The 405,141-nt window shown below is 38.1% G+C and overlaps 2 protein-coding genes and 1 pseudogene across 5 annotated transcripts; 2 read left to right on the top strand and 1 right to left on the bottom strand.

Annotated features, from left to right (window-relative positions):
* Nucleotides 1-27,829: 27,829 nt before the first annotated feature.
* On the top strand, nt 27,830-386,019 carry LOC129764421 (uncharacterized). 4 transcript variants are annotated; one of them, XM_055763484.1, is made up of 7 exons: nt 27,830-29,199; nt 65,604-66,313; nt 78,627-80,329; nt 338,492-338,676; nt 348,817-349,039; nt 357,982-358,077; nt 370,964-386,019. In XM_055763484.1, the coding sequence occupies exons 1-7, from the start codon at nt 29,184-29,186 to the stop codon at nt 371,832-371,834; spliced, it is 3,804 nt and encodes a 1,267-aa protein (XP_055619459.1). In that variant the 5' UTR covers nt 27,830-29,183; the 3' UTR covers nt 371,835-386,019. The 4 variants fall into 4 exon arrangements, with proteins under 4 accessions (XP_055619459.1, XP_055619460.1, XP_055619458.1 ...); XM_055763485.1 differs by having other exon boundaries at nt 27,830-29,209; XM_055763483.1 differs by lacking the exon at nt 27,830-29,199 and adding an exon at nt 55,645-55,853.
* LOC129772065 (U4 spliceosomal RNA) lies at nt 213,038-213,227 on the top strand (annotated as a pseudogene).
* Nucleotides 386,020-389,930: 3,911 nt separating the features above from the next.
* On the bottom strand, nt 389,931-392,516 carry LOC129766841 (uncharacterized). Its single transcript, XM_055767443.1, has one exon. The coding sequence runs from the start codon at nt 392,514-392,516 to the stop codon at nt 389,931-389,933; it is 2,586 nt and encodes an 861-aa protein (XP_055623418.1).
* Nucleotides 392,517-405,141: the final 12,625 nt, after the last annotated feature.

Genomic DNA, 405,141 nt, shown 5'->3' with positions numbered 1-405,141 from the left:
ACGAGCAAACAAGTTTCCCAGATTCATTCTGGGGCTCCTATTCGTATCGATTTCTGCTGTATGATGATTGGGTTGTTGTGTTATGGCTTCATTTCTCCGGCTTCAACTCCGTCAATAGGTGTATGCCATATTTGGGCAATAACTTCAGATATGACGGGAGGGTTAATGGAAATGATACACGCTGCCTATTGCTCGAAAATGGCCCTAGCCGAATTTATCCCTAGGGAATAATAATCGTTACTCATTCTGGCCTATCTAAACACACTATATATTACGGTTTGCTTTCTCACAGAAACGTTTCGGGAATGTGGGTCATCATCCCAGTTGCATCGTTTCGGTTATCCGATAGGTTTTATGCTTTCGGCTAAATGGTACAGATAATGATGAGGTTTAAGAAAACTTATAAGATCTAGAGCAGTGCAACTCTGAATAGTTTGAAATAATAGTGTCCTGAGAAAACGAGGAAGTGAGAAATTTTTTTCACTTCTTTCACGTAACATTCAAAGTGGAGCAATTTTGAGATGTAATTGTTAAATTGCGCTAGTTACTCTGAACAATATGTTATCTGCAATACCGGGTGCAATAAATGTTTTTGCGGTGGTTAGATACTCCTGCCACCTCTCTAAGGGGGCCCTGCCATACAAATTAAACACAAATTTCAACATTACTCAAGAATTAATTCAAGTTTTGTTTATACAAAGTTTCAACTAATTGCTATGTTTAGTAGGATTCGACCGAATACTCGCGGTTTACTCGAAGTTAAAAGGGCAACAATTTCTGTGGGACAGGACAGGTTAGGGATTAGGATAAGGAGTACCGTTGTCTCAACAGAGGGTTTCCACACGCACTGTAGCATTGTGCATAATGACCAGGGATATCATCTGGTGTTCGACTAGCTGTCGAGGGTGGGCGACGGTGAGATGAGGGTACAAGACAAACAAACTATGATATAAATGATTCTATGGCGATTAGATACTCCTCCTCCCTCTCTAAGGGAGGGGGGATGGGGTCTGCCATACAAATGAAACACAAATGTATGCATTACTCGAGAATTGATCAAACAAATGAAACAAGAGATGGACAAACCGTTCACAAACGGTACGAAAGAGCTAGTTCGCCAAAAAGAGTGAACCAACGGTCGCTCTTTTTTAAAGAACGGTAGTTCGCCCCACGAACTGATTGCGAGCGAGCGGTTTGTGAGTGAAATGCTTCCAAAAGAACTTTTTACGAGTGAACTGTTTGAGAACGAACTGTTTGGGAGTGAACTGCATACGAAAAAACTGTTTACGAGGGAACGGCATGGGAAAGAACTGTTTGAGAACGAACGCGTGCAGCTGAACTGATTTGCGCTGGACGGTATGGATAAATATAACGAGAACGCTTGTAAGAAAAATAAAACGATATTGTCATTTACGAGCAAATTGCGTGTAACGCAGGGTTTTTTTTTGTTGATGTACAATCAATTTTGGGTTGAAAATTAAATTAGATTTTCGTAGTTTTAGAGGCAAAGCGATATATTTTCAAATTCATCCATTTTTTCAATTCCGCGTAACATTCATATACTTCCTGATTATAAAAAAAAACCTGGGGGAAGCTAGGGCGATTCATGAGTTAGGAAAACATAAAATCTTCTAGAGAGGGCAATTGAGAAATAATGTTTTTCGTTGCTTTCAATCCATTGTTTGGTCTTTTGCGTGTACGTGTTATCGTGATTGTTTGTATGATTGATTGTTAGTGAAAACGCTGGATTTTTTTCTCTGAATGAAACATTATGAAACATGATATTACATGAAACCTGTGTTATGTCCTAAGAGAAAATATGATAATTGCACATATTTTGTGCGCATCAAATTATTACATATAACATTGTCGGCCGATCGACATATTTTCACATATAGTTTGCGGATTTTGAAGAAGAAGCACCTCATCTTTCCCCACTATATTTCAAAAATATAAATCCCATACGAATCAAAAAATCTCCTATCCAATCCAACGATATCAATGAACAGCCGTCTATTCATGTAGGATTACAGCTAACATTATATGTTGTTTTTATTGCCGCAGAACGAAAGAGCAAAAGAACGGTTCAAAAGAACTGATTCACTGAGATGAACGGTTAGTGACTGTCATACAAATAAAACACAAATTTGCAAACAAGCAAATGAAACACAAATTTCTGCATTATTCGAGAATTAATCAAGCAAACGAAACCAAATTAGATATATGGAGGTTTTAGGGCACAATAAATGTTTTCACGGTGATTAGACACTCCACCCCCACTCTAAAGGGGAGCTGCCATACAAATGAAAGACAAATTTCTGCATGACTCGAAAACAAATCAAGAAAATACCAAATTTGGCATGCGAAGGTTTTAGGGTACACAAAAATGAAGCATACATTTCCGCATAATTCAAGAACTAATCAAGCAAACTCAACTAAATTTGGCATGTGGAGGTTTTATGGGAAAGAATTTTTAAGGTGGTTGACACTCCTCCCCCCTGTTTAGAGGGGGTCTCCCATACAAATGGAACACAAATTTCTGCATATCTCGAGAACTAATCAAGCAAACGAAACCAAATTTGGCATGTGGAGGTTTTTGCATGCAATAAATGTTTCTATGGTGGTTTGACACTCCTCCCCCCCTCTTAGGGTGGGCTGTCATACAAATGAAAAACAAATTTCTGCATAACTCGAAAACTAATCGAGCAAATGGAGCCAAATTTGGCATGTGAAGATTTTTTTAATGTTTCTATGGTGCATAGACATATCTCCCCTCTCTATAAGGAGAGAAGTGGGGAGGGGTCTGTCTTCAATCTGTCATATTTTCTGTATCAAACATTTACTCAAGCATTTGGAAATAAGATGTTTATTCGTTGCATGGAATATATGTTTGATACATAGAATATTACAAAATAAAGACAGATCAAATCGGACTATTCCTTCCTCGGGTTTAGGGCACACCAACACATTTGGTCTTCCATTTTTGTTTATATAGATAGAAGATATAGAAATGCGTTATTCCGTCTGAAAATACTTTTCCACTTTCGAACAAAAATCAATTTCTTTAGCGCCAACATCAAATGGACTAACAACGCTTAGCTAATTGTAGAACATATGGGAATTCTATTTTCCGAATTTTATGATTTTTCTCTCCGCTATATTGATCTACGGGAAAAGACAAATACAACAAAATATAGATGACTCGAATTGAACCATTCCTTCCTCGGGTTTTGCGCTTACCAACACATTTTACCTTGCATTTTTATTTATAGATACTAGCTGACCCGGCAAACTTCGTCCCGCCCAAAATTTATTTTTCGTAATCACATCTACGTTTTCTTACTAAGCTTCCTTCAGGATTTTCCGAAAATTTACGCATTTTTCTCTCCACAATATTGATCTACGGGAAGAGACGAATACAACAAAATAAAAAAGGCTGAAATCGGACCATCCCTTCTTCGGGTTTTCCACTTACCAACATATTTTGTCTTACATTTTTATTTATATAGTATATGGAAATGCGTTATTTCGCCTGAAAATCCATTTCCACTTACGAACAAAGATCAATTTCAATAGCGCAAACGTCGAATGGACTAACAACGCTTATAATGATGTAATTTTCGAACATGTGGGAATTCAATTTTCTGAATTTTCCGACGTTCCTTCAGGATTTTCCGAAAATTTTCCGATTTTTCTCTCCACTATATTAATCTACGGAAAGAGACGAATACAACAAAATAAAGAAGGCTAAAATCGGACCATCCCTTTTTCGGGTTTTCCGCTTACCAACAGCGGAAAACATTTTTTTTGCCTTACATTTTTATTTATACAGATTACATGTTTAGTTGCGAGTTCATCACAAATTCCAAATTCAGAATCAGGAAAAACAGACAAAACCTCTATACAGGGAAACTTCGATATAACGTACCCTCGTTATAACGTACCCTCGATATAACGTCACTCGATATAACGTACACATTTTCAAAGTGTAAAGGAAAAATTTTTTCAATATTATTTTTCTGATAGAACAATGGAATATCTGTATTGTGATGTTAAAACAAGTTTTGTACCTTCAATCAATCTCGATATACAGCTGGTTTTGTGATTCCGGATTCTAAATGAATCAAGTTTTAATCAACAGTACGAAGGAAAACATCATGAGAAAGGCTGGCTTCATCTTCTGATTGAAGTTATTCATTAACTTTACTAAAAAAGCAACACAATAAAGTATTATATACTACGTTTGTGAGTACTTTATTATGCTTCGATATAACATACAATGCGATACAACGTACAATTTTGAAAGTGAAATGTACGTTATATCGAAGTTTGCCTGTATTGTGACATTCGTATCAGAATACAATATTTAATTCGCATTGAAAATGTCAAATTTTATACCTGAAAACGCAAGAAGTAAGTATTATTGCATTGCTCCATTACAGATTACTTTTTATCCCGATTTTGGCCTTTTCTGGAGAGCGGTTTTTATTTCATGAAGAAACCTAAAAATTGTTTGATAACTCGTTTTGATCCTTCGCGGTTCTATTAAATTATCATATAGGTGTCGTTTACGTTTAATAAACGTATTATAAGTTTTTTTGTCACAACTTTTAAGAAATTGTGTCCAAAAGTGTCATCATTATTTTTCTAAATGAAATTAAATAGCAGTCAAAATGACTCTCTTTCAAGGGAAATTATTTTCAGTATGACACCTATATGATAATTTAATACGACCGCAAAGGATTAAAACGACAAGTAAACGTATTAATAAATTGTACAAAAAGTCACAACTACAGGTCGGACTCGATTATATGTGATTCGATTATATACAATTTTGGACTCGATTATATTCAGTTTGAAAATTTTTTTTTTTTTACTTTTCGAATATGACTTGTTTCAAGAAAAAATGTAACCTTTGAACATTGAGGTGGAATTTAAGTGGCTATTTTATGTACGGTGGGGTAAAAATCGTGAATTTAGATGATTTTGCTTGAATTTCCACCAGGAATTATTTATATCAATATTGCAGTGAAATTAAGAGAGATAGAAGTTAGGTGTCAAAGAACAAATTGTAAAGTGGCTTGAGAACTTCAATTTTATTTATAGAAACTTTCAAGTTCAGTATGAATTTTTGAGATAAAATTCATAATTACACATTAAACATTACTAACTTTGGAATTTTCACTTTCAAAAAGTTTTTAAATCAATTAATTTATATGTTTCACTACTATATTCTGTACTAAATTCTCTCATCTTTCAAATGAAGGCAACATAATTGGTTTACGCAGCGTACTTTTTAGTGTAGAACCAGTTTGAGGTAACAGAGACCGAAACAAAAAAAAAGTTCTATAACTCTGTCATTGTTGAAATTCGCACATATGCGTAGAACGATTTTTTTCATCAAATATGATCATCTATCACATTCTGAGAGATTCTGGAAAAAAAATATTTTTTTCATTTGAGAAAGGTATTTTCTGACTTCAAGGGGATGAATCAAAAATTAAATTCTTCTTTTATTTTCAATAAACGAAAAAAATATGCATAAAAAACGAATAAGAAAAAAATTTTTTTGACTCGATTATATACAGGATTCGATTATATACAATGAAAAGAAATCGGAGACTGTATATAATCGAGTCCGCGCTGTATTAAGAAATTGTGTCAAAATGTGCCATCATTACTTGTGTCATAATGTGTCATCATTATTTTTCTAATTGAAGTAGAAAAGCAGTCAGAATGATTTGCTTGGGCAATCTAGTGTTGATAAATACTGTGTCAAACTTGTTTATGATTCGTGCTTCAGAGACTCGAATAGTTGTACCGGAAACCGAAGAAGAAAGAATGTGTCACAGTGTCACATGTTATTAGTGTAGAGAATGGGCAATTGAAGATATTAATTTCGAGGACGATGAAGAAGTAAGTGAATGCATACAGATATCAACTGGAAATAACAACTCTGAAATATGTGATCGAATAACATCAGCAGAAGACAATTCACACAGAATGACAGTAAACAATTCGAGTTATTAGATTGAATGCACAAAACAAATCACTCTTTTTTAACTCGTATACTGCCGTTTTACGCATAGTTGTCCCATGTTACTTTTTTACAATTTTCACTTTTCTTCATAAAACGATGTTTTTATGCCTAGTCTTCCGGAAAAAAAAACAAAAAAAAGATATTGTTTGCTCCCAGCTTTTAAAAAAAACAACATCAAGCTCAATTGTCCCATGTTGATATTCATTTCATAATTGTCCCACCATATATTTTTTGTAGATCCATATTAAACAAATCGATTCAAGTACAAGAATTTAAAGTCACGCTTTCAGCAGGGCTAATGTATTCATTTCTGGTTTGGAAGAACGAACTAATTCTCAAACAAATAAAACAAAAGTTTAACAGAACACGTGTACACCTTGTAAGCGAATGCCTAATAACAACGTGATTTATATTCTGCAAAGTATTGCAGATCACTCCCTTGTTCATAAAACGATGTTTTTATGCATAATCCTTCGAAAAAACACAAAAAAAAACTTATTGTTTGTTCCCAGTATTTCAAAAAATAACATCAAGTTCAATTGTCCCATGTTGATATTCTAGACATAACTGTCCCACCATGAATTTTTAAGCATGTAACCAATATTGATTGATTCAAATGAGGGGATCTTTTGATATTTCATTAAACAATAATTCTCTGCTTATAAAAACTCAGTGTATTGCTAAACCGAAATGCTTAAAGCTTCTGGTAGACAAATATGCTAGAAAACATTGAAAGCGTCTCTCTCAGTTGCTGATTTTGGAACATGGGACAACTATGCGTAGAACGGCAGTATACAGTATACTGCCGTTCTACGCGTAGTTGTCCCAAGAAATATACGATAAATTGTTATGAGAAAAGCTCTGCAACAATAATTTCGAAATGTTATGTTGCATTGTGTAATAATATGTTGTGGTTTTCTGTATATATAGCATGTCACAGGGAAGAATTTGTTCAAATTACACATATTGGATATAAAACACAGATATTTTATTACAAGAAAAATCCTGTTTCGAATAAATCACGTTTCCTTTATATCAAGCTAAAATTTTTTTTGAGCGTGATGCAATCGAGACGTTACTGTAATCAAAATAGAAAAGGAAAGAGATAAGAGAAAGGTGAACGAAATAGGAATTCATTAGAAAATACAAAGGAAGATAAAATATAGAAAGGTTTATAGGAGAGTTGGAAAGAAAACGACCATTGGATCGGTCGAAATTATTAATGCCCTTTTTTAAATTACCTGCAAATATATTGTGTTGTAATGAATTGTTAATATATGGATAGTTAAAGTAAATAAACGTACTGTACTGCAATTATCAAGTTGGTGCTGTGTTTATTTTATAACTCTCGTGACTGCAATCATGACTATCCTCTTATTTTTCCACGGTAAAAAAAAAAGTCTACATGTATTCAAAATAAAATTTTGGAATCGAATAAGTCAAAAACTTCGTTAAAAATAGCACACGTTGATCTGATTAGTTCGTTCTGTTCAGCCTGAGGATTTGTCGTGGGAGAATTTGTCTGGATGGGTCGCTGAAGTGGATTCGCGAAAGTATATTGGGGGCGTCAATTTCTCCTAGCAGTAATAACCCAACAAATGGCTTTCTGGTGGTTTCTCTTTATCTTCAAGGTAATCATTCCAAGTAAACGACATCGACTTCCACACGGCGGAAGTTCGATTGAGTAATTCCAGGGTAAAAGTCATAGCGCATTTCCTACGAATCTCGTTTGTACTGCTTTAATCCGCTTCATCCAAACTGCATGGTGGGGACTCCATACGACAGCTGCTGACTCCACGCCGGAACGCACTAAAGTACAATACAAAACTCGTAAACAGTAAGGATCACGAAACTCCTTCGAGACACGAAAGATGAAGCCTAGATTACTGTTAGCTTTACGAATGATCACATAATGATCACGAAAAGTTATTTTTATTCCAGCTCTAATCCTAGATCTCCTAAGCTCGAGACTCTTTGGAGCGTTTCTCCGCAGAGAGTATAAGACAATTGGATTGTGGATATTTTGCGGGTGAAGGATATTACGGGACATTTCTTTGCACTAATCACCAGATAATTTCGATTGCACCAGTCTTCAAAAAGATCAAGATAACGCTGCAGTTGTTTGCAGTCCTCTGCAACTACTCAATAGTACAGATTTTTAGGTTATCTGCGTACATAATTTTACATCCTTGGGGCGGAATAAAGCACACGTCGTTGAGAAGCAGAGAAAACAGAAGCGGTTCTAGATTACTCCTCTGAGGAACTCCACAGCTTGGTAAAAATGTATGACTCATGACAACCAAGCTTTACGCGAAGACGGCGGTTAAAAAGGTAAGACTCCATCCACTTGACGATCCGATCTTCGGTTCTTAATCGTTTCAGTTTCGAAAGTAAGATTTGATGATTAACACCGTCAAAATCTTTTTGTTTATACCGAGTACCGTTATCTATTATTCAAAGGAGCTCCGTAGTAATTCGTGAACAGATTCTAGTATTGGGCGATCTTGGATCGATATTCATCGAAAACCCTCTGACAATTTTCATTGGATCCCTTTCAAGATTGTTAAATTAGAGGTTGTAAATTTAGGAGAAGTAGTTTTGTAAGTTTGGTCATTACAAAACAATTGGTCACCAATTATATCTACACTATCACATTCACTAGGCTGACAGTGAAAATTGGGACGAAATTAGATGGTGACATCAGGTCCAACTGAAGCGTTCCAAGATTTCCAAGATTTCGACTAAATGCCAGACGCATGGCACGATTGAATTTTATGGGATTATGGTCGGCGGAGTGCTGGATGTGTATAAGATGTTGAATTTCTAGTAACAATTTTTGATTAATTCATTTAATTAAATGATTCCATAACGGTACTTGATGAATGCTCTGGAAAACCCAAGTTTTTTTAGCGATCTTCATTGCTTATACTCAAAATCAATGCCTTTGGGGTGTTTAAACAAAGGACAACACTTAAATAGAACACGTGAAGAAATGGAAAAAAGGCATTTGATTTTCCAAAGATCGATTCTCTGGTACATATTGTATCATCTGAATCCGCTCTGAAATGTTTTGCTTAGATTTTCGGACAACATTACATTGAAAATCTATATATTCCAAACGGAAATCAAAATTACAGATCTAGACAACCAGTCGAATATGAGCAGATGAACTTAGGTTCTTCAAAATGTTTTCAAATTCATTTTCCCACCCAGTGTCCTTTTCATCTTGATGAAATTCAATCATTTTGGCGAAATTAATATCAGCTGTTATCCGTGTTGGCGGTTTTTAGCTTTGTGTGTTCGATTTGGGGAACAAAAAACATAACGAATTTTACAAGTGACATCAACACATTTTCAAAATAAAAATTATGAATGAAAATTACTGGTGAAATTTAACTTTTTTTTTTATCAAACATCTATATAATATCAGCCATTCCACGCCAAACCGATATAGTGCTTCTCAGATTTTCGTGAAAATTGGTAGTTTTGTTCTTTATCCCAAAACATTTGACTCGTTTTTTTTCTATCAGGGTGACCGTTTCCATTTTAGGGTTGTCCGGAAAATCAACTTTTTTCTCTTTCTTCCAAAAATGACTTTTTTTTTAAATTCATAACTTTCGAACTACTAGACCGATTCAAATGATCGACATATCAAATTAAAGCCAATGCTATCGTTATTATTGATTGTATTCGTTTTTTATAGTTTTTATGGTCTCGGGTTCAAAAGCGATATATTTTTTTTATATTTTTTTCTGAACGACACATAAAATTGAAGCCAAATAGATAGTCTTTTTTGAAAAATATTAGACTTGACGAAATTCATGTCATCTCGTCTTAGGGTACTAATTGGAAAAAGCCAAATTTTTTTTACAAAAATTTATAACTTAAAAACTATGATACCTACAAAAATCTTGTCAAAGCATGAAATGTAGGAAATTGTTTAAATTTTCACAAAAAATTACCAAAAAAAATTTGGAAAAAAAATTTCGCTTTTTTGTTAGCGAATTTTTTTTCCAAATTTTCAAAATATTTTTTTTTTCTATGAAATTTTTGATAATTTTAAATGAAAACCAAAATAATTTCCTACATTCCATTCTCCGACTGAAATTTTGTAGGTCTGATATGTTTTTTGTAGGTTTTTTTTTATTTTTTCAACTTTTTTTTCGAAAAATCTTAATTTAAAAACTATAACATCTACAAAAAGATGGTCAGAGAATGAGATGTAGGAAATTACTTAGGTTTTCATTAACAATTATCAAATATTTTTTTGGAAAAAAAAATCCATTGAAAAAAAATATTTTGAAAATCAAAATTCATTCTCCTCGAAAACAAATGCTTTTAAAATTCTGAAAAAAATAGATATAAAAAGCCCTTAGAATTTCCAACAAGCTTTCCATACATAGGATGATGGGCATATTTACTTGGAAAAAGTTTTTCGAATAATAACTTTTTAATTTTTTTCTTTAAAAAAATACTATTAATGTTTAATTCGTAACATTTTTTTGTATAAATTATCGCAATTTACATGTTCTTTTCTCTATTTGGAAACATGTCAAGAACATGTAAAACGTGAGAATTTACACACAAAAATGTTACGAGCAAAATATTATTTTTCTAGGAGTCTTCATACGACAATGGCTTATATCCCAAAAACTATAACAGATAGAAAGTTGACGTCTTCAATAATAGTTCATATTTTAATATGATCTAAAACTTATTCGAATACACTATATCGCTATCTTGACTTTAAACAAGATTGGTATTAGTTGTTTTTTTTTTCAAAGAAAATATAAAAAAGTTGTTAGAAAAACTTTTTCCCTGTAAAAGTGCCTATCTTCCGATGTATGGACGACTTGCTGGAAATTGTAAGGGCTATTCATATAACTACGTTTTTTAGAAAAATGAATTTCAATTTTTAAAATAACTTTTTTTTCAGCGAAATTTTTGGTTTTTTTTCGTAAAAATTTATACAATTTCCTACATTTCATCTTGTGACATGAATTTTGTAGGTCTCATAGTTTTTAAGTTATAAATATTTTTAAAAAATTAAGAAACAAATTTTCCAAAAAGTAGTCTAATTGTTTTTCGAATATTTCAAGTATGCAAAGTTGCTTCAATGACCCATGTCTTTACACTTTTTATTTTGAGTCGGACATTGTCCCGTAGATGGGCAGCTTCGCGCCCGAAACCGGGCGACATTTAAGGTGATTTTTAAACTGTTTAAATAGTAAGAACAATAAGTGTTTGTCTTGTCTCGCGTCGCGTGTTGTCATGTCATGTCATGTCTTTACACCCACAATATTTCACTGCTATTTGAGATGGTGCTGCCAACGGCCAGTCGAGTTGGCATAAAATTCGTCACTTACGAAAAAATTGGATTTTGATTTCGTAATCATGTATTGTATTAGTTTTTTATAGTTTACATGGTTTCGGGACCAAGGATGCTATATTTTTTTATATTTTTTCTTGAAAGCTGAGGTTTTTTTTACATAACATATTCAAAAATAGTTTTTAAGTTATGATTTTTCAAAGTGAACATGTTTTCAGTCTTCGTTCAATATTTCTATGCGACTAGACTGGATGTATGCGACTAGAATTCAATTAACTGACAGGTGTGACATTTTTGACGTAGAACTACGTCTTTCCTTAAGGGTGCGAAATCAGAATACAGGTCACGTTTTTATGAAATAAAGTTAACGTTAATAACTATTTTTGCCGCGATCGGATTTAGACGATTTACACACCAAATGAATCGAAAATTCCCTAAGATTGGTTTCTTATGCTACATATTACAATCCCTTTATGTGTAAATGGTTTAAATTGATGAAAACTGGAAGCATTTCTATTTTCCCATACATTTCGTTCTGCTCATTTGTGAGCTTCCCTACCCATGCCGTCAATATCGAGCAACTTATCGGCGATCAACGAAGGGAAATGATTTACACTCACCGTGAACAAAGAAAAGAAGAACAAGAAGAACGAAGCGGAATATTTGCCTAGAACACAAATATTGGATCTCAATGAGGCAAATTTTCAGCATCGTTCTAGATACGAAGCAATAACCATCGCTTGTTCTTTCTTGTTCTGCGTCATCACATGTCTTCGTTCCGGATTGAGTTGTGGACGCGACCAAATTACTCACCCGCTGATGACTCTGACATTGCAATCATTACATCAAACTGACGCCATTCCATAAAGGTTCTGAACTACACAATTGTGTGGGGAATCATCAAACTAAGCTATCATCGGCTCACCAAGAAAATAATTGTTCATGAATTTTGTGTGTCATTTGGTTTCGCATGACAGTAGCAAAACTATCTCCACCAAGGATGACAGTTAAGCTAATCGAGACCGGAAATATTAATAGAAAGGGCTTCTGTTGAGAAGAGCGCAAAGCGCAGATAAGTGTGTGCGTGTAAAATAATATCCGAAGTTATTAACATCGACTTGAACAAAATATCAGCGTAGTTCTACCTTAACAAAGTGGTCGTGTCCTGGACACAACCTCCTATATTTTTTTCAAAAAATGCTAGCTAATTGGATTTAATTTGATATATCGATCATCTGAATCGGTCCAGTAGTTCAAAAGTAACACATTTTTGAACAAAGTCATTTTTGAAAAAAAACGATTTTTGGACCATCGGTTTAATTTGAAAAATCATAATTCAGAAACAAAAAAAAACGCCTCTCTGGTTTCCACATATGTTATGTGAAAAATCCTCAGGTTTTCAGAAAGAATATAAAAAAATATGGTGCCCTTGGCAATAAAAAACGAATACTATTGATTGTATTCGTTTTTTATAACGAGAACAGAATTCGAATTTTCTGAATTTTCTTGTATGTGTATGCAGTATTTTTTCAAAAAGATCAGGCTTTAGTTTGATATGCCGACCATCCGAATCGGTCTTGCGGTTCAAAATTTATGAATTTTTAAAAATTTTATTGAAATTTTTTGCATTTTTGAAAAAAAGTAGAAAAAGATGATGTTTCGGACAACCCTAAAATGGAGATGATAACCCTACTGAAAAAATAAAAAAATACGGGTCCAATGTTTTGCGATAAAGAACTAAACTACCACTTTTCACGAAAATCTGCGAACCACTATATCGGAACGATATTCAAATCGATTGAGATGAATTTCAATTTGTTACCTTTCACATTCAAAGTATGGAAAACAGCGAAACTGAAAACCCCACTCCATGCCGTATTCATTCATTATAGCAAATTTGTTCATGCAACAGCAAACTGAATGAAATCAATACTTTTGTTAATGTCTGCAATATAGTGAGGGCAATGAGTTTCAGCTAATCAGCAACGAAACGAAACAAAACATATCGAAAACGCATATATTATACGCGGTTTCGTAGAAACGTGCCTTCCTATGTTACTAATTCAAAAGAAAGCTCTTGTTTTCACATAATCAGTGGTAGATGCAATGCCTTCATTCCACTCCCACTAAACCACACAACGGCTCAAGGTAATATCATCCAATTTCTCTCACGCTCACATCCCGGTATGCTGTGTATTGCATGCTTTGTCATTGACTTCGTATTGACATACAATCTAGCACTTTGCCAGCAACGACCATTTTATCCTGCCACCCTGGGTGGGTGGTAAATCAGTTATCGTTTAATGTTGAACGCTGCAACCTAAGCGCAGAGCGGTTATCCCCGGTACACGCTAGTAACGGTGGCTCTGTTACTTTGACGAAAGGAACTTCGTCGGTAGATTCATAGCTGGTTAACAAGCAAACAGTGTGAAGTTGATAATATCCTGATGAAACTGGTTTCAATTAATTGTTTATTCCATGCGTTGCGAGCTGTACCATGCTACCAAATACTTGAGTTGGTAATCGAAAGTAGGTGACACGACCCACATGTATCGTCGTATTGACTCCTCTATTCCGTGCAGCGAATGACTTGAGATTACTCAAGTCACAGTGCTCCCGGAGGCGAATGACGTGACTATAGTTTAAACAAGGTGAAAAAAAAAGGAAGGTGACTTCCAGAATAATGCGAGGAACTAGGTTATCCACGTCACTTGCCACGCAGAATGAAGGGATACACCAAACAAGAAAATTGAGAATCACTTTGAAAACATTGAGGTTTTTGAGTAATTTTTGAGAAGAAATAGTAAATCGACCTCTTTCTGCATTTTTTTCAAAGTTTTTGAAGACTAACATAGCGTTTAGCTAACTATGTCAATAACATATCCAATTACCTTCATTTAATAACTAATGGGTTCATGTAGGACGTTTTTACTTTAGAGATATGTTTGAAGGAAAAACTACCATTTCGCCTTTGAGGATCAATATTCTAGCAATGATCGCCCCGCAAATAATCTTCATGAACATTTAATTTTTAAATGTAAATTTAAAAATCTTCAAAGTTATAAATACCGTTCTGAATATTTCGGACACTTTTGGAAAATAACTTGAAATGCGTAATGCACTGATGATATAACTATAAAATTAATATCACAATTGATTCTTTAGAGAAACCGTTTTGTTCAATCATCAGGACATTAAGCATTTCAAGTTATTTTTAAAGAGTGTCCGAAATATGAAGCTGTCCGAACTATGGTTCAGAACGGTAATTGAATAATGAAAACCCTGGCATTCTTTGGGGTACAGGCTACATTTTAACATCATTTACAGGTATCGATAAAGCCTATAATTTGTAATACATAACATTGATTGACTGTCAAAACCAAAGATAAGCTGTTTGCGTTAGCAAATTCCGCAAAAACCAGCATCGTGAGTTTTTCAGTTTTTGTAGTTATTTTAACTATTTTGTTTTCTGTTTTCATGTTGAGTACTAGAAACGGTAAGAATATACTAAAAATTTATGAACAAATGATCTTTTATGCAGAAATCTTCATTAAAATTAGAATTTAAGTAGTGTTCGGAATTAGAATCATGTTTCGACGCATGTTTCAAATTCCGAACAGTAGGTGTTTGAGCACATTATTTTCATGCAAACACAGCAATAGTTCACAAATCGGGATACAAGGAATGTCCAATTCTGGAGCAAAAATATAAAATGACTCAAAACCATTTGTACAAAAAATTTCTGTAAGCTCTTTCCTTGCAAATCGTAGGTCACAGGCGCATACGAGCGAGAGTAAAATTGATACTCTTGGTCAGGTTTTCAACTAAAATCACAATAACAAAACCAGAATCCTGAAGTAAGAGGTCGGACTCGATCATAGCAACCATTCCATTCCAAACCGATATGGTGGTTCTCAGATTTTCGCCAAAAGTGGTATTTTGGTTCTTTATCGCAAAACTTTAGAGCCGTATTTTTTAATTTTTTTATTAGAATGCTCATTTCCATTTTAAGGTGGTTCGAAAAATAAATTTTTCCCAAAAATAACATTTTTCAAAAAGTCATAACTTTTGAACCACTGAACCGATTTAGATGATCGACATATCAAATTAAAGCCAATGAGCAATGAGCAATTTATTAAAAAAAAAATGGAAAAAAATATGGAGGATTGAAAAAAAATGAGGATTTTTCACATAACATATGTCGAAACCAGAGAGGGTTTTTTTTTTGTTTTTGAGTTATGATTTTTCAAAGTTAACCGATAGTCCAAAAATCATTTTTCACCTTTTTCCAAAAATTACTTTTTTCAAAATTTTATTACTTTTGAACTACTGGACCGATCCAGATGATCGATATATAAAATTAAGGCTAGCCTTTTTATTTGGAAAAATGACACATTTGCCAATTAATTGAATTCAATAATTTTTTTTTCTCTTTTATAGTGACTTTCAACACATTTCGGCTGGTTCGTCAATTTTTACTTCCATTTTTGGAAGAATGTCGGGAGTGAGAATTGAACTCGTGATCTCTGCGTGAGAGGTATGTATGTTACCACTACGCTAGATCGCCTCCATGAAATCAATAAAAAAAAATTGTTGAAAAAAAATCATGATTGAAACTCGCCGGAAACAAACAGATTATGTACAATAGGGTACCCTTATCATGTATAAAATTATTCAGAAATTTTAACTTTTCTCATAAAGGCGATAATGAAATTCAAAAAAAACGGAAAATACTTTTTTTGTGATAACGTTTTCGGCAGAGTTACCGAGTACAAGGTTTGGCCTTGTTATGATGCATCTTCAGTAAAAAGTAGGTGGCACTACCTTCATTACAACGGGTCAAATTACCGATTCGTCATCTCGCCTCCCTCGCCAACTTGCCTCCCTCTCCTCTACAATAAATAATTACGAAATCAAAAACCATTTTTTTCGCAATATTTTTCAAAAAAGACCATCTAATTGGCTTTAATTTTGTGTATCGATCATCTGAATCGGTCCAGTAGATCAAAAGTTATGAATTTTTGTGTTGGAGAACTTTGAAAAATCATAACTCAAAAACGAAAAAAACGCCTCTCTGGTTCCGACAAAATAAAATCCTCAGCTTTTCAGAAAAAATATTTAAAAAAATCTAGCGCCTTTGGTCCCGAGACTATGAAAACAATAAAAAACGAATAAAATCAATAATAACGAGAGCAGGATTCGAATTCTGCATTTCTGCAGGTATAGTAAAAAACCAGGTGATTGGCTGGCTGGAATTTAAAAATTTAAAAAAATATGTTCTCGTGTAATTTTTTCCAAATAATTTTTTCTGCAATTATTTTTTTAAATAAAATTGTTTGATCTTCATACTTTGACCAAAATTTTTAAGCTTTTATAGTTTTTAAGTTTGGAATTTTCAGAAAGAAAGTTTTAGGAATTTTGAGTTTTTTTCATCTTTTTTTCGAAACATTTTTCCTCAAAAACTATAAGACCCACACAATTTTGGCCGAAGAATAAAAAGTTGGAAATAGTTTCAAATTTCATTATAAAATAACAAGCATTTAAGAAATACATCTTTGAAAAAAATATTCCGAAAATTATAACTCAAAACTTCTACAAGTTTTTCTCGAAAACATATTTTTTTAAGTTTTGTAAAAAAAAAATGGTGGGTTATACTTATGATATAACTGCAAGGTTGACGTGGGACTACCTTAGCTTAGTAATCATTTGTTTGTATTGATTAAATTTTTGAATGAATAAAACAATTTCCGAATTCACTTGAATTTAATATATTTGCGTTGTGAGACCGTGTTAGGGAAACGCACTCTAGTCTGCACAAAGGCAAGCGAGTACAAAAGTACTCGCAGTTTGCATGTATTTGCAATGCCGATTTCCCCAGACACCTTGGTTTAGAAGTTTTTTTTTTTTTATCCAAAATATATATTTTTATTAAGGCTCATATGGTCAACCTGACGGGGCCGGGAGTTCAATATTTCGACAATGTTTGCCTTATAACTATGTTAATAATATATAACCGATTACTCGCGGTTGGCTCGAGGTTAGTATTACAAGTGTTTTCGTAATTGTGATGTTGCTGTCTTCAATGATCTGTACCTGTGCTCGACACGGGATACTTCCTATTGAGATGCAGCTGACCATTAATCAGCAACGCCCCCCTAGTCTGTACCCCATATGCGTGGTGCGTTTTCTCGAGGAATCCAGGATAGAATGGTCACTAGCCGGCGCAATCATCAGCTCGTGTAGAGTTGTCATAAGCGGTACAACCTTTGGCTTTTGTTGAATCATCAGTGGACTGCACAACCTTTGGCCCGTGTATCTGTAAAGAGTGTGTGTATGTATTGCCGCGACTAAGTAAAAGTTTATAGATCGAATAGGAGGGATACGAAACAGGGACACACCGAAGGAAAAATCATTAAACGTTGACATCGGCGTTCCTGAGGAACAGGTATAGATGAAGCAGAAGATCAGGATCACGGCTACCTAAGATATCCCGGACGGGGATATCCGATTGTCTGCCTTTTGCTCTCAGTGCTCTAGAGAGCTGAGAGCGAGCAGCATGGAACCGGATACACGACCAGACAATATGCTCGATGTCGTGGTAGCCATCGCCACAATCACAAAGATTGTTTGCTGCGAGCCCAGTTCGATAGAGATGCGCGTTTAGGTTGTAGTGATTGGACATAAGCCGAGATATCACGCGAATGAAATCACGACCGACATTCAATCCCTTAAACCAAGCTTTCGTCGAAACCTTAGGGATAATCGTGTGTAACCAACGACCGAACTCATCTTCACTCCACATGCGCTGCCAACTAACGAGTGTGTCCTGACGAGGAATGTGAAAAAATTCGTTATAAGTAATTTGCCTTTCAAAAAGTGTGCCTTCTAAAGCGCCCACCTTAGCTAGCGAGTCCGCTTTCTCATTCCCCGGAATCGAGCAATGAGAGGGAACCCATGCTAAGGTAATCTTGAATAATTTTTCGACCAAAACACTCAATAGTTGTCTTATTCTTGTTAGGAAATAAGATGAGCGTTTATCAACTTTCATTGAGCGGATTGCCTCTATTGAGCTGAGACTGTCTGAAAAAATAAAATAGTGGTCGATGGGCAATGTTTCAATGATCCCTAATGCGTAATATATCGCACCCAGTTCAGCGACATACACGGAACAAGGATCTTTGAGTTTGAAAGAGGCACTGGAATTTTCATTGAAGATGCCGAAGCCAGTGGACCCGTTTATGCATGAACCGTCAGTAAAGAACATTTTATCAGATCTAACTTTCCCATATTCTGCCGAAAATATCTCCGGAATGTAATCGGAGCGTAGATGATCTGGGATTCCATGGATCTTTTGTCGCATGGACAGATCAAAATTGACAGAGGAATTGCAAAAGTATGGGAAGCAAACTTGGTTGGAGATGCCCGGTGAAGGGTGCACTTCATGGGTAAGGTACTCATGGTATAGAGACATAAAACTTGACTGAGGAGTCAGTTGGAGTAGATTTTCGAAGTTATCAATCACCAATGGATTCATGATCTTGCAACGGATGAGAAATCTGTAGGATAATTCTGTGAACCGAAGAGTAAGCGGGGGTACTCCTGCCAAAACTTCGAGACTCATCGTATGTGTCGAATGCAAACATCCCATTGCTATACGCAAGCAACGATATTGTATTCTCTCCAGCTTGAGCATATGAATCCTGGCAGCTGATCGGAAGCAAAAACTGCCAAAAACTGCCACTGATAATATCGTTGTTTTGTATAACTGAATGAGGTCTCCTGGATGGGCACCCCACCATGTTCCGGTTATTGTTTGGAGAAAATTGATTCTTTGCTGGCATTTCTGTTTCAAATACGCAATGTGTATTCCCCAGGTACATTTAGAGTCAAAATATACTCCAAGGTATTTGAAAAACATCGAGTGCTTGATCGTTTTGCCGGATAGGTGAAGCTGGAATTGGGCGGGTTCGTGCTTCCTAGAAAAAACGACCATTTCAGTTTTCTCCGTAGAGAATTCGATACCCAGCTTGAGAGCCCACGTGAACAGGTTGTTCAGGGTATCTTGCAAGGAATTTTGCAGAACGGCGGGATTAGTACCCGTGATGGAAATAACTCCATCGTCTGCAAGTTGTCTCAACGTGCAATCTCTAGTTAGACAATCATCTATATCATTGACGTAAAAACTGTACAAGAGGGGGCTTAGGCAGGGGCCTTGTGGGAGGCCCATAAAACTGTAACGAGAAGATTTCAAGCTGCCATGATTGAAAAACATGTGCTTTTCTGAGAGTAAATTGTACAGGAAATTATTCAGAATTGGTGAAAGTCCACGATTATGAAGTTTCTCTGAGAGAATTTCTATGGAAACTGAATCAAATGCCCCTTTGATATCGAGAAAAACGGAAGCCATTTGTTCTTTGCGAGCAAATGCGATTTGGATTTCAGAAGATAGCAGCGCGAGACAATCGTTCGTCCCTTTAGCTCGGTGGAAGCCAAACTGCGTATTTGACAGCAAATTGTTCGTTTCAACCCACTTGTCCAAACGAAGTAGAATCATTTTCTCTAACAATTTACGAATACAGGATAACATTGCAATCGGCCTATACGAATTGTGATCGCAAGCCGGCTTGTTGGGTTTTCGTATGGCTATCACTCTCACTTGTCTCCAGTCATGCGGGACTATATTCAGCTCCAGAAACTTGTTGAACAAGTTCAGCAAACGATGTTTTGCCAAGTCGGGAAGATTCTTCAATAAGTTGAATTTAATCTTGTCCGACCCCGGAGCTGAATTGTTACATGAGAGAAGTGCAATTGAGAATTCTACCATCGAAAAATTCTCATAATCGCCTTGGAGCGGAATGTCGCGTACGACGTTTTGTGCAGGAACGGAATCGGGACAAACCTTTCTTGCAAATTTGAAAATCCAACGGTCAGAGTATTCCTCACTTTCATTTGTATGGTTCCGGCCACGCATTCTCCTAGCCGTATTCCAAAGAGTGCTCATAGCTGTCTCCCTTGACAAACCATTGACGAACTTTCGCCAATATCCACGCTTTTTTGCTTTAATCAGACCTTTTAGTTTGGCTTCTAGAGCTTGGTACTTTCGAAACCATTCCACTAATCCAGTTTTCCTGAATTTTTTGAAAGCGGATGATTTTTCAAGGTAGACCTTTGAGCACTCTTTGTCCCACCAAAGTGATGGAGGACGACGTCGGAAAGTGGTAGCAGGAACACGTTTCTTTTGAGCTTGAAGTGCGCTTTCGTAAATCAAACTCGATATAAAGTTATACTCTTCGAGTGGAGGAAGTTCATGCATTGAAACAAGTGCTTCAGATATTATTTCTGCAAATTTTCTCCAGTCAATATTTTTCGTGAGGTCATACGCAATATCGACTGACTCACGAGAACCTGATTCATTGGCGATCGATAAAATTATTGGCAGGTGATCACTACCGTGGGGATCTTGGATTACCTTCCACGTGCAATCCAGGGATAATGAAGAAGAGCAAAGTGATATGTCTAGCATACTTGCCCGTGCAGGAGGGTTGGCTATCCTAGTTGCTTCCCCTGTATTTAAAACTGTCATGTTGAAGTTGTCGCACAGATCATATATCAACGTGGCACGGCTGTCATCATAGTGTGACCCCCATGCTGTTCCATGGGAGTTGAGGTCACCTAAGATTAGCCGCGGCTCCGGCAATGCCGCGATGATATCAAAAAACTGATGGCGGCCGACCATGGTTCTTGGAGGAATATATATCGAGGCAATGCAGAAGTCTTTGCCATTGATTTAAGTCTGGCAAGCGACAACTTCAATGCCTATCATCGATGGGAGAGTGACTCTATAGAAGGAGTGACATTTTTTGATCCCCAATAGTACGCCACCAAACGAGTCATTTCGATCGAGGCGAATAATGTTGAAATCGTGGAAATTCAGCTCGTCGGCTGAAGAAAGCCATGTTTCACAGAGGGAAAATACATCACAGTTAGAACTATGAACTAAAAATTTAAATTGATCTAGTTTAGGAATGATGCTTCTGCAATTCCACTGTATTACAGTGGTCAAATCCTTGACCTCTTGCACTGAATCAGGCATCGAGGGAAATGAACGCTGCTAAAAAACCACATTTTTCTTTCAAAAATGTTCTCACAATCGGAAGCAAACATAATACTATGCTTTTAAGAGGGTCATTTATATTTAGAGCATTTAAAATGTTGTCCACCAGGTCAGAAAGCGCAAGCAAACCAGATTGTGGCTGTTGCCTCGACCGCGAAAATGGAACAGACCGGGTGGGTGCTGCTCCGGGAAGTGTTGAGGACCCCTGGTGCGTGGAAGAACAGCTTAAACCAGGAGGTACTTGCTTCGGTCTATTCTCAGCACGTTCAATTCGAGTTTTCATTCCAACTTGGGAAGTTTCGGTCGTCTTTCTGGGGAGTGAAGGAAAAGAAGTAATTTTTCTTTTCCTGACGGCACCCTGCGATGTACCGGAACTTCCTGCATTGGGAGCGTCAGCAACAGGCTCGTCGTTCTGCAGAATGGAGTAGGGATTGTCCTGAGTCGTTGGAACGGAACTCTTAAGCATTTCTGCATAAGTCCGCTTGGAACGTTCCTTTAAGGAACGCTTGATTTTTTCCCCTCGTTGTTTGTACACCGGGCATTGAATAATATCATGAGGAGTCCCGCCGCAATGAAGACACTTGTGCTCTTTCGCGCAAGGATTCTCATCATGGCTCTCTCCACAATCTGCGCAACGTTTTTTATTGCAACAATAGGCGGCCGTGTGACCGAGTTGCATACATTTGTTGCATTTCATTACCCGGGGTACAAACAACCGAACAGGTAAACGAAGTGCACCTATTGCAACGTAGTTTGGAAGGGCGGAACCCTCAAAAGTCACACGAAAAGAGTTTGTCCGATTGAGAACCCTTTTGTCATTTTTTTGTGACACAGATTTCAGTCGATCGCATGCAAGAATCTTCACAGTTTTTAGTGAAGAGTTCTTGAAGCGACCGACACCATCGATAATCTCTTTTCGAGTCAAACCCTTTTCGGTTATTACGCCGTCTATTTCGACGTTGCAACAGGGCACGTATACGCGATACTCAATCGCAAAGAGGTCGCAGCGCGTGATTTCGTTCGCTTGGGTCCTGCTTGAGACGACAACTCGTAGTTTGTCTGGCCCCATCCGTGTAATCTCGGTAACTGCAGAAAACTTCTGAGTAAGTTCCTTCGAGATACGAATGACATTGAGAGGTTTAGATTTTCGTCTAAAGTATACAATGAATGGGCCTTTGGAGCCTTCATGGTATTCTTTTGGACGAAAATCCTGTTTTTCGTCAATTTCCTCATCTTCGGAACTTCCAACTTCATATACAGAAGTTTCTTCCTCAACTTCAGCTTCATCTTCCTGCTCTTCAGGAGGAGGATCGGTATCGGAAATATTCAATAGCGTCGATGGGGGATCCTTCCCGCCCTCAGCCATATCAAAAAAATCGGTCAACTGTTCGATATGAACAAAATATAATGATAATCAAAATAAATAAATAAGTGAAAAAAATATTTTTTATAGGGTTATGATGCGAATATTAAATTCAATTTATTTTATGTTAAATAAAATGATAAAATGAAAAAAAAAAATCCAATAAAAGTTCAACGGTATATAAGAAATAATAATCACCCCTAATGCCAACGTTTGCCGATTTGGTTAACACAAAGTTGAACAATGGTGTAAATCGTGCACAGAAGGTAGAAGGAATGATAGGGAAACAAAAGAAAAATAAATTTCTACTTGCCGCGGCTGTGTGGCGTGTGTGATGAATGTGTCTGATTTGGATCCTCAGCGCGCACCACTTTAAACTTCGCTCCACTCGCAAGCGCAACCGGTGAAAAAGAACACTATTATTCGATGTGAAAAAACACCTTTGTTGGATCGATTAAAAACTTGTCCGATCTGCTTGCGAGTTGTCGAACCAATGAATGGCGTTTTATAGGTAAACAGATTCAGTCGGAACAAGAATACTCCCGAGCTGCATGAATTTGCAATCCCAATTTCCCTAGACATAGGTTCTGAAGCCTATGTAGTCAGAACAAAAATTCCCCCGACTTGCATGAATTTGCAATACCAATTTTTCCAAGCTCCTTGGATTTGAAGTCTGTGTTAAAAAAAACACATTTCGGTGGGAACAAAAGTCACCCCTACAGGCATGTATTTCCAATGTCAATTTCTCCAACGCTGCTTGGTTTTGAAGTCTGTGTTAGGGAACACATTTCGGAGAGAACAAAAGTCCCCCTACTTTCATGTATTTGCAATTCCGATTTCTCCAAGGCTGCTTGGTTTTGATGGCTGTGTTGGGGAAACCGTAAAGCGGGCCAATCAAAAAGAGGCAGTTGAGGCTTTTAGATAACGCTAAACATTTTACAGTTATTGAATAATTTATCTAATGAAAAATAACATTTTATTAATTGTGATAGATGCGTAGAAATATTCCCTATCAATTGATGCAAACATCTTTCCGATCCAGTAGAAAATGTTCGAGGTATAAGCATTCGAAATCTTGCATTTTTTCCTGCATGTTCAGTATTTATGTTTTCATTTTATCCCCCATATATTCCGGTTAGATGTAGTCCCACGTCAATATATGAATAGCTCAAGTCATCCATATACTGTAAGAAGACTGCAAGAACTGTAACAACAACTTTTTCATGATCACCAAAAAAAATTTTTGTTTAAGTTCAAATGATTCCCTACATTTCATTTTTTTTATCAAAATTTCGTGGCTTTTATAATTTTTGAGTTATAAATTTTTGTAAAAATTAAGGAAAAACTTTGCCTCTTTTCGGAAATTAGTTTATTTTTTTGAGATTTCAAGTGTATAAAGTTGCTTAAATGATCAATGTATTTACACCCCCAACGTTTCACTGCAAATAGATATGATGCTGACAACTTCTTGAAATTTGTCATAGAACTTTACATATGGCTTGAATTACGTTGCGCTTTGACGCCATCCCGAACAAATGAAATTCATTAAAATTGAATGATCGCAAAGAAAAACGTCACCTGATAAGTCCGAATAAACTCTTGAATTTACACGAGCTCTTCTCTGGCAAGAAATTAGAAAAATCAATACGCTTTTAATTATTCTGGATATTACTTAAGAATGCATCGGAAAAATTTTAATTAACTTTTCAGTAGAAAGTGTTAGGGGTCTCGAAAGGAAATTGAAATTTCTCAATTGAAAACAAACGCTTACTTCGCAATTTGGAAATGCAAATATGGAAATACTGCGAAGTAAGTGTTTGTTGCTATGTCATTTAAAATAAATAAATAAATAAACTGACATATGCATCCTATTATGTTTACTTGTCTTTTGCTTCATCAAATAACTTACACAAATTGATAAAGCAAATGTATGGAAAAATAGGAAACCTTTCAATTTGCATTAATTCGAACCATTTACGGGTTGGGGAATAATGTATAACATATCAAACAAATCTTGGAGAATTTCCGACTCAATTGGTATACAAATCATCAAAATTATTTCGTATCGAAAGTAGTTATTAACAAATTGTGACCTGTTTTCTGATTTGACATTCTTACTGAAAGGTGTAACTCTACGTCAAAAAAATGTGTGGGTTATATCTATGATATAACCGCAAAATTGACGTGGGACTACCTTAGCTTAGCAATCATTAGTTTTTATTGATTTAATTTTTGACTGAATGAAACAATTCAGCAATTCCAAATGAGATCGTCCAAAAAATGCAGATTTTAAAAACTTGTATTTTTGATTCCAATGAAAGTGTGTATTCCGTTTGGGTTGGAGGAAATATGAGTTTTTCACAGCAATTGGGAATTTTTTGGCTTTGTATATTTTTTTCAAATTAAGCCAACAATATTCTATAACTCTTTCTAAGACACTATTTCGGTACGACTCATATTTTTTGAGATATAAATTATCAAAGATACCTTTTACTCAAATCGATACGCCCTTTACAAAAGTTACGCTTGAGTCAAAAATTGAACCATGATGATGTATTTCGAAAAGTTGTTGGAAATTATAAGCAAATTCATAAAATTTCATGAACATGACAGTATAACACGACAAAGATATTAAAAGGGATTATTTACTATAAAAAAGACAATAAATTAGAAATATTGTTTTAAATATTTCGAGAATGGCTACATTTAGAAAGAGATTGATGATAACCTTTTTTGTTTTAAATCACATCAGGATTCATAATTTGTGGCTAAAACTGATTGTTAACATACAAAAATTCGAAGTTTCGAAAATTCCTAAAAATTCGATGTTCCACAAAATTCGTCAAAAATAGTTTTACCATCTTGGGCCCATTTTTTTTTTATTTTCTGCATGACTTCTATTTTGTATGAAACAATTAAAAAAAAATTTAAAAAATATGTATTTTGGATATTGCAAATTTAATTTTTATTTTGTAAATAAAAAAAAGAGTACTAATTTTTTTCTCATTGTACATTTTTTTCATATTCAACCATCAATACTCTATAACTCTTTCTAAGACACTATTTCGGTACGACTCATAGTTTTTGAGATATAAATTATCAAAGATTTCTCTTACTCAAATGGATACGCCCTTTTCAAAAGTTACGCTTGAATCAAAAAAATCCCAATTGCTGTGGAAAACTCATATTTCCTCTAACTCAAACGGAATACACACTTTCATTCGAATCAAAAATACTCATGTTTTGTCATTTGTCGATTTCATTTGGAATTACTCAATTTCCGAATTCAATATATTTGTTTTGTGAGTAAAAAGATTGTATAATGCCATGTAGGATCAATTCATGCATTGTGATAGATTATGTTCTTCGTTACAAGTAAATTTAATGGCAGTCCTTTTGCGTTTGGCATGATGATATCTTGGTTTTGAAGTATGTGTTAGGCAAACACATTTCAGTCGAAACAAAAATGTCCCCGATTTGCATGTATTTGCAATACCGATTTCTCCAGACACCTTGGTTTATAAGTCTGTATTAGGAACAAAAATACCCCCGACCTGCATGAATTTGCCAAGCCAATTTCCCCACGCTCCATGGACTTGAAGTTTGTGTTAGGGAAATACATTTCAGTCGGAACAAAAATGAACCCGACTTGCATGAAGCTGCAATGTCAATTTCCCCACGCTCTTTGGATTTAAAGTCTGTGTAAGGGGAACACATTTCAGTCGGAACAAAAATACCTCCGACCTTCATGTATTTGCAATGCCGATTTCTCCAACGCTGCTTGGTTTTGAAGTCTGTGTCAGGGAATACATTCCCTATGTTTTCATTTATTTGCAATGCCGTTTTCCTCAAGGCTGCTTGGTTTTGATGGCTGTCAAGGAAACCGTAAGTAAACCGTAAGGAAAACGCAGTTATGGCGGTTAGATAACGCTTCACATTTCAATTGTTTATCTAATGAAAAATAACATTTTACTAATTGCGATAGAAGCGTAGAAATGTTCCCTATCAATTGATACAAACATCTTTCCGATCCAGTGAGAAATGTTCGAGTTATAAGCATTCTTTCATTTTTTCTGCATGTTCTGTGTTTAGGTTTTCATTTTACCCCCCATATACTCCGGTTAGACTTAGTCCCACGTCAAAAGTAACACATGTACTAGAAATGGCAGGCGTTATACTTTTTTGCTATTCCAGCTATTCATCCTATTAGTAATTTCGTTTTCGGAAGGTCATTTGGTCTGAGAAATTGGTATATGTATTAAGGTGTACGCGTAAAGCGTGTATCTCTTATTTTCGCCATCACTGCATCATTGTAATTCTTTTTTCGAGCCATATTAGCAAGATATTTCTCTTATAGATCAAGGGAGTGACCTCTCATGGAAGCATCATGATCTTGCTTGATAAATAAAAGGCCAGTATTTTTTCAATCAACAAATCTGTGAAATATCTCAAGATAAGAATTTTGCACAAAATTGTTCCCAATTTAAAGCCATATGTTTGTTCTCACACACAAAAAATGAGGGGCTCGTATTGACGCACTTTTTGCTATATTCCAAGAATTTGAAGACCTCCCCAACAAATCATACCACCCATCCTTAACCACACAGTTGTCGTAGATTAACACACGGAAAGCAGGGAACAGCTGCAAAAACAAACAAATTTGATGCACTCCGAGAACCAGCGGAAGACAGAGAGTGGAAGTGGTGTGACAGGCAAATGTGCATGGCCATGTGGCATGCCAGTGTTGCCAACGCTCTCCCGTCAGCTGGCGCGTCGCACATTTGCACTGCGCAGAATCACCTCAACCGTTCTCTGGAGTTCGTACTTCGTCAGGATCGCTAGCAGCAGCAGCAACAGCAGGGATTGTGTCGATTGCAATCCACAAACCCAAAAGGACCCGAGTCTCCCTGGTTTTACAGGATGCGACAAAGTTTTGCTCGTGTGGTAGGTCCAACGGTCGTTCAGTTCGGCGGGAGACTTTCACGTTGAAGGACGAGATCTAGATAAGGCTCTCGGGCGCGTACGGGGGAGCCAAAATTCTTCGCGTGTTTTTTCCTTAAGAGTGCTGGTGCTCACTTCTGTTCTGAAAGTCGCGTGGCCACACATCGAAATGGGGTGTCATTGATGCGGTGTGATAGTGACAGATGAAAAGCGGATGTCGGTATGAATGATGATGATATGATTATGGAATTGTTGACATAGATTTGATTTCTGGAGCTGCCGGATCAAGTGACGGTGCTGAAGGATAGTGTATGGTGCGTGTGCTGTGTCGGAGTGGCCTTGCTTTGGAGGCAGGGTTTGGAATGGGATTACGCCGTGAGTCGTATAGCAACGGGGAAAAAAACCCGTACCGAATGGTGTTTCGAGATGAAGTGATGTATCACAATGAGAATGTGTGAAATGTCCCATGAATTCTTGCGCCACATGTGAGGCACGGGAAGGAAAATCTCTATCCGAGTGCCTACAGGAAATGGGTGCTCATTAGGGTACTGTGAAACGACGCAATGATAAATGTGGCGAAAAAAGGTCTCCGGCAAAAAAAGGTGCTACTTCGCAAAGCGGAAGTGTATTTTGCCATTTGTTGGCACCTGCTGCCACACATTCTATTCCACGGAGCGGAGGGTAAAAAGCAGTTTAGCGGAAAACCACAGCCACCGATGAGAGAGTGAGGGATTGTGGTGTATTTTTTGCCCATGCGGAAAGCCGGCAACGAAGTTTAATAGGATGATAAAATATTCAAAATAACCGTCATTCAGAGTGAAATGTTGCACTGAAAAAGTTCATCTATTACGCGGAACGCTGCATGCTTTACGTGTCTTAAAATGCAAGTTTGCAGTGAACTAACGGCGGTAGTGTATTAAACACGCCAGAAAATGCAACGAAAATTCTGCCGGAAAGTGTTTTCACAAGTAACCATTTTTAGCCCGCTGCCAGCGAAACGGAGCACTCCGACCGGTTCTGCCCGGGATGGTGTCCGGCCCGCGATCCGGAGAGAATGTGCAGTATGAAAGTTTGTTTTGATTTATGGTCTTATTTATGGCAAAAGTTCTATGCGCGCAATTTTTTCATCGGCATAACGTTGGCAGAGCAAAAGTGAAGCCTTTGGTCGTGAGGGTTTGAAACAAAGCTATAACAACACAAAAAAAAAGCAAATGGATACAGGCCCCACGCGCGGAAGAGGGTTCAGTTGTAATTACATTACTTGAAACTTTGCCAGCTGGCGCTCCGGAACCGAAGTTTTGACCATCATGTGAGTGGGGCTAAACATGAGGATAACGGATTCGACCGCCGCTACTGTACGGCTGCCAGTGATGGCCGGAGCCAGCAAAGAGCAGGCATGACACCATGTGAAGGTAAATTAAGGTAATGCAATTTTCAACCCATGATGGATGTGCTACGATTACTCGCGTTGCTGTGTGGTCATGCTCTTGTTAGTAACTTTTTTTCTCTCAAAACTGTGTTGTTTATGATAGCCAGAAATATTAACCATCGTACAAAATACCCAAGCATGTTATATTTATTTTAAATATTAGAGTGGATATTGGGGCTCATAATTCCAACAAATTAGCCTTCTAAAATGTTCACGTTGGTTATTATTTATTGTTCAGTTCTGTATTATTTTTTGCTGCGAAATAGCAAAACTTCGATATGGGTTCAGACATTTATTTTTGTTAGAATAAAAATTTTGAACCTTTTAACATTTACAACATAGTTTATTTTTTCTGTTGTTGAAACAGATTTATTCACGTTTGTTTTGTTAGTTCTGAAATAATTCCTATATACAATTTTAATGCATTAGTCATACTATTCGGGATAAAACGATGGTTTATAAACAAAATTAGATAATATGTGATTTGACAACTGACTTTGCTTCTGACTATGAACAATAGTCCCCCAAAAACTTCAAGAAAAGTAAGGTCCTACTATGTTGATGAAATATTCAACAACTTTCTACTTCAAAAGCTTTTCTAATGCAATTTTCAAATATCTATACAGAGTAAACCACAAGTGCAGAAATAAATTGAATTGTCCCATGCTTGACATTAAAGTTACCACGATTATACGCATATGTTCGAATTCCAACAATGACAGAGTAATAGAACTTTTTTTTTGTTTCGGACTCTGTTGCCTCAAACTGGCTCTGCATGAAAAAAGTACGCTACGGAAGACAATTCTGTTGCTTTATATAATATGAGAAAATATAGTACATCTACATTGGGAACATCTAAATTAGTGGATTTTAATAACGATTTGAAAGTGAAAAACTTGAAAGTCGGTAATTTTGTTGGTTTTTGGTTTAATGCATTATTAATAATTTTATCCTTAAAATTCATATTAAACTTGACAACAGTTCTTCACTGTCAACAAATAGACCGTTTGAAGCTAGCGATTGACCAGAAACGTTCTGAATTGGCCAACAGAATAGGTGTTGTGTTCCATCAGGACAACGCAAAGCCACACAACTCCAGGGGCATGATTGGGATGTTTTAAGGGGGTAGTACACTATGAACACCATAAAAAGCATGTGATTTTCACGATTTTTTTCAACGAGAAATTAAATTACTATAATTATTATGATATCACAGTTTCATTAGGTTTTCAGTACCAAACGAAAAAAAAATTATGGCAAATGGGCAGTCCCCTAAATAGCAGCAACTGGTGTGTTGAAACCTTGCAACCAAAACCTTATAGTGGGAGTTCTACAAGTTTTTCTAGTGAACCGATTTCAAGTTATTTATTTTTTTACGTAATCTTGGATATATTTCCTGTTTCCTGTCGTACGTAGAATTTTTCGAAATATTGATTTTTGACGGAATGCCAACATTTTAAACGGTTTTATTTAGCTTGCCCTCTAATTTGTATGTTTATATGTTTGTATGTTTGTATGTTTGTATGTTTGTATGTTTGTATGTTTGTATGTTTGTATGTTTGTATGTTTGTATGGTTGTGTGTTTGTATGTTTGTTTGTTTGTTTGTTTTTTTTTTTATAGAGGTGAGGAACGCTCTTCCAGCCTTATCTGGGAAGGGATAACCCAGACGTCGAGTGGGGATCGCACCCACAAAAACCAAGCCCTCTACTCGTAGCCTCATTCCCCCCGGGACCACATCTAGGCGACTACTTCAGGGGGCGGCTGTGCTGATGCACTTCACGAGTTTTCAACGCTAACTAGCGTTGATCCTTCCCTTTTTCTCTATACATCTCATTTACGTTTCCGTTGTACTCCGCCACGCACATCCGCAGCACAGGCTTCCTTTTACCCGTCGAGACGTGTACCGATTAGGAATTGCCCTCCAACATGACGAGCGCCCCGTCACAGCCACCCTCGCAGGATTTCTTTTCCCAACGGAGCGCCGATTAGGCAGTGCCCTCCAACATAACGCGCACTCCGTCACAACGACTCTCGTGGGGTACTACACTTTGCAACAGCCCTCGAATTAGTTCCTCCGCTGGTCGGCCCTCCACTTCCGCTGTAGCTCGGACATGATGTGTATGATTACACTGTTCACAGCGTTCCAGGTGCCCTCGTCGCGACACATTTTCTCTACTATGTTCCCGGCATGAAGGGCAGGCAGCCCCTCGCGTCTTGCGGTGAACCTGGGACACACAAATACCACGTGTTCTGGTGTTTCCTCCACATCTTCACACTCCGGACAGAGTGGCGACGTTGCGTGCCCGAACCGGTGCAAATATTGCCTGAAGCAGCCATGTCCAGACAGGAACTGTGTCAGATGAAAATTCACCTCCACGTGCTTCCTGTTCAGCCAGGTCGATAGTACCGGTATGAGCCCATACGTCCACCTGCCTTTCTCCGCCGTGTCCCATTTCTGCTGCCACTTCAAGAGTGATTCTACTCTCGCTGTTTTCCGGATACCCCTGATTTCCTTTTGTCTGTAGCACTCTCTGTCTTCCGCCAGAGTGATGCCAATAGGGATCATGCCGGCGATAACGCAGACTGCCTCCAACGAGATCGTCCTATACGCGCTCGCAACTCGCATCGCCATGAGCCGAAACGTACGGTCCAGTTTTCTACGATTCCGGTGGGTTTCGAGAGCCGCCGACCAGGCTGGTGCTCCGTACCGCAGTATGGACGAGGATACAGCAGCCAGGAGACGCCTTTTGCTACTGCAAGGTCCTGCGTTATTCGGCATTATTCTCGCTATCGCGCTAATGGACTTCTCTGCTTTCTCGCAGACGTAGTCGACGTGGTTGTTGAAATTCAGCCGGTCGTCGATCATAACTCCCAAGTATTTCAACCTACGCTTAGAAGTTATCACGTGTTCCCCGACTGTGATTTCCGCTCGCTGCACGGATTTGCAGTTACTCACCAACAATACTTCCGTTTTATTATGAGCAATCTGCAGTTTCGCTGCTTGCAACCAGTTCCCTACTGAGACGATGGACTCGGTTGCAAGCATCTTCACCTCTTCGAGTGTCTCGCCTGCCACTGTGAGAGCGATATCATCCGCGAAGCCCACGATCTCCACGCATTTGGGAAGCTTCAGATTCAGTACTCCGTTATACATTACGTTCCAGAGCGTTGGGCCCAGGATAGAGCCTTGTGGTACTCCGGCCGTTATATTCAACGTTGTCTGCCCCGTGCTCGTTTCGTAGACTAGGACGCGGTTTTGGAAGTATCTTCCTAGAATTCTGCACAGGTACCCAGGAACCATCATACGGTGTAGGGACTCGGCAATGGCTTCCTAGCTAGCGCTGTTGAAAGCATTCCTCACGTCGATCGTTACTACAGCACAGTGTCGGTCGCCCCTCCGCTTTTGCTGTGATGCCTTCTCTGCTTTTTCAACCACTGTCCGGATAGCATCAACGGTGGACCTGCCTTTCCGGAATCCAAACTGCATCTTTGACAGACCATGGTCACTCTCCGTACATTTCGTCAGTCTGTTGAGGATAATCCTTTCCAAGAGTTTCCCAAGAGTATCCAGCAGGCATATAGGCCTATAGGATGTTGGTACCCCCGGGGGCTTTCCTGGTTTTGACAGCAACACTAACTTTTGGATCTTCCATTTCTTAGGAAAGTGACCATCATCCAGGCATTTCTGTAGCACTATCCTGAAAATGTCCGGGAACGCCTGAATCGCCGTTTTCAAGGCCGCGTTGGGGATTCCGTCGGGGCCGGGCGCTTTGTTTACCTGCAGTCTCTTCGCCACTGCTACCAGTTCTTCACTGGAAACTTGAGAACGTTCGGTAGCTATTTCGGCGTACGGTGTCGGTGGCCATATCGTAGGATCATGCATCGGAAATAAACCCTCCACAATGACCTTCAGCTTCTCGGGACACGATTCGACGGGCGTCACAGGTCCTCTGATCTTCGCCATCACGACTCGATACGCGTTGCCCCATGGGTTGGCATCTGCATCTCGGCACAGCTCCTTGAAACAGTTCGCTTTGCTCAGTGTAATTCCCCGTTTCAAGGCGGCTCTAGCTGCTCGGTACACCGTATTACGTTCCTCTCTATCAGCGCTATTTCGTGCTCTCTGAACGCGTCTTCTGGCTTGAAGACAGCTAGCGCGAAGGTTGCGAAGAGAGTCGTTCCACCAGTATGCTGGGCGTCTTCCATTTTTTGGTACAACTTTCCTCGGCATGGTAGTGTCGCATGCTCTCACCAGTAGATCTGTCAACTTTTCTGCGTTCCAATCTGAAGCTCCGCTAGCTAGACGAAGTGCTTCGACGAAAAGGTCATTGTCGAAAGCATTCGTCTTCCACTTCCGCTCACCGCTTGTTGTCCTCCGAACTAGCACGTGGTTTCGTTGACCGATTCTGTACCGGATCGCCTGGTGATCACTGTGCGTATACGACTCGCACACTTTCCACTCCGTACTCGCCAACAGCGACGGACTGCAAAAAGTAACGTCTATGATGGATTCGCGCCCATCTTTCCGGAAAGTGCTGGTGGTACCTTCGTTCAGTAACGTTACATCCAGCTTTGCTAGAGCTTCCAGTAGACTGTACCCTCTGATGTTGGTGCACCTACTTCCCCACTCCACCGCCCAGGCGTTGAAGTCGCCTCCAATGACGATCGGTGTTCTACCGATTAGTTCCTCGGTCATTGCGTCTAGCATCTGGTGGAATTGCTCAGTTGTCCATCTCGGGGGTGCGTAGCAACTACACATGAAGATTCCATTAATTTTGGCGATTACGAAACCTTCATGTGAACCTCCAACCACTTCCTGGATTGTTATACGAGGGACACTTGAAGCTTCCTGTCGCATGGTCGCTGCCGTTCTCTGGTTTGCAGAGCAGGCATTTCGGTTGCTTCGTGCAGTCTCTCGCAACATGCCCTTTCTCACCGCATCTCCTGCACAGTCCAAAGCCCATGCACTGGAAGCATCTCTCCATCCGCTTGGCCACCCGGGGCACCATCTTCAGCGAGCAAACCAACCAGCCAACTTTTATTTTGGTCGTTTCTACCATCTTATTGGCTGTGACTGTTGAGAGCCGTATCGACGCCGTCTGCGTGCCACCATACGCCTTCCTCATACGGATCGTCATTGGTGTATTGTCCAGCTTACACTGTTCTATTAACTCGCGCCTTAACTCCTCGTCTGTCGTGATTTCGTCGAGATTTCTGCATTCGACCACTGATTCCTGGGATAGAGCCCTCACCTTCGCCTCCTCACCGAGCGACTTCGCAACCAGTTCCTTGAAGGCTGAACTTTTGACCGCTGGATCCCTCTTGAGCTCGAAGAGCATCTCTCCTTTCTGGGTGCGCCTGGTTTTCACCACATTCTCTCCCAGTTCTTTCAACTCCGGATCGTCTCTCACTTTCCCCAGGAGTGATGCGTAAGTCACTCCTTCCTTCACCTCGACGATCAGAGCATCTCCCTTACTTCGCTCGCGTCTGGGCCTGTTGTTTTTTGTCTCCTGCACACCTTTCTTCTTTTCTTCTTTCTTCTTCCGTTTCTCCGTCTGTTTTTCGACAGTTCGCCATCCACTGCCTTCACCTTCCTTTTTGTTTCCCAGGTTGTCATTTTTAACCTTCTTCAGGTCTTCTTCATCCCCTGGGGTATCCCTCTTCCTTTTGTCCGATCGTGGGTTTCGTGGCGTCTTAGGCGTCTCCTGTATCTCGACGGACATCTTCTCCCTTGCTTCAGCGAGTGCTTTTTCAACAACCTCTGCTCGCGTGATCATCTCCTTCTGTTCGCGGTCAGCAGCCGTAACGGCGGATTTGATGCTTGTGACTAAATGTTTGATCTTAGTATGGACATTGTTTTTGTCTTTAATGAACTCGTAGAGCTCGTTCACTTTTTTCTTGACCTCCATCAAGCTTGACCTCCCGACCTGCAGCCCTTCTAAAGAAGTGGTGGTGTTGGCTTTATGCGTTAGCACTTGTATCAGGCTAGTCTCTCCTTGTTGTGGATGCTGTTGGTGTCCTATAGGATTCGCTATGGCTGTCTGGTTGCGAATTGGTGATCTCTGGAGCTTACCGCTCCTTGCGAACACGCTCGCCTCTCCCGTTGGTGTGCCTTCATTACCGTCGTTTCGTCTGTTAAATTGTTCGATGGTATTCATGTCTGTTGGGTCCCAACTTCGGGCCGCTATCTCCGCTCGTTGTACATAGTCGCTATCAGTGATCCCATGGTTGTCTATGCAAGCAGTGAGGCCATGCAGGGGTTGACACGGTTCTTCATAGGGACCGTGTTCAGAGCCAGATCAGCGCAAGTCAGGAATGTGACATCTGACGCCTAGTACCTAGTGCCTGAGCCTAGACGAGCAACGAACGTACCCCAAGACTTGCCAAGTTATTACCGGGACGGGGGCAATCGCACTATTAGCCTACACGCCGTTTCAGGAAGGTGTCACCCTTCCTTACTCAGGGAACAGGATAGTACGACTGTCTGCCTTTAGCGTCGTGTTGAAATCGTTTCCGTATCGTGTCCGTTTTCTATGTCGTAATCAGGATCTTACTGGCGTCAATCCTGATGTGCTTGGCACTCCTTTCGTGGCTCTTGTACACGGTATTTCCCCCGTGCAATCTCCAATAGGCTCTACCGCGCCCTTACTCGCGTTGTCACCCGATTAGTCGCCTCATACGACAGGGACAGGGACCAAGACCCGAAGTGCTATTCTAGGCCGGCAACTCCACGGCTTATGTTTGTATGTTGAATGTTTGTATGTTTGTATGTTTGTATGTTTGTATGTTTGTATGTTTGTATGTTTGTATGTTTGTATGTTTGTATGTTTGTATGTTTGTATGTTTGTATGTTTGTATGTTTGTATGTTTGTATGTTTGTATGTTTGTATGTTTGTATGTTTGTATGTTTGTATGTTTGTATGTTTGTATGTTTGTATGTTTGTATGTTTGTATGTTTGTATGTTTGTATGTTTGTATGTTTGTATGTTTGTATGTTTGTATGTTTGTATGTTTGTATGTTTGTATGTTTGTATGTTTGTATGTTTGTATGTTTGGCAGCATTTTGTCTCTGTTGTTTGGCAGACTTATCTCACTTCGTAACTAGGCGAACCTAGCCAGAATTTTCACCTGCCCCCGGGCTTCTGAATGCCAAAGGGGGACTAGGCTCTGCGGAATGCACGTATCTGCATGCTCGTGCTGTTTCAGTCCTGACCGAGAAATTGTCGGACAATCGCGCAGGTGCTAAGGATGACCGACTTTTGGATGCCGGCCAATTCCTTCTCCATATTCAACACCTTTAGCGCTTCCAGAAGTGTCTTCGGGACAATTCCAGTTCCAGAGAGAACGACTGGAACAATTCTTGGGACCTCCCTTAGCCCCCACAGTTCCTTGAGCTCCACGGCCAATGGTCGGTACTTGCAGATTTTGCGACCGTGGGTCTCCTCCAGATTCTGGTTCAGTGGAATAGCGACATCGATGATGGTGACCTTGCGGTCGCTCTTGTCGTAAACCATTATATCTGGGCGGTTGTGGTGGATCGAGAGGTCGGTCAGTACAGTGCGATCCCAGTACAGCTTGAAACGGTCATTTTCCAGAACAGGTGCAGGCAGGTACCGGTAGTTTGGTACGTTGTATTCCAGTAGAGCACATTGGAGCGCCAGTTGTCGATGAACAATACGGGCCACGTTGTTGTGGCGCTCGGTGTAGGCTGCGTTGGCCAAAACGGGACAGCCTCCCATAATGTGCTCTATGTTTTCACCTGGTTGATGGCACATCCGGCAAATGTCATCAACGTCTTGATGCCAGACGTACCGCCTGCAGTTTCTCGTCGGCATTATCCTGTCCTGGATGGCTATCATGTCGGCTTCTACTACTGAAGAGAGTTCACCACGCGTTAGCCACAGATTAGATGCGGCCTTGTCGACGTGTGGCCGATCCAGTTGATGGGGGTGGGCACCATGCACTGCCTTCTGCTTCCAAGCTGCAATCTTCTCCTCCACTGTCTGCAGATTGCAGTTGAGTTGGTACTCCGCTTGCGCCAAGTGCAGAGCGCTGTATCCGGGCGTAGACAGCCCGGTATAGCGCGTTTTGGTTGGCGCGTTCTGCGAAGTACTCGCGCAGTTGTCGTACCTGGGCAACACACAGTGCAGATATGTCGACTATTCCAAGTCCCCCTTCTTTGCGTGGCAGTGAAACACTCTCCAGTGCCGATTGAGGATGGTGCATTCCGGCCTCTTTAAATGCTTTCCTCATCCTCCTCTCAAGGTCCTCTAGGTCAGTTTTGCTCCATTTGACTACACCAAAACTGAAGGTCAGCAGGGGAACCGCGAATGTGTTGATCGCGCGTACCTTGTTCCCCGCGTTGAGGAAAGTCCTCAGGACACAGTTCACTCGACTCAAGAACTTGTCTCGCAGCTCCGTCTTGATGTCGGAGTGGCGAATCCCGGTGAGCTGTAGGAATCCAAGATATTTATAGGATTCGCCACGAACCATGTCTCTTATGAACTCGCCGTCATAGACCTCGTAACCTCCGGATTCGGTAAGCTGCCCTTTCAGCATATGGATACAGCGGCACTTGTCGAGACCGAACTCCATGCAGATGTCCCTACTTATGTCTTCGACAACCCGGATAGCTACACCTAGACGCTGACGTGAATCAGCGTAGACCTTGAGATCATCCATGTAGAAGGTATGGGTCACTTCTTCGTGGGCGCCGTCGCCATACCTTATTTTATAGCCATGACCGTTTCTATTGAGCGTCCTACTGAGGGGGTTCAGTGCCAGACAAAACCAAAGCGGGCTGAAAGAGTCGCCTTGGAATATCCCCCTCTTTATCTGCAGCGTTCTAAACTGCAACACATTTTCCCCATCACTGAGGTGCAGAGACGTACTCAACTGCCTCATCGCATGCTGCAGGAACCTAACGACGACGGGATCAATTTTGTAGAGCTCCAATACCCGGACGAGAAACGAGTGAGGTATGGAGTCATAAGCCTTCCTGTAATCGATATAGGCCATACTTAGGTTCCGCTGGTTATATACCGCCTGGCCGACTATGGCTGCGTCGATGATGGCCTGGTCTTTGCAGCCATGCGTATTTTTCCTGCATCCTTTCTGCTCTTCTGCGATGATATGGTGTTGTTCGCAGTGGGCAGAAACTTTGGCGGTTATGATGCTGCTTAATATCTTGTACAGACTGTATGTTTTTTTTTTTTTTTTTTTTTTTTTGGCAAGGAGGTGGAGATCTTCATAGACTCCCCGTCGCCATGTTGACTGGGTAGTGTGAGATTTTTACTCACTAAAACCACCTCCTTGTACTTCATGCCTGGACCCCCCGGAACCACCATTTGGTATTACTTCGGGAGGGGGCTGTGCTCATGCACTCATCTCTCTAGATTTGCTATGCTGAATCTTTGCTCGTCCCTCCATCTTCGTTGGAGCGTCGTCAACATTTTTGTTATTGCACGATTCACTGCATTCCACGTACTTTCACTTTCGCACATCTTTTGGACGATGTTCTGAGCATTTAGGGTTGATCTGCTAGCGAGGAACATTTCTTCCCTTTCAATAGAAAAACGGGGGCAGTCGAAAACCACGTGTTCTGCTGTCTCCTCTATTGTGTTACACTCTGGGCAAAGCGGCGAACTTGCATGGCCGAATCTGTACAAGTACCATCTGAAACAACCATGACCGGATAGGAATTGCGTCAGGTGTATGTTTGTATGTTTGTATGTTTGTATGTTTGTATGTTTGTATGTTTGTATGTTTGTATGTTTGTATGTTTGTATGTTTGTATGTTTGTATGTTTGTATGTTTGTATGTTTGTATGTTTGTATGTTTGTATGTTTGTATGTTTGTATGTTTGTATGTTTGTATGTTTGTATGTTTGTATGTTTGTATGTTTGTATGTTTGTATGTTTGTATGTTTGTATGTTTGTATGTTTGTATGTTTGTATGTTTGTATGTTTGTATGTTTGTATGTTTGTATGTTTGTATGTTTGTATGTTTGTATGTTTGTATGTTTGTATGTTTGTATGTTTGTATGTTTGTATGTTTGTATGTTTGTATGTTTGTATGTTTGTATGTTTGTATGTTTGTATGTTTGTATGTTTGTATGTTTGTATGTTTGTATGTTTGTATGTTTGTATGTTTGTATGTTTGTATGTTTGTATGTTTGTATGTTTGTATGTTTGTATGTTTGTATGTTTGTATGTTTGTATGTTTGTATGTTTGTATGTTTGTATGTTTGTATGTTTGTATGTTTGTATGTTTGTATGTTTGTATGTTTGTATGTTTGTATGTTTGTATGTTTGTATGTTTGTATGTTTGTATGTCCATGACCATGTTTGTATGTTTGTATGTTTGTATGTTTGTATGTTTGTATGTTTGTATGTTTGTATGTTTGTATGTTTGTATGTTTGTATGTTTGTATGTTTGTATGTTTGTATGTTTGTATGTTTGTATGTTTGTATGTTTGTATGTTTGTATGTAAGGGCTTGACTAGTACAACACAGTTATTTTTGGAAAAAAGGAAATCCAAAATGGCCACCACAACAAAATGGCGATATATATTTTTTCCCAATCAATATGGGTATCAATTGAAAGGGCTTAACTAGTAGAAAACAGTTCTCATTAGAAATGCAAATCCAATATGACCGCCACCACAAAATGGCGGGTTACATATTTTCTCAAAACCTCATCAATATAGATATCCAATAAAAGGACTAGTAGAACACAGTTATATATGAGTTATATATTATATATAATGCAAATCCAAAATGGCCGCCACAACAAAATGGCGATATATATTCATCAGGTGAAGCGGCTTGACCAGTAGATCCCAGTTATTTAGGAAAATTCAAATCCAAGATGGCCGCCGTATCAAAATAGCCAATTACTTTTTTAAACGGTTTCATTTAACTTGACCTGTTTGTATGTCTGTAGGGTTGTCCCTCATCAATAAAAATTTGACCCCATTCCTTCTGATTTATCGATCTGAAATTTGGAACAAACCTTCATCTCTGCTGTCATTATAATACTGTGTATTCCATTATCTTGAAAAATTCAATTTGGTCGCCGGTAAAAATGACTGAATGGCTTGACTTGGAGAACACATTACATTATGAACTACATAAATTCAAAAAGGTGTATGTATTTTTCTGTAATCCCCTCAATATCGGTGTCGAATGGAATGATTTGACTAATAAAATACAGTACATCATCAGAATAATCCGATGAAAATTAGGTAAGAAATAAAAATAAAAGAAAGGTTGAATGGTTTTATTGTAGAGAAGTATACTGATCATACAGATAATGTACTAAAAACTAGAAAATAAAAAAAAATAAGTTAAACGATTTAATGTACTTAATGTACTAGAGAATAATTGGGCAAGTAGCAGTTAGTAGTTATCATATCCCTTCCTGCATTATTCTAGGGCAATGATGAGACTAAATAAAATCGTGGGGCACTTCGGATTTCCTCTAGCGACTTCTGACATCCACATCTCTGCTCGTTCGATACGTTCGATACTTATCCAATTTTTCGCAGAAATTGTTGCACTCCAGTCCAATTCCAAGCTTAAGTTCTTTTATTATCTCCAAAAAGTCTTGTAGACCATCATTGAAGTTACAAGTTGCTAAAGGGCGAACACGAAATTATTGCGACACCGAAAATGTCATGCCAATTTTCTTATAATGTTTAGAATCAAACCAAAATTTTGGGGTAGTTTTATACATATATTTACTTCAAAAATCAAAATAAAAGTTAATCGATGGAGCCTTGAGTGTAAAATTGAACGCATTTTCGCTTGATGCCCTCCATCAAATTCTTTACAGTGTCATCCGGTACCAGTTTCTCAGTTTTTTTCCATTTTCTTAACATGTCCTTCTCGTCTTTGACTGTCTTCTTGCTCTTCCGAAGTTCCCGCTTCATTATTGCCCAGTACTGCTCCACCGGGCGCAGTTCCGGACAGTTTGGCGGGTTCATGTCCTTTGGAACAAAATGGATAGAATTGGCCTCATAACACTCCAGGACACTTTTAGAATAGTGGCACGATGCCAAATCTGGCCAAAATAGCGGAGCTTCGTCGTGCTGCTGCAAGAACGGCAGAAGGCGCTTCTCGAGGCACTCAGATTTGTAGATCTCGCCATTTACTGTGCCCTTTGTCACAAAAGGCCCACTGCTCAGTCCGCAAGAGCGGATGCCCTGCCAAACGAAATATTTGGAGGCGAACTTGGACATTTTCTTCTTCTTAAATTTGTCGTCCACATCGAACTTGCTCTTGCCGGTGAAAAACTCCAACCCCGGAATTTGCTTAAAATCGGCTTTTATATACGTTTCGTCGTCCATCACACAGCAACCATATTTTGTCAGCATTTCTCGTAGAGCTTCCGATTGTAGCCGCTCATCGCGGTTTGGGAAGTTCTGTACCTTGTATGTATGTAGTCCAGCTCTCTTCTTTACATTCTGGACGTAGCTCTGCGACATGCCGATCTTTTTAACCAAATCACGGCTTGAGACGTTGGGATTTGCTTTAATCATCCGCTTCACCTTTCCCTCCGTCTTTTTGTTCTCCGGTCCCGGTTTTCTTCCAGCTCCTTTGCCGTGGTCCAACGTCAACCGCTCCTGGAACCGCTTCAACACTCTGGAGACGGTTAAATGGTGAATGTTCAACATTTTTCCCAACTGCCGGTGCGACAGGTCAGGAAATTCCAGGCGTTTGGAAAGAATTTGTTCTCTCGACTCGCGTTGGTTCACCTCCATTTTCGTTGAATCGAAAAACACGACTTCGAGTTTGACAGCATTTAGACAATACACATCAATGAGAAAGTTTGGTTGATTTTTACCCAATTTTTTTTTTATCCCATTGTTTATTTAAGGCTCATTAGCATTTTAGCTGTAACAGAGCCGATTTTTTTTTTAATCGTGTACATGTCACATATTTATCATATCTATAATTAGCACATTACACAGTTGCCATGTTTTCGGCGTTAGAGTATTCCCTTCTCTATACCATTGCATATGGTACACATTTACACAGTTGCCATATAGGCGTAAGAATTTTCGTTCTGTTCTTCCATTATCCAAGTTAGACCGGACAGCGGAGACAGTTGATATGATCATTGTTGAGTTATTAATAGAATAGCAGCCCGATGTGTCTTGCAGAGCAGAGCAGTTGTATGGATGAATCGATCTTATTTCGACCGTGGATCGATCTCCATCGCTGATGATTGTTGCGTGGACGTATTTATTCTGTAACAACACAAAGATGGTCAATGAGGGTCCTGAGTTTTTGAACTCACGATCGATCGCTTACTATGCGAACGCGCAACCAATGTGGCTACGGAGACCCCCATTTTTACCCAATGTTAAAAAAGTTATGCCCTGTTGAATGTGTCGCAATAATTTCGTGTTCGCCCTTTATATTTGCAACAATGTCCAGAAAATTCATTCCCTCTTCTGAAGCATTACGCCTTTTCCAGCGAACAATCCAGTCATCAAAAAACATTTTAAAGCTGTATTTAGGAATTGACTTCAGTTCACGCAGCGAATTCGTTTTTATGTCTTCAATGATTCAAAACGGATCCCAAGAAGCGGTAGTTTGAGTTTCGTATATAGGAAAAAAAGTTGGATGAACGTGGGATCAGAATTTGATCGTTCAAGCATGTGTTCAGCCACTTGATTACGATGATTGTCTTGGAAAAAATTTGGCTCTTTTGGCACTAGTCATGCCACCCCTTATTTTGTGGCCCTTAAAGCCCATATAAAGCATTCATTAATGACTATTTTTATTAATGTCCATATGCATTCAAAATGTTGAATTTCCTGTTCAATCAATATAGGGAGCTGATATTCGATGAAACAGTATGGGTGTGTAAACTGTTTAAGTCAATATTCTAATCAGTTGGTCTTCGAACCTGTTTGTAGCGTCCAACTATTCGTAATATTCAACACCGCTTTGCCGCCAAAGAAGATACTCCTTTTGTCTTGATTCTCAATTTAACGGAGAAAAGTATAATAAGCCCTCCCACCAAATCTTCATAATGTACTTCAGATACTGTGTAACAAAATTGGTAGGAACTAGCTGACCCGGCAAACTTGGTCCCGCCCAAAATTTGTGTTTTGTTATCAATACCTTCAAACATCCACGTTTTCTTACTATCAGCAAGTTCGTGGGTCCAATCTCAGAACTGTTTATTGGTTGATCTTCTATTCGACGCCGTTGATTTTACCTTTTACTATAAAATTCCTAGTATTTCTAACAAAACTCATCATTATAGTATCAGATTATTTTCAGACACAATTCTCGTTCAAGATTTTTCAACCACTTGCAAATAACATGTTTCTCCGTTACATGGAATAAATATTTTATACAGAAAATATGATAGAATAAAGACAGCCCTAAATCGTTAAATTCTGCTCTTATCAACACATCCGTTGATCCTTTTTTTGGTATAGATAGAAGAAGATGTTTAATCGCATTTTAATCACATTAAAATCCATTTCCAGTTTCGAACAAAGATCAATTTCGCTAGCGCAAACATCAAATGGACTAACAGCCCCTGTCACTATAGAATTGTAGAACATATGGGAATTTTATTTTTCGAATTTTCCCTTTTTCCTTCAGAGTTATCCGAAAATTTTCTATTGTCATGTTTGGTTGGAATATTTTTGATTGAAATATGTGTAATATTTTCATGGGAGCCCCTCTCCATTCCAGAAGAGGGAGGGTTGTCATACCATTATGAAAACATTTCTCATACTCAAAAACCCTCACATCCCAAATTGTGCTTGATTATTTCTCGAATAATGCAGAGAAATTTGTGTTTCATTTGTATGCCAAATTTCGTATCGTTTGATTGATTAATTCCCGAGTAATGTAGACATTTGTGTTTAATTTGTATGGTAGCCCCTCCTTAGAGAGGGCGGAGGGGTCCCAAAATATCACGAAAACCTTCCCGGCCCCAAAAACCCCTACATACCAATTTTCATGTCGATCGGTTCAGTAGTTTCCGAGTCCATAAGAATCAGACAGACAGACAGAAATCCATTTTTAGATTATTTTTTCGCTGAAATAAAAAAAAGGTGATTATTATGACCCTATAGTGCAGACCCCGGCCAAGAAAATATGATCTGCGAGTCAAGATTGTGCCGTCAATTTAGCTATCATCGCCAAACTAGTCGACGGAGTCAAGACAATTCTATGGTTTATGATGCGACCGTTTGGTTGATAAGTGGGTTAGGGGAGTGGAGTATGAAACCAGTACTGAAGCAAGCTTTATTTGAAGATAAACGTTTTTCGTATAGAAAACAACGAAACGTTTGCACCATAAACGGTAGTATATTTTGAACATGGAACACTATTCATTGTGTGAAGTAGGATTGGGCGATCTTGGATCGATACTTAGAAGATCGATCTTTTCCATTTCGATTTTTTGGATCGATTATTTGTACTCGACAAAATCGCGAAAATCGATTTTTTTACTTTCGAAAAACTTTTTGTAGATTAGTTTTTCAGTGTACATCGATTTTCATCTCAACATTTGAGTCGCCTCCCAGACGCTATGACACGTATGGCACGGACGGATTTTAGGAGATTTTTGCTGGTTGAGTTCTGATCATATACCGGTTGTTGAATTTCTAAGTAACATTTCCAATTAATTTATTTGATTAAAAAATTCTATCACGGAACAAGACGAATGATCTGGAAACTCAATTTGAATTTTTTTCTGTTATTTTCATACTAAGAAACTAAATTATTTGGATAGAAATATGAAATTTTTATTCCCAGTTTAAAGAAAAGACGGATCTTTCGTACGTACAATAAATAAATTGTAAAAAAAGACATTTGACTTTTCAGAGATCGATTCATTGGTACCGATTTAATCAGTGGATCAATCTCTACGCCGTTTAGAAAATCGATTCGTCAAGATCGATCTTTTTCAAAAAATCACTCAATCCTAGTGTGAATACATGTTTGTGTATGTGAAAACTTTTGTATATTATAACGCAATCAAATATGATTAAAAATACGTCATTTTTGACGTAGGGCTATGACTTTGATTTCTATATAGAAGAGTCACTCTACGAAAAATGTAACAAAAAATTAGGAGATAACAAATGCATGTTGACCCATTCCATGAGGCTACGCACCAGAGAACCAAATTTCAAATCTAGTTTTAGGAGAAAATTGAAAACGTTATTCGAATAAGCACTAGTTAAAAACTGCATAATTATATTCAAAATATTCTAGGTTATCACTATTTTTATGTTTCTTAAGATATCTCTGCACATGCTTAACCAAACTTCAATGTCTATATACCATTCAATGGGTGATTTAATGGTTGTTTTAAGAGCCGTAGGTAGACTTACGTTTCATTTTGTAATTTATGAGAAACTAGCATTTGAAAAACAGGTATTTTGAATCGTTGTCACGTCACAACAATGAAAATTTTTTTTAGTTTATCAGATGAACATAGGTTCAAACATTTTTATACTTGGGTTTATCTAAGCAAACAATGAAGGTCAACAATCCACAAAATTTGGTTGAGATCGGTTCACAAAAAGAGGAGTATCAACTGTGTCCAGAAGTTGTTGTCACGTCTCGAAAAGTATACGATCCATTCCAGTGTTACGTAACAACATTTTGACTCACTATATATACTTTTTTTGCGTTTTCATGAATAAAGCACATAAAATTAAACGAGTTTATTGTAAAATTAAGAAAATTTCCAACAAGAATCATCAGAGAATATTTTGTAGTTAGATTGGCTTGCTGTCAGTCAAATACTTTTGTGACTTGGCAAAACCTAACTTTTTGCTGTTTCGGACTGTTGAATATTAATGATTTATTTAAATAATTACAATTCCGTTTCAAAACATACAAATGATCTTTCTCCTATGTTTTATCAACAATATATGAACCTAGATTCCATAATATAAGATATAATCTTTTTTCAACTTTCGGTTTGCTGATCGTAGTATTGATTACTAAAAAATATGTTAAACCCAGACGAATGGGTTTACCAGCGGAAGTCGAATATCGTATTAAGATGCCATTTTGGAATCGAGTATGGTGACTTCCGGTTCGTTAAAAACGGATATAAAGTACCGGGAATGGCATGAAATCCCACAATACGATCGTGAATGGTAATGTTGGTATATATCCATGGGTGCACGAAGAGGAATAAAAAAAAGGAATAATGTTTGATAGTGAGAGATAGGATTTAAGTGAGAGGGAGATAATGTTTGAGTAGAAAGAACTTAGCCTTAGAGCGACTTGTGTGGAGTTATACAAAGAAGGTGCACATACAAATGCACACGCAAACATCAACGATCAACGATCAAAGTCATCGTCAAAGTCAAAGTCATCTTCAACACACAGACATAAACGCCCTTGCACAGGTATGTGCGCGGATGCATATAAAGAGTTTATCAAAAGTTTATGATAGCAAAATCAAATGCGTTCCCATGTAATGAGCGCCACTCGATGAACCAGGATTGTGCTAGCCATTGATGGCAAGTGCCAGAGTGAACGTGTTAAACAATCACCATATAAAAACTGGAAGTCGGTTTAAGAGCACCCCGACTTTTCCCAAATAAAGACATACCGTGTATTACAGGTAACAGGTGGATTCAATTTAATAGCTCATTTTGATGGACATACCATAAACAATTAAAATTGCCTTGTATCGCAATGTTTCACAATCTAAAAGAACATAGAACTCATTTTGCACACATGTCGAATATATTTCTTCTCTGATTTTGAAGGAATGAAAACGTTAAATGGCGCTAAAACGCTATTGGGAAAAAAGTCACCATGTTATCAAATTGTCAACGTTATGACACCTTTCATTTGACACTATTGAAAATTCAGTAGGAAGCACCGTTCCACTGGTTGCGTTAGGACCACCTCCCCCTATAGGACGGACTTTTGGAAGGGGAAGGGGAGATCTCAGTGAAAAGTAAGAAGTATTCAAAGTAATAAAAAAAACTTAAAAAATAGTTTATCGCATGCTACAATACGGTGAAATTATTATTTAATACAACTCATTGATTGTGTGACGTGACAACGCTTCGTAGAGACTGTTTATTCGCACAGAGCGCGTTGTCACTTCACAAAATGCAAGTTCTTGCGAGTTTTTTGAAAAACTGAGTATACAGGAATCTTCGTTCATCTTTCATTGACAAATCATAGAACAAAGTTAATTTTTATGTTTTGAAACAGAACTGAAAATACAACATTCATGTTCAAGAGTCGGAACCCGCAAAAAGATAGGTGTTGTCACGTCATAAAAGTATTGGTCTGACAACAAGCGAATTCAACTGCAAAATATTCTCCAACTGAAGATTCTTGTAGGAAATTTTCTCAATTTCACTTTGAAACCGTTTACCATTTGGAAATCGTGTGATTTATACATGAAAACGAGAAAAAAAAACTGTTTTTAGTGAGTCAAACCGTTGTCATGTCACGCTGGAATGGGTCTGTTACGCAGATAAATGTTATAATATATACCAGGGATGGCCAAACGGTAGTCCGCGGTCTACCGGTCGCCCGCCTAAAGGGTGTGTCACATCAAATTGCATCACGGAAAAAACGCTGTAGAAATTTAATTTTTAGGAATTATATCTTCAGCTTTCGTTTATAATCAGATAAGAGTGTATAGATCACGTTGGCCATGCTTCACTGTCAATTTTTCGTAAATTTGGAAAAATGTCGTCGAACGAAAAAAAGCGTCGTGAATTAATCCTGCGCACTCATTTCGAAAATCCGGAGTTGTCACATCGGGATATCGGTAAGATGCTGGGAATCGTCCAATCCACGGTCAGCAGAGTACTAAAACGATACTTCGAGAACCTTACCATCGACCGGAAGGTGAAGAACGGCAAAAATGGATGCTCCATCAGTGAAAAAGATCACAAGCGCGTAGTTAAGCAGTTTAGACGTGATCCGAGAAGTTCGGTCCGGGATGTCGCCAATAAGCTGAATTTGTCAAGTTCATTCGTCCAGCGGACCAAGCAGCGGGAGGGCCTGCGTACATACAAGGTTCAGAAGGCTCCTAACCGCGACGAAAGGCAAAACATGGTGGGGAAGACGCGAGCCCGGAAGCTGTACACCGAAATGCTGACGAAGCCGCATTGCCTGGTAATGGACGACGAAACCTACGTCAAAGCGGACTTTCGTCAGCTGCCGGGCCTGTTGTTCTTCTCCGCAGAGGACAAATTCAGCGTTCCGGAGGAGATTCGCAAGCAGAAACTATCCAAGTTTGCCAAAGAGTACATGGTGTGGCAAGCGATCTGCTCTTGCGGAAAACGGAGCGCCCCCTTCGTGATGACCGGCACGGTAAACGGGCAGGTTTACCTTAAGGAGTGCCTACAGAAGCGCTTACTACCAATATTGAAGCAGCACGGGGGCCCGACCATCTTCTGGCCGGATCTCGCTTCGTGCCACTATTCAAAGGACGTGTTGGAGTGGTACGAAGCCAACGGGGTCACCTTCGTGCCAAAGGAAATGAACCCGCCCAACGCGCCGGAGCTTCGCCCAATAGAGAAATATTGGGCGATTATGAAGCAGGCCCTCCGGAAGAACCCAAAAGCTGTCAAATCGGAGGCGGACTTCAAGAGAAAAAGGATTTCTGTTCAAAAAAAACTACAATCTGACGTTGTACAGAACCTTATGGACGGGGTAAAGAGGAAGGTGCGAGCATACGGGCTTGGGCTCGAAGTATGAATAAAAAGAAAATGCCAAAAGTTGTTTAATAGTTTTTATTTTACTGTCTAAAATTTTCAAAAGGATCGGTCTACTGGGCGAATTTCTACAGCGTTTTTTCCGTGATGCAATTTGATGTGACACACCCTTTAGGTATTCCTAGGCGCCCAGCAGCTGGTCTAGAGTAGTGTCACTTCCAAATGCAATGGAATAAATATCCCTCACTTTTTTCCGTGATCATTTTTTAATGTGTTTATGCTAACCTCAATAAAACAAATTAGTTGTAAGAGTAGATATTTCTTCATTGAAGTTTCGGTTTTATATTTTATTTAAGATTGTTAGTTGTTTAATATTAACACATCCAGTTATTCAACCTCTTGTGATGAAGTAAAAAATTGTCACTAGGAATAATTTCAATAATTTGTTAAATAAACAATTGAAAATGATGGAAACAACCGGCATAAGGTTTCGAAAATCGATAAAAAGTAGATTTTCGAACAAAACTTCGCTTTTGACTGCGTACTCGTATGCGAGTTTTAATAAAGCATTGTTATTTTAATTTAAAAAGTAAGCTTCAAGTGATGAGAATTAAATCTGCAGATAATAATTCCCAAGAAACATAGTCATGAGTATAACAACAATGATGAATGAGAAATTAAAAATTTCTAAAATTAAAGATTGGGACCTATTATGTAATTCTAGTGGAACAGAATTTTGCTTGTTAGCTCTATTTTACTGTTATAGATACAGTCGGGTGAAAGCTGTCGGCATAATTTTTTGAGCTGGTTGGTTTGCTTGTTACATTCCTGATGCTGTGCTTTAAGAAACATTTGACAACTCGATTTGATAAGATTCTATCGATTTACAAAATGATAGTGATTGGTCGTTCGATCCTATTTACATAATAGGGGCCAACATTTTCGATAGATAGTTCTTATGCTTCTAGTTAATTGGTTAATTGGTCTCACAGACCGTGAATCAATAATTTTCATTTAATTAGAAAAAGTGATTCGCCTCTAATTGGACATCTAGCTAATTGGACAGTAATGCGACACTAATAATTGGATATTTTGTTTTTTTTTTATATCCCCAATATATTCTCGAAAGACGAAATCGTTTGTTAAAAGGTGATCCCTAGAGGATCGCTATCCTCAAACTCAAACGATGAAAATCAATGTTCACTGAAAGACAAATTTTCAAAAATATTTCTACGATCAAAAATATCGAAAAGATCGAAAAAAAGATCGATTTTAGTGATTTGTTGCAGTACAAAGATCGAACCAAAAAATCGGAAATCGGAGAGGAAAAAATCGATCTTCTGAATATCGACGCAAGATCGCCCAATCCTAGTTCAAACTTTGTTTTATTGTCTAGTATTCATTCATTTTATAATGAATTTTTGATACAGTCAATGTCGGTAGCCCGCAGCCTAACATTTGAAAAATTAGTCGCCCGTCATGCTCAAAAGTTTGGCCACTACTGATATATACCATTACACGGTAAATTTACTCACCAATGTTTACGCCTGAGACCTCATCAGTGGAAATAATAAAATAAGTGAACAATTTAACGAGTAAAAGATGTGTGTTTTGCGAGTGAATGCAAAGGTAAATAATGTATTATGCATTCTTTCTTTCAGCTTGGTTCTCGTGAATGTTTTCAAAATTTATTTTGTTTCTTTCCCATAAACTTCATATGCAATGTAATCAATGACGGCATTTTTTTTTGTTTACCGATCCACATATACTTCATCTATCATTCCACCCTGTTATGTGTCACACTGATATTCACTAATCATTTCCAGTTAGAGAGTTGAACTTTCTGCCAGAAACTTATTATCTATTTTTGTTCGGTACAAACCGTTTGACGGTTATGAGTACATTTGGAGTTTCCAAAGGGTTGTAATAACAAATTTCTGAACACTGATAAGAATTACATTAAAAATATTGGTCCGAACAATCATAGTCCTACGTCAAACTTACGTCCGTGCCCCTAGGCTCAGACCCTTCTTCTTTTCATCAAAAAAAAAATCGAGCCGTGTAAAGACATTTAAAATAGTAGAAAGGTCTGAGCCTAAGGGCACGACCGTAGGATTGTGTCTGTGATTGTTTGACGTAGGACTGTGATTGTTCAGAAAAAAAAACATTTTGGATCCAGTTCAGAAACGAATATGATTTCCATCATATAAATCATTATATAAATCTCGAGAACGTTTAGTTCGGGATAAATTATTATGTCTAGTTTTTTTAATGTAGAATCGCATAAAGATTTCATTTTTCGTATAAATAGATACGGTTTCGCAAAGTTTTGAAATTTAATAAACTTTGAAAAAATTGTATCTCCGTTTTGAAGAACCCGACACCGTACTACTGTAAAGATTTGTTGATTTAAAAGGGCTTAATAAAAAATATATTTAAAAATATCGAAGAATATATGAGTGATATAGAAGTTTTTAACATAAAATTCAATATTTACGGTGTGTTTGAACTGTAATTTTTTTTCCTAAATGGCTCAATCAATCCCTAAAAATTTTTTTGTACATCATATTTAAATCGATCGTCTGAATTTTGAGTAACAATTTAAAAGAAAGAATAATAATTTAGCATACGCCCTTCGTAAAAAAATAGTCGTAATAAAAATTGGTCATATGAGAGTAGAAATTGTGATTTTTGGGTAATTTCCTAACTTATCAAACTTATATCGTACATTTTTTGCACCCCTCAAAAAATTCGAGCAATATCTTGACATAATATTCCAAATGCAGCGAAAAAAATAACAGGTTTAATGGAGAACGCTTGTGATTTTTGCATCACACGCACTCATTGTTGTTGTTGTATACGTTACCAAATGTAGATTGAATTGTAGGTTTCATTGGTTTGATTATTATGGATTAAATGTGGAATTATGGTAGTGGTGGAACAAATATAAAATCGCCTGTGATCGTGTTTATGTCAACTGGAAAAGTGACGCCACCATAATTATTATAGCCAAAGAGACGAAGTACGCTTTTGATGCATGCTCATTATTCTCATGTGAAGAGAAAAAAATATAATTAATCAATCATCTCCAGCTGAATCCATTGATCAATCGACTTTTTTTTAACAAAGAGTTGTTTCTAAGATTTCCGTTGATTCTAAAATGATATCTGAAGTGATGAGCGAGCGAATTGAATAAAATAAAATCGTAGTCCTACGTCAACAAAGTGGCCGTATCCTGGACGCAACCCCTTCAATTTTTTAACCCTTTATAAGGTCATGGCAACTATCTTGCCATCTACAAAAAATTTTCTCGCGGCACTTGAAATATTATTTATATTTATTTGAACAGTGTGTTACGGCGAACCTGGGCGACTGCTGGCGGACACGGACGATAATACGGTGGAATCCGATGCTATGATGGACGAAGTCCTTTTCGGGATCTAATACTGAGCGTCAAAGCGTCGAAGTCCAATTATGTTTTAATAAAACCTCACTTTCGAAAATATAACTTTATTCGATAACGTATCGACCAGAACTGAACGATTCTATCTGCCCAACCTCGACCGCCGTCGGTTTCCCGCGCAACGATCGGGTGGGAGAAAGATAAAGAACGGAAATAGCGACGGATATGGATTAGTTTTCTAATTTTCAAGCTAGCTATAAAATTGTTTGGCTCACAATATGTAATGGGATTCTGAGTTGTACAATTCAAATATGGTTCACAATTTTTCTAATGCTCTAACGTAAGATCTCCAACATGCCGGGCCCCGTTGAAAGCCACTTTCAACTAACCACCAAGCGTCTCCTTGCTTAGTGGGTGGTCGGTGGTGCATCTGCAGGAACCGTAGCGCTGATGTCTTGGGTGCGAGGCTGCTCGATAGGGAGTGGGCACACCTCTGTAATGACTCGTCGGTAAGTACCTTGTGCGGTCCGGACCTGCCCACACGCACGTGTCCGTCTTTTCCTGGGAAAATTTGTTCCACCCGTCCAAGGTTCCATTTCATGGGTGGTGTTGACTCCTTCTTCAGCAGAACGAGTGTGCCTACGTCGACATCAGGATGGACCACTGGCCATTTCTGGCGGTTCTGCAGTTGGCCGATGTAGTCGCGCGACCAAGCCTTCCAGAAGTGCTGGAAACGTTTCTGCATTGTCTGGAATGAGTTAAGACGGTTGTCAGGAAAGTCACAAAAATCTGGTTGCGGGAGCGAATTGATTGGCTCTCCCACAAGAAAGTGCGCAGGCGTTAGGGCAATCACGTCCGCCGGATCAGAGGACAAGGGCATCAACGGACGAGAGTTCATCACTCCTTGTATCTGGGTGATGGTCGTGTGGAAATCATCGATGATCAGCAGCGAATCCTTCATTATACGGTAGAGGTGATATTTGAAGGTCTTGACGGAGGCCTCCCATAGGCCCCCAAAGTGGGGTGATCGAGCAGGGTTAAAATGGAAGGTTATTCCATTGTCAGCACAATGCGAAGCGACTTTCTCGGAGCAATGCATCGCGTTGAACTCGCGACGATATTCCTGGAGCACGCGGCTTGCTCCGACGAACGTCCGCGCGTTATCGCAATAAATACGAGCTACACTACCGTGCCGCGACAAGAAACGAATGAAAACGTTCACGAAGGCGGTAGTCGTGAGACTGTAGACCGTGTCAATATACACTGCTTTCGACCACATACAAACGAAAATTGCGACGAATATTTTCATTGACGAACCTCGACGGTTCGGTGGACGAACAAAAAACGGTCCGCAATAGTCGACGCCACTACTAACGAACGGACGCGAAGGCGTAAGACGAACAGCTGGTAGTGGTCCCATGATCTGGCAGATGCTTTTGGGTTTACATCGAAAACAAACCATGCACTCTCTGACGATCTTCGTAGCGAGGTCTCGTCCCCTGATTGGCCAAAAACGCTGTCTCAAGGTGGCTAGTAGTAGTTGAGGTCCGCTATGCAGCATTCCAAAGTGGGTCGCCTTCGCAATCAGGAACGTTAGATGCGCCTTCGATGGAAGAATTATGGGATATTTTGTATCGAAAGGAGCATCCAGATTTTGTAGACGTCCAAATATCCTCAGCAAACCTTCTGAATCGAGAAAAGGATTAAGCTTTTTCAACGGCGATTTAAATGTCATTTCCTTTCGTGTAGGACCTTTATGTTTCCTTAGAAAATCGATTTCTAGCGAAAAGTATTCCTTTTGAGCGACTTTAATCAAAGTTTTCAATGCGATATCAATCTCTGTGGCAGTAAGTGGGCCACGATGTTGATTTCGGGCTTCTCTCGCGCGGGCGTTGTGACTAAATCGGTAAATCCAAGCGACCTTGCGTAGCAGAGGAGAAAGAAGAGAGTGTCGTTCGATCGATTCCGAAAGCAATGAAGTTGTAATGGTGGTTATCATGGACACTATTTGTCTGGCTTCGGTCTCTCGAGCCTGTAAGTGTAACGGCGAGTGCGCTATATTGTTCGGCGGCCAGCTTGACTCATCCTCGAGTAGGAACGGAGGTCCATGCCACCACAAATCGTCATCAATTAAGCGAGATGGGAGAATGCCTCGTGAGACTCGATCAGCAGGGTTATCGGTGGTTGGAACGTGGCGCCAAATACTACCTCGGGTGAGCCAATGTATTTCGGCGATTCTATTCGACACAAACACTTTCCACGAAGATGATGACGATGCCAGCCAATGAAGTACTATTGTCGAATCCGTCCAGTACGTTACTGGGCAATTAATCTTTGTGGCGTCCAGTACAAACTCGGCCAGTTGCGCAGCGAGCACAGCGGCACAAAGCTCGAGCCGAGGAGTTGATTGTTTGCTGAGTGGGCTGACGCGAGACTTTGAAATGAGTAAATTGCATTTGCGTTCTCCCATTGAATTGATAGATTTGAGATAGACGCAACATCCATAGGCCTTGTCGGATGCGTCTGAAAAGACGTGAAATTCAAGTACCCGAGGATTATCCACCATAACACGGCGAGGAATTTTTAAAACAGCGAGTGTCTGAATCTCGGACCGATATTGGATCCACCAATCTTGAAATTCTTTTGGAACTTCTTGGTTCCAGTCAAAGTTTTTTGACCACATTAATTGCAGAAGGATCTTCGCGCTGACGATAGCTGCTCCGACTAACCCCATCGGATTGAAAAGGCGCGACATCTCTGAGAGTATTAAACGTTTTGTGATCGTTTCCGACGATGAAAATTTTGGAAAGTTGAAACTAAAGTGATCGGGAAGGGGGTGCCAGAGGAGGCCGAGTGCCTTCACCGATCCTGACTTGTTGGTTTCCAACTCTGTTCGAGTATCTCGAAGTGATTCGAGGATGTGTGAGAGAATGTTGGGGTTATTACTACACCACTTTCGCAAATTGAACCCTCCACAACGAAGCAGATTTATCAGCTGATTATTTGTTTCTATCAGGCGTTGCTCATCGTCATCTCCCGAAAGATAATCGTCCACATAGAAAGAACTCAGCACTTTCGCAGCAGCCAACGGGTAATTTTCGGCTTCATCCTCGGCCAATTTGTTCAACACGCGGGTGGCGAGGTACGGAGCAGGAGCAGTGCCATAAGTCACTGTTTTCAAACGATACGTTTTCAGTTGATCCTTCGGGTTCTCTCTCCACAAGATCAGCTGCAGCGCACGGTCTTCTTCGTGGATGAGAACCTGCCAATACATCTTCTCCACGTCGGCAGTTATTGCGTGCTTCGGCAACCGAAAGTTGAGAAGTGTAGACAGTAGCGGTGGTTGAACTGTGGGTCCAATATAGCAGAGGTCGTTTAACGATAGATTGTTGGAGCTTCGACACGAGGCGTCGAACACTACCCTCGTCTTTGTAGTAGTGCTCTCGGGACGTTGTATAGCATGATGAGGAAGATAAAAGTGTGGTTTCGACATATCTGGTTCAATTTGTTCCATGTGTCCCAACGAAATGTACTCGGTCATGAATTGTGAGTATTCTACCTGGAGCGTAGGATCTTTTATTAGTTTCCTCTCGATGGTCAGGAATCTGCGTTTCGCAACCGAATATGACGCTCCCAAAGAACACAACAACTCCTCACGAATCGGCAAACGTACCACGTACCGACCGTCAGCGGCTCTATAATGCGTATTCAAAAATGCTTCCTCGCAATGCTGTTTCTCGAGGGAGAATGCCTTTCCCTTCTCAAAACTCTCCACCTCCCAGAATTTATGAACTGCTGACGTCAAGTTTTCAACAGCTGATGCGTTGCAAACTACCACAGGACTATGGTGAACCGATGCTTCTCCTGCGACAACATATCCGAACACCGTTTTGCGCAACACCGGCATGCTCATCTGCTCATTTTCTAAGATCGAGAAGAAATTCCTTATACCGATGATTATGTCTACATCGTGAGCGATATTAAATTTAGGGTCTGCGAGAGGGAGGTGGCGAGGAATAACCCATTTCGATATATCTACATTGGCAGTAGGTAAAATCCGAGTTAACGTAGGTAGTATCAGACAGTCTATACTAGTATTGTATGATCCAAAGCGAGAGGCAACTGTAATAGTTGTTTGGTGTTTCACTTTCTTGACCGATTGACTGATGCCGTAAACATCTATGTCTGCGAGCTTGCGCTTTGAGCAAAGCTTTTGGGCTAGTTCTTCGGTAACGAAATTGGCTTCGGATGCGCAGTCCAACAGTGCTCTGGCGAAGAGATAAGTGCCATCAGCGTGTCTAATTTTGATATACGCTGTGAGCATAAAGACAGCAGATGTGCTGCCTTTCGAAACGAACGATTGGTTTGGAGTGACGGATTGGCAATTAGTCACTTGCGAGGAAGAGCGGGCTGTGCATGACGGTGTAGACTGCGTACCCGACGAAGGTACGTACGAAAAAGAGCGATTAACAAGCCCATCCGACGGCGACGGGGCTAGTCCCGTAACCCGAGGGACCACGTGACATTGATCGGCAATGCACGTAACCGACGGTGGCGCTTCGACAGCCGTGGCCGATTGTGAGAGTTGTGAATATTGGCCGACCTGTGCTGCCACAGATTCAGATTGAGCGACAGGATCCGAAGACTGTGAATTCAGATGCAACAGTGTGTGATGTCGTCTGCTGCATGTTCGACACGAACCAGCTGAACAATTTTTCATCAAATGTGACGCCTTCAAACAATTTAAGCAGAGGCCGTGGCGCTTGGCCACATCGAAACGTTGTTGTGGCGAAAGTTTCTTAAAATCGTCACATTGGGATAATATGTGTGAATTCTTGCACATGATACACTTCGGGAAACTATTTGTAGTGTGATACGAGGAGGTTTTACTTCTGACAGGTTTTAACTCGTGCTTTGATTCGGATTTGTTCACTTGGTTCGAAATCTGGGAGAGCGTTAGTGATTGTAGAATTTGTGCGCGTTTCTGAACAAACTCAACTAATGTTTGGTACGTTGGTCGTTCAGTTTCATCGAGCTGTTGTTCCCATTCCTTCTGCGTTGTCGGGTCGAGCTTACTGCTTAGAAGCTCTACAAGGAAAGAATTCCAATGATTGTTGGAATCTTCCAATTTGTTGAGCACATTGATGTGCTTTTCGAACTCGTCAGCTAAGTTGGATAGAGCAACTGACGATTCTTTACGTACTGATGAAGTATATAACAGTGCCGAAAAATGATGCTTGATCAGCAGATTCTTGTTGTCAAATCTCTTTCTCAACAGATCCCATGCGATTGTGTAGTTAGTGGATGAAACAGTAAGCGATTGAATGAGACGTAAAGCTTCTCCTTTCAGCACATCTTTCAGGTACTGAAATTTCTGTACCGATGAAAGATGGGAATTTGTGTGGACGAGAGTAGTAAAAAGGTCGTGGAAATTCATCCAATCATCAAAGTTTCCACTGAACTCAGGAATTTTCAGTTCAGGGAGACGAACAGAGGAAGCTTATGCAGGTGGAACACCAGGCGAAGCGGGAGATCGGTCAGTGCGCTCGGTAACAATTTCGAGTTTTCTCGCCAAAGACCCTTTCAGTTCGAAGTATTCAGTCTCGAACGAAGCTCGAATTTCAGCTAAGTCGTCGGTTAAGTCCTCGTCTAATTCAATTTCCGCCTGAACCTCATTGAATTTCTCCCACAGCTCATCTAGTTTTTCAAGACGGAACTTCAGTTGAGGGAAATCGCGATCAAATACAAAATTCACGTCAAACGCTTTCAGCAATTTAGCGGAACCAACGATGTTATTCCTACGCAGAATCAGCTTCTTAACCTTTTTTGATATCATTTCGATGTCTTCGTTTATTTCACACAATCTCGCTTTATTTTCACAACAGAAAGCTTGGTCCACTCACCTGCTCCTATTCGATATAGGTTACCTGGGTTCTCTTGACTAAACCTGCGTTCCTTGTTCGTCAGCGACCACGTGGTGAAGAATTCCGTGTCCCGTCTAGACGTCCAGATCGAGAAGACTGCCCTGGCAGTGTGATGTCCAGCCTGTAGATTCCGTGGAAATAGCAGCAGCAGCAGCAGCAGCAATAGCAGCAACAACAGCAGAGAAACTCCTTTGAACAGCGATGTCTATTGTTCAAGGCCAACCCACGCTAACCTCTCAGGTCGGTCGAGAATGATGGCAGTCCCGGGTTTCGGCACCAAAAAATGTTACGGCGAACCTGGGCGACTGCTGGCGGACACGGACGATAATACGGTGGAATCCGATGCTATGATGGACAAAGTCCTTTTCGGGATCTAATACTGAGCGTCAAAGCGTCGAAGTCCAATTATGTTTTAATAAACCTCACTTTCGAAAATATAACGTTATTCGATAACGTATCGACCAGAACTGAACGATTCTATCTGCCCAACCTCGACCGCCGTCGGTTTCCCGCGCAACGATCGGGTGGGAGAAAGATAAAGAAATAGCGACGGATATGGATTAGTTTTCTAATTTTCAAGCTAGCTATAAAATTGTTTGGCTCACAATATGTAGTGGGATTCTGAGTTGTACAATTCACAATTTTTCTAATGCTCTAACGTAAGATCTCCAACACAGTGGTTTCGGGGTTAACGGGCAGCGGTAACTATACAGGGAAACTTCGATATAACGTACCCTCGTTAGAACGTACCCTCGATATAACGTCACTCGATATAACGTACATTTTACCTCGATATAACGTACACATTTCCAAAGTGTAAAGGAAAAATTTTTTCAATATTTTTTTTCTGATAGAACAATAAATTATCTGTATTGTGATGCTAAGACAAGTTTTGTACCTTCAATCAATCCCGAAATACAGCTGGTTTTATGATTCCGGATTCTAAATGAATCAAGCTTTACTCAACAGTACGAAGGGAAACATCATGAGAAAGGCTGGGTTCGTCTTCTGATTGAAGCTATTCATTAGCTGTACTAAAACAGCAACACAATAATGTATTATAGACTACGTTTGTGAGTACTTTATTGTGCTTCGATATAACGTACAATTCGATACAACGTACAATTTTGAAAGTGAAATGTACGTTATATCGAAGTTTACCTGTATTGCTGTTTCAACACTTTATGATTATGTTCTCTGAAATTAGAGTCGATTTCTTGCCTAGTTTCCACGGCCTTATAAAGGGTTCAATTATGTTACAACTGTCAAACTAACATAGTAGAATTCTGTCATTACCTCTCAGCATTTCCTTCAGCATTGCATTTATATTATTGCTGGTTGTTGAGAAATTGAAGTGGGCAATTTTTTTCGGTAGAGGTGTATTATATCTATCTCCTCTACTATTCAAAGAAACATGCCTGCATAAAATGGTTCAATTGTTCAAATACAAATCTGCCTGTACGGATTGATCGCGCTAGTCAGAGCCGCGTTGTCATCATCATCCCAACCGAACAGGCCAATTCTGCGCCACGATTATCTGTTCAGCATTGTGTTTCGCAGACTAACGAGACGTTTGCTCCCTTTCACCGATTCCGCATGTACCCAAACTCATTTCACTTTCTACCCGAAGTCAGATCACCTTCCCACCGACATTCACTTTGTTCCGTAATTCATTTATGTGTCTATTCTCTGTCGATTTTGCTCTTTCGCATCGTTTTGTGTGTTTTTTTGTCTACTTCTCCCCCATCAATGACTCCCCTTTTGATCCGCAAGGCACTCTCGAGATGGGGTTGAGATATATACAGTGCACAAGCGTTATTGTTTTGGCGAAACTTTATGCAGACATCAGACCGCCATTTTTTGGTTCCCAGAGGTGAATCCTTGGATCCACTTTGCACTGACTTCATAGCCGCCCTGGGCGACCAAAACTGTGGATGGGTTGTGGAGGTGGGGGTCACACGGGAACCCAACTCCAACCGTCTGCTGGGTGTTTATATGGTTCCGACAAGAGCAATCCAATCCAAACATGCAATGCTGGTCTGTTTTTTTTTCATTTTTTTTTATTATTTTTGCTTTCTGTTTGTTGTTTTTATCGGAGCTTCTTCTCTTGTGCCATAGCGCTGTTGGCAGTCGCCTTTCTGTGTTGTTCTCCACGACGGATTCAAATTTGCGCCAAAGTCCACGGGTTCATCCGTAGAGAAACAAAACGACATGCAAAGAGAGATAGAGAGAGAAACGGGGCAGAGTGCGGGGGATGGGAATTAGCAGTTTTCCTCCCGCTTTACCACGCTAATGAATGAGGGTGATAATGGTTGGGTGCATGCAAATCGTGAGAAAAATATTATTCCAATGTTTATTCCGTTCTTTCTTCTCTTCTGCCGCGATGCGATTCAATTATAGACAATTATATTTCGGGTTTTTATGTTTACCCTGGGTTCAGTTCCGCCTCGGGCATGCGATGATAGCGGTTTAAATAAGAGATTCATCTACTTGATTGTATTTTCGATTTTTTATTTTCATTTGCATTTATTCATGTTTCCCGCAGAATTTTTCATTGAATGTGTTCCCAAATAAAAACAACTTGTTGGGAAGGGTGGAAATATTCAAATTGAATTTTAAAATAAAAAAAATACATTTTTCATAAAATTATATAAAAGTTATCAATTTATCCTTTCATTACGACTCATGTCGAACTCTCATCGCTCATATCGGGATTGATTTCTTTATTTTTAGTAAGCTTTATCTCACGATAAGAGTAAATCTACTTTACAACTGCTTTCATTCCGTAGATTGTTACGATATTTGTAAATGTAAATGTTCAGTTTTAGTGGCACAATTCATATTTGTTTCCACATCAATCGGAACAATTATATATTTTGGGGCTTTCATTCGGTATTCCAAAAACAATTGCTATACCACCATGTACAGTATCCAAAAATCATTGAGAAAATTCAGCGTTCGGTCGTTTTTTTTAATTCTGGTACTAGAATTTACGTATTTCGATCAGAACCCTCTTATTTCGGGTGTAAACACCAATTCCCTGTTTTGGTTTTTTTTCTTGACTCGATCGAACAAAAACTGTCGAATACGAACATGTAATCAACACTTGATGACCGCAGTGTATTTTCATGTTGCAAAATTCAAAAGTTGTTTGGTAATCTTTTTTTTCTTCTTTGTGTAATGTCCACTGAGGAATTCAACAAATCAACACGGTATCACTCAATTTCATATTTTTGATTCAGCTTAAGCTTCGACAACTTTTTCAGCACTAGGTATGATGCCATTTTACGGTACTAATTTTTTAAATACGATCCCGAATAATTTTTGAGAAGGGCTTGCGAAATAATGGTATTATTTCAGAAAAATAACTATAGGCGAATGTCATGCCAACTCGACTGGCCGTTGGCAGCACCATCTCAGATAGTAATGAAACGTTGTAGGTGTAGACATATGGGTTTTTTAAGCAACTTTGCATACTTGAAATATTAAATATAATAATTAGATTAGTTTTTGAAAAGGGTCAAAAAAAATTCTTGATTTTTTACAAAATATTACAATTTAAAAACTATAACAACTGCAAAATTGAGGTCAAAAGATGATATGTTATAAATTGTTAAAATTATCATAAAAATACAAAAAAAAATTAAACAAATATCGTTGAAAAAAAATATTTTAAAAATGAAAATTCATTTTTCTCAAAAATGTATTTTTTAAAATTCTCAAAAAATTATATGAAGAGCCCTTACAATTTCAAGCAATTCTTCCACACATCGGAAGATAGGCACTTTTATAGGGAAAACGTTTTTCCAATGACAACTTTTTGAAATTTTCTTTGAAAAAATTACAACTAATCCTCAAGTTTGTTTATAATCAAGATAGCGATATAGTGTATTCAACAAATTTAAGACTTTATTGAAATATGAACATTTGTCGAAGACATCAACTTAGTATCTTTTCTAATTTTTGGAATATAAGGGATTTGTGTATGAAAAAAATAATGTTACACTCGTAACATTATTGTGTGTAGATTCTCGTGTTTGACATGTTCTTGACTTGTTTCTGCATAGTAAAAAGTTACCAGCGCAAGTAAATCGCGATAATTTATACATGAAAATGTTATGAATTAAATATTTAAAAAAAAGTTGTTGTTCGAAGAACATTATCCCTGTAAAAGTGCATACGAGTAAAATTGTATGGGCTATTCATATATATTTTTTTTCAGAATATCAACAAAAACATGTTTTCGAGAAAAATGAATTTTAATTTTCAAAAAATTTTTTCCAAAATCTATTTCGTGGTTTTTAAGAAAACATAAATAGTTTCCTACATTTTATTCTTTGGCTAAATTTTTGTAGGTCTGATAGATTGTACGTAACACATTTTTTGAAATTTTGAGTATTTTTCAACTTTTTTCGAATAAACTCAATTTAAAAACTATGAGTTCTACAAAATGTTGGTTAAAAAATGGAATGTAGGAAATCATTTAGGTATTCATTAAAAATATTGAAAAAAATTGAAAAAACTTTCATTGAAATTTTTTTTTGTTTTTTTTATTTTTATGAACAATTTCTTGCATTTCATCTTTTGGCCAAACTTTTACAGGTTTTTGAATTTTTTGTAAAAAAAACAAGGAAAGTTGGTTGGCTCTTTTCAAAAAGTAATCTAATTCTTTTTTGAATATTTCAAGTATGCAAATTTGCTTCAAAGACCCATGTATTTACACCCACAACGTTTCACTGCTATCAGAAATGGTGCTGCCATCTTCTTAGACGAGTTGGCATGAAGTTCGGCTATAACTCCAAATCGGCTTATTTGTTAGAAATTGTGTTTTAAGGCAAAAAATATTATAATTTTGTTCTCAAAAAAGTACACACTTACAAAAAAAACTTTTTTTTGACAGAAAAAAATTAAAAATAAAGTATATTTTCAAAACTACATTTTAAAAAAATCAAAATTTTTGTAACAATAAATTCCATATTGTCTCTAAGAACTGCTAGTAGTTTGAACCTGGTCATATGAAAAATGAATTTGTTATAGCATTTGAAAATTATATGTTATAGCAAATTTCCACAAATATTTCTAACTTAACCCTCACAGCCCAAGCCCGCCTTTAGACGGGCTTCACGGATTCTCTTTTCAAATTATTCATTATTTTCAATGTTCATCTCCACTAGAACGTCTTTAGAATATTTTCATCTAACATACATACACATTGTTTAATGCTGGCATCTTTCTGCCAGGAGTTTTTTATGTTGGAAGTCGGAAATTCGAGATAAAAGTGGAGTAGGCTATAAAATTCCTGTCGAAGGGTGAAATGAAGGAAATTATTTTTATTTTGAAATTTTAAAATATTTTTTTTTAATAAATTACAAGAAAAAAAGCTAAAATGTGAAATTTATTTTTCTTAAAAACGACTTACAATTTCCGATATGTAACCCACACATTGGAAGATGGGCACTTTTCCAGAGAAACATTTTTTCTAACAACAACTTTTTCATGTTTTCTTTGAAAAATATACAAATAATCCTAATTTTGTTCATCCTCCTGAAAAAAGTTTTACTCGTAAAATTTTTGGGTGTAAATTCTCGCGTTTGACATGTTCTTGACGTGGAAACACGTTTGCAGAATATATCGAAAAATAAATAGCAGAATATATCAATCGCGATAATCAAAATTTAAAAAAAAACAGGGTTTTGAGAAAAAAATAATTTCAACTTTCAAAATAATTTTGTTTTGGTGACTTTTTTCCAGTTTGCTCGATATTTTTGATTCAAAGCTTACATAATTTGCTACATTTTTTTTAATCGATATGTTGTGGGTCTTATAGTTTTTGAGTTAAGATTTTTCGAAGAAGTATTGAAGAAAACTCAAATTTTGAACAAAAAAAACTCACTCAAAAAATATAAGAACAACAAAATGTTGGTTGAAAAATGAAATGCAGGAAAAAAAAATTTTTTTCGTTGAAAAAATATCAAACAACTTGAAAACAACTCATTGAAGAAACACTATTTTTAAAATTAAAATTCTTTCTCCTGAGAAATATATTTATTTTTATTTCAGAAAAAATGTGAAAAAATTGCCCATACCATTACCAATAAATCATCCATACATCCGAATAATGGCACTGCTACAGGGAAAAACTTTTCCTCACAATAACTTTTTCATGTTTTCTATGAAAAAATACTATGTTTGAATGTTTGAATCGTAACATTTTAGTGTGTAGATTATCGCGATTCACATATTTTGCAAACTTGTTTCTATTTGGAAACACGTCAAGAACATGTCAAACGTGAGAATTCACAAACAAAAATTTTACGAGAAAACATTATTTTTTTAGGAGTCTCCATACAACAAATGCCATATATTCCAGAAACCATAAAAGATAGAAAGTTGACGTTTGCGACAAAAGTTAATATGATCTAAACCTTTGTCGAATACACTACATCTCTATCTGGACTTCAAACAAAATTGGGGTTAGTTGTAATTTTTCAAAGGAAACAGGAAAAAGTTAATGTTAGAAAACGTTTTCCCTGTAAAGGTGCCGTCCTACCTTCCGAAGTGACTTGTTGGAAATTGTAAGGTCTATTCATATAACTCTTTTGAGAATTTAAAAAAAAGTTTTTGAGAAAAATTAATTGCAACTTTTGAAATAACTTTTTTTAGTGTAATTTGAAAAAAAAAAAGTATTGGTATTTTTTATAAAAATTTAAACAATACCCTTCATTTCACCCTTTGACGAGAATTTTGTAGGTATTACAGTTTTTGAGCTATAAATTTTCGTAGAAAAGCGCAAATTTTACCGTAAAATCATTTTTCATTTGCCCAGGATCAAATTTCTACCAGTTCTTGGAGACAATATGGGCTTTATTGTGTTGAAAATATATTTATATTTTTAAAAAATATAGTTTTGGAGATATTCCGTAAAATGGCATCGTACATAGTGCCGAACGAGCTGGCAAAGTTTCAGCTAAATTAAAAATATGATATTACAAAAATCTTCTAAAATTCTTGTTTATTGGTGGAATGCCAATCTTCTTCGTTATCCCAATCATGTAACAGCGAGGTGTTGAGATCCAATAAACGCTAGAACATATTTATATTATGTTCTGAAGCTGGATATTTTAAAAAATAAAATATCTAAACATTGGGATTAAATATCTGTTCATCTTTGATATATATATATATATATATATATATATATATATATATATATATATATATATATTTTTTTTTTATCGTACAAAAATTGACTCAGTATTCAGAAAAGATTTATCATTTAGTTACCAAATGAAACGCACGCAATTGTATGTACTTTAAATAACATATGCACAAATAGCTAACCTGATAATCCTATGCATTATCCCCTCCACAGATCGATCTGCAGCATCACCAGCAGCAAAAATGAACCAGTCACGTTCATTCCGCAAACCGCCGGATGTGGAGGAAGCACTTTCCTCGATGCTCTGGACCCCGTACGATAACAATGCCTCGGATTCGGATTCATCTCTCGATGATGGGCCATCGCCACTGCTGGACCCTTCGGTGGCTCCGGGAAGACTCACCAACAACAGCCATCCCCGGTCATCTGTGATGAAGCGGAGCTTCTCCGAGTGGGACTACCGTAGCGAGCGGCGAACCAAAGCGGAATACTTTCCACCCGAGGCTGGCGGAGTCAGCAATCGATACAGCTATCCCTACTATAGCCCATACCAGGTCACCAGTGTTCCGAATGCCAATGGTTATTGGAGTGGTAATAATATTTACGCTGCTGCCAGCTATCCAACGGGAGCAGCAGCATCGGTCGCTCCACCGGCAGCGATTTTCCCGATGCTGCCGCCAATATCCTCGCTCGGCTGGAAGCAGTTTCGTTCAACGGCATCCGGTGTCAATCAGCTCCCGCACCCACCCCTGGTTCCAACCGATCCAGCGCCTCTTCTGCCCTTCAGCTTACTCAGCATGGATTCGATTCCACTGGCTGCATGCGAGATGATTGATTCCAGTGCTTACGGTTGCTGTGGCGGAGACGATCTGATCAACTCTAATGTGATGTTCGGCATCGGAGGCACCTTTTCCGACTATCAGGTAAATGAGCCGTTGAATTTGAACTATTCTCCTGCGATACGGGGAGGGAGAACGTTCTGCGTGGAATGACCTAGTTTCACGTTTCATCACGTGGTTAACTCGACTCGTGCTTAGGGTGTTTGACTGCGATTGGGAAAGCCAGTGCCAGCACCAGGGTTGCACGGGAAATGGCGTCGAATCGTAATTTAATTTAATCGAACTGGATGCGAAATTGAAATTTTCCCACCGGGATAGAGACGGTGTGTTACTTTGGGTGATTCGTTTGAGCGCTCATAGTAGGTGGTCATATTAATTGGGACTTATCATTTTATTTGTATTTTCTAGCATAATCGTTTTTTCCAGCAAATTTATTATTCTATGTTTTATATAAGTTTTATATAAATTAGCGCAATGATTTACTAACTCCCTCAAACAAAAAGTGGAGTCAATTATTCCATTTGTTTCATAAAACGTTTCGGTAAGATCTTTCACTATAAATGTATTTACGATTAAATGAAAAGTCACCTTTTCGAGATGCAAAGTAACTAGTAACAAACTAGAAGCATTTAGCTTTAAAACAGCGTATGTTTTACATCCAAGTGCTGATTTAACGTGAAGTTACAGCCTTTGAAAAATCACTGAAAATTTCTATGTTTAATCGTGTTTCTCCAATTTTTCAAAAGTATTGATGTTGCTCCTTGCTCCTGAATTCATATAGATATTGTAGAATGCATAAATATAGCTTGCATCTAAAAGTGTAGGTATAAAAATAATAAAAAAGAATTGTCAAAAAATTATAACATTTCTAATTTTTATCTGTCTGATAAAGTTAATCGATTTGTTATGTGAAAAGAGGATTAAATTAAAAATCAGTTTTCAAATTTGTATGTTTTTGCTATAGAAAAAGTGTATTATTATTGTCAAATATTTTTATTACAGATTTTTCTTAAGAATTAATATTGAAAGTTCATTTATAACATGTTCCTTTCCTTTTTTTCTTATTACAGTTCTATTTCTAGGATAAACAACAAGTTCGTCTACATTTCAACTTTTTTTTTTTCAAATATCTAGAAAAAAAAAGATTTTTATCTAAAGTAACCGAATAATGCCAGAATCCAAATCATTAGGCTAATAGCCATGCCCACTTACCAAAAATTCGGGGCCTACTAATTGACAGCTAATTTCAGTACTTCAATTGATTTCCAAAAAAAGTTATGACTATTTTTATATTTATACTAGCTGACCCCGCAAACTTCGTCCCGCCTAAAATTTGTTTTTTGTTATCAATACCTTCAAACATTCACGTTTTCTTACTATGAGCAAGTTCAATGGTCCAATCGCAAAACTGTTCATTGATTGATCTTCTAATCGACCCCGTTGAATTTACCTTTTACTATGAAATTCCTAGTATTTCCAATAAAACTCATCATTATAATATCAGATTATTTTCAGACACAATTCTCGTTCAAGATTTTTCAACCACTTGCAAATAACATGTTTCAGCCCTAAATCGGACAATTCCTTCCTCGAGTTCTGCTATCAACACATTCAGCGATACTTATTTATTGGTATAGATAGAAGAAGATATAGGAGTGCGTTTCATCACATTAAAATCCATTTCCAGTTTCGAACAAATGTTTCTTGCCCCCTTAAACCTCCACGTGTCAAATTTGGTTCAGTTTGCTCGATTAGTTCTTGAATTATGCAGAAATGTATGTTTCATTTCTATGGCTGTTTCATTTGCTTGATTAATTCTCTAGTTATGCAGAAATTTGTTTTTATGGCAGTCCCACCTGCGAGAGGGGGAGGAGCATATAACCACCATAGAATCATTTATTGCAACCTAAAACCACCACATGCAAATTTTGGTTCCATTTGTTTGACTAATTCTCCAATAATGCAGAAATTTGTGTTTCATTGGCATGGCAGCCCCACCTTAGAGAGTGGGATGGAGAGTCTAACCATCATAGAAACATTTTTTTCACCCTAAAACCTTCTCATGCAAAATTTGGTTCCATTTGCTTGATTAATTCTCGAGTAATGCAGAAATTTGAGTTTCCTTTGTATGGCAGCCCCCCCTAAGAGAGGGGGGAGGAGTATCTAACCACCGTAAAAACATTTATTGCACCCTAAAACCTCCACATGCCAAATTTGGTTTCATTTGATTGATTAATCTTCGAGTAATTCAGAAATTTGTGTTTCATTTGTTAGGCAGCCTAAGGGGTGGAGGGGATGGAGAGTCCAACCACCATAGAAACATTTATTGCATCCTAAAACCTCCATATGCCAAATTTCGTTTCATTTGCTTGATTCATTCCCGAGTAATGTAGAAATTTGTGTTTAATTTGTATAGCATTTGTATATATATATGTCTCAAATTGTCATATATCAGGGTAAGCGTCCCAATTATGGTATGAATTTTATGAATTCCCTTAAAGTGAAAAAACACCTTTCTCATATTAAAAAATTTTTTTTTCCAGAATCTTTCACGAGGTGATAGACGGTTATATTTCACGAAAAAAATCCTTCTACGCATATGTTAGAATTTCAACGATGACAGACTTATAGAACTTTTTCTTTGTTTCGGATTCTGTTGGCTCAAACTGACTCTACATTGAAAAGTATGCTACGTAATCCGATTTTGTTGCTTTCATTTGAAAGATGAGAAAATTTAGTACAGGATATAGTAGTGGAACATCTTAATTAGTGGATTAAACATTTTTGAAGTGGAAAATTTAAAAGTTTTTTTTTATTTGTAATTATTAATTTTATCCTAAAAATTCATACTAAACTTGATTGTTTCTATCAATTAAATTAAAGCTCTCTAACCTCTACAATTTGTTCTTTGACGCCCAACTTCTATCTCTCTTAATTTCGCTGCAATATCGATATAAACAATTCCTGATGAAGATTCAATCAAAATCTTCAAAAATCGCGATTTTTAACCCACTGTACTTATAAAAGCCACTTAAATTTCACCTTAATGCTGAAAGGTTTTTTTTTCTTGAAATTATTCATATTTGAATTATAAAAAAAATTTTTTTTTTTCAAACGGTATACAATCGAGTCCTAAATTTTACATAATCGAATCATATATAATCGAGTCCAACTTGCATGAGGCACTAGGTTAACAGAGAAAATATTGATTAAGTATGTTACTCAAACTGAATTGTAACGAGCACGCAGGAACTGTTCAATCACAAAGAAATGTTCGAATAGTTTCACAGGAACATTTTCAGTTGATTTCAATATTCCGGACATATTCTTCAGGTTTGATTAAACGTTCGAATTAACATCTCAATAGAACTACTATCTTCAGCGTTTTTCTCAGGTTTTTCAACACTTTCCAGTATATCGGTATCTGGCATCAGATCACAGCAAATCACGTTTTGGTCCTTTTTGAACTAATTATTAAAAGACATTGAGCAATCGAACGGTATTTTACCGTCGACATCAGCAAGCTCACGACGCATTAATTATGCCAGCGGAATATCACTCCCGTCCATGTTGGTTGTGTTTTCAAGTTAGGAATTCCCAGTTTCTGGACAAATTCTCAAGCCATATCCCGAAGAATAGAAGAGGGGTAAATTATTTTGTCTAGCTTGACAAGACAAAAATTTATTGACCGCTCCAGCTTCTCGATTCTGACCAACCTTATATGCTTTTGGTCTAGATACAATTTTCCATTCCGATTCCATTTTTACTTTAGTTTGAGTAGTTATGATACCGCACTTTGTGCAATACTGAAATTATTTGCAGCTTCAGACCCCTTCCGTCCATATTTTTCGACCTGCTCGATGATGCTCAAACCTTGCGCAATGGTTAACGTTTTGATTGTTCGCTTGAAAGGTTTATCGTGGTTTTCCATACTTGAAAAGAAATTGTTTGAAGACACGAACACTCCGTCTTCACTTTCAAGGGCAATTGAAATCTGAGGTAATAACGCACAAAAACATGTACGCGAAAATCAATCGAGTTAGGGAGAGTTGACTGTATATATATATATATATATATATATATATATATATATATATATATATATATATATATATATATATAACTTTCTTGAGACCCACAAAAACCATTATCATTCATCATAGAAGTTATGCCATGAATGTTACATATTAATAAAGAGCAATTCTATGCCAAACAGCAAATTTTGACGCGACCCCCTTCGAATTTATTGAAATTTTGTACAAATGATGGAAGCCACCCAAAATCGAAATTTTCTTTATCATATGATCAACGAGCGAAATTTTTTTGTATATTTTTATTTCAAAACCCTTCCAATTTAACAAAGTTTGCCGAATTTGTGACGGTACTCTAATCCACAAATTACTGCAATTTGTGAATAGAGATCACTTTGAGCCCTTTTTTCTTCATTTGCACGAAGTGACATTACCACGATACTTTTTTATTTGACGAACTAATGATTTAATTAACTCAAACAATGGTTTGTTCTACTTAACTATTCCGATCAGTGCTCCCAATGGCTGAAGTTTTAGCACTACTATCACTATTGTCGCTCACGTGCGCTAAATCTCAATGAGTGAGTAAAGAGAGAGAATCACAGTTTCAGCTAGTTTCAGTTTGGAGTACACAGGCTAAATTTAAACCCGAAATAAACTGATTTAATGCCTCCCTTTTTAAATCCTTCGTTTTGATACCATTTTTCATCCAGTCTCATTCTGAATCTTCTCTATTGATAACTTGTGTCAACAATCCTTGTGCCGAATTTATTGGAAATTTAAAAACTGCGTTTATTTATTAAACAATTAATCATCAGAGACGAATTAATCATCAAAGACGAATGTTCATCAATTAGTCTTCAATGACGGTATATTTTTCATTCAAACAACAATATCTATGCATTGAAAGGGCCTACAGGATCGTTATAGCAATCAAATTAAAGCATGTTAGTTATGACGCTAACCACTCGGCCACGGGAGCACAACACATTGATCCCCGAGCACCAATAACTTCCGGTAATAGAAATTACGAGAATACGAAAATCACGGTAGGCAATACCCGTGGAAAACTGGTTGCCAATACCAAACATATTTTTTCTCTTTCGGACTGGCTTTCAGTGGAAGCGCACGTGCTTCTCATTTAAAATTAGAACATTGTATTTCTGAATTTGAAACTAGTGTAAAAATAAATGTTATATAATGCTAGTTAGAAAATACATGTATTCCTGAATAAAAATTGGCTACGAGAGTTTATTGGAGAGGGAAATTGGAACTTCGGAAAATATCGAAGGAAGGCTACCTACATCCACGGCTCCCCTACAGTGTTAGTCCACAGAATCGGAAGGGGTTTTAAGCTTTAAAATGATGTACATCCAATCTTTATGTGTTCATTCTATATACAAAAAATGTATTGTAGAAATGTAAAAACCGACAATTACTGGTAAGACAATTATGTATTGATAAAGTTGAAAACGAAAAGAAACTCTATGTATGTCTGCCTTATCCATTTCTGAATCTATTGATGACTGCAGCTGAAGGAAGAATTAGGAGAAATGGGGGGAATTTGGACCACCTAAGCAAATCGCCTAATATATCCAAACCAATATGGTCTAAATAAAAAATGTCACAATGTACACTGAGCTACACTTGTTTTCTCTCAAACAATAATGTTTAACCGTTATATCAAGCTTCAGATTACCAAATACAGGTCGGGCTCGATTATATATAGTCGACCATTTTTTTTCAACAATTATATTCAAATCCTATACATAATCGAATCTCAAGAAAACATTTTTTTCATTAATGTATGAATGCCAAACATTAATAGAAAAATAGCTTTTTTGAGATTCTATTATGTATTGGATTCGAAATTTAACGTTGAAAGTGAAATTGTGATTATTTATAATTGAGTCCGACCTGTATATCATAAAATAAAAGAGATGATTTTTGGACATTGAAATCTGATGCGGGGTGATTTGGTCCAGTGTATGTTTCATCGAAAAAAAAACATACTTATATTATGTAAAGTATTTTGGGATAATGTTACAATCGGTAACAGTGTTCTGGGATCGATACCAGGTGTCTTGGCCATATTCCAGACCAGAAAAATTGGATTGAAACCATCTCGAATTCTGCATGGATTTTTTCACTGTTGTTCGAGCATTTTCAAACACTTTCGATGCTTGGTCAAAGAAAATCCGTTCTTGATGGTCTGCGTTACTCTTTCAAGCTCCTCCTTCTTTCAACGTTGTCTGCCCATCCTCTTTTTGTAATTCAGCGGCATCTTGAATCAATTAGACCAAAGAAAAGCCTTAAACCTGTAGGACCCCACAGAAACGTGTCACCCTACACAACATGCAAAAATTAAAATGCAATTAATTTAATATATTGTTATTAATTCATTAAATTGTTCCTCATCTGTAGGTGAACTGTAGTTGAATACGGATCTAGTACCGAGTGATGGCGAAGTATTTCATTGGTGCCAAATTTGCCTTAAGAGAAGCTTGTGGAAATCGATTGCCCTAGTCTCGAGTTTATATACAAAATAATTTTTTTTGAGACAAGGCTTATCATTTACCTATAACTCGTTAACACGTTGATCCCCGAATTGTTCTTGCTACGCTTTCCATTCACCCCGCATCAAGAACATTTGCACGATATCAGTGTCAGTCCCCGTTTCAAATGATAATTATTGTACTGCCGTTCTACGCATAGTTGTCCCATGTTACTTTTTGACAATTTTAACTTTTTTTATAAAACGATGTTTTTATGCCTAGTCTTCCGGAAAACACACAAAAAAAAGTTATAAATTATTCCCAGCTTTAAAAAAAAACAACATCAAGCTCAATTGTCCCATGTTGATATTCTACTCATAACTGTCCCACCATTTATATTTTTTTATCCATATCAAATAAATCGGTTCAAATACAAGAATTTTATGTCACGCTTCTTGCATGTACTCATTTCTGGTTTGGAAGAACGAACTAATTCTCAAACAAATAAAAAAAATTTTAAGGGGTTGTAAAGGGTGTGTCACATCAAATTGCATCACAGAAAAAACGCTGTAGAAATTCGCCCAGTAGACCGATCCTTTTGAAAATTTTAGACAGTAACATAAAAACTATTAAACAACTTTTGGCATTTTCTTTTTATTCATACTTCGAGCCCAAGCCCATATGCTCGCACCTTCCTCTTTACCCCGTCCATAAGGTTCTGTACAACGTCAGGTTGTAGTTTTTTTTGAACAGAAACCCATTTTCTCTTGAAGTCCGCCTCCGATTTGACAACTTTTGGGTTCTTCCGGAGGGCCTGCTTCATAATCGCCCAATATTTCTCTATTGGGCGAAGCTCCGGCGCGTTGGGCGGTTTCATTTCCTTTGGCACGAAGGTGACCCCGTTGGCTTCGTACCACTCCAACACGTCCTTTGAATAGTGGCACGAAGCGAGATCCGGCCAGAAGATGGTCGGGCCCTCGTGCTGCTTCAATAGTGGTAGTAAGCGCTTCTGTAGGCACTCCTTAAGGTAAACCTGCCCGTTTACCATGCCGGTCATCACGAAGGGGGCGCTCCGCTTTCCGCAAGAGCAGATCGCTTGCCACACCATGTACTTTTTGGCAAACTTGGATAGTTTCTGCTTGCGAATCTCCTCCGGAACGCTGAATTTGTCCTCTGCGGAGAAGAACAACAGGCCCGGCAGCTGACGAAAGTCCGCTTTGACGTAGGTTTCGTCGTCCATTACCAGGCAATGCGGCTTCGTCAGCATTTCGGTGTACAGCTTCCGGGCTCACGTCTTCCCCACCATGTTTTGCCTTTCGTCGCGGTTAGGAGCCTTCTGAACCTTGTATGTACGCAGGTCCTCCCGCTGCTTGATCCGCTGGACGAATCAACTTGACAAATTCAGCTTATTGGCGACATCCCGGACCGAACTTCTCGGATCACGTCTAAACTGCTTAACTACGCGCTTGTGATCTTTTTCACTGACGGAGCATCCATTTTTGCCGTTCTTCACCTTCCGGTCGATGGTTAGGTTCTCGAAGTATCGTTTTAGTACTCTGCTGACCGTGGATTGGACGATTCCCAGCATCTTACCGATGTCCCGATGTGACAACTCCGGATTCTCGAATTGAGTGCACAGGATTAATTCACGACGCTCTTTTTCGTTCGACGACATTTTTCCAAATTTACGAAAAATTGGCAGTGAAGCATGGCCAACGTGATCTATACACTCTTATCTGATTATAAGCGAAAGCTGAAGATATAATTCCTAAAAATTAAATTTCTACAGCGTTTTTTCCGTGATGCAATTTGATGTGACACACCCTTTATCTAGGACACGACCGCATATTTTCGACGTAGAACTACGCAATTATATTATGCAATCCACTTGTTTATCACTTCGATTATTATTTTAGAATGCATCGATTTTTTTTGTAATAGATTATGTTCTTCGTTACAAATAAATTTGATGAACGTTTTTTTAACGTTTGATATGATGCCTAGGACTACCAAAATATGTAAACGGAAGAATTGTCAAACGATCATTGTGTTTTACATTTCTCTCTGAAATTATTGCACATCTCATGTTTACGTAGTTCTCGAAACGCGAATGTTCATTCACCTCTAGTATACGAAATGACGATTTTCCCAGGCTTCTCAGTTTAAAAGTACGTTTTAGGGAAACATATTCCCGTCTGTACGAGTACAAAAGTACTCAACACAAAAAATACCCCGACTTGCATGTATTTGCAAAGCGGATTTCCCCAGGCACATTAATTTTGAAGTCCGTGTTAGGGAAACACAGCTCGGTGGGAACAAAAATACCCCCGACTTGCGTGTATATTTGTAGAGCGGATTTCCACAGGTACATCGAATCTGAAGTCTGTGTTGGGGAAACCGTAAATTGGGCCAATTAAAACTTGGAAGTTAGGGCTTTTAAATTACGCTTGTCATTTTACAGTTATTCAATTGTTCATCTCATGAAAAATAATATTTTATTAATTGTGATAGACGCGTAGAAATAATTCCTATCAATTGATGCAAACATCTTTCCGATCTGTTGAGAAATATTCGAGTTATAAGCATTCGAAATACGGGTAGAGTTAGCATACAAATCGGCAGAACAAATGTATGGGAAAAATGGAAGTTCTTCCAGTTTTCATAAATTTAAACCATTTAGAGATAAGCGAATTGTAATGTATAGCATATCAAACAAATTTTAGAGAATTTCCGATTCGATTGGTATGCAAATCATAAGAATTCGTTCACAGTGAAAATAGTTATTAACGTTAACTTTATTTCATAAAAACGTGATCTGTTTTCTGATTTGGCACCCTTCCTGAAAGACGTAGTTCTACGTCAAAAAGTTAAACAGAACACGTGTACATCTTGTTGGCGAATGCCTAATAACAAGTAGATATATACCCTAGAGGCGAATGAACTGAAAAGTTTAAACCCTCTTAAAGCCAAAAAGAAGAAGAAGAAGGAGATATATATTCTGCAAAACATGCAGTTCACTCCCTTCTTCATAAAACGATGTTTTCATGCATAACCTTTCGTAAACACACAAAAAAAATGGTTTGTTCCCACTATTGCAAAAAAAAACCTCAAGTTCAATTGTCCCATGTTGATATTCTAGGCATAATTGTTCCACCATGAATTTTGAAGCCTGTAACCATGATTGATTGATTCAAATGAGGGTATCTTTTCACATTTCATTAAACAATAGTTCTCTGCTTATATAAAACCCAGGGTATTGCTAAACCGAAATGCTCAAAGCTTCCGGAAGACAAATATGCTAGGAAACTTTGAATGCGTTTTTCTCAGTTGCTGATTTTGAAACATGGGACAGCTATGCGTAGAACGGCAGTGTATAAAAAGAAAATAGTCAGAAATTCGACTAGAAAGTAGTTACAATATCGTAAAACATCCGAAAGCTAACCATTTTTTTATATCTCCTTATTTTGTAACTGTCAGTTCCAGTGATCAACGTTTTTCTAACTCAAAGCCAGTCCCTAGGGACCGACACGGGGCTCAACGAGTTAATGTTCAGATTTCATATACAACCAAAGTTATCGAATTACGTTTTTATGATAAAAACATTATAGGAGGTTGTGTCCAAGACACGACCGCATTGTTGACGTAGAACTACGCTGTAGCTTAATTCAAGTCGCTTGTTATTATAACTTATAGAATAACTTGGTATTCCTCAAATAATTTTTTGGTGCACAACCTTAACACCTGCTTCACCATAGCGCCAGTTCAATGCATTGATGAAATGTCAAAGGCACCAATGAAGCCTTTATGATGACGGAAAACAAACCATGTCAATTGCTTCGAAAAAGGCAGAATATTTGCCTCAGCAGAGATTCATTACTAATACCCTAGCGTAAAAATACCCTAGCGCAAATATTTCCCTCCTGCTATCTTCCTTCCTTGTCACCACGTTCAGATCGACATGTTCACCCGCAACAGCGCAATATGTTAAAACGCACGCACGTACGCACACAAATATCCATATATCGACGGCTTGAAGCAATTAAATATACACACACTTATCTCCGTTTTGCGCTCTTCTCAACAGAAGCCCTATTTGTTAATATTGCCGGTCTAGATCAGCGTAGCTGCCATCCTTTGTGGAGAGAGTTTTGATACCGTCATACGAAACCAAATCACAGACAAAATTCCAGAACATTTCTTGGAGAGCTGACGATAGCCTAGCTTGAGAATTCCCCACACAATTGTGTAGCTCAGAACCTTAGGGGAGTGGCGTCAGTTTGATGCAATGATTGCAATGCTAGAGACGTCAGCGAGTCAGTAATTTGGTCACGTCCACAGTTCAATCCGAAAATAAGACATGTGGGACTTTAAAATTCTTCAGTTCATTAGTCTCTAACTTTCAAAAAGGCGCTTGGAAAACTTTACTTTTTCCTCGTATTACTCCTCCAACCCATCCGCCTTGAGAAAACCATTCGATCAATCGCCGTCCAGCTCGCCCAGCAACGGTGTTGTCCAGTCGGTGTCTTCACAAAGAATGAAGTTTGCCTCAGCAAGATCCACTGTTTATACTGTAGGCAAATATTCTCCATCGTTCTTCTTCTTTTCCTTTGTTCACGGAAACATTGAATCTTACGATTTCCCCTTCGTTGCTCGTTGATAAGAGCCCGTTATTGACAGCTGTGTTCGGGAAAGCACACAAATGGACAGAACGAACGTATGGGAAAATGGGAACGCTTAAAGTTTTCATGAATTTCAACCACACACCATGGGATTGTAATGTATAGCATATCAAACAAATCTTAGGGAATTTCCGATTCGTTTGATATGTAAATCGCCAAAGACCGTTCGCGGAAAAAATAGTTATTAACGTTAATTTTATTTCATAAAAAACGTGACCTGTTTTCTGATTTGGCAACCTTAATGAAAGACGTAGTTCTACGTCAAAAAAACGTCTCTTCACTGAGAGAAATAATTAGTAAATATAACGAATTTTTTGGTAAATACTACCAATCTATAGTCATTTTCGACCGTTTCGACATTTTCGAAACACATATGTCAAGCAGAACCATGATTCGTAAGCCCAATATCGTCTACATTTTCTCGCCGAAAATGCACGTATCAGAATTATACCCTTATTATACCTCCGTATTGCCTTATGGGAACAATGAAAATGGTTAATACGCGCTTTTCTCACCAATTTTCAGATATGACAATATACAAGCTTACTAATGTTATCGAGTAAAATATACTAATCTCTGGTAGGGATGCGGGTTTGTTGACAATATGTACAAAAAAATTTGTACATTCTACTAATTTTGCATTACCAAATGTATTTAGTAGTTTTCGACCGAGGATTTTTCTAAGGGTTTCGGATTGATTTCGATTGTTCTACGCCATACGAGGTGTATATTTTGAGCTGAATCAGTTTCCAAACGTAATCGGCGTGAGATGCCGAACGCGAAAGAAACTCCAAAAAGGAGAGGAAGAAAATGAGTCAAGAATGTTGCGAAATGAAGACAACTCACACTACGCTCTGGCAAAAGAAAACCATCGACGAGAACAAAAACAACTCGCTTGACGAGTCATGCACATCGCAGCCCAACATGATGTCTGCCGCCCGTGCAAGAAAGGAACGAGGATGAAAGAGATTCCAATCTCGGTTCCTCGCGGCATCAAGTTTAGGCATTGAGAGCACTCGCGTAGTCCCACATACCGCATAACACAAACAAAACGCGAAAGCTCCCCTTTTCCGCAACGCAACGCAATAAATCATGTCTTCGGCCAAGAAGCAAGATCTATTGAATGTGAACTTCCACAATCCGATCGCTATGTAGAAGAACTTATTCCATATCGCATTTGTTTATTTCGCAGGTTTATTCCAACCCACAGTTTGCCGTTGGTGGCGGTTGTAGTGGTGCCTACCTGAGTCACCGGCCTCAGCCTCTTCGGCAATCTTCCAGTCCGTCTTTGTGCTCTTCGTTGTCCGAAGCATCAGGTTTCGGCAAACCGAATGGCAACAACAACAACAACAACCACAGCTATGACAATAATAACAGCATATGCAAAATTTCCGCAATACTTAAGCCGGTCATGCGCAGCAGCAGCACCACAAACAGCGGCAACGTCGGAGACCTACATTTCCCGAAACATCAACAACAAAGGCCGCAGCCGCAGCCGCAGCAGCATAGCATAGATAATGCAACTCGTTCATGTTCCACCACTACAACTCTGCTGGAGTTGGATGAACACCGTGCGAATGAACGCCCAAAGTGGAATGAGCAAAACATGGGTCCGTTTAACGGCAACCACCACATGGAAGTGACTGGCTGTGAGGGTGGTGAACGCAGCGAAGGAAGGGCAACTGGCGCTGCAACGAATGGTTCGGATCACCTCGCGTTTAGTAGTGTGAGGATAGTGAACGGAGAAGCATACGCGAACGGGAGTGATCTTTTCGCGTCGGAACGACGTCTGTTCGCTGCGAACGATCGATTGATCGATTCTGGTGTCGTCAATTACTCGGGCAGTGGTTCCTTCAAAGCTCTGGATAGTTTACGAGGTTTTGGTCGCACCGTTCGGGATCGGTTTGTGGATATAATGCGACTGAACGTACCTGCGGCCCCAAAGGGCAGCCGGACCAGTGTTTACATTCCGTCCGCCGAAGGGACGGCGAATGCGGAAAGTGCAATTTCACACGGTGATGGCGGTGGATCGACGAGACCAACCCTGACCATTCAAGTGAATCGTGTCGATACTAATAATCAAGTGCAGAATGATGTGGTGAATAATGCGTCCTCCGGAGTTAGCATTGTAAATTGCTATCGCGAGACGCCAAAAAGTGCGGATAATAATTCTGGTGATCAGGAAGGTGCAGTATTCAGCGCAAGTGAGAACGCGCCCAGTGATGCTAACAGTGCAACGATCGTAAATCAAAATCATGTAAATATCAGTGCAAATGCAGAGCAAATGGTTCATGTTTCTAATACAGTAGTGAAAAGTGTTTCCAACGATACTAATCTAGTTGAGCATAATCGTAGCTTGAAGAATAGTGATAAACAGCAAACTATTGCGTACCCTCTCACGGATATTGACCGGATCGAGCCGACTGACGGTCGTACCTACACATCCACTGAGGCCCAAACCGAGGAACCGCTGATCCCAAGCGGAACCGCTACCCTACCATATCCTCATCCCACGATTATCCCGGGTGGTGGTGTACCTCCTCCTCTTCCCCCACATCCCTCGCTCCTCCTTTCGCCGCCCGGATCAGAATTCAGTACCCGAGAGCATCGGCGCCGTGAACGTCGTGAGCGTCGCCAGGCTCGCAACAGGATGCAACATGTCCACCCGATGGATCAACCACCGCCGCCGCCGCCACCGCTACCGTCGGCCATGATTCGGCCGCCTCCGATCGAGATCATCCCGGACATTCTACACAGCCATCTGCCCCCACCGTACACAACTCTGCCAATGGGGGCCACCGTGCTGCCGGCACCAATGATTCCGGCCGTTCCAGTGCATCACCGGGGGGCGGCCGATGACTGCCGCTACTCGTTCCCGATTCCGATCATTAGAAGGTAGGTGGCAACGCGAATTATATATTAACCGCGGTTTAGTGTGGATAGATATCTTTCACCCGAACGAATTTTGTTGCGAGTGATCGGTGAAACGTTTGAAGGTATCGAATTAGGGGCAATAAAGCTACATTTATAGAATCAGTTAATTGGCAAATGTCACACCAAATTGGCTAAACATTTTATATTAAGTTCAAAATGGTCAAATTCGGAGTTTTATGATGTAGATACATTTTTATAGCCTAATTACCAAATAAATTAAGGTGCCGAATCAACGCAATATATCTGAGTATATAAGTGGAAACTCGGTGACTGTCATATGAAACTCTCTCTCTAGGTCGATTCATAAGGTCAAAACTGAAAAGCGGATCTGTGGTTTTTTGGTTCAATATATTTAAAGAAACTAAATTATCGTTAAAGAATTGGTCTTCGATGAATCCATGAGTTGAAAAACAGAAAATTTACTGGAATACGTAAGGGAAGTGGGGGCATAGTGGTCACCCTAAGGAATGTGCCCATTTCCAGCGTCCACATACCGCTTCATTCCCCGTTTCTCGAAGAATATTATACAGGGTGGGCCATTTAAAGTGGAAGCATCTGGCAACCCCATAACTTTTGACAGAGATGTCAGATTAACAAATGTCATACCGCGTTGGAAGCGTCATTTCAGTACAATTTTAACCATGGAACAATACACACCTAAACAACGCGCTGAAATTGTTCAGCTGTACATTCAAAATAACTTCTCAATTGTGGCTTTTGGCAAAAAATCATAATGTCTGATGAGGCGCATTTCAACTTGAATGGAGGAGTGAATAAACAAAATTGTCGGTTTTATGCTACTGAAAACCCTCAATTCATCGAAACGCAACCTCTTTACGACCAAAAAGTTACTGTGTGGTGTGGCATTTATGCCGATAAAGTCATCGGCCCGTACTTCTTTGAAAACGAAAATGGAGCAACGGTAACCGTGAATGGGCAGCGTTATCGGACAATGATAACCGATTTTTTATTGCCATTTGTTCGTGAAAATGAATTGGACAATTACTGGTTCCAACAGGACGGCGCTACATGCCATACAGCGGCTGCCACGACCAAATTATTGCGCGAAATGTTCCCCGGAAGATTAATATCGATAAACGGCGATTATGACTGGCCACCGAGATCACCTGATTTGACGCCTCCTGACTTTTTTTATGGGGATATTTAAAATCCAAGGTATACACTGGTAAACCAAGGACCCTGGCTGCGCTGAAAGACAATATCCGACAAGAAATTGCTGCCATATCGGCCGAAACATTAGGGAAAGTGATGGAAAATGCCGAAAAAAGGGCACATTTTGCGGTCAAGGCCAGAGGCGGTCATTTACGAGATATCATAATCAAAATGTAGTTAGAACAAATCTCCTTGGACCAAAATAAATGAATTTCAAAAAAAAAAAATGTTTCAAATTTCACTTCTTTACTTTGCTATTGCAAAAACAAATCCTTCCACTTTAAATGGCCCACCCTGTAGTTCAACTCATTGTTGTTCAAGATAGCAAACGGCCTTTACTATAAAAATTCAAAATAGTACACTTTTCATCATCAGAAAAAAAGGTGAAAAATCGAACTTTTTTTTTGTTTGGGGGTAAAGTGGTCACCTAGTGGGGGCAAAGTGGTCACTAGCACATAACAAGCTAAATGGGATAGATTTAAGCCTTTTTTTCGTCCAAATTTGTTCAGATCATATTTGATAGGTAGGTACATGTATGAGATAAGCTTGGCCTATTCACCTAGAGTCTCAATTTAAATTTTCTCATGCATCCAAAAACGTAGTAAGAAACACATAACGTTCCGCATAATGAGGCTTGGTTTTGTTTGAGTGGCATATTTATCCAGGGTCCAAGCCACAAAAGGATCCTTTTCAAGGGCAGAAATTGATACGGTATATCAGCTTTAGTGAACAGAACATTGTAAGCCGTTATTTACCTATGACAACATTGCCCCCAAACATCAAAGTAATTTCTATGCTAATTAATCGCTGAGATTAAAGAAAATATGTGTTCACCTCTCCTAGAATATGTGAACAGTATTCTAAAATGATGATTTGTCCAATACATCAGATTGAATAAACTGAATTTCACAAGAAATTCCTTAGATACCGTGCGCACAGAACTACGGCCTGATTGCTATCGAGAGAGCAATTTCTGTTTTTATTTATATTTTGACATGCGACAGCTCTATTGAAGTACAGGGTGACTCAAAAGTCATTAAATTCTTCAAACATAAGATGACTATCAATACGGCATCTATAGTCAATAGTTATACTACCAAACAAGCAGGTGACCACTTTGTCCCCCATGACCAATTTACCCCCACTACCCCTAAGTCGCTCAGGGGCTGATGCAATGAATTATTACAAGCGATACAGTTGAAAGTTACTAGTGCGACAAGAATCGGTATGGATCCTGTAGAATATTCGAGCATATAATGTGATAGACTTTCATTAATGAAGTTTAATGAAGCTTCAAAATCTTATCAGAAAGCAATGTGTTATTTCAAAGAAGAAAAAATATTCAATTTGAGAAAACCATTAGAACATATGCTAAATCATGAAAAAAAATAATTTTTTTTCGGATAGATTTTTTTTTGTCCAATCTGTTTATTTTGTTTTGGTTTATTAGAATTTTTGCTGTAACAGATCCGGATTCAATCTTGTGCATGTTTATCGTATCGACACATATGGCAAATCATACAACAGTCTTTTCAGCCTAAGAGTATTTCTTTTGTTCCATTGTTAGGTTGGACTGAACAGCGGCGACAGTTGATATAAGGCTTCCATTGTTGTTTTATTGATAGCACACGGGATTCTGTGCAACCGGAAAGCTCAAGATAGCTTTCACATCATTCAAGGATTACACACATGTTCTGGAATCCTCTCTCCTACCGTTTTTGCGTGGATGTCGTCACAAAAAATTCACATTCCAGCAAAACAAAGCTAGTATTAATACTAGCAAGTGAACTAAGCAATGGATTAAGAACCAGCTCGCTCTCCAGACTTGAATCCTGTTGAAAATCTTAGGGGCGATCCTTGTACGCAGAATCTACAATGAGGGAAAACTGTACACCACGATTGAAGAGCTCAAAGTCGCAATTTCGGAAAAATGGAAAAATATCGTTCCGTCCGTTCAGTAGAATTTGGTAAATAGTATTCCAACACCAATTTTCAAGGTTATTAATCGAAATGGCAAGGTTGCCAATTATTGACATGTAAATCATCCGATTGTTTTCCCCCTTTTGTACAACTTCTATGTAAGCGACATCGACAATTGCCTTACACAAAATTGCAGCCTAAGACAACTTGCAGATGATGGAGTGGTCTCTGTCGTAGGATCAACAGAATCCGACCTACAAGAACCCTTACAAGATACTTTGAACAATTTTTCAACCTGGGCCATTGGGCTAGGGATCGAATTCTCCACGGAGAAAACAGAGATGGTGGTTTTTTCTAGGAAGCATAGACCAGCAAAACCAAAGCTTCAACTTTTGGGTAAACCGATCACTCATGCTATGTCATTCAAGTATCTTGGGGTCTGGTTCGACTCCAAATGTACTTGGGGGGCCCATATTAGGTATCTGAGTAAAAAATGCCAACAAAGAATAAATTTTCTCCGTACAATTACCGGCACCTGGTGGGGAGCCCATCCCGAAGATCTTAGAATGTTGTATAGAACAACTATTCTCTCAGTGATGGAGTATGGCAGTTTCTGTTTTCAATCAGCTGCCAAAACACACTTAATTAAACTCGAGCGAATTCAGTATCTTTGTCTCCGTATTGCGTTGGGATGTATGCCCTCAACGCATACCATGAGTCTCGAGGTTTTGGCAGGCCTACTCCCACTAAAAGATCGCTTCAATTTATTATCTCTTCGGTTCTTCATCCGGTGTAAGGTCATGAACCTATTGGTGATCGGAAATTTTGAGCGGCTAATCGAGCTAAATTTTCACTCCGGATTCATGAGTTCATATCATGAATTCATCTCCATGCAGGTTGATTCTTCTTCGTATATTCCCAACCGTGTTTGTTTCCCTGACTACATCAATTCCTCTGTGCATTTTGATCTGTCCATGAAGCAAGATATCCATGGATATTCAGATTACCAACGATCGAGGATCGCTCCAACGATCTTCGATGAAAAATATAAGGGTATCAATTGTGATAATATGTACTTTACTGATGGGTCCACTATAAATGAGTCCACAGGGTTTGGAGTGTTCAACGAATTTTTTAGCACCTCACACAGTCTTCAGTTTCCTTGCTCAGTGTATATTGCTGAATTGGCAGCAATTCATTGGGCGCTGGACAGCGTCGCCTCACGACCTGTTGAAAACTATTACATTGTAACGGATAGTCTTAGCTCTGTCGAAGCTATCCGTTCAGTGAGGCCGGAAAAGCACTCGCCGTACTTTCTTGAGAGAATACGAAAAATTTTGAGTGCTTTATCCAGACGCTGTTATGTCATTACCTTTGTGTGGGTCCCTTCTCATTGCTCAATTCCGGGTAATGAGAGGGCTGACTCATTAGCAAAGGTAGGTGCGATTGAAGGCGATATTTATCAGCGTAAAATCGCCTTCAATGAATTTTACTCTTTAGTCCGTAAAAATACCATCGCTAACTGGCAACGCAAATGGAACGAAGATGAATTGGGCCGGTGGCTTCACTCGATTATCCCTAAGGTTAGCCTCAAACCATGGTTCAAAAGTCTGGACTTGAGTCGGGACTTTATTCGCACCTTCTCCCGACTCATGTCCAATCACTGTTCGTTAGACGCGCTACTCTTTCGTTTCAATCTGGCCGGCAGCAATATCTGCGTTTGTGGCCGAGGTTATCACGACATCGAACACGTTGTTTGGTCGTGTGAGGTGTATCTTGTTGCCAGATCGAATTTAGAGAACTCCCTTCGGGCTAGAGGAAGGCAGCCCAATGTGCCGGTGAGAGATGTGTTGGCTCGGTTAGACCTTGATTACATGTCCCAAATATATGTTTTCCTTAAATCTATCGATGTTCGTGTGTGATTATCCTTATATCCTTATACCCTCCATTTCTTCCTTTGTGAGTAATTGGTCCGCTTGCTATAAACAGAAGAATGAAATGTAAATTCACAACTGATGTACGAATAGATTTAAGAATTGAGTGTGTGTGATTATCAACATTGTAATAATTTCCTTATACCCCATCCTTTTCCTGAGAAAATGTCACCCTTTTAATCTCGAGTCCACCACGAGTAATCGGTTTCCCACATTACTAACCATAGATTTAAGAAAATTGTTCATATATATAGTTTTAAAAATATATTTAAGATTTCGGCTCCTTTAAACTTATGTAACTGAGCCTGTAAAAATAAACGAATTTATAAAAAAAAAAAAAAAAAAAAAAAATATACGATTGTTTTGAATTTTTCATTTATCATAATTATGAATTTTGAAGTGGTCTTATAGAAACTGGACAGCTGAAATTATCATATTCAAGCACAATAAAAAAAACAAACAACTCTTTTGAACGAAATTGACATTAAATATACTTTATTCTAAGCATTCAACAATGTATGAATGTATCTTGTTAAAGTTCTCACTGTTTGTGTTGCAGCGAAATAGAATCAAGGTGGTCTTATAGAATTTGGACAGAGTGTATACTACGGCTGTCAGACAGCTCATCATGGTTGATCGATTCTCTGATTTTTATTATAATCTCTGTAATGGAGCAATTCCAAATGGAATCGACAAATGACAAAACATGAATATTTTTGATTCGAATGAAAGTCTGTACAGGGAAACTTCGATATAAAGTACCCTCGTTATAACGTACCCTCGATATAACGTCACTCGATATAACGTACACATTATCAAAGTCCAAAAAAATATTTTTTTTTCTGAAACAAAAATAAATTATCTCTATTTTGATACTACAGCTTGTGTTGTAACTTTAACCAATCCCGAAATACAACTGTTTTGTGATTCCGGATTCTAAACGAATCAAACTTCAATCAACAGAACGAAGGGAAACATCATGAGAAAAGTTGGCTTTGTCTTCTAATTGAGTCCTTACTCAAACAGCAACACAATAAAGGAATATAAACTACGTTTCAGAGTTCTTTATTATGCTTCGATATAACGTACAATTCGATACAACGTACAATTTTTTAAGTAAAATGTACGTTATATCGAAGTTACCCTGTATTCTGTTTGTGTTGGAGAAAATATAAGTTTTCCACAGAAATTGGGAATGAAGAATAACTTTTCAATAGGGCGTATCGATTTTAGTAAAAAAAAATATTTGATGATTTCTATCTCAAAAACTTTGAATCGTACCGAAATAGAGTCTTAGAAAGAGCTATAGAGTAATGATGTTTAAACCTGAAAAAAATATACACTGAGAAAAAAATAGTACTCTTTTTTTTTAACACTTTAACATATAAAACTAAAATACAGCGGTGCGGCGAAAATTTAAAATTAACTTTTTAGTAGGAAGTTCCAATAGTCCAGAAAAAAAGGCTAAAGATGGTTGATTCATCACTTATTCTTATCTTCGCTAGAACAATACACAAACAGGTATATGTCGCAGCGTGTTTCGTTTTTGTCAATGCGTACTGCACTGAATCGAAAGCTCCATTTTACACATCCATGGCGACGGTCTTTTGACGTAGAACTACGTCTTTCAGGAAGGATGCCAAATCAAAAAAACAGGTCACGTTTTTATGAAACAGAGTTAACATTAATAACTATTTTCACTGTGAATGAATTCTCATGACTTGCATACCAATCGAATCGGAAACTCTCTAATATTTGTTTGATATGCTATACATTACGATTCGATAATTGAAAACTGGAAGAATTTCCTTTTTCCCAAATATTTGTTCTGCCGGTTTGTGTGCTAACTCTACCCGTATTTCGAATGCTTATAACATGAACATTTCTTAATAGATCGGAAAGATGTTTGCATCAATTGATAGGAAATATTTCCACGCGTCTATCACAATTGATAAAATGTTATTTTTCATGAGATAAACAATTGAATAACTGTAAAATGTCAAGCGTTATCTAGACCCTCTAACTGCCAAGTTTTGATTGACCCGATTTACGGTTTCCCCAACACAGACTTCAAAATCGAAGTACCTGTGGAAATTCGCTATACATATAAGTTGGGGGTATTTTTTCCCACTGAGCTGCGTTTCCCTAACACGGACTTCAAAACTAATGCGCCTGGGGGAATCCACTTTGCAAATACATGCAAGTCGGGGGTATTGTTTGGTGTTGAGTACTTTTGTACTCGCTTGTCGTTGTACAGACCGGAATATATTTTCCTAAAACGTACTTCTAAACTGAGAAGCCAGCGAAGATCGTCATTTCAGATACTAGAGGGGAATGAACTTTCGCGGTTCGAGAACTACGTAAACATGAGATGTGCAATAATTTCAGAGGAAAATGTAAAATACAATGATCGTTAGACAATTCTTCCGTTCACATATTTTCTTAGTCCTAAGCATCATATCAAACGTAAAAGGACGGTCATCAAATTTACTTGAAACGAAAAACATAATCTATTACAAAATTTTCGATGTATTCTAAAATAATATTCGAAGTGGTAAACAAGTGGATTGCATAATATAATTGCGTAGTTCTACGTCGAAAATATGCGGTCGTGTCTTAGATAAAACCCCTTACAATTTTTTCACAGCTGATAGACCCTGTGCCCACAGGCGATCATATATTTGTTCGTTTTGTTGTTTGTCCATTATCTACTTATTGTGTATGTGACATTCAATCATACACAAAACTTTCCACCTAACGATATGAAAAACTGACGCGGTACATCTGTTCATCGAGTGTCATGTCGAAAAAACATTTTGGTCGAAAATCGATCTTCTGTGACCTAGCCTGAGTGGCAATGAAGGTATGGAAAAAAATAATCATCGAATTTGAAGAACCAACCATGTAAATTTTGTTTATTGGCCCAAAAAAATTTGCAAAATTTCAGTTTAATCGGACATGATTTAGGGGTGCCTAAAAACGCTCAAAGTTTGTTTGAGTTTTTTGATCCTCAAACATCTTCCAAGGGGAAAATGAAATTATAAGAAATGAAAAAATGTTTTCGATGCCAAATGATTTCTAAATGTATAAAACGTCGAGATCTGGCGTTATCTCGAAAAAAAAAAATTTGCCCGAAAATCGACTTTTTGGGACAGAGTGAGTCAAAATTCAAAACTTTGAGGCACCCCTAAATCATGCTTGATTGAGCTGAAATTTTGCACAGGTCACTTTTTTGAGCTAATAAACAACATGTACATGGTCGGTTTTTTAAATTCGCTAATTAATTTTTTTCCATACCTTCATTGCCACTAAGTCTCAGAAGGTCGATTTTCGGCCAACTATTTTTTTTCGAGATGACACCAAATTTCGACGTTTTATGCATTTCATGTCACTTGGAATGGAAAAAAAAATTCCAAATTTTACGTATAATTTTTTTAGAGATTTATGAGAATTAGACTCGACCCGGATGAAAAATATTCCACTCACTAAAGAAACGTCAGTTAACTACAACTATTCGAGAATAGTGTGGTAAAATGAACTTTTCATGCTTAGATGACCAAAGTTCTATTATTCCCTGAGAAATGACTAATTACGCATATATGTAATTCACATCACATTCTTTTTCTGTCGGCACACCTATGCTTATATTTCACTTTTAATATATTGTGAACTACAGCAGGCTTTTAGAGCCAGCGAAATGTTTCTCCCAAAAAGGGTAAAAATGTTTTCGTTAATTACCCACAACAAAACACCTAAATAAATAAAATGCCTTTTGGGCCGAAAAGGAAAACAAAACGCCAACGTTTGTTGCATGGCGGAAGCATCGTTTTCGCCTTTCATGACTTCAATAACTTTCAATTTTACCATCTCTCTGCCGAGGCTCATCTGGCCGAGTAATTGTGATTACCTCTGCTCATAAGCTGCAGCTGCGTAACCATCCTCACGTAACATTCCCGACGCGCTGTTGCCGAGTACCTGCACCCCCGCGAGGGCGGGCTTCAAACGGACCTCTGCACCTCTGATATCCGGTTGCAAGTGATCAGCGCTAAAATATTGCAAATCAAATCGACAGCGAAAAATGGGCACAGAAATCACGCAAACGACGACGCTGATGATATTTCACGAACAGCCATTCATTTTGCCATTCGTGGCTTTAAAGTTCAACCGTCCACAAAATCAGATTCCGCTTTTTTTTTTTTTTTTGCTTCTCTCCCGTGGGTTCCGGACACAAGAAGGGGTCTCTGTCCAGAGCGGTCATGGACTGGCATTAGTAACTTTTTCCTCCATTCAAACCATTTCATCCGATGAGTGTTCACGCGCCCCGCACTGTGTTTGTGTTTCTCACTTTTCTGTCTCTCGATCGCTTTCAGCTCGTCATTTGTAATTGGAAAGGAACAAAAAAATGCTTTGATCCGTGTCCATGATGGTCGTGCCGAGGTTCAACTCGATGGTCGTGTCCCTCAGATGCGCGCTAAGCCAAACCGAACCACACACACACACAAACTGTTTGCACACAGGCACACACAAACGGACACGAGGCACCTCCGTGACGGGTGAAAGTGAAACAATTTTCAAAGAGTTTGCCGCCCTCAAACTTTGAGATTTAGTTGCCCGGTTATCCAACATCTTCTGGTGGCAAAAAATAAAGCTGTGCTTGGTGCTGTTCGCCAAAAGGTTGGAGATTGGATGTTATGTGTATGTTTATGGCGTTTGTTTCATTTTAAGATGAACCAAATGACAGGTTTCGGTTTGAGCTGGAAGTGAGCTAATAATTTGAAGATGCTCTATGATTAATTGTCTGCAAGTAGTTTTTCACAGAACGAAATGAATACGGATAACAGTTTCAATAAGGTCAAAACATATTCTTCTCTTGGTTCATCACTTATGTATTCATTGCAATTGAAATGGTCTGCATATGATAGACAAGTTGCTTCCATTTGAAAGATGAGATAATTTAATACAAAAAAAAATGAACTTGAATGTTTATATCAAGCGAATTGACGCTCTATAATTCAACTTCTATCTTTTATAATTTCGCTGCAATATATTTTAAAACAATTCGTGGTGAATCTTCAACTAAAATCTTCCAAATCACGATTTTTCTTCACTGTGCTCATAATAGCCAATGAACTTTCACTTTAACTTTGAAATATTTCATTTTCACTTGAAATCAATCATATTTAAAACAAAAATATTTTTTTTGACTGTGTATAATCGAGTCTAGAATTGTATATAATCGAATTATGTATAATCAAGTCAGTATATAATTGAGTCCGGCCTGTACTATCTACAAAATTCTGGTCAAAGGAAGGAATGTAGTAAATTGTTTAAATTTTCATAAAAATAGGACAAAAAAATTGTTTTATAAAAGTTACACTGAAAAAAAAACTTTTTTAAAAATTATTTTTCTCAAAAACGTACTTTTTTTAAATTCTCAAAAAAAAAATGAAAATGAACTATATTAATAGACCGTACAAACTTCAACAAGTCACCCATACTTCGGAAGATGGGCACTTTTACAGAGAAAAAGTTTTAATAACAACAACTTTTTCATGTTTTCTTTAAAAAAAACACAACTAATCCTAATTTTGTTTAAAGTCAAGATAGCGACATTGTATATTCCACGAAGTTACAGATGTATATAAAATCTGTAACTTCGTGGAATATACAATGTCGCAATGTTCGGCTGAAAAGTTCATAAGGCTGACGTCTAGATGGCACCTCTTGCAAAAATCTACTTGACTATCACAAAGCACCATCTTTCAATGGATACGTGTCAAAATTTGACAACAATCGGTCGATAGGTTCGTGAGTTACAGCATTGAGAGTGAAGCAACTTGTGTTATTGTGAAAAAAATGGAAAAATCACAAATCAATGAAAACGATGGCAAAATTGCATGAATTGGGCTTCGAATTGCACCCGCATCTACCGTATTCCCCAGATCTGGCCCCCAGAGACTATTTTCTGTTCGCAGACCTGAAAGAATGCTCGCTGGCAAGAAATTTAAGACCGATGATGAAGTGATTACCGAAACTCAGGCCTATTTTGGAAAAACCGAAAGAGTACTATAAAAATGGTATCGAAAAGTTGCAAGATCGCTATAATCGCTGTATCGCCCTCGAAGGCAATTATGTTGAATAATTAAAATTACTTTTGCAAAAAACAAAATAGTTTTACTGTGTTACCTAATAAACTTTTCAGCCGAACTGTTAGAATATGAACTTTTGTCGAAGATGTCAACCTTCTATCTTTTATAGTTTCTGGAATGTATGGCAGAGGCCTTAAAAAATAATTTTTATTCTTAACATTTTTGTGTGTAAATTATCGCATTTGACTGTTGACTTGACATGTTCCTAAATAGAAAAAAGTTGTTGGAACATGTTAATCGCAATAACTTACACATAAAAATGCTTCGAGTTAAACATTAGTAGCAATTCTTCAAAGAAAACATGAAAAAGGTCGTTGTTACGAAATTTGTTCCCTTGTAGCAGTGCCCTTCTTACGATTCATGGAGGACTTGTCGGTAATTGTATCGTTTTAGCTCAAATTCCGAACACTTCATTTTTAAATGTAAATTCACTTAAAATTAATGTTATAAATTATTGAAAAATGGACGCCCTGATATTTTTTGGGGTATAAGCTACATTTTAACAACATTCACATGTATCGATACAGCCTATAATTTAAAATATTAGGTTGGGGAAAATATAATCCATTATTTTTGTGTGAAGCTAAAATTTTTTTTCGTTTATTTTTCAATTTTTGTAGTTGTTTTAACTTTTTTTTGCTGTTTTCATGTTTAATGGTAGAAAAAGTATAAATGAATGAATGGAAAAAGAGATCTTTTATGCAGCAATCTTCATTAAAATTAGTATTCAAATAGTGTTCGGAATTTGAATCAATTTTCTACCCATGATTCATACTCCGAACACTTCATTTTTAAATGTAAATTCACTGAAATTTGATGTTATCAACAATTGAATAATGAAGGCCCTGACTTTTTTTGAGTTATAGGCTACATTCTAACATCATTTACAGGTATCTATACAGCTTATAATTTATAATACTAATCATTTGCAAAAATGTGAAAACAAACATCATTAATTTTTCAGTTTTTGTAGTTGTTTTTAAAGATTGGGCTATCTTTAGAAAAAGATCGATCTCGATGGATCGATTTTCGGAACGGCGCAGGGATCGACTCACTAATTAAATCGGTACAAAATAATCGATCTTTGCTGTATTGATTTTTGAAAAATCGAATGTATTTTTTCCAATTTATTTACTTGTTCTATATGAGTGTTGTCTTTTCTTTAAACATGTAAAAACATTTCACATTTCTATTCAAACATCAATGGCATTTCAGTTCGATTCTCAAAATGAAGGTCACAGAAAAAAATATTGAGAGCCCAGAAAAATTTATTTTCCGGGGATTTCACTATGAACCGTCATGGAATGATTCTACTAAATAAATAAACTAAAAATTATTAGAGATTTAACAACTGATATTCATGCAGAGCTCCGGCAGTGATATTTTTTTCTACGATCAAAAATTCGGAAAAATCGAAAAGAAAAGATCGATTTTCGCGATTTTTTCGAGTGGAATAATCTTTCCGAAAAATCTGAAATCGGAAAGGAAAAGATCGCCCACTAATTAGGGTACAAGGACAGTCCAATTCTAGAGCAAAAGTATAAAAAGACCCAACACCTTTTGTGAACAAACGTTCGTGAACTCTTTCCTCGCAAAACTTAGCAAAAATTTCTTTTCTTTATCAGATTTCTAACTAAATTCACAATAACGAAACCGGATTCCTGAAGTAACATATTAGACTCGATCATATACGCATATATAGCATTCGATTATATACAATTTTGAACTCCATTATATACAGTTTGAAAAAAAATAGATTTATATTTCAAATATGACCCTTTTCAAAAATTATATTTCCAAGTTAAGGTGAACGTTACGAAGGAGTAAAAATCCTGGTTCTTGAAAATTCTAATTGAAGGCTCACCACGAATTGTTTAAAATGATATTGCAGCGCAAAATTTTCGAAGAACAAATTATAGAGTGTTCAGAGAGCTTCAATTTAATTTATTAGTTTATTATACATTTTTTACGAAAAAAACTAATAACAACAACATAAAAATCTGCGGTTGTGGCCATGGTTACCACGATATCGAACACGTTGTTTGGTCGTGCGAGTTGTATCTTGTCGCCAGATCGAATTTAGAAAACTCCCTTCGGGCTGGAGGAAAGCAGTCCAATGTGCCGGTGAGAGATGTGTTGGCTCGGTTAGACCTTGATTACATGTCCCAAATATATGTTTTCCTTAAAGCTATCGATCTTCGAGTGTGATTGTTCATACATCCTTTTTCCCCTCCTTTTCGTCCTTCGCGAGCTATCGGTTCCCTTCCTACTAACATTAGAATAAGTTAAATTGTAAATACATATTAGATGTAAGGATAGTTTTAAGAATTGAGTGTGAAGTGTCAGTGTGAATGAGAATGTGAATGTGAATGTGAGTGCGAGTGTAAACACACATCTCCTTACATCCCATCCTTTTCCTAATGAAAATGTGTCACCCTTCTAAACTCGAGTCGACCGCGAGTAATCGGTTTCCTATTTCATTAACCATAGAATTAAGGAAACAACATGTTGATATATGCTAGTTGAAATATAGTTAAGAGTTTGGCTCCATTAAACTTATGTAACTGAGCCTGTAAAAATAAACGGATTAATAAAAAAAAAAAAAACATAAAAATCACTAACTTTTAAGTTTTCTACTTCAAAATTGTTAAAAAAAAGTTACCTAATTCCACCAATTTAGATGATTCACATAAAATATAGAAATAATTTTTTTTTTCTCATGTTTGATGATGATGATGATGATGGCCCGCCTCATACTCCTACAAAGGTTTAAGCAGGACGATTTATCTTATAGATAATATTTATTTTCAAACATATCAAGAATCCAGTATTATAAAAACAAAAACAAAGCGAACTGGCGCTGTTGCAGGCATAAATATATATCAATAGAACATTAAAAATAGGCATAAACTGCGAAAAAACAAACAATGTTCCTATCCATATTGACATTGACATAGTCATAGTCTCAACTTCAGGCCCAACGTTTTTTCCAAGGCATGTCAACAAAATTTTCTACCCGGGAAGATCTTTGACTGATTGGGAATTGAACCTAATATCCAAAAGTTTCAACTTTGAACATAAAAGAGATCTGCTACAATCAGAAATAATCGATACCACCATCTGGTGAAAGATAGTTTACGACAATTCTGAATGAGCTATCCCAATTCCAGTTTCCACTTCAAACCCTACATAAAATTTCATTGTGTGTCGGTTTACTGCCAGTGTTCATTATTAACATTAGTCCAGGCCCACCAAACACGCGCGTGGCTCAAACTTTCGTAGACAATGTTTTTCTTTTTTATTTAATAATCTACAATACAATAAAAAAACATCATCATCATCAGTATGAACATGGCAGTTTGAGATACCTGTAAATTTTTATTAAATTTCGATTATTAATAAACATAAAAAAATTAATTTACAAAAATTTTTCGAAACCCTGTTTATAAAACAGATTTAACGTGGGAAATACACATTCGCTTAAACTCTGCCATTGATGCCGCTCGTTATATTTACCTGGGCATCGAATTGAAAAAATGTATTCCTTTGTATAGCAACGAGTTCTGCGACCTACTGAATATAAAGTTAGGTGTTCTTGCATCACGGAAGCAGCAGAATCGTTTACATAGCGTACTTTTTGATGGACAGCCAATTTAGCCGAGTTTTCGTAATTATAGTTTTTATTTATTTTTTATAATTTGCATGGTTTCGGAACCAAGCGTGGCTTTTTCTTCGATATTGTTTGAGAGCTTCTTCTTTCTCGAAAAAAAGTTATTGATGGAAAAAAGGAGAAAATTTGATTTTTCGGACCGAAAATTTCGGGCGGAAAATTTTAAAAACCATAACTCAAAAATGTAAATAAACAAATTTCTGATTTTTGAATCTGTTATGTAATAAAACCTCATCTTTCAAGGTAAAATGTAAAAAAAAAAATAGCGCCTATGGTCCCGAAACCATGTAAAGTATAAAAAACAAATACAATCAATACTTACGAAAACAAAATCCAATTTTCCTGCAAATATGATATTTAAAAAAAAAACTAGCTAATTGGCTTTAATTTGATATATCGATTATCTGAATCGGATCAGTAGTTCAAAAGTTATGATTTTTTTTTTAAATTGCATTTTTGCTGTTCAGAATTTCAGACAAATGTAATTAAACATATTTTTAGTTTCTTACCGTGAATATGTATTCATAAATAAATTTGTTGAAGTCAGGTGAATGAAAAGGCTTTATTGTATCTAAATATCAAATTAATTTCGCGAAACAGTACCATTTTGTGCAATCAGATGCTGTTTAATGACCAACAAAGCTTAAGTGTTCGGAATTTGAGACGAAACGGTATTTGTTATTCATATATATTTTTTAGAATGTTAAAAATATATTTTTGAGAAAAGAAATGAATAATAATTTTCAAAATTTTTTTTCTCAATCATTTTTTTTAATTTAATGATTTTTTAATTTAAGGAAATTATTTTTCCTACATTCCGTTCTTTTACCAAAATTTTATGGTCTTATTGTTTTTGTGTGAAATCTTTCTTCGGAATTTTGAGCTTTCTTCAACTTTCTTTTTCCAAAAATCTTAACTCAAAAACCATAAAAATTTGGTGAAAGGTAAATTGGTAAAAGAATGGAATGTAGGAAATTATTTATGTATTTATATTATTGTTTAATTCATGTTGTAAATTTACAATTATTAATGTAAATTGGTCGAAGAATTAAATGTATGGAATTATTAAAGTTTTCTTAAAGAAAATATCAAACAAATAAAAGAAAGAAATTTCATTGAAACAATATTATTTCGAAAATTAAATTGATTTTTTCTCAAAAACATGTTTTTTTAGAATTTTGAACAAAAATAATATAAATACATATATACATACAATTACAAACAAGTCACCAATAAATCGGATAAAGGGCACTGCTACAGGGAAAGAGTTTTCCTAGCAAAAAAGTTTTTTATGTTTTCATCGAAAAATTACTACCAATGTTTAACTAGTAACATTTTCATTTTACACATGAAAATGTTTCGTGTAATATGGACATTATGAAAATGGTCATCTCGAATTTCAAAAAGTTACCCCATTAAAAAATGTTCACCACCTCGAAAAAACACCCTATGCAAAATGTCAGTTCAATCGGATTTAAGGGATGGTTGCACAAAAAGGTCAAAGTTTGAGTTTTTTGAGAATCGAAAAATCATCCAAGGGGGGAGTAGAGGAAATCGGGATTTTCGATAAAAAAATGTCTTAAAATTGCATGAAACGTAGAGATCTAGTGTCACCTCGAAAAAATTTTTTCTCAAAAATCGTTTCGTACTCCGAAAAAAAAACAAGTCCCAAAATGCCGATCATTGACAAAGAAAAAATTTTCCAGATGACACTAGATCTCGACGTTTCATTTTAATTTTAAGACATTAGGCATCAATTTTGTTTTCGAAACCCTGATTTCCTTTACTCCCCCCTTGGATGATTTTTCGATTTTCAAAAAGCTTAAACTTTGAACGCTTTGCGCCACGCTCCGTTAAGTCCGATTGAGCTGAAATTCGGCATAGGGTGTTTTTTTTGAAGTGGTGAACATTTTGTATATGGTAACATTTTGAAATTTTAGGGTCGATTTTTTCCCATACATTCGTTGGCACCCTAATGGAAATGTTCTGCAAGCTTTTTTTCTGTTTAGAAACATATCAAGAATATGTCAAACGCAAGATTTTACAAACAAAAATGTTACGGGCAAAAAACTATTTAACATGAAAAGTTGTTGTTAAACAAATTAGTTTCCCTGTACAAGTGCCCAACTGAGTGACTTGTTGAAAATTGTAAGAGCGAGTCACATATGAGAATTTAAAAAAAATACGGTTTTGAGAAAAATGAATTTCAATTTTTAGATATTTTTCATCAAATGCAGTTTTTTCATCAATGATATATTTTCATAATTTCCTACATTTTATTATTTGACTAGAATTTTGTAGAATTTTTAGTTGTTGAGTTACATTTTTTTTGTAAAAAATTAAAAAAAAAACTTTCACCCTTTGAAAAAAGTAGTCTAATTCTAATTTGAGGATTTCAAGTATGAAAAATTGCTTAAATGTCGAATGTCATTACCAAGGGTGTTATTCTTTTAATACTTTTTCTTGTAAGCTGAGGTTTATTTACATCAAATATCCAAAAATTGGAGATGAGTTTTTGATCGATTTTGAGTTATGATTTTTCGAAGTTAACCGATGGTTCGAAAAATCATTTTTTCCCCTTTTTCCAAAATTTTTCAAAAATGACAATAAAAATCACATTTCTGATTTTTGGATATGTTTTGTGGAAAAACCTCTGCCTTCAAGAAAAAAAATATAACAAAAATATTGGAGAAAAACTCTAACAATAGAATTTTGCAATCTTCTCTTGATCCCAATTTCTTATCACTCAGGAAGTTTTACAATGCGAGAAAAAGGTGGTAATCGTTTAATGCCAGGTCCGGGCTATATGATGGATGCATTAAAACATCCTAATCAAGTTCCCGAAGTTGTGTGGCCTTACGTTGTCCTCATGGAACAAAACACCTCCTCTGTTGGTCGATTCTGGACGTTTCTGGTTAATCGCTAGCTTCGAGCGGTCCATTTGTTAACTGGAGAGATCTCAATTTAGTGTATAGCACAACCAAAAATAAAAATAACAAAAAATTACATAATTAAGAGTCTACAATAAAATTAATTTAAAAAAAATTGCACGTATTTTACTGTTATAGTGAGGGTTTCCATATCTACATAATAATCTGTATTTATACAGATTTTCCAGAATTTTTGAAACCAAGAATCTGTAGTTACAGATCACAGATTTTTTTTGGTTTTCATACAGATTTACAGATTTTTTATAATAACAAGAACGGTTGTTCCGAGGATAAAACGTTATATATCGTTTTTATGTTAAATTACATGTAGGTTCTATTTTGTATGTTACTTTTCTTTAATGGTTCTTCTTCTTGAATGACGTTAACGTTCCTTGTGGAACTTTTGCCGTCTCAACGTATGCATTAGCTAGCGTCATTTATTAATACTTAGTTGAGATTTCTTAAGCCAAATAACACGCCTTGAATGTATTTCGAGGGGCAAGCTGTAGAATATGCGTGACCACAGTGCAAGTCGAAGGAAATTTCTCTGACGAAAAATTCCCCGGCCAGAACGGGAATCGAACCCGTACACCCGGCATGATAATGATGATGCTTAATGGTTACGATTTCATAGAGTAATAAAATTTCATAAATTTTCAAAAATTTACATCTCCATTTTGATGAGTCCGATACGACACCACTATACATTAAACTTTGTAAAATTAGAAGTGTTTTAAAATCTCTTAATATTAAATTCAATTTTTGAGTAAAATTTTTTAACGGTGCATTTTTAATGTTATTTTTCCTAAATAGTTCATTGAGTTTCCAACAACTTTCCCAAACATCTTATATCAATCAGGCATCTGGATTTTGAGTTACGATTTTTTTAAAGAAAGATTAATGATTTTGAATAAGCCCTTTTCAAAAATCAGTCGTAATTAAAATTGGTCATATGACAACGAAAGTCGTGATTTTAGGTAGTTTCCATCACAAGTATCATGTTTCGAAAAAAAATGGAGAGGAATGGATCAAATTTTGCTGTGTTTTGGTCGATTTGGCATGGAATTGCTCTATGGCAAACCTGGATATACTATCGGCACCATTAAAACCAATAACACAATTTAGGTAGCCTAGCCTGTATTTTCACCTTTATAAAAGAAAAAAGTGTAAAATGTACCGATTTTTTCTTTATTGACTTCCGTTGTTAACACTCTGTAAGGAGGAGGAAGGAGGAATCATCCAGTTTGTTTTATTCATTTTAAATCTTAAGACCTGCATTAGGATCAGAGAAAACCCTACTTACATTTCCCAGAATGTCAAAATATATTCACATCACTTGCGGAAGTTGTATTGCACTATTTAATCGCAAAATAAATCAGGAAAGTGTTATAAAATATGAGTTATAAAGCCGTCTGATACTCTAACGATATGTACCAAAGACAACTAATGCGTTAGGGGGTCTCCGTAGCCACATTGGTTGCGCGTTCGCTTAGTAAGCGATCGATCGTGAGTTCAAAACTCAGGGCCCTCATTGACCATCTTTGTGTTGTTACAGAATAGCTACGTCCACGCAAAAATCATCAGCGATGGAGATCGATCCACGGTTGAAATAAGATCGATTTATCCATACAACTGCTCTGCTCTGCAAGACACATCGGGCTGCTGTTCTATAAATAACTCAACAATGATTAATCAACTGTTTCCGCTGTCCGGTGGTCCAACTGGATAATGGAAGAACAGAAAGAATACTCTTACGCCTAAATGGCTACTGTGTGAATGTACCATGTGTAATGGTAACGAAGGAATACTGGCGAATGTCAACTGTATAATGTGCTGATTATAGATATATGATAACCATGTGACATGTACACGATTAAAATTCGGCTCTGTTACAGCTAAAATGCTAATGAGCCTTAAATAAATAAATGGGATAAAAAAAACTAATGCGTTCGATTGTATGTATCAACAAAGTGATTTGGTGATTAGATATAGAAAATTAGTTTTTTAATATGGCAACTCCGGTCTGCCTCCTGTGAATATAGTGGAAACATATGTAGACAGACCGGACTAGGTGATGCTTAAATGGTTTCGAATCATGTTTAGGGATTTTATCACACAAAATGCTTTTTCCAGATTCCCATTTTTCTCAGGTCTCACTGGACAGCCGATGAGTTGTATGATGTTGTTTTAGAAAATCCTTCAACGATTTTCCAACTAAATCGATGACCATGATTCTCTGCATCTCGAACGGCTTAGAATAAGCCATCACTACAATATTATCCGTAAAACGAAACCTTTCCTCCAAGGAAATTCCTCCCTTTTCCTTGAAATCCAACATAATCAATCGAAATTTGTCGCTCGGTTAGGGTAGCCCTTCAATCGCTTTCCATAAATACTCCCGGTCGGTGACACAATGGGATTTATTCTCAGGAACACACATACACACTTTCCAATCTATTTCGACCCACGTTCGCCTCCACCCACCCTTCCGGAGGGATCGATTTTTTTTCTATCTATCATCCACTCTAGGAAAAAAACTCTCAATTTTTTCTTCACCTTCCGCCTTCCGCACCGAACGGCGTCACGTTCGTTCGCTGACGTACGTTCAGACGACAGTTTAATAGCCAGGAAATTACACAATGTTCCGTGCGAGATGAAATTATCCCGAGAAGGAATGGGAAAAGGGATGGAACATAAAACAGATAAGGAACGAAGGAACGAACGCATCCCGGGCCATTAGTTAACCCCTCGCGAGGAGGAAGAGAAGTATGATGCCCTCGGCCGAATTTAGTATCAAGTTTCTAAATATTTGCCGCCGAGCAGCGGATCCGCAGCATCCTTCGTCTGGTTCCCCCTTATCGGTTTCCCATCCTGGCTGAAGTCGATTGAGCTCTCTCGTGCGCCTATTGAACCGAGGGGGAAGCTCGTTGGTATTCCGGCGTTGGACGAGACGTTCAGATGCTGCTCTGGCTTCACTTCCCGAACATAATGAGCCTGAGTGTGTCCGTGCATGCATGCGTGTGTTTATGTGAAAAATTGAGCGCCGAATCTCAGCCCAAGACGAGGTATGGAGGGGTGTGGGTGTTTGTGGAAGAAATTAAACCAAGACCTACAGCGTGGATGGGAAGGAAAAAAAGGACAAGGAAAGGCGGACGAGTGTGAAGCCGAATCCAATTTGGAAGACATCGAGGATGATTGAATCGGTCGAGCTCCTCAGACTAGAGAAATTAGGAAGCAGGATGAAGATTAGTTCTTGGGATGGAGGCCGAGTGAAATTCTGATCAGCGTTATTTGATGTGTTTCCTCACATTTTTTCCCTCTCCTCCGCCCTCTCGAGAAATGCTGTCCGTGTGATTGACCGGAGCCGATCATATCGTTCGTTACGCTGTGATTCTGTTTCTATTTGGAGGCAGAAAAGAAGAATCGGGCTTAACATCGGGACTGTTTAGTTGAACGAAACGTGTCAGGGTGGAAAAGTGTGAAAAATGAACGGCAGATAATCAGTAGAGAGTGCTATGATGCCACCGAACGATAAGCTAGCAGGGCTAATGAACTCGGCAGAAATCATTAATCTTGTGGGATTTATTTTCAGTGTTTGTTTTGGAGAGGGGGCGCCCGCTCGAAGTGTCTTGCGCTGTGAATTGCTATCAGCGTTTCGGTTTCGGTATGTACCTACGACTAAACTCGGTTGATGTGGGTTTGATAGAATAAATCAATATTATGTCACTCGAACAAAATCTAAGCGAGGAATTAATGTTTAAATTGATTTTGAGATCGGTCGATTGTGTTGCCCAGTCGTGACCGTGAATAATTTCATGCCATGCTTTTTATATTAAGTTCCATTGTCTTTAGGTTTCGAAAGCTCACTTTATGTGAACATTAGGAAGGTAATGTTATGCAAGATTAACATCTATAATTTTAATTTCCATTTTTAACTCCCAATACTTGGTGCGATGATTTTTATCGATGGAAAAACATTTCTTTGATTTCTCTGGATATTCAATCCAACAGTGAATGTTGATAATTGTATTCCATAGAAGTAATAATCATCAAATCTGCTATGTTTTCATCCATACAACTGTAGTTCAGGCCCTTCGGCAGTTTGGACAAATACTACACAGCTCTTCCAATACTAATGTGTTTTTTTTTCTCTGTATTTCACATAGGCATGACTTCAAAATCGAATTTCAAATCTCTGATTTATTTTGTAAATAATCTGTAACGAATGCATGCATGAAGTATACACAGTGCAAGTGCAAATAAAAAGCCATGATTGGAGTGAACACATATCATTTATGTTATTGATTAGGGACTGAAGCTGATCTGATTGATTTGATTTTTTCCCATTCTGTTCCCGGGATGCCTGAGAGATATGCCGAGGGACATCAAAACAAAACTGGTATACATCAAAGCGTTTTACCGACCAGTGATTTGCTGATGTTGGGTGTTGGAATTGAAAAAAAAAGTTCCGCAACGGATGACATGGCTTTATTTTTTCGATGTCAGTGATGCTGGTCGGTTATTATGAAGGACCATTGCCACACTAAAATTGTTGCTGTTTTTATGTACAGAAAAAAATGAAGTTTATTATTTGTTTTCACTTGTATTGTTCGTATGTACATGTAGGGCAGGAGTGTTGCTTTTTCCTAGTCTTTGCTGAAACATTTATGCTATTTTAAGACCGGTTGATTTCTGTTGAGTTATTCATAATAATGGCCATATTGCTGCAAAAAAATTTCCACCGCAAAGTTTTAGTGAACAAATATTGTGCCTTTTCATCTTTTTCTCGATTTTTTTCAATGTTGATCTCTTCAATAAAAATAAATGTCGCTTTCGCAAAGTTTTCTTCCATACGCGGTAAATGTTCTATGGTTAGGCACAGAGGCATATTCACATTTTGATATCATCAAGAGGAGTTACTCAAAAACTTTATTCCTTTTTTAGTTTTTACTATCCTGGTTAGAAACCGTATCAGTGAAAATCTAAGTTGTACAAATTGGCCAATTTTCAATGATTACGACTCGCGCGTCGCGTCCGAATAGTTGACGTAGGGTTCCCTTCAGCTATCTGTTGATTTTGGACATGTTTGAAGAATCACATCGTTAAACTCTTTCATAATGTATTGGTGGCCCTGAAAAAGGCAATTTCGTTTGTTTGTTGGATACTGTTTGTTTACTCCACCAGTGTTTTCCGAGTGATGATGGCAGAAGTATGGCAAACAGTCGTTGGGTGGTGCGTAACAAAGATACCGAAGTGGAATGAGATACGTTGAAAACCGCCTTCTGTGACTCTAGACGAGATGCCTCCTGTGTTATGTATGGATGAAATGAAGAAAAAAAAATAATATAAGATAATTACCAATACCGATCACAATTATCAATTTTTCTCATCAGTAAAAACATGTTACTTTAATATAGAGAAAACACATTTGAAATGGAAAAAGTAATTTTCTTTTATAATTTCCTGAGTGTTTATTCAACCAAATGCGAATTTCGATTGGATTAACAACACCTAATACAGGTCGGACTCGATTATCCGGAGACTCAATTATCCGGTATTCGAATATCCGGAATTTTAGACTCGATTATCCGGAGTATTTTATTTTTGATTTTCGGAAATTTTGAACAATTTGTATAATAATTCTATATTGAATAGCTAATATGGGTATCAAAAGAAATGGCTTGACTAGTAGAATGCAGTTATTTATGAAAAATGCAAATCCAAGATGGCGGCTACTACAAAATGACGGATTACATATTTTCTCAGAACCCCATCAATATAGGTATCAAACGAAAAGGCTTGACTCGTAGAACACAGTTATTTATAAAAAATGCAAATCCAAGATGGTGGCCACTACAAAATGGTGGATTGTATATTTTCTCAGAACCCCATCAATATGGGTATCAAGGGCTTGGCTAGTAGAACACAGTTTTTTGTGAAAAATGCAAATCCAAAATGGCCGCCACCGCAAGATGGCGCCGTATATATTTTTTCACAACCCCATCAAATGGGTATCAAATGAAAGGGCTGAATGAATTGAATAAATTGAATTGAATGAATGAATTGACTAGTATAATACAGTTATTTATGAAAAATGCCAATCTAAGATGGCGGTCACAACAAAATGGCGGATTACCTATTTTCTCAGAACCCCATCAATATGGGTATCAATTGAAAAGGCTTGACTAGTAGAACACAGTTATTTATTAAAAATGTATCAAAAGAAAGTTCTCGACTAGCAGAACATAGCAGATAATGAAAAATCCAATTTCAAGATGGCCGCAGTCCCCAAACAACTAATTACTTTTTGAATGGTTTCATTCAGCTTGACCTGTTTCTATGTACGTTTGAATGTTTGTTGGGTTGTCCCACATTAATAGAAAATTGACCCCATTCCTGTTGAATGATTGATCTGTAATTTGGAACATACATTTAATTGTACTGTCATTATAAAAATGCGTTTTCCATGATCTTGAAAAATTCAATTTGGCCACCGCAAAAAAATGGCTGAATGGCTTGATTTGGAAAATACACTACACTATGAACAACATAGTTTCGAAAAGGTCGCCGCCACAAAATGGTCGACTCTGTATTTTTTGCAATCCCCTCAACATTGGTATCAAATGAAATGATTTGACTAATAGAATACAGTACAGGTCAGACTCGATTACATGTGATTCGACTATATACAATTTTGGACTCAATTATATTCAGTTTAGAAAAAAAAAATGTTTTTTTTTATTTCAAATATGGCTTATTTCATGAAGAAATGTATCCTTTCAACGTTAAGGTGAAGTTTAAGTGGCTATTACATGTACAGTGGGGTAAAAATCGTGATCTTTGAAGATTTTGCTTGAATTTTCACTAGGAATTGTTTATATCGATATTGCAGCCAAATTAAGAAAGATAGAAGTTGTGCGTCAAAGAACAAATTGTGGAGCAGTTAAAGAACTAATTGATAGAAACAATCTAGTTTAATATAATTTTTTAGGATAAAATTAATAATAACAAATTAAAAATTATTAACTTTTAAGTGTTTCACTTCCAAAATATTTTTAAAATTCACTAATTTAGTTGTTCCACATATCCTGTACTAAATTTTCTCATATTTCAGATGAAAGCATCAGAATCGTCTCCGGAGCGTACTTTTTAATGGAGAGCCAGTTTGAAGCAACATAGTCCGAAAAAAAAAAGCTATGTCTCTCTGTCATGGTTGAAATTCAAACAACCAAAATTAAAGTTTCAAATTTGAATTTATTTGCTAGTATTAATTGTATCACTCACCTTACTTGCAATATAAAAATGGGTGGGTTATATCTATGACATAAGCGCAAGGTTGACGTGGGACTACCTTAGTGTAGCAATCATTCGTTTGTATTGATTGAATTTTTAATAGAATGAAACAATTCCCGAATTCAATTGAAATCAATATATGCTTTGTGAGTAAAAATTTTGTATAATTCCATATAAGGTCAATTCATGCATTGTGATAGGTTATGTTCTTCGTTACAAGTAAATTTAATGACAGTCCTTTTACATTTGATATGATGCCTAGGAAAAAATATGTGAACGGAAGAATTATCAAACGATTATTTTATTTTACGTTCCCTTCTGAAGTTTACATCTCTCAAGTGTACGTATTTCTCGAATCGCGAATTTGCTTGATTTGATGAACTTCAGGCACTTGCTCAAAGGCAAGCGAGTGCAAAAGTACCCGCAGTTTGCATTTATTTGCTGAGCCGATTTCCCCAGACATCTTGGTTTTGAAGTCTGTGTTAGGCAAACACATTTCAGTCGGAACAAAAAGGCTCCCAACTTGCACGAATTTGCAATGCTAATTTCCTCAAACACCTAGGTTCTGTGTTGGGGAAACACATTTCAGCCGGAACAAAAATACCCCCGACTTTCATGTATTTGCAATGCCGATTTCTCCACGCTCCATGGATTTGAAGTCTGTGTTAGGGAAATACATTTCAGTCGAAACAAAAATGCCCCCGATTTGCATGTATTTGCAATGACAATTTCCTTAAGATCCATGTATTTCAAGTCTTTGTTAGGGAAACACATTTCAGTCGAAACAAAAATACCCCCGACTTTCATGTATTTGCAATGCCGATCTCTCCAACGCTGCTTGGTTTTGAAGTCTGTGTTAGGGAACCCATTTCGGTGAGAGCAAAAGTCACCATACTTTCATGTATTTACAATGCCGATTTCCCCAAGGCTACTTGGTTTTGATGGCTGTGTTAGGGAAACCGCAGATCGGGCCAATCAAAATGAGGCAGTTAGGGCATTTAGATAACGCTTAACATTTTACAGTTATTCAATTGATTATCTAATGAAAAATAACATTCTATTAATTGCGATAGAAACGTAGAAATATTCCCTATCAATTGATGCAAACATCTTTCCGATCCAGCAAGAAATGTTCGAGTTATAAGCATTCGGAATCTTTCATTTTTTCCTGCATGTTCTGTGTTTAGGTTTTCATTTTACCCCCCATATACTCCGGTTAGACGTAGTCCCACGTCAAAAATGCCCCCGACTTTCATATATTTCATGATCAATTTCCCCAGGCAGCTTGGTTTTGGTTCTCTGATAGGGAAAACATTTCGGTAGGAACAAAAGTTCCTGGTCTTCTTCTTCTTGAATGGAGTTAACGTTCTCTGTGGAACTTTTGCCGTCTCAACGTATGCATTAACTAGCGTCATTTATTAATACTTAGTTGAGATTTCCTAAGCCAAATAACACGCCTTGAATGTATTCCGAGGGGCAAGCTCTAGAATACGCGTGATCACAGTGCAAGTCGAAGGAAATTTCTTTGACGAAAAAATCCCCCGGCCAGAACGAGAATCGAACCCGAACACCCGGCATGATAATGTGAGACGATAACCACTCGGCCACGGGTGCACCTAAAAAGTTCCTGGTACTTTCACGTATTTGCAATGTCGATTTCCCCCGGCCAGCTTGGTTTTGATGTCTCTGTTAGGGAACAAATTTCGGTAGGAACAAAAGTTCCCCTTACTTCCATGTATCTGCAATGTTGATTTTCCCCCAGGCAGCTTGACTTTGATGTCTCTGTTAGGGACCTGCCGCATGTGTCGTCAATTTCGACCAATCAGAAGTGGGTATTTCCATTAGGAAAGGGGTTGAGACTTTTCAATTGTTCGTTAGTTAGTTTCATGACATATAAAAAATTGTTATGGAGTGCCGAAATCGATTGAAGCAAACATTTCATCAATGCATCATGAAATGACTGAGCAATAAGCGTTTGAAATTGGACACTTTTCACGATGTGCTTGATTTTAGATTTTCAATTTGTACCCCAACATTTTCCCGAAAGACGTAATCCTACGTCAAAAGTAGGTTGATAAAATTCGATAACATTGACATAAAATTAAGTACACATCCACCGTCTTGTAGGACGACTTCCTGGAACGTTTCATGGTTCGCTGCACTCCTGCAACTCCCTGCAATACCCGACGTCTCGGGCTGGGATCCAGTTTGGTAATTTTTTTTGTCGTCAATGCAACTTCCGGTCTCCAATTTCTACCGAGCCAGACTTCCTGATAGTCGACAAACGTAACCGGTCAAATTAATCACGTTCATCACGATTGATTTGGTCGCAATTGACAGTAGTGCCAACTTCGAATTTCGCGTGCGAGATACTCGAATGGAAATCCGAAACCGCGAACGTCAACAAATTTTTCTAGTTGACCAAATTTTAATTGTTTTACACTTGAACACTCCGAAAAGCTTCATTTCTGGGTACGGAAAAATTCTTGCGTATGGAGCGATGAGGGCCTAAAGACCTGAGGAGATCCAAAATTCTCCATTGTATACAGATAAAAAAAACTTCATTTCATGCTCGATATTGGAGCAGCAAAGTGCATTATATTTAGAGCAATTACGATTAACCCTTTACGGTCGTTTGTCTGCTCTCGGCCACCACAGCAAGAAGTCCTACTAAATACTTTACTCAACGAACCGCTTGGGAGATTTTCGAGAATCACAAAATCAGAACTTTGAGCGTTTTGAGCTACCCCTAAATCATGTCCGTTTGAGCTGAAACACATTTTTTGGTCCAATAAACAAAATGTACATGGTCGGTTTTTGAAATTTGGCATGATCATTTTCGCTGCCACCCTAATATATATATATATTATTATACAAATGCTGTACCCCTATGGGTACCCCTATAGTTTTGAGTGTAGTGTCGCAGGCGTTATAATTTGAGTGTTTAGAAAACAGAAAAATCATTTTTTGACGCCAAATGTCCTAAAATTGCATGACACGTCGAGATCTACAGTTATCTCCGATTTTTTCTTCAAAAATCGACTTTTCAGGCGGAAAAACGACCGAATGCCAAAAAAAAGTTGTGTTGTCGAGGGTGTTTTTTCGAGGTGGTGAACATTTTTATGGGAGAACTTTTTGATATTCGAGATGACCGATATAGTGGTTCTCAGATGTTTGTTATAATTTGCAGTTTCGTTCCTCATCACCAAATATTAGATTCGTATTTTTTTAATTTTTTCATTAGAGTACCCATTACCATTATAGGGTGGTCCGAAAAATCATTTTTCCCATTTTTTTAAATGACTTTTTCCAAAAATTCATAACTTTTGAACCACTGTACCAATTCAGCTTAGCCTTTTTTGAACAAAAATACTAAACCAAAATGTTTTATTCTTAATTATTGATTGTATTTGTTTTTTATAGTTTACATGATTTCTGAACCAAGGACGCTGATTTTTATATATATTTTTTCTTGAAAATTGAGGGTTGTTTACATAACATATCTGAAAATCAGATATGTTTTTTTTCTCTTTCAAATTATCATTTTTCAAAGTTAACCGATGGTACGAAAAATCTATTTTTACCCTTGATTCCAAGAATGATTTTTTTATTGTAAACTTTTGAACTACTCGACCGATTTAGATCATCGATATATCAAATTGCAGCCAATGAAGCAGTCTTCTTCAGAAGTATATTTCTATTGGCAAGTAAAATATCGTGTAGTAATTATTTACATTCAATATGTTTAGTGGGGGGGTCTACGTAGCCACATTTGATGCGCGTTCGCTTAGTAAGCGATTGATCATGAGTTCAAAACTCAGGGCCCTCATTGACCATCTTTGTGTTGTTACTGAATAACTACGTCCACGCAACATTCATCAGCGATGGAGATTGATCCACGGTCGAATGAAGATCGAATCATCGATACAACTGCTTTGCTCTACAAGGAACATCGATTCTTGTAGATTCTATCAATAACACAACTATGATCATATCCACTTTCTCCGCTGTCCGGTGGTCTAACTGGATAATGGAAGAACAGAAGGAAAATTCTTACGCCTAAATGGCTACTACTGTGTAGCGTACCATATGCAATGGTATAGAAGGAATACTCTTGAGCCTAAAAATGGCAATTTCTAGATATGATAAACATGTGACATGTACACGATTAAAATTCGGCTCTGTCACAGCTAAAATGCTAATGAGCCTAGAATAAACAAATAAACAAATGGGATGAAAATTTTTTTAGAAGAGTATTTGGAAGAAACATAACAATGTTCAGAATAGTCAGGGTTTCATAATGATTTGAGCTCAAATTCTCATGAAATCTTGTAACTGGTTGTTTTTAATAGATGGCAATTGTATTGTGAGTTATTTTCATTATTTATGTGGTAAAAAGGTCCAGACAGCAGTCATAATCTTAGTCCTCGAAAGCAGTAGTATTTTCGATAAAATGCTGATTAATTTAAGACTATTTTCGCACTTCACACACACATCGACGATGAACGTGGAGTAGTGAAAATGACACACAAAATTACCTTTTTTATTAGTCTTTTCCGACGAGATTTTACGAATGCTCACTGCAAGCTCGAGTTCCAATAAAATGTATATTTTTAGGGTACTGAAAATCCCACTTTTATACGTATGTTTATAAATATTAAATACCGGCTGACCCGGCAAACTTCGTCCCGCTCAAAATTTATTTTTCGTTATCATATTGACATTCTCTTACTAAACGCACGTTTATGGGATATGTAATTGTAGAACACATGCGAATTGAATTTTTCGAATTTTCCCATTTTCCTTATTGAAATTTTTTCGAAAATTTTCAAGCCATAACTAATATTGGCTCGTTATTTTGAAAAATCTGTAAATCTGTATGAAAACCAGAAAAATCTGTAATCTGTATCTACAGATTCTCGGTTCCAAAAAGTCTGAAAAATCTAGGAAGGAGTGTCGAACTATCATAGAAACGTCTATCGATCCCTAAAACCTCTATATGCTAAGTTTGATTTCATTTGTTTGATTATTTTTCGAGTTGTTCCCTCAGAGAGAGAGAGTGGAGGAGTGTCTATTCACCATAGAAACGTTTCGTGTCTCCTAAAATCTTCACATGTCAAATTTGGCTCCATCAAGCAAAATTAGTTTTGTCTTTTTTTTGTCTTTCATTTCTATGGCAGCCCGCCCTAAGAGAGGGGGAGGAGTGTCTTACCACCATAGAAACATTTTTTGCACTCTAAAACCTCCACATGCCAAATTTGGTTTTGTTTACTTGATTAATTCTAGAGTAACGCAGAAATTTTTGTTTCATTTGTGTGGCAGCCCCCTTTTAGGAAGGGGGAGGAGTTTCTTACTACCAGAAAAACATTTATTACACCACGAAAACTTAACATGCCAAATTTGGTTTCGTTTGCTTGATTAACTCTCGGGTAATGCAGAAATTTGTGTTTCATTTGTATTTTCATGTCGATCGGTTCAGTAGTTTCCGAGTCCATTGTAACCGTCGGCGAACCCTTTTTTGTTGAGGGATTAAAAACCTGGTGGCTTTTGCGCCACTCTCCGAAGAGAGACCACCCGTCACATTTATTGCCCAGCTATGGTAGAGTCCCCTCAATAAAATGGTCCCGAACGGTTCAGGTCTTCGAGACTGCCGCCTTCGGACAACGAAAACTTTCGACGTCTGGTTGCACCAGAATGGTCGACACCTCTATAACCGATTCTTCGAAAACACCGCGGACAAACACCGAAGTTGGAGTTTCCAAAGGACGAAACGAATGATTTGGAAGACGGACGAACGAATCACGACTCTCTGAATGAAATTCACTTTCAATTTCCAAACTTTTCTATTCATTTCACATTTTCACTCTAACAGGCTAACATCTTTCTTAACTCTATTCTCTTCTCTCCTTTCCCCCTCTTATGATCATGGCCATGTCACACTCTTAGAACATACCTGCGCGCAGGGTTTTACCCCATCTACTGAATCTGGATTCGTTTCAGTTTCATTCGGTCTTCGATCGGTGGTCTTTCTTCTAAATGCACGGTGTGCATGGCGTACAACGCGGGATACTGCGGATACACCAAGTATCGGTCGGACGTTCGGTATGGCTCCCGTCCTAGGCACCTAGGCACGTTCCGTCAATCGACCGCTCCACAAACGAAATGACCGAGAAACCCCAAATTCGGTTTAATCAGACCTCTGAGTATGCCAAGTGGCTGCAATTAAAATTCGCCCGTAGTACCCATTATAATATAACAGACATTCAGAGCCCTCTGTAAGCGAGTCTGTTCCAACCATCGCCATATTCAAAGCGTGTTTTGAGTTTTGAATTTAATTTTTTTTAAATTTGTTTATCCTCAACACATTTTTTTCGACCAAACGTTACACCGTAAGAATCAGACACAGACAAACAGACAGAAATCCATTTTTATAGACATAGATAAACAAAAAGACTGTCATTTTCTTCATATTCTTTATTCCCAGGACATAAAGTATACTTCAAAAAAAAACGCCTTCGCCTTTTTTTTATATATTGTTGTCACATTTTCCAAAAACGGTATGAACAGTGAATGTCTCCTAAACACTTTGCCTAATAGTACCATTTCTTATGCTCTATGTTTCCTAGAAAGAACATCTAATTACCTTTCATTTGTTGGTAAAAGATGGAAGATGGTATAAAAGCTCCATCGTGGTCATATAATTATACTCAGCAAAAAATCTGAAGGTATTTCTGTTAGAAACTATTGAAATACTATACAGGTCGGATTCGATTATATATAGTCGACCTTTTTTTTTCAACAAATATTTTCAAATCCTATACATAATCGAATCTCAAGAAAACAATTTTTCATCAATGTGTGAATGTCAAACATTAATAGAAAAATAGTTTTTTTGAGATTCGATTATGTATTGAATTCGAAAATTAACGTTGAAAGTGAAATTGCGATTATATATAATCGTGTCCGACCTGTAGTGCCAGAAGTGGCCCCACGTGATGGTAATCATGTTCGAAGTACGTGGCTTTTCTTGGATACTGGCAATCCCCACTGCTCAACTAACCCCATCCTGGACAATAAGTACTCAGGTGCAAGCCAGAGAAACGATCTTTGACGATAGAATTTCTAGCTAGAACGGATATCAAAAGTCCCGCTCACCACTAGGTCATGGAAACTAAATTTACACTAACGTATACATTAAAGGACAAATTTCGGATGTCGAGGGAAAAAAACTACAAAAGATAATTCAATGGACCAAATTTTCATTTATTAAGCCTTCCAAGAAAACTATTCGATACCCTGCCGAGCAGCCTTATGGTATTTGACCGGAACCTTAGCCATGATCGATGTAAAGATATATTCCAGCATGTTCTTCAGATTTTTTGTGAACGTGGCAATTAACTGCTTCTCTGTTTGACCACAAAATTATTGGAGTAGGTCCTCCGTTTGTGGTTCGCCCAGGAATTTTCTATCGGTCGCAGTTGGGGGGTCTTTAAGAAGGTTAGCGGACTTCGGTACAACGTCTATCTTCAGCCGGTCCATCTCCAGTGATTTGTGGTCAGCCGCTCTTTACGGATGAATTCCGCTTCATCAATTTAGGTGTTTGCGGACTCAATATATTCTGCTTTGACGAGATATCCATCGACCGCTAGGTAATTCCACACATCAGCTAACGATACCCCATACTCAAAATGTTTCGCTTCTAGTTCCGAATCCCTTGTTTTGAGTTTTTCATCCAAAACGCGATCCCTTATGATCATGAGAAGTATTGAACCTGCTAACTCTCGGAAAAGAGGAGCCATCGGCCCTTCATCCACATTAGTTATGATTGCTGACTTGATTGTTCCTTGATATCGAATAGTCAAGAATTCACCCAGCCCGCACACCCTTTTAAAATCGAATCCATGAGGAATGAAAGCTTTTCGTATAGTTTGCCAAATACACGGCCCAGACAGAGAAAGATATGTTCTCGTTCATGTTCTTCTTTATCGTCATAGAAATCACCTTCCAACTTCATTTTATGATGAGGTGTAATATTCTCACGCTCCTTTATAATAGCGCTGGCAGCTATATGGATAGCGTGGTCGTGTAAAATAACTTTGCATTCCAGCCGGTCTTGGTTCGATCCCCATCGATGTCGTATGGACTTTTTTTTTGCACAATCCCAAATGAAAAAATAAAAGAAAACAGAGAGATGTCTGCTCGCATACATACAAACCATTTTTATGCTTTTAAAATAGCTCATTATTTGCGCATTTGACTCTCATGCACAGGAAATGGCATCTGTTCTGCCAACGCTAGTTTGGGTGTAGATTAACGCGATATTCGAGATGCATTAATCGGAGCCTGCTTACTGGCAGCTGTTAATCCCATTACAACATGTGCTTTATCATCTTGGCTCAGGAAGCACACCTTTTTCGGTTCCAGAATCGAAGATAGCTGCCAAAGCATATAAGGGCGCGTGAATTTATTAAGAAATAAAAATGTAAGGCAAAATCTGTTGGTAAGCGGAAAACCCGAAGAAGGGATGGTCCGATTTTAGCCTCCTGTATTTTGTTGTATTCGTCTCTTCCCGTAGATCAATACAGTGGAGAGAAGAATCGGAAAATTTTCGGAAAATCCTTTCGAAAAATTCGGAAAATTGAATTTCCACATGTTCGAAAATTACATCATAATAAGCGTTGTTAGTCCATTCGATGTTTGCGCTATCGAAATTGAATTTGTTCGTAAGTGGAAATGGATTTTCAGGTGAAATAACGCATTTCCATATCATATATCTGTAAATAAAAATGAAAGGCCAAATGTGTTGGTAAGCGCAAAACCAGAGGAAGGAATGGTTCAATTTGAGTCATCTATATTTCGTTGTATTCGTCTCTTCCCGTAGATCAATATAGCGGAGAAAAAAAATCGAAAAATTCGAAAAATTGAATTCCCATATGTTCTACAATTAGCTAAGCGTTGTTAGTCCATTTGATGTTGGCGCTAACGAAATCGATTTTTGTTCGAAAGTGGAAAAGGATTTTCAGACGGAATAACGCATTCCTATATCTTCTATCTATATAAACAAAAATGGAAGGCCAAATGTGTTGGTATGTCCTAAACCCGAGGAAGGAATGGTCCGATTTGAGCTGTCTTTATTTTTTTTTTGTAATATTGTCTGTATCAAACATGTATTCCATGCAACAGAGCAACATGTTATTTCCAAATACATGAAGAATCTTGAACGAGAATTGTGTCTGAAAATAATTTTATATTATAAGGACGAATTTTTGTAGAAGTACTAGACAATTCATAGTAAAAGGAAATTGTAAAGGGCCAAAGGGTAATCAATCAACGAAGAGTTCAGTGATTGGACTCACTACCGTTCACTTAGTAAGAAAACGTGGGTGTTTGAAAGTATTCAAATTAAAAAATCTATTTTGGGCGGGACGAAGTTAGTCAGGTCAGCTAGTTAAGAAATAAAAATGAAATTTTGTTACGTAACAATCACGGCCACCCACCACCCCCTATGTCATATTAAGTAATGCAACCTCGACTCCCCTCCGCCTTTCTAGCGTAACGTAATTTGTGGACGACGCTCTATTTTTACTCGAAAAAGAATAAGAATCGCGGAATGATATGTGAGGTTGATTCAATATTAATGTTTTTAATGAAGGGCTTTCTTCAATAAAATCGTGACACCAAACTTTGTTCGAATATTTCGTTTCAATCATATTATGTTAATAAAATACAGATCTCTCGTACTACATATAAACGATAAACTTCGTACAAAATCAACATAATGATGTTGATATCTCATACACAAATCTTCCCAAACAACTCCGCACATATTGTACGGTCTACCGCTTAATCACTCCAGTCGACCACTTCCGTCCATAGTGTCCAAACTAATCTTCCCCCGCTTGCGATCCATGCCTTCAAATCCTATCTCTCTTGGCAATAGAAGCAGCAGCAGCCGGAATCCGTTTGCCGGAGAGCGATAAAATATGGTCCTCTTTCGCAACCGCCGCTGGCTGGTGGTGCTGCGCCCCCCCGAATCGGAAGGCTTCCGAAATCGTTGTCTTGTTTATGCTAGAAATCGAAAGCGAGGGCCAATTCTTCGCATGAATAATTCATGAGGCAGTTTATTGGATCGTGACTCTCGTTTGGAATTTCGTCGGTTAGTTAGCGTGGTTTTTTTTTGTTTTTGCACCTTTCGTAGACTGTTCCAACGGTGTGGCGACTCTGGGAAGGTCGAGTTCTTTTTCCACTCTCGGATTTAATCATAAATCTTGATTGCTTATTGACGCGTATACCGTTCGTAGCCCAGGTTCCGAAGTGTCTCCCGCAATGGTGATGAAAGCGAAACTAAATGCGTTTCCATTTTATCGGACGAAATGTTTTCGTGAATACAAATTTTGATTTCCCATTTTATGTGAATGACGTAATTTGTCTTGAAAACTTGAAAACTAATAGACATAAATAATAAACTTTTGGCGTATTTATCAACTGTCTTATGTTCTTCATCGAAAGGAAGTTTGTTGAAATCGGCTGTCCTATTTCAGCAGTGTGTAAACGTTATGTCTTCATATGCTTGAAGTTCTTGAATTGAGCTATACACTCCTCACACGATATTTTGACCACTTTAATATTGAATCCCCCACTTTGGTGACTAAACACATCTGTGTAAATTTTAGCTGACAACGATTTCTGCCAAACGGGTCCCATACGTGACCCGTAATACGTCACTCAACCGATAAGGATCCAACCCAAAAATGCCCTTGAGCTTTTTGTTGCTGGTGTTTACCATCAATTTGACCCACACACGCACACACATATCTGACCTTTTACTCTGATGGGAAACCTCACTAAATCACCAGAAGAAGGATTATAGTGTCACTTTTCGACACATGCCTTTGTCGTTTTCTGGTTGAAAGCTAAACCTAAACTTTCAGCAACAATGGTAACATGTCAAAGATGATGTAAGGGTACAGCTGGAGTGGCATTACGATTGGATGGTTAGGCCAACCTGTCCCTATCCGGCTAAAGCTAAAAAAATGCACTAGAATTGTCAGCTTCACACCAAGGAGAAGTAGTAAGTTTTAACAATTTGGATGCCTCGTCATACCAAGTAGTAGATAATGAACCAACTTCCTCGCCTCAACAACTAAATGTAGTTGAAATTATGATATACAGTAAAACCTGTTTATGTGCGATATTTTTTGTGCGATTTCTTTTCTTGTGCGGTTTTTTTGTGCGATTTTTTTTTGTGCGGTGTATGAAAAGAAGCATATTTGGCGAAGTTATCGTCCATTTAGTTTTTTTTCGATGGTTTTTATGCATTTCAGTGCGAAAAAAGCATATTTGCGTCTCAATTATCCACTTCTGAAATCATTCCCTTCCTCTCATCAAATGCTCTAAGTTTTTCTAAGTTTTTGCATGACATGATTTCTAACAGCAACACGTTTCGATATGCAACTAAAAGCACAAAACAGCCACGCGCAACCGAAAAGACAAAGTGTCCCATCGCAAAGAAGGGAAACAAAAGGAAATTAAACGGTGAATGGCGTGAATTTGAGTTATTTCCTTGGGGGAAACTTTTTTTATGCGGTCCCTATCTACCGCACAAAAAAAAGTTTTTTTCAAAATGTGTGCCGAACACGATTTTTTAAAGCTGCTGGTGAAGTTTTGCACGATTTTTTTGTGCGGTCCCTATCCCCCGCACAAAAACAGGTTTGCTTGTATTGTCAAAATTTCAACCGCTTGAAAAGCCAAACCCAAATTAATATTCTAAATTCTTCTTTCTCGATAATTATGGCAACAGAGACAAGTTGGGATGATAGTGTTAGAAGCGAGGAAGTATTCGGAAATCGTTTTAATGTCTTCAGAGATGACCGTAATCTTCACAAATCCAATAAAAAATCGGGAGGCGGCGTCCTTTTTGCTATTAATTCATTAATAAATTCAGAACATATCCCAACAACAGAATTCGACGAGTTTGAGCAAGTGTGGGTCAAAGCACTTATTGCGGGAGAGATACACATATTTGCGTCTGTTTACTACCCCCTGATCTTTTTTTTTTATTAATCCGATTATTTTTACAGGCTCAGTTACATAAGTTTAATGGAGCCAAACTCTTAACTATATTTCAACTAGCATATATCAACATGTTGTTTCCTTAATTCTATGGGTAATGAAATAGGAAACCGATTACTCGCGGTCGACTCGAGTTTAGAAGGGTGACACATTTTCATTAGGAAAAGGATGGGATGTAAGGAGATGTGTGTTTACACTCGCACTCACATTTACATTCACATTCTCATTCAAACTGACACTTCACACTAAATTCTTAAAACTATCCTTACATTTAATATGTGTTTACAATTTAACTTATTCTAATGTTAGTAGGAAGGGAACCGATAGCTCGCGAAGGACGAAAAGGAGGGGAAAAGGATGTATGAACAATCACACTCGAAGATCGATAGCTTTAAGGAAAACATATACAGTAAACATTCACTAACTGGGCGAAAATGGAAGACCAGTTATCGACATTCGCGTTTTAACTGGTCCGTCATGTTAAACGTCAAATAAAATCGAGGGGCACTTCATTGAATTGTTTGATTCGTGTCGATCATGAAATTGGATAAACAAAAGAATTCCAATGGAAGTTTCGCATTGTGTGCGACAACAGGTATAAAATATAGTTTGAGGAAATTATTTTTCTGTTATTTAATCAATGTCTTTGTCATGCAAAAATGATGTCAATTTTCATAACATTTCAAATTACATTCGAATGTCCCTCATAACAAACCTTCCATCTGAATATGACGTCGATTGTTTACGAAATTCTGTTTCTTAACTGGTCCAAGGACCAGTTAACGTTCGACCAGTGAAAAAGCAGACCAGCTAAACCAGGACCAGTTAGCGAACGATTACTGTATTTGGGACATGTAATCAAGGTCTAACCGAGCCAACACATCTCTCACCGGCACATTGGACTGCTTTCCTCCAGCCCGAAGGGAGTTTTCTAAATTCGATCTGGCGACAAGATACAACTCGCACGACCAAACAACGTGTTCGATGTCGTGGTAACCATGGCCACAACCGCAGAGATTGCTGTCGGCAAGATTAAAACGAAAAAGCAGCGCGTCTAACGAACAGTGATTGGACATGAGTCGGGAGAAGGTGCGAATAAAGTCCCGACTCAAGTCCAGACTTTTGAACCACGGAATGAGACTAACCTTAGGGATAATTGAGTGGAGCCACCCCCTGATCATGTTCGAATTGATTGTTATGAGAAATTCTTTGAAGTTGCTGAAAATATTTTATCTTCTTTTGCACCAGAATCAAAAATCCATATATACGGAGATTTCAATCAACGAAATGCGGATTTTATCACTGATTTTGATAATGAATTTATCTTGCTTCCAGTTGTTGGTGATAATAAGACTCTGCAATTTATTTATGATAAAATAGCCGGTCTTGGGTTGAATCAAATGAATAATGTTCATAATCGACAGAAATGCTTGTTGGATTTCTTGTTGACAAATATGACCGAAGATTTTTGTGTGACCGAATCATTAACTCCGCTTTGGAAAAATGAAGCTTTCCACACAGCTATCGAATATTCGATATTTATAGATAACACCCAAAAATCATTTGATTATGAATTCGAGGAAGTCACTGATTACATTAAAGCAAATCGCCAATCAATTAGGTGTAAGCTTAACTATATCAATTGACAGGATTTATTTAGTGTGTGGAAAACATTGAAGTAGCAGTGACGACTTTTTACTCGATGATCAATGCAATTATAGAGGAGGAGATACCAACGAAATGAAAAAGGAAAAATATAAACACTATATATTAGATTTGGTTTAATCAAAACATAAAGAATCTAAAAAATAAAAAAACAGACGGCACATAAAATTTATAAGAAATACAATTCTGACATTTCTAGTTCTCAAAAAATATCTATATCTATGACAGAACTCAAAGGCCTATTTTTAACGATTTCATTTCCAGTCCCGTAGGGAATAATCTTGGAGTACCTCAGGGAAGTGTATTAGGGCCCCTTTTATTCATTATGTACATTAATGACATGCGACGAGTTTTACGATTTTGTGACATCAATTTTTTTGCAGATGTGTTATTCATTGCAGCTAATGATTTAAATCAGGTCGTGCTACATTTGAATGGAGATTTACATTCTTTAAGTAGATGGTTGAAGTATAAGCAGTTAAAATTGAACATAAATAAAACTAAATACATGGTAATCTCGCGAAATCGTTCTAATGAAAACGTCTCTATTGTAATTGATGATGAGACTATTGATCGTGTTCGGGAAATTAAATATCTTGGCGTGATTATTGATGACAGACTCAAGTTCAACACTCACATTGACAATGTCATCAAGAAAATTACCAAAAAGTATGGAATCTTATGTCGATTGAAAACGATTTGACCATTCACAGCAAAATACTACTGTACATATCAATCATCTATCCTCATTTAGACTTTTGTTTTTCCATTCTATTTTTAGCCAATGATACACAAATATCGAGGTTACAGCGCTTGCAGAATAAAATAATGCAATTGATTCTAAAATGTAATAAGTTCACTTCCTCATCTTTGATGCTGGACGCTCTGCAATGGTTATCCGTGAAGCAAAGAATTGTTTATTTAACTATGGTGTTCATTTTTAAAGTGGTTAACGGTTTGCTGCCTCGATATTTGAGTGATCGAGTTGAAAGAGGAAGTGATTTTCATAGATATAACACTAGAAACGCGAATGAATTAAGAACACCTCATTTCTTGTCATGTGCTTCACAAAATTCGTTGTATTTCAAAGGAATAAATGTTTTCAACTCGATGCCAAGATATATAAAATGCGCAACAACACTTACAGAATTCAAGAGGCACTGTATTTCACATATTAAAGCTGTATTTTCTTAACAGCCGAATAATGTTTTTTCTAATTTCTGACGAATAATAGTAACTGACGAAGTTTTATACGAACGGATAACTTTGTGTGGACAGTTTATTGTAGATTTTATTTATATAATTTTTTTAATGAATACTTTATCTGACGAAGTTTTTTTAACGGATTATATGTGGAATTTGTTTTTTTTTCAATTATTTGTTTTTTAATTTGTATTTATCAGTATTATGTCTGTCATGATCTTGGTGATGATGAACTATTTTTATTTTTCATTTTGTTGTTTTCTTTTGTATTAGTTTAAAAAAAAAATAAAAGTAGTCTACATAAGTTTGAGCCTCGCGCGCGTCTCACAGATATAAAGGATATAAAATAAAAGTTTTTGTGAGAGCCGGTCTAGGATTTTTCGGTAATGGAAAATTTCTCGACTTCTCTGGATGGGGATAGTCATTGTCTATCCAAAAAATAGGTTGGCGATTGGACTCGTGCTCTGATGGACCAATTGGCTGCAAGGGCCTCGTCGGGACCGTATCGGCTCAGTGGAGGATGTGACTGAGTATTGGCTTCTCTTTTGATAATGTAATAAAATAACATTTTTTAAATTTATATCTGTAGGTAAAATCAGTTCGTTTTTTTTGTAAACTGATTTCAAACTCGTCTTGCTCAAACCTCTGTAGGGGAAGGTGGCGGGACCATCATCATTAACATTTGCCAACAGCTCAACTCAACTGTTAACCCTCTACAGCCCAAGCCCGCCTTTAGACGGGCTTCGCGGATTCTCTTTTCAAATTATTCAGACATTATTTTCAATGTTCATCCCCACTAGAACGTCTTTAGAATATTTTCATCTATCACACATACACATTGTTTTTATGCTGGCAGCTTTCTGCTAGGAGTATTTTATGTTGAAAGTCGGAAATTCGAGATAAAAGTGGATTAGGTTTTTCTAGATAAATTAAACTCTTGGGCGGTAGAGGGTTAAAAGCACTTTTGAAGATTACAACTTAAAATCAGAGTCGGACATAAGGTGTAACCCGAAAAGTTTCTTTAATTACATAAAAACAAAATTAAGAAGCAATGGTTTTCCACCATGCATGCATCTTGACGATACCGTGGGGAATGACCCAGAAAAAATTGCAACCTCTTTGCAACATTTTTTCAAGAAGTTTATATTGTAACAGCTGAGGAGGACCGAGATCGTGACTTCTTTGCATTTCTTCCAGAATTTCCATGTGATGTTGGAGTCAGAAAACTAACTTACATTGAAATTTGTGACGCATTAAATAAGCTTGATGTCTCGAAAAAGCCAGGTCCTAACGGAATTCCATCGGTTTTTATAAAAAATTGGCATTTGAATTAACTCATCCACTTTTATGGATTTTCAATAAGTCATTGGAATCAGAAAGGTTCACAAAAATATGGAAAAAAAATTTTTTTGTACCAATATTCAAATCCGGCAATAGATCCGATGTAAGAAATTATCGTGGAGTAGCAATTATTTCTTGCATTCCAAAACTCTTTGAAGCCATAATAAACCAAAAACTTTTTCAACAACTAAAGACACGAATTACGAACAAGCAACATGGTTTTCTCAAAGGACGATCAACGACAACAAATTTGCTGGAATTTGTCACATTCACTTTGAATGCAATGGATAATGGTTATCAAGTTGAAGCTCTATACACTGACTTTAGTAGGGCTTTCGATCGTGTTGGTATACCCTTACTCCTTCTTAAACTTCAAAAAATAGGGATAGAAGTCCGGCTATTGAAATGGTTGGAATCATATTTGACTGACCGCATTAAGGATTTTGTGGGAAAATTTCAAAACCAATATTTGTTACATCCGGAGTTCCTCAAGGATCTCATTTGGGGCCGCTTTTGTTCATTTTATTTGTTAATGACGTTTGCGTTTTTCTTAACAGTGTTAAGGCACTTATCTACGCAAATGATATGAAGCTGTATATGGAAATAAAGAACGAAGAAGACTCTCAAACATAGTCCATAGTCAAAATAGTCCTATTAATCGTATGATGAGCCTCTGTAACGACAACAATGAAATAATTGATGTAACCATGTCAAGGTCAGTGCTCAAAGACTATTTGAATAGAATAAGATATAGTTAAACTTCACTGTAATATTTGGGCAGCATATTTAGTCTACGCTGGTTTGACGAAATAAATAAATAAATGAAACCATTTTTTTTGGATTATGTAACTTGTTAAATTCCGCTTCTAAATTAACCGGATAATTTATCCGGCCAGCTCTCTTTAGTTTTTTTTAGTTTCAAGTAAGTAGTTTTAAGTAGTAATAAGAATGTATCGGTCCACCATTTTTATTTGACGACAATAAATCTATATATATAAATTGATTTCTGTCTGTCTGTCTAATTCTTATGGACTCGGAAACTACTAAACCAATCGACATGAAAATTGGTATTTTGGGGCCGGGGAAGGTTTTCGTGATAGTTTGTAACCGTTCGAAGTCCCGACACGCGAGTTTAGCTAAATCAGGTGGCTTTAGCGCCACTCCCAAAGGGAGACCACCTGTCGTGTTATTTGCCCGACTAACTATTGGGATTTCTCTCAGGGTCAAGCTAGCCTCGAACGACCACGCACGATATAGGGAAAAGGTCACGAAACCTACGTGAACTTCCCTGCAAAAAATGCGATAACCCAAAACTCCGATTTCCGCGAATACCTGAATTTTCAGGAACCTTCCCAATTCGAGTAGGCAGCTTTAGGAGATGGAATCAACCAGAAAAGATTCCGAATAAAATTAACCGAAACGAAATATTATTTCGTGAAAGAAAAAAAAACTCATTTACATCCCTATTTACAATTTTCCCTTCATCTTCCTCTATTTTCCTACTCAAATCCTAAACTCTCAACGAAAGCTCTCTCTTCCCAACACTCTCAATAAAACTTGAAATTTAGTAGCGTTACGTTTCTACGCTATGGCCATGCGTTCACTTTCGTCACCTACCTGCGCGCAGGGTTTTTACCGGACTGATAGCGTGCGATGAAAACGAGCTGGATACAGTCGCAGCTGAATTTGCTGACGGTAAGCCACCGTTGTTGCTCGTTGCTACCGACCAGGATTCCGCGGTCAGGAAACTCAAAAAAACGCAGCGTATAGGGACGGACGCTGCGGGACACTGCGAAACACGCCGAGTGCCGGTCGGGCGATCCTCGATTACTCACACCCGTTCGTTGCGAATAAAGAATCCTCAGCTCTGTTTATTCCGGTTAAATGGGATATCCAGAATCCCGGATATGCTGCCTGTTGAACAGGCAATCTGTTCAACGGAAACGCGTGATTGATTACAGTGTTGGGTTAGGTTGGGAAGAAATGGAATTTACCTTTGTTTCTCAAAATCAACGTAAAAATAGCGAAACTGAAACTGTATTCACACTTTACTAACTGCTGTATCTAATAAAAAATAAAATGAAATTATAATACTACTTTTCACTTCCGAAACAATATTTCACAAAAGTACCTTTTTGTACTTATTCGCACTTAAAAAAAACGTTCCGCTCTCTGACCGCTTCGCAAACGAAATGGCCGAGAGTTCCAAAAAATTACAGGTTCTAACTGTGGTATGCCAAGTGGCCATTGATTTCCGCCCGTGAAATTTCTTGCAAAGAAATTCGCCGAATATTCCCTTCTCGTTTGCAATTATTTGAGAGGAGCTGGACCCCAAAGAAATAGTTGGGAATTACGACGCATAGATGGCATTGCGTATTATTAATTCCGCACTGGTTGCTATAATTTATTCATTTAAATTTTTCATGCATTTTGATTTATAACAACCGGAAAACGTTACAAGTTTGAGACCCCTCTTCCCTCTCTAAGGGGGGGCTGCCATACAAATGAAACACAAATTTCTGCATTACTCGAGAATTAATCACGCAAATGGAACGAAATTTGGCATGTGGAGGTTTTAGGGTGAAATAAATGTTTCTATGGTGGTTAGATACATCTCCCTCTCTTAGGGTGGGCTGTCATACAAATGAAAAACAAATTTCTGCATAACACGAAAACTAATCAAGCAAATGGAGCCAAATTTGGCATGTTAAGATTTTAGGGGGCACGAAATGATTCTATGGTTAATAGACACTCCTCCCCCCTCTCTAAAGGGGTGAAGAGGGAGGGGTCTGTGTCTGAAAATAATCTGATATTATAATGATGAGTTTTGGTAGAAGTACTAGGAATTTTTTAGTAAAAGATGAATTCAACGGGGTCGATTAGAAGATCAATCAATGAACAGTTCTGCGATTGGACTCATGAACTTTCGCTTAGTAAGAAAACGTGAATGTTTGAAGGTATTATTAAATAAAAACAAATTTTGAGCGGGACGAAGTTTACCGGGTCAGCTAGTAAATGAATAAATAAAAAATAAAAATAAATATTCAAAAGAAAAACGCATTTAAGACCTCTTGATGTAATCTAATGCACCTAAGTATAAAAACATTACATTTTATGGCCCCCTTTGGTTCGAGCAAAGTTACCACTCTCACAGCAACAAGTCCACTCGGGCAAATCCATTTTATAGCTGCTCATTGTTTATGGCCGCCAATTCGTGAGCAATATCATAGAGGGGAGATTACTTCTGAAACATCGACATAAGTCTGGTGTTTTCCGTTCTTCCCACACGACAAACGCTGAGTGATGCAATCAAACGGATAAGCATAAAAAATGACGCTTGATTGGTTGAATTGACGAATGTGTTGATTCGTAAATTATATTTCCTCAATAATTTTAAGTTCTCACAAAGCAGACAACCCACTGAAGATGCTGCAGAACAAATACTCAAATGAACGGCAGCAAGTCATTACATAATGGAAAGATGATAATCTTCTAGTGTATAATCCCATTGGACAATTTTTATTGCAGCTTCCGATGAACCCACAATGTTTGAACACTTCCTTCCCCAGTTTCAAAGATTTAAATTTTGGTCTTCCTGGAGCGTTCGTTAATATTATATGGATTCAACACAAAAATCAAAACCAACCAAAGGTGCGGCCTCAGGAATCACCATCATCCCCATTGTTCGCAACATAATTGGGGAATTTGCTTCATGTTTCGCATTGTTTCGCCTCGTTTTCATTGCGGGCATCAAATTTCATTTCTCATTACTTTGATGATTATTTCGGCCCATGAAATGTGAAGTGATTTAGGAAAATGAAGCGTGCAACAATTTAATAACGAAAAAAAAAGTTTGACCCTGTTCCCCACCTTTTTTTGTTACTCCTGCTTTTCATACCGGGGAAGCCAAAGAAGAAAAAAAAATAAAGCTAGACCATCAAAAAAATCGTTCAAAAGGAAGCAAACAGAAAAAAAACCGCTGTATCGATTGGCAATTCCGTTCAAATAGCGTTTATTCCATCATACCACCGAGTTCATTATATAAATGTTCGCGCAAATTTGTAGGAGATTGGCGCCCACAAACATACACACACAGAGCATAAATTAACAATAACACTCTTCAGCTCTCTAATATTTTTTTTCGTCAGCGTTGAAGTGTCTGTGCTACGCATTCACGGCTCGTATCTCGAGGGGTACTCGAGATTGCGTGCGATTTAGCCTGGCAGCAGCATCAACAACGGCGGCAACAGCATCCGAAGCGCCCGAAGTTCCGATTACACACGTAGGGCTCTTGAACAATGTTGGATTAATTGATTTTCCCCTTATTGAGCGCAATTAGCAGCCTCATTCAGATAATCCGAAAGAGCGAAAAGAGGGGTTTGTCGCTGTGTGATGAGATGTGCTTGGGATGAAGTGTACACGTGCCGGTCATTTGCATCGCATTCTTTTTTTTTTTTGTGTGGCTGTTGGCGATTTTGTTTGCATCAACACGCCCAATCGAGTAAAGTTTATTACAACAAATTAATAGTGGTGATTTCGCCGATACTTTTCAGTTCGGTATGCGACTTTCGTTTCAATCTAGTCGAATGTTTCTTACAGATTTTCTCTTTTTGGTTCAAATGATTATCCTGTCGACACAGCAAATAATCGGAATGATTATAAGAAATTCATTTGAGACAGCAATGATGTTTGCACTTTGAGATTTGTACATAGTTCATACACATATGAAATAATGAAATTCATCCGGGGTATTTAGTAATGTTGAGAAAAAAATGGAAGAATGAAGCCAGATCGTCTAGAAATATACAATTCTAAACTTTTAACATGTATTTTTAACGGTTACTTCTACAAGCATGTGTCCTTATATATAGCATCTCCACCTTCATATGAAGCTTGTTCCGATTTGGTTGCGGCTTATTTTTCTCGAGAATAATGAACATGGGAGGAAGCTCCAAATCTGAACATCTGTTTCACGCTGTCTTCCGGTTTCACATGTTGCGTATATTAGGCTGTCAAAAAAGTCCTGCGGTATTTTTTTTGAATTTTCATTTGTTCATAAAATTAGTTACAATCATCTGTTTTAAGTCAAATATGCGCCGTTTTGTTCGATGACTTGTTCCCAACGAGATGCCAACTTCATAATACCCCTGTAATAGAAGCTCGCTTCCTTATTGGCAAAAAACTCGGATAGCCAATTTTCACAGGCCTCTTTTGTGGCTAACTTCTGACTACCTAGCTCGTTCGCCATGGACAAAAACAGGTGGTAGTCACTTGGTGCAAGGTCCGGACTATACGGCGGATGCAAAAGAACCTCCCATCCGAGCTCCCGGAGTTTCTGGCGCGTCACCAAAGAAGTGTGTGACCTGGCGTTGTCCTGATGGAAGACAATGCGGCTTCTGTTTATCAAAGATGGCCTCTTCTTCATGAGTGCTACCTTCAAGCGGTCCAGTTGTTGGCAGTACAGGTCCGAATTGAGCGTTTGGCCATAGGGAAGCAGCTCATAATAGATTATTCCTTGACAATCCCACCAAACATACAGCAGAACCTTCCTGGCCGTTAATGAGGGCTTGGCCATCGTCTGAGCCGCTTCAGCGGGCTTCGACCACGACCGTTTGCGCTTCACGTTGTCGTAAGTGACCCACTTTTCATCGCCAGTTACCATCCGCTTCAGAAACGGGTCGATTTTGTTGCGATTCAGCAGCGATTCACGTGCGTCGATACGGTCAAAGATGTTTTTTTGCGTCAACGTGTGTGGCACGTGTGTTACTAACTAATTATTAATAATGTGTATTTTTCAATTTAATACTAGATCAATCCCACGCCATATATGTCCCCGTATAAATTATTTAATGGATTTTCTTTGGAAAATCCTTTCGTAATTTAACAAGATTCGACATATAGTGGTGCCGTGTCGAACTTATCGGAATAAAGATGTGAATTAAAAAAAAAATAATACTTTGCGGTTTCGTTGCCGTTTGAGAAAAGTAACATGAAAATAGAATATACATGCGATTTCTCATGAAAAACAGCATACAACGCTTTATCCTATGACTAACCGTTTTCGATGCATAACCAATTTTATACCTTCCTGATGTAGTTGTATATAGAAAATGTACCGCTATATTAGTTGCTCATTGTTGGCGCAGGTAGGTGCAGAACATAAACAATACAAACGTATGGAAAATGAAATCGCTCTCAATTTTTGTTAAATTAACAGAGCCGAATTTTCAACGTGTACATGTGTACATGTGTACATGTCACATGTTTATCATATCTATAAATAGCACATTACACAGTTGTCATTTCTTGGCGTAAGAGTATTCCTTCTATACCGGTACATTATACAGTAGCCACTATAGCCAGAGATGCCAACCATCCTGATTTTTCAACGCTTTATCCTATGACTAACCTGACAACCACTCAATTTAATCTGATATATAAAATTCTCGTGTCACGATGTTCGTGGTCGAACTCCTCCGAAACGGCTCGACCGATTTTCATGAAGTTATGCACTGAAAACGTGGTAGGCATGAGAATAGGACGTAAACTATATATGATACCGCTAGGGTACCGATTACCATATGTTTTATACCGATTAGGGTGGTCCTATGCAAAAAAAAATCTAAATAATTTTTATTTCTTTTTTTATAAATTTGGCATAAAAGTACATATAACCTCAAAGGTTTACCTCCTTTTCCAATTTTTAATCGCGATTTTAGTATTTTGGTATAAATAATATCCAAATAATCGACCCGTAGATTGTTCTTCAAAGAGAACGAATGTCATCCGACCTTGAAAAGCAATGCGTATAGACGTCATTGAGCTTCGTGTTCCATTTCTGTGAAGCGTAAATTGTTATGAATTTTCGAGTGAAATAAACACGCTTTTAAAACAAAAATTTTAAATGAACTATGGCTCTATTGTGTGTTCTGTGTAACAGAATAACACATTTTTTACAGGTGGAGAAAATATCAGACGAAAATTATTTTTATTATAATAAAAATTATTTTATATTCTGGATAATATTTTGGCTGAAAGGCAAGGAGATATATAGAAAAATAGTTGAGTTAGGGTCAAGGCTATGTCTACTAAGCATTCAAACAACATCGAATAAACATTTTCATTCAAATTTCAACAATATAAATTGCTTTCCGATCTGCTAATGACGAAATATGGGTGATTGTTCGATATTGTTACCACAAACATAGCCTTTTTTATAGCCTTGCATGGCAGATGGAAACTGTACAACGCATTTTCTTAAAGATTTCATCAACGACACGACCGCAAGCCTAGGTGGATGTCCAATTTATCAACGAATAAAAACTGATAATGACGGACAATCATTCATAAAAATTAACAACGCAGACATTAACATGGAAAACCGTTCAGTAGTGCCATATTCGCCTCAGCTGAGCAAAACATTCGATAAAGAGCAACAAATTTGCAACAACGACAACGACATTTAACGTTCAAGAGAACAAACATGTCAACTTCGTGAACGAAATACATCGGGAATGGAATACAAGGAATGTTTTGTGTGTTTTTTTAAATTTTTGTCATCGACTTGGCGCTCTATATCTCGGTATGTCAAACACAAGTATGAAAGAAAGAGTAACGAACGTTTCAAGTATGTGTAGATCTTTAAAACATTTAAACACACTTACAATACATTAGTTATTTTTTATTTTACAATCAACATGTTCACTAGAAATAATTTTTATGGTCAGCTAGTTTTTTTTATATTTTAAAAGAAAATAATTACTTGGTGTTTTTTGAATGTTTAAAACACGTAGTGTATTTATTCCACTTGAAAATTCATTATGATTTTGGCTGAAAATGACAGAAAATGAAGCTCAATGTCGTCAACGAAAATTGAACTTTGAGAATAATTTTGCGAGATCTTTTTTTTATCTTTCACTCCAAAATCCAGTTCGTGCCGCCACTGATCCACCGTTGATGAGCATCGGGTGAAGCTTGGCTCGTAAATCTTTGCGATATGTAGGTTCCACACAATTTGATTGAAATGCCTTCAATAATTCGCATTTCAATCTGCGACTCGCTTAAAAAACGCAACGAAAATGCCGTTTTGAAGGGCGACGGTTGATAAAAATGGATAATTACAATAGTTTTGATGGGCAAAAAAGATACACGCGAAATAAACAACCTTAAGTTAACCCAAAAGTCGGTCTTCAGCCGAAGAAAGTCACGCTCTGTGTCTGGTGCAATTGGACAAGAATTCTGTACAATAACTTTCTACCAAGTAACCAGTCGATAAATTCCCATAAGCACTGCTAGCAACTGGACAAATTGGATGTAGCAATCCAGAACAAACATCGTGAATTAGTCTATATGATAGGCGCAATCTTCCCATAAGGCCAACGCAAAACTTCATGTCTCGATTAATTACATGATAAAATAATTTGGAATCTGGTTGGGAGGTCCTATCTCACCAGCTAAACTAACCGGTTATTACAACCTCATATTATTACAGGTTCAGGTCTCTGCAAAATTATTTTAAGGGCAAGAATTTCGATTCTATGGACTGTATAAAAAATACCTTGGACAGTTCTCGACGAAAAAGCAAACATTATCTTGTCTGCCTATAAAAATTGTGCTTTTGTTCTCCAAAAAAATTGACATAAACATTCCGGATAACCCAATATGAGCTATCCTGATTTCTTCCCGATTTTAATTTCCATTCTCCCTGATTTTTGAAAAAAAAGTTGGCAACCCTGGTTGTGACAGTTGATATGATCGTTATTGTGTTATTAAGAGAACAACAGCCCGATGTTTCTTGCAGAGCAGAGCGCAGTTGTATGGATGAATCGATCTCCATCGCTGATGATAGTTGCGTGGACGTAGTTATTCTGTAACAACACAAAGATGGTCAATGAGGGCCCTGAGTTTTGAACACACGATCGATCGCTTACTAAGCGAACGCGCAACCAATGTGGTTACGAAGACCCCCATGGAATCGTGATATCATGCAAAATGTTTTTAGAAATATATCAAAAATTAATTGATTTCATTAATCGGTTAAAACATTAAACCAAACCTTTCCAGGAATAATTCAGAATAATAAAAATTCTGGTAAATTTTTTGGTAAATTTTCTGATGCTTTTTTTTTGGTTTTTTCACTACGCGTTCTTCGTAACAACAGGCTAACAGATCGAGAGACCTAATATGATGTTTCTAAACACAACCTATATCATTGAATCTTGTTGTTCTCTTTTGTTTTTGACAAGCTTTTTTTTTTTTTTTATTAATTCGTTTATTTTTACAGGCTCAGTTACTTAAGTTTAAAGGAGCCGAATTCTTAAATATAATTTTAAAACTATATACATAAACAATTTTCTTAGATCTATGGTTAGTAAGGTGGAAAACCGATTACTCGCGGTGTACTCGAGTTTAGGAGGGTGACATATTTTTAGGAGAAGGATGGGATATAAGGAAATTGTAACAATGTTGATGAACACTCATTTCTTAAATCTATTCGTATATCTATAGTGTATTTACATTTCAACTTATTCTACTATTTATAGCAAGGGGACGAATTACCCGCAAAGGAAGGAAAGGAGGGTATAAGGATGTAGGGACAATCACACACGAAGATCTATAGCTTTAAGGAAAACATATATATGGGACATGTAATCAAGGTCTAACCGAGCCAACACATCTCTCACCGGCACATTGGGCTGCCTTCCTCTAGCCCGAAGGGAGTTTTCTAAATTCGATCTGGCAACAAGATACACCTCACACGCCCAAACAACGTGTTCGATGTCGTGGTAACCTCGGCCACAAATGCAGAGATTGCTACCGGCCAGATTGAAACGAAAGAGTAACGCGTCTAACGAACAGTGATTGGACATGAGTCGGGAGAAGGTGCGAATAAAGTCCCGACTCAAGTCTAGACTTTTGAACCACGGTTTGAGGCTAACCTTAGGGATAATCGAGTGAAACCACCGGCCCAATTCATCTTCATTCCACTTGCGTTGCCAGTTAGCGATGGTATTTTTGCGGACTAAAGAATAAAATTCATTGAAGGCGATTTGACGCTGATAAATATCGCCTTCAATTGCACCTACCTTTGCTAATGAGTCAGCCCTCTCATTACCCGGAATGGAGCAATGTGAAGGGACCCAGATAAAGGTAATGACATAACAGCGTCTGGATAAAGCACTCAAAATTTCTCGTATTCTCTCAAGGAAGTACGGCGAGTGCTTTTCCGGCCTCACTGAACGGATAGCTTCGACAGAGCTAAGACTATCCGTTACAATGTAATAGTGTTCAACAGGTCGTGAGGCGACGCTGTCCAGCGCCCAATGAATTGCTGCCAATTCAGCAATATACACTGAGCAAGGATTCTGAAGACTGTGTGAGGTGCTAAAAAATTCGTTGAACACTCCAAATCCTGTGGACTCGTTTATAGTGGACCCATCAGTAAAGTACATATTATCACAATTGATACCCCCATACTTTTCATCGAAGATCGTTGGAGCGATCCTCGATCGTTGGTAATCTGAATATTCATGGATATCTTGCTTCATGGACAGATCAAAATGCACAGAGGAATTGATGTAGTCAAGGAAACAAACACGGTTGGGAATATACGAAGAAGGATCAACCTGCATGGAGATGAATTCATGATATGAACTCATGAATCCGGAGTGAAAATTTAGCTCGATCAGCTGCTCAAAATTTCCGATCACCAATGGGTTCATGACCTTACACCGGATGAAGAACCGAAGAGATAATAAATTGAAGCGATCTTTTAGTGGGAGTAGGCCTGCCAAAACCTCGAGACTCATGGTATGCGTTGAGGGCATACATCCCAACGCGATACGGAGACAAAGATACTGAATTCGCTCGAGTTTAATGAGGTGTGTTTTGGCAGCTGATTGAAAACAGAAACTGCCATACTCCATCACTGAGAGAATAGTTGTTCGATACAACATTATAAGATCTTCGGGATGGGCTCCCCACCAGGTGCCGGTAATTGTACGGAGAAAGTTTATTCTTTGCTGGCATTTTTTACTCAGATACCTAATATGGGCCCCCCAAGTACATTTGGAGTCGAACCAGACCCCAAGATACTTGAATGACATAGCATGAGTGATCGGTTTACCCAAAAGTTGAAGCTTTGGTTTTGCTGGTCTATGCTTCCTAGAAAAAACCACCATCTCTGTTTTCTCCGTGGAGAATTCGATCCCTAGCCCAATGGCCCAGGTTGAAAGATTGTTCAAAGTATCTTGTAAGGGTCCTTGCAGGTCGGATTCGTTTGATCCTACGACAGACACCACTCCATCATCTGCAAGTTGTCTTAGGCTGCAATTTTGTGTAAGGCAATTGTCGATGTCGCTTACATAGAAGTTGTACAAAAGGGGGCTTAAACATGAGCCCTGGGGGAGGCCCATGTAAGAGACCCGACTTACTGCCGAATCTCCGTGAGAAAAGTTCAAATGTTTCGCACAAAGCAAGTTATATAACATATTATTCAATAGAGGCGGCAGACCCCGAGAGTGTAATTTGTCCGACAAAACCTCTATTGAAACAGAATCGAAAGCCCCCTTTATGTCCAAGAATACTGAAGCCATTTGTTTTTTTTCGGCGTAAGCCATTTGAATTTCTGAAGAAAGCAACGCAAGACAATCATTCGTCCCCTTGCCCCTGCGGAACCCATATTGTGTATCTGAGAGTAGGCCATTCGTTTCAACCCATCGATCAAGGCGAAACAAGATCATTTTCTCCAACAATTTCCGTATACAAGACAGCATTGCTATTGGGCGGTACGAATTGAAGTCGGACGCGGGTTTTCCGGGTTTTTGAATAGCTATAACTCGTACTTGTCTCCAATCATCTGGAACAATATTATTCTCCAGAAACCGATTGAATAAATTCAACAAGCGATGTTTCGCCACATCAGGGAGGTTTTTCAGCAAGTTGAACTTAATTCTATCCGATCCCGGAGCAGAATTGTTACAAGAAAGCAGAGCAAGAGAGAATTCTACCATCGAAAACTCGGAATCAAGATCGCACCTATCTTGTGGTATATCTCGAACAATTTTTTGCACAGGAGCGGAATCAGGACAAACCTTCCGTGCAAAATTAAAAATCCATCGATGTGAATATTCTTCGCTTTCATTCGTTGAATAGCGATTTCTCATGTTTCGAGCCACTTTCCATAATTTTTTCATTGACGTTTCTCGTGACAAACCTCCCACGAAATTTCGCCAATAAGCACGTTTTTTCCCTTTGATTAAGTTTTTAAATTGATCTTCAAGGGCTAAATACGTTTGAAAATTTTCAGGGGTTCCACGTTTCCGAAAAGCTTTAAATGCATTCGATTTTTCTACATAAAGCTTGGAACACTGGCTATCCCACCATAGATTGGGAGGCCTTCGGCGAATAGTGGAACCTGGGATGGGTTTCGTTTGAGCGCGAACTGCGCTGTCATAGATCAAACGAGAAAGGAAGTTATACTCCTCCAATGGAGGTAAGCCATCTCTGGAATTGATGGCTAGAGCAATCGCGTCCGCATATTTTTTCCAGTCAATGTGTCTTGTGAGGTCATATGCCATGTTTATAGATTCAGAAGAATTCGACCCAATGGTGATGGAAATTTTGATTGGCAAGTGATCACTACCGTTGGGGTCCTGGATTACATTCCACTTGCAATCTAACGATAGTGAATTCGAGCAAAGCGAGAGGTCAAGAGCACTTGGGTTAGCAGGAGGTTTAGGTACACGTGTTGTTTCCCCAGTATTCAAAACGGTCATATTGAAGCTGTTACAAAGGTCATAGATCAACAATGAACGATTGTCGTCGTACTGTTCCCCCCAGGCAGTTCCGTGAGAGTTGAAGTCTCCCAAGATCAATCGTGGCTCAGGAAGGAGTGAGCACATGTCAACAAGTTGCTTGCGGCTAACCGCAGCTCTCGGAGGCCAATACAAGCTGACAATACAGAGGTCTTTGCCTCTGATGTTTGCATGACAAGCAACAGCTTCGATCCCTCCAATAGGTGGAAGGTCAATTCGAAAAAATGAGTGGTACTTATTGATCCCCAATAGCACCCCTCCGTATCTGTCATCACGGTCCAAGCGAATAATATTGAAATCGTGGAAAGAGAGATCATCTCGCGAAGAAAGCCAAGTTTCGGACAGAGCAAAAACATCACAATTGGAGTTATGAATTAAAAATTTGAATGTATCCAATTTAGGGATAAGACTACGACAATTCCACTGTAAAACAGTGATATCTCCGACCTCTCTATTTGAATTAGACATCAAGAGAGATAATCATTGCAAGGAGGGGCCATGTTTGCATCAATTGTTGCAAAATTGTCTTTAATACTGGAAGCATTGAGATAACAATGGTTCTGATGGAGTCGGAAACATTAAAACACGTGAAGATTTGATCCACAAGGTCAGACAACTTTATAAATCCCGATTGGGAAGTTGAACTGGACGGAAAAACAGGGACAGTTGGGGTTTTTGATGTCCCCTCGAGTGCTGGGTTGTTCAAAGATGAACTATTCCCACGGAAGCCAGGAGGAACCTGATTTTGCTTTTTGACAAGCTTGTTCTAACTAAATATCTTTTTTCTACTTTTTTTCTTTTCAGGTAATCATCCAACAACAAACTGTACAACGGTTTGCATTGAATGCGGAAAAAAGGATTGTAACGATTATTAAAAAAATATCCATCAGTTCGATCGATTGGTGGGGAAAATATGTATTTACTTAAATCAAGTATGAACCAGTTTTACGAATAATGTCATCATCATGAAGGATTTTGATTGCAAGCATGTTTTAAGCAGGTTCATCAATAATTAATGTCTATGGTTTTTTTCCCCAAAAATGAGACTGAATTATGTTGACAGGCTTCCTACGCTATACAGGTCGGACTCAATTATATGTGATTTGATTATACCGTTCTGAATCATATTTCGGACACTTTGTTCTAATATCTTGAAATGCTTAATGCACTGATGGTATAACTATAAAGATAATATCACAATTGCTTCTTTAGAGTAATCCCTTGGTTTCACTATCATTTCACATGAGAACTACATTTGAATTATAACATAATCGGCTGGAATCTTACAACACTACTCATTATCGTTTGTGTTTGACGTTTCCTTAGCGTGAGCACGTAGAATTTACCCGTTCATAAATATTCGAATTTCACCCGTGTTTCATCAGTTCACATCATCGTTAACAGTTGACTGTGATTGTTTGGTAAGTGTTTCGCAGTTGTTCATAAAATATGATCAAGTGTAATGTAATCGTCCAAAAAATTACAAAATAAAGTGTCCGAAATTTGATTTAGTGTCCGAAGTTTGATTCTTATTCGCTTCATTTGAAAAGCATTTTATTCGATTACTTTTTTATGTTTTCAATCAAATAGGTACCAAAGTAGAAAGCTTATTGAACTAATTTATCGAAAATATCAACCAAATAATACCTCTGCATAAAGCTTAGATCAGTTTTCTGCATCATATGCCTTAAGCGTCCGAAATATGATTCAGACCGGTATATACAGTTTGGATTTTTTTTTTTTTTCATATTCCAAATATGACTTATTTCAGGAAGAAATGTAACCTTTCAACATTGAAGTGTAATTTAAGTGGTTATTTCAAGTACGGTGGGGTAAAAATCATGATTTTTGAAGATTTTGCTTGAATTTTCACCAAGAATTGTTTATATCGATATTGCAGCAAAATTAAGAAAGATTGAAGTTGGGTGTTAAAGAACAAATTGAAGCGCGGTTAGAGAGCTTCAATTAAATTGATAGAAACAATCTAGTTTAATATACATTTTAGGAGTAAATTGATAATAACACATTAAAAATTATTAACTTTTAAGTTTTTCACTTCCAAAATGTTATTAAAATCCACTAATTTAGATGTTCCACTACTATATCCTGTACTAAATTTCCCCATCTTTCAAATGAAAACAACAGAACCGTATTCCGTAGCGTACATTGTAATGTAGAACCAGTTTGAGGCAACAAAGTCCGAAACAAAAAAAAATACAATAACTCTGTCATTGTTGAAATTCGGACATATGCGTAGAAGGATTCTGTATGTACTGTATAATGTACCATCCTGTATTAAATCGAGTCAAAAAAAATTTTTTTATTCGTTTTTTTGCATGTATTTTTCGTTTTTTGAATATAAAATCGGAATTTGATTTTTAATTCATCCCCTTAAAGTCAGAAAACACCTTTCTCATATGAAAAATAAATTTATTCTAATTCTCTCAAGAAGTTGAAGGCGATCAAATTTAATGAAAAAAATTAAATTTGATCGCCTTCAACTTCTTGAGAGAATTAGAATTGCCATGATATTGCCATGTTTGGTTGAAATATGTGTAATATTTTTATGTGATCCTCTCTCCATTCCAGATTTTCCATTTTATTGCACCCTAAAACTTCCACATGCAAAATTTGATTGTTTCTCGAGTAACGCAGAAATTTGAGTTTCATTTGTATGGCAACCCCCCTCCCCTTTAGAGAGGGTGGAGGAGAGTATAACCACCGTAAAAACATTTGTTGCACCCTAAAACCTCCACATGCAAAATTTGGTACCATTTGCTTGATTAATTCTCGAGTAATTCAGAAATTTGTATTTCATTTGTATGGCAGACCCCCCCCCAAGAGAAGAGGGAGGAGTATCCAACAACCGTAAAAACATTTATTGCACCCTAAAGCCTTCTTCTTCTTCTTCAATGACACTAACGTTCCTAGAGGAACTTCGCCGTCTCAACGTAGTATTTACTTGCGTCATTTTTTATTAGTACTTAGTTGAGATTTCTATGCCAAATAACACGCCTTGAATGAATTCTGAGTGGCGTGGAGGCGTTCTGGCGTAGTGGTAACATCCATGCCTCTCACGCAGAGATCACGAGTTCAATTCTCACTCCCGACATTCTTCCAAAAATGGAAGTAAAAATGACGAACCAGCCGAAATGTGTTGAAAATCACTATAATAAGAAAAAAAAAATTCTGAGTGGCAAGCTCTAGAATACGCGTGATCACAGTGCAAGTCGGAGGAAATTTCTTTGACGAAAAATTCCCCCGACCAGAACGGGAATCGAACCCGAACACCCGGCATGTTGGTCATGACGCTAACCACTCGGCCACGGGAGCACAACCCTAAAGCCTCCATATGCCTAATTTGGTTTCATTTGCTTGATAATTTCTCGAGTAATGCAGAAATTTGTGTTTCATTTGTATGGTAGCCCCCCCTAAGAGAGGGGGAGGAGTATCTAATTACCATAGAATCATTTATTGCCCCTAAAACCTTCACATGCCCAATTTGGTTTCATTTGCTTGATTCATTCTCGAGTAATGCAGAAATTTGTGTTTCATTTGTATGGCAGCACACAATAGAGTTACTGCTTCGATTAATGTAATTTCGTTGAACACAAAAAAAATCCTTTCAAGCTTTCCCGAAACCACAGATGAAATCTCCACGGAACGAACCAGCTAACTAACTTGGTTGGAAAACTAGAACCGTAGCAAATTCCTGCATCAATTATACATCAAATAGATTTTCGTCTTCTTTTTTTCCTAATTTCACGCCAATGCCCTCAATTTTGTTTGTCGCAGATTGATACGGGGCTGAAGACTTCTCGGAACGAACAGTTCAGCATCTTTTTCGTTTGCCCTCTCTCCGTCAACTTTATCGGCCAGGAAAATGAACCGCGTCGTGGCAATAAAGATAAGCGGGATGATGAGTTTTCCGGCTCGGGGTTGTCGTGAAACTTTCTCGATTCCGATGGTTCAGACGGTAAGGAAACCAAAATTTTAGCCATATTTCAGGAAGAATTACAGTATTTTGCATGAAATGTTGCTCTCCGACGTGGCGGATTGCCTTCCCCTGTTCCTCGCTCGCCGGTAATGCTACATATATCTTCTGTTTTAATTCTCTGTTAGAAGGGGGAGAGCAACGGCTCCGATTTTATTTCCGCCGCCCTCGTCTGGTGGTGTAAAGATATGAGCTCGGCACGCGCATACCCAGAGGACAAACAGAAAGCCGGCTTCTCGATGTATGCCTCCAGGGAATCGACGGCTAAATTAAGACGTTAATGAAATCTGCTGACGAAGATACAATTGAGCTCCGAGGGGAAATGCCAGAGAACCAGAGAGATGATAATAAAGCAAAATTGTTTGATTTAATAAAGGCCGTGATTACTGGTGCGCTGTTGACGTTGATGTTTACTGGTTTTATGTGAGTTTTTGGGTAGACCGGCAATTTATCAGATTTTTCAATAATATGTAAATTTTTGTTTATTAAGTTTGTTAAGAGGAATCACTCTCATCACTACTCTCTCTTGGTTCTACAGAGTCAGCCAATTTGGGAACGACCTTTTTAAGGTCGACTCTATCTCCTGGCGCAACCAAACACAGCATGAACGAAAACAATATTCTCAAGAAAACCATTAAGAAACTTTTAACTCTAAACAGTTGCTATGAACCATATTTATTATGGGTCACTGTACCTTTCCCAAGATTCCCTCATGTTCACAGCAAATCAGCTGTCAGCTGCACTTCTACTAAAGTGGGTGTATCAGTAGGTGTGTTTTATGTATGTATACCCCTCGCTCTCTCTCAGACATACTGCAGTGAGGAAGAAGAAGTAGAAAATAAAAACGTGACCGAACTCGTCGAACAGGAAATCAACCTGACATGATTTCGAAGATTTCTCTTAGCAACGACCGAGTTCTCGGTTTTCATGATTTCCACTCTTACAATTGCACATGTCGCTGGCATATCATCGACAGTTGTGCAACTTGTGGCGCAGTGAGAACATGTTTTAGTAAAATATTGGTTTTGTTCTTCGGTTCGTGACGTTTGCTGTTTTATGAAAACTATGAATCGCGGAATGATGTGAAAATTTCGTAACCTAATTGTTGATTGGATAAATTTACTCTTTTTTCTTTTGTTCAAAAGTGACAGTTCATTGAATGTGAATTGCTTTTTCCTACACTTTTCCTAACGCGTTCTACATTTACGGGTCGAAAGCTCAACCAATTTGTTACATCATGCGCCAATTACAATTAATCTGTATTATTTAGCCATGGAATTGCTACATAATTTCGCTAAACAAGAAGAAAAACAAACAGTCCAATTACGACATAAAATCGGCTCATGGTATACAGCATCCATCTCAAATTTGCAATAATTCCAAAATATAGCTGAGCCAAACACCAACACATTCACATCCCTGATGCTGTGTCTGTGGGCCAAATTATCTTCTTCGATGTGCCGCAGCCGCCGCGGGGTTTATGCATTCTTCGCCACTCCAGAGGCGAAATCGCCCGCGCCACCCTTACCACCCATCATCAATATTGCAGCCCACCGACCGATAAGAATGAATGGCTGGTTTTGTTTTCAATTGCAACCAACCAACACAGCTAAACTTTTCATCCACTTGTTCTCTCCACACCGCGCCAAAGAGCGCCAGAAATTGCATCCAAGTGGAAACGAGCCAACAAAGCTGCTAATGGTCTGAGAGGCCTGAGAAGCTGCAATATTCCGGGGCGGCGGATGGGGCGATTCGAAGCGAGAAGAAGATGAAAAAAACTCCGCCATTGGATCGGCCACCAGATTGAGGTCAATTTCTTGGGCATCATTATTGCAGCTTAGCGGATCGATTTGGGCTCCAGCTGTGTGTGACCCCAGGGCCCGGAGTCACGAAGCTGTCGTGCGTCGAGCCAAGCATCAATAACACACAGCGTGTTTACTTTGGACCAAACCACGGGTCGCGGTTTACCTTCATTTTGCCGTGTTACCCTTACGAACGGATAAAAGTATCGCTAATCGATTCGAGCCCTCGATTAGTGGCGTCGCTGCATTTGTGGCTGTGGGGCCGTGGACCAGTGGGAGGTTTCATAACGCCATGCCGAATTGTTGCTGTTTCGGCTCGTGTACCGCAAACCTTCAATCTTTCAATTTAGTGTCGACAGAGGTGCCCATTTTGACATCGAACCGAATCTAGTAATGTTTTTTTTTCTCACTCGCTTTTGTTTAGGCACTGATTCCAGGTGAAGAATCGCAAAGGTCCCTGTGGCCTGTGCTGTACTCAGAAGTCGTCTCCATTCACATCGGTCTACAGCTGTTTGTCGCCAGCCATGCAGTCTGCGTAGGATCCGCAATTAGGCTTCTACTTGGTCGTACCATCTTGCCCGCTGTGCACCTCTTCTGCTCGTTCCTATCGGGTCGTTGTTGAGGACCATTTTCACTGGGCTGTCGTCCGACATTCTTACAACGTGCCCTGTCCAACGCAGCCGGCCTATTTTCGCGGTATGTACGATGGGTGGTTCTTCCAGCAACGGGTGCAATTCACGGTGTGTTCGCCTTCTCTACATCCCGTCATCCATCAGCACTCCACCGTAGATGGTGCGTAATACCTTCCGTTCGAACACACTAAGGGCGCGCTGGTCCTTCGCGAGCATAACCCACCTCTCGTAGCCGTAGAGGACTACCGGTCTTATCAGTGTTTTGTATATGGTTAACTTTGTATTTCGGCGGATTTTACCCGACCGTAGTGATGATGATGATGATGATGGTTCCGCCTCCTTCCCCTACAGAGGTTTGAGCAAGACGAGTTATCTAAAAGATAATTTATTTTTCTCAGCATTGAAACCAGTTTAACACAAGAAAACGAACTGATTTTATTTACAGATATAAATTCGTATATAGTATTGCAATGTCAAAAACAACCCAAGCCGATACCCAGTCATGTCCGCCACAGAGCCGATACGGTCCCGACCAGGCTCTTGCAGCCAATTGGTCCACCAAAGCACAAGTCCAACCGCCAGCCTTGTTTTGGATTGACAATGAATATCCTCATCCAGAGAAGTCGAGAAATTTTCATTTACGAAAAATTCCTAGATCGGCTCTTAAAAAAAAAACTTTTACTTTATATCCTTTATATCTGTGAAACGCGCGCGGCGCTCAAACTTTTGTAGACTACTTTTAATTTTTTTTAACTAATACAAAACAAAATCAACAAAAGATAAAAATAGTCCATCATCACCAAGATCACGATAGACATAATAGAGACAAATACAAATTGAAAACAAAAAATATAACATAAATCAAAAATTGTTCTAAATTGTATAAACATAATAATCCTTTCAAAAAAATAACTTCGTCAGGTTGAAAATATTAAAAACAAAAAAAAAAATCAAGAAAACTGTTCACATTAACATATCCGTTCGTATAAAACGTTGTCAGTCAAAAAATATTTGTCATAAAAAAAAATTGAAAAAAAAAACTTTCGGCTGTTAGGAAAACACAGCCTTAACGTGTGAAATACAGTTTCTCTTAAATTCCGCTAGTGTTGTTGCACGTTTAATATATGTTGGCATCGAGTTGAAAACATTTACTCCTTTAAAATATAGAGAATTTTGTGAAGCACATGTTAAGAAAAGGTGTGCTCCTATTTCATTCGCGTTTCTAGTATTATATCTATGAAAGTCACTTCCTCTTTCATCTCGGTCACACAAATATCGAGGCAGCAAACCGTTAACTACTTTAAAAATGTACACCATAGTTAAATAAACAATTCTTTGCTTCACAGATAACCATTGCAAAGCGTCCAGCATCAAATACGAGGAAGTGAACCTGTTACATTGTAAAATTAAACGCATTATTTTACTCTGCAAGCGCTGTAGTCTCGATATTTGTGTTTCATTGGCCAAAAACAAAATGGAAGAACAAAAGTCCAGATGAGGAGAGATGATTGATTTGTATAGATGGATTTTACTGCAAATAGTTGAATCGTTTCTTAGACGACACAAGATTCCATACTTCTTGGCAATTTTCTTGATGATATTGTCAATGTGAGTATTGAACTATTATCATCAATAATCACGCCAAGATATTTAATCTCCCGAACGCGATCAATGGTCTCATCATCAATTACAATAGAGACGTTTTCATTTATTCGATTTCGCGTGATTATCATATATTTAGTTTTACTTATGTTCAATTTTAATTGCTTATACTTCAACCATCTACTTAAAGAACGCAAATCTCCATTCAAGTGTAAAATGACCTCATATACATTCTTAGCTGCAATGAATAACACAGTATCATCAGCATTAATATCGCAATATCGTAAAACTCGTCGCATGTCATTGATGTACATAATAAATAGAATGGGCCCTAATAAACTTCCATGAGGTACTCCAAGATTATTCCCTACGGGACTGGAACTTGAATCATTAAAAATAGTCCGTTGAGTTCTGTCACACAAATAGATTTCGAACCATTTATATGCAGTACTGGTAATTCCATAGCGCTTAATCGTGTTCAACAACAAGGGCCTAGAAATTGTCTCGAAAGCGCGCTTTAGATCCAAGAAAACAGCAACAATCGTGTCTATATCTTCTAATTTTTCGTTCCATTTTGCTAACACCAAGTTCAATGCGGTCTCACAGGAATGGCCTTCCCGATATCCGGATTGTTCTGGTATTAGCAAATAATAACGATTCAAATATTCCAACAGCTGGCCTTTAACAACAAGTTTCAAGATTTTCTCTAACGTGTGCAACATGTTGATGAGACGAAACTCTTCGGCTTTAATCGTTCCAGCAACCTTTTGAATGGGAACAACTAAAGACTCTTTCCATACTTGAGGCACATGCCCAGTTATCAATGATTTATTAATAAGGTCCAGCAGGATGTCACAAATCACATGAATGCAATCTTGAACAACTTTAGCATTAACGTTATCTACTCCAGCCGTTTTTTCTAATGAGAAGCAAATGATTTTAAGTTCGTTCAATTGGGTGAAAATTTTCAAATATACAACCACTGTTAACCGGCTGTTTTATTTCATCAGGTTCATCGACCAGTTCAATGGATTGATTCGTCTAGCTCTTCGATTTCGTCATCGCCAATCAGAATTCTTGTTGGGAGGCTAACATTTGACGAATTTCATGCCAACTCGACTTGAAATATTCGAAAAATTATTAGACTACTTTTTGGAAAAAGCCAATCTTTTTCTTAATTTTTTAAGTTAAAAACTATGATACCTACATAATTCTTGTCAACAGATGAAATGTAGGAATTATTTTTTTTCACAAATTTTCACAAAAAAATACCAAAAATTTTTTGGAGAAAAATTTCGCTGACAAAAAAGTTATTTTAAAAATTAAAATTCATTTTTCTCAAAAACGTATTTTTTTTTTAAATTCTCAAAAATATATATATATGAATTGCCCTTACAATTTCCAACAAGTCGTCCATACATCGGAAGATGGGCACTATTACAGGTAAAAAGTTTTTCGAACAACAAATTTTTCATGTTTTCTTTGAAAAAAATACTTATCCTGATTTTGTTTAGAGTCAAGATAGTGATATACTGTATTGGACAAAGTTTTAGATCTTGTTAAAATATAAACTTTTACCGAAGACATCAACTTTCTATCTTTTATAGTTTTTTGAATACAAGTCATTTTTGTATGAAGAATCCTGAAAAAATAATGTTTTGCTCGTAACATTTTTTTTCGGAAATTCTCACGTTTGGCAAGTTCTTGACATGTTTCTAAATAGAGAAAAGATAGCATAGCATGTAAATTGCGATAATTTATACATAAGAATGTTACGAATTAAACGTTAATACTATTTTTTCAAAGAAAAAAAAACGAAAAAGTTGTTGTTCGAGAAACATTTTCCATGAAAATGTGCTCATCGTCCGATGTATGGAAAACTTGTTGGAAATTTTGAAGACTATTCATATCTATTTTTTCAGAATTTTTCAATGGATTTTTTTTTTCAAAAAAATCTTTGACAATTTTTAATGAAAACTTAATTAATTTCCTACATTTCGTTCTCTGACCAACTTTTTGTAGATCTCATAGTTTTTAAGTTAAGATTTTCCGATAAAAAGTTGAAAAAACTCAAAATTTAAAAAAAAAACCTACAAAAAAATCTATCAGACCTACAAAATTTTAGTCAAAGAATGGTATGTAGGAAATTATTTTGGTTTTCATAAAAAATTATCAAAGAATTTTTTGGAAAAAAAATTCATTGAAAAGAAAATATTTTAAAAATTGAAATTCATTTTTCTCGAAAACATATGCTTTTAAAATTCTGAAAAAAATAGATATAAATAGCCCTTAAAATTTTCAACAAGTTTTCTTTCCATACATCGGACGATGGGCACATTTACATTGAAAAAGTTTTTCATTATTTTTCTTTGAAAAAATACTATTAATGTTCATTTCGTAACATTTTTATGTATAAACTGTCGCAATTTACATGATCTGCTAACTTTTCTCTATTTAAAAACATGTCAAGAACTTGTCAAACGTGAGAACTCACACACAACAATGTTACGAGCAAAACAAAAATTTTTTTCTGGAGTCTTCATACAAAAATGACTTATATTCCAAAAACTATAAAAGATAGAAAGTTGATGTCTTCGACAAAAGTTTATATTTTAACAAGATCTAAAACTTTGTCGAGTACACTATATCGCTATCTTGACTTTAAACAAAGTTAGGTTGAGTTGTATTTTTTTCAAAGAAAACATGAAAACGTTGTTGTTCGAAAAAATTTTCCCTGTAAAAGTGCCCATCTTCCGATGTATGGACGAAATTGTAAGGGCTATTCATACATATATTTTTGGGAATTTAAAAAACTACGTGTTTGAGAAAAATGAATTTTAATTTTTAGAATAATGTTTCTCTCAGCGAATTTATTTTTCCAAACAATTTTAGTATTTTTTTGTAAAAATTTAAACATAAAAAATTAAACATTTTTCCTACATTTCATCCTCTGAAAGAATTTTGTAGGTATCATAGTTTTTAAATAATATTTTTTTGTAAAAAATTAAGAAAAAAAATTGTCTTTTTTCCAAAAAGTAGTCTAATTCTTTTTCGAATATTTCAAGCATGCAAAGTTGCTTAAACGACCCATGTCTTTACACCCACAACGTTTCACTACTATCTGAGATGGTGCTGCCAACTCCTAAGACGAGTTGGCATGAAATTCGCCATTTGTCTCCTTGGAGCCTCTTCCTCGCATGTATTTTGTATTCGACGTTTTGATGACAAGTCCAACCCTACTGGCCTCAGTCTTCAGTCTGATGTAAGTCTCCTTCATCATCTCAAAGTTTCGTGTAACAATCAGGGTTGCCATAATAAAATCTGTGTTTTTGGTCTCAAAAAATCTTTTTATCTGTGTTTTTTTTTCCAGAAAATCTGTATCGAAATCTGTATCAAGCCTTTGCCATTATTTGTCTACCTTCAACCACCACAGGAAACAAGCATTGAAGCATACTTATATTACAATTTATGCTACAATGTATCAGTTATTTAGGTAAAATTCGTACTCACTGTGCTATAAAGGGTGTGTCACATCAAATTGCATCACGGAAAAAACGCTGTAGAAATTTAATTTTTAGGAATTATATCTTCAGCTTTCGCTTATAATCAGATAAGAGTGTATAGATCACGTTGGCCATGCTTCACTGTAAATTTTTCGTAAATTTGGAAAAATGTCGTCGAACGAAAAAGAGCGTCGTGAATTAATCCTGTGCCCTCATTTCGAGAATCCGGAGTTGTCACATCGGGACATCGGTAAGATGCTGGGAATCGTCCAATCCACGGTCAGCAGAGTACTAAAACGATACTTCGAGAACCTAACCATCGACCGGAAGGTGAAGAACGGCAAAAATGGATGCTCCGTCAGTGAAAAAGATCACAAGCGCGTAGTTAAGCAGTTTAGACCTATTCCGAGAAGTTCGGTCCGGGATGTCGCCAATAAGCTGAATTTGTCAAGTTCATTCGTCCAGCGGACCAAGCAGCGGGAGGGCCTGCGTACATACAAGGTTCAGAAGGCTCCTAACCGCGACGAAAGGCAAAACATGGTGGGGAAGACGCGAGCCCGGAAGCTGTACACCGAAATGCTGACGAAGCCGCATTGCCTGGTAATGGACGACGAAACCTACGTCAAAGCGGACTTTCGTCAGCTGCCGGGCCTGTTGTTCTTCTCCGCAGAGGACAAATTCAGCGTTCCGGAGGAGATTCGCAAGCAGAAACTATCCAAGTTTGCCAAAAAGTACATGGTGTGGCAAGCGATCTGCTCTTGCGGAAAGCGAAGCGCCCTTCGTGATGACCGGCACGGTAAACGGGCAGGTTTACCTTAAGGAGTGCCTACAGAAGCGCTTACTACCACTATTGAAGCAGCACGAGGGCCCGACCATCTTCTGGCCGGATCTCGCTTCGTGCCACTATTCAAAGGACGTGTTGGAGTGGTACGAAGCCAACGGGGTCACCTTCGTGCCAAAGGAAATGAACCCGCCCAACGCGCCGGAGCTTCGCCCAATAGAGAAATATTGGGCGAATATGAAGCAGGCCCTCCGGAAGAACCCAAAAGTTGTCAAATCGGAGGCGGACTTCAAGAGAAAATGGATTTCTGTTCAAAAAAAACTACAACCTGACGTTGTACAGAACCTTATGGACGGGGTAAAGTGGAAGTTGCGAGCATATGGGCTTGGGCTCGAAGTATGAATAAAAAGAAAATGCCAAAAGTTGTTTAATACTTTTTATTTTACTGTCTAAAATTTTCAAAAGGATCGGTCTACTGGGCGAATTTCTACAGCGTTTTTTCCGTGATGCAATTTGATGTGACACACCCTTTAGTACGAAAAAGATAAACAGTGTTATTTATTTATTGTTAAGCTAGCCGATAACGCAGACTTTTGCATCTTTTCTCCCTATATTGAACATGAGAAAGCAGTACTATTCCTACATTTGAATGCCACAATGAATCTCAATCAGACTGATACGAATGCTATATGAATAAAATTGGTGAGTTGGGAAAATATTATTGAGATTAAGCCATAAATAGTATTGGATCGTTATTTTGAAAAATCTGTAAATCTGTATGAATTCCAATAAAATCTGTAATCTGTATCTACAGATTCTTGGTTTCAAAAAGTCTGAAAAATCTGTATAAATACAGATTATTCTGTAGATATGGTAGCCTTGGTAACAATGTCAGTGTCGTCTGCGAAGCCGTAAAGCTGGACTGACTTTCGGAATATCGTACCACTCGTGTCTATCCGCGCTCTTCTAACTACACTTTCTGAAGCGATATTGAACAGCAAGCAGGAAAGCCCATCACCCAGCCGCAGCCCTCTCCGAGATTCGAAGGGACTCGAGAGGATCCCCGATACTCGAACCACACACATTACTCGGTCCATCGTCGCCTTGATCAATTGTATCAGTTTATTCGGAAAACCGTATTCGTGCATAATTTGCCATAGCTTGTCCCGATCGATTGTATCATAAGCTGATTTGAAGTCGATGAAAAGGTGATGTGCGACATTTCTGCAGAACCTGTCGTATTGCCAAAATTTGATCCGTGGTGGCACGGGCACCCAAAAAACCCGCTTGATATTGCCCCACGAACTTCATTGCAATCGGTGATAGTCGGCGGTAGATTATCTGGGAGAGTACCTTGTAGGCGGCGCTCAGCAGCGTAATCGCACGGTAATTGCAGCAATCCAGCTTGTCACCCTTTTTGTAGATTGGACACACGACCCCTTCCATCCACTCCTTCGGTAAGCGCTCATCCTCCCAAATCTTGACGATTACCCAGTGCAGTGCTCTAGATAGTGCTTCACCACCGTATTTTAGTAGCTCACTCGGTAAATTGTCGATACCAGCGACTTTATTGTTTTTCAACCGTCCAATCTCTTCCTGTACTTCTTGGAGATCCGGGGCCGGAAAATGGTCATCGACTCCTCCTAGATCTATCGTAGTACCACCTCCATTCACTACTGCATCGTCGTTAAGATGTTCATCGTAGTATTGATTCCACCTTTCAAACATCTCCAATTACCCTCCAAATCTCGACACATATCGGCTTGTGGCACATCGCCTTTGCGCGAGCGGTTAAGCTTCTCGTGCGTCGTTTGCGTGGTACAGGTGAAGCATTTAGTCACATCGAAATATTGGTTCTTTAAACGGGGTAATCTGTGAGCCACCCTCAATGGGGAGGAGAATGAATCTCACTGCTAGACCAAGCAATTATAGTAACGAATCTAATTGAAATCAGACCAGCCAATAAGGCCATTATCCACATCCAGAATAAGAAAAACAATTGAGCACAGTACATGGACCTTTTCTCTTTGCAGCGGATAAACAAAAAAAAAGTTGTCACCCAGCCACTGCCCATTGAGGCTAACTTTCAAATCTGAACAAGAAATACGGCGGTCTTTCTTGAGTGAGAGAGCAAAAAATCATATCGCTTCCCTGGGGGCGATTATCGTTTATTAACGGACATTGATTCAGCTCGCGCAGTCCGAAGACATCGGTCGCAAATTTGTTCGCGTCTATTATAAAGTGGAGATTATACCGTTATCAGTTCGTGGCTGGTGAAGTTATTTCGCCCTAACGGGGTTCTCTTTATTGCGCGAGTGAGGAGAGCAGCAATCACTACCAGCGTGAGGAAGAAGTCCTCCACGGCGGACGCGGTGCGTGTGCCGCATCATCGCTGTGTGTGCTTTAGCATCGTCATCGATTCCATCATCGTGTTGTGGTGCGATATACCGTTGCATCTGTGCCGAGCGATTGCCACGCGGTTCGATTGAGACACCGCTTCATTTCATTCGCATTGGTGTGCGATTTAGGTATAATATATATTAGGTTTAGAAATACAAAAAAAATAAGAATTATATTATTTTATATCTGCCGTAATGGCAGAAGGTCAAGTTGACATGGAGATTGAAACTACTGTTTCCTCCTCACTAGCTACAACGGGGGCTGGGAAGTCGCTTAAACGCGTTCCCCCCTCAGAAGATGTCTCTTCAGAGAAAGAGGTAATCTACCTTAACAAGCCCCCCTCAAGAAAATTGGCAAACTTTTCCTCTTCGCCCCCTCAATCTCCCGCTCCCGCTTCCGCTCTACTACCGAACTTGCCTCCCAGCCCTACTGATACCGCTCCCGTTCAACAATCGACCTCGTCCTCCCCCTCAGTTGTTTCCTCTCCTCGTGTCAAGGTCTATCCAGACGATGCACTTGGAGCTGGTCCATGGGTTGTTTTTTTCCGGCCTAAACCAAAAGGAAAGGCAATTAATGTCATTCAGGTTTCGAAAGATCTGGCAAGATTATATTCCTCCGTGGTCGAAATCTCTAAGGTTAGACCGAACAAACTGCGTGTTGTCGTGAGTGATCGGAAACACGCGAATGCAATTGTGATCGACGAGAGATTCTCCCTAGAGTATCGCGTCTACGTGCCCTCCCATGACGTAGAAATCTCGGGGGTGGTAACTGAAACTGGTCTGACGTGCGAAATGATAAAAGAAGGAGTTGGTAAATTTAAAAGACTCCCGTTGGTGGGTGTTAAAATTTTGGACAGCCGCCAACTAGGAAAAGTATCCCAAGAAGAGGGAAAAACTAAATTCACGCCGTCAGATTCGTTTCGAGTAACTTTTGCTGGTTTCGCTCTACCTGACTACGTCATGGTGGGCAAATTGAGATTGCCTGTGCGACTCTTCGTGCCAAAGCCCATGACTTGCCAAAAATGCAAGTCAGTTGGTCACACTTCAGATTATTGTGCCAACAAGGAGCGCTGTGCCACTTGCGGAGAGCAACATGAGGGGAAATCCTGCAGTGCGACTGAGCATAAATGTCCATATTGCGGGGGTTCCCCACACGAGCTCTCAGTTTGTGAAACTTACAAGAGTCGCTGGGAGAAACAGAAGCGCTCTTTGAAGGAACGCTCGAAACGCACTTTTGCGGATATTTTAAAGGGCGCTTCTCCACTGGCCCAACAACAACAACCAATCAACACACAAAATGTCTTCGCCACGTTGCCCGTTGACGAAATAGAAGCGGACACAGCTAACGGGGGCACACCGTTCATTTTCCAAGGGAATCCCCGGCGCAAAAATGTGACCACTCCCAAAGTTCAAGGACAAGCCCCTCCGGTGATACCCCCTGTTAGCATGCCTAAAAAATCGAGTGCAGCGGACAAGCAAAATCAGGTTCCTCCTGGTTTCCGTGGGAATAATTCACCTTCGAATGGCCCAGCACTCGAGGGGACATCAAAAACCCCAACTGTCCCTGTTTTTCCGTCCAGTTCAACTTCCCAATCGGGATTTATAAAGTTGTCTGACCTTTTGGACCAAATCTTCAAGTGTTTTAATGTTTCCGACTCCATCAGAACCATTGTCATTTCAATGCTTCCAGTATTAAAGACAATTTTGCAACAATTGATGCAAACATGGCCCCTCCTTGCAATGATTATCTCTCTTGATGTCTAATTTAAATAGAGAGGTCGGAGATATCACTGTTTTACAGTGGAATTGTCGTAGTCTTATCCCTAAATTGGATACATTCAAATTTTTAATTCATAAGTTCAATTGTGATGTTTTTGCTCTGTCCGAAACTTGGCTTTCTTCGCGAGATGATCTCTCTTTCCACAATTTTAATATCATACGCTTGGACCGTGATGACAGATACGGAGGGGTGCTATTGGGTATCAATAAGTGCCACTCATTTTTTCGAATTGACCTTCCACCTATTGGAGGGATCGAAGCTGTTGCTTGTCATGCAAACATCAGAGGCAAAGACCTCTGTATTGTCAGCTTGTATTGGCCTCCGAGAGCTGCGGTTAGCCGCAATCAACTTGTTGACATGTGCTCACTCCTTCCTGAGCCACGATTGATCTTGGGAGACTTCAACTCTCACGGAACTGCCTGGGGGGAACAGTACGACGACAATCGTTCATTGTTGATATATGACCTTTGTAACAGCTTCAATATGACCGTTTTGAACACTGGGGAAACAACACGTGTACCTAAACCTCCTGCTAACCCAAGTGCTCTTGACCTCTCGCTTTGCTCGAATTCACTATCGTTAGATTGCAAGTGGAATGTAATCCAGGACCCCAACGGCAGTGACCACTTGCCAATCAAAATTTCCATCACCATTGGTTCGAATTCTTCTGAATCTATAAACATGGCATATGACCTCACAAGACACATTGACTGGAAAAAATATTCGGACGCAATTGCTCTAGCCATCAATTCCAGAGATGGTTTGCCTCCATTGGAGGAGTATAACTTCATTTCTCGTTTGATCTATGACAGCGCGGTTCGCGCTCAAACGAAACCCATCCCAGGCTCCACTTTTCGTCAAAGGCCTCCCAATCCATGGTGGGATAGCCAATGTTCCAAGCTTTATCAGGATAAATCGAACGCATTTAAAGCTTTTCGGAAACGTGGAACCATTGAGAATTTTCAAACGTATTTGGACCTTGAAAATCAATTCAAAAACTTGATCAAAGGGAAAAAACGTGCTTATTGGCGAAATTTCGTGGGAGGTTTGTCACGAGAAACGTCAATGAAAAAATTATGGAAAGTGGCTCGAAACATGAGAAATCGCTCTTCAACGAATGAAAGCGAAGAATATTCACATCGATGGATTTTTAATTTTGCACGGAAGGTTTGTCCCGATTCCGCTCCCGTGCAGAAAATTGTTCGAGATATACCACAAGATAGGTGCGATCTTGATTCTGAGTTTTCGATGGTAGAATTCTCTCTTGCTCTCCTTTCATGTAACAATTCTGCTCCAGGAACGGATAGAATTAAGTTCAACTTGTTAAAAAACCTCCCTGATGTGGCGAAACATCGCTTGTTGAATTTATTCAATCGGTTTCTGGAGCATAATATTGTTCCAGATGATTGGAGACAAGTGCGAATTATAGCTATTCAAAAACCCGGAAAACCCGCGTCCGACTTCAATTCGTACCGCCCAATAGCAATGCTGTCTTGTATACGGAAATTGTTGGAGAAAATGATCTTGTTTCGCCTTGATCATTGGGTTGAAACGAATGGCTTACTCTCAGATACACAATATGGGTTCCGCAGGGGCAAGGGGACGAATGATTGTCTTGCGTTGCTTTCTTCAGAAATTCAAATGGCTTACGCCGAAAAAAAACAAATGGCTTCAGTATTCTTGGACATAAAGGGGGCCTTTGATTCTGTTTCAATAGAGGTTTTGTCAGACAAATTACACTCTCGGGGTCTGCCGCCTCTGTTGAATAATATGTTATATAACTTGCTTTGTGAGAAACAGTTGAATTTTTCTCACGGGGATTCGACAGTAAATCGGGTCTCCTACATGGGCCTCCCCCAGGGCTCATGTTTAAGCCCCCTTTTGTACAACTTCTATGTAAGCGACATCGACAATTGTCTTACACAAAATTGCAGCCTAAGACAACTTGCAGATGACGGAGTGGTGTCTGTCGTAGGATCAAACGAATCCGACCTGCAAGGACCCTTACAAGATACTTTGAACATTTTTTCAACCTGGGCCATTGGGCTAGGGATCGAATTCTCCACGGAGAAAACAGAGATGGTGGTTTTTTCTAGGAAGCATAGACCTGCAAAACCAAAGCTTCAACTTTTGGGTAAACCGATCACTCATGCTATGTCATTCAAGTATCTTGGGGTCTGGTTCGACTCCAAATGTACTTGGGGGGCCCATATTAGGTATCTGAGTAAAAAATGCCAACAAAGAATAAACTTTCTCCGTACAATTACCGGCACCTGGTGGGGAGCCCATCCCGAAGATCTTATAATGTTGTATCGAACAACTATTCTCTCAGTGATGGAGTATGGCAGTTTCTGTTTTCAATCAGCTGCCAAAACACACTTAATTAAACTCGAGCGAATTCAGTATCTTTGTCTCCGTATTGCGTTGGGATGTATGCCCTCAACGCATACCATGAGTCTCGAGGTTTTGGCAGGCGTACTCCCACTAAAAGATCGCTTCAATTTATTATCTCTTCGGTTCCTCATCCGGTGTAAGGTTATGAACCCATTGGTGATCGGAAATTTTGAGCAGCTTATCGAGCTAAATTTTCATTCAGGATTCATGAGCTCATATCATGAATTCATCTCCATGCAGGTTGATCCTTCTTCGTATACTCCCAACCGTGTTTGTTTTCCTGACTACATCAATTCCTCTGTACATTTTGATCTGTTCATGAAGGAGAAAATCCATGGAATTCCAGATTATCATCGATCGGGGATCATTCCTACGATCTTCAATGCAAAGTATGGGCGTGTCAATTGTGATAATATGTACTTTACTGATGGTTCCTCTATGAATGAGTCCACAGGATTTGGAGTGTTCAACGAAATTTTTAGCACCTCCCACAGTCTTCAGAATCCTTGCTCTGTGTATATTGCTGAATTGGCAGCAATACATTGGGCGCTGGACAGCGTCGCCTCACGACCTGTTGAACACTATTACATTGTAACGGATAGTCTTAGCTCTGTCGAAGCTATCCGTTCAGTGAGGCCGGAAAAGCACTCGCCGTACTTCCTTGAGAGAATACGAGAAATTTTGAGTGCTTTATCCAGACGCTGTTATGTCATTACCTTTGTCTGGGTCCCTTCACATTGCTCAATTCCGGGTAACGAGAGGGCTGACTCATTGGCAAAGGTAGGTGCAATTGAAGGCGATATTTATCAGCGTCAAATCGCTTTCAATGAATTTTATTCTTTAGTCCGTAAAAATACCATCGCTAACTGGCAACGTAAATGGAACGAAGATGAATTGGGCCGGTGGTTTCACTCGATTATCCCTAAGGTTAGCCTCAAACCATGGTTCAAAAGTCTGGACTTAAGTCGGGACTTTATTCGCACCTTCTCTCGACTCATGTCCAATCACTGTTCGTTAGACGCGCTACTCTTTCGTTTTAATCTTGCCGATGGCAATATCTGTGCTTGTGGCCAAGGTTACCACGACATCGAACACGTTGTTTGGTCGTGCGAGGAGTATCTTGTTGCCAGATCGAATTTAGAAAACTCTCTTCGGGCTAGAGGAAGGCAGCCCAATGTGCCGGTGAGAGATGTGTTAGCTGGTTTAGACCTTGATTACATGTCCCAAATATATGTCTTCCTAAAAGCTATCAATCTTCGTGTGTGATTGTCCTTATATCCTTATATTCTCCTTTTCCTTTCCCTTCGCGAGAAATCAAATCCCTTCTTACTAACAATAGAATAAGGTGAAATGTAAATACATATTAGATATAAGATAGGCTTAAGAATTGAGTATGATGAATGTGAGTGCGAATGTGAGTGTGAACATTGCCAACATATCCTTATATCCCATCCTTTTCCTGAAACAAAATGTCACCCTTCTAAACTCGAGCAAGCCGCGAGTAATCGGTTCTCTACTTCATTAACATTAGAATTAATAAAAAATGTTTATATATACTTGTAACTATACAAATAGGAGTTTGGCTCCTTTAAACTTATGTAACTGAGCCTGTAAAAATAAACGATTTAATAAAAAAAAAAACGGACATTGGCACCACCCTATTAGTGGTGCTGCTGTGAACGATCAAACTCAAGGGAGACGGAGATAGCGGCAGTATCCCCCCTCCCCTTGCCATATTTGACTGTATCCACACAAACCGCAAACTCGGATTGGAGCGCCGCATCGATGCAGCGTTTGACTGAGTCGAGTTGAAAAATTAATGTTAATTGAACGACACAGAACAGTTGGTTGCGGAGCGGTGCTCCTTTTTCTAAATGGGTGTTATCGTGAATTTTCCATCAGCATCGGATAATTGGCCAGAGAGGGTGAAGCTAGCAGTAATCCTACCCCCATTGGTGGGGGATATCGGCTTTTGGTAACTTCATTGTTCTAATTTGTTCCCAAGTCCTTGACTTGGGTTGGTACTTTTCCATGCCGTTGTCTTCGATTCGAGCTGGCTGATACAAATCGATAAACCAATGCGGTTCAACTTTGTTTGGGAGCATAAGTTCAGTACATTGTCTTCTCTGTACCACGTTTGCTCACCTATTTTCGAGTTTGGTGTTGGTAGGATTGTGGCCAAGATTCAGTTTGTATCATTATAAATTTATTGGAACTGTTTCGAGACTAACGTTCGCCAGCTTGAGAACGTTTTGGTTTCAATATTAATTTGCACTATGGCTTTGTTTCTGTTGGACTTTATATCTGATTTATAACTAAGAGTATATTAGTTTGAAAAGATACAGCGAAGATGGTAATATTTTTCCACTAAACTCATTATAACATATCAATACAACGGACATAAAATGATTCTTCTATCGCCGCGATTTACGTCATAATTTTAAGGATAGATCAAACAATTTCACCATTCTTTTTAAATTTTACCCATGCAAATTTATAATATTTACACTGAGCCTGTCGCTCTATCTAGCAAGATTAACACAAAACTTATAATACTGAATAACCATTTGAGCTAATGACCATTACCCTTTTCTCGTAACGGGTGTTAAATAAAAAATGAGAATTTTTTCAATCACATATAAAAAAAAATAATTTTTTTTCATCGATTTCAGTATTTTTTATTAATAACATAATGTATTTTCTTCAAAAAAATGTCAGTGAATGTTTGAGTAAGGGCCGTGGTCTGCTGTTCGACGCAACTTTGTCGCGATGCTCTCACAAGAACGTTGTACGACACTTACGTCCATTTTCCGGATACAATTCCGGATTCTTGTAGTCAGTTGCTTCGTGTCCTTGGCCCTCCAATTGTTTTATACACTAGAGCACTGAGTGAGCCAAATAAATCCTCTATTGGGCGGCACTGGGGCAAGTTTGTTGGGTTACGATCTTTCGGCACGAACGGTATCTTTTACTCCTCAAGATACGCCAGCGTCTTCTTGGCGTAATGGGAAGACGCCTTGTCTGGCCAGAAGACGTACTTCCCATCCGCGTGATGCTCGTTCAGGAACGGCAGCAGGATTTTATCGAGGCACTCTTCTCGATAGATTTGTTGGTTGATTGCCAGACCGCTCGGCTTAAACCAAGGCTTTGAAATGCCCCGGTCGGAAATGGCGATGTACAACATAACCTTTTTTTCAAACTTGTGCTTGAACTTGTATTTCACTTCAGGCGGTGTGGATGACTTGTCGCTGGAGTAGTAATTATCATTTCCTGGAATATGCGTTCTGGACAGCGGAAAATAGCTTTCGTCGTCCAGAACGAAAGACGTCCCGCGGTATTTTTTGGTCATCCACCGACACTGTGATTTAACCGTTTCAATCTGCTCCTCCGTGTACTCCGGCGACATCGCCTTCTTCCTGCAGACGATTCCTTCCATCTTGAGGGTCCGATGGATCAATACGTGGGAGCAGCCGTATTTCCGACCGGTGTCACGAAGGCTGGTTGCGTCCTTGTTGTCAAACAGTTGTTGTTGTTTCTTTAACGATGTCTTCCTCTGCTTCGTCATTATCGTTACCGGACGACCACTTCCGACCTTTAGCTCTACGTTCAGGGAACCCAGGATACGATATACCGTACTGACCGGTACATTTTCTTCCTTAAAATGTGCCACCGTGAACTTTTTTCCTTGCTGGAAATGCGTTGCGTAGAACCGTACAATGCGTTCGCGGAGCACGTGCTGTTTCGACGCCATCTCTGCTTTGACTAAATTCAAACTAGTAAAACCAAACACGCCTACTGTTTCTAGGGAGCCCAAAGAGCAATTTTCTTGGAGAAAGAAAATTTTACGCTCTTTATTAGAGTTACGAAAAGGTATCGAAAAAATTCTCATTTTTTATTTAACACCCGTTATTAGGTTGGAGAAAAGTACATTTCTTTTGTGTGAAATTCAAAACAAACAAATTCAATATGCTTCAAATGCAACGTAATATAAAAAAAATTTTTTATTTGGTATGCTATACAATATTTTCCATACTATTATTGATTTGGTTTGTGGCACTTTTTCCTTCCCTGCCAGGCCCTATTTCGATTCATCTGTCTTTAACAGCCCGTAGCTGGCTGTTAAAGAAAAAAAACCTTTTGTTCGACATAATTGTATAGAGAATTAGACGCTGTAGTTTCAACGCTGCATTAAAAAAAACAACTATTGGTACACTTTTAATTTTCTATATTGCAATAGATTTTTGGGCAATGATCAAATCGATAGGTGAAAAAATTTCGTAAATATATAAAGAAAGTAAGAATGGAAGTTTCTCAGGAAGATTAAACAATTATTCGTGACGCGACTGATTGTTGGTTTATCAAGACACAATTCCACGTCAAAAATTAGAAAAAATAATTTAAAAATACGGGTCTAATGTTTTGCGATGAAGAACAAAACTACTCATTTTACCGAAAATCTGAGAACCACTAAATCGGTTTAGCATGGAATGGCTGTATTTCATATCTACACAGGATTATGCATGAATAATACCTCATAGAGTATTTTTATCTAAAAAAAGTCTTCAAAAAAACAAAATTCAAATTTGTTTTTTATCCATATATTTTTTTTGCATATTAAAGAAAAACTTAATTTTTGATTCACTTCCTCAATGCAAGAAGATCATATATAAAAAAAAAATAATTTATCCAGAATTTCTCAGCCATATTTGAAATATAAAAAACATTGTTTTTTAAACCTGTATATAATCGAATCATATATGATCATGTCAGTATATAACCGAGTCCGACCTGTACAAGAATGTAAGATAAAATATATTAGTCTAAGTCTGATCTATTACATCTACCCGTATTTGAAAATTCATTTCTTCCCAACCGTAAGAGGGATTTTCGATCTCATATCAGCAAAAACAGGTACAGGTACAGGTACAGGTACAGGTACAGATCGGACTCGATTATATATGATTCGATTTTATACAATTATGGACCCGATTAAATACAACTTGAAAAAAAAATATTTTTTTTATATTTCAAATATGATTTTTTTGAAGAAAAAATGTAACGTTTCAACGTTAAGATGAAACCGTGATTTTTGAATATTTTGCTTGAATTATCACCAAAAATTGTTCATATTGATATCGTAGCAAAATTAACCCTTTACCGCCCGAGTTTTTTTATTTATCTAAAAAAAACTTACTCCACTATTATCTGGAATTTTCGAGTTTCAACATCAAATACCCCTAGCAGAAAGCTGCCAGCATAAAAACAATGTATGTGTGTGATAGATGAAAATATTCTAAAGACGTTCTAGTGGGTGTGAACATTGAAAATAATGTCTGAATAATTTGGAAAGAGAATCCGCGAAGCCCGTCTAAAGGCGGGCTTGGGCTGTAGAGGGTTAAGAAAGAAGGAAATTGAGTGTCAAAGAATAAATGGTAGAGCGGTAGAGAGCTTTAATTTAATTGATAGAAACAATCTAACTTAATATGAATTTTGAGGAATAAAATTAATAATAATACATTAAACATTACTAACTTTGAAGTTTTTCACTCCCAAAATGTAATATAAATCCACTAATTTAGATGTTTCACAACTATATCCTGTACTAAATTTTCTCATTTTTTCTAATGGAAGCAACATAATCGTCTTCTATAGAGTACTTTTTAATATACAGCCAGTTTGAAGCAACAGAGTCCGAAACAAACAAAAAGTTGTATAACTTTGTCTTTGTTGAAATTCGAACTATGCGTAGAACACAATTCATTTGTTGTGAAAGAAATCGAAGCTTTGTCATGCAGTTCACATGTTTTCTTAAATGAGTTTACTCGTTGAAATAAACAGCAAGTCCATAAAAAATATCTATCAGGACAAAAACGGATCCAGTATGTATTTAAGTATTTGAGATATATTTCCATAAAATAAAACAAATGATTTAATACCTGAACCAAACATATTTCAATAACCGTGATACATACGATCCTTTATTTATGATATGTTCTGTAAAAAAGTTTCAAAAATAATCATATATCTTATATCGATTCGGCCAAAAACTTCAAAATGCTGTATATTATTCTTCACTCTTGAATTCTAAAAAAATATTAAAAAAACAAATGTAGATGCTGTAAACTTTTTTGTACGAAAATGTGTTCTCAACATATCAGGTGATTTTAATAACTAGAATGATGGTTAAAAATCGTGAACGCATTTGGGATTTTTTTTCCATTTTTTTCTCGCTCATTTTCGGTCAAAACTCTGCCCATTCTTTTTGGTAACTATAATATTCAATTCAGAGCTTGATAAACTTTCATTTATAACACTTTTTCTGATACTCACTCTATCATCATCACTACTTTCCTCACTTCCAAATATTCTTCTATGCGAAGAAGTGAACTTTTGAAACTTAAAATCATTGTAGTACATCTTAGTGAAGTATGTTTTTTTTAATGAATGAAGTTATGATTTACGGGTCTATTCGTGTTGCGTCGTTTTTATTCCCGAATATCTCTCTCAATGGCCACTCACTATTTACTCGTATGATGTCTGAATTTAACGTCATTTCTAAGTCGCAATTCCTCCGAGGCAACTTGATGCATGCTACGAATCAGTAATTGTTGCTTCATGGAGTGCATCATTTTCTGACATGGCCTCATCCAATAGTCAGCGGATCGTTACGGCGTTTGTAGTACGACATGGGATGGTATATTGGAAGAGTTACGTCATTTATTGACGATTATCATAAATCACCCGAATTATGGGACAACACAATTATTGATTTTAAAAACAATAATATCAGAAAAGATATGTAGGAGCAGTTAGCGATTACATATAACTGCACGGTAACTGAGGTGGAAAATGACATAACAATTTGCGCCTGTGTTGCCTCGACGGAATTGCGGATTTATAAGGTGTCGCTTCCGCTTAACAGAAAACTTAAATTGACATTTTCGTAAGATTTCGTATTTCGGTCTAAATCTGAATGCAGCAATTTTACATGCCATTAGTTAGGAATTTAGGCCAATATTCATCGGTTTCAAAAGAAAATAATTCTGAGGAGTAGTATATGAAAGAGATACCGAAGATTTATTATTGTAACTTTAAATAATTTTTAAAATCTTTTTTTTTTGGTGCAGATGTGCAAAATTTTATCAAAATCGAAATCGACGACAATTTTTTTTTGTCATTTGAGTTGTAGTAAATAACCATTGCACGATTTTGTAAATCAATATATTCGCTCAAATTTTTTGCATTTTCCATTTGCGGTTACATTCATGAAGCGATACTCGCAAGCGGGGTCATCATATCTCACTCGACCATCGGTTCCAGATATATCTCCAAACACTCGCAATGCCCCTTGAAACAATGTATGCTTTCGAATGTAATTGAAATACGCATTTTCTACCGAACTTTCCCTTTTTTACGACCACGTGAGCCGCCACGTAACTGCAATGGTTGTTGTTGATGATGATGATGGTTGAGGTTGGATAATGCAGTGCAACAACCACTGCCAAACAACGGGTCAAAAGAGCCGATGAAGTTGATGATGACGATAATGAAAACACGGCGGAACGTTTTATTGTTTCGGTTGCTTATGAAATCAGGGTTTCATAACCCGCTGGAGATCCTAGAGAAAGTTTACGTTGTTGCATCAAAAATCCGAGCTTTGAAGACACCCAGGGCACAGAGTATTATACTGAGTCGCGTATGTTATACATCAGAGTCCAAATGGCTGGCAATGAACTCGTAGAACCCCCATGGTTCCTTCTGTCGATATTTAATCACACCGCTGCTTGACATATGCGTCCGCTAATGCATACCTTTACCCCCTTCCCTGCTGAGGAGGAGGGAAACGCTCGAAAAGTGAAATAAAAGGAATCCTCTTCGCCCACCAGATGTTCACAGACGGAGATGAAAGGTCGTTCTTCAGCCATTGTGTTACGGTGGAATTTTCGTTGAATTTCTTAAATAATGGCTGAATGGCTCGAAGCGCATCAATTATATATACCTACACTGTTGGTTGGTTCTAGAGAAATGTCTCTGCTGCTGCTCTGGGAGATCACTGCGCTGGAGAAGGGAATGAACAAGGACGGGCGACGGGCTATGAAAGGTTCACGAAAGGTGTTCTCGTATCCACACGCTTTTGTTTGGTTTTGTTTGCCTATCTTCTTCTACTTTTTTGGACCCTCCACCCTCCGCCCTGTACGACACACGCTGAAACATAAAAAAAGCGAGAACAGCTTCAAACGTAAATAAATCCCAAATATAGAAAGCTTGAACCGTTCGAAAGCCGTTCCCTTGAGGTTTATTATGTTTTTATTTCGTTACTCTTTTTCATTGATTTATGCTCTCCTCGCGTCTGTTGTTCTTTGCACGGGCGCGTGTGTCTGTGTGTATGTTTGATTCTTTTCGTTCACTATTGTGTTTGTCTTTGGGTACGTATCTCGAATTGAATGTTTTCTTCTCTTCGCCCAAAAGCACTATATGGCGGCGTTGAAAAGAAGCTGTTTTCCATGGATATAATGAAATAATTTTCTACTTTGTTTGTGACCTTTCGAAAGCTATAGTTTTCATTTTTGTCTCTCAATGAAAACTTTATTGATTTTGGTTCAGGCTGTAAAGGCACTGAAAAGAGGTGCAACTTGGTTAACTTAGGTTAGCAGATGTTTGTGTTGTTCACAAGTTGTGAGAATTCAACGTGCAAAAAAAAATATGATTGAAAAAAAAACATTTAGAAACGATGTTTGGTTTCGTGACATAGAGATTTTCTCGGTTCTTGACATTTTCACATATACAATTGTTAACTAACGATAACAATATAATGAAATACAACACACTTGTTATGAGCCCTAAATGAATAGTATTACCGATAGAATAATTTTCACTGGTGAATTAACAGAATGCAAAAGTGCAATCGAACACTAAAAGTCGATTACTATTAGATAAGGGGGTATTCTAGTGTAGAGTCACGAATTGAAAGCTTTGGAGCTCTGAACAAATAAAACAAACCTTTCATATTTTGACCTTCCATTATCTTATTATTTAATTATATTTAATTATCTATATATATAAAAATGGATTTCTGTCTGTCTGATTCTTATGGACTCGGAAACTACTGAACCGATCGACATGAAAATTGGTATCTAGGGGTTTTTGGGGCCGGGAAAGGTTTTCGTGACAGTTTAAGACCCCTCCCTCTTCTCTAAGAGGGGACTGCCATGCAAATGAAACACAAATTTCTGCATTAGTCGAGAATTAATCAAGCAAATGAAACAAAATAAGGCATATGGAGGTTTTAGGGAGCAATAAATGTTTCTATGGTGGTTAGACATTCCACCCTCCTCTCTAAGGGGGAGGGGGCTGCCAGGCAAATTTTTGTATTACTCGAAAACTAATAAAGTAAATGAAACCAAATTAGGTATATGGAGGTTTTGAAGCGCAGTAAATGTTTTCACGGTGGTTAGACACTCCACCCTCCTCTCTAAGGGGGAGCTGCCATACAAATGAAACACAAATTTCTAGTTGACTCGAAAACTAATCAAGAATATACCAAATTTGGCATGCGAAGGTTTTAGGGGACGTTTCTATGGCTAATAGTCACTCTTCCCGTCTCTCTTAGGGGGAAGAGGGGCTGCCATACAAATGAAGCATACATTTCCGCATAATTCAAGAACTAACCAAGCAAACAGAACTAAATTTGGCATGTGGAGGTTTTATGGGGAAGAAACATTTCTAAGGTGGTTCGACACTCCACCCCCCTCTCTAAGGGGAACACAAATTTCTGCGTAACTCGAGAACTAATGAAGCAAACGAAACCAAATTTGACATGTGGAGGTTTTAGGACACAATAAATGTTTCTATGGTGGTTCGACACTTCTCCCCCTCTCTTAGGCTGTCATACAAATGAAAACAATTTCTGCAACACTCGAAAACTAATCAAGCAAAAGGTGCCAAATTTGGCATGTGAAGACTTTAGGGGGCACGAAACGTTTCTATGGTGAATGGACACTCCTCCCCCTCTCTAAGGGGAGAAGATGGGAGGGGTTTGTCTTTATTCTATCATATTTTCAGTATCAAACATTTATTTCATGTAACGGAGAAAAATAATATTTCCAAATGGTTGAAAAATCTTGAACGAAAATTGTGTCTGAAAATAATCTCATATTATAATGAAGAGATTTGGTAGAAGTACTAGGAATTTTTTAGTAAAAGGTCAATTCAACCCCCTCTCTAAGAGGGGGCTGCCATACAAATGAAACACAATTTTTTGCATTACTCGGAAATTAATCAATCAAACGAAACCAAAGTTGGCATGTGAAAGTTTTAGGGTACAATAAATATTTCTATGATGTTTAGACAGTCCTTCCCCCACTCAAAGGGGGGGCTGCCATACAAATGAAACACAAATTTCTGCATTACTCGAGAATTAATCAAGCAAATGAAACCAAATTTGGCATGTGGAGGTTTTAGGATGCAATAAATGTTTCTATAGTGTTAAGATACTCCTTCCCCCTCTCTTAGAGGGGGCTGCCGTACAAATGAAACACAAATTTTTGCATTACCCGAGAATTAATCAAGCAAATTAAACCAAATTAGGCATATGGAAACTTTAGGGTGCAATGAATGTTTCTATGGTGGTTAGATACCCCTCCCCCCTCTCTTAGGGGTGGCTGCCATACAAATAAAACACAGATTTCTGCATTACTCGAGAATTAATCAAGTAAATGGGCGGGACGAAGTTTGCCGGGTTAACTAGTATATTATATATATTGATAACAAAAACAAATTTTAGGCGGGACGAAGTTTGCCGGGTCAGCTAGTAATCATATAAAAAATAATTAAACAAACTAAATATTTTGAATTAAAAAAGATACGTTTTCGTATCTTGGAAAACTAAACTAAGCTAAACAGGAAAGGTTGAAAAATGTACACGATTTCAGCCCTTCTGGTTATTCGAAATCAAAAAATTCAATAGATTTTTAATTATTAAAGATATCGCTATGGTTCGGCTGCTGGAATGCGTTCCCCTTTGAATGTTTTACACCGAAAAAGTCACAAGGAGACATGTCTGTTGAATTGAACAATTGGTGGGGGAGCATTTATTTTGTTCTTATTTAAAGACGCGGATTATTGTTCCATCGGACGAAGTTGTTCAATATGAAGCATAAGCATCTTGTTTGTCAATCATTTCTTTTATGGCTAAAACCTCCACGGAAAGTCTCGTGAACTCTCTGATCTTCTGGTGAAAATCTACGAAGCGCAACTATGGTGATATTCAAGAGAACCATAATCATCAGCCTTTTGCCGAAAACGATGAGATTTCTGACCACATCATAAACCCATCTGTTGTCCTAATTGCATTTCATCCTCATAAGGCGTCGTGCACAAATCACGTAACGCGCGAAGGAGGGGGAGGGGGAGATGAGTCGAGGTTGCGTTACTTACTGTGCATTAGAGATGGGAAACTGCGTTATGTAGGGAGGGGGCGATGTCAACACTTTTCACTATACCACCACAATATTTTATCGATATCTTTGACGAATAATATACAGCATTTCCACTCCAAATCGGTCGGCCGCTGTCCCGAAACTCTCCGATTTTTTCGTACGTATGGTGACAGCTACCTGAAATATCAATTTTCATCATCCAATAAACAATTTCACGACTGATTTGATCCATGTGTAAGGAAAAAATTTAGTAATATAATTTACGTATTCACAATCATTGCTTTTTTATAAAACAAATATTACTCAAAATCCAGATGTCTGATTAAAATGATTCGGATGAACTATTCAGGAAAAATAACATCTTAAATACATCGTTAAAAAATCCTACAAAAAAATTGAATTCATTATTGAAAAATTTTATAACTCAAAACTAACTTCTAAAACTAAAACTAACTAAAACTAACTAAAAACTCAAAACTAATAACTTCAAAATTGATTTTACTAGAAACTCGGTCCCTCAACTGACCATCTTTGTGTGTTATTCTAGCAACCACGTCCACGCAACAATCATCATGTGACGGTAATCCCAGTCCCTTACCGCTCTGCTGCATCGGTAATTGGTGCTATTTATAACACAACAATGGAAGCCTCATTACAACTCAATGTTTTTCCAACAACCACAATCCTAAGTCAAGTTTCCTTTCGTGCCGTTAAAGCTCAGAATCTTATCTATGTTCCTACCCCTTGAAGATCTGAATCAGCAGCTATCGCGGTCATCTTTTTCGCAACAAACACAAGGTGCGGTCGCAGAATATAATATATTTCTGTCAGTACCACCTTTGTACCTACCTTTGTGATTCAATAAAACACAAACGCTCTCCACCTGACGGTATGATAACCTACGCGGAGCATATTTACATCAAGCCTCCACCTCGGATTTGAAAACTTAATTATGAAAGAATATAAAAATTACACTGCTGTGTGACATCCTTATTAACAGCACACTATTGATCCATCGATGCGATTAAGTTTTCAGATCATTCGTCGGACAAAACCTCTGTTTGTGTCTGTATGCCCGACCTCTGTGTTTATTGCACACCAATTGGTGCAAGGTGGAGTTTATGTAGCAATATTTTCCTGTTTTCCTTCTCCTGCACAGCATCTACATTTCAAGAGAGCGATTTATAACTGCCTAATTAGTACAGCAGGCTTCGCAATGGTTGTAGTATATAAAAAACTGTACCTCGCAGCTACTCGGCTGTTGCTCGGTTTTGACGGCGCGGATGAGCATAAAAAATCACAGAATGGATGTATGGGAAAATGGAAGTGAATCACATTTTTGTCAAAGGATTAGAAAATTTAAATATATAGCATTCCAGAAAATTTTCCAAGCATTGGTATGCAAATCACCCAAATTCGTTGCTATTAATATTAAAAGTATTTCATGAAATCGTTACAAGCTTTCTAATTTGGCAACCTTACCTCGTATCGTATCAAGTGTTCGAAAAATAGAACAGCCACTTCGATAATGTTGTATAACTTTATTGGGCAATGAATTCGGCTTGAAGCAAAAGTGCGGAAGGTACATAGCATGCCTAACATAACTTAACAAACAATAAAACATAATAAAAGGGGGTCTCCGTAGCCACATTGGTTGCGCGTTCGCTTAGTAAGCGATCGATCGTGAGTTCAAAACTCAGGACCCTCATTGACCATCTTTGTGTTGTTACAGAAGAATAGCTACGTCCACGCAACAATCATCAGCGATGGAGATCGATCCACGGTCGAAATAAGATCGATTCATCCATACAACTGCTCTGCTCTGCAAGACACATCGGGCTGCTGTTCTATAAATAACTCAACAATGATCAATCAACTGTCTCCGCTGTCCGGTGGTGTCCAACTGGATAATGGAAGAACAGAAAGAATACTCTTACGCCCAAATGGCTACTGTGTGAATGTACCATATGTAATGGTAAAGAAGGAATACTGGCGAACGGCAACTGTGTAATGTGCTAATTATAGATATGATAACCATGTGACATGTACACGATTAAAATTCGGCTCTGTTACAGCTGAAATGCTAATGAGCATTAAATAAATAAATGGGATAAAAAAAAACCTAATAAAATACAAGAATTTGTAAACTTTTCCACAGTATTGCGTGGTAGATGAACACACGTTGTGATGCAGAAAAAAATCCGTTGGTTTGAACTTCTTACAAGAGAAAAATTGCAGGTTTTGGCCAATGTTTTTGTTCGATTTAAAAAAATTTATTCTTGAACATTGGGGTTTCTTTAGCGTCAATAATAAAAAATATTACACCGATAAACCATCAATAGATAATTTGACGGTCTATCGGTGGTCATTAATGGGCCCACGACAAAACGAATGGGACTAGCAAAACGATGTTAACATTATCACACACAATGTCACGTAACATTTCAATAAGATAGTAAAATTTTAAATAATTATTTAAAAAAAAGTTCACTAATTTTCAATGAAAATAGTTTGAACTGAAATTGGGTGTACGATGATAAAAAGGTTTTTTTGGGGAAAGCCACCATCACCAATTTTTTTCGAGTTTTCAAGGATATGTAAGAGCTCGTTTGAATTGAAGTGTATAGTAGAGGATATAATAACTATCTTCGTTGATAAGACTGGGTATTTGAACATTATTGTTTATTTTTTGTGCAAGCTTCGGCGATTTGACCTTCAAATAGTCAATAACAACGCCGGTCACCAGAGGAAGGGATGGGATATAAGAATGATATTCGCGGCAAGGAAGGTTGTATCTATAGCGTTGGTCCCTTGTGATTGTTATGAAAGCGAAATTGTGTTGCCTAGTTGCAAAACCGGCCATCTCCAAAAATAAAAATTTTATAGGAAAGACGATTTTTCTGTAGCATTATCTCAGAATGAGGTGAAAAATAAATCTTTTCGGTTCTGTGTTTAGAAGTATTCGGAAAGGGTGTTTGGAAGCGCGCGTTCAAATAACAGGGGCACATGGTGGGGGGTTGTTATTCAAATTTTTATTTTGGATTTGACCGCTTCTGCAACTCATTCTGGAGTTGGCCGGTTTTGCAACGAATTGGAACTGAAATATTGTTATAATTCGCTGTGTCTATTATTATATACACAACTATTAGGTTTTTCGGGATGCAAATGAACAGAATTACTCAAATAAGTAAATTATTCTTGGAAAAAATATATTCAAAACTAGCTGACCCGGCAAACTTCGTCCCGCCAAATATTTTTTTTTGTTATCAATACCTCCAAACATTCACATTTTCTTACTATGAGCAAGTTCATGGGTCCAATCGCAGAACTGTTCATTGATTGATCTTCTAATCGATCGAGTTGAATTTACCTTTAACTATAAAATTCTTAGTGTTTCTAACAAAACTCATCATTATAATATCAGATTATTTTCAAACACAATTCTCGTTCCAGATTTTTCAACCACTTGCAAATAACATGGTTCTCCACTACTTGGAATAAATGTTTTATACAAAAAATATGATAGAATAAAGACAGTCCTAAATCGGATAATTCCTTCCTCGAGATCTGCTCTTATCAACACATTCGGCGATACTTTTTTTATTGGTATAGATAGAAGAAGATATAGGAGTGCATTTCATCACATTAAAATCCATTTCCAGTTTCGAACAAAGATCAATTTCGCTAGCGCAAACATCAACTGGCCTAACAGCACTTGTCACTATGTAATTGTAGAACATATGGGAATTAAATTTTCCGAGTTTCCCTTTTTTCCTTGAGAGTTTTCCGAAATTTTCCAATGGTCATGTTTGGTTGAAATATGTGTAATATTTTTATGGGACTTCCTCTCCCCCCCATTCATCCCCCCAAACATTCATCCCCCCCCTCCCCCCTCAGAAGGGTGGGAGTATTGAACCACTTTAGAAATGTTTTTTGCCCCCTAAAACCTTCACATGCCAAATTTGGTTCAGTTTGCTTGATTAGTTCTTGAATTATGCAGAAATGTATGTTTCATTTGTATGGTAGTGACCCCCCCCCCTCAGAGAGAGGAGAGGAGTGTCTATTCATGCACAAATTTGTCTTTCATTTGTATGGCAGCTCCTCTTTAGGGAGGGGGGGGGGCCTCAAACTATCACGAAAACCTTCCCCGGCCCCAAAAACCCTACATACCAACTTTCATGTTGATCGGTTCATTAGTTTCCGAGTCCATAAGAATCAGACAAACAGACAGACAGACAGACAGAAATCCATTTAGGGGTATTATGAAGATGGCATCTCGTTGGGAACAAGTCATCGAACAAAACGGCGAATATTTGACTTAAACCAGATGATTGTAACTAATTTTATGAACAAATGAAAATTCAAAAAAAATACCACAGAACTTTTTTGACAGCCTAATATATAGATTTTTATTTGAATATTTTTATGTTTATTGCGGAACTTAATCATCAAGTCGAAAACGCTGACTAGAATGATTTGGAAAGGGTTAGAAACAGTTTTTGATAGATTTCGACACTAATAAACACCCAGAAACTTATACTCGTGTGGCATTATCGTCTTCGACGGTGTGGCACACACTTCTCCCTGATGTTCTACATCGTCCCTCTATTCCTCTCTGCTTCTTCAAACGGTTGTCAATCTCCCAGTTAGGCCCCAAAATGTTTGTTCAATAATTTTTGAACATCGTGCAGGTTTTACAACAGTACCTGGGACCACTGTCGAAAGCCTACTGTTCGCAATTCATTTTTTAGTCTTCACAATAGACTTTCCTTTTGAACCAACACCTTCTTATTATGCTTGTTCATAAAAAATCTCTTTGTGGGGGAGAATTGGAAGGGCCATTGTGAAGGGGTTTGAGGAGTGTATTGCTGACATTCTTTCAATCCAGATTAGTGTAGTCTCTTCCCGGCTTCAACACCGTTCCATGCCATTGAACCCTGAAGGCTGAAAGACGGTTTCCCTGTTCCTCTGCGTCTTCACAAGTTTGACAAGCACATGATCTGAAGGGATGAATGGAATGGGGCATGGGGTAATCATCGTAGTATTTTTATTTTGGCCTCCACATCCATCAGCCACACATCTGAGGATAGTAATTCCGGTGAATTTGGTATTCTGTAGCATATGCAATATTATTGAAGCAATTTCATTTGAACTCTCTGGGTATTCGTGCTCTCCCGAAGTGTAAATGAACACATTATTTTTTGCCAATGAGACCTTGCTAGAGTAAAGCGTAAAGTATATATTATATGTACAGCTGTCTTCTGTAGTATAAAGTTTGATCCGGAATCTTTGACAGAGCAAAATTCTTTTGACAGTCAAACCTTAAAGTGAGTAAATACGTCCTCTTTTCCTTTAAAAGAGAACACAATGAAGCTCGCTTTCTGTGTAGCCTGTTTTTAGTCATGATGAGGATCTTTTCTCTGTCAGCATTAACGGTTTTTACTCTCACTTTCAGTTCTAGACATTTGGACGTGTATTTTATAGGGAATTGCTCAATTTTGGAGCTGTTTCTTCCTGCCAATAAGTGGAACAATGTATCTAAGGCAGTGGTTTTCAACCTTTTTTGCTCAATCCCCCCCTTTACAAAAGTTAATCCCAGTGCTTCCTCCCTATCAGTATTTTGTTAGAAAGTCTGTAGCATATCAGTAACATAATGAAAGAGTACAAACGGGTTTCAAGTTATATTGGTTTATAAAGTCAGTCAAGTCAGTATGGTATATAAAGTCTGTCAAGTCAGTATGTTACCTGCGTCTGAACGATTTTCGCCAAAATCGTAATTCTTGAGATCTTGTTCTGTTTCTATCAACAGACGAATTTCATGCCAACTCGACTGGCCGTTGGCAGCACCATTTCAAATAGCAGTGAAACGTTGTGGGTGTAAAGGGATGGGATATTTCAAGCAACTTTGCATACTTGAAATATTCGAAAAATAATTAGACTACTTTTTGGAAAAAGCCAAATTTGTTTTCTTAATTTTTTACAAAAATTAATAACATAAAAACTATGATACCTACAAAATTTATGTCACAGGATTAAATGTAGGAAATTGTTTCAATTTTCACAAAAAAAAACCAAACATTTTATGGGAATAATATTTGTTGACAAAAGAGTTATTTTAAAAATTTGAATTAAATTTCTTTTAAATTCCCAAAAATATATATATATATATGAATAGCCCTTACAATTTCCAACAAGTCGTCCATACATCGGAAGATGGGCACTTTTACAGGGAAAAAGTTTTTTGAGCAACAACTTTTTTATGTTTTCTTTGAAAAGTCAATCAAGTACTTTTCGCCAATCAAGTTTTCTTTTGTTTAAAGTCAAGATAGCGATATAGTGTATCCGACAAAGTTTTAGATCTTATTAAAATATGAACATTTGTCGAAGACGTCAACATTCTATCTGTTAAAGTTTTTGGAATATAAGTCATTTTTGTATGAAGACTCCTGAAAAAAAAAATGTTCTGCTCGTAACATTTTTGTGTGTAAATTCTCACGTTTGACGTGTTCTTGACATGTTTCTAAATAGAGAAAAGTTAGCAGATCATGCAAATAGCGATAATTTATACATAAAAATGTAACGAATAGAACATTAATAGCATTTTTTCAAAGAAAAACATGAAAAAGTTGTTGTTCGAATAACTTTTTCCATGTGAATGTGCCCATCGTCCGATGTATGCAAAACTTGTTGGAAATTTTAAAGGCTACTTATATCTATTTTTTTTCAGAATTTTCAAAGCATATTTTTTCGAGAAAAATAAATTTTAATTTTAATTTTTTTTATGACATTTTTTCCGAAAAATTCTTTGATTATTTTTAACGAAAACCTAAGTAATTTCCTACATATCATTCTTCGGCCAACCTTTTGTAGATCTTATAGTTTTCAAATTAAAATTTTTCGAAAAAAAAGTTGAAAAAACTCAAAATTTAAAAAGAAACCTACAAAAAAATTTGTTAGACTTACAACATTTTTTAGACCTTAGATAAGTGATTTCCATAAATACTACCTTCAAAAATTGTGAAATTGTTCAATTGAACATTACATCTCAGATTTCGGAATGTTTACCGAGGATCGCAAATTTTAGCGTATCCAAAAAAAAGTTTTTGTGGCAATTTTTGTTAACCATTGTCATGTTCAAAGCGACATAAATGTGCAATATTCTTTTGCACCATTCCCCCTTTCAATTACCAAATTCCCTACTAGGGGGAATTCCCCACCGGTTGGAAATCACTGATCTAAGGTCTAAAAAAACGAAAAAACTAATTTCTCAAATTTGATCTCATACAATATCCAACAAGTCATCCATGAAGGGCGCTTTCACAGGGAGTTTTTCTAACGACAACTTTTTCATGTTTCTTTCGAAAAACTACTACTTATGTTTTACTAGTAAAATTTGGTGTGAAAATTTTCACGATTGAAATGTTTCTTTTTTCTATTTACAAATATGTCAAGAACATGTGGGAATCTGTAAACTTTTGTTTGGAACCATCAAAATTGTACACAGCTACAAAAATTTAAAAAAAATCTCTCAAAATACTGTCACTAACTACCTGTGACTCAATTACCATTGTAAAATCATACTTCATCGAGTCCCGAAAAGTTTTCGGAATCCTTCACGACGTTGCGACTGTTCGCGCAGCTGAAGATTCACATGTTCGGCTTAATGCTGTTAAATCTAATCGTCACCATCATCATCACCATTACGACAAATGGTAACGATGATGACGATGATATATATACGATTCGCTGTCAGCCCCCTCCGTTTGCCGCAACAGCAAAATAATACCACCGCAGATGATGATAATTTTTAGTGTTCCTCCGCGCGTAAGAGCAATCCCGGGGAATGGTTGTGATCCATGGAGAAGTGTAAGCGTGTACCATTTTCGCGCTTCATCATAGCACACATAAAATCTGATGGATTTATTTATTAGTTTGAAAACATGTGATGCGATGTGCGACGAGAGCTTCGCCGGGGGCGGGGTGAAGGACGCAGGGCGCGGGATTTTACGTTTCAGGAAATTTTATAGCAATCGAAATGTTTCTTTGTCTTCTTGGATTCTGTGTGTGGCGTCTTCGCGTTGCGCGGGATATATTCCGGGGGTACTTCATCTTCTTCACAATCAACGTGCCGCGAAAGCAGACGAATGAACACACATTTTACATGACTCATGTGGAAATATCATTTCTCGAACGCCATTGCGGTCGTCAGGGGGGTGGGAGCGTTTTGTGTGTGTGGTGGGAGACTTTAGACAGCGACGTGAATGATTGCGTATCGAGGGCGCGGACTTTCTTTGTTCAAGGGTTATCTGGATATGGGGAGATGGGGAGACCCCAAGCGAGCGGGGCATGATGGGAATGATAGATCGAATGGAGTGGAAACAGCGTTAATTTTAATTGTGTGAGATGTAAATCGTGAGATCGTGAGATTTTGAATACCAAGAAATTTATACGATATCTGATATCAAGAGCTGGTCGTGTTCATGCATGATATATAATTTTTCGCTAGGTTTGAAAAAAATAAGGGCTTTGGGTCGATTATCTGCAAAATGGATAAGTAACTCAGTTGGACCATCCGTAATTTGAGTGAAAATTTCTACGTGCCCTGAGAACATGTTGAAAATTTCATTCAAATCCGAGTGGGCCAAGTTAAATCGTTCACTCATTTGGTAGAGAGTTGCTTACCATAAGAAACAGTCTCAGATAAAACTCTAAGAATATCTTCCTCTATTCCGTAAATAATTTTATTACCGTAATCACGAGATCTGATCTCACAATTATATAATATGGCTTAAATTCGAATAATTAAATTTGATTTTGTATGCTCAACCGTTCACAATTTTTCAGTAATTTGGGATCAACCAGGAAGCGAACATGATGATGAGCGCTTCTGTTAATCTCCGAGAAACAATTAACGGTTCCTCTGATTTGGTACGCTACCAAATTTGTGGAAACACAGGTAATCTTAGAAGCTTGTCACTGGCAAAGCACAGCGATGGTTCGATTCCAAAACCTCAGTGTGAAACACACGTAATATCGAAACGCAAGCTCAGTTCAGTCACCTTGAGAAATCGATCAAAGTGATGCCATCCATCAGAGAATGAACTTTCGAACGCCCGACGAGTCTGCTGCTGCTTTGCTATGGGCCCAAAAGACGCGCAGCTGACGATCAATCACTCCGAACCGACGATCCGAGCGCAATGACCTTCTTGTCTCAAAGCTCTGAAATTTCCTTCTCCGTTACCTCTCTAAAGTGAATTTTATGTACCGCTGCTGGAGCCTACGCAAGATCGATTTGTTCTTTCTTGTGTTCCTCTTCTTCGGCTTCCTCGGCCCTCCGAAGGTGTTCTTTGTGTGGCCCCTAGCAAGCGGGTCATTTGCACACTGTTCCCTCGAATTCCCCCAATTCTCTACGGTATGCTGTGGTGCTAAATATATGCCTTCTTTGTTACAACCGAGAGGAGAGAAGAAAAAAAAGCTTTTCTCATTTGCTTCGTCTTGTCCATGGGTTTTATCACTTCCTCGAAAGAAATTTGACCCGAAAAAAAACGAACTTAAATACAACCTTTAGAGCTCAGGTACAAACGAAGCTCCCAGATAGTCGGTAGAGCTCACATCTACGAGCATGTATTCATTTTCATATTCAGTTGCCGTAGTTGAAACGGTTGGAAGGGGGGTGTAGTAGTCTCAATGAAAACAAACGCAACATGAAAACGCAGTGATTATGGAGTCGAAAAAAAAGGTACATTGGCTCGGGGAAACCTAAACAACACAAAAAGGGAGATAATGCAGAAAGAATGTTAGAACGAGTCAGTGGAGGCCGAACTAATCGAAGATTCCATTTCACGCAACGGATGGACAAATTAGAATTTACCTGCCCCCAGCGGGGTAGCTAATTAGGAAAAGAAAATGCCCAAGTAATTTAGCTTGCTCTGGCGCCACAAAAAAATAAAATGCTCGGTTGATGTACTTGTAGACAATCTCACTTCATGTCATTTAAATTTTGTTCGGGAGAGAATGCGATGTTATTTTTATTACTAGCTGACACGGCAAACTTCGTCCCGCCCAAAATTTGTTTTGTGTTATCAATACCTTCAAACATTCACGTTTTCTTACTATGAACAAGTTCATGGGTCCAATTGCAGAACTGTTCATTGATTGATCTTCTATTCGTCCCCGTTGAATTTACTTTTTACTATAAAATTCCTATTATTTCTAACAAAACTCATCATTATAATATCAGATTATTTTCAGACACAATTCTCGTTCAAGAATTTTCAACCACATGTAAATAACATGTTTCTCCGTTACATGGAATAAATGTTTTATACAGAAAATATGATAGAATAAAGACAGCCCTGAATCGGACAATTCCTTCCCCAAGTTCTGCTCTTATCAACACATCTGGCGATCCTTTTTTTTTGGTATAGATAGAAGAAGATATAGGAGTGCGTTTCATCACATTAAAATCCATTTCGAGTTTCGAACAAAGACCAATTTCGCTAGCGCAAACATCATATGGACTAACAGCACTTGTCACTATGTAATTGTAGAACATATGGGAATTAAATTTTCGAATTTTCCCTTTTTCCTTCAGAGTTTTCCGAAAATTTTCAATTGTCATGTTTGGTTGGAATATTTTTGGTTGAAATATTTGTAATATTTTTATGGAACCCTCTCTCCATTCCAGAGGAGGGAGGGGTGTCATACCATCATAGAAACATTTCTCATACCCAAAAACCCTCACATCCCAAATTGTGCTTGATTAGCTTCCGAGTTATGCAGAAATTTGTGTTTCATTTGTATGACAGCCCACCCTTAGAGAGCGGGAGGAGTATCTTTTTCTTCTTCTTCTTCTTCTTCTTCTTCTTATTCTTCTTCAATGGCACTAACGTTCCTAGGGGAACTTCGCCGTCTCAACGTAGTATTACTTGCGTCATTTTTATTAGTACTTAGTTGAGATTTCTATGCCAAATAACACGCCTTGAATGCATTCTGAGTGGCAAGTTCTAGAATACGCGTGATCACAGTGCAAGTCGGAGGAAATTTCTTTGACGAAAAATTCCCCCGACCAGAACGGGAATCGAACCCGAACACCCGGCATGTTAGTTATGACGCTAACCACTCGGCCAAGGGAGCACAAGGGAGGAGTATCTAACCAACATAAAAATATTTATTGCATCCTAAAACCTCCACGTGCCAAATTTGGTTTCGTTTGCTTGATTAATTCTCGAGTAATTCGGAAATTTGTGTTTCATTTGTATGGCAGCCCCCCCTTAGAGAGGGGAGTGGAGAGTCTAACTAAAATAGAAATATTTATTGCACTCTAATACCTCAATATGCCTAATTTGATTTCATTTGCTTGATCAAGTTGCAAGTAATGCAGAAATTTGTGTTTCATTTGTATGGCAGGCCCCCCTTAGAGAAGGAGGTGGAGAGTCTAACCATCATAGAAACATTTATTGCACCCTAAAACCTTCACATGCAAAATTTGGTTTCGTTTGCTTGATTCATTCACGAGTAATGCAGAAATTTGTGTTTCATTTGTATGGCAGCCCCCCTTAGAGAGGGGGGTGGAGTGTCTTCCCACCATAGAAATATTTATTGCACCCTAAAATCTCCATATGCTTAATTTACAGTTTCCAGTTGCTTGATTAGTTCTTGAGTTATGCAGAAATTTGTATTTCATTTGTATGGTAGCCCCCCCTCAGAGAGGGGGGTGGAGAGTCTTACTACCATAGAAATATTTATTGCACTCTAAAAACTCAATATAAGAATAGAAATTTTTTCTCAACACATCAAACATAATATATATTTTTTTACTTTATAACTGAAAAGTATTACATTTCAACAGAGTTGCTCTTTTTCTATTAGTACATAGAATAGTAAAAAAAAAATGTATGATAAAGTAAAGCAATTTTGAAAAATTCGATTCTATTTTATCCGAAATATTTTACACTCGAGAAAAATACATTGGATCAAATGAATACTTAGAGCTAAAATATTGGAGTACTAAGCCAATATTTTTACAACCACACCAATGATAGGTCGATTTAGAGTGTGGTACGATCAATAGAATAAAATGATTGCTTACTAGGTTACTTCGACCGAAGAATCTTAATCGAACTGGGATTATCCGAGAAGAATAAATAATGTTCAGCAGACTTGTTGGTATTACAATTGATGAGCTTCTAATGGTGAAGTGAGCTCAAGTTCCTCTAAACGCAACACAGTGAGTGTCAGTTCGCCGCCAATAAATTTAGAACGTGAGCCGAAATTCTGGCCTTACATTAGGAACGGAAGAATAACATCAACTTGAGTCCTTTTGGAAAGATGTATCACTGAAAAAAATTAATGTTTGCTAGAATTGTATGAGAAACCCTCAATTTCAATTAGTCCCCCAAACGCCTTCAAGGTGATCCACGTAAAAGACGTTAAAATTTTGTTGTACAAGTATACAATACAGGTCGGACTCGACTATCCGGAGTATTGCTTTTTTTTCACTCCGGATAATCGAGTCAAAACATTTTTATTTCTTTATTTGTTTTTTTTTTGCATGTATTTTTCGTTTTTTGAAAATAAAAGAGGAATTTGGTTTTTGATTCATCCCCTTAAAGTCAGAAAACATCTTTCTCACATGAAAAAAATTAATTTATCCAGATTCTCTCAGGAGGTGATAGACGATCATATTTGATGAGAAAAATCCTCCTACACATATGTTCGAATTTCAACAATGACAGAGTTACAGAACTTTATTTTTGTTTCGGACTCTGTTGCCTAAAACTGGCTCTTCATCAAAAAGAACGCTACGGAAGACGATTCTGATGCTTTCATTTGAAAGATGGGAAAATTTAGTACAGGATATAGTAGTGGAACAACTAAATTAGTGAATTTTAATAACATTTTGGAAGTGAAACACTTAAAAGTTAATAATTTTTAATTTTATTCTAAAAAAAATCATATTAAACTAGATTGTTTCTATCAATTAAAATAAAGTTTTTTAACCGCTCCACAATTTGTTCTTTGACGCACAGCTTCTATATTTCTTAATTTGGCTGCAATATCGATATAAGCAATTCCTGGTGAAAATTCAAGCAAAATCTTCAAAAATCACGATTTTTACCCCACTGTACATGTAAGAGCCACTTAAACTTCACCTTAACGTTGAAAGGTTACATTTCTTCATGAAATGAGTCATATTAGAAATATTAAAAAAATATTTTTTTCCAAACTGAATATAATCGAGTCAAAAATTGTATATAATCGAATCACATATAATCGAGTCTGTATATAATCGAGTCCGACCTGTACTGTATTCTTTTAGTCAAATCATTTCATTTGATACCAATATTGAGGGGATTGCAAAAAATAGATAGTCGACCATTTTGTGGCGGCGACCTTTTCGAATTTATGTTGTCGATAGTGTAGTGTATTCTCCAAATCAAGCCATTCAGTCATTTTTTTGCGGCGGCCAAATTGAATTTTTCAAGATCATGGAATACGCAGTTTTATAATGACAGTAGAATTAATTGTATGTTCCAAATTTCAGATCAATCATTCAACAGGAACGGGGTCAATTTTATATTAATGTGGGACAACCCAACAAACATTCAAACATACGTACAAACAGTTCAAGCTGAATGAAACCATTCAAAAAGTAATTAGTTGTTTGGGGACTGCGGCCATCTTGAAATTGGATTTTTCATTATCTGCTATGTTCTACTGGTCGAGAACTTTCTTTTGATACATTTTTGGGCATTTTTCATAAATAACTGTGTTCCACTAGTCAAGCCTTTTTCATTTGATACCCATATTGATGGGGTTCTGAGAAAATAGGTAATCCGCCATTTTGTAGTGGCCGCCATCTTTGATTTGCATTTTTCATAAATAACTGTATTCTACTAGTCAAGCCCTTTCATTTGATACCCATATTGATGGGGTTGTGAAAAAAATATATATGGCGCCATTTTGTGGTAATGGCCATTTTGGATTTGAATTTTTCATAGATAACTGTATTCTACTAGTCAAGCCCTTTCTTTTGATACCCATATTAGCTATTCAATATAGAATTATTATACAAATTATTCAAAATTTCCGAAAATCAAAAATAAAATACTCCGGATAATCGAGTCTAAAATTCCGGATAATCGAGTCTCCGGATAATCGAGTCCGACCTGTATATGGGTATGGAAGCTTAGGCCGATAAGGCGAGCGAGGTTAAACGGAGTCTAAAAAACTGTGTTTCAACGTTTGAATTTTGAAAAGACGAAAAAGGATTTTGTGCAGTGATTCACACGAGACAGCAATTCACATGAGATACGAATCTAGTATTCGATAGAATTTATTTCAAATTATGTGTTCAAATCACAAACTAAAAGTGAGAAAACGTTATTGTAATATTATACTGAACATGTTTCACGAAGAATCAACCTTAACGTAGCTTTCAATCCAATTTAATTTTCAAGTACTGTAATGCAATTTGCATCAAAGTGAGCATTCAGCTCACAAACCACACTATCATCCCTTCTCATTTACCAACTGTCAGTAACCCATTAGAGGAAAAGATGCAATAAATTAGGATATTCCCTCAGAATTGACTGTCACCGGGCGAGGCGACGTCTTTCTACCATTCAGGTATCATTCCATAGACATGCACGTTGCGCAAACAACCTTCTGCCCCTTTACCCCCTTTCCACAATCCTTTCTCGACAACTATCAGTTTTCCTGCTCTATGACTCTGACAGAAGCCATTTCACCGCAGCAAAATAAAACGACGCAAGGTCCGCACTGTTCAGACGGTTTTTGACTGCGGAGATTTGCAGAAGTTTTTTTTGCTTTCTCATTTGCATTTGCAGCACCAATGCAAACTGCTGGTAGTAATTGAGCGCCAGCAGCCGTGTGTGTGTGTCAGATGCATTTAGTCAGAGGAAAACTCAAACCCAAAAGGTGTAACTCTCTCTCTATCTCACTCTCTGTTGCCCAACCCTGTGTGACTCTTGGCGCAAAGCTACTGGACCTTCGGTAAATGCATACATCAAGTATCGTTTCTTGTCGGTGCCATTCATCAGGCTCCGGCCAAAGATCACGTGAAAACGATACTGACGTTTTGTGCAGTGCATGTTGTGGATGTTGCGCTGAATATCGTGTGCTCGGTGCCAAACGCCCCTTTTAGGGAACTGACGCGGCACGATCCCCAAGTGGACCAAACGGCGAATGCGGCGGCTGTCGGTGTGTTTAATATAGGGACTGTTTAATTTAAAGGGAGCGCGCGATCTGGTCGAACCCAGATCGACCATAGCAATCAAGCATCGGAGTCATTATTTCAATTACGTCTATGGGTGTGATTAGCAATGGTTTGGGTGTTTTCAATTATAAATGACTTCGTGGCAAAAGAGCTTACGTATTATTTTGAAAAAAAAATCTTGTGTTTCAATAACTTTGGAGAACAATTTCATTAGAACAGTCATAATTTCATGTTTAATTGGTCACGTCCTTTGCGCTACGGAAGACGCACTAGTATCTACTAGTATTGAATTATTCAGCGTAATTATGTAACCCTACGCCTCGGGTTTGGAAGAATCGTAAATATTCTACCGTGAACCCCCCTTTACATCATCGCTCGCATCCGATAAAAGGATTCTCGTTGTAATTCACGGAAACTCCACTCAGTGCGATAGGCGCGCCGTGCGCAGATAAATCATTTATTGTACACCTTAATTGGCGCGAATCATTGTCACATTGCCGTCGCGTCGCCGCAAGCCGAGAAGATGCAGAAAGCCGCCGTCTTCAATACACCGTCGCGATTCCGATGCGGCATCGGCGTATTTGCGTTCCCATTGAACACGAGCAGTTCTCTGTTCCCTGTAAGCGTTAATTTTTCATGGAATCACGTCCGAGATGCGGCGGGATGGGATGGGATTGGGGGTGGAGAATCTTCGCTCTGCCGCTTTGTGATAGACTTTGCGCTATTTCGAAATGGTCGTATTGATTGGGGCGAACGTTGGTTCACGGCGGGAACGCATTAACGGACGTGATTCGTGGAATCATCATTAACGTGTACGTGTGTGTATAGGTATAGGTAGAGGATGAGTGTGTATATATGTGGTATTTGAGATTCTATAGAGCACAATGAATGGGAACATAATTCCTAGCGAAATGGTGATGTAATGTCATTCAGTTGCCTATAATTGAAGACGGTATACTACCCGCGATTATGCGATGCAAGTGATTCACTATATCAGCAGTGAGATGTCTAAAGAATGAATTATAAAGATGATTTGTGAATTTGCTTTTCAGGGCTTGAAAACTAAAAGAAGAAAATTATTTTTCCACTTCTTTCTTTTTTTTCAACCAATTCCAATCCCGATTGTGTGTATTCACTACGCATACTGAAACATCGATTCTTCAATTTCGCTTGAGTCCTGCTGTGGCTTTCTTTGAATTCGAAAGCAGACTCTATCACTTGACGATTGAAGCTGCCTCATTCATTATTATTTGAATGGGCTATATGTCACTTTCAATTTCACATGTGAAAGGACGATCACTGCTTTCAACTGAAAGTTTCATTCGATTTCATTTCGCCAAACTGAATTTTCCCAGACCGTTGTTCGAAAAAGTGGAATTAAAAGAGATGCTAATATGCCCAGATGAGGGCATATTAGTCTTACAGCCAGCACCGAGAACTGATTACGTCTGCTAGCATACTGCACATTCTTTCACATCGTCATTTTCTTCAGTTCAAGCTCCAACAAAATTTTTATACGAAATAATTCGATATAAGAACCTTTCATTTTCGTTTGACGACTTGATAACTTCGCTTCAGTGTGATGAACGGAAGAAATGAACGTGAAATGAAACGAGACTGTACAAAGGTTAAGTCAAATTCAGAGGTACAGGAGATATTTTTTTTCAAATCTCGCGTAGAAGGAGTCCATTAGAGTCCATTAAATAATATCCTCTATCATCTCCTGAGAGATTTTGGATACAAGTATTTTTTAAATGTTTTCCAACTCTATAGGGATGAATAAAAAAAATGAATTCTTCTCTTATATTCAAAAAACAAAAAAAAAATAGTTTATAAAACAATTTAAAAAACATTCTTTTGACTCGATTATATGCAGGATTTGATTGTATACAGTGAAACGAAATCGGTGACTGCGTATACACTCTGCCCAACTTCTATAAGACCAGGTGATGATCTGGCTGCTTTGTGCTATTGTTAACAAACAATGCTTCAACTTATTTTCTAGTGTTTTGGTATTGGTGACTACCATACACTGCATGATTTTCATATGTGTGTGTGCAAGCGCTGAGCGTAAACCAAAGGTTTTGTTTTTTTCAAATGTCATGTTTCCATAAGACCAGTTACATTTCTTCGTTGTTTCAGTTGTTTTCAATCAATTTGGAAAATCCAAAGGAAAAAGAATTCACGGAGAGAAAAGAAAGACAAATCGATGCATTTCACCGAGAAAATGTTGGTATCAGAGAAATTTCTCATCGGATTGGACGATCTCATCAAGTAGTGCTCAATTATTTGACGAGTCCTCAAGGATACGCTAAGAAGGAGAGAGCTCCACGTAAATCAAAGTTCTCTGACCGGGGTAGGCGGGACATATCTAGAACAGCTTCGAATACCTCAAAATCGCTTATGCAAATAAACCAATATTTCAATTTGTGTTACTCGGGTGACAATTCGTCAAGTTTTAGTAAAAAATATTCACATAAAAAGAGTTTTAAAGGTTAAAGCTCCTCATCTTACACCATCTCACATCAGAAGACGTCTGAGTTTTGCTAAAGTTCACATGAACCGACAGAATGTTTCCAAAAGAATACATTTGCTATATACCATAACGAAAAGTTCTTCAATGTATAGGTTATCTACACTGACGAAAAAAGTTCAATTAGGTTGGTTCTGATGGTATCAACAAGCCCTGACGGGATTTATGGAAGAAGGAACAGTATTTTTCAATCAGGAATTTTGGAGGAGGCTCGTGTATGGTTTGGTCGGGATTCTATGCAACCGGAAAGCTCAAGATAGCTTTCATATCATTCAAGGATTACATACATGTTCTAGAATTCTCTCTCCTACCGTTTTCGCGTGGGTATCGTCACAAAAAATTCACATATCATATCATATTCATATTAGCAAGGAACCTAAGCATTGGATCAAGGACCAAAAACTTAATTTTTTGGACTGGTAGGCTCACTCTCCAGACTTAAATTCTGTTGAAAATCTTAGTGGGATCCTTGTACGCAGAATATACACTGAGAGAAAACGATACACCACGATTGAAGGGCTCAAGGTCGAAATTTCGGAAACATGGAAAAAATATCGAGAAAATCGTTCAGCAGCATTTGGTAAATAGTATTCCAACACCAATTTTCAAGGTTATTAGTCGAAATGGCAAGGTTACCAATTATTGACATGTAAATCAGCCGATCGTTTTGAATTTTTCATTGATAATACTTATGAATTTTGAAGTGGTCTTATAGAAACTGGACAGCTGAAATTATCATATTTAAGCAAAATGAAGAAACAAACAACTCTTTTGAACGAAATTGACGTTAAATATACTTTATTCAAAGCATTCAACAATGTATGAATGTATCTTGTTGAAATTCTTACATCAAGATGGTCAAGATGGATCAAGATGGTCTTATAGAAGTTGGACAGAGTGTGATCGAGTCCGCCTATATCTCTTTTAAAATGTTTCCAATATTTGAGCGATATTTTCGCAATCTTTAGTTTCCTTGAACCTACCAGGATTCTGTGTTGGTTGAAAATAACTTGGCTGTAATATCCAGAAGCCTGACAATGTTGATGCAAAACACAGAACTGAGGATTGGAATAAAAAAAAAATCCAGTGCAGAACGAATGCATTTCAGAATTTTTATTTAGCAAGTGATAAGGTCAGCCGAAATCTTTTCGGTCTCGACACCTTAACAATCTTTAAAACATTGTTTTTCTAACACACATAGGAATCAATATTGGATTGGAACAGCACTTGTATCGAAAATATCAATAATTGGCAACTTTGCCATTTCGACTAATAACCTTGAAAATACGTATTGGAATACTGTTTACCAAATTCTGCTGAACGGATTTCTCGATATTTTTCCATTTTTCCGAAATTGCGACCTTGAGCTATTCAATCGTGGTGTACCTTTTTCCCTCAGTGTAGATTCTGTGTACAAGGATCCCCCCTAAGATTTTGAACATGAATCAAGTCTGTAGAGCGAGCCGGCCAGTCCAAAAAAATAAGTTTTTGGTCCTTAATCCATTGCTTAGTTTACTTGCTGGTATAAACAGTAGCATTGTTTTGATGGAATGTGAATTTTTTGTGACGATATTCACGCAAAAACGGTAGGAGAGAAGGTTCTAGAACATGTGTGTAATCCTTGAATGATGTGGAAGCTATCTTGAGCTTTCCGGTTGCACAGAATTCCGCCTAAATCATGCACAAGCCTCCACCAAAATTCAAGATTGAAAAATACTGTTCATTTTTCCGTAAATCACGCCATTACCCGTTGGAACCATTAGGACCATCCAAATTGAACTTTTTTTTCGTCAGTGAAGATAGCCTATACATTGAAGAACTTTTCGTTATGGTATATAGCAAAATGTATTCTTTCGGAAACATTCTTTGTCACAACATACCATGACCCACTGTCGGTTCATGTGTGCTTTGGCAAAACTCGGATGTCTTCCGATGTGAGATGGTGTAAGATGAGGTACTTTAACCTTTTGAACCCTCTTTATGTGAGGATATTTTACCAAAATTTGACGAATTGGCACCCGACTAGTAGAGAAGTTGAAATATTCCTTTATTTGCATAAGCGATTTTGAGGTATTCGAAGCTGTACTAACTATTTCCCGCTAATCCTGGTAAGAGAGCTTCGATTTACGTGGAGCGCTCTCCTTTATACCGTATCCTTGAGGATTCGCCAAATAATTGAGCACTACTTGATGGAATCCGACGAGATAATTCTCTGATATACATTTTCTTGATGAAATGCATCGCTTTGTCTTTCTTTTCTCTCCGTGAGCACTTTTCCCTTCGGCATTTTTAAAATTGATTGATCAAAACAACTACAACAACGGAAAATGTAAGTGGTCTTATAGAAACTTGACAGTTGAAAAATACGAAAACATTCGTTTAGCTCAGCGCTTGCATACACACATATGAAAATCATGCAGTGTATGGTAATCACCAATACTTACACACTAGAATATAAATTGAATCATTGTTTGTTTACACAAAGCAGCAAGATCATCACCTTGTCTTATAGAAGTTGGACAGAGTGTATAGCAGTTTCTTCCATAAATTATTTGAACATGTCTAGAGTCCGAATTGAGTGGCGATGCGAACAAGACGTGCCCGTTGCGCTTGGTGCTGGAGTATTGGTATTCGTGCGGCGTTTCGTTCGAAAAATTATTTTAATCTCGTGGAAAGTGTCCTCCTGCCTCGGAATATTTGAATCCAGTAGTGTTAGCTAATAATAACAGGATTATGATTTGCCCGGCGAATGTTTTCTTTTTTTCATGTTTAGAGTGGTCGCGTTCGCTGTTCTCTCGATTTCTTGTTGCTACTGGTTCTCTTTTTTCGTCGAGTGTTCATCGTGTATGTGGGTGTGTGCATATGTAATGAAACCATTTATACGTGTTAAGTTGTGTTTTATTCTCCGTATTGAAATGATGAACGAATAATCCTCCGGTTATGTAAATATAGTGCTGCAGTGTATTGGTTATTCGAATTTTCCAACTCTAAGTTATGGTAAAAAATGTATTATTGTGCTAACCGCGTGAATCGACTGTATGTGTGCGTTAAAGCTGCGAACAATAAACCGTGCTTTGAAATTTATCCAATTACTTTCAAATTTCCAATTGGAAATTGATGTGTGAAGCAAGTAAAGTCTCCTAGTACGAAAATTTGAAGTTAGCTTTGTATTTCAGTTTCTTTTTTATTTTCCCGATAGTGAAGTGCGTGTGTGAAATGCTTACGCTTCGAGTGGTATTTAGCAAAATATTTGGAAATAATATGAAGTCGAATTTTTGCAGTGATTGTATCACCATGCTCTAACAGAAACTGACTAACAGTATAGAGTTACTTAGATATATTAGTTGAGTTCTACATCTGTTTTCATTGGTGATCGGAAATTTTGAGCAGCTGATCGGGCTAAATTTTCATTCTGTATTCATGACTTCATATCATGAATTCATCTCCATGCAGGTTGATCCTTCTTCGTATATTCCCAACCGTGTTTGTTTTCCTGACTACATCAATTCCTCTGTATATTTTGATCTGTTCATGAAGGAGAAAATCCATGGAATTCCAGATTATCATCGATCGGGGATCGTTCCTACGATCTTCAATGCAAAGTATGGGCGTATCAATTGTGATTATATGTACTTTACTGATGGGTCCTCTATCAATGAGTCCACAGGATTTGGAGTGTTCAACGAAATTTTCAGCACCTCCCACAGTCTTCAGTTTCCTTGCTCAGTGTATATTGCTGAATTGGCAGCAATTCATTGGGCACTGGACAACGTCGCCTCACGACCTGTTGAACACTATTACATTGTAACGGATAGTCTTAGCTCTGTCGAAACTATCCGTTCAGTGAGGCCGGAAAAGCACTTGCCGTACTTCCTTGAGAGAATACGAGAAATTTTGAGTGCTTTAACCAGAAGCTGTTATGTCATTACCTTTGTCTGGGTCCCTTCACATTGCTCAATTCCGGGTAATGAGAGGGCTGACTCATTAGCAAAGGTAGGTGCAATTGAAGGCGAAATTTATCAGCGTCAAATCGCCTTCAATGAATTTTATTCTTTAGTTCGTAAAAATACCATCGTTAACTGGCAACGCAAATGGAACGAAGATGAATTGGGCCGGTGGCTCCACTCGATTATCCCTAAGGTTAGCCTCAAACCATGGTTCAAAAGTCTGGACTTGAGTCGGGACTTTATTCGCACCTTCTCCCGACTCATGTACAATCACTGTTCGTTAAACGCGCTACTCTTTCGTTTTGATCTTGCCGACAACAATGTCTGTGCCTGTGGTCAAGGTTACCACGACATCGAACACGTTGTTTGGTCGTGCGAGGAGTATCTTGTTGCCAGATCGAATTTAGAAAACTCTCTTCGGGCCAGAGGAAGGCAGCCCAATGTGCCGGTGAGAGATGTGTTGGCTGGTTTAGACCTTGATTACATGTCCCAAATATATGTCTTCCTATAAGTTATCGATCTTCGTGTCTGATTGTCCTTATACCCTTATATTCTCCTTTTCCTTTTCCTTCGCGAGAAATAAAATCCCTTCTTATTAACAATAGAATAAGGTGAAATGTAAATACATATTAGATATAAGATAGGCTTAAGAATTGAGTGTAATGAATGTGAGTGTTTGTGTTGTGTGTTTTTGTGTTGAGTGCATGATGCCAGATGTTAGATATGAAGTCTTTTTCTGGAGAGAGCTAAGATAAGATCAGACAACTGGCTTCTTACTCTTCTTCGTCGTCCAAAAACGAAGCCATTACATGAAGATGCCATAGTTGCCAAATATTATAAAATTTCGGATTTTTTAAATTTCTGTTTTCATGAATCATTTAACATTTGGTTGGTGCGAATTTAATGATTTTGCATATTTTCAATTAGGCAATGTTTTAAAAAGATATAATAAGTCTTTTAAAAACCCACATCTATAATATAAAAATGATATCCATAATAACTCCAAGATTGTCTGGAGAGTCTTTTCTCTGTGCAAAACGCTCAACTCCATTGTAATTCAGGAACAACTTAAAAATTGTGACTCTTTCGCAACACATGACCGTTATTTATTTTGATTGGCAACACTGAAGAAATCGACTTTGTTTACAAAATTCATCGAAATCAGCCAATCAGAAACCAGAACGACTAACAGAAATTTGCTCTGTGAAAGACCCCCTATTGTCTGATCTTATCTTAGGAAGAAAGGACTGGTAGTTTTCCCGGAGAGAATATGAAAAAGAGAAGAACAGCACAGGGTGTACCATGAAATGAAAGATAAGTAGTAATAATAAAAATTAAAATTTAGAATCACAAATCATATGGTTCAATTTAACGAAATATATCGTCTGTATGAATGGTTTTGGAGGGGTTCTCTCGGTTGTCTTCTCGGGTGTCCCGAGAATGGCTCTTCGCCGTCGCAATTAGATTTCTAATCGCAACGCCGCAGAGTTGTCTTTCGGTGGCCTGGGGGAGGGTTGCCGGTAGATCTCCTCTGGGACCAATCGAACCAGCGCAAAAGCGTACACGCGATGAATAACGGAGACTATCACCGGGACGAGTGTCTCCGGAAAAGTTTTTTTTTTCTTAGGTATCCCAAAGATAGCTCTCCGTCGCCGCGATTGAAGTTCGATACAGAGTACGATTGTTTCAAGGGAAGTTTTCTCGGTGACCTTCGCAGGTTTACCAAAAAAAATTACAGAACATTTCGTCGGTTCGTCGACGCGTTTTAATTTTACAGGTTTTCCTTCTCAGGATATCCAAAGATAATCTTTGCCGCGTGTTGACGTTTTTTTGTTGACAACTGAGATTTTCAGATTTTTGTTTCGTCGAGTGTTACGTTTACATAATCACATCACTTATCACAGTGAATCCTGATTCTTTCCTCTGCCCACTAACAACTATCCCTCCCATGGTAATCGCTAGGGAACCACGCTATAGAGGCGACCCTTCTGGCATTCTCGCGGTGATTATCATACTAACATTCCTTCCCTTTCCCTGGTGACTGTAAGGACGTGGCCGGCCATTTAGAGCTCGAATCACCGAAAATTGCACAACGAGAATAATTTGCTAGACCCAAGCGTCACTCTGTGTGTTCTTTGTGCAATTTTATTGGTTCGTGTCAATCACGGAAGGCAACTACGAAGTGTACAGTCTACCCAAGCTCAAGCACAAATTATTTGAACATGTCTATTGATTTAATATTATAGCTTTTATTGATTTTTTTTACTAGCTATTCAACCATCCAGTTTCAGCATGTGATGCTCGATTGATTTTTTGGAAGTTCTGAGGAAAACTGCTAGAATCTCTACCGATAATCATTCCTTCTAACTGCTTATTCAAATGTATCAAAATCTCCTCCACGAATGCATATTTTCTTTCCTTCTTGAATTGAGATCCTGATTACGCGTACACTCTCACGTAGATCATGCCATTAAACACGAAAGAAATGCTTATTCTATTTGGGTATCATCAACACGCCTTTATAATTCAGAGCTTTGCGAATTGGAACTTCAATGATCAAATAACATTTGAAAACCCTTGACTTTTTGAAGAGAAATTATAGATATCATGGATTCCACCGAAATCTTGCAAAAGATGTTGGTTGGTATGACAAATGATCTTATTCAGAGGCTATTAAAGGGTGTGTCACATCAAATTGCATCACGGAAAAAACGCTGTAGAAATTTAATTTTTAGGAATTATATCTTCAGCTTTCGCTTATAATCAGATAAGAGTGTATAGATCACGTTGGCCATGCTTCACTGTCAATTTTTCGTAAATTTGGAAAAATGTCGTCGAACGAAAAAGAACGTCGTTAATTAATCCTGCGCACTCATTTCGAGAATCCGGAGTTGTCACATCGGGACATCGGTAAGATGCTGGAAATCGTCCAATTCACGGTCAGCAGAGTACTAAAACGATACTTCGAGAACCTAACCATCAACCGGAAGGTGAAGAACGGCAAAAGTGGATGCTCCGTCAGTGAAAAAGATGACAAGCGCGTAGTTAAGCAGTTTAGACGTGATCCGAGAAGTTCGGTCCGGGATGTCGCCAATAAGCTGAATTTGTCAAGTTCATTCGTCCAGCGGACCAAGCAGCGGGAGGGCCTGCGTACATACAAGGTTCAGAAGGCTCCTAACCGCGACGAAAGTCAAAACATGGTGGGGAAGACGCGAGCCCGTAAGCTGTACACCGAAATGCTGACGAAGCCGCATTGCCTGGTAATGGACGACGAAACCTACGTCAAAGCGGACTTTCGTCAGCTGCCGGGCCTGTTGTTCTTCTCCGCAGAGGACAAATTCAGCGTTCCGGAGGAGATTCGCAAGCAGAAACTATCCAAGTTTGCCAATAAGTACATGGTATGGCAAGCGATCTGCTCTTGCGGAAAGCGGAGAGCCCCCTTCGTGATGACGGGCACGGTAAACGGGCAGGTTTACCTTAAGGAGTGCCTACAGAAGCGCTTACTACCACTATTGAAGCAGCACGAGGGCCCGACCATCTTCTGACCGGTTCTCGCTTCGTGCCACTATTCAAAGGACGTGTTGGAGTGGTACGAAGCCAACGGGGTCACCTTCGTGCCAAAGGAAATAAACCCGCCCAACGCGCCGGAGCTTCGCCCAATAGAGAAATATTGGGCGATTATGAAGCAGGCCCTCTGGAAGAACCCAAAAGTTGTCAAATCGGAGGCGGACTTCAAGAGAAAATGGATTTCTGTTCAAAAAAAACTACAACCTGACGTTGTACAGAACCTTATGGACGGGGTAAAGAGGAAGGTGCGAGCATACGGGCTTGGGCTCGAAGTATGAATAAAAAGAAAATGCCAAAAGTTGTTTTATAGTTTTTATTTTACTGTCTAAAATTTTCAAAAGGATCGGTCTACTGGGCGAATTTCTACAGCGTTTTTTCCGTGATGCAATTTGATGTGACACACCCTTTATGAGGCTATTTTTCTTCCAGATAATTCATTTGATATACATATGTGAAATTATAATACGTTGCTGTTTCATTACTCCCTTCATTTCGGTGACTAAAGACTCGAGCTCGAATTTCGAAAGTTTCCTTGTTCTTGACTTCGCTTCGAGTAGAATCATTTTCCATTGTAACTTTCGATCCGACTCGAAATGTTCGCAACGTGACGCTGAAGGGCTGAAGGGAATGATTTTTCCGTACCACCCCCTTTTGCTCCCAAGGCGTTTTCATTAACGAGATTTTATTGAAAAATGTGCACCACTCTGGAAACTGTAGAAGCGAAACCATGATGCCGCAATGGCGATAATGGTGGCTCAGCGTTGGCTTCGTAACCAAGTTTTTCCCCGTCGAAAAGATTTCTGGCGGGGTCCGAGGGCAGCCTAAATGGTGTTCGGCTGATTGGTTGAGAGTGCAAGCAAATGGTTTTCGCTCTGCAATAATGGTAATTGTCTGCCCGTTTTGCATAACCAAACTATCGCTCGAACAACACAACCTGGAGTGGGAGGTTTTGGGGCGAACCTTCGTGGTGCCAAGACAAAATCCCATTCTAGACTTTTTCGATTTTGATTTAAACCTAGGTAGCTTTGTATGTTTTTGTGCTTGTGATAAATATAATAAAAATGGAAGAGCGAAGGAACGAAGAAAACTCAACATATCGTTTGCTACAAGGTGAATATATCTGTTTGCCAATATAAAGTAATATAATCTTGCGTCCTTTCACCGCTCATCAATGAGTCGTTATCATTGAGTGTAATTTAAGACATTATGACATACACAAGCGGCGAGCAACAGCCTAATAAGTAGTCATTAACAACCCCACGTTATCACGCACGCATAATCATATTAACGTTTCACCACGCACTCGGTAATTTGCCATTTTCCTGCTGAAAAAGTCCAACGAGCCTCGCGTAATAAGTAAGCACACCCATTCACCTTCCTCACAGCGCATAATATGGGTATCGTTGGCAAATATGTGCGCTCTAACAGCTGACATTATCTGCGCACGTCGCCTGCGTTAATTGCATCTTTGCGAAACTTATGACACATGTCAAATTGCAATCTCTTCCAAAAGAATTGGAAACCGAACTGGCATTTTTAAATCTCCCAACTAAAATTGGCTCAACATAAGTTTGCTTTTTTTTTCTTTAGAAGCAGTGGACTTTAAAACACACAAAAAAAAAACCTGAAGACAAAACCAATCTGCATCTCTCTCTTCGAGTACGAAACCACAAGCGACGAGTTCCGTTATCCCACGACTGTCCTCCCGCCGGGTGGGTATCATAGGTATATCTCTAGCTAGCTGACAAGGGACCTCCCAGAGCTCTCGTGCTTGGTTAAACCGCAGCTGCGGCTAAGGTGGGAAATTCGAGCTGCAATTACCGCTGGCATCATCCCAGCAAAGACCTGTTTTTCGCAGCGCGCCGTTATAATCGGCTGCCATCGCCGCCGTTTGCAACCCGCTATAATTACTCCCTAGAGTTAGCGGAGAAAGTGAAAAATTAAAATCTATTTCCATGTTATGCGAAAGTTCGTGCACAAAGCCACACACACACACAGTTGTGTTATGGGCTCGGGGAGATAAGCAGCTTCGCACCAGAGGATGTTAACTCTCGAGTGGACGTTCGTTGGTTCCGGATAGATGATGTCTGTGCGATGGGCGGATGAAACCGAAAGTAAATCGTGCGGTTTTCCTTGCGTCAGCGTTGAAGTTAGTTCGATGATTTAATGTTGAAAGGTGGCCGGCATCGTTCATAATTATTAGTTCGGAGCAGTACTGGGCGCGTACCACAACTTTTCTTTGCGGGTTAGAATCCCAGCTCGAACGATTCGAGAATTATTATTAACTCAGATTATCAGGGTTCAGGCTATGTCAGTACTATACCCAAACTAGCGTTGGCAGAAAACATTTCATCTTTGGCAGAAATGATGCCATTTCGTGTGATGGAGAGTCAAATGCGCAAATAATGAGCTGTTTTAAAAGCTTAAAATGGTTTGGTTTGTATGTATGCGAGCAGACATCTCTCTCTGTTTTCTTTTCTCATTTCATTTGGGATTGTGCCAAAAAAAAAGTTAATACGACGTCAATGGGGATCGAAACCAAGGCCGGCTGGAATGCAAAGCTATTTTACACGACCACGCTATCCATATAGCTGCCAGCGCTGTTATATTGAAGCGTGACAATATTACACCTCATCATAACATGAAGTTGGAAAGTGTTTTCTAAGACGATAAAGAAGAACATGAAGGAGAATATATCTTTCTCTGTCTGGGCCGTGTATTTGGCAAACTATACGAAAAACTTTCATGTGCTTTCATTTAAATGTGTCTCCTGTTTCGCTCGCCCATATTGGCTCTAGCATATATATTATACAAATGATATACATTTTCTGTTATTTTTCAGCTCAATGATTGTAATAAATCGGGATGCCATAACATGTGCTAAAACTTAATTTTGGGTGTAGCAAACGCAATGCAAAACAATTTCGATTAAATTAAGGAAGAATTTTACAAAGCTTTCAAACCATGTTCAATTTTCCGAAAAACTGGTCACTAGTGGGTGATGAGTACAGCATTAACACTTAAAAAACAGTGTTTATTGTGTATTTATGAGTGTATCTACTTTGAGCGATCAAGTGGGGGTTTCGAAAAAAATTAGCACATCAAAACCATAAAAACAAAACTATAAGAAGTTTTCTCCTGAAAACCGTTATTAGTATTTCTTTTTTTATATGCCAAAATCATTTATGGGATTTATTTGCCAAAATCAGCATACAAATGAGAAGGAATTATATCTGTCAAAAACGAAACAAAGTTTTTCTTAAATTGTGATATAAAATGTGTAAGTGTATAAAAATTAGATTTTCTAAATGTTTCGCCCAAAAGTAGAGCCGAAATTCAGTGCAGTATTTTTCTTATTCTTTCTTAAAATTCACTTAAATACTTTGCACTTACTGGCAAGAGATTGTAAATCAACCAAGCGGCCCAATAGTAAGGAATTTGTAAGGATATAGGTATATTCTGCAAGATGAAATACAAATACAGAACATGCAAATCGCAATAATTTATACATAAAAATGTTACGAGTTAAACATTAATACAGGGTGGGCCATTTAAAGTGGAAGGATTTGTTTTTGCAATAGCAAAGTAAAGAAGTGGAATTAAAATTTTTTTTTTAAATTCATTTATTTTGGTCCAAGGAGATTTGTTCTAACTACTTTTTGATTATGATATCTCGTAAATGACCGCCTCTGGCCTTGACCGCAAAATGTGCCATTTTTTCGGCATTTTCCATCACTTTCCCCAATGTTTCGGCCGATATGGCAGCAATTTCTTGTCGGATATTGTCTTTCAGCGCAGCCAGGGTCCTTGGTTTACCAGTGTATACCTTGGATTTTAAATATCCCCATAAAAAAAAGTCAGGAGGCGTCAAATCAGGTGATCTCGGTGGCCAGTCATAATCGCCGTTTTTCGATATTAATCTTCCGGGGAACATTTCGCGCATTAATTTGGTCGTGGCAGCCGCTGTATGGCATGTAGCGCCGTCCTGTTGGAACCAGTAATTGTCCAATTCATTTTCACGAACAAATGGCAATAAAAAGATGCCTAACTCTAGCGAACGATGGCGACCTGATGTCGATGGAGTCTCTGCAACACTGGCATCAATATTCTCGTCGAAACGTCTTGGTCGTTGTCTGGACAGATGACTGGCATTACCAACACTACCAGACGATATAAATTTGGCATATAACCGACGTATAGTGTTGTCTCCAGGCGATGTTTTAACTTTATTTTTATTTTTCCACGCACGTTTAGTTAACACAATTGAGAAGTTATTTTGAATGTACAGCTGAACAATTTCAGCGCGTTGTTTAGGTGTGTATTGTTCCATGGTTAAAATTGTACTGAAATGACGCTTCCAACGCGGTATGACATTTGTTAATCTGACATCTCTGTCAAAAGTTATGGGGTTGTCAGATGCTTCCACTTTAAATCTACTTCGTTGTCCGGAACAGTGCTTGTAATAACTTTATGGCCCTGTAAGATCGCGACTACTCAAGCTATCATAATCTGATTTACGTGGGAATACCCTTGCGATTTTCTAAATCAGCAGCCATTTAAATTCATTTATTGCATTTTCACATAACCAAACAACATACTCGATATTATGACATCCTGGACCACAATTACACAAATTGTTTGTAGTGAGACCTACACGATAAAAACATGAATTGAGCATAAATTGATTGGAGAACATACAATATAATATAAAATTAATGCCTATTATCGGTAAATGGAGAATAATTCATTTTACGCATCAACTCACATTATAAGCTAACGCCCGAATTTAGGCAAAAAGATTGCTCGTTGCGTCGGGGAGGAAGCGAGTGGATAGTGCAATCGAAAGAAAACATATCCAATTAAATCGTAAAATTTTTAACTTTTTTTACTATATTCACTGTTCATATTTCAAGCAAAAATAAGTCTGGATAAATTTCCTGTCTAATGATATATAACACAACATATGTCGCAATAACCATTTTGAGTAATATGCGTTTGAAAACTCTTAATAAATCGTTACATTTTTCGTTACATTCCTATGTCAAAAAAATTCAGTGTAATTGAAATTCTTTGAAAAATTTTTGGATTTTTTTTATGGAAATAACAATTTCCTACGTTTTATACTCTGACCAGAATTTTGTAGATATCATAGTTTTTCAGTCATTAATTTTTGTATAAAGTATAAAGAAAAATTTTTTGCCCCTTTTCAAAAAGCAGTCTAATTCTTTTTCGAAGATTTCGAGTATATTTCGATCAAATTCCTTCAAATTTTCGAACGAGACTCCCTGCAAATTTTTATTTCCGCGAAAAGAAACTCGATGCAAAATTTTAGGTCAAACGGACTGTATTTACTAGAGTCACAAAGGCGCCAAAATGTGAGTTTGAAACCCAGAAAATCACCCACTCACCGTATTTCAATCTGAAAAGCTTTTCAATAGAAATATTTTTTTCGAAATTGGCTCAGCAAAGATACGATGAACGCTGTTTTGAGATCAAAAGATTTGATCACACATCGTGGTGACAAATCGAAAAATTTTTTTTCCTCAATCTATATTAGAATCGACAAAAAAAATAGTGGAACAGAGTGCGAAATCAAAATTTTAAAGTGATTTTTGAAATTCTGTAAATCAAGTAAATGTAAATGCGTGGAAAATCTAGGCATATACATTATTTGAAAGATTCAATTTTCATGTTTCGGAAATTTTGGATACTATACAAACACATTTTTATCTCGGTCTGTCTAGATGCAGTGATCAAAAATATCGAGATAAAATAGAATATCGATTTCTTTCTGTATTTACAAAGTTTGTTGTGGACTAACATATTTTCTGCTGAATAAGTCAATAGCGGTAATTTCTAATATTAGTAGAAGAAAAAATTCCAGTGAACGTTTCATATTGATACGTTCAGCAACTAATTTTAGCCGATCGATTAAATTCTGAGGAAATCAGAGGAGCACTTTATCGTAAATTGTACCAGAGGTGACTATGGGTAAATTTCCCTCCGGAAATGACTTTTGGCTTCAGTCACAAAAGACAGAACAGTCAGTCGGGCGTTTAGTCGCTTTCCCCCTCTACGACTCGACTATCTCATTTCATTCTCCCCATCAAATTGTTTTCATTGCATTTTGAAGTGACTGCCCCCAAAACGAATTCGTTCCCCTCTCTCCCCCTTTCTCTCTCTCTCTCTCTCTCTCTCTATCTCTCTCTCTCTCTATCTCTCTCTCTCTCCCCCTCTTTCTCTCCCTCTCTCTCCCTCTCCCTCTTCGTAGTGGTTTCACATATACTACAGGTGAGCTAGATTGTTTTGTATCGTAGACCAAAATAACTTACACGTATAAAATAGCGTGCATTGTCGTGCCCAAATTGCACGCTATTTACTAATACTAACGCGAGTACTTTTATAGCATACCTTATAACTGGCTAAGTTCATTCGTTTGAGTTCACGGTGAATAGACAATAAACCGTCCATTGATGGTGTAACTACTTTTTTGCATTAGAAATCAAGGGAAGGAAGGTATTGAATTAGAGAGACTTTAAACTCTGAGAGTTCATTCGTCTCTAACATTAGAAATCAAGTTTTCGTTTCACTTTATATGGACGTGAAAATAAAATTGTGTACGTGGGTTTATTAATGACAGGGGGGTATGGAAGTGTGGATCGAAGTCAGTTGAATGTAGAGCTGCGTTGTGTTCATTAGTCGCGTCAGTCAGAATAAGTATTGACTAGAATAATTAATTAGTCATCCTCACTCTCAACGCTAGTCGATTAATTTTCTAGTCAATTCACTTTCTGTTAACGGCGACTGCCGAAGTAGTCTTAGTCGAAGCGTAGCTACTGAGACTAGAGTCGTTCTTCATTTTCCACCTTCGATTTTCAGAAAAAAACATATTTTTCAGTTTTTTTTAATATACACCCATTCATTTTCAAACCCAGTACTAGTTTTGATAAAGTCACAAAACGTTATGAAAATTTTCGTTAAAAAGTTTTCTTATCCTTTAATTTGGAAAATTTTTAGCGAAAAATTAAAAAAATTACTTCGAGGCGAAATCGATCAATCTGTTCTTCATGATTTTCTAGTGTGATACGTACAATAATGTGTATAAATTAGCTGATTTCGTCACCTACGGTCATTCAAATTATGCTGCGAGGGTTGTAGGGCACAAAAACCAGATTTTGTCCACCTAAAGATGTAGTCGTGCCTTTCTTATAACTCGATACAAAGATTGATCTGAAGGCCATCCGGAGACTATTCGAGTTATCCTAATGTATTCAGAAACTCTTGAAATGGTTACCAATGAGTTAATTTTGACTAACCATGAAGTTCGATATGTCGCATATGAAGCCTGTCCACGTTAAATTTCGGACACTTTTCTTTCAGTGTAGTTTATGAAATATTTCACTAATCAATGAAATATTTTACTTACATGACAGCTGAAACCCTCCTCTTTATTTCGATGTCCAACATGTTTACATTCTTCTTCAGTTTGGTAAAATGGCGTCGAATCAAGTGGAAGTACCCAGAGCATTTTGCGCGAACGACAGCAAAATCCAAAACTATCGGTACGCGATCTCGCCAAAAAGCTAAAACTGCCGAAGACTACCGTGTTTAGTGTGTGCAAATCGTTTGACCAGCGCTTAACTGTGGATCGGAAGGGTGGAAGCGGAACAAATCGAAAAGTATGCTCCCGACAAATGGACCGAAAGGTGGTTGCCATTATTGAGAAACATCCCAACCTTTCAGTTAGAAATGTGGCTCGAAAGGTTGGAAAATCAGAATCATATGTACAAAAAGTGAAGCAGAGGCATGGACTGAAGGCGTACAAAGTGAAAAAGGTGCCCAATCGTGATAATAAGCAAAATTTCACTGCAAAAAGCCGTGATAAAGTGCTCTACACCCAGTTTTTTGCAAAAATGTTCGTGTACCATAATGGACGATAAAATTTATGTTCTCGAAGACTTCATACTGCTTCCGGGTCTCGGTTTTTATACTGCAATGCGAAGGAATGCCGTATCCGAGTGTTTCCGGACCAAGAAGCAGTCTAAATTCCCCAAAAAGTACTTGGTTTGGCTGGCCATATGCAGTTGTGGTCGAAAATCCAAATCTTTCGTCTCTACCGGCACTATCAACAAAGATGTCCACGAGGAGGAATGTCTCCAGCGTTGTTTTGGCCAGATTTGGCCTCTTGTCACTATGCAAAATCCATCCTTGAATGGTATAATGCACATGAGGTCAAATATGTGCCAAAACAGCAAATCCACCGAACTGTTCAGAACATCGCCCAGTGGAAAAGTACTGGGCTCTGATTAAGCGAAAACTATTCTAAACTAAGAAGAAAGCGAATGGCATTAATGATTTCAAGAGGAGATGGAAAAGCGCCGCCACCAGCATATCTGAGGATACTGTACGAAACCTAATGGCAGATGTTCCCAAGAAAGTTCGTGAATTTTACAGACAATGTAATTAACATCGGAGTAAGCTTTCCTTGTTTTAGATATAAGTCTATTTTACTGGAATAAACAATCGATTTTGTTGTATTACGTGATATTTTGTTTTACTGGCATCATCTTGGTGTCCGAAATTTAACGTGGACAGGCTTTAGACTTAAATTCATCACAAATAAGCTAGTTTCGGAAAATCATGAAGTTTGATACACCAACATGGCTGGTTTTCGTAGTTTTGAGTTCTGAAATGAATGAGTTTTACAGCCTTTCGCGTAAGAGAAAGGCAAAGAGATCTCGGATGAATAGTGCTATGGGAAGGTACGAACCACAGTCTTTACCATGTTTCTCAAAACATAGCTGACAACTTTTGCAGATTGGTTTATAGCTAATCGTATGTCGGTCAATGCTTTACAGTGCTTTGTAATCTCCAGCTCTCTTGGCAGAGTACGAGATTTTTTCATCTGCACTGGATAGAACTACAAACATTGAAGACCTAGGATTCTAACTGGATTGAGCTAACGTTACGGGAACATTTTTCATACGCTGTTTCCATTGAGTCCAAATATTCCACCGACATACAGTGCCTTGAAGTTCTACAAGCTTTTCCGGTTCGCTCTACCAGAAAACCTCCTTCTTCGTAACCTCCCATATCTAGATTAATCTAAGTGTCATTAAAGTTATACAAATTTTGTATCATTTGACTTGTTGACATTTGTTAATGATAAATATACAATTAATAGAAAATTAGGTATTGTGAGCAATACTATGGCTGAAATGCTAAACGAACACTCCCAATCAATTGGTGAAGAGAGCGTTGATACGATATCCAAACAGTTCAGATGGCGCACTTTTTTCGATTTTTTTTTTTATTTAAATCGTTTATTTTTACAGGCTCAGTTACATAGGTTTAAAGGAGCCGAACTCCTTACTGTATTGTTACTAGTATATATACATTTTCCTTAATTCTAATGTTAATAATATAGGAAACCGATTACTCGCGGTCGACTCGAGTTTAGAAGGGTGACATATTTTCTTCAGGAAAAGGAGGGGATATGAGGATATGTTGACAATGATCACACTCACACTCTCAATCACACTCATCACACTCAATTCTTAAACCTATCTTTTATCTAATATGTATTTACATTTCATCTTATTCTTAAGAAGGGATCCGATCTCTCACAAAGGAAAAGGAAAAGGAAAAACTAAGGGTATAAGGACAATCACACACGAAGATCGATAGCTTTAAGGAATACATATATTTGGGACATGTAATCAAGGTCTAACCGAGCCAACACGTCTCTCACCGGCACCATGGGCTGCCTTCCTCGGGCCCGAAGGGTGACTACTAAATTCGATCTGGCGACAAGATACAGCTCGCACGACCAAACAACGTGCTCGATGTCGTGGTAACCTTGGCCACAAACACAAAGATTGTTGTCGGCAAGATTAATACGAAAGAGTAGCGCATCTAACGAACAGTGATTGGACATGAGTCGGGAGAAGGTGCGAATAAAGTCCCGACTCAAGTCCAGACTTTTGAACCATGGTTTGAGGCTAACCTTAGGGATAATCGAGTGGAGCCACCGACCCAATTCATCTTCGTTCCATTTGCGTTGCCAGTTAACTATGGTATTTTTGCGGACTGAAGAATAGAATTCATTGACGCTGATAAATATCGCCTTCAATTGCACCTACCTTTGCTAATGAGTCAGCCCTCTCATTACCCGGAATTGAGCAATGTGAAGGGACCCAGACAAAGGTAATGACATAACAGCGTCTGGATAAAGCACTCAAAATCTCTCGTATTCTCTCAAGGAAATACGGCGAGTGCTTTTCCGGCCTCACTGAACGGATAGCTTCGACAGAGCTAAGACTATCCGTTACAATATAAGAGTGTTCAACAGGTCGTGAGGCGACGCTGTCCAGCGCCCAATGAATTGCTGCCAATTCAGCAATATACACTGAGCAAGGATTCTGAAGACTGTGGGACACTTTTTCCGATGATGAAATCGAAACTTTCAAAATCACTTCCTTTGTCGGCTCTCCGCCCTCACACATCGCATCTCAAACCCTCGCCACCAGCTTATCTGGGTTTGCATTGTAGAAGCTTGGCGAATCTGGATAATAAAAACAAACAAGTTCCACATAGGAGCAAAACAAAATTTTGCACTCTCAGCACAAAATATCTTTCGTTTCCTCGCGTCGCCCAGGAAGGGGCTGAAAACAAAGCGAGAGCAAAGAGAAAGGAAGACTTGAATTACCGCATATTTCCCCCCGTTTCCCCTACTGATCACGGGTTTGCGTGATGCTTTGGCCCCACAAACCCACACACACGTAACTCTCGGAAACTATCTCCAGCTACATCCGACTCCGAAAATCCCCTTCCAGCTTTGGTAGCATGCACCGATGGCTGCTTGGCTGGCTGGGTGAGCATTTGCGGGAAATGAGATATCGTTTTAGTTTTGATGATAATAACGAGCTCGCGCTGATGCAACCGTTTACTGGGAGAAAGACTGCTGGCGCCATCGCTTCGTCGGGTAGGTTTTGCTTGGAGTGGATTGTGGAAAGTCACGACCATCCTGCCGAGAGACTGATACGGAAGTGAAACCATTTTACTAATTTGACTCAATTGATGAGCGTCTGTTTTGCGGAATATTGCATCACTTGTGGCAAAACGTTGCGATCCGATTATGTCACCTCAATTCATTACTCGTGTCGTTTTTATTTTCCACTCGGCTGGCGTAAAGTTACCTGGCAACCTACAGACTAAGCTACGGGCGATCAGATGAGTCATCATGTGGAGTATACTTGACTTAGTTTTCCTACTGCCGACTACTACGAACCTCTCGCCGATAATTGCTTCACGCCTCGAATATTTCGTATCCACGGTCAAGTTCTAGCTCAGCAAATGAAAACATCATTCACACAAGTGCGGAGGCTACTCAGTCAGTTTCGTTTAAACTAGATCGTACCCTCGTATGCCCCATGCGGCCAAAAGGCTTCTCCAAACCATTCATATAAGCTAACACACACGAGCGCTCAAGCCTTTTTACCTGTACCGAAAGTTCACAGTTAATTGAACCCATTCTTTGGGCACTTTAGACAGCTTTAATTGGATATCAATGTATGGCAATGGCTGGCTGCGGTTGGTTATGGGCTCGTTGTTAATTATTCTGTTACGCCTCCTTTTGCACCGCTCGCCTGTCGTTAGAGGCTCTCATCTGGGTGGCCCCAACTCAAGTACAACGACCAGCGAGCGAGAGCCGACCGACACTGAAATGTATACATATATATATTTTTTATTATGTTTGCTTGTTGACTGCCAAAGAGGGATTGTTAGGTTCGGTGAGGTGTGAGATTCACGATTCTAACTACGAAAACACCAACTCGACCCACTTACGATCCGAATATGAATGCGAATGATGATTAAGAGATTGTACATTTGAAGTTCTGATTTCACCCGACGACGGTTGACCGGCGGGCGGGCATCAGGTACTGGAATCAGGTACCTGGTACACCATTGAATTGCAACTGACTGCAGTTTTGAGGTCAGCTGGGAGAGATCTGCAGCAACCGCCGCTCCCTATGATTCAAGCCACATTCACACACATATTTACTATTCCACTTCTGACCTGATGGTTTGCCTCCCTTGCAGAGTAACACAGATGATGATGAAATGTGGCGTTGAAACAGAAAGGAAAAAGGGAAATACTTAATGTACACTATTCATAACCGGCATTCTGTGTCAGTGGACTTTAGTTTTTCACACTTTTTTTTTGCGCACTCGAGTTTTCCCCTCAATGGGTGTACACTTCGCTGCGCTGGAAGCTGTATAGCGAAGTATAGAGAAAAGTATATTAAACAGTGCTAAATGGTACACATCTGGTGCTCTTGGAAGAAATGCTGGCTGAAATGCAGCGCCGATTTAAAATAGTATGTTTGTTTTGGGAATATTTGCTCTCCATTACTGCGTGTTTGTGTAACAATTTTACTAATGATGAATCTTTTCTCTTCTTTTCTTACAGGTAAGCCACACCATCAGATGGAAATTACAGCGGTATCTAATAAATCTTCAATCAAGCTCTTATTTAAATTTGTTTGATTGATTTTGCTCATTATTGTACCACTGTGTGGGAGGTAAATCGGTTCAAGAGATCAATCTCAATTATATCGATTTTTCTTTGAAAATATCAAAACATTATCTTAAATTTAAATAAAACATCAAAAACACAGGTTTGCAAAAATATTTTTCAATAACTTTTTTATGGACTGAATCTGAAAATATTTTGAGTATTTTGTCAGAGGACACGTTTTCTGACAATTTAGATAATTATGACAACAAGGTTATTCTTCACAATAACTGAAAATTGACTTTCAAAATTATTTTTCAAGCAAGCTGACCCACAAAGCGTCGTCCCGCCCAAAATTTGTTTTTGTTATCAATACCTCTAAACATTCACGTTTTCTCACTTACGATCATACGATCACTTTTAATATAAATTTCCTAGGATTTCCACCAAAACTCGTCATAAATATAAGATTATTTTCAGACACAACTCTCGTTCTAGATTTTTCAATCACTTGCAAAAAAAATGTTTCTTCGTTACATCGAATAAATTTTGATACAGAAAACATGATAGAATGAAGACAGCCCTAAATCGGACAATTCCTTCTTCGAGTTTTGCTATTATCAACACATTCGGAGATCCATTTTTATTTATATAGATAGAAGAAGATATAGGAGTGCGTTTTATCGCATTAAAATCAATTTCCACTTTCGAACGAAAACCTATTTCGTTGGCGCAAACATCGAATGGACTAACAACGCTTGTCACTATTGAATTATAGAACATAAGGGAATTGAACTTTCCGAGTTTCTGCCATTTCTCTTCAGAATTTTCCGAAAGTTTTTAATTATCATATTTGTTTTTTTCTTTAAATTTTATAATCGTTTATTTTTACAGGCTCAGTTACATAAGTTTAAAGGAGCCAAACTCCTCACTGTATTGTTGCAAGTATATATTAATATTTCTCCTTAATTCTAATGTTAGTGATGTAGGAAACCTATCACTCGCGGTCAACTCAAGTTTAGAAGGGTGATATATTTTCTTCAGGAAAAAGGAAGGGATAGAATGATATGTTGACAATGTTCACACTCACATTCATCACACTCAATTCTTAAGCCTCTCTCATATCCAATATGTATTAGGCTGTCAAAACAGTCCTGCGGTATTTCCGCGAGGTGTCGTTGTAAGCGCGTAGTTCTAGTTGTATTCATTGTATCGAGTCATACTATAGCTTGTTGGAAAGGTTTTTAATATTTTTTTTTTAATATAGTCTATAATATAGTCTTTGACAGTGTTTTGTTTGGTTAAGTCGTTCGTGAGTTATAGTGTCGCAAATATGGAGCAAAATGAAGAGAAAATCCGACATATTTTACAGTACTACTATGACAAAGGCAAAAATACATCTCAAGTTGCCAATAAACTTTGTGCAGTTTATGGACCCGATACAGTTTCCATTTCCACCGCACAACGATGGTTTCAACGTTTTCGTTCTGATGTAGAGGTTGTCGAAGATGCGCCACGCTCCGGAAGGCCTGTCGTCGAAAATTGCGACAAAATTGCTGAATTAGCCGAGAAAGACCGGCATAGTAGCAGCCGTAGCATCGGCCAAGAGCTGGGGATAAGTCATCAAACCGTTATTAACCATTTGAAGAAGCTTGGATTCACAAAGAAGCTCGATGTATGGGTGCCACACACGTTGACGCAAAAAAACATCTTTGACCGTATCGACGCATGTGAATCGCTGCTGAATCGCAACAAAATCGACCCGTTTCTGAAGCGGATGGTGACTGGCGATGAAAAGTGGGTAACTTACGACAACGTGAAGCGCAAACGGTCGTGGTCGAAACCCGCTGAAGCGGCTCAGACGGTGGCCAAGCCCTCATTAACGGCCGGGAAGGTTCTGCTGTGTGTTTGGTGGGATTGTCAAGGAATAATCTATTATGAGCTGCTTCGCTATGGCCAAACGCTCAATTCGGACCTGTACTGCCAACAACTGGACCGCTTGAAGGTAGCACTCATGAAGAAAAGGCCATCTTTGATAAACAGAGGCCGCATTGTCTTCCATCAGGACAACGCCAGGCCACACACTTCTTTGGTGACGCGCCAGAAGCTCCGGGAGCTCGGATGGGAGGTTCTTTTGCATCCGCCGTATAGTCCGTACCTTGCACCAAGTGACTACCACCTGTTTTTGTCCATGGCGAACGAGCTAGGTAGTCAGAAGTTAGCCACAAAAGAGGCCTGTGAAAATTGGCTATCCGAGTTTTTTGCCAATAAGGAAGCGAGCTTCTATAACAGGGGTATTATGAAGTTGGCATTTCGTTGGGAACAAGTCATCGAACAAAACGGCGCATATTTGACTTAAAACAGATGATTGTAACTAATTTTATGAACAAATGAAAATTCAAAAAAATACCGCAGGACTTTTTTGATAGCCTAATATTTACATTTCACCTTATTCTATTGTTAGTAAGAAGGGATTTGATTTCTCGCGAAGAAAAAGGAAAAGGAGAATACAAGGATATAAGGACAATCAGACACGAAGATCGATAACTTTTTTTTTTTTATTAATTCGTTTATTTTTACAGGCTCAGTTACTTAAGTTATCGATAACTTTTAGGAAGACATATATTTGGAACACGTAATCAAGGTCTAACCTAGCCAACACATCTCTCACCGGCACATTGGGCTGCCTTCCTCTAGTCCGAAGAGAGTTTTCTAAATTCGATCTGGCAACAAGATACTCCTCGCACGACCAAACAACGTGCTCGATGTCGTGATTACCCCGGCCACAAACGTAGAGATTGTTGCTGGCAAGATTGACACGAAAGAGTAGCGCATCTAACGAGCAGTGATTGGACAAGAGACGGGAGAAGGTGTGAATAAAGTCCCGACTAAAGTTCAAACTTTTGAACCACGGTTTGAGGCTAACCGTAAGGATAATCGAGTGAAACCACCGGCCCAATTCATCTTCGTTCCATTTGCGTTGCCAGTGAGCGATGGTATTTTCACGGACTGAAGATTAAAATTCATTGAAGGCGATTTGACGCTGCTAAATGTCGCCTTCAATCGCACCCACCTTTGCTAATGGGTCAGCCCCCTCATTACCCAGGATTGAGCAATGGTGAAGGGACCCAGACAAAGGTGATGACATAACAGCGTCTGGTTAAAGCACTCAAAATTTCTCGTATTCTCTCAAGGAAGTACGGCGAGTGCTTTTCCGGCCTCACTGAACGGATAGCTTCGACCGAGCTAGAACTATCCGTTACAATGTAATAGTGTTGGATATCCTGCTTCATGAACAGATCAAAATGAACAGAGGAATTGATGTAGTCAGGAAAATAAACACGGTTGGGAATATACGAAGAAGGATCAACCTGCATGGGGATGAATTCATGATATGAACTCATGAATCCAGAGTGAAAATTTAGTTCGATTAGTTGCTCAAAATTTCCGATCACCAATGAGGAACCGAAGAGATCATAAATTGAAGCGATCTTTTAGCGGGAGTACGCATGTCAAAACCTTGAGACTCATGGTATTCGTTGAGTGAATTCGAGCAAAGCGAGAGGTCAAGAGCACTTGGGTTAGCAGGAGGCAGTTCCATGAGAGTTGAAGTCTCCCAAGATTAATCGTGGTTCAGGAAGGAGTGAGCACATGTCAAAAAGTTGCTTGCGGCTTACTGCACCCCTAGGAGGCCAATACAAGCTGACAATGTAGAGGTTTTTGCCTCTGATGTTTGCATGACAAGCAACAGCTGCGATCCCTCCAATGGGTGGAAGGTAAATTCGAAAAAAATAGTGGGACTTATTGATCCCCCAATAGCACTTCTCCGTATCTGTCATCACGGTCCAAGCGTATAATATTAAAATCGTGGAAAGTGAAATCATCTCGCGAAGAAAGCCAAGTTTCGGACAGAGCAAAAACATCACAATTGAAGCTATGAATTAAAAATTTGAATGTATCCAATATAGGGATAAGACTACGACAATTCCACTGTAAAACAGTTATATCTCCGACCTCTCTATTTAAATTAGACATCAAGAGAGATACTCATTGCAAGGAGGGGCCATGTTTGCATCAATTGCAGCAAAATTGTTTTTAGTACTGGAAGCATTGAGATGACAATGGTTCTGATGGAGTCGGAACATTAAAACAAGTGAAGATTTGATCCACAATATCAGTCATCTTAATAAATCCCGATTGGGAAGTTGAACTGGACGCAAAAACAGGAACAGTTGGGGTTTTTGATGCCCCCTCGAGTGCTGGGTCGTTCGAAGGTGAACTATTCCCACGGACGCCAGGAGGATCCGGATTTTGCTTGTCCGCTGTACTCGATATTTTAAACAAGCTAACATGGGGTATCACCGATGGGACTTGTCGTTGAACTTTGGGATTGGACACATTTTTGCGCCGGGAATTCCCTTTGAAAATAAACGGTGTATTCGGTGTAGCTGTATTCGCTTCCAATTCGTCAACTGGCAGTGAAGCAAAGACATTGTTTGTTGGTAATGGTTGTCGCGAAAGTGCGTTTCGAGCGGTCCTTCAGAGAGCGCTTTTGTTTATCCCAGCGACTCTTGTAAGTTTCACAAGCTGAGAGCACGTGAGGGAATCCCCCGCAATATGGACACTTATGCTCAGTCGCACTGCAGGATTTCTCCTCATGCTGCTCTCCGCAAGTGGCACAGCGCTCCTAGTTGGCACAATAATCTGCTGTATGACCAACTGACTTGCATTTGTTGCAAGTCATGGGCTTTGGCACGAAGAGTCGCACCGGCAGCCTCAATTTGTCTACCATAACGTAGTCAGGGAGAGCGGCACCAGCAAAAGTGACTCGAAACGAGTCGTACGGCGTAAATTTCTTTTCTTCTCCTTCCTGGGTGACTTTTCCATGTTGGCGGCATTCCAAGATTTTGACTTCCATTGAAGGAAGCCTCTTGACTCCCATACTTTGAATAGTTTTGCGCGCCAGATCCGTTTCATATATAACGCCCCCAATTTCAACGTAAAACTCAATATTCGAGGTTGAAATGCTTGTCAGCAACAATATTGTTCGGGTCCTTTCGGTTAGACACGACAACTTGCAGTTTGTTCGGTCTCACTTTGCAAATTTCGGAAACAGAGGTGTATCTTTTCAGATCTGTCATAATCTGTATGACCCTCAAGGCTTTACCATTAGGTTTGGGCCGGAAAAAAACAACCCAGGGACCAGCGCCAGGTGCATCGTCCGGATAAACCCTGACACGGGGAACGGATACAATAGGAGAGGTATTCGAGGACGACGGTTGAGTGGGGGCAGTTACATTAAAGGGGGGAGGAGGAGTGATATCGATGGTTCGATGGAAGTTTTAGATGTACTAGGGGAGAGGTTTGCAATCTTTTTTTTTTTTTGGAGGGAGGCTTGGTAGTGTGAGGTGACTTGTCCCCAGAAGAAGAATCTTCGGGTGTACGAGTCTTTTTAAGGGACTTACTACACCCTGGTTGAGACAGAGCGAGGAGGAGCCTGAAATATCCATGTCTAGACCCCCACCCTCCTCCATTCTTGGAACGAGCGATTATTACGTTTAAAAATATTTTTTATCTTAACAAAAAATTAAAATAAAATAAAAATAATTACATACATTTGTTGTTAGGATATGCGCTCTGTTACCCTATTAAGGGAGACACATAAGCCAGGCGCCACGGAGACAACACAATAGCAGAAGAATATCGTTATTGTTGTACTCAACTGAGTGTCAATCACGTGTTGACGATGCCGTTATGGTGATCTATCCACTACAGACGCCAATCCAGACCACTGCAGAGGCGCTGCCTTCTCGGTTCCGGCTGCTTTGAGCACTTTGGGCACTATTTCACCACGGAACACACGAGAAAAAAAAACCAAACTCGTTGGAGAGAAGAGAAAAAAAAACTTCGAGAACAATGCTTGAGGGGTGATGAAAAGCGCACCCAGCTCCTTTAAGTTGTTAGCGAGGAATGATCATTATATGATTAATTTTACATCACCCGTCGCGATTTACTTCAAAAACGGTTGTTTGTTGCGTTTGTAGAGCAAGTAACAAATGAAAATTCGACCCATTGATTGTTTTTTTTTCGGAAAAATTGGGTGGAACTCATACATCGTAGCGATTCACGTAACCGAGCTTCATCAGATGCTCATAAACGGTGAATTAGCTAATTCATCTGTCGTATACCGAGGATTATGCATGAGCATCGATTCGAATTAGTCATCGTCAGTGGCGACACGAACTATCCGGATATTTTCGCAAATTATTCAAGCGAAATCATTCAAAGCATGAGATATATTCAAAATAAACTTCTTCCACCAAATATTTTCTAAACTGTCAATTTCTCACCCATTTCACTTCAGACACAATCCAATCCAGAGACCACAGGCATTCGAAAGCGGGCGACATCATTCCATTTTGACGACCCATCTTCCCATTCCCACAATAATTCACTCAAAAGCAGAAACCCGTGTCAAAACATTTAACATGGCCGGCACCTAGTCCCGCGTCACCCATCGCAAACCCACGCACGCGATTTCCAGTCGTATCATGCGTGATCTCGAATTTCAGGTCAGACCGCTGCTTGCAGTTGCTAATCGCGTTCGCAAGCGATTCGAATTTTGTGCTAAAAGCATTGCCACTTTTTTTTCTCTCCTGCCTCTTGCATTGCGACTGTTGAGTTGTGTATTCGCGATCACATATTAAACATTCAAACGACGGCCGAGTTGAAAAGTGGGTTACAGAAAGTTGGCGTTTTTTAAAGGCCTTTCTTTTTCACGATACCTTTGATATCCCATGCGGCGGATGAAGTCATGGCGGTCGACGACGAAGACGACGGTGCATTCGCTTTTCCTTTCAAAACTTTTTACCAACCTTTCGTTGTTTTCTCGCTTGCGCCCGGTGTTCTTTAATCTTTGAATATCGCGAAGCTTAGGAGTTGGTTTTTTTTTCGTTTCTTTTTCCTCTCTCTGGAACAAGTTTTCTCCGTGTCTCCACTGCTGTCTTCCTATTCAATGTGGCCTTTTTGCTGGTTGGTGCTGTTGATATTTTGTTGCCCTTTCACTTTCTCTCATCAAGCCTCGGATGCCGCCGGGTGACTCTGCCTGCTGACGACGGGTGGATATACGGAGATACAATCGGGTAAACAGCGGTGCAAAAGCCGCGCACCGTCTTTTGTATTCAGTTGCTATCATTAGGCGTGTTTATGTTTCGGCGCCACGATTTGGCGCATTGAAAGCAGAGAGCAACAAAAACAAAAACAAAAGCGATCCCCATCAGATGCAATCTGAGACGGATTAAATTAAGTTGAATGTTCAACAGGATAATTATTTGAACCGTGGTAACCGAGCGGGTAACCGTTCGCTTAGCTGTGATGGATGTTGCGGATGTTTTTCCGATATCTGAAATTTCTAAGTAAAGTGAAAGAGGCTATTGAAAACGAAAATATTTTTTCTCTGCAAAAAAATTTGGTAGAAGTGGAGTTGAGGGCTATTGTTCGAAGATACACGAATCGTTGTAAAATCAACGTAAACGGAACTCAGCCGAACGCACGTATTTATACGTGGTGGTTCGACTATAAGGTAATGGATCGGATTTACTTTTGTTCACATTTTCACATTAAACCAATGCACAATGGTCCAGGAGATGCATTTAAGTGGAAATTAGCATTTAGAGCTCGACACTTAATCTCTAGACAAACACTCTCTTTGACAAAGTTGTAACATATGATAGAGCGCTCATTTTCATGTTATCAAAAATAGGGTGACCAAAATTGTCGATAAAATAAAAAAATCTAACTCTCATATCTTTATAGATAGAAGTAAACATAGCTCTACAATATTGTAGTCCCAGTTATTTGAGACATCTTTGTAGAACAAAGTTTTTTTCTATCTCTTGAAATAACCGATATAGCGCCTTTTTTCTATGTTACGTTGGGGTCACCATGGCAATGGCATGCAATTGAAGAGAGCATATTTTTTTGGAAGATATATCAATATCTTTGAGTGAAGTTGAGTTTGTTGTTTTTTATTATTTGCCGTGGAATTTAGAATACACTATACAATATAGAATCTAAAGAATCCACTTCCCATGATTCATATCGTTCCGAGAGTTCACAAATGATGGTTTGTCGAGCTACGTCTAATGATTCTGCTGCTCCAAATTGCATTCCTCTTGACTCCTCATCAAGAAGAAGTGTTGCCAATCTCGCATCTTCAAACATTTTCACCTTTCCAAGGTGCTCTTTGTCTCCGATATTAAAATGCACTTCTCCGCTTCTGAAGCGTTGGGCACCTTCCCGACCCGTTCTATCACGCATCGTTTGCTACGAGAAAAGCAAAAATTTGCTATTTTGATGAACTGGCGGGATTATCGGAAACTGACAGATTATGCTAACAGAAATTAACAAAAGCTTAAAATGCCATTCCTTCAAATTCGTTTCCCGAAATAGAGTCAACGATGAAAACATCTCTGGTAAAAAAGTTCGATCATTTCAACTTGAAGATCGTTGTCAACGTAAAAAAAACTTGAAACACTTACAAAACAACTAGGAATGTTATTTTTATCGGGATACTTATTTGCTGTAGTGATAGTATATTTAAGTCAATTTTATTGAAAGGACGTGCGTCACAATCACACACACACACACACATACACAAGGCGGCTTCGGTGGATATAAACATTCAAACGTCGTTTTTTCCCGAGACATACGTTTAGCCGCAGGGCATAGAAATCGAGTTTTCGCATAATCACCAAGCTTTTATCTGTGTTTTTTGAAAAAAATATACTTGAGAATGTTCAATTTACAAGATAAATATTAGATGTACAACGTAAGAAGTTGGTCAGATTAGTGTTTTACGTAGAATTTAAAGGAATGGCGAAAGGTATTCTATTGACGAAAGAGGGGCGGGGAATAATAAAGATATTCAGTGAACAAAAGTTTTCTAATCGCTCAATCGTAACAAAAATTGGTCGATCTGAGAAAGCGGTACGGAATTTCTTTAAATAGTGCCAGAAATATGGGATATAACGACCAACAAATGGGAACACCAAAGTTACTTTGCGTCTTAAAGGTCGAATAAGACACGAAGCAACCAGGAAACGATACATACTCATACTCATACATTAAGGCAGAATCGGTTGTTCCAGTAACGAAGAGGCATATTGCGCACATCTTGAATGAGTCGTCAAACATCATGTGGAAGAAACTTCAAGGGAAGCCGAAACTGACCGCCACCCATAAGCAGAACCATCTCATTTTCGCCAGACAATACATGGAATGGAAACTAGAATGGACAAATGTTGTATTTTCCGGCGAAAAAAAGTTCAAATTTGTGTTTCATTTGTATGGCAGCCCTCCCTTTAGAGAGCGAGGTGGAGTATCTAACCACCGTAAACACATTTGCTGCACCCTAAAACCTCAATATGCCCAATTTGGTTTCATTTGCTTGATTAATTCTCGAGTAATGCAGAAATTTGTGTGTATTTGTATGTATACGAAAAAAAATATTAAAATCACGCTGATTTTTTTTTTGAATTTGTAATTCATTCGTCTCAAAAATATTTTTAAAAATTCGGAACGGAAGTTACAAAAACAAAATCTGTTGTTTTTTTCCAAGTATGATATTTTTCAAACAAAACAAGCTCATTGGCTTTAATTTGATATATCGATCATCTAAATCGGTCCAGTAGTTCAAAAGTTATGAATTATTGAAAAAGGTCATTTTTGGAAAATGGGGGAAAAGTTGATTTTTTGGACCACCATAAAATGGAAATGGCCACCCTGATGAAAATACTTGGTTCATTATGGATGAACGCAATTTTGAAAAATGCAGATCAGCCTTCTTAACACGATTTTACACTTCAGGGCAGCCCTCAGATTATCTTACTTACCAAATCCCGACGACAGCTGTTCCCAAAAGCTGTCAGAAACAGAAAAAATTAATAGTGATTTGGACAAATAGGAAAAACTTTCTTTTTGAAGAAAACGATCATTATTGCCGATGCCATGATGTTGGTTTATAGTTCACTCTGGTTGAATGCAATGCCGTTTTTCTCACAGTCTGCTACACAGATTTTTTGTTTTGTGGCTGTTGTCAACTGTCTGAATGACACGGTCATTTTATAGTCGATAGATTATTTTTTTCTGCATCTCAATTTTGAAAAAAATTGGCGCTTGGTTCGCTTTGGCAGAACCCCGACCAAATAATACCTAATTGAACTACAGTTAGGTTTTATGCATTGGAACTTATGGAAATATGTCTTCTATTAAATGGCTCATAGCTTTCAAAAATATTCGCAATATTTGTCACGATATTACTAATAGTAACTTTCTCCATTTTTTACCCAATTTCACCTCCATAACCCATTTTCTAGCTTTACGCAGTGGTGATATCGTAACCAATGAGGTTTTACCGAGGTGCGATTATTGCTAGTTGAAAAAAAGCCATTTTCACCCCCATCGACGGTACGTTATATTAAAGTTGCCTTGTATATACGAGGGCAGTCCGATAGGTACTAAGCCTACAAAAAAAAACAAAAATTTTGGAAAAGTGGTGATTTATTTCCCAACATAGTCTCCTTTTAGCTCGATACATTTGACCCAGCGATGATTCAACTTCTTTAATCCATCTTAAAATACATTTTCTCGAGGTCTGCAAAGCAGGCGTTCGTGGCGGCGTTGACCTTCTTATTCGACTCAAATTTCTGACCTGCGAGTGACTTTTTTAAACTCACTCAAGTCACAAAGAAACAAAAAAAAGTCGCACGGGGCCAAATCTGAAGAATACGGTGCATGGGGCAGCAGTTCGTAGTGCAATTCGACCAATTTGGCCGTGTCGACGACGGGATTTCCATTTTTTCCATTTTTCAAAAACCCGCGGACATGCCCGCTTCCACACACGGTCGAAACAAAACTATGAGTCCGATTCGGCTGAAATTTTGACAGTACCCATTTACGAGAATGTACTACACGATAAGTAACCTCTAAAATTTCTAAAAAACAAACCACTTCCAACGGCAGTATGATTAGAAAAATATCATATCCAAGAATCATATCTGTATGAAATCGTCAGAATAAACGCTGGGAAATCGATGAGATAATCCCAGAACACCATGCCCCTTCGAAACACGCATCACTTAAAACGTAAGCTAAGCTTGCTATAGCCGAACATTCGAACGCACCACAGATGTTGATGGCAAGCAATGAAAGCTATCTAAATTCCTCTCAAAAGCTAGAGTATTCTAAACCTTATTTCCTCTCATTATCGTTAATCTCTGAGCCCTTATTAAAACATTAACATGATAGCCTCGTTCATTCGCCGCCGAAAAAGGCATGAATATTGAATTACTAGAACTTAGCGTTTCACGTTTTCTCTGAACGCGCGATGGCTGAACGAGGTATGCATCGAGAAGCCACTGGAGCCACTGGAACCACTGGAGCCCCTTGTGGAGAAGACTCAAGTGATGGGGAAGGGAGAGAGTGTGGAGCGTGGCGTGAATGTGTCAAGGGCAATTCAAAATACCGCAAACAGCCTCTTCTAGCAGTTATCGTCCGCCCCGACATAAACCCAACACAGGCCAGCCTCCGTGCGGCACATAGAGGCCTCTCTTGTTCGCCGCTGCTATCTCACGAGATCCCATCCATTTCTGCTGCTAAAAATAAGCGATAAAGGGGAGGCAGCTCACTACGAGCTGTTAGAGAAAATTAAGAATGAATGATAGCATCTCAGTTTACACCCGATCTAAACCGTATGCACGCCTCTGGGTCTGGTTTTCTCCGCCGGAGGGGTCGTGTTGCATTGAGGGCGGGGAGCAGCACGGGGATAAGTGAGTAAATGTGTGTGTGTCGGTCTGTATGTACACAACTGTCTTACTTGAGCAACACTCGGGTGAAGGCTGGTTGGTTGGTATGCTTTTTGCTGCGGTTTCCAGCTAATGGAATGGCTGTAATTGGATATGGAGCTCTAATGGATTGTCAAATACTTGCGCCGAGGAAGGCTCTTCAGTGGCGGAGTAAGGGTCGACGAATTTAAAGCTTCAGTTGAGAGATAGGGGAGGCTTCCCCAGCGAGAAGGAATGTAGGGTTCATTGTTGAGTGTAGTCTCAATCCCGAGTGGGTGGCTCTTCTCGTGTGTGGAATCGTGGGAATTTACTCAATATTATGCAGGATGTGAAAGGATATCTGAACATCCATTCATCTGGAGTAGGATAAAGCAGATTTACAAATGTTATGAAGCACCTCACAAATAACAATGAATGTATTATCGTGTGCATTACAGCGGGGCTCATTGCCTCACTTTATTGCATAACCACCCTCAAAGGCTTACGTTGAATCATATCCACACGCAAATTCATCAATGCGCAAAGCCAAAACCACTTGCCGCCTTCGTACGTGTGCAATTTTCAGCTGACATTGAAAATTTTCATGTAACGAACACACCTTATTGCGATGACTGACACCACCATTGGTGATACGCAACACTATTTTCCTTTTTCAACCAACAATGCTAACACACAAGTTGGCGCCATAACAAATGTGCCGCTAATTACCGTGTCGCGAATGTATGATTGCGCTGTGCGATGGATATCATTTCGTGTGTTCACGGTCTCTGGTCGCGGTTGTAATTCAAGGATTAATGTTCTTCCTCAACGGAACTAATTCGAATGTTTCTGTAAGAGTCATACACTACACAGTTCTTTTAAATTCATTTGGATGATCATCAATTGTTTCCCACGCAAGAAATGCACAATCACAAACTAAAATCAAACCATAACACAGCAACATGAAGGAAGCAGGAAAATCGTGCGACCGTTTCAAGCGAACAGTTTTTGAAAATAAACAGACATACACAATCGTGGAAATTGAAAGTCATCCGACTGTGAGCTTGGTGACGATGAAGCGATGACGCGTGTTATATCCATTACCACCCATCCTACCAGCCGACGGTTGGAATATGGAACAAAGCGACAAAAAAAACCCTTTCCTCTGAATGGCGGATGTGAACCAAATGAGGCAAAAATCTTTAATTTAATTTTTGAATCCCTCCCCAGTGCACACTGTTTACATTCGTTCGTCAACAGATCGTACAATATATCTAGGGGAAAAGGTGGAGGAGCGCGAGAGGAGGTTCATCGGATGCGCGCGCGGGAAGTCTATCCGAAACTCATCACACGGTTTTGTTTTCTTTTCGGAACTGTCAAAGGGCCCCAAGTGACGGTAATTGATGGTGCTAAAAATAAACACCAAGCGCTCTTCGTGCGCTGGCGAGAATTTGTGTTGAATTTTGAGTCGTGTGTTTCCAGCGAATTACTGAATGGAGTGTGGGGCTTGATGTTTTCTTATATACATTTATAGGGAATTACAGGGAAAGGATCTATTTCTACAGGGTTTTCCAACTTTAAATTCCGAAAGTAAATTGAAATAAAACACACTTAGAATTCGAATTTCGATGAAACTTTTATTTCAAATTAAAGTTTGGTTTATGCCATTATGTGTGAAATACAACATCATTCAAATGTCCACCTAGGGCTTCCTCGCACACCTTGATCCGGAACAGGTAATTTTCGATTACTTTTCGGCACATATGGGGCGGTATCTCGGTCACGGGGTAACTTCACGAATGTTGTCTTTCAAATGTTCAAGAGTTTGCGGAGAGTTGGCATAGACACGGTCTTTCGCATAACCCCACAAAAAAAAGTCTAGCGGATTCAAATCGCCAATTGGCATCACCAAAACGCGAAATTATGCGTCCCTCAAATTTCGTTCGCAATATGGCCATGTTCGGTCTTGTTGTGTGGCACGTGGCGTCGTAATGCTGAAACCACATGTCATCCGTATCCATATCTTCAATTTGTGGCCAAAAAAAATCGGTTAACATGCGGCCATAGCGCTCACCATTCACAGTTACCGTCTCGCCGTCCTCATTTTCAAAGAAATACGGCCCGATGACTCCACCAGACCATAATGCGCACCAAACAGTGACTTTTGGCGGATGCAATGGCCTCTCAACAATCACGTGTGGATTTTCTGAGCCCCATATACGGAAATTTTGGGCGTTCACATAGCCACCGAGCTCGAAATGTGCCTCATCGCTGAAGAAAATTTGATGCGAAAATTCAGCATTTTGCTGCTGTTGTTCGTTCACCCAATCGACGTATGCCCGACGCATTCCATGGTCACCACGCTCTAATTTTTGTACCAGTTGGATTTTATATGGATGTAGGTGCAAATCCAAATGCAAAATTCGCCACAATGATGTGTTTGACAAGTCCAATTGCTGGGCACGCCGTGGAATCGAAACATTCGGGTCATCCTCCACACTGGTAGCAACAGCAGCAATATTTTCGGCCGAACGCACATTACGATGATGCAAAGGTTTCACAATATCCGCTACGGATCCAGTTTGTTCGAATTTACGCACTACATTAGCGATTGTGTGCTCTGTAGGCCGTCCATGACGACCAAAATCCGTCCGTAATGCTCGAAAAACATTTGCCGGTTTTTCATCATTTTTATAGTATAATTTAACAAAATTAACACGTTGTGCCATGCTAAAACGATCCATATTGTAAAATGGCAGACATTCAACTAACGATATGACGCTCTGGTTGACAGCTATGTCAAACGGTTGTCAGCGCAGGGCTGTATACTTTCGGAAGCCCGAAATGGAAAACCCTGTATTTTCCTACAGTATAGTACAGGGAAAATTCGATATAACGTACCCTCGTTATAACGTACCCTCGATATAACGTCACTCGATATAGCGTACATTTTACCTCGATATAACGTACACATTTCCAAAGTGTAAATGAAATTTTTTTCTGATAGAACAATGAATTATCTGTATTGTGATGCTAAAACAAGTTTTGTACCTTCAATCAATTCCGAAATACAGCTGGTTTTGTGATTCCGGATTCTAAATGAAACAAGCTTTAATCAACAGTACGAAGGGAAACATCATGAGAAAGGCTGGCTTCGTCTTCTGATTGAAGTTATTCATTAACTTTACTAAAACAGCAACACAATAATGTATTATGGCGAATTCGTTTTTAAAACTGAGTTAGTGCCAAACTGACTCTGTAATAAAAAATCGTTTTCAGTTTCACGAATGCGGTGGTTTGTTGGTGTGCGATGTATAGTCTGATTTGTTTATATTTGCGACGACAAATGTACAGTGTCGACGTCTGGTGGCGATATTAATGCTTGGGAGGTTAATTATTCTCTATCAGATCAGAAGGGCCAAGTGCAGTGTAAAAATATAAATGTTTGAGCGGTTAGGAGCCTTCTGAACCTTGTATGTACGCAGGTCCTCCCGCTGATTGGTCCGCTGGACGAATGAATTTGACAAATTCAGCTTATTGGCGACATCCCGGACCGAACTTCTCGGATCACGTCTAAACTGCTTAACTACGCGCTTGTGATCTTTTTCACTGACGGAGCATCCATTTTTGCCGTTCTTCACCTTCCGGTCGATGGTTAGGTTCTCGAAGTATCGTTTTAGTACTCTGCTGACCGTGGATTGGACGATTCCCAGCATCTTACCGATGTCCCGATGTGAAAACTCCGGATTCTCGAAATGAGTGCACAAGATTAATTCACGACGCTCTTTTTCGTTCGACGACATTTTTCCAAATTTACGAAAAATTGACAGTGAAGCATGGCCAACGTGATCTATACACTCTTATCTGATTATAAGCGAAAGCTGAAGATATAATTCCTAAAAATTAAATTTCTACAGCGTTTTTTCCGTGATGCAATTTGATGTGACACACCCTTTAAATTTTCATTCATAATTTTGATTTTGAAAGCAGGTTTATTCCACCTAAATATCCATCATTATTTTCGCCTCCCAATGAAAGCACACGTAGTTTAATGCCGTCTACTCGAATATACTCTATAAAATCAGAATCCGAATTGGATTACGATTTCAATAATACAAAAGCAAAAGGAGCAGGTTTTCCATTTTCATAGTCTTTATTTTTAGATTTTCCAAAGCAACACTCGGAACTTGACAGTTCAGTATAGTTGTATTGGTGAATCCGAGTTCCAACCCGTGAAACATCTCAGTGCGAAACTAACAGCTTTCGGGGCAAACTAGTGCAACACTTAGTGTGAAACTGAATGAATAAAAAAACGTTTTGACAGCAGTTAGCACGGCACTGGGGTTGAAACTGAACAAAAACAAATTCGATATTATAGACGACGTTTGTGAGTACTTTATTATGCTTCGATATAACGTAAAATTCGATACAACGTACAATTTTGAAAGTGAAATGTACGTTATATCGAAGAAGCACAACAAACTGTAACCGTTTTTGAGAAATTCCCAAACCTATTTTTTTCGCATTTTCACTTTTTTTTATATATACAGCTCGGACTCGATTATACAAACTCAATTATATATTGACTCGATTATATATGATTCAATTATATACAATTTTATACTCAGTTATACACAGTTATAATTTTTTCTTCCAATATGACTTATTTCAAGCGACAATGAAATGTGTCAACGTTAAAGTAAAAATTAATTGGCTATTACGAGTACAGTGAAGTAAAAATCGTGAGTTATGTAAATTATAGTTGAAGATTCACCACGAACTGTTTTAAATGATATTGCAGCGAAATTTAAAAAAGCTAGAAGTTGGGTGTCAAAGAACAAATTATAGAGCTGGTAGAGAGCTTTAACATTGTGGACATTGGAATACGAGAAATCTGGGTTTTCACAAAAAATAGATGCCAGATGTTTTGAAATTGTCGAAAATCAATTTTTCAGTAGGAAAAACGACCATGTGTCGAAAAGTCTTTTTTTTAAACTTTGACGTCTTTGACGTGACACTCGTAAATAAAGTCCAATTGAGTTGAAATTTTGCAAGTGTTAGGAGTTTGAGACAAATGTACCGTCCTGAATCATATGTCGGACACTTTGCTCTAATATCTTGAAATGCATAATGCACTGACTATAGAATTAATATCACAATTGCTTCTTTAGAGTAATCCCTTGGTTTCACTATTATTTCATATGAGAACTACATTTGAATTATAACATAATCGGCAAAAACCGGACAACACTACTCATTATCGTTTGTGTTTGACGTTTCCTTAGTGTGAGAACGTAGAATTTACCCGTTCATAAATATTTAAATTTCTCCCGTGTTTCATCATCTGTGATTGCTTGGTAAGTGTTTCCCAGTTGACTATAAAATATAATCAAGCGTAATGTAATTTTCGTTCAAAAATTTTCAAAATAAAGAGTCCGAAATTTGAATTCAATCTGTCCGAAATTTGATTTTTATTCGCTTCATTTGAAAAGCATTTTATTCGACAATTTTTTTTATGTGTTTTAATCAAATAGGTACCGAAGTAATAAGCTTAAAAGCATATTAAATTAATGTATTAAAAATATCAACCAAATAATACCTGTGCATAAAGCTTAGACCTGTTTTCTGCATCATATGCCTTAAGCGTCCGAAATATGATTCAGTACGGTAATTACACATTTTTTTAGTTTTTTACCATGGAGATGTATTTATAAATCAATTTTATTGTAGACAAGTGAAGAAAAGGCTCCAAGATTGCCTCATAAAAATATTGAATCTAATCAAAATGAATATCGATATGGAGTTCCTTATAATCCGGGAAAGGTTTATTACCCAAATCTAATCAATCTAATTAGTTTATGAGATACAAAAGATACATTCTTCAGAGACGAACCAGCCTACGGCTGAAAGTCTCTTAAATAAAGACAAAAAAAAAAAGATACATTCTTGGAAGTTGATTCAAGTCAAGTATAACATGCTAGTGGGAGACAGCGTTGCCAATTAAAATTTTCAAAAATCAGGAAAAATGAATATAAAAATCTAGGAGAAATCAGGATAGTTCATATTGGCTTGTTCAGGAAGTTCGTGCCGATTTTTGGGCAAACAAAAGCATAACAGTTTTGAATTAAAATTTATGAATAAAATTTTACTTTCCGTTTTGAACATTTGTTCTACGTGATAGAGCAACACGTTTTTGAATGATTTTATATTATAATTAAATTATATTATAATATTATAAGACAAATGATGAAGTAAGACTCCGAGCTACATTTTGAAAAATATAAAGCAATTACATCACTCAAAATATAACGATTTGAAACTGCGCTGATCTTTTTTTTTAATCCCATTTATTTATTTAAGGCTCATTAGCATTTTAGCTGTAACAGAGCCGAATTTTAACCGTGTACATGTCACATGGTTATCATATCTATAATTAGCACTTTACATAGTTGTCATTCGCCAGTATTCCTTCTATACCATTACATATGGTACATTCACACAATAGCCATTTAGGCGTAAGAGTATTCTTTCTGTTCTTCTATTATCCAGTTGGACCACCGGACAGCGGAGACAGTTGATTGATCATTGTTGAGTTATTTATAGAACAGCAGCCCGATGTGTCTTGCAGAGCAGAGCAGTTGTATGGATGAATCGATCTTATTTCGACCGTGGATCGATCTCCATCGCTGATGATTGTTGCGTGGACGTAGCTATTCTGTAACAACACAAAGATGGTCAATGAGGGCCCTGAGTTTTGAACTCACGATCGATCGCTTACTAAGCGAACGCGCAACCAATGTGGCTACGGAGACCCCCTACTGCGCTGATCTGATCGAGTATTTTTTTAACGCCAACTTCAAGCTTCAATAAGTCTCGACTTCTACGATAGCGCGCATCTTTTCGGAATAGATAGATAACAAACGAAAGAAAAGTGGGAACCTGAGAGCTCTCTATGTAGGGCATAATGACAGTTCACATTTTCAACTAGGGAAAATTTAGCATGGATCCCAGTAATTCTATTACGGTTTGTTTTATTCCGATGAACAAAGGAAAAATCAGGACTATTTCAGTAAAATCAGGCAAAATTGAGTATTTGTCTGGATATCAGGGAACGGGACACAAAGTCTGGGAAACCCTGAAAAATCAAGAAGGTTTTCATCTCTGGTGTAGTATTAAAAATTATAATGATACATATAAACGTTCTGTTCGTTTGTGTACGCGTCAAAAACTCGAAAAATACGAAACCGATTAAGTTGGACACAATATACAATCCCTTCAAGGAGTGTTGTTACGGCATAAAAAATGAGAAAATAAGAAGAAAAACTATTTTATATATGACCATAGTGCGTTTCTGAAATTGAGATTCTAATGAAAATCGACTATTCAATAATGAATATGTGTTCTATCCGATTGAGCTCAAACTATGATACAATGTACAAAACAATCAAACAATCATGCAACCACTATGTGCTACAGCAAAGCGTGGCAGGGTACAGCTAGTTTAAAATAAAATTAAATAAAAAATACCTCAGCTTTCCAGAAAAAATATAAAAAAATATAGCGCCCTTTTTCTCTAAACCATGTAAATTAAAAAAATACAATAAATAATTACGAAAACAAAAACGAAAAATTTTCCAATTGTAATATTTTTTTCCAAGAAGACTAGCCCATTGACTTTAATTTGATGTGTCGATCATCTGAATCTGTTCAACAGTTCAAAATTTACGATTTTTCGAATGTAAATATTAAAAAATTGGGTCTAATATTTAACGATAAAGATCAAATTCATCCATTTTTCATGGAAATCTGAGAACCACTATATCGGTTTCCCATGGAATGGTTGTATTTTTAAATAAAACAAATTACTTAATATTCAAACAAAAATTGTTCAATTCAATTCGCTGAATACTGTATACCAATGTATGTATACATCGAAGTTTTAGAATTAATTCCTTAGTAAAATGTTTTGGAGGTTCTGAGAAGAACCATTAATTTGCATGGTTTGGAAGCGATAGGAACGAAGAAAAACAAAAGGAGTTCTTAAAAAAATTATATAAGAAAAGAATATTCATAATTCATGGATTATTACGAATAAAAAATAGATCTAAGGTTGGTTCCTAAAAAAAAGGTTAAAATCATTTTTCTCAAGATCTCATTTCTATAAAATTATCAAAAAAAATATATGAATAGCCCAAACAATTACCAACAATCTAAAGATGGGCATTTCTACAGGGATAAAGTTTTTATAAATTTTTTTCATTTTTTCGTTGAAAAAAAAAATCAACTAATTCTATTAGGTGTACCGGAAAGTTTCTTCGGTTTTACAACAATTGGCGTAACTTGATTATTATTCCAGTGAATCAAATTTCCAGACATTCGTTGGAAAGCTACTTTCATTGTGCGTCTTTTTCAGTATATGTCAAAAAGTTGAAGCGGAAACAACATAGTTTTTTGCCAATTCGAATACAGGTCGGACTCGATTATATACGATTATATACGATTATTTTTTTTCTATTTCAAATATGACTTATTTCAAGAAGAAATGTAACCTTTCAACGTTAAGGTGTAATTTAAGTGGCCATTACATGTTCTTCTTGAATGGCGTTAACGTTCCCTTGTGGAACTTTTGCCGTCTCAACGTATGCATTAACTAGCGTCATTTATTAATACTTGGTCGAGATTTCTTAAGCCAAATAACACGCCTTGAATGTATTCCGAGGGGCAAGCTCTTGAATACGCATGACCACAGTGCAAGTCGAAGGAAATTTCTTTGACGAAAAATCCCCCGGCCAGAACGGGAATCGAACCCGAACACCCGGCATGATAATGTGAGACGCTAACCACTCGGCCACGGGTGCACTGACCATTACATGTACAGTGAGGTAAAAATCGTGATTTTTGAAAATTTTGCTTAAATTTTCACCCGGAATTGTTTATATCGATACTAGCTGACCCGGCAAACTTCGTACCGCTCAAAATTTGTTTTTTGTTATCAGTACCTTCAAACATTCACGTTTTCTTACTAAGCGCAAGTTCATGAGTCCAATCGCAGAACTGTTCATTGAACGAATCGACCCCGTCGAATTTACCTTTTACTATTATTTTATTATTTTATTATACTATTATTTTACATTTGTATGACAGCCCACCCTGAGAGCGGGGAGAGGAGTGTCGAACCACCATAGAAACATTTATTGCATCCTAAAACCTCCACATGCCAAATTTGTTTTCGTTTGCTTGATTAGTTCTCGAGTTATGCAGAAATTTGTGTTCCATTTGTATGGGAGACCCTTTTAGAGGGGGGAGGAGGGGCGAACCACCTTAGAAATGTTTCGGCCCCATAAAACTTCCACATGCCAAATTTAGTTCCGTTTGCTTGATCAGTTCTTGAATTATGCGGAAATGTATGCTTCATTTGTATGGCAGCCCTCCTCCCCCCTCAGAGAGACGGAAGGAGTGTCTATTTGCCATATAATCGTTTTGTGTCCCCTAAAACCTTCGCATACCCAATTTGATTTCATTTACTTGATTGATTCTCGAGTAATGCAGAAATTTGTGTTTCATGTGTATGGCAGACACCCGGCCCCAAAAACCCCTACATATCAATTTTTGTGTCGATCGGTTCAGTAGTTTCCGAGTCCATAAGAATCAGACTGACAGACAAACAAAATTCATATATATATATTAGGCTGTCAAAAAAGTCCTGCGGTATTTCCGCGAGGTGTCGTTGTAAGCGCGTAGTTCTAGTTGTATTCATTGTATCGAGTCATACTATAGCTTGTTGGAAAGGTATTTTTGCGCGCTATAATATATTCCTTGACAGTGTTTTGTTTGGTTAAGTCGTTCGTGAGTTATAGTGTCGCAAATATGGAGCAATATAAAGAGTGTTGGGTTAGATTGCACCAAGTCAAGAAAGAAAACACGATATGGTTGTGGTTGACTTTTTGCTGTAAAGCATTTTATTAGAATTTGGTGGGATTTCATCTCATGTGTCTCACAATTTTGGTGAAGCTATTCCAAAGGAAAGATCCTATCAGGACGACCAGTTAGCTTTAGTTTTTTTTTCCCACTCTAGAATTTATTATATGTATATTATATTATTTCAACTTAAATATTGAATTCAATTTGACTCACGTAATTCAGAATATTTTTAAATTTAAGATTTCACTTTGAATTATTTAGATAATAGAAAACTTTTGATACGATTCTTCTTTTGATCGACAATTTTTATCCTTTTCAATTCTTTTCTGTTTTGTATCTTCAGTTTGACGTTTTGTTTTCTAATTTTGCTTTGGTTTTTGTGGCCTGTCGAAGAGTGCGTTGCGGAATCGAATCTTCACTGGATAGAGCGGCTGTAGTGTTATCGGTATCGGGTTTTTTGCCGTCACATACCCCCGCCCGTAAACCCATGTAATGGTCCTGATCCCCTGTAGACTCTTGATTGGGTTTACTAACTTTCTCGACGTCCAAAATCGCTAGCTTAACCACCGGTCGCCGTAGAACACCAGTCGCAGTTCGTATCATCGCCTGCCGAACTCTCCCATCGCGTCCTGAGAAAACCTGTTCCACACGTCCACGTATCCATTGGTTCCTTCCTGTACCGTTCACGACCAGTACCAAATCTCCCACCCCTATGTTTTTCGTCTCTTCGAACCACTTACATCTTCGAGTTATAACTGGTAGGTATTCCTTCACCCACCTCCGGCAGAACTCGTCAGTGATGTGCTGAGCGAGTTTCCAACTACTCCGCAGGATGGAGCGGTTGCCTGTCTCTACGGGTTCAATTTTAATGCCAGAAGAGCTACCCAGCAAAAAATGATTGGGAGTCAGTGCCACCTGGTCAGCATCTTCCAGTGGAATGTACGTCAGGGGCCTAGAATTTATCATGGCCTCAGCATCGTATAAAACAGTCTCCAGAGTTTCGTCGTCGGGTTTGCGGGGAGCATCTATTATTGTGCCAACTGCTATTTTTACAGAACGGACAAGTCGCTCCCATGCTCCTCCCATATGGGGAGCAGCAGGGGGAATGAATTTCCAGCTGGTTTGGGAACTGGTGAACGTAGACGCTAAAGCTCTGTTTCGAATGTCGACCTGAGATTGTAGCTCTTTATCTGCACCATGAAAACATGTCGCATTATCCGTATAGAATACGGCGGGAGATCCTCGACGTGCAACGAATCGCCTAACTGCCATAATGCAAGACTCTGTTGATAGGGTGTGCACTACCTCTAAGTGTACGGCTCGAATGGTGAGGCAGGTGAAGAGAGCCACCCAACGTTTGGCCTGATTCCTACCAACTCGAACGAACACTGGACCAAAATAATCCAACCCAACAAATGTAAAAGGTCTAACAAATGCGCTTACTCGAGCATCCGGAAGTGATGCCATGGGTGGAGACTTCGGTTTGGTCTTCATAACGTGGCACCAGACGCATCTCGCCATAACCTTCTTCACCAATGTCCGTAGTTTGGAGATTTCGAAACGCTGGCGCATCTCGTTCACAATTGATTCCTTATTACCATGCCGGAAGCGGCGATGATACCAGTCAGTTATTAGGAAGGTTATAGGATGTTTTCTTGGCAGAATAGCTGGATATTTTGCTTCGTATGATATTTTGCTTCGTATGACCCCGCATTCTCAGGACTCCTCGATCATCTAGAAATGGCCAAGCTCGGTATATAGGACTTGATTTAGCGACGACGCAATGTACAACATGGGGTGGCCCTTGGGTCTCCTTCAGCAATTTCGTTTCTTCAAAAAACTCGTCTGACTGCGCAATTTTCCACAGCGCTTCTTCTGCTCCTCTAATTTCCTCTCGGGTCAGTACACCTGATTCAGGAGGTAACTTGAGTTTTTTATGTAGAAGATTGTGGATAAAGCGTAAAACATATCCCATCGTACGAAGTAATCTTGCCCAATGACTGAATCGAGTGATGTCGATGATTGGCTCTCTTTCCCAGTGAGTATGAACCGGTCGTAATTCTTCTTCGGTGATTGACACAGACTTTTGTTTTGGCCACCGTTCTTCAGATAACCGCAGAAAACTGGGTCCTAGGAACCATCGGCTGTCAGATTTGATTTCGGATCCATTCTCCCACTTCGTTGCGGCGTCTGCTGCATTCAGTTTGGAAGGTACCCACTTCCATTCATTCGGTTCACTGGAACTCAGTATTTCACCGATTCGGAAACTTACAAATTTGTTGTAACGACGATGGTCAGATCGAATCCAGGCCAGAACGGTGCTGGAGTCACTCCAGAATACTTTTCGTGAAATGGGGAGTGTGTGCTGACTTTTAATAGACTCCATCAGGCGTGTGCCCAGAACAGCCGCTTTTAATTCCAGGCGGGGTATCGAGAGAGACTTTATGGGGGCTACCTTGGTCTTTGCGCTAATAAGCGCAACGATAATGTTATTCTCCGTTAACAGGCGGAAATATGCTACGCAAGAATATGCCAGCTCACTGGCATCTACGAAGATATGTACTTCCAGCTCGTGCGAATTAATTGGAAACGGAGCCGGGAAATAACACCGAGGAATTCTCAATAACTCCAGTTGCGGAAAAAGATCAGTCCACCACTGCCATCGTTTTTGTAGTTTGTTCGAGATAGGATCGTCCCAACCTGATCCCTCGAGCCACGTATTTTGAATGAGTATTTTCCCATGTATTAGAAAAAAGGCCAGAAGTCCCAAGGGGTCAAACAAACTCATTACCACTTTGAGAACTTCTCGTTTGGTAGGAACGTGATCCTTGGCGAGAATCGGTAAAATATCTTTTCGCATAGAGAATGTGTATGCAAATTCATCGGTCTTGGGAAACCAAATAATTCCAAGGACAGATTGAGAGGATTCGCCTCTTACCAAATCAAGTTCTTTTTCGACACCATTTTCCAATTCGCCTATGCCACGCAAGACTTCTGATTTGTTCGATAGAAAATTCCGTATTTCGAACCCACCCATAGCATGTACCTGCTTGACTTCGTTGACCACTGCTATCGCCTCCTTAATTGACAAGAAACTAGCCAGATAATCGTCCACATAGTGATTCAATGTAATGGCGGCAGCAGCCCGGGGAAATTGTTGAGCAGCTTCCGATGCGTTGAGGTTCTTCACATATTGTGCCGACGCAGGAGAACAGGTTGACCCGAAAGTGGCTACGTCCATGACATATACAGTTGGTGGTTCAATTGGAGTGCTACGCCATAGGAAACGTTGAGATTGCCGATCTGGCTCACGGATTTTTATTTGGTGGAACATCTCCCGGATGTCTCCACACACCGCAACGGGAAATTGACGAAACTGACTTAGGACTTGTGGAAGTGGAGTCAATAGGTCAGGACCTTTCAACAGAAGAGAGTTAAAACAGACTCCTTCGGTTTTGGTAGCAGCGTCCCAGATTAATCTGATTTTGTGTGGTTTCTTTGGGTTAGAAACGACACCCAATGGAAGGTACCACACTCGGTTTTGGTTCGTTAAAGATAGTTCTTCGCTTGTAGCCTTATGAGCGTAGCCTTTCCCTTCATAGTCTGCTATCATGGCGTGGATCCGTTGCTTCAAAGGGGGATCTTTCTCCAACTTCCTCTCAAGTGAGACTAACCGACGATACGCCATTGAATAGCTGTTTGGAACCACAGGATCATCAGTTCTCCACAATAGCCCAGTTTCAAATCCGATCGCAATACGCTTAGTAGTTTCCCTCAAGATCTTTCTGGCTCGCTTGTCATCCTCTGATTCTAGTTTTTCTAATGAAATAGTTCCAGTAGTATTTTCTAGAGTAAAATAATCCCGAAGCTGCTCATTTAGCTCCCTATCAGGGTCGGAAACAGCACCAACATGGAAGTTGAGGATTGATGCTTGTCCATGATGGCTAGGAGAACCGCCGTAGATACTCCATCCCAGTCGGCATTTAGCCGCAATTGGATCATTTCGATTTCCTTGTCGTATTTTCAAAGGAACTCCTAAGGCAAGATTGTCGAGCCCAATAAGCAGTTTCGGTTGTATAAGCTCGTAGTCTTCTAATGGCAGTCCACGCAGGTGAGGAAATCGATGGGAGAGCTCACGATATCTAACTGTTTGTGAAGGTAAACGTAGATGGGTAACCGTTCGCGCGTGCAGTGTTTCTCGACGATTAGTGTTACTTTTTCCGGATATTTCCAGTAATACTCGATGAGATTTTCGTTCTTCCCGTTGTACATTTCCCGTCCATTGCAATGTTAGTGGTTCCGGCGTTCCGACCACTCCTAAATGTTCGGCAATTGATTGTTCCAATAATGTGAGTGATGAACCTTCGTCGATGAAGGCAAAGATCGCCTTGGTTCATCCGTTACTACGCAGGACAACCGGAATCATTCGCAATATGGAATGCGTTGATGTACTCAGAGAAAGGTGACTTGCTGATACATTGCTCGATGTTGTCGTTGTACTATGTAGAAGAGTATGGTGCTTTTGTCTACATCCGTCCATACTACAACCCTGCCAAGACCTGCATGGCCATTTACCGTGGTTATTGAGACATGTTCTGCACAGGTTTTTCTGTTGGACTACCTTCCACCTTTGATCACAATTCAGAGTCACGAATTGATTACAATCAGGTAGCCGGTGACCTTCATGACCACATAAAGGACATGTTTTAACAGGTTTTCGGTTTATTATCGTTGAAGAAGCTTCGTCGACTGGAACAACTTGCTCCGTCGAGTGGGTATGGATAACACCTTTCTCCCTTTTTCTTTTTTCATTCCAGTCTTGCTTTTCGACCCACGGCAAGTCGAAATTGACTGCGCTAGCAGCTTCGATCACTCCAGTCATGAATTGGCCAAATGTCGCGAGTGAAGCGTTTTGATAATTGCCTTTATATATGCCCCAATTAAGTTTCAAATGATCAGGAAGTTTATCGACTAGCTGTTGCATTAAAATTGGGTTGGAAAGGTGATCCTTTTGGTTTGCTCCCGCTAGATGGTCTACAAGATTCTGGACAGTCAATCCGGATTGTACTAATGTCTCCAAACGTCCCGGTTTGGGGGCGGGCGATTGTTGCACTTTTTCCAATAATACCCGTATCAACAGTTCAGGTCGACCGTATAGTGTACGTAGAGTCTGTATAACGTGTGGTACGCTCGTAGGTAAAAGCAAACGACTTCTCACCGATTCCAGGGCATGTCCTTTCAGGCATCGTTGTAGACGGATTAAATTTTCCGCGTTAGAGAATCCACATGCTAGAGTCGATTGTTCAAAACTTGCAATGAACACCGGCCATTCTTCGGGGTTTCCGGTGAAGGTAGGTAAATCTCTCCCCATCGATTGTCGAGATGCCACTTGAAATTGATTCAGTTGTGGACCAAGCATTGATGGACAGTGCTGCTGAGAGAATGCCATCGTGGGCTGTGAAGACATGTGATTTTCCGGTATACAGGCTGGGAAACTGGAAGCAATAGGAACATTGTTCGAATTCCTAATTTCGAATTGAGGGGGATGGATCCATGATGACAATCCCGGACAATTCGTTAAGCCTGGATTTACATGATTCGGGAAAACAGTTCGCGTTGTTGTCTGACACTGAGGTACGTGTGTTTGAGCAGCTGTCGCAACGCCACTTGATATGATCGGTGGTTGTAGCGAATTTACTACGCTAGGTTTATTTTGGGACGGGTCCTGATACATAGGTACAGTATTCATACCTGCACCTTCGGTGTTTATTGAGATTGTGGCTTTAGGCTGCTGAGTTGTGCGAACCTGTTTACTCATCGTAGAAATAATCGCTGGGTCTTCGGAACACCGGTTTATATGCGAAACGGGAATTTCCTCTTCCTTTGTGGTATCGTTGCGCATAGTGTTTTCCATCGATCTTCCAGCGTCGTTGTGGACATTCAACCAAGATGACACCTTCTCTCTAGAGTCGGGTATTGAACTACTCTTACTGCTTCCCGATGATATCTGACGAATTATTTCCCGTCGCATTTCTATAGACTGCCGCCGGATCATATGTTGATTTTTATTGAATTCCATCTCCTCGGAAATTTGTAACTGTTGTAGTCGCATTTCTTCTGCTACGATTTTCTTCTTTTCATCCAGTTGGCGACGTAACACCTCCATTTCCCGCTTCTTCAACTGCTGCTGTTGCTTCAATTCCTGCTCTTTCAATAAGGCTTCTTCCTCGGCGATCTTCATTTCCTCCTGCAGCAATGCTACTCTTTCACTGGATGCTACACTTGATTGTGACTTCGATTGTGCAGCTTTCTTTCCACGCTTAGACCCGCTCTTGGATTTCTGGGACATACGAGCCGATTTATTATCCGACGTAGAAGGTTTCAGAGGCTTAAGCGATTCTGTTACTGTAGTTTTCGCTTTGCACACTTTACAGATATACGCCCGATTTCGCACTGTGTCATCTACACCCGCGCAAGAAAAATGTTCCCATTCGTGGCACCCATCACAGCATACCATTTCTGTATCCGCGTTGTCGGGACGATTACATCCTTTACAGTTGTATTCTGGAGTGTCTAGATGTCTTTCCATCCTTGCTACCCACGTACAAAATTCAAAAAGATTTTGTTGGGTTAGATTGCACCAAGTCAAGAAAGAAAACACGATATGGTTGTGGTTGACTTTTTGCTGTAAAGCATTTTATTAGAATTTGGTGGGATTTCATCTCATGTGACTCACAATTTTGGTGAAGCTATTCCAAAGGAAAGATCCTGGATTCTTAAGGAATAATCTATTATGAGCTGCTTCCCTATGGCCAAATGCTCAATTCGGACCTGTACTGCCAACAACCGGACCGCTTGAAGGTAGCACTCATGAAGAAGAGGCCATCTTTGATAAACAGAGGCCGCATTGTCTTCCATCAGAACTACGCCAGGCCACACACTTCTTTGGTGACGTGCCAGAAGCTCCGGGAGCTCGGATGGAAGGTTCTTTTGCATCCGCCGTATAGTCCGGACCTTGCACCAAGTGACTACCACCTGTTTTTGTCCATGGCGAACGAGCTAGGTAGTCAGAAGTTAGCCACAAAAGAGGCCTGTGAAAATTGGCTATCCGAGTTTTTTGCCAATAAGGTAGCGAGCTTCTATAACAGGGGTATTATGAAGTTGGCATCTCGTTGGGAACAAGTCATCGAACAAAACGGCGCATATTTGACTTAAAACATATGATTGTAACTAATTTTATGAACAAATGAAAATTCAAAAAAAAATACCGCAGGACTTTTTTGACAGCCTAATATATGGATTGCAGCCAAATTCAGAAAGATAGAATTGGGTGTCAAAGAACAAATTGTAGAGCGGTTAAAAAACTTCAATTTAATTGATAGAAACAGTCTAGTTTAATATATATTTTTAGGATGAAATTAATAATAACACATTAAAAATTATTTACTTTTAAGTTTTTCACTTCCAAAATGTTATGAAAATCCACTAATTTAGATGTTCTACTGCTATATAATCGTCTTCCGTAGCGTAATTTTTTATGTAGAGCCAGTTTGAGGCAACAGAGTCCGAAACAAAAAAAGTTCTATGATTCTGTCATTGTTGAAATTCTAACATATGCGTTGAAGGATTTTCTCACAAAATATGATCGTCAATCACCTTCCGAGAGAATCTGGATAATTTTTTTTTTCTGTGAGAACGGTGTTTTCTTAATTTAAAGGGGTTGAATCAAAAATCGAATTCCTCTTGTATATTCAAAAAACTAAAAAAAACATGCAAAAAACGAATGGAAAAAAAAATTTGGATTCGATTATATACAGGATCCGATTGTATACAGTGAAAAAAAAATCAGAAACTGTATATAATCGAGTCCGCGCTGTATGTCGAATTTCGTACCAACGGGAGTGTTTTTGCGGGGATATTACTTCAATATGAAGAAAAAAACTGCGGAGAGCCATCGCATTTTGGTGGAAGTTTATGGTGATCCTGCTCCAACTGAGCGAACGTATCAGACGTGATTTGCACGGTTTAAAAGTGGTAATTTTGACTTGGAAGACGAAGAACGTTCCGGACTGCCAAAAAAGTTTGAAGATAAAGAATTGGAGACTTTACTCGATCAAAATCCGTCACAAACGCAACAAGAACTCGTTTAAAAGCAATGAGAATGATCCGAAAGGTAGGACATTGGATGCCGTATGAATTGAAGCCACGAGACGTCGAACGCCGTTTTTTCACGTGCGAACAACTGCTCCAACGGCATAAAAGAAAGGGTTTTTTGCATCGAATCGTTACTGGTGATAAAAAGTGTGTCCATTACGACAATCCTAAATGTCGGGCAACGTATGGATACCCCGGCCATGCATCAACATCGACAGCCGCGCGGAATATTCACGGACAGAAGGTTATGCTGTCTATTTGGTGGGACCAGCTAGGTGTGGTGTACTATGAGCTGCTAACACCGAATGAAACCATTACGGGGGGCCTCTACCGACGACAATTGATGCGTTTGAGCAGCGCACTGAAGGAAAAATGGCCACATTACGAGCAAAGACACGATAAAGTTATTTTGCAGCACGACAATGCTCGGCCGCATATCGCGAAACCGGCCAAAATATAATTGAAAACGCTGATTACTACCTTTTTCGATCGATGCAACATGGCCTGGTTGATCAGCACTTCTCCAATTTTGATGCAGTCAAAAATTGGATCGATTCGTGGTTAGCCGACAAACCGGCCGATTATTTTCGCAGAGGGATCCGTTAATTGCCAGAAAGATGGGAAAAAGTTGTGACTAGCGATGGGCAATACTTTGAATATTAAATTTGTAACCATTTTTGCAGAACAAAGCAATAATTTTTGAAAAAAAAACAAGAAACTTACCAGTACTCTTAATTTTGTTTAAAGTCAAAATAGTGATATAGTGTATTCGACAAAGTTTTAGATCTTGTTAAAATAACTTTTTATTTTTTATAATTTCAGGAATATATGAGACTTTTTTATGGAGACTCCTGAAAAAATAATGTTTTGCTCGTAACATTTTTGTTTACAATTCCTTGCGTTGGGCATGTGCTTGACATGTATCTAAATATGAAGTATCCTGCAGAACATCTCCATCGCGATAATTTACACACACAAAATGTTACGAGTAGAGCCTGAGTAGTATTTTTTCAAAGGAAACATGAAAAAATTGTTGTTAGGAAAACTATTTCCCAGTAGCAGTGCCTTTCTTTCGATGTACCGAAAACTTGTTCTGTGTTGTATGGGTTATTTATATAATTTATATATTCACTGCAATCTGAAATGGTGCTGCCAATGCATTACAATGGTTAGTCGAAAGAGCATGGAACTCGTCTGTTGATTAAAATTAATGGATAGCGATGCACAATGCATTTAGTGACTTACTTTCTTGAATTCCGAAAATAAAGCATCCATTTGAAAAAAAGCGAGAGTCTATTCATGGTCCCAGTTAAAAATTACAGTGTTCTCAAATATCTGGAATTCGTTATGAGCAATAAAACACACGGATGTGATTAAGTACAACGTTACATTTATTCCATCAAGGCGCAACTATGTGGAACGACATTCAATATTTAACTACATAGTCAAATTTTCTTGATTGGTGGAAACACGGAGAACGAAATATGTATGTGCAATTAGGTACGGACACAGAAGCACAGTACCATGGCCTCGATTTTTATGATTGCTTTTGTTTTTTATGGCATCTTTAAGTGTCGCCATCGTTCGAGTTCGCCTCCCACTCACCAATTGCACCAGCACCAGCGGAGGAGCATATCCGGCCGGCCTTTGTCACAGATTGAAAACCATTCAACAAGGCCCTGTGATTGGAAGAAAAACAGAACCAAGGCGAAAGCGCCAAACTTCGCCCGGTCGAATTCGCTCCCGCGTTTATGTTATTCAATTTTATGACCGTATAAGCTCATAAAAAGTGAATTTCCTCTCCAAATTCCCAACTTATCTATGTGCACTAAATGTTTGTCTCTATGGGGCACGGCTCAGAAAACTGAAGTTTCTCCCAAGTAAACACTTCATATCTCGGCCCGTTAAAGCTGAGACCCTTACTTCGCTAAGTTGCCTCCTCGGTTCGGCTAAGTAAAACCATCGATCGGACACATTTCCATATCGCTCGCTGCTAGCTGCTAGCACAGCCGATAACGATAAGTAGGGAAGGAAGTGAATAAATGTATTTTCCATTTGCTCGATCATACATCATTACGTCTTTCGACTTGATGGGAAAATGTTTTCCCTTTGGCCCGGCAGCTGCAGCTGCAGCCGCGCTTAAGACGTTTTCGGTGCGAGAGCAATTATTGATAATCTTGATGAGCTGTTGAGAACAGAAACGGAGGGAACGAGCGTAATGGACTGGAAATTGATAACGCCCTGAGGGCGTTGGATCTTAAGAAAATCACGCTAGAATGCGTGGTTGATGAATCAGATTATATATTCGTGAAATAGTGAACATTGCGATTATTTTCTAATTCAGCATCGAGCTGCTATTTCTAATTGGTGATTATGATAAATCACAACCGAGACTTATTTGAAGATTCGGTCTTGCAGCACTAACGATTTGAGGAGGTTGGTTTTTCCTGTTGAATAAATCAGCTACATCCGATTAGATTTTTCAATTATCTCGAAACGTCTTAATTAACGCATTACAACGCGCCGCTTCAGTGATCCTTGATTTCGTGGGATATAAATTAGTCTATTTCGGTTGACACAAATTGGTACAAGCGGGATCGAGCAGAAATCCAGAAACGATTCAGACTGCACTTTAAGGCGCAGTCTTGACAGCGGGAAAAGCAAACTCTCCCGGTTTGATATTTACGAATCTCAAATCTCGCGGGGCGTTCACGTGACGCGTTCGTTGCGCGTGAAAGTAAAAGTGAAACCAACTGTGTCTCCAAATGGCGGTCTGATTCCAAAAATACCACACCGCAACTACGGCAAACAGAACTAATTAGCAGCACAAATAACGCAAATGTGCTGACATTAGTGACGCTAATCTTCCATCGGCGCCGTGCTTCGAGCAGAGTTGCCAGTTTGTCTTGTTTGTGTGAAATCGTATACATTTTTTTCGGATCTAATTCCGGTAAATAATCAAACTGCCTTAATATTTTTTGTGCAATGGAATCAAATGTTTCTATTGGATTTAGATACGATTGGTATAACGTTTTCAGCAACAGAGTATACGCAAATAAGTTCATAAAGCTCATGAAAAAAATAATAAAAATGGAAGGCCAAATGTGTTGGTAAGCGCGAAACCCGAGGGAGGAATGACTCGATTTGAGCCGTCTTTGTTTTGTCTTTTCCCGTTGATCAATGTTCTGATGAGATTTTTTTTTCAATTTTCAAAAGCTTTGAGTGAAAACTCGAAAAAAATTCATTCCCATATGTTATTGTCGTTAGTCCAATTGGATTTCGCATTTGCGGAATTAGGGTGATGCCAGAGTGAACGCGACATGCGATGCGATGCGACACTACGCAATTTTCGACAAGCCGCGCGTTGTCGCGCGACCAAGCTCCGTTCATTCAATTTTGGCAAAAAACCAATTTCATATGCCAGAATAAACGCGATGCGATGCGACGCGACAAGCGAATTTCTGCGCGACACAAAATCAACCTCGACATGCACAGCTTTTTCGCGCGATGAATACGCGACAAGTGAATGTCAGTTTTATATTTTGTTTACATCATGGCGGAAGAAGATGTGTCTGTGGATGTGGAAGCACTAATCGGAGCTATATTTCAAAGAAGTGCACTTTGGAATCAGCAAACTCGACACTACAGGAACCGGGTTCTTGTTAGTAAGTGTTGGAAAGAAGTTTCGGATGAATTAGGAATCACTGGTAAGTGAGACAAATGAAATTGTTTGAATATATATTGAAAGGATTTTTCGAATTTCAGAGTATGCTGCTGAAAAAATGGAAAAATTTACGGGATACTTTTGGCCGTAAACTGCGAAAGCTGCCGCAGTCGAGATCTAGGGATCCCGGTGATGACAGTATTTCCACTAACTGACCATACTTCAGTAGTCCCGTTGCAAGAAACCTAGAAAGCACAGGAAAAGGGGTTGTGAAATAATGTCGGAAAATTACGTGAAGGGGAAAGAGATTCAAAATCGAACATGAAGATTATTTATGAATATTTTCTTACCTCAGTGGGATCAAAAGTTTTTCGCCAGGCTCAATTGGAGTTTTAATAAAGTTGGTCCACTTTTTCATAAGAACAACTTCAATATGTCCTAAAATATATTTGAAAGTTTCGATGCTCATATGGGTATAGTTGCGAAATTTGTTCGGATCTTTAACCAGGTCTTGATATAGATGGTGGTATTCTCCGTATTCTCCTCTTTTCCTATCGATTGAATGGATTGCGAAGACTTTTTTGTTTCCGAAAAAAATTACGTACGCTTTCGGACATTAAACATTCTTCGTCAGAATCCATTTCGAAATTTGAACACAAAATGAAAATAAATCGCATCGCATCGCATGTCGCGTTCACTCTGGCCTCAACCTTAAGCTTTGTGTTCCGTTGGTGTGATGCGAAAATGGCAATAGATTCTCAGCTGCAATAACGCGCTTTAAAAATAAAAATTATGAATGAAAATTTATTTTCTGTAGGGTAGAAGTACCTATCATCGTTTAGTAAACATATCTTATTTTTAATGGCTCTAATATGATTTTTAAACATCAGAAATCTCCTTTTTATCGATTTTGTTACTTGATTCCATGCGAAACATTGTTTTTTTGTTGAAAGAATTAGTATGAAAATAGTTTGTCCCATTGATGCTTACTTCTAAGCATTTTGCTAAGGAATATGCGATTAAAATAATAAGATTTTTATTCTAGGAAGTGACTGTTTTGACGCCCACACATTAAATACGCATACATTACATCCTTCTCGATGTTTTTTTGTTTATCCCATTTATTTATTTAAGGCTCATTAGCATTTTAGATGTAACAGAGCCGAATTTTAATCGTGTACATGTCACATGGTCATGTCATATTTATAAATTAGCACATTACACAGTTGTCATTCGCCAGTATTCCTTCGTTACCATTACATATGATACATTCACACAGTAGCCATTTAGGCGTAAGAGTATTCTTTCTGTTCTTCTATTATCCAGTTGGACCACCGGACAGCGGAGACAGTTGATTGATCATTGTTGAGTTATTTATAGAACAGCAGCCCGATGTGTCTTGCAGAGCAGAGCAGTTGTACGGATGAATCGATCTTATTTCGACCGTGGATCGATCTCCATCGCTGATGATTGTTGCGTGGACGTAGCTATTCTGTAACAACACAAAGATGGTCAATGAGGGCCCTGAGTTTTGAACTCATGATCGATCACTTACTAAGCGAACGCGCAACCAATGTGGCTACGGAGACCCCCCATTCTCGATGTTGTGATTTGACCAATTTACACGATTTTATCGAAATAAACATGTGTTTTTGTGTTACCATAATTGGTACAATTTTACATTAACTTTTTTTTTTTTAATTGTAGTTAATTAAGTGTACTCTCTCTCAGATTATCATCCCGAAAGTTTTTCCTATTTTGAATACAAAAAATTGGTTGATGTTTTTTGCATATTGAAATTATGTGGCACAATATCTATCTGAAAGCCCATGGTTATCGTAAGAGAAAGTCAATTAAGAGAATCGATGAACGCAAAAGCAAAAATTAGGCAAAAATTGCCGAATAATGAATAATAAATAATGAGCGCTATACAGACTTTATTGGAATTTTCAAAATCGCCACCTGATTTGGGAATAATCGCATTGTTGAAAAGGTATTCATAAAAACAATGGAAATTTTTTTTTCTATCAAAACTTTTTCCTGTAGGAAGATGACCTACAGGAGCGTAATTCGTGGAATCAAATGAATGCTGAATGATAAGGTTAATTGGATTTACTTGGTTAATACACTGTGTTAATCTAGAAAATCTTGAAAAAACAGGAAAAATCGATTTTTTTTTTGACGTGGGATTACGTCTAACCGGAATATATGGGAGGTAAAATGAAAACCTAAACACAGAACATGCAGGGGAAAATGAAAGATTCCGAATGCTTATAACTCGAACATTTCTTACTGGATCAGAAAGATGTTTGCATCAATTGATAAGGAATATTTCTACGCATCTATCGCAATTAATAAAACTTTATTTTCCATTAGCTAAAAAATTGAATAACGTTATCTAAAAGCCCTAACTGCCTCGTTTTGATTGGCCCGATTTACGGTTTCCCCAACACAGCCATCAAAAATCGTGCAGACACTAGAGACAAATGAACTTTCAAGTTTAAAGCCTTCATAGTATAAAAAGTAGAAGTTGAAGTTGTTGAATTATGAAAGCCGGGGTCCCACGTCAACCCTGCGGTTATATCATAGATATAACCCACCCATTTTTTCTTTCCAATATTGTTATCTACTACACCCACACAAAAATATAAGTGCATTCAAGTATCACATCTCAAAACTTGAAGCTTTAAATTGATGTACCAATCTTCCAATCTTCATGCATTGTTTTTTTTTACAAAGTTATAAAGTTTCTAAAATCACTTAAAAATTCAACATTTTTGTCGAGTGTAGAATTAACGACATAGTATCGCATACTAGGAATGATATTTAGAGGCATAGTTTTATTTAAAAATTATTATTGAAGTACTATTTGAATTCTATGAACACTTTTTCCATGTGACACCAACTATTACCATAACAGTTGAATCGAAAAGTTTATAAGGTAACACAGTAAAACAATTTTTTTTCAAGATTTCATTTTATTATTCTAATAATTATTCTATAATTGCCTTCGAATGCGATGCAGCGATTATAGCGATCTTGCAACTTGATACCATTTTTATAGTACTCTTTCGGTTTTTCCCTTAAAATAGGCCCCAGTTTCGGTAATCACTTCATCATCGATCTTAAGTTTCTTGCCAGCGAGCATCATCTTCAGGGCTGCGAACAGAAAATAGTCGCTGGGGGCCAGTTCTGTATAATACGGTGGATGCAGAAGCAATTCGAAGCTCAATTCATGCAATTTTGCCGTCGTTTTCATTGATTTGTGATTTTTTTTATTTTTCCACAATAACAAAAGTTGCTTCACTCTCAATTCTGTAACTCACGAGCCAATTGACCGATTGGGGTTAAATTTTGACATTAAAAGATGGTGCTATGTGATAGTCAAGAGGCGCCATCTAGACGTCAACCTTATGAACTTTTCAGCCGCACAGTTCGTAGGTACATTTACTACGAAACACCAGGAACACTATTACCATAATGGGTTCATGAAAGTGACATTTTCAAACATGTTTTGACGTAGGACTACGTCTAACCGGAAAATATAGGGGGTGAAATGGAAATCTAGGCACTGAACAAGTAGGAGAAAATGCAAGATTTGGAAAGCTTATAACTCGAACATTTCTCAATAGATCGCAAAGGTTTTTGCATCAATTGATAGGAAATATATCTACGCATCTATCATAACGAATAACATTTCATTTTTCTTGAGATAAATAATTGAATAATTGTGAAATATCAAGCATTGTCCAAATGCACTATGTGCCCATTTTTGATTGGTCCATTTTGTGCTCCTCAAATCGTACCGACCAAAACGGGCAACCAGAGCAGCAGTAAAATAGAATGAAGCACGATTGGAAAGGAAAAAGAAAAAAAATGAACGAAACAATGGTCGCAGTCTCACACATGCGTAATTCTCGAACCAGACAGTCAGCTTAAAAATCCCCGCTCCGCTGCCGTAACGATCATTCTCATTCAAACCGTACACCACATCGGTTCGCATCACAACACATCAACAAACCAACCCAAGCAGCCATGTCTGGACATGGTAAAGGAGGAGAAGTGAAGGGAAAGGCAAAATCCCGCTCGAACCGTGTTGGTTTGGAGTCCCCCGCAAGGGTAGCTAGGCCGAGCGCTTTAGTACCAGTGCACCAGTCCACCTAGCCGGCGTTATAAAGGTTCGGCCACCGAAGTGATCGAGTTAGCTGGCAAAGCTGCTCGCGACGATAAGAAAACCCGCATTCGGAACAGAACACATTCGGTTCGGCGACATCAAGACAACAGGCAGTTGCAGCGAGTGGCGAGTGGCAAAAACAATCGCAAAACGGCATCAGGTAGCAGAAGAAAAAAGTTTGTTCTTTATCAAACTGCTTTGGTGGCAAATCCAGAACAAGGCGGCATCGAGGGCTTTCGAAATGGTTTTTTTCAAAACCACGAGTACTAAGTTTTCTAAATAGGAACCATTCCAAGGCGCTTTTCAGGGCCATTAAACCTTCCAAAAAAGAGTTTAGGAAATACAGTTCAATGTTTTCAAATATAATATCCAATATCAATATCCAAAATAATAATAAAACACAAATTGATTTTTTCATAATTTGTTTGCCAGGATATGATGAGTATGTGAATTTGGCAGTTGTTCTGAGCTTATTGATTTTCACCAATTCTTAAATTGCTTCTAGATTGAAAGTACAGTAATTTACACTTATCTCGACATTTAGCTAATTGGACGGACCTGTAATGCGACATATTTAGTTGGACATTTTTGTAAACATAGAGTTCGGGGTCCAAATTATGACCCCACATTGAAAGTCGACACTGTACCACTGTCATCGCAAATGTTCAATTACAAGTTAAAATCGCCTCCAATGCGACACTGAGTGGTGGTAATGCGACGTGCCATTGAATGTAATTTACTGTACAATATGACACAAGCTGGATGGGAAGAAATTTTCCAACTGTGAAAGCTGTGGCGAGAGGCAAACGCAATCGCTAAACAGAAAGGTTTAGCCGAACAAGATGGGGATATCGAGTGATAACAAAACAATAAACTCTTTAGATAGAAGATAATTTTGTGATCCTGAAAAGGACCCTTTTTAGCCTGCATGTGAATCCAACGAGCGAACAAATCGTAATGAATGTATTTTTTTTGCCATTGCTGCCTTTTAACGCTCATTCGTTCGTCTCGTTGGACTCGCCCCTTTGGCTGAGTCTGCCGATTTGTCTCTATCCTGTGAGTGTGTACCGCTAGAGTATAAAACACGCAGACCCCAAAACAATATCTTATTTTCTTTCAAACCGTAAACCCGTGTGGTTGTACGGCATCGGCATCGTGGACGTAACAAGGGAGGACAAGTTAAGGGAAAGGCAAAGTCTCACTCGAACCGTGCAGGTCTCCAGTTCCCTGTTGGTGGCATTCACTGATTGCTCCGCAAGGGTAACTAGGCCGAACGGATTGGTGCCGGAGCACCAGTATACCTAACAGCGATTATAGAGTTTCGGCCGTCGGAGTGCTCGAGTTGGCTTGCAAAGCTGATCACGACAATTAGAAAACAAGCATCAAGAACAGAGCAGCTTCGGTTCGGCGCTCATCAAGGCAACAACTAGTTTCAGCGAGTGGCAAACGCAATCGCAAAACGGCAGCAGGTAGAAGAAAGAAAAAGTTTGTTTATACAGACTGCTTTGGTGGCAAAACCAGCCACCGTAAAACACGGCGCTTTTCAGGGCCATTAAACCTTTCAAAGAAGAGTTATTAAAAGTTTTTCACAATACCAATGCATTCTAAAGTGACATAATATGACATATAATATAAAGTGATTTTTTTGTTTATGCTTGTTCTTGAACTTATTGGTGGTTGGGGTCTTTTAAATTGATCATTCAGTTTTCACAAACCCATGTATGGTGTCCGAATTAAAAGTGTCTTCAAATTACAACACATTGTATGCAGGATGGCATTAACGAATTTTCTCGGTAGCAAGAACTGCTTTCTTTGGTTGATAGCTGATGTTGAAAATTGACTGACGTTACATCTGCATTGCATAGAGAAATAACTAAGGAGCAACACGATGAGCTATGTATTTTCTGCTGCTCTGTTCTTATTTTAAAGGACTTTAATCCGAAGGTCATCCGTCCCTGTATTTACTGTTGGTTTTTCAGAACGCTTATAGCTCGTTTATTTCTCGACAGATCGTAGAGTTCGTCTCCAAAACCTCAGTTCTTTTTCATTTTTATTTACTTTGTTTGCGGAGACTACAAATCTTACAATTCATTCGTCTACGAAACCACAGCTTAAGGTACGATAATGTGCTCAATAGTGAAATATATGATAGTGAACGAGCTGATGACCACCTATGCATTTCCTATCACAGCCATCATTTTGATTGTACGATATGTGTATACGCCGAATGATGCCCGACGTTGAACATTTAATAAGTACAAAGCCTTCAGAAAAAAATCAAGAATCAAGTTTGTAAAAAAAACGCAAAAACACAACACCAAAGGTTCTTTTCAGAACCTCCAACATGTTCATAAAGAGTAGACAGTAAACTAATCCATTTTTCAGGTAGATAGGTAGGTATTCACGTAGGAGAAGAAAATAAAACAATATATTTAAAATATATATTTAGCATAAGCTGTCCCCTTTGTATAGTCCTACGTCACTCCGGTTATGTCACCGACATTACCCACCCGTCTTTTTTTGTATAATTTATTCAATTAATCATCAAAATATCAGTGAGAATCTTCAAAACAAGAGTTCAAACTGCTAGAAAGAGTATACTTTTGTATACTTTTGAATTAAAATAGAGTATTTATTCGCAAATTTCTGAAAGTTGATGACATATTTCCTCCATAATTGGTACAATTACCATATTATACATTGTCTCAAAATAAATGTATATTACAGGCAAACCTGTTTTTGTGCGGTTGCTTTTTGTGCGATTTCTCATGTGTGTGACTATTTAGGTGCGATTTTATTATTTGTGGGATTAGTTTGTATGATTCAAGACCCGATGTCATAATAAAATGACACAAAAAGAGTCGCACAAACGAGTAATCACGCAAATACGGATCGCACAAAAACAGGTTCGCCTGTATATAACTAATATTATAATGCAGTTTTGGTAGAAGTAATAGGAAATTTATAGTAAAAGGAAATTGTAAAGAGCCAATCAGAAGAACAACCAATGGAAAGTTCTGCGATTGAACCCACGAACGTTCACTAATCGATTAAATTCAACATTCTGACGATCGAATCGATTGAAAATAACTGGTTCTTCGCAATTTCAGTTGAAAGAGGTATGCAGTTGGGAAATTTTGGAATTTTATGGAATGATCCCAGTTTAAGTGACCAGCAATTTTTCGAAATTTTAGGAAACTGGTGGGAAAGTTTCATCGACTGTTGTTAAAATAACTGTTTCGTAGTTTTATTTTCCCGTAAACTCGACTGGAAATAAATATTTATTAAGCAGGTGGTCAAATGTACAATTTTAGACCCACTTACAAATTAGTTTCTAACTATTCAATTCAATTCAATTCTTCAGAAAAAAATTATGTAGTTTTTAGGTTAACTAGAATTCAATATATATGCTATATAAACTGCAGGAACCTAATATGTAATGTTGAATTGACTTCTTTAGAATTAATAATTTCTAGATAATAAAAAAACACTAGAATTTTGTTCAGCTGTTGAATTAGATGTGTTAGCACTGTAGTAAACTAAATGTTATTGCTGGGGATTTCAACATTAATTGGCTCATTCAAAGCAACTGAAAAAACACTCTGATTTTTTTTAACTTGAAACAGACTGTTCCCGATGTAACAAGGATTATAAGTAACAATAGAACTTCGATGGATCACGTTTTCTAAAATTTTAACACAGTTCACTCTTTGATAGAGGCCAAATTAAAAAACAGGAAGTGGGTTATATCTATGGTATAACCGCAAGGGTGACGTAGGACTATCGTTGATTTAGAGATCATTTGTTTGAAGTTGAATCTGAATTCATTCTGAATGAATGAATATTTGGAGAATGAATATTTCGAAAACGAGAGCGTTACGTTGGAGGCACAAGGTTTTATGCATCCAATATTGGATACGGAACTATACTACTGATAGGGAAGAATAATCTTCAGAAGCTATCCTGTTAATTGCGATTGATTGAAAAATCACAAAACCAAATGTATTTGGTCACAGTGTTACATGGATAGAAAACTAAACTAAAATAAACTTTTTCACATGGAAGTAATTTTAAATTCCCAGAGGAACTGGCAGATTATTTTCAGTTACGATTAGATATTTCCACATTTTCCTCGATACTGAAAGCCCACCAGTGGTTAATGCTAACTCGATAACCATCTGTTAATAGCACTTGATTGAAACATATTTGGTCACAGTGTTACATGGATAGAAAACATTCAAATAAACTCTTTCACATGAATGTATTTTTAAATTCCTAGAGGAACTGGCAGATTATTTTCCGGATCTTTCTCGATTCTGAACGGCATCCAAACGGAAAGAATTCCGTGCGTGTATGTGTGTGTGTGTGTAGCAGCTGCTTCGAGATCATCCCGGGGAACCGTTTGTGGCATCACTCTCCTCCTGATGGATTCCCTTCTGGCCTAAGGTGTACAAACAGGCTCTTGGTGACACCGTTCATCCGCGCTTTCATGATAAATGAAGAGCTTCACCACAACAGCAACAACATGCTCCAATCGCTGTTCAATTAGAACTGAGTGGATTTCCGAGCGGCGCTCGCTTATATACCGATTGGTGATTTCAATAGCCTGTTTTGAAAGCAAATTTAAGACTATTGAAACAAGTTTTTGGATCAGAAAGTAACAAGTATAGAACGCGTAGACATTTAATCTTTCGAATGAAGTGTTTATCATAACATATCGTTCAGTTGTTTAGGAGCTATTAACACTCAAAATCTCGGTCTCCGACGTAACGCTTTCGTTTTCGAAACTTTGATTTTACACCCCGGTATAGAAATGAAAGACGTAGTCCTACGTCAAAAAACAGACCATGAGATAATTTTTGTTTACATTGAGAATGAACAGGACGAACGTGAAGGAAATGAAGTTGAAATCAAGTGCTGGAACAAAAATTCAAAAGAAGCACTAATCTAGTCGCGAATAATCTGGATTCTTCTGCAATAACTGACACTTTGGATTTGAACACAGCTGTGTTCAATAATGTGTCGAAAGAGTGTACCAAGAGCTTAGTTTTTGAATAACAAATCGATTTGAAAAATTCGAATTGATACTCTTTATCGCTCTTATGTCTCAAACGTAAACGTGATAAACAGCACGTAAAGTTTCGTAGAAGTAATTTAGAGAATTATTGGTTAGAAGCTTTGAAAAAGACTATATGTTCAGACAAAAATCGATCCACATCAGGAAAACAGTATGATGTTATGGAAAATATTAAAAAAATTACTTAACACTAAGAATAGTGTGAATAGTTTTGAATAGTTGGTCCATAACTTTGGAAGGTTCGTAAGAACATTCAGAACAAATAATAGCGAAAAAATTCAACAATTATTTTTTGAACAATGCTCAGCAGATTAATCAAAGTATTGAATTGGTCAGTGAACTTCACGAAATAATACAACCGATACATAACAATTGTATGTTAGAATTTTTTCTACCCATCACATTTTCGGAGTGGAGAGATATTTGTTTTTCCTTGCAGAAATCGGCTGGTAACGACAATGTCAACGCAAAAAGATTGCAAGGTTGCTTTATGTTATTGGAGACGAATTGCTGGGTCTCATAAATGAATCGTTGCAAGTTGGAAGGAATCTATTGTGGTTCCCATCCCCAAAGTTGATGGGACACTCTTGCGAGACCGCTCTTAATCTGGTGTTAGCAAAGTTGGAAGAAAATACCGAGGCTAAATTAACTATTTTAGCGGGGTTCTTGGATTTGAAACGAGCTTTTGAAACAATTCCAAGGCCCTTAAATGGTTTGTTCTACACCCAAAATTAATTTTTAACATAAGTTCTGTTATCCCAATTTATTACATGAAATGAGTAAAAATAACAGATAACGTCATGACTCTCAAATACTCGTAAAAATTTGTATAATATATATGGTATTGCAATATAAGATCAATATGAGCGAGCGAAATAAGAAACAATGATACAGCGATTATAGCTATCTTGCAACTTTTCAAAGCCATTTTTATAGTACTCTTTCGGTTTTTCCAAAATAGGCCTCAGTTTCGGTAATCACTTCATCGTCGGTCTTAAATTTCTTGCCAGCGAGAATTCTCTTCAGGTCCGCGAACAGAAAATAGTCGCTGGAGGTCAGATCTGGAGAATACGGTGGGTGCGGAAGCAATTCGAAGCCCAATTCATGCAATTACGCACGAATTTCGGATTTTTCCATTTTTTTCACAACAACAAAAGTTGCTTCACTCTCAATCAGAGCTGCAATTTGTCACTGTCACTGCATATATTTGGGCTACTATGACGACCACTGCAACATTACCGCCAAACGACGTGCAACAAAACATAACCGATAAAACAAATTCTCCACTCTTTGATGCTAAATAGTTTGTCAGTCAAAGTGTTTTGACGGACCAAGCATTTTGCAAGTCAGCGCACTATGATCGTCAAGACGAGAAATACCATGTCACTTGATTTAATGGATGTTTACACGTTTACCAGGGTGCATTTGTTTACGTTGAGCTACCTGAACAACATTCTTATACAAAATGCTGAAACACGAAGGGAACAAAGCTGTACTCAGAACTCAGGACTCAGAACCAATCGACCAATTGCTGTCAAATTTTGACACGTATCCATTGAAAGATGGTGCTTTGTGATAGTCACGTAGATTTTTGCGAGAGGCGCCATCTAGACGTCAACCTTATGAACTTTTCAGCCGAACTGTTAGATAGCGTGGTCGTGTAAAACAGTCTTCCATTCTAGCCGGCCTTGGTTCGATCCCCGTTGACATCGTTTGGACTTTTTTTTGGGTGCAAACTCAAGAGAGATGAAAAAAGAAAAAAAAAGAAAGAGATGTCTGCTCGCATACATACGAACATTTTAATGCTTTTGAGACAGATGACTTTATTTGCTCAATTGACGTTTCAGGACACGAAAAAATATAAAAAATATAGTGCCATCTGTTTTTAACCGAGAAATCTATGAAAAATTAACACAGTCAATAATTACTAAAAAGATCCAAATTCCAAATTTTTCACAAGTGTAAATTTTTTTCAAAGGAGACTAGATCGTTGGATTCAATTTGATATTTCGATCATCTAAATCGGCCCAGTTGTTCAAAAGTTAAAAAGAGGGAAATTTTTGATTTTTTTAACCATTGGTTAGCTTTGAAAATTCATAACTAAAAAACGTAAAAAATCACTTCTCTGATTTTTGAATATGTTATGTGAAAAACCTTCAGCTTTCAAGAAAAAATATAAAATAATATTGCACCCTCTAGTCCAAAGCCATGAAAACAACAAAACACAAATCAATCTAAAATTACAAAAAAAAATCCAGCGTAATATTTTTTCAAAAAAGACTAATTAATTGTCTTTAATTGGATATACCAATCTAAATCGGTTCAGTAGTACAAAAGTTATAAATTTTCAAAAAAAAGGCATTTTTGAGAAGAAGGCGAAAAAAATTGTAGGAGGTTGTATTCAAGACACGACCGCATTGCTGACGTAGAACTACGCTGTGGTTTAATTCAAGTCGCTTGCTTATAACTGCGGATATTATTTCATAAAGTTACGAACCGTTCTACCGGTTTGGTCGCCCTGAAATGTTTTTTTTATTGTAGAATCATTTGACGATAATTGTTTGATGATTCATTCTTGTGCTCGCATAACAATACATGCTCGGAATAAGCGCAGCTGTCATCCTTAGTGGATAAAGTTTTGCTACTGGCAAACGAAACCAAATCACATACAGCATTCCAGAATTACTTTTACTTTCTTGGTGACTAAATAAGCGAAATAAACTCTATCTGCACGTGAACTCAAATAAATTATTTGGGGAATACCAAGTTATTCAATAAGTTATAATAAGTCTATAACTTATTGAATAACTTGGTATTCCCCAAATAATTTTTTGGTGCACAACCTTAACGCCTGCTTCGCCATAGCGTCAGTTTAACGCATTCACAACGTCTGAATATTTGCCTTAGCAGAGGTTCGTTACTAATATTCTAGCGTAAATATTTCCCTCCCGCTATCTCCCCTCCTTGTTCATATTTATCATTACGACTGCATAATTTGCAACACAAAACAATAGTCAATCATAAAAAAAATTAGACGATTGTTGCATCGTTACAGGGCTAATGCTCACGGGAACAGATACAAATGGGGTTTAAGCGTAGCGAAGATGCACTATTTTTACGTACGGGTTATGAAGCACACACGTACGCATAAATATCCATATATCGATGGCTTGAAGCAACTAAATATACAGATTCGCGCTCTTCTCAACAAAAGCCTTTTTTGTTAATATTGCCAGTCTAGATTAGCTTAGCTGTCATCCTGTGTGGAGAAGGTTTTCCTACCGTCATGCGTAACCAAATCACTGATAAAATTCCAGAACATTTATATTCTTGATGAGCTGACGATAGTCTAGCTTGATGATTCCTCACACAATTGTGTAGTTCAGAACCTTAATGTAATGGCGTCAATTTGATACAATGATTGCAATGCCAAAGACATCAACGAGTGAGTAATTTGGTCGCGTCTACAGCTCAATCCGAAACGAAGACATGTGATGACGCAAAACAAGGAATAACAAGCGATATTCATGGATTTGAATACAGAACGATACTGAAAGTTTGCCTTCCTTCCTTGCTTGAGACTTTAAACTTCTTCAGTTCATTCGTCTCTAACCTTCAAAAAGGCCCTTGGAAATCTTTATCCATCATATTACTCCTCCACCTCAATTGCCTTGAGATAGGCATTCGATTCCTCGTCCAGTTCGTCTAGCAACAATGTTGTTCAGTCGATTTCCTCACGAAGAATGAAAGTTTGCCTCAGCGAGATCCACTGTTTATACTCTAGGCAAATATTCCCCTTCGTTCTTCTTCTTTTCCTTTGTTCATGGAGACTTTAAATCTTACGATTTCTCCTTCGTTACTCGCCGCTAAGTTGCTCGTTATTGACAGCTCTGTTCGGGAAAGCACACAAATGGACAGAACAAATGTATCAGGAAATGGGAATGCCTCCAATTTTCATCAATTTAAATGTTAAACATACTATGGGATTGTAATTTATAACATATCAAGGAATCTTAGAGATTTTCCGATTCGTTTGGAATGTAAATCGAACAAATCCGTTCGCGGCAAAAATAGTTATTAATGTTAACTTTATTTCATAAAAACGTGTCCTGTTGTCTGATTTGGCACCCTTAATGAAAGACGTAGTTCTACGTCAAAATCCCACGCTATAATGGAAATGACCACCCTAATGAATAAATAAATCTAAGATTTTGCGTTAAAGAAGAAATCTACCACTTTTCACGAGAATCTGAGAACCACTATATCGGTTTGACAAGGAATGGCTGTTGGGTAGGGTGCCAATGAATGTATGGAAACAATTGACCCTAAAATTTCAAAAAGTTACCTTATACAAAGTGTTCACCACCTCGAAAAAGCACCCTATGCCAAATTTCAGCTTAATCGGACTTAATGGAGAGTGGCGCAAAGCGGTCAAAGTTTGAGTTTTTTTGAAAATCGAAAAATCACCCAAGGGGGGAGCAAGGAAAATCGGAGTTTCCGAAAAAAAAATTTGATACCAAATGTCTTAAAATGGCATGGAACGTCAAGATCTAGTGTCATCTCGAATTTTTTTTTCTTTGTTAAAAATCGGCACTCTGGAATACGGAATACGAAACGAAAAGTATGGTTTAAGGTGCCAATAAAATTAGTTATCACGATTTTTCACTCGGAACTTTCTACGATATGTTGATTAGCACGATAATATACCATATGCAAAATATTAGCTCATTCGGACTTCATTTACTGGTGTTGCAGACATTAAAATTTGGGTTTTTTAAAACCGAAAAATCACTGGAAATCGGGGTTTTCAAAAAAATGTTTGATGCCAAATGTTATAAAATTGTATAGCACGTCGAGATTTAGTTATTTAAAAAAATTGTCAAAAATCGGACGGAAAAACGAGCAAGTGCCAAAAAACTTTTGTTTTGGCTAAAAAATATCGAGATAACTGTAAATCTCGGCGAGTAATGCAATTTAAAGACATTTTGCATCAACATTTTTTTCTGAAAACCTCGATTTTCAGTGATTCTTTTTTTTTTAAATATGTTAACGTTTGTGACACCAGTAAATGAAGCCCGAATGAGCTAATATTTTGCATAGGGTGTATAACTTTGCAAATCAACATTTCGTAGCAAGTTCCGAATGAAAAATCGAGATAACTATTTTTATTGGCACCCAAAACCATACTTTTCGTTTCGTGTTCCGAAAAAAACGAAGTCCCAGAGAGCCGATTTTTAACAAAAAAAATTTTTCGAGATGCCACTAGATCTTTACGTTTCATGCCATTTTAAGACATTTGGCATCAACAATTTATTTTCGAAAACTCCGATTTCCTTCATTTCAAAAAAAATCATACTTTGACCGCTTTGAGCCACTCTACCTTAAGTCCGATTGAGCTGATATTCTGTACAGGGTGTTTTTTTTCGAGATGGTGAACATTTTTTATGGGGTACCTTTTTGAAATTCGAGATAACCATTTTCGTTGGGACCCTACTGTTGGGTTGGAAATTGACAGGCCGTGAAATTCTTTTTTTCAGTTTTCGCCTATTGTCCATCGTTCTATAGATAATTTTTCCATGTTTCCATGTATATCTTTTTAAATCCTTAGATATCTTAAAGATAATATGATATGAGTTGAAACCATCATAATCATCAATCAAGAAATTAATTTTGGGCGGGACAAAGTTCGCTGGGTCAGCTAGTGTACAATAAAAGTAGAAAACAGACATTATAAATTGACGAATTGATAACGGTAGAATGAATTTCAGTTTGTTCTGTAAAAATTGCTTGGAATTGTTCTGAGTTTCGTAGACTCTGCCTACGGATTCATATTTCTGTAAGAATCAAACAACCCCATAGATCTGGCATCTCTGGTTACGAACCTTTGGCTCTCCGGCGATTCCAATCAAAACAATATACATTGCTCGTATGCCGTACCTATGCTGCCGGGAAGGAAGCACAAATCGCCTTGGAAGTATTTGTCGAGAATGTGTGTGTTGTGTGTGTGTGTTTGCGCTTATTTAACTCAACTATCAAATTAGAGAATTTCCTCCTCCGAAGCCCGAACGAGGAAATATCCAACATCATCTAGGCTTGCGAGTAATCTGCACGAATCCCAGATATTTCCTTGAACGAGCTTTCTTGTGGCGATCCGTGTTACCTAAGAGCGATTAGCGGATACAGGCGAGCCACGAGGAAAACCGAGCCTTTCGCCATAAACACCGAGTACCGTGTAAATCGATCTGGTTATGATTACGCTGGCTGTCGGTCCAGTTCCAGTTGTTGCAACAGCGCGATCATTTTTCGCCACCCCATTGCATCGGAGCGCAAGCTTGCATCAAATGGCTTGAAGCTTGCATCAAATGGTGAATCGATAATTGGTGTTCGAAACTGGCTGCTGGAAACCAATGGCTAAGGTAAAGGTGGAAAAACATGCATTTTTTCTACTTTCGCTCTCCTTCGCAACCGTCACAGCCTCCGACGGCGAAGGTTCCAGCCAGGAAAATAAAATCATTCATCTTAGCAACGGCCAGCAATCGCAGCTTCGTTGGCTTTACAGATGTGTAATTGGAGGAGAAAAGTTGTGTTCAGTTGATTAACGCTTTGCCCATATCATCTGTCCCCCGTCTTGTCCGAGGGTCCGATGCGTGAGAGTGAATTTGAGCACGTTCTCTTCCGCTTGCATTTTTCTTCCGTTCCGTGATTAACTACCAAAAGCTGCCATCACATGCCATCCCCTTGCTGGGCGTGACCGGTGGGTGTGTGGGTCAATTGCCCAGAGAAAAAAGCAAAAACAAGTTGTGAGAAAATGTTGCACAGTTACGATGAAATTGACTCCAAGAGAGAAGGAAAAAGCGTGCAATAGGGAGTTTTTCTTCGACAGAGGAAGGCCACATTTTTCATGTGGAGTTGCATAAGCGGTGTAATTAAATTACATCAGCCACGGAGGAAGGGAAATTGTTTCGTGTGAGGTAACAGTTGGTAAATTTTGCATCAGCAATGCCACATTGTTTGTTTATTATTAATGTTTATTAGTGAGCTATTAGTTCAAAGCATGAAGAAACCCGAGGTAATGGAAGACACTCCATCTGTTGTGATCGAAGTCGTTATTGGAATTAGTGCTCCATGGTATGTCACATCGATAAACAGATGAACCATCAAATGATACTTCAATATCATTGAACCGAGATTGTGTCTCTACACTCTGTCAGATACTTTTAAGCTATCAATGATACCTAACATTTACTCATCATAAAAATCTTATTTACTCATACTTTTTCATCAGAGTTTATGTAGTAGAACCACCCATAATCATCCATCCGCCTTCCCAACCAATAACGATTTCATTTCAAATAGGCTTTTCCCTATTCATTAACTCGGCTCATTGTTACTTAATGTTGCTGAGCCATTTGAAAATAAATTTAGTACAAAAAAAAAGAAACGATTTCATTGAAATTTAGAATCTATAGTGATTACTATCTCAAATGTCATTATCATATCAACAATTTTTGTCGTTGGGGGTTTCTAACATTAATGAACTTTTATACATTCTGTCAAACATATAACTGTCAAATACAAATTATATAAATATACTAGCTGACCCGGCAAACATTGTTCTGCCATATAAATTACTTGTAGTGAATATTTTGACTGTTGAATAAAAAATAACTAATGTATTGCAATACATATGTGTTCAAATGTTTCAACGATCTATAAAATTAATTGATTATTGTCGATGAAGGATAGATTCCACGTGGATATCGAGCAGATACGTGAATATTTGACCGTGTATTGCATTGGACCGTGGGAACTTCCCGAACCTGAGTGTGATGTGGAGATGGAGATGAGATCTATGATGTACAGAGAAATGGACCGGATCGATCGGATCTCAGGATTCGTCTTTTGCATTCACAAATCTGATCATTCGTGCTATGAAATGTAGCAACCTTGCCTCGGCGCAAAATAAACTTCAAAATAAGTAATCCGTATTCGTGGAGCAATTTATTCTGTATCAGATTAGCAAACACGAAAATAATTTTAAATTGCTTAAATTTGGATGAAAATCATTACTCGATGTTGTTTAAATACTTAGAAAACAGTCCGAACTTAACGATTCTTCTATAAATCTTGTATACATCCAGCAACATGTTGTACGAAATACGTGTAATTTTGTAATAGAGCCCATTAAAGACTGCATTTCTTTTTGTTTGAACACACGGGCTGTCGTTTGAACAAAGGCTGTGTAGGTGTTACTCATGGTAGCGTCTCGCTATCATTCTTCGAACCGCCTCTGTTGATTGTCTCATAGGAATCGCAGTCGTTCGCTCTCTACCTTTGCAAATATGTTGACCATGGATTATTGACACAGCTCAAGACATCCTAGAATGACGTTGTCCTGACTGCGCCAATTCATCAAACGACACACATAAGAATCCATCGAGGGCACTCTTTTGTTTGTTTCGTCTCCTCCAACCACATAATATTAAAATATTAATTCAAAATGAGTAATTATGTTCCTAATAATTAAGGTAACTGTGGCGCATTGGATCTACACACGTGCTCTTCAATCGGTTTTTTATCAGGATTGACGACAATAGCGTGACTGTTATTTTGCATTCCGAGCATGAGTGTGATTAGAATAATTTTAATAATTCATTGTGCTCATCCAAAAAGGCTTCCAGCTCGCCGGCGATATTCCTAGTTTTAGTCGAATTGAGGTTACTTGCGTATGTGTAGGGTGAAATTCTATGAAGAGAACGAAGTGCCATATGGCATTAAACAACGTAAATAAATTCGTCCTGTTTGAAAAACGAACGACAAATCAATTATTTGGTACCGTTTATAAAAATACATCTATCGCGATAAAAAAAAGAGATGAAGGTGAAAATTGGTTATATATGGTTATAAGTTTTTTTTTCAAGCCAAATTTATGCAAAAAAATACGAAAACAATGTTATTCAGATTTTATTTGCATGGGACCACCCTAATCGGTCAAATATAAAGTAATAGGTATCCTAGCGGTATCATATATAGTTTACGACCTATTCTCATACCTACCAAGTTTTTTGAGTATAATATCATTAAAATCGGTCGAGCCGTTTCGAAGGAGTTTGACCACGAACATCGTGACACGAGAATTTCATATATAAGATAATCTGTGTTTTTAAAGAAATATTATATATTAGCTGACCCGGCAAACGTTGTTCTGCCATATAATTTATTTCTAGAGAATATTTACATAACATAACGAATACATTTCAAGAGAGTTTGTATGCGAAACATAAATATGCGTACCTCTTTTTTTCAGAATTCCCTTTTTATTTTAAATATTCTTACTCGTTATATAAGATATGCATAGTAATTTTTTCGAATTTTCCTACTTATCTCAAATATACTCCAAAGTGTTCTATCATTCTAATTTGGGTGAAGACGAACTGAAAAAAAATGGACCACGCAGATCTGATCGGCCGTTCTCCCGTGATGATGAGTTATACGAACATGGGAAAATCCTTCTTTTATATATTAGGCGGTCAAAAAAGTCCTGCGGTATTTCCGCGAGGTGTCGTTGTAAGCGCGTAGTTCTAGTTGTATTCATTGTATCGAGTCATACTATAGCGTTGGAAAGGTATTTTTGTGTATATATATGAATTTATTTCCTGATAGAACAATGAATTATCTGTATTGTGATGCTAAAACAAGTTTTGTACAAGTTTGAACCTTCAATCAATCCCGAAATACAACTGGTTTTGCGATTCCTGATTCTAAATGAATCAAGCTTTAATCAACTACGTTTGTGAGTACTTTATTATGTTTTGATATAACGTTCAATTCTATACAACGTACAATTTTGCAAGTGAAATATACGTTATACTGTTATGCTGTTATGTTATACTGTGCTTCAAACTGGCTCTACATTAAAAAGTACGCTACGGAAGACGATTCTGATGCTTTCATTTGAAAGATGAGAAAATTTAGTACAGGATATAGTAGTTGATCAACTAAATTAGTGAATTTTAATAACATTTTGTAAGTGTAACACTTAAAAATTAATAATTTCCAATGTGTTATTATTAATTTTATCCTAAAAAATTATATTAAACTAGATTGTTTCTATCAATCAAAATGAAGTTCTTTAACTGCTCCACAATTTGTTCTTTGACGCACAACTTCTATCTTTCTTAATTTGGCTGCAATATCGATATAAAAAATTTCTGGTGAAAATTCAAGAAAAATCTTCAAAAATCACGATTTTTACCCCACTGTACATGTAAAAGCCACTTAAACTTCACCATAACGTTGAAGGATACATTTTTTCATGAAATATGCCATATTTGAAATATAAAAAAATATTTTTTTCCAAACTTGAGTCCAAAATTGTATATAGTCGAATCACATATAATCGAGTCTGTGTATAATCGAGTCCGACCTTTACTGTATTCTATGAGTCGAATCATTTCATTTGATACCAATATTGAGGAGATTGCAAAAAATACATAATCGACCATTTTGTGGCGGCGACCTTTTTGAATTTATGTTGTTCATCGTGTAGTGTATTCTCCAAATCAAACCATTCAGCCATTTTTTGCGGAGGTCAAATTGAATTTTTCAAGATCATGGAATCCGCAGTTTTATAATGACAGTAGAAATAAATGTATGTTCCAAATTTCAGATCAATTATTCAACAGGAACGGGGTCAATTTTTTATTAATGTGGGACAACCCAAATAACATTCAAACATACATAGAAACAGGTCAAGCTGAATGAAACCATTCGAAAAGTAAGTAGTTGTTTGAGCACTGCGACCATCCTGAAATTGGATTTTTCATTATCTGCTATGTTCTACTAGTCGAGAACTTTCTTTTAATACATTTTTGGGCATTTTTCATAAATAACTGTGTTCTACTAGCCAAGCCTTTTCATTTGATATCCATATTGATGAGGTTCTGAGAAAATAGGTAATCCGCCATTTTGTAGTGGCCGCCATCTTAGATTTGCATTTTTCATAAATAACTGTATTCTACTAGTCAAGCCCTTTAATTTGATACCCATATTGATGGGGTTGTGAAAAAAATATATATGGCACCATTTTGCGGTGGCGGCCATTTTGGATTTGCATTTTTCATAAATAACTGTATTCTACAAGTCAAGCCCTTTCATTAGATACCCATATTGATGGGGTTCTGAGAAAATATGTAATCCGCCATTTTGTAGTGGCCTCCATCTTAGATTTGCATTTTTCATAAATAGCTGTATTCTACTAGTCAAGCCATTTCATTTGATACCCATATTGTGGGTTGTGAAAAAATTTATATGGCGTTTGGTTGCAAATGCAAATGTTGCTTTTCAAGAGGTCCTTTTGTGGCTTTGACCCTGAAAAAATATGCCACCTCGACCAAAAAACAGAAAGTGGGTTATATCTATGGTATAACCGCAATGGTGACGTAGGACTATCGTTGATTCAGTGATCCTTTGTTTGAAGTTGAATCTGAATCCATTCTGAATAAATGAATAAATGAATATTTGGGGGACTTCGAAAACGAGAGCGTTACGTTGGAGGTACAAGGTTTTATGCATCCAAAAAATTCCCAGAGGAACTGGCAGATTATTTTCAGTAACGATTAGATATTTCCACATTTTCCTCGATACTGGAAGCCCACCAGTGGTTAATGCTAATTCGATAACCATCTGTTAATAGCACTTGATTGAAACATATTTGGTCACAGTGTTACATGGATAGAAAACATTCAAATAAACTCTTTCACATGAATGTAGTTTTAAATTCCCAGAGGAACTGGCAGATTATTTTCCGGATCTTTCTCGATGCTGAATTGCATCCGAATGGAAAGAATTCCGCGCGTGTATGTGTGTGTGTAGCGGATGCTTCGAGATCTTCCCGGGGAACCGTTTGTGGCATCACTCTCCTCCTGATGGATTCCCTTCTGGCCTAAGGTGCACAAACAGTCTCTTGGTGACACCGTTCATCCGCGCTTTCATGATAAACGAAGAGCTTCACCACACAGCGACAACATGCTCCAATCGCTGTTCAATTAGAACTGAGTGAATTTCCGAGCGGCGCTCGCTTATATACCGATTGGTGATTTCAATAGCCTGTTTTGAAAGTAATTTTAAGACTATTGAAACAAGTTTTTGGATCAAAAAGTAACAAGTATAGACCGCGTAGACATTTTATCTTTCGAATGAAGTGTTTATCATACCATTTCGTTCAGTTGTTTAGGAGCTATTAACGCTCAAAATCTCGGTCTCCGGCGTAACGCTTTCGTTTTCGAAACTTTGATTTTACACCCCGGTATAGAAATGAAAGACGTAGTCCTACGTCAAAAAACCTCAATATGTGAAGCGTTATGTGTTTCTTAGTACTTTTTCGCACGTATGAGTAAATTCTAATTACTACTCTAAGTGAATAAGCTCAGCTTGATTCATACATGTACCTAATAATTCAATAATGATTTAAACAGTTTTTTTTTTTTTTTATCCCATTTAGCATGATATGTGTAACTGTTCATTTTACCACCACCATGTGATCATTTTAACCGCACGATAAAAAATGCTTATTTTCTTTTAATGAAAAATGTACTATTTTAATTTTTTATAATAAAAACCTTTTGATATCTTGAACAACAGTTAGTTAAGCTATAATATTCTTCGAAGGACGGAAATTGTAGCAGTATATGGACGAAGTAATTGGGCATGTTCCTTAGGGTGTTCATTTTAACCGCTTTTCCCCTATATATCGATACCTGTAAATGATGTTAAAATTAATCCTGTATCTCAAAGAATGTCAGGGTTTTCATTATTTATATATTTATAACATAAAAGTTCAGTAAATTTACATTTAAAAATGAAGTGTTCGGAATTCAAGACTGTTCGGAATTTGAGGTAAAACGGTATCAGCAGTTTGTGATTATAGTTCTGTGTTATTTGTCCTTCTGGTATGATGTACTACGTGAATTAGGTCTTGTTCAGAGCGATTTCAAACTAAAATATGATATCTGGGCAACGTTGATACCAATCTTAATGTAATTTTTCTTGTTACTAAAAGGAGCAGTCTAGTTGAAAGCCATTCAAAAGGCTTGTTTAAAAATCCACGACGACGAATATGCTTCTGGAAGAGAATTCGGAATATGACAAACAAGCTAGACGAAAGACCTTCTGGACCCGGGGCTAACAATTGAGGAGGAAAATAGGGTAGGAATGTTGGAGTGCATTGATAGCTTTCATCGGGAAATTCAAGAGCGGTCAAAATCATCTAGAGAAGTCGCCGAAAATTCTATGGCGAAGTTTCGGAAAGCGAGCATTTTTTTCACAATATGTGACTACTTTCTAGTCGAATTTCTCACTATTTCCTTTTTATACAATAACTACTTTTTGGAGCGGCGACCGACACTGATATTGTGCAAATGCTCTTGATGTGGATGTGAGCTGAATGTGAAGCATAGCCTAGATGCATTGCTGTTAGTAACCGTTTGCATTTTGTGGAATCTCGTGAAAGAAGTTTTTCAAACTTGAAATCAATTGAATTTTCTATTGTGCTCAACCATGGGATTTACGCCTCAATGGGTTGGCTTTGTTGTCAATTTTGTCGAATTTGCTGATTGTTTTCTTGTTCTAATATTATAATAAACAGGTTTTCTGGTTCAGTATATTTAACATTTATTTAAACAACAAAAACATGATGACAAATGTTGATTGAAGGAGTGACCATAGCACCCCAGTGTCACGGTATCAAAATAAATCATCAGTCATGTTTCGGGTAGGAATATGTAAAAAGGCAAATTCCCTCTTATTATTTATTATTATTTATTATCTCGACACAATTTTTAAGCAAAACTTATTTCCTCGCTCAAGATAGTTATTCGGGGATGAACATTATTGTTTTCAACAAGATGATACTCCTTCCCATATCAAGGATGAATGGCCTCCATCTTCTGCCGATCTCAATCCGTTGGATTATTATGTTTGGTCGTACATGCTTGCAAAGCTTAATGATTACGAAATTCGAAGCAATTTCGCTCATCTAGTTTTATCTCGGAGAACAAGAACGAAATATATAGTATTCGGAAACTCAATGATGAATTTCAAATTTCCTTTCAGGGTTCAGAAACGACTGAAATGCGCTGGAAATGTACATTCCATGTTGATGTGTCTTTACCTTGTCAAACTACAAAAGAAGCACCAGATTAAATATTTGTCGGAGATAAATTCTGTAAAATTTTCCAACCAAATTTGATGATGATCGGAGGCCGTTCAAAGTTTAGGCTAAAGGGTGTGTCACATCAAATTGCATCACGGAAAAAACGCTGTAGAAATTCGCCCAGTAGACCGATCCTTTTGAAAATTTTAGACAGTAAAATAAAAACTATTAAACAACTTTTGGCATTTTCTTTTTATTCATACTTCGAGCCCAAGCCCGTATGCTCGCACCTTCCTCTTTACCCCGTCCATAAGATTCTGTACAACGTCAGGTTGTAGTTTTTTTTGAACAGAAATCCATTTTCTCTTGAAGTCCTCCTCCGATTTGACAACTTTTGGGTTCTTCCGGAGGGCCTGCTTCATAATCGCCCAATATTTCTCTATTGGGCGAAGCTCGTTGGGCGGGTTCATTTCCTTTGGCACGAAGGTGACCCCGTTGGCTTCGTACCACTCCAACACGTCCTTTGAATAGTGGCACGAAGCGAGATCCGGCCAGAAGATAGTCGGGCCCTCGTGCTGCTTCAATAGTGGTAGTAAGCGCTTCTGTAGGCACTCCTTAAGGTAAACCTGCCCATTTACCGTGCCGGTCATCACGAAGGGGGCGCTCCGCTTTCCGCAAGAGCAGATCGCTTGCCACACCATGTACTTTTTGGCAAACTTGGATAGTTTTTGCTTGCGAATCTCCTCCGGAACGCTGAATTTGTCCTCTGCGGAGAAGAACAACAGGCCCGGCAGCTGATGAAAGTCCGCTTTGACGTAGGTTTCGTCGTCCATTACCAGGCAATCCGGCTTCGTCAGCATTTCGGTGTACAGCTTCCGGGCTCGCGTCTTCCCCACCATGTTTTGCCTTTCGTCGCGGTTAGGAGCCTTCTGAACCTTGTATGTACGCAGGCTCTCCCGCTGCTTGGTCCGCTGGACGAATGAACTCGACAAATTCAGCTTATTGGCGACATCCCGGACCGAACTTCTTGGATCACGTCTAAACTGCTTAACTACGCGCTTGTGATCTTTTTCATTGACGGAGCATCTATTTTTGCCGTTCTTCACCTTCTGGTCGATGGTTAGGTTCTCGAAGTATCGTTTTAGTACTCTGCTGACCGTGGATTGGACGATTCCCAGCATCTTACCGATGTCCCGATGTGACAACTCCGGATTCTCGAAATGAGTGCACAGGATTAATTCACGACGCTCTTTTTCGTTCGACGACATTTTTCCAAATTTACGAAAAATTGACAGTGAAGCATGGCCAACGTGATCTATACACTCTTATCTGATTATAAGCGAAAGCTGAAGATATTATTCCTGAAAATTAAATTTCTACAGCGTTTTTTCCGTGATGCAATTTGATGTGACACACCCTTTAAATAATGACATAGAGGTATCTCACAACGTTGAAGTATGTCGTCTCCTCATCGGACCGATGGCTTTGTGCATTATTTGAACATAATTTCCTTGTATTACTGATGAATTGGAAAGGATAAACAATAATCTAGACCACGCAAACATCATCTGATATCAAACAATTCACTGAATCCACAACAATAGAACATCCTACTCCGAACTAGCACTGTTGTGGTTCCAGAGCGTGATGATCCGATCGGAACACGTGCTGATACTATTCATCAAACCGTTGAAGAAGTTGTTATCACATACCCCACACTTCTGTTCCCCCGCGGAAGCACCGTCAGGGAGCTCCCAAGGAAGAATCCTTCGGAACCAGACATAGAATTGTTATCTTTTGCTGGTTTGTTGAGTCATTTCTGCCTGAGCTGTGAGCAACAGCTGCGCGCAGCAGCTATTCTCAGCCGAGGAGAAGGTGGGCAGCCAACAAATAATACATTTCAATGGGAGGAAAATCTATCAATAGAAGTATTATTGTAGCACTGAATAGAAGCATAGACGCAAACTCTCGCTCTCTCCACTGATGCTGGATGCTGCTGGAGAAAAGCTTTCTTCGGGAAGAATGAACAGCTTGCAAACGTGCTCCCGTTCCAGTGGCCACAATAATAAGCAGCAGCAGCATACTTGTGAATGAGCGTTATTTTTCCTCGAGTATGTTTGGTCTGGATGGAGCGATTTGAGGTTTTCATTATTCGTGTCCGCTGCCTTCTGCTGGATACATACAATATCCATCCTGGAAAGGATGTTGGCTCGAAGTCATTGGTCCGATCTTGTATCCAGATAAACCGATAGCGATTTGGAGCAAGTGGTGGTGGGAGGGATTAGGCAGCGTGAATGATGGGTATCCTATTGATTGAACGGAAGGGATCAGAATTTAATTCAACAGTTTTCATCTTCGAGATTGCTTTAGGATTAAATTCTTTCCGACCTAGGTATGATTTATTTGCCATCGTTGACCAGTTGCTGGATTCAATACGATTATTTATAGGTCGAGTATCTTGTCGGTTGAGACATCCAATCAAGCGAACTTGCCTATATTTTCATTTGTTCGATATAATATCACCATCGAGAAACGATGGGCGTTTTCGCCTCAGAAGAATTATGTAAGAACTTTACGGGTCATGAAAAGATCAGGGCTGTTTGTTGGCACACACCCTGCGGACGGAGCCGGTTTTATATTCCTTCCCCACAGCCAGCAATTCTTTCAGCGTATCAAATACATTCCCCATTATACTCGAACCCGCGCCGATTCAGCTAATTTCAATGTTTGGTTTTCTTCTTTTGTTTCATTTCAGGTAAGCGCCGCCGTCGCGAGAACTCACAACCCATATCAGCCATCTGGTTGCTGCTGTCGGCTGGCTTCACCTGGACGACCCGAGCTAATGCCGCGGGCCCAGACCTGGCAGGCGAATCATTTCGCCGCGCTCGGCTGATTCCGTTTCCTGTCGCTCTTCTGCCGGGTGTCCCGAAAACCAACCATCCAACATCACTGTGTTGACTGCCCTGCCAGTCGTTCCGTTCGTTGAAGTCGGCTGCTTTCTGGTGGCTTATGGTGTATGACTTTCCGCCCGGTTACGAGACTGGCGAACGGAATCCACCGCTTTGCGGGACCGAGAAGTTCCATTCTTTCCCGCTTTTTTTGCGAACCCCGCTGCCATCGACCGAGGCGAGTCGAAAGTCAGTCAGATGTGAAATTCTAGTACACCTTTTTGGTGTATTCAAATTTATGTGCCCGGCTGGATGGAACGAAGCGAAAGGTGTGGTTAGAAGCTAATGTGTGTGTAACAGCGATGTCATTATTCCCGAATGTCTCAAATTATGGAGGATTTATTCCGAAGCGTGTTATTACGTTATTTCGATCTCGGAAACATGGGGAAAAGCCGATGAATGGTTGTTGAGGTTTTGCACGCACGTGTGAGGCTTAAAGCTGTAAACACGTTGATTGAAAATTTACAAGAATAGCCGATTCCGGCTGACAGAAAAAAAATATGGCTTTACTTACAAATGTTTAGGTAATTGTATCGTAACAGTCGATACAATCACATTTGATTTGATCTTCTAATTAAATCATTTTTCTGCCGCGAACTAGAATTTTCCTATCCTTTAACCCTCTGAAACCCGAATTTATTCGCGTGAAAAAACTGCAGTAGATCGCATTTTCGATGAGAAAATCAAAAAACAAAATGACATTTTTTTAAAGCCACGAATTTTTTATTTATACCGCAGAATCAGTAATCCGCCTTAAGGCGGGGTTAGTCATCTGGTCGAAAAAAAATCATGTTTCTTTTCAACTGCTCGTAGTAGCTATTTCTTATAATGGAAAGCATAAAAACAATTCTAGTTTGGCTGCAGGTGTAAATTGATGTCGCATTTAAGGAATATGACTTGCGTTTCCGATGTGTATCTCGGGTTTTTGCAAGTCCTCTTTCCGGAGTATCTGGAAAATAATCCATTCTATTAACCTGACATCAGAGGGTGGAACATACGCTCGCTTCGAAGTGGATGGGTTCTTTGTGGTGATCATACGTGGTCGACCGGGAGTTTTGCAAAACTACTGGGCTTGATTGGATTCCGTAACCTCAATTCGAAATTTCGTTAAATGAATATTTAAATGAGAATTGCACAAAAAAACTGATTTTTTATGTTTTTAAATTCAGTAGACTTCTGATCTTGATTCTGATTTTGTTTGCGGATCCAGTGAACTTTCCGGGTCCTACAAGTAGGCCTGATACATTTGACTGCTTTTTGACATAGGATCATGTCTTTGATTTCTATATAGGGGGGGGTCACTCTACGAAAAATGTAACGATTCATTGAGAGCTTTCAAACGTATATTACTCAAAATCGTTTTTGCGACATATGTTGTGTTATATACCATTGGACAGTAAATTTATATTTCATATTTATTAAAATTTTTATTATACGAAGGAGAAAATGCTATTTTTATCTATAATATTTTTCTGTAGTACAGGTCGGACTCGATTATCCGGGATTTGACTATCCGAAATTTTAGACTCAATTATCCGGAGTATTTTATTTTTGATTTTCGGAAATTTTGAAAAAAATGTATAATAGTTCTATATTGAATAGCTAATTTGGGTATCGAAAGAAATGACTTGATTAGTAGAATGCAGTTATTTATGAAAAATACAAATCCAAGATGGCGGCCACTACAAAATGGCGGATTACATATATTCTCAGAACCCCATCAATATGGGTATCAAACGAAACGGCTTGATTAGTAGAATACAGTTATTTATGAAAAATGCCCAAAAATGTATCAAAAGAAAGTTCTCGACTAGTAGAACATAGCAGATAATGAAAAATCCAATTTCAAGATGGCCGCAGTCCCCAAACAACTTATTACTTTTTGAATGGTTTCATTCAGCTTGACTTGTTTCGATGTATGTTTGAATGTTTGTTGGGTTGTCCCACATTAATAGAAAATTGACCCCGTTCCTGTTGAATGATTGATCTGAAATTTGGAACATACATTTAATTCTACTGTTATTATAAAACTGCGTACTCCATGATCTTGAAAAATTAAATTTGGCCGCCGCTAAAAATGGCTGAATGGCTTGATTTGGGGAATACACTACACTATGAATAACATAAATTCGAAAAGGTCGCCGCCACAAAATGGTCGATTATGTATTTTTTGCAATCCCCTCAATATTGGTATCAAATGAAATGATTTGAATAATATAATACAGTACAGGTCGGACTCGATTATATACAGACTCGATTATATGTGATTCGATTATATACAATTTTGGACTATATTCAGTTTGGGTTATATTCAGTTTGGAAAAAAAAATATTTTTTTTTTATATTTCAAATATGGCTTATGTCATGAAGAAATGTAACCTTTCAACGTTAAGGTGAAGTTTAAGTGGATATTTCATGTACAGTGGGGTAAAAATCGTGATTTTTGAAGATTTTGCTTGAATTGTTTATATCGATAGTGCAGCCAAATTCAGAAAGATAGAAGTTGTGCGTTAAAGCACAAATTGTGGAGCGGTTAAAGAACTTAATTTTAATTGATAGAAACAAACTTAATTTTAAGTGTTTCACTTCCAAAATGTTATTAAAATTCACTAATTTAGTTGTTCCACTACTACAGGGTTTTCCAACTTTAAATTCCGAAAGTAAATTGAAATAAAACACACTTAGAATTCGAATTTCGATGAAACTTTTATTTCAAATTAAAGTTTGGTTTATGCCATTATGTGTGAAATACAACATCATTCAAATGTCCACCTAGGGCTTCCTCGCACACCTTGATCCGGAACAGGTAATTTTCGATGACTTTTCGGCACATATGGGGCGGTTTCTCGGTCATAACTTCACGAATGTTGTCTTTCAAATGTTCAAGAGTTTGCGGAGAGTTGGCATAGACACGGTCTTTCGCATAACCCTACAAAAAAAAAAGTCTAGCGGGTTCAAATCGCATGATCTGGACGGCCAATTGGCATCACCAAAACGCGAAATTATGCGTCCCTCAAATTTCGTTCGCAATATGGCCATGTTCGGTCGTGTTGTGTGGCACGTGGCGCCGTCCTGCTGAAACCACATGTCATCCGTATCCATATCTTCAATTTGTGGCAAAAAAAGTCGGTTAACATGCGGCCATAGCGCTCACCATTCACAGTTACCGTCTCGCCGTCCTTATTTCCAAAGAAATACGGCCCGATGACTCCACCAGACCATAATGCGCACCAAACAGTGACTTTTGGCAGATGCAATGGCCTCTCAACAATCACGTATGGATTTTCTGAGCCCCATATACGGAAATTTTGGGTGTTCACATAGCCACCGAGCTCGAAATGCGCCTCATCGCAGAAGAAAATTTGATGCGAAAATTCAGCATTTTGCTGCTGTTGTTCGTTCACCCAATCGACGTATTCCCGACGCATTCCATGGTCACCACGCTCTAATTTTTGTACCAGTTGGACTTTATATGGATGTAGGTGCAAGTCCAAATGCAAAATTCGCCACAATGATGTGTTTGACAAGCCCAATTGCTGAGCACGCCGTGGAATCGAAACATTCGGGTCATCCTCCACACTGGCAGCAACAGCAGCAATATTTTCGACCGAACGCACATTACGATGATGCACAGGGTTCACAATATCCGCTACGGATCCAGTTTGTTCGAATTTACGCACTACATTAGCGATTGTGTGCTCTGTAGGCCGTCCATGACGACCAAAATCCGTCCGTAATGCTCGAAAAACATTGGCCTGTTTTTCATCATTTTTATAGTATAATTTAACTAAATTAACACGTTGTGCGATGCTAAAACGATCCATATTGGAAAATGGCAGACATTCAACTAACGATATGACGCTTTGGCTGACAGCTATGTCAAACGGTTGTCAGCGCAGGGCTGTATACTTTCGGAAGCCCGAAATGGAAAACCCTGTATTTTTACCATAATGATATATTTGGAAAAGTTGTTGAAAATTATAAGCAAATTCATACAATTTAATGAACATGACGGTATAACACGACAAACATATTAATGTGGCTGCATTTAGAAGGAGATTGATTAAAAGATTTTTGTTTTAAATCACATCAGGATTCATAATTTGTGCCTTAAAATGATTGTTAACATACAAAAATTCCAAGTTTCGAAAATTCATAGAATTTCGATGTTCTACGATGTTCGTCAAAAATAGTTTTATTATCTTATACCCATTTTTACATGACTTCTATTTTATATGAAAAAAAAAAAAATATTTTTTTAAAGAAGTACTAATTTTTTTCTCAGTGTATATTTTTCTAACGTTTGGACATCATTACTCTATAACTCTTTCTAAGACACTATTTGGGTAGACTCATAGTTTTTGATATATAAATTATCAAATTTTTTAACTTACTAAAATCGATACGCCCTTTTCAAAAGTTACACTAGAATCAAAAAATTCCCAGATGCTGTGGAAAACTCCAACCCAAACGGAATACAAACTTTTATTCGAATCAAAAGTACTCATGTTTTGTAATTTGTCGATTTCATTTGGAATTGCTCAAAATAAAAATCAATCAACACTATTACTGCTATAATAAATATGATGTCCAATTATTCATTTTTCACATATAGTTTATAACAATATATAAAAAGTTTCATTGTAAATGAGAGTTTATGATATCGTTCAGATGCAAAACTCAATGAATATTTGCGGTAATTCTTGTAATTCTCATATTTAAACAACACTAGTGCTTAGACCCACTATTACTGGAACATCTACCCTATTAGCACTTACGCCGCTAAGTAATTTGTTGTGGAATCACAATTAATCCCTAGATACGATCAATGCATTACATCCAGTTTCATCGGAAGTTTCTAACGACTCAACCTAGTTTGTAAAAGATTTGAATTTTAATATAGATTCTCTATACTGATAGTCGATATAAACACATTATTTGTTCTTAGTCGCAGTGTCGCAGGTAATAACCAGGCGCATGCAACTATTAAGCACCTGACACGATATCCACATTAACGCCCAGTCAAAGAAATCTATTCATGGCGAGCGTAGGTGAAACCTTGCTATCAGTTAACTCTATCAACTGAATAATCGCCAATTGTCGATTATAAGAGTATGGCGACGATTAAGTCGTTCCACGTGTAACGAAGCTCATATCTACCGAATGGAGCAAACGATGGGTGGTGGGACAAGACGAAAGAGTTTCTCACCGTATATCATACCAAATGGTCTCACGTGATGGACAGCTCTGCCAGGTTCCGCACTAGGTCCGAGAGATACGTGTGCGTGTGACATTCGACCGTGACGGGAACGCGTGAATGATTCACACTGACCACAACACTTTACCAAGCAGTAACCATAACTCGTTGGCTTCGGGATGGGATGAGAACACAATCCTTCTATTGTGGGATCAAATCCGCGCACGCCTGTATCCGCCAATCAAATTGCGTCGCATGAATGAGACAAACCACAAACAAGGAGCGTGTTGTTGAGACTTAAGTGTTTTTATCGGCGTCTCACATGCGACGACTTCATTTTAATATTAATGGAAAACGTGAGACATTTCGTGCCCGAGAGTGCAGCGTAAATATAGGTCTCTGTTACTCGAATCGCGCCGTTTGCGCGGTGATGCAATGAGCCGCCATACACAACCGCGCAGTAGCAACATTGTTCGGTGAGGAATTTCAATTAACCTCCGCTGGATGGGTACCTACATTCTCTTGCGCTGCTTTCCCCGGACGAACCGCGCATAAATCGACGAAGTTACGGAACCAAGGGGAGGTATGTACCTCGTTGCGTTTGTTGTTTTTTTTTGTTGTTGTGTGATGCTATTCTCCATCTCACTTCCGAGTTCCGAGTGAGTATGGAACAAGTATGCTAGAAAGTGTTCCACAACTAGAACGACTGAAGGTCCCACAATCGAGCGAGGTGATTAGCCTTCACCTAGAAATTCCATGCCCTGCATATATATGGTTGGTTGCAGCACATTATGATGGAGTGCTGTCATTGTGCGGCGGTGTTTGTAGTCTCCATTTTCGGTCCGGACGGGGTTCGTCTGTTGCCATAAACAGAAGCATATCGCACTGACACACTGATTGGTGATTTTCACGGTCAAGCAATTAACAATGTTGCTTGATATGGGATGCGGACGTGCAGTTCGCATAATCGACTGTAAATGATGGTCAAACACTGGCCTTTATGCAGTGCCATATGTTAATGTGAAGGTGATGGCGTCGGAAATGATGCATATTATGCTGACAATTGTAGATGTTAGACATGATTGATGAAATATCAAACCATTTAACCTTTGTAGAGAGGGTTTTCAGCTAGTCCTGTAAAATGTAATTTTCATACTGTTCCCTAATAGACATGGAATCTATGATTTTTCACGTTCCACGTTCCAAATACAGTTTGTTTCCTGTTTCAAAGCCCAAATGCATAAGAATTTTAATCGCGTACATGTCACATTTTTATCATATTTATAAATAGCACATTACATAGTAGCCATTTAGGCGTAAGAGCATTGCTTCTGTTCTTCCATCATCCAGTGAGACCATCGGACAGCCAAATGGAAGACAAATTTCTACATAAGTCAAAAACTCGAAAACTTATCAAGCTAATGGAGCCAAATTTAGCATGAGAAGGTTTTAGGGGTCACGAAACGTTTCTATGGTGAATAGACACTCCTCCTCTCTCTCTCTCTCTGAGGGAGGGGGAGGTTTGCCATACAAATGAAGCATACATTACTGCATAACTCGAGAACTAATCAAGCAAATGGAACCAAATTTGGCAAATGGAGGTTTTAGGTAGCAATAAATGTTTCTATGGTGGTTTGACACTCCTATTCCATCTTTAAAGAGGGGGAGGGGGGAGGGTGCTGAACAACTTGAGAACTAATCAAACAAATGCAGTGTTTGCCAAATGATCCACTCATTGAAAAAATCGCTTTCGTTCGTTCAAATATGATCTTTCAGGAAACATTTCCCCCAGCGGTATTCTATTATTGTTATGTGCTGCAAATCACGACACAAAAGAGAACGAGACAACTCTGCATCGGCTCGCACTTCATTGCACACCAGCATGCAAGCAAAGCTATCATATACGCTTTCAGTGCAGAAAGCTTATTTTCTTCTTTGCCTCTAACATATGCATACCGACCTCTCCATGCATCATGAAACAGCAGGATCATACGGACAACGCAAAGCGAAAGATTCATATTCAGCTAATGTAGCAGATCCTGATTTTTAAGTCTCAGAGAGTGCAAACTATATGATTATTTAGCTCAATAGAGGATAAGGGAAGGGTAGTCAGATTATATTTTCCATTTTTAACGCCGCTATCCCTTGAAATGTGTATATTCATATAGACCGCATAGTTTTACTATCAACATCACTCCAGTGAGAAGCAAAAACTCTCGCGTTTTATCTCTTTTCCCATTCGCTGCTCTCCGCAAATGGTGACGTAATGATGACGTAATTTTTCTTGTATCATTTATTGCTTTACACTTGTCTGTGCAGTGGGTTTCGCTATAGTAAAATGAGACGATATATGCGGTTCAAACTTGTATGCAGGCTTCGAAAATAGTGTGCCATGTTTGATACAACTCGAATATGCAAACAACAGTCTTCGTTCCTCTCTTAGTTTAATCACTAAATGTTACAAAAGTGATTGCTGACATTCATACAAGTATCTGAATGATCCTCTCATATTTGGTTATATGTTCGTGACAGTTTACTTGCATGACACATTGTGTATCATTTGATTTTGATCGAAATCCAAACACTGAACAAATGGAATCAAACTTAGCATACAGAGATTTTAAGGATCGATAAACGTTTCTATGGTAGCTCGACACTTCTCCCTCCTCTCTAGAGGGGGGCTCCCATACAAATGAAACACAAACTTCTGCATAACTCGAGAACTAATCAAGCAAATGGAGTCAAATTTGGGATGTGAGAGTTTTTAGGTACGAAAAATGTTTCTATTATGATCTGACACCCTTTGCTCCTCTAGAAAGGAGAGGGGGTCCCATGAAAATAATGCACATATTTCAACCAAACATGACAATTCAAAATTTTGGGAAAACTCTGAAGGAAAATGGGAAAACTCGAAAAATTCAATTCGCAAGCGTTGTTAGTCCATTTGATGATTTGATGTTTGCGGTAACGAAATTGATCTTCGTTCGAAAGTGGAAATGGATTTTAATGTGATAAAACGCACTCCTATATATTCTTCTATCTATATAAATAAAAATGGATCACTGAATGTGTTGATAAGAGCAAAACTGGAGAAAGGAATTGTCCGATTTAGGGCTGTCTTCTATCTATCATATTTTCTGTATCAAATATTTATTCCATGTAACGGAGAAATATGTTATTTGCAAGTGGTTGAAAAATCTTGCACGAGAATTGTGTCTGAAAATAGTCTGATATTATAATGTCGAGTTTTGGTAGAACTATTGAAATTTTATGGTAAAAAAATAATTTTGAAGGGTAGATTAGAAGATGATAATCTAAGAATGAAATGTATATTATTTCACATTTGTAACATGGATGAGGAATTATCGAAGGTATTTTTTTTTGTGATTTCTATGTTATCCCGAATATCCTTATTATATTTTCTATTTTGGTGGAACTCAAACCAGCCGTGAAGAATATAATCTGATATTTACATTTGAATACACCCGAATCCGCGCGCAACACAGCCTCAACGCTACGAAATAAGCAGTAATGACTACCGGGTTCAAACCATTCATCTGAACCCGCCGTCATCCAAACACAGGGCAAATACAGTCAACTACGTATGAAACGATCACTACTACTAATGCGCCGCCTTGCGTAAAAATGACGCCACCATTTTTTAGTGTTTATTCGTAGTTGTCATCGTTTCCCTTTCTGTTTCTCTTTCTATTTCTGACGTCATTAAAATTTGAGAGAGGGCACGAGACAGCGAGAGTACACAGCACCAAACACCCCAAGCGAGCATGATGCAAAAAAAAAGAACTAATTCGTTCATGATCCTGTGGATGTGGTGGTATTCTTCGTTGATGAGTGGTTTTAATTCGAGCGTTTTTATCGATTTTGTTCATTCGACAACTTGAACCCGGTACATATAGTACACGTATGTCTGCTTACGTTTCAAAACCTCCGCTGCATTGGCCAGACATGTGGATGAAATAGCTGCGTACTTTGGTCTTAATGCTGACAAAATTGTGGCCCAGAGCTATGATGGCGCTACTGTAATGTCCGGAGGTAAATCTGGTGTGCAAACATTGGTGAAACAACGGTTATTCACTGGATATATTCACTGTCGCGCACACGTCAATACAATCTCATTTCTTGCGGCATTTTTCTCGCAGTCGTCAAAACGCAACGAGACATTGAAGCAATTTATGGAGACCAAAATACCAAATGTTTGCAAAAATAGATGATTTGAATTATGCACCTATCAATGAATGTGATTGAGAGATTGGCGACAGTGCAACAGTGTATTCTTGCTAAAACTTTTTGCGAATATTTTTGCGCATACGGATGTTCTTTATCAATTTTTGCAAAGAAAAGAAATTAGTGCGTATCGTCAAGGCTTGCCTTGCTTCTATAGAGGAGCTCAAAGCAGATCATCATTCCGATAGTGCGCTCAAAGATGCAATTGATGTATCTGGCGAAACTATGCATGACAGTAACGTCATCAATTGTCATCGTTTATATGAATCGATTATAGACAAAATTATTGACGAAATGACGGAGCGGTTTAAGGAACTAGATGAATACAAATTCGTCGCTTTGTTGAATCACGAAAAATTTGCCGACTTCGATGTCGCATTACCTACTGGGAATTCGTAAATGCTTATTTCATATCACTCGAAATTCGATGAAGCGAAGCTTTGTAATAAGCTGACGGTTCTTTTCAAATTAATAGTCATTATTCCGATTATCGTTGGACAAAACTTGCATCAAACCTTCTCCGAAACGACTGGCCAGAATGATACTGACATTGCCTAATACAACGGCATCCGTTGAAAGAACTTTTTTGTTGTTCGACGGATCAAGAATTATTTGCGGTCGATATCTGACCACAAACGGTTATTAGAAATTATGATGATGATTGTGGAAAAATATTATCTTTATGACATAAGGCAGTTGTCTTTATTTTATGAGGAATTCTTTGATAAGTTTGCGCTCATGGTTGACCGTAGGATTCTTTTATTATACAGGCAAACCTGTTTTTGTGCGGGTGATGGGGACCGCACAAAAAATAGTGTTCGCTAAACAATGTGAAAAAATTTTTTTTTTTGTTATGTGGTTGATAGGGATCGCTTAAAAATAACCTTAAGAAAATAACCCAAATCCTAATGATTCCATTCGTGATCAATATTCGATTTCCTTTTTTCACTTTCATATGCGGCCTACTCACTTGCGCAGATCATAAAACTCTTTCTCCTTTCAATAAGCTCCTACTAACACCTTAAAACAAACAAAACAAAACATGAGAATGGGAATTAACTGACACAGTCTCTATGTAGAGCGATAAAATAAATATCAAAGATAGAAAAAAAATGACCGATTACTTCATTTTCATCCAAATACCGCACAAAAAAAGTCACATCAAAAAAATCGCACAAAAAATTCGCATAAAAAACTGCACAAAAACTGGTTTTACTGTATAGATAAATGTTGAGAAATAAAAATGTCAAAATCTGTCGCAATACTGTCGTTTTAATGTTGTAAATGAAATTGAACAGGTAGCTCAGTTGGTCACGCGTCGCCTCTGTATTAGATATGACTTAATGATGAGAACATTATTCGTTCTATTCTTTTCCAGTGAAATTTCTGCACAATCTCATCATTTTACTTGTCTGTTATTTTATTTCATCCGTATCTCCGAGAAAAATAGAGTATAACCGTCTTCCAAAATTATCCCTCCTGTGATTCTACCAACTGATAAATACCTACGGATAGAAAATAGAGAATAATTCGTAATACGCATCGGCTCACCTTGTAAGCTAATGTCGTCCAATTCTTTTCTTATTTTACTATATTCACTGTTTGTGTTTTAAGCAAAACCAAATCTGAATGAATTTCCCGTCCAATGGTACAGAATAACATATACTGTTGTATGTATTGTATATATTGTAGATTAGTTATTTTTTTTATTTTAATTTTAATTTGAGCTCAATTGACCGTGATATGAATAAAAGGTGCTGAATTCAGTTGGACTCGTCTCTTATATGCACCAATTATAATTTGAGAGGCATTGTCGTTTATTATCGTTCGTGAATGATATTCATAAATTATTGGATCGAACAAACTCGTTCACAAGCACTTCTCACGTAATCAGCTAGCCGAATCGTATTAGATGATAGGAAGTACCGCAAACTTCGATATTGGACCACATGAAACTGATCCAAAATTATACAAATGTGATGAAATCTATTTAAAATGTTCAAAATTTAGATTTACAGATTCATCACACATAAAAAATACGCATTTGAAAGGGTTAAACATTAATGCGAAATGGTCGCTCCGAGATGATTGCGAAGTAATCTGCTTTAAAGCTTAAAGCATCTCGCACCCCGTACAGTTCAGGCTCCAGGTCCCACTCCCATCGCCCACACACGAAATGGGTCACACACAAGCAGCACTTACCAAATCACCACCCCGCTTAGTCCTGGCCGCAATTGCCACCATGCCGCCGTTCATCGCCCTCGCACTTTGCAATCATCCGGAAAGTGTAATAATCGTAAAATCTGGCAGTCAAGGAGACCACAAGTCCATGTCCCCAAGCATCTCCACTCTGCCAGCGGGAGGGAGGAGGGGTTAACCCACACTCACGGACGATGATGCTGATGATGATGATGTTGATATCTTCGCATCTCAGTGGCTCTAGGAACAGTGAATGTGCGTAACGAGAGTTGAGAAAGAGCCCCAAACCACCGCACCGCACCGACATTCTGGCAGTCGGCAGTCTCGAATGGAATGTCATTTATGACAGGGGATAATTTCCGATATGTTGTGGCTTTTGGATCGTGCGCCTTCTGAGAATTCGCCCCCCGACGGTCCCTGGGTCGAAATTTGATACCAGAACGAGAGAGAGAGAGAGAGGATGAGGACTTTTTGTGTGGAATAAAGCTGTCAGTTTGGTGGGACACGGATACGTGCGTGCTTTGCGTTGTACGTGCAATGATTATTGGATTAATTAGAATTTTCGGTCGTAATATCGGGCATGATGAAAGTTTATTTCTGTTCCAAACGAGCAATACGTGTGCAGTCGCTTTCATCGCTCTTAAACACTCATCTACATTTTTTATGATCGGTTTGCCCTCGTCACCGGTGACAAAATGTAATCAGATTGTTATATGGTATCAATCGAAAATTGCTGAAGCCATAAATTACATTCGTAAGCACACACGTCATACAATAATCCTCGCGCACGGACGTGATGCTCAGCCGAATGATCGGATTAATTTGCATTTAATGCTTCCCCACGCCCAATGCAGAGGATGCATTCTGTGGAGCAAACCAAAAACAAGAAAAAAACTTCCGTTGGCTCGATGATGATTTAATGTAAGCCTTTATGGGTAGTTGAAAAGCGGTAATTAATTCTATCGACCGTAAAACATGCTCACTGAACATTTCGCGTGCATTTGGGAACACGTGCGCCAATTGGCTATTCACACCTCGGGCGAAACGCATAACGAGAATTCCACGCTACACTGCGAGTAATTGGAATCGTTTCTTGGAAGAATGGAAACGATTCCGGTTTAATTATGGTTCAGCGGCAGGAACTGATATGGCAATTTTAACATAAAATGCATTTTAATTTCACTCCTAGGAAACAATATTACCGTTTAGCAATATAAACAAAAACAAATTGAAGGTTATATTTATTCACCAGAGTTTACTTATTGCAACATTATTCTCAGCCACATGTGAGCAGTAAAACAGTAAACACATCCGTCTTGCGTCGAAGGGAATCTGTTTTTTTTCCCTTCTTGTGGGTCGGAGGAAATCAATTTATCACAGAATAATGCCCCGAATCGTTACATTTCCATCATTCCGGGAGGAAACTCGGAAAGAGAAATCGTACAGTATTCATAAATGTCACGCCGGGCAGATGGGTGCGAAGGAGCGGAAAATAGGAATTGCCACCGCCACCACCCATCTTTCCACGCTTCAGTGGCAAGCATTGTTCGCTTCATAAATATTGCTTACGTGAGTGTGTGAGCTATGCTTTCGTCCCAGCCCAAGACGTCTTGTTGGGGTACTGCCCTAGGAATCTCCCATTTCCTCGGGTTTCTCCTACCCCAGACGACGACCGACTCATCAAACTTGGTGTGGCAGAGACAATAATATGCAATAGTAGTATAGATTGTGTATTAGTGCTGTTTCCCCGCTTCCACGTGGACCCCATGTGTGTGCCGTGTTTATTCTAGTCACTAGATGTATAGTTACAGGGAGCAGAAGTAACGGAACAAGTGTGCATTCGACAGAAGGGGGAATGAAATATTTATTAAAATTGTAAACATAAGATGTCTGCTCCGGAGTGTTTGAAAGCGGTTCACTGGAGCAGACTCAGATTCACTTCCGTATTTTACGGCACTGCGGTTCAAAAATTTCTGTTACAGGTACGAACAGTGAATTGCTTTCGGAAAAATAGTAAAATTCTACTACACAATCATGAAGATTTATATTTAAAAAAATGGTTTGTTTGTGAACATCTAACATTTGAGAATGTTTTAAATTTTCAATCATTTCACACAGGAAAATTCACTGGAACTATGAATACTTATTTTTATTTATAAGGTCATACACAATGGTCAATTTTGGAGCAAAAAACGTTCGAAGGTCGAATATTTCAACACCATAATTCGGGGAAAGCTCATTACAATAACGTAAATTTTGTTATTATTGCATCATAACGGATGACACAATGAAAACACGTTTGGTAAAACAGTTTGTTTTAATTCAATTCTTCATTGCATTTTATAAGTCCCTACAATATTCGTTTGAGGTGTGAAACAATTACACAGATAGTAGCCTTGCATCTTCAATCTGCCTCAAAGTTCCCAGAACTGGAGTCTGGAGCCCCCAACCATTTTCGTACACCGACAGGGACGTTATGGCCCAAAACGAAAAACGTGACAGAAATTTAATTCCGCTACTGATGACTCACCCGTTACTTGTGGCGAGCTGTTTTACATGTTTTCGTTCGCGTAAGAGAGCCCTCGCAGTTTGCTTCCATCACCAGTCACAATCCCATCAGGCTGCTTGATTTTGACACCCTTGTTAGGAAAGTACAGGGTTTTCCATTTCGGGCTTCCGAAAGTATACAGCCCTGCGCTGACAACCGTTTGACATAAATGTCAACCAAAGCGTCATATCGTTAGTTGAATGTCTGCCATTTTTCAATATGGATCGTTTTAGCATCGCACAACGTGTTAATTTTGTTAAATTATACTATAAAAATAATAAAAAACCGGCAAATGTTTTTCGAGCATTACGGACGGATTTTGGTCGTCAGGGACGGCCTACAGAGCACACAATCGCTAATGTAGTGCGTAAATTCGAACAAACTGGATCCGTAGCGGGTATTGTGAAACTTGTGCATCATCGTACTGTGCGTTCGGCCGAAAATATTGCTGCCGTTGCTGCCAGTGTGGAGGATGGCCCGAATGTTTCGATTCCACAGCGTGCTCAGCAATTGGGCTTGTCAAACACATCATTGTGGCGAATTTTGCATTTGGACTTGCACCTACATCCATATAAAGTCCAACTGGTACAAAAATTAGAGCGTCGTGACCATGGAATGCGTCGGGAATACGTCGATTGGGTGAACGAACAACAGCAGCAAAATGCTGAATTTTCGCATCAAATTTTCTTCAGCGATGAGGCACATTTCGAGCTCGGTGGCTATGTGAACACCCAAAATTTCCGTATATGGGGCTCGGAAAATCCACAAGTGATTGTTGATTATGCGATTTGAACTTTGCAGATCATGCGATTTGATTTTGTGGGGTTATGCGAAAGACCGTGTCTATGCCAACTCTCCGCAAACTCTTGAACATTTGAAAGACAACATTCGTGAAGTTATGACCGAGATACCGCCCCATATGTGCCGAAAAGTCATCAAAAATTACCTGATCCGGATCAAGGTGTGCAAGGAAGCCCTAGGTGGACATTTGAATGATGTTGTATTTCACACATAATGGCATAAACCAAACTTTAATTTGAAATAAAAGTTTCATCGAAATTCGAATTGTGTGTTTTATTTCAATTTACTTTCGGAATTTAAAGTTGGAAAACCCTGTACATTGTGGTTTGCACAAAAGCATGTGGGTACAAAAGTGCCTGCAGCTTGCATGTATTGTCAGTGATGTTTCCGTCACAATGCTCGATTTTCAATTTGGTGATTTTCGAACGATCAAAACTTGGAGTAATTTTATATTTGGTGTTAGAGATTCATCTTGTGGTCTATACACTCTAAATTAATTTTTAGCGCATGTTTTGACATTCTGATTCATAACATTAAATGAGCTTAAGAATAACAGAAAATTTGCAACCCTCCCATACTGGTACCGCATTTCTATATATTTATTTATATTCTATAGCAATATATAAGGGAGAGAAACAAAAGACACATCGCAAATAAGCCCACATTGAACCATTTTTTTTTATTTACCACATACACGGCTCCGATCGAAACGGATTCAGGTTCACGTTTATGCTCTCCTTTTGACGTGGGACTACGTCTAACCGGAATATATGGGGGGTAAAATGAAAACCTGAGCACAGAACATGCAGGAATAAATGAAAGATTTCGAATGCTTATAACTCGAACATTTCTTCCTGGATCGGTAAGATGTTTGCATGCTTCCTGAATCGGTAAGATGTTTGATAGGGAATATTTCTGCGCATCTATTGCAACTAACAAAATGTTATTTTTCATTAGATAAACAATTGAATAACTGTAAAATATTAGGCGTTATCTAAACGCCCTAACTGCCTCGTTTTGATTGGACAAATTCACGGTTTCCCTAACACAGAAAAACCAAGCAGCCTTGGGGAAATCGGCATTTCAAATACATGAAAGTAGGGGGACTATTGTTCTCACCGAAAAATGTTTCCTAACACAGACTTCAAAACCAAGCAGCGATGGAGAAATCGGCATTGCAAACACATGAAAGTAGGGGAAACTTTTGTTCCCACCGAAATGTGTTCAACAACAGAGATTTCTAAACCTGGAGGAAATCGGCATTTCAAATTCATGCAAGTCGGGGGTATTTTTGTTCCGACTGAAATGTGTTTCCCTAACACAGACTTAAAATCCATGGAGCTTAAGGAAATTGGCATGGCAGATACATGTAAGTCGGGAGTATTTTTGTTCCGACTGAAATGTGTTTCCATAATACAGACTTCAAATCCATGGTGCGTGGGGAAATCGGCATTGCGAATTCATACAAATCGTTTGATAATTTTTTTTGGTCTTTATTAGAGAGATTTTTAGCCTTAGGCTGGTTCATCAAACGTTTGATAATTCTTCCGTACATATATTTTGTCTCAAGCATCATACCAAACGTAAAAGATCTGTCATTAAATTTACTTGTAACGAAGAACAATCTATCACAATGCATGAAATGACTTTACATTGCATTTGTTCAATCTTTTTACTCACAAAGCAAATATATTGAATTCAATTGAATTTGGAAACTGTTTCATTCAATCAAGCATTTAATCAATACAAACGAAAGGTAGTCCCACGTCAACCTTGCAGTTATATCATAGATATAACCCACCCATTTTTACTCTTAGAAAACATATTCCATGTATACTTTTAAGATCCAACTTCATTTTATAATGTAGTGTAATATTATCACACATTAATGGAACAGCACCAATGGCCGAGTGGATAGCGTGGTCGTGTAAAACAGCCTTGCATTCCAGTCGGCCTTGGTTCGATTCCCGCTTGACATCTTTGGACTTTTTATGCGTACTAGAGATGTGCCATCCGCTCATGAGCTGTTCCGAAGAATCGACTCTTTGAAGTGAGTTGACACGGAACAGCTCGCAAAAAAACAAAACAAACAGCTCTCCAGGTCACTTTGATAATGATGCAGAAGGGAAAAGAGCTGAAGACATGCAGAGAGTATGTGTGCTGTAAGATTCAAATGAGCCTCTCGCTTTTATTGATATGACATCAGTTCAGTTTCATTTGTTCCTTGTCTTTTCAACTTGGGCTTTGTCTACCAGTTTAGGGGGCGCCAAAATTAATAATTGACCTTCAGGCAGAATGAACACGTTTTTGAAATTTAAATTATGAATGAAAATAAATTTCCGTGTATCAAATTAGTATTCCATTTCAATGAGAAACACTTTGTTTGCAGGCGTTGAAAAAATCTCATAGGAAATTGTTTTTAAAGACAACTTTATATTATAATAAAAAATCTCAGTAAAAATGTCGGAAATGTATAGTCAATTGGTTAAATAAGAATCAGAAATAGGTGTTTCAAGTAATTTCATAACATGGTGTGAAAAATTTCATTTAAATTTTACCATTTTAAAACTGACTTCATGTCTTCTAATCTGATGAAGATTACACTATCGAGTTTGGGACCCAAATTGAAAGTCGCCACCAGAAGTCGCTGTTCATCATGATGAGCTGGATTGCACGCCTCTAATGCGTACAATTCCAAGCTGACGTTCAGTCTGAGAGAAAGAGATGTCTGCTCCCATACACAAAAACATTTTAAAACTCTTGATAATGGTTCTTTCAGGTTTTTTCAGCAAACGAAAATTCATTTTTTCTGCCGAAGATGATACGTTTTATGATAATTTGGATGTATGGATGGGATATTAGTAAACGTTTTTTTTTTGTCGTGAGCCTTTGAAGCGTCACATATAATGATTATATTTCGATAATTTCTGTTTTATGTCCATTAGTTATTATGTTTAATTAAAGATAAAACAACTTTCCACATCGGCATCCCATTCCGTCTATACTTATTCATTAACTATAAATGTTAGGTTAGTATTTGTTGTTTGGCCCTTAGGGTGTACAATCCTGGATTTGGGTGGTCTGAAACATCAATTTTTTAAACTAAAATTCATATCTCTTTAACCCTTGAATCATTATGTGAACTCAGGAAATTAAAATTATCTGAGTGAATTTCCAAAGAAAAATACTGAACTGCAACTCCACTATTCAGGCCAACCTTTACAAATATTATTTTCTAAAATGTCCTAGCTGTTTATATATTTTTTGGAAATCTGAGACTTTTTTACATAACATTTTGGAAACTCAGGAATTTATACCGTTTTTGATATATGTTTATATACGTCTTTCTGCTTTTTTTCCGATGTTCTTTCGAATATACCAACATCTGGACCAATTTTCGGAAAAGGCAAATGAAATGTATTTAAGTGAACTCTCTAGAAAAAATATTGAACCGAATACAGTAAAACCTGTTTTTGTGCGCTTTTTTATGAGCAATTTTGTTTTGCGCGAGACAACATAACAACAGGGGCAACAGAAGGAAAACAAAAGGAAATCGAATGTTGATTACGATTGGAATCACTAGGATTTTGGTTATTAACTTAACGAAACTTTCTTTTAAGCGATCTCTATCCACCGCATACATTTTTTTTCATTTTGTGTAACGAATACTATTTTTAAAGCTGCTGATGAAGTTCAGTTTGATTTCGACGTAGAACTACGTCTTTCAGGAAGGGTGCTAAATCAGAAAACAGGTCACGTTTTTATGAAATAAAGTTACCTTTAACAACTATTTTCACTGTGAACGAATTATCATGATTTGTATACCAATCGAATCGGAAATTCTCTAAGATTTGTTTGATTTGCAATACATAACAATTCGTTAATCTCTAAACGGTTTAAATTCTGGAAGATCTTCCTTTTTGACGTAGAATTACGTCTTTCTGGAACATATGGGGGTACAAATTGAAAAACAAAAATCGATCGCATCGTGAAAAATGTCCAATTTCAAACGCTCATTATTGCTCAGTCATTTCATGATGGATTGATGAGATTTTTGCATCAATCGGCACTCTATAACATTTTTTCACCTTGAATAAAATAATGTATATCATGTAATTAACCATCGAACAATTAAAAAATCTCAACCCCTATACTAACAGAAAAACCCACAACTGATTGGTCGAAATTGACGACACATGTGGCGGGTCCCTAACAGAGATATCCAAACCAAGCTGCCTGTGGGGAAATTGGCATTGCAAATACATGAAAGTAGGGGGAACTTTTGTTCTCACCGAAAAGTGTTCCCTAACAGATACATCAAAATCAAGCTGCCCGAGGGAAATCGGCATTGCAAATATATACAAGTCGGGGGCATTTTTATATTGCAAGTAAGGTGAGTGATACAATTAATTCTAGCAAATCTATATAAATAAAAATGTAAGGAAAAATCTGTTGGTAAGCGGGAAACCCGAAGAAGGGATGGTCCGATTTTAGCCTTCTTTATTTTGTTGTATTCGTCTCTTCCCGTAGATCAATATAGTGGAGAGAAAAATCGGAAAATTTTTGGAAAACTCTGAAGGAAGGTCGGAAAATTCGGAAAATTGAACTCCCACAAGTTCGAAAATTACATCATAATGAGCGTTGTTAGTTCATTCTATGTTTGCGCTATCGAAAATAATCTTTGTTCGTAAGTGGAAATGGATTTTCAGGCGAAATAAGCATTTCCATATCTTATATCTATAAATAAAAATGGAAGGCCAAATGTGTTGGTAAGCGCAAAACCCGAGGAAGGAATGGTTCAATTTGAGTCATCTATGTTTCGTTGTATTCGTCTCTTCCCGTAGATTAATATAGCGGAGAGAAAAATCGGAAAATTCGGAAAATTTAATTCCCATATGTTCTACAATTAGCTAGGCGTTGTTAGTCCATTTGATGTTGGCGCTAACGAAATTGATTTTTGTTCGAAAGTGGAAAAGGATTTTCAGACGGAATAACGCATTCCTATATCTTCGATCTATATAAACAAAAATGGAAGGCCAAATTTGTTGGTAAGCGCAAAACCCGAGGAAGGAATGGTCCGATTTGAGCCGTCTTTATTTTGTAATATTCTCTGTATCAAACATGTATTCCATGTAACGGAGAAACATGTTATTTCCAAATGCTTGAAGAATCTTGAACGAGAATTGTATCTGAAAATAATTTTATATTATAAGGACGAATTTTTGTAGAAGTACTGGACAATTTATAGTAAAAGGAAATTGTAAAGGGTCAAAGGGTGATCAATCAATGAAGAGTTCAGTGATTGGACTCACTAACGTTCATTTAGTAAGAAAACGTGGATGTTTGAAAGTATTCAAATCAAAAAATCTATTTTGGGCGGAACGAAGTTCGTCGGGTCAGCTAGTTATTCATAAATTTGAAAAATGAGTTGCATAGCTACGGATAATCACTCAAATATTGTTGCTCGAGTTGTGCCGTGTGTATTTTGCCAAACAGAGTTTTTGTCAGAAAATTTCAACTTTGTGATGTTTTGGATTTCGATTATGATTTAATGATGAAAATTTGATATTTTTTTGTGAATCCGATATGTCATGATTACACCCAAAATTCAAGAAATAGATGACATTTTTGTTTTTTTTTTCTGACGTTTGGTTTAATTTGTAGTTTATTATTTTCAAAAAAAAATTTTTTTTTGAATTGTTTCAGTTGCCTTTTTAACACTAATATTAAAAATATATTCTAAAAAAAATCTGGTTTCTGAAAATTTAGAAAAAAAGAGGGACATAATCAACGGTATTTGACTGACTCTGCGGGGAATCTCTCGGTAACAACTTTCTTTTAATTGAGTCATCAATTGATGAAAATCGTAAATATAAAAAGAATGATTTACCACTAAACCTACCGATGTTTCATGTGTACCTATTCCTACCTCAGCGTCAAGTAACCCTTTATAAATAGTTAGGGAATAAATGGCTCGATTTATATAGTTTTGTTGAGAAAGTGGCATACCATATTTCTCCTGTATATTTTGGGAGAACAATTATTAGCAAAATATTGAAATTATAATTTTTGACACGCAAAATAGCACTGCAGCTTGGAATGGTTACTGCTAGCTCGCTTGGATAGTCAGCAATACAATTAATTCTGATCATTCACTATTCATTCACAAATACATCAAAATATGTAAAGCAATAGCCAAAAATGTGTTTAATGAATGGTTTTGTATCACAACCACACATACAAATCTTTCTGATATCATATAAATGTTTGCAAAGGTCAAATGACCCGTTGCGGTAGTTAGGGCAGATTACATATATTTCTCAGTAAATAAAATAACAAGAGAGGAGTAACCACTGAAAAATACATTCGATGTATGTTTTAGGAAAAGTAGTGTAGAAAAATGATGTTATGACAATGTAATTTGCAATAAAATATTGACTGAATGTTTAAAAAGGGTCAATTGACCCCTCGTGGTAGGTTTAGTGTTAAACACCGTTGTGCTGCAGTGTACTTTCCTTTGAGACATCTTCGTCTTATTTGTAACGGAAATAAATTCAACATCAGCGTGTAAGCACCAAGCAAAGTATGCATCCGCTAGCTTACTCCTTCTACCAGCCCGAATAGAAGTCTGCCACAGACGTTTGTCTTATTTATGCGACGGAACAATCTTGATATATGGATCCCCAATGTTACACAATAATATGATGTAATGCCACCCTTCCCGTGGCTACACGTGGCTTCTCTTCAATACAATTAATTATGCTGGCTTTTGTGGAGTTATTATTATTCCAAACTCTTCCGTGCCGAGCAATAGCTTTCATCAATGTGTGCACCCCAAAAACTTCCGCATCCACGCAAAATGACGACGCCTATCACGTCAACCGAAATAGACAGTCGAGATTTCGAGGGGCTGCTTTCGTGGAAAACGGAAAGACATCGTCACACAAACAACATTGGAATATCTTGTCTTGCTTCTCGCCACATAACAAGATGAAGGTGTCACAACATGTGCTGCTTTTGATGATGCGGGGGAGAAAGTTGTTTTCCAATTCTATCCCGAGCGTTTCTTGATATGTTTGCCTTCTCCGAGAAACGAGGGACAGTGGTTCTTTTTTCTCGGTCTCTTCTCGTCCCCACGTCTTCGAGATGCGAGAATATAAAGATGACACTGTTCGTCAGGGATTTTTCTCTGCTGAAGGAGAAGGGTGAGCTGTAGTGTATGCCGGGAGAGCATCCTTTAATGGTGCAATTTTCCCCCGTTCAAAGATTCGCAGAGTACTCCATTTCTAGGACTGTTGTTTTCACTTTGCTTAATATACAAACATCATTATCCGGAAGACTGGCACTGATGATGTTGTTCTGGGGAAGTTGTGGATCAAATGCGGAACTTGAAGAGGGTAGTGAATACAAGAAAAACAGTTTTTCGATGAGGGGAGAAAACATAAACATGCTAATAAGTATTAGCAGTGAAGTTGGTCTGGAGCTTTTCCCCCTTCGGGTTTTACAACTTCTGTTCGTTTTGCGGAGTTCTCGGAATAGTATTATTGCATTGCTTCGTATTTTTAAACAGGGATTTTCTCAGAATCACTTCTTGCGTTGCTGCTGGTTACTACTGAAGTCAGTCTCTTGGGTATGTTCGACACGTTTCATTGGAAAATGATTGGCAGAGTTTTCAGAAATTTAAATCAATTAGTTCGAACCCAAGCAACGCAATCGTCAATGGAAGGAACCGTCCACCATTAACCAAGCATGGATAAAGCGACATAAAACAAAAACCGAGCGCGCGAAAATCGCGTAGCCAAATCACAAACAATAAAGTAATTACCACCACCACTTACCACCCCCAATCGGAACCAGCTGCAACCAAAATCCATACACCGGCCAAAGTCAAAGCTACCGTCCGAATGACCTTCCGAGTAATAATCGCTTATTAAATACAATACAATTTTCGTTTTTTATTGCTCGCTTCGCTCATCCCTGACTCATACAAAAAAAATGGGGGGTTTTAGCGGCTCAACCCCCGCACTTGCTAGCGGGCGAATGATTGAGAGCTATATTGGCTTAAATCAATATTTACACAGTTCATTTCATGCAAGGGAATGGAACAAAAAAAAAACGATTCGGGTGGTCACACGGTGGATTAGGCGAACCGATAAACGGATAGGATATTATTATATTGGATCGGTGCGTTTCACAATTATTTTTTACCGCAACCCAAAGCGGTCGTGCTCACTGTTCAATGCTTTGACGCTTTGACGGTGTGTCCGAAAACCGAAGCCAACATAGAGATAAATACGCGGCACTACCGTCAGCGCATGATTGTCGGGTAACCTTGCAAGGAAACGGTTTTTAATTGTCCACTCAATGGTGCTCGTACGTACGTGGCGTTGAATTGTTTTATTCAGTTTTGCGGTTTTTGTTTTCGTTCGCGAGAAGTAACAATAGGATGTTAACTTGTTAGATGACTTCGCCGCTCTGGGCGAAGTTATTGTTAAAAGGTGCGCTTCGGCAACCCAACCACCCCTCCCTTCCCCCTTATCTGACCACGACAAGTGCAAAGTCATAAAGTTAGAACAAGTGCGGAGTGTGGAGAAAAATGTACATAAAATACCCAATCACGCCGCAATTCCCACACCCGAAGCCGGAAGCAAATCGCATGGTTTGTTGTGGATACCATACTCGAAGATGGTAACATTAGGGGAATAACCGTAAGCGATTGTGCCTAGTCGAGGTCATGGTCATCGATAACGATCGCTGTTGGAGACGGTCAGGATCGCAGGTACAGAAGCAGCCACGCACTAATTGTATCTTCGTGAAGAGTGTTTATTTTTGATTACTATCGTAACGGCTTAGAGTCACTAATTATAGACATGTGAGTATGTTGGAATGTGAGATTCGTGATCTAGAAAACCTTCAATAGCTATTCCAAATCATCCAATTAGATAAAATGCTATTCATTACAACTACGACGTTAGAAGAATTCCAATTCCGAATTCATCCGTTTGAAGTATCACGAAAACAATTAGAGGAAAACAACATTTCCACAATTATCATGAGCTCAACAATCATTCAATAATTTTAATATATTGATTTCTTTTGACTCATCAAAACTTTTCTTCAATTGGGATCGAGCAAAAATATGCTTCAGATGCAGATGGTTCATCAACTGGCTAGTTCGTTTGTTTATTCAAAAATTTAGTTCTTCACCTGAATTACGATTCATTCGTTTCCCCCTTATATCTGACTGCATCATCAGTAATATATCAGCCATTCCATGTCAAACCGATAGAGTAGTTCTCAGATTTTCGTAAAAAGTGGTAGTTTCGTTCTTTATCGCAAACTATTAGACCCATATTTTTGACGTAGGACTACGTCTTTCATTTCTGTACCGGGGTGTAAGTTAAAAGTTTCGAAAACGAGAGAGTGACGCTGCAGTGCAAGGTTTTGCACGTTAATACCTCTTTACCGGCTGAATGGAGCTGTATAATAATCACTTCATCCGAAAGATAAAATGTCAACGAGTTATATGATTGTCACTTATTGGTCCAAAAAATCGTTTCAATAGCTTGAAAATTGCTTTGAAAGCAAGCTATTGAAATCATCACTGCTCATTGATGATGATTGGTGATCGCAATGTGTTCCCGAACACGAACGCAAAATCTAGGCACCTGGAGAAACCGTCATAGCGAATACATGCAAGCTGCGACTTCTTTTGCTCGCTTGCATTAGTGTTTGGGAAACCATACCGGACACATGCAAGGCGTGAGTACTTTTATTCGCATCAGTATCTGTTCTGCTTTCGCATGGAACAGTCATGAAAAATTGTTTGCGTGTGATTGCGTCTAAGCGAAGGAATATCCGCATTTACGCATTCGACTTGGTGTTCCCGTGATGCAATCCAATTGACGAATTTACGCAAAGCTGAATCAACTCATGCGACACCTACATTAGAGTTCAGAACCACAAAAGTGATGATGTTTGTTTATTCTACGCACTGAAAAGCAAGATTCGGTCGTGGTTATTAATTTTTTTATATAGATTGATTTTAACCATCAAATGTCTTCAGTATATGGTAAGAATGTTAGGGCTTCGTATATTTACGATGATTTCAATACGCGATTGGACCAAAATCATTGATAATCTTCGAAAATTTTGAGTTTGATAATGCATACAGGTTATGAATTCTGTGGATAATGGTGATGAAATCGATATTATATTAAGTTGGATTATATCATTGATAATGTAAGGGCCGATACAAGAAGAATTTGCAGTATTTTTAGCGCAACACAAGCTACTCATCGTTTATCTAGTTGAAAAAAAGTAATTTACAACACTTATATCAAGCCATTCTTCAAAATATACATACCACATTGTAAAATGGCAATTTATATCCTTACTAGCGGAGAAAGAATACGTGAAACCGGGAAATTTGAAGATAAATTCTGATTTTTCTAAAAAATTTGAACGATTAAAACATCAAAACAAAACGTCATCATTTTACTCACTGCGCCATTTGGTTGCAAATCTAACGTAAATCCGTCAATACCATCAGATTCTGTTCTGATTCCGCATGGATCAATCATGAAAAATTGTCACATCACAATAAAAACGAAATGAATTTTATGCAAGGTTATATAGACTTTATTTCGTTTTCACCGTGAAGTGGCGCCCTCAGTTTCTATTCTGCGCATGGAGTGATCATGAAAAATCTCGTGTTGTTCTCACGAAAACGAAAATGAATCATGTATCAAACATCTTCAGTCGCTTTCACAAGGCCACTCAAATTCCATCGGTTCGTTTCGGGACCACCAACAAGTTCGAAAGAGTTGAATTTTATGTTAATAACAATTCCATACTTATACTCATAAAACCATACACTAACAAGAAAAACTTTCAAAATATTCATTCATTTAGAATTGATTCCGATGCAATTTCAAATAAATGATTACCGAGCCAACGGTAGTCCTACGTCTACCTCGCGGTTATATCGCATAAATAACCCACTTCTTTTTTTTTCATTTTTTTGTTAGGATGCCCATTTTTATTTTAGGGTGATTCGAAATATCGACTTTTTCCCCTTTTTTGCAAAAATGACATTTTTCGAAAATTCATAATTTGTGAACTACTGAACCGGTTTAGACGGTCGATATATCAAATTAAAGCTAATTAGCTAGTCATTCTCGGAAAAAAACATGTTCGCAAAAAATATTCCAAAAGCTGAAGGTTTAAATTAAGTTAAGTGATGTAGGGTAACACGGAGTGAGTTGGACATACGGGGTGATTTGGACCACCCTTTTATCTCAAAAAATTCGGCTCAACTTGGATTTTTTATAATGTCATCTCCTTTTATTGTTGAACCGTATGTACCTAACGTGAAGAAACTATGGATGGGTTATACCTATGATATAACCGCAAAATTGACTTAGGACTGCCGTTGGCTTAGTAATCAATTGTATTTCTTCAATTAGCAATAATCCCACCTCGGATGATCATTGGGTACGATATCGCCGATGCGCAGTGCTATCTTTTATGTATTGATTAAATTATTGATTAAAATAGTGAATGAATGAAACTATTTACGAATTCAATTGCAAACAAATCTCAATCTCAATTAATTCATGCATTATGGTAGTAGTTATCACAGCAAATAGTTATCAACATTTTGCCTAATCATCAAACGGTATGCGTAGAAGTTCAGTGAGCTGGCGACATGAAGGGATATCTTCCAATGCAGTCTTAAATAATCGAGCCAAAGCGTTGCATTTGTACCCGCTTTTTTAGACCGTGACAGCAAAACGAATTCTGGAGTGTAAAAATGTTTGGGGGTATAAAAGTATTGCCGACTTGAATGTATCTGCAATGCCGATTCTCCCAACTTCTTGGTTTCGGAATCGGAATCTGAAAACACGTTCCGGTTTGCAAAAATGCAAGCGAGTACAAAAGTACTCGTAGTTTGCATCTTTCCCCAGGCTACATGGTCTTGAATTCTGTGTTAGGGAAACATTCCAATTTGCAAAAACACAAACGAGTACGAAAGTTCCCACTGCTTGCATCTAAATTTCTATGCCGATTTACAAAGGTTCCATGGTTTCGAAGTCTGTGTTAGAGAAACATTCCGTTTTCCAGAAACGCAAGCGAGTAGAAAAGTACCCGCAGCTTGCATCAATTTTGCAATGTCGATTTACTCAGGCTCCATGGTTTTGAAATCTGGGTTAGGGAAACATTCCAATTTCCAGAAACACAAGCGAGTAGAAGAGTACCCGCAGCTTGCATCTAATTTGCTATGCCGATTTCCACAGGCTCCATGGTTTTGAAGTCTGTGTTAAGGAAACATCCATCCATTCCAGCGATCGTACCTCAATCGTTGCGCAATCGTAACTGAGTGGATTTCCGAGCGGCACTCGCTTATATACCGATTGGTGTGATTTCAATAGCTTGTTTTAAAAGCAATTTTAAGACTATTGAAACAAGTTTTTGGATCAAAAAGTAACAAGCATATAACGCGTAGACATTTAGTCTCTCGAATGAAGTGTTTATCATACCATTTCGTTCAGTTGTTTAGGAGTTATTAACGCTCAAAATCTCGTTCTCGGGCGTAACGCTTTCGTTTTCGAAACTTTGAACTTTGAACACCCCAGTATAGAAATGAAAGACGTAGTCCTACGTCAATACTACGCTTGCAAAAATGTCAGGTTTTGGTTTTGTTATTATTTATTGTATTTGTTTTTTATAGTTTACATGCTCTCGGGACCAAGGGACCGAAAAATATATTTTTTTTATATTTTGTATGGAAAGCTGAAGATTTTTCACATAACATATCTCGAAACCAGGGAGGCGTTTCTATTCATTTTTGAGTTATGGGTTTTCGAAGTTACCCGATGGTCCAAAAAATCATTCTTCCCTTTATTCCCAAAAATGACTTTTTTCAAAAATTTATTTCTTTTGAACTACTAGACCGATTCAGATGATCGACATATCAAATTAAAGCCTACTAGCTAGCTTTTTTGAAAAAATAACACACTTGCCAATTAATTGGATTAGAGTCACATACATCCAGTCTAGTCGCATAGAAATATTGAACGAAAATTGAATACGTGTTAACTTTGAAAAATCATAACTTAATAACGAAAAGTAACACATCGCTGGTATTCGAATATATTTTGTGAAAAAAACCTCAGCTTTCAGGAAAAAATATAAAAAATATAGCACCCTTGGTCCCGAAACAATGTAAGCTATAAAAAACAAATATAATCAATAATTACAAAAACAAAATCCATTTTCAATCAGAGTGCAATATTTTTTCAGACAGTACTAGCTCATTGGCTTTAATTTGATATGTCGATCATCTGAATCGGTTTAGTAGATCAAAAGTTATGATTTTTTGTAGTGGAAAAAAATGGGAATAAATGATGTTTCGGACCATCGGTTAACTTTGATAAATCATAAATCAAAAAGACGGGTGGGTAATGTCGGGGACATAACCGGAGTGACGTAGGACTATAGAAAGGGGACAGCGTTTGTTAAATATATATTTTAAATATATTGTTTTATTTTCTTCTCCTACGTGAATACCTACCTATCTACCTGAAAAATGGATTAGTTTACTGTTTACTCTTTATGAATATGTTGATGGTTCTGAAAAGAACCTTTGGTGTTGTGTTTTTGTTATCACTCGATATTCCCATCTTGTTCGGTTAAACCTTCCTGTTTAGCTATTGCGTTTGCCACTCGCCAGTTGGAAAACACAGCTTTCACAGTTGGAAAATTTCTTCCCATCCAGCTTGTGACATGTTGTACAATAAATTACATTCAATGCGACGTGCCGAAGCGCCACTCAGTGTCGCATTGGAGGCGATTTTAACCTGTAATTGAACATTTGAGATGACAGTGGTACAGTGTCGACTTTCAATGTGGGGTCTTAATTTGGATATCTATGTTTACAAATATGTCCAACTAAATAAGTCGCATTACATGTCCGTCCAATTAGCTAAATGTCGAACTAATTGTAAATTACTGTACTTTCAATCTGGAAACAATTTAAGAATTGGTGAAAATTGAATAATCAGGAAAGTCCCCAACTATCAATAAGCTCAGAACAACTGCCAAATTCACATACTCATCAGATCCTGGCAAACAAATTATGAAAAAATCAATTTGTGTTTTATTATTATTTTGGATATTGTTTTAGAAAGCATTGAACTGTATTTCCTAAGCTCTTTTTTAGAAGGTTTAATGGCCCTGAAAAGCGCCTTGTTTTATGGGATGGTTCCAATTTAGAAAACTTAGTACTCGTGGTTTTGAAAAAAACCCATTTCGAACGCCCCGATGCCGCCTTGTTCTGGATTTGCCACCAAAGCAGTTTGTATAAAGAACAAACTTTTTTCTTCTGCTACCTGATGCCGTTTTGTGATTGCGTTTGCCACTCGCCACTCGCTGCAACTGCCTGTTGTCTTGATGTCCACCGAACCGAATGTGTTCTGTTCCGAATGCGGGTTTTCTTATCGTCGCGAGCAGCTTTGCCAGCTAACTCGATCACTTCGGCGGCCGAAACTATATAACGCCGACTAGGTGGACTGGTGCACTGGTACTAACGCGCTCGGCCTAGCTACCCTTGCGGGGAACTCCAGATCAACACGGTTCGCCTTTCCCTTCACTTTTCCTCCTTTACCATGTCCAGACATGGCTGCTTGGGTTGGTTTGTTCATGTGTTGTGATGCGAACCGATGTGGTGTACGGTTTGGATGAGAATGATCGTTACGGAAGGAAGGAAGGTATTGTATTATAGAGACTTTAAACTTTTGCAGTTCATTCGTCTCTAGCCTTGAGAAAGGCCTTTTGAAAACTCTACTCTACTCTACTCCAGCGCTACCACTTCCGCCCTCCTGCCTTGAGAAAGGCACTCGATACCTCGCCGTCCAGCTCGTCCAGCAACGATGTTGTCTAGTCGGTGTCCACACAAAGAATGTTCGTTACGGCAGCGGAGCGGGGATTTTTAAGCTGACTGGCTGGCTCGAGAATTACGCATGTGTGAGACTGCGACCAATGTTTCGTTCATTTTTTTCTTTTTCCTTTCCAATCGTGCTTCATTCTATTTCGCTGCTGCTCTGGTTGCCCGTTTTGGTCGGTACGATTTGAGGAGCACAAAATGGACCAATCAAAAATGGGCACATAGTGCATTTTGACAATGCTTGATATTTCACAATTATTCAATTATTTGTCTCAAGAAAAATGAAATGTTATTCGTTATGATAGATGCGTAGATATATTTCTTAGCAATTGATGCAAAAACCTTTGCGATCTATTGAGAAATGCTCGAGTTATAAGCGTTCCAAATCTTGCATTTTTTCCTACTTGTTCAGTGCCTAGATTTCCATTTCACCCCCTATATCTTCAGGTTAGACGTAGTCCTACGTCAAAATGAAAAAAAAACGCCTCCCTGGTGTTGAATGTCTGAATTGGTCCAGTGGTTCGAAAGTTATGAATTTTTGAAAAAAGTCATTTTTGGCAAAAATGTGAAAAAATGGATTTTTGGAACCACACTTAAATGGGGATGGGGACTCTAACAAAAAACTAAAAAATACGGGTCTAATAATTTGCGATAAAGAACAAAACTACCACTTTTGACGAAAATCTGAGAACCGCTATATCGGTTTGGAATGGAATGGCTGATATAATATAATATTCTCAAAACCAAGAAATGAAAGTATTTTTTTCATTGTTCCTTCCACTTTACCATATTCGGCTATTTAACTGAAAATTTCATCCGTTTCATTTCATCAGAATCGTTCGTCCCAACCATTCTACCAAAAAAGTGGTATGAAAAAAGGCATTGGATAGCTTAGCAATCACGCTAACCACTACATCATCGATGCCGGCAACTGATTATTTATGAAGGCCTACTCCATAACCTTTCATCTCACCATTTTCATCCGTGAGTACGTTTACAACAACAATACTTCCATTTGAATATAAATTGTTCGAATAAATTACACAGCACAGAACAATAATATACTGAGGTTCATACAGTGGGAGAAATTAGTAGAAGCGCACCTAGATTTTTATTGAGAAGTTTTCGTAAGTGTATTCGTGTAGTTAATATATTGTTTCCGCTACCATTAGTGCTTCGACACTTTTTAGGAATAAGATTTTTCATATTTTGGGCAAGATCTCCACTTAGTCGATTCGCTTCGAGTATGACTACTTCGGCATCTGCCGTCAACATGACTAGTTCATCAGTCATCTTCGCTACTAGCGCTCGTCAATTCATTTCCAGTCAACTCAATTCTAGAAAATTGATATTCTATTTTACGTGACGAATGAATACAAATTCGTCTCTTCATTCACCCTGATTTCAGTCCACCAGCACTACTCCACCCTGACATGTACTTCGATGCCCGTGTACTCAGTTTTATTTTAACTTCCATATAAAGTGAAATGAAAACTCATCGAAAAAACATCGATACATGCATACATGCTACCGGAGAGAGAGAAATAAATACAGTCTGGGGTACCCACTTCAATATATCATGAGGTCCAATTGACTGTAAAGATTGAAATGAGAGAGCGAAAACTAGTTTCCAATTCAATGCGAACGACGATAGCTTCATAGTTCCCTGACTATCTTTAGTTAAATACTTTGCCGAGCCCTGATTTTGGAGCAAAATTCCTATACGCGCACTTGACATCTTAGTATTTGTGGAGGCGATCTGGCGTAGTGGTAACATCCATGCCTCTCACGCTAAAGGTCACGAGTTCAATTCTCACTCCCGACATTCTTCCAAAAATGGAAGTAGAAGTGACGAACCAGCCAAATGAGTTGAAAGTCACTATAATACAGATATAAAAAAAAAAACAGGAAGTGGGTTATATCTATGGTATAACCGCAAGGGTGACGTAGGACTATCGTTGATTTAGAGATCATTTGTTCGAAGTTGAATCTAAATCCATTCTGAATGAATGAATAAATGAATATTTGGGGGACTTCGAAAACGAGAGCGTTACGTTGGAGGCACAAGGTTTTATGCATCCAATATAGGATACGAAAAACCTTGTTCTGAAGAATAATCTTCAGAAGCTAACCTGCTAACTGTACTTGATTGACAAATCACAAACCCAAATGTATTATATAGATATTTTATGGATAGAAAACATTAAAATAAACTCTTTCGCTTGAATGTAATTTTCAATTCCAAGGGGAGCTGGCAGATTATTTTCCAGCAACGATTATATATTTCCACATTTTCCTCGATACTGGAATCCCTACAGTGGTTAATGCCAACTCGATAACCACCTGTTAATAGCACTTGATTGAAACATATTTGGTCACAGTGTAACATGGATAGAAAACATTCAATTAAACTCTTTCACATGAATATATTTTGAAAATTCCCAAAGGAACTGGCAGATTATTTTCCAGCAATGATTAGATCTTTCCGGAACTTTCTCGATGCTGAATGGCATCCAAACGGAAAGAATTCTGCGCGTGTATGTGTCGATCCTTCGCCGTCCACCTCCTCCAGCACGTTAGGCAACGATGTTGTCTTGTCGATGTCCTCACGAAAAATGAATGTGTCTCACCACCAGAATATCGCTTAAGTATGCTTTTTGTGTGTGATTGAATCGAGAGAAGGTGTGGTTTACGATGGCAATTTGGAAGGCAAACTAGAGGGGAATGAACTCTCTGAGCTCGGAACTTTCGGCGAATGAGCAATAATCGATTGCGGGCGCATACAATATTGGATACGGATAATCCTACTGATGGGGAAGAATAATCTTCTGAAGCTATCCTGTTAATTGCGATTGATTGAAAAACCACAAAACCAAATGTATTTGGTCACAGTGTTACATGGATAGAAAACATTCAATTAAACTCTTTCACATGAATATATTTTGAAAATTCCCAAAGGAACTGGCAGATTATTTTCAGTAACGATTAGATATTTCCACATATTCCTCGATACTGGAAGCCTACCAGTGGTTAATGCCAACTCGATAACCACTTGTTAATAGCCGCGCGTGTATGTGTGTGTAGCGATGTCTTCCCAGGGAACCGTTTGTGGCATCACTCTCCTCCTGATAGATTCCCTTCTGGCCTAGGGTGCACAAACAGGCTCTTGGTGACACCGTTCATCCGCGCTTTCATGATAAATAAAGAGCTTCACCGCAACAGCGACAACATGCTACAATCGCTGTTCAATTAGAACTGAGTGGATTTCCGAGCGCCGCTCCCTTATATACCGATTGGCGATTTCAATAGCCTGTTTTGAAAGCAATTTTAAGACTATTGAAACAAGTTTTTGGATCAAAAAGTAACAAGTATATAACGCGTAGACATTTTATCTTTCGAATGAAGTGTTTATCATACCATTTCGTTCAGTTGTTTAGGAGCTATTAACGCTCAAAATCTCGGTCTCCGGCGTAACGCTTTCGTTTTCGAAACTTTGATTTTACACCCCGGTATAGAAATGAAAGACGTAGTCCTACGTCAAAAAAAAAAAATCTTAGTATTTACCCAACCTTAGAGCAGCCATTCCATGCTAAACCGATATAGTGGTTCTCAGATTTTAGTGAAAAGCGGTATATTAGTTCTTTATCGCAAACAATTAGACCCGTATTTTTCTATTTTTTTCGTTAGGGTGACCAATTCCGTTTTAGGGTGATCCGTAGTTCTATGTTTACAATGGGGTCGTGTTTTGGGCATCACTTTTCTTTATTTATTTTGTTGCGGTCCGCGACACCATGACTCACACGTGTTTGTGGCACCTATAAAAAAATGTTGAATACTGTTGGTCTAAAAGAAATTGCAGCTTCGAGTTTATTCGAGTTGTCTACCATTTCGGACATAGCCATTCTGCGACTCTGTGATTAATAAAAAAATGAATGCTCGGGCTCATTGTTGCAAATGGGGTCTTCAAAAATAATCATTTAGGCCACAATTACGACCAACATTGGATTATTATTTTAACGAGATTATTTTAAACAAATTGATGTACAGAATGTTGTTTGTACGGTAAAAAAAATTCCCAATAGAATATATTTTTCATCGTTTCCGAAAAATATTACCTCTCTATGATCAGCCTTTGGACATCGGATCAATTTTACATTGCGCATCAACATGTGAGCAACCCCGTCATTCGTAGGTGACAACTTAGCTTGGAACTAGTTTTTTTTATGCAACGTTTGTTTACTTGATACAAGTTGTTTCACGTGGAGATAAGTGATGAGAATTATTCAAGCACTTATATGTAACTTTAATGACGCTTGGATGACGAGTAATTGTTGTTCATTTCGCTATCACAGATTGTTAGTATGGCTTTATAAGTACTTTTCAGATTACTTTCGAACAATAGAATTACGATTAAGGAATAAGATCACCAATAGATGTATCTTTCAGAATTTATAAATTATAATTGGTCGGTGTTAAATCACACCGGACCATGTGACATTTTTAGGATTTCGAGAAAAACGAACTTGAGCTATAAGGAGTTTCGTTGAGCGTTCAAAACAATTTCGATACATTATTTCTGCTGTACGCGTAGTTTTCCAAATCTGATAAATGTGTAATGTAACTTACAAATTGCTTAACCTAATGCATTCAATAACTAGATTTTTTTTAAATTTCGCGACTTGGTCCCCTATGACTTAACGCCGACCAATTGTCATTTATAACCTAATATATAAATTATATTCATGAGATGTCAGCTCTATTCAGCAGTATTCGATATATATTGCTTAGTTTCCTATCAGCATTTTTTTATTTTTGAAAATAGCGGAGAAGAGAACAGTTCAGAATAGTTTTAGAGTTATTTGAGAAGCAATAACATAACATAACAAAGAACGTATAGATAAACTTAAAATCGTTTCTAAACTTGAATTTTTCGATTTTGATATGAATTGATACTTGAATGAATATTTTGAATATTTTCGTCACTACACAAAAGTACTTTCTAGCACTAAGCCAATAAGAGGCTCAATTGGCTTGGTTATTTCGTTTTTATTTGGTTTTCGTAATAAATTTACCATTCAAAGCTTGATAATTTTACTATTAACAGATTCTCTATTTACTGTTTTTACTATGAACAGATCCTCCTTGTCCTTGTCAGAATAAATTTTCTATGAAAACATGATTTGTTGTACAGTCTACAGGCAATTCCGAAATATTGGATTATGTACAAGTTCCAACTATCGTTTAACCCAAATATTTTGTTTCTAAGATATAGAAACATTATTTATTTTTTCACATGATGCACAAATATTTGAAGATGTTTCTTTTTTTCAGAAAAGTCAGCAGTCTGGATAACGCATTTTGGATGGGGACAACTTAAATAATTCATATTTTGATCCAATTTTCCCATTTCATCTGCAATAATAATAATTATTCTTCTTTTCCTTATTTTCAGGTAAATTCCTTATGACGTGTCCCACACGTCTTATTCGGTGAGTGGGAGTCCCAGTGGCTCAGCTCCGTGCTGTGAAAAGAATCTATGAACTCTTTCGGATTGGCATAAGAAATCGTGGGATTTGGGATTGAGTAGTGTGAAGTTACGGTTTTCGGCAAACATGTGCATAATACTGAGTGACTAAGTCACTGTTTATCTCTATGCCATTTACTATGCGAAATCGAGGACACTTCAAAAACTCAACTTTATTGTTATATCGGAAATACTTCATGTTGACACGAACGTGATTCAGGTGCTTATTTTAAAATCAAGAAGCTAACCAAAAACTATTACAGGAATCAATATTTATGTACGATAAACTCGCATCGCAATACAAAAAAAAGAAAGAAAAAAAACATGTTTTTCTAAATTTACTCTTGTGGCTGATCAAATCAAATGGAATGGAACGCAACTTCAGCTAAGGAAACCACACCCAATAACAAGTGCAAAATAATTATATGATTGCAGTGAACAGAAAAGTCAGAATACGAACAAAACTTAACACAATGTTCAATGATTATGTTCAAACAGATAAACATAACTAAACGAAAATACCACTCGTTTATTCAATTCCAGAGAATATGGTATAAAATAAACTATATCTCAATGTTTAAGTAAAATTACCAAAAAGTATGTGCTACAATATTAACTATAGAACTAAGAACTATAGAATAATTTAAAACGGAAAAATAAAAATGAAGAATCATTCTAGCAAACTGTTCGTCCAATCATTTTGCTGTCAAAGCGGGTTGTGAAAATGTTTCAAATATTTCGAGAAATATATTTTTGTTGTTCGAGAAACGCGTGAATTTATAACAAATGCGTGAATAACAATGGAATTTTGTTACATAACGACCACGGCTACACCGCCACCCCCGCCCTTCCCACTATGTCACATTCAGTAACGCAACCTGAACCCCCTCCCTTCTACAAGCGTTACGTAATTTGTGCTCGACGCCTTACGAAAAATTCGTATTTTTGTAAGTATAGGGCGGACTCGACTATATAAAGTTTCCAATTTATTTTCACTGTATATAATCGAATAAAATAAAATATTTTTTAAATTGTTTTCTATATAAATAAAAATGGAACGCCAAATGTTTTGCTCAGCGCGCAACCCGAGGAAGGAATCGTTCGATTTGAACCGTCTTTATTTTGTTGTATTCGTCTCATAGATCAATGTTACGAAGGAACAATCGGAAAATTTTCGGGAAACTCGGAAGGAAAGTCTGGAAAATTTGGAAAAAGATGTCTAATATGTTCTGCAGGTACATCGTGATAAGTGTTGTGAATCCATTCGACGTTTTTTTGCTATCAAAATTGATCTTTGTTCGAAAGTGGGAATGAATTTTCATGGGAAAAACGCACTTCTATATCTTCCTTGTGTTGATAAGCGCTAAACCCGAGAAACTCAACACCAAAAAACTACCCCCGACTTGCATGTATTTGCAAAGTGGTTTCCCCCAGGCACATTAATTTTGAAGTCCATGTTAGGGAAACACAGCTCGGTGGGAACAAAAATATCCACGACTTGCATGTATATTTGCAAAGCGGATTTCCACAGGTACATCGATTTTGAAGTCTGTGTTGGGGAAACCGTAAATCGGGTCAATCAAAACTTGGCAGTAAGGGCGTTTAGATAACGCTTGACATTTTACAGTTATTCAATTGTTCATCTAATTAAAAATAATATTTTATTAATTGTGATGGACGCGTAGAAATATTTCCTATGAATTGATGCAAAACATCTTTCCGATCTGTTAAGAAATGTTCGAGTTATAAGCATTCGAAATACGGGTAGAGTAAGCACACAAATCTGCAGAACAAATGTATGAAAAAAAAGGAAGTTCTTCCAGTTTTCATGAATTTAAACCATTTAGAGATTAGCGAATTGTAATGTATAGCATATATCATATCTTAAAGAATTTCCGATTCGATTGGTATGCAAATCATGAGAATTCGTTTACAGTGAAAATAGTTATTAACGTTAACTATATTCCATAAAAACGTGACCTGTTTTCTGATTTGGCACCCTTCCTGAAAGACGTAGTTCTACGTCAAAACATTACACAAGAATACCAATCTTTTATTCATTTTCAGAGAATATAATAGCAGATAAACTATCTCTCAATTTTAACACGTAAAGCCCCGCGTCGGTCCCTCGGGACTTACATTGAGATTTTCGATAAGAGACAAATGCGTAATATATTATACAATATTATACAACACATAACATTGGGAGAATCGAAACTGATGGTGTGCAAACGCTCTTGATGCGGGCTAAATGGGAAGCGCAGCGAGGACAATACGGGGTTTAAAACTATAAAACAAAATATTTGCTATAAGAGTGTAACAAAGAAATCGAAAATAAAGATGAAGAATCATGTCATTCTACATATTGTAAACCGTTCGTCCAATCGTCTTGCTGTCAAAGAGAATCGTGAGGAAAAAAATTATCAAATATTTCGAAAAATATATTTTTGTTGCTCGAGAAACGCGATTAACTTACGAAAAAGTCGCATTGTTGTAATATCTCGAAAACGGATACTATTGAGAGGTTTATTATAATGATATGAAATGACCCCAACAATTGTATCAGAACATCGGAATACGTTTATTGAAATAGTTGAAATAGTAGGAATTTGAAAATGTACCAAAAGACGACCCTTGTGAAATTTATTTCCATCGTCCAAATGTGATCATAACTTCGGCTATTACTTTGAGTTTCACACTCCGAACAAAAGAAGATTTTTGAGTCATTCAGTAGTTTTTTTTCTGTATAACTAATAGCCTACGTGCTATACATATAAATATTTTTTGAAGTTTATGCTAAAATTCATACCCACTTTTAAAAAAATTACTCTTGGGTCAAAATAACTCACACCCATGGGAAATATTCAGTTCCCGTAGAGACTGTGCACTGTTGCAATCCAGTTGGAGCCATTCGAATTTGGCTGATACGTCACTCGCTACATTTGTTTTTATCTATAATCAATTTCACGCCAGAGTTGACCTCATAATGCGATTGGTTGAATGCAATGTATTTATGAAGCTGCAATGTTAAACAAGAAAATAAATTAGCTTTTCAAACAACATATTTTGAGCATCAACAAGCTAAATTTGACATCTGACTAAAAACAACAGTTGGTTTCCGTTCCGAAATTGATGTCAACTTGTAACCGCAACACATGAAACGATCAATATTGGATTAACAACAAATCCACGATCGTTTTGATTCAAATCACATTATCATGCAAACTAAGTCTTTGTCATCTTCGCTTCACAAGCCGCGAGTCGCTCGATAGATGCAACCCGACAGCAGTCCATGTAACCGAACAATGTGCATTTGCATTCAATCCACCTAAAAGATTATCCCCGAAAAAGTTAGATGCATTGAAGCCACAGACTTCACCGCGCACGGTTTAAAATTTTATTATTATTACACTCGGTCTATTGGGCCGAAACTTTTCCGTACTCGCATGCATTTGCGTACTGTAGAAGTGTGTATACTTGAATATTCAGGCCGTAAAAACTGAGGAACAGCGTGGGGGCCGTATAATGCTATGAAACATGAAAATGTTAGCCAACAGTTGCGGGAGGAGAAAGTGGAGCAACCCGGTGGGTGGTACTCTTTATAATATCATTTTACTGGTCTTTTGCGTGTACGGTGTTCTAGTAATGCTGGGTGAAAGTGGATAAAGACGTGCATTTTCTATGCAAAGTTATTCGGCACACACAAACACACAAACACAGACACGGAAGTGCCGTGGAGCATCTTTAAAGTTTTTTTTCTTTGTCCTTATTATTTTTCGGTTGGAAGTTTCATGCAGAAAATTGCTGCTTGGAACTGTGAGATACAAAATGGAAACTTATCACTGGGAGACCGAGATAACTTTTCCAATTGCAGGCAGGTTGCACTTTCAGGTACTTGTGACTTCATCAACAATTGCTTTTGAATAGTTTAAAGCCACGGATTGTTGTGGCCTGAAAATTCTAAGACACTTCTGAGAAGTTTTCTACGAATGATGTTGACAACAATAACTTTAAATGTTTTATTGCTTGATCCCATTTAGGTTTTTTAAAGAAGTTCTTAAAGAGGTTCTGAACGCTTCTCATTGATGTGTAAGCTTTTCAAACTATTATTATTGCTGGCTAAAAAGATTGCACTATTGGCGACAGGGGAAGGAAAAGCTCGTTGAAAACTTGATCAAAACAACGAACTATCACTTGTTCTCCACCCATTTCCGTAACGACTCTTTCTCATCGCTAATCGTTTCGTTTCAATCCTCCGTGGCTCAACGATCTCTGCCTCTGAGGAGTCTCAAGCAGCAGTTCATGGTGGTAGCAAACGGTGAAAGTGTATGACTCAGTATTGGGACGGGGGAAAACCTGAAATAAGCTATCATCTTGTTGCGAAAAAGACGGACGGACCCTTAACGAATGCAAATTTATTCATTTGCTGCACCGTCTGTTCGTTCATCCACAGACGCCAACCGATGAAATGTTTGAAATTTATTTCAGAAATACTAAGTTTCAGAATGTACTCGAACACAGTGCGAGGTCACGCAGTGCTGGAGAAACATAGACAATTGTGCGACTCTGAATTTAAAACGTTTATAAATAAAATGATGATAAAATAATTTCTATGTTATATTCACCAATTATTCTATGCAACTCGTTCTATCATCAGATTGATTATTTATTATCATTATTGATTATTAATTGACAGTAATAAGTTCCACACTTCATTCAACCTCGACCTTCGATTTCCCACGCATATTGTTGTTCGACCAGGATCATTCGAACTGCGTCACAGCAAGTGTAAATATTTATTATCTAAACAGATGAAGTTTCCTCACCCGCCTCATACGACACAGGCTTCCGATGCATTAAAAATAAACCGACCCTTCGAAGAATTCCCCTACGTTTCTAATCATTTCAACATCTGTTATTGCTCTGTTTACTCAAATAGAAACTAATTTACCCCATCGAACGTTTCATCCATATCTAAATCGACTCCTCTCCATTCGGTCATTCACGAAGTGCACTCATCCTCGCCCACCGCTTTTCGCCGCCAGGACCCGCTTGATTGGACCTTCGTCGTGTAACTATGATCAAAGTTTATTGACCTTTTTCGGCGGCAACAAGATGGAACAACTTCCGCGAACGGCTGTTCGAAAATTATTTAAACACAGATGTGTTTTTCGGTTATTGATGTTTTTACGGGGGAAGTTTCCTGGAATGGTTATCGATTAGTTCCCACTGCGGAATGGAACTCGATAATAAAGCGATGCGACGAACCGTAACATATTTTCTGCTGGAAATCAATAATGAAAATCTACAACAAATTGTTAGACTTGGTTGATTGATTCGCAACATTGATATGCTTTTCGGTTATGCTCACTTTTGTTTTATTTATTTTTTTGTATTTCGTTTCTTTTTATCTTCCTTCATTCATTAATATTTTTTTCACGTTCTCAACTTATTAACGTTATGTGGATTTAGAAATACCGTCGATGGGGGTGAAAATGGGTTATGGGGGTGAAATTGGGTCAAAAATGGAGAAAGTTACTATTAGTAATATCTTGACAAATATGGCGAATATTTTTGAAAGCTGTGAGCCGTTTAATATGAGACATAATTCCACAACTTCCAAAGCATAATATTCAACTGTAGTACAAATAGTTATTATTTAATAATTCATCAAAGCTTGATGTGCAAATAGCCATCAAATAACACCTCAGAAAAAATCGTATGCCCAGCATTATACGGAACTACTATTGAATAGAACTATTCTTGCCAGTTGAGTCATTACTGATGATGAAAAATTTTTCATTCGATTTTCAATATTTTCGAAGTAATCTCTCATGTACACTGAGTGGATGAGAATGGGTCAAGCACAAAATTGAATTCCATTCCAAACCGATATAGTGATTGTCAGATTTTCATGAAAATTGATAGTTTTATTGCTCATCGTAAAATATTAAACCCGTAATTTTATTTTTTTTATCAGGGTAACCAATTCCATTTTATGGTGGTTCGAAAAATTAGCTTCTCCCCTTTTTTCCAAAAATGACTTTTTCAATAATTCATAACTTTGGAACTACTGGACCGATTTAGATTATCGATATGTCAAATTAAAGCCAATGAGCTAGTTTTGTTTTAAAAACATTACACTTAAAAAAAACTTTTTCTTCGTTTTCGTAATCTAATTGTTTTTCATAGCTTACATGGTTTCTGAACTAAGGTCATCATATTTTTTATATTTTTTTCTTGAAAGCTGAGTTTTTTTTTTTACATAACATATCCGAATATCAAAGAGGTGTTTTTTTTTCGTTTTCGAGTGATTTTGCAAAGGACGAATTTCATGCCAACTCGTCTTACGTCTTACTTAATTATCAAAGAATTTTTGTTGGAAAAAAATTCATTGAATAAAATATATTTTGAAAATTAAAATTCCTTTTTCTCGAAAACATATACTTTTAAAATTCTGCAAAAAATAGATATGAATAGCCCTTAGAATTTCCAACAAGTTTTCCATACATCGGACGATGGGCACATTTACATGGAAAAAGTTTTTCGAACAACAACTTTTTCATTTTTTTTTTTTTGAAAAAATACTATTAATGTTTAATTCGTAACATTTTTATGTATAAATTATCGCAATTTACATGCTCTGCTAACTTTTCTCTATTTTGAAACATGTTAAGAACATGTCAAACGTGAGAACTCAGACACAAAAATGTTACAAGCAAAACATAACTTTTTTCAGGAATCTTCATACGAAAATCACTTATATTCCAAATCTATAACAGATAGAAAGTTGACGTTTTCGATACAAGCTCACATTCTAATAAGATCTAAAACTTTGTCGAATACACTATATCGCTATCTTGACTTTAAACATAATTAGGATCTGTTGTATTTTTTTTCAGAGAAAATATAGAAAAGTTGTTGTTAGAAAAACTTTTTCCCTGTAAAAGTGCCCATCTTCCGATGTATGAACGACTTGTTAGAAATTGTAAGGGCTATCCATATATATTTTTTGGGAATTTAAAAAAAAATACGTTTTTTAAAAAAATGAATTTTAATTTTCAAAATAACTTTTTTGTCAGCGAAATTTTTTCCAAAAAAAATTTGGTATTTTTTCGTAAACATTTATGCAATTTTCTATATTTTATCCTTTGACATGAGTTTTGTAGGTATCATAGTTTTTAAGTTATAAATTTTTGTAAAAATTTAAGAAAACAGATTTGGCTTTTTCCAAAAAGTAGTCTAATTGTTTTTCGAATATTTCAAGTATGCATAGTTGCTCAAATGACCCATGTCTTTACACCCGCGACGTTCATTACTATCTGAGATGGTGCTGCCAACGGCCAGTCGAGTTGGCATGAAATTCGTCAAAGTTTCAATGTTTTTCAGGTTTCGTTCAATATTCCTATGCGACTGAACAACATCTATGTGACTAGAATCCAATTTTTATGCACATGTGGTTTTTCATGTGGCTTCAAATTGGTATATCGATCATCTGAATCGGCCCAGTAGTTTAGAAGTTGTGAATTTAAAAAAAGGAATTTTTGGAGAAAAAGGGAAAACATGATTTTTCGGGCCATCGATTAATTTTGAAAAATCATGACTCAATAGCACAAAATAACGCATCTCTGAATTTTGGATATGTTATCTAAAAAAAATCTCAGCTTTCAAGAAAAAATACTAAAAAACATGGCCCTTTGGTACCAAGGCAATGTAAACTATAAAAAAATACAATCAATAATTACAAATGACCAAAAAGTCAAAATTTCTGCAAGTATAATAGTTTTCGGAAAGAGACTAGCTAATTTGCTTTAATTTGATATGTCGATCATCTGAATCACTTCAGAAGTTCAAAATTTATGAGTTTTTAAAAAAAGTAATTGTTGAAAAAAAAAGAGAAACAATTATCTTTCGGACTACCCTAAAATGGAAATGGTCACCTGATTTGATATGTAGATTATCCGAATTGGTACAGTAGTTCAAAAGTTATTAATTAAAAAAAAGTAATTTTTGGAAAAAATGGGAAAAAATGGGCAGCCATAAAATGGAAATGATCTTGCAATGAAGAACAAAACTACCACTTTTCACGAAAATCTGAGAACCACTATATCGGTTCGACATGGAATGGCTGTATATAAACATTTCCATCGCACTTCTAGGTGGATTGACATCATTTTCGTAACTCAAATAATCATTCAAGACACTTACATGTTGCCAAATTATCTTGAAGTTATTGAGAAATTGATTTCTAAACACAATTCTTAATAGAAAGCAATATTCAATACTTTGACCCATTGTCACCCCCTCTAAGGGGTGAGATTGGGTCAACTTTCATTGAATCGTAGTTCAGTGCCAAATTAATATTATTCAACAATTCCTTGAACACTTACGAGTGTTTATCATTAGAGAACATTTTTACGTCATCAGAATTGTGTTTTATTCTAATTTACGATAGTTATTCAACAAAAAGTTCGAATACTACCTTTTTTGACCCATTTTCACCCCCATCGACGGTAATTGCTAAAATAACACGGCATCCATGGAAAGATTATACCACAAAGGCATCTCTCCAATAGACATTTTGAGAACTTTTTGAAATTCAAAGAAATCTTTAGTGGTGTCTGAAATGTTTTAAGCTTGAAAATGAGCAAAACATATCAACGATTGATATGTTTTTCAATCGAATTAAAATGTGGTTGCATGACAATGTCGCGATATGTTCCAGATAAAGCAAGAGACATTTTTTTCTCTATAACTATATTCCCAGAAAATCATCATTTCAATAGGGATCTGAATTCTCGCATAGTGACTCCTCACTACCCGGCTACCATTGGAAACAAACAAACCCGTTTGATTACACAACCGCCGCAACTTGGTCGCCGCGTTAGCAATTTGCTCCACTAACTCGTTCCGCCATCATTCGAAACGCCACCACACACGAGTCACGTCAAACCGTAGAGTCGTAGAGAGTTGATCGGGTTGACGCGCGGATGAGACCAGTTGCCACTAAGCCGGGGTGTCTAATACAAGCCCAACAACACGCCACCGCCGCATACAATGGCAAATCAGATCAGAGTCGAGTGATGTAATTAACCAGAAGCCTGCCGCATGTATTATGCATGATTGCGGGAAGGGGGTCGAGACGGGGATACCCGCCACTGCTGGTCGTCGACATCTGAGTGAGTTCGAGCTTTGAGCTCAATCAAACAGAGAATGTCAACACTATTATCGATCCCGGGAACCGCCATCAGATGTTAATCAACTGTGATTACGATTTATCGGTGTCTAGTTTGTGGCGGGCGCAGCTCATGATCTGGTGCTGGATACCACACGACAGAGGACACTTGCAAATGATATTGCAATGTTGGAGATGATAGACTTAAAAAAATTAGGTTTTTTTTGTGATATTTCAATGTTTTCGTTTGAAATAATATTTGAACTTTTGGATTCACTACAAGCATTTTGAATTTTGGTAATACCGGGTGTTTAATACTCGAAAGCATCTGTTTTTGAACAAACTGCGCTCAAAGGCATGCGTTTTTTACTGAATTAATTTATATCGCTTTCAATGTTCTTAAAATATTCTTGAACTGCTTGAACATTGACAGTCTCATTCTTATTGTCAATCCCTTATACATTCAGTTTCAGATGTCTCGTAGTATTGATCAGCTTATAGACGAACAAAAACAAAGTACAATACGGGGTTGTTCGAGTAAGTAACTATTTGATATACCGACAATAAATGTTCGTCGGGAGTCACAATAGCAGTTGTGTGGGTAGTCGATTTCATGTTTCATTTCTTTAAAACCAAATGTTAGGCTGAATTGTAGAAAAAATATACGTGGAATTTTAAAAGTTTGAAATTGTTTCTGTGCATGAATACACTAGGTGCTGTTTGCGTCAATTGAAAAAAGTGTAAATAGAGGTCTGGTCAGCAATCTTCATCAACTCCAATTCAATCGTTTGTTTAAGAAACCCCATAAACGCCACATTTTTTTTATTTAAGTCATTTATTTTTGCAGGCTCAGTTACATAGGTTTAAAAGAGCCGAACTCTTTAAACGCCACTTTTATCTAAGTTAACTTTTTGGCAGGTTTTAAGTCCTTGAAGGTACCTGTATCGACTATCAAAATTTCCGAAAAAGTTAATTTTATGAACCCCCTTAAAGCGAGGTTGCAAATATTCGTTTGTTCGAGAAACCCCATAAGTCCATGTCTAATTATTATTATAATATTATATAAATAATATTATTCAAATTATTACCACGGGCAACGCTGTGATAGATATACACTTTCATTAATTGTTTACATCCGAGCTGTAAGAAGCATGCGCTACACAATTTAATCGGAATGTTTTCTGATTCGGATTGGGACTCGGACATGACCACAAAATATAAGCGTTGTGTTCGGAAAGTCATAAAAAGGGAAAGAGTCAATAGAGCGATTTACAAAAATAAGACAGGAAAGGATGTTCCAGCTGTGAAAGTAGAAGCGGATTGTACTTATAGATTGGTTTACTTGGTTGAAAATACAAGCGAACAGGACTGATACTTGCAAAACTTGATCGTCATCGGAATCGGAATTGGAATATCTCGGATGAACTAGGTAAATCAATCAGAGAAAATATTTATGGGTAAAATGTTTCGACATTACATTACATCATCTCCCGGGAACCCCAAGCTGAGAACTGTAATTGAACTTGTTAGACAACACATTTCGTTGTTTCCCACTACACCACCGTCCAGAAAACTCCAAGAAACTACGCGAGAAAACAGATGGAAATGTTCCGATCAACATAAAAAAATCGAGGATATCAGGAGGTTGAAAGCTTGCATTCCGGATGTAGATTATAATTCATGATATGAATAGTCCAATAAAATCATTTGAAAGTTTGCTTACAAATAAAATGTGCTTCATTTAATGAATATACAATATTCACATACTTCATAACCCTTTAAATTATAACTATTTTATGTATTTCTTGACTGTAAAATCTGGCAATAGCACAGATAGTATGCGCGTTGGTTTTCCGAGCCGAATACTGGGGGTTCGAATTCCGCAACTGTCTAAAGTATTTTTCGGGTTGGAAATTCGTTCGGCAACTCTTGAGCAATAAGCATATCGTTGGGCTTGCCATAAAATACATGATCGAATACTGGAAAGGCATAGTTAGCCTCAATGAGGAGCTGTGGCAGTTCCCCCTCCCTGTTCGCCTCCCTCCTTCAATGCTGGGCATATCTTATGAACAACCCCATTTTTACTTGGTATGAACATTATGAACATTAAAGGTGCATAAAATTGAATTTAATTACTTCAAACCGATAAATACATCGCTGATTTCTCGTATGTTTTGGAAATCTTCTAAGTCCGCCAACTATAAAACGTTATGTTTTGAGCTAAAAAAGTCATATTGATGGAAAATTGGATTCACATAATATTTTTTGGGTGTGATAACCGATCCTGATAGCAACAAATAGGATGACCAGGTCGAAACGAACGATTCAATTGTCTTTTGACAAGATTGTGATTAGATGTAAATAGAAATACTCCCAGTTTACCGGTTCATGTTTAAGATTACTTCAAACGTTGAACATTTTTCTTCCAAGTTGTAGCATTTAGCATTTAGGACTGAGAAAAATTGTTTTGTTATATTTTTCAATATCTTTTAATACTTACACTTATTTTCAGATAACGCCAGATAATAAGTCAGCAATTTCAACAAATGAAATTGTACCAAAAATACTCCGGTTTTGCCTTAAACTCGTATAGAGCAATTGACTGAAAAGCAGCAACATTGCAATTTCAACTGCGACTGTTTGTTTTACAAAGGCGTATCCACCATAGTTCCTTTTTTTTTTTTTGAATATAACTCGAAATCCAGCTGTTTGATTAAAACATGGTGCTCGACAAAGTTGTTGAAATGACAATGAACTTTGTAGCAAAAATGATGTTTTAAATACACAGTTGAAAAGCTTGCTCAAATATTTAATTTGATTTCAAATAGTTTCATATCTCGAAAAATTACTTAACATAGGTTATATCTCAAAAACGTTTCGACTCAGGACAAATCTTTGAATTTTTCGTGCAGAATTGCATGTAGATTCTAATCTTTATATCACTTTTATGAATGGCCACAATTTCGCAAAGTAATACATTTTCATCAATTTCTAAAAGTTCATACTTCCATTCCGTTGAATCCGATACAGCAATACTATTATGGGTCAATCTTTTTAAAATTGAAGAGGCATTCTAATAGAAAAAAATCATGAAACATTATTCTAATAAAACATCATATTTCAATGTATCATTCAGTCCACATTCTCCACAAATGAACCACAAAAGAATTCTCAAATGAACTTCACGGCATATGGAAGAGACACACCCCATACTGAATTCATTGCTCTATCGCATGTAACTAATTAAAAAAAAACACTGTATAACTGTCATCTTGAAATTATTTTTTGCTTTCTTTCTTTGCCTACCACTACATGAAAAACCGGGAAGTAATATAGCTGGTATTTTGGTTATTGACGGCATTGACATGACAAAGTAGTCCTACTCGAAGCGAAGCGACTGAGGGGAGCGTCAATTTTCATGTTTCGTCTTCGAAAATGTTGGACCCTGGTCCATAGATCAATGGTACGGTGAGAAAAATCAGAAAATTTGTAGATAACTTTGAAGGCAGATTTTCTCCTACAATAACATCGTGCTTGGCGTTGTTGGTCCAAACGACATTCGCATTAACGTAATTTATATTTTGATTTTCTCGTCGCAGTGCTATATCAATATAAATCCGAATGAATCACCAAATGTTGTATTTATTTTTTTGTGTTCATCTGTGCCCATAGATCAATGTTGTGGCAAGGAAATTCGACTTTTTATTTTAAATTTTTAACGAAAACGAACTGCCAGTGTGATATGCGTCATCGATCCAATTGAAATTCACATTGACAGAATTGAGCTTCATGTTTCGTTAGTGTGGGGCGGAAATGGTAATGAATTTTCTGGTGGAATAACGCACTTCGAAAATTAAAACAATGAATAAAATTTAATTTTCCCGTATCAGAAAATTCCAATTTTTTACGTAGTTCGTCTCTAGCATTGAAAAAGACCAATTGGTCAAATTCAATTAATGAATAGTTTCGGGAGTAGTGAGAAAACGTGAGCGTAAGTAAGAAAAAAACAATCTTTTTTCAATTCATTTATTTGTAAGGCTCAATCGCATAAGCTTTGCGGAGCCGCTGATTCAAGATTTGTTTCTACTAAATTTCAACGTAAATCTATGTTTAGTAGGATTCGACCGATTACTCGCTGTTTACTCGAGGTTAGAGGGGCAACAAAAAATCAATCTTGGACGAGACGAAGTTCGCCGGTTCAATATATCTAAATACGTTTATAATCATAATCGTGTTTCGTGGGATTTTGAGAAGTAAAAGTTTGTAGTATTAAATTCAAAATTTTTATAACAGTTTATTCTAAATGCATTTTTCGCTGAGAAAGTTTATTGACTTTGCGACAACTTTATTAAACATCATATTTCATTTAGACATATAAAATACAGTCGCAATTAAAAATGGTCATATGAAATTTGTTTACCCTTTATATACACGAATTGGAAATCGGATTGGGTCGGAACAGCGGTGGATCAATTTGGAGTTGAATTGCCCTATATTCATTTTTTAAAAGAAAGCTTAGGCTCGTATTTTTTATTTCACCATTGGGGCACACCCAGAGGTGCCAATCAAATTTTTTAACAAACTGGAAAAATTTGAGGAAATGCAAATGCTTAACAATATCTTGCCTAATCATCAAATGGTATGCGTAGAAATTCAGTGAGCAGAAGATATGAATGCATATCCTTCAATGCAATTTTTTTTCGGAGTGCAAAAAAAAAATGCGGGTTCAGAAGTACCCCCGGCTTACATGAATCAAACACTTAACTTCTACTTTTTATATTAAAAAGGATTTAAATTTGAAAACTCATTCGTCTCTAGTGTCTGCCGATTTTCCCAGGTTCCTAAGTGTAGGAGACCGTGTTAATGAAACATATTCTAGTTTGAACAAAGGCAAGCGAGTACAAAAGTACTCGATGTTTGCATTTATTTGCAGAGCTGATTTTCCCAGACATCTTGGTTTTGAAGTCTGTGTTAGGCAAACACATTTCAGTCGGAACAAAAATGCCACTGACTTGCATGAATTTGCAATGCCAATTTCCCCAGACACCTTGGTTCTGAAGTCTGTGTTGGGGACCTACATTTCAGTCGGAACAAAAATTCCCCCGACTTTCATGTATTTGCAATGCCGATTTGCCCACGCTACATGAATTTTACGTCTGTGTTAGGGAAACACATTTCAGTCGGAACAAAAATGCCCCGACTTACATGTATTTGGAATGCCAATTTCCCCACGCTCCTTGGATTTAAAGTCTGTGTTAGGGAAACACATTTCAGTCGGAACAAAAATACCCCCGACTTTCATGTATTTGCAATGTCGATTTCCCCAAGGCTGCTTGATCTTGATGGCTGTGTTAGGGAAACCGTAGATCGGGCCAATCAAAATGAGGTAATTAGGGCGTTTAGATAACGCTTAACATTTTACAGTTATTCTATTGTTTATCTAATGAAAAATAACATTTTATTAATTGCGATAGAAGCGTAGAAATTTTCCCTATCAATTGATGCAAACATCTTTCCGATCCAGTAAGAAATGTTCGAGTTATAAGCATTCGGAATCTTTCATTTTTTCCTGCCTGTTCTGTGTTAAGGTTTTCATTTTACGCGCCACAAATCCCCCCCCCCCCTAACTCCGGTTAGACGTAGTCCCACGTCAAAAAAATGGAAAATGCTGGAAAATTTGAAAAAAAAACTTGAAAAAAGCTACAAACAAATGATTATTCATAATATTTTCTCTATTTCATTGATATTGAATATAAAATTTGGCATATATGGCATTGGCATTGGTATTTGCGTATTAATACCACCACAGCGTAATTTTCATTATTTTTTCGCAATGATTTTTTTCTGAGGCCAATGTGATGGGGTCGAAATCCTCCGAGGCGGCCTCAGGCCGTCGATGTGGCGCAATCCGAGTCGGCCGCCGACCCATTGCCGGAACCGGCGGCCGCTCGTAAGCGAACGTATTTTCCAACGATTGCTCGGTCCGCCTCGGTCCTTTATCCTCGTTTAGTCCTGACTTCTAATTAGTCTTGACTTTATGCATGCCTACATAATTTTCGGAAGCTAGAATTTCTCGCAAAGTTTTTGATCCTGTTCTATTTCATAGTTTTGTTTGCTCAAATCGTATTCTGAAAATAATCGTTCAACGGTTGCTAAGGAATGCGGCAGAATCAGGAACGTTGGAATATTTTTTCTCAATTTGGGAAAAGCAAGATTATTGTCATTCCTTTTAGTGACAAAACTTTACCCACGAAGGAAGAAGCATCCTGCGTTCGTTTACAGTGGAGCCAGTAAACTCCAAGTTTTGGATCTTCCTGAATTCATGATCGATTGCAGTATTTCTCAATAGAATGGTCAAAAGCGAATTCATTATCATCGCTATAGTCTAACCACACTCTGAAATAGTACATTTTGCGATCACTTGCACTTGCACTAGCATTTTTGACTGATCCTTTCAATCAGAGTGAATTCAGTTTTTTTCAATATAATCAGAATGTGTACTTTCTACGTAAACGAGTTCAAGTTTTGTTGGTTTGAATTCGGCGCTTGGAAATTGTTTAATTCAATATGTAACTGATTGACACATGGTTCACTCTGTCTTCACATTATATATAGAGTAATATCTGGTCAGCTTACCGATAGCAATGAATAATTGTAAACATACTCGAAATGCACCGCAGTGTATAAAACTTACTAGAATCCGATGATGGGTAAAACAAAGAGTCCCCTGATACAGAAAAGCCCTGAAAATCGCTGATAGAATCTTCCTTTTCCTCGTTTTCAATAATGCGCGACCTGTTTACATTCACCATAACGAATAGCAGGGGTTTTCGTTCATCATTCATAACAATTTCGATACGATACGAAAACAAAATCTAATTTCTTTGCGGGTATAATTTTTTTTTATAAATAATACTAGCTCATTGGCTTCAATTTTATATGTCGAACGTCTGAATCGGTTATGATTCGTCTAAAAAAAAATTTTTGGAAAAAACAAAAAAACAATTGGAAAAAGTTGATTTTTTGGACTACCCTAACATGGAAATGTACACCCTATGTAAAGAATACTAATATTCGACGACAAGGAACAAAACTACCACATTTCACAAAAAGCTGAGATATCGGATTGGCATGAAATGACTGCTGTATTATGTGGGTGAACAATAAAATTGGATAAGTCAAGGAATTGTTCAACTTGAAACAACAATCATTCAGACTTCTACGTGTCAAGTCCCTACTAATTGTTATGGTTGATACTAATAATTGCTAATTGACAGTTACATAATATTGTGTAATATTAATTACAGCTCAAGAACTAATTGCTGTTGTAGAATAACTTTCATTCCAAATTTATTCAAGTGAGATTTGGATGATTCTGCAATTCATGGCATTTCTAATATCCAGTCCACCTGTTGAAAACTCCCTAAACTGTCAAGATTGTTCTTACAATGCACAATGCACAATGGTCCAGGAGATGTATTTAAGTGGAAATTAGCATTTATAGTTCGACAGTTATTCTCTAGACAAAAACTGTCTGCAACAAAGTTGTCACATACGATAGAGCGCACATTTTTATGTTATCAAAAATAGAGTGACCAAAATTGTCGATGAAATGAAAAATCTAACTTTCTTATCTTTATAGATAGAGGTAAACATCGTTCGACAATGTTGTAGTCTCAGTTATTTGAGACATCTTTGTAAAACAAATTTTTTTTCTATCTCTTGGAATAACCGATATAGCGCTTTTTTTCTAAGTTACGTTAGGGTTACCATGAAAAAAAATGTTTTTTTCCTCTACCTTTCAGATTTCAAACTCTACATACAAACTGTCTTCGGAAGACATTTAGAGCTTACTAATACAAACATTTTGCGATGCAGAACTTGTCAATATCTCAACTCCACTCAAAGTTTTTGATATTTCTTCCCAAAAAATACGCTCTTTTCAATTGTTTGTCATTCTTTCTGGGGCAAACATAAACAAAGTTTATTGACGGCATTTGAAAGAGCATATTTCACTTTACGTGATGTGTGATTTTCAACACTACGTTATTTTGTGTGTTTGAGTAAATTAAAATTGAAATCATGAGTTTTTGGGTAAAAAGCATCAATAACTTTAAGAGGGATTAAGATATTGACAAGTTCTGCATGGTAAAATGTTGGAATTGATAAGCTCTAAAAGTCGTACGAAGACAGTTTTGATGCAGAATTTGAAATATAAAAGTTAAAGCGAAAAAATCCGTTTTTTCATGGTCACCCTAATGCTACTTGGAAGAAAACGCGCTAGATCGATTATATTGAAGGATGGAAAGCTTTGTTCTACAAAGTTGTTTAAAATGATTTGAACTCCAACATTGGTCAACTATGTTTATCTCTATCTATAAAGATAAGAAAGTTGGATTTTTTATTTCATCGACAATTTCGGTTACCCTATTTTTGATAACATAAAAATGAGCGCTTTATCATATGTAACAACTTTGTCGAAGACAGTTTTTGTCTAAACAATAAATATCGCGCACAAAGTTGTTTTTGGCGCTTTCCATCTAAGTTGCAAAAAAAACCGTTTTTTCATGGTTACCCTAATAACCATGAAAAAACGTTTTTTTTTGCTTTAATTTTTATATTTTCAAATTCTACATCAAAACTGTCTTCGTACGACTTTTAGAGCTTATCAATACCAACATTTTGCGATGCAGAACTTGTCAATATCTAAATCCTACTTAAAGTTATCGATGTTTTTTTACCCAAAAACTCATGATTTCAATTTTAGTTTACTCAAACACAAAAAATAACATAGTTTTTAAACTCACGCATTATATACAGTGAAATTTTCTCTTTCAAATTCTTTTTTTTTTTAATTCGTTTATTTTTACAGGCTCAGTTACTTAAGTTTAAAGGAGCCGAATTCTTAAATATATTTTTAAAACTATATATATATATATATATATATATATATATATATATATATATATATATATATAGAAACAATTATCTTACATCATCTCAATTTTCTTATTTTCATCTATGGTTAGTAAGGTGGAAAACCGATTACTCGCGGTGTACTCGAGTTTAGAAGGGTGACATATTTTTAGGAGAAGGATGGGATATAAGGAAATTGTAACAATGTTGATGAGCACTCAATTCTTAAATCTATTCGTATATCTATAGTTTATTTACATTTCAACTTATTCTACTATTTATAGCAAGGGGACGAATTACCCGCAAAGGAAGGAAAGGAGGGTATAAGGATGTAGGGACAATCACACACGAAGATCTATAGCTTTAAGGAAAACATATATATGGGACATGTAATCAAGGTCTAACCGAGCCAACACATCTCTCACCGGCACATTGGGCTGTCTTCCTCGGGCCCGAAGGGAGTTTTCTAAATTCGATCTGGCGACAAGATACACCTCGCACGACCAAACAATGTGCTCGATGTCGTGATAACCTTGGCCACAAACGCAGAGATTGCTGCTGGCAAGATTGAAACGAAAGAGTAGTGCATCTAACGAACAGTGATTGGACATGAGTCGGGAGAAGGTGCGGATAAAGTCCCGACTCAAGTCTAGACTTTTGAACCACGGTTTGAGGCTAACCTTAGGGATAATCGAGTGAAACCACCGGCCTAATTCATCTTCATTCCACTTGCGTTGCCAGTTAGCGATGGTATTTTTGCGAACTAAAGAATAAAATTCATTGAAGGCGATTTGACGCTGATAAATATCGCCTTCAATTGCATCAACCTTTGCCAATGAGTCAGCCCTCTCATTACCCGGAATTGAGCAATGTGAAGGGACCCAGACAAAGGTAATGACATAACAGCGTCTGGATAAAGCACTCAAAATTTCTCGTATTCTCTCAAGGAAGTACGGCGAGTGCTTTTCCGGCCTCACTGAACGGATAGCTTCGACAGAGCTAAGACTATCCGTTACAATGTAATAGTGTTCAACAGGTCGTGAGGCGACGCTGTCCAGCGCCCAGTATATCGCTGCCAATTCAGCAATATACACTGAGCAAGGATTCTGAAGACTGTGTGAGGTGCTAAAAAATACGTTGAACACTCCAAATCCTGTGGACTCATTCATAGAGGACCCATCAGTAACGTATATATTATCACAATTGATACGCCCATACTTTGCATTGAAGATTGTAGGAACGAACCCCAATCTAAGATAATCTGGACTTTCATGGATTTTCTCCTTCATGAACAGATCGAAATGTACAGAGGAATTGATGTAGTCAGGAAAACAAACACGGTTGGGAATATACGAAGAAGGAACAACCTGCATAGAGGTGAATTCATGATATGAATTCATGAATCCAGAATGAAAATTTAGCTCGATCAATTGCTCAAAATTTCCGATCACCAATGGATTCATAACCTTACACCGGATGAGGAACCGAAGAGATAATAAATTGAAGCGATCTTTTAGTGGGATTACGCCTGCCAAAACCTCGAGACTCATGGTATGCGTTGAGGGCATACATCCCAACGCGATACGGAGACAAAGATACTGAATTCGCTCGAGTTTAATGAGGTGTGTTTTGGCAGCTGATTGAAAACAGAAACTGCCATACTCCATCACTGAGAGAATAGTTGTTCGATACAACATTATAAGACCTTCGGGATGGGCTCCCCACCAGGTGCCGGTAATTGTACGGAGAAAGTTGATTCTTTGTTGGCATTTTTTACTCAGATACCTAATATGGGCCCCCCAAGTACATTTGGAGTCGAACCAGACCCCAAGATACTTGAATGACATAGCATGAGTGATCGGTTTACCCAAAAGTTGAAGCTTTGGTTTTGCTGGTTTATGCTTCCTAGAAAAAACCACCATCTCTGTTTTCTCCGTGGAGAATTCGATCCCTAGCCCAATGGCCCAGGTTGAAAAATTGTTCAAAGTATCTTGTAAGGGTCCTTGCAGGTCGGATTCGTTTGATCCTACGACAGACACCACTCCATCATCTGCAAGTTGTCTTAGGCTGCAATTTTGTGTAAGGCAATTGTCGATGTCGCTTACATAGAAGTTGTACAAAAGGGGGCTTAAACATGAGCCCTGGGGGAGGCCCATGTAAGAGACCCGACTTACTGCCGAATCTCCGTGAGAAAAGTACAAATGTTTCTCACAAAGCAAGTTATATAACATATTATTCAATAGAGGCGGCAGACCCCGAGAGTGTAATTTGTCTGACAAAACCTCTATTGAAACAGAATCAAAGGCCCCCTTTATGTCCAAGAATACTGAAGCCATTTGTTTTTTTTCGGCGTAAGCCATTTGAATTTCTGAAGAAAGCAACGCAAGACAATCATTCGTCCCCTTGCCCCTGCGGAACCCATATTGTGTATCTGAGAGTAGGCCATTCGTTTCAACCCATCGATCAAGGCGAAACAAGATCATTTTCTCCAACAATTTCCGTATACAAGACAGCATTGCTATTGGGCGGTACGAATTGAAGTCGGACGCGGGTTTTCCGGGTTTTTGAATAGCTATAACTCGTACTTGTCTCCAATCATCTGGAACAATATTATGCTCCAGAAACCGATTGAATAAGTTCAACAAGCGATGTTTCGCCACATCAGGGAGGTTTTTCAGCAAGTTGAACTTAATTCTATCCGATCCCGGAGCAGAATTGTTACATGAAAGCAGAGCAAGAGAGAATTCTACCATCGAAAACTCGGAATCAAGATCGCACCTATCTTGTGGTATATCTCGAACAATTTTTTGCACAGGAGCGGAATCAGGACAAACCTTCCGTGCAAAATTAAAAATCCATCGATGTGAATATTCTTCGCTTTCATTCGTTGAAGAGCGATTTCTCATGTTTCGAGCCACTTTCCATAATTTTTTCATTGACGTTTCTCGTGACAAACCTCCCATGAAATTTCGCCAATAAGCACGTTTTTTCGCTTTGATCAAGTTTTTAAATTGATTTTCAAGGTCCAAATACGTCTGAAAATTTTCAGGGGTTCCACGTTTCCGAAAAGCTTTAAATGCATTCGATTTTTCTACATAAAGCTTGGAACATATGCTATCCCACCATAGATTGGGAGGCCTTCGAGGAATAGTGGAACCTGGGATGGGTTTCGTTTGAGCGCGAACCGCGCTGTCATAGATCAAACGAGAAAGGAAGTTATACTCCTCCAATGGAGGTAAACCATCTCTGGAATTGATGGCTAGAGCAATCGCGTCCGTATATTTTTTCCAGTCAATGTGTCTTGTGAGGTCATATGCCATGTTTATAGATTCAGAAGAATTCGACCCAATGGTGATGGAAATTTTGATTGGCAAGTGATCACTACCGTTGGGGTCCTGGATTACATTCCACTTGCAATCTAACGATAGTGAATTCGAGCAAAGCGAGAGGTCAAGAGCACTTGGGTTAGCAGGAGGTTTAGGCACACGTGTTGTTTCCCCAGTGTTCAAAACGGTCATATTGAAGTTGTTACAAAGGTCATATATCAACAATGAACGATTGTCGTCGTACTGTTCCCCCCAGGCAGTTCCATGAGAGTTGAAGTCTCCCAAGATCAATCGTGGCTCAGGAAGGAGTGAGCACATGTCATCAAGTTGTTTGCGGCTAACCGCAGCTCTCGGAGGCCAATACAAGCTGACAATACAGAGGTCTTTGCCTCTGATGTTTACATGACAAGCAACAGCTTCGATCCCTCCAATAGGTGGAAGGTCAATTCGAAAAAATGAGTGGCACTTATTGATCCCCAAAAGCACCCCTCCGTATCTATCATCACGGTCCAAGCGTATAATATTAAAATCGTGGAAAGAGATATCATCTCGCGAAGAAAGCCATGTTTCGGACAGAGCAAAAACATCACAATTGTAGTTATGAATTAAAATTTTGAATGTATCCAATTTAGGGATAAGACTACGACAATTCCACTGTAAAACAGTGATATCTCCGACCTCTCTATTTGAATTAGACATCAAGAGAGATAATCATTGCAAGGAGGGGCCATGTTTGCATCAATTGTTGCAAAATTGTCTTTAATACTGGAAGCATTGAGATGACAAGGGTTCTGATGGAGTCGGAAACATTAAAACACTTGAAGATTTGGTCCAAAAGGTCAGACAACTTTATAAATCCAGATTGGGAAGTTGAACTGGACGGAATAACAGGGACAGTTGGGGTTTTTGATGTCCCCTCGAGTGCTGGGCCATTCGAAGGTGAATTATTAACACGGAAACCAGGAGGAACCTGATTTTGCTTGTCCGCTGCACTCGATTTTTTAGGCATGCTAACAGGGGGTATCACCGGAGGGGCTTGTCCTTGAACTTTGGGAGTGGTCACATTTTTGCGCCGGGGATTCCCTTGGAAAATGAACGGTGTGCCCCCGTTAGCTGTGTCCGCTTCTATTTCGTCAACGGGCAACGTGGAAAAGATATTGTGTGTTGAGATTGGTTGTTGTTGTTGTTGGGCCAGTGGAGAAGCGCCCTTTAAAATTTCCGCAAAAGTGCGCTTCGAGCGTTCCTTTAAAGAGCGCTTCTGTTTCTCCCAGCGACTCTTGTAAGTTTCACAAGCTAAGAGCGCGTGTGGGGATCCTCCGCAATTTGGACACTTATGCTCAGTCGCACTGCAGGATTTCCGCTCATGTTGCTCTCCGCAAGTGGCACAGCGCTCCTTGTTGGCACAATAATCTGAAGTGTGACCAACTGACTTGCATTTGTTGCAAGTCATGGGCTTTGGCACGAAGAGTCGCACAGGTAGTCTCAATTTGTCCACCATAACGTAGTCAGGGAGGGCGGCACCAGCAAAGGTGACTCGAAACGAGTCTGACGGCGTAAATTTAGTTTGGTCCCCATCATGGGAGAGTTTCCTGAGTTGGCGACAGTCCAAGATCTTTACTTCCATTGAGGGAAGCTTCTTGAACTTGTCTTTTCCTTCTTTTTTTATTTGTTCGCTCGTCAGACCCGTTTCAGTTATCACCCCCTCAATTTCTACGTTATGGGAGGGTATAAATGTTCTATATTCGAGAGTGAAGTGTTGGTCAGCAACAATCTCGTTTGCGTGTTTCCGTTCATTCACGACAACCCGCAATTTGTTCGGTCTAACCCTGCGAATTTCAGATACAGAAGTGTATCTGGCCAGATCTTTCATGATCTGAATCACGTTAAGGCTTTTTCCTTTTGGTTTTGGCCGGAGGAAAACAACCCACGGGCCAGTTCCAGGTGCATCTTCTGGATAAACTCTGACACGTGGAGCGGAGACAACAGAGGGAGAAGACGAGGACGAGGACGAGGACGAGGATTTGGTTGGATCGGAAACATCAGAAGGGGGAAGCGAAATCGATTATGGGAGAGGGGGTGTGGAAGTAACAGTGGGTTCAGAAGGGAGGCTTGCTATTTTCTTAGAGGGGGGCTTGGAAGGATGAGCAGATTCGTCCCCAGAAGAATTATCTTCTTTTTGAGGGACTCGTTTATGTTTTTTCCCAGATCTTGAATGGAATTCATTATCGGAGATCTCCATCTCTGGAGATCCTCCACTATTCTCCATTTTACAAAAAAATTTGTCTTATTTCTAATCTATTATTGATTTTAACAATAATCTCAAAAAAAAAAATAACAAAACAAACAAACAAAAAATTATGATGATAATATTAAGCAATGAACATATGAGTTGAACAATAATATTAATATTAAATATGTGTACCTTAATATAAAAGTTGTTCCGATACTGCGCTCTACTGCCCTAACCAGGGAGAGACAGAGGCTACGCGCTATGGATCAACACAATAGCGCAAGAATAGCTCACACGGTCACGTGATGATAATTCCCGTTAACGACAGCCACACGATGGCGATCCCGTTATGCCAATGTTCAACAGCCGCCAAGGGCTGCAAGCTGCAAGAGCGCTGCTTCCTTTGTTCCACTTCACAAAAGGTCAATTCGAAAGCGGACAGCAATGACCTTCACTCGTACACTATACCAATCGCACAATAGTAAAAGTGGCAACGCACAATAACGACACTGAACTTTACTCGTCAAGAGTTGGATAGCGAATGCGTTTCAAATTCTGTCAACAAACATTTTTTCTGTTTGCCCCAGAAAGAATGACAAACAAATGAAAAGAGCGTGTTTTTTGGGAAAAAATATCAATAACTTTGAGCAAAGTTGAGGTATTGACAATTTCTGCATTGCAAAATGTTTGTATCAGTATGTTCTAAAAGTCTTTCGCAGACAGTTTGTATGTAGAATTTGAAACATAAAAGTTAGAGCAAAAAACGGATTTTTAAATGGTGACCCCAACGCAAATTAGGAAAAAGGCGCTAAAGCGGTTATTTCAAGAGATAGAAAAAAACTTTGTTCTACAAAGATGTTTTAAATAACTGGGACTACAACATTATCGTACCTCTATCCAAAGAGATAAAAAAGTTAGATTTTTTATTTCATCGAAAATGTTGGTCACCCTATTTTTGGCAACATTGAAATGAGCGCTCTATCATGTGTAACAATTTTGTCGAAAACAGTTTTTGTCTAGAGAATAACTGTCGAGCTCTAAATGCTAATTTCCACATAATTGCATCTCCTGAACCATTGTGCAATGGAATTTATAGTAATTATTCTAAATCCGGACGCTTAAGCGCTTACGAATATAACTTCAAGTACTAAAAAATATTGACATATCCTAGCATGAAAAATTAGCGTTTCTATAGAATTAGAAGGCCTTAATGTAAGTTATGAATCAAAGAATTCCACAAAATCATGTTATATTTGTTTAAAATTAAAAATTTCTTTCATCGTGTCGTGATTTTTAATCCGGACACATTTTTAATCATGCTTTTAAATCCAGACACTTGTTTTCTATGCAATTCTTTGAGAGAAATTATTTTTTAATTATTGTAGAACTTATTAACGGGTGCGTCATAAGTAGCGGGACTAAATGGAAACACGTTTGGTACATTTTTTTTATAAATTTAAATTTTTATTGTATTTTTACAAGATGACCACTTCAACATGTATATATATATATATATATATATAATATATATATATATATATATATATATATATATATATATATATATATATATATATATATATATATATATATATATTCAAAATCCTTTCAATATGGGTATCAAACGAAAGAGATCGACTATAAAATATACATTTTGTGGTGGGGGCCATTTTGGATTTGCATTTTTCATGAACAACTATGTTCTACTAATCAAGCCCTTTCGTTTGATACCCATATTGTTGGGGTTTAGAGAAAATATTAAATCCGCCATTTTTGATAATGAAATACGCAGTTTTATAATGACTGCAGAGATAAAGGTGTGTTCCAAAATTCAGATCAATCGGTCAACGGGAAGGGGGTTAAATTTCTATTAATGTGGGACAGCGCTACAGACAAAGTTACAAAGTTACCCACGTACATACAAACGGGTCATATAATCGACCCCGTGCTGTATACCGAAGAGTTTTGCGGTTTCCCGGGTTACTAAGTCTTCTAACATACCCTTATGCAACTCCTTCAATGAGAAATTCAATCGTCAACTTTTGTCCGTCCGGATTTAAAACCATTTTCTGAGTGTGCTTTTTATTCCGGACATGGGTTTGTAAAATTCACATTGATTTTTTAATTTTTACATTTTTTGTTAACAGCTAGGTACTATATTTGACACTAAACTAAATTGACACAATAGTAACTATCAGTCACATTGATTCAACATGCAAAAAATGTCATGGTTTAGGCATGATATTGAATGTAATGAAAAAGTGTCTGGATTAAAAAGCGTCCGGATTGAGAAGCATCACTGTAGTGGCTTTTTCAAAGGGATGTGAACCTATCAAACTGTTATATGTATTTCCGTTGTCATAAATCTTGTCGATACCGTGTCCTCTGATTTATCGTATATGACATCAGCATGAAATTGATACTTTCCAATCGTCCATTTGTAGTCCAGCATCGTGATTGGCTATTGCACAAACCCCTATTCAACCGCTAACAACGGATTGTCCAGTCACCAGCAGCAGTGAGAAAGCTATTGACCGCCCCCAACCGTCGATAAATCTTTTCAAAAAGCAATAATCACGCACGCCACAGGCAGTCTAATTGGTTTCTCACGTTTATTAGGCCCAATTTGCGGGAATCACTTAATCTGCTCTGAACGCTCCTAGCGACGAGCGTGCGGTCACGGAACGCACAATGGCGTCCGTTCTCCATCCGATGCCCCGAATGGACAGGATGCTAACCCCCTACCCCGTTTCATTCTCCACCACCCAAAAGCACTTGCAAAGCGAGCGCTGATTGTTGGCCATGCATTATGCAAATTGAGAATCAATTTGTAACGAGTGAGATGATTGTTAAATGATATCAATGCACGTGCATTTCAAGCAACCCAATCGAGCTGGAATCCGATCTGTTTCCACAGTCCACAATCGGGTCTAATCGAGCTGATGAAGGTGCAATTGGGAGAAAATGCTAGGAATTTCACACGAACACGAGGCGAACCGTGTTCCGAACCACACACAACAAATGAAGAAGCAGTGCGAAAGCTTTCCATCGTTTGATCATCTTTTGATTTTTGTTTCGTATGGAACCGATGGGATGTGCAAAAACGTTCGATTTTTGTTTCGAAATCTGTAATAGTGGTCGAAGTGTGGGTGCAATGTATATGTGTGTGCAACATGAAAGAGTGGCGATATTATATGCCCTTTCAGCAACCATTTTCCGGATGCAAGAGATGTTTTTTTTCGTTTGCATCAATTTATCATCCACATGCAGCAAATAGCGACGCTGAGTATGAATGGTTTGGTCCTTCGGTGGGGTGAAGTGGGTTAGCGGAAAAGGGCTGGTAGAACGGGACTTCCAACAGATGCCACACACATATAGAGATGTTCTTTTTCGCGCGAACTCTCCACCCCTTTCACAGGATGGCAGTTTTAAACTGCTGTTTGGGGAGGGGTAAAACAGCATGACGCGTTGACGTATGAACTAATTGCCACCAATAAATTTATTGAATTGCACTGGTGCTTTTTGTAGCTGTTGTCGGTAGCATGAAGTGGAAGATGTTTTCAATTCCAGCTGATGTACCACCATCGGACAAGCTGTGTGCGTGGAAAATTGGGGAAAACAACTCACGCGAGGAATGCCGAAAACAACCAGGGGGAATAATTGGCTGTTAGAAGAATCCGGATGGCGAGAACAAATTTATCGTTTGTGGCCAACATTTGTTCGACAAATAAGGCGAGGAGAAGCACAATTCGCTTTTTCTTTCAGTCCACTGATTTCACCATCTTCTGCGGTGGTATGAGGATACAGTATAAGACGGTGTTTCAATCGCAAAAGAATAGTTTAATCGGGCTAGTAACTCAGTAAAATATTCTATCGGAAGGTTCATAACATGAAAATATTTCTTGAACTATCATGACATTTCTATAATCGCCTGTTCAGTGAATTTAATCATAATACAACCATTGGATTTTGAGAGAAAGATTTTGATGTTTTCAAAGATGAACAAAGACCACAATATTTATGGCATTCGTTTTTAAAATGAGGTATATAAAACTGGACCAGTCGAATAACGAAAGGCAACACGATGAGTAATTGAGCATTCATTTGACATCATTTTTCATTTTGAACACATTGTTGCATATATTTGAATGCGTAGGCTTATGTCGGTTCATTTAAATTCATTTTGAATCGAATGTTTAAATTGAAATAGGAAAACGTGAATTATGCATCTGGACCGATCGGGTATCGATGATCATTCTGACAAGAGTGTTTTTTTTTTCAATTCCAATTTGTAAGCAAATCGGATCAACAAAGGTCATAATCAATTTTTAAAAACAGAATTTATCGACCTAGTAATAATATTGCATAATTCTCATACCACGAAACATGTTTATTCGATATTTATGGAACCCGTCTACCGATTTTCGTTTTATTAAGAAGAGTTTCCTATGAGATAATTATATATTTCTAATAAAACGTGTGGACTGCAAATTGATTTATACATTTTCTTGAAAACCAACCTGGAATAATGTAACACATATGCACACAGATACAGACACAGGCAGTTAAACTCAAATGGGAAGTCAGATTTTCGAGCAGATTTATACTTTTTCTTTCATGAGAATCGCTGAAAGCTGCACATGAAAGTTGTATTTATGATTAAGGTTTCATATTGTATTGACTTTGCCAAGTCTTCCAAGAAGGCAAATAAAAAATGTTTGCCAGAATCATAAATATGATGCTCATTAGATGCGAACATTGAAAACACTATTCCTTTCATGACAAATTGCATCGTAACAAATGTCGCATTCGGAGTATTACAACCAACTCAATCCATCTTCAAAGTCCGCAAAACACAATTCTGTCTGATTACAATGTTTATCCTCCGGAATAATTTCGGCTTCGATCGTTTTGCAGTCTTTCATCTCTTTTTTCTCTCTCGCTGTCGATTATTGAGATCACATAAATTTTTTCACTCACAAATTACATTTTTGGCTCACTTTTTGGTAATTGTGTTACTGTTTGCGGATAATTATGTAGCATTATTTTTTAAACGTTATTCATTTCATTTTTCTTTTCCGGCTGAACGAAGTGGTATGATGATCACTTAATTCGGAAGATAAAAAGTTCACGAGTGATTTTTTTGTTGCTTATTGACCCAAAATTTTGTTCAATTGTTCAAAAACTGCTTTCGAAGCAAAATGTTGAAGTCACAATAATCTATAGATATGGGTACATGTATGAAATTTCATCTTAGTCGTGACCAGTGTTGCAACATTTTAACCTGTATCAGAAGGGGTAAAAAATCTTTTTCATCTGTACTTTTTCTTCCAAAACTCTGTACTAAAAATTTGTACCATCGAAAATATTCGTTGCAGAGAAAAATTAATTTTATTAGCATGAAAAAATCTCATTCATTTACTACAAATACTACATTAACATTTGCAAGTCTTTCGTGTGCTTGATGATGCTTATACATAGTTTTTCTGAATCTAGACTGCATACTATCTATCTATATAAATAAAAATGTAAGGCAATATCTGTTGGTAAGCGGAAAACCCAAAGAATTGATGGTCCGATTTTAACCTCCTGTATTTTGTTGTATTCGTCTCTTCCCGTAGATCAATATAGTGGAGAAAACAATCGAAAAATTTTCGGAAAATCCTGAAGGAAGGTCGGAAAATTCGGAAAATCGAATTCCCACATGTTCGAAAATAACATCATAATAAGCTGTTAGTCCATTCGATGTTTGCGCTATCGAAATTGATCTTTGTTCGTAAGTGGAAATGGATTTTCAGGGGGAATAACGCATTACCATATCTTATATCTATCTATCTATATAAATAAAAATGTGAGGCAAAATCTGTTGGTAAGCGGAAAACCCGAAGAAGGGATGGTACGATTTTAACCTCCTGTATTTTATTGTATTCGTCTCTTCCCGTAGATCAATATAGTGGAGAGAAAAACCGAAAAATATTCGGAAAATCCTGAAGGATGGTCGGAAAATTCGTAAAATCGCATTCCCACATGTTCGAAAATTGCATCATTATAAGCGTTGTAAGTCCATTCGATGTCTGCGCTATCGAAATTGATCTTTGTTCGTAAGTGGAAATGGATTTCCAGGGCGAATGACGCATTACCATATCTTATATTTATCTATCTATATAAACAAAAATGTAAGGCAAAATCTTTTGGTAAGCGGCAAAACCCAAAGAAGGAATGGTCCGATTTTAACCTCCTGTATTTTGTTGTATTCGTCTCGTCCCGTAGATCAATATAGTGGAGAGAAAAATCAGAAAATTGAATTCCCATTTGTTCTACAATTAGCTAAGCGTTGTGTCTGAAAATAATTTTATATTATAAGAACGAATTTTTGTAGAAGTACTAGACAATTTATAGTAAAAGGAAATTGTTAAGGGTCAAAGGGTAATCAATCAATGAAGAGTTCAGTGATTGGACTCACTAACGTTCACTTCGTAAGAAAACGTGGATGTTTGAAAGTATTCAAATCAAAAAATCTATTTCGGTCGGGACGAAGTTCGTCGGTTCAGCTAGTTTATTATAATTTTCGAGCTGCCGCCATGTTTAATCAAATCTTTTGATCTCAGAATAGCGTTCATCGAATCGTGGTTGAGCCGATTTCGAAGCCTCTTTTTGTTCTGATTATATGCAAACAAATCTTTTGACAGTTGCCGAGAAGTGAGGCATAGTGATAACGTTACAAACAAGCCATCGAAGTGCCGAAAATGCGGGCTATTGGATATATAGGTGTATATGTCCCCAAATAAATGCTCCAGATAGACAGGGATTTTCTCACATGCATAACTAGCACACAAAGCCAAGCGATACTGCGTCGTGAAAATCATGTACTTTAATGATGCTTTGTTCAAATGTGAGAAATGTCACACCCGGAAAAAATCGGTACCAATCAGTACTTTTTGACGAAAATCTGTACCCCGTACCGTACAGATTCTGTACCAAAAATAACGAAAAAATATGTACCTTTCCAGATAAATCAGTACGTGTGGCAACACTGGTCGTGACTGGTCAGCGGTTAATGCATGTCGTCGACTCAAAGCAAAAGCTAAGTTTTTCGTTTGATTTAAACTTAAAACTAGAAAATTAAATTATGAAATATACGTTGTGCTGTGCTGTGAAGTATGTGCTTTTTGCTTCGTTCTGCTTATATGTGGGTCGATTTTGCACATGTCACGTTGTAATGATCGAGAGGTATAAATGATTTTACACTTTGATTTATTTTTCAGTTACACTCCAAACAGCGATCAGCTTATGTTGAAGAGTATGAAAGTATGAAAATTATTAAATCAGTTTCTTGAAGGTTACAAAAAGTTACAACAAAGTCACATATTATAGCACCGAAAACATTACTAAATAGTTAATTGTTAATAAGATGAAGAGTGTGGAAAGTCACTGAGAATTTTTGGACACACAATAGGAGGAATATGCCTGAAACTATGAATCGTAGACGATATCGACTCTTATTAATGCATTTGAAAGAGCTCTAAAGGAAAAAAAACCATCGGAATTGGAGAATAGACACGACAAGATAATTTTACAGCATAACAAAGCCAGACCGCATCAATTTATGCAATTGTGGTCAAGGATATCATGACATCGAGCACGTTGTTTGGCCATGTAATGAATTTTGTAATGAAAGAATTAAACTGGTTGCCGATTTAGAGGCTCAAGGAGTACACTCACGCATGCCATTTCGCGATATCTCCTCGTGACCCTAATTTTATGTTCCCCATATATGTCTTCCTAAGAAGCGCTAATGTTATTATTTAGGTCACTTCTCCTACTCCCACTGTCCATTCTCCCTTCCTTTCCTATTACACAAGCAGAACATAGTACCTGTTGAGATAAGATCATTACAGGAGCTATTAACATAACAAGGAGGCACTCACTACCGAAGGATACCGTTGCGATGTAGTTGTTACGACCCACCACATGCACTGTTCCAGACAAGGATAATACCGACGAGGCAACGAAGGAATAAATTATATTTTTTTATATTGCACTGTAGTTTTAGTTAATTAGACTGAAGTTAACAATTATGTAGTTCTAATATATTCAAATAGTTTTAAAATGTATTGCTGGCTCTTTATCCACTTGAGCCTAATTAAATCAATAAAGGAAAAAAAAACGCCAGACCGCATGTTCATAGATCTGTCAAGAATTATATAAAATGAATGAACTGGAAGATTCTACCTTCCATAATCCTCATTTCACCCGCTGTATTCCTCAGACTTTGCTCACTCAGATTACTATTCGCTTCGGTCCAATTTTATGAAGAAAACAATAATTTCTCCAAAAACAGCCTGATTTCTACCAGTATGGAATACTTGTATTGCCTGAAAGATAGACCAAAGTTATGGCTGCCGATGGAACATACCCTCGTAAAAAAGTTCAATTACTAACTATTGCACATTATATGTAGTAATCAACACCTTTACTATTTCTACTCAGATTAGGAAATAACAGTATCATATTTCTCGGATTTCTGTCAGAAATTATTTTTTTGCAGCTATACTGAGCCCAAAATTTGAGATTGACCTACACACAGAATAGTTTTATGTTGGAAATCGTTATCCATTAGCGCAAGTTTTGATTTACTAAAGCGTTTAGAAAACTTAAATTTCACTGGCTTTCAAATTCCCAATTCATAACCGAGCTGAGGAAGTACTGTTAAATGAAGCTACATTGAGAGTAGTCTCAGATTAGCCAATGTATCACTAGTTTTAAATAAAACAATTTACCGTTACGACGAAACTATTAGGTTTTTTTTTTAAATTCACATGAATTATGTTATTTCAATATATTTATCTTTTTGTTTTTTTCTCTTTTATTCTTTTTCAAAGTTTATTTTTCCCTCTCTTCGATTTCTTCTTCTTTTCCTCTAATATTTCTGTAAATATATTTCTGTTGACAACTAGACGAAACTAAAATTGCGGCTGTTACAGTATTAGTACCAGGGCCCGACATCATCGAGGAAAAAACATGAAAATCGACTCTCAATCGCTTATCATCAGCCGTTTTGGAAAATATTGTATCGGGTACCAAATTAGGGAATTATGTATTTTTTAAATCCTTATATGGTTCACTATAAGAGCTATGTTAAAAACCTTTTTTTTTTTTTTGTTTTTTTGACACCATTCTCAACAGCTTGGAAATGAAAATATAAATAAAAAAAATTTTTTTTAAGTTGAACGATTTCATTGTGGTTAAACATAATAATAACACAGAGAAGCTTGGGCTTGAGCTTGGGTAGACTGTACAATTCGTAGTTGCTCTCCGTGATTGACCTGAACCAACCAAATTGCACAAAGAACACACAGAATGACGCTTGGGACTAGCAAATCATTCTCGTTGTGCAATTTTCGGTGATTCGAACTTTGAATGGTCAATAACGACGCCGGCCACGTCCTTACAGTCACCAGGGGAAGGGAAGGAATGTTAGTATGATATTCGCCGCCCGAAGGCCAGAAGGGTCGCCTCTATAGCGTGGTTCCCTAGCGTTTATCATGGAAGGGATAGTTGTTAGTGGGAGTGGTTCAGAATAAATCAGGATTCACTGCGGTAAGTGATGTGATTCTAAAATCTTCAATTTGAAAATTTGAAAATTTTTAAATATTAAAATTTTTTAAATTTTTAAATTTGTAATTTTTAAAATTTTTAAATTTTAAAGTTTTGATTTAGTAGGATTTTTTAGTAGATTTACTTTAGGATTTAGTAAGGAACTCGCTGTCGCGCTCGCGGATAATCGAGGTTCCACTGTAACTCACCCACTCTCCCTTGACACGATGAGTTCCATGTTGGCTATTAGGGGTCGACATTGAAATTTCTGTCCTACACACTGAATGGCTCTTGGGAGTAGCAAACCAGTCTCATTGTGCAAGTTTCGGTGATTCGAGCTTCAAATAGTCGATAACGACGCCGCTCGAAAGCCAGAAGGGTCGCCACTATAGCGTGGTTCCCTAGCGTTCATCATGGAAGGAATATTTGTTAGTGAAGAGAGGTAATAATCAGGATTTACTGAAGTAAATGATGTGATTATGTAAACGCGAACTATCGATCACGTGTCACAACAGAGATAGGTATCCTGAGAAGGAAAACCTGTTAAATCAATTGGGCCGGCTATATACTCTATAATTTATCAAGATCGAGATTCAATCGCAACGGCGAAGTATTATTTTCGAGAAACCTGAGAAGGTAACCGTGAAAAACTCTTCTAAATCATTCGACCCGGCGATATATTTCGTTATCGATTCTTAGAATCAACAAACTGAACACAGAAATAATTTTGTACACACACATTAAACATGAAATTATAAACATACAATCTGCTATATGGAATATTAAATTAGAACCAAATGTGTCATCCGAAACTATCTGCCACTGAAATGGAGTATAAAATTCGTAAATATAATATGTAGCTGAAGTATGTTAACATGGACGCATACAATGACTAATCGCAATGGCGGGAAATAATAAAAAATAAAGAATTAAAAAAACTACGATGCACTGTAATGAATGAATCAGATTATATTATGTGTTAGAGTCGTTAAACTTTTTTGATGTCATAAGCTACCCGAAAATGTAGAAATAAAAATTAGATTTTTTGGATTTTCCAGTTTCTCCCTAACGATTTCGATAATTACTTAAGAGTTATAATTTGAATTTTAAGATTTACGATTTTGGAGATTGCATCGCACCTCTCTTATTTTTGTTCGCTTGATATCATTTACTCTCGAAAAATAATCACCTCTCACACTCACATTCTATCATCTCTCCAGGAAAGCAGCCAGTTTATGTTTCCTAATGAAATTGGAATCATTTCCAGGATTCCTGTTAGAAGTTCATTCGCCAGAAACAAAACCCGTGATGAACACTTGAAAATTTAACATTTAAAAGTTCTATGTCGACATATATGGAATTCAGCTTCCAAATTAAGAGAGACGTATGAATAAATGAATAAAGCAGTAAATCATTTGGATTTGAGTAAGTGTCAATGTTATCGCGAAGCTTTTTCGTGGGGCGGAAAATAATGTAATGATCATAAGAGCAATCAGAAAGTGTGTTATCCGATTGGGCTGAAAGAAACCAATTTTTAGCATTTTACATGTGATGAATTGTAGTGTTCGAAAAAAAAGTAATTGAAAAGTGCGTTGATAAATAAGTGAGAAAAAAAACTTAGCTGAATCTACTGTCTGCTCTCTCAGCCACGCCAATGTTTCCTCCGGTTGTGATACATTCACTATGACGCATTAACTTTGAACTCGTTCTGGAAGGTACACACACAAACCCTTGTATATTGGTATGTCCGAATCTACCACACGAAACAACCAAACCGCCGCGCGGCAAGAGAAAACACTACAACACTCTTAAACATAATAATAACACAGAGAATGTACTAAAAACAAGAAAATAATTACGCAATTAGCAGTAATATCACACCCCTTCCTTCATTAATCTAGGGCATTGATGAGACTAAAATAAAATCGTGGGGTATATGATGAAACAACCAACTATGGATATTAGAAATCCGTCGTGCCCCACGATTTTATTTTAGTCTCATCAATGCCCTAGATTAATGAAGGAAGGTGTATGATTACTACTTACTGCTACCTGCCTAATTATTTACTAGCTTTTAGTATATTATCTGTGTTGTTATTATGTTTAACCACAATGAAACAGTTCAACTCAAAAAGATTTTTTAACTTTTTTCTAATTTTCTAGTTTTCACTACATTATCTGTATTATTAGCATATTTCTCTACAATAAAACCATTCGACCATTTTGTGGCGGTGACCTTTTTTTTAATTTATGTTGTTCATAATGTAGTGTGTTAGTGCACCCGTGGCTGAGTGGTTAGCGTCTCACATTATCATGTCGGGTGTTCGGGTTCGATTCCCGTTCTGGCCTGGGGATTTTCCTTCGACTTTCACTGTGGTCACGCGTATTTAAGAGCTTGCCCCTCGGAATACATTCAAGTCGTGTTATTCGGCTTAAGAAATCTCAACTAAGTATTAATAAATGACGCTAGTTAATGCATACGTTGAGACTGAAAAAGTTCCACAGGAAACGTTAACGCCATTCAAGAAGAAAGAATGTAGTGTGTTCTCCATGTCAAGCCAAGATCATGGAATACGCAGTTTTATAATGACAGCGGAAATAAAAGTGTGTTTGGTGACTGCGACCATCTTGGATTTAGATGTTTCATGATCTGCTTTTCATGATTTTTATGATTCTACTAGTCGAGCATTTTCATTTGATACGCATATTGATATATGTACCACCATTTTGTGATGGTGACCATTTTGGATTTGCATTTTTAATAAATAACTGTGTTCTACTAGTCAAGGCCCTTCATTTGATACCCATATTGATGCGGTTCTGAGAAAACATATGATCCACTATCTTGGATTTACATTTTTCATAAATAACTGTGTTCTATTGGCCAAGACTTTTCATTTAATACCCATATTGATAAGGATTTGAAAGGAAAATGGCCCCACTTCGTGGTGGCGACCATTTTGGATTTACGAGGGCAGTCCGATAAGTACTTAGCTTACAAAAAAAAAACAAAAATTTTGGAAAAGTGGCGACTTGTTTTTTAACATAGTCTCCTTTTAGCTCGATACACTAGACCCAGCGATGTTCGAACTTTTTTAATCCATCTAAAAAATACGTTTTCACGAGGTCTGCAAAGTAGACCTCCGTGGCGACGATGACCTCCTCAAATCTGGAGAATACGGTGGATGGGGTAGCAGTTCGTAGTGCAATTCGACCAATTTGGTCGTGGCGACGGCGGAATTTCCATTTTTTCATTTTTTCTGAAATCCGCGGACACGCCCGCTTCCACACACGGTCAAAACAAAACTACGAGTCCAATTCAGCTGAAATTTTGACAGTAGCCGTTTACGAGAATGCACTACACGATGAGTAATCTCTCTTGCGATACTGACACCATCGGCCGATGAGGCTAAATACTTATCGGACCACCCTCGTAAATTATTCATAAATAACTGTATTCTACTAGTCAATCCCTTTGATACCATTTGATACCCATATTTAAGCGGTTCTGAAAAAAATATGTAATCCGCCATTTTTGTAGTATTTTGATTTTCTTGGATTTTCAAGATCATGGAATACGCAGTTTTATAATGACAGCAGAGATAAAGGTGTTTTCCAAATTTCAAATCAATCGATCAACAGGAAGGGGGTTAAATTTATAATAATGTGGGACAGCGCTACAAAGTTACAAAGTTACAAAGTTACAAAGTTACAAAGTTACAAAGTTACAAAGTTACAAAGTTACAAAGTTACAAAATTACAAAGTTACAAAGTTACAAAGTTACAAAGTTACAAAGTTACAAAGTTACAAAGTTACAAAGTTACAAAGTTACAAAGTTACAAAGTTACAAAGTTACAAAGTTACAAAGTTACAAAGTTACAAAGTTACAAAGTTACAAAGTTACAAAGTTACAAAGTTACAAAGTTACAAAGTTACAAAGTAAAAAAGTTACAAAATTACAAAGCTACATAGCTTAAACCGTTTCAAAAACACTCATGGTCCAAGTTCTTACCTCACCCAAACTAGCGTTGGCAGAAAACATATTATCTTTCGCAGAAAAAATGCTTTTTCGTGTGCTGAAGGGTGAAATCAACACATTTAAAAGCAAGTCCCAAAACATAATTTAAAAAATTCCTAAATTTCGAATCACAAAAAAATGTACCGATGTTTAAAATTTTGAAAGAATATCACACATTAAAGCCACGTCCATTGAAATGAAAATTGTGTTGTGGATATAAAAATTTTAAAAAATTCAAAATTTCGAAAAACAAAAAAAAATTGATAGAATTTTTTATTATATGTCGCGGTATATTTGAATATTTTTTCAAATTCTCATTCACGCCTATTGATATTGGAATGAAAATGAATAACACATAATAAATTTTAGGAAAATATGAAACAGGCGGTTAAAAATGGTCAAAATATATTATTTGGTACCCTTTAGAATATTTTCAATAGAGCTGGAGATTTGGCGCTTACCCAGCCAGGGACTTTGCGAGAGATCCCCAAAGTTTCCCGTGTCATTCATTAAAAAATCAATTCATCTGCGTCAGAAATACATAATTATTTCAAAACCAATCTCTGCGCTTCGAAGATTGCTAAACTAAATTCAACTATTCAGTAGTAGAACATTCGACCCGAATTATTTTTTATTACAAATTTTTCATAAATATATATTTTTTGAAATGAGCTCATTAAAATTGAAATGAGAATCGAGTTCTCTCTCTTCACTGCTTGGGGATGGCATCTGGAAGAACGCTCTGAAGCATCCTTCAGTAGTCTAACATTCATCTTTCTTGGGTTTACCTTAATTCACTTTGATATCCTAGTGGAATTCACCCACAGTTCCCAGATTTTCAGAAAATGCTGTCAACGATCGTCCAACGATCTTCAACGATCTCTGTACTTTTGGAGTTGTTGCTCAATAATTTCTCTATGACCTCTTTCAATGTAATATTTTGACATATTTTTATGTCAAATTTGTGACATTATTATTATAATCATCTGTGACATTATACTATTATTAAATTATATGACATATTTAAAGACATTGACACCTAGACATATTTATTGACAAACTCCTAACCGGCCAGAGTATGTTTCAAGTCAACTTTTTGAGTTTCCAGCGATACATAAAAGCTCGTTGAGCCCCGAATTGGTCTTCATCCGCTTTCCATTCAACCCGATTCAATGGCATTTGAACAATATCAGTATTCGGAGAAATTATTTCAGCTGATTGAGAAAAAAGAGGACATTTGCATTAGAAAAATGGTATATCATGCGAAATTGGTGTTAATTTTGTGAAGGAGTACAGCGCGGACTCGATTATATACAGTTTCTGATTTCTTTTCACTGTATATAATCGAGTCAAAAAAAACCCCTTTCTCACATGACACGAAAACACAAAAACAAAAAATCCTTCTACGCATATGTTCGAATTTCAACAATGACAGAGTTATAAAACTTTTTTTTGTTTCGGACTCTTTTGCCTGAAACTGTCCCTACATTATAAAGTACGCTACCGAAAACGATTCTGTTGCTATCATTTGAAAGATGAGGAAATTCAGTACAGGATATAGTTAGTGGAACATCTAAATTAGTGAAGTTTAGTAACATTTTGGAAGTGAAAAACTTAAAAGTTAATAATTTTTAATGTGTTATTATTAATTTTATCCAAAAAAAAATATATTAAACTAGATTTTTTCCATCAATTAAATCGAAGCTTTCTAATTGCTCTACAATTTGTTCTTTGACACCCAATTTCTAACTTTCTTAATTTGGCTGCAATGTAGATATAAACAATTTCTGATGAAAATTCAAGCAAATCTTCAAAAATCACGATTTTTACCCCACTGTACATTGAATAGCCACTTAAATTACACCTTAACGTTGATAGGTTACATTTCTTTTTGAAATAAGTCATATTTGAAAAAAAAAATTTATTTTTTCCAAAGTGTATATAATCGAGTCCGACCTGTAATAATATTAAAGAAGGAATGACATTTGGTTCTACAGTTATGAACACTGACATGTTGGTCTTCTTTAACCTAACCAGAACAATGAATGTAATAAAGGTAATTCTATAAATGAAGATAGTCATTGTACATCATATTATAAATTCGACCGACCTCTTTCGCGTCTCCAAAACCTCAAAAAAAATACTAAGTGGTTCTCTAGTTTTGGAACAGAGTGTATAAGCCTTCTAAAGTCATTACCACATCGCATATTGAATCGCGTTGATGTGGTGTTTATAGTAGCTCACTCTGAAAAATCTTTTCTTCGAAAGTTTTTTTTTTGTTTTAACATTTTATGTCATGAGTGCACTGGTGTGGACAACATTTTTTTCATTAAATTTACTTACATTTCTAACATCAAAAGAATAAAAAAAAAACAAATTGAACTAATTTTAAGGAGACTTGCATTTCGTGACATATTCTAGGTTTTTTCAACATGTTCGTAGTTTTCAATACCCTAAAATACATGGATATCAGATGAAATAAATCAAATAGCTTTTTAGTACCAGATCTGTGTTAGTTTTATAAATACTCCACCTGCAAACGACGGATCTCCGTAGTAGCATGTCCGAAAAAAAAACAGAAACTATTGAGAACCTGAGCAGAAGATCCAAAGCCCCTAAGAAGGATGGTTGTAATAACTGTTATCCATGGTTATTATGCAATGAAATAAATGGATAAACTCCTAATCACACCACTCACCACAGTGAATCCTGAATCATACCATCTCCCACTAACAAATATCCCTTCCTTGATAATCGCTAGGCAACCACGCTATAGAGGCGACCCTTCTGGCCTTCGGCGGCGATATCATACTAACATTCCTTCCCTTCGCCTGGTGACAGTGAGTACGTGGTCGGCGTCGTTATTGACTATTTAAAGCTCATTTCACCGAAACTTGCACAATGAGAATGATTTGCTGCTCCCAAGCGTCATTCAGTGTGTTCTTTGTGCAATTTCGCTGGTTCAGGTCAATCACAGAGAGCAACTACGAAGTGTACAATCTACCCAAGCTTAAGTTCAGATCTATGTTAGTTTTATAAAGTTGTTAATATTTGTGGATGAGTTTAAAATATTTAGACTCGATCATCACTGTAAATAAATTTTCTTTCTAGAATCGGCGTTAGCCATTTTGCTATGCCAAGCCTAGAGACATTGATACTAATCCAATTCCGTACCTCTTTTTCCTTTTGCAGCTCACCATCGGAACGCTCACGGAAAGGCTGCTGTGGCCATTGGTTTGCCGGGCCACCACTGCGGGCACTGATCGCGGTGGTGGCCCTGGGCGGTGTGGCGTGTGCTCTCGGTGGTGCAGCGCTCGGGGCAACGGGACTGGCCGGCTCACCTACCTCGCATCTTACTGCGGCCCTTCTGATGATTGGTAAGTGAAAAGAACCGTACTTTAGGCAATGTCATGTGCCGTGGAGGCGCTCGATAGCTCAACAATTTTGTAAATAATCGAGCACCTCCACCGTTTTCGAAAACAACCATTTGAAGGGAACCGGAAATACTAACCTGCCAATGTTTGAATACTACTTCCGATTGCTGTTTCGAGACGAAAATAAAAAGCGACCTAGAAACAGTTGCAACCGGTAGCAATATCCTGTCTGCTGCGCCGGAAAGTGCATCCAGCGGGAAATGAGAAAAGCAGTATACACGTTCCCCCGTTGTTGAACGATGACGTTGGTAGGAAAATGGAAAAGTGGTATTTGTTGTTGCCGCCATCGTGGTGGTCTTCGTCGTTGTTATTGCACTGCGGAACAAAATCTCACGCGATTGTTGTTCCGGATAGAGGTTGAATATAAACAACCATGGATGGCAATGGGGAGGAGAAATCGAAAAAAAGCTGCTGGCTACACATCGACGAACCGGCGCAACATCAGGGCCACCGGGCCGGAGTGTTGTAAAAAAGCATGAATTTAATTATTTTTCTCCAGCCGACTGCATGGGCTGCGCCGGGAATTGGATTTTCGCGAATTCAATTTATTTAGCCAAAACTGAAATCCGCGAAACGAAGAGAACGGCACGCAGCTGCTTTTCGGGGGCTGCTGGTTACACGCTATAAGGTCGCAAACCGATGAAAAATGGTAATCGGATTTGGACAGATCTCGTCTTTTTTTTTTGCTTATTCGCGGCTCGCAAAAACATGTTACTCCAACAGGTGGACGAGTGGATAGAAATAGTGTTATTTATCTCATGAAATTACGACATTTCGAATATGTAATATGGTTTGGTGTCAAAAATTGGTGTTATACGGAAAAGAAGTAGGTACTGCAGATAAATATATTATTTCATATTGGAAACATGACCTATTCGTAAATTATAATGTACTGTTTGGACTACTGTCGATTGAATTCAAATACAAGAGGTGAGGTCATTCCCGATTTAAAGGTTAAACTCTTGAATAATTTGCGACAGTATTTTCCCCCCTCGCACCCCCTTTTTCAACCAAACAGCTCCCAACCGCCTACCATCTTAAAAGCAGTTAGAATCTCGCTAATTTTATTATCAATAAAAATTCTTTCCTGCGAACAGAGGTTGTTCATTGTGACCCTTGCAGCCGGGACAAAAAAAATCTATCTCGCCCTTACTCTTAGCGAAATTCACTCGCTCGTAAAATTTCAGTGCTTTCAATCGAGACTGGAGAGATTAAATTTCAAACCCTTTTTCATCCTTTTCATTCCCCGTGGCAACGTGAGAGAAAAAACGTTCCAGTTCTATACTTTCTCCCACCCACCCTTGGAGCTGCTTTTTTTTGTTTCCACGCTGGAGAAGGTTGAGAAACTGAATTCCCGATATTAAATTCTTGAAAACGACAACAATAACTTTCTTTTCTTCGTTCGGAAATAGAACGGATGACACGGGGGGTGGTGCAGCGCCACTAGGGCTCAAGGAGCGTATATATTCTCGAGACTGAAACGCGAACCTTTTATCCCATGACCTTACATACATACTTCATGCTGTCGGTTGTTGTTGTTCATTTTGTGCAGATCCAGCATTGCAATAAGTGGATAAGAAGTGGTGTACTTCGGTTAAAAGCGTTGATTCTATTGACCGTCTTATTTGGGTTTCAGGCCCTGAAAGTAATACGGGTTTCTCGTATTGAATTTTGTGATTTGTGTTTTTAAATTGTCTTTGAATTATTACTGATTCTTCTCATATTGAATTTAACAGAATAGCTATTCTCATCGATAAGCTTCTTTTTCTAAGCACTAAGCGTTGAAGCATTTCTGATTAAACTAATTGAAACAAGGACGCCCTTCTTTATTACATTCAATCTTTTACAAGTTTTGTAAGTTTTCGACACTTGGTCCACTTTGGCCACATTGTCATCAGTTCAATGTGTGCGTTGAGTAGTGCTTGCGATTGGCAGACATTTAAATCGATGAAATTGAACAAAGACAAAATAAAACAGTTTTGGAAGATAATCTCAAGCGGCTAAAGTGGAAGCACGAAAACAGCTGGGGAAACTCAGCCGGCTTTTTCGCAAATCTATCTGTTTTTACACCGGAGCCTGTGCTACACTGGCAAACGGAAGATTTCGTGCTCTCGGTTCGATGCACCAAAGCGGGACTTTGTGCACTATATGTGCGATCGTTGTAGAATTTTCCACACTTCTGCCGGCAACGAACAAACCACAGCTAATGGCAAAACGATTGGAAACTACTTTCGGATAATCGAATGATCATTTATCACGCTGCAGAAAACGCTGCGCTCTAATTTCGATAATTTCTCCCGGGGTTGCTGCTTACGGTTGCTGACCGTGTGGCGCTGGATTCGGTGCATGGGCTAGAGACAGGAGTGGGATTCCATGCTAGCCGGTGCACAAAAGCGCAGCAGGACAATGCTGAGTTCACGTGAGCACCAAATAAGGAATTTATTTCTTCGGACCAGCATCACTAAGCAATTCATAAAAAAGTGTTTTAACCCGTCTAACTGTTATCGGTTAGACGCCAATAAAGAAAGGAACTGGAGAAGTGTTAGGAGAATCAATCAGACAAAATATGTGCATTGAATGTTTTACGTAAGTAGTAGGTAAAGCGCCCTCATGTGATTCACAATTTTTTTTTCTCTTAGTATGGGGTAATTCATTCGGAATACTTTTTGAGCGAGTTTTCAATGACATATCACGGATTGATCGCGTAACATATTTACGTAGCGATTTAATTCGCTTTACTTGATAGTCCATCATAGAAATACTTAGCTTGGCTCAGCATCTACATGTCATACAGTTGTATAATGAAAATCAGCGTTCAACGAGGAATTAGTGCACGTAACCATTGCACAATGGTCCAGGAGATGCATTTAAGTGGAAATTGGCATTTGGAGCTTGACAGTTATTCTCTAGTCAAAAATTGTCTTAGACAAAGTTGTTACTCATGATAGAGCACTCGTTTTCATGTTATCAAAAATAGGGTGACCAAAATTGTCGATGAAATAAAAAATCTAACTTTCTTATCTTTAAAGATAGAGATAAACATAGTTCGACAATGTTGTAGCTCAAAATGCTAATTTCCACTTAAATGCATCTCCTGGACCATTGTGCATTGCTTTGCTACGAGGAGGATTCGGTTAGTTTTGCGTCTCGATTTTACTAGTGGTTTCTCTTTTCAAAGGATAATGGATACTTTTTTCGCTCACATCAGCATTTTCCGCGTTTTCCGCGTCTTCAATATAAAATTTCATGTTATACTGATAGAATTGTTCATGTTTTACGTTACACTTATTGTAATTGTTGATTGACACCTTTTTATTTGCTAATACAAACATTTGTTTTTTTGGACGAGATCTGAAATGAGTTTTGATGCATATTGTATTCTTTGTTACTTCTCAGGCCAATTTTGGTGAAATGGTGAGTTTTTTGGCTAGCCATTCTGATAACACGACTATTGGTGCTATCATTCTGTTTTCCGTTGTACACTCTATCCAACTTCTATAAGACCACCCTGATTATATTCCGTTGCAACACAAACAGTTAGAATTTCAACCAGATACATTCATACATTGTTGAATGCTTAGAATAAAGTATATTTAACGTCAATTCCGTACAAAACAGTTGTTTGTTTATTTATTGTGCATAATTATGATAATTTCAGCCGTCCAGTTTTCATAAGACCACTTCAAAATTCATAAGGATTATCAATGAAAAATTCAAAACGATCGGCTGATTTACATGTCAATAATTGGCAACCTTGCCATTTCGGCTAATAACCTGGAAAATTCGTGTTTGAATTCTATTCACCAAATGTTGCTGAACGAATTTCTCGATATTTTTGCATGTTTCCGAAATTGCGACCTTGAGCTCTTCAATCATGGTGTACCGCTTTTCCTCAGTGTAGTTTCTGCGTACAAGGATCCCCCCTAAGATTTTCGAACATGATTCAAATCTGGAGAGTGAGCCTACCAGTCCAAAACATTAGGTCTTTGGTCCTTCCATTGCTTAGTTTCCTTGCTGATATGAATAGTAGAATTATTTTGACGGAATGTGAATTTTTTGTGACAATCCTTGAATCATATGAAAGTTGTCTTGAGCTTTATGTGAGGATTTTTTACCAAAACTTGACGAATTGTCACCCGAGTAACATTTAAATTGGAATATTGCTTTATTTCCATAAGCGAATTTGTAGTATTCGAATCTGTTCTAGCTATTTCCCGCTTATCCCGGTCATAGAGCTTCGATTTACGTGGAGCTCTCTCCTTCTTATCGTATCCTTGAGGATTCGTTAAATAATTGAGCACTACTTGATGGGATCGTCCAATCCGATGAGAAATTTCTCTGATACCAACATTTTCGTGGTGAAATGCACCGATTTGTCTTTCATTTCTCTCCGTGAGCACTTTTCCCTTCGGCATTTTCCAGATTTATTGATCGAAACAACTAAAACAACGTAAAAATGTAACTGGTCTTATAGAAACTTGACACTTGGGAAATACAAAACCATTGGTTTACGCTTAGCGCTTGCACACATACATATGAAAATCATGCAGTGTTTGGTAGTTACCAATACCAACACACTAGAATATAAGTTGAAGCATTGTTTATTTATAATGGCACAAAGCAGCAAGATCGTCACCTGGTCTTATAGAAGTTGGACAGAGTGTAGTTTCAGCCGTAAGTAACGCTCCATATTAGATAATTTCTATTATGCTATTTATTTAAAAAAAAATCTGGACTTTTAGTCTTATTTTTCAGCCGGGTTGTCCGAAAAGTAATTGCCGATTTTTTCATTACAAATAAAATACAATATTTTGTACATAGAATGGACGCACAAAGATGAGATGTACATCATTTTAAAGCATAAACTTACAAGCTTAGGAAAATTTTACGAACAAATTTTTATCTTGGTGCGTGCAGTACCGTTCTGAATTATATTTCGGACGCTTAAGGCATATGATGCAGAAAACATCTAAACTTTATGCACAGGCATTATTTGGTTGATATTTTTAATAAATTAGCTTAATATGCTTTAAAGCTTTCTACTTTGGTACCTATTTGATTGAAAACATAAAAAATCATCGAATAAAATGCTTTTCAAATGAAGCGAATGAGAATCAAACTTTGGACACTATTTATGAAAAAAATCAAATTTCGGACAGATTGAATTCAAATTTCGGACACTTCATTCTGCAATTTTTTGAACGAAAATTACATTACGCTTGATTATATTTTATAGTCAACTGTGAAACACTTACCAAGCAATCACAGATGATGAAACACGGGAGAAATTTAAATATTTATGAACGGGTAAATTCTACGTGCTCACGCTAAGCAAACGTCTAACACAAACGATTATGAGTAGTGTTGTCAGATTTTTGCCGATTATGTTATAATTCAAATGTAGATCTCATATGAAATGATAGTGAAACCAAGGGATTACTCTGAAGAAGCAATTGTGATATTAATTTATAGTTATATCATCAGTACATTAAGCATTTCAAGATATTAGAACAAAGTGTCCGAAATATGATTCAGAACGGTAGATGTAGTGGACAAAAATATCGGGAAGAAATAAAAAAATTATTTCTCTCTTATTTCTGTTTTTTTTTTCAAAGATTTTGTGGACTAACGCTATTTTGTTGCCAACTAATTCAATAGCAGAATCAAATTAGCCTTATCAACCAGCTTTCATTTGATTCCTATAACTTTCCTGTAGGACCTTTCAATACAGATATATTTTTGTTTGAATGAAAAATTTCCCCTTCGTCTTTGATGGTTAATTAAATTAATACATCGCGGACTCGATTATATACGGTCTTCTTACTGTATATAATCGAGTCAAAAAAAATGTTTCTTCTATTTGTTTTTTATGCACATATGTTTCGTTTTTTGATTATAAAAGAAGAATTTAATTTTTGATTCATCCCCTTGAGATCATGAAATACTTTTCTCATATAAAAAATTCAAATTACTCAAGAATGTGATATAGAATCATATTTGATGATAAAAATCCTTCTACGCATATGTTCGAATTCCAACAATGACAGAGTTATTGAACTTTTTCTCTGTTTTGGCCCTGTTTGCCTTAAACTGGCTCTAATTAAAAAATTACGCTACGCAGGACAATTGTGTTGCTTTCATTTGAAAGATTAAATATGTTATGCAGGATACACTTGTGATATTTTCAAATAAGTGGATTTAATTAACATTTTAGAATGGATAAACTTTATTGTTTGTATTTTTTAATATATTATTCTTAATTTTATCCAAAAAATACATAATTAACATGAATATTTCCATCAACCAAGTTGAAGCTCTCTAGTCGCTCTACAATTTGTTCTTTGAGACCCAACTTCTATCGTTTTTAATTTCGTCGCAATAACATTTTCAACAATTCCTGGTGAATCGTCAACTAAAATCTACCAATATTACGATTTATACTGGACTGTACTCGTAAGAACCAATTTACTTTCACTTTAACACTGACCGATTTAATTTTCTCTTGAAATAAGCCATTTTTGAAATATAATTTTTTTTTTCGAACTGTATATAATCGAGTCCGACCTGTATACAAAGATCTCATCGCAAATCGAAAGGCAGTTTTGAAAACTTCCTTGAAATCGATGCAAAAAATTTAAATGAAGGACCTGACTGGGTAAGGGAATGAAAAGTGCCCCAAAACCAAATCACCAACTCTATGGAAAATTTTGTAAAGGGTGCCAAATAAGAACTTTTGACAATTTTTTTACACTTCTATCTGTTGCTCCATAGAATCTATGGCGTACTTTTCTTTTTTTTTTACGTGATTCTCATTAGCTTCAACAAATTTGAAAACAAAAACTGAATGTGCATCTTACTATGGTGTATTGAGAAATATTGTCAAAAAATTTATTCATCATATATCGAAGTACTAACATCTTGGAATATTCAATTTTTTTTAGGGGATTTGGAGATTCAGGACCACCCTGATTCATAGTGAAATGCGTTCCTACGCCTTTTCTAGATATGTGTAATTTTTCAATTTCAACAGTGCTGCGCGGTACAAAAAAAATATGTTTAAATTGTGAGTATGTTCCCACAATTTTTAGACCCAGTACTGGTTTAATTTACATTTAAATACACTGAATTCTTTTATCATGCGATTGATTTAAAAAATCACGTAATTTCAAGCAAATTGACCAAAAATTATCGCGTAATTTCGAGAAAATCGCGTCAAAAAATCGACTATTTCACAGGATTTCTCTTCCCAAAGGTGGGCAGTGCTAAATCGCGTAATTTGAAAAAAAAATCGCCTTCAATAAAATCATGTAAAAGGCATCGTGACAATACATTTATAAATTTTAGGAAATTAAAAAAAATAATAGAAAAAATATATTTTTAAATGTATTAGATATTTTTGTACCGCGTAGCTCTCGAAATTTTCAGAAGAAGGATTCCAAATATCAAAAAACACATACGAACAATTTTAATATAAATTGAACCATTACTGGGGCTCAAAATTCTAAAAAGAAATCAAAATTTGTTAATATAACTTTTTATGTTTCGCGGAAAGATTCTGAAAAAAATAACACATATTTAGAAAAAGCGTAGAAATACATTCAAATACGAAATGAAGTAGTACTGAATCTCTAAATTTCTCAATTTTTTTTAATATTTCAAGATTTTTTTCGTACTTTAATTTTTGATGGAAAAAGTAGAAAAAGTTTCTCGGGTCAATATCATGGATGAATTGATGTCTCAATGACATTTCCCATTACATAATTAAACAAGGATAAAGATAAAATTAAAGATATGATTGATGCATTAGCAACAATTAAATTTTTACCACCCTGTATTTTTCAATTTTTCAGCACAAAGTTACTGTTTCATCATATATTTGATTCAGCAAATTCGACCAATTTTATAGAAGAAGGAAATTTTTTATCGGTCCTGTTCTTCGAAAATCGAGCAAAAAACTATTCGTTTAGGTATTTTTTAAATTCATATATGCAAACCGCCATACATTTTATGACAAATCAATCACGCGTGAGTCTTTCTTCAATCAATCGCAATCTTGAACAAAAAATTAGACGAGCAAGCTTTTGCATATAAATAGGCAAAAACTATAAAAAATGAAAATCTAGATTTTTTTTTCATAATCAATATTAAAAAAAACAATGATTGTACAAAGAATCGGATAGACAGATAGACAGATAGATGGATTTTTACATTATATTTGCAATATTTACACTTTTAATTCTTTAAATTTTTCAAAAAAATTAAAAAAAAAATTTCTGGCACTTATTCAATTCAACTGGAAATAGATTCAATTTTTTTCTAGCCAGAGCGATAATTAAGATAATTAATCAATTTTAAGATCGCTCATGCGATTTTTCAGCCACAGTAATATTTATACACAACTCCAAAAAAAAAAGGAATCGAATATACGTTACTCGCGGAAATGTAGAAGTCGTGACACTTTTTGAACGACTTCGTATGCCACTCTGGAACTTGTCAGATACAAGCTAGCTAGAAAAATATCTTAAAATCCCATGTCGAATGGAGAGCTTAACGCTTTCCCAAATATACAAGATTTATATTAAAACATCATTTTGGTTCCCATATCTCAAACAATACATGACTAATCCCGGATAAACCTGTACGGCCCTTCAGCCTCCTTTTGTCGTCACCAACTGCCGAAATTCCCGCTTGATTAAATCAATTATTTACTGTGGCAAATCCGAACAAAGTGTTCCACTATAAATTGTACCCCAAAACCGACGGATTTTTTTTTTCTTCCACTTCCTATACTCGAAACCCTTTTCAGCAGCTCCAATAGCTGCGAGAAACTGTGTTTATATGGGCCACATACATACACCCGGAACTAATACCCGCGACTCATAGTGGAATGTGTGGAAATCCGGAAAAGCGCTGGAAAAGTTCGTCCACTGAAGTTTTTTTTTGCTGCCCTCTTTCCCTCCCGGCTCTGCTGGCATCGCCCGGGTGGAAACCGAAACTTCTATCGTGTGGCCCTCGAAGCAGAAGAGTTTATTCATAAATCATGAAGTACGTAACCCACAATAAAAAGAACGGAACGAAACGTTAAAGTGTTAGTTTTACAGTACAGGGGGCGTAAAAATGCCAACAGCAAAGTCCTGTGATAGGGAAATGGATGTGGCAAAAGAAGGGTGCAATGTCCCTATCACAAAGGAGAAGAAAAACTGCAATTACCTATCGAGCGTGGAATGCCATGTCTTGCTAGAAGAAATCAAAACAGATGCTATGGGAATCTAATTGGTCGTTATTCGAAGCATGTAGTTGTTGACTCACAGACTATCGACGTGCCACGGGAAACCGTGTGAAAATTCTACGCTGCTGAGCAGCGTGAACAAGTTATTATTGCCGCCATTCGATGTGTTAAAACTCAGTCGCCTGACGGAGCCACGGAGGATGATGCAATCATTTAGTTGATTGTCCATAAATTCACTCTCGAGAACTGGCCATTTGCTCGGCTTGAAAACGTCGGATATGCGGCTGAATGTTAGCAGCAGCGAACGACAAACGCGAGATTCTGTTGGAAATCGCAGTGCAAACTCGGTGATTTATCGGAACGATGTAGGTTTCGAGTTGATTGAATTCCACGGACACCAACGGTCACACCTTGGTTTAGGTCATTCGTGAGAACGTGTTTTCATTTGACGAACCGATGTGTTCATTGATTTGTCCATAGTTAGAATCGGGTATCAGATGAGATTAAACTTCAGGTCCAATTATTTTACCGTCAGTTGAAACATTCTCCATGATATTCTTCCGTGGTAGCGGTGGAGCCCGAAGAAAATATCATTATTCACCAAGAGCATGGAGAGTTGCACCACGAAGAAAACGATAATTAACATCTTAATTAAAAAACTTTCCCTTCGACACCAGCCGTCAGCGCCAGCGTCCTTTGTGCAGCGCGAAGCTGGCAGAATTTCCTTCTATTTTATCCCGTAATTCATTTAGTTTCCTTGAGCGCGCATTCAATTTCCCTCATTATTTGGATCCGTACGCCTGCCAGCAAATTGGATTAGATCGAAAATTTCATTGCACGTTCCGTCCCCGCAGGTGTCGGAGTGATCCTCGTGACCGTCAGTGGAGCCGCCTGGCGAATGACAGCGCCCGGAGCGCCTCCGTGCCTCGGTCTGGGATCCACCGTCGATCTGGCCCGCTGCTCGAGGAGACCCTGCGGACGGAGTGGCAGCACATCGCACGGACTGCTGTACCCGGAGTTCCAGCATCGGCCACCGCCACCATCCTATCAGGCTAGCATGCAGGAGTACAGACTAAGGTAAATTATCGATTGTTATTGTTTTTCTTTAACTTTACATAACATCACAACACAGGCCAGTGTGCGAAGAATACATAAATAGGATTTATTATGTCTATTTACGAGCGGCGGAAGTTAATGAGAGATGGGAATAAATACATCCCGTTCTGACACGGCGTTTGAAATGGGAGATTCCAATAGTTGAAGAAAAAGTTCAAAACTACTTAAATTCGACTTATTCAGAAAAGCTCAAACAATTTTCATATTGATGCTATTATTGAATAGACAAAAAAAAATAAAACGGCTCTTTTCATAAAGACACGATTTCCCACGTATATGATAGTAGGGGAAAAGGGAGGAATTTTGAACACCTAAGCAAATCGCCTAATATTTCCAACCCAATACGGTCACATTGTATACTGAGCTACACTTGTTTTCTTTTAATCAAAAGTGTTTAATCATTATATCAAGCCGCAAACTACCAAATATATCATAAAATAAAAGAGATTATTTTTGGACATTAAAATTTGATGCGGGGTGATTTGAACCGTCTGTGGGGTGATTTGGTCCAGTGTGTGTTTCAACGAAAAAAAACATACTTATGTTTATGTAAAGTATTTTGGGTTAATGTTACAATCAGTAACAGTGTTTTGGGATCGATACCAGGTGTCTTGGCCAGATTCCAGACCAGAAAATTTGGATTGACACCATCTCGAATTCTGCATTAATCTTTTCACTGTTGTTGGTCAAAGAAAATTCGTTCTTGATGGCCTGAGTTGCTCTTTCAAGCTCCTCCTTCTTCCAACGTTGTCTGCCCATCTTCTCTTTGTAATTCCGTGACATCTGGAATCAATTAGATCAAAGAAAAGCCTCAAACCTGTAGGATCAATTCACCCCGCAGAAACGTGTTCATGTCACACCACACAACATGCAAAAATTGAAATGCAATTAATTTCATGTATTGTTATCAAACTTATAGTTTCGCTGCATTGCTTGTTGTGTTCATGCTACCGTTTCCTTCCACCTGTCGAATTTTACCAAAGTTTTTTTTACGTTAGTTACATACGGTTCAATAATAAAAGAAAATGACATTATAAAAATTCATGTTGAGCCGTACTTTTTGAGATAAAGGGGTGGTCCAAATCACCCCGTATAATCAACTCACAACGTGTTACCCTAGATGGTAAACAATGTTTTCAGGTGAATGAAATAAAAACTCTAAACATGTGTTCGAGGAAAGGAATTCATTCATTCAATTGTAATACGGAATGCATACAAAATTTTATTCAGTAAATAGGCTTGTCAAAATTATACAAACAGTAAGGGAACCGCAGGTAATACGGACAGTGGGGGTAATATGAACAGGCGGTTGATTTGTATAGTTACATTTTGAATTTCAGATTTCTGTTAATGAGGACACCTTCTACATGTTATTTTATAATATTTAAGCCATCCTATGGCAATGAATACTGATCAAAAGTGGAAAAGGAAAACAAAAACCGAAAATTATACATGATTCCGCGTGTGGATGTTATTTTTTACTGCTTCGATATTAAGCATTTTGAGTGGTTTAATATCAAAATTCAATTCGCTGATGGTTAAATTTCGGTTTGTGAGTTAACAGAGAAGCGATATTAGGTATGTACGGAAAAGTAAATTCATTTTTGAGTGGCAAATTTAAGTTATTGAAATAATTGTACTGGTGGGGTAAAACGGACAGTTGCCAGTGGGAGTGAGATGGACTGTGAAAAGTCTGTTTAATATATATAAGGAATGCCCTGCATCTATAAATGGAAATCAAATCGCCAAATGTGGACTGTTTAGAAGCTGACTGGAAACAAAAGCAAAATACACTCGACAAAAAAAATTAGTGGAACAGAGTGCGAAGTCGGAAATTTTAAGTGATTTTTTACATTCTGTAATTTCGTGAAAAATCAACGCATATCGATAAGATGGGCATCATTTTGAAGCAACAACTTTCAGGCATTAGAATATTTTACGTTCAATTTTTTATCTTGGTGTGTGTAGGTGTAGTAGGGTGGAGGCGATCTGGCGTAGTGGTAACATCCATGCCTCTCACGCTAAAGGTCACGAGTTCAATTCTCACTCCCGACATTCTTCCAAAAATGGAAGTAAAAGTGACGAACCAGCCTAATGAGTTGAAAATCACTATAATACAGATAAAAAAAAAAAAAAAAAAGGTGTAGTAGGCAACAATATCGGGAAGATTTGAAAAATCGATTTTTCTTCATTTTTTTCAAGAATATTCTGGACTAACACAATTTTTTGCTAACCAACTTAACAGCAAATCCAATTAACCTTATCAATCAGCTTTCATTTGGTTCCAAGAACGTTCCCGTAGAACCTTCCCACACAGAGATATCTTAATTTGAATGAAAATATATTCTTTCGTCTTTGATGATGAATAATTCAATAAACAACCATAGCGCCGCAAATCGAAATGCAGTTTTGAAAACTCCAATAATTTCCGCACAAGGATAATTTGTTACTTGGACGAAAACAAAAATATTTAATTTTTTTGCATCTATTACAAAAAAGTGTCAAAAACAGGATTTTTATAGTGCTTTACAAAATCCACTGTAATTCTGCAAATATCACAGTAAGTTCTAATGTTGGCAGGCAAATTTTGAGCATATCTCTGTGTGGGAAGGTCCTATAGGAACGTTCCTGGAACCAAATAAAAGCTGATTGATGAGGTTAATTGGATTTGCTGTTGAGTTGGTTGGTAACAAATTTTGTTAGTCCAGAATAATCTTGAAAAACTAAGAAAAATCGTTTTTTCATTTCTTCCCGATATTGTTGCCCACTACACCTACACACACCAAGTTAAAAATATGTACGTAAAATATTCTTGAACCTGAAAGTTGTAGCTTCAAAATGATGCACATCCCATCGATATGCGTTGATTTTTCACGAAGTTACAGCATGCCAAAAATCACTTAAAATTTCTGAATTCGCAATCTGTTCCTCTAATTTTTTTATCGAGTGTAGTTGAGGGTCTGTTCGTTTATACTGCTGAAAAGAACGATATAACTTCTAGGTGGATTAATTCGATTTTTTCATCATTTAACGGACATTCGTGATGAGTTCAGACCTTGGTTCAATAAAACTATTCCTCTCGCGATCGATAAACATCTACGCTTCATATATTACAAACCTGTTCATATCACCCGCATCAAAAAATGTGTTGCACTTTTCGGTCTGTTTTAATTTCAGTAAAAAACATTGAAAAACACTTTTTTTAATAATCTGTTATGTTATCAAAGCGGTTGATCGTCTGGAAGGTACGTTTCTGCATATTTTACGTTTTTGCAGTGTTGCCAGCTCGATTTCATCCATTCGCGTTTATGACATTGAGCTTCATTTACGAGTTTAGGGGAGCGTCGAAGATAGAGGAACTGTTACACATTTGGTACCCCTATTTGTTTTTTTGGACTTAGCTCTTGGTCAATGCTCGGAGTTTCTCCATATTACGTCAGCTTATGAATGAATCTATTGCGGACATTTCCCCGCAAACCGATTTCAAAAATCTTGATTTGGCTCGGAGCTTTGAGCATAGAAGTGAAACAACTCAAATTCGAGTACCCGAGATGCCTGGGTATAAATTTGGCACCCCATTTTTTTTTTCAAATTAAAAGAATCGTCCTGAAATCACTGAAACATTATTGTTTGACATTTTCATACAAAATATAAGTGAAGTACACTATCTTACCTATCTTACCTAGTGCTCCCGTGGCCGAGTGGTTAGCGTCATAACTAACATGCCGGGTGTTCGGGTTCGATTCCCGTTCTGGTCGGGGGAATTTTTCGTCAAAGAAATTTCCTCCGACTTGCACTGTGATCACGCGTATTCTAGAGCTTGCCACTCAGAATGCATTCAAGGCGTGTTATTTGGCATAGAAATCTCAACTAAGTACTAATAAAAAATGACGCAAGTAATACTACGTTGAGACGGCGAAGTTCCTCTAGGAACGTTAGTGCCATTGAAGAAGAAGAAGACACTATCTTACCTAACTCAACTCAACTTTGACGAAAAAGCATGCAATTTTACAAAACAAAGAGGAACAAAAAATTTCAAGATTTTATCAAGAAAAAGTGAACAAATTTCATCTCGATTTACTTCTAACTAAAAAAGTAAAGTAAAGTAAAATTTTGCTGCATGGGCATGCAATACTTAGCATAGTGTCATCAACACTATGTTTACATTGGGGTGCCAAATTATCCGCATACCGAATTGCAAGTTCCGTATTTTTAAATAAAATACTATCTCATTGGATTCAATTTGACATGTCGATTCGGTTCAGTGGTTCAAAAGTTATGAATTTTTGAAAAAGGTCATTTCTGAGAAAAAGTGGAAAAAAAGGTTTTTCGAACCACCCTAAAATGGAAAGGGACACCCTAATAAAAAAATAATAAAAAAACAGGAAGTGGGTTATATCTATGGTATAACCGCAAGGGTGACGTAGGACTATCGTTGATTTAGAGATCATTTGTTTGAAGTTGAATCTGAATTCATTCTGAATGAATGAATATTGGAGAACTTCGAAAACGAGAGCGTTACGTTGGAGGCACAAGGTTTTATGCATCCAATATTGGATACGGAAATATCCTACTGATGGGGAAGAATAATCTTCAGAAGCTATCCTGTTAATTGCGATTGATTGAAAAATCACAAAACCAAATGTATTTGGTCACAGTGTTACATGGATAGAAAACATTAAAATAAACTCTTTCACATGAATGTAATTTTAAATTCCCAGAGGAACTGGCAGATTATTTTCAGTAACGATTAGATATTTCCCCATTTTCCTCGATACTGGAAGCCCACCAGTGGTTTATGCTAACTCGATAACCACCTGTTAATAGCACTTGATTGAAACATATTTGGTCACAGTGTTACATGGATAGAAAACATTCAAATAAACTCTTTCACATGAATGTATTTTTAAATTCCCAGAGGAACTGGCAGATTATTTTCCGGATCTTTCTCGATGCTGAATGGCATCCAAACGGAAAGAATTCCGCGCGTGTATGTGTGTGTGTGTGTGTGTAGCGGCTGCTTCAAGATCTTCCCGGGAAACCGTTTGTGGCATCACTCTCCTCCTGATGGATTCCTTTCTAGCCTAACGTGCACAAACAGGCTCTTGGTGACACCATTCATCCACGCTTTCATGATAAATGAAGAGCTTCACCACAACAGCGACAACATGGTCCAATCCAATTAGAACTGAGTGGATTTCCGAGCGGCGCTCGCTTATACACCGATTGGTGATTTCAATAGCCTGTTTTGAAAGCAAATTTAAGACTATTGAAACAAGTTTTTGGATCAGAATGTAACAAGTATAGAACGCGTAGACATTTTATCTTTCGAATGAAGTGTTTATCATACCATTTCGTTCAGTTGTTTAGGAGCTATTAACACTCAAAATCTCGGTCTCCGGCGTAACGCTTTCGTTTTCGAAACTTTGATTTTACACCCCGGTATAGAAATGAAAGACGTAGTCCTACGTCAAAATACGAGTCTAACAGTGTTGCCATATTTTAATCTTTACTAGAAGGGAAAAAATCTTTCTCATCTGTACTTTTTCTTCAAAAAATCTGTACCATTGGAATTTTTCATTGTAGAAAAAATCATGAAATATGAAAAGATACTTATTTGTTCACTAGAAAATATTATATTTACTTGCTTACTTTATATCTAGATTTACTTAGTACAAATACCAGTACTTACGTATTAACGCAACCGACAATTTTTATGATGAATTTATTTTTTCCGTAATGAAATTTATTCTGAGGTCAATGTAAGGGGAGCGGTGGCACCATCCAATGAGGAGGCGGACCCAAGCCGCCGATGTGAAGCAATCCAAGTCGAATTCAATGTACATTAATATTCGCTAGCCACTAATCACTCGTGTATTTGATGATGCTTATACATAGTCTTTCTAAATTTAGATTGCGTACTATCATTCAATAAATTTTTCGAGAGAAATTCCAAACGCGGAAAAAAATCTGTACCAATTTATACTTTTTGATGAAAATCTGTAATCTGTACCAAAAATAACGAAAAAATCTGTACCTTTCCAGATATATCTGCACGTGTGGCAACACTGGGATCTAATGTTTTGCGATAAAGAACAAAATTACCACTTTTGACGAAAATCTGAGAAGCACTATATCGGTTTGGCATGGAATGGCTGTATAGGGGAGTCACTCTACGAAAAATGTAACGATTCAGTAAGGAATTTCAAAAGCATATTACTCAAGCTCGTTATTGCGATATATGTTGTGTTATATACCATTAGACAGGAAATTTATCAAGCCATTTCTGTGTTTGAAATACGAACAGAAAATATAGTAAAGAAGTTAAACAATTTGACGATTGAAATGGGTACGCTTTTACGATTGCATTAACCACTCGCTTTCCTCTCCGACGCAACGAGCAATTTTTTGCCTTCGATTCGGCGTTAGCTTACAATGTTGGTCGATGCGTATCACGAGTTATTCTCCATTTTTCGGAAAACAGGTATTTATAAGTTAGCAGAATCAATGGAGGGATGATCTTGGAAGATGGTTTTACTCTATTATCCCCAAAGTTTAATCAATTCGGGATCAATTCTCATCGTTATTGTGTAGGTCTTGCTACTAAAATTAATGTAATTTTGCTCTAGAATGTCATATTATCGAGCATGTTGTTTGGTTATGTAAAAAAAATACAATTAATGAATTTAACTGTCTGTTGATGTAGGAGTTCGAAAGGGTATACTCACGCATGTCAGATTATGACAGCTTGAGTAGACGCGATCTTAATATTATGTTCCCCATATATGTCTTCCTTAGAAGTCAGCTTCACGAAACATAGGAGGACAAACCCATAGTATACCGAGTACCAAGAACCAATTATAAATTAGTGTACACATTGTGAATTGTTCGTTAATATTGTGAATAAAGAATAGTTGTGTGATTAGGAGTATTTCCAAAACGTGATATGGTTTTTCAAATAATTTACCATCCATTTACCATGCTGCCATACAAAAGAAACTCAAATTTCTGCATTACTCGAGAATTAATTAAGCAAATGAAACCAAATTTGGCATGCGGAGGTTTTAGGGTACAATAAATGTTAGACACTCCACCCTCTCTCTAAGAGGGAGGTGCCATACAAATGAAACATAAATTTCTGCATTACTCGAGGATTAATCAAGCAAGTAAAACCAAATTAGGCATATGGAGGTTTTAGGGGGCACGAAACGTTTCTATGGTGAATCGACACTTCTCTTCCCTCTCTAAGGGGGGCTGCCATAGAAATGAAACATAAATTTCTGCATAAGTGGTTGAGAATTGCCTAGAATAAAAATCTTAAGCAACGTGCTTTATATGAAAATGCAAACAATACAACGTTGAGACGGCGAAGTTCTCCTAGGAATGTTAGTGCCATCGGAAAAGATAAAGATTATGATAGTTCTCTTTTAGCATTTACTCAACAAAACATTGATAGGGAACCCAATATAGAGTAAGGTGACGGGCGTTCCTGAATGACTCTTTCTATCGAACTTGTACTAGTATCAAATGAAAATTGTTACAACGTTGACAATTTGGTTGCGACTTTTTTCCTGCGCTCTCCATTTTAGCGTTTCAATACCATTTTGTATTTTCAGTGCCTTAAAAAAGAAAAAGTTTTTTTTGTGCTGTACGGAAAATGAGTAAAATGTTCTCTTAGATGACGAAAACCTATAAAAACAAGGCTATTTTGATTGCTATATTTGAGCTATTGAAACAAGTTTTTGGATCTATAAGTAACAAGTATATAACTCGTAGACATTATATCCTTCGAATGAAGTGATTATTATACCACTCCATTTAGCCGGCAAAGAGGTATTAACGCTCAAAATCTTGTTCTTCCAATGTAACGCTCTCGTTTTTGAACCTTTTAACTTACATCCCGCTATAGATATGAAATACGTAGTCCTACGTCAAAATGCACTCATTAATCATTTGTAATTGAGAACCAGCCAAATGTTCCAACTTCGTTCCCAGTGGAACTTTTGTCTGAGGTAGGTATTACTTGCGTCATTTTTATTAATAGTACTTAGTTGAGATTTGTACGCCGAATAACACGCTTTGAATGCATTCCGGAGTGGCAAGCTCTAGAATACGCGTGACCGCAGTGCAAGTCGGCCATTTATGCCACTGACATCTCACATTTCGCTCACCGCAACAAACCCCGTTGCTCGTTTGAATTTCGTAAATCACCACATTGTGTGTACCTATCGCGTAAATTTGTAATGTAAACACTGATTGTATCCGTCCCGAAGTACTGTTGTTTGAAATTAATTATGTACATAATCACACTGCCGGGCAGAATAATTCAATTACTAATTAAAACAATTTTCAAAATGCAATTTAGACAAGTTGTACCTTGCCGTGGGGTATCGTGTTCCTCGTCCACTCTCTCACACACAAACACACTGCACTTCGTTCGTTGAGAGTGCATCCACCAGATAGTGTCTCTGCGGAATCGTAGCTCAAGCTTCCCGGCTCGACAAAGTATCGTGTCCGGTTGCTCGGTCGGCGTTAGGTAATCCATGTATGACACGGATGCTGCCGGCTAATTTAATGTCATCGCGGAATGCAACATTCAAACACAAGATTGGCGTTTAGCATGGACAGTAATTATTTAGAATAACATTTGCACATTTATCTCAATTGCTGTGGCTGTGTCCCGTCAATCGTACCGGGGACCGACCTAACTAGTTTCGGATAGAAGATTTAAACAAGCCCCAGGATTCATCATTGCCGCCGTGTTTATCTCAAAGTACTTTGCATTTCAAATTGATGCCGCTCGTAATGCACATATAAACCGACTGCCGACTGATTCCCACCGGCAACAGAGTATACGGGTCTGAACAGCAACTAAATGTGTGTTTGATTTGGATATTTTGCAGGCTGCTCCTGCTGGACCGAGATCGTCAATCTGGAAGAATGCGGAGCACGGCTTCACCACCACCCACCTATCGATCCAACGTCGGGAGTCTCTTGAGGTAAGTGCGGGGCCACTTGTGCCAGCCTGGAGATTCGGCTCATCGGACCGGTTGAATGCAACCAGCATTATAACCATAAGTATGCTACAAAGAAGTGTTTGCTTTCAAATAATTGATGAGCACTGTTTTCATATGGGAGGCAAATTGAAACTGTTCAGCTGGTGTTTGATCATACGTCGCAGTAGTTTCATCCGGACCGGTTGGTCAGAGTAAACGTTTGAAGCGTAAAAGAACGGAGAATGAGATTCCGTTTTTCAGACCGATATAATCGCAACTTTTAATGGCAGCCCCATCCATCTCGGGGACCCCAACGCAGCCTGATTATGCCGTTAAATATTAACCAAATTAAACTTCATCGTTCAATTATTCCCGCTGTCATTGGATTCTGATTCGAAGTGTAATTAACGAACGCGGTAATAAACGAACGCAATTTGCACAGTGTCATTGCAATTTACCCATAATTAACCCGTGGCAGCCCGATCGAATCCCTCAGCCTTTTAGTTCCGCTTCCTGGCGATGGATCAGCATTTTTGCTTTGTCCCAATTATGCCCGCTCGCACATTGCAGGAACAAAGCCAAACCGGGGCTGATTCGCATGTAATTAAATTTTAAAATTACATTTAAAATGTGCCCGTCATCGATCGAAAAAAAACCACTGAAATTAACAATTGTTGATTTCGTCAAACGAGGCTGATAAGTTGAAATTAAATATTTCGAAAAAAATTGTCCATGTTTTTTTTTGTCGTTGTCATTTTCGAATATATACATATGACAAATGTCAGTTTTCCATCGCATTAGGGTTCACATGTTATTGTTGATACTAAAGGTATCAGGTAAACACGACAATAACAAACTGTTCTCATTGGGATGAATTTTTGAACTTAAATTGGAATCAATTTCAATACAGATGATGCAATCGAGCCAATAATATGTATTTTTGGAAAATACACCATAAAATAATACAATATTCGGATGCTTAACACGACAAAACTATGTCAGAAAGTATTTTGTTTGCAGAATATTTGTCAGTGTGATTAATTACTAATTATGATAAACCCGATATTAATATACAGCCATTCCATTCCAAACCGATATACAGGGTAACTTCGATATAACGTACATTTCGTTTTCAAAATTGTACGTTGTATCGAATTGTACGTTATATCGAAGCATAATAAAGAACTCTGAAACGTACCTTATATTACTTTATTGTGTTGCTGTTTGAGTAAAGTTGATGAATATAAGAAGACGAAGACGAAGCCAACTTTTCTCATGTTGTTTCCCTTCGTTCTGTTGGTTGATGATCGATTCATTTAGAATCCGGAATCACAAAACATTTGTATTTCGGGATTGGTTCAAGTTACAATACAAACTTTAGTATCAAAATACAGATAATTTATTGCTCTTTCAGAAAAAAAAATATTTAAAAAAATGTTTTTTGGACATTGATAATGTGTACTTTATATCGAGGTAAAATGTACGTTATATCGAGTGACGTTAAATCGAAGTTTCCCTGTAGTGGTTCTAAGATTTTCGTCAAAAGTGGTAGTTTTGTTCTTTATCGCAAAACATTAGACCCGTATTTTTTTATTTTTTTTTTGTTATGGTGACCATTTCCGTTTAAGGGTGGTCCAGTAAAACCATTTTTTCGCATTTTTGCCAAAAATGACTTTTTCCAAAAATTCTTTTGAACTACTTGACCGATTCAGATGATCGACATATCAAATTAAAGCCAATCACCTGGTCTTTTCTGAAAAAATAATATACCTGCAGAAAATTTGAATTCTGCTCTCGTTATTATTAATTGTATTCGTTTTTTATTGTTTTGAAAGTCTCGGGACCAAAGGCGCTATAGTTATTTTTTTTTTCTCTGGAAAGCTGAGGATTTTTCACATTACATATCTCGAAACCAGGGAGGCGTTTTTTCGTTTTTGAGTTATGATTTTTCAAAGTTACCCGATGGTCCAAAAAAAACATTTTCCCCTTTTTTCCTTTCTTTACTTTCTTAATTACTTTCTTAAAAAATTTATTACTTTTGAACTACTGGACCGATTCAAATGATCGACATATTAAATTAAAGCCTACTAATTAGCTTTTTTTGAAAAAATAACACATTTGCCAATAAATTGGATTATATTCACATTCATCCAGTCTAGTCGCATAGAAATGTTGAACGAAAACTGAAAACATGTTAACTTTGAAAAATCATAGCTTAAAAACGAAAAATAACACCTCGCTGGTATTCGGATATATTATGTGAAAAAACCTCAGCTTTCAGGAAAAAATATAAAAAAGTATAGCGCCCTTGGTCCCGAAACGATGTAAGCTATAAAAACAAATATAATCAAGATTTAAGAAAACATAATCTATCTCCATTCAGAGTGTAATATTTTTTGAAACAAGACATTGGCTTTAATTTGATATGTCGATCATCTGAATTGGTCCAGTAGTTCAAAAGTTATGATTTTTTGTAGTGGAAAAAATGGAAAAAAAAAGTTTTTTTCTTCAGCTTTCCACAAAAAAATATAAAATACTATAGCACCTTCGGTCCCGAGACTATGAAAGCAATAAAAAACGAATACAATCAATAAAAACGAGATGACGGCGCCAGTGGTTGTATGGTTAGCGTAACAGCCTCACAATCCGATCGGCCTGGGTTCAATCCCAGCTGGCGTCGTTGGGATTTTCTGAGGCGAAAAATCTCTGGTTACGTCTTCCTTCGGAGCGGAAGTAAAAGAAGTTGGCCCGGCTCATGAGTTGTTGAGTCTGATAGGTAGGAACAGGTGGAGTCGCCTCCCTGATGTCGGTGATTGGCACTAAAGTGGCGGAAATAGGCCGACGAAAAATAAGCGAAGATAAAAAAAAATAAAATAAAAACGAGAGCGGCATTCAAATGTTCTGCAGGTGTAGTATTTTTTCAAGAAAGACCAGAAGATTGGCTTTAATTTGATATGTCGATTATCTGAATCGGTGTAGTAGTTCAGAAGTTATACATTTTTGAAACAAGTCATTTTTGGCAAAAATGCGAAAAAATGGTTTTTTTTGGACCACCCTAAAATAGAAATGGTCACCCTAAAAAAATAAAAAAGGGTCTCATAATTTGCGATAAACCACTACCACTTTTGATGAAAATCTGGGAACCACTATATCGGTTTGACTTGGAATGGCTGTATAATCACGCTTGTAATGACAAAGACTACATATCAAATATCTCACCCGATTGGGGGCTCGTCTAGTTGAATTCAATGTACTGTATATGTTAAGTATTTTTCAAAATAGTGCATGGAAAAAGCATAAGAAAAAATTGTTATAGGTACACTCGACAATCTGTTCTTTTCAAAAATTTTATGGACTAATTTTTTGCTAACCAACTCAACAGCGAATCCAATTAACATTATCAACCAGCTTGCATTTGATTCCTAGAATGTTCCCGTAGGACTTTTCCATATAAAGATATTTCAGTTTAAATGGAAAATTACTTTTTAGTCTTTGATGATGTATTATTCAATAAACAACCATTACACCGCAAATCGAAAGGCAGACTTGAAGACTCCAATAAACCTTGCATAAGCATAATTTGTTACTTTGACGAAAACAAAATTATTTAAATCTTTTGCATCGATTTAAAAAAAATGCCAAAACAAGATTTTTATAATGCTTCAAAAAAAAATGCTGTAATTCTGCAAATATTTCAGCAAGTTCTGATGTTTTCAGGCACATTTTCAGCCTGCTGTATTCTCTCAACATCTGTGAATGTTTCATATTGATACGTTTAGCCGTTTTTTCTACCCGATTTCTTTTTTTTTATAGATGGCCACCTCATACTCATACACATCTTTTGAAGTGTGGAAGGTTTACGAGCAGATAACTTTCGATAAAATTTTTTTTCAATTCTGTGAGATTCCTTTTTATCTTGCTTCACTTCCGTGTATTCCATCTTTGTCTCTCAATCCAAGACTCGTTGTGATACAAACACTTTACATATATTTTTGAATTCCCTTAAATTATTCGCCCTGCCCTCAACGCATACCATGAGTCTCGAGGTTTTGGCAGGCCTACTCCCACTAAAAGATCGCTTCAATTTATTATCTCTTCGGTTCTTCATCCGGTGTAAGGTTATGAACCCATTGGTGATCGGAAATTTTGAGCAGCTGATCGAGCTAAATTTTCACTCCGGATTCATGAGTTCATCTCCATGCAGGTTGATCCTTCTTCGTATATTCCCAACCGTGTTTGTTTCCCTGACTACATCAATTCCTCTGTGCATTTTGATCTGTCCATGAAGCAAGATATCCATGGATATTCAGATTACCAACGATCGAGGATCGCTCCAACGATCTTCGATGAAAAGTATGGGGGTATCAATTATGATAATATGTACTTTACTGATGGGTCCACTATAAACGAGTCCACAGGATTTGGAGTGTTCAAAGAATTTTTTAGCACCTCACACAGTCTTCAGAATCCTTGCTCAGTGTATATTGCGGAATTGGCAGCAATTCATTGGGCGCTGGACAGCGTCGCCTCACGACCTGTTGAACACTATTACATTGTAACGGATAGTCTTAGCTCTGTCGAAGCTATCCGTTCAGTGAGGCCGGAAAAGCACTCGCCGTACTTCCTTGAGAGACTACGAGAATTTTTGAGTGCTTTATCCAGACGCTGTTATGTCATTACCTTTATCTGGGTCCCTTCACATTGCTCCATTCCGGGTAATGAGAGGGCTGACTCATTAGCAAAGGTAGGTGCAATTGAAGGCGATATTTATCAGCGTCAAATCGCCTTCAATGAATTTAATTCTTTAGTCCGCAAAAATACCATCGCTAACTGGCAACGCAAGTGGAATGAAGATGAATTGGGCCGGTGGTTTCACTCGATTATCCCTAAGGTTAGCCTCAAACCGTGGTTCAAAAGTCTAGACTTGAGTCGGGACTTTATTCGCACCTTCTCCCAACTCATGTCCAATCACTGTTCGTTAGACGCGTTACTCTTTCGTTTCAATCTGGCCGGTAGCAATCTCTGCATTTGTGGCCGAGGTTACCACGACATCGAACACGTTGTTTGGTCGTGTGAGGTGTAACTTGTTGCCAGATTGAATTTAGAAAACTCCCTTCGGGCTAGAGGAAGGCAGCCCAATGTGCCGGTGAGAGATGTGTTGGCTCGGTTAGACCTTGATTACATGTCCCAAATATATGTTTTCCTTAAAGCTATCGATCTTCGAGTGTGATTGTTCATACATCCTTTTCCCCTCCTTTTCGTCCTTCGCGAGCTATCGGTTCCCTTCCTACTAACATTAGAATAAGTTAAATTGTAAATACATATTAGATGTAAGGATAGTTTTAAGAATTGAGTGTGAAGTGTCAGTGTGAATGAGAATGTGAATGTGCATGTGAGTGCGAGTGTAAACACACATCTCCTTACATCCCATCCTTTTCCTAATAACAATGTGTCACCCTTCTAAACTCGAGTCGACCGCGAGTAATCGGTTTCCTATTTCATTGACAATAGAATTAAGGAAACAACATGTTGATATATGCTAGTTGAAATATAGTTAAGAGTTTGGCTCCTTTAAACTTATGTAACTGAGCCTGTAAAAATAAACGGATTAATAAAAAAAAAAAGTAATTTCAGACATTTACATAGCTTTTTCGAATGTCCATTGCATCGTTCAATTTCACGCTGTACTGCTTTGTTTTTGGAAGCTCGAAGCTCTCGTACAAAAGCGTTGCGCAGTAATCAATACTGTATCAAATTACATAGGCTGCGGGTCCGTTTCCACGTGCGGTAGGCTCTATCCCTTCGGGCTTTCACCCCTCGTAGGTCGGCTCCATACCAGCTCTGTGATCTGCCAAGCCTTAAATCGGCTGTTTCCGTCAATTGTTTTACCGCGGATACGAGTGAAACACTGAGTTGTTCAGCAGCATCACATCAACTCGTAGGATAGCTTGTAGACGTTCTCTCGAATAACGCTTCCAGGATACGATCTGTGTCTTTCGTTCAGGTAGATTTATTCTCGTCGTATTACCAACCTGAATGCAGATGGTTTCATGATCAGCAATTTTCATTTCTTCTACGATTGTAGCTTCACATCCCTCCACGTTGGAGAAAACAAGTTCGATGATGGTGCTACTATTTTGCGCAACACGTGTTGGTTCAGAGACAAGTTGATTCATCCCCAGTGCCTCCACTACGTTTTTCAGCTCACGAGCATATCCTGATTCGTTCCATTTGATATTGAAATCGCCAACAATGACATTTGACAATGACACTGGGATGCCCATCCAGGAGACCTCATTCAGTTGTACAAAACAACGATATTGTCAGTGTTAGAATATGGCAGTTTTTGCTTCCGATCAGCTGCCAGGATTCATATTCTCAAGCTGGAGAGGATACAATATCGTTGCTTGCGTATAGCAATGGGATGTTTGCATTCGACACATACGATGAGTCTCGAAGTTTTGGCAGGAGTACCCCCGCTTACTCTTCGGTTCACAGAATTATCCTACAGATTTCTCATCCGTTGCAAGATCATGAATCCATTGGTAATTGAAAACTTCGAAAATCTACTCCAACTGACTCCTCAGTCAAGTTTTATGTTCTCCGGGCATCTCCAACCAATTTTGCTTCCCATACTTTTGCAATTCCTCTGTCACTTTTGATCTGTCCATGCGACAAAAAATCCATGGAATCCCAGATCACCTACGCTCCGATTCTATTCCGTCGATATTTTTGGCAGAATATGGGAAAGTTAGATCTGATAAAATGTTCTTTACTGATGGTTCATTCATAAACGGGTCCACTGGCTTTGGCATCTTCAATGAAAATTCCAGTGCCTCTTTCAAACTCAAAGATCCTTGTTCCGTGTATGTCGCTGAACTGGGTGCGATATATTACGCATTAGGGATCATTGAAACATTGCCCATCGACCACTATTTTATTTTTTCAGACAGTCTCAGCTCAATAGAGGCAATCCGCTCAATGAAAGTTGATAAACGCTCATCTTATTTCCTAACAAAAATAAGACAACTATTGAGTGTTTTGGTTGAAAAATTATTCAAGATTACCTTAGCATGGGTTCCCTCTCATTGCTCGATTCCGGGGAATGAGAAAGCGGACTCGCTAGCTAAGGTGGGCGCTTTAGAAGGCACACTTTTTGAAAGGCAAATTGCTTATAATGAATTTTTCCACATTCCTCGTCAGTATACGCTCGTAAGTTGGCAGCGCATGTGGAGTGGTGATGAGTTCGGTCGTTGGTTACACACGATTATCCCTAAGGTCTCGACGAGTGCATGGTTCAAGGGATTGAATGTAGGTCGTGATTTCATTCGCGTGATATCTCGGCTTATGTCCAATCACTACAACCTAAACGCGCATCTCTATCGCATTGGGCTCGCAGCAAACAATCTTTGTGATTGTGGCGATGGCTACCACGACATCGAGCATGTTGTCTGGTCGTGTATCCGGTTCCATGCTGCTCGCTCTCAGCTCTCTAGAGCACTGAGAGCACAAGGCAGACAATCGGATATCCCCGTCCGGGATATCTTAGGTAGCCGTGATCCTGATCTTCTGCTTCATCTATACCTGTTCCTCAGAAACGCCGATGTCAACGTTTAATGATGTTTCCTTCGTTGTGTCCCCGTTTCATATCCCTCCTATCCGATCGATAAACTTTTACTTAGTCGCGGCAATACATACACACACTCTTTACAGATGCACGGGCCGAAGGTTGTGCAGTCCACTGATTATTCAACAAGAGCCAAAGGTTGTACCGCTCATGACAACTCTACACGAGCTGATGATTGCGCCGACTAGTGACCATTCTATCCTGGATTCCTCGAGTCGAGAAAGACGCACCACGCTAGATATGGGGTACAGACTAGGGGGGCGTTGCTGATTAATGGTCAGCTGCATCCCAATAGGAAGTATCCCGTGTCGGGCACACGTACAGAGCATCGAAGACTGCGACATACCAATTATGAGAACACTTGTAATACTAACCTCGAGTCAACCGCGAGTAATCGGTTACATATTACTAACATAGTCTAAGCAAACATTGTCAAAATATTGAACTCCCGGCCCCGTTAGGCTGACGCCATATGAGCCTTAATAAAATATATATTTTGGATAAAAAAAAAAAACAATGACATTTCTTTTTTCTTCGATAAACACATCTTCAAGCCATCTTTCGAAACATCCAATAAAACCTGCGTGACTGCTACTGGGTGAGTGATAAACACCTCCGTAGATTCCAGCTAAACACGAGTCTATCACTACAACTGCTAGGAACCAGTTATACCCAGCTGTGGTGTTCGAAATCTTTTTGTAGTTCAGTCGCTCATCCATGTAGATCACGACACCTCCGGTGTGAGCTGATCTTGATAAACAAGCTGAGAAATTGTATTTCGGAACCTCAAATTCGTCAAAGTCGCGATTTTGTGTCAGATGCGTTTCCGTCAGAATAACAATTTTCGGTTCAATTTGTTCGATCATCAGTTTAAACTAGTCAAAATGGCATCGCAATCCGGCTATGTTGAGGTACACAATATCACGGTGCATATGTGATTGCTGTGTCGAGAAATTCACCATTCTCATTGCAGAACAATTTTCAGAGCTTAAAGTGCTTCAGATTGCGCATGACATCGTTCTGATCAATCAGTACGTGCTTCAACTCTTCTTCACTGTACTCCTCGTCAATTCCAATCAACTTTATTGTCGGCATAATGTTCTCTCGCACTTTTATCTCAAATTGGCTGCCTAGTTTTGTTTCGACTTCTTGTTTCAACTGGCTCACTGATTTGTCGTCCCCTAAGGCAATCACAACTGCACCATCTCTGCCAGTTCTGACTCGTTTCACATTTAGGTTTATGGCATTCACATTTTTTCTCACTTCAGCTTTCGCGTCTTTCACCTGGGCGTTTTCTTTTGGCTTAATTATTACTACTGGATCAGGCTTGGCATTATGTTTCTTTGCATGTTCCATTAGTTTCTTTCTTTCACTCCTTTTAACTGCACCCGCGTAGCTTATTTTCGGTGTTTCGTTCTCATATCGTTCAGCATCAACTGCATCAACCTTCCTGCGCTTGGAAGCCGAACGCAGATTGTAGCGACAGGGTTGTTCATTTGTCTCATCAGTACAAGCGATAGATCTCTTATTGATCCTCACTAGTTCTTCAGCCTCAATTTGTTTTACACGCTTTTACACGCTAATATTCACGTTTTCTTACAAAGTGCACGTTCATGGGTCCAATCACTGTTCATTAATTGATCTTCTAATCTACCCTTTTAAAATTACCTTTTACTATAACATTCCTAGTACTTATACCAAAACTCGTCATTAGAATATCAGATTTTTTTTCAGATACAATTCTCGTTCAGGACTTTTCAACCACTTGCAAATAACATGTTTATTTGTACATGGAATAAATGTTTGATACAGAAAATAATAATAAATGTTTGATACAGAAAATATAATAAAAACAGCCCTCTCCGTACGTTTTTTCGAGTTATCATTCCGTTTTTTAATACGCTGTGAAACACTTAATCTGAAAGAGATAGCAAACTTTGAAAAAATATAGAACTCAGGCGTTCAATCTAGGCGAATGTCTCTATATCATGAATTTATGACTTTGGAAAGTCCATCTGCTTTATCTGGTTCCCAGATCATTCCTTCATTTTTGTTCAGTTCTTCTATTACTTTTGACCTGTCAATGAAGGATTATGTGCATAATATTTCAAATGATCTCCTTCATTTAGTTATACCTGCGATATTCCTGTCAAGGTATAAACATATTGACCCAACCAAAACTTTTTTTTACTGATGGATCTAGTCTTAATGGATGCACAGGCTTTGGCATATTCAATATCAATTTCTTCACTTTCCATAAGCTTAGTTTACCCTGTTCGGTGTTTGTTGCAGAATTAGCTGCAATATACATGGCCCTACATCATATTCAGACCTTGGCACCAGATCATTTTTTCATTTTTTCTGATAGTCTCAGCTCTTTAGAGGTACTCCGTTCAGTGAGGACTAGATATACGTCGTATTTCTTATCTGAAATCCATCAGCTTTTAAGTGCTCTCATAACTAGTTCATTTAATATCACTTTTGTATGGATTCCGTCTCATTGTTCGATACCAGAAAATGAGAAAGCAGACTTTCTTGCCAAGAAGGGCGCTACGGAAGGAGACTTATTGTATAGGCCAATTACTTCCGATGAATATCTTCATATTCCTCGTGAACGGGCATCTTGGCAGTCAAGTTGGAATAGTAGCGATAAAGGCCGATGGCTATATTCTATCATTCCTAGGGTTTCTCTCAAACCATGGTTTAAAGGATATAATTTTTCTCGTGATTTTATACGGGTAGTGTGCAGACTCATGTCTAACCATTATTCTTCGAATGCACATCTATTTCGAATCAACATCAGTGATAGTAACCTATGTGTGTGTGTGGTATAGGATATCACGATATTGATCATATTGTGTGGTTTTGTTCTGAGTTCCAAAATGATAGGTTATCTTTAATAGAAAATTTTCGCAATAAGGGAATGCCACCTAATTCTCCGATTCGCGACGTTCTGGCACTCGTAATATCGATGCTATTTCATTAATTTATGATTTTCTCAAATCCATACACTTCCAAATATGAATATATATTAGGCTGTCAAAAAAGTCCTGCGGTATTTTTTTTTTTGAATTTTCATTTGTTCATAAAATTAGTTACAATCATCTGTTTTAAGTCAAATATGCGCCGTTTAGTTCGATGACTTGTTCCCAACGAGATGCCAACTTCATAATACCCCTGTTATAGAAGCTCGCTTCCTTATTGGCAAAAAACTCGGATAGTCAATTTTCACAGGCCTCTTTTGTGGCTAACTTCTGACTACCTAGCTCGTTCGCCATGGACAAAAACAGGTGGTAGTCACTTGGTGCAAGGTCCGGACTATACGGCGGATGCAAAAGAACCTCCCATCCGAGCTCCCGGAGCTTCTGGCGCGTCACCAAAGAAGTGTGTGGCCTGGCGTTGTTCTGATGGAAGACAATGCGGCCTCTGTTTATCAAAGATGGCCTCTTCTTCATGAGTGCTACCTTCAAGCGGTCCAGTTGTTGGCAGTACAGGTCCGAATTGAGCGTTTGGCCATAGGGAAGCAGCTCATAATAGATTATTCCTTGACAATCCCACCAAACACACAGCAGAACCTTCGTGGCCGTTAATGAGGGCTTGGCCACCGTCTGAGCCGCTTCAGCGGGCTTCGACCACGACCGTTTGCACTTCACGTTGTCGTAAGTGACCCACTTTTCATCGCCAGTGTACCATCCGCTTCAGAAACGGGTCGATTTTGTTGCGATTCAGCAGCGATTCACATGCGTCGATACGGCCAAAGATGTTTTTTTGCGTCAACGTGTGTGGCACCCATACATCGAGCTTCTTTGTGAATCCAAGCCTCTTCAAATGGTTAATAACGGTTTGATGACTTATCCCCAGCTCTTGGCCGATGCTACGGCTGCTACTATGCCGGTCTTTCTCGGCTAATTCAGCGATTTTGTCGCAATTTTCGACGACAGGCCTTCCGGAGCGTGGGGCATCTTCGACAACCTCTACACTAGAACGAAAACGTTGAAACCGTCGTTGTACGGTGGAAATAGAAACTGTATCGGGTCCATAAACTGCACAAATTTTATTGGCAGCTTGAGATGCATTTTTGCCTTTGTCATAGTAGTACTGTAAAATATGTCGGATTTTCTCTTTATTTTGCTCCATATTTGCGACACTATAACTCACGAACGACTTAACCACACAAAACACTGTCAAGGACTATATTATAGCGCGAAAAAATACCTTTCCAACAAGCTATAGTATGACTCGATACAATGAATACAACTAGAACTACGCGCTTACAACGACATCTCGCGGAAATACCGCAGGACTTTTTTGACAGCCTAATATGTTTATTTTCCTTTATTGTTTTGATTTTTATTATTAACGTTTCCATTTCTCTGTTTCAACTTTTTCCTCAGAATTCTAAAAGTGAGCAGATTTTCATTCCTTACCAAATCCCAAGGATATAACTAGAAGCTTAAACAAGAAGTCTATAATATTATCTTATTGTGATTTTTGTCATTATCTATATTTTAACTTTTTTCGAAAAGATAATCGGGTTTTTATGCCTTTTTAAGAAAGAACATTGGCATTGTTCTACTCACAGAGGCTTTTCCCTATTCATAAACACGGCTTAATGTTGCTGAGCCATTTGAAAATAAATTTAGGACAAAATAAAACAGCCCTAAATCGGACAATTCCTTTCTCGAGTTTTGCTCTTATCAAAAGAATCGGAATCAAATGCAAGCTGGTTGGTAAGGTTAATTGGATTTGCTGCTGAGTTGGTTAGCAAAAAATTGTGTTAGTCCACAAAATTTTTTGAAAAAAACAGAAAAAAAAAACTTTTTTTTTCTTCCCGATATTGTTGCTATTGCTATTTTTCTTGTGCTTTTTCCATGCACTATTTTGAAAAATGCTTAACATATACAGTACATTGAATTCAACTAGACGACACCCCAATCGGGTGAGATATTTAATCTGTTGTCTTTGTCATTACAAGCGTAGTTATATTAATATCGGGTTGATCATAATTAATAATTTTTTTGATCCAACTGACAAATATTCTGCAAACAAAACACATTCTGTCATAGTTTTGTCGTGTTAAGCATCGGAATATTGTATTATTTTATGGCGTATATTTCAAAAATACATGTTATTGGCTCGATTGCATGATCTGTAGTGAAATTGATTTCAGTTTAAGTTCAAAAATTCATCGTTCTCACCAGTATACATTAACTAGCGCAGTCCTCTAATCAAATATACGTTTGTTTGTTTTTTCGCCCCCAGGATTCCGCTTACATCCCGACATCATAGCAGTGGCGGCAATGGCATCGGAGGAGCAAACGGCGGCAGCAGCACAAGCTTGTTCGGCGGCATCAGTGGCATCATCAGCGGTGCGATTGGCAATAGTACCAACAGTATCAACGCGGCGGCGGCGGTGACGGCAGCCCACATGCCACCCACTGCCGGCTCGAGACCGCCAAGTCAATCCGATCAAACCAACGTCGGTCTGCTGGACTTGAATTGTGTGCCACCGCCAACTTATCGCACTATCGACCGCTGCAGGAATCCATCAACACCGGTGACAGCCCAACCACAACAGCAGCATCAGCAGCACCAGATTCAGCATCCACCCTCGCCGCCAGTGAGAACGGCGAGCGGTGGTGAGCTTCGGGGTGGGAATGTTCTAATAAATGATGATAATATTGTAGCATCGCCGGCGGGGCCACAGACTTCGCTTGGCACCGCTGGTGGCGCGCCTTCGATTATTAAAATAGATGAAGGTAAATCAACAACCGTCGTGACGGGCACCGTGAATACGAACGCTTCCCGGACGAAGGCGATGACTACGACGGCCGGCGTATTGCACCCAACGGCGACAGTACAACACAAACAACGAAATTCAATTACACGCGAAATAATTGAAACCGATAGTAACAAAGCCAGCGCAAACAAGGACTTAGTTACGATTGTTACCATTTCCGGCACACTCGAGCGGCCGGCTTTGAATAAATCCCTGTACGGAGCAGTCGATGCTGAAACACCGGCGACGTCGGCAGTCTCCGCCGTCAGCCCGACAACGTTATTAAATCCGGCGTTAGTAACCAACGGTGGCACTATGTCTCCGGGGAACGGCCCAGCGGTGGCGCATCTATAGCAGAGCGCGATGCGAACCGTGTACACACGCTACCAATGCTATTTTTAACAAATAAACGCAGATAAATTGATGTAAAAAAAATCAACGCCATGGAAGTCTAGTTTCGCTACGGTATATTTTCGGACGAGATGTTTTGGTCGGCTGTTTGTTGGTTGCGCCAATGTTTTCGTGTTTTCTGCGCGCAATTTGGTGGGGAAGACAGGATTTGTCGGATTTTGGCGTGTTTATAAAGCAGTGGTTGATGAAAATAGACATTCTAGGCGGTGGGTGGGGGCTTTACGCAGATGCAGCTATGTTGTGTTATGGTTGTTACTTGGGGAGATTTCCCAATGAATCGATGCTGGCACATTTCGATCGCGCATCACTTGTTCAATAAATTCCGTAACGTATGGGGATGTGGGATCTCTAGGTGGGAGACTATAATTTTCTCTTCATTCTGAATTACATAATCGACCGTGTTCCTCCATTGGTTTAGCCGTTACAATACCAACAACCGTGCGGCTCCTTGAAAAATTCAATTCACTTGCAGACTGGGTTGACTCGCGAATTTAAATGTCAGAGGAAATGGCCTTCCTTCCTACAGGGTGGGCCATTTAAAGTAGAAGGATTTGTTTTTGCAATAGCAAAGTAAAGAAGTGGAATTTTAATTTTTTTTTTAAATTCATTTATTGAATTTGAATATCATTTGGTCCAAGGAGATTTGTTCTAACTACTTTTTGATTATGATATCTCGTAAATGACCGCCTCTGGCCTTGACCGCAAAATGTGCCCTTTTTTCGGCATTTTCCATCACTTTGCCCAATGTTTCGGCCGATATGGCAGCAATTTCTTGTCGGATATTGTCTTTCAGCGCAGCCAGGGTCAGTAATTGTCCAATTCATTTTCACGAACAAATGGCAATACAAAATCGGTTATCATTGTCCGATAACGCTCCCCATTCACGGTTACCGTTGCTCCATTTTCGTTTTCAAAGAAGTACGGGCCGATGACTTTATCGGCATAAATGCCACACCACACAGTAACTTTTTGGTCGTAAAGAGGTTGCGTTTCGATGAATTGAGGGTTTTCAGTAGCATAAAACTGACAATTTTGTTTATTCACTCCTCCATTCAAGTTGAAATGCGCCTCATCAGACATTATGATTTTTTGCCAAAAGCCACGTTCATTTTTGGCCATTTCGATGGTCCATTTCGCAAAATCAAGTCCACGTGGTAAGGCGATGGCGACCTGATGTCGATGGAGTCTCTGCAACACTGGCTCGAACGGCATCAATATTCTCGTCGAAACGTCTTGGTCGTTGTCTGGACAGATGACTGGCATTACCAACACTACCAGACGATATAAATTCGGCATATAATCGACGTATAGTGTTGTCTCCAGGCGATGTTTTAACTTTATTTTTATTTTTCCACGCACGTTTAGTTAACACAATTGAGAAGTTATTTTGAATGTACAGCTGAACAATTTCAGCGCGTTGTTTAGGTGTGTATTGTTCCATGGTTAAAATTGTACTGAAATGACGCTTCCAACCTGGTATGACATTTGTTAATCTGACATCTCTGTCAAAAGTTATGGGGTTGCCAGATGCTTCCACTTTAAATGGCCCACCCTGTAGTAGCGTAAAAGGAAGAAATAGACAAAAAGTAAATGACTTCAATTCACTTTTTTGAATATAATGCCTTCCAACTTTTCCATACGGCTACAGTGAATTCTATGCAAAATACAAATCAATCAATTTAATATGACCCAAACTTTAGTGCTGTCCATTACTTTATGATTCCAATCCGAGTTCGCTCCAGTGACGACACATTCAAGTACCTGGCGAATTTGTTGCTCAACCTTCCTCACCATTTTCGAGAAAGCGGTTTTTCATAAACATTCAAATCAGTCGCCTCGTAGTTTTTTTTTTACTAAAGCCATCAAGTGGTAATTGTCATATCTGTACTAAACGCGGCTAAACAGAGGGCCAAAGTGCGACATCGACACTTCCAATTGATTTTTGGGAAGAAATTTATCGAAGAAGCAAACAACCACACACATAAAAATAACTTGAAAATATAGATGTCACACTTTGCTCCCCTATTTTTTTTTGTCACTGAGTGTACATTGGAAAGAATTATTATTGCTTGTTTGTGCTCTCATATATTAACGTTGAAAGATGGGATTAATTTTGTAGATCGAAATATGTTTACGAGCTTTGCGCCTTATTCGAGCGTTGTCACGAGACAGAATAAATTTATTATGTCTTTGACATAGCTGAAAATCTTCATGACCATCATGCAATGGTACTTGTACAAGAATAATTTTCAAACTTTTTGTTTGATTAGTTCCAGTGATTTTGTTCAGTTGCTTCTTCACATTTTCAAGACATTTATGTTTTAGAAATTTATGGTGAAAATATTTGATATATTTTCGAAAATTGTTCCATGCCGCAAATATCAGTACTAAATGGAAGAAGTCTACACGAATTTCCAGAAATGAAACAGCAATGTCTCCTGTATCATTTTCAAATTCCGTCATTACCCTAGAGCAATTGCATGCCAAATATTTCACTTTGTATTTTTTTTTTCAAAGTGAATTAATCTTATTATATGGAAATTTGATAAATTTTATAATCTGGATCATTCTTCTCTTTGATTTCCTAATTTGCTAAATTATGGTATTTGTTACATTCGGGTAAACGTGTTTCGTGTGAATGGTATTCCGGTAAGTGTAACACAACGCAATTGTCCATTGGATTCAAGTCCGGTGAACGGGTTGGTCAATCCAGCAAATTTATTTTCTAGTTCTTGATCACCTGTAAGCCTTCCCTGCTTCAAATAGCGGCATTACTGGAAGGTAGATTCTGTTTGATGGTAATTGCCCTAAAAGGTAAACAGAAGCCTTCCATAGTCCGGATGTCGTTCTGTTATTCAGTTTGCACAAAATCTTCTCCACCAAAGTTCCACGTAAGAGTGTCTCTTGAATCCATCAGGACCATAGATGTTGAACTTTTCTTCGTCACTGAAAACAGACTGAACAGTTGAAAGAAACCAGAAAACGTTTACAATCACAATGAAGACTTAATCAATTGAAGTTTATGTAATCCTATCATATTTCATTTCTATATGATACATGTGAGTTTTTGCGAAATTCGAACGTTTTTCGAGGTGAAAAGATTTTTAAAGCTAGAATGTTTGGACAACTCAATAATTGTCTCCAGAGAAACGTTTAACTTCAAGTAGTTATAGAAGTTAAACTTTTCTCTGGAGACAACCGTATAACTTATTTGGAGGTATTCGAAGCAAATCGTTGTATTTCCCGCTTATGCAAATTGAGGAGCAACAATTTACAGCTGTTCAGTCTCCTCCGAGGTTTTTGAACTAATTCCGTGCTACTTGATGAGATCGACCAATTCGATAAGTAACTTCCCTAATCCCAACTTTTTTATGATGGAATGATTCAACTCGCCTTTTTCTTTTTACGTGAGCAGATTTATTTTCGACATTTTACAAACTTCTAACTCAAAGCAAAAAAAGAACTCAAAACGAATTATAATTATATAATTATAAATTATAATAATTTACGTCGAAAAATCGATGAAAATTCAGAACGAAAAACGTACGGCCGCTGCAGTTTTATTCTGAAAATCAATCATTATCTTTGGTGCTCTTCTAAACTCGTAAACGAAGCTCAATGTCGTCAACGCGAATTGGCTTTCTAACAAATCAGAAATATTAGTCTAAATAATTATTTCTCTCACTGTGACGATTAATCCTTTAATCGATTGTTTGGGGCGATTAATCGTATCGAATAACAAACTGATGAAAAGTATTCGATTAGTTGATGAACGATTAATTTCAAAAATCGGGGATCACTATGCCAAACATTTGTTTAGATCGTGCGCTTGCACGCACACATACGAAAATTATGCATTACATTGGCGTCACCAATACCAATATCTCCAGTTATGAATCGAAATCATCCCATTTTTTCACATAATGAGAGGCAAATGAACTCCCAGAGTTAAAAACCTCTTTAATTCAATACAACTCAATTCAATTGACGTGACAGATGGCAGACAAAATTGAGCTGGTCTTATAAAAATTGGACAGAGTGGATATAACAATTAGTAAAATGATGTTATAATCAATGATACAAATGTTTCTGATTTTTCTCGATTATCTAGACTTGTTGGCCCACTTCCTGATATCCAAACAACCGCTCATTTTGTCTGAGTCTTTACGTGCAATAGTAACAACTTGAACTGATAATGGTACAGCTGGTGCAAAAATATGGCAGATATCGACTGGTGGAAGATAATTGAATCGATATTTGTTATAATTGATATTGATATTTGAAGAGATCAAGAACTCAACCATTACTTAGACTTCAAGGCCACTTAAAACGCGGATAGAACTGTGATTCTTCAGGACAAATAGAACAGCTGAAACAGCAATTAATTTCCGTCATCAGTCCAGAGAGTACCTCAAAAAACTCTAGGGCCCAGATAATCATTTGATTGACAGCAAAAGTGATTTCTTTACAAAACTATTACCAAATATCTTATATTTCTCACAGGCTGAATCTAACCTCAACATTTTCGATAACACATAAATTAGATTTGCATTTGAGGAGCTAGAATGGGCTCATCGCGGGGTAGGGCAACAGGGGGTAAAATGCCCACCTTAAGCAAATAGGGCTCGAAAATGTATTTTTACTACATTATTCATTGTTTTTTCACATCAAAAACGTAGCCAAGTCTGTTTTCTTTGTAATTATGTGTACTAAAAAGATTACGAATAGGGAAAACAAATAAAAATGATGAAAATTCTACAAGATTACATTGGATGCATTTCTAAACAGCCGGGGTAAGATGATCAATATGGTGTCCAAAACGCATCACAACAACGGGTCGAAATGTCAAACGACTTCGAAGCATATCTTTTGGTTAAATCTTAATTCGCTGTGTATACCCAGCTTCGGATAAGTTTCTCGCCTGCTAGGAACGTCAGATGCTCTCGTATTTTCGAGCCTTTTTTGTTGTCGAACCAGAGACTCCGAGGAATTTTCATTTCAATATTCTATGTTTACAAGTGTATCAATACGTGCCGCTGTTCACAAAAATATCTCTACGTGCCGCTGTACATGAAAGTGCTGGCAGACTGTCGGTCTTTAAAGTATGAGTTTTTATTGTGATTCTAACGTTTAGGTTATTGTATTAAATTAATTGTAATAATTTTGTTCGTTCCAGTTTCTCTTACATGATACAAAAACAGGTATGAGAAAACGGTTATTTACAAGAATTGGAGGGTTGGGTTGCTAGCGCGCACACCGAGCGAACAAAACAATCGAGTTGGTCAAGAGTGCGCACACTAGCCAACTGTCTGCCGAATATTCTCGAAAGACTGTATTTAATTTCTGTTTGACAACGGAGAAGAGAACGGTGAAGGAAAACCAAAAAGAGATTAAAGTGCGCTACACATACAGCGTCACCGTCACCGTCCCGTCAACTATTCTCTTGGACTTATTTTGCCGACGTCAAAGTTGTCGGTGATTGTGAATGTGAATGCTACCATATGATTCCCATGGGAGAATATTTGACATTTCATTCCTTCACGTTGACTTCACGGTGTATGTGTAGCGCACTTAAGGTGAAGGTGGAAGCTAGCCACAAATGGCTGCCACAATGGCGCTCATTTCTTTCATCTCCCTCCCTCACCTCTCGCCCGAAAATCAATAATTTTGCGAAACAGTGTGAAGAAAATGATCGTTTTCGCACACTTCCCATCAAGTAATATCAACCAAACTCTAATCGATTACTCACAAGATATTAAATTTTCATCTGCTTTCGCACCGTATAGTGAAGAACGTCGGAAAACTCGAGCAAGTGCTCTGAAAGTTATATTTTCGTTTTTCAATCTTCTGCAATGGTTTTGTTTGTATTGGTGGAAGCATCGTTATTTTTTCGACACTGATGCCAAACAACATCATCGAAACAGCTATAAAAACCACTCAATAAAATGTTATTCCGGTAGAGACGAATGAACTCTCAGAGTTTAAAGTCTCTCTAATTCAATACCTTCCTTCCTTCCTTGTTATTCCGGAGTCATAGCGTCCCATGTCCCATTTCCTCCGACTTGCACTGTGATCACGCGTATTCTAGAGCTTGCCACTCAGAATGCATTCAAGGCGTGTTACTTGGCATAGAAATCTCAACTAAGTACTAATAAAAATGACGCAAGTAATACTACGTTGAGACGGCGAAGTTCCTCTAGGAACGTTAGTGCCATTGAAGAAGAAGAAGAAGAAGAAGAGTCCCATGTCATGAAAATCAATAGAATAAAATTGTGTTGATATCAATACAATTATTATTTTTACGTTTAATGGGTCTATAATGTAAGTTTTAGCAACTTTAACATTGGGTAAGAAAATTGTATTGCAGAGCTCGGAACACTGCCACGGCTGCCTATGCTTTCAAAAACAGTAAACGGAAAAGTATTAAATTCAATCTAAATGCCTCGGCCAACGAAGAGAAGGGTTAAGGCTTTCCAACGTGAATATGTGAAAACAATACGATCAACGAAGGAAAATATTAAGGAATTATCAACATCGAGTTGCTATGCGGAAGAACTTGTTAATACCAAAAGTGCCCCAATTCGCATGTGTTATAAATTTGCTCATGTTACGCTCGCGTATAATCAGAATCATATGCAAATGCACCTTCTATATATATTTATATTTGCAATTGTTCATCGGAACATATCGTTCATACATTTTACTTTAGTATTGAATTGTTATTTGTTTTTTTTTTTCAAATGTATTCAAAGACTCGTGTCAATGAAGCGCCACACAGTCTGATAAGTGAATTGATCTATTTACGTGTGCTTTGCTCTTCTCTCACAAACACTATTACCCCATTTTTACACGAGGGTTTACCTATACTACTACAATGGCTAGCTTCCACCTTCACCTTAAGAGAGCGTTGGTTGCATTCCATTCTCAGTGATTCGCACGGCACGTATGTCGGATGCCAAAATTAAGAGCAAATTGAACTATTGGCCGATAAACAATCGTCGTGTGTGCGTAGATCGATACTAGCAAGTAGGGGAACTTTGGGTAAGAGGCACCGTGTTGGTAAAACGCACCACCATGAAAAATCATGAAAAACGCAGTAAAATATTAAAAACTGTATGATTTAATGCACCTTTGACCGCTTCTGTCATAAGACTTTTGAAACATTAAAAAACTTATTTAAATTTTGCAAACTCCAATACATTCTCAAATGTTACCATAGCAATCAATAAGGTTTGAATAAAAAATGTTAAAAAATCATTCCTTATATCAAAATGCAATTTTATAATCCATCTCATAATGGGGCACATCGCTCCAGTATGGAAATTAACCCCTTCGCGTACGATTTAATTTTCAAAAGATTGAACCAAATGCAAACGCTCCGATGGGTCACGCATCGAGTAATTCCACTTTTCTGCTCCGCGTCTTAGCACCTTGTGATATACAAGTGCACCACGAGAGAGACTCGGTATTGTACATTTTGGCACAATCATTTCACATCGAGTGAGACTCGATGTTGTATATATTTTGTAGATATTTTCTGCAATTGTTTAATACAAAGATGGTTTCTGAAAAGCATAAAACCATTTTCAGATATCTTTTCTTGTATTATGTATAAGAACCAGAACGAAAAAAAATATTTCAATGTTTTCTAACTACTAAAATCCATCCATGACTAAGAATAATGCAAACCTTAGAATCAAAATAAAAACTCATAAATACAAAAGTCTAAAGTCTGGCAGCACATTTGTGAACAGCGGCACATAGCAATATATTTATGAACAGCGGCACATATTAATACGCTTGTAAACAAAAATATTGGATTCAAAATTGTCTAGCGTTTTCGGCGTTTGATAACAAAAATGATGATTCTAACTGGTAGAAATGTAACGGAAGCGGAGGGTATAAGCAGCGAATCAAGAGTTATCTAAAATAAACGCTTCGATATCGTTTGACATTTTGACTCTTTGTTGTGGTGCGTTTTGGACACGCATATGGGCATCTACCCTCGTTTTTTTAAGAATGGTGTAATATGAATGAGTATAGAATACTCATCATTTCTGTTGGTTTGCCTATTCGTAATCGTTATTGCTCATTTCATTACAAAGCAAACAAACGTGGCTTCGTTGTGGACGTGAAGAAACGTTGAATTATGTAGTAAAAATACATGTTTCATCCTGTTTTGCTTAACAGGAGCGTCTTGCCCGGACTTCCCCTACTGATTAAACGGACGGCCGATAGTTGACCGATCGAATAGCTTGAATGCAATTGGGAAGCCTTTCAAACTTTTTTATCGGCCGGTACTGAATCGATGTAGTGTACGCATATGCATATCGCTCCATACTGATAAAGTCGTCAGACCAATCTATCGGTCGACAAAAGTCTGCAGTCTGCGGGGATTCTTATCCTGACTCTCTTTAACAAAATATGGCACCAGCGAGGAATCCCCGATGATTGAAAGGAAGGTTTTGTGGTTCACATCTCGAAACTCGGTTGGCACCAAGGTTTTGCGGACATCTACATCTAACTAAGGCTAAACGAAGATTCATTATCCCTATGGAACAATTCGCTTTTCGTCCAGAAAAAAAGACCGACGATTACCGACGACAATCCCCTCCATTCCTACCTGGAACTGTACAAGCATGGTGACATTATTCTTCTTGAGCTGTCAGAATCATACTACCGTTTTAATCATCGAATCCCTCGAGGAATGAGGTACCAATACGTGGTGTCTGCCGTTACGCACAATAAATGAATATAAATTTCGGATACTACAGTTCCCGTATTAGGATCCAAGACTATGATGTTACTCAAGGAACGATTATTGTTTCCACGCTATCCCGGATCTGTATGAAATTTTTCGCAATCCCTCTAAATTGGTCGTAGAACCAATTTGTGTATGCAGTACTCTTGGTCTGTTCCCAGCGTTTTTTTAATTTCAATTTTACTATCAAGTTTGTTCGTTACAAAATAACTTCATTGTTAGTCCACTTCTAAATGAAATTCCAAGCTAGTGATATCTATAATTCTATGAAAGCTTTCACATTGTTCGCAAGCTCCCTAAAACTTTGCGCTTAGAAGGTTATCAAAAGACCTTATCGAAGCTATAGGACAGTGGTGGCCAACCTGCGGCCCTCCAACGTAGTTCATGCGGCCCGCAGCCTGATTTTGAAAAAAAAATCATATGAGCGAAATTTAGAATACAGTTGAAAATTCTTCTTCAAAATTCTTCCAATTGTTCCAAAATTTCGAAGCATCTTTTCTTTTTTCTTTCTTTTTCACTCGAAGACAAACTCAAGTTCAAACAACAAATGGAAAACTTTCATTTTACTCATTTTCTGACATTGAGAATTTCTCAAGTGTCGACAGCTAGGAAAGTCGATTAGTGCTGATTTTACTCGCAGATTTTGGTAGTTCAAAGAACATGAAAGAAATTCCCCAATTTTCTGTATCCCATTCAGTTCCGATTATGTACATTAGGATTGGGCGATCTTGGTTCCATTTTCAGAAGAACAATCTTTTCCATTTCGATCTCCGATTTTTTAAGTCGATTCATTGTACCCGAAAAAATCGTGGAGATCGATATTTTTCTTTCAATTTTTTTCGATCTTAGCGTTTCTTTTTTTCAGTGTACATCGATTTTCTCACCACCTGACAAATTTAATTAACATAACGTCAACATTGGCAGAGCTTTCGAAGATGTAAAATTAGTGGTAGGGAACAGGATTGTGCGATCTTGGATCGGTATTTAAAAGATTACTCTGCGATTTCCGATTTTTCGGATCTATTTCTTCTACTACAAAGAAGTATCCTTTTTGATTTTTCTGATCTTTTGGACCGTAAAAAAAATTTATTTTTAGTAGACATTGATTTTAATGTCACCAAAACCCACTTGACAAATTTCATAAACATTGGACCTTTTTTAAGGTTGTCAAATCAGTGGTCGTAAACTTAGGAGAAGCAGTTTTGTAAGTTTGGTCATTACAAAACAAGAACTGGGACTACTACCAAAATTTCGACTAAATGCCACGATTGGGTTCAATGGGATTATTGTCAGCGGAGTTCTGGATGTATTTCAGTTGTTGAATTTTGAATTATAATTTTCATTTAATTTATTCAATTAAATAATTCCATGACGGTTCAAAATGAATGCCCTGGCAAAATATGTTTTCTGGGCTTTCAAGTTTTTTTATGACCTTTATTCTGAGAATCAAAATGAAATGCCTTTGATGTTTGAATAGAAATGTGAAATGTTTATTCCATGTTTAAAGAAAAGACAAAGACACTTTTATAAAACAAGTTTTTTAAAACTCCTTCACTCTCACCAAGTTTCGTGGTCCCATCAGCACTTGTTCGGTTCCCAAGCAACGATAAAGTTCAGTCTGTACGAGAAGCGTATGGCAACTGTCACGTTATTTAAGTGCGGAAAAACGACAAAACAGAGTTACGAGCTACTCAAACCGTCTTCTATCAATGAACGATTCGTGTTCCGTAATGAGACTAGCAATAAAATTACTAGACTTCTTTTCCGCAGATGATTAGGCATTTGCCATTCCATCGGAATATTAACTTTGGGCCAGGTTGAAGGAGCGTACCTGTGGATGTTCTCATTGGAGTTACCATTCGTTGAAGAATTCTAAAGAAAAACTGCAGTGATTGACGATTGGCCTTGGCATTTTCGACTCTGCTTGAAGACGAGATAGTCGAATAATTTTGCCAAAAATGTTAATTCTGGATACTTTTATACCTTCAATAAAAGTTCTGGGTTGTTATCTAATTGTGTTCTCGAGTTATGAAACTTACAGGTATAAAACTGAATGTTTTCTTATTTAAAAAACAGGAAGTGGGTTATATCTATGGTATAACCGCAAGGGTGATGTAGGACTATCGTTGATTAAGAGATCATTTGTTTGAAGTTGAATCTGGATTCATTCTGAATGAATTAATTTTTGGAGAACTTCGAAAACGAGAGCGTTACGTTGGAGGCACAAGGTTTTATGCATCCAATATTGGATACGGAAATATCCTACTGATGGGGAAAAATAATCTTCAGAAGCTATCCTGTTAATTGCGATTGATTGAAAAATCACAAAACCAAATGTATTTGGTCACAGTGTTACATGGATAGAAAACATTCAAATAAACTCTTTCACATGAATGTATTTTTAAATTCCCAGAGGAACTGGCAGATTATTTTCCGGATCTTTCTCGATGCTGAATGGCATCCAAACGGAAAGAATTCCGCGCGTGTATGTGTGTGTGTGTGTGTGTGTGTGTGTGTGTGTGTGTGTGTAGCGGCTGCTTCGAGATCTTCCCGGGGAACCGTTTGTAGTATCACTCTCCTCCTGATGGATTCCTTTCTAGCCTAACGTGCACAAACAGACTCTTGGTGACACCATTCATCCGCGCTTTCATGATAAATGAAGAGCTTCACCACTGCTATAGGGGGTATGCAACAGTCTTCTCATATTGAACATAAATAATAGCTAACTGCAAACGACGTGTCATGTGTGTGTATTCTGTACCACCTTTTTGGAAGACGGTTCAGGACAATCCATCGAATGAATCGGATGAAATTTTCAATTGAACTGCCGCGAGCATCTTTCCGTCGACGAAATTAAGCTCTCTGACGGTGATAATGCATATTAGAGTTCCAATGGATGTATAGAAAAAAGTGACCTTTGAATTTTTAAACGGAACTCTCTTGAAAATGTTAATTCCCACGAAAAACTACCCAATGCAAAATATCAGCTCAATCAGGCTTCATTTATTAGTATCGCACATCCGTCAAAGTTTGAGTTTTCTGAAAATCGAAAAATCACTCAAGGGGGGAGGTCATGAAATCAGGGGTTTCAAAAAAAATATTCTGCCAAAAGTCTCAAAATTGCATGGAACGTCTAGATATACTCTTATCTCGAAAAAAAAAATTGTCTGATTTTTTTTTTGCATTCGGTCGCTTTCCCGTCGGTTAAGTTGATTTGTGACCAAAAAAATTCTTTAGAGATAAATAACAGTGAATCTCGATGTTTCATGCAATTTTAAGACATTTAGAATATATTTTTTTCGAAAAAACTCAAACTTTGGATGTGCGACACTAGTAAATGAAGTCCTATTGAGCTGATATTTTGCATAGGGTAGTTTTTCGTGGGAATTAACATTTTCAAGAGAGTTCCGTTTAAAAATTCAAAGGTCACTTTTTTCCATACAACCATTGGCACTCTAATATGCATTATCATCGTCAGAAAGTTTCATTTCGCATGCGAAAAGATGCTCGCAGCAATTCAATTAAAAATTATATCCGACTCATGTCATGGATTGCCCCAGACCGTCTTCCAAACAGGTGATATAGAAAAAGACATAGGATGATGCAGCAGTCACGCTTACTACTACACTACCGGCACCGGCAACTGATCACTCATGCTGTCCTACAACCTTTCACCTCATCGTTTTCGTTGGTCTCAATTTGAACATAAACTGCTTGAGAAAAAGAAAGTTTCAATTCGCCTATGACTATTGAAAACATCGCTTCGGTGTTAAGAATGAAACGAATGAGCGGATAAGATTCAACTTAAAATGCAGTAGGTTCATCATTGAGTGACGATTTGTCAATAAAAGTGACTTTGTAAGGCTCTATAGCTCCTATCACTTGAAAGTTGTAACCAAAAAAAGACTCCAATCCACTATCCACCCTTTCGCAGAGTAAGCAGATGAAATAGGCTTTACGAGTTCCCAAAAAATACCTACTGCTTCACGTTAGTTGCAATCGGAGGACGATTGAAAAATTATTAAACTCAATCCTCAATCAAACCACAACGGATGAAGATAATTTTTTTGGCATTTATCTTGACCGAACACACGGCTATAAGCACCACATGAATAATGTGATTACCGATTATGTGAGTTCACTGTCGGCCCACAGGCAGCGACGCCGATCAGACGGGATATTTATTATCAGTCCCCAGAGAAAATGGAACAACACTCTTTACTTCTGGAATCAACCCAATTTCAATCAGCCCCATCCCCTACTGCGCCGAGAAAACCCCACCAAAACAGGTCGCGAAATCAAAGGTTTAGCTTTCAATTGTTCGCATTTTAGTCGTAAGTTTAGCATAATGTGGATTTCTTTGAGTTGTATAGTATCCTAGTTGTAAGCCTGTAGAGAAACAAACGAAAAGAGAGAAATAACCGACAGTGCGATCGAATGTATGTATTATTTTTCTGATTGCAAGCAGAGTGGCTTCCCCACGTTTGCCCCACGGAATGGAGGCGGAAATAACCCGAGTGTGAAAAGAAATTAATTTTTAATTTAATATGTGCCTGAAACCTGAATATATTGTAAAGTGCAACCCTCTGCGCACTGTTGGTAGGTGGTAGGAAGGGGGAAGCGGGCGAATTAAACAAAACCAACAGCTCACACATAACGTATGAACGAAGGTATGAGCGAATCACCGCAAGCGAAAGTTTTGATTGTATGTATGATTTATGCGTTTTTAAAAAGTGATTATTAGTTCTGGACGGAAGAAGTTTTGTGTGCCAAACTTTTTCGTTTACTCTCGTGTTGATTAAAATCGTCCACTGCTAGGCTACCCACGCAAACAATCCGCATATTTTGCCACTGTAGATGCTTCAGTTTTTACCTTTTTTTTTTTGAATCCCAAACCCAGCGACGGTATGATACCTGACTCATTATTATTACTAAATCGTATGCTTTTCGACACCCGACCGAATCCGAACGTCAGGAATGAGTCCTAGCGAATAGATGAATTTAACCTAATTAAACCTAGGATAAAATAAATTCTCGATTCAAAAAAAAAAAAATTATAGCAGGTACCAAACCGAGCGAAAATACAAAGAAAGAGAGAAAAAAACAAAACAAAGCGAAGCTAATTAAAATTGAAATTGACAGACCTACATCAAGCGTAGGCGAAACGACGAAGTAGCCTCAAACAAAAAATTGAGATACAAAAGAAAAACACAGTGAGCGCCACATTCGTGTGGAGCGAGCGAAAAAACTAAGTAGCTGTACCATAAATGTTTTATTTTATATTTAACCAAAGAACGAAAGAGAGGAAAAATAAAGAAGGAGCAGATTATTATCGTATTGGAAAATCTTGAAAGTTCAGTTGTTTTATTTGCCAACCCCACACTCACTCCCTACCCCGCCGAGAGAGATATTCAACCTTTGTTTTCGTTTGAAGCGGCGCGAATCAGATTTATCACATTATGGGATAACCGAAGAGGTGGGATGCCCACAGCTTTCATCGAGTGGATTAAATTTGCATGAATGATGATGGCGTGAAACGGTGAGTTGCTGGCAGAGAGCGAGATGAGAGAAAAAAAAAGCACCCGTATTGGGAAAAGTTTGTTATTGTTATGGTTTTGGTGCTATGAAGACGTTGGATTTCCAGGTGCTTCAGAAGAAAATAGATTTATTTTTTTCCTGTCGATTGCATTCGCGGGGCAAATAAACCTGGCGACTGAACCACGAGAAAATAGCGGTTTCGATGAGAGTACACTTAGAAAAATCCTGGGTCGAAAACTACTAAATACATCTGGTAATGCAAAATTAGTAGAATGTACAAATTTTTTGTACATATTGTCAACAAACCCGCATCCCTACCAGAGATTAGTATATTTTACTCGATAACATTAGTAAGCTTGGATATTGTCATATCTGAAAACTGGTGAGAAAAGCGCGTATTAACTATTTTCATTGTTCCCATGAGGCAATACGGAGGTATAATAAGGATATAATTCTGATACGTGCATTTTCGGCGAGAAAATGTAGCCGATATTGGGCTTCCGAATCATGGTTGGTTCTGCTTGACATATGTGTTTATGAGTACGGTCGAAAATGACTATAGATTGGTAGTATTTACCAAAAAATTCGTTATATTTACTAATTATTTCTCTCAGTGTACTTTCGAGCTACAGTGACTCAAATCCGTAATCGTACTCCACCATACAGATCTCTTTTCCCTACTTTCGGAAATCGAAAACAAGCTTTCGGAACATTTTGTTTAGATTTGTCAGTGGTACTCAACCTTTTTTCATAGGGGCCACAAACACGTGTTGGTAATGATGCCGCGGGCCGCAAAGAAAAAAAAACTAAATGAAGAAGGGTGATGTTTAAGACTCAACCGCTCTGTTAACATAGAATTACGAAAATATTGCCGTCGAGCACAAACATTGAAGAAATTTAATAATAGAGCTCTTTAATAGATTTGATAGATTTGATAGCAAAGACAAGGATTGACAAATGAATGCTTTCACTGAGTGAGGAGTGAGGAGCAATTTTAGTAGATTGTCAAATTAATTCTTAGTATCAACATGTACTGTTGATTGCTCGCTATCTAGAGCACTGAAACTGGAATACTGAACTTCTTGTACTTGTACTCAGTACTTTTTCAGTATCTTCTAGCAAAATCACATTCAAACATACACCCCAGTACAGGTTCAAATATGATCCGATTCAAAAAATTAAGAGGCAATCTTCACCATACGGCACGCAAATCGACGCGGTGCCCCCACCGAACAAAATTGTATCATACAAAAACATTTACATAGAATCGAGCAAAACCATTGTGTGATATCAGCATTGAGAAAGACTGCTGTTTGATTGTTGGAGCGAGACGACTTGAATGATGATGATGATGTTGATGTTTTCAATTATAGAGGCTTTCAAATTCATCAGTTCATTCGCCTCTAGCCTTGAAAAAGACCTATTTTCAACTAAACACTCGGCCTTGAGAAAGACTGAAAGACTCGCTGCCGTCTGTTACTAGCTAGATGACTGATGAATTGTGAATACTGTGTTTTAAAATCGCGAATGACTTGTTTATATTCAATGAATAGAATACGGGGAAGCTAATATTGTAATATTATCTCTATCCACATTGTCCGTAGAACGAATGCTGCAATTGCAATTCGAGCGACCAATTTACGTATGTCTAATTAACAGTAATATTTAAATATTGTACCTGCCTCAAACATACTCGGCCACAAGAACACGATAGGAAAATGTGTATTCTTCCAGTTTTCCTTAATTAAAATCATTTACGGGTTGGAGAACCGTAATGTATAATTTATCGAAAAAATTATAAAATTTGCGATTCGATTGGAATGCAAACCATCAAAATTGATTCACAGCTAAAATAATGCTAACATAACAGCTTAACGGTAAAACTGTTTCATAGAAAAACCAGTTTTTTGATTTGGTACCATCACTGGAAAACGTAGTCTTATGTCAAAAAAAGGTCACGATTTTCATATCGATATTTTCGTTTTTATTCACTAATATCGACGGGATTAGTGCTAATGATCGAATTAAATATATTTAATAGATATTTAATCTACTAATACCACCTAACTAGACAACTAACTAATGTGTAGATGTGAAATGTGTAGTGTGTTAAACTCCGTTATTCTCATCTCATGTCTCCTAAATGATTTCTTAAGTTTTCGTGATTGTTGCACATACAAAATGATAACGGGCCAGGCGGGCCAACCAAAAGAGCATGTTGGGCCGCATGTGGCCCGCGGGCCGCAGGTTGAGTATAGCTGGTTTATATAAATACATAGTGTCATATGAGAGTTAAAAGGTTTGCTATCTGTTTTCAGAATGGTTTTTATTTCTCTACAAATGGCGAATGTATGTGCTAATGTATGTAAATTAATTCAAACTCATATTCGAACGCTGGTTGAAATCTCAACTCAATTTCGAAGGCGTTGACCAAATTCCGAATTCCATCATTAGTATGGTATCCCTTGTTCATTGCAACTATCTTTAGCTGACTTTAGCCTTACCTACGAATTTTTTGGTGTATTCGGAAGGAATATTTATCAATTTTTTCATCAAGTGGTTTCTAAAATCATTGTTTTTAGAAATTTGATAACTTCCTTACTTTTTTACTGGGGTTGATGCCAGAAGATTGCGGAGGAATATCAATAACTTTTGAGCAATTGTATTGTAACTATGTGCGAACTTTATAGGTCTTGAGATCTGGGGCATTGTCTTGGCAAAACTTGCATTCTCGATCCCATCCCATTTTGTTGACACTCTGCTTCACATTTTCCTTCAGGATGTTCAAGTAAACATTCTGATTGAAAAATAAATTGCCCATACATGCACCCTCATACCACTCCTCCACCTCCACCACGTTTAAACGTTGCTTTCAGATTTTTTACTTTCAATTCATTGTTGGCTTCCTCCATGCGAAACGATAACCATCGGAGCCAAAAATATTGAATTTGGACCTGATGGGAGCTTACCAGAGGGGGTCCGGTGACGAAGGATTTTCTTCCGCTTTCTAGAGCGGCCCAAAGGATCGAAAGTGAATTTTCCAGCTTACGATCTCAGCCACGAACTGAGATTAAGCGCACCGCAAATCTCGCGCTATTTTCGGACACCTTTTATAAATCACAGCGAAGATTTAGAATATGCGCTAACTCACTGATGATTTTATTAATTTGGCTTTCAGCGATGGAGTTTTCCTCAAAGACACCTTTTTCAATTTTACACAATTTCAAACTTCTTTTTATTTCACCGTTCACGCTTATATAAATTGGTTGGAAATAATCTTGGACTGATCTGGATCTCGTTTTGAATTCGACTGGTCTGTGTGGAGATAAAAGAGGTTTTTTTTCTCTATTGCGTAAACCACTTTTTGCTGGTTGGATGGTTGGTTGACCTTTTAAGGCGGCACAAAAGTTTTTGGACACTTCATTTAAATTTCGTTCATTCCGGCCACCTTGAAATAGCTGTGATATTTCAAAAAAGACCTTTCAATTCTCTCTTATGATTATGGTTGATGGTTCGTCGGGATTACGATAACGTAGGTGATACTCGATGTACAACGATGATTTCAAAATGGACTGCGTAGAATTTTTGGATTGAAACTCTCCTTGGTCGTCGCCCTCGTCGTCGTCGTCGTCGTCGTCCGGGAATGAAAGACCAGGTAGATTGGACAAAACGGATAAAATATTTGGAACCACAATTACCTTTTCGATTCCCTCGAAGACATCGAGCATTCTGGGAGTGCTCTACCCGGATCTTTCGCTGGAACTCGATGCTGGAACCACTGTATTGTAGGGTTCAGATAACGGCAATAAGGCGATTTTAGCGACAGGTCTCAATACGGCATCCACAGTTGCTGTCCTTAAGGTGACAACTCGAGTGATTCCATCCTTACCAGGATGAACCTTGGTGATTCTCCCAAGCGGCCATTGGATGGGTGACAAACTTTCGTCCTTAAGCAGTACTACACTTCCAACTTCAATTTGGATTGGAGGATTGCATCCTTTCGAAGCTCGGGTTTGCAGTTGTTGGAGGTATTCGGGATACCATCTAGACCAGATCTGCTGGAATCGTTTCTGAGTCAACTCCCAGTGTGTCAGGCGATTGTCTGGAACATCCTTGACGTTTATATCCGGAATTGCCTGCATATTGGTCCCAACCAGGAAATGTCCTGGAGTAAGTACCTCCAAATCAGATGGATCTGTTGGGATTGGTACTAATGGTCTCGAGTTCAGACACATTTCTATTTGCGCGAGTAATGTTACCATATCTTCGAAACTGACGCTGGTTTTACCAATTTCTCGCAACAAATGCTTCTTGGCTGATTTCACCGCTGCTTCCCACAGTCCTCCGAAGTGGGGAGCCCGTGGAGGAATGAATCGCCAAATTATTTCATTTTCTGCACACCAGTCAAGTATTTGTTTCCGCCCTTCCTGGTCAGATTTCAGCATTCGGTGAATTCGGTTGAGTTCATTCGCCGCTCCCTTAAAAGCGGTTCCGTTATCGCTGTGGATCTCTTTCATTCTGCCACGGCGAGCAACAAAACGTCGTAATACAGCCAGAAAAGCTGGCGTTGATAGGTCGGATACCAAGTCAATATGGACTGCGCGCGTTGAGAAGCACACAAAAATGACAATATATGCTTTCGTTGGTGACCTGTTGCGTACTGGAGATTTAATAAAAACGGGCCCACAATAATCCACCCCGCACACAGAAAAAGGTCTGGTAGAAGTTACACGACTGGACGGTAGATCGGCAATGGTTTGTTGAATCAAAACGGGTTTATTGCGGAAGCACGCATGGCATTGGTGATAGATACGACGAACTAAATTGCGACCACCGATGATCCAAAACTTTTGACGAATTGTTGCTAACATCAGTTGAGGACCAGCATGTAGCAAACTTCTATGGTAGTAATCTACCAGCAAAATGGAAAGAGGGTGCTTAGCTAACAGCACAATTGGATGCTTATGGTCTACAGGTAGCCTCGTGTTACTGAGTCTCCCACCGACTCTTATAATACCATCTGTGGTAACATGCGGACTTAACCATTTCAGTGCGCTGGATTTGGGAATACATTTTCCTGAGGTAAGGTTCAGTAATTCTTTGGAGAACATCTCACGCTGTGCCATGCGGCATAATGACAATTCTGCATCACGTAGATCAATGGAAGTCAGGAAGGTAAACTCCTCACGTTGTTTCTTGAGAGTTGCGGTCTTCAATACGGAGAAATACCGCATCCAGTATGCGACAACACGGCGAAGCTTAGTATAGCTGGAGAATCGGTTGAACAGTGCATCGGAGAATTGTGTTTCGACGGCTGTAATTGCAGAGAGTGCGACCCTGGTTTGCTCTTCGGGAACATTCGACGTTTCGATGGCTGGAAATTCCGTCTGAGGCCAGTGGGTTGATGGGAGGGATAGCCATGATGGTCCGTTCCACCACAGAGAGCAATTGATGAGGTTTGTCGGGCTACAATCTCGAGAAATAATGTCGGCGGGGTTGCTTATTCCTGGTACGTGTCGCCATCTTGAAACCTCGGTATTTGTTTGGATAGTTGAGACGCGATTCGCGACGAATATCTTCCATCTACTTGGAGAGGATTTCAGCCATTGAAGGACGGTTAGCGTATCTGTCCAGAAATAGGCATCTGTAGACAGGCTCACTGAGCTCACGACCTTCTTGTACAGATTGGATGATAGGACCGCCGCACAAAGCTCCAACCTTGCGACTGTTTGAACACAGGAGAGCGGCGCAACCTTGGATTTTGCTGTCAAGAGTTGTATGGAGATTCCCGTGGTAGTTTCTGATCGGACGTAACAACACGCCCCGTACGTCTTCTCCGAAGCGTCACAAAAGAAATGTAGTTGTACGGATGTTGCTCTCGACTGCGAGACGAATCTGGGAACAGTGATGTTGCATATGGAATCTAACGTGCTATGGAGCTGCCTCCAGTCATTTTCGAGGCGTTGAGGAAGCGGACGATCCCATTCGTATGGGTCACCTGAATCTGTTTTCAGAGACCACAACTTCTGCATGAACAACTTGGCAACGGTGATGATCGGTCCCACAAGTCCCAGCAGATCGAAAATGCGTGCAATATATGACATAATCTTTCTCTTCGTCAGGATCTGCGCTGGTAATGGTAATTGGACGTTGAAACGCATTGAATCTGACGTTGGTTCCCAAACAAGTCCGAGCGTTGACACTGATTGCGGTTCTTGGAGTTCGTGATACGGTGAATTAGCGAGGTGTTCAGGATCTAAATCGGATAGGACTGCAGGGTTGTTCGATGCCCATTTTCTTAAGGGTAGTCCAGCCGACAGAAGCATGGTGGAAAGCTCTCGGCGTAGACGGATTGCGGATTGGATATCAACTGCTCCAGACATTCGTCTTCCTAAGTTCGAAGCCGCCGGACGCATATATTTCGTGATCGTGTATCGTTGAAGTGATACCGTTATTCTCGTGACTGGTCAAGTGATTGTGCGCAATAACGGGATTCCCTAGATTGTAGCTGGATTGCATTGAAGCGGACACAACAAGCAGGAGGAAGAAGGCCTGCAGCGCGGGCGCTGTGTGCTGTGTGCTGGTGAATTTATCGCCTCTCGTCATCGACACCATTATCGTGCTGTGGTGCGATACACCGGTTCAGCTGCACCGAAGGATTGATACGCGTTGGAGATTATCCGCATTGGTGTGGTGTGCATTATAAGTATCAATAATTTTATTAGGTTAAGTTTATTAGGTTTAGAAAGAAAAAACAAACAAAAAATTGAAAAATTAACTAAAAAGTGTACATCTGCCACTTTAAATGGCAGATGAAGAAGGAACCGTTGACATGGAGATTGAATCCACTGTCTACCCCTCCATATCTACGGGAGCTGGAAAGTCGCTTAAACGCGTTCCCCCCTCGGATGTCTCTTTAGAGGGAGAGTTAAGTTACCTAAATAAGCCCCCCTCAAGAAAATTTGCAAACCTTTCCTCTTCACCCCCTCAATCTCTTGCTCCCGCTTCCGATCAACTCCCGAACTTGCCTCCCAGCCCTACTGTTCCTGATCCCGCTCAACAATCGACCTCGTCCCCCTCAGTTGTTTCCTCTCCTCGTGTCAAGGTCTATCCAGAAGATTCACCTGGATCTGGCCCATGGGTTGTTTTCTTCCGGCCCAAACCAAAAGGAAAATCTCTAAATGTCATTCAAATTTCTAAAGATCTGGCAAGATATTATTCCTCCGTGGTCGAAATTAGAAAGGCTAGACCGAACAAACTGCGTGTTGTCGTGGCTAATCGGAAGCACGCAAACGATATTGTTGTCGACAATCGTTTTGTAATAGAATATCGCGTATATGTGCCCTGCCATAACGTAGAAATTGCGGGGGTGATTACAGAAACGGGTCTGACGAGCGAAATAATAAAAGAGGGAGATGGCAGATTTAAACAGCTCCCTTTGAAGCAAATTAAAATTTTGGACTGCCAGCAACTAGGAAAAGTTTCCCAGAATGGGGAAGAAAAAAAATTCACGCCGTCCGACTCGTTTCGAGTAACTTTTGCTGGTTCCACCCTCCCTGACTACGTTATGGTGGATAAATTAAGGCTTCCAGTGCGACTCTTCGTGCCAAAGCCCATGACTTGCAACAAATGCAAGTCAGTTGGTCATACAGCAGATTATTGCGCCAACAAGGAGCGCTGTGCCACTTGCGGAGAGCAACATGAGGGGAAATCCTGCAGTGCGACTGAGCATAAATGTTCATATTGCGGGGGATCCCCACATGAGCTCTCAGCTTGTGAAACTTACAAGAGTCGCTGGGATAAACAGAAGCGCTCTTTGAAGGAACGCTCGAAGCGCACTTTTGCGGAAATTTTGAAGGGCGCTTCTCCACTGGCTCAAGAGCAACAACCAATCAACACACATAATGTTTTCGCTACGTTGCCAGTTGACGAAATAGAAGCGGACACAGCTAGCGGGGGCACAACGGTTATTTCCAAAGGGAATCCCCGGCGCAAAAATGTGACCACTCCCAAAGTTCAAGGACAAGTCCCTCCGGTGATACCCCCTGTTAGCTTGCCTAAAAAATCGAGTGCAAAATCGACAAGCAAAATCAGGTTCCCCCTGGTTTCCGTGGGAATAGTTCATCTTCGAACGACCCAGCACTCGAGGGGACATCAAAAACCCCAACTGTCCCTATTTTTCCGTCCAGCTCAACTTCCCAATCGGGATTTATAAAGTTGTCTGACCTTTTGGATCAAATCTTCAAGTGTTTTAATGTTTCCGACTCCATCAGAACCATTGTCATCTCAATGCTTCCAGTATTAAAGACAATTTTGCAACAATTGATGCAAACATGGCCCCTCCTTGCAATGATTATCTCTCTTGATGTCTAATTTAAATAGAGAGGTCGGAGATATCACTGTTTTACAGTGGAATTGTCGTAGTCTTACCCCTAAATTGGATACATTCAAATTTCTAATTCATAAAGTCAATTGTGATGTTTTTGCACTGTCCGAAACCTGGCTCTCTTCTCAAAATGATCTCTCTTTCCACGATTTTAATATAATACGCTTGGACCGCGATGACAGATACGGAGGGGTACTATTGGGGATCAATAAGTGTCACTCTTTTTTTAGAATTGACCTTCCACCTATTGGAGGGATCGAAGCTGTTGCCTGTCATGCAAACATCAGAGGCAAAGACCTTTGTATAGTCAGCTTGTATTGGCCTCCGAGATCTGCGGTTAGCCGCAAGCAACTTGTTGACATGTGTTCACTCCTTCCTGAGCCACGATTGATCTTGGGAGACTTCAACTCTCACGGAACTGCCTGGGGGGAACAGTACGACGACAATCGTTCATCGTTGATATATGACCTTTGTAACAGCTTCAATATGACCGTTTTGAACACTGGGGAAACAACACGTGTACCTAAACCTCCTGCTAACCCAAGTGCTCTTGACCTCTCGCTTTGCTCGAATTCACTATCGTTAGATTGCAAGTGGAATGTAATCCAGGATCCCAACGGTAGTGATCACTTGCCAATCGAAATTTCCATCACCATTGGGTCGAATTCTTCTGAATCTATAAACATGGCATATGACCTCACAAGACACATTGACTGGAAAAAATATGCGGACGCGATTGCTCTAGCCATCAATTCCAAAGATGGTTTACCTCCATTGGAGGAGTATAACTTCCTTTCTCGTTTGATCTATGACAGCGCGGTTCGCGCTCAAACGAAACCCATCCCAGGTTCCACTATTCGTCGAAGGCCTCCCAATCCATGGTGGGATAGCCAATGTTCCAAGCTTTATCAGGATAAATCGAATGCATTTAAAGCTTTTCGGAAAAGTGGAACCATTGAGAATTTTCAAACGTATTTATCCCTTGAAAATCAATTTAAAAACTTGATCAAAGGGAAAAAACGTGCTTATTGGCGAAATTTCGTGGGAGGTCTGTCACGAGAAACGTCAATGAAAAAATTATGGAAAGTGGCTCGAAACATGAGAAATCGCTCTTCAACGAATGAAAGCGAGGAATATTCACATCGATGGATTTTAAATTTTGCACGGAAGGTTTGTCCCGATTCCGTTCCTGTACAAAAAATTGTTCGAGATATTTCACAAGATAGGTGCGATCTTGATTCCGAGTTTTCGATGGTAGAATTCTCTCTTGCTCTCCTTTCATGTAACAATTCTGCGCCGGGATCGGATAGAATTAAGTTCAACTTGCTGAAAAACCTCCCTGATGTGGCGAAACATCGCTTGTTGAATTTATTCAATCAGTTTCTGGAGCATAATATTGTTCCAGATGATTGGAGATAAGTGCGAGTTATAGCTATTAAAAAACCCGGAAAGCCCGCGTCCGACTTCAATTCGTACCGCCCAATAGCAATGCTGTCTTGTATACGGAAATTGTTGGAGAAAATGATCTTGTTTCGCCTTGATCGTTGGGTTGAAACGAATGGCTTACTCTCAGATACACAATATGGGTTCCGCAGGGGCAAGGGGACGAATGATTGTCTTGCGTTGCTTTCTTCAGAAATTCAAATGGCTTACGCCGGAAAAAAACAAATGGCTTCAGTATTCTTGGACATAAAGGGGGCCTTTGATTCTGTTTCAATAGAGGTTTTGTCAGACAAATTACACTTTCGGGGTCTGCCGCCTCTATTGAATAATATGTTATATAACTTGCTTTGTGAGAAACATTTGAACTTTTCTCACGGAGATTCGGCAGTAAGTCGGTTCTCTTACATGGGCCTCCCCCAGGGCTCATGTTTAAGCCCCCTTTTGTACAACTTCTATGTAAGCGACATCGACAATTGCCTTACACAAAATTGCAGCCTAAGACAACTTGCAGATGATGGAGTGGTGTCTGTCGTAGGATCAAACGAATCCGACCTGCAAGAACCCTTACAAGATACCTTGAACAATTTTTCAACCTGGGCCATTGGGCTAGGGATCGAATTCTCCACGGAGAAAACAGAGATGGTGGTTTTTTCTAGGAAGCATAGACCAGCAAAACCAAAGCTTCAACTTTTGGGTAAACCGATCACTCATGCTATGTCATTCAAGTATCTTGGGGTATGGTTCAACTCCAAATGTACTTGGGGGGCCCATATTAGGTATCTGAGTAAAAAATGTCAACAAAGAATAAACTTTCTCCGTACAATTACCGGCACCTGGTGGGGAGCCCATCCCGAAGATCTTATAATGTTGTATCGAACAACTATTCTCTCAGTGATGGAGTATGGCAGTTTCTGTTTTCAATCAGCTGCCAAAACACACCTCATTAAACTCGAGCGAATTCAGTATCTTTGTCTCCGTATTGCGTTGGGATGTATGCCCTCAACGCATACCATGAGTCTCGAGGTTTTGGCAGGCCTACTCCCACTAAAAGATCGCTTCAATTTATTATCTCTTCGGTTCCTCATCCGGTGTAAGGTCATGAACCCATTGGTAATCGGAAATTTTGAGCAGCTGATCGAGCTAAATTTTCATTCTGGATTCATGAGCTCATATCATGAATTCGTCTCCATGCAGGTTGATCCTTCTTCGTATATTCCCAACCGTGTTTGTTTTCCTGACTACATCAATTCCTCTGTACATTTTGATCTGTCCATGAAGCAGGATATCCATGGAATTCCAGATTATCATCGATCGGGGATCGTTCCTACGATTTTCGAAGCAAAGTATGGGCGTGTCAATTGTGATAATATGTACTTTACTGATGGGTCCTCTATGAATGAGTCCACAGGATTTGGAGTGTTCAACAATTTTTTTAGCACCTCACACAGTCTTCAGTATCCTTGCTCAGTGTATATTGCTGAATTGGCAGCAATACACTGGGCGCTGGACAGCGTCGCCTCACGACCTGTTGAACACTATTACATTGTAACAGATAGTCTTAGCTCTGTCGAAGCTATCCGTTCAGTGAGGCCGGCAAAGCACTCGCCGTACTTCCTTGAGAGAATACGAGAAATTTTGAGTGCTTTATCCAGACGCTGTTATGTCATTACCTTTGTCTGGGTCCCTTCACATTGCTCAATTCCGGGTAATGAGAGGGCTGACTCATTAGCAAAGGTAGGTGCAATTGAAGGCGAAATTTATCAGCGTCAAATCGCCTTCAATGAATTTTATTCTTTAGTTCGTAAAAATACCATCGTTAACTGGCAACCCAAATGGAACGAAGATGAATTGGGCCGGTGGCTCCACTCAATTATCCCTAAGGTTAGCCTCAAACCATGGTTCAAAAGTCTGGACTTGAGTCGGGACTTTATTCGCACCTTCTCCCGACTCATGTCCAATCACTGTTCGTTAAACGCGCTACTCTTTCGTTTTGATCTTGCCGACAGCAATATCTGTGCCTGCGGCCAAGGTTACCACGACGTCGAACACGTTGTTTGGTCGTGCGAGGAGTATCTTGTTGCCAGATCGAATTTAGAAAACTCTCTTCGGGCTAGAGGAAGGCAGCCCAATGTGCCGGTGAGAGATGTGTTGGCTGGTTTAGACCTTGATTACATGTCCCAAATATATGTCTTCCTAAAAGTTATCGATCTTCGTGTCTGATTATCCTTATATCCTTATATTCTCCTTTTCCTTTTTCTTCGCGAGAAATCAAATCCCTTCTTATTAACAATAGAATAAGGTGAACTGTAAAAACATTTTAGATATAAGATAGGCTTAAGAATTGAGTGTAATGAATGTGAGTGTGAATGTGAGAGTGAACATTGTCAACATATCCTTTTATCCCTTCCTTTTCCTGAAGAAAATATGTCACCCTTCTAAACTCGAGTAGACCGCGAGTAATCGGTTTTCTACACCATTAACATTAGAATTAAGGAAAAATGTTTATATATACTTGTAACAATACAGTCAGGAGTTTGGCTCCTTTAAACTTATGTAACTGAGCCTGTAAAAATAAACGATTTAATAAAAAAAAAAAACTGCTCCAGACAAGAGATCATCTATATAGAAGTCTTCTACTGCCACTTTGGCTGCAACAGGATATTTCTTGCCTTCGTCCTGTGCAACCTTTTGAAGGGTGCGTGTTGACAGGAATGGCGCGGAGGCGAAGCCGTACGTCACGGTTTGGAGTTCGTACGCCGTACGACGAACGCCACAAAATACGTTGATACGAACGATCATCAGGATGTAGAAGAATCTGCCGATACATCTTCTCGATGTCGGCTACGATGGCGATTGGGTGAGTGCGGAATCTCATGACGATCGACAGTAGGTGGAACGTGGAAGCGGGGATCAGCAAGAGTGACCTTTGGAATTCTCCAGGTAGAAGTGTCGATCGGAACAGTCGGAAGATTGACCGTTGGTCTTTTGAGAATTAGGAATTCAAGCGACGTTGAATATGGATACATGTCAGATCGGATCGTAGCAGTTAGTTTGCTCTTGATATGTTTCGTGGATTCACCAATACCTGATACTGATATTTCAATCTTTCTACGACGAAGATTGAGTGTGTTGGCGAGCCTTTTCGTCATGAAGTTGCACATGGATGCCGAATCAAGGAGTGCGCGTGCGGAGTATTCTTTACCATGTTGATCAACAACTTTAACGATCACTGGTTCCAACAGCACGGTGCTGTGAACTGGCATGGATTGTACCGTCATACTGACGTGAGGTCCAACTGCGGTGGATGTGGATGGGTATGGTTCTGGAATGGGTTGGTTTGGTAAGCTCGCTTTATTTGGGGGTTTGAATTCGTGGAGTAACGAGTGATGGGTTTCGTGGCAATTGCGACATTTATATTTTGACGTACAATTTCTCGCTTGATGTCCTGTACGGAAACAATTCCAGCATAAGTGCTTCTGAGACACCAATTCTCGACGTTGTTGAACATTCATCTTTCCAAAGGTTGGACACTGGAACAAGAAATGTTTGTCCGGACAGGCAATGCATGACGGAATATTGGATTTGGGATTCGTCGTAGCTGTGTTTGCAGTTAACTTTGAAGGAAACCTTTGTGCTGGCTTCGGTCCAGCCATCTTGTTTGGAACTGGTTGATATAGTCTTGATTGCATATCAGTTGAGACAGATTTCAACAATCGCGCACGTTGGTATAAAAAATCGATGAGCTGCTCATAAGTAACATTATCGACGTTGCTAGTTTTCTCCTCCCATGCTCGTAAGGTCGTGGAGTCTAACTTATATGTGAGAATATTCACTAACGGAGTATCCCAATGTATCACGGGTTCATTAAGCTTCGCTAAAGCTTTCACATGTCGCTGAAAGTCGTCTATCAATGAATGTAATTCTTGTTGTGATTCTCTCTTCACGGACGGAAGATCGTAAATGGCACGGAATAGTTGACGCTTAAGCAGTCGTCGGTTATCATAACGCTTCATAAGAGCATCCCAGGTCGATGCATAATTGTCTGCTTCAATGTCCACACATTCAAAAGGTTTGTGGGCTTCTCCCTCTAAAGATTGTAGCAAATATTGTAGTTTTGCTACGGTTGGAATATTTGCATTTGAATGAACCATTGATTTGAACGTGTCTCGGAACGATAGCCAATGGGAAAAATCACCATTAAATTTTGGAAGATCAATTTTTGGTAGACGAAGTTGAAAATTCGAGGACATCTGCTGATTTTCATTGATTGAATTATTCATCATTTGTTGTATTTGTCAGTACCCGTGCGTTTCGCCAGAAGGAATCCCTTCGCTGTACAATATCGTGATTCGAAGTCTAATCTCTCATCCATGTGAGTATCCAGATTTTCAGGATTGTCTCCTTGCTCTATTTCCGATTGTATTTCCAGGAACTCCCTGTAAACGCGATCCAATGATTCTTGACGAATAAGTATCTGGCATGTGTCTCGATCTTCGTCAAATCCATTGATAAATTTTTCTACAGCATCCCGCACAACGTATAAACTCCTACGTTGAATCAAATTAGCTGACAACTTCCTTTCTATTTTAGACGTCATTGTGTTTCACTGCACCAATGCACTTCACTACCACCACTTTAAATGACTGCGAAAAATACTAATCGAAAACGGTACGTAATTCGATAACGAAATCCTTCCCGTCGCGGCGTACCGTTTTTACGCGATTTAAATAATGAGGAAATGACACAAATCGAACGATAAACTCCTTCCCGTCGCGAAATGTCACACCTTTCACGAAACGATTGACCGAGATTGATACGTTTTAATTCGTACGAAATCTCCTTCCCGACGCGACGTATCAACCTACGCGATACGCTTACCACTCACCACCACCAGAATAAAATAATCAATTTGATATATATTTTCATATAATATATTCGGATATTCTTGTATTCATTTATTTTCTCAAAATCTTTATTTCAACACACCGTTGCTTCTCCAGAGCAATAGATTATGCAGATTAGGATATTGTTCTATACACCACTGCGCTTTGAGATGTGGGAATCATCCGCACAAAGAGGAACTCAGGATAACCAATTCGTTCGCTCGGGTTCAATCAACTGCCAACGCCTCAGCAAACAATAAACGCTGTACTCACCGCAATCAATCTCTTTGGTTGGGGGTTTCCTTTGATCCGGTTCGAAGGACCAAATGATGGGAGCTTACCAGAGGGGGTCCGGTGACGAAGGATTTTCTTCCGCTTCCTAGAGCGGCCCAAAGGATCGAAAGTGAATTTTCCAGCTTACGATCTCAGCCACGAACTGAGATTAAGCGCACCGCAAATCTCGCGCTATTTTCGGACACCTTTTATAAATCACAGCGAAGATTTAGAATATGCGCTAACTCACTGATGATTTTATTAATTTGGCTTTCAGCGATGGAGTTTTCCTCAAAGACACCTTTTTCAATTTTACACAATTTCAAACTTCTTTTTATTTCACCGTTCACGCTTATATAAATTGGTTGGAAATAATCTTGGACTGATCTGGATCTCGTTTTGAATTCGACTGGTCTGTGTGGAGATAAAAGAGGTTTTTTTTCTCTATTGCGTAAACCACTTTTTGCTGGTTGGATGGTTGGTTGACCTTTTAAGGCGGCACAAAAGTTTTTGGACACTTCATTTAAATTTCGTTCAGGACCCATCTACGGAAATAACATCTTACCAGTAAGACATTGATGTGTTTCATGCTGTTTGTAAAATCAAATTGGAGTTACTTATTATTATTTTAGTTTTTTTGCCGAAAAACGATTGCTCGGCATGGTTGCCAACTATAATTTTAAAAAATCAGGAAGAATGAAAATAAAAATCAGGATAAATCAGGATAGCTCACATTGGGTTGTCCGAGAAGTTAATGTCGATTTTTGGGAAAACAAAAACATCATTTCCAATCAAAGCATTATAATTTAATTTTATATGCATTGTTTTGTTTCACAATATTTCGCCATCTTTCACACAGCTGAAATATTCTATCCTCCCAGAACATGTTTGCTTCCTCGTCGAAAACTGCTGCAAGCCATACATGTGAGAAACAGGTTGCTTGGAAGTAGCTCATAATACAGAATCCATTCCAAATCCTACCAGAAACAGACTATATTTTCCTTCGGGAGAAGACCGAATATGTAAAAGAATTAATAAGCATGGTATAAATCCTCGCATAAGACTTTTTGATCGTTTATATTTTTTTCTGAAAAACTTACAGCATCTCTACAGCCAATTGCAGAGAAATCAATATTCAAATTTTCACTGAACTCATCATCCATGCTTTGGAATGAATCTTTACTCATCAAATGAAGAAGACATATCAGCAGTAGAAGATTTGTTGAATTTTTCCTAATTTTATGATATTTAGTAGGGTTATAAATATATTTACCATAGTCCCATCATTAAAGTTTATTCTACTTTGAATCAGACGAACAAATTACATATAAAATCTTTTTATATTGACTGTGAATTCAAAAAATTTCTCTTGTGTAATTTACACTCTGAAACGTATTCCTACATTAATAACTCTGAGGATACATCTACATACACATTATCCTCAATAAAGCAATGTTGTTTCTCATACTTAATCTCGTTGTAATTTCATTAATTCGTCAGACAATTTGGTTTCATGAAATTTTTTAGAACTATTTTGGAAAGCAACGAAATGATTGAGGGTAGAGATAAAAAAAAAGTTAAGTACAGCTTTGCGTCTAAAGAATTTAGCTTAATGTAAGATATACGCAAGTGCGAACCGGAGAACTATCATGACAGAAAACTTTGGCATGGAAACCAGTATATTTATTACAAAAAATGTAAAAAGTACAGAAATCAGGAAAAATCAGGATCATTTCAGAAAAATCAGGATAAATTGAGTGTTTGTCAGGATATCAGGGAGCATGCTAAAAAGTCTGGGAAATCCTGAAAAATCAGGAAGGTTGGCATCTCTGTTGCTCGGGCATTCAAGTTGCTCTTCCTAGGCACATACCAAACTTTTTTGACGTAGGACTACGTCTAACCGGAAGATATAGGGGGTGAAATGGAAATCTAGGCACTGAACAAGTAGGAAAAAATGCAAGATTTGGAACGCTTATAACTCGAGCATTTCTCAATAGATCGCAAAGGTTTTTGCATCAATTGATAGGAAATATATCTACGCATCTATCATAACGAATAACATTTCATTTTTCATGAGATAAATAATTGAATAATTGTGAAATATCAAGCATTGTCAAAATGCACAATGTGCCCATTTTTGATTGGTCTATTTTGTGCTCCTCAAATCGTACCGACCAAAACGGGCAACCAGAGCAGCAGCGAAATAGAACGAAGCACGATTGGAAAGGAAAAAAAATGAACGAAACATTGGTCGCAGTCTCACACATGCGTAATTCTCGAGCCAGCCAGTCAGCTTAAAAATCCCCGCTCCGCTGCCGTAACGATCATTCTCATCCAAACCGTACACCACATCGGTTCGCATCACAACACATCAACAAACCAACCCAAGCAGCCATGTCTGGACATGGTAAAGGAGGAAAAGTGAAGGGAGAGGCAAAATCCCGCTCGAACCGTGTTGATCTGGAGTTCCCCGCAAGGGTAGCTAGGCCGAGCGCGTTAGTACCAGTGCACCAGTCCACCTAGTCGGCGTTATATAGTTTCGGCCGCCGAAGTGATCGAGTTGGCTGGCAAAGCTGCTCGCGACGATAAGAAAACCCACATTCGGAACAGAACACATTCGGTTCGATGGACATCAAGACAACAGGCAGTTGCAGCGAGTGGCGAGTGACAAACGCAATCGCAAAACGGCATCAGGTAGCAGAAGAAAAAAGTTTGTTCTTTATACAAACTGCTTTGGTGGCAAATCCAGAACAAGGCGGCATCGAGGGCGTTCGAAATGGTTTTTTTTCAAAACCACGAGTACTAAGTTTTCTAAATTGGAACCATTCCATAAAACAAAGCGCTTTTCAGGGCCATTAAACCTTCCAAAAAAGAGTTTATGAAATACAGTTCAATGCTTTCTAAAACATTATCCAAAATAATAATAAAACACAAATTGATTTTTTCATAACTTGTTTGCCAGGATCTGATGAGTATGTGAATTTGGCAGTTGTTCTGAGCCTATTGATAGTTGGGGACTTTCCTGATTATTCAATTTTCACCAATTCTTAAATTGTTTCCAGATTGAACGTACAGTAATTTACAATTAGTTCGACATTTAGCTAATTGGACGGACATGTAATGCGACTTATTTAGTTGGACATTTTTGTAAACATAGAGATCCAAATTATGACCCCACATCTAAAGACGACACTGTACCACTGTCATCGCAAATGTTCAAATTACAGGTTAAAATTACCTCCAATCCGGCACTGAGTGGTGGTAATGCGATGTGCCATTGAATGTAATTTACTGTACAATATGTCACAAGCTGGATGGGAAGAAATTTTCCAACTGTGAAAGCTGTGGCGAGTGGCAAACGCAATAGCTAAACAGGAAGGTTTAACCGAACAAGATGGGGATATCGAGTGATAACAAAACAATAAACTCTTTAGATTGAAGATAATTTTGTGATCCTGAAAAGGACCCTTTTTAGCCTGCATGTGAATCCAACGAGCGAACAAATCGTAATGAATGTATTTTTTTGCCATCGCTCCCTTTTAACGCTCATTCGTTCGTCTCGTTGGACTCGCCCCTCTGGCTGAGTCTGTCGATTTGTCTCTATCCTGTGAGTGTGTACCGCTAGAGTATAAAACACGCGGACCCCAAAAAAATATCTTATTTTCTTTTAAACCGTAAACCCGTGTGGTTGTACGGCATCGGCATCGTGGACGTAACAAAGGAGGACAAGTTAAGGGAAAGGCAAAGTCCCACTCGAACCGTGCAGGTCTCCAGTTCCCTGTTGGTCGCATTCACGGATTGCTCCGCAAGGGTAACTAGGCCGAACGGATTGGTGCCGGAGCACCAGTATACCTAACAGCGATTATAGAGTTTCGGCCGTCGGAGTGCTCGAGTTGGCTTGCAAAGCTGCTCACGACAATCAGAAAACCCGCATTAAGAACAGAGCAGCTTCGGTTCGGCGCTCAT

Source organism: Toxorhynchites rutilus, chromosome 2, assembly GCF_029784135.1.
Source record: "Toxorhynchites rutilus septentrionalis strain SRP chromosome 2, ASM2978413v1, whole genome shotgun sequence".
Classification (NCBI taxonomy): domain Eukaryota; kingdom Metazoa; phylum Arthropoda; class Insecta; order Diptera; family Culicidae; genus Toxorhynchites; species Toxorhynchites rutilus.
This window is presented reverse-complemented; position numbering and strand designations above follow the sequence as displayed.

What these genes read in the sequence shown, in the direction of transcription:
- LOC129764421 (XM_055763483.1), top strand. Translation starts at nt 55,820, where the DNA reads ATGTGTCCCAACGAAATGTACTCGGTCATGAATT. An exon ending in AATGTACTCGGTCATGAATT is followed by an intron (nt 55,854 to 65,603) that starts GTGAGTATTCTA and finishes TCCCCTCCACAG; the next exon opens with ATCGATCTGCAGCATCACCA. An exon ending in GCACCTTTTCCGACTATCAG is followed by an intron (nt 66,314 to 78,626) that starts GTAAATGAGCCG and finishes TTTATTTCGCAG; the next exon opens with GTTTATTCCAACCCACAGTT.
- LOC129766841 (XM_055767443.1), bottom strand. Translation starts at nt 392,516, where the DNA reads ATGCTTCTGTCGGCTGGACTACCCTTAAGAAAATGGGCATCGAACAAC.